The sequence below is a fragment of the Podarcis pityusensis genome (genome assembly GCF_964106645.2).
Source record: "Podarcis pityusensis genome assembly, chromosome: 7".
Classification (NCBI taxonomy): domain Eukaryota; kingdom Metazoa; phylum Chordata; class Lepidosauria; order Squamata; family Lacertidae; genus Podarcis; species Podarcis pityusensis.
This window is the reverse complement of record NC_138031.1, coordinates 47,627,353-48,204,068: the sequence shown is the minus strand read 5'-3', so window position 1 is coordinate 48,204,068 and position 576,716 is coordinate 47,627,353. Positions and strand designations below refer to the sequence as shown.

Here is a 576,716-nt window from a genome sequence, read left to right as displayed (position 1 = left end):
TGATAAACAAAGGCTGGTAACATAACAGTAACCCTTAGACTTAGTTCATGGGATCTGCACAGAGATCCATTCAATTTTCCTAGTGTTCACAGATGTGATTGAAGAAAGCAGAGTACTGGTGTTAGATCAGATCAGCTCTCATGGGTTCAACAAACCCATTACTGAAGCACCACAGGAGCCAATCAGTTGAGGCAATTGTGTTATGGAAACAACTACAGTGGTACCACGGGTTAAGAACTTAATTCGTTCTGGAGATCCGTTCTTAACCTGAAACTGTTCTTAACCTGAAGCACCACTTTAGCTAATAGGGCCTCCCGCTGCTGCACGATTTCTGTTCTCATCCTGAAGCAAAGTTCTTAACCCGAGGTACTATTTCTGGGTTAGTGGAGTCTGTAACCTGAAGCATCTGTAACCCGTACAGTGGAATACCACTGTATTCCATAAATATAATGGGCTGTATCCAGTTAAGGCATACTAGGAGTAGCCTGCCTAAGGAAAAAACAACAACTCATGTTAGCAATCTCCATTAATTTCAACAGTTATACTCTGATAGGGGCTACTTTGATGCAACCCCATATCTTTAGGTAGTGGTCATTAGATGCATGTAGTTGGTTTTGGTTGATATTGCAAAGATCAAGAATAGGAAGAAGAAGTAGTCCATGGTTGCAAAAGGACTTCTTTCTCATTGAGAACCAGTTATGTCTTGTTCCTTGCCATATGCGAGTAACATTACTATGTTAGTAATATTTCATGATGGCATGTCTTTGAATGGTTATGAGTTTTATAGCAATTGCAGTGGAAGCTACAAAACAGTTGGATATACATATACCGCTGGAGTTGCCAAGTGATGACGATTGTGTGACTGTACGCTATCATGAAATATCTCAGTTCACTTTACCAGCACTAATCTTCAAGGCACAGTAAGCAGTAGTTCTGCTGATCTTTTCATGGCTAAGCTATTACTTTGGTTTTCTAATTTTATCAGATATAAAGTAAAATATGGACATCCTACAAGTAATTTCTTTTCTTTCCCCCCACCCCAACAACATGGGGGGGGGGGAGTGGGAGTTTATCAGACTATAAAGAAAAAGGTCTTCCCCTCCAAATGTGATAAAATCCTGTGATTTTCTACACAGGCATATTGCCTATGACAGTGGAGACTGAGCATAGTGATTTTGGCTAGTAGCCACTGATAGCCAAATGTCCCATGAACTAGTCTACTCCTGTTTTAAAGCTATCCAGATTGCTAGCCATTCCTGCATCTTGTCAGAGTTAATGCCATCATTTAACTCTGTGCTGGGTGAATGACTTTGTTTTGTCTGTCCTGAGTCTTCCAACATTCAGCTTTCCTGGATGCCCCTGAGTTGCACTATTATATTTGTATAACAGCACCACGATATCGTAGATTATGTCAACTGGATCACCTCTATCTATATGCTTGTTCACACTCTCAGAGAACTCTAATAGGTTAGTGGCTATTTCTTTCATGTTACAGTTAAGAGTCTTAGAATGGTTTTATCTTCCTGTTCACCTAGCCCCCCAGAACTGGTGATTGTAGCATCTGGTAAACCAATGGAATGAAAATATCATTAAAAAAAAAAAGTTTACATCTAGATTGTAACTGTTTATTGAAATCTCCTAGGGTCATATCAGTTTCACAGGGAACATGAATTGGGTTTCAAAGAAAACCCAGAGACAAACTGGAATAAAAGATCTCTTATCAGAGACATAGATGGCTTTATTTAGATAATGTGCTGAATACTGGAGATTAGTGCCACCTTCTGGAAACAGAGTGGAAACTAGGATAATAATTCATCACATACTAATGTTTCAAGACTGGCATTGAATGACATTTCTAATATCTTCAATATATACAGACAGTCTCTACACTTCCATTTCATTTGCAATGAAGTTACCAATCCATTTTTTTAGTGGTGGAAAATTTAAGTAGAGATTGAGGGTTGATGGACCATCTAGTGAGAATTTAAAAATAACTGAAACTGGTAGAGAATTGTTTACAGCCAACTAGTGAGCTAAACTGGCTACATATCTCTAGAATATCAGTAAAGTTTCTAAAAAGCCTGTTAAGAGGGTCACCTTCAAACTACAGGCCCATTAGTTTGATGAATAATATGTCAAATTTTATGCAAAGCAACAAATATTTTACAGAAGAATGGGCCCTGGAATATGACAGATTTCCGAAAGGACAGTTTTCAGACTAACTGTTTCACTATTGATCACAACTTTGTACTCGTAGAAAATTATGAGTATGTCAGGAACTCTACATTTTTTGTGGCATTTATTGACCTTATGGAGCCCTTGAATGCCATAGACAAAGAAGAACTTTAGAATAAACTTGTTAGATTTCAGATTGTTGGTGCCACTTTAAAAATGTATATGCCAATACCGGGGCTGGGATGGGGGGAATAGGTTAACCTTTAGATGTTTCCTATCTAATGCAATTCATATTATTTGTGAGGCTAAGCAGGGCTGTAATACAGTGGTACCTCAGGTTACATACGCTTCAGGTTGCAGACTTCGCTAACCCAGAAATAGTACCTCGGGTTAAGAACTTTGCTTCAGGATGAGAATAGAAATCACGTGGCGGCGGCAGCAGGAGGCACCATTAACCAAAGTGGTACCTCAGGTTAAGAACAGTTTCAGGTTATGAATGGACCTCCAGAACAAATTAAGTTCTTAACCCAAGGTACCACTGTGTGTGTGTGTGTGTGTGTGTGTGTGTGTAGAGAGAGAGAGTGTGTGTGTAACTGCTATTAGTAAATGAAATACATTCAATCCCTTCTTTTGTGCTGACATCTTAGAACTTTTCTCTCCAATTTGGTTTATATAGACTGCAGGATGCATTTGCACCAGTAGTCCCATTGGTGCCCATTGGGAGTGGTGGGACAGAAGGGCCAATAGCGAAAGGAGACAGGGCCAACTAGTTCTAGTTTTGTCTCCATCCTTCTTTCTGCTGAGTTCTACAAGGGCAACACGGAGACTGGAAATAAGTAAGAAGGTGGGAGGGGGACCTGCCTGAGGACAGGATGAGGTTGGTGGGGAGATTATTACCTGGTGATAAGCACCATCAAATTCATTAGGACTTACTTCTGAAAACATGTGGTTAGGATTATGCTTTCACTGTTCTCCGTATCTCACCTGCTACATATTTCCTTAAATCTACTCCCCACTTATCACAATGGTTGTTTCACCAGTTGTTAATACCTGTTAATATATTGTATATCTTAGATGTCAATATCCCCTTTTCTTGCTTAATCAGTTTCTCAAAACATTACCCCTTAAATTGTTCTTTCTCAATTTATTCTGAAACCCGTTTCCTTAATTGAAAAATAAACTGTTATAATCAAAATCTGTGATTACCTCTCCTTTCATTTAATTCTTGATATGAATAAATTTCTCCTCTCTAATTAGATGCTTCCATCTTACTAATTTTATTTGCGCTCAAACTTTCCTCAAATTCATTGCCATTATTTCTCTGTATAATTTATTACCATGAAGATACTGCTGGACTTAATCTTGTCTTTATCTTTTCCCATTTAAGAATAGATTCCAAATAAAAATGAATTGCCTTAAAAAATCAGATGCTAGCATCTAGACAGGGGTGCTAATTTGAATAAAATATTTGCAGGGGAGCAGGTAAGCCCTGCCCAACAAAATCAATCACACAACCATGGACCATGGCACACGCACACCATTTGAATGGTGACGGCAATCAACTTTGGAGGCACCTGGCCCCCTCAAATATTTTAGTGGGGGGCAGGCTGAATGGACCTCATCCTGTAGAGTTGGCTCCTATGTATCTGGGATTTTCAGAAAAGTAGTATCCAATATTCTGTTGAGATGAGAAGATTTCTAGATGGACTAAGCCTAAAGGAGAGAAAGTTTTTGGTAACACCTTTGACAGTGGCTCAGAAGAGGAAGAAACACCTTTGGGAAATGGGTTGGACACTGCACTGAAAGAGGATGGAAGTGTTCACCCACAGAGTGATGGCAATATGTGAATGAATTGGTCATGATCACATTCATAACCATTGCTCTCAGTCTTCATTGGCTTTTATTTTTGTCTCATGGTTTTGTTACATAGACAAATCAATTAAATATATAGCATTATGACAATATCACATTCACTACAATGATACATTTTCAGCTGGGATTCAAGAAAGGGAATGATGTTCTAAAGAGACCAAGCAGGCATTCCTATTTCTCTCAAATATAATTTGGTTAGGTTAAGTGTATGTTGATGTGGAACACATCACTAGTAAAGAAAATTAACATCATAGGATGCCCAGTTTCAAGAAACCTCATGGTGTTCGTTCTGCTGATTTTGGGGCAACTGGGTATCCCAAGTTCCTGCCTGTTTACTTCTTTTATGGTTTGATTTTCAAGGTTTACTCTGAGTAGACACATTGAAATGAATTAATATGACTAAGTTAGGTCCATTAATTTAAATAAATCTACTCTGAATAAAACTTAGTTGCATACCACTCATTGTGTGGAACAGATATATTGGGGTGAGGAAGGAGGAACTAATGAAATCTTGGATTTGAAAGTGATGAGAACCTTGGATAAAAATGCCAATAATGACTATCAGGCAGAATTAGGGAAGACAACTTTGGGTAGAACTCAGAGTTTATAGACTAAAAAAGTAATTTAGTATATTTCACATTTTGTATTTAATCTTACCTAGTTATATCCTCCAATAACAACCTATTCATAGAAATTCAAGTTGCACAGAGCCCAGAACAGGAACGGAATAGCAGAATGCTCACACAAATAACAAATAATAGTGATCCCTTAGATCCTAAACCTTAGGAGCTGGCAGTCAGATGACCATGTTCCCCAATTAGAATTTTGGAATAATTCTGTTTTATTTCCTGCCTGTTTTGTTTAATTTGACTGGGTTAGAGCATACTGAAGTTCCTCGAAGCTGATTGATTATCCACACAATTTTGACTTTAGAGAATGAGCTTAGTGTTTCTGAAAGTGGAGTCAGTGCAGAGTGTGTGCCTAAGAAGCCTTTTGGGCTTTGACTGAGATAAAATGATGATTGCTTAGAAAGTCATTAGCTTCTTGCTGGTTTTGTTACTCTTTGCACAGCTTTACAGTTTCATCTGCTTGACAGAGCTGAATAAAAAACACACCAATCCTGACAATTTGTAGGTGTCTTGGGAATTGCAGAGCATGCTACTGAAAGATTTCGTTTCAATGACTTAGCACAACAATTGATAAAAGTGAAACTTCAACTGAATATGAGTGATGGAACAGAGATATAGCTAATATTTGGAGTAGATAAATGAATAGACCCATGTTAGTCGTGTTCATTATTTTGAGTGGGTTTACTTTGAGTAGGAGTAACATTGGATACAGCTTTCATTTTACTTATTTATTTATTTATTGCATTTATATACCACCTTTATCTTCCAAGAATCTCAAGGTGGCATAGATGGTTCTCCTCCTCCTCTTCCTCCTCCTCCCCTTTTCATCCTCACAACAATCCTATGAGATAGGCTAGGCTATGAGAGAGTGACTGGTCCAAGGTCACTCAGTGTGCTTCATGGCTGAATGGGGATTCAAACTCTGTGGTCTCCCAAGTCCTATACCAGCACTCTAACCATTACACCAGACTGGCTCTCGGCCAGTGGCGTAGCGTGGGGGGTGCGGGGGGGCCGGCCACACTGGGCGCAACATCTGGGGGTTAGGGTTAGGGGGCGCAAATCCACGGGTTAGGGGGCACAAATCCACGGGTTAGGGGGCACAAATTACTTGCCTTGCCCCGGGTGCTGACAACCCACGCTACGCCACTGCTCTCGGCTTCTAGTTTCAAAGGAAGTGTTATAGATTGTCTTGAAAAATGGATACCATGTATATGATGTATAGCTCCTAACAAATTGAGAAATTTCTTAAATATAGAGCAATATGCATATAAGCAGTGGAGGCAGCATGAAGAAGAAGAACTATTGATGTAACTTATTTGTTTATTTGTATGGCCTTTATTATTTTCATTGAAAATGAAGCAAAATGAATAAGGATTTAGTCAGTAATCACTTGCCTATCAAACTGTTTAACCAAGATAATTTCCTCAAGAGACCATAATTATTTAGGGCCTCATTATCAATAAGGACCAGGTTTATTCCTTTGGTGAGTGAGACCTGCGAGAACAAGCATGTATTGAGTTTGTGGCACTGGTTCCACTTAAAGGAAATATAGTTAAATGTGTACATGCAGGCAAAAGTATGCACATGAATGTTCACTCTTTATTCCCATTGCTGTATATGTTGTCTGTACAGATACTTTGGTTTGTAAAACTTAGGTCAAAACATGATATAAACAATTCCATGAATCTTTGGCTTCATTTCCAGCTTGTTCTTTTTTGGTTTTATTTGATTTTATGCATTTAGTTATATATTTTTCAAATGAATTAATGCAGGATTGCACCAGTCAATCAGAATAGATGTTTTGATCAATTTTGTTACAGCTCATACTGAATGATATAGCCAATTTGGTAATAATATATATAGAGAGGACTTATTAGTTTAGGTATTGTCCGGTAAGGGGATGGAAGAAAGAGGTGTAGAATTGCTTTTATAATTGCCTGACATGTGGCATCCTTAAGATTTATGTCTATCATAGCTAGACTTAATAATGATAATAATAATAATTTATTTCTACCCCAGCTACTCTGGGCGGCTTCCAGCAGAATATTAAAATACTATGATTCATCAAATATTAACAGCTTCCCTAAACAGGACTGCCTTCAGGTGTCTTCTAAAAGTCAGATAGTTGTTTATATCTTTGACATCTGATGGGAGGGCATTCCACAGGGTGGGCACCACTACCGAGAAGGCCCTCTGCCTGGTTCCCTGTGACTTCGCTTCTCGCAGTGAGGGAACCACAGAAGGCCCTCAGCGCTGGACCTCAGTGTCCAGGCAGAACAATGGGGGTGGAGACACTCCTTCAGAATATGGAGTTCCATGATTCTTTAGTCTGAGAGCTCCTAGTCGTGTTTTGTTAGAGGTGGTCATTTGCTCTACTGCTTCATTGAATCACTTCTGTCTAGCTATGGGATTCTTGTTTGATAGCACAAATGGGGGTCACTGAAGTTGGTAACAAATGGAAAAAAAACAACAACATGCTTGTACAGACTACAGTTGTGGATTTCATTTTCTTGCTGCAAACAACTTTCTTCCTTATCCATAAAGATAACATTGCTAAAGAAAAGTAGAAGGATTCCGGTTTGTACTGTAGTTTCTTTTCTATGCTCATACACCTCAGAGATGTTTTAATTTAGTTTGTGGATTTTGTGCCTGAATGCTGTTGACTAAGTAGGTTAGTTTATCACACTGAGCCTACATCACTGATTTTACAGAATTAAAAGGGCCTCCTTTTTGTATGATGTTTAAAAATATTACATACCAGCCTGACTGTAAGATTTGTAGGATATCCTTTCAATGAACACAAAAGCGATGATTGTGGCCATCCATTTTCAATAAATATTCAGCTGAGATTCTGAGTATATAATTGATCATTGCATGCAAAAGTTGTGGATCAGTTTGGAGACTGAGCTGGAAAATGTCATTAGTATTTCACTTGTTTGATGTAGGAAACTATGACTGCCATGCCACGAAGCATTTATTCCACTGCATTAGAGATGAACAAATGCTTCAATGTAATGAAGACAATACTAGCTTTTGACCTTTTTGAAAATGAAAGACCTGAAAAGTTTGCAAAGAGCAATTGTATGTGTAGAACAAGTAAATGAGGTTTATTCTGTGATTAACATCACAATCCTATACAGTGGTACCTCAGGTTACATACGCTTCAGGTTACATACGCTTCAGGTTACAGACTCCGCTAACCCAGAAATAGTGCTTCAGGTTAAGAACTTTGCTTCAGGATCAGAACAGAAATTATGCTCCGGCGGCACAGCGGCAACAGGAGGCCCCATTAGCTAAAGTGGTGCTTCAGGTTAAGAACAGTTTCAGGTTAAGAACGGACCTCCGACTTCCGGGGTGGCGCCATCGGTAATGGCGGACTCCCTCTGATCTGGAGGGACCAGCTCGACGGGAAACGGGTCTTTTCCGCTATGGCGAAGCGGGGACCCATTCAAAAATCACAGGCGGATGAAGCCTGTGACCATGGGACTCGGCGGGCACCTTTAGCGCCCCCCCAACCCGCAAAGGAACCCACTAACGGGCTCCAGAGCGAAGAGGGGGAAGTGGCGCGGTGCTGAGAGTCAACTGCTTCTTCCGTGGAGTGAAGCCGCACAGCTGTTGCTGGAGAGCACTGCCTTTTTCCTGGGACAATTTGGCTTTTAAAACAATCACCCGTGAGTACTTAAATTTCGGACAATTGGACTTTAAATAAGGATTTGTGAGCTGAAAGGAAAATTGGACTTAAAAGTTTATTTTAATTTGGCACTGAAACGGGAAGGTCTAAACAGGAAGTCAGCCTTCCGTTTCTTTGTAGATAGATTAAAGCAAAGACATGGTAAACTAGAGTTCTGAAAATCGCTTGTAAAGGATCAACTTTCATCATTTTAAATAGTTGAACCCCCTTCGGAAGCAGGAGAAGAGGGGGTATTTTTTTCGGACTGTTTAAACCTGCAGAAGTGAGTGTAAAGCAAAGTAACTTTCCACCGTCTTGATCCTGGAGCGGGGTGTCAGGACTGACGTTATTTGAAGCTCATTGACCAGAGACAAACGTTTCTGACAGATAGCTAAAAGAAGAGAAACATAGTGACTCCATTGTTCCCCTTCGCATCTTAAAGGAACAAATATTGACAAAATATCTGAAAAAGGAAACTTTGTTGTTAGATCTGTTTTTAAAAGAAAAGAACAAACAGAAGTTCTTCCCCTAGAGGGAGCCTGTGAAACTGTAACCAATTCTGAATCGGGGAGCTTGCAGCTGTCACAGATTACGATCGTGGGAATAGACTTCTGACCTTGCAGGACAATGTATTCAGAAGCTCTGTTGTGTGTTTTCTGTAAAACAAGTGCCCTACTGGAACAGCTACATGAGAAGACGGATTTTATGACTGATGGGATCAGAAATTTTGGACAGGCAGTGGGAAATTATATAGAGCCCACCCAGGAATCAGATCAGGAGTGTGCCCTGACAGAACAGATGAAGGAAGAGGATGTTTCTGAATCTTGGGCACCAGAGATGGAGGGAGCTGTGGCCCAGCAGGAACACGAATTCTTGGATTTGACAAATGAACTTGGTAAAAGCCAGATTTGGAAAGATAAAGTTTGGTTTGGTTTGGAAATGGGGGGTTGGATAGACCCCCCTATGCAGGGAGGTTTGGACTTTTCAAGTCTGGCAATGGGCCGTGAGATGTTTGGGGTTGTGGGGGCTCTTAATTTTGGAGGGACTTTGAAACATGTTCTTAAATACCACATGGAGCTTAGTCTGGACTATGGAAAAGGGGCTGATTTGTCGAGATGGGTCAAAAGCATTGTCAAGCTGGAGTTCCCAAGAGTGAAAGGAGCAGGAGATAAAGGAAAATACAGCTATAAATATGAAGAAGAGCTGCGGAAGGGACATGGAAGGGACTTAAGGGCCTCGGACATAAGATTGCCAGGTTAATGCGCTAGATTGATGAGATAGAAAGGACCGACAAAACCCGGGACCAGGAGGAAGAGACGCTGGATGAAGATTGGATTGTTTCTTTTTTGTTACTTTTTTATTAGGATTGTTTTATAAAATTGATGAACGTTAGAAAAATGTTGGAACGAAATTATTTGGCTTTAGCAAAAATGTTTAAAGAATTATGTAAGAATATTATGGTTATGAGAAATTGGTAAAAATAAGATTTAAGTTTTAAGCTTTAAGGTTTTTATAGTAAGATAAGATTAAAATAGAGTAAGGTAAAGTAATGACAGAATATTATGAAGTATGGAAAGGATTTGCTGTGACAATTAATAACCAGGATACAAAAAAAGGGAGGAGGAGGAGGTCAAAGAAAGAAGGTAATGACAGTTAAGGATTTGAGATTATTGGATTTGTTTTTAAATGTTTGTGGTATATTTTTATTTTTTGAGCGTGTTGTGCTATTTTTTGATTTTGATTTTTATTAATCTGTATTGTTTGACTGGTTTGTTTTTTCTTTGTTTTTTCTTTCTCTTTCTCTTCTTTGTTTTCTTTTGTAATTCAAAAATTTTCAATAAATATCATTTTTTTAAAAAAAAAAAACGGACCTCCAGAACGAATTAAGTACTTAACCCGAGGTACCACTGTACCTGTTCTTATCCTGAAGCAAAGTTCTTAACCTGAAGCATATATGTACATATCTACTTAGTTCATTAGGATATGAAACTAGATTAGTATGCATAGGATTGCAGTTTTAAGATATATGCAAGAGTAAACATATCTGAAGAGGTTCTTATAGTTTACATGCATTTTTGTATAGTTTGAGAACCTAAAAACATAACAACACCCAAGCTGGCCAGAGAACATGTCAGGATAGCGATTGAATGAATGAATGAATGAATGAATAGTGTGTGTACTATGGATCAGGACAGTTCTCGGGTACTGTCTCCAAAATTCTGAAAAGAACTTGTTGCATAGCAACACAAGCAGACTGACAATCTAAGTAGCCTACAATAAAATAGCTGTTATGAGGTCTGTTTGAATAATTCCCTGTAGTGGTTCTCTCCAGACAGCATATGTATGCAGCATGTTGCAAAGGGTGCAAGACATTTTCTCCAAGCCATCACTTACCTTTGTGGGGTGTTTCAAATGGAACAGCCACTATAAGTACTTTAATTATGCCACCACGGATATACCTGTGCTAGGAAGAACAAGAAAAGGTATGCGGGGTAGAATGAAGTTAGCAAATGCCTAGCATATTTTGGATAGGAAAAGGCACAGAAATATGTTGAAATAGATGTTTCAAATAACACATGGAATCATAGAGTTGGAAGGTACCCAAGGGTCTTCTAGTCCAATCCTGCATGATGTCCCTGTGAACTAGAACAGGCAAGTAATGCTGACAAATCTTAACCATACAGCAGAGAACATGGCTGCAAATTTTTAAGAATGTGCCTTATTTGTGGAGCATAGAGCTGCAGAAGCCCTAATCTTGCTGTGGAACGGTGCAATCCTTAGCGCCCATTCTAACACTGTGGAGCACGTTTTGCTACCTGGTATAGTGCAGCGCTACATGCTAGGAAACAGCCTGAATGATGGCTAGAGTGACTTTCTCCTTCAAGTCCTCAGAGTATCAGAAGCCTGCTCCACAGTAACTCAGGGCAGAGGTTTTTGGTGTGGCTTCCCCTGTTCTGTGCAACAGCATTCCTGTTGAGGTACAACACATGGCCACTATCTGCACTTTCTGAAAACAACTGAAGACTTTTTTTGTCTCAACACGGTTTTCCCAACTGGATGCAAGGTTTCTGCCTTAGTTGTATTGTTAGTTGTATTGCTTATAAACCATCTTGAGTTATTTTTGTACTGTTTTAAAAACTAATTTTAGCTGCTTTTATTACATGTTTTGTAAATCATCTTGGTACATAGAAAAGGGAATTCATAAATAATAACTCTCCTACATTGACACGTGTGGGGATACTCACATTGGCATTTTCTTGTGTACTCAGTCTGTACTTAGCAACAAGCAGTTAATTGGCCTCTTGAAGTGAAGTGCGTAATGAACATGCTCTTCCGATCATGCCTGTTGGTTGCACTTCTCAGAAAGGGCAACATGGAAATAGTAAAGAGCTGCTAAGAAAAAGGGATTAAGGGGAGTATTTTTCTCTGGGATAGTAAAAAAAAAGTCAGATTGTTAAGTACTTAAGAGTACTGAGAGCAATGTGAAATTAGTGTCCCAGATCTTTTTTTAAATTTTTAAAAATCATTTTATTACTATCTTGTTAACTTTTAAAATAAACAAATAAATAAAATTAAGGTGCCCAAAATATCTCCCTGTCTATCAAACAGGAAAGCTGCATAGATAAGTAGTTAGTGTAAATGTTAATTAATATATGATGAAGATGACTTACACACTTTAAAAATGTTCGTGAAATCCTTCGTTCCCCTAAAAATACCCAAAAGATAATGACTTATATTTTATAGCAGGATTTCCTAAACTTGGGTCTCCAGCTGTCTTTGACTACAACTCCCATCACCCCTAGCTAGCAGGACCAGTGGTCAGGGATGATGGGAATTGTAGTCCAAAAACAACCAGAGACCCAAACTTGGGAAACCCTGTTCTATAGTTTCATGATGTGACATAAGAAACAGATAGAAACCTCATTGAGGGCCAATTTATCAGTCACAGCCAGCTGCTTATATACACATTTTATTTACTCACGGACTTTTCATATGAGCACTGTGGACACTAGATGTATTTTTTTAAAGCTTTTAAAAAAGCATTTTCAGAACTTTTTAAATGTGTGTAGATTCCACTTGTATCTGTAGGGAGAGAGCTCACGTAGTATCTAAACTTCTGTAAGCAAGGTATACTTGAAATACAGACTTCTATGTTCATGAAAATTGCATTAGTTCTATTCTCATGTTTCATTAAATCCACATAATGTGAATTTAAAATTGTGAATTGCTCGGGGGACACAGTTGATTAGGTGCTATAGAAATGCCGAAATATTTTCTTATGTTATATTCATTAATGTATGATATTGTGGAGAAACAAATTCAAAAGTGGGCCTAAGAACTGATTTGGATTGATGCTGTCTCTCCAGACGTGCATTTTAAGGATGGGGGGCGGAGAGTGTCTCTCAGTTTCATGTCAGATTTGCATGTGACTGCTGGGTCATGATGTGTTTGGGAGAAAGGGCAGGAGAGAGATTGAATGATTTAATAAAAATAATTTTATTATTTTTAGATAATAGTTAATAAAAAAAAATCACCATCAGGTCCCAGTTATATTTTTAGATATAACAGTGTGGGGAAACAGGCTTGATTCTACAGGTGCTTAGCTGTAAACAGAGGACAATTCTGTTAGCAGAAAGTGTTTGTTCATTATATGCACAGATCTTTCCTGCTTCAATTTCCTATCTCACAAACCTCATGAACTGATTTTTTTTTAAGACACAGGAAGAGGGGTGGGGAACATTTGGACCTCCAGATATTCTCATCTATCAGCCTCATGTTAGGGGAGTGGGAGCTGATGTCCAGTAACATCTGGAGGGTCAGAGGTCCCCTGCCCCCATTTGGGAAGCTTCCCAAAGCTTCTGTAGTTTATCAAATTACTTTTAGTCAAAGTACAAGTTACGAGTTTTAGCAGATTATCAGATTACCAAGGCAGGTGTTATGTGAAGTCACCAATAGTTACTAGGGTGAGTAAATATCCTCAACTTCCTGTCTTGTTTCCAGATTGGACTAGGAATCAGAATGTAAATCCCTGTTTTATTCTGGGGGAAAGTGAAAGGGACAGCAATCCAGAGTCTTATTGCAATACCGATATTATGCATTCATTAGTGGACCAGCTCTCTTCTCACACCCTTCCCCCAGCTTTGAATTAACATTTAGCCTGATGAAGTGTTTTGTTGGACTCAAAAGTTTTCAAAGTAGAGTTATTTATTTGGCTGCAGAGGACTGGCAAATAATTCCCTGAGAGATAACATAATCATTCCTGAAATAAGTGTCAGTGCTTTGTCCCAGACCATTCCTGCTCCTTGACACCACTGGGGAGCACACATCCATGCTACATCTCATGCTCATTTGGAAGATCTTCCAAACCTGAGAAATACTTTTGAAGGAGCATGTGCAGTGCATTGAAACAGGAAGGGAAGGGTGAGAAAGGCCTATCCCACGAGCAGAGCTTCAGTTATGGAAGTTAGGGATCCAAATCATTGGGTTGTATCCCACTAAGTTATATTTGCAGTAGATCCACTAAAATCAAATGATCTAAAGTAGGCTACAATCCAACCTTCCTTTGCTCCAGCTTGTGGGTTGCCCCTCCACCCATCCCTACTAGCCTCTACTTGCAGAGAGTGGGGACATTGAGCCAGCCCTAGATCTGCTGCATCCTGAGTCAGTCCGCACTGTACCAGCTCTAGGTGGGCCCAGGAATTTGCTGCCTACTACCCTGGCTGGCATGGACAATGGGGCTGCAGATATGGTGGTTTCACCACTGAGTAAAGCCAGGATAGGTTTGCATTGTCCTGCCCATCATGTCCATTAATTTAAGTGGGTATACTCTGAGTAGAGCTAACATTTTGCACAGCCTGGTATTTATATTTTAGATACACCCCTTCAATAAGTTAACTGAGTAACTAGATTCTAGTTAATACTAATAGATTGTATTATATAATAGTACTATATAAAACTAATAGATTGGACTCGCGGTTCCTTTCCAACAATATAATTGTCTCTCATTTATCTTCTCTTATGTCTCTGCCAATAGCTTTCATAATGGTTTTTTGCATTTGTCATGTTCTGTGGAAGCAGCATTCTTTGGAAGAATGGTGGCCTTCGTTTTGTTTTCTGAGGCAGTCAGTCAGCATGTCCTGTTAACTTGTTTGAGGTCTCATTTATACTGTTTCAGCATTTTCAAACAATCAGCCCTGTAGCCTGGGTATTACATTCTATGGTAATGTTGAGTTCAAAGTTGCATTGACAGCAGCAGAGCACAATGCTTAAAACCCTTAATCACGTTTTACTTTTAATTGGTTACCAAATCCAATCAGTTTCCAGAATACTTTAAAACAAATTGTCAGTTTACACAAATAAATTGGAAGGGTAAAAACTGCCATAATGATAATAAGTATACCTGTTTTAAAATTCCACTGAAGTCAGTTGATTTATTTGTAGAAAAGCACCCTGATAAAATGGAAAAATAAGTTGGCATTTAACAATTTTCTGTTTTATGGCGTAATGTCCTTGCCTGCCCAAGCAGTATGATAATCGGGAAATATAAACATACAAAGATAAATCTATCTGCAGTGCAGACATAATAAAAGGACCTTAAAGGAAGGACACTGATTATGCACAAGTATAATATTCAAAACTGCTACATACAATTCTGATTGTTTTCAGAGGTTACCATGATTGTTCTTCAGTATAAATGTAGCACAAAATTGGTGTGTGTGTTTTAATTTAACATTTTTAATATATCTTAAATTGCTTTTTATTTTTTTCTCCATAAATCTGATAGTTCAACTTAGTTATCCCTTCAAAAGTGCTCTGAATTCAGGAACAATTCTTTTGGGGTCTTTAGACTATTTTTCAAGGCCTCAGGCTTCTAGGCATATGAAGTATTTATTGAACATGTGCAGCCTAAAAATCCACTTTCTCCCTCCATAAACAATAATCTGAGTCTTCAATGCAGGAATTATGTGACGTATTCCTATTTGGTAAAATGTCCCTGAATTAATCCATGTTACTTCAACCGTTGTAATATTTGTCTGATAGTAAATAATTTCCCAACAAAATGCAGAAATGTCCATTAGGATTTTGGTAGATGGGCAGTAGGAAATTTGCTTCTCTGTGGATAAATAAAGCAGCTCAACTGAACTTGCCTTTTAAAGTAAAACAATTCTGCAAAGTTAAGTACTCCTAAAACTCGCTGGTTTTTTAAATCAGACTTTACTTTAGTACAAGGTGAGGCTGGAAGGCTTCCTGATGTTGAGGAACTCCAACTCCCATCAGTTTCCGTCAGCATGGCCAAATGGCCAGGGGTTGTGGGAGGTGTAGTCTAGCAACATTAGGAGGGCACCTGCTTTAAGGCTACATTCTGCATTTAATTATAGTTGCCTGAGTTTTATACAATTTTCACCTCCTACCTAGCAATAAAGTTTTCTTTTTCTAATTAAGCACAATTAAGCAAAATTTCTCATTTTGTGCTCTGAAAACTCTGGAATGTAATATAACTGCTTGAAGTAGAAGCCTGATCTGAAATTCTCCTGTCCAATGGAACAAAACAGGGATGTGAAATCTTGCTGCAGTTCATAGCTAAGCATCACCATTGTCACATTCCAGGTGCTACATTTTTCTGGAAGAGGCTAGATAAAAATGTTACCAATCTTAAAAGAAGAGGGTGAAAATGAGACCCCTTTTGCCTTTTTATAGTTTTTGGTATAATTATTTAAGTAATACACTGTCTAAAGCAATGAAAGATGCATTATAGTTCCACTAATTTAGGATAATTTATTGCACATAAATTTATTGCAGTTTCAGAAGAGTACATAATCCATGCATATAAATGAAGCAAAGAAAGAGTACACATTAGATCTCATTAATTACTCAACAGCTCCTGAATTGTCTTCTGCCTTCTCAGTAAAGATCAAAAGAAGAATGGTTACTGTGTTAAGCTGCACCCAATAATTACATGTTTTGGGGAACAACCATCAGCACCCTTAACAAACTACAGCTCCTGGAATTCTTTGGGGAAAGGCACGACTGCTTAAAGTGGTAGGACAGCACTTTAAAAGTATGCTATGAATGTGTCCAAGGTCTGAGATGAATCTGCAAAATTCTCAAAATTGTACAATCCAAATTCCACACCACTCATTTTACAGTAAGAAAGAGCACAATCTCCCTTCTCCCTCGTAAAGGATTATTGTGGGGAAATGAATTCTGAAAGGCTGAATCCATGCTAGAAGGCTTAATGTAAATTCCATCCACTAGTCAAAAGGAGTCAAAATTATAGCTGATTTTTGATTGCTCTAGTAATAATAATAATAGGGGAGCACAGATCTTCATTTTAGAAAGAGCGGTACGGATTGAAGCAGAGAGAGTATTGAGAATATACCAGGTTACTTACTTACTTACTTACTTACTTAAAACACAGATACAAGGTGAACCTTGAGAATTGTGCACATCCCTAATAGTAAACTACAAATAAGATATTGAGGGAATTTAACTAAGTTGAGCAGAGAGGCAGGTAAATACTATTACTAAATAGAAATAAATTCAGGGGTCAGCACACCTGTTTTCATTGTGGGGGCATAGGATACAATCCTATGCACACTTACTTGGAAGTAGGCCTTATTGAACTCAATTGGCGTTACTTCTGAATGCACTATACGGTTGTAGTATCAGACTTGAAACAGCTGAACAGTAGTAAAGAAACAAGTACTTCTGAACATGTGCATATACAACCACTGAGTCATCACAGGCAGTCCGGTCTCCATGTAATATTAGCTAGAAGACTGCCAAGTTTTGAATGACAGAAGTTTTTAACTGGGTAAAACAATTAATATTTATGCATGAAATTATGTATTCTTCAAAGCCTAAGTTCAGTGGGGATTACTTCTGAGTAAATATTGCCATGTAAGTTTTGCAGCTTTAGTAACTCCCCAACTCCATCCCTATTCTGATATCTTATTAGAAGGGTAATTGAGGACAGTTGATTGAAGACTACTGCTCAGCTAAGATTCAGTAAGAATAATATGGAAAAAAGCAGCCAATTATTATAAGTCTGTGGTACAAATCAATAGCTCATGCTCATCTGGAACATTATGTTCAGACCAGTGATCTCATCTCTTAAAAAGGAAAAGGGAAGGAATGAAATTCAGAAGAGGAGAACAAAGGTAAGATTGTTTACCCCAGCAAGGAGATTTTATACATAGGTAAAGTGAATATGCCGTTCTCTCTACTTGAAATAGAAGAACCAGGAATGTGCCATGCCTTCAACAATAAGAAAGTATTGTATTCTTAACCATTTTGTAAGCCCAGATGGGCTGGAATCCAAAGGGACACATGTGGTGTACCATGCACTCCTATCCTCATTAATTAATGTAAATTTATACCTTTATAATACCAATTTATATCACAATATATTTCAAAAATGGATCACTTTTCTATAAGCCTTTTGTTTCTTGTCTGCTGTCAGGAGCAGGAGCTGACCAGGGGCAGCTCAGCAATAAAACACCTGGTGTCAGTGAAGTTAACCCTTTATTCAGATAAACCAAAATAGCACAGACCTAATGATGGCAGCAACTCTTTCCAGTAGGTCTTGCTCAAATGAGGCAGTTGTGAGGACTGAAGATCCCCAGCTTCCCGCTCTCTAAGGTTCTTCCCCTGGTTCCTTCCCCAGCAGTCTAAGACTCCACTGTCTTGTTTCTCTTTGCTCCGCCCTCTTCATTTATCATCGTGTTCTTGGAAACCAGGCAGGAGGGGAGCTGGTCACAGCAAGAGAGGCAGACTCCCTGGCTTCTTCAGCAGGCTGACTCATCTCTGTCTCTTGCCCACCCCCACCCCCCGACCCTGAGTCTGAACTACTCTCTAGCCTTTTTCCTTTCCTTTCCCCCATGTTTTGAGTTCGTTTAAAAAAAAAGAGAGAATCCAGTATGTATGCCCTAGTTCCTTAGAGGAAGGGGAAAATACAGATATAAATAATGCCACTGATATACTTGGTTCAGAGGTCTCATTGACAGTACTTTGCAAGCCAAGGTAGTGTGATGACTAGAATTGTATGCTAGGAGTTGAGATACCCATGATTCAAATCTCACTAGGTGGCCTTTGGCAAAACCTTAAGTAATAGTTACAAAACTTACAAGGTTGTTGTAAGGATTACTGAGATCATACATGCATAGTACTTCCAATGCACAAAACTCAATATCTGACATTCTAACCAGTCAGTCCCCAGAGAGATACATTCATACGGAACTGGGGGTCTAATTACCAGAAATAATACAACCTCTACAGAGTTGGGCAGATAGAGTATACTTGTTGCACAAATATATCCCATTCCATTACATTCCTGGGACCATTTTTACCAGTATAAGACCTGCAGGCCTTTTGTAAGGTGCATTTTTTGTAAGCAGCATTTGCCACTTTCTACTTCAGGGTGCCCCCCCCCCGGTTTGAGGAGCTTGGAGCTATATGCACCGGGAATGAGACACTCCAGTGTTAGCACAGGAGTGAGAACAGACCACAACTCCCATCATTCCTGACTACTGGCTCCGTTGGCTACGGTTGATGGGAGTTGGAGTCCATCAACATCGGGCCACAGGATCCCCATCCCTGCTCTGCATATTCCATCTTCTATATGAAGGGCATCCAGGCACTGTAAGGTTTGTAGCTGAGCTATAGCCAAGTCTTGATCTTGGCTTACTGGTTGTGATTTGAGGGAGACAAAAACCCATGAGTCAAGGTTCACACTTAAAGCTAAGCCAGAGCATGGCTTAGCTCCTGGTAATGCAACAGCCGCAGAACCAGGGAAGAAGTTAAAGCTGCTGCTGCTGTGATTTTTGCTCAAGTAACCACAAACTTTATCATTCATGCTGAGCCATGGTTTTGACAGCGTTGTGTGTGAATTGGGACACTAAAACTAGCAGGTTTTTACTAATTTGGCCAGTAGCAGGCTGAGCTATGAAGTAGCAAGTCCCCAGTTTGAATCTTGCTTCTGCCAGTTTCATAATGTGGTTTCAGACAATCCATTTTGGCTGTAGCTTTTCCACCGGCAATAAACTGACCTACCTTTCAGAGTTCTAAGGATTATAGCAAGATCAGGTATGTAAAATGCTTTGAACACTCTGTAGTGCAGTATAATGCTAAGTGTTACATGTGACATCCTTATCATACTTACATAAACGTAAGTTGCGCTGAAACCAATGTGACCTACTTCCAAGTAAAAGGATGCTAGTAGTGCTGAAGTGCTAGTATTTATTATTATTGTAGACATGCCACTAGATTGTCGACTTGTGTCAAGCCAGCTTCTGATCTTATTCTTTTTAACTGCAATTGTGTTATTGCACCATTGACTTTTGGGTATGTTTGGTTCAGGAGATGTGGCCAAAATTAGCTGGATCTTGTAAATCCAGACATCTGCATTGCTGATGAAGAAAAGTGCGTTTGGTGGGTTGTTTTTAGCATATGGTCTTTTTTGTTGTTTACTGGAAGGTTAGTTTTTTTCTCTGCTCGTCGTCTTTTTTTTTTTTTTTAAGAGCTGGCAGGATCTTGCTTCTCTTTTCCGTTTTCGGGGGTCTGGGGAGGCGTCTGCACAATTCTGATTTGCTGAAAAACGCAGAGGGCTCGTCCTGGGTAGAGCCTCGCTGTGCTTGCTGCTGCTGCTGACGCGTGGCTCTTGCTGCTGCAGCTGCTGCACGTCCTTGTGACGTGCTGGAAGCCGACTTGGATCCCGAGTCCCGGCTCTTCCTCTCCTCGCAGCGCTCTTTTTGACAAGGTACACAGACCTCTGAGTCTTTGCGGTTGCTCGTTATTCCCGTGGTGTTTTGCGCGCGTTCCTTCTGCAAAGCGGCTCTGGGAGGGAGGGGAGGGAAAGGGGGCTCTCGAAGGCCTTCGCCTTCTGCTCCGATTGATTTAAGTCTCCCGTGAATCGTGATGCATGTTCTAGAAGCCATTTTTAAGTTAACAGTTGTCCGTGGTTGAACATTTCGCATGCACTCGGCCTGCAGAAGGGCGCCAAGCCGAGAGGCTGCGGGGTGGGCAGCTGCTCTCCTGGCGCTTCCTCCCTGGCGAGGAGCTGGCAGGCAGGAAAGCTGCTTCCCCGCGCCCCGAGCGAGGGGCTGCTTTGTGGCCTTGGCCCCTGGTGGTCCCCCTGGTTTGAGGAGCTTGGAGATCTGAGTTAGGCGGGGAACTCGCTGCCTGCTGCATTTGCTAGCGCCGGCCAAGGTCTCCCTGCTGACTTAGGGAAATGAATAGGGGTGGGAGGAAGGGCGCGCGAGGGGGGAGGAGGCAGCAGAATAAAGCAGTAACAGGGAATGGCCTGGGGCTTAAGTCGGAAAGGCACGGTCTGCCTTGAAAGCCGGGGAAAGGTATGCTTAGGCTGCAGCCGGGCGCCGGCGGAATGGCCGGGGGCTCGGTGCGCGCGCGCGCGGGTGGAGCATGATGGAGCGAACGGGCAGCATTTGCAATCTGCGCGTGAGTTGACTTTGCTGCGACGGGGTGGCTGTGGCTCTGCAGTGCCTCCCCCTCCGGAGTTGCCTGGGGCTTAGGAATTCTGGAAGAAGGGAGTCTGGGGCGGCTGGGGCAGGGCGCTGTCGTCTGGGCTTAAGACGAGCGAGAAGGGTTGCGGTGAGCTGGCGGAAAAGGGCGCTTGCATCGGGCTCAACGAGCATAGCAAAAACCTGCAGAGACCGAGCCCAGGTACCAAGAAGCTTTTGTCCTTCCTGCCTGCGCTGCCCTTCCGTTTCACCGTGAGAGCTGGCTGCTTGGGGCTGCCTTGCTTACCTTCCTCAGCAGTGCCCGTCCTAAGAAGCGCGCAGCTGGATCAGGCCAGAGGCCCATCTAGTATCCAGCATCGGGCTGTCCCAGTGGCCATCCAGATGGTGCCTTTCCATGGGGCTTCGTGGCCTTGCCCCCTTTCTGTACAGCCTTTGATTTGATTCCTAGGAGATAGGATGTCCTGCTTGTCATACGTCTTCCGCCCCCACTACGCCTTCTCTTGGGGCCCAGGCGCAGCCGTGGGCATCTTCTCGAGGTTGCCCCCTTCGCCCACCATGACTGGCCGTTTCCATTTCTTCCAGCATGGCAATATTGACCTTCCTGGCTGTGGTACTCTTTTATTGAGTAACGTTAGGGAACTGAAAGGTGGAGGGACGTGGATGTGATGTGAGGTAAATAAACACCCTCCCCACAAAAAAACCACAAAACTTATCTAAACTTCGGTGGGGGTGGTTATGAAGCAGTTTTCGCAGCAGGATGGCGTCCCAAAGTAGGGGAAGTGGCAACATTCCCCTCCCTTTCAACGCCATGTGGTCTGATGTAGCAGGTATCCTTCTGGGCAGACTTTTTGCTGAGCACAACATCGTGCATCCCTTTTCCTTGCTTACCTGCTGGGCCTCCTTCAACTTTGGGCGGTTAACTCCTTTGCAGAGTCTGGCGCAGGCACGGGGAAAGAAGCTTCCGCCCTCAGCCCGTGCCTGGGAACTGGCCTTGGCATCGTGCTATGTCTCGCCCCGCCTCGCCCGTGGGTTCCTGCTTGTTCCTTCTCTCCCCTCCCTCCTTCCCCACTTCGCCTCTCCCCAGCTCGTGGCTTCTGCAATGCGGTGGGTGTGGTTATATAGTAAATTGTAGCTCTGGACCTCTGCAGTGGAAGCGCTGTCTCCTCCTGCTCGCTCTCTTTTGCATTCCCAATCCCAAGGTTCCGTATGGCTGCATGTCTCTCGGCTGCAGAGTTGAGCTTAAAGTTGGGGAAGAAGAAGCTGCTGCGAGCTTAAACGGAAAGATCGAGGGAAACAGCTGGTATTAATCAGACGTATGCGATGGGGGAGGAAAAAGAGAGGCGCTCGGAGAGGGCTAGTTGAGTCGGGAATCAAGCGGAGCGCTTAAATCGCGGGTTAGGGTTGGAAGTGTTACTTTCCTCGTTCGTAAGTGCTACTTTGAAAGAATGACTCAGTAGCTGATCACCACCGCTTACCTGACCGCAAAGTGGGGTGAATTCTACACCCTGTGATGATGAAGATCCCCTTGATGCCAAGGGTTTGAGGACGGTGTAATGCATAGTGTAGTAGCAAGTAGAGAGAAGGGTTGGTATTCAAAGGGTGTGGTTCAGTTATCAAACTTTGTCGAGCATTTAAAACTGGTTTCATGTCCTATCTTTGAGCATGTGGTTGAAACTTGCAAGGAAACTTGTTCTTGTTAAAAGACGTTAAAGATATCAACTGGGCTGGATTTTATTTTAAAATGCTTAAAAAATATTATTTCAATAATTTTTAAAAGTTACATATGCGATTTTTTTCCTGTAGGTTGCTTCATTACCTTCTATAAAACATGTTTAGTGTTGTTTGAATAGTGATTTTAGCTGATGTATAGTTAATATAGCTTAAATTTGTATTCAGAAGACTAATTTAGTCCTCTTCACATCAGTTTCTTTGCAAGTGAAAGCACATTTATTCTTGTTCTGGAAAAAGTAGCTTTGACTTTACCCTAGAGAAGTTTCATATTCAGTTGTTACTTAAAATATGCATTTTTAAAAAGAGGACTAGGATGAATCAAGGTGTGTACATGTAGGCAGCCTGATCTATTAAGTCTCATTGAAGTGTTTGGGACTTATTTCTGAGCAAAAATGTATAAGATTATTTGCTGGTTCCCTAGTTTTATTCTTCAGTTATCAAATTTAACTGGTGGTTTTTAATGTTTAAAAATGCACTTTTAACACTTGTCACTCTGTTGTTCTATGTTGTTCTGTTTTACATAGGTTAAAAGGGAAATACTATGTTCTGCAAACTCAACTGCCCCAGATTCCTTCATTTAAAATGTATCATTGCATTTCAGTGTGATATTGGTACTCTGCTAGTAGTGATATTACAGAGCAGCCTTTTACATTCCATGAAAAAGTAAGCCTAGTTGGTTTAATGGGACATACTCCCAGTTAAATGTATTTAGGATGTCAGTCCTAATCATGATCTTAATAACCACTGAATTGAACTGGAGCGCTAGAGTGGAAGTAAAATTGATACATCAGGATAAAGAGACAACCTATCCTGAAAAGAAACTGCTACAAGTTTATTTTTCTAGTTTCCACTTGACAGTGTGTCTGGCAGCATGGTTGCAACCTAATGTGGTCATTATCCTGGTAATGGCAGTGGTCCATGGGTAGAAACAGCACGTCACCTTAAATACATTTTGGCATGGAGGGAAATAAATGTTTGTCGTTAATTATATTAATGCCGCCAACACTCATATCACTTTGTTTTTGAACTAGCTCCTCATGAGGCCAGTGGATGATTTATAAAACTATCTGTTACTGCAGGAAGTGTCTGCCATGTTGTAAGCTAACTTTGAGCGGACCTTAACTGCTGCTATAGTCTAATGTTATAGGAAAAGAGGGTGGAGACACAGAAGTCTCTAGAATTGTAGCAATGGAGTCCCTATTGCTGCTTTGACCATGACATCACTTTGGCTCAAGGAAATGAGGGTGGGGCAGTGAGACAGTCTGTCTGAGCCATATTTTATCATAATACATAATGCTGAATAGATATAACTACTGTTTCCCTGTTGGACATTCATTTGAAGGAGGGGCTAGGAGAGATGAATGCGGAGTTTGTGCTTGCATATGTGTTTGCAAATAAAACAAGCTGAGTTGAAGACAAAAGGTCAAAGCGGTGTTCATTGCCCATGTACTTACAATTTTATTCCCCAAATTATAATTATGAAAATTTCATTGTTTGTTAAGGAATGTGGATTGGTAATGGGTTGAGTCAGCAAAGCTGTCCTTGAAGAATAGATGTGCAGCAACATACATGAATGTATTTCTCTTAACATTAATGTATCCACAACATTATTAAGATGAAAAGGTTGTCTGTGAAGACCATTGTTGGGACAAAATACACTTACAAGATTATATGGTTCAGATGAATGCACTACTGTATTATAAGTAAATAAGTAAGAAGTGCTGAGACAGGAAGAAATTAGCGTATGTTTCAAATTCTGGTTGTGTTGTAACAGAAGTTTTATCCAAGCTGTGTGTGTCTGTGTGGTTAAAAATTATTATGTTTCTTAATATTTTCTATATTTTTGTTGGAAGCAGCCCAGAGTGGCTGGGGCAACCCAGTCAGATGGCAGGGGTATAAGAAATTATTATTAGTAGTAATAGTAGTAGTATTAATATTATTAGTAGTAGTGGTAGCAGTAATGAATCAGTTGTTTTCGAAATACACTGCAGATTTTGTTGTGCAACAACTCCAGTTAAATCAAGTGAACTCATGTCAATATGATTTCATGTGTAGGCGATCAGGCCAGTGCCTTAAGTTTAACAAAAGAGAGAAATAATTCAGTCTAATTGTTTCTGAAAGCAATCATGAACAAGTAAAGCAAGATGCCATGTGACTGCACACATAAATTATTTTATTTGCCTACAACCAGAAACAAACATACAACTTTGTAAATATGATTACATTCCATCTGTGTCTAGAACTGGGATACACTTATTTCACCAGAATGTATTACCTGTAGATTGATGGATTGCTTTTACCCAGCAATTGAAATTTGCCAGGCACATTTTGCACCTGGCTATCGACCACTTGCAACCAAGTGAAGATGCCTGGGTGCCAGGATGGTGCCTGACATCTCCACCACCTGGAAGTGCATGCCTGGGATCTTGCTTGTTTTCACATACTAACAGCATATCCTGTAGAATGTTATTTTATCTGTACAATCAGAACAGATTTCAGGAACCCAAAAGTCTTTTGAGCCCTGTCGCCCAAAAATGGCAACTAGATATTCCACATTGATGACTGTAACCCTGCTTTAAGGAGCCATTTGACACCTAGTGCATATGTATATGTATATATATGTATATATGAGTTTTTAACACTGCCTTCACCAAAGAAATACGAGTTGTAAAAACATCCAAGAAATGTATGCTAGGAGGGATGTTGAGAGAAATGCTAACTAAAATTAATTTCTATAACAGGCAGCTCATGATTGCGCCTTTCCAGACTTTAGATTTTTAGTAGTTAAATTAAACATGCCTACTATTGTTAATATTATATAAAATATGTTTCATTAATTTTTTAACCTTTTACTTATCCAGTAGAAAGGCTGATAGAATTATTTATGAAACATGCTTAATGTCTTCCTATCTTTAGACTAATTTTTGATAAATATGAGGTCTGATTTCACAAAGCTGTAACCAAAATAAATCTTACTGAATTTATTTCTTCATTCAATGAATAAAATAACTGGTATCGCAAGATATTGGGTATTCCTGTGGTCCAAAAACATAAAACTTAACACAGCATCTTTTGGTTTGTTTGTGGACATAAGGTCTGAAGATGACCTTTGTGGTTATTACTGGTAAAAAACCCAACAACCTTGCTGTTTTCTGTAGTCCTCCAAGAGGAGAAACAGAGTAGAGTGTAGGAAGTGAAAGTCTGGCACATCTTAATAGCTTCCGCAAGGGAGATTCTGCAGGCTTTTTGTTCTGTCTCCTACCATGTTGTCACTATAGGCATGGGGGCCTCTAGAGAAATGTAATCTGCTGGATTTCTGAGAAACTAAAATTTAGTTGTCTTAAGATACTTTGTCTCTGACCATTCAGTGTCTCCTTACAAATTACATATAGTTTCAGCAAAGTTTATAATTTAACTTTGTGTACTAACAAAATCAGATTGATCCTGAGTCTACCCTGTCTCTTGAGGTTTGCAAATATGTGTAATCCTATGCATATTTGTTGGGAGGTAAATCCCATTGACTTCAAGGGCACGTCCAACTGAATAGCAATGAATAGGCTTGCACTGATCCAGCAAAAGTGTTGGACAAGATTTCTAGTTATAGATTGAAGTTGTATTTGATCTGAGATTTGAAATGAATATACAACTTGGCGTCTTGAGAAATATGAAATCTCCTAACTAACCACATGAAATATCAACAAAATATATAGCATGAGCAACAGCATCTGAAAGAAAACTAGTTTTGGTATGACCATGGTTTCTCCCAGGCCTTGCTATGTATAAAGTGAAATGAGATGAACAACCTGTCTTTTAGGTTTGAGAATCCCACATTAAAAGTAATACAGATGCTAATGGGATTGGCAACCATGAATGCATACAGAAAGATATGGCAAAGAGGACAATGACAAATGTAAAACAAAATGGTAAAATTTGCAGGCGTTATCTATATACACTTACTGCAAGTAGGCCTCACTGACTGCTGTGAGGCTTGTTTCCAAGCAAATCCATATAGGGTTGCATCTTAAAGCTGCAATCTTAAGCACATTTATTAAGGAGCAAGTAACAGTGAAGTTAGATTTTAAAACAAAAAACACAACCTTAATATCACACTGTAAAACTAAAATATGTGTATCTGCCCTGTGGTAAAATTTCTTTGATGATTGCAAATTTAAACTGGGATGTGGTATTCTCCACAGAAGATAAATCATGTGAAATCTGTTCCCAGGTGTGTATTGTACATATGTTAGGGGAAATGTGAGCTGAACAGCTAATGCACATAACAACTGGCCATTGTGTACATTCACAGTTTGTTTTCACTTATTTCCCAGTCGGTATGCACATTTTCCAAGAGGCTTTGGCCAATGTGTATATCTTCTTAACTGCAGGCTGCTTGCAGCTTGCAGGCAATGATTTGCCCAGTTTTCAACTAGGGATAGAAACCAAGGGCATGTATGCATAATTTCTGGAGAACAGGCACTATTGCCCAGAGAATGTAAAAATGTAGCTGAGATAGGCACATCCCCCAACTTCTGTTGGGACATTTGCACAATGGCCAGAGAATTCATAAAAGGTTGTTGAGATATTAACAATGCCCAAGGCCTGTTGGAGAATATGTATATTGACTAAGAAATTAGTAGAATGCATATTCTTCATGAGCTGTAGAAAATTTGTACAATGGCCAATAGCTATTCTCATTAGCAGCTCCTGTATGTGTGTGTATGAGAGAGAGTGTGTGTATTTATGTATGTATGTATGTGTGTATGCAATTGGTAAGGCAGGCTAAACTCTTTGGGTGATATCCAACTAAGTCATACTGAGAGAAAACTCACTGAAATCAGTGGGTCTCCTCTTAGTTTGACAAGTGTTGGATGTATAGCCTATTGGGAGCTGGTTTTTTGGGGGCAGATTTCTTTTGTCACAGAGAAACTGAAGGAAAGGTAATGTTACTAGTTCAGATTTAATATTGGAATAAAAAAATCTACTTTTGGTCTGACTTCTTCATCTTTCCCATGGATTTTTCTGTTGTAACCTTTTCAAACAAGATCTTTACAGCACATGGAAGCATGTTGGGGGTGTCCATTTTTATTGCGCTCTTAGCTGCTCAAACACATATTATGAAACCCTTTGCAAATTGAAATGGAAGTATTGAAACATTGCTTAGCTAGGTTGGCATTCAGTTGACCTTTTCCCTCAAACACTGGATGTTAGGAGATTTTTAAAAACTGGATGAGCAAGTAATTTTGAATGGGGGCAAAAGGAAGTATGAGAGACACTTGTAAGTTCCCTTTATCTATTTATATAGATTTGTTCTTGCCTGGATGGTTAAGGATTAGCAGTGGTAGAAGTATGTTTCTCTGAACTGCATCATGTGTGCCATAACAGAAATATAGTTCATGTCAGAACACTTATTAAAAAGAATCTGCTATTCATCTGTGGTAGCTTTGAACTCTTTTATATATGGTGGAAGAAGCATGACTCTGTTTAGTTTTGGTTTAGGCCTAAATAAAGCCTACATTAAAGCCTAAAGAGAGCAATTTTCTCACTTTGTAAAATATAACAACACAGCTCAGGACATCAAAGTAGGAGGAACATCTGTGGCTTGAATACTGTTGTGCAGATGCCATTAGTTTAGTACCCAAGAAGTGTCTAGCAATACCCAGTATGGGCCAGTGACATCATTAGGGCCATGCTGGTTGCTGCGGACCACTCCATGGGTGCTATGTCATAGCATCAGCCCATTTCCTTAATGTATCGCTACACAAAGGGCCTTGTCTATCCTTCAGTGAGTGGATTTCAACACACACTGTGTCAAACACCATTGCACCATGGAGATAATTGTGTGCAGGGGCGCCATCTTATATAAAATAGGAGGGGCAGGTAAGCCCCACCACACATAATTGATCACAATATGTGGTGCGCACACACCATTTGAATGGCACCACTTATCAAATTTGGGGACCCCAGGGCCTCCGTAAATATTTTATTTAGGGTCTGAAGGCACGTCAGGCCCTGGCCAAAATCCAAGCTCTTTCCTCCAGTGTATATTGCTCTACTTTCAGACATGGATTGTTATTGTTAGCACCATGTCCAACTCAGGATTGGTATCTGGTGATTGAATTCATGCCTATATAAGCAGTTCATATTTATTTAAAGGCAAGCTAAGTTGAAGCCAAAACCTGTGTTAATCAGAATATGAGTAGTTTCCAATTTTAATGGTACTTCTGAACAGTAAGTCCTTTTGAAATTACGGTTCTGTTTCTCATCCTCTTCTGTGGAATCTCTAATGCACAAGAGCCTATAAATATCATACACAGTGGTACCTGCATTGAAGAGATGCATGATAAAAATAGATGATGGGGGAGAGGAGAAAAAGAAAGCAGTGAGTGATATAACCACTCAAGGTCATTTAGCAGTGCAACCCAAGAAGAGAAATAATATTCTGCTGTTCCCAATACTGACGTTTTGTGTGCAAATGAATTTTATTACATGTACTGCATTTCTCCAGCTGTTCAGATATAATTTCAAGAAGATAAATATATTTTTAAATAAAAAGAAATTATAAATGTGAGATATAGAATAGAGATGTTAAAATATAATTTAAAATTCTTGTTATATCTAATTTTGACTTTAAGAACTTGAGCTTGTTTTCCCCTCTTCCCTCTCATTCTATTTTTTCTTTATGTGTGATGTCTTTTTAGGTTGTAAGCCTGAGGACAGGCACTATTTTAATACTGATTTTTGTAGGCTCCCTAAGAGATTTTTTGACTAAAGTGTGGCTATAAATGCCATATATATATATATATATATATATATATATATATATATAATCACCTTCAAGGAGACTACATTAGAATGTGAAGAGTTACAGAGGAGGTCAAACAGATAACAGGAGGTGTGGACCTGCTAATGTAACAAATAGTGATTGTTTCTTCAGCTTAGCAGAGAGTTGACTAAAGAGAGAATATAATAGCACTAGCAGATACGATCAGTAATAGAGTGTGGAAAGATCGCTCTTGTCTCATGGTGTCTCACACTGCAAGAGCCAGGATTTAGCTAATTGCTTTAAAATTGAAGGGCAATCAGTTTGAAGTGAACAAGAAGTAGCATGCTTTCACATAAGGGTTGATGTAAGAAGTTTGTTCACTTTCAATTTTGCAGTAATATAAATGTATTCAGTCAGTAGAGCATGAGACACTTAATTTAAGGGTCGTGGGTTTAAGTCCCATGTTGGACAAAAGATTCCTGCATTGCACACTGCTGGACTAGATGACCCTCATGGTCTCTTTCAATTCTGCAATCCTATGATTTTATTTAAAATAGGACCATTACATGCATGAGTGGTGGAAATAACCATGGTTGGATATCAGGAAGAATTGTACATTAAATATTATACGAGTACTTCCACACTTGTATCTGTTTGGTTAAGATGTGTAAAAGCTGGAGAAAAGCTACCAAGCATAAAGTCAGCATTCTATGTGTTCTTTATGATAACTTAGGACTTTGATATGCACTACATGTTTGTTTTATGTGGTCTGCCCTTGGGCCTGGTCTGGAAGCTCCAGCTAGTGCATAAGTTAGTGTCTAGGCTGCTGATGGGGCCAGACCTTCAACATTATGTGACACCTCTGATAGAAGGTCTGCACTGCAGGCCCATACGATTCTGGGTCAGGTTCAAAGCTCATGTGTTGATGTACAAAGCCCTGAATCACTTGGATCCAGGATAACTTAAGGACTGCCTGAGTCTTTATATCTCAGCTTAGTTACTGAGATCATCTAGATGGACAATGATGGTTGTTCCCTTAGATACGGAGGCCCGACTGGACTCCAATAGAAGTTGGGGATTTGGTGTCACGCGCCCATGCTGTGGAACACTCTTGCTGCAGAGGTTCAGCAGACACCCTTGCTTTTGACTTTCAGGCATCTCTTGAAGACCTTTTTATGCAGACAGGCCTAAGCAATTGGTTAAAATATTCTCAATTAGCCAGTCATTTTAATGATTATTTTGCACTGTTTTTAATGGTGTTTTATGATTTGTATACATTTTTTAGTACATCACCCTGATATTTTCTGAAATGGCAGTATATAAATACTTTTATAAATAAATACAAATATTTACATTTTATCTCTTCGGTAGCACTGCTTTTTTGGTCACCCACTTGGTTGTCCACTGTCCTCCCCCACCCCCTCCCAATCCAGTATTGCTGCTCAGGAAACAATCTGCTTTTTCTGATATCAAAGCAATGTCAGAGAGCCAACTGACATCAAGTGCCCTGTGAAAAGGAAGAAGACAGTGAGGGAGTTAGACAAAGGTAGCATCAGGGCTGACCATCATAAGAGCTAATGTTTAGCAACTGCCCTGTAGGAAGGAATATTTAAAGCTGGTTTCTGCTTCAGGGGGCATGGTTGTTTTGTTTTGTTTCTTGAGCATGTGTTGTGTTTCATAAATGCTTGATAGCCGCTTTGGGGACTCCAATTGAAAAGTGAGATATAAATCTACTAAATAAATGAAATAATTTGGAACTTTGTGCGTGCACACATCTACTACTGTTGTAGGTAACACATTTTCATTCGTTTGTGCCCCTAAATTACACAGATAGCAGCAAATTACAATGGGTTACAGAATGTTTCTTAAGTAGCAGTAAGGTTTTTGTGGTGGTGGGAATCAGTAAACAATGCAAAGTCTTTTGCTAAATTATCAAAAAGTGTGAAAATAGTAATGGCAATACAATACAATACAATACAATACAATACAATACAATACAATACAATACAATATATATGTTATCCTCTAAAATGGGTAAATAGGTGGAGAAAGTGTTATCAGGAAAGAGCTCACTCATGGACTATAGAGCAGTTTCTCCAGGGGGCCAGTAAAAATCCCATCACTTGAATCATTTACAAGTTGACCGAGTATTCAGTGGTACAATGGAGAATGCAAGTTTAAAATGTTGGGGGATGGACAAGATGACCTAATTTCCCCCCTCTGGTTTTATGATTTATTAAAGAGTTTTGTAGCCTCTTTGCTAGGGGCTGACTAAATGGAATTTGAAACATGGCAATTATAAGGGCCTTTTAGTTTGGTGCCAGCACATTGCTGTTTTTGATTACTTTGTTGGAGCAGCAGTGTGAGCAATGTGAATAATTCTCTCTACTGCAACAGACTGAGAGTGCAGAATAGAGAACAGGATTTCCAGTTCTTTTGAACTTAATGGTGTAGATTCTGTGTGTAGGTCACTAAATCTGTTTTGTCAAAAATGATGAAAATAAGCTTTAGTAAAGAAGAATGGCACAATCCAACGATTGTTGAGCCAGAGCTCAACAACTTGCATCCAAAATTTAGTAGAGTTTACTATTTTTGCTGACTTCGTAATAAAACTATAGATATTTATTTGAGCAACTGTAATATATAATGTCAAGAATTATAAGTTATAAACAAGCCATTTTAATGTGCCGTATACACCAATATTCAGGGTTATAAGCAAGACAAAAGCCATGGAACCCTATATAGCATTATTTATAGGGAACACAGAGTAAAGCTGTGCTTCTCAAATTTTAATTTAAAAAAAAAATGGAATGCAATTTTAGCATGCCATTGTGGTAAACTGAGAGATTTTATTGCATTTTTATATCATAAAAGGAGAGCTGGAAGCGTAATCATTTCTAAGTTTAATGGTTTGAGCCTACTAAATATCAGCATTTCAGAAACTTCAGTACCAGGAGTTATCTTGAGAGCAGGCATTTGCTACAGTAGAGCACAAGCAATAGGGAATGTGGCTCTGTAGAGTCTAAATCTTGTCGGACTCCCAACTCCCATCAGTTGCACTACCACATCTAGATTCAATGATAGGGAAAGATAGAGATGAATGCCATCTGTAGCACTAAAAAAAAATAGTTTGTTTCTCTGTCAGCACTGAAAAAAGTTATAAAAGCTGTAGTTGCTTCAGTCTAAGCCAAGGAAGTAATGCAACCTTTTGAAATGTTCATGTACACTGTGTATCTCCAAGTGTACTCTTCTCCATTTCCCTTTACTATCCATACACTGTTAATTATTGTTGCAGAACAGAGAAGTTTGATAAAACTTTCACCCACATTATCATTCAAAAGGAGACATTCAGCATAAATGAGTGACATTGGAATGGTCTCAGTGGCATTTTGAATACATTCCGTTGAAAGATTTGAAGGAACGACTGAGTTCTTGTTAACAAACGATATTCAGATTCTTGTATTGGCTGTAGTGATTTCATGCAGATCTGGTAGTATGTGCAAGTCCCAGTAATGCTAGTTGAAGCAAGTAAAAGGCTTGTTTTAAAATTTTAGTCATGTTGATACAAGAGGTACAAAAGGTTCTTGTAGGGAGCATTCTTAAGTCATCCTGCATAGGCCATCTAATTTTAATGATATCTGGGAAACTACTGAGAGCTACAATTGTATAGAGAGATAGTTGTGTGATATGAAATAATAAATATGACAACAGGATGTGAGAGGAACTTATGCATGAATCGCTGCTGTAAGAACAACTTTGACTAGAAGTAAATTTTTAGAAAGTATCAGAACAATATACTCTGCTTTTATTGGGGGGGAATACATTTTTAAGAGCATTTATATATTCTTGGCTGTAAATTGTGTTCAGTTAATGACATTGTAATTTGCACACAGCTGGTTCAAGGAGCCTATTAGTTCCTGCATCAAGTGTAGCTCTGTCAAAGTGGTATTGTTGCCCATTCTTGTGTTAAGTTCCTACTTATTTTTATTTTCTCTTTAATTATCTCTTATGCAGAAGAAATTGTTATCCTCAGCCCCTTATTGTTCTTAGAAACATCACTGTTGCTGCAAAGCAGAAATTGTACTGCTCTCCTCCGTTTTATTGTTTTTCTTTCACCAGGTCTTCACACACACGCTGAGGCCCCCCCCCCCATATTAAAAATAAAAACAACCAAAAGGCAACCAAAAGGAGTTGTTTGTTTATATAATCAGCTAATCTGAATGAACATGTTCATCATGGTCTAATCTTGTGCCACCAGAAGTGATATATATTTTTATTAATGTGCATGAACACATTTTCCAATCTGAACTATGACCAAATCTACAACAGCTAACAAAAAATTATATATTTTACCAAATTACGGTACATCTTTTACTTGCTTAAATTTCCAGCTGTAAACATTTCACATAGGCTTACCTTTTTAAACACCTGCCATCCTAAACAGCAGTTGCTGTAGTGCCATTTCTCTTTCTCCAAGCCTGCGGCATGGTGTTAATTAGAGAAAGGGTGAAGCAGTGTTTTCCATAGCCTGTCCTTTGATGTAGGGATGTCTCACATTTTATGTTATAGATGTGTCATGCTGAACTTGGGGTAAAGCTATAGCTGGGCTATAGCTATAGCTATAGCTGCACTTCCTTAATGCAAAATCTCAGTTAGAATCCCTTACATTTCTAACTCTCATCCAGTGATATATATATGCCTTTATACCACTTGATAAAGGTTTTGCTTATGCAGCTGTTGGTAAACCTGCTGATAACCACCTACTTTCTTAGCCTAGCATGTTTATGATCGGGAAGTTAAGTATCTTGTAAACTCGTAAAATAAACAACAGATCCATCGTTTTGAAGTAAAATCACTGCAGATGTGAATATATGTTTTGCCAGGGCTGTCTAGTTATTAAACATACAAAATGGAGATAGCCTTTTAAAAATAAAATAGCATAATCTACACATGGGTCAGTTAGGAGTGTTAATTCCAGTGGGTGGAATGCAGCTGGTGCCCTTGCATTTACAGAAGAGTGTTGATCCACCAAACACCTCCACTATTGAAAGAGGAGGGCATGCCAGTTTTTTCTTCACCTTGAAGCTCTGACAATACTTTCTACCCTGTTTTGAGGAGTCCCCCAAACTCCTCAGAGCTGCTTTTGGAAGGGGATTGCTGGCAAAACCCTGACCTTGCTTCCTCCATTAGCAAAGGCATCAACTTGATCAAAATAATCTCCATGAGTGAAAGAAGATCAGCTTGATACCACCATTTAAATTTATACTTTGGCATCTTCCCTTGTTTAAACAGAAGACTGTTTCAGAAAAGGAGAATATCTCAGTTTAAACTGTTAAGCACTTCCAACATGAAATCTCGGGTATCCGGAGTACTTGCTTTTTATCTCTGCTGTGCTGTTCAAAATGGACAGCCAAGGCATGTTGTCACTTTAAATATTTTGAGGGAGACAAAAAGGGTAAGTGACCTAGAATGCTGCTGTTGTCAGGAGGCTAAGCAATTCATTTGGGGCAGTGCTTTATTGAGATGGCTGGTGGGCACTTGCCAGTTTTCCTTTGAATGGAGTTCATAAAGGTATTCCCACACAAGTGACGCTGACACAAAACCCCACACATATACTAAGTAGAACAGAAGCATTCCCACCCCACCCCACTCACCATGCCCCCCTCCACCTCTTTCCTTCTTTTCTTCCAAATGTAACACTAAGGTCTCAACATATGAAACTGATCTGTAGAAAATGTAACTTGAAAAAAGAGACATTGTGCATACTTTAGTAAACCAAGTAATCATTAGTAACAATATATTTAAAATAACAATAAAAAATTAATGTATTTATTGTAGCAGTACTACTTTATGTAGTGGGAGAAGTGCCTTTGATTTCCTTTTTGAAAATTGGTTATATTTTGATTCAGAATGAATCATAGGATTTGCTTGTATGTAGAAGTTTAATCCCTGTTTAGTAAACACTTTGGGAGTGTGTGTGATGCAACACAATGTTGGCTTTTGGGGAAGAAGTTCATTTGCAAGGCCAGGTTGCATGCTTTGAAGATGCTGAGAGAAATTAGATGAGATGTTCAGGGACATTTCAGATGAGCTCCACTGAAATACTTGTGGTGTAACTTGATGATAGGTTGTTAGGCTTCAAGCTGAAGAAGTTTCTTATATTTTTTTAAAATCCTGGTTCTAGTTGTTGTTGAGGTGTACGTGCTGCACCTCCCTGTCTGAAGGAAGATCAGAATTTTCGTTAATTGGATAGCAGTAATTTCCTAGTACCTTCTTAATTTTTTGAAGAGTATTTCTGTGGATGTATTCATTCCTTTTAAAGATTTGACATTTCTGGCATGTAAATAATACATCTCTCTTTTAATTGTGTTTCTGCTACTTTGGTTTTTTAAAATTGCCATTAAACTAAGATTGTTGCTTAACTACGATTTTTACCCCTTAGCTTAGCTTTCCCTGACTCTAACTGAACAAAACCCTTCCTCGGATACTAACATCGCATCCATGCATTCAGATTTTTCAACTCTCACTAAGTAGTTCTGAACATGAAACAGGTAGCACTTTTGAAAATGCTGCCCATTCATGTCAGAATGTAATGTTAGGGAATGTGAAGCACTTAGTACATGACATAGGTTGGAAGAAATAGAATGAACCATGACATTGTGAAAAAAGTTTCCTCGAATTCATCCTTGGACTAGCAAAGAGGGGATGTTTTAAAAGCAAATGATCCATTTGGGTTCTGTCTAGCAGTGCAGCAGCTGGAAAGTTTAATTATAGGCTAGGAAGCCCTACTGGGATTAAGGAAAGTGTTAGCAGAAGGGGTGAATATTAATGACAGCTGTTTGCCGCAGGACCCAAGAGGCAAAGAGAATATGTGTGTGGTGTGTGACTAAAGTGTAATGTCCTGCATATGTGCCTTAAGCATTATAAAACCCCAGGGCATTTCTGAAATCATGGAGCATTTTTATATGGAATGATTTTCAGAGCTTAAATGTATGTTCAGTAGAGCCAAATTCAGTGTGTATTTATTTACAACCAGTATTTTGTTGTTGTTCAAGACAAAACTATACACTAGCACAAGTAAATGACTCCCCAAAAGATATAACTTGCATTGTGCCATAGTCTCTGAATAACCTCATTATGCTTGCATCTCTGAGGAGCAGTCCAAAGACAATTGCCCTGAATAACTTTATAACTTGGGAGTTATAAATTCGAGGGCCACATTGCCTCATGGGGATCTACCAGGGGCCACATTAGGGATATTTCTCTTACTTGTATGGTAGACTAAATTTCATTCATGCAGAAGCCAGAGATAAAACTAACACAGAAGCACCACCTTCCCGTTTCCTCTCAGGTCAACAAGAGACATTATCACAGCTAGGCAGAAAATGCAAGGAGGATGCAGAGCAGGACCAGTGAGAGGACATGGCCTAGTGAGAGTCTTGAGGGCAAGAGAAAGAGGCCTGGAGGACTGCATAAATTAAATTAAAATTAAGCATTGTTAAGCATCAGTTTTTGCTCTCCCAATGATATTTTGAGGCATATCACCATGTCTCAAAGTCCAAGAACTCTTGACTCAATTCCATGTCTCAAATTAAAGCTCAATTGCTTTTAGTGAGTTACTGCTGGCTTTGAAGTCTAGTGAAACTTTCCTCAACATGCCAGGACAAAAGGTACTTGCACCTCTGTCTTTTTAAGTGCTAGTGTTCTTTGGTAAAGTCTTTGGTATGACAAAGAAAGCACTTCACAAAGTACTTAAAATTCAGGACAAGGATTCACCAGAGGGGTTTCCTAAGGTCGGAATGAACCAAGACCAAACAAAATGTGGCAAAGAGGTTCTACCCTTTCCTAGTAAGGAATCAACTAACCATGTTCATAGTTAGAAAAAATATATATCTTGAAACAATTAACTGAAGTTAATAAGCAGATCTTGTTGGTTCTCTCTTTAGGGTTGCAGCTAAAGCAGGTTTTCTAGCAATGGTATGTTAAATAGTAAAATGTGGAGTCAGGATGATGCATGTGTGTTGGTGTGGGTGTGTGTTGTTTTGCTTCCTTGCTCAGATTACTGTGTTTTCTTCCATTTCTCCTAATCCTGTTAAAAACACCATTACGGGAAAACCTGTTCTAGCTGTAACTCTAGCGTACAGGCTTTGAATGATAGTTTGCTCAGGAATCCTGCTCCCGTCCCTGAAACATTCTTCTACAGCATCAGCGAACTCATAATCATGCCGATCCAGAATAATAACTACTTAGGACAGCATGAGTGAACTTCCATGCAAGCACCAGAGCATCCTTTGTGTCTTTATCTTTTGTCTGGAAACTGGTGTTTCAGCTAACTAGAACAGTTTTACATGACTTTGTGTTGAGCCATTTTCTGGATTGTTGCCCAGATGAGGTACCCACAGTAATTATTGCAGAGCAACTGTGGCCAAATCGGCACAGCAGATGAAGGAAGTGTGGGAAAGGAGTTGCCTTTCACAAATATTATCCAAGTCAGGTAGGTTAATATTTTGGATTGTACATACAGGTAGGCTCCTTCGGGAGGAAGGATGAGTTATAAATTGAAACAACAACAATAATAAATAACGTGCTTAGAAATTGTCCAATTTCTGTGGATTTAAGATTTTTATGTGCTCGGTAGTTATCTATGAGCAAGGACATCTGTTTTATATGCACGAGTTCCTAGGTTCAATACCTGGTTCAATACCTCTAGGAAGCAGTGGTACATTTCCAGGTTTGGTTACCGGTACCTTTGGGTGGAGTGGAAAACTACCCAATCCTGTCCGAAACATGAAATGCTGCAGGTAGTCATCAGTACTGGACTAGATGAACTAATGGTCTGTCTTAGTAGCTTTCCTATGTTCCTAATTTGTTACTGTTGTAAGCCATTATCTGCTTAATACTTTTTTACACCGCCCCCCACCCAAGTTTAAAAAAGAATGCTGAATTGCTACAATAGTGTTGCTGTTAATTTATGTCAATGTAGATAACCTCTGTGTACGCAAAGTCGTTCAGCTTGAATCGCCACACTTTTGTCTGTAAATCCCACTCAAACTCTGTTGTGGGATCAGACAAGCAGTATAAGTGGATCTTGCACTCAGAATGGAGAAATTGGTTGTACGTCGTGTTTTAATTAAGAGGCACCAATAGAAATGAAAAGAGTGAGTTACTAGAATAGAAACAACTATCTGATGGGTTATGCTCTGCAATTACTGTCGTCTTCATTTCATTATTCGACTTTTCATGCATGTATTTACAAAAACTTCCCAAAAGATATAATTATCTTCTAGAAATACCCTGTTTCTTTTGTGCCGTGAGTGATTATTAATTTTCATGTACATATGTTGCCAGAAGTGACAAGCTGGCAGAAGCAGTTCCTTTTAATGTACTTTATTCCAGTGGAAACCAATAGATTGCATAGATACAACTATAATTTGCTCGTCTAATGGACATGAACTTACTCTCAACCTATTAATAAATTATGCAACTGCTAGCCTTGCATCGGAGATCCGCTCATATACCACAAGCTTCTGAAGTCAAGACAAAAATGGAAATGGTTTAGATTTTGTTTGTATTAGCAGTGTTTAACATTTATAGTGCTATCTATCTATCTATCTATCTATCTATCTATCTATCTATGCATTCATATGGCAGTAGTGCTACTATTATCATTAGTCAGGATCTGACCCATGAATTGAAGACGAGTCTATTATCAGGAGTTTAATATTTTTTATCCCAAACAATTACAAAGTTTAAACGAAAGCAAGCAGACATCAAGGATCATATTGTAGTGTGTGTACTAAATTGGAACATAAATTAGGATAACCCAGTAGGTACAAAAAGGGATGATTTGTGGGGGAGGAGAGAATTCTTTAAACAGTTCTTTTGATGACTAAGAGTAAAAGTTAGGGTTTGTTTACTTTGCTTACTCCAGTCAGTGTTCAGTTGAAACTGATTGTGGTTGCAGCTGCTAGTTCAATCCTGGAAACATATGCAATTGATCAAGGTGCACCTGGAAGATGTTTTCAGGGTCAAGCTGTATGACTTTGAAGAGAGACCAGTGTTCATGGTTAAACTCAAAAGGATTTTTCCCCTTAATGTGGAAAATAACCTAAGATTTAATCTTCTGTTCAACCACTGTGATGGATGCTTGATGGCACAGAACATCTGTCTTTGTGCCCTACTTTTGCCTTTTACTCTTTGTTTGTATGTTACACCTAGCACAAAGAAGGATCACAAACTCCATTTTTAGGAGATCGTAGTTCATTTTTGGGAGAAAATGTTTGAGTAGTTGCAAATTTAAACTTAAGCCCTGATATTAATAAGAATGGCATTTACAATTTTGAAATGAAGGCTTCTATTCAAATGTCCATTTTTCGCAAATGGTTTCAATGATTTTTAAAAAGGGATTCCCCCCAAAAATAGGCTAATCATATATAGGAAACAGCTGTTGTTATGCATTAATGTGGGCATGTGTGTTTTGAAGGTCTGCTGGCACTGTGTTTCTGTGGCCAGTGTAAATTTTTAAAAAATCCCCTCAGTGTAGAGGGAATTGTTAAAAATCTCTGCCCAGTGTCACGGTTCAATATTAAGGCTGCCTTAATATATACTTCCAGTTACAGATAGGTAGCCGTGTTGGTCTGCCATAGTCAAAATAAAAAAAAACCTTCCAGTAGCACCTTTAAGACCAACTAAGTTAGTTCTTGGTATGAGCTTTCGTGTGCAAGCACACTTCTTCAGATACACTGAAAGGATCTGGCAACTTCTGTTTCAGTGTATCTGAAGAAGTGTGCTTGCACACGAAAGCTCATACCAAGAACTAACTTAGTTGGTCTTAAAGGTGCTACTGGAAGGATTTTTTTTATTTTAATATATACTGTTTTTCTAATTGCTAGCAGGGTTTCCAACTTGAATACAATATGGGGAGGGGTATGTAAGCCCCAGATGCAGCTTGTCACGCTGGCCACGTGACCCGGAAGTGTCTGCGGACAGTGCTGGCCCCCAGCCTCTTAAGTGAGATGGGCACACAACCCTAGAGTCGGACACGACTGGCCCGTACGGGCAGGGGTACCTTTACCTTTATGTAAGCCCCACCCCACATAATCTATCACAAGATGTGGCAAATGCACAACTTTGGGGGGAGGGAGCCCCCTAAAATATTCAATTGGGGGGGCAAAAGGACCTTGGCCCCTAGGAGTTGGAGCCTATTAGTATGCATATGTTAAGTTTAGGATAACCATTTTAAAAGTGTGAGGCAGTCTCATTCACATTTAGATGTTGAGCATAGAGAGACATTCACAGAAACATATCTACCTAGATGAGAAAAACTAAAAGGCAATGCTTAAATAACCTCATTTGCATAAAGTAAGGGTATTTTCGTATGTGCTGTAGTAGTCAATGTGTAGAACAAAGAACCAATGCAAAAATAAATTAAGTCTCTTGAAGACACATCATTCTGGTTTCTGTTGGCATTTTACTGTTGATTATTTTAAAGTAAACTGAATATATGACAGCACTAATGAGCATAATATGATCATGAACAGAAAATGGGTGTCGTGAGATCCATAAATTCTTATAGTTAAAAACTATTGATTTGATTAAATGTTAGTTGTGTTGCCTAAGATCTTTACAGAATTTACACCAGTGACCGAGCGGCCATTAATGTAAATTGTGTTCGAATGTTTTTATTTTATATCGCTTTAAAAACAATACATATAAGCAGTTGCCCATAGATTGTATTTTTTTTTTGCTTCCTGTTGCCTTTTCTATATTCTTGTATCACTGAACCATGTGGATATTTCTTGAAAATTTGGGCCCAATTTACTATATTATTAAAATATAGACATTTTGATTCCTGTTGCATGTTTTAGCACAGTTCAATATGATCCACATAGAAAAAACAGAATAGGATATTGAAGCATTCTAGACATCTTAGATACATCACCTTGCCGACAAAGGTCCATATAGTCAAAGCTATGGTTTTCCCAGTAGTGATGTATGGAAGTGAGAGCTGGACCATAAAGAAGGCTGATCGCCAAAGAATTGATGCTTTTGAATTATGGTGCTGGAAGAGACTCTTGAGAGTCACATGGACTGCAAGAAGATCAAACCTATCCATTCTTAAGGAAATCAGCCCTGAGTGCTCACTGGAAGGACAGATCATGAAGCTGAGGCTCCAAGACTTTGGCCACCTCATGAGAAGAGAAGACTCCCTGGAAAAGACCCTGATGTTGGGAAAGATTGAGGGCACAAGAAGAAGGGGACGGCAGAGGACGAGATGGTTGGACAGTGTTCTCAAAGCTACCAGAATGAGTCTGACCAAACTGCGGGAGGCAGTGGAAGACAGGAGTGCCTGGCGTGCTCTGGTCCATGGGGTCACGAAGAGTCGGACACGACTAAACAACAGCAAGACATCTTAGACTCATTTCAGGGGCTTGTGATAGTATTGGGGGAAATGAAATATACAGGTAACCTCATGCTGGCTAGGCAGGCGTGCAGATCTTGCATGCTTTTAATAAACTCACAAAATAATGCAGTATATATCCTTGTCCCCTGGGAGGATTTCTACTGTCACCCATGCTCTTCTCCAGGATACAGTAAGATGTAAGCAACTCAAGCATAATAAATATGAAATTTAAGAAACGTTAGTGATTTATAATTACCAGCTATGTAGTTGTCAGGTCACATTTTAGTTCAGGGGCAAAATCTTGATCATACACTGATGATATTTCTACATGTTCCATACTAGAGAAAAGACAGAGAATTACAGTACTTTGTGCATAGCTGGGACAAATTGCTGATGAACTTCTGTCTCAAACACATATTGTCTTTTAAAGCATTCAATTAATCAAGCTTTTAAATGGTGAATAATATGTGTGCATGCACCCCTTGTAAACAAGGCACTTTACAGCAACTATAGAAGCAATAGGTTGTACTAATGATGTTTCTCCAACAAAAAAGTGATGAGGCAATAAGCTGAACTATCCCAGTGAAGCCTTTACAGAAAGTGCACTGTAGTCATCAATCAGAGGGAAAAGAAGAAAGCAAATGCTCAGCAAGGAAATCAGAAGAAAAATACTTTTTTTAAAAAAAAAGGTCAGAAAAGAAGGAGATTAGACCTGAATGGTTTTTTTGAAAGTGAGTCTATTGAGGATTGTAATGAGCCATTTTAGTGAACCCTTCTTTCCTCCTTAATTGCTTGATGAAATATTTATTGTTCATTTGTATTCGGTTTCCAGAGCTATCTGGCTATAATAATGCCTTTCACAAATACTCTTTTTGTTTTTGGTATGGAGTGAAGTCAATAAGTTACACTGTTTATTATTGCTGTTTCCTTAAAAAAGAAATGTTGCAATAAACTTCATGTGAGAATTTGCACCCCGTGTTTCCAGTTTCTTTTCCTTTGTTGTTTATTTGCAGACTACAAATTTTAGGCTACACACCCCCACCCCACCCCCGCACACTTTTATCATTTAAAAAAACCTGTTTTACTTTTTTAATTTATATTTTAAATGTTTTTATTTTATATTTTTGTAAAGTGTGTAGAGGTTTTTGTTACAATCAAGTGATATATAAATTTTGTTAAATAAATACATCAAACCTATTTTCATAAACTTTTTTATGTACGATTTGCTCTGTAACTTCCATAGATAACTTTTCAGTAGGATTGCAAGAATGGATTTTGTTATTTTTACTAGGGCTGTTTTACTAAATTATAATACTAGACTTTCATACAGTGGCCTGGTTCAGCCATCACATGATTAAACCATAGTTAAAATTTGTTATACTTTTAGTCCACCCTTCTGAAGATAGGCAACCCCATACAATATATTTAATTGGGAAGAGTTTGAGGTGGGCCATCTAAGTGATGATTTTGAGTCATTACTAAAGTGACCCCTACAGTGATAATTGATGATTAGTGAAGAACATCACAATGCGAACATAGCAGTAGGTAGTGGACAGGTCCTTATCAGCAAAAATACTGATTTTCTTTTTAAAGGAGTATTTCCCCTCTGTTAATTGCATAGTTACTCAATTAAATAAATTATTATGGCTACCAGATTTAAGGCAAATTACATGGTGATTAACAAAATCAGATCGTTACGGTCATACTTTTGTTTTTGATAGATTCAAATTGTGACAATGCTGCATTTATTCATTTGAAAACTTTTACTCTTGAGTTTTAAAATTGTCTAAATGCTTAAAAGGTGTGTCATGGGCTACAGCCAGGCCATGGTGAGACCCTTATTTTTGTGATATTCCTGAGTCGCACAGAGATTTTGCATTGAGCCGCCAAGCAGGAACAGGATGTTTTCAATTTTATTTCCTTGGGATTCTGTTGGAAGAGTTGGACAAAGGGTGATTAGTTATCTGACAAATGGTTTATAGTCCTCTACAATCTTAAACAAGTCCCTAGGTAGGACTAGTTCTGGTAGCTGGATTCAGTGACCAGAGTTACGAAGAATCTGCATTCAAACAAATTCAGACCATCTAAGTGTGGTGAGGGGACAGGAGAGCAGGTGTGAAGACAACTAATAAAAAAATCCCCTTGTGTGAAGAGATAGGTGGGTGGGTGTGACTCCCCGTCACCCACAAATGGTCTTAACTTTGCCACCCACACTTAAAACCATCTTACTTGTTTGTCAATTCAGTTTTTGCCTTCTTTCGATTTTTTTATGATACTGAATAGTTTTATTTGTGTTGTAGAATAATCAACCATGACTACAGAATCTGGATCAGATTCTGAATCAAAGGATCAGGATCAAGAGCAGAAAGAAGCTTCGGGTCAACAAGGATCAGGTGGGACAGGGGCCCAAGGACAGCAGCAGCAACAACAACAACAGCAACAGCAACAGCAGCTGAGGGAAGAGCACCAGAATGCATTAGAACAATTTTCTGGTGTTGCAGCTCACAGCACTCCTGTGAAAAAGGAACCGGTAAGATCAGAACTTGGATAATTTCTTTAAAAGTCTTAACATACACTAGAAAGCCAATGCATAACTTTACTTAGACACAGATTTCAGTCTGATTAAACAGTACTCTTGCACACTGATTGGTGATCTACTGGGGATGGAGGGGACAGGTTAGATACTACTCCCCTCTCTCAATTTCAGTCATATAATATTTTTGTAATTTTTGTCAGATTGTCTTACATGCTGGGCTTAATTTTTAAAACCTATTGCCATTGTTAAAAGGGGGGGGGACCTTTCGCTATTCATCACAGTGTTAGATAACTGCACATTTTGAAGAGTTTGGCAACACATTTCCACTTTAACACCTGTTGAAATCCCATTTTATTTGGGGTTGAGTGATGTTTGAAACTAACAAAACCTTACATCCATTAAGGCCTGGTACTTACAAAATGACTACATTTAAACTACTTTCAGTTGTGTCAACACTGAAAAAATTCTCAGCCCTGAGGCTTTCCCCCTCTTTAATAAAGCATTGCTTTTTGGACATAAACAAGGTGTATCACATTAGAATGTTGTTAATGGGAAAGGAAACAAAGGAGGCAGACAGCAATGACTGTGATTATATACAGTGGTACCTCAGGTTACATACGCTTCAGGTTACATACTCCACTAACCCATAAATATTACCTCGGGTTAAGAACTTTGCTTCAGGATGAGAACAGAAATCGTGCGGCGGCGACGCAGCGGTAGCAGAAGGCCCCATTAGCTAAAGTGGTGCTTCAGGTTAAGAACAGTTTCAGGTTAAGAACAGACCTCCAGAATGAATTAAGTTCTTAACCCGAGGTACCACTGTAGTTCACAACTTTGTTTAAAGAGACATGGCATGTGTATTAGCATTAAGCCAAGAGCAGTGTGCATGGATAACCAGCTGCATTGCCCCCTTCAAAACAAGGCATGTATGGAATAGGTTTCCCATCTCTAACTAACTATATTGTAGGCTTTGGTTAGAATAATACATACATTCTTTACTCCATCAACAACAGGTGTTGTTGGGCTAATCAGACATTATTATATCAAACTCTGAACCAAAGTTACAAACCAAAATGTATAGATTAGTCCGGTTAGAAATAAATATTTAGATCCCTCCCCCCCACACACACAAAGAAAGCAATGGGAAGTCCTCCTGTGTGAAAATTTGAGCAATTTCATTGTTGCTCTGAGTATAGCTGAAGGTAGCTTGATCCAAAAAGAGCCTTAACACAATTTTTCTTCCCTGTTAGATGTTAATTTATGGTGCCATTAGCCAGATAATCAAATTGCTTGTGGAAATGCATCACAAATAACCTTTGAAAAAGAGTTCATCACACATGAAAGAATGTGCATTTATGCATGTAAAATAAAAAATAAAATACTGAATGCAAGTTGTGTCTCCCTGGTCATTTTGCCCTAGATAACTGCATGAACAGGATGTCAGGCTTCTTTAGGAAGATGAGACTTAATTCCCTGTGAAGGTGCATGAACACATCTTGACAGTTTGGGGTCCTGCTATAATAGTTCCTGGCATGTTTTTGTGCACAGCACAAATTACTATAAAGGTTCTTCTGTGACAGTCTAACCTGGATAAATTCTCCCCGGCTTAGTTTTGTCCTGGTTAGCTACTTCTAGACATTCATATCCACATCCTTTCCTTTTGAAATACTAATGCTCCTGTTTATAGATCAAACTAAATATTACCAGCTGGTTTGTGTGTGTGTGTGTGTGTATCTGTTTTCTCTGTACCACCCACTAGTTTTCACAAGCAAATGTAATTCCTCTCACCATGTATATTCAGTGAAGCCCTGCACTTTCCCACATATTGTGCAACACACAGTTCTTTGGCTCTGAAAGCAGATTAAGGCTTTTGGCCAGATTTGATTCATTCTCATGGAGACTTGTTACAATGAAGGAAACGGACTTGGAGGATTAATTTGTGATGGATGTCAGTTCTGCATGCTGCTGACTTACTATGAAGTCATTTTGAGCTGAATCAGATTTGTTTTTTATGATGGCCAGATGAAAATAAGATTAAATTTCTAAGCTTTAACTAACGTATTACTACATTTTAGTTGCTGCTGAAATGTTGCTTCTGAACTAGTTGTGGAAGAGCTGTGTACAGAGTTAGCTGCCACTAAAGTGGCAATGGCATTGGAATGTAACTGCCAGGTGGAAAGAGCACACTGTGTTGGCTGGACTATAATCTTCATTCCCTTCTTTCCTGAAAGGGGACATATTGCATTCAGCCATATGTCACATTGGATCTTTTAAACTCAGACTCCTTTTTATGCATTATGAATTATCAGCTCTGCCCAGATGTTTAGAAAGTTTGTAGGCATTTCAATTTAGTCTATTTCACTGCAGTTTTAACCTTCTGTATGTTTAAAATTATGGTTGCAATTTTTTAGAGATAGTTTTATTGTTATATCTTTTTTTAAAAAAAAAACTGCTTTGCGGTTTTTCTACAATCAAGTGGTATATACATTTTATGAAATAAAAATAAATAATCAAATCTGATCTCTGTTAAATGTAAATATTGTGTGTGTACCTATGATGAAAACACTAAATTATTAGAAATATAAAACTCAAGACTCCTGCAAAGGTTAATATATGTCATATGCTGAAATGATAATTCTCAACACTTTACACTATGAATTAGGAGTTATAAAATGGAGTAGCAGTTTCATTGACTAGAAAAGCTTTTCAAAACATTGAATGAAATTTCTCTGCACTGCAGTTACGTTGCAGTTTCAAAATGTGGCTCTAACTAGTCCTCTGTAAGGGATGTCTGATTGTACCTTGTGATTCTGAAAGCTCGCTGCAATCGGCCACATTTTTTTAATCTGAAATTAGAACTTAATCTCCCTATTTTCTCTTTGTAGGGCAGTGACAAAGAACGCGAATTTGCTGCTGCAGCAGCAAAACAACTGGAATACCAGCAGTTTGAAGACGACAAGCTCTCTCAAAAATCATCCTCAAGCAAGCTTTCCAGATCTCCTCTAAAGATTGTCAAAAAACCGAAAAATATGCAGTGCAAAGTAATCCTTCTAGATGGCTCAGAATACGGCTGTGAAGTGGAGGTAAATACTGGAAGGGAGGGAGGAAGATTTTTTACTATATTTGATCTAAGGTGTTTATTTGGTGAAGGCTGGTTGCAAAGGAAATTTACTTCTCTTTTATATCAGAAGGAGAGTACCTCTAAGAAAGGAAATATGCTTATAAAAGCTTGTGGTTTGTGTGTATTCAGTCTGGAATACTGGCAGTAGAAAACCAAAAACAGAAATTGAATAATCCTTCTCCCAAGGCTCTATGTGATAATTCACTTAGCAATTCAGCCTTTCCCTCAAAATATATTTGCCCTTGTGATATTGATGAGCAGTGAGAGTATAGAGCAGCAGGAAACACCAGCAAGGAAAAGAGACAGTAACGATACAGATCGGGAATTGCTGGTTATTCTGTACCGCAGTTGGATTCTATAGCTGTGTCTGAATCTATCTGAAGTGTGCCGTTTCAGGCTTTCTATCAGTCAAGAGACTTTTGGTTCACATATTCTTCAAAGAAAGGCCTGTCTAGAATTTCACACTTTTATTCTCAGGGTATGGATCTTGGTGATAACTGTTCAGAAAGAGCAAGCAATTTGTATAGCATCAAAGGCAGCCTTGTGAGGCAGTGGTGAAAAAAGCCAATTCTGTGCTAGGGATTATTGGGAAATAGACTGAAAATAAAACTGCCGCCAAGATTGTAATGCCTGTACAGTATAATAAATATATGTTGTGGGTGTATTTGTAGTGCTCTCCATTTAAAATATACATATATTTAGAACTGGGAAAAGGTGTAGACAGAGGAAGCAAGGTGATAAAGTGGTTGGACCACCTTCCTAATGAGGAAATGTAGAGGCTTTTTAGCTTAGGAAGAAAGGTAACTGAGTGTGAAGACATGGTAGTAGTTTATGAAAAGTATAATGGGCTGGGATAGAGGCTTGTGAAAGTTTGCCTATGTAGAGAAAATGACTAGGGACCTTTTATCTTACAGTAGTAGAATTCAGAGTCACCAAATGAAATTGATTAACAAACAGTTCAGAAGAAAAGTACTTATTCACAATGCTTAGTTCATATGGAAATTTGTGATCACAAGCTATGGTGATGATTACTTTAAAAGGGAAACTTGATGCCCAACGCCTTTGACCTAGGAGGCTCTCCAACTTTAAATAAAAAGCAAAACACATCCTATTTCTGCCCCAGTGAGGTTAATGCCACTACTCCTTGTTTTGCTACTTTTCTCTGCTTGGGCTGAGAGCACCCTTATTCCTAATAAATCGGAACAATGTGAGCAGAGTAGAAGGTCAGGCATCAAGGGAGAAGACAGCAGGGAAATATTTCTCCAGTCAGGAGTCCACCACAGTTCCACCAAATTCCGAAAATAGTGCTTAACGTTATTCCTAGACTAAAAGGACAGAGCTTGATGATTGGAAAAAAGGGTTAGCTTATAGAACATACATTCCAGTTCTAATGCAAACAAGCTTGTTAACAATTCCTACCTACCTTATTCCTATCCCTAGGGTCTCAAGAGAAGGCTTAGAACAGCTGTGTGTGTAACAAGGACAGGTTTGGGAGACGTCACCTAGCTTCTCTGACACGTCTCAACTGTCAGCGAAGCTGTGTGCTCTCTCTCTTTCTCTCCCCCCCTTCCCTAGATTATGTTAAGGAGCAGGGGCCTTCCAGTTGATGGGCAGCTCATCAGGCACAGCTATCAAGCCTGCCACATCACATCGTCATGAGGAACTTTAAAAAATGTGGATGAGAGGTCTATCGGCGGCTATTAGCTGCTACTTGCTGATCAGAAGGTCGGCGGTTTGAATCCCTGCGACGGGGTGAGCTCTCGTTGCTCGGTCCCTGCTCCTGCCAACCTAGCAGTTCGAAAGCACATCAAAAGTGCAAGTAGACAAATAGGTACCACTCCGGTGGGAACGTAAACGGCATTTCCGTGCGTTGTTCTGGTTCGCCAGAAGCGGCTTAGTCATGCTGGCCACATGACCCGGAAGCTGTACGCCAGCTCCCTCGGCCAATAAAGCGAGATGAGCGCCGCAACCCCAGAGTCGGCCACGACTGGACCTAATGGTCAGGGGTCCCTTTACCTCTTTTACCACTGAATACCAGTTGCTGTATCTCATTCCAGCCATCTCTTACACATGGCTCAAAATTCAGAGAGACCAATGAGCCAATCTAGGGATGAGACATCAATATATTAAGGATAAGAGTTGTCCAGCAGAGAGCATAGCAGGATACGGTGTTGCTTCAATTCTGGCTACGTTCCAGCTAAGCAGGTTTATAGCTGGTTTAGCTGCTGCGTCCCTTCCTGACCTGCAATCAGAGTTCTGATTCTGAGTGCAGGGAGTGGGTTGGTGCTGATGCCAGCCAGTTTGTGTTGGTTCCTTCAGAACTGTAGCTTCAAGTGGGCTTAATAATTGGATCAGCTCTTCCTCCAAGGTCTCATCCAGAACCGTGCTGGTCCTGCTAGGGGCATATCATGCCAGAGGGGACATAGAAAATAAGAAGAGCCCTGCTAGATCTGGCCATATATAATCTGGTCCAGCATCCTGTTGTGACAGTGTCCAACCAGATCTCAATGGGATGCCCACAAGCAGGAGACAACATGATTGTTTCCTTTATGGCCAGTATCTTGAAGTTATCTGGTTGGCCTTTGTTGAAAATAGGACGCTGAAAATAACAAATTGGTTTATTCATATTTGAGTTTCTCCTCAAATGGAGGGGGAAATCCCTATGTGTGGGTGTGCATTGACAGAGTAATGTAAATGTTGGTTGTGTAAGCCTGCAAGATTTTGTTGTGTGTGAAGGTCAAAAGATTATCAGCAAAAAAAATGTGCTTTCTAGGTTTGTCAGCACTGGTAGCAGCATAGGTCAAGAGTCTCTTGCAATATAAAACAGGGATAGGATTTTCTTCTCCTTCCTGGAAGGCGTGCCCAAGGCAAGCAACCAGAACTTTATTAAATTTGTATCCCAAAGGAACCCGTGGCAGCAAGCACACAGGTGATAAAACAATTAAAACTTCTAAAAGCAAAACATATCCAACACAGAAACAACTATCCAACGCACCAGGTTCAGTTGGGGATGAAGGAACAGAGGCTGTAAAAATGTCTGTGTCTAGCTTCCTTCACTTCCTTCACTGAATGGCATGGCCGTCCACCACTTCCTCCCACAGCACACACATCTTGGAAGCCAATGGTCATATTTTGCCAAGTCAGAATTATTTTCTCCTTGAATTAGTAGGAAAACCTGGTTTTGTTTCATTCTATTCTGTGACTAAGCTAGTTGGTGCACCAAGGACCTCCAATGGAAAGGAAGGGTATTTAATTGTTTCTGTGTAACTAGCCAACCTAGCAGGGAGGGAGAAGAGGAAGCTTCTCAGGAGCTTTAAATCTTTAAATCTATAGTTCTGATTGAAATTACCTGCCCTGTGCATTCATGCTGTTATTAAGCTTATGGGGGGACGGACCCTTAATAGTAGCATGACACCAGTCATGATGAGAATCACATGGTGGTGGTGAGATTTAACCAGCTGAGGAAGCATCAAGTAGGGAAGAGAAGGCTGGAAGAGAAAGAGTGTGAAGTACTTCTGATCCCATCCACTACCATTTCTGCTGCCGCTGCCACCATCTCACTGCTAGCAAAATACCTACCTTTTGCTTGCCTCGCCTGAGATGTTCTTAGCTGCACTGACATTTGAGGTAAACTGTATATTACTGTGTCTGTTACAGTTTTTCATAACGGATTTAACAAAATATCTATAACTTTTTGCCCATTTTTAATTCTCTTTTTTGAAATGGAGGTTCATGTGGTGGTGAATATGCTCTCATATTGACTGGAAGTAGAATCCACATTTTCTAAGAGAACTGTCTTCCCTCTCGAACTCTGACCATATTAGTCAGCAGCTGGAGAGTTAACCCCTTCATGTTGCAAATGGATTTGAGAAATGTCTTCTACTGACTATTTTACAAGGTTTCTTTCAAGCCCCATTTCATCCAGATTGGAGTGTGTGGAACAGGTCCCTGTGAGCACCAGGGAATGCCTGCCAGAGCCGTGTTAACAACTCATGCATTAGAATCTGACCAGTTTGAGTGAATCATGAGTACAATTAGGCAAATTTGCTATTTAACGTTGTTATTTCTAAAACCCCAAATATTTTGACATACAACAGACAATCTTGCCAGCATTAGCTTATATTGATAACAAGCTTGTTATGCTGCACTCATCTTTGTGAGCTTTCATATTAAATTTCTTGTCTATGGATCTTACAAGATTCGAATACTACCAGCAAACAATTTCTTGCTAATATTTCTCGAACAATATACCGCTTTTAGCTGCCATTCCACCTGACAGACTACAACAGCACAGGGAGAAATGGAAGTGGGCCAACTTGGAAGTGGCTCCTCTTTCCTTCAGCTACCAGCCAGCAGTAGCCATTACAAAGGGAGAGATACCACCTGGGCAAGATTGAAAGTGAGTTAGCAGGGGGACCAGCTCAGTTGGACTTATTTTCTCCCTGGACTGTTCCGTTCAATCCACTTATTCTAAAAATTGTGCCTGAATTGCCTTTTCTCTCTTTCCCCCTGCCCATCTCTTTTTATTTAAAATATTTGTTGCCACTCTTAACTGCGCAGCAGCTTTAGAGCAGGTTACAGGTAAGAACTTTGAATTCACGCTACAAGGGTTGCCGCACTGGGATTCTTGAAAGAGAGAGGCTGGAGTAACTAGCATGGGTCTGTTGCATACCAGTTGCTTCAGACAGATTATAAAACCATGTGTGGTGTGGGTAGCTTGTATGTGTGAGGATGTGTGTCTACATGTTTGTTTCTGCCCCTGCATGTGTAATTTCATAAAATTTAAGAAACCATCCTGAATATTACAGTTTCAGTTCATAATACTAGGCCTGCTGAGAGCTCTGTTGCTGATGTCATGAGAAAAGGCCCTAATTTGGTCTGATTCCAAAATGAGGACTAGGTCACCAATCTTCTTACTGGGATTTAGCAATCCTTTGGTTGTTGGGGCTTTTTTCTGTTTAGATTAGTGCTGGCTTTTTAGGATTGTGAGCTCAAGGGTTATTAAAAATAAACTCTTGGCCCCAATAGAAAGCGTGCCATATTATACAATGTCACTGACACTTGTATGATTGTTACTATAATATACAAAAGTGTGAGACATTGATCTGCACACTGAAAATCTATTAGAAGAAGACATTTTAAATGCAGATATAATGCAACTGTGTTGCTGGGTAAATTGTTAGCATTGCCATTTGTCTCCAGCACTATTTTTTTTGTTTGTTTGTTTAAAAGATTAAAGGGTGTGTGTGAAATTAAATGGAAAAATCAGAAACCCATAACTGAGTATTAGCAACACTTTCTAACCGATCATAAGACGTTTATTTCTAATGAAGCTTCATTTACATTAATGTGTACTTGCAACACAGAGGCAGTATGAGATTCAGTGGAGGTTGTAGACTGCAATCCTGTACACACATGGTATTTAGTGGGGCTTACATTGGGGTAAACAATGCATAGAATTGTGCTGTACTATTCCTTCATATCATGAGCATTACATTTTAAGCAAGTTTTTAAAATTGCACAGCAAGGATCATTTTTAATACAGACAGATCCAAACATGCTATATGGAATAAAGAAACAATCTATGATAGAGTAGCAAAAGAATGTGTGTTTAAAATATCTACATTTGTAGTTCACAAATTGAAATTTAACACTGTATTATTGAACTAAGCTCTTTATAAAACAAAAATAAGCTACTCATTGTGCTACAGGCATGTTACTACAGGCCATTATTTTGGATAACTAGAAGACACAAATTAATGGTTCCCACGTGACATTTTAGGTAACAGATATTTAACATTTTAGTTTGCTGCTTGAATGAGTTAAGCTGTTGCCAGTTGAGTAGCAAGAAAGGTTGTCACCAAATTTTTGTTATGGGATTTCTACATTACATGGCAAAACTATTATTGTGGCCTAAGAACAACATGGCCAGAAATGCCAAACGCTACTTCTCTTTGTGTCTTTATGCTTAGAACAAATGAATATTTTATTCAAGATAATTCATTTGCTGGCATGCATGCAATGGCCTGTGAATGAAGAAGGAGAACAAAGGAAAATAGTCTGGAGTAAATGCCCTGATAGAAACAAGGTGTTAATTCAGGCCAACAAGCTAGCCTGCATGTGTAAGGGTTACAGCGCAATCATGTGCACATTTGCTCAGAAGTAAGAGACATTAAGTTCAATGGGGCTTACTCCCATGAATGTGTATAAATTGCCACCTTGCTCTTCCTTACAAGCCACATAGTAAGGAGTGTCTGTGCATTTGTGAAGCATTTTCCCCCCGACAGAAGTGAACCAAGGGTATTTTAGGATTTTGATTAAGAATGTTCAAAGGATTTTCAGCTACCGTAACCCTGAGTTTGCAAATCAGTGCTAAAGATGATGCACCAATAGCTGCCTGTGTTGCAACTGTTTTAAAGGAGGGTTCCCTGTGTGGCAGTACCAGGATAACTCAGTGAATTTTTACAAGTCTTTAAAGTATTGCATATTATTATTGTTGTTGTCTCATTTATTGGTATTTCCATTTCTTAGCTGAATCCAATCAGTTTAAATGTTATTAATCTGTTGACTGCCTGCAGTTCTTAAGCAAAGTGACAAAACTCATATTTTGATGGAATGATAACTGATAGAAGAATGTTAGCAGTAAGCTTCTTAGTCAAACTTTATCATCCATTCTCAAAGGATAGGTGTTTCAGCATTCAGACACAAGGCTATATGGTAATTCTGTATTTTCTATATTTGCACTGAGAGAATTCACTACAAGACTATCAGGGACAGAACATTTGCCTTGCATTCAGAAAGTCCCAAGTCTATGAGACCCTGCAAGTCAGTGTAGACAATACCAAGCTAATTGAACAAGCTAATGGGTGTTTAGTCAGTAAAAGTTTGTATATAAGCCATCTTCCTATGTTCTAATGCTAGGGAATGTATATGTGCAGTGACATTTTTACTGCAAGAAATAGTTATGCAACATCGTGTCATAAATCTCATGGGATTTAAAATGAAAATGGGTGGTATTAATCTTGTCACCTGTGTGCACTCTCTCTCACTCACACATGAGCAAACCTGCTATTTAGATTAGGCTGGTGTAGGATGGGACACTCCCCTATTGTTACAAAGAGGCTATATTAGTATTGGGAAAGGGGGAAAATGCAAATAGAGGCATACTCTGAATGTTCACTCCCTTAAATTTTACATACTGTTCTGCTTGCAAACTCTTAACCTAGACCTCCTGCATTAAGAGAAAAGTTTGGTGGAACATTGTTAGCTTTTCGGGCTTTTAAATGCCGATATCACAAGAAAGGAACTTGTACAGTTAAATTGTTTCTGCCCAGAAGTCAACAGTTCATATGACTGACCTACTGTAAACATTGAAATCAGTCAACTGGAAGTGGTGGACATGTGCTATTACTGTATTACAGACAAAGTGTTCCTGACAACTGGCTAAACCTTCAGGCTTTTCTTCACTAAAGGGATCATTATAGTTGGTTTAGGATGGGTAAAGTGATGTTTCAAGTTGTTTATGTTTACTTCCTGACCCTATATCAGGGTATGTGATCTCTGGCTGATAGACTGAATTTGCCCCCCCCCCCCAAGCGGTTTGGGTGGCTCCCAGGACGCTCAATAATTTGGCAATTAGTTGCTTTAAAAATGTTCTGCTGAGGGATACTGTAGGGTATCACCAGTGCTCCAGAAATCAGGAGCCTCTGCCTCAGCTTTCCCTACAAATGGTACTATTGCAAGGTTTTCGAGCTCAGGAAACAGGAAGGAAAACTTTCTTTTCTTTTTTGCAGTAGTACCAAACCAGAAGAGCAGAACAGGTGCCTTTGCCAGGCAAGAATACATTTGAATGTGTTGATTAATGGAGAAGAAAAACAAATCAATGTGTTCAATCATTCAATCAACACGTTCAAATGTATTCTTGCCTGGCAAAGGCACCTGTGCCGAGGTAGGATTGCCTCATTTCTTAGCACTGCAATTGAGAAATGCTTTCGCTTTGCTCTAGATGCAGAGTTGAGTAGGAAAGCCTCCCACTCTAGCACTGCTGTGAGAGAGCAGAACCAAAGCATTTTAAAGTCATAAATGCGGTGTTGCATGCCCAAATGTTTGACTCGGTGTGCATTCCTTCCTGCCTATCTGTATGCTGATTGTGTGCCTCCACACATGTGCATTGGCCATAGCCACCACTGGTATGTCACCCTCTGAGAGGTGGCCAGTCCTCAATTTCCTTTGACAGAAAAAAGGTTAACTGTCCTTGCCCTACATAGACAGGTGTGTGTATTTTTGTGTGTATATATTTCTTTCTTTCTATTTCTCACAGGGTGTGTGTGTGTGATATGCTTATTGATCCCTCTTTGCTACCTGGTAATATAATGTCTATACTGCATTCTGTTTTTTCTTTCAGTCTGGATGGACCCATGTTCTTATTTAGTCTAAAAGTTTGCTCACTGGCCTACTCCCTTTTCTAGGTGGTGTGACGTATTTCTTTGCTGATTTCATTTTAGGTCCACTTTATTCTGCATTACACAGTCATCTTCAGCAGCACAGTGTCCACTTCTGGGTGCTTTACTTTAAGATAGATACAGGAAGTTTAGATGGCATCCATAGGAGGGTAGTGAAGATTCTCACATTATGGATACTCCTTCCTATGAAAAATTGGTGAAGGGATTTGGCATGTTTACCCTGAAGAGGAAGATTGAAAGAAGAATGATAGCACTCTTTGAACACTTTGAAGGGCTTGTTGCTTCAGAGCATCTATCCATGGTGTAGATTCTTTATTGGTTATATGGCAAATGGCAGGTCCCATAGTTCCCTTTGTAGCTGAGAAACACTCTGTAGAGATTGTCATATAATGAGCCATAGTCTTGAGCTTGTACTCTATTAAACATTCTCCCAGTGCAAAAGTCCGAGACACAAACAGTTTCGGGAGAACAATTAGCTTGTAAAATTGCTTTATCTCTTCATTATTTCTCTGTCCTAAGAAATTTCCCCAAAGTATACCCTAGTATTTAAACTGAATAATAGGCATTTATAATAATCCACCAGATGTTTAATTTGTAGTCAATATTTCCTCGCATACTTCAATCATTATTGCTAAATTATGTGGGTGCTCTATATTAAGCCATTTTCAAACCGATACATATCTTCAAAAGCATACATAAAAATGAAGAAAACTGTTTAAGAACTGTGACATTCTTCAAAGGATACATAAAAAGGAAGAAAACTCTGTTTAAGAACTGTGACATTAAATTATTGGTATTGTAAATGACATACACATACAGGCAATTCTCAGCTTACACTCTGGGGATTGCACATAAAGTCTAAACCTACTGGGTTCAATGGCGGGTGGGATTGCCAAAGTCATTTTTCTCAGAACCCTGCCCACTTTCTACATATTAATTTAGTTATTTATCTGCCAAGTGCTGAACAGACACAAGTTAAATGTGTGTAAGTTGTGAGTTACCTGTATATATATATATATATATATATATATATATATATATATATTAGAACACAAACTACTTTATACTAACGAGTTAATGTTTAACATTGTTTGCCGCAAATTGTGATAACCCATATATTTATTTGCAAACTAACAAAGGACTCATTCGTATGACTGTGACTGTAGTCAAACCTCCTCCATATTGTGTCCACTTTTCCCTCTAATGCCATGAGGCTTGCAATTTCTTCTCAGCCTCTGATTTCATTTCTTTTTTCAATGCCAGTGTGATTTACTCAGTATATGAGGGGGTGGGCTCCCAGGGCCGGGTACCACGGTCCTTCAGGCTGCTGTTGGCTATGGGCCAGGATACTTTAGTGCTAGGCTGTTGGGTGCTTAAGGTTACTTGAGAAACTTCAGAAGATGAATTCTAAGGTCCATGGACTAGCTTGAGTTAAACTGACTGCTTTCTTATATTAAACATTTACTTATTCATTCATTTTGTGTATTTGTATATAATTATTCAGCCAGTGCAGCTCTCAATATAATACAAATGACTATAAAATCAATACAATACAATTTATTGCTGGTTATGCTACAAATGCAAATCATTTATAATATAACCAGCGGTAAATCAGCAGTTAAAATAAATTAAAATACAGCACTTTTTGTGCCATAGAGGCTTTAAAATTGCAGCTCTTTGAACAAATTGTTGGTGTCAGGGGCCAAACCATTTGAGACATCAATTGTACTCATGGAATTAATATGCACATTTTGTAATGTAAATAGCAGCTAAGGTGAACTGAGGAAGAATTGTCCTAATATAGTGGGAAGAACAGGCAAAATTGTAAGAATACATTTTAAAGACTTGAGAAGCAAAAGGAAACTGCAAAAGTGATTGGTGAAGCAATCTGGAACATAAAAATGCTTTGGGACTAAGATCTAGAGCTTGCGGGGCTAGAGTCTCTCTTTGTCCATCTCCTTTTCTTTTCAGCGAAGGCAACAATAAATAATGGTTTGGGATGAATAAATTATTTAGTCCTGTTGCCACCATTGATTTTTTTTAAAAAATAATTGAATGGTGTGTTGCCAGACTCTTAATTCTTTCAGGCCTAGAGTTGGTTTGTACTGTTAGTAGGGAAGGAAACTACTAACTGAAATATAATCCCTTTGGTTCTCTTTAGTTACAGTCTAAATGCAACACAACTGCTGGCAGGACTGAGATCTTACCACAATATTACCTTTACTTAAAGACCTGCACTGACTTCCTCTTTATTACCTGGCCAAATTCAAGGTTTTCCTATTGGTATATAAAGCCCTGAGTGGCTTGAGGCCAGTTTACTTGAAGGATCACCTTGCTCCACGTGTACTTACTCAGCCACTTCTATTTTTGGGATTTTGTTCCTCTTTTGTGGAGCATTGTATCTTTTAGTGTGGCAATATCTGTGCTTTGGAACACTTCTTCTTAGGCAGCCACCCACGCTATATTGTTTCATTTTTTTTTCAACAAGTCTACCTAGGCATGCAATTTAGTGTTTGTATATTTGCTTTTTTTAAAAAAAGCTGATTTGGGGGGGGGTATCGTTGACAATTATTTTATGTTACTTTATGTATACAGCTTTGATTAAGTAGTTCATACATTTTTTTCTAAATAAATTAATAAACACGTTTTTGGGATATGTGCTATATACATGGTTGCCTGCATATCTGTTTCCAACAAGCATATACTTTTGTTTGCTTGATCTCGTTACAAGTCAGATGAAGCCACAGTGGAATGTGCACATCAGAAATTACATGGAGTGCTAATTTAACTGGTATATTGCAAACCATTGTTGTGTGTTCCCTTATCCTCTCCTATCCAACACAATGGGGTTTTGATGGTAATTTGAATTTCAATGTTTGGTCACTTGTTGTATATTTGCTGCCAACGAATGTTCACCTCTTAAAGTTACATATTAAAAAAGGCACCTGCCTCCTGCAGGCCTCCAGTAAAACACCTTTAACCAACTGCTTATTGCTTATCAAAGCAGTCAGCTGTTGCCAGCATATGGATTTGCCAGCTGAAACATCTTTGATTTTTGACCTTGCCTGGCTTTTAAATTGACAAGGTGCTGTACTGTCATCATGAAAATGCAAATAGATGCAAATTGCACCCTTGAATTTTAATATAATTCTGAGCCCAGCAATTTTGTTAATGATCTCCCAACAGTCTTTCAGCTAGCACATCTGCATTGACAGATACTAAAATGGACAACAAAATCCCAGAAAAATCAAGTATCACACTTGTTCCTCCAATTAAGCAAGCACCTCTACCTTACTGTCTAATTACACTTTAGTACTGCAAGCTACTGACCCATATTTGAAAGCATATGGTGTTAGATATTACCGAAATAGTTCTTTTTAGCATTTATCATGTTCCCTGTTAAATTGATCTGGAACTTCTTGCTAGGTGTACATAAAAGGGTGTTGCAAAGGATTTACAGAAAAACAAACCCACAATCATGGCTCTTGCCAATTATCTGTCTTGAATTAGTTCCTTCAATTTACATCCCTAAGTGATTGTCAAGTAGTTGGTGTTTAGTACAAGCCTTATGCTGGTGAAAACTGAATCTAGAATGTGTGGCAATTAAGGAACACAAAGAGTAACTGTCCCCTGTTGTTTCCACCTTGGAGAGGTTTATTGGTTTTTTAATATTTTTCTCAGTCTTCTAAATGGAGATAATAAAATCTTTTTCCCCTTTTGCAAAATAACCTGGAAAAACTCAGGCAAAGTTGACAGTTTGGTGGAAAACATCATTTTCTTCTTCCTATGTACTGCCCATTTCTATCATCCTAAATGATTTCTTGAGGACTCTATAGATAATTGCATAGTGACTTCCCCTTTTTCATTATTTCTTTCTGAGGAACTTTAATAATTTGAGTCTAAATGTATAGCCTTTGGGGGAAGCTGTGGAATGAAATGAATTAGCATAATTTTGTTTCAGTACAAATTAGTTTAAGAATGGCACTTGTAATGTTGTTGAGATTACTCATTATTTTTAATGCAGATAGTGCATTCCTGTTATGTTTTGTACCTCACGGTTATAAAGCTTTTTGGGTGTTTTTAGGCATCTTCGCCTGACAGTGTTTATGTTTCCTAAAACAAAATAGTTCAGAAATCTCAGTCTGAGGGGTGTACAATCAAAATAATTCCTGGATTTTCTAGAGCATTATATTCAGATATATCCTGCTTTAGTTGCCCTCACCAAATGAAATGAGGCAGGTAGACATCAGGAAGAGGGGCTTTTCTAGCAGTGGCACTATGGTTATGGAACATCCTCCCCAGTGAGTCTCTCATGGCACCAGCTTTGTGATATTTTCATCACCAAGGTCATTTCTGTTCAGCTAGGCTTCCTAAATATCTTATATATTCTGGGCCTCACAGTTTTTAAATTTGTGCTTCTGATTTTGGGGGGTATGAAGAGCTTTTTTGTTTTGTTTTTATGGTTTCATGTTTTATTTCATATATTTACATTTCTATTTTTATTTTACTATTCGTTATAAACCACCCAGAGAGCTAAATTTTCTGGGGTGACATACAAATGCTGAAATCAGTTAAATAATCAAGAGTACACATTACATAATCACTCTGTTTTATAGTGATTAATCTGAAAACTAATATAATATCCCCGAAATTTTCAAACTTCTTTCTGAATTGAAACAGTTTCTTCAAAAAGGTAAACATACATGCACTGTTAAAGGAAAGCACATGAACTCTTACCACTTAATGTAGATAGCACATATTGTAGCTTAAAATATTGATTCAGAAACTCAAAGCAGTTCACTGGAGCATTTTTGTGGATTGTTGGATATCGGAGACAGAAAGAATCTCGGTGACAGATTGGAGGTGAACTCCAGTTTGTAACTGTTGAGAAGAGTGTCAGTGCCCAGTGTTTGGGCCAGTGTGCACGTCTTGCAGTGACATCTGCCACAAAGGAATGAGGGGCATACTGAGAAGTGTCCATAGTTGCATCTCCGGTGAAGGGAGCTTGAGGTTTGTTTATAGGTTAGCTAAGCTGCAGAGGTGAAGATGTCAAAGGCTGGAGACCAGGGAGCGGTTCCGCTTGATTGTTGATGCTTGTGTGCTGTGTGTGTTATTCTTTGCTAATGCTGTCAAAATTCTCAAAATGGTGAATTCAGCCCAGATAACAGTGAATATTATTTCAGATTCCAGATAGCTTTATTAAACCCCTGCCCTGCTTTCATTTAATCCCCTCAGTAAATTATCTCAAAAGTTTCAAAATGTATTTTCATGCTACAGTAATTTACATTTCCTTCAATATGTTGTCATGGTTATTCATCTTACTAGATATTATCACATCTGTGTTATCTTGTTCTTTAAACTCTTCCACCCCAACATATTTCGTCTAGTGGTGAGCAAAGTCCCCCTGGCTCAATCGTAATTGAGTCATGAATGCCGTATTGAAAAAAAGAATTCTTCATTTTAAATTGGCCCATAATGTCTTACTGCAGTGCTGTTTGGAAATTCCTTTGCAAGTGCAGGGAAGGCAATGCATTATCTAGACAACCATGAAATCCTCTCTTGGATTGTGTGCAGAATTCTTTGATCAAGAGGAACACCACCCCCACCCCTGGGGAAACAATCAGCTTTGGTTTTCCTTAACCCCTATGCATTCACTGCTATAAAAATTACATTTGCATGATGCATATCCTGCCCTTTAGGCATACTTGATGTTCCTAGCCCTGGGACCATGACATTCTAATTTTAGGTAAGTTATATTCAGTTTTACAAAAAGTCCAACTTAATTTCAGAAATCAGGACAGTTCCATTGAGAGCCAATAAGACGTTAACGCTTTCAACTTCTGCATATGTGCTGAAAATGGTCCCTACTATTGGGCCTGTTGAAAATAATATTGAAGAGAACAGACTTGGATCGAAAGCTGCATTTAGGGGAACCCTCTTCCCCAAAAACTCTGCTAATTTCTCCTTCCTGCTGCAGTCTCCCATGTCCCACCCTGTGCCATTCTGTTTTTTGGGATGGGTTCAGTGTGGAGAAGGGGCCAGGAAAACTGAATTTTGTGAGCTGCGTGGGATGGATCCTTCCCATTATGTTTTCATTGCAATTAAAGTAATAATTTAATGGTAAGGCAACATACCTTGCAACAGAAGGAAGTATTTCAGGCATGGAAAATTCATATTATGAGCCAGTTAATATCAAACTTTTAGCATGAAATTAAATGAATGTTCACTTAATTCTTTTAAGCTGTCTTGATTTTTTTAAAGGTTCATGTTTTGATACTCAAACATTTTATTTCCTATACTTTCTCTGTAGAAACGTTCAAAAGGCCAGGTGCTGTTTGACAAAGTATGTGAACATCTGAACCTGCTGGAAAAAGATTACTTCGGGTTAACATACAAAGATATGGAAAGCCAAAAGGTAAAATTAGACAAGAATTTAGGAAATTCATAAAGAAAGGATAAAATGGGGAAAATATATCAAATCCAGTCGTATTAATGATACTGAGATTGTGTTGTCAGAAACATCAGCCTTCAAAACTGGTCAGAGAGCTGGCAGTGGAAGCAGTAGCATCCTCCTGACAGCAACAGTGTTGCACTTTTCATAATGGAGTGGGGTCCCTGTCATTCCTGGACACTGAGATCCAGTTCTGAGCGCCTTCTGGTGGTTCCCTCATTGTGAGAAGTGAGGTTACAGGGAACCAGGCAGAGGGCCTTCTCAGTAGTGGCTCCCGCACTGTGGAACGCCCTCCCGTCAGATGTCAGAGAGATAAACAATTACACAACCTTTTGAAGACATCTGAAGGCAGCCCTGTATTTGGGAAGTTTTAAATATTTGATGCACAGTTGTGTTTTTATACTTTGGAAGCCACCCAGAGTGGTTGGGGCAACCCAGTCAGATGGACAGGGTATAAACAAATTATTGTTGCTGTTGTTCTTATTGATGACTTTAAAAACATGTTTGTACATTCAAATATTTTAAATACTTATTTTCAGAATTGGTTGGACCCAGCCAAGGAAATAAAAAAGCAGATCCGAAGTAAGTTGTGCTAAATCATTTTAAAGACATTAATTATATGTTTTTAATAGGGATTCCTCCCAGGTAAGTAACAGTAGGAATGCTGCCTAAAATATATGATTATAAAGAAGAGGTCTTTATATCTGTGATTCTACCTTGTATTTTTAAATTTGTTTTTCCACATTGTTACCCAAGTCCACATTGTTACCCAAGTTACCCAAGTCAGTCTTACTAGAAAGTAAATAATTTTATACTTCCTATCTCCTGTTATCAGTGCTTAACATGTAAATGTACTTGTGAACTGCTTTAGAAACCTATAAGTACTCAGAATAAATTAAGCATCAAGGCAACCAAGTTGAATATTTAAGATCCTTTCTACAAACTTGGTGTAATGAATACACATGGAATTTGCTGTAGCAAACAGATGTCAGTGTTCATTCTCAATCACACTTCACAAATAAAATCTTTCCAATGGCCAAGTATATGCAAGCAATTACATTTGGTAGGAAGCATTCTCCATCTGGAATTAAAACATGGTTTCTGGTTTACAAATGTTAATTTATAGTATGAGCGAAGTTGTATACTTGTAATGATAAATATTTAATAAAATGTTGTAAATGCTTTAAAACATCAAAATTTCTGTAAAGAAATGTCTGCTTTGAATAGCCAAATTATGTAAACCTGTTTTGAAAGCCTAAGCACATGGATTTCAGCTGAACTAGGTTTATATGTGACAGCAATGATTTCAGCTATTTGCCATTTTTAAAAATCAGTATTAATGTAGTCAAGAAAATGTGCAGTGTTTGTTATGGTAGATACATCTGATGTAGACTTCTTAGCCAAATGTGAACAATGGTAACTGCAGGAGATTATCCAGAACAGCAAAGTCTAGTCCTGCTCTTGACAGTGGGAAGAGATGCAGTTGTAGCATATAAAAATGCAAAACTTGCTGTTTCAGAGCATTACTTTAGGAACCCAGTATTACCAGACATAAAACATTATTGTCTGATAATTTAAGAATGCAAATCATACACAAAAATTCATTAGCACACGGGATCTCCTTTGGGCTCCTCTACCCTGAAAGGCGCCCAGTTATCATTGCAGTTAAAAGTAATAATGTTCAATGGCACCTAAGAAAATTTGGCTAAAAGTATGTATACAGTTTTTCTCACCCTGTTTCTTTGTTTTACCCAATGTGGGAAAGAAATATGGACTGTGCCTTTTTTCTGAAATCAGTACAGCACAGCAGGCTTACTTGAAGTCTTTCTTGCTTTTCCCAAACAAATGAATGGAATCCAAACATTTTCCAAAGTAGCTCAGAGATTTGTACACCAGGATTGTTAAGATCTCTGATTAATTGCCATTTAGAAGTCTGTTTTTCCTGAATAAACCAAGAGCTTTGTTCAAGCGAAGGACTTGTTCAAGCAGAAATATATGTAAGGAAGGACCAAGAAAAGAGAGTCTTTGTATTTTGTAAGGGCAGAGGTTCATTCATGTAGATAACATTCCAGACCCTAAAGGACAAAACCTGTAGGAAATTTGCACACAATTTAATATATATTGTACTGTCAAGATTAACATGACCCCTCTACTGTCAAGCACCTCAAGGCTTCAGTAATGAAACTTGACACACCTTCAACATTCATATTCATCATGACGTGCTCAGTTTAAATAGTTAAAAATAGGATGTTGCAAAGTAGAAAAGTACTTAAAACTGAAATTAAAAGATATACTTTACACAGCTTCTGCTGGTAAGATATATGGCACCTCAGTGGAAGAAGAACTTGGGCAGAATTTCAGTAAACTGTAAGGGATATTCAGAGGTCTAAATAGAAAAATATTGTATGTTGTGTGGAGTCCCCAGTCTACATTTTCATCTGCATTTTATGATTTTGATGGTTCAGGCAGTGACTCTGTTTTTTATATAGTTTTATAGGCATATAGATATTTCTTTTCCACATAGTGTTTGTATGGTTTAGTCATGGCCTTTGGCTAGTACAATAAAGCTTATTTACTTACCTTAGTGGGCTGTATTTATTATATGTTTTATTTCTAAACATTTCTACCCTGTCTTTCTATTAAAATATTCAAGGCATCTTATAAATAATAAAAACTGCAAGCAAGCAGGAATGCAACAATTACAGTACATGTTTTAAAAACAGATTTACAAGACAAGTTTAAAAGCAGCAGTGGTCGAATCCTTATTTAAAACAGCATTGTGTTTTTAAAAATTGTGTGTACCTTTTCCAAAGAACATTACAGAAGTTTAGTTGCATCACAACCAAAAAGGCACTTTCCCCTTCTCACCAGGTATCAAATAGTGGGGTGATCTGGAGAAAAGCCTCAGGGTTAGACTCATGGGGAGGAAGATTAATCTTGAGATACTCCAGTTACAGGCCACTGAGAACTGCAAAGGTCAAAAGCAATTCTGAATCGAGGGGAAAAAAATGGTACACAGTTTTGTGGCTAAAGGATGTGTGTAATATCAATCAGTACATTGCAGCCTTCACCAACCTGGTGCTGTCCAGATGGTTTGGACTACAACCCCATCAGCATTCACTGTTCTGTTAGGTCCAATCAGAACTCTGGCAGCTTTGCATTATGAACCTGTTGGAAGTTTCCAGGCTGCATTCAAGGGAGTATCCCACAGAAGAGTGCATTATGGTAACCTGATTGTCATTAGAACTTGAATGACTGAGGCCAGGCCCAAGAAAGGGCACTGGTGATATTTATTTCATTTATTAAATTTCTATACATCCCTTCATCTGAAGAACACAGGGTAGTTTACAACATAAAAACACAAAAATACATATTATAGTAACAAACCAAAACAACCTCTCATTTTGTTTTATTTTCTGATATACAAGATCAGGCTGTAAAATGCAAATGTTTATACCTCTTTGCTTTTGTCAGAGTCTTCTTGTAGCAAGACTGAACCAGTTTAAGACTAATAGGCACTGTAATTGGTCGGAGCAGGGGAACTAAGCTCGCTAGTTGACTGTAGTGATATTATTGCCTCATCTTGAGGCTTTCAGGGCTGATTCTGAGGAATGACCTCTATGTTTTATCTTTACAATTTTGTACATGGTGAAGGACAAAGAAATTCTGCTGAGATAGATATCCCCAAGGTGCTGATGAATGTGTTTATAGAAATAACTATATGCTTCACTCAGTTGTGGGCACAACCTTGCTAAATGTTTAGGTGGCATTGTTCTCATCTTTGTATTTGACTGTGTAAACTGTATCTTAGCCAAGAAAATTGCCCTGGGTTTACAAGTTTTTGCAAACACTTCAGATAAGTTGCTGTTTGCCGAGGGACAATTCTTTTTTTATTTTTTGTTAAGTTAGGAGCCCTCAATATTCAATTATGAAAGCAAAGGAAATGGTTCAGACAACTGGATAACCATTATTGGACGCGGTATGCAGAGAATCCTAATTAAGTTTTGTTTTCTTATAGGTGGTGCTTGGCATTTCTCTTTTAATGTGAAATTCTATCCTCCTGATCCTGCCCAGCTTTCTGAAGATATTACCAGGTATTTAAAACACCCAGCAATCTTTATAAGTTGGTCATGAAAAGTTATTGGTGGTGGCAACCTCTAACTAACAATTGTTAAACAATTGTTTGTATAATGTGAGGTGAACACTATTTACTACCATACTGATAATGGGTGATGGAAGGAAATGTAGATATTGGAGATGTATCATCCTCATCCACCTGCCCCCCCCAAAGGTCTAACTTATAATAAGCTTGCCTCACTGCCATCCCCTTACCTTTGTTGAAGGGTGGGTAGGTGTATTAGGGTGGGCTTGCAGTAGCCAACACCTCAGCCTCATGGCATCCAGTGCACTGAAACCTGTGAAGTGTAGCAAAGAGCATTTGAAAACTACATTTCACATGCTTCCTGCGCATACTCATGAGCCTCCATTGCTGGGAACCAAACTTCCTTGCTAATGACTGACCCATCCTGCCTACAGTAAGTTTTAGAGAAGGGTTGGATAATTTTCATAGCGGAAGGCTGGGTTTCCCACAGCATCTCAAATAAAACACTGCACTTTCTCTGAAAAATCTCAGAAAATTTGAGCTGAGGAGACCTCATCTGTCCCTAACAGTGGCTGTGGCATTCACATAATTGTGAACATATGAACATATGAAGATGCTGCAGTCAATGGAGGGAATAGTTCTTTGCTACCATTAGCAGGTGAAAGACATATTTCTGAAATTGCCATTTATAGTTAGCATTAACTGAAAAGTAAGCAGAAGAGGAAACGTGGATTGCAATTAAAATAATACAGCAGTGACATACTGAGAAGAACCAATTCCCACCATTCCTGATTGTTATGACTGATATTTTAATGTTTTATTGTGACTTTGTTTTATTGAGCTGGTTCTGTTGTGGTATTTTGTTGTTTTTGTTTGTTTGTAAACAGCCTTGGCACTTCTGCTTAATGTATAAATTCTTCTAATTAATATATAGTGTGTGGGGAGGGAGAACTCTATTGTGCCTAAAATAAAAACTGGAGTTCTGACTGCATCTACTGTTTCTTCATATGTGCACACCACTTCTTGGGATTGTGTTTTCAAGTGCTCCATTATGTATCAACCTAACTGGCCACCCCCCAACTACCTTGTAATGGAGAGAAGAGATTTCTTTCACATTCCTATTTGTCCTTTCTTCTGCTTCCTACCACTTTGGTTAAAGCAGAGATTCTGCAATTCTCTAGGCTTAATGGAACCTTTAAACTGCTTGTGAATTGCTAGAACTTGCGAGGGGTATGGAGGTGTTAATGAGGTGTGTTTTTTAAACCCCCCCCCCAAAAAAATGTTGCAGGTACTACCTCTGTTTACAGCTGAGAGATGACATAGTTTCTGGACGACTGCCATGTTCTTTTGTTACACTTGCACTATTGGGCTCCTATACAGTTCAGTCAGAGCTTGGAGATTATGATCCTGATGAATACGGAAGTGATTACGTCAGTGAATTTCGCTTTGCACCAAACCATACTAAAGAACTGGAAGACAAAGTAATAGAGCTTCATAAAAGCCACAGGTAATATAAGCAGGGGGGAAATGTATACAATAGAGTCCTTTGGAATTCTATCCTCCTTCAAGAAAAATGTACTGAATTTCAAAGCATTACATTGAGGGGGGAAATGATTGGATGGAGTGAATAATAGTGTAAAACAGACAACCGCATGAAATCATTTAAATCATCATAAAGGACACATTTATTTTCCGGGAAACAAGTTCATTTTTAAGTGTGTTTATTTCTACTCATGTTGATTATCTTTAGGGGAATGACACCTGCAGAAGCTGAGATGCATTTTTTGGAGAATGCAAAAAAATTGTCCATGTACGGAGTAGATCTGCACCATGCCAAGGTACAGTCTAAGTAGCAGGATGGTTCACCATTAGAAACTTAGAAGTGTTGCCATTCATGCATTAAGTAATATGTCTGCAAATAATCTGTTGATTTTATTGTCTAGTTTATTTAATATATTTTGATGAACTGATGATTATAAAATAAAAAGAATGCTAAAGCACTTTTAACTAACAGGGAAATTCAGTCAGATCTATGTTATAGAGTGTCCTATCCTTCACCTGGCATGTAGTTTCAGTGGTACATTGTGCAGCGTCCACAGAGCCATTGAAGAGGCTCTGGCCTCTTCTGCATGTAATGCTAAGCTAAACAATGGCTTTGTGACAAGCAAGCAGGTGGGTAATCAGTAAGAAAATAATGGTAAACCATTGGTTGCAGCTCATGGCTTTTGGGGAGTGAGACAAATCTTGAGACTGAGTTTGCATGAAAGGCTAAGCCAAACGATGGCTTAGCTCCAGGTATCAGGGCAGCAGGATGACTGTGGGAGCGCCAAAGCAGTCATGATTTTCTCTCTCAGCTTGCTCATGCTTGCTCATTCTTTCCAGACCATGATTTGGCTTACCATTGTGTGTGAATCAGCCCTTTGTCTTACGTACCTGTGGAAAGTTCTGTAATTGGTGCCATGGAATAGAGTTAACCGAACCAAAATGTACTGTATTATATATATTGTAAACAGTGTCTGCAAAAAGTGGTTTGGCTTGACATGTGGCTTTAGTCTTCCTCAATTTAAGATCACACGTTTACATCTTAGTCATTATATATTAAATGGATCATGTTTTTGGCAAAATGTTGCTGACCAGAAGAAAATTATGAAGTGCATGTTATTCTGAGTGTATACTGCATAAAATCTTTTCGAAAGCTTAGATAAATGTATATAATATATGCACAGGTTTTGAAAGGACTGTAGGGCATTTCAGGAGGAAATCTGCATAGATATTTGAGTGAAAGAAAGTCTTTTATTTTGTGTTCTGTTAATTACATTAACTGTTTTTGCCAGAAATGGGCTAACTGTAGTTCAGTGGCTGGCATTCCCCACAAAGGAATGCTGCCCACCCCATCTGATGTTCAAAAAGCTTGTGATTGTAGAAATGGAAATGAACCATTGATACTCTAAAGATTAAAAAATAACATCTTTTGAAACATCTTTTTTTAGGATTCTGAAGGAGTTGAAATCATGTTAGGGGTTTGCGCAAGTGGTCTCTTGATATATCGGGACAGACTCAGAATAAACAGATTTGCTTGGCCTAAGGTTCTCAAAATTTCATACAAGAGGAATAACTTCTATATCAAAATCCGACCAGGGGAAGTAAGTGGACTTCAGCAAACCAAATGTATTTCAGTGTTCCTTTTGCGAACTGGACTGCTCCAGTTGCCCAATTTCATATAATCTTTAACTGAGTTCATGCAAGCTTATGTAACCAAGTCCATGGCAGTCATGGCATTATGCTGTATTTCCCCTGTTGCCAGAATCCCCCCCCCCTTGCCTTTCTGAGGCACAAACGACATATGACAGCAGTCACACAATTAGGAATTATAGCATACACTTGTGTCTTTTCTTATGTATGCACTCTGCTTCATTCTTCCTCACCCTCTTTGTACTAGGCAAACGTTGACTTACCAAGATCATCATTTTCACATTATTTTAGACCCCCCCCCCAATGTTTTAATTCTTGTATAATTTATTAATCAGAACATTTCTAAGGTTGGGTTAGTCATGGGGATATTGAGTTGTTGAAGCTGTTATTAAACTTCATATCTGAATAGGAAGTTACTTTGTTCTCCTACTTTTAAACCCCAGAGCACCACATTGTCAGAAATAACAGCTGATTTCTGTGTGGCAGCAAGATGAGAATCTTATGTCACAGGTGATTAATGTAGCAATAATAGTGTCTTGATGTGTTAAGTTTCTTCTCTACAGCACTTGACGTATCTCATGGTTGGTCCACGAGTCCAGTAAAACCTATTAATAGCAGTTAAGATACACTTTCATATATATTGACAGACATTAATCAAATATCCCTTTCTTAAATAGTTGTGGATTTTGTGTGCTATTTCTTCAAAGTCCGTGGTGGTCAACTTTTAGCTCCCCAGGTATTGTTGGACTTCAGCTCCCATCAGCCTGGCACTGGTAGTCCAGCAACATCTGAAATGTGTAGAAGAACTCTGACACGGTGTTTATTAGCAAACCAGAACTGATCCTGGTTTTATGCCATTATATTTACTTACAATATATATTCCCCTGGGAATGTCTGTGTAGTCAACTAAGGCTGCAAGGGACCAAATTAAGGTTTCATGAGCAGCCATAAATCTAGAATACACTGCATATTATTTGCTTACATTGGCAACCCTAACAGTGTTGACCCAGTCTGCCTGTATGTAATATGTGCAGATGTCTACAAGTTTCTTGAATTGGTAATATGCCTCATTGTATATTTGTTACATCTTAACTCAAAATTAAATGTTCTTTTCTCTCCTAGTTTGAGCAATTTGAAAGCACAATTGGGTTTAAATTACCAAATCATCGTGCTGCGAAGCGTTTATGGAAAGTATGTGTTGAACATCATACATTTTTCAGGTATGCAATCTCTTTTATATTTTAAAACATGACACATAGAAATAAAGAATAAAAACTAAAATGTATTTAAGAAGGATACAATTAAATAGTTCTCCTCGCAGAAGCCAGCATAATGGCTTCTATTAGTGCAGCAGGGCTTTCTTGACTCCCCACCCCCACCCCAGAAACCCCAGAACAGCAGAGGAGATGGGAGGTTGTTCTGTTGGGCAAGTAGAAACATAATGTCCATTTACATCAAATGGGTCTCCTTTGAGTAGGGCTAGCATTGGCTACAACCCATTAAAATGTAGCATTCTTCTTGATCATTGGTATAGAGAAACATTCGAAATATATGCTTGACTATAAGAGGAAGCACTTCATGGTCCCTGGTGGTAATTGAGGCCTCTGCAAGAGCCCCACTCCTCTTCCTTGGATGAGTCCCACACCCAGAGTCATGGTTGGGCAGGACCACATCTATGAAGATAATTTCACCAATGATGTGGGAGAACAGTTACTATATAATGAGTTGATATTTATCTAGGGATTCTTTTTTAGGGTGGGGTCAGATTAGGGATACCAACTCCGGAATGAAGAGTGAATTCTGGGGCAAACTTCATGTGGAAAGTTTTAATACTACTGTAGTGGTGGGTTTGAGAGAAGTCTACCTGTATGCTGATTCACCTAGATATAATATCTTATATATCATAGCCAATACATAATCAAACAGTGTCAGTGCCAGACAAAATGACTGTAGTAGGTGATGTGTGTGTGTGTTTGTAAATATGTAGATATATTTGTGAAGAAGCAGTTGCTGATACGTGTTTTTGAAAAGAATAACATACATTATTATTATTATTATTTGACAAAGACTTCAAAATATTCAGCTGTTTCTAAGTATAATATATGGGTTGTATGTGCAGAACCCTCTGGAGTAGATTTTGAGGATGTCTGGCGTGTTGCAGGGGACAGAAGGGGAGGGACAGGAAGGTTCTACAATATTTAATTCTAGCATAAAACTGAGGCTGTAGATCTATGTCCACCTAGCCTGGATGTTAGTACCAGTGGATATAACTAGATTTACATCTGAGGAGGCATGCGTAGGAACACTGTGTTATAACCGTATCTATTCAAATAAAGGATTATGGAATAGAGACATGGATGCTCAGAATTTATTTTTCACTTCATTTTTCCCATTTAAAACCTGCAATTCGTCACAAGCATTCTGTGTGATATGTTCTAGGCTCTTGCTCCCAGAGGCTCCTCCCAAAAAATTTCTTACACTGGGTTCCAAGTTTCGCTACAGTGGAAGGACACAAGCCCAGACAAGGAGAGCAAGTGCACTGATAGACCGCCCAGCACCTTACTTTGAGCGTTCATCAAGCAAACGCTATACAATGTCTCGCAGCTTAGATGGGGGTAAGATGCTCTTGATGGTCTTTATTTGGAGTTTTATCTTAATTTTTTTTATATTGTTAGAGAACAGATTTAAGCTTCTTGTAATCTCATGTCCCTTGAGCTTCTGTTGGATGATGCTTGTAAGTATATGCATGATACTTCATTCATTATAAAATGCCCATTAAATAAATATTAGCCTTCTACTTTTCCTGGGCTTATTCATACGGCAGTACACAAAAGCTGTGGAAATAAGAACAATGAAACTTCAACCTTGGCCCACCTATTCCTTCAACCACCAGTCTTTCTTCAGTTACCGAAATGCTTTCTGTTTCCCTCAGCTTTTTAGGGTGTTCCAACCAAATATATACTTGATAGTTGACCTAGATGCCAAAGAGACTCGAATAAATACATAAAACAATTGCCACCAGAACTCCTGTTTTTAGGTTTCAGATTGGTGTCACACCAGTTGTCTGCCTGCCACTATGGAATTTAAGTCATTTCCATATCATAGAATCATAGAATCATAGAGTTGGAAGAGACCACAAGGGCCATCGAGTCCTACCCCCTGCCAAGCAGGAAACACCATCAGAGCACTCCTGACATATGGTTGTCAAGCCTCTGCTTAAAGACCTCCAAAGAAGGAGACTCCACCACACTCCTTGGCAGCAAATTCCACTGTCGAACAGCTCTTACTGTCAGGAAGTTCTTCCTAATGTTTAGGTGGAATCTTCTTTCTTGTAGTTTGGATCCATTGCTGCGTGTCCGCTTCTCTGGAGCAGCAGAAAACAACCTTTCTCCCTCCTCTATGTGACATCCTTTTATATATTTGAACATGGCTATCATATCACCCCTTAACCTCCTCTTCTCCAGGCTAAACATGCCCAGCTCCCTTAGCCGTTCCTCATAAGGCATCGTTTCCAGGCCTTTGACCATTTTGGTTGTCCTCCTCTGGACACGTTCCAGTTTGTCAGTGTCCTTCTTGAACTGTGGTGCCCAGAACTGGACACAGTACTCCAGATGAGGTCTGACCAGAGCAGAATACAGTGGCACTATTACTTCCCTTGATCTATATAGCTTATCTGCCTGCACACCTATGGGCAGGACCCATAAACAGGGCAGGTGGGTTGGAAGTCCAGCGAGGATTGGAGCTGACGTGGCTGCGTGCAGCTAGTATTTATTAATATTAGATGGATTTGACTGGAAACTAGGGTTGTCAGGTCCACAGCCCTACCCCTCAGCTCGTTCCTGACTGGCTCACTTGAACAAGGCCTCTGGGCATGCCACATGGCTGCAGAGGGAGGTGCTGGCATCCCTCAATGGCTACCTGTAGCCTAAGAAGGCCTCGGATCCAGGCTCCTGCCAGGCCAGGCCACAAACCCCACCTCCATGGAGTCCCAGGTAAGCAGCATTCTAATTTTCAGGTGTTGCCTAGATTCCGGCTTCGCCTGCATGCATACAGTGTAAATAAATTAATATATGTTGTGAAAGACAAATCAAGGCTCCTGAGCTAGCTCTTTCCTTCCTCTTTACTGCTACTTTTGTTGCTTACGCTTATCGACAATTTGCAACCCTTTAAAACTAACAAAACATGATGCTCAAAATGTGAACTCACCTAACCAATTTTCAGTTTAATACTATTTATTTGCAGATAGAAAATCGGCATGTAACTGTCTTCTAGGAAGCTGCTATTCAAATTTCTATACAAAAAAAAAAAGAATATAAAGCAGATACCAAGAAACTGCCAGGGTCAATGGAAAAAATTGTGATCCATATAAATTAGTGATAATCCTTGGTGTTCCCTGCTGAAACTGATAACATGAGTGCTTATCACTCATTAATTTTGATCCTTTTGAGTACTAATATGCTTCCTGCTGGTTACCAAGCAACTCGCGACCTTGCTGCTATGCATGCATCTCAGAGTACAAATTGTTCTCAGTGTTGTTTTTCTTTTGCTTAGTTTTTATTAAGTAAATACCTCTAGCAAAATTCAGATCAGAATAACCCTAATCATTGTCTTGTATGCATGCATAGGTTACATCATGGTTAACTGGACAGTGGGTTTTTTTCCTGGGCAGAACATGAGCCCCTTTTTAAAAAATAGGGGGTGTAAAATGTGATTTGAGTTTACTAAGAGAGGGAAAGGTGCTCCAATCGTTTTTGATGTGCATACAAATTGAACATACATGTATCTCTAAATCACAGATAATATACTCGAATTCTGAAAGTGCAGATTAGGTTTTTTCCAAAGGGTTTGTTGAGGCAGAACCGAATTATGACTACATTAATTTGAAAAATCACTCTGAGTGAAGCATATAAAAAGGTGGAACATGATTACAAATTGGTAATTAGATATTAACCATGGAGTAGGTTTACCTTGCACTGTTTACTAATCTGGGGAACTACACACTTGTGTAAAGTTACCAATGAATTCAATGGCATAAGTATACACCTGGCTATTTGGTTATTTTATTTGTATCTTGCTCATCCTCCAAAGAGGGATGCAGGTGGCGCTGTGGGTTAAACCACAGAGCCTAGGACTTGCCGATCAGAAGGTCGGCGGTTCGAATCCCTGCGACGGGGTGAGCTCCCGTTGCTTGGTCCCTGCTCCTGCCAACCTAGCAGTTCGAAAGCACATCAAGTGCAAGTAGATAAATAGATACCGCTCCAGCGGGAAGGTAAATGGCGTTTCTGTGCGCTGCTCTGGTTCACCAGAAGCAGCTTAGTCATGCTGGCCACATGACCCGGAAGCTGTACACCGGCTGCCTCGGCCAATAAAGCGAGATGAGCACCGCAACCCCAGAGTCGGTCACGACTGGACCTAATGGTCAGGGGTCCGTTTACCTTTACATCCTCCAAAGAGCTCAGCTTATAATACAACAATCTTGTGAGGTAGTTCAGCTGAGAAATAGTGACTAGCTCAAGAAAGTGAGATTCATAGTACAGAGGAGATTTGATCCTGGGTTTTCTGGATTCAAGCCTATACTTAGTGTAACCTCTAGTCTTCCAATTTCCATATTCTATTCAGGCCAGATACATCTTAGAAAAGTTATGCATATAATTGTTACTATTATTCCTTTCAGAGTTCTTGCTCAGCTTTCAGTTGGCCTCCATGTGCATCACTGAAATTAAATGGAAGCCTTTAGCACAGTACAGCCAGAGACAATAATTTTATTTAAAGTAAAATTTAAAAAAAATAATTTTATTAATTTAAAAGATTTTTATGCCAGCCATCAGGGTACTGTGTAAGGAATCTAACAACTGAAAAACACCAAAATAAAGGCACAATAAAATAAACATAAAGCATTGCTTCTGGTACAGATCCAAAGGAGGCTCACTGATTTATTGGAAAGAAAAATTAGATTTTTTGAAAGTTCAATTTATAAGGGTGGAAATGGGGGAAAATCTTACAGAATCAGTCAAGTCTGTTTCCCCAGGACTTACTATGGAGGGCCAAATGAGACTGTAATATTGTTAGTGCTTGCAGTTTGTTTGTTCTTTAATAAGGAGCAGGTTATGTGAATGGGGAGGTCAAACCAGTTTTGGGCTTTAGAATGGGAAGGAGGAAGTGAGTTAATGCTTGGACAGATGCTTCTCTGATTGGTGTCAGTGGAACTATGCCTGCTACTTGCAGTGGAGTGAAAACTGCCATTGGCGCCCAGTTCTGATCAGGACTGTAACAGAGGGAATGTGATAAAGCCTCATGTCATGATTCTGATCTGACTTACTTGCCTCCTATAAAGCTGTTTATTGGTTTTCAAAACAACAACCATGCAAAGGCTAACAACTTGAGTAACGTCACACATCTAGTTTGTCCCCCCCCCCCCCATTGGCAGTCTTGCAGAGTACCATGGTATCATTTAAGTCTACAAAAATTGAATGGAAATTATTATAGCTTCTCACCGCCAGAATTTTACTCTAGGAAAAGGTTTCTACAGTTATGATTTACAGTGCAATTCCGAAACAGCTAGATAGATCGATTTGCCATAGAGTGGTGACATTTGATATGTATAGAGGAAAAGGTCTGTAATATACACAGAAGTATAATTTTGATTCATAATAACATAACATACAAATTTTGGACCATTAGAGGTGTTTTTTGATCATAATGTTTCAATGCAATTATACCAGTCCTATAAATTGCTTTTTACATACTTGGTTTTCTAAAAAAATCTTTTTCTTTTCCAAAAATTATGGAATCTTATTTGGATGCACAGGTTTTTTTTTTAGGTTTATACTGTCCTCCTTTTTGGCTCCATTTTGGTTGCATTGCATCTGGTTACATTATAATGAAAATAGTAAACAGAACCCTTTCCTGCTATGCGCATTGCATATTATTATTTACACTGTTCCCTTAAGTGAGAAACGCTGCAACATGCTCAAATCATGTTAGTTTTTTGATGTTGAGCATTCTAGCAACTAATATTATAAATGTATTCTGAATATGTGTTATGGAGCATCTGCATGTGTATGAATACATATAAAGCCTTAATATGTGTGTATGCATATGCACACTTGTATATTTAATCCCTTTGCAAATTTACTTAGTAATTATACATGTTTCTGCATGTTTATGAAACATGACATTTTTAGCTCCTTAGCAAATTGCTTTAATCCACATTTATTTTTATTTGGCTTTGCAGCGCAATTTATGTTAGACTTTACCTCTTCAAATTATATTTGCTTTTAGCATCAGTCAATGAAAACCATGAAATGTACATGAAGGATTCTATGTCTGCTGCAGAGGTTGGTACTGGCCAGTATGCCACGACAAAGGGCATCTCTCAAACGAACTTGATAACCACTGTGACTCCAGAGAAAAAGGCGGAAGAGGAGAAGGATGAGGACCAGAATAAAAAGAAGAAGTCAGAAGAAGTCACTCCAGTCTCAACAATACGGCATGATACAAAGGTATAGTTCTATGGATTATATTTAGCTCCACTAGCTAAGCAAAATTAGAAGTGGTAGAAAGAAACATTTGTCATGATATATATTCATATTCAACAGGAAATATATTTATGATCCTGTGGAGTCTTTTTCTGCAATTTGAATACGATGACTTGCAACACATCTTATTTTATAGAGAAATGGTTTATTTCTAAGCAATATGATGAACTCTGCAAAAATGTAAATAGCTTTGCTATTATGGACTGAGATGGCTTTCACATTTTCCTTATTTTTAGAAGACCAGGACTTTTATGTTTGTAATTTTTTTAAAAGATCTCACTTTTACCATGTTTTTTTAATTACTCCTGAGAAGTTTATCCAAATGGCTCTTGTGTGAATTCTTATTTTTCTAATCTAAAATATCATTACCTTCCTTTTCATGTTGTTGGAATCAGTGTCGCTGGCATACTTTTAAGTGTAGGTTTTGGCATTTCATTCCATCAGCCAGCCACAGTACTTGGGGAAATAGGTTTTAACTAATTCTGGATCCATAGCAAACCAAGCAATTTTCGGAGCCAGTAGGTCTCCTTCAGTGTCTGTTGCACACAACTAGTAAGTTCAATCAACAATGTAAATGAGGCGCTTCAGCCTAATGTTGCAGCTACATATACTCTAAACAGCATTCTATTCCATTTGAACTGCTTCTTTAGTTTCAGTCCTGTTTTTCAAATTTGAGGCATCTGGGTCTTTGCCAGTGTGTTCCATGACAGCATGCTTTTATAATACAATGTAGGTTTATTTCCCTAGTTTTGCATGCCCGCTGTTCATTTCTTTCACAACCACTCTGCTTTAGCAGCCTTGCACTGCACTGCTGGTCCACACAGCCACTCCTGTATGACAGCCTGAGGTTGGCTGCTGACACCAGTGCAGTGTCACCCCAAATTGTGATGTTGCTGGCACCTTTTCTAATTACTTTGCTGACTGGGAAGCTCACAGTAAAGCTTTTACATAAATGTACAAATTCTTAATTCTGTCTTTATAGCTGCTCGGTTGGTTAAAATTTTTGATTTTGCAGCTCCAGGCAACTGAAATAAGTTTGTAAGAATAAACTGAAGCGACAGCATTCACCCTGCACTTTTAATTCAATTGTAGGGCTAAAAAGAACAAAAATTGTTGTTGCAAACTACACTGAAAGCAGTGTGTTTATTATACAGTCGTGCCTTGGTTGTTGACTGCCTTGTGACTCGAACCTTTTGGCTCCCGAACGCCGCAAACCTGGAAGTGAGTGTTCCAGTTTGTGAACGTTCTTTGGAACCCAAATGTCCAGGAGGGCTTCCGTGGCTTCTGATTGAGTGCAAGAAGCTCCTGCAGCCAATTGGAAGCTGCACCTTGGTTTTTGAACATTTTTGGAAGTTGAACGGATTTCCGGAAATCTAAATGGTGATGCTTAATGAATTCTAAAATGGCTCTTACTAATAAGAAAGTATTACAGCTTATTAAGAGGACCATATATTTAGATTAAGAGAATTAAATCATACAAGCAAAGTAGATGAACAGAGATAAATACAGTAAGATAGGAAAATAAGAAAAGTTGTCTTCTTCTAAATTCAAAATTTTATGTCTTGGGTTCCAGTGCACAGATCTTTCTGTACAATAGTGGACTGGGTGCAAATAACTTTACATATGAACCTACCAAACTGTTAGTAAATGTCAGCTCTGACAGTGCCAATTACCTGTTAAGAGCAGAAGAAAAATAAACTAGATTATGCCTCTCAAACAGGTGGTTAGAATTCTGCCACCAGGTAACAATGCAGCCACCAGGTACATGGACCTGATTCACCAAAAACTCGCCCTGTGTGTGGATGCTACGATCACTGAAGTCAATAGCAGCTCTGTTGATTTTTATTTTAAAGTACAACTTGATCCATCCATTTCTCTCTCTCTCTCTCTCTCTCTCTCTCTCTCTCTCACACACACACACACACACACTGCATAGTTGCATCTGCTGGGTTTTCTTTTAAAAAATCCTTTTAGAATTAGTTATTTCTCTTTTTAATTATTTTACCTCCATTTACCATATCAGAAAAGTATGGGAGATTTATTGAAAGCTTCCATGGGGTTCCTCATTTAGAAGGACATACTTGTGATAAGACATGTATAGGCCTGCACTATAAATATACAGTGGTGCCTCGCAAGACGAAATTAATCCGTTCCGCAAGTGTCTTCGTCTAGCGGTTTTTTCGTCTTGCGAAGCAACCCTATTAGCGGCTTAGCGGATTAGCGCTATTAGCGGTTTAGCGGCTATTAAAGGCTTAGCGGCTTAGCTGCTAAAAGGCTATTAGCGGCTTAGCGGCTTAGAAAAAGGGGGGGGTGCGGAAAAAAAATCTCAGGACTCGCAAGACATTTTCGTCTTGCGAAGCAAGCCCATAGGGAAATTCGTCCTGCGAAGCAACTCAAAAACGGAAAACCCTTTCGTCTAGCGGGTTTTCCGTCTTGTGAGGCATTCGTCTTGCGGGGCACCACTGTATGAAAATGCTGTATCAAATGATTGTCATAGAATTTGCTCTTGTGCTCTAAATAACTTAAATATGTACAGTATACATGGCATCCAATTAAGTTGTACTTAGAGCAGCCCCCTTGAAATAAATGGACTTAAGTTACTCATGGCTAAATTAAGACCATTGATTTCAGTGAGTCTACTTGAGGCATGCAGACAACCTTTAGATTGTCAGGAAAACTGCACTGCTAAAAACCTTGTCTATAGAGATCATCACAGACTGCAGCAAACCGATGAAGTGATTGCCAGAGCACTATCAAGAACTGTACTCGCAGGAAAACATGGTCTCTGGCACAGCAATTGACAGCATTCAGACTCTGCTTGTCTTGGAGAGTTGGATGCTCCCCCCTTCCTTGATGAGCTGAAGAATGCCATCAACTCTCAGGCATAAGGTTAAGCCCCAGGACAGGACAGAATCTCAACAGAAGTGCTGAAAGCTAGCCTCAGTTCTTCCAACATAATGCACCTCTCATGACCCCCAGGATTGTGATCCTCTATAAGAACAAAGGTGACTGCCATGATTGTAAGAACTATCATGGAATCTCCCTGCTGAATACTGTAGAAACCATCTTTGCCCCTGTAGTTCTCAACAGATTACAGTCTCTCACCAACAGAGTCTATCCAGAGTCACAATGTTGCTTTAGAGCTCAGAGGTCAACAGTTGACATGTTTTTCTCATTGCACCAGCTGCAGGAGAAATGCCAGGAGCAGAAATCCTCCTTGTACATCTCCTTCATAGACCTGACAAAAGCCTTTGACCTTGGTGGTCAGTTAAAAAGGACTCTTCACATTGCTCAACAAAATAGGATGCCCACCTAAGCTCCACAAGATGATTGTAGCCTTCCACAAGAACATGCATGCCTGTCCAGTATGATGGTTCATCCTCAAACGCCTTTCCTATAAAGAGCAGTGTAAAACAGGGCTGTGTTCTTGCCCCAACTCTCTTTGGCATATACTTCTCCCTGGTGCTCGACTGAAGATCTGCCCAGCTGCAACAAAACATGTCTCTCCCATTTTGGTCTCAACAGCCACAGCAGGTGCTGTAACTCTCCAACAGTTTCACTTTACCCCTGAAGACGCACTCTTCCATTGTCTCTCAAGACAGATGGATGCCAACAATCACTCTTCTAGGCATCACTGAATTGGATATCATCTTATGTCTCCCTCTCCATTTAATATCTCACTAATGCATTAGCTTCCAAATCTGCTAATGTTATACATTTACTCATGCTAACTCAGATTCTTCATCATCCTTTATTTGATTACCATTTTTGTTTAATACTTAAAAACTTTATGTCAGTGTAGTAAATTACCATAGGGCACAACTTAACAGGAAAAGGGGGGGGGGGTTCTACACAAGCTCCATTGTTAAACCAAAGCAAAGGCAGGTAAAATTATGAAAGCTGCAGGACACTTTGTAAAAGGATAACTCAGATTGACTTAGGAATAGCTATCATACTATATTTTAGAACATCTCGAAGCCATCTAGAAGGCCACATTTGAAAATACAATGTTATTTATTTTTTTCATAAATTTTATACACAGTGTGAGTGTAAAAAACAAGTACATGGAGTTTTGACTGGATCCAGCAAAGCACTGTGCATTCACATTGTTTTACCAGCAGTAGTTCATCCACTAACAGGCTGAACCTATCCAGTTTGTATCTTTGATTCCCTGGAATCAACACAATTCATCTAAAGCTTGCTGTGTAAGAATAGATTTGAAAATTTTGTCAGCTGGTATAGTTGTAACTACAAATGGAAAGTGTCCAGATAAATAAGACATCACCGTTGGGGTACTTCTACCTGTAGACAGATAATCTGTGTAAGCCAAAGCCTCTGGACTTAAAGTCACTAAACTGTTAGAAAGCATTAAAAACTCACAAGAACATAATCCTTTGATAAGATTACATAGTTGAGATGTTACTATCATAATCTCTGATAGTCACCCATCTCAGAATGTGAGAGCTTTCACAGTCATGTCTCCGGTAGTATCAGTGGCTGGGCAAGTTCATAGGGGAGAAGTCTTTCAGGCTCCCTATTCCTAGACCTAAAACTAGCATTTTGATTTTTGGTTGGAAATTCTGGTAGGTAGCAAAGATATGTAAAGAAATCTTTAAAATGGACCATACTCATTTCTAGATGGTCCAGATAAAGATTTCTCCACTTTTGTCTCAAGTAATTGAAATTTCCCAATAGTCTAGAAAGGCAGTTCCATGTACAGCACATTACCTGTATATTATCAGGGAACAGGTAGTTTGGGACACATTGTATTTTCCCAAGAACACTTACTATCTATACACAAGCTACATGTCACCTGATTTCCATTGTAGTTCCTTCTTCGTAATATACGGTGACATTTTGTACTTCTTATATGGAAATTCTTTATAGCAAGTGGGATGGGCAACAAAACATCGCAGTGTGGTGTGCTTCTGCTTAGGGTGCCAGCCAGCCATGCCCTCATCCATTTCCCCAACACACACTCAGTGTTCTATAGCTACTGAGCATGTTTGGGTACGTGGGATTTCACCCCTTAAAATCCCCACCCCTCAAGATGTTTTGGACTTCTACGGACCTTTGTAGTTCTCCCAAGAAAGCTGATACCACCCTCTTTTTCTCAGTTTGGCTACAGTTATAGAAACATACATAAATTTTATCCCACTTTTAACAGCTTCTCAAAAGACTCCCAGGTGATGAAAATTTTTCTTTAACAAATCCTTACTGCCTCCAAACAATTCCAAGCATTCCTTGGAAAGAATGTTTGGGAGGATTAGCTTCTCTTTCATGCCAATGTCTTGTTCTAGTTTCCAATTCCTTCTAACTGTAGCTTAAAGTAATGACTAAGTTGGGCAAAATATGGTAGTGGTAACCCTCCAAACCATGGGATTGAAGTGGGTTTGTAAACCATGGCCTGGAAATTGGCACTTGCTTTGATGTGCAAATAGGTATGTTATAGTAAAATAGGATTAGAGCAGACTGGAAATGGAAGAGGGAATTGGTGCATGTACCAAGGTGATGAAGGACTATGAAGGTTTGTAGCAGATATGGAAAACCTTTGGCCCTCCAGATGTTCTGCTACTACAGCTCCTATCAACCCTGGGTATTGCCCATGCTTGCTGGGTTTGATGAGTGTTGCAGTTAAGAAAATCTGGAGGGCCAAAGGTTCCTCACATCTGGTCTATAACACAATTCCATTTTTTTAAATCATGGTTTGTGTGACTATCTCAATTGAGCTTTCATGTTTAAACATATCTAGTTTATTAACCAAATGTAGTAGCTGGGTTTCTACCAAATATGTACATTTGAATATTTTAAAATATGAGATGTCTAATACTGTTAACAGACACATTGACCTTCGAATTTGTGTTATTGGACTGCTCTCCTTCATTTGAATAGCTATGGCATGTGGCAAGGGAATTTAATCCAGGGAATAAATTTGGTTTTTTAAAACTTATGTAATTAACTTTTTATATACAGAGGAAATTAACTAATTACAATTTTCTTTTGTCCTTTTGCTCTTGCACTTTGTTTGCTGCTCTTTCTTCTTTTTCATCAGCCACCTTTGCTTGGTACAGATCCATTACATACCTCACCATCCTCACAATCTGGTCCCTTTGCATCTTCAACAAAGCCCCATAGGAGATGTAAGGAGAGTGGTCGAAAACCATTAGATTGCAAGTCATCTAAAAACACTGTTCAAAAGCCTGACGAGTCTGAGCTGGACTCTGAAAGAAAAGGAAGAGTTTGCTCAGTTGAACAAGATATGGCCTTCAGCTATAAACAAAAGGCTGGTAAAGGCGGGACATTGTTTTCCTTCTCCTTGCAACTTCCAGAATCATTCCCCACACTCCTGGATGATGATGGCTACTTATCCTTTCCTAATCTCTCTGAAACCAACTTTCTGCCGGAAAGTGTGCAGCACTTCCTTCCCATTCGCTCACCATCCCTTGTGCCTTGTTTCCTCTTCATCTTTTTCTTTCTGCTTTCTGCCTCTTTCTCAGTGCCATATGCTCTCACTCTCTCCTTTCCTCTGGCTATGTGCCTCTGCTACCTGGAGCCCAAGGCGGCCTCCTTGAGTGCTTCACTTGACAATGACCTGAGTGACAGTTCAGAGGAAGAGGTGTGTACCTCGGCACAGAACACACTTTTTGGTGTTCATTGCTTCAGTCCTAAAGAGTGTTAGAATGCTGCAATAGTGGTCCTACTTTCAGAGCCTCATTTCTGTCTGTGCTGATATGTTCAGAATTTTTTAATTTTTGTTGTGTTGAGTGTAGTTTGAGCCTCAGGGTTAGGCACAATGCTATATTTATGAAGTAGTGGTATCAACTTTTTTTATATAAAAAAAACCCTTATTCTAAGACTCAATAACTTTTAACTAGCTGTCTCTTGTACTTGTACATCCAAAATCTATTTTACAGGTTTCAGTGCCACCCAAGAGTAAGTAATTAGGAACACTATATATTCCAACTATACATTTGTAGTAGGTAAAAATTAAAATTAGGTCTGAATTGTTTGAGTAGCCTTTTATTTTTGTAAGACACCAAGCCAGTCTCTCAGCATCAATAAAATACATTGAATCTTTGAGGTGTTTGTTATTTCATTGTGGGTATTAGAACTTCTTTTCTGTAAATCCAGCTGGTGTTTCATTAAATAGACCCACTGAATGAATAAAATAGTCCCCACAGAAAATATAACTATCAGTTATCTTGTGGTATCATGTGCTATGCTTCACTTACTGCCAAAATTAATGCTTTCTATAATCACAGTGAAGAGCACTTTCCAGTATGTTTAGCAAGGAAATAGTCTAGACTGGCAGTAAATTATCCATAAATTGTTGTTTTCAAGGACATTACAGTTAAAAGGGATGACAATCTTCTGCCTATAGATCTGGTCATTTTTTGTACTGGCATAAAATCTTAAACAGAATTTGCCATTTATATTACCTTGCGAATAACAATTAATAGTAACAATCATATTAATATGTTGTATTCTCCAAGTAGAAATATAACAATATTTAGGTTAATCAGGCTGCAATCCAGAACACACCCCTTTTTCCATTTGTGACATCAGGATTATGTTTTTTAGAGTTCATTCCAAACCTAACTTGTCAGTTAATTTCCAATGAAGTCAACATTACTTACTTCTAAGTAAAAGTGTATAGGATTGGGTTGGATATGAAAGGTTTTTGAAACTGGCTTGGTTCAGATGTAGAGTCAAAGCATGGTTAGGTGTTATGTTAATTAGTCTTCTGTTTGCACACTTCCTCCCCCTTCCTTTGTCCACCACTTCAATTTCCTACTTCTGCTTTAGTCCAAATAATTGTTTCCTAGGATATCGGAATTGGAAGACTATGGTTGTGTTACTCCAACAAACCAGGATCAATCCTCATTTGGAAGACAGGGCAAACTATATTTTGCCAGTTCAGATACTATAACAAACAAAGATTTGCACCAAAGTTAAAGTAAATAATTGACATGAAGTGCACAGTGGGAGGAAAAGAGTGGGATGGGGGTCAGGGTTCACAAGGATTAAGCTCACATGTATGATACCAAATTCTGGCATTGTATGTGAACCAGCCCTATAATAATCTCAGGGCCAGGACTTCTTTAATAGATTTATACAGACTTGTGCCTAATCCAGGGTGCTTCTCTTGTTGGACATACTGCATGAAAGTTTACTTTATTTCAAACTTGGGCATGTCTGCATTACACCAGCAAAACAAAACACAGCAGTTACTATGGCAAGTTAGAAAACAGGTGGCTGGAATTTTCTATATTTTGAAGCTATTTTACATTTTCTTTGGAAAGGCCATTTCCGTCTGTTCGTTCCAGCACAATAGTGTACCATTCAAAATTAATGCTGGTCAGTGATTATCTGCTTAGCCTTTTACAACTTCCTGCTCCTGGGGAAACCTGCTTTTCTTGAGGCCCCTTGAGATTTCATTTTACTGTTTTGCATTGGTTTGCTTTCTTCACTCAGCTAGCAACTTGTTAGCTTTGTATACCTTGAGTGTGCTTCATCCACAGACATACAATTTAGCATTCAGATTCTTGCTTCAATTGATAAAAGCTGTAAAGGACTTGGAGGGGATAGAATCTCCATTTTGAACGCTGCCTCTAAAATTAGTTGAAAGGCATTTCTAGAGATATTGCTTCTGCTTTCCTGTGCAGAAAATAGCACTTTATACTGCAGGGTTAATTACCAGTATTCCTAAGACCCTGCCCACCAGCATACTTAGCATATGGTTACTCATACCCTGATAGAAGTAAGCCAAAATCAGTCTTTATAGAGTTACAGTAAGTATTTTACACCAGAGGAAATACTTAAATTATTCATAGTTTAAAATTAACCCACACATGTAAAACTCGCTATCAGTGCAACCCTGTACATGTCTACTCAGAAGTAAGCCCCACTGAGTTCAATGGGACATACTTCCAGGTAAGTGTGTATAGAACTGCAGCCTGTTACTTTCAATTTTATTTTGTTTAATAAAATGGGTTAGTTGATTTTTTTTTAAAAAAAGTTGTCAATAGAGTAGATGGTTTCATGTGAACCCCAGTGACAATTAATATATGCAAATCATTTTAATTAGTGTTATAGAATAGTGTCATACTAAATATGTAACACAAATCTATTAGTTCTGCCATTCACAAACTCACTACTGAACTTTGCCTTGCTAAGTGATCTGAACAACAGGCTCACACAACATGGTGTCCACCAAATATTTTGGTCTACATCCTTTGAGCCCCAGGCAGCACAGGCATTAGCATGTACGGGGTATTGCTTAAGTGAAAAATTTCCCTTGGTCTAGATCCAGGCCTGCTGCTGACTCCTGGACTTGTATCTAACTTCTATTTATATTTGACCATTCATGGGACATTAGATGTACATGTGGCCTCCATGTGGACTGCCTCAGGCATTGACCAGACCTGGACCAGCTTAACTTCAGAAAGGAAAGGAAATCATGCTTTTGTTTTGCAGTATGGTTTCCTGGGTGAAAAATATTTTTCAAGTATTAAGGGTATGTGTGTGCTGAGTTGGTGACTTTTTGTTTGTTTGTTGCATGCATTTCCCTTTCAAATACACATGGATGGTGTCCCAGTCTAGGTCAAGCCCAGTACAAGATAGGGAATATATATGAACATGAACATGTACCCTTCATGCTGATCAAACCAAACAGCCTACCAGTTTACTGCAGCAAATTGAGTGGCTGTGAGAAGGATTTCTACTTTTTCAGAATATCTTCTTGGAGACTGACATTGCTCACACATGGTCTTTTTACAGATTATTCAAGCCCTTGAAATATTTATTGTACTCAGTGTTGGACACAACTGGCATGGTGCCATCAGAAACTATCTAACATATTATTACAACATTGTGTTGTCTGTGACCAGTAAAGCTGGCAAAACCGGTCCTGATGAGAATGGAAGCTTTATATTGCGCTGAGCTACCATACAGCTTTCCTTTTATGAAAATAATTTGGTTTTCTTTTATATATTGTTTTATTTTGCAAATATAAAAAGTATAAAATATTGTCACAGTAACTATAAAAATAATCTCCCATTCTTAACTTATAATACCATTAAATTATTACTTGTACCCCATCCATCTGACTGGGTTGCACCAGTCACTCTGAGCAGATTCCAGCAGAATACACCCACACAATTAAACATTAAAAACTTCCTGATACAGGGCTGCCTTCTTATGTCTATGGAAGGTTGTATAATTGTTTATCTCTCTGGCAACTGATGGGAGGGTGTTTTAGTGGGCGGGTGCTCCAAGGCTCTCTGCCTGGTTCCCTGTAACTTCACTTCTCACAATGAGGGAACTGCCAGAAGGCCCTCAGAACTGGACCTCAGTGTCTGGGCTGAACTTACAAATATATTAATATCGGCAGTCCATTTGTCCAAATAGATATATAAACAAGAGCAATGATTATAAGATATATATTCAGAACACAGAAAGGCCAGTAAGACCACTGAGTAGTGGGTGGCAGGTATCTATCCATCAATCTTTGAAATACTGTGTAAGCCTCTTTGCAACCATAAGGGCTTGCAGAATTCAGTTTTGTTGCCCATCTGATGATCCTAACACAGCAAGAATATAATTTAAAGAGTGTGAAATATCTAGGATTTTTTTTAAAAAAAAGTTTCACTATTTGTAAAATCTGAAATATTTCCCTAACCCCATCCCAATACCTCATCAACTTTTTAAAAGTTGATAATACCTGGATGTAGTAATTCATTTTCAGGCACTAATAACAAAGATGTTCTTGATACATTCTTAGTTACCAGTAGATTAGGATGGATAATGCTGTGCTTTGTTTCACTTGGATCATTTGTACCTACTAAATGTCATTATTATTTTATTTTTTAAAAAATAATTGTCATGTTTTGTAAATTGGAATGGAAAGTCTTTTTGTCTTTTTTATTTTTAAATATGTCCTTTCAGTGTTAGAATTGGTATCAGCATCTCATATGTTGGTTGAGAATTGCAATTCTCTCAAAGAAAGAATAGCAGATTCTGTTACATTTAACCCATCTCTTGAAACACTTTGGTAATGCAGACAGCCTTATACCCTTTTTTATATGTGAGGAAAATAAAATCTGTACAAATGAGGGGCTGAAAGTCAGGTGACTGTTAAAGTAGCTATGTATATGTATATATACAAACAAATTTATTTCTGCTTTTTCCCTTTTCAAATATGAACTCAATAAACTACCAACATTTTTCTAATTTTTCATTAAAAACGTACTTTTTGTGCATTGTAGTTGGACTAATTGCTTTTGGAAGCTTTACTTCTTGTTAAAGCCACCTGGCTTTCCTCAGTAGAATTAAAAGCTATACTTACATACTTTTTCTGGTACTATTTTGTTTGGCTAATAATGTCTTAAATCAAAAGCCATATTCTTTGTACAGTATGCCTTGAGCCTTCCTCTGAGTCTGGTCTGTTTTTCCCCCTGATTTTGCTTCTTTTAAAGTGTCTATAATTTGAAAAGCAACTCAAGTGCAGTTCACAGGGATGTAGACTTGGCAAATCAACCTCTGGCTTGTGTTTACTTACAAACTGGGTTTGTTCTTTATTCCTGCTTACCCATTGGAACCTGGTTACTTGTATAACAAAACAGACTGACAGTGAAAGGACAGATACTGCAGCTGATGGGGAAACCACTGCCACAGAGGTTTGTACAGTTGATATCACATAGTTGCCAAAGAGTATATCATGTACCTTCTCCCATCAGATCTTGCACATTAGCACTGTTTTGCCTGTTATTCATGGAATAGAACACCTTTTTCAACACAATATGGGCTCAGGATCTGGTACATGAATACACAATACATACCCACACACATTTTGCATACATGAAGGATTTGCAGCTTTTCATCTCAAAGCACAAGTACTAATTAGAAAAGCTGCACTTGGGTGCTATTCATGTATGTAGTATCCAGATATTGGAGCCCAAATACATAAAACACTAGCAAAATGCCTATGATCATGATGAGCTAAGGTGAGGGGGTGGAGTCAGTCTGTATACTGAAATAGCTCCTGTAAGATACAGTGCATCTCTGCATGCTATGCACCAAGAAACACAGTAACTTCACAATGGGATTCCTGTCAGTCTCATGCATGGAGGGCAGCTTTTTCCCTTAGCGAATGACATTCACTTATATGAAACTTAAAGGGTTCGCATGGGAAAGATTGCATTTCTCTGCCCTTTATTCTTCAGCTTTTGAGAGTGAAGCCTACTCCTATCATCCTAGGCCATTTTCTTTCTGTGGCGTGTTTTTAAAACCTCAATGTTTCAAATATGCTTTGTTGTGTATTATTTTAGAATAAAAGAAACATAGTACATAGAAATAAAACAATAGCAAAGCAACCTGATGCAAAGTAACTAATTCATATAGTACATTACTTGGCTTCTGAAATATAGCTTGCACACAAATACAGACAGTGAATTGCCTATAATCAGAGTTCTCCTAAATGATTTACCGCAAAATAAAAAACAGAACAGCATACATAATAAATAAAATCAGTGCTTTTGGGGTGAGGGGGAATGAGGTGCCAGTACCTGAATACTGATAAAAGTGCCTTCTGTAGCAAAAAAAAAAAAAAGTGATGGTAAGATTAAAGCAACCACATAAAATTAGCATTCTTTAATTTTTTTGCTGAATTTTCATAGCACACCCAAATCCATACAATGTTGACACCTGCCTCAACTCCACTGTGACAGTGTTCCATAATACAGGGGCTACTGTGCTGAATGCTCTCAGATTTTATTTCTGTTTCTGGCACATGAAACACTTCCTCAGCCCCTGGAAAGTCCACTCACAGGAAGTCTGAATTCAGCCCATAGTCTCCAGCTTCTAAATACCTTCCTAATTTAGGAAGCCTGATCGATCCTTCTTCTGAATGTTCAGACAGAAAGAACCATCTGCCTCAGTGTTATCTTAAGATTTAAAAACCCCCATACTAAATAAAAGTATGAATCCAATTTTACTGTCCAAAACTATGAAGGTAGAGAGGAGCTTATTTGCATTTCACTGAATAGTTGGTGTTTATTCAAAACCTGCTTCAGTGCAATCTAGTCCACCCTTCACTCAAGAATCCCATTGTACAAACAATATGAAAATTGCAATTAACAATACAAATGTAAAACAAAATAAGCCAATCAGCACCATAAAATTCACTATACACTTTTGGAATTCACTTATCCAAGTTATTTAAACCATAACTTCCTTATTTGAGTGCCTGAGGTAAACTGCAGTGTGCACATCCATGTTCTATGGGACCAGATTATTGAGATAATGTATATGAATCACTTTAAAAAGCTATTATAATTATTGTAAAGTATTTTTCCCCAATCTTTCCTATATTAACAGTCTGATCAAGAAGAAGATGGTGATCTCAAGGCACAGGTAGGTGGAAGAATGGCTTGTCTTATGCTTAATTGTTGGTACACTTCCTCTACCAATTTACCCAGAACAGCATTTTGTATCCTTTCAGTACTATGGCCCTTACTTTTCCCTTTCTCTTTCAATTTTTTCAGAATAGTCTGATTAAGCGCATAAAGGGTGAAAATGTGTATGTCAAACATAGTAATCTTATGTTAGAGGTTGGTATTGGTATATACCAGTGCATGTACTCTCCTTGTGATTTGAATATAGTGGTTAAGCTGTGGATCTGCACTCTGATGCATGAGATGTGTATTTTCACTTGCTAATAAACCAAATGCCTCTCTCTCTCCTAAGATTATGACTTTCTGTTACACTTTTGTTTAAGACTGTGTTTGTATATATGTAGATCAGGGGTATGTAGATGTACCTCTTAACAGGTAGAATGTGTATAAAATCTGACCATCCTAAGAATATTTGATGCTTAATGAATTAGGACCACTTCACACATTGCATTTTGAAGTAAGCCTATAAAATCTTTTCCACATATGTGTAAAAACATAAAGTAGAAATGCCTGTTAATAGAGGTAAACTTGCCAGGGAGCTGGGACTGGCTGCAGAGATCCCTCACAAGTGTACCCTGAGCGGCAAGAGTGAGTTTGCCACCATGCTATGTGCAAAGTGTCCTAAGAGTTTATATGTAACTATCCTTTGAAACACCACAGTTTCCCGAGAGTGTTGTGTTAGTGTTGTGAGACATAATCTTGTCAAGGCTTCTTTTGCTGACTAACGCACATGACTTTTTTTTTTTCATATCTTGTCAATTTAGATAAAGTAGGTATTTTTTAAAATGCTGTTTTTCTTTTTTCTTTTCAGGAACTAGATAAAAACCAGGAAGACCTGATGAAACACCAGACCAATATAAGTGAGCTGAAACGGACATTCTTGGAAACTTCCGCAGATACCTCAGGGACCAATGAATGGGAGAAGAGGCTTTCTACATCACCAGTCCGGCTTGCTGCAAGACATGAAGAAGCTCCTATGATTGAACCACTTGTGCCTGAAGAGGTGATCTTTCTGTCCTTCAACCTTTAACTGTCCAGTAAAACTTTCCTGGGTGCTTAATAGGCCAACCAATTTCAATTTAAAAAATGCATATGTTAAATTAGGTTGCCATAAATACCAGTTAGGGTACAAAATTGCCAAGATATGCTAAAGATCTAAAACAAAAATATTTTTATTTTTTTGGTAGCTGGATGAAAAGAAAAGATGGTAGAATTTTATTATTCTACCAAGCAAATCTAGGAGGTAAATTGGTCACAGATCAGCCAAGCATAGAGGATTCCTGTTCCTGAATTCATAACATATACAAAACATAACCCAGTCAAGATCATTATTTGTTGCTAACCGTCAGGGGACCAGTCTCCTACATGCCTCCCCACCTCTACTGTAGGGAGACCTATGGCCCTGTAGAAGAACCCGCCCCCTGTAAGGTAACTGGTAAAGGTAAAGGTACCCCTGACCGTACGGGCCAGTTGTATCTGACTCTAGGGTTGTGCGCCCATCTCACTTAAGAGGCCGGGGGCCAGCGCTGTCCGGAGACACTTCCAGGTCACGTGGCCAGCATGACAAAGCTGCATCTGGCGAGCCAGTGCAGCACACGGAAACGTCGTTTACCTTCCCGCCAGTAAGCGGTCCCTATTTATCTACTTGCACCCGGGGGTGCTTTCGAACTGCTAGGTTGGCAGGCGCTGGGACCAAGCAACGGGAGCGCAACCCGCTGCGGGGATTCGAACCGCCGACCTTTCGATCGGCAAGTCCTAGGCACTGAGGCTTTTACCCACAGCGCCACCCGCGTCCCTTAAGGTAACTGGTAGCAGATGAAAATTAGTTACAGACTGCTGACAGGGAATTAGTTTGCATCCTGTTTTCATTCAGAATTTTAGGAACGTCTGCAGGCACTGTGCAAAGTCCCATATAATGATCCTGTGCAGAATTGGGCATCCCTTAGACCACTAAAATCAATGAACCTAAGAATGTCTAATTCTACCTAAGATGAGCTGTTAAAGCCACCATCTGAAATGCTAGCTTTGATGGACTTGCTTCTCTCCCCGCATTGCTCAAAAATCAGTTTTCTCCTTTGCTTGTTAAGCAAGATAGCTCAGTAAGTGACTGGGAAAACACAGTCAGATGGGCAGGGAATAATGATGATGATACTCGTGCCTTAGCAAGTGAAAAGATAAGGCGTGTTTGTTAAAGCTCATATATTTATGCGTCCATTCCCTCTTATTCATTAGACCAAAGAAGAAAGAGAAAAATCTGAAAAGCGTATATTTTTGCAGAAGGAAAGCACTGCATACCTTGATTCTCAGGTAAAAAGCAGCGCACTTTCTTATGATTCAAACAGGCCACATTTTGTGCTACTGGCTTGATAAACACATCATACTCCTTTTTCTAAGCAATTTTCTATTTTAAAAAGTCAGTAGCAGGTAAAATTGTCGAGCAGATTGCAAGACTAAATGAATACATTGCAATGTCTGTGAGATCTGCAACTTAGAATCCCTTCGTTTGCGTTTGCATGTGTAAATGTCTCATTGAAAATACTATGCTGTGTTCATCTGGACGGGGTGGGGTTCATGTCCAGTCCCAGTTTCTTCATGAATATTCTCATTATCATACACGTTTGAACACATTCACTTGCTCCTGCCAGATGTTAATGTCTATTGTCAATATCTGTAAGTATGCAAGTATGGTGCCCCCAATCAAAGATCCTAATAGGATTCAAGAGAGTCAATTTTCTCTTCTTGTTCTTCCACATGTGAATATATCCAGGCACGGAGAGAGGCTTACAGGGAAAGGTTGTGCACATACTCATAACCTCGCTCGCCTCTCTCCCTATGCTTGGTCGTTATTGAAGCTTCAGAGGGCACATATCCTAAATGGCATATTTGTGTGTAAGCTAAGCCCCAGACTGCCCTAAGGCAAGGATCGCCAGCCAGTTTGGACACCTGAATTTTGGGAGAGTGCTCTGGGTGCCAGTGATAAAATGGATGCCATGGGGGTGTGGCATAACATAAAATTAGAGAGGGTGCAGTCACTGTTGCTTCTCTCTCCTTTCCCCTAACAACCTCATGCTTGCTGCGGGAAGTCAGCTATGTCCTGCTGGTCCTGGTTGTGGAGATACAGCTGAAAGGCACATTAACCCTGTTTCACCTATTATAAACCTAAACCAAAGCCACAGCTGCCCTCCTCTATCCACTTACTTGGGTGCAAGCTCCATTAAACACAAAGAGACCTACTTTTGAGTAGACAAATTTATCACTGTACTGTAAGTTAACTCTTCTTCTTCTTTGGTGATCACTCGTAGCTGTGTAAGTTTGTCTTCCATAAACACGGTTTTAACAATGAGTCTGAAAGTGACTGTGGAGACCAATTAACTATACAGTGAAAGAGGGCCCAGGTTTGAGTCCTAAGGTTCTTTGCAGAGTTTTCACATTTTGTATTTGCCACTTGAGGAGAGGATTCTTTAACTTCCATCTGTACTTACAGTACAATAATATTTGCAGAAAATAACTTCCAGGGAGTACCTGATGTCAGATGAACCCACCACAGAAAATATTCATACTGATTGCTAAGAAAAGAGTAAAGAGCAAGCTATATGGATTCCAAAAACCCTGTAAAATAAGACAAAGCAGGAAAAGTGCACAAAGGAGAAGGGGGGAAAACAGCAGTTCTTTAGAGATTCCAGAGATTCCTCAGTTCCAGATATTCCTATTGCCTGGTATTCAACTCACTTACCAAACACACTCAGAATTCACACATTGGCTAGAAACACTGACAGGTTGGCTAATTACACAGAAATCACATAGAAGGGTATCTACACATTTTGCTTCATAACTTTCTTTCTAGGAAGGATAGAGACTTACTTTTTTTTTTTTTTAATGAAAGCTCAAAATCTGGGGCCCCTGTTGGGAACACCACTCAATAACTTTTCAGGTGACACATTGGTGACCCCTATCCTAGTGCTGTCCTAGGTCATTTCTCATGCAGTCATGTTTGGTGAAAGGGGGGAAATAAATCTATGAGAATCCCTTCTGTGCTCATGTGAGAAAGGATCATACCATTACTCTTTAAAAAGTAATGTAGAGCAACTTGTAGACTTCGCCCCTAACCAGTGGAACTAAAGGTTAAGTTGCAAGAGGGAGATTATGTTGACCACTTCTCAGCAAACAAGGATCCAGTTTGTCTCATTCAAACTCTGTAATACCTGCACAGCAGTTTTAAACATTTATTGCTGGAAGTAAGTGCAAATTATTTCATTGCTACATATTCTAAATATGCATGTTTGGGACTGAATCCTTAGAATGTAATGTATACTGAATAGAAAACTGTACAATAGTGTAAATAACTTCTGATAAGACTACCCTGCAATATACAGTATTTTCAGTAGTCAATATATTTTAAGTAAATTTGTTTAGGAATAATAATGTGATGTTCCTTCTTATATTACTTACGTTGTTAAGTTTAGTTTCTACAAGTTGAAATACTTAAGATGCCTACAGACTTTTGAAAACTACACAGGATAAAATGTATATCATCTCTAGATGGCTATTGTACTTTCTTAAAAGGTATTATATTTTAGTTTCCTAACACAAAGGTAAACCACTAGTTGTTCTAATTTAGCTTTTATATTTCAAATATAGGGCACTGAGGATTGGGTTATTGTAGACAAAGTACCCACTGAGGTAGTTGATGGTGAATCGAAAACCATTGTGACATACAAAGTAATGACTGTGAGCAGTAAAACTGGTGACATCCCTGGCAAGCTTTTAAAATCCACTGACATACAGAGCTTTGAGGACTTGGAAGGTGAATTGCAGTCGAAAGACTACAATAAGCAGAAAATGTACACCTTAGGAAAATCCTACGATACTGTTTCTGGGAAAATTCTAACCATGACCACTAAAGTAAAAGAGGGAGAAAAAATTGCGCCATCATCACTCGAAGCATTTCAGAAAATGGAAAGGGCAGTGCCAGAATCTGTGAAAATCATTCCCGTAGTAGCAGAATATGAAATTCTAGAACCAATTACTGATGAGAGAGCCAGAAAATTATCTGATTCAAAAAGAAGGGTATCTGAATCTTTGACACCTATTAAAGAGACAGACTCCCGGCTGCAGAGCCCTGAAGACGAAAGTTTGAAGAAGACCTTAAAGATGGACCAGGATTCGCAGTTGCGTGATACACTGGGCAGCATACAGATTTCCAGAGCTGAGAAACCTCTTGACAGTGAAAGACTAAAAGGAGAGGCATTTGGTCGGAAAGAAAAGAGTATATCTGAGTGGAAGTATTCCAGAGAACCACCCTTGACCATTGCTACTGCTCACTATGTTACTGAATCATCAGCATCAAGAGTAGTGGTAACATGCAACTTTGCCACAGCTTAAAGATAAAAGCATGACTTCTTTAGGCAATACCCTCACTACCCTGCCTTTCGGTCCTTTTGCTGCCTGGCTTTATGTTGACAACAGCCAACCCAGCTTCTTATTATTTCCTCATGGTTTAAGCCAATTAACACAATACAAACCAGGCATTTTTAGGCTTTCAATGTTACTGAACAGTAGTATGTTGCTATGGCTTGTTTTGGAAGGGGGGAAATACTTCACAAGACCAGCAAAATCCTAATGCTAACAACTTTGTTTTTTTAATTTTAGATTACTGCTTATAGTCATTACAGACTTGTGCTAATTTATTTTCCCATTATTTTCCTCTCTGTATCCCCGCCACTTTACCTCCTTTCCTTTGTCTGTCTGTTTTTGTCTATTAACATAATGTGTGTGTGTGTGCGTGCGAGTGCGTATCTGCTTCTATTTGTGTGTATGTGCTTGTGTGTGACTCTACATTTTTCTGTCCATTTAGACAAAACAGCTCTCCGGTGAAAAAGCTCTGGATGGTTCAGATATCTTCACTTTAATAGAGTCTGCAAGAAAACCAACTGAGTTCATAGGAGGGGTTACATCTACTTCACATAGCTGGGCACAGGTGGCCATTTGATTCCATCTTTAGATTTTATTATTATTTTACCCTGATGGGACTGGGGATTAAAAAAAAAAAAAAAACTTTGTGGTGATAGTTGGATTTTTATTTTGCACGTAGGTGTACTAGTGTTACTTTATATACATTACTATCTTCAAAATCTGCATGGAAAATATAGCACCATATGCTGGTTAGCTTTCCCCTCAATTTAGAGCACACACAAAACCCTTAAAAGAACAACCACAACCGGGTGTTTTCTGTTGTTTCTTCTGAGCTGTTTAATATATTGGAAGTACACTGAGACTTTAAATGAGTATTTCAAATGAGGATAAATTACATCCTGTTAACTTTTGTACCACTATCCAGTTTTATGAGAACTCAAGCAAACACCCTGTATAATAGAAAAAAGCAAGCAAAACAAAGAAAAATTGGCCAAGACTAATACGCTTTAGCATTGTAGTTATACGCCACATTAGCTTTTGATATTGACTTCTTTTCCCTGCAGAGAACAGAAGCTAAAACCGATCAGGAGATACGTTCTAGTGAGAAGAAGACAGAGGAGGAGAAGCAACAGGAGGCTGTGAAGAAGGTTGTGCAGGAAACTGTAATGGTGGAGGAGAGACATGTGATGAGTGTGCATGCAAGTGGGGATGCTGCTAAATTGGCTGGCGTTCAGCTGGATACTACAGCAGAGGCAATATCGCATGTGGCTTCTAGCATCAAAGGGAAGGAGGGCTCTGCTGTGACTGAGGGGGCTAAAGAGGAAAAGATGCAGGAGGCTGAAAAAGCTTTAACCAAACAGGAAGAAACTGCTACTGTATCTCATGATCAGGAGGAGAGTGCAGCAGCCCATGCTTTGGATGCACTGGAAAGAAAACCTCTTTTTGAGGTAACTAAAAATGTCTGAGCAGCCAATTCTGCACAAAAGCATACATTTGTGTCCTCTTTAAATTAGATTCACTAACAAAGTGTTAAAACAAATGCTAGATGGTTATTGTAAGCAGTTTGTTTCTCACCTTAAATGACATAGTCATGTGTGATGGTTTCCTGCGATGGCTTCCATGTAAAAAAGTTGAGTTTAGACCACATGTACACAATTGCATGCAATTAGCACTGCATGTTCATGAGATGAAATACATGTGGCAATATTCACATGGTGTACAAGCTGTTCTCCTACATGATGGTGTGTGTTCTGTGTAGCAAATGCCTCATGATGCAGTCCATGTTTTCTCCCTTGCATGGCAGCCTTGAGGCTTGTTGCTGGTTTCATTTATTTTATTCTATTGTTCTTTGGGCATCATGCAGTTTATAAAGAAGATTCCATAGTGCTGAGGATCAGGGACTATCCATGTTGGCATTGCAATGGATCTTAACCTGATCCTGAGCCTAAGGATATTGCTGGCTGTTCCCTGGAAACATCAAGATCTGTCACTTTATTTAGGCACTAGATATACTTGTCAAAGTTGCGAAGAATGGTCTCTACTGTATAGATTTCTCAGCTCATTAATAAGAATCCCCCATCTCTCAGATTGCTATGGGTATAAACATGGGTTTGATTACACATGGCATATGTTAGCGAAAGAAAATAAGTTTAAGCTAGTCTGGGCTACAACAAAATGAAAATTAAGGTACGAAAAGTCCATAGCTGCCTATTTTCTAAAGATGGCTCCAAATAAGTATAGTCCCGAAAGAGATATAAATAGTACTTTAAAGTGCTTATGATATGTTTCTGAGTGTTTCTTTCTGTATAATAGAGATCCTTTTTCTCTTGCTGTAGCAGAGGACATTTCTTTTACATTTTTCCTTTGCAATTACTACAAAACTTGAACTACTTTGATATATCATACAATTATGGTACCTTTTTTCATTGAAACAGTCACCAATTGTGAAGACTGAGTCAGTCAGTTTTGGCAGTGTTTCTTCAGGTGGGGAGAAGCTGGAAATTTCTATGAAGGAAGTGCCCATCGTTCATACCGAAACAAAAACCATTACATATGAGTCCTCAGAGGTGAGACATAACATAACACAGACAGATGCTATGAAGGTGCTAGTAGCGACATACCAAAGCCAATGCAATGTGTATACAAAATCTAATTGAATCTGGACTAAGAGACCTCCAATATAATTTTGACCTAGTAACGTCCTAACTGGTGCTGTAAATCCCATTTTTGTTTTTTTAAAACAAAATAGAATACACTTTAGATAATATTAGCATGTTTGTGCTAAAGAAATATTTAAGAAAGGATACAGGTTAAACTTCATATTTTAATTGTCAAGTTAGTTTCATATCAAGTTTTCAAAGGCTTATTCGAGGGTTTTTTCCAATTTGCATAGAATGCATGCAACATATTCCTAATTATGACTCACAATCAAGCTAGCAGGAGTGAAAGATGAATAGTATGTTAATTATATTAAAATAATAAGGAAACTGTTTGCTCTGTGATACATTGTTATTTGGTTTTCAGTGATAAGAAAATTGCCATTCCCTCTGTGTTTCGGTACTAAAAATTGTAGCCTTTTAAATCCCAGGTTAAATGACTATTTTCCCCACTGTAAACTAATACATTCAGATGATTAACAATATTTTCATCACATTAGGGTAATAGTTGCTTGCTTGTTTTAGGCGGATCCTAGTGCTGACTCTGAACCAGGAGTTCTGATGAGCGCACAGACCATCACATCTGAAACTACCAGTACTACAACTACTACACATATCACTAAAGTAAGTTTCTCAGAACTCTGCTTTCTCAAATATGTATTTGTTTTGGAAGACAAAACTTTGTGTTTCGTAATTATTTTTAATTTCAATAAAGTTTTTAATTAATTAATTCAGGAATGACATAAAGAGTGTCAGATATGCTGCTGTGTCTATACACACGTCATACTGCATCTTACATGCATATTCACAAAGCAGTTGATTTAGGGATATTTACTAGAAACAGTTGTGCATCTCAAATGTTGTTGCAATGACCTTTCTTGGCTTAATTCTGAAGAATTCAGTAGTGACCAGTAATAACCATTATTATCTCATATGCTTACAGGCACAAGCAACAGCTACACAGTTCATTTGTAATTATTTGTAATTATAATGTCTGGTTTTGTTTACACAAAATAGCTGACAAAGAATAAGATGTATTGTGGCTTTAAGTGCCAATACAGAAATGGAAAAGCAGTGGTCCATTGTGAACAGTTACACAGAGTACCCTCCCCACTTTGCCTGGACCATATACTTTTTAATAGATTTTATTAGTTTGTATTTTATTCTGTTCAGTCACTTTGAGCTATTTATTTCTGTATAAAGCAACTAATAAATGCAACAGCAACAACAATGATGATGGAAAAATGAAAGGTGTAGCACAGAGTGATTGCTGTCCTGATCCAGGGTGGACATTTAGCAGAAAAGCAAAACTGCTCCTTTATCTCAGGAACCATTATGCAAAATTTGGATGCAATATATTAAGAGGTGTCCAAAACTGCATCACAAACAAGCAACATTACAAAATATATATTAGATACAGATTTTACAGAAATACATTTATAATTGATGTCAACCATTTTAAAACACTCAACATACATTTCTTTCAGCAAAACTCAAATAAGGATTTCCCCCTTCTTTGAAGAGCAAAAAATATGTTTTATTTGAAGCCTACATTTGTTCCTTCCCTTTAGACAGTGAAAGGAGGCATATCAGAAACAAGAATTGAAAAGCGAATAGTCATCACAGGCGATGCAGACATTGACCATGATCAGGTATGATGTATAAAGCAACTAAAACTATCCGTAAGCTAATCTGCTGTTTTTAACTGTAAACCGAAAAAAGCAGTATTAGTACTGGCATGCCTTTAAATTAAACTGGATTATTAGTACTTAGATCAAAGATGAAATTCCTATTTTGAATCACTTTTCCTCATTTGCAAATTGTGTAATTTATCATGAATCTCTCTTCACCTTGCTACTGATCATGCATGTTCCACCTCCTTCTTGTTTTTGCCCTTCTGTGGTTTCCTTGGGCTAGGCGCTGGCTCAGGCAATTAAAGAGGCCAAAGAGCAGCACCCTGACATGTCAGTGACCAAAGTAGTGGTACATAAAGAAACAGAAATCACACCTGAAGATGGGGAGGATTGATCACAGGTAAGAAGATGAGATTTTTCCCAGGCACTCATGGGCTGGCATGTATCAAAGATCATTTCTTCCTTCATAGTTCATCTCTAACCCTTTCTATTTATTCTCTCTGGCATTTGTGAAAACAGTGATTCTGAAAGTTATGTTTTGGGGGCAGAGCTTTCTCCCACTCTCCCTATTAATGCCAGTTAGAGAAATAGAAGAAACCCATTTGCTTCTGTCTGCTTGCTAGTTGCTATGCATTTTCCGCAATCCAGTATCTTGCTCTGTAATTTCCAAAGCTGAAAAGACTGTATGCATTTGGCTTGTGGGGGAAGGGAAGCATTTCATAAAATAATGTCATACAAATTTTAGACTTTTAGTGCAAAGCTGTTCAGGTATGGTTGACATTTCGTTTAAATTATATCATTTTCTCGGTTTTACTGAGAAATAAGTGCTGGTATGAATGTCTTTGTCTCTGTTTGTGTTCGTCCCAAATAATTACATTATTTCTTGAAGAGAGACATTCATAGTTTTTCTAATTGCTGCAATTCAATAAAGGCATGCTGACAAATTCTGGCTAAATGGGCATCTTGAAAATGTGTCAGTTACTGAATGCATGTGCTAGAATATATTGTGCATACTAACATGCTATGCAAGAGCTCTTATTACTACATCATCTGTAGGTGGCTTTGAATGTTGTGTGCAAAAAAAGGAGGGGAAAAAGACTTTTCTGCTTTTTTGAATCGACAGCATAATTTTCAAGCAACATGTATTCACAAATAATGATATAAATTATGTTTTCATATGGAATATTAGGACAGTGCATCGTGTAGCCTTAGCAGATTTACAAACTGCTGGCTAGAAGTGTGGTAATGATAGAGAAGAAGAGACAAAGCTGTTCTGAGGTGAAAGGCAGGGCCAGTAGATCAGTACCTGATAAAAGAAAAAACATCCTTGGTTAGGCCCATTTAGTAAAATGAGAGCTAAAGATAATTTTCTGTTCTGAACATTCAACAATTGTTCAATTCAATATACCTTACTGAATCTGACCATTGGTCCACCTGGCCTAGTACTCATTGGCTTTCCCGAGATCTTAAGCAGGATCTTTCCAGCCTATCTCCTTAGTTCCTTCAATAGGAGATACCAGGGATTGAATTTGAGTTCTTCTCCATGCAGAGTACGTGATTTACTACTGTACTATAGCTCCTTTCCTATTTTTAAACTCTTTAAATAATTGAGATGCAAATTTTATTTGCATATCTTTTTATTGGTCTAAAATATCCAAGGGCTTTGTTTTGTCTACTGTCATCTAATCATTTTTAAAAAGATAGATCTGTGTCCTCATAAAGCTCAGAATCTTAAATTAATTCAAGAATAATTTAATGTATTCTGTATATCGTTCTAGAAAAAAAGCATATAAGCCTGAAACATTCCTCATACAAATTATAATCTCATTAACTGCAATTGGCTTTGAATCTGGTCTTAATTTTAGTGGCAATCATTGTAATACTTTTGTTTTATTTACTGCTTTAAATCAGTTGCTTCCAGATCTTAACTACACTCTCTCTACTGCAGGAATAAAGTAGCTTCCTTATGAATTCAGTCATACGTGGGAATACCAGAGCCTACAATCTTGGTTCTAATCCAGCAGGCTTGCATCTCTCCAGAGAAATTTTCAATGTGGAAGAATCAATCTTGATTGTTACTAAAGACACTGGCAGAAATATCGTCCCATTTACAGCAATCTGAATCAGCATTAGCAACCCAATATTTGCATGAAGCAATGAACAAATTACAAAAAACACAGCATTTTAATTTTCCTAAACTAAGTTTCCATCTATACCTGCACGTTCATCAACAATATAAAACAGTGATCTCATGCTACACATGAATCAGTTCATGCCTTCAGTTATTGAAAATCTAAACAAACCAGTTTCTTAGGTGGCAAAACTTTTGTTTAGGGTAAGTGAAGATTGCCCTGAAATGCTAGAAGCTGTATAGGTACTGTGTATAATGTTTTATCACGTTAGATGTGCCAATAACACACACAGTTCAGTAAAGAACTTGAATCATATAATTGTTTTCATCTGGTTTTATTACTCTTGTCCAATAAACAATGGCAAATCGCTAATCTTATTTAAATGCTTACAAAATGTGCTTTGTTTACCTGGTTTGAGACCTTTAATAGATAGTAATAATTTTAGCATTGTTCAGACTTTAAAATTAGAAATTCAGTCACCCTTCACAAACCCTCATTCTATAAATTACGTTGTAGTTATTTTAAAGAAAATGTGTGTTTTCCTTACCATTTCAGAAATATTAGTCTGATTTTTTGACATTTTTTGTATTGATTTCCCTTCTGTTCTCAGAGAAAAATGTTTATTTTCAGAGTCTGGTCAGCATTTCCTAGGTCAGAGTTAAGCCTTAAACTGTACAGAACACCTACTAAACATTATTTGGTATTGGTTATCACATTCACTTGAGGGATACTGTCTTCATTACACTGTCAGTCACATCACAACACATGGTGAATGTATGTTTCTGCATAGTGAAATAAAAGTGGTAAACGCACCAAAATTTGTATTTGTCTATGTCTAAAAAACATGTTTTCTGTATTCAAACATCAATACCATTTGTTTAATGTAACAGGCATTTTAATGTGCATTACAGAGACATTCTTCCAGTTGACCACAATATGGTGTTTAGATGAGTACAAATAGAAGAGCAAGCCTAAAGAAATATTGTACAAATATATTCCTTCTGTACAATTTTTGCACATACAATAGGTGCCCTCTAATTTCTTGTGTGAAATTTAGCTCTGTAATGTGCTTCATGTTAGTGAAAGGGAATAGTACAACCAGCTAACTATTTTTGAGTATTAGCTTAAAAATATATATATTATATTTTCTATTCTAAAACTTTAGAGCACTATTTGTTTCAGCAAATAATCTGGGCACAATCTAGCCATAGTTAAGCACTTCTAAGTTCCATTCCAATAAGAGAATTAAGTGCGTGTTTCATGTTCTCTTGCTAAAAGCTGTGGGACTTAAAACTACTTAATTTGGGCTGGGTCATGTCCTTTACTGTTTTGATTTACGGTAGCTTTCTATTCACAGTTCATTGATGGTATCCTTTCATTGAAGGAAAAATTGAAAGTCTATTTTTTAGCCTCTGAAATACATAAACGGCCATCTGTATGGCTATTTTTACTGATAAAGGCCAAATTCACAGATTTCCAACTGAATTGAGTGATAGGAGCTTCTGTGAAGTAAAACTGACTCGTTAGCACAGATCAAAAGTTAAAAAAAATATTTTTAAAGAGTATATATCAAGAGAAAATAATCTATAGATAAATTATATAAAAATTAAGAACCATTGTCCAGTAGTGTTTGCATGTGTGGAATCTCAGGCCAAGTTTAGGTGCTCACTCCACCCCAGTGATCATCTATAGGAGTACGCAGGGCCACCATGGGCTTGTGACCCAGCTGGAATGCATGGTGGTTGATAGTATAAACTGGCACCTATGAGCGAGCTAATACATGGCCATCACATTTTCTGTGATTCCAATGGCCAGGAGCAAGATAAATAATGGCTGCTTGATGTCTAGCTCACAGTTGGTGTCACATTCTCTCAGCTAGGTCACAAATCTGCCACTGGCCCTGTACACATCCACAGGCTGGGATGGGTTTGCTAGCCATTTCATTGATGCCCAATATGCTGGGGACAGCTCCATCCTTGTGTCCCCTTTGTTCACTGCAGCTCCTACAAAGCTTTCAATTGGGATGAAGGTTTTGTCTTGTCTTTGGGACCTTCTTCTTGGAACTATCTTCCATATTCTATCAATAGGCATATTTTAATCAGTGACTCCTATATCTGTAAATATCATGGAGAAATAACTAATATACTTAGCTAACCCAGTGAAAATCACGATCAGGTAATGCACAACAGTGAAAATTTTGCAAAATACATTCCCAGTTGAATAGGTAGCTTTCTGTATAAGAATGCAATTCTGATTGCATTGAACACAATGGGATTTACTTCTAAATGTGCATATGATTGTGCTGTAAAGTGTTTCTTTTACTCTAATAACACATGTAAGTTGGTGCACCTTCTACTATCCTACATAATTAATACAGACATTACTATGTTGTGTTTCCACTCCTACCTGACTCACAGGAACTCTCTTCCTCCTATAATGTAGGAAGCAGCCCTCATCCAATCATTTTAAATTAATTTATTGTTGAAGATTTCCTATTTGCATATTTAACTTGTTCCTTCCAGCACAATCATCTTCTGTTACATAGTGAACAAGCATAGATTGATTAGTTATGTGAGGCTTTAGATTATCTGTTTCTTTCCCTCGTCATATTGTGCTGTTTTGGAATAGAGTATCCAAGTATAATCTTACATTTCTGTGAATGCCAAATCAGCTTTTTACCTGTGGCAGCTGCTGATGGGATAGGAGACCATGCTCCTTGTTAAGGCATCAAGCATTTAAAAATAGATTCTGAAACCAGATTCCTTTTCCATTGTCACAATATTTGCTTTGTAAGCCTTTCATATTGATTTTAATGAAGAGTGGGTTATAAAACAGCCAAAAAAATAAATAAGTACTACTTGGTCAGTTTAACTGATACGTCCCATGATAAAAGTATCTTTCCACTATTCCATTTGTAACAACACGTTCACATAGCTCAGTTTCAAACTTGCTATTAAAATGTGGGAAAAGTTATTTTTAAGTGGCTGAAAGGTGGATTCCCAGAACTAGGTCAGGTCATAGTGAAAAACAGTATCAGCTTCTTTCAGACAATCAAACAGTGGTTCATGTGACAATGTTATACCTTCAGTTGCCGCTACACCAGGCTTCCCCTACCTAGTCTCCAGATGTTTTGGACTACAACTCCCATCAGGCGTAGTCACAATGTTGAATAATTGGGGAACATGGTAATTGTAGTCCAAACACTTGGAGAGTACCAGGCTTGGGAAAGCTGCACTACACAAGCAATAGTATCATCATCATCATTATTTTGAAGCACGGCATCAGAATCCACCCAAAGGATGCAATCCTAAGCACACAACTTAGGGGAAAAGCCCCACCGAACACAGTGGTGTTTACTTCTGAGTAAGCGTGCATAGGGTTGTTCTGTATTGTTCTGCACAGAATTTGTGCTTGGACAGTAACCTTCTGTCCAAGATTATTGCTACATTGCCTACATTTTAGCATGGCATATCAAAATAAGAACGCTATCAAAAGCTAATTCATTGATTTATAAGATTTCTCTACTTCAAAGGGGTACTCACTGCTAGAGTAAGAATGAAGTGCACAATGATGGCTCAATGTTAGTGAACTTTGTGTGGGGGTACTTCCTGGGAAATAAATGTTTCTTTTTGATAGATTGTTTTTTGGGTTGACTGCCTAATCCTGTGCCAGATGAAATAAAAAGCTCTTGCCTGTTTCTAACAGCTGCCTTTTGTCTCAGTCTTTTCTTGTTTGTTGGTTTTCATCCAGCTCTTATGCATGTAGTGATCCATACAAACTAACTGTAACAAGACTAGCCTTGTTTGAAGGCATCATTCTTACACAGAACTATACAAGGGCAAATCTTCTAATTACAACAGGGATCATAATTTCTGAAGATGCAGCACTGTGGGTTGTCAGTTCTGCCTTATTATGATAAAGGGTCATGCCACATAGCCAGAGAGTAGTAAAATTGGGGTGTGTGTCAGCAAATACATACAGCATATGTACATGTCTACATATAGTCGCCAGGATCCACAGACCCCAGGTGAAAAGTACATTTGCATGCACATGGAAGAAAGGATAGCAAGTTCTTGTTTTCTTATAAAAATGCTATGCCCGATAGAAGGGTGCCCTAAAAGCAATTGGGTGAGATTTCTGGCATCCTGAAAGGCTACAGCCAGAATGGGGGAACTGAAATGCAACATGTTACATTTTGAATTCCAAATCAACATGTTCCAGTCTGAGACTTGCAGGTGTAGGGCAGTATATAAAATCAATAAATAAAATAAAATACTCCTAGAAACAAATTAACAGTCATGTTTCTAAACGCTGAGACTATGAAAGAAACTAAGCTGAAGGAATATAAGCATTTTTAAATGTGCATTTATATGTTGAAGGTCAGCTTTAAAAACTGAACCTTAGCTGTCTTCATGAAGAAATCATTTAATAAACTGGATAATTGTGATCAACCCAAAACTGCATATTTGAACTGGTCACATTTTTCTGGGTTTGGGCCTTTTTAAGCCAAGTCATTTTATGTTTTCTTCCAGTTTTTATCCCATCCTTCCTCTGGCCATAGACACTGTCTTTATCCTTTGTCCATGTTCCCAAACCCTCCTGCTTCTACTGCCAGTTCAGCAGTTTCCTGCTCCACCAATTCTCCATTTCTGCATATAACTGATCCTTTAGATCACAACTAATTTTCTTGTAAGGGCTGTATTTGCAATCTTCTGCCTCTCCTGCCCCACCTTCTGTCAGGATTCCTGTCTCTACTCATATTTATATTAAAATAGCCATAAATGTCTTGGATGAGTTCACTGATTGCCGCAAAATAAAATAAAAAATTCTGGTTATTCCAAAATAGAAGGGTATAGTTATTACACTGCAGCATGAGAACATACCTTCTAACATTCCTCAGATGAAAATAGGGACATTTTTCACTCCCTGCCGCCTGACCCTTAACAGCTCCCCATTTTTGTCCCCTCACCACAGCATTCCTTATCAGAAGAAGGGAAAATGCTACCACCACTACACCAATGGGACACAGCACACACACCCTCCACTGTTCTGAGAAAACCGCTTAATCCTGATTTTATAAATTTTAGAAGGGGGCAAGATTAGACGCTGCCACACACAGCATTTTTTTTAAAAAAGAAAGACTTCAATCTCCACTCCACTATAACTTTCTTCCCACCCAGGGCAGCCCTGCCCAGTGCCTGCCACTCAGAGCTGGCATATCATGCAGGTCTGGGTCCACTCTCCAGCAGCTATGAAATGCCCAGTGAAGGAGGCCAGCAGTAACAGCCACAGAGAGGCAATTGGATGCTCCCTCGCCACCCCCATTGTCGTAACTCAGGACAAGTGCCAGTTCATCCTACTCCCTGAGCTCAGCAACAGCAACACTAGCAGAGGAAAAAGGAGCACTCGGATCAAATCAAAATCCAGAATGGCTTTCATTATTCTGGGACTGCCCCTGGAAAATCGGGACATTTGGAGGGTATGTGAGAGAATCATAACTTGAAACAGAAGGCCACAATCCAGTGCCTTTTATTTAGCATGTATACTGCACGTTCTCTGCTTTGGAAGCGGTATATAATAATTATTAATCAATAAAACAAGGCCCATGTACTTAAGAAAGCCAGTGTAGTGAAATGCTTATAATTGTTAGACTAGGTTCCGGGAGACTCAAGGCAGCATTTCACAATGCGTGGGGCGGTGCCTGGCTCTCTAATAATTTATTCTTATGCATTTTATTATTTTATTATTTTTTGCAACAAGCCCCACTGTGTTCAGTGTGCTTTCATTTCGGGTTCATAGAATTGTACCCAATCTACATAGACCCCAGCTACTTCAACTTCATTCAGAAAGCAACAAAACATGGACTCCAACCTTTTATTGTGTCCAAAACACAAGGCAAGTTGATAATTCATAAGGTGTTTTTCATGATATTAGATACTGTACATGAATTACACTTCAAAAATCTGACAGAAACACCTGTAATGCTTTCTCAATGTGTACAATAGCCCTACGTTCAAGAGACAACAGGAAACAAAATAAGTAGTGGGGGGGAACCTGTATTTTAAAATAAAATCCCACTTAAAAATTAGCATACTGTCCTATTAAATCAAGTGTGGCCAGATGAGAATCTGAATGCTCAGCCAGTCCTTCTACCACCTTTCTATTCTACACTGAGCTTTAGCTCAGTTGGTACCGCATGAATACTCTTAACCTCAGGGTCAAGGATTCAAGCACCACACTGGGAAAGAGAGTCCTGCATTGCAGGGGGTTGCATGATCATGGTCCCTTCCAACTCTACAATTATATGATTCTACGATTAAACATACAACCCCTAACATACAACAATCTCATACAAACCCTAAACAGGACCAGTTCTGCACTAGGGTAAACCTCAGTCACTATTCTGGGGAAAGGTCTTCACAAAATTCACCTGTTTCAGCTTTAAATAGCAAAACTGAAAGTCTATGGCTTTGCTTCCAAATGATTTCACAGCAAAAAAAATTTCACTGGTCAAAGAGCTTTTGAAAATACGTAGCAATTGGGCCTTTTCTGAGGTGGCTCACTGCTTGTGGAATGCTCTCCCCAGAGAGGCTCACCTTCATTACATTATGTTTAGGTGTCAGGTGAAAATGTTTCTCTAGAACCAGGCCTTTGGGTAAATAAACCACCTACGGTTTTTAAACACATTTGTGGAAGTGGGGGTTACTGATTTGTTTTTGTTGTTTGTTACATATTTAGTATTCTCATTTAGTATTTTTATGTTGTGAACCAACCTGTGGTCTTTCGATAAAAGGTGGTATACAAATTTAATAAATATACATAAATTTAAAAAAACAGTAAATGTCAGGGACCTTCTGCATGCACAGCATGTGCTCTGCCACTGAACTCTAGCCAGTTAATAGGGGGCCAACTTAAAATATGGATAGATTCAGCCCCAGGAAGGAGGAAATAACCACTAGACGATTTTGGACGTGGTGGAATATAGAGGATTAGGATTACTATATCTTGAAAGAACGCACAAGGTCAGATATTTGAGGTACTGTTGCTCAAGGGCCTCACAAAACCTGGATCGAGCACTAGTGGCTCAGCAGCCTGAAAGCTTTCATTCACAAACTAATTTGCACCCAAGAATAAAGGACATGTAAGGGCTGCTGAATACTGTACCTGGTTGCGGAAAGCAAATTTATTTATTTATTTATTTATTTATTTGCTTAGAATACCACACTACCACACTTTCTATTTTCAGTAAGTCTAGTTAGGTCCTCCCAACCAGGAAACTCATGCTTTTTATTTTTTTCATACTGCATTCGCAGCACACGAACACATACATACAAGGCTCTCTTTCTCTTGGGGGGCGGGAGAAAAACGAGCATATTCACCGGAAAGAAAAGGAGACAAGTCTGAGGAGCCCAAACCTCCGCGAAAGGGCGCGAAGTGCGCGCGGCCGGCTCTGCCCCCTCAGATTTAACGGCGGATGCAGGCGAAGCGGGGAGACACAAAGACCGGATAGCACAGCCGTGAAATTGTGTTGGGGAGGATTTCGACTGCAGTAGCCGCGAGAGACTCGGGGCTTTCAGTCCGCGGCTTTGTTACGCTTCCCTCCGCGAAGGGAAAAGCGGCACTGCCGCCCTCCCACGTAACCGCTCGCTCTGACATCACACCGGCGAGCAATGGCGCGCGCGCGCTCACAGGCCCAGGCAGACAAGACGCTTCTCTCTGGAGAGAATGGGAGCGAGAGACGCGCACGCGCGCACGCACTTTAATATGGTTCTCGAGGCCGCTTCAACTCTCGGCGCGGCCCCGGCCATGGCGACGCGCGGCGAAAGCGCCCGGCCGGCCCTCCAGTGTGCGTGAGCCCGCCGAGGCCGCCTCAGAATGGCTGGTCGGGCTCCCCATTCTGCCCCCTCCAGGCCACCTGCGCGAATGAGCGGCCTCCCTCCTCATCGGAGCACCCGCCCCCTCCTCTCTCTCGCTCTCTCCCTGCGGGGGGCGCGCCCTGCTCGCACCGCGCATGCACGTTCCCGCCTCCGGCGCGCCTCCTCTGGCCGCCGCGCGCGCGCACTGAATGCTCGTGCAGGAAGCGGCGGTAACGGTCAGAGACGCGCGCCATTTCCCCTTACATCCCATCCCCCCCCCAATCCCCCCCAAAATATCCCTTTACTCGGAGCGGAGCGCTGCTGCGGCCGCGGCCACCCCCCTCCTCCTCCTCCCCTCCCCTCCCCATATTCTGTCCCTTCGCCGAGCGTGGCAGGTAAGCGCGAGGGGCATCTGCGCGCGCACTCGAGGCTAGGCTGGCGGAACCGGGCGAGCGGGGGAGGGGGAGGGGAGGTGCACTGGGGAGGCTCCGCCGCGCGCCGCCCTTTTGCAGCAGCTGCTCCCGCGCGCGCCGCCCGGCTCGGGCCTGCTAGGCTGCCTCGCGCCACTCGGGGCAGTCCCGACAGGAAAGGGCCGCCTTCTCGGCGGCGGGCGACGGCGCTCTCCGGAGGGAAGCGGTTGCCGCAGCGCCCCCACCCCGCCTGCCTGCCTTCCTTCCGTTCTCCGCCGCTCCCCATTCGGCGAGGGAGCGCGAGCGCGAGCGGTGGCTGCGGGGCCAGCAGCGCCTTTCGCCCCGTTCCCGCGCGCGCGGGCCTTGCTGGGCTCCGCCTCTTCGGTGGCGGGCGGAATAGGACGGGGGAGCCGCGCGTGTGAGGCGAGGGTGCGCTCCACTCCGCTGCAGCCCCGTCTTAGCGGGGGCACAGGCATCGTCCCCGAACGGGCACTAGCACGCATGCACCGAGTATGCACCGTGCACGTCTGCTCTATGGTTACTCGCGCGCTGCTCGCTTGCTTGCCGGAGGAGGAGTTGTGTTCCAGTACGTGCACGCCGCGAATGCACGCTCTTGCTCGCCTATAGAGGAAAAAATCGCCATCGGTTCAGTACGAAACAAATAGGAATCGGGACTGACTCATAATGGTTGTCGCGGTGTTGATTTCCGAGTAAGAGTGTTTATTATGCTTTCGCCCTCTTTAATTCAAATCTGATTTAGGGGGCGCGGGTGGGGTGGGGGATTGTTTGAGGATGTATTCAAGAAACTAGTCTATGGTGCTTATTGCGATGGTAGTAAATCATGTTCTTTAAATAAACATTGCTGCAGTTAGGGTTTATCTCCATTTTAGTTTCCTTTAAAAGCACAAAAAGTGTACGTCATCACATTTTATTTAAAAAGTTATGTGAGTAAATTTAAAGTGGTAGCTTTGATAACTAAAATACTTAGTACATCAAAAAGTAGTCCAAGGTCCCTAGAAGGTGATCTTAAACTCCTATATCCCTAGATATAAGAGTTTAAGATCACCTTCAGACAAAGCTACTGAACTGGATGCAAGCAGACAGTTATGGGATTGCTTTATTAGTCTTGCTTTAGTTCCATTAGATTGAATATATTTGCATACTCTGAGAAGGCTGAGTGGCTACTGAAGGGTAGGAGTAGGCATTTCAGTAAATAAACAAAACTGAAATCTGTTTACGTGGGGAAAATCTTAATTGATTGCAACAGGATTCCCACATGCAGGTTTTTTTGTATAAAAAATGTCATACTGTATTTCTTAAATCTAGCAAGCTTAACAATAGTTACGCTCAGATGGTTCCGCTCCCAATATATTCAAGAAATTTGATGGGTGGGTTGGAGAGCCACCTGTACTAGTCCTGCCTCCTGCTCTGATTTGTCAGATGGATATGCCAAGCCATCTGCCCAAGAACCCTGTCTCATGTGGGCTGAACAGATAGAGGTGTTGTCTGAATTTCCTAAAATGAAAAGTATATGAAAATGTAACACTCAGAAACTCGAGAGTTTCCAGTAACAGTTCAGTCATCAAGAGAACAAGAATGTTTTTGAAGGCATGCTGAATGTTAATAATGAAGGAAGCAGATGCATCTCATCAGGGTGGACATTCCATTAGTGGGGAGCAACCCATCCCCTTCTTATCCGCTCCTAGGGTTGTCTGTTAATAGTAATGATTAAAGGTGCTAGTACTAGCGCACAAAGCCTTAAATGGCTTTGGACCAAAGTATTTAAAGAAGCACCTCCTGCAATATCAACCATTGTGGGCTTGACAATGGCAGGTGGTGCCTTTGGTGGTGCCACCTTCTTGGCATGGCCCATGACAAGACTTTTTTCACACACAAGTCTAAACTACTTGCTTTTGTGAAGCTAAACCAGGCTTCCTCAACCTCAGCCCTCCAGATGTTTTGAGACTACAGTTCCCATCATTCCTGACCACTATACTACCCTGAACATGCCTGATCCTGATAAGGATCATGGGAGTTGTAGGCCAAAAACATCTGAAGGGCTGAGGTTGAGGAAGCCTGAGCAAAACATCACCTGCAACATTGCAATGCAATGCTATTTGGAAGGGAAATAAAAGCCAGCAAGCGTACAGGACATGTATTAGGCAAGACACACATCAGGCATAACACCTTTGCTAATGACTGAGCAACCAGAATCTGATACAAATGAATAACTTGCTTGGATTTTGTGAAACAGAAAAAGTGGAACAAATGAAAATAAAAACCAGAAACCCAAGAGGCAACGATTTATGCTTTAAGAGATAAAAACATCTATATATTTCCCTTCATTTCTTGGTCTTCTTACTGCTTAAAAATAAAGTCAAAGGATAAACAACAAAATCAAAATTCCATACAGTTGCTGCTGTACCAGATTTTACAGTGGAATATTTCATATACTTGCAAAAATAATTTGCTTAATAAAAGTTATCCATAGCTGGAACAATTTGAAACTCCCCCCCCCCTTTTGAATCATGTACATGAGCCACATTCCTGTTCTCTACACACAAACACACATACACGTATGTGTGCAGTTCCTGCTCTTCCCCAAGTCTCCACCACACAAGTTACTAGTGTTTTTATAAATATCCTGCAGGCCTATAGGTGAGTAGTTGCTGATGTTCACGTTAAAGGCATAGAAGTGCCCAGTCTACAACTATACTACCCTAAACATGCCTGATCTCTGATATCAGAACCTCAGCAGGGAGAATGGCCTATCTTGGAAATTGTGGCCTAAATTGTGAGAGAGTAGGATTATATGGAACTATAGGATCTGTTGTGCATTTTGTCCTTGCAAGTATGCAAAGATTCTGCTTTCAGAAATAAGTTGTGTTGATTTTAATGTAGAAATACTATACTAGCAATAAAGACATGGAAGCCAGTGTGGTGTAAATTACAGAGTCAGATCTGGGTTCAAATCCCTGCTCAGCAATGAAGCTCACCACTCCTCTCAGCCTCCTCTAACTCATAAAAGGGACAACCTGGTAGACTATTCTGAACTCTTTAAAGGAAAAATGGGATAATAGAAAAATAATACTCTTTTAAAAGATACCTCATCGTTTTCTCTTTCAGGTTCAGGGTCCTCAGGATAAAGGTTAACCTACCATCAACATTTTGTTCAGATATTAAGAAAAAAATCCTTCATTGTTCATGGTACAGTCTTAATATTTCTTTTTTGCATTTCCTTAATTTTCTGCTTCAGTAAATTATTTTAGTCATTAGGTAATTGCCTATACAGTCTTACCTTGGTTTTCGAACAACCTAGTTCTCGAACATATTTTCTCCTGAACAATCAAAACCCGGAAGTGACTTTTCCAATTTTTGAGGTTATTTTGGAAGCCGAACGTTTAACAGGGCACCGTTTGGCTGCAGGAGCTTCCTGCAGCCAATCAGAAGCACGCTTTGGAAGTCGAACACTTTGGAAGTCAATTGGACTTCCAGAACGGATTCCGTTCGACTTCCAAGGTATGACCGTACAAGTTTGCCAGTGAAATGATGGGGCATATTTGGGAAGAGTCAAGAGAAGGGAGGACCATTTCCTCTTTGCCTCTCCTCTCCCTCACTTCATACCTTTTGTCTTCCTCTCCCGTTCTCAGCACTTTCTACTCCTCCTGCTTCAGCTCTTGCCCTTCAAACTCAGATTTGTTGTTGCTGCCTTCCAAACATAGTTGGAAGGAAGGATTTATATGTTTGGCCGCACTGCTGAGCATTGTGTTGGGATGCAACCTTTCATTATCCCAGATGGTGTTCAGTCTAGACCAATGGACAACTTGCAGGCAAGCCAGAAATCCTAAAGTATTTATGACTGTGGTCCACAGTTCACTTGCCCACTTTCTTAGAGAAGAATGGCACCTGTGATGCTTATACAATAATAGGTAGATCAGCTTTGTGTCTACAGTGGTACCTCAGGTTAAGTACTTAATTCGTTCTGGAGGTCCGTTCTTAACCTGAAGCTGTTCTTAACCTGAAGCACCACTAGCTAATGGCGCCTCCTGCTGCTGCCGTGCCGCTGGAGCACGATTTCTGTTCTCATCCTGAAGCAAAGTTCTTAACCCGAGGTACTATTTCTGGGTTGGTGGAGTCTGTAACCTGAAGCATATGTAACCTAAAGCGTATGTAACCCGAGGTACCACTGTATTGAGATTTTTAAAGGTTATTAATTGCTTGAAATGTTGTTGAGCAAATCTGAGTTATAAAGTTCAGATCTAATACTACAGTTCTCAAAATGTCTTTTGTTTTGTCAGAGTAGCTTACAAATAAATATTTTCATAATTTTTCTGCAGGAGTTTTTCCTCAGTATGTCTGAAACCATTAAATATAATGACGACGATCACAAAACTGTATTTCTGAAAACATTAAATGAGCAGCGATTGGAAGGAGAATTTTGTGACATCGCTATTGTTGTTGAAGACGTGAAATTCAGGGCCCACAGGTGTGTGCTTGCTGCTTGTAGTACCTATTTTAAAAAGCTTTTCAAAAAACTGGAAGTTGACAGCTCATCAGTAATAGAGATTGATTTCCTTCGGTCAGATATATTTGAGGAAGTGCTAAATTATATGTACACAGCCAAGATTTCAGTTAAAAAAGAAGACGTTAATTTAATGATGTCGTCTGGTCAGATTCTTGGGATTAGATTTTTGGACAAACTCTGTTCTCAGAAACGTGATGTTTCTAGTCCGGAAGATAATTCGCAATCAAAAAATAAGTACTGTCTTAAAATAAACAGATCAATGGGTGAATCAAATGATAATCAAGACGATGAGGTTGAAGAAATTGGAGATCATGATGATAGCCCATCAGATATGACAATGGAAGGAACCCCTCCCAGTCAAGAAGATGGCAAGTCACCAACTGCAACTCTGAGAGTTCAGGAAGCAATTCTGAAAGAGCTGGGCAGTGAAGAGGTTCGAAAAGTGAACTGCTACGGTCAGGAAGTAGAGTCCATAGACACTGCCGAAACAAAAGAACTAGGATCTCAAACTCCTCAAGCTCTAGCATTTAACGATGGCATCAGTGAAGTCAAGGATGAACAGACGCCAGCATGGACAACAGCAGCTGGCGACATGAAATTTGAATATTTGCTTTATGGTCACAGAGAGCAGATTGCATGTCAGGCATGTGGCAAAACATTTTCAGACGAAGCACGATTGAGAAAACATGAAAAACTTCATACTGCGGATAGACCCTTTGTTTGTGAAATGTGCACTAAAGGCTTTACCACCCAAGCCCATTTGAAAGAGCATCTAAAGATCCACACAGGCTATAAGCCATATAGCTGTGAAGTATGTGGGAAGTCTTTCATTCGTGCTCCAGACCTAAAGAAGCACGAGAGGGTTCACAGTAACGAACGGCCGTTTGCCTGCCACATGTGCGACAAAGCTTTCAAGCACAAGTCTCACCTGAAAGACCACGAAAGAAGACACAGAGGGGAAAAGCCTTTTGTCTGTGGTTCTTGTACTAAAGCATTTGCCAAAGCATCTGATTTAAAGAGACATGAAAACAATATGCACAGCGAAAGGAAACAAGTAACCACAACCAGTGCTCTCCAAAGTGAAACAGAACAATTACAGGCAGCAGCTATGGCTGCAGAGGCAGAACAACAGCTGGAAACTATAGCTTGTAGTTAAAAGCAGAAGAATCCACAAGTTGAAAAATGTTTGGTCTGATAACTCACCATTGAAAAAAGTATTTTTAAAGGGATTTTGAGAGTAGAAATATAGTTTGAAATTTGCAGCAAAGAACTACCCTATCAGTGACGTTAAACATGGGAGAAGGCTTTGATTTAGGCAACAGTCCAGGCATAAATAAAAAACAGAGTCAGACTCTAGCCAGTATTTTACTCCTCTTAAAACTCTGGGTTTCATTGCATGTCTAGTAAACTCTACGCATGTGGAATGGAAGGCCTTACACTCCAGTGCACAGGGAAATTACACTAAAATATGTCAATTTAAACTATTTATGTTCCATTGATTTCAGTTGCTTTGGCATCCCAATCATAAGTATGCTTCCTGTGATCAAGGGAATCTCTAAATACCTTAGAGATTGTCCATTCAGGATGGTGACAAGTGACAGGAAAAGCTGCTGAACCAACCAAAATGTATGCCCATTAGGGCTTCACTGGATTGCAGCTGTTAATGTGGAAGTAAGCCTCATGGATTTCAGTGGAAATTTGTTCCATGTAAGTATGTCACTCCAAGTCTTTTGGTTCCAAGGGCCTGAAGATTGGGCTATTAATGAGTATTTGAACAGTTTAAATAAAAAATGTCTGGTACAACAGTTTTTTTTACTTTGAAATTATGAATTACAATGAATGCAAAAAATCATTTTAAAATAAGAAATGTATTGTTGTCCCTCTAACCAAAACTCATGAAGGTATGACTTTATCCTTTATATAATAGCTCTTTGCAGTTGTCTGTTAATCCACTGTGATGGTCACTACAAGTTTTTAATGTAGCTGTGTGGGCATCTGAACACTGGGAATTATCTTGTTTCTTCAGCTGGTGAGTTGGTGTATCCCAAGGTCATTAGAACCACTCTCTGTCTTGCAGATGTTTTTCCTCCCTGGCCCGCCTTACCTATGTGCCTGCATTTTGCTTTGCTATTCCTGTCTTCAGCTCAAGACAAAAATAACAGTTGTCTTTGTCTTATTTTAGGAGGCCTTTAATTGTATTCTGTTAGGGAGCCTAGCCCTAAGAAAATGGAAATGGCAGGGAACAGCTGTTGCACTGCTGCTTACAGTTGGAAAGGTGCAAATACCACTTGACAAACTCAGGTTCCTTTATACCGGGGTTTTCTGGTCTCCATGGCCATTGTCCAAGAATGCACAGATCCATCATCATGCTCTTCCATCAGCATGATTTATTCCAGTGCAGAGTTAAAAGGAGCCAAGGCATATTGTTACAGGGAAGAAAAGAAGTAGAGAAAAGCAGTAGAGGAAGGCAGTGTCACTCTGCTACAGTCAGCTGTAGTAAATCCTTGCTTTCTTTCAAGGTTTTTTTACTGTTCTTAAATGATTGATAATTAGGTATAGCTTGAAGATCTGAAGCAAATGGTTCAGAACATCAGGCAATTGGGTTGAAGCTTACTATAGGATAGCTTTAATGACTCTACAACCTAGTTTTCAGTAGACTATGCCTCTTCACACTGGGTTGCAGTTCACAATGATGCTCTTCTACACAAATTGCTTCAGTGGAAAATTAGACACCAAGAAGAAAGATTATAGCCTAGTCTTCTCCAGAAGATTGTAGTTTTCCTTATGGGGAGCATTCATTTGAGCTTGACTTGCAGTCTGTAAAGTGTATAGCCCAACACTTTGGTAAGAACTAGGCCTACTTGAGCAGCCTTTTCATGAAACTTGGAGGAACTGGGATGATGGGAATGTGATTAGGAAAGGATAGAGATAATGACAACACGTATCAATATTCCTTAAGGGATTTAGAGTTACACAGCTGCATTTTGTTATCATTTCATACCATATTCCCTGCTCAGTAACTAAGAATTCCACTAGTCTTGCAGTGCAATCCTATGTGTGTTTACTCCGAAAATCCACTGAATTCAGTGGAGATCACCCCCTAGCTAGTGTGTATAGATTTGTAGCCTTTGGCTGCGTTACAGTTAGCTGTGATAGTTAGTGTTTGAGATTTACATCCCAATCCTAAGCATTTCTGTTTGGAAAGCAATCTAAGTTCAGCTAGGCTTAATGTTCAGTTAGGCTTATTTGCTATGAAGTGTGCTTCGGTTTGCAGCTTAGTGTCAGAGCTTAGGTTCAGTTACGCCTCTTTAAAAAATCATCAGCTTTTTGGAACAGGTCCTGTCTATCTCTTCCAGAGATGTCTGGCGCGAGATGCTTTCAGGGAATTGATAGGAAATGTATGATCTTGGGATCATTTTGAGTAGAAGAAAATTTTAAGCTTGTGAAGTGATTTCAATACTTCCTTAGCCTGCCTGCCCTGAATTAATGAACCAGTTTTATTCGAAATACAAACTTACCATTCAGATATGCTTTAAGATGTCTCAGTGATTACAATTGCATTTGTAATGAACTGTAGAATGGGATTTCCATGCAGTAAGAAAAGGCTGAAGTCCGTTCAGGTCTTTAAAGAAATTTCCCCACACATTTTTAACATACTTCTATTATCAAGGTTAAATTTTAATTAACATTGGACAAAAAAATGTTTATAACATTGGGTTAGAATTAGTTATTAGAATATGTATTTATAAATTATTGTGTGTCAAATCACCTATTGCATTTCTAAATAGTAATTAAGACTAACGTTTTTAAGTATTAGAATAAAATTGCATCTAACTATTGATCTTTGTTACAATGTTGTGAATCATTCAATGAATAGACAAGTTTAAGTTAAATTTAAAATGCCAACCGTTTGAAAATTGTCTTGTAAATAAAACACAAATATTTTAGAATACATAATGTAATGTGTCTATACATTTTACAGCATTCTTATTTTATTCTACTTTTCGATATATTGGTTTTAGAATGTCTGATATGCAACTTCAGTGAATTTATATAACCTAAAACCAGTTTGCTTATAAGATTCTTGGTTTATAAGTCAGAGAGAGATGACTATAAGGATCCAATTTATGTGCTTAACAAGTAGTGAATGATGACTGGAGCACCTGCCTTAGTATTTGAAATGAATTACTGTGGGTGACATAAACAGATTAACATGACTTTAGTACTGAAACTATCATGCATATTGTTAAGTAACACACTCACTAGACATGTACCCGCCAACAATTTGCCAGCTATGCCTCATAATTATATAACAAAATGCAAATAAATAGCATAATATCTTACCATATAATAGAACTGTAAAGCTCTCTTCACACAGTAGTTGTCTGGCTGCCAGTAGACATTCATGGCAACTCCAGTATGACACCAGCAGGCAGGCAAGCTGTGCAGGTTGCAGGCATCACAGGCAAGCCCTTTAAGAGGAGTGGGAGGTGCTTGGCAAACTTCTGAAGCACCCTACTCTGTTAAACATCACTGGAGCAGTGTTGAACGGCAGGGATTGCTTCAGAGAGCAGTCTGCTCAACCCTTCTCTAAGGTCCCTCGCATGCTCCTAAAGGGGATGATGGGGTATTTTGGGGTGAGCTGTAAGGAGGAGTGGAGGTTTGAGCGAGCTGTGAGGGGATAGGCAAGGCAAGGGGATGGGTGAAATGTAAAATGTCTTTGGTTATGTGTAAAGGGAGGAAGGGTTGGCCAGGTGAAGGGGTGTTAATGGCTAGGCAGGTGTGCTGGTCCCGAGGGTTAACCATGCAGCGAGGTCCAAGTCCAGTCCGAGGTCAAGGGTGCGGTATGGAGGCTGTCCATCAAAACTGAAGCGGGGTCCAAGGCAAGGAGTCGGGTGAGGTCAGGAACTCTGGCAGGAGAGCAGGACAGGGTGCAGGCAGGAACAGGCTACCAACAGTGTTGCTCCCGCAACCTGGGACTGGGGCTGGCTGGCTTTTATCTGCCCCGAGGCATAGGGCGGCCCCGGTCCACAGGTGACTCCCCTCTCCTGGCCTGGAGGCAAGCACTCCTCCTGTGGGAACTTCGTTCCCTCCGCCTCTCTTCCCTGAGCCTCTGCAGTTCAGGAGAGGCTGGAGGGTTACCGGACCCAGAGGCAACCTCATCTTCCCCTGACGGGGCTGAGAGTAGAGCACCTGCAGGCAATGGGTCCTCCATCACCTCAGGAGCCAGAGTAGACTCAGCTGGTGCCTGCACCTGAGGATCCAGCACAGGTGAGGACCCTTCAGGCTCAAGCCCCAGCCCTGGCTCAGCTGGTTCTGGAGGCAGGGACTCCTGTGCAGGCTGGGATTCCTCAGGTTCAGCCTCTGAGTCCAAATCCCAGGCCATCACACCGGGGTTGGGAAGCAGGTAGCAGCCCCTTGTATGCATGTATTTGTAGAAAGACTAAGAATGATATACATACAATCCAACGTGTACATTTCTGTTAAAAGCCTGTCTCCTTTTAAACATGCTAATGCAAGCATGAGATCTACTAATATTCATATTTATTTGTTCAAAACACCAGGAGACATTCTAGCTTCAGGATTTTGAGAATGTTTAGCCTCAATACGATAATGACTTATGTCACATTCCCACTGATACACTATAATTATTACAGTTTTGATTGCTTTCTCATGGACCATTCAATATTTGGCCATGGCTATATTTCCACCACAGTAGCGATTTATAGGTTATTAAGATTTGTAGGTTGTTACACCCAGAAGCTTGTTGATTTCAGTATTAATGCAGATGCTTAAAAGGTGGCGACATTTCTAGAGGCTCATGTTCTGGAAAAGAAATGAAAGGTTTAAGGTGGAAAAGGCACAGTGGGGAAGAACAGAAGACAGGAAAACAATTATGTTCACGTTTTGTGAAGCAGGCTGGCCCTTGGTTTTTTCTATCCATCCTTCTGGTGTTCAGAAACTGAGTAAGCATTTATTGACGAGGTAAGTGGTAAGAAAAAAAAATACCTGACTGATGATAAAAGGAGCAGGATAAGTTTTTTAAAAAAATAAAAAGTGGTAAAGTGGCACACTGCAACGCAGTAAATTCAATTCTTAGTATAGTCGAGTACATTTTGATTGGACTGGTCTTTGAGCAAGTGTTCTCATCTCTGTGATGTAAACACCATTCCTAACCCTGCCTTTTCCTTTCCTGAATAAAAGTGTATGCCCTTAATGGCTAGAAATGTGATTTTAAAAGAAACGGACTGACTCTCAGGCTGCAGAAGTTAGTGTTAAGGTAACCAGCCTGAGATGGCATGGAAAAAACCGGATCATACACCTTCTGGAATTTTTGGCCACATAAGCAAATTCAGTTGAAAGTCAAATGACAGTTGTGCTACTGTTGTGACCTCTTCGTTACCCACACATGCCTTGTTCGTTATCTTTTGTACACTTTGGCAAGAGAAATACAAGTAAGCCATAACTGAGACATGCTTTCACACACAAAACCCTTCAAGGAGTACTTTGTTTAAAACATCAAGATCAACAACAAAATGCTTTGTAGACATTTGTGGCAGGAAGCCCAGTTGGGAGGTGGTTGGGAGTTTTGGATGACAAAAGCGTTCTAAAAGAGAAGAAGAAGATTGCAGAGAAACAATGAAATATTTGTCTTCAAAGTGGGAGCAGTAGTGCAGATCCCTGTGTCTGGATTAATTTTTTGAAGAATAGGAATTGAGGTAGATAGCGACAAAGAGATTAAATGTCGGAGGCAGTATGCCTCTGGATACCAATTGCTGAGATTCACAAGTAGGGACGGTGCTGCTTTGCAATGTTCTGTTTGTTCTCAGAAGCATCTGATTGGCCACTGAGAACATGATGATGAGCTGGATGGGCCTTTGACCTGAGCCAATAGGGCTCGTCTTACATTCTTAGACATTTGTGCTATCATTTAGGGAGTCCAGGTGGCATTATTTTAATTTATTAGATTTTAATATCTTGAATGTAACCCTGAATCATTGGGATGGGACAAAATATGAGAGTTTCCTTGCTGGTCATTGGACCAGCTTCAATTATTTATTGCAGTCATTGGATGACATTGGATCTGTTTATATATATTTATAAAAGTATGCAACTTTGCCATAACCTAATGTTAGATGTCATTCATAACGGAGTCTATTTCAGTGAACATTGATCTGGTACCAGAAATCCTAGCATGAACACAACTTAGAACACCTATTAGTTCTGAAAATAAATATCATTTCTATAAATAAACAGTATATTGAATCCCTTGGCCTTCTTATTTTGCGATTTTTGTCCTTCAGGAAAGAGGCTGTGACTTTAACAAACAAATGAAGCCTTTCCTCTCAGAATATTTGGAACAACCCACATAAACTTTGTTTTATTTTTTGCATCACAGCAAATTGGGCATCATAATCAGAAATTATACAACAGGATATGCTTACCAAAAGCTGCATTTTGAGGGCCAAGAAGTGTTGAAGGGGTTGAAGGAGAACTCAGGGGCCCAATAGTTCAGGCACAATGGTGAGCAGGGATGGCCCATTTTGGCACTTGAGGTGCACTCCCCAAAGCCCTCCCCCCCACCAGGGAAGAAAGGATGAGGGAAGATCTACACCAAGAACAGCCTGGGGTGGGGGTGGGGAGAGAAGGATTGACAGCAGGCTCTGCTGTCCTTGTGGATCCTACTGCCTCAGCCAGTCTCACATCATCTTGCCTCATGGGTGGGTCGGCCTTAATGGTGAGAATGAAGTTAAAGATCATGATCATCACTTCATTCAGGCTGGAAAAGCAGAAAGAGCCTTGGCTTATATTTCTACTTGAATCCAAGGCTATGACTATGGGAGAAGCAGAACCTTCTTGGGGTGTTAATCCTGTGAACCCTTTCATCATAGGTTCAGGTTGTATATATCTGTAAATTAACCACATATCATAAAGACACCACAGTCTCCGCTGTGTAAGTGCCTTATCTTGAGTGAGTACTCAGAACTCCTGGAATGTTGCACTGCTTGAAGATTGGGGTGGCATGCAACACTGTGTGTTAAGCAGAAATCAACCATGGCACTCGCTTGCTCGCTCTCCCTTTGGAGCCTGCAGCTTTTTCCTCTACATCACAACACAGCAAACTGCCCTCAAGACTCAGGCTTTGTCTAAGAGCTGGAGGATGCCCCCCACCCATATGTCATCTGGCACAGAGTCCCCTCTCCTTTGCTCTCTTAATGGCTCATCGCCCAGGCAGAACCCAGGAGGCTAGCCTGGCTTGATTAGCTTTTATTGAATCCAGGAATTTAGAGGGGTCTGGCACCCCCAAGCCCATAACAGTATATTTGTTTTTCCTGTATGCCGAAAGTGGCATATGCAATAACCAGCTCAAGTGATGAGACGTTTTCAGAAGTCACTCTTGCTTCTGTTAAGTCGTGATCATCTGGCAATACTAAGACTACACTGGGATAAAAAGATACCAGCGAAAATATTTTCTGCATCGTATTCCCACCCCCCAGCTCCAGTGTCAAGCGGCTGTTTTCTGTTCTCTTGAAGCTGCCTACAGTGGACGGACCCAGGAAAGATCTACAGCTAATTACGATATTTTATTTTATTTTTTGCGGTGGTGGACCTGCATGAGATGCTAAGCTGCAACGTCCCGAAAACTCTACAGAGCCTGCTTAACAAGGGGCTTTTAAGCTTACCCTTGCAAAATACCCCGTAAATGTCAGGCTTGCTGCATCCAGCGCTGAGGTTGACAAGAAGAGTTAATTAGGAGCAATTAGTTTATCCTCCTGCCGAGAGCCTCTGCGCTTCCCTTTCCCCCTCCCCTGCTGCTGCTGCTGCAGAGTCCAGCATTGCTGTGCGTACAGCAGACGAAGGAATGAGATATGAGCTGAGTCCCGGTCTCTCTTTCCCCCTCCCCTCTCCTCCTCTTCTTCCTCCTCCTTTCCAGAGCGGTGCATTGTGGAGGTAATCGCCGAGGAAGCACCGCGCCGTTGACTCCGCTGTCCTACTCTGGGAGCTGTCCAAGGTGCTACTTCTCCTGGGAGTCCTTGCGCAGCGCGCGCTCTGGTGCTTCTCGCTCGACCGGCTCCCGCCTTTCCCCCCTTCTATCCACGTCCTCTCAGTATACTGTTCCCTTGGCAGGAAGAGACCATGGTGTTTGCTCCAGGTAACGTATTTACTTCATCTCTCTCTCTCTCTCTCTCTCTCTCTCTCTCACACACACACACACACACACACTCATTCACTCCCTTAGATCGTTGCACGGTGGGCCTTTTCTGCTCTCCTTGAGAAGCAGGGGCGGAGCTCTTCCTCAAACATACGTATGTACATGCCTGCATGCGTGCCTGCACACATACACACGCGCGCACCTCCACCCAAATGCAGATCGGGACTGTTGATATGCTGTCCCGACAGGCATGCGGGCAGAAACGCCGCAGAGGACCATCCGGAGCTATTGTTGAGTCAGTTTTGTTTGGGACCAGATGAAATAAAGTTATTCTTCTTCATCCCAACAGCTCTGGGCCAAAGAAAACTGCGGGGAAGCATACGGGAGGGGTCTGAGTTAGTGGGAGGCTGATAAATGGAACGACTGTTCTTCAGCAGGAAAACAGGGCTGTGCCTGTGTGTAAAAAAGTGTTTACTAGCGGTTTGTCCTTATAGGTGTCTTTCTCTCCCTCTCTCTGAATCATAAGGTCACATGGTGGTTAGACATAAGGAATTCTCTCCCTAGTTTGAAAGTTTCTCCAAATCATGTTTGTTTGTTTGTATGTTTGGTTATTTAGAGAGAGGAGAAAAATTATCTGTAGCAAAAGCTGGTTCTAAATTCACCTTAAAAAATAATAATCCCCAAGCAGATCTTGTTATTCATTCTCATTTATTTATTTACTGCATTATCTCCCACTTCTGCACTTAAGCAGGAAGAACCAGATGCACAAATATAGGATGGGGGACACCTGGCTTACTAGCAGTACATGTGAAAAGGATCATGGGGTCTTGGTGGACCACAAGCTTAACATGAGTCAACAGTGTGATACAGCATCAAAAAAACCCTAATTCTATCCTAGGCTGCATCAACAGAAGTATAGTGTCCAGATCAAGGGAAGTAATAGTCAGACCACACTTGGAATACTGTGCCCAATTCTGGGCACCACAATTTAAGATGAATGTTGACAAGCTGGAACATGTGCAGAAGAGGACAACCAAGATGATCAAGAGTCTGGCAGCTAAGCCTCATGAGGAGCGTTTGAAGGAGCTGGGTATGTTTAGCCTGGAAAAGAGGAGATATGATAGCCATGTTCAAATATTTTAAGGGCTGTCACATGGAGGAGGAAGCAGGCTTGTTTTTTCCTGCTCTGGAGGGTAGGACTCAACTCAATGGCTTCAAGTTGCAAGAAAGGAGATTCTGAATAAACATTCGGAAAAACTTTCTGACAGTAAGAGCTGTTTAGCAGTGCAACATACTCCCACGAAAGGTGGTGGACTCTCCTTCCTTGGAGATTTTCAAGCAGAGGTTGGATGGCCATCTGTCATGATGCTTTAGCTGATATTCCCGCATTGCAGGGGTTGGACTAGATGACCGTTGGGTTCCCTTCCAACTCTATGAGTCTATGATTCCTTCCAAACAGCTCAAAGTAGCATTATTGGGCTGCAGTCCTAACTCCATTTACTTGGGAGAAATCTCAGCTGAACTCTGCAGACTTACTTTTGAGTAGACATAATTAGGATTGCACTGTTAGGGAACCCCCCATTTTCTCTTCACAGAAATGTTGTTGTTGTTTAGTCGTTTACTTGTTTAGTCATGTCCAACTCTTCATGACCCCATAGACCAGAGCACGCCAGGCACTTCTGTCTTCTACTGCCTCCCGCAGTTTGGTCAAACTCATGCTGGTAGCTTCGAGAACACTGTCCAACCATCTCGTCCTCTGTCTTCCCCTTCTCCTTGTGCCCTCAATCTTTCCCAACATCAGGGTCTTTTAATTACTGGTCCCAAGGTCCTCATGGAGCTTCATGGCTGCATGGGGATTTGACTCCGCTCTTTCCCAGCCTGGTATTCTAACCACTACAGCTCACAGCTTGAAATCCTATACACACTCTTCTAGGTGTAAGTCTCATTAAACACAACGAGACTTACTTCTGGGTAGATATGCATAAAATTGTGCTGCTATGGTCCAGTCTGAATTCCTATGTTCTCTTCCCTCTGTCCACAGTCCTCAAGTCACTAATTCTGGAGTTAAGCCCATTAGGGTGCAAAATCGATTTTGAAGAATGTAGTTTAAGGAACAATAAGATAATTGCAAACAGGATTATTAAAAGGTCTGTTTTAATCAAGAAACTCCTATGTTTTCAACAACGTGGTTACTCAGGTGTAAATGTGACTGAATTCAATGGGACTTACTCTCAAGTAAGTGTGTTTAGGATTGAAGATTTATTCTTGCTCTCTGGGTGAAGATTTCTTTGGCAGGAGAATCACTATTCGTTGAAATAAATTCTGATTTGTTTACTTGGGTACTTAAGATTTTTATAAATTGCCCTTCCTTAAAAGGAGCTTTGGGTAATGTACGACAAACAAATAAACTTTATAACAAAATAGTAAAACATTAAAAAGAAATATTAATAACTCATTAAAATTCATTAACATGTAGAGCAGATTTAGGCCTATAAGCTTCAACCAGGTAATATCTATTCTCTTTCGGAGCTGTGCGGCAATATCCAGATTAAGTAAAATGAACTTAAGTTCGAACTGAAATCAATGGGGCAAGTTAGTCTTGGTGTAAGTCACATTGATTTCTTGAAAACCACTGTGATATATGTTATATAATAACCAATTTCATGTAAGTAATTAGCACTCATGCCCTACAAAGGTACAAGCTTACACAGCGTTTTGCATGAGAAATCATTTAGAGAAATAATTTATTATTAGTATAGATATAGATATATTTGATCCCTCAGCCCCAGTCATCTATGTATAAAATGACACGTTGTGCAAACAAAAACCAGTGCCACAACCACAAGTCATTTTTTCAACTTTTTGGATTTTCCTCAGACATTTATTATTTTTTAAAAAGACTGCAGCCTAGGCCACAATTGCTGCATGTGCTACAAGAATTCAAAGAATGAGATCCATAAGGGAATTCTATTTAAATGAATGGGACTTACTTCCATATAATGTATTGGGACTAAAGTGAAACACCAACAAAAAGAGATCAGTTTCTGACAAGTTAAAATGTGTTTGTTTTTTTAATTGCCCAGTGTGCTGATTATTTCCAAGACACATTGGTAGACATTTTTACCTGGGACAACTTTATTTAACCCAACTATCCTTTGCTGCCAGCAGCACCCTCCAGAGTCACTACACCTCTTCTAATTACCCTTTATCTAAGAGCACAGATGGTCCACATCATTATTCACAGCCTGTTTTTGAGGCAAACACATGAGGCTGGAGAACAGCAGCCAGAGATTATAATTACAATAAAGACAACAACACTATTTCCAGTGGCTGATAAGTTGATAATAAATGTGCCATTTGTGAGTATTGTGTCAGAAGGAACAGGCTCTCCACACTCACAGGCCAATGTTTGCTTAATGTAATGATTCTCTTTCAGCTTGCTCTTGCAGGAAGGATATTTAGTAATTCCCAAATGTTTGTTCCCTTTCATATGATGAGTGTCATTTTTAAATAGCCTTCTTTATTTGTTATATTATCTGTGAAGTTAGAAAGCAGACACTGCCACTTGCCAGGATGAGAAATCTCAAGAAATATGGGTACAATCTAGGAAATTTAAGAAAATTAAATTTCCAATTAAAATCAATGTAGGCTGGTCTATTACAACAAATGGAGCACTGCCTCGCCAACCTTGGCCCACCCTCAGGCAGCCTATACCTATTTGCTGTCTTACTTATGACAACCAGTCCATTGGTTGGCCCTAGCTGTCAGCTTCCTCCTCCATAGTCTCAGTGTTGTCCTTGTAGAACTAGCAAGGAGGACCTGCTGTTGGCTCTGGCTCCACCTACTGTTGTCCTCCCTGGCTTCCACCATATGAGTCTCAGTGGACAGCAGCCACCACTAATTAAAATAATTGCAAAGGGTTTGTGCTATGGGAGCTTGTTCATGAGTACAGATTGTGATGCACAGCCAAACAACTCTGGACTTGCTTTAGCAAGGGGGCAGATGTGTCACAGGCATGGCTATATAACAGACCACTCTCTTGGAGAAAGGAATCTTGTTTTGAAATATAGGGTGGCTCAGTTTTAGGTTGTATATATGTATGCATATATTATTATTATTATTATTATTAAGATTTTATTTATATCCCGCACTCCCCAGCCAAAGCTGGGCTCAGAGATGCTAACAACAGTAAAAGTAACACATAATATGAATTAAACTCATATTCTCTTCTTTCCTGGTCAGGAGATAAATGTGGAAATGAACAAGAAGAGGCAAAGCTGCAGAACGTGAGCAAGCAGATTGTCCACACAGTCATTCAGCAGGCTGTCCAGCAGCTCTCCCAGGAGAGCCAGCAAAAGGAGAAGGCGAGGCATGGCAGTGGGAGCCTGCAGCTGGAGAGAGGGCAACTAACCAAGAAGCATGAGAAGAAGTAAAAGGCCTTGGTTTCTTCTCAGGGAATCTTCCAGTCTGCAGCACTTCCACCTTCTCAGCATCAGCTGTGTCGCCAGTACCGCACTACGTCAGAAAAAGCAAATCCAAGTATAATCAGCACATAGCGATAGATGTATACCGTTGCAATAGTCCTCAGCTGAGAAATAGGGTTTTAAGTGCATTAGGTAGTGCCACTTGATATTTATGCAGTGCCTTGAACACACGTAACAAAATAATGCTGTGGCCATTGAAGTAGTCTTAAGCGCAAGTCCTTCCCAAAGGACACTCCCTGAAGGACTTCCTGTACTGTTGTGTGTGTCATCAACTCCAGATGGTTAGTAGGTGTCCCTTGAAGTTCAGGGGTCCCAGGAAGCCTTTCTATTGACACACCTGTTCAAAGATGTGCTTTAAAACTCCTCGAAGCACAAACCTACACCACGTTTCGAGTGAATACTGTGACGTGCTAAATGACCAAATGAAATCTATGAATGAGTCTTTCAGAAACATACTCTCTCCTTAATCCAACCCAGAGTTAAACAAGCTTGAAGCTGCTGATTTAGGTTCTTGTGCTTTTAAAAACTTTATTTTTAATTCAAAACTGAATCAGTATTCAAAGATGGGAAATGAATGGGACATTGGGCACAACCCAGAGAAAATGTGTATTATCCTACACAGACTTACTTGGGAATAATTCCCTTTGACCTCAGTGGGACTTCTAAGAAAACGTGTATAGGATTGCAATGTTAGCCCCTTAAAATCCATGCACTTCAAACTCTTTATAAGTACGTTCAGTTTATTTCCATTGGAATTAAACACAACCCACTTTTTCTGGGTTTTGCTCCTTTGTTGCTTTTGTTTATTTTTATTTATTTATTTACAAACCATCAGCATATTTCTTTGGAAGAGCAGAAGGCTGTCTGCAAGCAACTCCCAAGTGCCCATAGAACTTTATATATATCGTGTGTCCAGTGCCATGGGCAGAAGACCCTCCTTGGGTTCTGTGGAGAATCCCATCTTACAAGGAAATAGATAGCCAATTCAATGAATGGGCTTTACATTGTGTTCCTTGCATATAGGGAAAGACAAAGAACTTCATTTCCTTCATACTGGGCTTTATATATTCTTTTAATCCACAGGAGCCTTCCAGACTGGTATACTTGTCCTTATGCATAATTCTTGTTTAAAGGCAATCATATATTAAAACACAGTCTAATGTATCACCTGGGTCTGATTTAATGTTTCTGAATAAATATATATTAAGAAAAATCTGGAATTATCAAAATGTATTTAAAAATGCAGTTTATTTTATAAGCTTTGTTTGTTTTTTAATCACTAGGAAGCTAATAAATGCAAGATAAAATGGTTCACCATGTGCTTTTTATGCCTAACAGTGCAGCCCTACATGTCTACTCAGAAGTAAGTCCCACTAAATTCAGAAGAGCTTATTCCCAGACTCCTAGGTAAGTGGATTGAGGATTGCCGCCTAAATTTCACAAGTATTCACTTGGATTAAACATCTGCATTCCTCTGCCTTGCTCTTCCAGGTGTAGAACACACACTTATAGCTCCTACGTATAGAAGAACACATTACCTTTGATGTTATCCTAGTAATGAAACAAAGGCACCACATCAGGGATAATGTTTTCTTCTAAGAGCTACATAGCTGTATTAAGAACCTGATCTGCAGGTTCCCCACCTGGGAAAACAGCAATGAAGTGGGAAGAATTTTAATTGATGTAATATTTCTGTAGCCATCATGTATCTGGATTTACCTTGCACCGAGCTCATGTGTCAGACGGCTCTGCCTTTCTGCTGTGTCAGCCCAGAACAAGCTCTTATCAGGACTGCAGGGTGAGTCATTCTGGAGACTTGTGGAGAACTGATATAACTCTATAGCACAGTGCACATGCCATATGGTAATAAAGTGCTTGTTTCATGGTATTAGATAGTGACTCACAATAGCATTTGAGAAGAAACTAACCTCTCACAAAATATCTCATTTGCTGCTGCATTCCGATTTTTGGTACTGGAAATATTGGGGTGTCTAAGCAGTGTTTGGATTCGCATCAGTGGAAGGCTAACAAAGTAATCCTATGCATGTCTACTCAGAAGTAATTCATAGTGATGTCAATGTGGCATACATGCAGGATTGCAGCTAAGACTGAGGCTGTGATCCTATATGCACTTACCTGGGAGCAAGCCCTATTGGACTCAATGAAACTTCTGCATAGGATTGTAATATTAGGAGAAACTAGATGTATTCACTAAATCCAGTAAAGAGGTTCTCATGGGGAATTGATATGATGTTGTTGTTTAGTCATTTAGTTGTGTTCGACTCTTCGTGACCCCATGGACCAGAGCACGCCAGGCACTCCTGTCTTCCACTGCCTCCCGCAGTTTGGTCAGACTCATGCTGGTAGCTTCGGGAACACTATCCAACCATCTCGTCCTCTGTCATCCCCTTCTCCTTGTGCCCTCCATCTTTCCCAACATCAGGGTCTTTTCCAGGGAGTCTTCTCTTCTCATGAGGTGGCCAAAGTATTGGAGTCTCAGCTTCAGGATCTGTCCTCCCAGTGAGCACTCAGGGCTGATTTCCTTAAGAATGGAGAGGTTTGATCTTCTTGCAGTCCATGGGACTCTCAAGAATCTCCTCCAGCACCATAATTCAAAAGCATCAATTCTTCGGCGATCAGCCTTCTTTATGGTCCAGCTCTCACTTCCATACATCACTACTGGGAAAACCATAGCTTTAACTATACGGACCTTTGTTGACAAGGCGATGTCTCTGCTTTTTATGATATGATAGGTTAGAATATTTTTGATATGATAGGTTAGAATATTTTTGATATGATAGGTTAGAATATTATTGCAATAATCTCAGATTCTTTTAAGGCTATCTACAAATATAAGATAAATAACATATATAAGGCAGTCAGAAATTACTTCAGAACAACACAGTTCATACATATGAGTATTGGAGCCAAATGAGGTGCATCTGTTTTCAACATTAACAACTGTCCTAGCTGTCGATGTAAGCCCAAGCTCAGTTGCTTCAGAAACAACATTAACAGCTGTAAGTTTTATTTGATTAAGGATGCCTGTCCTGCCTTCAAGAAAAAACATTTTCAGGACTACTTTATAAAACAAACTACAAAGCCAAATGCATGATAAAGCTGCAATGGAAGATAAAAGCAGTAGAGATGACTCAGATAGTTAAAAGGCCTGGAAAGGGTCTGGTTAGATGTGGCCTTGGCCTTCAACTGCACATTTTTGTTTGTATTTATAGGAAAAAGGAGGAGGAAGAAAAGAGGGAGTACAGTGGAAAGCACAAGAAAATGTGCTTTGAATGTGCTTTCAGGGTATAGTGTGTGTATGAGGTCCATCCTATTCCTGATCATGTGTATTCAGAGATCTCATCGATTCATCTGGGATTTGGAAGTTCAAATGTAGCTCTGACCTTCTGTAGCATCATATACACAGCTTGTACATGAGCAGCAGTATCAGTTTCAAGTCTAAATGTCTGTTGCACTCCATTAAGTCAATGCCGTGTGAAACGAAAATGGCCAGCGTGTCTCCTGCCACCATGACTAAGATCTGAGGGAGACTAAATAATGGGTTCAACCCAACTACTTAATTCTGTCATATTTTAGGAGCAAGTGATTACACGCTAAAGTGCTCATAATAGAAATGGAAAATGGCTCCACAGCATGATTTTGCAAATGAGTCATCAGTCAGATGTTTTACAGACGTCTGAGGAAAGGGCAAGGCGTCACAATCTCCCATATATTCCACAAAGAGCAAAAGAAGGAAAAAATGGTGCCTGCAAAAATAGCTGCTCGATCACCATGTCCTTAATTATTTAAATGTTCTTCAGAACATTGTACCTAGAAGGTTCTCAAGTTTCTGTGTGACTAGAAGCATCTTATTCCAAGCAGGGATCTCTGTCCTGTGCTGCAATTGGTGAATGTCCCCTGACTCTCAGAGGTGCTGCACTATAGTTCCTGTTCACTGACAGTTTCCTGTATGGCTGTTCAGAGGGAGTTAATCCTACGGAATGCTTTCTAAGCCCAGTTCACTTCTTACATTTTCCCCACACAGAAAAATGCACTTTCCAAGTAATCCCACCATTACTCAGCTTATGTCTGGTATCACAATATCTAATTAGCAGTGAGGTGGGGAACAACAAACTAACAACATCAACAATACTCTGCCCCAGCCACTCTGGACAGCTTTCAACACATATAAAAACATAATAAAACATCAGACATTAATAGTAACAATCTGATCCAATATAAAAGTCACAATAACTTTAAAACAAACAACTTCTATCAAATAAAGCAATAGTCAATAATCCATTACAATCTAATACTAAACAGTAAAAATTCTATCCCATGAATCTAATTAGGCTTGGCACAGGTCCCAGTTTTGTGAAAACCCTGCCCACCTGCCCACAACTGAGGTAATGTGATATCAGGTAAGAGGCAGGTGGAGATGTGACTGTCAGAGCACAAACAGATGCCTAAAAGTGCACTACCATTCGTGTTTTGGCAAGGAGGCTTGCTTTCACTGCCATTGAGCTGCCAATCAACTATTATCATCATGCTACTCAGTTTCCCCGTGGGGAAACTTCGTAGGCAGCCAATCCAATCAGAAAAGTGGAGCTTGATGTAAGCACCTAGCAGATTATAGGTCCTTGGATCAAATTCTCTGGGATCGGCTACACCACTGGGTAGGAACACAGCAGAACAGCAAACGCCTACAGAAAGTGAACGGGAACTCACTTCAAGCTTTCTGGGACTGCTGCATTCCTAAGTACTAAGCAGCTGGAATGAGGTGAAATAATGACAGCAAATAGTAAAAAGGAACAAATCAGATGGTTTTCAGGGAGTATTTTGATCTCCTAAACTACAGCTTTCACTCCCAAAATTATTGGGAATATGAATTTTGTGTCGCTGAAACTACATCAGCCAGATTCTTGTTAAATTAAAGGTTCTTTCCAGTCTTGTTTGCAGGATAGCACCCCCTGGTCCCAAATACATCCTGTCCTGCCTATTTCACTTGCTCACCTTCAGGTGAACTTGTGTGTGTGGCGTTTGCCTCCTAAGTGGGTCATAAGGAAAGGGTTAAATGAGTGTGATGTTATTGGCTAGAGAGAAACAGATAGGAGGAGTTAGAGTGAGAGTTGGTGTTGTGTGGAAGTCAGTTGAGAGTTGGGAGTTGGAGAAGGAAGATGGAGAATAGTCTGTGGGTTGGTCGAGCTGTGCTGTGAGAGAGTGAGAGGAATTGTTAGGTGGAGTCAGATAGATAGTTGGGATAATCAGTTTTAAAGTGGTTAAGAATGTATAGGCCAGTAAAGGAACTAAGATTAAGAAACTGACAAGAAAAATTAACTGAAACCATAAGCTTGTTCATGCCTATAAATAAACTTGATTATTTGTTAATGTTAACAACTGTCTGGACTCCGTGTGTACCCGAGAGAAACGGGTTGGTGGCAGTGAAGAAAGCAATCACAGTGGTGGCACAGGGATCAATAGATCATCAAACGTCCGGGGACCCTGTATGATCGCCACAGTGTGGCTTTTCTTTTATACAACTTGATAGAATATTTTGTCATGCACAGCTGCCATTTGCCACTCAAAAAACAAAACAAAACAGTTTATAACAAGTGAACTTTCTCCTGGCAAATTTTACCTGTCCTTTTACAAAAATGTTCTGATCATCCAGCCATTAAACAGCCCCCTGTCTCATCAAATCAACAAGCTCCAGGCACTTTTAGATGTCAGACAGGTTTACATTCTAATTTTATTAGAAGCAAATCTGATGTCACTGCAGAATAGCAAGTGGCTACAACAGTGTCTCACATCTACCTTTCCTGCAAAATCTATTGTAACATTTCATTAAGTGGACTTTTAATAGGGCTGTCACCTCACTCAGGTTTTATTACCCCATTATATATCTGTTTTAACTCATCAATCAAGTTAGTATAGGTGTTTGCTGAGGAGATTTGATTAGCTGTTTAATGATCATCTTGGTTAAATGAAGACACATTTGAATCCAATACATTTCAATTATATCATAATATTTGGATGCATGTATCAGAGCCATGTTTTAGTAACATAAATGTATAGATTTTGTATGAGAGATTAGACTGGAAATTAATTATTGAATGAGCCCTTTCATTTATCTGTCGCACTAGGCATACCCAACACACAGATACAGTATATAAAGGTTTAGAGTAGGGTTGGGGAACCTAGAGAGGGCCTTTGGAAATTGTTGAACTACAACTCCCATCATATCTGAGAATTGTCCATGGTGGCTGGGGGCTGATGGGAATTGTGGTCCAAGAACATTTGGAGGACCACAAGTTTCTCATCCCCAGTATAGAAGATTGGTAAACAAAGCTACAAGCTATGGAGACCCCTTCCTTTTTCTTCAAGGAAGTTCCAAGAGAATTTACTATCAACAGTAATTGAGGAGGCTCTTGTTGCAATGCTGATGAAGAAGTTAGCAGAGGCTTGGTGTGGTTCATTTTGATGAAGCCTTACCGAAGTTCCTCTGGAAGAAACAGAAATGCTCCGACTCTCTGCTTTCTGCCTGGGAACCAAAATACATGCTCCTCACAGACATCTAGGTGTAGACAGTCCATTGTATAGCAAAGGATAGATGGAAGGAAAACATCTTATGGGTTGGGTTGCCACACAGCTATAGAAAGAAACATCCCATATTGTTATTTGCACTGAACTTTTATCATCATCAGTGTCACATTTGCAGAAATCTCATAACGACATTGCACCAGTACTTCCTTTTTTTTTTATAAAGAGCTAAAAAAAAATAGCGAGACCGGGCAACAATAAGTAGATATTTGATATCCACTAAATATTGAGTTTGGACACAATGTTGGCTTGTTTTGAAAAAGTATTACAACCCAACTTTGGGCTATAATAAGGGCATCCAAGATGGCTTATGTTTGTAAAACAGAACAGGATAAGCCTTCATTCCACATTAAGTTTTTTTGCTTAGAGCTGTGCTATACCAATGTCAGAATCCTGGACACCTATCTAATGCACATGCTTGGGTTGGGGGAAATGAGGTGATAGGAGAGTCCCAGGAGAGTCCCAGGGCTGCTACCCATAGATCCAGAGGAGGCTGAAGACCGCCACCAATGGAGGTCCTTGTGCCATAGCCATCCTTATCCCTCCTTTCCTATCTCACCAAGTCTAACAGTCATTATTACATTCGACTTATCTGGATTTGGCTCTAACTGGCAATAACTGCATGTTATTGTGGCTTCATAGAGAGATGTGTATGGAGAGAATGACTAATACCAAATTTAGAATAATTGCTGACACTATCAGCAAGACATGCTTTTAGTTGTAGGTTTAGGGTTCTTTCCCTCTTCTCATGTGTGCGATTTATCTCAATATGCCGTGATCTACTTGATGAAGTTAGCAGGGCCTTTTTTTTGGTATTAAATTACACGGAACACAGAAACTGACAAATTGAAGCCCTAAGTTTATTAAGCTGCCTGCTCTTTCTATAGGCAACCTGCTTTATTGAGAATTGATTTAATTTGCCCCATGAAACTAGCGAATTGCCTTCAATTTAAAAGTTTTGCTAAGGTTATGCCTTGGTAAAAGGGCAGGAGTAAAATCAATTGATGTTTGCAAAGAGCCATTTCCGTGATGTCTGCATCTGGTAACCTTTTAACAAAATCTGATTTCTGGCAGGTTTTACAGTCTGGCCCCATATTATATTAATAATTATTTTCTGTGGTCTGCTTTGCATGCATAGCTGGATGGCTTCTAGGATTCTCTCCCTGTGCAAGATATGAAGGAGGATATTATTTCAAGTGCCTTGTTGGGGACATTTTATTAATCTTACAAGTCACTCCATTCATCAGTAGCATGTACCCAGCAAGCCCTAACTAAGCTTTATTCATTTATATTGTATTCATAGATATTTTGGATTGTTAGTTTTTTTTCCTAAACCAAAGACTATGCCTATATTTCTACATATTGGTGGCTGGAATATCAAGGCAGCCATGGCTCAGCCCTAGAAATGAAATGACACTTTAGAAAAAAGTCCTCCCCCCCCCAAAAAAAAACCTCCTAGCCACAGTCTCTCCTGTACCATATTTCTGTCTATAATCCATTTTAACTAAGAGGGCTTCTTTCTGTCAATCTCCTAATGAGCCCTCAACAGAAACAAAACAATAGTCTAAATAATAATAATAATAATAATAATAATAATAATAATAATAATGCATAGGTTTTCATCAATCACCAAGAAGTTCATTCTAATGTAGCTCTTACATAAAATGAAAGTGATGATAAAAACCCCACTGTCTCCACTTTGGTTGGAACAATAATTTCTTCTAATTAAGAATCCAGATAGATCTTTTCAACTGTATCTTCTGTAGGAATCTCAATGGACAACTGAACAGGAGGATTGCTCTATTTTTTTATAATTTTTTTAATAGTTTAGTTTTACTGGAGTTACAAGAAGCTAACATTTTATAGAACCAGAGCTGCTGCCAAAGTGCAATACATATCGGACAGAAACTACCAAGCAAGGTGAAAGATTTATAGGATCTGAAGAAAAGAATTTTGAGCCTTCCAGACCCTATCTATGTTGGCAGAGGCAGCAAAAGGGGAAAATTAAAGTAGGCATGGTGGAAATAACCTAAGTGCCCTGATGGGGATGCAAATCATTCCCTCCCCACTAACTGGATGGATCATTTGCTCAGTGAGGGGGGGGGGAATAACTGCCTCTACAGCTAATTTGTACAGATCATCTGGGGATGGTGGTGCTGTATTTTTGCATCTCCCTCCCTTGCTTCCTCCCTCTCCATGCATGCCAGAGGGTGCAAGTGGCCACACCAACCATTGACATGGAGCTCCAGGGGGTTGGGTGGCCCAGAGACAAAGGTTGGCCACCACCGCTGCATCAGAAGCACAAACAATCCATTGATTCTCGTCATCAAGCAACCTCCTACTTACAAGTGGCTGCAAAATCTCTCACTGGGAGAGCAAGGGTGGTTTGCTATGGGACATGCTGGCACTGGGATGGTAACCCTGACAACACCAGCTGAACGTGCTACTGGTACAGCAGTCAGGAAGCATCGAGTTTCAAGATGACATGCCAGCATACAATGAAATAAGGGTAGATGGAGGCACGGGAGTCAAGTTAAGGACAAGGAGTACTGAACATCTCTCCCGATTACAATCAGCGCTTCCAACCTGGGGCACTGTATGCAGTGGGGATCACAGTAAGTACCACAATTAGGCAACCAGCAATGGCAACTTAAGAGCATGTGGCACAGGATACATTTCTGAAAGCTCTCGAAAATCAGTGGCATTTACTATTTCGTCTGACCTTATCGGAACAGTTTATTTGCACGAAGGCTTACTGTTACCTCCTTAGTTTGAAAGGTTGCAAAGATTCTTACTTGGGCAACATTCTTCACTCTTTGCAGACAAACACTTTCCTAGCGGAGCAGTGCCTTTTTGAAAATAGCATATGTCAGAAGAAGAAAAAGCTAAGTCAAAGAAGATATCCAAAACATACCACAGAGTCTTCAAGCAGTTGTATTTATATACATTTAAAAAAAAAAAAATCATAGTTAAGTAATGAGCATTTTTCTAAAGTCCCCTCAAAGACTGGACGTTAAACAAAAACAAACAGGAGAGGTAGGGAGAAGAGCACAGAAGGCAGCAGTTTGTGAAAGTTTTCATAACAGAAAACAGGAGGTGTTAAAGCAAATTATAGGAGCAAGGCCCCTTTAAAAATCTAAAGACAAGCTTAGTTAAACCAGTTCAAGAAAACCTGCCTCACTGTCTGGGATATAACAAATAGGCCACAATAAACAGTAAGTGAAATAGGACATATTTAAAAGTGATTAAATCTTAATAATAATTTTAGTAAGCTTGATTAGAGCCAATCTGTTAATTTATGTGGTGGAATACTGGTTCTCTCATACCTCTTGCAACATAATGAACACGCTCCTTTGCAAAGCAACCTGTAGCAGTGAATTGCTGGGCATCTAAGGTCATGCCTAGATACATTCTTTCCCTTTCAATGGGCATCCATTCTGAGAAGAAGGGTTGCTCTCCCTTCACTTCAGTTTTCCTTTGAGATCCATTCACAATACATATCCACAAGTGGTATTCAGAGATATATGTGCCCTAATGAAAACTTCCTTGATGCTAAGAGTTTTTAACATGGGTGAACAACTTATTTGGCAAGAAATTGCAAAAACTTTTAAAGAACATAATAAGGGCCACTTTAGTGCTACTTCTATGCCCACTTTCTTCCAAGCAGCCCACTAGCTCTGTCAAGTGCTATCCAGATTGTATCTGCAGTCAACTTGTCTCTAAATTTCTGTCTGTTAATTACCTCTTTTACCAAGGCAGTCTTAAGTTGTTTCACTCTCTGAGACAAGAGACAAGACAGCTTCCCATTGTTCCATCTACATGGCTGTAGGCTACTTATGAGGGTGCAGGACAATTCATGTGGCACACTGAAGGGTACAGCTCTGGAGGAACAGCCAGGAGGCTACTGCCACTGTCCCCCAGCATCAGCCTCCTGAGGCCATTGCCTCCTGGTGCCTAATGATAGGGCCAGCTCTGCCTTCTACCAAGGTATGCAACCAGGTGCAAAGGCTATCTGTTGAGCTGTTTATCTTTAATGATTTGTGTAGTAGGCTTCTATTTATAACTTAATGTATATGACTGTGGTGAAGCAGAAACAAAATAATGGCTCAGGGGTGATTGCTGTATGATCTACAAATCAAGAAGTCAATCTGGAATGTGATGAAGATTATCTTCCAGCTGCGTAAAAATAAGTCAATGTTTCCATAGTATAGTACTCTTATTAGTCCCTATCCAGCCTCAGTAATGGAATATTCCATACATAAAAGGAAATACTCAGCTTTTAAAGAAAAGGTCATAAGATGTTGAGTGGCAAGGAGGCAAGTCGGTTATCACAGGAAGCCTTCCCTAATCCGGTGTCTTCTAAGTGTTTTGGATTCCATGAGGTCTAGCAAGCATGTCAGTGGTCCAACATATCTGGAAAATATCAGGTTGAAGAAGGAGCCACATAGCTGTCATAATGGATATGCTAGCTGGAATGGAAATCACATTTTCCCAGTGATGCAATATTGCCGTTTTGAGTGCTAGAAAGACAAAATGCCCCCACAAGTTTTGTTCTTAGAATAACTAGGACAGGTCTTCTGTATGAGTCTGTCTTAATCACTCATCAGAGGTGGATTTTGGACAGCATGGCCAGTTTCCCCGCACTGGGCACCTAGCCAAGGGGGCTCACAACTATGACATAGTAATTTGAAAGACCAAAGTTGAGCCCTGTACTTATCTTAGAGATAGCAAAACCCATAAAAAAGGACAAGGGTAGTAAAATAAAACACCATTGGTTATATTTAGTTGATCTGTGTCAACCTATGTGCTTCACAGTTTCTTGGTAACTGCATGCACTGGGAATTTAAGCAACACATGGATTATTATTTTTTCTTTTGTAAGTCAGATTTTGCAGAATACCATACATGTACCAGCATGTAAGTAAAACTGCATTCCTCATTACCAGAGGAAGATGAAGCTCTAGTGGCAGGAGGCTGAAGCTGAGAACAAGAACAAAATTCAGAGGAAGTTAACATACAAACACCTACAGTTCACAAACACACAAGCACTCATTGCTCCTAAATGAGAGCCACGGGAGGCTTGGCCAATGCACTAACAGCAGAACAAAATCAGTTCAGTCCATCAAAGGCCTGTAGGAAAAGGTAAGTCTTTATCCTGCGCTAAAAAAGATGTCAGTGGAGGCACCTAGGGTTGGCATATACACATTGTGTGTGGATGTGTGATTCAGCCACCAAATGGAACTGATGTGCCCCCCAGTGTTGGTTCACCACAATAACAAGTAGTGTTTTTTAATCTAAATATCTGGAGTTATTTAAAAACTAAAACTTATTGCATTTATTATGCCACTACTTAGTGCTTTATAATATTTTTATCTTTTTCACTGTGACTAAAACACTTTCTAATTACAAAGCCAACCCGGTGAGTTAGGTACAGATTCTACCACAAACCTTCTTTGCCATGTTATGTGAAATCGTTACTGTACTAAAATGATGTTTTAAAGTAAACTGAAAGTGTCAGTTCAGCATTTATTCTTCAATCCATTACCCAAAGGACATGCTACATTTGAAAAAGTAGTCTCCATCCTGCATATGGTTAGGGTGCTTAAGTCACATGCAAGTCAATAGGGTTTAGCTGCAATCTTTGCACACCTACCTGGGGGTAAGCACCACTGAACTGAATGGGACTTACTTCTGAGCAGATGTGTGCTGGAATAAGTGGTTTGATTGTGTGGGGTTGTTTTTGTGTGGTCTGATATTGGCATGTTTTCTCAGAAGTAATAGTGCTGTCCTATACAGTGGCACCTTGGTTTACGAACTTAATCCATTCTGGAAGTTCTTAAACTGAAACTGTTCTTAAACTGAGGCACGTTCCCTAAAGAGGCCTCCCGCCACCGGTGCCCTTCCACCATTCAGCTTCCGTTCTTAGACCGAGGTAAAGTTCGCAAACCAGGACACTGCTTCCAGTTTGGGGGAATTTGTAAACCGAATACAGTGGTACCTCGGGTTACAGATGCTTCAGGTTACAGGCGCTTCAGGTTACAGATTCTGCTAACCCAGAAATAGTACCTTGGGTTAAGAACTTTGCTTCAGGATGAGAACAGAAATCGTGCTCTGGCGGCGCAGCGGCAGCAGGAGGCCCCATTAGCTAAAGTGGTGCTTCAGGTTAAGAACAGTTTCAGGTTAAGAACGGACCTCCAGAATGAATTAAGTTCTTAACCCGCAGTACCACTGTAGTTCGTAAACAGGGCTGTTCTTAAACAGAGTTACCACTGTACATGTCTATTTTGAAGTAAGCCTCGCTGATTACTATAGGACTGTAAGGATACTGTCAGGGAACTGCCATCGGAAGGAAGGGAAGTGAAAGGGCTCACACAGGTTGGGAGAGACTCAGCAGCTGAAGAGGGAACCAGTAGGGGGAGAGGAGCTGAGCTGAGGGAAAGGGAGCTGGAGGGATGGCTCAGAGACACTTCCAGCGAAAACAGTGGGGAGGTTTCAGGACCTCCTGTAGGGACACCCACTCCTCGCCGGAAACTGTCACGCAGAGAGTCCAGAAGACGTGTTTCCGTTAAGGAGCTTTTATGTTGGAAGCGATTCCGAAAGCAACCACTGTCGGAATCTGCCAGCGACTGACGGAGCCATGTTTAAGGGGCTCCGTTACAGACAGAGGTTTGCAAACTTGACCAAACTCTGAGGGACTAGGATTTTACACACAAGCAGCTCATCGTCCCATCACAGCATTCCGACAGTCTTCGTGAGCAGCTTGTGCAGGAGAAGGCATCATGAGCAACCCAGCCGGAACCGGAGAAGCAGGAGCTGGAGCGGGTCCAAGCCTGGAAGAAAGGTACCGGGTGTTGGAGGTCCAGCTAGCGCTGCAGACGGCGAGGCTTGAGGAGAGGAGGGCTCAGGATGCAGACAAAAAGGGGAAAGACACCCAGCTCGTCAGAAAGGTACCAGGATTGGTGCAGAAGTTTGGGGGGGAGCCCAAAGACTATCATGGCTTTCGGACAGAGATGCAATATGCCCTCAATCTGCAGTTTGATGAATTCCCTGACGAGGAATCACGAGTGGCTTTCGTGATTGGGCATCTTGAAAAGGGGGCGAGAGACTGGGTTAGACCCCTGATGGCAGCGAATAGTGACGTCCTAAAGGACACGATGAAGTTCTTTCGCGCCATGGATCTGATGTTTTCCAGCGATATTGAACAGGGAGTGGTCCGCAGACAGTTAATGGCTTGCAAACAGGGGAGCCGATCTGTCCGTGAGTACTGGACTGAGTTCACCATGTTGATCCATAAATTGGGGTGGGATCTATCGGCGGAACCCATTCAAATGCTCTTTGAAGAAGGGCTTTCTTCGGCTGTGAAAGACGAACTTTCCCGGGCGCCCAGGGCGGAGTCTATGGACCAGCTGACCAAATCAGCGCTGACCATAGGAGCGCGCCAGGAGGCGAGAGCATTGGAGAGGCGGGAAGGGAAGGGGGAACGTTGGAAGGAGTTCCGCATTCCAGACATTCCAGAGCCAACTTTCCCGCCGGCAGAGCCGATGGAAATCGGAACAGCGCGCGCGAGCGCAGTTTCAAAGCCCAGTGAGGGGGGAAAGAAGGAGGGAAAAGGCGCCCGGAAATGCTATCTCTGCCAACAGCCAGGTCACTTTGCCAGAGTCTGCCCCCAGAGGAAGGAATGGCAAGGGATGGTAGGAGCTGTGGAGGGAAGAGAGGAAGAAATACCGAAGCAAGTAAAAGCCAATGCCTGGCTGCCACCGTCGGGGCACAGCAGCCAGGCCAAAGAGCAGTGAAAGTGCCCACGCCAGAACCTCCTAAACCCGCCCTAGTGATAGAAGTGGCGCTAGAGCTGCCAAACGGACACCCTCTAAAGATAAAGGCGCTGTTGGACTCAGGCAGCTCCTGCAATTTCATGAGCAAAGAGTTTGCAGCTGAACACCAGATACAGACGATCCCTTTAAGCAACCCCCTGCAGGTGACCACGATCGATGGCAGGGAGCTGTTGGGAGGAGAAGTCAGCTTGCAGACCGTCCCAATGATAATGAAGGTGGCAAGGCACACCGAACTGATAGCGTTTAATGTGGCCACCTTGGGAGGAGCTCCCATTATATTGGGGATGAGCTGGCTAGCGTTACATGATCCGCTGGTGGGCTGGCATCAGAGAGTGGTTTCTTTTGGTTCAGCACATTGCTTAGAACACTGCAAAGAGGGAAAGGGTTTGGCAGGGGCCCAAGCCACCCTAGCAGGGACTGAAGTAACGGAGAACGTGAAGGTACCACGACAATACGCAGATCTCCGCGACGTCTTCAGCGAAAGGGAAGCTGACCAACTACCCCCGCATAGACCCTTTGACTGTCAAATCAATTTACTCCCTGGGGCACAGCTCCCTGTAGGCAAGCTGTACGCCATGTCAGACAGAGAGATGCAGGAGCTAAGAGAGTTCATTGACAAGAACCTGAAGAGAGGGTTCATCAGAGAGTCCAGGGCGGTGGGGGGCAGCCCAGTGTTTTTTGTGGATAAAAAAAACACGAACAAGCCGAGGCTTGTGTGTGACTTCAGGGCCTTAAATGCAGTGTCAGAACCAGTGGCTTTCCCTATGCCCAGGATTGACGACATTTTGACAAGGGTCAGGAAGGGAAAGATTTTTACTAAACTGGACCTAAGGGGGGCGTACAACCTGATACGAATAAGGAAGGGGGATGAATGGAAAACCACCATGTTCACCCCTTTGGGGGCATTTGAATATTTAGTTATGCCCTTCGGCCTACAAGGAGGCTCCGCGTGCTTTCAATCGTTTATGAACCACGTCCTGGGGCCTTTGCTTTACAAGAATTGTGTGGCCTTCTTAGACGACGTGTTGGTGTATTCTGAGAATGAGGAGCAGCATGTGAGAGACGTCAGAGAAGTGTTGAGCAGGCTGCAAGCCAACCAGCTGTGGGTGAAACTGGAGAAGTGTCAGTTTCATACCAAGGAGGTGGAATTCCTGGGGTATCGCCTGTCAGACAAGGGATTGGCCATGGATCCCGGCAAGGTCCAGGCGGTGCTGGAATGGAAAACACCCAAAACAAGGAAGGATGTGCAGAGGTTCCTAGGATTTGGGAACTTCTATCGTAAGTTCATCCGAAACTTTGCCCACCTGACGGCGCCCATTACGGACTGTCTCAGCAGTAAGAAGAAGTTCGTTTGGACTGAGGAGGCGGAGCGAGCATTTGAGGAACTAAAAAGGGCCTTCGCCTCGGAACAACAACTCCTGCATGTGGATTTACAAAAACCGATGAGAGTGGAAACTGACGCATCAGACAGAGCTATTGGGGCGGTGCTTCTGCAGCCAGGGAAGGAGGAGTCAGAGTGGAGACCGTGTGCCTTTTTTTCGCGAAAGCTGAACAAATCCGAGAGGAACTACACGGTGTATGACCGAGAACTACTAGCCATTCATGAGGCGTTCCGGAGATGGAGGCACCTGCTAATTGGCGCACAACATAAGGTGCAAGTGTGCACTGACCACAAGAACCTAGAGTATTGGAGGACGGCACGAGTGCTCAACCAACGGCAAGTGAGATGGGCCCAGGAGTTCTCCAAATTTAACTTTGAGATTTGTTACGTGCCAGGCCCAGAGAACATTAGGGCGGACGCTCTCTCACGCAAACCTGAATATTTGGAGGGGGAGGGAGCACCCGAAGAGAGACATGTCATTCCAGAGGACCGCTGGGTGTGTGGGGCGGCATTGGTGGGACAAAGAGAACTGGTAGAGGAAACAGAGAATGATGAATACGCCCAGAATAAGCTCAGAGGTCTTAGGGGTGAGGGAGAGGAACCAGGGGGTTTCGAGGAAAGAAATGGAGCTTTGTATTACAAAGGGGCACTGTATATCCCTGAAGGAGACTTAAGGGGGAGGGTACTCAAGCAGTTGCACGACAGCCCCACGGCGGGGCATTTTGGACAACACAAAACCATGTGGTTGGTCACCAGGGAATTTTGGTGGCCTAAGGTGAGGGAAGATGTACGGGAGTATGTAAGAGGGTGTGAGCAATGCCAGCGAGCCAAAGGGGAGAGGCGGGCACCGGCGGGGCTATTAGAACCCTTACCAACCCCAGAACGACCTTGGGAGGCAGTGTCGATAGATTTTATGACTGATCTGCCGAAGTCCAAGGGGAAAACAGCCATCATGGTGGTGGTAGACCTACTAACAAAGATGTGCCACTTTGTAGCCTGCTCGCATGCAGTCACGGCGGAAGAGACAGCGAAGTTATTTGTAGAACACATTTTTAGGTTGCACGGGGTGCCATTGAGGGTGGTCTCAGACCGAGGAAAACAATTTACTTCCAGGTTCTGGAGGAAGCTCATGAGCTTACTGCAGGTGGAGGTCAACTTTTCGACTGCCCGGCACCCTGAAACCAACGGGCAGGCGGAAAGAGCAAACGGGGTCCTCCAGCAATACCTGAGGTGTTATGTCAATGACAGAGAGAATGACTGGGTAGAAAAGTTGGCGCTGGCGGAATTTGCCTACAACAATGCCGAGAATGTGTCCACAGGGATGAGCCCCTTCTTGGCTAATTATGGGTGTCATCCCAGGGCTTTCCCAGGGGGAGAAGGGGAGAGATGGGGTGTCCCGGCAGCCGAGCATTTTGTAGAAGAAATGGAAGCAATCCATCGTCAGCTCCAACTCAACTTAGAAAGGGCGAAGGAAGAATACAAGAGGCAGGCAGACAAGAACCGAAGGGAAGGTGAAACCATAAGGGTGGGAGATAGGGTGTGGCTGTCAACCCAAGGGTTGCCGTTCAAAGGAGGTTGTAAGAAATTAAGACCCAGGAGATTGGGTCCCTTTGAGGTCATTCAACAGGTCAACCCAGTGGCTTTCAGGCTCCGGTTACCCAACCACATGAAACTGCACCCAGTATTTCACAGGTCGTTACTGTCACCGTATGAGGGGGGACGAGAAGGGATGGCCACTCGGGGACCGGTCATAGAAGAAAGGGAATGCAGCAGCCATGTGGCAGAAATCCTCGACGCCAGATGGAAGGGGGATCAGGTGGAGTATTTGGTAGCGTGGGAAGGAGAACCGGAGTCAGAAAACACTTGGGTAATGGCAGAAGATATCAATGACGAGGTATTGATAGAAACGTTCCATCAAAGGTTCCCAAGGAAACCTCAGCCTGTGGAGAGGTTCCGGAGGGAATACTTTGGGACCACCGATGAGGAGGAGGAGTTGGAAGGATTCTCGGAATCGGAAGGGGAAGGGGAGATGGACTCTGAGGAGGAGGAGTACTTCGAGACCAGGAACCGCAACAGGTGGAGAGAAGTGTTCGGGACATCGGAAGATGAAGGAAGTTCATTCCGGGGTTTTGCCTCCTCACCGCCCGTAGAGGAGGGGGCGAGAGGGGATGAAGGGGGCCCTGGAGGGGAGGTGGATGTCAGGGAACTGCCATCGGAAGGAAGGGAAGTGAAAGGGCTCACACAGGTTGGGAGAGACTCAGCAGCTGAAGAGGGAACCAGTAGGGGGAGAGGAGCTGAGCTGAGGGAAAGGGAGCTGGAGGGATGGCTCAGAGACACTTCCAGCGAAAACAGTGGGGAGGTTTCAGGACCTCCTGTAGGGACACCCACTCCTCGCCGGAAACTGTCACGCAGAGAGTCCAGAAGACGTGTTTCCGTTAAGGAGCTTTTATGTTGGAAGCGATTCCGAAAGCAACCACTGTCGGAATCTGCCAGCGACTGACGGAGCCATGTTTAAGGGGCTCCGTTACAGACAGAGGTTTGCAAACTTGACCAAACTCTGAGGGACTAGGATTTTACACACAAGCAGCTCATCGTCCCATCACAGATACATAAACTGCAACCTGACAGTTGGGTGCAGGGCTGCTCATAGAAAAAATGTTAGCAATGCTAGCACAGGAAGTGAAGAGCAATGCAGCTAATTGACTCAGACTACACGTAGCTGAAGTTCAGACATGTGCTTCAGGCTTTCATTTTGTCCAAGCTCCTTGTACAATAGCATTTCCTTCCATCCATTATTCAGTACTGGGTGCAGTAAAGCAATTTCAACAACCTAAAAAGATTTGAAAAATAAGTTGCTTGATCAGTATGAAGTGTTTGAGTCCAGCTTCCAAGGTAAGTGAGGGTCTTAGGAAGGACTAGGAAGGGCCTTGCAGGGGCCATCATTTGTTAGCACTCGGACTGTGGATGGAGACGGCACACAATTCACCTGGGCAGCTAGGTCTCTGCTGAGCAGTAGCAAGATGTCTTGGCCCTTAACCACAGCTTGTGTTCCTTTGGAATGAGGCACAGATAAGTGCCTTTAAGAAATATGGTTTATTTTTACGCACATTTACAACTTGGGTTTTGATTGAGAGAGGGTTTGCAGCATTTACATCCCAAAACGGGCTTCCCAGCAGTGCAGCAATAGATTCAGAGGCAAGCTATGCGCCATCCCCATGCCCCGATGTCATAGCCTGTTCCAGCCAGCCAATGTGGCAGCTGCTGCCCTTGATCTCCCCAAATAGAGTTCGGCCCACTTCCTCCTCCTCCTCCCACCAAGCAGGACTTGCTGAAAATAACTCTGCGGTTTAAAAGGACACATTTCTTTCTGTGGTGAAATCACACCCTCTGTTACCCTGGCAACTTCCCCTTCCATGCCGGCACCTGGCTGATGGCTCCCATTATCAAACAAACCAAGCCATTTTAAACCTTTTGGGTCCCCCAGCAAGGCACCACCAGGCTGGCCTCATGAAGAAGTGAGTTGGTCTTAATGCAGCCCTTGCTAAATTTATGAATTCGTGAGTTTGTTCAAATTCTGCCCCTTCACTGAAAGGAGAGATGGTGGAGGGTCTGCCCCTCTGAACTCATAACACTATTTAAATGACAGCAATTCTTTCTAAATTTGCAGGTATGCATCAATAAGTATATGTAAACTATATGCAGATCTTGTTGTTCCTTTTTTTTGAGAGAGAGAGGGTAATGCATTGCATTACAGGATTCAAATTTCTCTTGCAGGCTTTGTAAATGGATCCATCCCCACTGCCTTGGATGTATAACACAAAACGGGAAGGAGACCCAGATTTATTTAACTTTAACCAAACCTCATCACAACCCTCCAACAGAGCTCAGAATTTTATTTCCTATATGAATTGAGCTTTCTCTCTCTCTTTCGTTGGTTAAAAATTAACTCCAGACTTCTTTATCTGTAGCTTTCCCTGATGCCCAACAGATGGTGCTCCTGTATCACAGACTTATTTTAGTTTTTGCCCCTATATATTTTGAACCACACCTGCATGCCCACGTATACACATACATACAAAATTAAACAATTCTACACATAAATCAGAGACAGGGGGTTGTCAATAAGATAAACGTCAGGACAATTCTTAGTTAATAACTGAAATAATGAAATGATTGGAGGAATGATTAGACGTACTGATAAGTTCCAATTTTAGAATGTTTAGTAGTGCTATTTGTCATTTTTCTTTATCAGCAGGGAGCTCTGAGCCTCCTCACCAGATCAAGCAGATTTTTATTTATATTTTTTTATTATAAAAAACCTCCTTTAGGCATATTTTATCTGGCTACCAGGTAAATACCCTCCCCACCGGGGGGGGGGGGGTTATACTTCAGGAAAAAAAATGATTGTGATTTCAGCCTTAATTGTGGAGCCAATGTGTGATTTATATATTTAATTACATTTGTGTCTCACTTTTCCTAAGATGAGCTCAAGGCAACATGCATTGTTTTACCGCATTTTATCTTCTCATCAATTCTGTGAGGAAAGAGAGAGGGGGGGAGAGAGAGAGAGAGAGAGAGAGAGAGAGAGAGAGAGAGAGAGAATGGAGCTGGTGGCGCTGGGTCACCCAGGAGGCTTCATGGCGAAATCAGATTTGCCTCTGAAGCGCCTTAGTCCTAGACTGACACTCTAGGTGCTACATCACATCATACTTTTGACCACCCAAGGATGCCAGATGTTGTGTGTTTGGTTTTGAAGTTCCATTCTTTTCTAAAAGTTCCATTCTGTTTTCCTTTGTCTGTTTGATTGTACTCTTAATAATAATGCAAATATTACTTCAGTTTGGAGTTAGGGTTGGAGTGAGTTTGTCAGAATCTCAAGCAATATCCAACTCCCTGACCCCTAAGAACTGGACTAGGGTAAATGGGAGACACTAAAGTACCTCTCAGTCTGGGTGGTCTTTTAGTGCTGCATTGTTTCAGTGGCCTGTGCATTTAGGAGTACATCCGACACACATCTCATTTTAGTGTTAGGTAGATGGAACACCCACGCTCACCCATGCAAGAATCACATTTTCGTGGGCCTATTTCTTATTTGTATTTCTGGATGTAGCTGTCCTTCAGTGATTTTATGTGAAAACATTAAAATAATCCCTAGTCCTATATCTATCCAAATTTCAATGAAATGTTTTATGTAGGCTTATAAAATGTGTCAGGTGTTTTATGCATGCAGTTCCTGGCCACTCAGCTGATACTAATATTTTCTGACCTCATACTCTTAGCCCCAGTTTTTCTATAAACCATAACACTCAGAAGTTGTAAATTTAATTTGATCTTTACCTATTTTATGGTGTAATTAACTGAACTATGGAGCTGTTTTAGGTTTGATGGCATGTGCTGTACTATGAGTAAACATGAACTTTGTAAATTAAGCAAGATTTTTTTAAAGAAACACTTAGTTACAAAACACCTGATTAGCTTCTGCCAGAAAATCTGTCCTCTGATGATCCCTCTCTTTTGACCCTATCTGCACTATACATTGAAAGCAGTATCGTATCATTTTAAACAGTCAAGGCTTCTCCACAAAGACTCCTGTGAGCTGTAGGGTGCTGAATGTTGTTAGGAGACCCACTCTTTCCCGCACTGAGCTGCAGTTTTCAGAGTTCCCTGGGGAAAGGGATTGATTGTTAAACCACTCTGAAACTGGAGCTCTGTGAGAGGAATAGGGGTCTACTAACAACTCTCAGCACCCTTAACGAACTACAGTTCCCAGAATTCTTTGGGGGAAGCTATGACTGTTTAAAGAGGTATGATACTGCTTTAAATGTATAGTGCAGATGGGGACCGAGTCAGTGTGCCCTTTGGTGGCAGTGCCAGGCATCTGAGCCTAGTCACGTATTTAATCTCCCACAATAGCTTAAAGCAATGCCAGGTAAGGGGCACTGTGGTAAATTTAAAAGACGGCTAGATCTAGCCACCCGACACTGTTCAAGGGCCAGGAATACTAATGATAAAAGGAGCCTGCAGAATGCAGAGGCCCAGGCACCTGCTAAAAGATGCCAGGTGCTGTGCCCCACCCAGTTCCACATCCTGGCAACATCAGTATTCAAAGCATCACTCACAGTAGATTACCTATATGCAGGTGGCAGTGTCGAAGCATTAAACAGGAAGAATGCAAACTGGATTACAAACCTGTAAATTGCTATTGCTGCCTTAATTACTCACTGGAGAACACCCAGCAGAACTCTTAATGTAAACATGGAATGAAAGATAACAAAGTTGGAAAGATTTTCTCATAACCCAGCATGTTAACTTACGCAGTGACCTTTTCAAACAACCGATTCTGCTCTGGAAGCCAGGAGTTCAGCTTCTCCAAGTAAGCACCAGAAGCTATAGATACACCAGCCTGCCGACTCACTTCAGGACAGGAGTCTTCTCCTTTTCATCCTTGGCAACTTTAGAATCCGTGACTGACTGCTGTTGCCAGGAGCACTTCCAACTCTTGGTTCTCATCCTTTCCTGCTGTTGCTAAGGGACACTCAGCAAGCCTGCTTTGCCCTTTAGGTATCTGTCTGCTGTCTTGCTGTCTTGCCCTCCCAGATTCTACAGGCTATACGTTGCTACTGGGAACCCAATGTCTGTCTCACAATACTGATGTTTTGCAGGGAAATCTCCCAATGATGCCAATGCAAAGATCAGCTTTAGAGGAGAATTTTTCCTCAGAACTACAACAGAAGAAGAAGAAGAAGAGTTTGGATTTGATATCCCGCCTTTCACTCCCCTTCAGGAGTCTCAAAGTGGCTAACATTCTCCTTTCCCTTCCTCCCCCACAACAAGCACTCTGTGAGGTGAGTGGGGCTGAGAGACTTCAGAGAAGTGTGACTGGCCCAAGGTCACCCAGCAGCTGGATGTGGAGGAGCGGAGGAGCAGAGACGTGAACTTGGTTCCCCAGATTACGAGACTACCGCTCTTAACCACTACACCACACAGGGGAGGAAAGAGTTAAATTTCCATGCCTGCTGGAATGCTGATAATCCAGCAAGGATGCATTTAACATCACATCAAGTTTGGCCCTTAGAGCCCCATAGGCTCTCAGCACAGCTGTCCTGGAAAATCACTGTTATTCAATTAGGAGCCTCCGTTCCATTTGTCATTGTCTCCAACCCTCCCTTTGCAGGTTGTTGATTTCTCTTATCATGCCATCTAGAGAGAGAGAAACATAAATCTTGACTAGCTTAATAAAGCATATATAATTGCTGATAAGAGTACTCATGTTTCATATTCTATCATACACTGTATGCAACCACACAACAAACTCCCAATTTTATGAATTGTGCATCCTTGATCAGGAATATTTTGTGTGCTGAACATGCAAGAAGCATAGGAGACTCCAACCAACACATGATTAATACATATCCCCCCTCAATGTTTGGGAGACACCCTTCTGGCACATGTCTAGAATCTTCTTCCCTGCCACAAGGAGTGCTGAGTAGTTAGTTCTGCTAGATTTCATTCCATTCAAGGTTGCAGCATTATGCCATATAACGTGTGAGTGACATGTTCTGTGCCTGAAATTCCATTTTTTGTTCAGCTCTTTTGCAAATGACATATTTGACATGAAGAGTGCAATTTCCCTCCTTTAATTCTCTACAAAGGCGGCACTCTCTATTTCCTGCTGTGTCTCATCTAAATATAGCTCTTAACATCAAGGCACCTGTCAGGTATCTAATTCATACAGAAAAAGCTGTTCCTGTCTTAGATACACTGCAGGTAGTGGAACATTCTCACTGCTTCAAACATAAGCACAATTTAGTTTTTTAGAAAAGATAGTTGTTGACTCTGTGAATATTGAATATTCATATATCTGTATCGACTTGCCTGTATGCTGAGATCTATGGATGAGGCCTTCTTGGCTATGCTACACTCTGATAAAGGTTGTTATCATGGCACCAAGCTCATGGAACCACCTCCTCTCAAAATCGGGCAAGAACTGACTTTGATGTGTTTTCAGTGCTTGTTAAAGACACCTCTGTTCACCTGGGCCATACAGGTTGTTCATACTGAGCCTATATGGTATCTGGGTGGTTTGCTATAGATAGCGGTGTTGACTTTTACTGAAATTGTATGTTACAGGTAGGTAGCTGTGTTGGTCTGCCGTAGTCAAAACAAAATAAAAAAAATTCCTTCCAGTAGCACCTTAGAGACCAACTAAGTTTGTTATTGGTATGAGCTTTCGTGTGCATGCACACTTCTTCAGATGAAGGTGCTACAGGAAAGAATTTTTTAATGAAATTGTATGGTTCTGAAACACTTTTGAAAAGCATTTCAAATAAAGAAAATGTTGGGGATAGTCTGTGAACTTTCTCTCACGCCCCCCGCCCATTCCCTCAACTCTTGTGTATAAAATAAGAAGTGAAACCTCATAAAACAACACTGGACTAATAGTGAACTATGTTATAATTTTACAGGATGGAAAGGGCAGTCACAAATCAGCTTTTCTTTCCTTTTTTTTAAGAATCCAAAGGAATATGATTCAGTGGTGGTAAATTATGCACAGTGAACACTTGCATGATGGGAATTTTTCATCAACTCTTTTCTGTTGGAAACCTTTGCACAGGCCAAAAAGCCACATCTGAGGGTTGGGAGACCCTACAAATTGTGTACAGTGAGGTAGTGAGGGGATCTGCAACTGGAAATTGTCAGAAGTCAGATATTGCCCCCCACCCTCCCACACATATATGGAAGTGCCTTCTGCAGAAACTAAGGCTCATTGGATCTAAAGCACATAAATGTGTTTGGCAAGTTCTGGGCGAATACCAAAGGGGAATATCTGTTCTTGAGGAAGCCCGTTCAGGAAAGGCTTCCTTTAAATGTCTCTTCAACACCTATACAACACCTACAACCATGCAGAGACCAGGCAGAATATGTGGCCTTGTGCCCAGTGGATCTTGCATCTGACTGACCACTGGGAGAACTTCCCACTGGACAAGATAGTCCTTTGGTCTGATCCAGAAGGGCTCTTCTTATCTTTGTTACACATATGTGGCTTACACAGTTCATAACCATGGGGAAAGGGCATGGGTCGTAGAGTTTTGCTGAAGGTTGTTTACAATCTCATCATTGTGATGGCGGAAGTTGGGATCTGCAGTCATCAACCTTTATCAAAGGGTCTGGGCAGCACTTCATGCCACTGGACATCTTCCTGTTTCCTCAGGCAGTGATCACTGAAATCCCTGGACACAGAGGTGATTATTTGTTTTACAACATATATACTCTAGGCACAGAGATGCCACCTGCTTCACTGATTTTGCTGTGCACAATTCTCTGTAAGCCATCAACTAAAAAGGAGCTTGTTTTTGTTCAACTTTTGCAACCTGTCAGAGATTGTTTTTAAAATGGGAAAAGCCATTGTTGGAGATGCAAAACAAGCAAATTGTGATTTTCAATCCATAAGCATTTGCCATAACCATATTTACATAATGAACACTCCAAAACAAAAGTGATGGCAAGCCACCGCCCCCCAATTCATTAAATGCACGGAAGACATACGATTAAATTGCCCTAAGCTGCCAAAAGGGGGAAATTGGAGTAATTCCTTTTGTCAATAGCCAGTGCAACAGTTATAACCCTGCACTGTAATATGTAGTAGAATTGAGAGCTCTTCAAAATGAAGAAAACATGTACCTGAGGACTATGGAAAACCCAGGTTATTACCTGGGTTTCCCAACTTTTTTCTGGCTGAATTGGGTTCCCATGCCTCTAGCTGCTGGCTGAACACTGGATTTAAAGAGGTTAAAGCTTTCTTGAGATGGAGGTGAGATGATGAGGCAAACTTCCTTGTTGACTTTCTACCAGTTGGGAAGCTGATAAAAGAATAGCAGCTCTACTGATGTAGGAAATTAGTGCAAGATCACAAGGTGATGCAAAGTTAAAGCTACAAATATAGTCCCTGAGAGCAGTTCTTTGGTGTGGTTTTAAGGGTTTTTTTTTCTTATTCATTTCCACATATTTGACCAATTAAATTGTTTACATAGTCTTTGTTGATTAATTTAGGATTAAATTAGGATTTAAGTCAACCTGAAGTCAATCTTTCAGGGAGGTCTTTGATGGTGCTGTTTATCCTGCTTAATGAAGAGCTTTTGTGGTGAGCAGATTAATGGAGGTTGTCCCATTACCTAAAGTTATTTCAGTCACTTTATTGGAGTGCACCTAATTAGAGAAGTGTAAAAACAAGATACCCTTTCAATTAAACAGCAAAGCTATTATACAGCATCTCATTGCTTTCAGTTTCTCATCTATCTCATCAGTTTAAAATGAGATTTTGAAAAGGTCGCTAGCCTCTGTTCTCATCATCCCCATGCAAACTTCCTAGAAAAATGTCACTGCGCTTAAACCGACAGTGTTCCATTTTGGTTTGCCTCTCTTCCTAACAGTAAGAGAATATTAAGATATAGAGTTGTAGAATAGTAGAGTTGGAAGAGACCACAAGGGCCATCTAGACCAGGCATAGGCAAACTCGGCCCTCCAGATGTTTTGCAACTACAACTCCCATCATCCCTGACCGCTGGTCCTGTTAGCTAGGGATCATGGGAGTTGTACTCCCAAAACATCTGGAGGGCTGAGTTTGCCTATGCCTGATCTAGACCAAACCCTTGCAATGCAGGAAGCAAAGCAGGTTGTCATCCAGACTCTGTTTAAAAACCTCCAATGATGAAGAATCCATCTCTTTCTGTGGTAGTCCCTTGGTTCATGTCCTACCCTCCAGAGCGGCATAAAACAAGCTTGCTCTATCATCCATGTGACAGCTCTTCAGATATTTGAAGATGGCTATCATATCACCTCTCAGTCTTCTCTTCTCCAGGCAAGAGGATAGTTTTTAGGCTTTGGTCAATCTTCCATTCCAATGGTAAACCATACATGACTTTGAGCTAGGAGATCCACTCCAGCATGTGGTGCATGTGATATTAATGCTTTTTCATCCTTAACATAACAGTTACAAACGGTTGGCAAGATCCCAAAACAAGTCTTTATCCCCTAATTAAAATTGATTCTACAGGAATTTGACAGGTGAGTGGGGGTTACTGCAGGAAAAAATACGGGGAACTAAATACATAATCCTTGTGAGAGGAGGAGTTGTGGTAATTGTCATCCTTCTTCCCTGACCTGTCATTAACCTTGTCCAAAGCCTTGTGTAGGAGACAGGCCAGGGCCCCCTCTATTAGTCACATTGGTGCACAGGAAATGGAATGGAATGCAGATGCCAAAGTAGACAGGTACATTGGGCAAGAAAACCAAGCATCTTCCCTATGCCATATTCTGCCTTGCAGGAATGAGGGATGAATTCTCAAGTGAGCAAAGGGGAAGCACTTGCCTGGCATACACCCACCCACACACCTGCTTCCTTCCTTTTCTTATAGGAAATGTATTGAAAGGTACTTTCCTCACCCAATTGGCAAGCGAGAGCAGCTGGTCTCAAAATGCATATTTTATTATGTTTGCATAATCAGCCTTCCATCTTGTCCTAAGAAGGATCATAGGAAAAGGGTGAGGTGAAGGCTGAGCTGGGATCCTGCTGAGTCCCTGGAAGGCTGGGCTTTCCCCCACCCCTTATTGCAAATAGATTAAATAAGTAGTACATTTCCCCAATCTAGCTAAGGGAGGCAGCTACAATGTTCCTGGTCATGCCAAGTGTGAACCAGCAGCATCAAGTAGTCTGTTATAAGTTTCTATATTCGGGGGACCTGAACACAAGCAGCTGAGGGTGGAATTTTGAGCAGGGTTTTTAGAAGTGAACTGTCAGGCTGTCAAAGCTGGCGCCATGCTGCATCATTACTTACGCCCTCTTGTGCTGAAGAGGTATTCACAGAGAGGGACGAAATAATTACCTGAATGACTGTCTTGTGTTTTAGTTCTGCATTTTGGACTTGTATCTGTCTTAAGCAGTTCAAATCAAAGCTTACTGAAATGGCTGGTGAAAATACGTATTTTCTTAATTTCCTAAGATGACTTCAGAGCTCTGCAAACACAAGGCAGCAGCAATGATTCCTTTATGAAGCAAGTGAACTAAGGGCACCAGTTATATGGGTCAAGCTCTTGTGGAACATATTATAATTAGATAGATTGTGCTGGGTGGGGGGAGAGTCCTGACTGATGTCTCAAGGTTACCTCACCCTGGAAACCTGGTTGCAAAAAAGAGACCACTGAAGAGGTCAAACCAGTTAGAATGGCAGATTCCCTTCTATTGGGAGGATGAGCTGTTGCATAAATAAAGTGATGGTCAAGTACAGGTGATAATTGTGATAGGAGCTAATAGCTGGTGAGCCATCTGAAAAGGAGAATGTCTTCCCCACGCCATGCCAAGGGTGCAAGGGACCCTAGCTACATCTGCATATTTCTACACTTGTAATCAGGGAGTTTTGTGAATTGTTCCAGCTGTATGCCCCATGCAAAATTCTGTTCGAAGTTTAGTTTTACTTGCTGAGAGATGATTCGTTTTCCATAGGTTAGATAAACAGCAGCATAAATAGTAGCATTATCTCAATATAAGGTAAAAAGTGAAGATATTATTGCCAATAAATGCAACTTCATCCAAGAGATCCCCTTTATGGACATAGAAAGCTACTCCTACCTTGTGAACTGTGTAGCTGTAGCTAAGAAATGGCTAAGGAAGCTGGAAATGCAGAACCAAAAGAATAAATGTCATTACTCACTTTTGATTTCCACTAGCAATTTAGGCAGTGGAATAAAGTGATGGAGAAACACATATTTCATGCCTGTCTGCCACAGGAATAACTAATTAGGCACAATGTGCAGAGCTAATTATGGAAATGATTATGGCTGGATACAAAAAGTCTGAAATACTCACAGCTGGTTGTATATTAGAAGGAAATCTTTCCTCTGGAGAACTTACTGGAAGCTCAATCTTGCTAGTATTTTTTTCTGCCAGCTCTTGACAACCCCAAGTAATAATCTGATCCTCTAAGTTCTTTTTCCCACACAGACTTTTGAGTGAACTTTCAAACAAGGGATATATCAGGTGTTTGGATGTGCTGGTTCAGTATGCTCAATGAAATGACAAGGAAACTGTAGGGCATACTATATAATATATAATGTGATTTGCATGAATGTACATCACATAGGGTGGCCATGTGCTCTACTTTACAGAGGACAGCCCTCTGTTTGAAGAAGACTTCCATTTGAAGGCTTGTCTGGTCTACGTCTGGTTAAAAGATAATCATAAGAAGAAGAGCAGGGGCCTTGATGTTGTCCACCAGCAGTTAGCACGTGGAAAGCTGACTGAAAAGGCCTTCAGATTACCTGACTTCAATCTTCCTCACCATGGTGGGTGTCAGTCCACAACACAGCATCATGGGTTGTCCATGTGCAGTAGGAGCCAGAAAATACCCCCAAAGCACTGATGATGACAGTAACAACAAAGCTAATCTGCAAAAGCAATGGAACTCTTCCCCACACCAGAGAGCCTGAAATTAACAGCACCTGGACAACAGACTGAAGAGACACACTGGTAATATGGTCATAATTATTTATATTTTTGCACCTATAAATTTGCATGTGCAAACTTTGTGCAAATCTGTGTCCTCCCTTGCCTGCATTTTTATTATGCATTTCTTCCTTGTTGCTGATGTTGACTCCTCTTAGCCCTCAAGCATTCCTGGAGCAGAAGTACAATTTGCATGGCTGCAGCCCAGCACTACCAACAGTTTACACTTCTTACCTTGGGATAGAGTTGCAACTCTTATTAGGGGTGAGTGTGTTCCTTCATGCTATCAGGCTATTTCCCAGGGCATGAGTGTATGATCAACATGCCAGCCACACACTGGCCTCCTTGGTTCCAGCAAACAGTCATTTTCCATCACAGGGATTTCATGAAATTAACCGCTATTAACAGGTCAGATTTGATTCTTTTGAATCTAACCATTGTTTCCATCTGCAAGTCATCAAATTAAATCATAGTTGGATTTGGCAGGATTCCCAGTTTTTTATATATATAAAAGGGGGCCATTAGAGTAAATCGCTTTAGTCAAACTATTCATGTAGTTCACTATTCTTTTTAAAGAGAGGGAGAGAAAGGAAGAAAGGAAGAAAGGAAAGAGGGGGTTGTTGGATGGATTTTATTTAAGAGCCGTTTATATTTGCAGAGAATATTAACTTTTTCCTTTTAACATCAAAACTCCATAGAAGTCTCCCTTGATCCAGAATCATTCTAGATCCATAATCTCTCCATAGAACATGAACTTACTTTTTGCTTTTAGTATTCTTCTTCTTTTGGGTGTCATTTTGTGTATTATTCTGGGTGTTACTCTTATTTGGGTACTTATTCTTCTATGCTGCACAATCTTACCGGGTGCAGGTGGCAGGGCACCCACTATGACTGGCTCACCCCACCTCATGGGTGGCCTGGCCTTGCCAAGCTGCCTTGGACTCTTAACGCCACTTCACATCCTCAACTCCAGCTGAGAAGTCTTTTGACACCATGCATATGCCCCTCCACAATACTATTGGATAACATATGACACAAGTGCTCCATGCAGAGGGTCAGGTGTGCATAGCCTTGATTTGTGCAAATTTTCCCCCTTCCCCATGCACCCTTTTTAAAGGGTGGATAACTTCACAAATTGGACCAACATTTTAGAAGACTGGAGGTAATCCCATCTCTCACCCAAAAAGTGTCAGGTGCCCCCAGGTCTTCCAATGAAATGGGATCAGAGCACCTGCCACTTTTGGGGGGATAAGAACATCAGAGTCTGACAGAGCAAGCCAATGGCTCATCTCTTCCAGCATCCTGTTCTCACAGTGGCCAACCAGACGGCTGTAGGAAACCCACAAGCAGGACCCAAGCGCAAGACTTCTCCACCCCTATGCTTTCCAGCAACTGGTATTCAGAAGCATTACTGATTCTGACTATAGAGGCAGAGCACCCTCTGTTCTGCTCATGTTCACAACACTACAGGTGCCATATTAGGAGCAGGTTTCCGTACTTATGCCCCCTGTGGGATTTGTACATCCAGTCACAGGACCTTACATAATTTCTATCCTGTCATTTCACCTTCTATCTTTGGCATCAACTTTCACCAAAAATCTCTTATGTCCATGTGCCATGGTCCCGATCCTGGTCAGGCCCTGTACTAACGGCAGAGGTTTCTTCTTGTATCTCTGATTAGGTTGTTGGACTTTCTTACTTCGAGTGTACATCAAAATTCTCATTGCCTCTCCCTGTTAACGTGTGCCTTGAATTGTTTCTAAGCAGACACGACTTCTACAGGCACTGTTTGTAAATGGAGTTCTGGGTGTGGCTCCGAAAGCTGAACGGTACCATTTAATGAAGCAGAGCATTATGTTGTAAAGACAGCAGACTGGCAGGCAGGCCTATACAGGGCTCTGGTTGCTATGGTTATAGAAAGGGTTGTATTTATTCAACACAAACTCACCAGGCCTTAATAATAAAGCAACACCAAACTAAGTTTTTCACTTGTTATAATGATTGGAGAGTCCAGCACCAGAAGGAATGAAATTGCCCAAGATTATAAAATCTGCCTTTCTCCTTCCCTTTCTGTGAATACAGTGGTACCTCGCAAGACGAATGCCTCGCAAGACGAAAATCTCACAAGACGAAAGAGTTTTTTGTTTTTTTAGTTGCTTCGCAAGACGAATTTCCCTATGGGCTTGCTTTGCAAGACGAAAAACGAAAATGTCTTGCAAGTTTGTTTCCTTTTTCTTAAAACCGTTAATACCCAGGGTGACTTCGAGGAGCAAGTCATAGCACGCGGTGTGGTAGCCTTTTTTGAGGTTTTTGAAGACTTTGGTGATTTTGAAGACTTTGGGAAACCGTGCTTCGCAAGACGAAAAATTCGCAAGACGAAAAAACTCGCAGAACGAATTAATTTCGTCTTGCAAGGCACCACTGTATATAATACTGCATCCTTGTTATCCCATTTAGTTCGCTCGCCATTTCAACAGTCTCTTGTTTTGAAATGCAGCATTTGACAACACAGGCTGACCCACTCCCGAAAGGCTGTGGTGGCTGGAAATGATGAACCAGAAGGTGGCTGCAAAAAGTAATGCAGCAAAGATGGTGTCTTTTGAAAATGGATCCACAATATTCACTGTTATCAGCCTCAAACTCTGGTAATTAACTGAAATAATCATACGTGATTATGCCACCACTAATTACTCTTTTCGCCATAGTTAAGTTTTACATTAGAACGTAAGAGCTCTGCTGGGTCAGGCAAAAGACCCAGCTTGTCCAATATCCTGTTTCCAATCAGATGCATCTGGAAATCCCAGAAGCAAGACACCATGAAGGTATTAGGCTTCTCTCTTGCTACTGCTCCACAGCAGCTGGCATCCAGTGAGATTTCCTCTGAACCTGGAGGTTCCATACAGCCATCATGACTAGTAGTTATTGATCTGCCATTGATTTATCTAATTTCATTTTAAAGCCATGCAAACTCATGACCACCACATCTCGTGGCAAAAAGTTCCATACATTAATTGTGCACTGTGCAAGGAAGTAGGACAGAAGCATGTGTGAATCTCCTGCAGATCAGCTTCTTTGGAAGACACTAAGTGCCATATTCTGAGACGCATAAAAATTATTTTTATTCACTTTCTCTCACCATTCATAATGTTAGAAACTACTATCATGTTCCTCTTTAATCAGCTTTAAAAACTAACTAACTAACTAACTAACTAACTAAAAAGCCCCAAACATTGTAACTTTTTAAAGTTGTCTTTAGGCTGAACACCTCTCTGTTACAAAATTCCTTTATTCTCTTCCCAGATGCTTAGATATAGGTAAAAAAAACCCCTCCAAGGCAGCTATACACACTTAATCTGTTACTTCTTAACATACAGGTACGTCAAAATCTTCCCCCACTACCTAAAGATAAACTGGTGGATTGTATCAAGCATTCCCATGTATGTTTGTAATCAAGGAATAAATAGAAGACCAGGACACCCAAATTACAGATGATGGGCACTTCAACACAGTGAAGAGGTGAGGTGTTCAAGACAGCCAGAAGAAGAAAGGTGCAAGAGGGTAGCCATATTTTCTATGGTCAAAAGTAACCAAGTCAGAAATTTGCAACCTATATTGGGGCAGGATTCAACAAATGAATTCTGTCGATGGAAGCCCTGTACAAGGAACATTCCCCCATCTCCTCCCCTCAGGCACCCCCTGCTCCTCCCCAATTGGTCAGGGCAGATCAGGAGAATCCCTGGAGTGGCACATCTGGTGAGAAGATGAGGAGGGGGATTGTTCCAACTCACAAGCCAAAATGCTTACCCTGATGAAACAATCACCTTAGCACAATATTTAATTTCTCTCTTGGTTTCCTAATATGTTTAGATGAAACATGAAACACATATACCTGTATTTCTGTAGGCTATAGGCACGAACATGCTAGGTTTTATGTATTCCTCCTAGCACAAGTGTTACTTGCTACAATGCAAAAGAAATGTATTCCATGATCTATGGTGTCAGTGGCCTTAGGCTTGCGTCGTAAGTGCACAATGTTATCTTTAAAGACAGAGTGTACTAATACCAGTGCCAATTCTCCTAAAGAAAATTAGATCTCAGTTATGGTCCTATCTGGGGAAGTATTCAAATATCATATCACCACAATATTGTTACTCTAACATGTACATCCCAAGGTTGCTTGTCTCATTACTAGTATTTTACATAAAATATGCATTTTAGTGTTAATGTGAAATATAAATGAGTAATAAGACAAGCTGCAGGGAAACAAAAGAACTCCAACTCTGCCTGTGTTTGCCAAGATGCAGAAGCCCAAGAAGAAATGATACTAATTTTCTCTGTCTTGAGGATTTAAGAAATCCTATTTCTTAAATAGAAAGGTTTGTTTTGAAATGTGTATCACTTTTGCACATATAGTTATAAAGTGATGGGGAAATGGGGAGCCAACAAAATAAGCCTGCCTAATTTTCAACAATATTCTTCCATATTATTATATTATATTATATTAATGAATATATTATATATATATTGCAACAAAGGTTTGTCACAAGTTCAAATAAAAACAACCCCAAAAAGCCAAGTTGTTAAATTCTTTAGAGAAATTAGCATTAACCCTGAGATTTTACAAGACTGATTCTAAAAGAAAGAACATTGCATATTATTATTAGACTTCACATTAGGTCTGAGGAAGCTCAAGCCTGGGAACAGGTAATAGCCGTTTAGGCCCCAGGCATTCTCCTCAGCCCACACTTCTCACTAGCTCTGTTCTGCACCCTTCTCAAGTGCTTTTGCCTGGCTGGAGTGTGTTTCAGCACATGAGAATGCCTCTTGCTTGCCTGGAAAGAGGATGGAAAGATGTGTGCATAGAAACTGGATTTTTGCTTGGTTTGAATGTGGCCTACTATACAAAGCTAAGTCCCACTTGTTTCTTTGCCACTTTACTTTTGACTCTGCTTATCTTCCCCATCATGGCTGCACCCACTTTTTGTTGAAATCATGGAAGCCAAGATCCAAGTTTGGGGAAAGTACTCTTTGGAGATAAAACCCTGGCAGCGATTTAACATAGCAAAACATGCAGCAAAGAAAGGTGTGGAAATATAGGCTGCAAAACCTTTAAAAGGTGTCCTTCTAGTGAATCCCAAAATGTCTCCTTTTAAAAGCTGTTTCCAAGCTATCCCACTTCCTTAGCATAGAGATAGACCACACATTTGGAAAGCCATAAAATGGTTTACTACCAAAATTCTTCAAAGGTCAGATTTATGTGCTTTTCCATACAGCAGTCAGGAAAGATGCATAGGCAGTAAAACAATGCTTAGATACAAAATGTAAAGGTTTCTAAATTATTGATAGAGAAAAGGAAATGCTCATTTCAGACTCCATTCTATTTGTCTAGCTATGGACATCCACAACTACTTCAAAAAGCAGAAAACAGCTAGTGAGCCCAATAGCAACCAATGTGTATGCCTCAAACGAGACAAAAAATATCCAGGTACAGGCAGAAGCAGGGCAGGAGAATATCCCAGATGACAATACTGAGACGGCTATCTGGACTGTACCACTTGAATGACAGGGAAAGCTAGATATAGGGAACTACATATTGAAAGCAAATATTCTATCAGATGTGTTAAAATTTGAGCTGCTTAGGAGTCTCAGGAAGTGAGGAAGAAGGGAGTTGGAATGAGATGTGTTCAATCTGGTGGGTTCCAATTAGTTATCTAACAACTATGTTCTCAAGTGCTATCATTTCCAAAGGGTTTCAAAGGCAGCCACATGTTGCAGCAATAATACATTGACATTGTGAATGACTGTGGTGAGATCAGCACTGACCAGTAGGAATTTCAGGTGATGCCCTAAACCTGAAAAGTTTTTTGTTTTTGTTTTGCCTTCAATGTCACTTGGACATCTAAATATAGGTCCTGATGCAATAGAACATCCAGTGTGGATCTGAACTCCTTTAAGAGACAGTTTGTCAAAGTCCAATCTCAGAGAATAGGAACTGTTCCCTGTACATAGGGAAGCTGGAATACATGATTATAAAGTGCTGTGATGCCTTTGATTTACCATTCCAATGGGCCTCTTTCCACATTGGGAAAGTACAAATATTGTCTCTCTCAGAACAATGGTGGCTGCAGATATTATGTAGCACTGACCTAAATTTGTGTTAAAATGTCTTCTTCAGAACATCTTGATGTAGTAATTCTTGCTGACAGCAGATGTAGATTTTTGCTCTGTAGAAACCCCCCCACCTGAATTTGTAATACACTTTATGCTAAATCTTGCTTGCCAAGATTCTGTGAAAAGTGTTAGATTTGATTAGCACTGCATAATTTTCTTCCCAGTTTGCCAGAAAGGAATTTACAGTATTCTGGACCACACTCTATCCTCCTTGTAGTCTGAATCTGTAAAAGAGATTTATATTGGGCGCCGGGAAAGGCTTCTTTGTGAGCAATGGAACATAGTCTCAAGGAAGGTTTGAAATATCTTTCCCACAAGTTCTAAGAAAAGGCTTTTTTTATTTGTCAGAAATTGTTTTATCTAAGTATCCTATGGGTCTGACTAGATAGTCCTTGAACCCCATTTTGACTCAGTGATTCTGTGTGAAGCTCTACTCATCTGTATGCCACGAACAAGCAATGATAAAGATATAAATCTTAAAAATACAATCAGTGAGTTTGATGATCATAAGCTTCTAGGTCAACATGACATGGCAATCATTTTGTTTCATTTGACTTACTCTTTTCTTAATGCATGTCAGGAACAGATTAACCATTACTTTGATTTCATGTGATAACCCTATTACCATTTGAGGAGAGGAAACTAAAGTTACGTCAATTTCCTTCAGGACAGATTCAAGTGTCCTTTATTTTTGATATAGCACATCCTCCCTGAATTCTATTGTCTGGATTAACTTGAAAACTTGATCACTGCTCTCAAGACAAGTGAGCTGATCAAGTGCAGGAAGCAGGTGGCTGAGATTCAGCTAATCATTTTTTTGCTGTTCTTCTTGCATTCATTCTCCCCGCTTCCTTTAACAAACTGTTTCAAATACATTTCCTTCTGTCACTTGCACTTCCTCTGAGTCATTGCACAATAAGCAAGAGAGGATTTTTCTTACACTTGGGTGCTCTCTGGGGCTGCAAGATCAAAACATACTGGGTGGCATTCAATGCACTGCTCTTCCAAACATCCCATCTGCACAAGCACTGCATCTTGCCACATGGAATGATCGCCCCTCTTGCCCCCCGCCCCTGTGTGCTGTTCTGGGGGCTCCCCGACCTTACTAAGCCAATTTCAGGGGTACAGGGGAGAAGAGGGGGAAAGACCTATTGTGCAAGCAGAAGTCCTTGCACAGGGCTTCTGCAGATGGGACACATTAGGTGAAGCCTACCCATAGCACTCATTGTGTACCAGTGTTGTCCGGTGCCCATTGGGACTGGTAGAGTGAAAGGCAGGAAAACAAAAAGTAGGTGGATCCAGAGACAATGAAAGGCGGAACCACTGCCTGAGGGCAGGCAGGTGGGTTGGGCTGAGAGCAAACTGAGGTTGGTGGGACAGTGTCCCATTCCCCTAATGGATCAGCCTGGTGCACTGTTGTTCCACCAATATATGGATTGATTGCTCGTTAGACCAAAGTGTCTCCAAACTTTGGATTTAAAGGATAAAGAAAGCAACAAAAAACATTCTGCTTTTTTAAGGATCAGCATTCTTGTGTCACAATACATTTGTGATTTATTTAGTTACCATATTGGCTTGAATATAAGCCTCACTTTTTTGCCAAATTCTGATCATGGAAAGTTAAAGTGCTTCTTACATCTGCAACCTTAGGGTATGCAGCCAGGAGTGCAGGACAAACAGCGCCAGGAGTGTGACAAAAGCAGCGCCCACCCTGGGCATAGTCCCCCGTCCTCTCCCCCAAGGCCAGGAAGGGAGAGAGCGAGGAAGGGGAAAGGCTGCCAGCAACGCAGTGTGACTCCCCCCTCCCCCCACCCAGTATGCAGCCAGAAACAGCGAGGAAGGGAGTGGCTTATATTCAGGTATTTTTTCTTTTCCCCCCTCCAATTTTTAAGGCATGGCTTATATTCAGATGTGGCTTATATTTGGGCCAATATGGTATTGGGGTGTTATAGGATGCTAGGTTAGATCTTCAAAAAATTTCCTCATCCCTTAAAAAAACAATCTAACTTCATATAAATTCTGTGAAGGTATTGTGGATTTGATTAAAAGCAGACGTTCCATTCATAAGTACAATCTGAGAATGAACATATCTCGGGAGAAAAGAAGGTGCTTCTTCTTCAGCAAACATCTGGATAAAAATTGAAACCGTCATTTGTTTGAAAAGGACATCTATAACACAGAATCTGGTAGTCCTGAAGTGTATTTAAATTCCCTTCTAAAAATGCTGATGTTAAGTGTCTTTGTATCTATACAGCTATATTTACAGATATATTTCTCAGGGAGAACTGTACAGTGTGCATATATCAATTCATATTGAGAACTATTTATTAAATTACAACTGCGTCTTATTTGTTCTTGTCTGTAGTTTCGCTCTCCCCTGACCAGCTGTTTATCAACATAGCTCCTTCTTTTCTCCAACCAAACAAATGTGGACCATTTTCTGGACGCTTGCTCATGTTTGTGTTTAAACCATTTTACATATCTCTTGACAGTTTGCTGTTTTTAAAGAATACCCTTGCATTAGTTTGGCTCCATTAAAATAACAGCATTGCCTTGAGGCCAGACTATAAATGCTCAGCACAAGTAGGGTAATATTTCTGTAAGACTTGTACTGTATAAACAAACTGTAGCAATCTTTCCATTTAAAAAAGCCATATGGAGGCTGCTGTGGGTCTTAGCATTTTTCATTCTCAGTACTGGGGAAGGTAAGGGTTCTCTCCCCCTAGAAACTCTGCTAAAAGCCTTTGCCCTTTGAAATCCCAATGAATCCTGCCAGGCCCATGCAGAACCCATCTGAGGCCTGGAGCCAGGAGTCTTGTTAGAAGCAAAGAAACAGCTGTTGCCTAGCAGGGCCCCCAGCAGATTTGCCCTCCAAGGCCTGGAGCAAGTGTACCTGGCTGCCCTCCCACCTCTGCATGGGCTTGGATCCTGTGATGCAACAGGAAGAACAGCTTGCGCTGCACCAGAAGTGAGTCTTGGCTAGTGATTTGGCCCAGGGGTGAGGGGAACCCACCCACTCACCGACCCAGCCCCCCCCCGCTGCTTTTCCCCCTGGCTAGCAGGGAGGTTGCAATCACCTCCACGAACTGGATCTGGGGGTCCTATGTCCAGAATTTCATCAGTGGGATGTTGGAGGGCATGGACTTTGGTGGCACCATCCAGATTCGGTCCCACTAATGCAGCCTACAACCCATATGTTGTTTTGGCAGCATTTCCATTGGTGGGTGGTGGAGGTGTTACCAACAGTGCTGTCAATGTTGCTACATGATCTCTCATTCTATCGGCACCCTTTTGCTTTCTGCTTAGATGCTGTAGTAGGACATAGGATTGCTATGTTGACATAACATAGAAACACAGGATCACCTACCTCTCGATTTTATTTGAGAGGTGGGGAATCTCCTCTTTCTGATCCTTCTTTCTTCTCCACGTCTACTAATTAGTTTTCAGCTTCCCCCACTAAAAGGTTAATTCAGAAATAAGCAAATGCAAAAAAAAAAAAATTGAGTTGGCAGCTGATGCATCCAGCCAACTGTGCAATTACCATAGCAACCATACATTCTGTATCTACATTAGATATATTTGCCTTCTATTGGATATTAATGGCATTTATTTTTAAATATGTGAAAGAACATATGCAAAAGGATATTTTTAGCTTTTGTTACAGATACTGTGTATGCACAAAACCTTTCATTTCTCTGAGACTACATGTTCACCCACCCGGAAAAAATAATGAAAAAGCCCCAAAAGTATGATACTGGAGGTTACTTTAAATTTTTTGAAGTACACACACACACACACACACACACACTGAACTCTGAATTGTCATCACTGAATGTATCAGCAATGATTTTTTTTAAAAAAAGTTTAAATGATATTGTTACATTTTGAATTCAAAAAAGCTCAGACCAGCATTTTACCAGCTACTCTATGAAGAAGCAGAGGCTGAAGAACAGTGACTTGTCCACAGTATGTGCTGAGTGGAGATAGGAACCTGAGTTTCCATTTTCCCTCTTATGTAAGCTGCGGTAATGACACTGACTGCTTTCCACAAAGTCCCCAATTAATATATGAACCTGGCTGTTTGGATCCCTATCCAAGGGAAATACATCACCTCAAAATGTGTACAGTATAGTAAAAAAAGGTAAGTCTAATAACCTTGGACCAGATTAGCCACATAATGCTTGGGCATGCCTGCTCATCAACTCTTTCAGTCTCACACTCACCATCTGCTCTTCTTGCTGAGGAAGAAAAGCTACCTCTTTCTCTTTGTTCTTTACCATCTGGGTTTAAATGACCAGGATTAAAATTGACTGCCTTTTTAAATCAACAACCTTCACGACTTGATTTGCTTCCCAGTGTCTAGACCATTTACAAAGGTCCTTTTGTGACGAGGGGGGAGATTATTCCATTCAAAACATCTTTCAGTGTATAGAATGGTCAACAGTTCTTGCAGGACATGTGCATTTTGAAGCTATCAGTGGAATTGTTCCTGGGGTTTGACAGGACAAAAATAAAACAACGATGTCGATGATGGGAACAATCCACCAGCGAATGGCACAGCACAGTTTCTTTCTTCCAAATGGAGCTTATGTCAAGCTTCTGCAGAAGCCCCACTGAAACAAACAAGGTGTGCAGCCACAGTCCCAAATCCCACTGTTTTCAACAGGAAGGTCAGGAAGTAAATACCTGGGGAAACTTGTTAATGGTTTCAGAACTCACAGAGTTAAAGAGTTCTGGTGACGTCTCTTTCCTGAGGCGTGGTTAGAAACACTTAAGGGAGGGGTTTGACTCTGAGTGTTTCAGTCTGACTCTCGGACGCCATGCGAAAGGGAGAATGTGTCAGTTCTCGCCAGGTCTGAATTTATGATGTTATTCTTCATGATTAAAGCCAAGAGGAGATAAGGACTGCCTTGTGTCTGCTCTGATTTATTCCACACGTGCTGCACTTTGCTTCTCACCGCTGTGTTTCGCTCTGCTACCGGCAAGAGAAAGAGGCCTGAGGAGGACTTTTGCAGGAGGCACGGATAGCTTGCAGAGTTTCGCAACGGAAGTGTGCCAGGCTCCATGTTCAGTCTCTGTGTACACTCTTGTCCGGTGTAATCCGAAGAAAACTGCCATAGAGACTTATTGAGTGAGTGATGAAACTATAAGTAGTCATTTCTGTTAGAAAGCTGGTCTTCTGTTTATGTGAAATCCAGTGACTGAGGGCTCATGCAGACTTCCCTTTGTACTGCGCTTCTAGGCACAGGTCTGAATTTTAAAGCTCTGTGTCCGAATGGTTTTATTAATTTTTGTTTTTGTTTTTTTTTAAAAATAATCTTTATTGCTTTTAAAACTTACAAGAAAAGAAAAGAGAAGAAAATAGGCGAAAGAAAAGGACAAAATAGAGCAGAGAAGGGAAAAAAGAGAAAGAAAAGAAAAAACAATACAATACAATACAATAAACAATACAAAACACAACCTTAACACACTAAACTAAACAAAGCAAAAGAAAAACAATTTAAAAACATATATCATACCATTTCATTACTCTATCTTTCATTCCCTTATTTCATCGGCCTCCTCTCACCTCCCTTTTTGTATTCCACTTCTATTACTTGTTTCAGCAATTCCTTTCCATCTTTCTCTATTTTTATCATTATGAATATCTTAACATATTTTGTACCTTATTTTCCATTAATACTGAAATACTTATTTATACCTAACTCCTTATAACATTTCTGCTAAAGCCATAAAATTTCATTCCAACAATTTTCTAACACTCATTAAATTTACATTTCTATATATAAACTTTAAACTTTCCCAATCTTCAACCACCATCTCTTCTCCCTGGTCTCAGATTCTGCCAGTCATTTCCGTCCATTCCATATAGTTCATCAACCTGGAGATCTTCTGTCCGAGGCTCTTAAATCTTTTCCAAGTCCCTTCTGCAGTTTTTCTTCATATTCTTTGATGCTGAGGGTGCTGAAGCGCAGGTCTTGGGGGGGCCCCGACCCAACCATGCCCCCATTCCCTCTCGACAGACCAACCAACTCTCCAGAGCTAAAACCAGTATCCATACAATATCTCAAATCATGTTTCAAGGCTCCTCCAGATCCAAAGGCCCCCACAACTCCAATCACCTCCTGACCTAGATTCAGGACCCAAAGGTCAGTAAATCTCTGCATGAAAGAGTCTATCCAACCTTCCTTCTTCAATCCAAACAGGGCTCCAATCTTCAAATTCTGACTTTTTCTATATTCATTCATAAAAGGCCTCCACTTATAGTCCTCAGTTTGCCTCTGTAAAACTGGGGCTTCCACTTGTATTATTTTAGGTTTAACAACACCAACATTCTCCTTCGTCTTCTCCCCAGTTTGTCCTGTCAAGGTAGGTTCCTGTGTCAAATCCTGAACAATTTCTGTATTAATGGTCACTTTTTGTTCCAAATTAGTCACTTTTTGTCCCAAGTTCTCAAGTTTGGTATTCATAGCGTCCGTCTTCTTGTGGAGCTGTTCCAACGAATAGCTTATCTTACATAATACAGTCACTAAGGCTCCTTCTGTCAACATTCTTAAAGTCCAAGGTCGATCTCTATTTCACACAGTTCTTATCTTGCAACTGGAAAAACCCCAGCTCCACTCTTGTAACAGTTTCAAAAGCTCCCTCTAGAGGGAAACAGTCTCCACTTGTATCAATCCTTTCAAACACAGTTTAAACTATAAATATAGTTTCTTTTCCTACTTTTTAAATGCAGATGAGTACAATGGAAACAATATATTTCTCTTATTGCTAGCTGTCAAAAAAGGTCACTCTTTCTGGCAGCCCGTTTCCAGGTTCGGAGCAGTGGTAATTTGGTTTTTCACTCTCTCCTGCAGGCTCACTAGGTCCAAAATTCCCCCCCTTCTCCTGCTTCCAAGGGGGGTTTAATAGTTTTAACCGATGGAGATTTAATCCTTTACAAAAATAAACTTTCCAAGGCTTTAACTTGCAACTTCTTTGCTTCAATCTGTTTACAAAAAAGGAAGGCGGACTTCCTGTTTAGAACCTTCCCGTTTCGATGCCAAATTAATGAATTTAAGGATCTAATTTTCCGTTCTACTCACGGGTAGTTGTTTAAAATCCAATTGTCCACAGGAAAAAGTCAGCGCTCTCCAGCAACAGCGACGCGGCTTCACTCCATGAAAGAAGCAGTCAATTCGAAGCACCGCGCCACTCACCCCACTTCGCTCCGGATCCCCAAATCAGGGTTTCCCCGCGAGTAGGGGAAGCGCAAAGGGTGCCAGCCGAATCCCAAGTTCACAGGCTTCTCCCGCCTGTGATTTCAATGGGTCTCCGCCTTCGCCGTGGCGGTCAGACCCTAATTTCCACGGAGCAAATTCCTCCCGATTGGAGGAATTCCGCCATTGCCTGGAGGCACCAACCTGGAAGTCCTGAATGGTTTTATTAATTTTTGTTCCAGTTCTTTTCCTGGGGGAAAACACATTTTACTGTTGAATCCAAGCAAACAGCAATAAGGTTTTCTGCAGATTGCCGTTTTCTCTGATTCAGTGGTAAAATGTGGGCTTTCCCGGGAACCAAAGTAAAAGTAAAAATGCTTGGACATGGAGCTTTAAAGTGTAAAAAGCACAGTACAAAAGTCTGAATGAGCCCTGAGAATGCCAGAGATCTTGATGGATCAGCTGCAAATCCAGAAATATACAGACATTCTTGTGCATATGCCCTAATTTTTTATGTGTGCATCTATGTTATGTCTGTGTTTCAATATGAAAATTGTTCTTTACAAATAGTAATAAAAAAAGGTTTGCAAAAGTTTACAAAAGTATGGAATTAATGAAGACACTCACACAGAACATTCAAAGAAGAAGAAGAGGAGGAGGAGGAGGACGAGGAGGACGAGGAGGACGAGGAGTTTTGACTCGATATCCCTTCAGGAGTCTCAAAGCGGCTCACAATCTCCTTTCCCTTCCTCCCCCACAACAAACACTCTGTGAGGTGAGTGAGGCTGACAGACTTCAGAGAAGTGTGACTAGCCCAAGGTCACCCAGCAGCTGCATGTGGAGGAGCGGGGATGTGAACCTGATTCACCAGATTACGAGACTACCGCTCTTAACCACTACACCACAGGACAATCATAGCTGTGTTATAACATTACACTATATACAAAGTCAGAACAGTTTCTTTCAAGCTCTTTTGGATGCTAACTTATCTATTATATCATTAAAATCACTAAGTCACACTTTATCATTTTCTGTGCAAAGAATGCTTAGATCAGACAACAGATCTTGGCAGGCATACCCTTCAACTGCCCCGAAAATGCCAGGACTGTCACAAAAACTCTTAAGTCATCATGGCTTCTCACTTTTTTATGCGGTGTCCCAAATTCCCAAGGGGCCTTCCCTTCAGTACAATATTTCAACATGTTACTGGAAGTTCAGATCAACGCCTCCCTCTAACACACTTCTTAGATGTATGCCTCCCACTTCCTCGCCACCTCCACCCAATATGGTATCACTTCCTGTTTTTATAAAAACAAGATCTGGGTCATTTCAAAGCCCTCAGGAAAGTTTTTCACCGTTTTCAGGCTCCTCAGTCGGTTGGTCTCTCATAAAGAAAGCGGCGAGTGGGGGAGCGAAGGCCTGTCTGTGAGGCCGCTGCCATAGAGTATCATTTGATTCCAAGTAGCTTTAAAGCCACCACAAACTTTACTAGAAGTAAGTACGCTGTTGTGTAACTGTTATACAGTCATAGACTCATACCTCACATATTTAATGTTACTAAGCATCTGGGCCTAGATAGTAAAATCTGCCTGTTTTCTTTCTTTCTTTCTAAAAAGGGGTCAAGGCTCGCCTAGATTACGAGGACCTGGGCTGCTGGTTGCTCAGCCTGTATGTAAATCTGGCATTGCCGGCAGTCCTGCTGCACAAGCAGATTCCCACTTCTCAAGCAAGCAGACATCATCGGATGTCACCCACAATTCTCAGGCTGTTCCATTCTGTGGAGGAGTCACATGCTCCAGACCTTCTCAGAGACATAAGAGGCAGCACCACTGAGAGCACCTTGAAATACTTAACTAGGTGAGAGAGGCTGGAGAGTCAGGAAACCACTGTTGCAAAGGCAGGGTGGTGGGCCATTTTGCTACTAAAGAGGTTGACTGCTTTAAAAAAAACGGAATAGGAAATGTATGACTGGAGGCAATTATCAGCTTTTTTCACTGTTAAGCTGGTATTTCCTGCAATTCACCCTCATTGACTAAGAGCTTTCAAGAGCAGTTAGCAGCTACTTTAGAATCTAAGTGTGGGCAAGGTTAAGACCATTAGTACCTGTAGTCACTTAAGAAAATTAATTTCTTGTTCTGAGTGCAGCTGTGGGAGAGAGATATAGCACAGTCCGGCTGCTAAAGCATGGTAATCGCTGGGCTTTTTAAAAAATGGCAACCATTATTTGCCCTATTTTGTTTTTGCCATCTTTTGAAAAACTATATATGTACTGCTGGAGAAAAACTGGAGCAAGAAACAGTGTGAACCAATTTAGAATGCATAGCAACACTGGGGTTCTAATTATAATTTTGCCACAAGCAATTGTCAAAATCATAAAACTCCCAGTCTATCTGGTAGTGGGCAGCATTCTAGCATACAGGGATCTGGCAAAATCCTCAGATGATAGTTGGCTTGCCCTGTTATTTGACTCTGCATTACACACTTACACACACATTTGAACGGAATTGGGAGTACACACTTTAAAATGGTAAAACTGACCAAATAAAATTAACTGCTCCACCCCAAATCAGCTGCCTACAAACAAGCAAATCTGTGAATATTTTTACAAATGCACAATTTCTCCCTCCCTTTAATCCTCATATTCCCACTTTCATGTGCAACATACAAGTTCATTTGGGGCAATTACTGTAAATGAAACAGTATAAAGTATCCTAGGATGGTCAATCTCTATGGGGAAATGGTCCAAGGCACCCAGCTTGGATAAACTGTTTGGGGTTTTTTTTTTATAGAGCGAGTGTAGGAAACTGCAGTTTAACTGCAAAAGAGCAGAAGCAACCTTATTTGATAACAATAGATAACAGCTAAATAGAAACATCTACTCCAGTCTGGAAAATTATTATTGCTTCATATCTAACTCTAGTTTAGTTTATTTCCAGTCTCATGGCAATTTGCAATTAGAATTTAGAGTATTAACAAAAATCTATAGAACATAGATTAAAGCAACCCAGGCCTTTACAATATTTTAAATAGATCTGAACTATGTTGTATCAAAATTCTTCAAGTGCCATATTTTGATGTTAGCAATTTACAAACAGTCTTGATGTATCTTTATTGCAGTTTTGAGAGAGAGAGAGAGAGAGAGAGAGAGAGAGAGAGAGAGAGAGAGAGAGCAATTAGTATTGAACCTTCATTCTTGCAGTGGCATGGTCCTTTTCACTTTTGCAATAGTCCTATTAGCAGCTGTATTAAAAAAGCTAGGAGGTCATGATTTGGCCAGACTTGGAAGGTCTCAAGAATGGACCTTCTGGATTTTGTTAATGCCCACCACCACCAGTTACTATGCGGTTGTTTGTCTTGTGAAGGAAAAAAACCCTGACCATTCTACAAACTGTACCAGTTGGTTGTTTTGTTTAGCATTGCCATGGTAGTTCTGTTTAAAACCTTTTATTTTCAGCAAAGTAATAAAAGCAATGCTTGCACTGGGAACAATATCTGCTTGGCTTATGGCTCTGAAGTGTTTCAAACCAAGTTGAGTTGCTGTTACATTCTGATAGATGCCAACAGAAAACAATGACGGGTGTAGAGACTTCTTTCCTAAAGGTTTGGTTTGGTTAGGTTATAGCTGCAAAATCTCACTGCTATCAAGTTGCTGGGTACTTTTTTCTTTTTTGTGTTGTTGTTGTTGTTGTTGTTGTTGGAGAGCAGCATTGCCAAATTTTGAGAAGTATAATGTTTTAAGGATGGCTGAGATTTCATTTGGGAAGGAGGAGTTAGGTAGGTACCAATTAAATTGTAATTCCCCCCCACATCCTGAGAGAGCTGAGGCCTTGTAGTTGACCCTTAATGGTTAGCACCTTGGACAGCAGACTGAGCAGGCACACAAAGCACCTGGTCAGGGTCTCCCCCAATATGGCGAGATGTACTGAATCTAAATTCAAATTATTGTAATTTCTTCAAATTTTACAGCTACGCAGATAAATTAACACATGGAAATTTCATGTGATTATGACTTCTCTTTTGAACTTTTCATTTTAGTGATGCTCTTCCCCATTCTTGGTAGTGTGTAAGTAGCCACTCTACTTTGAGGGCCCATTTGGGTCAAAAGGCAGAAGAACCAAGACAGGATTCCAACAAAGTTATTGCATGAGTACAACCCACGGAGCAGAATTGTGAGGAGGGTTCAGGGGAGCATAGGAGGAGGAGACAGAAGTTCTGTTGAGTGAGTAGAAGTTGTTCACTTGCACAATGACTTTGTTGGACACAAAATTAGATACATAGGCACAGAAGGAACCTCAAGGGGATATGCAGCCATCTGGAAGTTGGGATAGATACAGACTGTCCCATTCTGTGTCGTTTGTGCCACACTTTCATGCAGCATGTGAGCCTTTTTATGGTAAGACAATTTTCTTGTGCCACTGTATCAAGTTTGATGGTCTGTTTGTATCCTCCAAATGTATTGCTCAGCTGGATATTTCACAGCCATTACAATAGAATATCTGAAAACATTCCTTTAATCTGCCAGTCCTGTTGAGCATTTCCCTCATGGAACACTATACTGCTCTTAGCAATTTGGAGAGATCTGAATTTTCTGCAAATGAATGACATCTTTCATGTTCTCCCACATGCTAATCTGAGCTCAACAGAGCTCTGGAAGAAAGTTTTACAAAGAAAAGACCAAAGCTGCTGTATTGATCATGTTGCTTTTCTGCAGTGGCTGCAGTTTTGATGGTCCGTTAGATCTTTCTCTAATCTTTCTCTAATCTTTACCAATAACTTCATAACAATTCAAATGAAACTGACAGAACCTTCTGGCATTCTTTGTGCTAGGCATATATCCCTCCTATTTTGGGGTAATTTTTGCTTTGTCTCTAAACCTCCCCCCCGCCACAGAAAATCCAACCCCTTGGAGACAAAGAATGTTTTAACAAAGTGCAGTGAGCAATACTATAATGTTGCCTTTATTTGTAACATAATATACCTTAAATTAGTAGTTGCCTCTTCTATTATTGCTAATGTTTAAAGATTAAAGCCATTAACGTGCCTTCACAGGACATCTAAGAGTTGTGAGATAATTATTTCAGGAATTAGATGTTCTGCATCCTATTGTAATACCACTGTGGCCATTTCCCATGGTGGAAAAGGAAATTAAATGTCTTTATTTAGCAAAGACTGAAAACTCATAAATGCCTGGTGCTATTTTCCTAAGGCTGAAAGAGAAGGATGGAGAGACTTTTTGCAGGATGCAAATCCCATAACACACATCTGGCTGCACTTAAATGGAAGAAACTTCGGTGGTTGGCTGGGGAGAATTCCTGCTGGAATGCATACAGCAGGGAAATCTGGAACAGAATATTATTAAATACAATAACATAATTAATATTCACGTTTGAAGCTTAGGTGTCAATTTTATGAAGTCCCATACAAAACAGGTTGCACATATATATATCAAGATGCATACACACACACCAGTGCTAGTTCAGTTTGAACAAAGCTCACCAAACCACTTAATCTCTAAACTGAACTACACATGAGAGTAGTTCCCATAATTGTTGGGTGAATTAAATTTATTAAATACAACATGCCTGTAATTAAACAAAGGAAATTGTCCAGTATGTCCCATAATCATGCAGTTATCTTAATGTGTAGTTGACTCATAGGGGCCTGCTTCTGAGCATCTCCAGCTCCTCAATTGGACTGGGGAACAATGACTTTAGTATAAGCAGCAAAAGTCTTGTGGCATCTTTGAAGATTAACAGATTCATGATGTCATAAGGTTTTGCAGACTAGAGTTCTGTTCCTCAGATGATGTCCACAGAAGCTCATGCCGTAATACATTTGTTAGAGTTCATGGTGCCAAAAGATTCTTTGTTCAAATCCCAGCTCAGCCATGAAGTTCACTGGGTGAACTTGGGCCAGTCTAAATCTATCATCCTAATGTCCTTTGCAGCGTTATTGTGAGGATAGAATGGGGAGAAAGAGGAGTATGTTCACCATCTTGAGTTTCTTGGAAGGAAAGTTTGGATAGCAGTATAATTTTAAAATAAATAAACATTGGTTTTGCTGCAACAAAGAAATATGGCTAGCCCTCTGGAAATTGTTCGTTAATATAGTTAATCCTAATCTCTAAATTCTGTGAGATTCTTGATGTTTCTAATAAATATTTTTTATTTTTAAAAAAATCCATATCCACTTCATATTTTTTCTTCTAATTCTGTTCTAACAAAGGCAGTGAGCTTACTGAGCAAGTATTGCATATGCCACTAGTCACATTTTAGCTTCTACAGTCAATCCACTGCCAGAAATGACATTTTTTACATCACATCTTTGGCTTTTAATTCATTATGATTTCTGTTCACTACATTAATTAGTACAGAACTAATTTCTTCCAGCAGAGTGATTGTTTAATTGTTTCAAGAGTCTTCCCCCTTCGCATAAAAAGTAGTTTATGAAATTTCACAATTTAAGTGTGTTGTTAACTCTCTTTGCAATTTTAGTAAAAGCTTTAATGTTGTCCTTGGTGACATCACTGCACCACACAGCTTCTAACTTCTTCAAAACAATAATTGCTTGTTTCACTAAAAAAGGGAAGAAAGCTTTCCATAAAAGAGAGAGTCGTCCCCCCCCCCCGCATTTGTTTTTTGTTCTCCCTGGGGATGACCTACAAAGCATAGGATGTGATAGCATTTCAAGAAGGGTGATAGCTCTGCATTTTAAAGTGATCACATCTTAGGCAGAGAGATAAAAACTGCTGACAATGTCAAAAGCTTTAGCTTTTTCTCTTTGCCCTTTTATCTCTCCCAAATTATTTATGTAGGAATTGTAGCAAAAGCAAAGCTGTCTTTTTATCAAGGTTGGGGGTTGGTTTTTTATTGGTAGAATGCAAGAGAGAAAGGCATATTGGCAAAGCAACACTATGGCCAATGTTTAAAATATATGTCAAGCCTTCACTTTGTTTTTATTGCTGCTGGAGTAGTCAGAATTTTATGAAGCAGTGTTCATATTTCCGTCTCTCTAAGATGCCAAAAATGTAATGCTTTCATTGGCATCGTATTAACAACCATTTTGAGCATATAGATTAAATAAACATGTCAAATGATGTCATGACAAGGAAAGAAGATGTCATTGCAGACTGAAGGAAGGTTAGGTTTGAAAAAGTGGGAAACAAATTGCCAGCAAAAGGTTAGGAGGTATTGTACAGATGCATGTGTCTGCATAATCAGGATCTTTAATGTTGGGGGGGGGGGAGGATCTGTGGCTGCATTGACTTCCTTGAAACATAACACTGCGTGGTGACTATTCAAACATTTCTTCAAGAACGGAATGAATTACAATTGTATTTCAGTGGTGCAATCTTTAATTATCTAATAGAAATATGATGGGCAATATGAACAAACATAAGTCTTATGCTGTATGGACTACCAGTGCCAAACTAGATATTAGGCACAGGCAAATGCATATAACATTCCCTCCCCCACAAGTTGTATGTGTGTTTTAAATGAAAGCATCAGAAGCACATGCAGAGAACTAGGAAGGGACGGAAGGAGAGCAAGGGCTCCTTACCAAACATTTTTCTCTTGAAAATTGCCCCAGCTTGTCCCTCTCCTATACAATGTGTTCACCCCACAAGGTACAATCATGAATGGGGAAACTGCAAGCAAGGATAGGATTGAGGAAGGGTCATAGCTCAGTGGTGGAACACCTGCTGTGCATGTAGAAGGTCCCAAGTTCACCCTTTGGCATATGTATGTTATAAATGAGTTTATTTATTTTACGTTTTACTGTTTAGCATTTTGGTTGCTGCCCTGGGCTCCTTTGGGAGAAAGGGCAGGATACAAATTTAATAAGCATAAATCAAATGAACTTCCAAGTAGAGCTGGGAGAAACCCCTGTCTAAAATCCTGGAGAACTGCTGGTGCCATTCGGGGTTCTTGTTGTTTAGTCGTTTAGTTGTGTCCGACTCTTTGTGACCCCATGGACCAGAGCACGCCAGGCACTCCTGTCTTCCACTGCCTCCCGCAGTTTGGTCAGACTCATGTTTGTAGCTTCGAGAACACTGTCCAACCATCTCGTCCTCTGTCGTCCCCTTCTCCTTCTGCCCTCCATCTTTCCCAACATCAGGGTCTTTTCCAGGGAGTCTTCTCTTCTCATGAGGTGGCCAAAGTATTGGAGTCTCAGCTTCAGGTTCTGTCATTCCAGTGAGCACTCAGGGCTGATTTCCTTAAGAATGGATAGGTTTGATCTTCTTGCGGTCCATGGGACTCTCAAGAGTCTCATCCAGCACCATAATTCAAAAGCATCAATTCTTCGGCGATCAGCCTTCTTTATGGTCCAGCTTTCACTTCCATACATCACTACAGGGAAAACCATAGCTTTTACTATATGGATTTTTGTTGGCAAGGTGATGTCTCTACTTTTTAAGATGCTGCCATTCGGGGTAGGCTGCCATTAAGGCTGCTTCTTCTTGTTCTTCCATTTCCCCAGGGACTTCAATAAACTAGCATCTGGCAAGGACTGCTGGAGAATTGAGCTACGTATTTGGTGGAAGATAGTCAGGTGGGAGGAGCTCCTCCTCAGCTACTATATAAAGATGGTACCTAGCAAGGGTGTGAACCCAGGGGCTCTTGTCATGTGGCTCTCAGCTGATGGCCAGTAGTCTGGGCATAAAGTGAACAGAGTATTGACAAAATAAAAAAAATTCTTCCAGTAGCACCTTTAAGACCAACTAAGTTAGTTCTTGGTATGAGCTTTCGTGTGCAAGCACACTTCTTCAGATACACAGATGAGTGTATCTGATACACAGATGAGTGTATCTGAAGAAGTGTGCTTGCACTTAAAGGTGCTACTGGAAGAATTTTTCTTGCACTTAAAGGTGCTACTGGTCTTAAAGGTGCTACTGGAAGAATTTTTTTTATTTTGACTATGGCAGACCAACACGGCTACCTATCTGTAACTAGAGTATTGACAGATGTTAATTCAGGCAGGGTGTATATGGATAGGAAAGATAAATGGCTCTAATATGGTCGTGGTGCCCAAGGCATGGCTAGCCCTGTGGGCATGTTGGGAGTTCAGTTGAAACTTACTTGGCTCTGCTTACCTCCTGGTGGCTGTGGTTTGAGTGTTTTTGAGCCTGGAGCCTGTTTTGTTTTATAGTGCTGATTTTGTGGTTTCATCATCAGTATTGACATTGCTGCTATTTCACCATCATCTTAGTTGTGTTCTGTGATTTGTCATATGGTTTTATTTAATTTTTATGTAAACCACTTTAAGGTCATTTGCGACTAAAAGCGGTATATAAGCACATAAGCTTCTAATTTAATGAGATGTATGTATCTGCCACAACATTGTGTTTTCCTGCCTATTATTGTGCTATTTCCCCTCCACTATTGGACTGTCTTCACTTAAATATATGTCAGTAAGAGTGTATGTGGGATGCCGCTGGTGCTGTGGTTTAAACCACTGCGCAGCTTGGATTTGCTGATCGGAAGGTCGGCAGTTTGAATCCCCACGACAGGGTGAGCTCCCGTTGTTCGGTCCCAGCTCCTGCCAACCTAGCAGTTTGAAAGCATGCAGTGCATGTAGATAAATAGGTACTGCTCCAGCGGGAAGGTAAATGGCGTTTCCATGCACTGCTTTGACTTCGCCAGAAGCAGCTTATTCATGCTGGCCACATGACCCGGAAAAACTGTCTGCAGAAGCAGGCAAATGCTGGCTCCCTCGGCCTGTAAAGCAAGATGAGCGCCACAACCCCATAGTCATTCACAACTGGACTGTCAGGGGTACCTTTATCTTTAAGAGTGTATGTGAGTCTGCATCATGGAACCTAGGCACCAAGATACCCTGCTAACTTTGTATATTATTTTAAACTAAAACTTGCATATAGCAATATAGCATTTTCATAATTCTGGAATGTGGCAATTTTTGCAGGTCTTCCTGGGTGTTTTTCTGTTTTTGTTGTTATGAGTAGAATTACACATTAGCTAACTCAGAAATGTACCATACAATTTCCTTTATTTGATGTAGAAGAACTTTGCTTCTAATTTGACTAGGAGAGAGCAGTTGATATGCAAAGCTGGGACCTTTTGCTATATATAACCATAATGCCTTTGATGCAGACATCTGAAAACAAATTCAGTACAATAATTTTGCTGGCAGGAGGCCTTACAGCTGCAGAAATATCACAGAGAAAGAATCAATAATGGCTTATTAATTCTGCCGTGAATGTTGGAGGAATAATAACCATAAATATTGTTGGGACAATTCTATTTATTTAATTAATTTGTATCCTGCATCTTCAGCTCCCAAAAGTTCCTGGGTAGCAAATCCCAAATCCTCCAATGACCTCAGTGACTTCATGTAGACATTAATGTGAGGTACAAAACAGAACCAGGTGTCATGTGGTTGAACAGAAGTTGCCAATAAAAGGATTTGAAGTGTACAATGGAGGTGGTAAGATGGAGTCATGGTGCTGAACACATTATGAAATTATATGCAACAGCCTTCTGTGGCATGGTGGCCACTAAGTGATTGTGACTGGCTGGTTCTGACAGAAGCTGGTTCAGTAGTCCAAAATCTCTTAGAGGAACCAGCTTGCGGAAGGCTGCTATAAGAAAAAAACCAGAAATAGGGACTGAATTTTCTTAATAGAGCTGCTGGGTGCTGATGAAATATAAAGCCCAGTAGTTTTTACAGTAAAGAATACTGCCTGGTGAGCCTCATTGTGGTCCATAAGTTAGGTGCCACTACAGGAAAAGCTCTACCACTGATAGCAGCCTAGCTAGCCTCACAGGGTCACAGAATCTGAAGCAGAGCATCTGAGGAGCACAGTGTGTGAGGGAAAACACATGGAAGAAGGCAGGCTTTGATATATCCATGTCCCAAGCCATCTGGGGTTCAAAAACAAATTTGCAATCAGTGCAGATCAAATAAGACAGAGCTGATGTGAGCAAAACACCTCGCTCCAGTCTAGTTGCTACATTTTGTACCAGTTGGAGTTTCCAAATGCTTTTCAAGAGCAGCTCCACACAGAGTGTGTTACAGCAGTCTAAACTGAGTGTGGCAAGCTTTGACTACATCAAGAGGTCTGGCAATAACCAATGGAAGCTGGTTATTGTGCGTAACTGGAATAGAACATTTTAAAAACTGGAAAGGGGTGTGTTGTGTTTGATGTTTGTTTGACGTTGGATAACCCTGAAAGCACAGCGTTATCTCTTGGGGGGCAGCGGGTGAAAAAATAAAAATAGACTCTTGCTAATGAGTGTTCCTTCAGATGAAGGGTTTAAAAAGACTGCTTTAAATTATGAAAAACAGTATCAGTCTTCAAAGACTCTGTCACTTGCAATATTGTCAGCATATTTTGACAGACCTTCCTCTGGGAGTGAAGTACAACTATTTCCTAAGGCACAAGAAATCTGCTTTCTATTGTAACAGGGATCCCATTTTCATAGCCGATGAAGTGATTCCTTAGAAACAGAGGACTCATGTTTTGGGCAGCTTCTTGGTTCTGCCTTCGAATGAGTAAGAAATGTATGCTGAAAGTGGAGTGGAGGTGACTTTTATGAATCAACAGCATTGTTCAAGGTTAGGGATGGTGGATGAATTTGATTTGGCTCACATTTAAAGGGGAATCTTCCAAATTTGCACTTTGTTAAACAATACGCAAGCAGAAACACAGTTGACATTTGCAATTCACACTTCAAATTTTGCAGTGCAGTTCTCCAATCGGATTATGTGAGCAAAAATGCTTATGTTAGTAAAATAAAATATGAAAAGGTATTTAGGGAAATTGCTTGCAAAAATTAGCACCCAAATACTGATGAATTGTCATGAGTTAAAAAATCTGATGTGGAGAACGGACCTTAAGATTGGAATAATGCGTCGGAGAGAAAAACCAAAACAGACAAATTCACCTGTTCACATTTGGGATGGGGAATCTCTGGTGCAGAGGCTGAATGCAGAACTCTAAACCTCTTTGGGATTGTCTCCAGGTCATGCCCCCTCACCAACTCTATTCTACGTCATTGAGTACTTTTGCTTAGCTGGAATGTGCCCTTGAAGGGTAATAATGCCTCTTGCTTTCCTGAATGGGGTGTGTGTGTGTGTGTGTGTGTGTATGTGTGTGTAATTGAACGCCAAGATCCAAGTTTGGGGCAAGTACTCTTTGGTGAGAGAACCCCAGCAGAGATTTAAAGTCACAAAATATGCAGCAAAGTAAAGTGTGGAAATATAAGTTTTTAAATATGCCCTTTCAAGTGTGTCCCAAAATTTCCCACTTCCCCTAGCATAGAAAATACCATGTTTCATAAGTTTAAAAGGGTTTACTTACAAATGCTCCAAAGGTCAGGGTCACAGGCTTTTAAGGCTTGAATACCTGTTTCCTCCCAAGGTAAGGGAAGTGACAGCTAAGTCTTGCAAGGCAGCTTACTTTATGGTATTAACTCCTTCGTGCATGAATTAGACTTAAGTATGTTGGTTACATGAGGTTGGCTATTCCACAGGATAGAAGTTTGTTAGCACTGGATATTAACGTAGTTAATAGATAAGTCACTAGAAGTGAAAATTAAATGCACCCTATCCCAACATTTCAAAAATCTCTGTGCTTACTTGGAAATCAAGTTTTGCCCTGTGAGCATTATTTTTTAAAAAATTTAACACTGTAGTTCTATATTTGCTTAACAGGGAGAAAGACTTACAGATCTCAGACTTATTTATGAGAAGAAATGTATTGAATTGCACTGTAGGCCAGTTTCTCGTATAGGCTAAATGCATTTGATTATGCTTCCATCTGTGTTGGGGTGTATCAGTGTTTCTTTGTACTTACAGTAAAATACCATAAAAATGAAGAAGGAACCTCCCTCCCCAATCAATGTACACATTTATTTAACACATTCTCTCTCCCACGACCATAGCTGTCAACTTTTCCCTTTTCTTGCGAGGAATCCTATTCGGAATAAGAGAATTTCCCTTAATAAAAGGGAAACATTGACAGCTATGCCCAGGACCGGCTTGGTCCAAAATAGCTGCTCATTTACTAGTCAATGGTTGTAGTAATGACTGGGTAATATTTGCAGGCTGACCACTGTGATAGAGAGTTTTAGAGGTGATGAAGCTGGCTTTGCAACACCCAAAGCCCTGGCCAGTCAAAGAGTTCAATGAAATGCTTTGGGCAACTCATTAAGGCTAGTCTTGGAAGAGATTGTTGTGAAGCTATAATGCCATTCTGAGTTCCTTGGAGAAAGGAAAATATCATAAATAACAAACCTTTGTGGCAAAATGAAACTGGAGCGAATCCTAAGGAAACGGATAGAGCAACGGACCATAAACAGGAAAAAACATGTACAAAAGCAAAGGAGAGTTGAATAAATAGAACAGAGCAACTAATGGTCTACAGTTTGCATAGCTAGAAATATGATGAAGCACAACATCTCCCTGAAGCTATGAGCTGCTCACTTAAGGAGGAAAAAACATTTAGTGGCCTGCCAGATTTAAAAAAAAAAAAAAGAAAAGGAATAGGAATCCATTAGATTTATTATGATTTATTATTAAAAAGGGAAATATTGGGATTAATATACACAAGAGATGGCTATTGAAATGTGACAAAGAAAAATGGCAACATTTGTAGCTTTCATATCCCCTTGTCTGAGGAAGGTAACTTATTTGTTTCACAGACACAATTTTAAGAGTGCAAAGCATTATCACAGCAAAGACCGCTGCCCAAGTACTCTGCTTGTCCTAGTGCATCAGATCTACTAATTTTTTTAATCAGACTTTCTGCAGTGAGGAAAATAATGAGGAAATGCATTGAAAAGTGTGGGATGAATAGATGATTAACAGGAAGATATATAAACATCCTGCCAAGTAGATTGTCATGAATATAGGAAGGATGCTCATTGCCACATAACTGCCTTGTATACAAATCAGAACAAATGCTTGATAAAGACTGGTTGTAGTCTAAATGCTGAATAAGTTCTTTGCAAACAAATCAGGATGAATACTGGAGGTCATTTGGAGGAACTCTCAGCCATTCCATGCAAATGTTGAAGAGCATGGGAAATAAGATTGCAGTCCTGCACTGAGGGAGCCATGCAGCCAGACCAAAATCTGCAAGCTCTGCTTTCTGGAGCTGGTTGTCCAAGTGGACAACCAAGGCAGTGCCACCCACCCCCAGCCTTGACAACCATTCCAACAATGGTATTCAACTAAGTTTTGATCAGAGCAGACCTACTGCAAACCATGAAAATTTACTGTTGTTTCAGCCATCATGGTCATATTAACCATAGAAAAACTTAGTCAAATTCATTAATTTCAATGGGTCTACTCTGAATGAAACCTAGCTGAATGCTATCCCAGAATATTACCATTTTACCCCTTCCCCTTATGTCTCTCCCAACAAAGCTTCTCACACAGGGTGACCAGGGCAGTTCCTGTTCCATAAGGAAGCCTAAACCCTGACTGAAATGGATCTAGAAAATCAGTTTCATTCAAGAGTGTTTGTACCTGGTCAGTGACTATCTACTTTAATATCCTTGTCCTGAAAGGGGACATTTGTCACTGTTCTAAAATCATTAGGGTATCCTGGGTCCAAGGTAAGCAGCTCTTTCTGCTGGTTAGGCACCATGTCTTCTCTCAATGAAGCATTCATTACTCCCTCAACATAACCAGCCGCCCTCTCCCTGCAGTATTTTGCAAGCCATGAGAGGTATGGGTCAGCCATGCAAGTGGTCCAATGCACTTGAGCAAACACTTTGTCCTTGGTTGAAACAATGGGAATTCTTCTAACAAAATCAGACTAGGCAGTGCTTTGAGTGCCTCTCCACATTTACCTTACCCAATGGATGCACACGACTTTATCCTAAGAATGCATCACAAATGGGTCACACAGCGGGCTGTTAGAGGTTCTAGCATTTCTTTAGGGCTAGCATGTAAAAGGCACAGCACTATTTGGAATAGATCCACTGGATGGCACTGAAAAAATGCAATGCAAAACGTTGTATTTGCTGCCACTGACTAGTGGCCAGAAAATGGGCACATTGCATTTCCTCCACTTGCATATTAGTATTAAGTTTATTAATATGCTTTGCCTTTACACATTATTTTAAATTAGGAGTCTATTACTTTACCCAAATAAAACCCAGTAGAGTATAAGATGGTTTGATTCCCTGTAATCTTGTCTGGTGTGGACTTTTGTAGTACCCATTTTTCCAGCATGAGTAAAAATGTTTCAGCCAAATACTTTAACTGCCTCCCTGCCCCCTGCCCCAAAATCCAGAAGTATTGGAGGCAACATAACTTTGAAGAGGTTATTTTTTACTTTTGAAAGAAATTAGTCACTTCACAATTTCAAGATATTTCATGCTGCCAAAAATTACACTGTAATCACTCTGCCTGGTAAATTATGTCTGAATGACAAACACAAAAACAAATGCTATTTATAAAGATAAGTAGAATGAGTTAGTGTGCTGATTGGATCATGCACATTTCAGAGATGTAGATTAATTACAGAACTTCACAGCTCAAAGGAAATGCCCTTCAATTTAATTAAACTGAGCGTAGTGTATTCCTTGCAGAAGATAGACAAGTGTCAGGTTTGTCTATTGCCTTGTACATCATCCAATCAGCTTTACTTGTTTCAAGAAAGGATAACTGAAAATGACAGAATATTAGCTGTAACTTACATCAGTTTTTAATTGAGGAAGGTAAATTACACGGTAGTGAAGCTAAATTGCCACGAAAGAAAATATATTAATCTTTAATAAATCTGCCTTAGGAGGTCAGAGTGCAGGCAGAAGCTAGTTACACAAACAGACCAAAACTATATGAGCACTGCTTTGTTCCAGAAATGTATGCACTATCTGATTCATGCATACTGTATATAACTTGACAATAGTTACTTCTAGTTTTAAATTTTATGTTGTAATTTCCATTTGTGTTCTGAACTAGTGGTGGGCTGCATGTGGACCAATAAATCAAAGCTGAATCCTTACACTGGTAAGACAGAGGCTTTGTGAGTGGTTCTCAGGTCTGGGAACTGGAAAATTTATCTGTTCTGATGGGACTGAACTTACTCTAGAAGAACAGGTATATAGTTTGGATTCATAATTGACCTTGGAGGATAAAGTGTCTTGGTGGCATGGAGCACCTACAGTCAACTTTGGTTGGTATGCCAACTATGCCAACTATGCCCTTTCCTGGGCAGGAATACCTTGGCCACTGTGACTCATGATTGGATGGTTATTGTGGCTTGAGCTATGTGGGGCTACCCTTGAGACTGGTCTGGAAGCTTCAGTTGGTGCAAAATACCAAGGCCAGAGTATTAAGTTGGACACCTGGACATGTAGAAATCCCAGCGGTAGTGACAGAACTGCATTGGGCTTCCAATTAGCTGCCAAGCTATGCTTTATATGACTGACATATAAAGCCCTGAACAACTCAGAACCTGGTTACCTGGTTACCTGAAAGACTGCCTGCCACTATGTAGACCTGGTAGCTCAGTGAGATAATCAGAGGAGCTCTTGTTGCAACACTGTGTGTCATAGACCATAATATAGGAATGACATTAAAAGTGTGTTTTGGCTGTTGCCCCTGCTCTTTGAAAGGCTCTTCCAAAGCACAGTTAGCTTCCTGCTTCATACATCTTTTGAAGATGCAACATTTTCCTCAGTTTCTCCCTAATCATTAAGCTGGACTCTCTCCTTTTATACAGTTCAACACTTTATTACATTGCTTGTACTTTCTCTGCTGTTTTTATACAGATTTTACTATATATCTGTTATAGTGTGTTTCGTTATTATATGGATTTTAAAAATATAAATCTAGTAGAATAGATATGGTCTTGAATAAACAAACACAATTTGGTTACCCAGACCGAAGCTCCATAGTAAGGAGACCATTGTGATACCTTGGAAGCACCTGATTCGACTCAAGACATTTTTAGCCCAGTGAGGCAGCCCATTTCACAGATGAGTTCCCATATTTTGTGTAGCAGTGGGAAAGTGTTAAGATCAGCTGGGATTCAAGCTTCCTGGCTGGTTTGCTGGTGCTCCAGGCTTCAGAGTGGAAAATTAAGGGGGAAACTCACCCACATAGCTTGCTAATTCCCACTCACCCACATAGCTTGCTAATTCCATAAATACAATCTAGATATGTCTGTGTATTTAGTTCTGGACTCTTCTCCCTTTCAGATTGGCTTATCTGCTAAAGTTCCAGCCTCTAGTTGACCCTGCCTTCAGAGTAACTCCAGATTTACTAGATCTGGCCCAGTACTCCATCCAATCCTATTTCCAGTTCTGCTGGGGGTTTGCACTTCAGCCCTGTGTATGTTTCATGTATGTCTATAGTCTTGAGCTATAACCTGGGTTGCCAAGCTTGGATTGCTTTTCATGGGCCATCAACTTGACTACTCAGCAGCTGACACTAATTGTATACACTGTTTATACTCAGTTGCAAAAGCTGGCAACATTTACCTGTGTGGTCAGCACTGATTGTATTAACATTCATTTTTATTCAAACAACAGCAACTTCAAAACACTTGAAATTTTTTGACATCATTTGCCCATTCAACAACTAGTGTACATATGAATGATGTGATGTCATCAGTACTATAAAATAACTGAACATTATCTACTTATTTGTTACATTTATCATGAGCTAAGTAATCTCACACTAATATTTGTTGCTATTGAAAAATAGGAATACAGAACACTTGACAGTAAAATTTTTTAGATATTTGTGATGCAGATTGTATTTTTCTCTTAACCTCATCCAATTTTCTGAACTTTTGTAGAATCTCAAGGTACCTTCCAGATCTTCTTAGAACTATGTTCTTGTTTAATTTCCTTGAATGCTTTTTGGCTGTATTCTGTTGTGTAATTGTGAAAGTATGCTTGTGTCACTCTTAACAAATGGGGGATGACATTGAAGATGCTTATTACTTGGGATGCTATTTGATATAAGCTGGTTTTGCATAAACATGAATGAATGATCTTTTGAATTTTATGGGCCTTAGTAGATATAACTTGGATATGGCTTCAGAACAGGAGGATGGCAGGAGGGAGGGCTCACATCTATTCAATGTTGTTCAGGCCATGAGCCATTCTTCCATTCCTTCTTGTAAACAAAGGAATAAATATTCTGAGGGTAATTGCTCTGTAATCCTTCGTAAAGCACATATTTGAAGATGTATTCTCAAAGGACAAACAAGGCCCAAATATTGTCATGGCTACTGTGGAATGATGAGAATATTTCTCTCTCTCTCTCTGGAACTGAAAAATCTAGTCTAATTCATCTATTTTATTAGGTTAACACTGGAAGGTATTCCATGATTGCTAAACAAATTATTTACCAAAAGAAAAGCTGGACATCACAAACAAGGCTGTATATGGCAAGAAGTCACTCTTAATCTGTTGTCCTCAGTTGCCCAAAGGTTTCATGTTAGTCTGTCAAATTTGAAAAAGATTCACATCATTCACAGGGACAGTTTGAAGTCATAAAATGCAGTGGCCACAAAATGAGAATGGTGCCCTGACTGGGGAAATGTCATTTAATTCTTCACTTGACCATCTTGCTGATCTCATAGATGAAAAATGTACACAGCCTTTTGTCCGATGGAAATATGACTCACTGAAGCCAAAAATAACATCAGTGGAAATCACTTATATTTTCTAAGGGAAAGAATTTGTAAGATCTCCAACCAATGGACAGAAAGCCAGTTGCTGGCAACCATCTGTCTCAAGAGTCAATGGAAGAGTGTGCCATCAGGGATAAAGTCAAAGCATTGGAGAGTTACAGCGCCTGCTGTGGAAGAAGAGACAATATGGGAGAGACATGTTTTATTGCAGGTAGGGCAGATGAAGACATCTGGTTTCACTTTACATATGTACCATGGCGTTTCTTCTCTCTGCATTCCTGCTAGCAGTCATTTTTCCTCTGGTCACTGCTGTGGATACATGGCAGGGTTAATGCTGCCAGCCTTTGTCACATTTGAATACATCTTTGTAATGCAGAGTTGGTCTGCCAATGGGCCTGGTGCCTGAAGCCAGGTCTCCGTAGAGCACATCCATCTTCCATTCTGTGGACTTGACCAACCTAGTGTAGAGGTCACTGAGACGTCACTGAGTGAGAACGTGCTGGAAATGTGGGCTTGGGAAAGCACATCTTTCTTTGATAGTCTGTCCTGCCATGTGTGAATACAGATACAATTTTACAGGTGGAACTTTCATATCATCTCAAACGTAATGCTTTTAAATGGAATCAATTCACACATTCAGCTGGTATCAGTTACAAAGTGATCAAGTTCAGAGAAATTGACGGTGCAATCATCTGCATAATATTTACTTAGAAGTCCACTGTGTTCAACTATTTTCTGACATCAACAAAACAGATATTCCTCCCCTGATAATGGCTCACCAGGGAATATTATAGCAGAAGCAGGTATTAATGCCTAGATAAACTTTGTCTAGTTGATTTGTAGCTTAGGGATAGAGCACATGATTTGCATGCAAAAGGTCCCTAGTTGAATCTCGTTGCATCTCATGGTAGGGCTGGAAAGACCTCTGCCTGAAACCCATTTTTGAACTAGATGTATTGATGGTCTGACTCTGTATAAGGCAACTTTGTATAGTCTTATGATATGGGTATGATACGGTTTCCTTGCTAAATTAAAGCTCATTTTTCAATGAATGTTGAGACTATATAAAAATAACAACATATATCTTACTCAAATATGCAACCTCATGTTATCACAACAGGGGCAGCATAAACACACATTCTCACCCTGGTATGATTAGTATCATCCATGCAAATTCCTTCTTGCAGGACTTTGCCTCTCACTTTAATTCTTACTGATGTCTTTTCTCCTCATTTTTGTGAACTTTATATAAAGTGGTATTAGACTAGAAGGATGAAAACCCTGGCAAAATTATATAATTCTTAAAGGTTTGACTGGTGTTGAGAAAGAAGAGAGTTGTAATCTGAAATTCCTTTAATCTGGGTCATATCTAACGAGAGGCACTTAACTAAAGAAGAACCCAAATTCAATCTTATTTACTTTCAGAGTGGCAGATGAAGCACAGAGGACCCTGGAGGGAAGACTAGGAAGGCATCTCTACATATTGCTCCTGAGGGTGCCCTTGTCAGCTTCAGGAAATGCATTAATGGCCTCTGAGAACATTATTCTGCTTGAACGCTCTTGCACTAATTTAAAATTATGTTAAATCAGACCTGAAATGTTCTTCTAGTTCTTTCCATCTTCTGAGATTTAACATTCAATTGCATGCTTTCTAGAAGAACTTGTAAAAATCTCACAATGCTGCTTTTCTATGTATTCAGTGACTCTGCCAGGCTGTTTGGGTCAAGCAAATATCATGAGGAAAGGAGAAGGCCTCTCAAAAAATATTTAATTGGAAGTCAACAATGGGGTTTCTTCTCACACTACAGTTGGCTGCAAACAGCATTTGACTGAACTGCCATTTAAAATGCCATCAGCTGAGAAAAGACAAACACACAATTAGGTTTTCCCTCAAGACAGCAGTGATTACTATAAAAATGTGTGCACAACTTGGACAAATTTCAGCTGTGAGAGCAACAGAAAATCTTGTGGCATCTTAAAAGATTAGCAGGTATATGGCATGGGTTTTTGTGGACTAGAGTCAACTTGCAGTTTGCTAGTCCTTAAAGCACCACAAGAGACTTCTTTGTTTTTGTTGTAACAGACTAACATGGCTGCCCTCCTGGAAATTATTTCTGCTGTGAGTCATCCTCACAGCATGGTGACTTGGGTTATTAACACAAATGGGCATAAAACATGACATTCCGTTTCAACCATAAACCCAAAGGCTTGGCACATTAGTGGAAACAGTGACTGCAACCAATATAATGTGATCCCATGATTTGACACCAATATCCTACATCACATTTGTTTCACGGATGGAAATGTTTTAAACAATACTGTGGAAACTGTGCCTTCGGTCTTGTTTTGGCAAAACCTGGCTCCGTATTTCTTCTCCTCTGCCTCTTAATATTTAACTAATTCTAACGTTTATCTGTCTGTTTCCAGAAACTGAAACTAAGCAACTCCCAATCGTGTGTGTGTGTGTGTTGTGGTGGATAGCATCACTACGTAACAGTTCAACAATATCTTTTTTAAATTAAATAAAAGGCATTTTAACAACAGCATAGCAACTGGAACAAAAATCCAAGCAAAGCAGGGAATTCTTTTTAAAATCAGATTAAAGGAAGAGAAAGATAGCAAGTCAGTTAGATCGGGAGATTTTTCTGAAGAGCCAGATCTTAGCTGAGCACACAGGGGCCTGACAGGTGTCTCTGGAGTGTCATTCTAATAGAACTGGTGCCACATCCCAAAAGACCTGTATCATCATGGATATCAGGTACACCACAGTTATCAGGAGACCACAAAACAAGTCCTCTGATGTTTTCAAAAAGGAAAATAGTGTATGATGTAATATTTATTTTAACAGCTTTCAGTAGTTTTAAATTTTTGAGATATTCTTTATGTATTTGATCAGATTACATCCTGAAGAAGTGTTAACATCTCATTTGTATATAAGTAATGATTTATTTCATTTTCTAACTTCCTTTTCTTTTATTGTCTTTTGAGATATGGAGTCAAGCACTGATCTATATATCACTTCAACTTTTCAAAGGTTGCCTCCTTCAATGCATGATTCATGCTGAATATCATACCTGTATTCATTTGATTTATATGCTTGCTTGTATCTGTTCTTTGGTTTAAAATGAACACATACAATGTTCCACTTTCTTTTGCTGTCTGCCCTATGTCCAGAGACTTCAGAAAAATACATTCAAAGAAAATAAGGCATAAGAAACTGGGGTTAAGCAACTGCTTTCATCTTAAAGTGGTGAGAAATGGTGCACTTGGTGTTGTGGGGGGAGGAATCACACAGCAATGCAATTAAGAATCATCATCATTAAATAATTTATATATTGCTTATATTTAAACAAAACCAAGCCTCTTACAATAGGTTAAAACAGCTTAGATCAATAGCAACTATGAAAAATACCAGAAAATTTCGACATTCTATAAAACACAATTAACAGCTCAATAGCACATGGGTAGGCAAACTAAGGCCCGGGGGGTGTAACTGGCCCCATCGCCTTCTCAATCCGGCCCATGGACAGTCCGGGAATCAACGTGTTTTTACATGAGTAGAATGTGTCCTTTTATTTAAAATGAATCTCTGGGCATAGGAATTCGTTCATTTCCCCCCCCCCCCAAAAAAATATAGTCCAGCCCCCCACAAGGTCTGAGGGACAGTGGACTGGCCCCCTGCTGAAAAAGTTTGCTGACCCCTGGAATAGACTCATCCTCTTGAGTAGCAAAATAAACATTAAGATTAAGCCAGAGAGAGAGAGAGAGAGAGAGAGAGAGAGAGAGAGAGAGAGAGAGAATGCACTTGATGGAAATTAAGCTTTTACTTGGCTGAGGAGGGAATAATTCTATGTCAGCTATTGTAGACTGTCTTCAAAGGATACATTTCACAGAAAACAAACGTACAGGGAACTTTTGATTAGTTTTGTTTTTCTACACTTCATGTCAAAGAAACCCTAGTTTTTCCTCTCACAGCTGTTACAGCACCACTCTTTTGAAAGAGCTGCAATGTAGCACATAAAGGTCTATCAGGAGGGTTTGGGGCAGACCTCACCCATCAACCAGTTCCTCCTTCTCAAGATCAGTTCATACCTAGGGCTGTCAGCATGGCATCCATGGATGCAGTTGTACCCGTGGGGACTTCCCTTAGCACTTGTAAAGCCTCTGAGCACTCACCACAGTACTCAGGTGACAAGGGTATTTACCTTCTTTCTCCCCCTTGGCAAAGTACATACAGCTGAAAGAGGAAATTGGAAGAGAGGTGGTTTTCCCCACTTCACTGGAGTGACCAAGAGGGCAGGAGGAAAAAGGGAGTTATTTGGGAGGCTGAGAGGAGAAAAATGAAGTGCCCTGAGGGGGAAGGCAGCGTGTTGATGGAAAGGAAGGAACTGCCAGAGAGAGACAGAAAAAGGTGGTATCACAAACACACACATCTGGCAAGCAGCAAGTTTGTGATTTTTACTATGCAGTTTACCAGGCTTTAATTTGATAGGGGGGTTGGAGATTCCCCATGGATCCATTTTGATTCTACTGGATTCAACTTTTGCCTAGACTACATGAAAAAGGCAAGACTCTGTGTTTGTGCTGACTCTCTGCCCGTTTTTCTGTTTGTCCGGGGTCAGGAAAACAAGCAACCAGATGTTATGTACTGAAGTTTTCACCCTGGGCCACCAGGGGGATACTGTAGATAGTTTTCACTCAGGTCCACATATGCAAATAAGGAATTGAAAGTGACGTTCAGTGATTGGATAGCTACAGAAAGTTGTTACTGTTGCATAGTAGTTGAGCTCTATATAAGCAGGTTGGCTGAACCCTTCAGCCCAGTTCTGTTCTGGCCTGTGAATAAACAAGAGCTGTTTGAAGAATTGCTGTGTCATCTGATATGTTCACCCACAACTTAACACCAGAGGTGGTAGTGCCCATGGCACGCTCAGAATTTCAAATGTGCCCATGAATCCTAAAAGGTTGATGACCCTTGGTATCTAAACAGATTGCCAATGGGAAAAAAAGAAGGGGGATTATTCCTAGTACTGGATCTGAATCCAAGATTTGGGTTGGGATAGTCTAGACTTTCATTTGTTGTTAGGAATTAGGTGGGGAAGGGTCAGGAAGGACTGGACAGCTGGAAAAGGACCAATGGTGAATTTTATAACAAAAGCATGTGACTAACAGCTAGAATGTCCATGGCTGGCTACAGACACAAAGTTTACATTGGGTTCCCAGACTGTTAGAGGGCTGACTTGGGTACTCAAAATCATTTCCACATAATGCACTCCAACTTAGCCAACCATCCTTGAACAGCCACAGCTACCTGCAATGCTTCACAAAACTGTAACAGCCAAATAACATTCTGCTGCAGTGTGGAAATTGCCAGTGAGAAACTGCGGTGGCAGCCAATATGTATGGGCAGCCTTGGTCATAAATTTCATTCTCCACATGAATGCATCCCTGCATTGGGTTGAGGTTCCTCCATGTGGGAGAGATTTTGAATGTCCAGAGCAGTTTAGAGTTGCACTGCAAGCCATTTGTGTCAGGGCTGCCAGTTCTGTGCTCTGACTATACAGCTTATACAGCAGTGGTTGGTGCTCATTATATATTGAAAAGTGATGGGAAGCCATTATTATGCCCATCACAGCCTGTGGGGGCTTATAAAAAGGCAGAACATAACAAACAGGACATCCTGCAGTGGCTGAGAGTTAGATACTACTGGCAATATAGCTGAAAAACATTGGTTATGGTTCTGTGGTTTCCGGATACTAACAATATGTCAGTCTCACAAACTGTGAGTGCTATCCAACTTAGTCATACTTAGAGTAGGGCCATTGAAAGTAAAGAACTTAATAACATGGAAATCACCTTGATTATTTAAGTATAGCTGCTTTCCAGTTCAAACTTTTACCTGCAGTCATGTAGCACTTATTAGGAAGTGACTTCTTATATTACATAATGTAGTCATTATAAGGAAGTGGTGACTTTGTTTCTGATGAACAAAGATGTACAGAGATGTGTGGGAACGAGAAACACATACATTTTCTCACTGGACAAGTAAGCAAATTTACAGAAGGGTATTTGTGTTAATTTATTGCAGTATTTTCTTCCTTGCAATGACAACAGACTCTTCTCCCATGCCTTATGATGTTTTTAGAGTATCACTATTATATATATTCTTAAGGAAATCAGCCCTGAGTGCTCACTGGAAGGACAGATCCTGAAGCTGAGGCTCCAATACTTTGGCCACCTCATGAGAAGAGAAGACTCCCTGGAAAAGACCCTGATGTTGGGAAAGATGGTGGGCACAAGGAGAAGGGGACGACAAAGGATGAGATGGTTGGATAGTGTTCTCGAAGCTACCAGCATGAGTTTGGCCAAACTGCGGGAGGCAGTGGAAGACAGAAGTGCCTGGCGTGCTCTGGTCCATGGGGTCACGAAGAGTTGGACACAACTAAATGACTAAACAACAACAAATTATATATCTGAGCTACATGTGTCAAAAGTATTTTTTTTTATACTGGTAGATGTTCAAACTAAGGTTATATAATTTGGCTTGATAAATTTAAATCTGGATTTACAATATCAGTAGCCAGACATAGCTTTTTCTTTTAGGTTCAATACCTGTTTGAATGCTAGCTACTCAGTGTTGGGAAAGAAAGCCTATACATTCATTTTCCAGCTTATTGCTGGAGCAAGCAACATCCATCACCAGGACTGACCCTACCTTTAGAGAGAGTGAAGTAGCTGCTTCAGCACTCTAAGGCAGCAGCAGGCAGCAGCAGTACAGTGTTAGGACAGGGCACACAACCTACCTACTTTATTCCTTAATGCCTAAGGTGTGGTGGAAGCTGTGGTGGGCTTTGGGCTCTCAAATTTCAGTGGTGCTCTGTGGGAGGCTAAAATTTTGTACCCCTGTCTCTCATGTTCTGTTCTACAGTATTGTTTTGGTGCTCCCTGGAATCGTGCTACCCTAAAACTGCCTCTGGTAGGAGGACATTGTCCTCTTGCTGGTGTTGAGGTAATACTAAGTCATCAGTCTGTTTCAGTTTCTGCATACACAAAAGACAGTTTTGTCCTTTGCCTCAGGCAGCAAATGTCTTTGGCCAAGTCTGATCACCAAGATTCTACCAAACAAAAGTGAGTGGTACTGTCCAATTTCTATGAAGTGCAAGCAGCAAACAACAAATGTTAGTAGGTATTCAGCTGGCTGTTTTGAACAGGCCTGCAACCTATAGCAATCTTGCTGATTTAGAAGATCAAATCTATCCATTCTTAAGGAAATCAGCCCTGAGTGCTCACTGGAAGGACAGATTGTGAAGCTGAGGCTCCAGTACTTTGGCCACCTCATGAGAAGAGAAGACTCTCTGGAAAAAACCCTGATGTTGGGAAAGATTGAGGGCACAAGGAGAAGGGGACAACAGAGGACAAGATGGTTGGACAGTGTTCTCGAAGCCACCAGCATGAGTTTGACTAAACTGCGGGAGGCAGTGGAAGACAGGAGTGCCTGGCGTGCTCTGGTCCATGGGGTCATGAAGAGTCGGACATGACTAAACAACTAAACAACAAGGGCAATATAGCTGAACTGTGCCCAGAAGCAAGATCATCCAATTACCTTGCAGACAAACTTACCCAATATAAGCCTGCTGAACCAAAAGAGCTGAGGAAATGAGCCAAGCCATGTGGAGCAAGACAACGGGTGGTATTCAATGCTAGTCCTACTCAGAGTAGGCCCACTGAAATTAATGAACCTAAGTTAGTCATGCTCATTAACTTCAATGAGTTTACTCTGAGTGGAACTATAATTGGATTGGGGTTGCCATCTTTTCCTTACTGCCTGGCAGAATTTCTGTTTTGCTTCCTGGATCCTCCACTTGGATTGCACAAAATAATTCTAACTAGGGTCAGAAGAATCTATCTATCTATCTATCTATCTATCTATCTATCTATCTATCATCTATCTATCTATCTATCTATCTTATCTATTCTACACACATGGGAGATTAATAGTCTCAGAAGATTATGAGTGCGACCTTCTATCCTTGGATAATAATATAAACCTAGACCCTTTGTACTTTTGTAAAGTGACTGAGCAGGAATTCTCAACAGGAGAAACCAGGCTTTACAAGTAATATCATACATACACACACATTAGTCAAAATAGCTTAATATTCTAGAAAGGAGCCAAAATAGATACCTTCATGTGCACATCAAATTGTGCTTTCCTGGTGTTTGCTGCACTGTTCCTAATCTATTTCACAAGTTTGTTCCAGTTTGATGCAGATGTTAATGATATTCTGCAAAGCTATCTTATGTATGCTGCATTTGGGTGTTCTTGCTGTTAAGATGTAAGCAGATCAGATAAATCCATAACTTTATAAATCTTATTCACCCCAGTGTTTTATTGCTTTTCAAGAATTGCAGAGGGAATTTGTTGCAGCTAATTTCATATCTATTTTACTGTTGCTTGAAGGAGTAGAGCATACTGTTCTTGTTGAATACTTAAAAAGTAGCTTTTAGATAGGTGATATCTGCTTGTCACTTCTGTTTATTTCCCATAGGCAATCCTCTGAACATGAAGGATCTCCTAAACCAGCCACAAAAGAAGAAGTTACAGTGCAATTCTATGCATGTCTACCCATAAGTAGTAAGGTAAGTATTTATATGATTGCAGCCTTAATTATTGGTCCTTTCTGCCTGTGCATCTCCTGTAAGGTAAAGGGACCCCTGACCTAATTAGATCCAGTCGAAGATGACTCTGGGGTTGCTGCACTCTTTTCACCTTACTGGACGAGGGAGCCGGTGTACAGCTTCCGGGTCATGTGGCCAGCATGACTAAGCCGCTTCTGGAGAACCAGAGCAGCACACAGAAACACTGTTTACCTTCCTGCCGGAGCGGTACCTATTTATCTACTTGCACTTCATGCTTTCAAACTGCTAGGTGGGCAGGAACAGGGACCGGGCAACAGGAGCTCACCCCTTCGTGGGGATTCGAACTGCCGACCTTCTGATCAGCAAGCCCTAGGCTCTGTGGATTAACCCACAGTGCCACCCGCATCCCTGTACTTGCTTGTAAATTCTGAAAAAGCCGAGGAACAGAAAAATCTGGAAATTAAAGGTGGGATATAATAATAATAATAATAATAATAATAATAATAATAATAATAATAATTTATTATTTATACCCCGCCCATCTGGCTGGGTTTCCCCAGCCACTCTGGGCGGCTTCCAACTGAATATTAAAAACAGTACTTTGTCTTTTAAAAGTAAAATAGTTGTTCATTGCCTTGACATATATTATGTGAGAGGCTATGACTATGGAAGCAAGGGAGAAATGTTTTATATCACATGTCCCACAGGGAACTGAATTTGTAGAAATAAAAAATAGATTACCCTTATCACTGATCTTCCCTTCTTTTGTGATAATAGCTGCTCTAGGAGGGGGCAGTGCAGACTGAGACCTTGGCAGTAGGAGGAAGGTTAATCCTTCTCCTCATCTCTGTTTTCCCAATTAAAATACCCGCTTCAGATTGCTATTTGCCCCACAGTCATATGATGTTGTCATATGGGTACCTGTTAATCTTCCTCAGTATCATGACCCCAAAGCGAATCATCTTCTTCCAATTTTTAAATGCAAAAATACTATTCACAAATCTTTTTTGCTATACCTAGTTTGGCCCACAGTCTGAAAGGTACTGGTACATTTAAGTTTGAGGAAGGAATCTGGAAGACTGTCATAGCCAAACTTCCACTTCATAATATTCACAGGATCCTCTCCATCCCAAACTTGAACCACCTTTTATTTCAGACAGGGTGATTTAGCAGAGCAGTAAGTTACCAAAAGACACTGACTTAACCCAAGTGTGTACTTTTTAATGTGTTTAACAGAGAATAGCTTACCTTCTATATATCTTCTTGTTCTAACTTATTCATTGATCAATGAGATGTCGTGAAGAACATATGTAAACATTAATTCTGATTAGCTTTTATTGCTCTGCTAGCGCACCCTTAACTTTGCAGTTTAATTGGTCTTGTTCTTTAGATTTGTTTTGCAAACAGCACCAGATTGCAACTGTGCATCACCAAAGCTTTGGCGAGTTTTGTGGCTGAGAACTTTTTTCTATTCCTGTGAATCCTTTATTCATAGATTCCTACTTGAAATTCAATAGATGAAAAATATCATGAAACCAATTAGTCAAAATGTTACAAAATAGACACATTAAGATTAATGGATATGTGGAAAACTCCACTGTATTGATATTTGTGCATTGTTATCTGTATCCATTTGTCAACCTTGATTCTGAAGCCAAAAAAATACGATAATTGCATCTTTCCATATTTTCATGGAAACAGGGAACAGAAAATAATGTCCCCTTTTCTCCTTGCAATGGTGGAAACATCTCAAGGAAAGCAATCAAAACAAATGAATATATTTGGGTGAAGTGTGTATAAAAATGTACCTATTAATAAAAACATGAAATTTCCAATTTACTTATTTATAAAAAATATTGCACTATATAATAAAAATATCAAAGTGGTGTACAGGCGGAGAGAAGCAAAACGTTAGGAAAAGTTGCAAAAATGTGTCTGTTAGGCAAAAATGCACACCAGAATGTTTATTTCAGCAGAAATTTGTCAAATACTATTAATTTTCATGTTGACATTTTTTTAAATTGGAAATTGGAAACAAGGTGAATAGAACTTAAATTTGGAAAAATGAGAAACTAAGAGAAAACAAAATCAACAGATTTGCTGATCCTTACTTGTAAGTCACATGGAGTCTAATGTTTCTCTATTCGGAGTCTAATTTACTTTGGGGGTCTAGCAGGGGTGAGGAATCTGTGGTCTACTAGATGCTGCTGTACTGCAACTCCTGACATCATTCCAGAACACTGTCAATGTTGGCTGGGGCTGATGGGAGTTGGGAGTCCAAAAACATTTGGAGGGCCACAATTTGCCCATTGCTATCTGCTGCCTGAGCTACTGGACCTTCAGCACAAGCAAATAATTCCAGAATCTATTTATTCTGCCTTCTGTGATATATAACTGCAAGAAACCAATATGTTATTTCAGCTTGTAGCCAACTTGCAGTATTGATTTCTTTTAAATTTTGTTCGCATTCCTCACATAGTCCCTATTGGGCCATGACTGACAACTGGAAGTAGTTTTTAAAAATGTTTATGGCTGTACACAGTGCTTATGTCATAATCTCCCTCATTTTTAAAAATTAAATGACAGTCTATTATGCTTTTCAGAACAGTGATTCATACACATTAAAAGAATGAACAATGCTTCCAAAAAACCACCAAAAGTCTAGTGAGCAGAAGAAGCTTAGCAATGACTGTCCATCTATGTCATGGTCATCCATGGCATAAAACAGGGTTGGCTAACATGTGACCTTCTGTATATTGGCGGATTACAACTCTCAGCATTCTTGACCATTGCTGATGGGGGGGGGGGTGATGGGAGCTGGCAATCTCAACAACATTTGGATTGACAGTTTCCCTATCCCTGAAATAAAAGGTCACAGAATGGGCTGCTTAGAATGTTGACAGATGCGGACTGCAGTCCTAAGCATGAATATTTTGATTGATCAATATCACACTGAAAGGAATGGGGTTTCCCTTTAAATATACTCTTGGTTGTCAGAAAATAAGTGGTCTGCACATAATGTAGCAAAAACATGGGGGCTACACTTATATTTAGTTGCCATCAGTACATGTGGGGAGATGCAGCAAATATAGTAAAAAAAACCCAAAACAACCAAAAAACTTTCTTCATAAAGCAGTTACACAAGTTGTTTGTTCCCTGAAATTATACAAGTTCTTCTGCCTCCCCCCTTCCATTTCTTTCCTCCCATTGACCTGCCTTCCATTCCCTCCCCTTTTTAATCCAGCATCATGACTGTAATAATCACTATTAAGACAGTGGAACGAATGTCTCGGGTGTGTATGTGTGGACTCTCCTTCTGTGGAGCTTTTGAAGCAGAGGTTGGATGGCCATCTGTCATGGATGCTTTAGTTGAGATTTCTGCATTGCAGGGGGTTGGATTAGATGACCCTCACGGTCCCTTCCAACTCCATGATTCTATTATTCTTTTATCATAACATTCTGTGTGTCAAGCTGATCTCAGCCAAAGACTAAATTAATAGATTTACCATCTAACTGTCTTCTTTCCAACCACCCTTTGTTCTTTCCTAGAGTAGAACTGAGAGTTATTCATATGAAAAAATGGAGAAATCTATGATTTTAACATAGTCCATCAACACTGGAAGGTCTTGTGTCTTTGTTAGGCTATTTTGGTTTGTTCTTTTGTTTTATTATACAAACTTCCATACTTTGGCCATTCTGGAGAGTCAGTGTCATGAACACTCCAGCTCCAAGTGTAATCTCGCAGCTGGCTGCAGAATGCAGTCAGGAACAGGGAGGCTGGGCTTTCACACCGGCACAGGAGAGCCCGCAGCTGCCAGCATCTACTCCCCCTGACCTTGGACGGCCGGCTGATAATGGAGGAATGGAGAGCAGGCTGGAACACAGCCAAAGCTCCCTGGAAGCCCAAAACAGGCGTGGAAAGCCACAGAGACAGCTTTTCGGAACAGGAAGGGGCTGCAGCTGACCAAATAAGTCTGAGGCGTAGGCGTATAGGAAGGCTGCTAGACAGGAAGCAAAATAAGAAATATAAAGGTCGAAGGTTCAGTCTCTTCTGTCGACACAGGAAGAGCTCCTCAGAAGGGTCAACTGAGTGATGGGGGCCGGAGGCTTGCTAGAACTGTCCGGAGACAATTTCTTGGGGTTTGTTTTTTGTTTTTTTGCAATAAATCCTCCTTTTTAATTACGTATGCTTACTGCTTACTGTCCAGGAACCTGGACTCCTAACAGTCAGAGAAACCACTTCCTTACTTTTGGGTAATTCCCAGTGTGTTTCCAAACTACTACATATTTAATACTCAAATTCACATCTGAAGGGAATGATACTTTGCCCTTTGGGGAAAGAATAACCAACAAAGCAACTTCATGGAATTCTCCCCTGATTATGGACAGTGAATCCAATGGTCATGGAGGTGATTTTCTCAGGGTGAGGATCATCCATTGCACTCCAGGAGGGCTGACCAGGGGTGTGATTTTCCCAAGTGCATAAAACTTGACTGCATAATCCATGGCATCCGATTCCTCATGGGGAACAACAGATATCCAATTGGGAGCTTTCCCAATGCATCCTTATCCCACTGGTGTTTCAGAAGCTAGGAACAGTCAAAGTGCAGTGGAGGAAATCAGTTGCATCTTGTATTATTTTTATATTTATCAGTGAGATAGGCAAGAAATGCACTTGGAAGAGTTAAATCAATGAGAATGTATTACCAGTCTAGTTAATTTTGCTGTCTTTCCACATTTTCTATTTTTGCTGAACAGATTCATTGTTACAAGGGAGGAATATGCATTACAGCCACTGCAACACACTTTCTAAAAAAGATTGCTTTAGGAAAGCATAAATGAATGAGAAAATGCCAAAGTTTAATACACTTAAGGCTTCCAAATGAAGAAAGCTGTAAAGTGGCCTTAGCCCTACTGCAGAGTTCACACCAAAGTAGAAATAAACTTTTTCTGTGAGTTGTGATATGCTCCCTGTTACAAATGGGGCAAGCGATTTTCATTTTCTAATGTGAGTAAGGTAGCAAATCTCACAGCTGAAACAGTGCTGAGGACATAATTTAACAGGAACTTGGAAGACAGTTACACTCTGAAAGAAAGGAGATGATAATTAACTTACACAAGTGAGGGTGTCAGTCAAGAATGCAAAAGAGATTATCTGAAGGTACAATCGTTTTTTGTTTTTTTAATTAGCACAGGGGCTTAGGTCATGCACGTACATAATTGAAAACACATTACTCCCCCCCAAAGAATCCTGAAAACTGCAGTTTGTTAAGGCTATTGGGAATTTAGTTCTATGAGGGGTAAACTACAGTTTCCAGGAAGTCATTTGCTTTAAATATATGGTGTGTATGTAGCCTTAGATGCCACTTGAGGCTTCTCTTGAAAAGATGAGTGATGAGTGAACTTGCATATGTTCTGATGATGTGCTCCATCTTATTGCCTGCTGGTAATTGTAAATTCAGCACCAGCCATGTGGAGAGCCACATGGAAATTCAGTGTCATCCTCCCACTCCCAATAGCAAAACAAACACAACTGCGAACATGGAAGGGTTTTAGCTCCGGATGGGGGACAGTAACCACATTTGCTATGAACAAATGTGCAGTAGAACTGGCCAAGATTGGGGTGGGGGGCAGAAATGTCACAAAACAGAGATCTGTTTGACTAGGTGGTCTATTTCTGTAGCTCATAGCAGTCAACAGCTTTTCATAGAGATGCAGGGGCTAACATTAAACAACATATTTTCATGCACCCACAAAGCAGCTGGGTTTGTTTGTAGTCCATGTAGTTTTGCAGTGGTTTAATGAGAGTTTCTGTGAAAGTGTGGAGCACAATATTGAAGAACTTTTGCTAATCCATGTACTAGACTTTGATGCCTGGTCTGCTGAACAGTCATAATATGACTAATGTTTCAGATTATATTTTTACTTTCCCCCTCATGCTTATTGTATTGTTTTACTATTTGAATGTTTGCAAGCTGCTATTTACACAAAAAATATGGGTGTACATGAACAAATAATAGAATCTGTTCCACTATCAAAAAGGTCTTATCATGAGGAAGTTCTTCCTGTTCAGTCGGAATCTCAAGTTGCTGTACCTTCTCTTTCAGAAAGGCAACCAGCTTGCACTTGCTGCAGGTATAGTTCTGCACATTATCAGGCAGGAAGACAAACATGGCATAGATATTTCAAACCAGATAAGTACAGGTGTTGGTGACATCACTAAATGGGCATTTGCAGTTGATTAACAGTGCCATTAATATATATCTAAAGGTAAAGGGACCCCTGACCATTAGGTCCAGTCACGGATGACTCTGGGGTTGCGGTGCTCATCTCGCTTTACTGGCCAAGGGAACTGGTGTACAGCTTCTGGATCACGTGGCCAGCATGACTAAGCCACTTCTGGCGAACCAGAGCAGCGCACAGAAACGGCGTTTACCTTCCCGTCGGAGTGGTACCTAGTTATCTACTTGCACTTTCGAACTGCTAGGTTGGCAGGAGCAGGGACCGAGCAACGGGATCTCACCCTGTTGCAGGGATTCGAACCACCGACCTTCTGATCGGCAAGCCCTAGGCTCTGTGGTTTAATCCCATCAAGTTCAGTCGGTCTTATAGTGCAATCCTATACATGACTGCACAACGTAAGTACAACTGAGTTAGGTTTAGGTTTGTTTAATTTATCTATTGCAACCCACTACAAATAGTCTCAAAGCAGTTTGCAACCAGGAACTCCCAAATATCTATTCAACTTTACTTTAGTCACAAAAATGGTTGTAGAACCACAGAGCCAACATAGTGCCGGTGTTCGCTCCTCTTGTTTTTTGAAGAGGAGCTAAATAGATAGCATCAGGAAAGTCACTATTTTAGCCTACTCATTCTCAGAGGGTTGTTGTGAGGCTAAAATGCTGCCCTGACCTCCTCAGATTGTGTCTTTACAAATTAAAAATTAAATAAGGTCAAAAGACAAATGATAGAGTTGGAGTATTTTTCACTTTACTTTTTCAGCACGTTCATCAATTTCATTTCTGTCTTGGTGAGAACTATTTAAACTGTCACAACGTGTTGCATTTTAATGCCATATTAAAATCTAGCATAATTTGTAGATTTAAATTTTGTGAAAGTAACGTGTTAAGAGTTTATTTAAGTTTATCTCTGTAGTTATGCCAAAAAAAATAAAAATCTTTCCCTTCAACAATCTGACAGCATGGAAAACATGTATAATGGGAAACATTTTCCTTTGCTTATGACTGAGCACTATTAAAAGAGAATTTGTTTTCTGGCAAGAGGCACAAGATATTCATGTACAGGAAAAGATGCTTCAGCTAACTGAAAAAGGAGTTCAGCTAACTGAAAAATATCTCCACTTGGAGTCCTGTCAAAGCTAGCTGGCTTTACCTAGTGTGACTCTTTCACTCTTACATAGACGTGAGGTGGAAGCCAGGGCTGCTTCCATGGTGGGGTTACAGGAGGCGTACATTTATGTGTCAGCAGGGTCGTTAGACGAATAGTTTTATTAGTTTCATTTTTTAAAAGTAAGTTGATCAGACATATCTAAAGAAAGTTATAAAACAAAACACAGACAATTCTAATGCTTCAGCACTTTGTAAGCATCTCCATTGCTAAGGATTTTTAATAAGTTAATCACTGTTGCTTAGCATTCAGAGAAAGGAATGTTGACCAGCCCCATCTGGAACTTGGGAGGGAGCCCTCCAGGAGCAGCAGAAAAAGCAAGAGAAGCTGGGGTATGTTTGTTCAAGCACTTTTCTAGTGTCCACGGTATTTCATTGACTCCCCAGGTGTGCTGCCTTCACAGAATAAAACACAATTGGTTGCCTTAGGTATGCTTTACATAGAAATAACTCCCTTTAAACAAATTAAGTTTCCTTCCTACATAATATGATAATATTTCAGTCATCCCCACAATTTTTCTTATCCTCAGCACAGCTACTACAGGTCTGCTTGTCATCACTGGGCTGTTATTCATTAATATACAGTAACTTCCCGGTTTAGGGAGGTTTTTAATGTTTGAAGTTTTACTTCAACAGTGTTCTGCTGGAAGCCACCCAGAGTGGCTGGAGAAACCCAGCCAGATGGGTAGGGTACAAATTAATAATAATAATAATAATAATAATAATAATAGGAATTGCTGCCTCTATCACCGTCCCCTCACAGATATTTCTATCTTGATTTTTTTTCTATCAGAAGCTCAAGGCTGTGTATATTGTATTCCCTTTCTCCCTTTTTACCTTCACAGCAACATTATGAGGTAGAGTTGACTGAGATTTGGTAGTGTTGCTGTAAATATCAGAACTAAGAAATGCTGCAGTGAAAGCAAGGAATCTGCTTTTATGGCCTTGTTTACATGATCTGTGAATGCACATAAGAACATAAGGATAGCCTTCTTGTTCAGGCCAATGGCCCATCTGGTCCAGCATGCTGCTCTCACAGTGGCCAACCAGCTGCCAATGAAAAACTCATAAGCAGGACCTGAGTGCAGTTAGGCTTCTCCTTTCCTATGGGAGGGGGATACTGGGTAGCAAACCTAAAGCAAACCTAAAGATCTGCTATGCACTTGAATCCCTCCCACACAATACCTACAATGTGAAATGATCTTGTGTTTCCAGAACCACAGTGCTGTGGAGACACACACTAGAGGAAGGAACCAATATCTACAAGAAGCTGCAGCCTTGCCAATCAAGGACACCTAAGTGACATAATTTAGGACTCTTCCCCCCTACCCATTTTCCTTTTCCTGTGGATTCTTTCATTTAATCATCTTTTGAATTTAGATTGAAATACCATCCAATTCACTCTTTATAAATTGCAGGTGCTGTGTTTTGTCCTCGCTAAGGCTATGATCTTTACCACCTGACCAAAGAAGGATTTATGGGTGTGAGCCTCCTTATCTGGAGCTTCTGGTCTAGTAGAGCAGGTGTAGGCAAACTGCAGCCCTCCAGATGTTTGGGACTACAATTCCCATCATCCCTGACCAATGGTCCTGTTAATTTAGGGATGATGGGAATTGTAATCCCAAACATCTGGATGGCCGGAGTTTGCCTATGCCTGTAGTAGAGCCAACCTTTCCTGTTGAACAGAATCCCCCATACAAATTGCCACCCCCTGCCAGGAAACGCCAGAAGGTGCAATTAAGGACCTCCAGCTTCATATTCAGTTTGGCCCTGAGAGTTCTCTACCTGAGCTATGGCTTTGTTTTTATTGAAGCAGGTGTTACTGAAGGAGAAAACCAGGAAGTAAAAGGACAAGTGGTGACAGAACTGAGGGGTGCAGTGCAGTTTGTGCTCCACTTTGTGTGACTTGGAGGAGGAAAGAGCGTCAGAATGGTGTGGACTCAGTTGCACTGTAAATCCTGCAATAGCCGGAAATTCAGTGGATCAATAAATGACTCTCTTTCACATTCCATAATGCATTAACAAGAACGTAAGTAACACCTTCCCGGCTGAATGACATTCTTGCTGCCAACTCTTGAATTCAGGGGCACTTTAGAGCACACTGGATTGCAGCCACAGAACCCAACGCTGTGTGTTTCAGTAACAAGTTCAACTCCTTACAGTGGGGTTGAAGCATGCAGAGGATTGCAGCCTAACAGCCCTGCTCTATGAATATTTTCCTTCTCAAAATTCGTGGGATTTATTCTCTAATTGAGGCATTTCTGCTTTACACCCATACTTGGGAGCAAGCCTCCAATGAACTCGGAGGACTTGATTTCCCACTCCGAGCGGCTGCACGTGCCTCGCACACTTTCCCCAGCCCCCTGCCAGAAACATCACCCGCATCCCCTCCTCCCTTTCAACCAGCTACGTCGCCTACGTCAAGCGCTCCCCATTTCGCTCTCCGCATGTGGATGGTCTCCTTGTGTGTCTATTTCGGAGCACGTGTCTGTTTCGTCGCTCCCCGCTTTCCCCTCACGCTTCTCCCTCTCTCCCCTCCTGCCCGCAGTCCAAGAAAAGGCACCGGGGAAGAGCTCGGCGGAGGTGCCCCCTTCGTCGTCGTCGTCGTGGCGGCGGCGTCAGGGGGACGGAAATCCTCTTCGCGACCCCGAGAGAGAGGGGGAGCCGTCGCCTTCCCCCCTTGAGCAACGCAGCTCTTGAGGTAGCCTGAGGAAGCACGCGGGACGAGCGGGACGCCGCCCGCCGGGTTGTCGCCACAGCCTCTGTGTGAGTGAGTGTGTGTGTGGTGTTTCGGGGGGTGTCTTCCCGCTGTGGCCCCGAGTGGCTGAGCAGGAGAGAAAGGGGGGGGACGACACCTCCACCTCTTCTCCAATATTAACATTGCCTGCACGGCGCTAAGGCTGCCCTGCCTGACTAATCTTGCTCTGCCTCTTCCTTCCTCGCAGCCCCGAGCGCACACAGCTACCTACAAAGGCACGTTACAGCGCCTTGACCAGAAGGCTGTGCTGCCGCCGCCGCCGCTCCTCGCACGCACACGGATCGCACGCTGCTGCCGCCGCCGCCGCGCTTTACACACAGCCAAGGATTAGCCGCCGCCGCCGCCGCCTCTCCTCCTTCTCCCTCGCATCCCTCCCACTCGATGTTTTGACTTCTGCCTTGTGTGCTTCTTGGCTCGCGTATCGACTGCCTGCCTGCCTGCGTGCGTGCTTCTCAGCGGGTAAGTGGGGAGGTAAAGGTTGCACTGGGGGAAGGGAGGCGCCTCTCTCTCTCTCTCTCTCTCTCTCTCTCTCTCTCTCTCTCTCTCTCTCTGTGTGTGTGTGTGTGTGTGTGTGTGTGTGACAATGTCACTCTGAGGGGTGGTGGGCATCTTCCCGCTCCCACCAGCACGTCGCGCGCTGCCCGCCTCCCGAGCCGCGGGCTGCCTTTCCCTCACAGCTTTCCCCCTCAGCGGCTGCTGCGGTTTCTGGCGGGTTCTCCTTTGGGAGAGGAGAGCGCGCTTTCTCTCCATTCCCGGCGCCCTTCGGCCGGCGCCGTTTGGTGCCTCTCCTTCGCCTCCCCACGGCACCCACGAGCGCTGGGTGGGGAGCGGTCCTTGCGGCGCGGAAGGTGACTGCGCTGCTCTTCTGGGGTGGGTGGCTGGGTGGGTGTGTAGGCAGAGGAGCGCGAGGAAGAAAAGGGAGCCGGTCTCTTCTTCCTCTCACCGCCACCCAAACGCGCGCGCGGGCTCTCTGCCCAGCAATGCCTGTTGGGTGTTTTATTGATCAGGCTTGCTGGGGAGTCTTCCCTCAGGAAATTCTCCAAGGCCCCTCCCTCCCCCCCGCGCCGTTTTTGCGGCAGCGTTCAAAGGGTCGACGAAGCCTAGTTGGCCTTGTTGGGAAGGGGGGAGGGGAGCGCTGGTTTGTCAGGAGAATGAGGCGATGGAGTTTCCCAAAGTGCCTGCTTTTGTCCCCATTGCGTGGCCGCGCGCGGAAGAGAAGCCCCTCGCTCGCTGCCCCTTCTCCTCCCCGGGTGGTTGGCGGCGTTTCTGCGAGGCTGAGCAGCTGCTCTCGCTGGTTGCTGCGTGTGGCTGAGTGGCTTCTCGGCGCGCTTGCGCCGGCGACTTCCAGCCGATTCCCTTGTCCTGTCACCTCGGATAGGCGAAGGGGCCGTTGGGGGGTCGTCAGGGCGCCTTCCGTCCGGGACTCCTGCTAGCCAGGGCTGCCAAGAAAGGCATGGCGTGCGTCCCGGGAGGCGCGGGGGGCTACTTCTCTCAGCTTTGTGGGGGCTTCTGGCAAACTGTTGTTTGGGCTGCATTGTTTTGATTCCGGTTGCAGGGGACGCTCGCGCGCGCACGCTTTTCAGCAAAGCCCTTCTTGGGTGAGCTGTGAAAACCCTGACAAGGTCCATCCTGTGTCGAGTGAATGGCATAAATGGGGAGCTTGAAATCAAGCAGTGGCCCCTCATCGAGGCTTGTGGAGGTTATAACAAATTGCACTTTCATTTAGTGGAAGCGCAGCTGCTGGAGAAGCCTTTCAAGGCATAAGGGGGAGGAAATGAAGCCTGCATTCAGGGCACTGCACTGCTGTAATTTTCTCTCTCTCTCTCTTGAAAGGAATGGGAAATCTGAACAAGAATGATTGAAAAGAATGGGCAGCGTGTATTAACTGGTCCTGTTTCCTCTTAGTTTCCATAGCATTAGTCCGATCCAATGCTTATAAACTATTCATAATCAACAGTTTCACTTCTCCACTAAACCAGTAAAATGGCTTTTAATTTTGGGGTTGTATGAAACTGGATGGGATTTGAGTGTGTAGATCAAAGCTTTTTGATTTGGCAGCTGTCTCTATGGTTATATGATTAATATAGCAAGATGGTGATAGAGAAATTGGCATAATTCCATTTTTAACAGTACAAAATTGGTTATCCACAAACAATCAGAAGCAAAGTACTAAGATATCCCAGGAAAGAAAATAGAACAGTTGGAGACCTCCTGCTCCCCTTTTTTGGGAATTGGATGCAGATTAGAGGAAATATGTGTAAATATTATTGTATGTTACCTTACTACCAGAAGTTAATGAAATTTACTGTAGTCCTTGGTGTTGACAGTAGGGGGATATTGATGTGATTTACATTATTAACTGGTGTGCAGTAGGCAAAAAGTGAGAGTTTGCCTGGTGATTACTGGTAGCTCTTTTACTTGAGATCTGATTGACAGCATACGTACAACTTGCCCCTGGTTTATTTTTGGAGCTATCTGATTAGAATGTAAAAACTGTAGATTTGAGTAGTTGTATACTAAGAAATAGGTCAGATTTTATTTCTAAAGTAAATATCTTTAAATGACTCATTCACTATTTGGAAAAATATCCCATTTAACAAGATTGTGTGTGCAATCTTTTAGTAGCTTGACTAAGGATATTTTTATGTTGCACCTTATCATATTATTATTTTCAAACAAGATGTGAAATACGATACTGTTGTAGAGTAACTTAATGTTGTTGCGAATTTCAACATACTTCAGTTCAGAATGTAGTTAAGTTTGGATAATAATGCTTCACTGGAATAACTGTTTATCGTTACAAAACTTTTAAGAATAGCTGTTATGTATTTGACATTCAAACACCTTCAGAAATAGTTTTCTAATTTTGTGGAAGCATATTTATAAAACAACATGCTGTACTTTTCCGTGTATAAGACATGGGTGTTGTTTTTTTTTATTACTAAAATGTTTAAAAGCGGGGTAGTTTTATACACAGGGGCAATCTCCCACCATTTTCTTAATTTTGAGTCCCCCAAAATAGGGGGCATCTTATACATGGGGGCGTGTTATACATGGAAAAATACAGTAGGTGTTAATGAGTATTGATAAGAATTACGGTATTTTCTTTGCAAGATCTGCTTGCATGCTAATATTAAAATGTCATCTTTGAGAAATGGTTGATCTTAATACATTTAGATGTGGATCTATCTGAGTTAGTTCAATAGTTTAGGAATGGCAAAATATGTACTGAATAATAATTAATGGTAGTTTCCCCACCTTTAATCCTTCAGTGTTCTCTTAAGTACTTCTGAAACAAGTCTTTTAAGACCTCTGATAATTAATTAAAACGCACAATTTTCTTTACTAAAAAGGCTGAAAAATAATTTCTTTTATGATCATTCTGGATTTTATGTCAGTTGAACTTCCAAAGTAAATTACTAAACTCTTATTCCCTTAATCTCCTCCATTTAAGATACTAAATATAGGATGGAGTCCAAACCACATACATGTAAACAATATGCTTGTGTAACGCTTGTTAAAAGGATGGTGTGAATGAATTCAGCCTGGATTAGTCATTATGTTACATAGAAATTCAGGAGATAATATAGTATGTTGACAATGTCAAAGCCGGCTTCTGTAATGCTGAAGTTATTCTCCATGGTTTAAGGATAATGGTCTCTTAACATCTTGAATGAAGTTTCACATGAACTGTAATAGACAAACCTGATAATGTCAGAGGCTAACCATAATGTCATTTTAAGATAAAGCCCAGGGCACTGGTCCATGAAAAATTGCACCTCCTTAGCTTCTGTAAATGAAGTCAATTTTGACTTTATTGTCTATGAAATTAGATAATGTTATTTTAAAAGGGATACATGGCACATGTTTCCTCTGTGGCCTAAGCTAATGAAATATGAAAAAGAGTCTCCATGACAAAGAGTGTTGGTTTCCGAATAATGTCCTATCCCAAGTCAAGAAGAAAATCATGTATAATTTGCTAGATAATATGCAGAGATTTTCCACTGTGGCTGTATGGCTTTTCTGAAGGTTGTTGAAGTGGATTACCCAGGCTCTGTTTCTTCTTTCCCTCTGTACAAGAGTAGTCTTTTATGGAGTCCATTCAAAAGTCTGTGGGCTAAGGCCATGATCATATGTAAATTGAAAGGCTTTGATTTGGTTCATTTATATTTTGCTTTGGGAAACAAAGTGGAGCCCTGTTCACTACTTCTTCTAGAGCAGTGGTTCCCAGTTGGTGGTCCGTGGTCCTTAGCACACCCAGGGGGTCCATAGCACCATTCACGTAACAAAACTACCATTGAGGTATCAAAATTTTCAAAAGTAGGGGGTCCCTACCTTGGCTTTTGAAAAACAGGGGGTCCACAGTACTTGGTTAATTGGAAATCACTGTTCTAGAGATCTTAAGCGTGTTTGTGTTGTGGATAAATTTATTTTAAAAGCTCTCTCTGTTAGGAACTATGCCTAATCTCTTCTCCTTTTGGAAAAATCCATTGCCTCTTCTTTTGGTATTGTGTTTCCAAGAGAAGAGGCCAGTTAATAACTGGTGCCTGAGTTTTCCTCTTCCTTTCCCCCTGTTTGTGTCATAACTTTTAGATTGTAACCCTATAGACAGGGACTGTATTTACTGATCTGATCTGACCTGTCCTGGGAGCAGAGTACACTTACCGTGGGCCTCTGAGGGCTATGTTGGTTGGGGGCTCCTACCAGGGACCGGATGCTTTTTTTGATTGAGTTTATAACTTTATTCTGACAAGACTCCCTCTCTGAGCCTCAGACAAGCTCCGCATGAGCCTGGTGGGCCACTCACCCTGATTCTGGACATGCGCTACCCCTACCAATTCATAACCTCAAAGAAAGAGCTTCCCCTATGCATCTTTCAAAAATGAAAGGAGATGTATCAAGCATCTTGATGCCACAACATCCCCTTTGTTCTGGGTCTGTGGGCTTGAGCTACAATTTCCATCATCCTTCACAACAAATTCCAGTAGCTGGAAGGATGGGAGATTAGGTTCAACCCTAAAAACCAATTTTTTGAATGAACAGCCTACTGCTTGCCAGTTCCGAAGTCATGTGTCTGATATATTCATTCTGCACCATACAACATAACTTATATGCAAATAACTTCATGATATCCTGGTTCAAGTTTTATCTATTACACAGAGTGGGAGCATTTGCGCTTTGAGTGTGCTCCCTGTCTTCATGGTGCATAGAGAAGATAGTCATATTCCGCATGAAATTGTAATTGTTTAGATGGAAATAATCTCAAACTGGTGAATTGTCTAGCAGCTGATATGAAATACTTTAGTTTATCATTTATAATTTCATTCTAAAAGTGTTCCTGCCATTCCCATTCATGGAGGAGGCTTACAAGGCCAGGCTCTTACTCTAGAACAGGAATGTCAACTGCAAGGTCATTGTAATTATTACAAATGGCTCTAGACAGTATTTGTAACTGTATAGAACCATTGTGATCTGTAATTTTGGTGGGTCTCCTCCATTTAAATATGAAGAAACACAGAGGTTAGATGAGTAACTTTGCTTGCAGTTTTTATAACATGAAGGCTATTTTCTGCTTATTTCCTTAACTTTGAGATATATCATGTCATTGATAACTCCAGCCACCTTTTCGCATATTAGCATTGTATTGTCCAATATACTTTACATTTTTTGCTATTACCTATTTAAGCTATGCATGATCCAAAGTTTGCAGAGTTCTAATGTATTCAAAGGTGTGCCAAAGGAACTTCATGTGTGCCTTGGAGTTCCTGTATTCTTACTTGGGTCTCTTAGTAAGTCTAATTGACATGCCTTATTATTTTATAGAGGTAGTACCTAATAAGTGGGAAATTGTGTGATTCCTCCACCCATCTAGAACTTCTTTCCTGATCAGGGAGTTGCGGGTGCTTGACTCTCTGGAAGAGAACCAACTGGGATGCTGTTAGTGGCATCTGCATTTTTGACATGTGAATAACCTTTTTGAAGTAAGTGGAGGGACAGGTGGCATAAGGAACGCAGGAGGTAGAATTAAGCAGAGTGGGATGGTTCCATCTGCCAGATAAAATTGTGGTGATTTATCAGTGAGTGTTTTGAGGAACAAGACACCTGAGCATCTGAAGAGACAACTGCTAAAAATATCTGGGAACTCCTGATTATGCCTTGTATTTCAATTCACCCTGGGTGGCAGACTCCATAAACCTACGAATAGAATTTTTTGCATCATTACAGTATAAGATACTATTGTGATTCCTTTTGCCTCTTTGTAGCAGTTGTATAGCTGTTTGACAAAGCCAGAATTATAAATAGTAAATACAGCTATTGACAAAGAAATGTTTATAAAAAAAGTATCCTACAGGTAGGTTTGTTTCTCATAACTGCAAATAACCATTTCATTATTTTGCAGGATGTGGTGTTTATGTATTTTAAAAATAAAATTGCTACAGTATAACCTTTTGTGAAGCCAAGTATGATAAATACTTTCCCACTGCCAACAGAGCCTAATAATTTATAAATAATCTTTGGTATAAATGTAGATACGATTCATTCTCTCTTTCATGATGCAAATTGGCTTCTATTTCTATGCAAAATTATTATGCAAAACTTTGACTGGATGCGTATTTTCCTTTTTATGCAGAAGTGTTTATTGAGTGAATGAATGAACTGTATTTCTTTATGCAAAAGGACTACAGTGATATGACTGCAAGATAACATAAGCAGAAGCCTTATTTAATACATGGTCCCAGTTCAGAATTACAGGAGAGTCATCAAGTTGTGCTTTAGAGGGGTGCCTGTTTAAAACCACATAATGGAGATTTTTTGCTTGTCTAATAGCCTTTATCTGTCTTCTAACAGGTTTCATCCTTATGTTTGTGGATAAAAGTTGAATCTGCTTTACAGTGGTCATTGTGTATCTGGCTCTATCTATTGGTAGATGCTGTAGCCTAGAAAAATGCCAACCAGATATATATGTAAAAAGTGATTCAAAAGATGGGCTATAGTTACATCAAAAGGCAAAGGTTGACAACAGCTTTCTTTTCTTGGTTCTCATTTGGGTTTGCTTCACCTGTTCCCTCCCCCACCCTTCACTTAATCTCTTGTCTCTTGTTGCCCATGGTGCTTTGTCTTTGGAAGTGAGTTTTTACCTTTGATTATTAGACTAAATACTGAAAAGTACTATGCATGTATGTAAGGATTTAATAGAGGTTAGGACAAGCTGATTTCAATGTCCATTTCATTTTGGGGTAAAAGTCAACTAGAGTCTCAAAATGTGAGTTTGGCATTAATAGTCCATTAGCTATGAATAATATATATTTTTACAATAAGCTGTCATTTTCTGCAAAATTCTATTTCTAAATTCTTTCATTGCTGCCTATTGGTCAACATTAAGCATGTGTGCATTGTAGCATTTCTGTGAGTTTTTATGTGTCACATTATTTATCATCACTTTACGGTTTGATGTTTATCTTTTGCTTCATTTAACATCTTTACTACCTCTGACATCTGGCCCTTGACATTTTATTATGTGACTTCTGTCTGCTGTGAAGAAAGCATCTCTGTTACCTAGATCCGAGAGAAGGGCAAAAACTGTAATGCTAACATTGAACAAAAGCAGAGAACACTGTTGAATTAATTTTAAATGTTTGTTGTTAAACAACTGATTAATTGATTAGTAAAAGTGTTATATTGAGGACATCTAATTCAGATTATTTTAATAAAATAACAAAGAAAAGCCTTTTAGAATAGAACCCTGCTGCTCATTTTGCCTTAACCCTGAGAGGTACACTCTTCGTTAATAGCAGTGTAATCACACATAGATAGACACATGAATGTATATGTTTCTGTATGTATAAAATTTGAAGAAGCAATAAGCATCCTATTTCAGGGAGTTACTTCAGTTAAAACTGAAGTAAAACTAAATTCATTTTAATTTCTGAGATCTATTCATGCATTAATTTATAATCTTGTCAATCCTGCTTATCACCTAAACCAAACCCTCCAATGGTTGGAGTTTATCATTGTAGCAGCCAAGGAGGAAATAAAAATCACTATGGTGCTGATGGAAACAGTCCCTGTGACTATGACCCTACTGACAACAGCCTAGTTTAGATGTAATGCGAAACTAAGATTTCCTTTACAAGGATATGCTGTGGGAAGGCTGGTTCACATATTTCCTCCTCTTCCCTTCTCCATCTGCAAGGAGATAAATTTTAAAGCATCTATTTGTGTCTCAAGATCAAATCATGGTTTCAGCTCCTGGTTTATATTAACTGTAGTCCCCCTCCCTCCATGATATTCAGACATAATAGGAAACAGGGCTTTAGTCCAAAGTGCAAATAGATTCTTTAGATTCCACCCTTTCACATCTGAAACAATGAAAAGAAGGTGCACACCAGCCAAAGATTCACCATGGTGTATTCTCGTAACAGGACACCATGGTTTCCCATTACACCTGAATCTGGTCAGTAAGCGATAAGACAGTTCCCCTGGTAAAGTAAAACAGGCTAGGAATTCTGTGCTGGAAGATGTTGCTGTGAAATATATTAAGAAATCATAATATATGATAGTTTGGCCCTTGGGAAGAAAGGACAGAAATGTTGGAGCAAAATGCATAGCAATTATCTGGACGTAAGCTCCACTGAAGATAGTGGTACTTACATCTTAGCAAACATGCATAAGACTGCATTGCAAAGTGCATAAAATTATAGGACCACTAGCTATAGGTTTTAATAAACCAGTTAAATTGGGTGATAGACAGCAGGCACTTGAAGGCTTGAAAATGGTAGATGTCTCACCTATATTTGCTTTTACTCACTTCTTCATCCTAGGTAACTGGAACTCTGTTAAATTCAGTGGCAGGTCATGCTAACTAGAACTAAAGCATCATCTTCTTTTTAATACAGGGGTAGGGATTCCAGATGTTGTTGCACTCCAACTCTACCCATCCGTATTGATGGGAGTACAATCATAGAATCATAGAATTGCGGAGTTGGAAAGGACCCTGAGGGTCATCTAGCCCAATTCCTACAATGTAGGAATCTCAACTAAAGCATTAATGACAGGTGGCCATCCAACCTCTGCTTAAAAATCTCCAAGGAAGGAGATATCTGGTTTTCAGCATCATGATATATCACCCGCTAAAGATCACAATATGCTGGTCCATAACAATATCTGAAAAAAGGTTGGAGCTGTGTAAAGCATTGACTGGCTTTATGGTTTTTCCTGCGTTGTGATTTTTGCTGGTGCCTGCTCTTGTGATTCTTGTGACACCCTGCATGTGTCATCAAGTGGTGAGGCAAAGCTGCTCAGCAGGGGCAAACACAGGTGCATCAATCAAGAGTGGGAAGGATAAAAGGGAAGCAAGGCAGAGGCTCTGTATCTGCTCAGCTTTCTTCATTGATGGACCTTGGTTTGGCTGCTTCGGGGACTCTCCTGGACTATGACTTCAGGAGTGACCAAAGGTGTTCCAACCCAAGATATTCTGCAGAGGTGGGAACCTGACCTTGCGTATTGACTTTGGACTTTGCTTGTTGTACTGGAGCCAGACTGGTATTTGATCATTTGGACTATCTGACTACTCTCTAGTGTTGTCCTTGGGACTGTGTGCACTATCAGGACTTATCTCCAGATATGCCAGGGTGCAGGGCATTTTTCAAGGAAGCAGAGACCATGGTCCAAGAAGCCAAACCCTAAACCTTTCTGATGACATCACCTGCTCAGCCAACTGTTTACTTCCCATATTTTCCTCTAACATATGATTTTAATGTGGCAAAAGAAAAAGTAATGCACTGATATATTAGACATGTAACAGAGGGAATTCACTAATTTGAAGAGTTTCTCAAGTGAGAATAATAGACCTTCTATTTCTTCTAATATGTTGCTAATAAAGCCTAATAATTCACACAGTTGGGATGCTACATAGCAAATAGTAACAGTTGTTGTTCAGTATTACTACATCTATATAATACTGAGTTTGAAGCTTTTGTAAAGGATGTTGAGCTGCCATTTTGGTTTGTTTCCAAAATGGAAGCTACAGGTGTTATTACAGCTAGAAACAAAATGAATTAGTAGTACCTTCTTTTTGAGGTGGAAAAACTATTAATAACTGAGAATGGTATTTCAGAAATGCTGTTTGTTTATGAAAAGTTATGGGTGATTAAACTACACTCTTGCTGAGAGTAAATGGATTTTATGCTTCAGCAATTAATGCAAAGTAATTTAATTTGACAAGCACTAATGTGGACTTCAAAACCAACCCAAATTCAGTGTTTCCTTAATAACTTCAGTGGTTGCTTTGTTATAATGATATCCCTATTATTAGTGGTGTTAATCTTTCCAGATGACTAAATTTTAAGTCTGCATTGCGCAGTTTACATCATACACATGACATTATTTGGTATGCATACATACATGTATTAACCATCTAAGTAATTGTTGTGCCTTAATCAGCTGAAATATGTATTTACTATCATTACAGACCAGTTCAATCTCTGAGCAGTGTGGGATTCCAGCGCTCCAGGTGCTTACCCAGGGCCTGTGTTTCCTTTGGAAATGAGGCACAATGGAGATTGTGGTGTCTTCATGATATATGGTTTATTTATGCAGATATACAACTATGATGGAGGGTCAAAGCATCAGAGGGTCCTGACTCTCCCATTGCCACAATCTCCTATTCAAACAGGCAACCAACACTGTGCTCAGCCCCCACTCCAACTTGCTGCATTTAACAGACTGACACTCCCTCCCAGCACACCACAACCAACTGAAATTCCAAAACTGTGGAATTGTCTTCAGACTAACTATCTCATAGCTCCAGCAGAAAATCTGTCTTTCTGATGGCCTATCTTCCTGTCTTTGTTCTCTGCTGAAGGCCCATCTCTCAAGTGATCTCCTCTGCACAGGAAGCTGAGCCCAGCTGTTAAGAGTCTGACTTCAGTTTAACTCTCTTAAGCATTTATTATATTTTTACCAAATCCAGAAATTATGGGTGCCTTGCACCCACAAACTCATAACGCTGTTTTTGTGAATGACTATAGTTGAAATAGTTTCTTTGCATCATTGCCGACTACAGCTTGTCCTCACCCCACCCCCATCTACACTTAGGATTAAAGAACATGAATTCAACACAGATGACATTATCCTTTCAGGAGAGGGTGGAATCACTACTTAAGTGCAATTGCCTCTTCAATGCCTTTATAGTACCTTTTTGGGACCCCAACTTTGGATCATTTTCTTCCTCCCCCCATACCTACCAGGCCTGGGCAAGCAAGTAAAAAAAGCTACAATATACCCAGCTTTTTGAACATGGGAGACAAGATGCCAGGCTGCATACTTTCTATGGCAGGCATGTCCAAAGTCCATTTCGGGGGCCTAATCTGGTTGGCCCTTTGGTCAGCCCTCATGGCCCTTCATCAGATCTGGCACTCTGTTTAAAAAGTTTGGACACCACTGTTCTATGGCCTCCTGATTCATTGAAATCTAGTAATTCTTCTCCCAGGGTCTTCCTTGCTTTCCGATCAACACCATTCCAATACTTCAGTTTGCTCACTTGAAGGTTCTGATAGGCTTTGGGGGCATGGCACTTGGCAGCAGGCTCAGACCTATTACAAAAGGTAGAAGAGAGAATGAAAAATAAATCAGGTTGAACAGTTACAGATGGATCAGCAGATCAGCAGTGACAAGGTGAACTGAATGGTGATGTCATAATCTTGTCAGCTGATGGAGTTATCAGTTTTTGCATTTAGACAAAATTTAAAGTACATTCTCTTAAACGACAGCAGTTACAATAATGATCTTTGCTCCTTTGTCATTGAATATGTAGCAGAATACTGTTATTAGACTGATGCAGAAATTGAGAGTGGGAGAACGCCCCATTTTCTGGCCTGCTAAGAGCTCTCCTTTAAGTGAAGTCATGTCACCAAAGTTTAAAATTATTTGGCTTGGAACCTTGATTATTCATAGTGCTTGGTTATTCATAGTGCTACAGTTTAAAATGTGGCCTCAATCTAGAAACGATTTCTTCTTTCCACTCGCTGAACTGGCTGCTGCTGCAGCAGACACTGTGGCAAGGGAAGAAAAGAGAGAGGCACAGACTCTAATCTTCCTCCTGTAGCATCTATTGCAATTGGGAGGTAAGAGAACCTTTCAGAGGTGAGGTGGAGAATCCTGGGAGGCCAACAATTATAAGTCTAATTAGAACTTCTGAGGGGGTAGGAAATATTTTTTCTGGGTTTCTGGTCACGTCACAAGTCAATGGTGGTTGCTGCTTGCTGCCCTTTGTGGGCAACAAGGAGGTTCAGGCAGGGGAAAGCCAGTATTTATGATCTGAAAATCCTGGCAGTGTTCCCCAGTGGGGAGCTCACTGCATCCCGCTGTGCCGCGCAAGCCCATGTCTGCCAACTTGAAAGGCGGAGCAGGTGTGACCTGGGAGTGTGTCCCTGCCATGGATGAACCTCCATCTCTGGCATGATTTGTGGTTGGTTCCTCCATAATTTGGAAAATTGGCATTAATCAAGAGGTGCTCCTGGACCAACATATGCTGATTGCAGGCAATCAGTCAGCTGCTGAAAAGACTGGGCTTGGTTCTTTGAAGGTATCTGAATGTTTTCTTTGAAGCTTGAGAACCCTTACAACAGCCAGGAAAGGAATGGGGAGGACAAGGTGTTTTCTTATGGTTTTCAACTGGTCTCCTTTCTTCCTGTCCTCCCCTGCAAAATGAAAGAGACGTGTGTAGCCACTGTTATGTTATTATGTTTGTTACTTGAGAAAAGAGGGGGCGGCTTTTAATTTATGCTCAACAAGGAATTTAACAGGGTTTTACTATGCCCCCCCCCAACCGAGGCTGAATGGACTTTATTTAAAATTATTCCTGGACTGGACGAGGAGTGCTGATGGAGTAATGCAGTGGGGGGGGGGGGAGAACTGCAGCCGAACAGGTGTGGTAAAGAGGCTGAATTTGAGAAAAGATCTTGCTTTCAACTGTGTGCCAAGGAAGAACTCCAGAGTGGGATTTTTAGTGGTGGAGGTTGGATATGCACTCAGTGAGTTATTTGAGCTTGTATGCTAGTCTGTAAACAGTGGAAGAAATAGAATGCGACCTTGTACCATCCAGATAAACACTGCAAAGAACCGAACAATGGAAGATAGGAATTAACTCTCCCAACACACCAGGTCCGGAACAACAATGTATACGAAGGACTACACACCTTAAATAGAATATTTATTTAAAGATGTAATGGAGGTGCTGTTTGTAAGATGAAAAAGGCGGCCAGCTGGAAGAATGGTTTAACGGCAAGTAAAGGATGTCAAGTGGACTCTAAATAAGAAATTGTGTGACTATGCAAGGAAATGATGGTGATCATATGTTTGGGACAGAAACTGAAAACCTGATTTTAAGAAATTGTATTAAATTAAATTTATTTGGTTTGATTTGTAATAATTTGGAAAAATAATAATAATCATTTGAGTTGGATGAAAAAAGGAAATATTTTTTCTGAGTGCTCTCTCTTGCTAGTAATGGTCAATCCCATCCACATTTGGCTTGGGGAATTTGCTTATCTTGAATCCTCTTGATACTCCTGGAAGGTTTTTTTTAAAGAGTTCCCACGAACTTCATTAGTAGATAAAGAGTCCTAGAACATGGTTTTATCAATCCTGTTAATTTCCTCAAATGTCAGACTCATTCTTCTAAAAGCTTCATAGTTCTAAATGTCACATACTGTCTTCAAAATGTTTATTCTCACTGATTTCTTCCTTTTTTGTTGCCTCATGTGGCTTAGCCGTTTCAGCTTTGCAACATTGGGATATATGTTTTCTACCATTGGCACGTTCTGCTACTATATGCAGTATAGAAAAGAAGTGAAACAGTTGGGCATAGGTGCATGCTATATAGAGTGAGTATAGAGGTGATGCATAGGTGCATGCTATATAGAGTGAGGCACAATATTTAGAATTGTATCCAACATCCAATGTACCGTACTTAGAGTAGAGCAGCTGAAATCAGTGGACATGAAAAACTTATACGCATTGATTTAATTGGGTGATACCTGCTTGTTAGAAGTCATGTGGCTAACTTTCATGCAAGTATTCAGATGCACCTAAAATAGCTCTTTGGACTGTGATTACCTGCCCTCCCACCCCAAAACCTGCCCTCCTAGCAGCACACTGAATATTGCTCATTATGAAATGGTTTTAAAGGCACTTGAACCTAAGCACAATAATGCAATTTGATTGTGACAGTAGCTGAATGAATTAGAGTAGCGCACATTTTGTTACAAAGGCTGTTATTTAAACATCAGCTCTAAATATGCAATTCCATATAAAACCATAAGTAAATAATTCAGTTATCTTAATCTCTAATTTTAATGACCCTTTCAGTTCCCTGGCTCTTATTAGAATAAACAGAAATTAATAATAATGAACAAGTGTTTTGAGCTGTTCTAGTTTATTATTATTTTTTTGCTGTGAAATTCTATACTCTTAGCGCTCTCTTCTGCTCTCAGATATGTATGCACCACTCCCAAAGAGCTTAATGATTACTGTTCTGGAGCAGCTGGGGAAAATTTGAAGCCACACTCTCAAATTCTGTTTTAATGGAAGTCTAATGATTTATGTGAAATAGCACCAAGAGAATAGATTCTAGTAGCAACAATGCCTAAAGCCTATTTTTAAATGAACTTGGTTTTGCTTTCATTAATATTTGTGTCCAAACATTTGGACTTCAGGAAACTTTGGTATTTTGGAAATAGAAACCTAATATGGAACATAATTCCTGTATATTGGAGTTCTTGTTGCCATGTAACAAAAAAAATATCTAGTCAGTATTTTGGGAAAGTGCATTGGGAATGGAGGGTTTGTTGAGTGCACAATATTTTGAAAACTCATTATTATTATTATTATTATTAGTTTATTTCCTTCTAAACAAAAGGTCTCAAGGCAAAACAAACAATTAAAAATTATCAAAGCAACAAATGCATAAAGCTTTGTTCACATATCAGTATCAAATAATTGCTTACTGTGTGAATGAGCCACTGCAGATTAAAGAAATAAAAATCATATACCCTTGCCAACTTTGCAGTTCTATGTTTTTAAGAAATACAGTGCAACAATACTTGGAATACTGTGTACAGTTTTGGTCACCTCATTTAAAAAAGGATTTCATACAGCTGGAAGAGGTTCAGAAAAGGGCAACCAAAATGATCAAAGGGATGGAGCAAGTGAGGAAGGTTAAAATATTTATTATTATATTTAGTGTTCCTTGGTTTAGAGAAAAGGCAAGTAATGTAATGATAGAGGTGTATAAAACTATTCATGTTGCGGAGAAAGTGGATAGTGATCTCCCCTCGCCCCTCATGTTACTAGAACTTGAGACATCTAATGAAACTGAACATTAGAAGTTTCAGGACAGATAAAAGGAAGTACTGCTTCAGACAGCATATAGTTAAACTATAAAATTCACTCTCACCAGAAATAGCGATGGCCACCAACTTGGGTGGCTTTGAAAGAGAATTAGACCAATGCATGAAGGACAAGTCTATCCATGGCTAAGAGCTACAAAGCAATGGCTGTGTTCTACCTCTACAGTTGGAGGCAGTATGCCTCTGAATGCCAGTCGTTGGGAGTCACAGGTGGGGAGAACACTGTGCAAACAGGATGCTGGGACTAGATGGGCCTTTGGCCTGATTCCGCAGAGTCTGCTTACGGTCTTTTTGTTGGAGGTTAGTTCGCACAATCAAGTGAATACATATATGTGTGAAATAGCATCTCTGATTCACACCCATCTCTGATTAAAATCAAAGCCTAGATAAGACTTTATTCCCTACTTTGAAGGGGTGTATCTGTAAAAACTGCTGTTGGGGCACAAATTCCCACTCCCACTGCGAGACCATTTCCATGTGAGGATTACACACAAAAGATGACCTTTTGCCTGTGAGATGTAGTCTTTGAAATCATTCCCTATGAAAATGGATGAAGATAGTTGTTTGTCTTATTTTTCCATAGGAGCTGCATTCAAAGGCTGCAGCTGGGGGGAAATAAGCAAATCTGGATTAGTTCAGAAGTATGTTATTTCCTGATTCTTTGGGAATTATTCTTCAGTTTATTTCTCACCCAGTCTGATGTCAGCCAAGGGGCAGCTAAGAAGTTACAGTAGCCCTCTTTAGGTATTCTGATTCTGCGTCCTACAAATATGCAAGGCATTTACCACCACTCTTATCCACCTTCATAAGTAGTAAGGCAAACTTATGAAGCAGAGGTCCTACTGGACTGGTGGAAAATCAGGTTTCTAAATGTGTTAAAGACCTTTTTAAACATTATTAAATGTGTGTGGTCTTTTATATGTATATATATGAGGGACGCGGGTGGTGCTGTGGGTTAAACCACAGAGCCTAGGACTTGCCGATCAGAAGGTCAGCGGTTCGAATTCCCGCGACGGGGTGAGCTCCCGTTGCTCAGTCCCAGCTCCTGCCAACCTAGCAGTTCAAAAGCACGTCAAAGTGCAAGTAGATAAATAGGTACTGCTCCGGTGGGAAGGTAAATGACGTTTCCGTGCACTGCTCTGGTTCTCCAGAAGTGGCTTAGTCATGCTGGCCACATGACCCGGAAGCTGTACGCCGGCTCCCTCGGCCAATACAGCGAGATGAGCGCTGCAACCCCAGAGTCGGTCATGACTGGACCTAATGGTCAGGGTCCCTTTACCTTTACCTTTATGTTGGGGGCATTCTTGAGTACGGGAGACTCTTCACATGTTTGAATTCCCAACTTGTAACGGGTGACAGGCAATAACTGTTTGCAAGGCTGAGCAGTGGTGCTTACTTGACCTCCTAATGCCAGTGTCTCTGCAGCTTACTGGGAGGAAGAGGGGTAGGTTGGCACTGGTAGAGTCAATTTGGTGCTCGCAATGGTGTGTTTATTACAGCATCAACCTTGCTATTGCCTCCCCACCCCCATTTCCATTAAGCTACAGTGTTGCCAGTGATGGGATGTCAGGTAAGCACTGATGCCCTGCCCTGCTGACTGCTACTGGTGACAGGTGTGTTGACAGAGCCAGATCACGTGTCCCCATAGTCCCTTCCTCATGGGTTTGCTATACACAGAAACAGAATGCCCTAAGAGGGCTAGTGCTAGTCTAAGAGGGCTAGTGCTATTATTACTTCGTTAGTTTAATTTGGCATAAGAATTTATCTCTTTGGGAAGGCTGTTCATATACATGATTTACCTATAACATTAGTATGTACTAATAGATGTACTCCATAAGGACTGACAATGGCAGCTTGGGGAAGACTCCATTCTGCTGTTCTTGCTTAGAAGCAAGTCCTTACTTGAGGACTTGTTTTGTTTTGTTTACTTTGATTCACAGCAGTGTTTTACTTGTAATAAGAAGAACTAACCCTGCAATCTCTTTGTGGAATGCTGACTTAAATGCTATCCAAGAGTGTATTTTGCCTATTAGCAGTGCAGAATTTGATATTAATGTATTCGTTAGAGAAAAGTACCCAAAACACATCTATCTGGAAGCAAAGCAATATGGGACAGTCAGGTTTCCACCCCAAGTGATAAGTGCAAAGGGAGGCGTATATCACAAAGCAAGTCAAGTAGAAGTGGTACAGAAATGTAATAGATAATAACACACATTCATTCACTAATCATTTGGTATTATGAAAGACTACTCTCCATATTAACTCTTGTATGAATAATGCAGCAGCAGTTCAGAAATGCTCTATGTTTGAACGAGGGGGTCATTTTTAGAGGCTTTTATAACAGTTGTTTATTACCTGCATATGCTTTAATGGGGTCTCTGGAGGATCTGTGGCCACAGCTTCCCATTGTTTGTGGATAGAAAAGTGTATTGGCAAAAGGTTTCTCCCCTTTTGTAGACTAATCATTAACTTCTAGTTTTTCTGACAGAAATCCTTCTTTTGAGTAAAGCAGTCTTGCAACAGAACTCTCAGTATGAGCTTCTTTGGGAGGAAAGGTGGGATATAAATTTAATTAATATAGCTTCAGTGTAATTCTGGATGTTGTAGGCTGACATTAGTTCACATTCATGACCTATTAGCAGTTAAAACAGAAAACAAATGTAATCAGAGGAAAAGACAATCAAATGTAATCATGTATAACAACAACAACAACAACAACAACAACAACAACAACAACTAAATAATTTGATGTAGCTGAATGGAGCACATGTTCAGGAAAACTTAGTACTGTATTGCCTCCTAAGAAACTAAATGAATGCAGTCTTGTCACATACTTCTGTGATCTCATTAAGTATCATTGTTCCAGATTGCTATATTGTTCACCTTTTGAGCATGTAAATAAAGCTGATATAAAATGGCTTGTCATATTGCTTTATCTAGGAAATATTAAAATATGAGATGTTAGTATTCATGCTGTAGCATTCATTATACATTTTGCACTTAAAAAATAAAAATGTTCAAGTGGTACTTCTTATAAAGGTAAAGGGACCCCTGACCATTAGGTCCAGTTGTGACCGACTGGGGTTGTGGCGCTCATCTCGCTTTATTGGCCGAGAGAGCCGGCGTTTGTCCGCAGACAGCTTCCGGGTCATGTGACAAGCATGACTAAGCCGCTTCTGGCGAACCAGAGCAGCACACTGAAACGCCGTTTACCTTCCCACCTATTTATCTACTTGCACTTTGACATGCTTTCAAACTGCTAGGTTTGCAGGAGCAGGGACTGAGCGACGGGAGCTCACCCCGTTGCGGGGATTCAAACCACCAACCTTCTAATCGGCAAGTCCTAGGCTTTGTGGTTTAACCCACAGCGCCACCCGCGTCCCTGATACTTCTTATAGTGGGCATCAAATATTGAAGTGTTACTGAGGAAGGCCGCTCTCCAGTGATGTAAAATGTATGGGATGGGAGAGCAAGGGGGAAAGGCCAAAATGATACTTTAAGTTCTTAAAATATTTCCCTAGTTGTGTCAAATTACTAATGTTTCCTGGTGCTATTTTTTTCCTGGGTCTTTTCCTGCTCTCATTCTAACAGCATATTATCTTGTCTGAAATTCATTACGTCTACTGAAATCTGTGGGTGGAAGAAGAAAAGTGCAAGCCATTCTTACAACAACATTGCTAGTCTTTCTTCCTTAGATACCCATTCTGTCTTCAGAGTTGTTATCTAGCACGTAGCTGAAACTCACAGTTTTGAATGCAAAAACCAAAATTTTATTACATATATAAATACTTTCCCTTCCTCTCCAAAATAGAAGAGTCTATAAGAGCAACTCCCAAATAAAACAAGTATAAAATGGCTTCTTGGCTGCATTTGGCTGAACTACACTCAAACTCCATTTTAGGCGTAACAAATATGCACGCAAACCCGGAAGTGACCCATATATGTCATAAAAGATGTCACTAAAAGGGTGGAATGGGGGCAGGATGGGGTGTTTCAGTTGCCCGCTATTTCACACGTGTGTGGTGACTAAAAACTCTACCCAATTCCATTAGTGCCAATGAGTCTTACTGTCAGTGAATCCTTTGCTAAGGATCAATCAGGAACTCACTCTTGAGTTCCCATTTGTTCCTTTGGCACCATGTCCTTACCTGCCACATGTTTGACATCACATATGATGTCAGGTGTGGGTGGTTTGGGGAACACTGTCATGCCTAATTACACCCACAGACGAGAGATTCCCAACCCTTAATCTAATTTGTTCAAAGAGCACTGCCCCCATAAGTGCTCTTTATTTTGAAATCCCAGTATTGATTTGGTCAGCCATAAATATAGTCACCAACCAGCTCTTGATTGTTGCAGTGTTCACAGTGTTAACCCGTTTGCTTAGTCAAGATGTGGAAGGGATCAATTCTATACACAAGCAGTTAGTGTAAAGGAAGCTGGTGTAAATTAAGTCAGCTTAAAGTTACACCAGATCCAAACCCCATGAAGCAAGGAAGCTGTCACTGACTGATCCAGCCTAGGCCTGGCAGATGGAAAACAAGCCTTTAAAATGTTTGAGTTACACCAGCCTTTTTGCCAGGTTAATATACTGGATTGCCAGACTGAGATGAGGGGTTTACGATCCAGCTGAAGCCCCCCACCCCCAATCCTGCCGCTTCCTTGCCCGCCCCAAACACCCCTTTTCATGGCTTACACCTGTTCAGGATCCACTGGGCTCAAGTCACCTATCTGGTCCTGACTGGGCTGAGATGGGGGAGATAATGCTGAATTGAGGGTGAGAGAGGTAAGCCCAGTTTAGCCCAGCTGCACCAAGAACCTTCCAGCTCAGCTGCAGATCACCCCCAGCAGATCCTGCTATAGGATTTCTACATTATTATATCAAATCATGCTTTTTATAGTTGAATGTTCTAGAACTCTGTTGTTCAACCTTGGATCCCATGATGCTGTTGAACTACAACTTTTGCAATCCCTGGCCATTTCTAGAATATACCCTAAAGCCTGACTTGGGATAAGACACCTCCTGTATACCTACGCTGATAATATACATGGTATAATCCTGTTGAGTTCAGGTTCCCAATATAGGATTACAAATCCTGAATAATTAAAAGAATAAAGATTTAAATCCCCTCCCCTTAACATAAAATTGTTCTATGAAAGCTTTTATTTATAGTCAGCCTGTTTTTTAAAAATTACCTTTGGAATTTTAAATTTAAAACTGTTCTAAACAGTTGGAATCCATTTTCTTGTTTATCTTTTGAAGATGTGATGAGTAGCTGTTCAGGTTTTTTCTTTTTTTCAAAGCATTAATGAAAGAAAGTTGAATAGGGCAGATAATTATTTCTGTAAGTGGGAGGGGAAGAGATCTGAGCAGGAATGCTTCAAGCATTTTCAGCCTATTGTCCTCCATGATTGACTTGCTTTCCCAATGGAGCTATAAACTGGCAGTTTCCTTTATCTTCCCTGTAATAGTTGCTAAACGGCTTTATTGTGTTTGCCTCTACTGAAGGTACTAAAAGTAAATGAAGATATCTGCTTAAATTGAAGTGATATAATTATGTTATAGATACTTCTTGAGATACCATGTTTTATAGAAACATCACGATGCTGCTGGAAATGGCTCGCCACTTTAATTACACTTAGTTGGAACATAGTATCTCCTAATATGCTTATTTTTTCCTTTGTCTTTGTAAAATGGGTGATGCCACTCACTTGCTCCTAATAATATCTGGAAGATTTTAGCATGCAGTCAAGCTACTCTGATTTATGTTGACTGGGATATCATTTTCCCATTTAGAGTCAAGTGTTTTAGTTTCACTAGGCATTTTAGTTTTCACTATCAGTATTAATAAGTGAGTAAGCTTATATGCATTTTCTTATTTCTCTGTTCCTGGTTCATGGAGTAGTGAAATCATTGCATCTCATACAACAGAGTAAGAAAAGAGTTAAGTGAAGAAGCTAATTGTGGACTTTAATGTCTTTTTTGTGTCCCTTTGACTTTAGTGGAACCTATTCCTTAGTCAGTGTGCCTAGGATTGCAACAATGGAATGACCTGGTGAATTTCCTGTGAGGAGACTATCCTTCACATTCTCAACTTCTGCTTTCAAGGAATACCATCTTTTCTAAAATCTTGTAAGGTTTGCATCCAAGGAATTCCTAAATGAATAACATTTCTCTATATAGAATACAAGTACATGTAGCTTGTTATATGTAAAGTTCATATAAGTGTGTAGCTTTATGCAGGATAGGTATTGTCATGTGGTATATTTAGGCAACTGTAGGTGCCCTCAGATCCACCACTAATGCCTGCTCTGGGCTCCCCTTTTTAAAAAATCTGGCTCAGTGTTCTGAGCAGTGCTATGTCAGTGCAAATTACTGTTTGCGACATTTGCAACCTGAGACAAAGTGCTGCTACCTGCTACTTCCAGGTAAGCTTATCAGGACTCACTTGACAGAGAAGAAGCTCTCCAGTGGGTATTTTGCTCAGGGCCCCCTCCAAGACATAAGCCACCCCGGTTTTGTTATGTACAAGTATGCTTGTAAATTGATGTAGAGTAGTTTGCATGTGAGTTGACTTTTGCTGGTACAGTTGCTTCCATGTGCACCATGTTTAAGAATTAAAATGAAGTAAAAGGCAGCTCTCAGGCTACCTCATTAATCTGTAAGTTGCAGTATGAGGAAGTGTGGACTAATTTGTACTCCTTCATTCCACTTCACAGTGTGGTGCAGAACAGTGGTAGCCAACATGTTGCTCTCCAGATATTGTTGGATTCCAACTCCAGCCAGCATGACCAATGATCAGGGTTGGTGGGAGTTGTAGTCCATCAACATCTGGACAGTACCACATAGGGTACCGCAGTCCAGGAGGTGTAAATCAGAACATTTTGCTCCCAAATACGGAGTGGACAAACTTCTCCCTACTCCTAGTTGTAGCCTTAGTCATTTAACAAACATAGAACTTTTAAAAAACCCTCTGTCGTTTGAATGTTACAATGGTGTTTGTTCATGAGATGGCAGTTTTTTTAGAATACATTTTAAATACTGATTGTGATAAAAAATATTTTAGTAGATATGGGTAAGTAGTTCTTAAAACTAGGTCTTTAGTTCCAGGCTCTAAAGTAACTTAATGGGTATGTGTTTGGACACTTAATAATTTTAATTAGCAAGTCAGAAGAGGATTTCTGCGTTCTGGTATTTGGTTGGATTTATTTTCAATTTATTTAAGCCAAATTGTGTGGTTCTTCCCCCTCTACCCTGCTGTTTGAATGCTTTTCTGTTTCTAGGGGCCAAGGATTGGATTCTTACAGTGCGACAGGACTTTGGGGATTTCAGTTTCCCTGTGGGGAAATTGTAGGAAGAATCTGCAGTTCAAATGAAAAAAATGAACCAGCATGGTTGGATGTGCAATGCTTTTGAATACCAGTTGCTGGGAAATGTGAGCAGGGAGAGTGCTGTGGTGTTCATGTTCTGCTTGTGTTCTTCCTGGAGGTATCTTGTTGAGAATAAGATACTGGACTAGATTTACCTTTAATCAGTTCCATCAGGACTGTCCTTATTTTTGTATCCCCAGATTTGTATGTTTTCATACCCGTGTACATAGCCCATCTGCTTGGAATTTTTTCTATTCCCAGCTCCAAGTTTCCATCTTCTATTTATGCTAGCCTTCTATAGTCCTCTAGTTTGAGAGCACTGGGGTGTTGGGTGGAAATATAGTATGAAGTGCTAATATGTATTTTAGAAAGTAAGGTTTTATTTTTGACTGCCTTAAAACCTCTTTCACTTGCAAGTATACAGCAGTAAACAGATTTTGTGGTTACTAGTTTCAATTTTCAACCTAAAATGTTGGTTTTGGAAGTGTTGCATGTGATCAGTATCATAAAAATGCACGAGAACCTGCATAATTTGTTTAAAAACAAATTCTCAGATGGGGACATGGTGTTTTGAAGTCTCACCTTTTTCTTTTGAGTATATATACTTACTTTGCCAAATCTTTATTAGGCAATACAAATATAGGCCATCATTAAACATCCATATATAAAAGTTTAAAATATATACAAATAAACAGCTATGTAAAAAAAAAGATTTCCAAGTCAATACCAACAGATCTGATTTTGGAACTGTCTGGATTTGTGACAGTCCTTAAGTAAGTCAGAAAGCAGACTTGAAGGTTGGGAATGGAAATGGCAACGCAACCAGTATTTTATTCCATTGTGTGAATACCTGGTTCTGCACACATTGTCTCATACTTGATTGAACTTGGGAGCCCCAGGATATGTCTCAAGAAACTTGAGTGTATCTTATCTAAATCACTATTATATGCTTGTATCCATATTGGGATCCCAAAAAGTAGCTGGGATGATACTTTTGCTGGTATAAATTGGTTACCTTTCTGAAAATAAAAGTGAACTACCACTTTGCCTGTTTTATAGCACTTGTGTGATGGTTTCACTAACCTGAGTTGCTCTGGAATAAAATTCCGAGATATCTGTGCACCTTTACTTGTTGGATTTCTTGTCCTCTTATTTTCCATTTCTCTAATTTCTGGAAATTAGAGAAGACCAGAATTTTTGCCTTCTCATAATTTATTGAGAGTTTATTGGTTTTTGAGAGTTTATAGGAAATCAGGGAGAATAAAAGACGTTTCAGACTTATCTTCATCAGTGATAATAAGACTGCATCATCCACATACAGTAACAGTGGGACTGGACTTTGTTTGATTTTGGGGGCATGTGATTCTTTCTTTTTTTTTAATGTGCTCTGAAATATCTGATAAAAATAAAAAAGGGGAGCAAGAATACACCCTTGTTTTACACCTTTCATATTAAGGATGTTAGAAGAGAGGTGACCTTTGGTATTGTGTTTGATTTGACAGTTGTTAAAGGAATATAAATTCTGTGTTAAGATCAGCAAGCATTGATTGATTATTAACACTGCAAGCTTCTTCCACAATATCACACGAGAGTATATATGAAGGGGGAAGACATCTTTAGACATCAGTAATCTTACTACAACGCATGATGAGTGAAATCTACCTATATTTTTCTATGTTTAGCTTCATAAAGCAGATTGAATTTGTGTGTGTGTTTCTGTGGTGCAGTGTGTAGGACAGCTGGACTCCAAATTTTGGACTACAGCACTAATGGACCAGTGAAATAAATTTAGGCTGCTTTGATGGGTCTCTTTTGTCATGGCAATTGTCCCAGCAGCTTATTATAGTCAATAAGCTGAGAATTATCAACTTGTAATACCATTATATGTCAACCTTGTTCAACTGTCATAAAAATAATCTGCCCTGGCACTAGTAGTATTAATAAGCTTTTGATATTAGCGCCAGTAAGTATTTAATATTTGGAATAGTGGTACGAAACACACACACACACACACACAACCACACACACACACACACACACACACACACAATAGAATAATATCTCTCAGAAATATTACAGATCCCTTTGTTACGTGTATTTTATGCATAGTATATTGAATTTAAATTCTGGAGCAAGCCCCGAGTATAAATTCAGTTGTTCAGGTTGATTGCAGCTTATGCGTATTTTACTTAAATGATTTCCACATTGCATTGATTGTGAATAAATTAATAAATAAACAGAATGGGGGTGGTAGGCTCCTGCGAGAGTTTGTGATATTATTTATTAAATTTTTGTATTGGTCTTCATCTGTAGATCCCAGGGCAGTTTACAACATAAAATACAAAATGCGTAACATAATAATAATAAAAATATCTCCCCTCCCCCCCAAAAAATCCATTTAAAAGGTCATAGATTGTTTAATCAGCCAAATATCTGGTTGAGAGGAATATTTTCACCTTGCCTCTTGGGGCAAGGTGGATTGACCCAGTTTTAATGTACATTAACTAAAATAAGTATTATTGAATGTATTGCGATAGCTCAGTCAGTGGAGCTTGAGACTCTTCATTTCAGGGTCCTGGGTTCAAGCCCCACGTTGAGCAAAAGATTCTTGCTTTGCAGGGATTTGGGCTAGATGGCCCATGTCCCTTCCATCTCCACAATTCCATGATTCTATGATTCTGTTATAAACACAAATCAAGCTTTAAACAAACAAACAAATAGCTACAGTGTGCAGGCGGAAGAAACCAATGCAAAAAGATAGACGGCATAGGTGATGGCAAAGTTGTGCATGTTTAGTGCAAGTGTTTGGTTATATTGTTGTGCCCCTTTTTTGAACTTGGGCTGCTGCAAAATTCTACTCCAAGCAGTATGTAGGGTACAGTTTGATGATTCCACCTGAAAAGATGAGTAAGTGCAGTTATTGATGTCTTCTTGCTAGAACTGAAACATTTCCAGTGCATTCCAGTCTCCCGCCTGGATGAATCATCTGGTCATGCTGTTTTGTAGGTACAGTGGTACCTCAGGTTAAGTACTTAATTCGTTCCGGAGGTCCGTACTTAACCTGAAACTGTTCTTAACCTGAAGCACCACTTTAGCTAATGGGGCCTCCTGCTGCCGCCGCGCCGCCGGAGCCCGATTTCTGTTCTTATCCTGAAGCAAAGTTCTTAACCTGAAGCACTATTTCTGGGTTATCGGAGTGTGTAACCTGAAGCGTATGTAATCTGAAGTGTATGTAACCCAAGGTACCACTGTATAGTGTCTGGCACTATTAAAAAAAAGAACCAATGGCTCTGCATGACCAATAATGAATCACATCTGCTTGAGAACATCGAAAGCCTATATATGTAGTATTAAAGCCAATTGTGTTTTCTCTTACCTAGGTTTTCCTAGCTGACTTCAAACCATTGTTTCAAAATGAGGAAACCCTTCACATCAGTGCCAATGTAATGCAACCCAGTGGCATTTTGAGGACAGCTTAAAACGTGTTTCCTAGGAACAATTATAATTGTATTCAGTGTGCAGGGAATACAGTTAGCACTGGATGTAGGGCTGGTCATGTAATGTCAGGCTCTGTGTTGACATTATTCATGACCCAATCCAGTCATACTGGTTTATTGACAGCAGGGGCACTATCCTTTTTGGGCCTGTGGCCACATTTGCAAATTGTGGAAACTGTTGTGGGTGCCTAATTAGATAAGGGGAGACACCAGAAAAGGTCCTTCAGGCACAAGTGCACCTGTGGGGTATCATGATCCCTAACCTACAGGAAATCTGAACTGTTGGTTGACCAAGATTTGATTTGAATTTAGCTGTTTCTCATGATTTTTTTTTCCAACTAGAAAAAAATACATGCATATTTATATGTCTCTGTGTATTATGTATCTCCTTTGGGAGTTTATTTTGAAACTTGCTTTTAGTTGTTTTTATTGTATGTTTCTAAATCACTTTAAAATTTATGTAAAAGGCAATTTGTATAATAATAATGATGATGATGATGATGATGATGATGATGTGTGGAATTCATGCTCTACCCTTTCTTAATCCCAGTAGCCAAAAACAGTATAAGAAAGTTCCCCAGCTAAAAATTTAAGATTACATAGAAGCAAGTCCCAGGGAACTAAATGGGATTATTTCTGAGTAGATGTTCATAGTGTTGCACTGTGGAGCCAAATCAATTATTGGGTGTTGTGATAATTTTGACTATATATATGTGGAACTAATTTTGACTGTCAGTGAAGTATAAAGAAAATTAGTGACATACTGCAGTAATGTACTTCTCATATCCCTAAGAGGTGAAGAGTCCACTTTGGGAAAATATGGAGTATGTAAGAGTTGATTTTGCAAGGAATTAATGCAGTGAGCAGAATCCAAGTCTGCCTGAACAGACTTCTTCTCACACAATGTGACTTCGCCTTCATCCCTATGAAGTATCCTCCAAACCTCTGGGGCAGATTTTGAGATATAGCTGCAAGGAGAGGAAAGAATGAAGAAGTCTCATTACTTAAGTTGAAGTTATTTCTGATCTCACATGAATGGAGTGTGATGACAAACAATGGCATGTGGTGAAGCAGGAGGTAACTAATGAAGTTTGTGAAGACAGGAAGAGAGTATGAAAAGGACAGGAATTCATTTGTGTGCTTTGGCATTATGTATGAACTTACTTGATGCCATGGAAAAAAACTCAGGGTGAGCCAACTTTAGCAAAGTTCACTACCAATTTATAGAAGGTAAAGAAGAAAGAAAATGTTAACAGTATTCTTTAGACTAGAAGAATGGCAGCTGGCTCCTGCCTTGTGCCCACATTCGGTATTAAAAAATAGCACCATTGTATATATACTAAAATTATTTATACCTCAGTTATATTCAGCAAGGCATTTTGATGCTAGCTGTACTTGGGTGGTACAGACTTTTTGGCAAGTTCACTTTTAAAAGGCTGTGTTTATTACTGTAATTTTATTTATATTATGTTGTTTATGAATATTCTATATGAATCAAGTTTCTTGTCTTGAATCAATTAGAAGGTTTATTTTTATGGTGGAAAACACATATCTTAAATATATAAATAACAGAGAAAGAACCCATAACATATGCTGTAATGTTTTTATGCTTATATATTATGTCATTATACATAAACCATAAAATGTTGTCATAGGCCAGTCCAACAGAAATGTTCAAAGCAATACATTCCTATGTGGGGCTGCCCTTGGGTCTAGTCTGGAAGCTTCAGCTAGTGCAGAATGCTATGGCCAGACTGGTGATTTTTTATTAGATTGTAACTTATAAGAACATTATTACACATCAAATAAAATATCCCATCCTAACCCGGAAGATGGTGATTAAGCAATATCCTCCAACATAATATCCGCATAACATAATTTAGTTCCCACCCCAGACAACCATTTGCACGGAAAGCAAACCAAAGGGAGTCTTCTGATTTCCTTTTCACCCATATAACTTTTCACGCAGAGCTATATCAGTCAGTTGCAAAAGAGTCTTTATTCTTCAAACCCTGTTCCTATTTTATTTTATTAGTCAGTTTTTCCACAAGTGCTATTTGCTATACTTTATTGCACCAATTTGTCAAAGAAGCACTCTCCAAATTATTTCAGTATCTCATCATTATTAGCCTGGCTGCTAGGAAGAAAAAGAACATATTAGAGGTTTTAACCGTTAGTATTATCTCCCGTGAAAAGATTGAGTGGGATCAGCTCTGAACATTTGGGAGGGGGGCTGTCTGCTAATTTCCCATTCTGAGCTTGATAAGTGTGCATGACCCAAGGCCAAAGAAATAGGCATAGTCCTGTGTTGAGTTATGGCCTTCATCTGTGGGGTTCATATACTGATGGTGGTATCCTATGATGAAATGCATCATATCCTGTGCTCTGTTATGGTGATATGGATGGGCCAATTGGTAATGTGGAGATTTTATTTCTTTATTTCCATTAAAGTCAGTAGAAAGAAATTCCTACTGTGCAATGTTAATGGGGGTTGTGACCATGGATTGAAGAGGTATGGATATTTATGTATTCATGTATTTATTTATTTCCCACCATTTCCCCTGATTGTACTCAAGCCAGTTTACAGATAAAAATAAGAATCTACATCAGGGACAAGAGGGGAATAAAGATCAACATCGGGAATGAGGGAGGAATAAAGAGCTAATCTGGGAACAAGGGTGGAAAGAGACCAGTAGCGTCTCCTTCCACTGTAGCATTATGGTGGTGGGGCTGCTAAAGAGGCAGCAGATCAGGCGATGTGCTCCTTGGAGTCTGGATCTGCTGCCCCTGTGCATTCTACTGCCTGAGGACTTCACTGAGTGACCTCACCTTGCCTCATGGGTGCGCCAATCTTGAGATTGCCTCCATAGTTGAGTAATTTCATGGACCCTTCATGGTGGCATCCAAGTCTATTCAGTTTAATTTCTTTTGTGGGGAGAGATTATTGGTGGCTGAGAGGGGGAAAGCTAGGTACAGTTGGTTGCGCATCATCTTTTTCAAAATTGAATTATTATGTACCAAGGCTGCATAGAGCTTCAAGGCTTATGAGCTTCATCCTCAGCTTTGACAAGAGGCTTTTATACCACTTGTCATTTCTTTTAGTTAAAATGAAAACTATAAATGTACAAAACATCCATAACAATATGTCAGATGCACAACATAGTCATAATAGATAATAACAATAATTAGCAAAATGCCATTACCAATGGACACTGCCTGTTTAATTTGCATTTTTGTTGTTTTGCTAAAAATAACTCATTAGTCTGAAAACTTATCAGATCATGCTAGTAAGGCAAATGCTGTATGCTTATTAATACATGTATCATTGTTTCATGTTGTTTAATGTAGTTAATTGTCAGGGAACTGACATCGGAGCGAGAGGCGAAGGGGAGGCTCCTAGATGATGCTGGCGAAGGACCCAGCAGCAGGGGGAGAAACAGCTCAGTAGAGGGGGAAGCAAATCAGCGCAACACCAGGGATAAAGGGGGGCAGATGGGGGAATCGGAGAGAGGGCTCCAGGACTCTTCACTGGACCTCAGTGAGGAGGGCACAGGTCCTCCGCTACCCACGCCCTCCCTGCACAGAAGACTCCCGCACAGTGAGAGGAGGAGGAGACTGGGTGTCAAACAACTTTTATGTTGGAAGAGGTTCAAGAAACGCCCACTGACGGATTCTGCCTGCGACTGAGGCAGCCACGATGAGAAAGGGCTGTGCAGTCAGAAAGGTTTAACAAGGCAAATTAGCCTATAGAGGCACCAGTTTACGCACGAGTAACTCATACCCACTACATTAATAAATTACATTCATAGTTTCTCAAATGTTTCTTTCTACAGTATTGTGTACTCTTTGCATAAATGAAGAGATTGTGTTAACCTTTGGAAAAATGTGCCACATTTTATTAATCCATTATTTAAATATACATAGCCTGCAGTGTAGGGGATTCTTCAAACTTCTGAAAAGGTGGAGCGGAACGTTTGTCACTCTCAGCGCTATTCTGCGAACGTAAGGTGCTTGATGGAACTAGATAATGTGCTATTAGTGCTGACCGTTCCAGGACTAGCAGCTAAATGCACAAACTGTTACACAAATGGGATGGGGAAATGGCTTTTTCAAGGTGAGAAAACACACTTATAAGCACACTTATTGTTTTAAAACTCAGCACATATCCGAGACCTCTACAAAGGTTAAATGGTTATCTGTTACTGTAGAGAGGGTAACAGAAAAATTAAAATAAAATAAAGGGACACGATCTGCGCATTCGTAACTGTGAAGATTGTAAGAATATTCCCTAAACTTAATATTGTTGAGCATTTCTACCATGATAGATCTGAGCCTAGCTGTGGCAGTGTGGGTAATCTGTTGGAGAGGGAGGGTCAGAACTATCATGTCAGCTGAAATGTTGGAGTCTTATTTTCTCATCTCTTCTTATCAAAGTGGTAATCCTTTTAGAAACACCTTCTGATTTGTAGGGCATTTCGATAATGTTTTTGTTGGATTCCTTAGCATATATTTCCAGATAGGTTCATAGGAGTAAGTATAGTGGATTCAGATGATACTTGAAACAAGTAATAATGATTCAATAATCTGAGACTAGTTCTAGACAATAAAATTCCAGGCATGTCGTGCAGCAACCTTAGTGGCTACAAGTGAAACATGTCAGGCGCTCCTCTTTCTTTTGTTGTGTCAGTAACTCTACAGGCATCAGCATGCAAGGCAAAACTGGCAAGCACCCCACTCCCTTCCAGTAACTATTTCTGTATAGGTGATTTGTATTCCAGTCTATTTCTGTATAGGTGATTTGTATTCCAGTCTTCATTAAAACCAGTCCCAGAATGGGGTACCACATAAGGTTATGTAATGCATCATCTGAGGCCCTTCTTTGTGTGCCTCCTCCATGAGAGGTCTGGAGGGCGGAAACATGAGAATGGACCTTTTTCTTGCAGTGGCTCCCAATTTATGAAATGCTCTCCCCAGCGAGGCTCACCTGGCAACTTTGGTTAACATTTTATGGCTTTTTAAACGTGTTTGTAGGAGGGAAGGTTATTGGTTTTTGTTTTATTATGTGGTTCGTGTTCTCATTTTGTGTTTTTATGTTGCAAGCCACTCTGTGATCTTTGGATGAAGGCCGTATACACATTTAATTAATTAATTATAACAACAATATTAAAAAAATAAAACCACAGCAACAAATTAAATTTACACCACAACACTGGATGAGTGACAAAACATCTCCAGCCAACCAACCAAATTCCTCTTCCGTAGCAGTGAGGATGACTGTCTTTGTCACTTTCTCACTAGGACATCTAATTTTATTGTTTCTTGCAGCTTCCAGACATTCTTAATGTCTGAGTTGGAGTTCACTTATTTTGGAATGCAGAATAAGATGGTCATCAGATGGTCAAGATGGGGTGGAGCCTTGGGGTGGAGGTGGGGAAACAAAAGAGTTGAAGCCAGTCACCTGCTGAAGCCCTTGCTGCAAAAATTCCCATTCTCACGACAATTTTATTTTTTGTTCTATGACTACTTGCGTGTACGTTTCTAAAGGACATGCTGATTACTGCAAATTTGGCAAGGAATATAAGTGTGTTTCTCCACTAGAGTTGCAAAATGAACAGAATGGAGACTGCAGTCTGGTTACTGGTATATAATAAGAATAACATCGAAGCTGATATGACACCTCATACTTCTGTAATTATTACTCTGGCAGCTTTCCTAATGCATCTGTAATGATTTACTTCTGAAGAGCCATTCTAGTTACAGAGTGTGCTAGAGCTATTCAGTGTTTAGAATTAGTTTTCACATAACGATTGTTGAAGTTGGTCTCTTACAATTTAGGTCAGGGAAGAATATGTGTGCATACTGAAGTAACAGCTTGCAGGCCCTCAAGGTAGGCAGATTTCTAAGGAGAGAATGCAGAAAGCATTGTATAATACTTTGTTCATATCTTTTGGGCAAAGGAATGGATCAGGAAAGTGCTGCAATAATCTCTCTTTAAACTACATTTTAAAAATTGGAAGTGTAGTAATCTATAAAGTTTTGGGAGACTGCAGTTATTTAGTTACTATTTTAATTTTTAAAATTGTATTCATTGACTGTCCATCAACATATATTCCAATAACTGACCAACACGTAGCATGTCCATATATTACAAAAAAATGCAAACTACTGTAGTAATCACAACATTAAATTTGCTAAAACCATAATCATTTCAGAATATTGCCTCCTGAAGAGATGCATTTTCAAACTCTGGTGGTAACTAGCCAATTAGAAGGCAACTCAAATCTCCTGGCAGAGATCATTCCAGAGCTGGAGCACCACCACCGATAAGGCCCTAACCTGAGTCACCATTTTATGAGCTTAATGCAATGGCAAAACTATCAGCAGGGGCCCCGCCGCATATCTTAACTTATTGGAAGGAGCACTTCTTCAAGTATTTGGGTCCCATATGATCAAGTTCTTACAGGTATTATGAGGCACCTGTAGTAGTGCCAATTCTGCTATCAAAGCTGTGGAAGTGGGCACACATGGGGTAGGGTGACCTTATAGGTTAACTGGTTCCAGGCTGTCAATAGTATAGAAGTATGAACTCGGCCCAGCAGCAATTCAGCAACTGGTGCAGACCTCTGAGCACAGGGTGTTACTTGCCAACAAAGCCTCCTTCCCACATGTCTTAGTCATGGATTGTCATGAGCTGTTGTAAGCTTTACTTATTTATACTTCACACAAAAAATTATACATGCTTGATTGTAATAAAATTTCAAAGCAGTGTATGGAAAGAGTAAAACTACAAATATCAGTTAAATACAGCTATAACATTCAAATTATTGTTAAAATCAATGAGAAGCTAAAAAAAAATTAAAATGCCTCAACATGTTGTAGAAAATAATGGTGTTGTTGTTGAAGAACAATGTTTACTTTTTATTCTGCTTACACATAGTCACAGCAAGCTTCAATGGGGTGCTTTCCATAAGAATGCTGTTTTACTGTACAGTGTTACCTCGGGTTACATACGCTTCAGGTAATAGTACTAGTTATAGTACCTCAGGTTAAGAACTTTGCTTCAGGATGAGAACAGAAATTGTGCTCCGGCGGCACAGCAGCAGCAGGAGGCCTCATTAGCTAAAGTGGTGCTTCAGGTTAAGAGCGGACCTCCGGAATGAATTAAGTACTTAACCCGAGGTACCACTGTATTCACTTTTCAAAGAAATTCTGTATTTTTGTATGCTCTGGTCTCAAAAATATGAAAAAATAATTTTATTGATTTTCTGATATGTGGATCACAGTTCAGATGTAAATGAAGTGAACCTGAGAATGGAACAGTTGAATTTGAATCATGGAATGTAAATACAAAGTGTGGTGTAGTGGTTAAGAGCGGTGGACTCATAATCTGGGGAACTGGGTTCACATCTCCGCTTCTCCACATGCAGCTGCTGGGTGACGTTGGGCTAGTCACACTTCTTTGAAGTCTCTCAGCCCCTCTCACCTCACAGAATGTTTGTTGTGGGGGAGGAAGGGAAAGGAGAATGTTAGCAGCTTTGAGACTCCTTTGGGTAGTGAGAAAGCGAGATATCAAATCCAAACTCCTCTTCTTCTTCTTCTTGCACAGACTTGTGTAGCTCAGGCAAGACTGCAGATACACTGTTTAAAAAAATATGGCAGCAACAAACTAGCTAGGTAAGGTGGCAAATAGTGACATGCGTGTCATTAGAACTCTCCGTAACTAATGTTGCTGACAGACTATCCAGATGTTTCATTGTTGCTGGATATTATTTCTGGGTGTGCCAACAGCTGGAAATTCTATGACCATGTCTTAGCTTCTGTGTTGGGCAGCTGAAGAGCAATCTGTGTCAGCTGCAAATGTTTCATATCTTTTTGAAAATTAATAGGGCATAAGCTGAATTTGGTTTGAATTTTTCACTTGGAAATATATACATACATACACAGTCCTAATCCATGCAGTATTGGACAACTGAGAGAACTGTGTGATATGCATGTGCTTTATTATGTTAAACTGACAATAAATCCCAGGCCAGCTCTTTGATACTGGGTAGAAATTGATAACACCTTATGACTTGTAAAGAGTTTACATTTGATTTATAGAAGATTATAGAGAAGTAGCATCAGCAGCTTTCCATGTTCCTTCTGTCCAAACACTGTTCAAAGCCATAGTTGGGTGTCTTACCAGCTATTCGTTCCTATAGAGAAAAGCATAGTTCTTTTAGGCATCTTTCTTAGAATCATAGAAGGGACCCAAGGGTCATCTCATCCAACCCCCTGCAATGCAGGAATTTCAGCTAAAGCATCCATGACAGATGGCCACCCAATCTCTGCTTTAAAACCTCCAAGGAAGAAGAGTCCACAGCCTCCCAAAGGAGACTGTTCTTTATTTCCCCCTTTCTTTCTTTTTTGCACAGTGCCAGTGAACTGGTGTCAAGGTCTCACTTGAACAGTTTAGGATTGACTGGCAGGGCAATGGGTTTGTTTTACAAACAAGAAACTATTAAGTGTTCATTTTAGGAAACATAACAATAGGGAAGATGGCAGAAAGTGGTGGTGCATGTGGTATAAAGGAGAAGCTTTGTGCCTATGCAGAAATAAGGAAATATTTCGAGGCATTTGCAGGATGTTGCAGGATCTTTACTGTTGCATTACAGTAAGATGCCTTTGACCCAGATCCACCTTGTGAAAACTTCAAGATGACTGAAAGCAATCATTTTTAGTCTCTAATAACTCTCCTGAGAATGCCACTATGCCACCATATAGCAGCATTTCCAGGGGAATTCTTTCCCAGGAATTTGGCCAGAGCATCAGTAAGGCTCTCTTGATCTAAACCATGGGTAGGCAAGCTAAGGCCCAGGGGCCGGATCCAGCCCAATCGCCTTTTAAATCCGGCCCGCAGACTGTTCGGGAATCAGCGTGTTTTTACATGAGCAGAATGTGTCCTTTTATTTAAAATGCATTTCTGGGTTATTTGTGGGGCATAGGAATTCATTCATTTTTCCCCCCTTCGAAATATAGTTTGGCGCCCCACAAGGTCTGAGGGACAGTGGACTGGCCCCCAGCTAGAAAAGTTTGCTGACCCCTGATCTAAACAAAAATAATGAAAATGTGTTTTGGAGGGAGGGATCCTCAGCCACTATGCAGGATAAGACAATGAGCATAACCAATTCCCAAGCAAGAAGCCCTTAGAGCTGTAATTCTGCAAACATTCTAGTTAGCAAGAAAACCCAGCAGAATATTCAATAAAAAGTGGCATATAGGGACTAGGAATGTCAAGGAGGATTGTAGTACTTCCCCCATTTATTATCTTACCAAAACGTCCTGTTGTTGTTGTTGTTGTTGTTGTTGTTGTTGTTGCTATTCTAAATCAGAGCAATATAGGATTTTGAAGAAATTTAAATGTTTTTTTAGCTGGGGGGGGGAGGGTGTAGTAGAATCTTCCACTGCCATGCTTCTCCATTGGCAACATTTTGAACACTTTCACATGTTACAAAGCCCATGATCCAACAGTCTTAGAGTTTTCACAGAGATGCAGGAAAACAGAGAGCTATAAGGTCAGAAAATAACAGAGCAAGAAAACAATAGGAGGCTTTGTGAGGACCCTAATTTGACTTTGGAACAAGTTATTGGCATCACTAACTTCAACTCAAGAGAGCGTTAAGGCCCACATATCACCCTGATTCACATTGTTGCTTGTCCCAGACAGAGAGCAGATAGAAACCCCTAGTTTTTACAACTTTATTCCCTTTTATATTTGAGGATGCATTTGCACCAGGAACAAAACTCATCAGTTAAACTATTAGCAAAGGTTATTTATTTCTTTTTAAAAAGTTTCTTCTTTTCAAATAACAAGGCAAAGTATAATTAGCATGACATGTGCCCAACAAGGCATGAATAAATAGATTTACCAAGGAGTCAAGCTCTCAACTGCTTGATGCAAGTTGTGCTGTACTCCTGACAACAACACCAAGCACACTGTCTTTGCTACTAAAATTGCCACCAATAATAAAATGTCTTGGATGTATTACAAAACTCTTAGCAGCCATCGCCACCAAATTACACGGGGTCATTTGTATGACTCTACCAAAAATGCCAAGCGATGGGGAAGACCTACTTTAATGCCTTGAACCCTCTCTTCCTCAGCCAACATTCTAGCTCAATGGTTCTCAAACTCTTTTTTTCTTGGCCGCACTTTTAGAATAAAAATTGGCTCACGCCAGACCAATTTTTTTTATTGATAAGAAGTATATTGGGAAACAAAGAGAAACAACTCTTAGCAGTGCTTGATTTATAACCTAGAACACAACTACTTTATAATCGGATCATGGGACACTCAGAAAGTATAAAACAATGTAGCTATGTAAGAACATGAATCATTCCCAAAATATAATGATAAAGGATCCCCTTACATATGCATTTTTAAGTATATATACAAATTCAGAGGTGTGAGCTTCCTTTTGCTGGGTAATCTCATGTATATTAGATCTAATTTGAAACGGACTCTTTATCTCCTCGTTAACACACACAAAACCCCATTCTTTTTTCTGATCTTGTCGGAGTTGAAAATCCCTATTCACAGCAATAGGTTGTGGAGATCTGTAGAAGAATAGCCAGTGCTCTTGAATATCTATCCATATTCTGTAATACACAAACACTAGACTAGACTAGACTGGACTGGACTAAAATGTTTAAATATTTCTTTGATTGTCCTTGACTCTTCCCAACCTACTTCCCATCCTCTTCTACACCAGTGTGGTGTGCCACATCCTTTGAGAACCACTATTCTAGCTTCTGATTTGCTAATCTGAACATGAGTCCCTTTTACAAAAGAAAAGGGGGTACTTAAACAATTGGGCCAGTTGCTTGCTTAAAACATGACTGCAGGTTGATCCTGGTAGACAGAAATTCACTCTTCATCAGATGACAAATTATAAGAGAAGAAACAGATAAATATAGCATAAAAATATCTAGACAGATTCCTCCACAGTGTTGGTAAAAATGGTTGCCAAACAAGGCTTCAGTTTACATGTTCTTAAAGTCATTACTTCAGGCCATTTCACACGTCAAGAGGACATATCTTCAGGTCTTGGAATAGCCCATCAGTTTGCTGTGCAGCCATCAGGTATAATTCAGCACAGATGGGTGGGAGAAGCTCTCCCTCCTTTTTAAAAATAAGACATTTTACTTTTGTAAACAAGACCATAGCCCCCCACCTTCTGGGTTGGTTACAGCAGGACAAGCCATTAATAAAATAATGCACTGGAGCTGAATAATCACACCTCCGCCAGAGAAGAAAACATATTAGCATTTAAATTAAGAATCCTGAGAGGGCTAGGCAGAGTAGACAAGGTGCACAAAAACTCTTTGGGAGATCGTGGTCGAGAAATAGTTACAGTACAATGGGCCACTCGGTGTGAAACACTTGGGATTAAATAAAGTTAATGCAATATTATATATCCAGTAGGTTAACTTTACTTTGCTTACACTTAAAACAAGGTTTGGACATTTCATACCAACTAGACCAGGGGTCTGCAACCTTTAAGACAAAAAGAGCCACTTGGACCCGTTTCCGAAGAAAAAAAAACTGGGAGCCGCAAAACCATTGTGACATTTAAAACAAATATATCTCCGGAGCCGCGATCTGACAGCGGGCAGGAAGGTGACGTCGGGACGGTGCGTGACTAACGCACACACCGCCCCCATGCGACGTCACAGCCAGTACAGCGCCCGCCACAGTGGGGAGTGTCGGGGCGCACAATGTGCCTCCTCCCCTCGCTAGTATCCACCCCGGAGCCGCGGCAAAGGTGTAAAAGAGCCACATGCAGCTCCGGAGCCGCGGGTTGCTGACCCCTGAACTAGACCAAGATAATAACATCACTTGCCTGAGTTATTTGTGCATCACATTTTATCCTGAATGGAAGAAGCACCTCACTTCGTTGGGTTGTGTTAGGCGAGATCCTCAGTAGAGGCTGGTTCATTTGAGAGAATGGGATACTGTTCTACCACCTTCAATCTGCCATCAGCCAGACTCTACCTGTCTGCTTTCTTTCTTAGGACCAGTGCATGGGATAACACTGCTTGTCAGCTTCCATGTCCTTGGTCTGTGTTGCCCCTAACTCAACAGAGAAAAGATTAGCGATGAAATTAGAAAAAGTTGGCTCCAACTCTCAATGGCTTTGGCTCTGTCTACTATTGATCTCCTTGCCTTCTGTCCTGTTAGTCCCAGTGAGTCCCAACAACCATTGCTTGCCCTTCTTTTCTATATACATTTTAAGGGGGTGAAATGCTTGTAAATTTGTCTATTCATTGAAAACATGTTTGACATAAAATAGCAAAACCATTTCACTACTCCCATTTGCCATCTTATGGATAGGATGAAATGTGTTGGCAGTGTATTAGTGTATTTGGATTAAAGTTCCCAGTGTTATAAATATTACACTTGTAAATATGGGCTTTGGATAGATTTTGTATAGTTGAACTGAAAATACATTTTCAAGTTTATTGACATGACACTGGGAGTTCTTTCTAAAGTAAAAAATGTGGCATGGAAAGGCATAATCAGAAAAATACTGTAATCCTTAACAAATAATCAAGGCCACAACATAAAAAACTGTCTAGTTTCACATTCACATTGGAGGTGTGTGCATGTTATAAAGAAGCTACTGTTGGGAAAAAAACAAGTGTTGCAAAACGTTAAAAATTAATCATCATTTCAGATGTGAGTATAACATGATAGAGGGATCTTGCAGAGTCTTTATTAGAATAAAGTTGTGCCACACTGATAAAAATTAGTCTGCTTTTGATTATTCATTGAATAAATTAATTTGGTGGGTTAGTTCTTGTAATGGTTATAAACTGTATTTTTGAAATACCAGAGATCTAAGCTTACGTCAGCAGTAGTCTTTAATTGTTCTAAAATGGCCAGTCTGTATGCAACAAGCATGCATTTTACCAAAAAGCAAAATTGGAAAACAACAAAAACTTGAGGGGGAACATAATTTTTTTTCTATTTTAATGATTTCTCTTACAATTTTGTCCCAAAATGAGACCACCAGAGGGCATTTCCTCCCTAAGTGAATATACATGCCTCTCTGCTCCAGCTTTCAAAGGATTTTGTGCCCATCATGTAAGCCAGTTGAACTGCAGTACAAAACCATCTGTGTGAAAATCAATTTGAGGGGTTTCTTTTGCCAGACTACTCCAGAGCTCTAGTATTATTTCCCCTCCAATGCCCTTCTCCTGTTTTGACTTAACCCTGTCACTATCTCAGTAGTTGCTTCAATCAAGATGTTATAGATTTTTGGAGACCAAATCTTTTGGGTATTCTCTGTCTCCAATATTACCAGTTCAAAGAGGTTTAGGTACTTGCTCTTTTATTGAAATGCCATACTTGGCGTAGTTAAAGCCATATAGTCAATATGTTTTGTAATACAGTTTTTAATTCTACTTCTGTAAATGACTTCTTATTAGTATGAGCCTGTATTCACCCCTGCAGATTATTGTCATCAATCAATCAATGGTATAAATGCTTTTACATTTTAGATACAGACGAACAATTCAATGACTTCGTAGATAAGTGTTTGTGATGCCCATATTATTTATTTATTCAGTTGTAAATGTTTTGTATCTTTTTAAAACACCAAATATTTATCTACGATGGCCATCTCTACAAAGCTTGCATTTGACATTCCTAGACACCAACATCAAATCTTTAGGAACTCTGTTGTTGCTTTGCTCCTGGATTTTTGCAGCCCTGCTCTACAAAAATGCTGGGAACATTTCCAGGCTGCTTACAGAGTAGGTATGCTGGTAGCACTATTTTAGCAGAAATGAATCAGTCTGCCTGGAAACCTACTTCAAAGCTACAACTGATGATGAGCATATCTGATTTGGGAAAAATGAAAGAGTGGAGTACTTAAAATGTCTTAAATAAAGCAATGTATGGCACATCTAAATGGTAGCTTCTTGGAAGCTATTAGATATGATTTTGCTGCCATATGTATGAAGATTTATATAAAATCTAGTAAATCACAGGGCTCCTCCTGCAAATCTGTCAGGATTAATTTTCTGCTCTGTGAAGCACAGCAAGTGAGACAGTGAAGCCGAATGACATTTTACACAGTATGTGCTGCCAGCCTCTTGATGCCTATGGCAGTGACTGAATCTACAGCAAATGGGCTAACAATGGGTCAACAGAATTGATTATATAATTCCTTCTTAAGATTCCTCTCTTTGGAACTTTTACCACTGTCAAGAGGGATGATCGGGGAAAGAGCTGGCGATCTATAAAATCCATTTCATTCAGCATTGTTTGATGGAGGAAGGGTCATAGCTAAGGGACAGAGCATCTTCTTGGCATGCAGAAGTTCCTATGTTCCATCTCATACATCTCCAGGTAGGGCTTGGAGAGACCTCTGTCTGACATCTTGGAGAGCCTCTCCCAGTCAGGTGGACAGTACTGACCTAGATGAAACAGTGGTCTGACACAATGTAGTGCAGCTTTCCATGTTCCCATAATACTATTTCTAAGGTGACTTCTGTACTTCATTTTATCTTATTAGTTTGAACCTAGAAAAATATAGAGAGCATTTTACATGGAATATTTGTATGTTAGGTATTGGTGCATCAGGTGACCATAGGAAACACTTGCCCTGTGGCATATATTAAAATATTATAGTAAAGCAAAGCCTTCAATTAGTTTTAATGATAGTGGACAGCTCCCTCTGCCTGGGATATCAAGTGAATACAAACAGCAGCCAACCAGACATCTCTAAGAAGCCCAGAAGCAGGATGTGACTGCAATAAACCCTTCTCCACTGTCCCCTCCCCACAACTAGTATTTGGTGGAATATTGCAGTGTGTCCATCAGGAGTGGTCCTGTTTAGGGCATCACCTAGACACAAACAGGAGCCCTACAGCCAGACCTTGAAGAGATTTGTGACTGCACATCTTTCCTTTTTCGAAACCTCCATGTATATTTTGGTGGGGTGTTTTTTAACCTCATGGTACATATCCCCCAACCCTACCCACCCCCCATCCAGGATGCTACATGCATTAACAAATGTGAGCAAGCCCAATCTCTCCATTTTGCTTTTGTTCTCCAAGTCAATCAAATCTGTGTTCAACATACAGTGGTACCTTGGGTTACAAACACCTCAGGTTACAAACACTTCGGGTTACAGACTCTGCTAACCTGGAACTTAAATGTAGCTAAAGAGATGTCACAGATACAGTGTCAAGCATTACTAAGTCCAATTTGATATGCACTTTATTTAAAGCAGAGAAATTATCTTTTGTGCAATTTTTTTCTGCCATCACTTTGCAGATAAAAAGAATGGGGGAAAATTATATAGCAATTTTCTCAGCTTCTGTTGACCCTGTCAGCATAGCCCCAATAGTATTTAAACCCTTACATGTGGCTTATAATTCATCCATGATCACTCATGCTGAGCTTAAATTTATAGCTCAGAGAAATTAATCTCTCTCATTAAAATATGCAAGTTTTTATTATGAAAAACTGGCAAATATAAACACCATGAAATCATTTAGACTTTAGGATGCTGTAAATAGCTTCTCTTATTATTCTAACAATAAAATAAATGAAAATATGTAAGATCTAGAGATGCCACTTGGGGGCTGTTTTCAAAAACATCTGCAAAATAAGTAGTCACACATGTTGATGGACAGAGCAATTGTATACTTGAGTTAACCCAACAGAGGGGAAATAAGATTTGGCAGAAGTCCTGATACAGCAGTGGAATATGAGTGGAATAATGCAATGACAGAGACTCTAGTCCAGATACACCAGCAGATCACCTCCTCAGTGTAATTGTTTTCCCAGCAAATATACATTGGCAGATCATTTAGACTTGAAACCAGACTGCCTTTGGAGCCAATATGAGGTTGTTTTCAAACCCAGCTGCCATGTTTTGGGGCATTTTTAGAGGGGGGATCTACAGTTTAGTGAGAGAAGCATTAAAATCCCCAGTGTGCCGTGATCGCCATGGACCCCCCCTCACTTAATAGAGATTACCATTGGGATGAGGATGGTTAACCCTGTATTGGGCATGGTGCGGGGGGGGAGGGAGGGCTAAAATGGTTTTGTCAAACCTAATTATTGGGGAGGGATGAAAATGAATGGTGGATAACAATGGATATAAGAGGCATAATAAAAAAATGAAAATGACAGGTACCATGTCAGTGCTTCTGTTGGTGAAGTGTTAATTAAAGGGAAGAATGCCAAAAAGAAAATAGAAACTGTCAAATCTGGAAACAAATAATCAGTGGCATTTCTTGTAAGCTAGGATTGTGACCTATTTTAGTTGATAATTTGTTAATCGCCCTGAGGAAAGTAGTAGGTGTTTATGGGTATAAGAAGTAGGGGCTGCTGGAATTAAGAGATGATGCTGAGGCTGTGTTAATATGACATGAAGGTGGGGTTTAGCTGCCCCTAAACACCTTCCTTTCATCTGCCTCCACGTCACCATGGTAACGCTGTGGTAACTCCAATTACATAACGTTGCTTTGATCATATTTTTTCCTGTGCAATCACTGTGCCCTCTCCCATCCAGCAGCTGATGCTGTCAGGGAAAGCAACAAAGTGATCAGAGGTTCTGTACTTTCCTGAGAGGCAGGAACCAATTGTTCCCATCCCTCTTCTTAACATATTAATTGAGCCCAGGTTAGGAGGCACTGGAAAAAACTACACGATTGACAAGTTATGCAAGGTGTACTGGATTCACAGTAAGTCCTCCCAGGAAAGGGGGTGAGGTAAGTAAAAAATCAACTAGTAAATCATCCCTAGTCTGCCTCTCTGGCCCAACACCTGGTGCAGGCCCCTTGAGCCCTACCCAAGATCAAGAGATTTCCTGGTGAAGAAGATGATGCTTCTGTGGACAATAGCAACAGCTACCTCCATGCCCCCATCTAACCTGGAGCTGTACCAGATATGCACAAGGTGAGTTGAGTCAAGGCTACCCAACTCACCCATCCAAATCCTGGTAATACATGCCAGGTTAGCCCCTTCCACAACCAAGTTGCAGATGAGCATGGACTTTTTATGGACTGACCTGGCAGACCAGACCAGAGGGCTCAATGGATAAGCTGTCAGTAACTTTTGGAGGAGTAGGCATAGGAGAGCTGAAATGGGGGACAGGAACCAGATGCTTCAGCTGAGTTCTTCAAGACAGTTCTTCTAGAGCAGCAGTTCTCAAGCTGTGGGTCCCCAGATGTTGTTGGACTACAACTCCCATCATCCCTGAGCTCTGGCCTTGTTAGCCAGGGGTGATGAAAGTTGTAGTTCAACAACATCTGGGGACCCACAGCTTGAGAAAGGCTGTTCTAGAGAGAGACTCTCATTCTCAGGAAGATGGTAGTTTGATACATTTCCTTCTGAGTTACTACTTTTGTTTCTATTTAATTTTACTTCAGATACTAATGAATCCTCATGAGTATGTGTGTCACTGTCCCAATAACCTTTATAGAAAAAAAAAGAAGCTGCTTTGAGAGCAGGGGGAATTTAGATCAGAGGAGTAGGGAGATTCGTAACAGTTTAACGTTTAAAATGCCCACCACCTACTGGCTCCTAAGTTTTCTCCAGTGTCTCTTCCACCTCACAGGCTTCAGATATGTTTAAATACATATTTTGAATGCTATGGTGTGGTGTGGTGGTGGGGAGATGTTTGCAGTGTGATTTGGAGTGGAGAAATGGTGAGTAGGAAGAGAGTTACATGCCCCCTCCTACAGCGGCTCAGCCATTGTCAAGTTAATGCTCCTAAATTGGATTCTATTTTCTTTTCCCTTTTTAAAACATGCATTGTGGCATTGTTACATATGTTTGTGTGTAATATATTCTTTGCTGTAGTCTTTCAACAACAATCTTGTCATACTTGTGTTGGGATCACACTTAACATTCAGAAGAATTGTTATTTCCCTTTTGAACCAGAAAATTAAGACAATGCTACTGCTACCTCTTTGTAATATCTAGTGAATACAGCCTCCTTGAAAATTGCCATGTGTATTCGAGGGTGGGTGGATGAAGTATTTCCACCTGTGAGTGTTCGGATTCTTTAAAAATGTTAATCATGGCTATGTTTAGAACAGCACTGGCTGAATCTTAGCAATTAATGTTGACAGTAGTGTACAAAACTGCCAGAACAATCTCCACATCAGTTGTAACAGAGGATTATGCTGAAAATTCGTCCATGGTATTCTTCTCTTGAATCTAACTGAAAGTGAGGAAAAGCCAAGGATTATTATCATAATACATCGGTTTATTCCTAATCTGAAAGTTTGGAACACTGCAGCCTGAAACTTGAGCACATTCTGCTAAAATCTTTATATCTTAACATTTAGAAATTTTAAAATATTAAGAGGGTTAGAAATGCCTTTAAATAAATTTTTGCAAACTTTTTCTACTAATAAAAATTGCCAAACTTTTAAATCTACAAATCTGCTGGAATCATAGCTCAAGTTGATACATGCTGATTTTCCAAATACATATTTTTGAATTTCATATGAATTTTTAGGCAGGTAATGGGTTTAGATGCTGTTTTTCTTTAGGTTGCTTGATGGGACTAAATAAATATGTTTATTTTAGTGGCTTGTATCTGAATCTGTCTTGCCACAAGGCAAAGCATATGTAAAAAAAACACCTAACTAATGTGTGTGTAGTGATTGTGTATATCCATGTGCTTGTTCTCAAGGTAAGATGCGACTGATATTTTGGAGATGTTTTTACACAAGGTTAGGACAGCATGGGTAGTATATTTGTGAGTCAAGGATGCGCAACCCGCGTAGGGATAAATAAGACACAAGGACACATGTATTTTAGGTTAATGGGCTAAAGAAGGCCACAACTTTATTGGTTACAGCATGTGAGTGGTATTGGCTTAGGCATTGGATCAAACAACCTATATATGACCCCACCCCGCGATTATAGTATGTAATTTTTGAACAGTAATGGAGAAAGGGACTACAGCAACAGTAACATGGTAATTTAAGTTGATATGATCTCATAATCTCAAATACTGTGATCTTCATATAGCATATTTACTCATTCATTCATTCAGTTTATATCCAACTCTTTCTCCAAAATGTTTAATGTGATGCATCCCCAAAGTTTTCAAACTACTTCATATATATTACTTCATTAATCCTTAAAATAGTCTGTCATGTAGGCCACTGCAATGTTGAAGGTAGGGTGCTGAGATAGTTATTTGTCTAAAGCAGGCACGTACAACTCTCTGGAGACTGCAATCTACTCCCGGTATAATAAAACTGGCAATTAAGAACCCATTGTTCTTAAGCTTTTTTTAGTGGGAGAGACCAGAGTTGTTGAGCTTTTTTAAAGGAGGATGGAGCTTTGAATATCTTGGCTGCTTCTGCTAGATGCAGTGCCAGAATGTACTGGTACGTGTGGTGATGATGCAGCATATCACCTAAAAATGCAGGCCGACTCCGTAGGTGCGGGTTAGTGGGGGTTGTAGGTCTACCACCAGAGCTGAGGCAAGGATCTAAGAGGCATGCATTGCAATATGAGATCTTGAATTGGCTACCTCTTCAGGCCAGTGAGGAGCAGAAATTCCTAGAGACAGGAACCCCAATAGACTGGCTCTGGTTTGTATGAACTAAATATTAACTCTGTGAAACTTGCATTCACTCTTGCTGGTCAACAGAGAGCCAGGCAGAGGGCCTTCTTGGTGGTGGCGCCCTCCTTGTGGAACACCCTCCCGTCAGATGTCAAGGAGATAAAGAACGACATAACTTTTAGAAGACGTCTGAAGGCAGCTCTGTATCGGGAAGTTTTTTTTTTAATGTTTGATGATTTATTATGTTTTGATATATGTTGTAAGCTGCCCAGACTGGCTGGGGAAACCCAGCCAAATGGGCAGGGTATACATAATAAATTATTATTATTATTCTAAAATTGTTTAGGTGTGCAGCTGTTCCTTGCACTCCTCTTTTCTGGCTCTTCTCCATTAGTCTTAAGATTTGTCTGGCCTCCCCATTACATATCCTTAGAGTTCATGATGGTCCCAACTCTGACTCTGAACACTGCCTGAGAACGCTTGCCCAATTCTGTTCTCAGTGCTTTTTATATCTTACTACAGTGGTACCTCGGGTTACATATGCTTCAGGTTACAGACTCCGCTAACCCAGAAATAGTAGCTCAGGTTAAGAACTTTGCTTCAGGATGAGAACAGAAATTGTGTGGCGGTGGCACAGCAGCAGCGGGAGGCCCCATTAGCTAAAGTGTTACCTCAGGTTAAGAACAGTTTCAGGTTAAGAATGGACCTCCAGAACGAATTAAGTTCTTAACCCGAGGTACCACTGTATACACTACAGTTAATGCTATAATGTAGTTGCTATTTTCCACAACCCCAGATCAAGCCAGGCTGGAAAGTCAAAGTGCCGACAGATGTTGAAGTGTGTGCTCTCACATCAGAAAAGTGGATTGTGAGAACTCTAAAGGTTAACAGTTTGGGATGCCCACAAGGCAATGGTGAGATCATTTGTTTTTATTAGCAATTAAGGGGGGTTGATGAATCAGCCCCTATATTGGGATTCACTTGACCTGAGAGAATTAGTTTTGCCTACTTACATTCTGAAGTTTTTGTTTAGTGAAAAATGTCATTGAACAGACTTCTTGACTTTTTTGTTGTAAATAAGCAGAATCTCATAGCTTTGCCAGAAATATATCATGCTATTGAATGATTTCTTTAGATATCATAAGGGGTTCTTTCAGTCCTTTTGTTAAGCTTCTTTAGCACACCTTGAATGGTTTTTGAAGTGAGATCAAGAATAATTTTAATTCCTACATGGCATTTACAGGAGGGAGGGAGAGCTGGGAACACTCAGAAAGCAAACTAAGCTTTGCAATCAGCAAACCATCCAGTTCCTGCATGCGTTTACCACCTACACATTTTTATTGCTGCCCTGCTGCATTGCATAAAAGAAACATGAGTGTGCTGCATGTGAAGCAGAAAAAAGAAAATGTCAACCTACATTATTGGAAAGAATGAGGAGTGCCTGCATAGCACACGTTCTGTGTATTTTACACATAGAATTATTATGTTTTTAAGTTTAAGGTGCTAGCGTCTTGTGACAGTTCTTTTAGTTGTTTATAAGGAAATAATACACTTGATCAAAGAGCGAAAATACTTTGGTCAGGTAGTATTCTGCGTATGAAATCAGATAAAATTAAGTAGAGCAGAAAGTTCTGTATTGGACATATAAAGCCCATTGGATGGAGCACCTCTATATATGTTTACCTAGGTGCTAGGATTGGCAAGCGAAGACCCTATTTGTCCTGCTGCCACTGGTGGCTTGCTGTGTGGGACATTCAGTAGAATCTGGATTAGGAATTCTGTCCTAGCTAGAAGTGTGGGTGTCTACTTCATTGCTAGGCCTTCCAGTTCCAGGTTAAGACACATCTGTTTACGCAGGCATTTGGTGGGATTTAATTACATTGCCCAAGTTCTTAGAGTTATTAGGACCTGCTGCTGCCTTGTTGTTTTATTGTTCATAAAGGCTTTTCAAAAAATTGGTGTCTTTGTGGGTTTTGTTTTTGTTTTCGTAGGTTTTATAATTTTAATGGTGTTTTCCAGATTGCTTGTGTAATGTTTGTAAACCACTTTGTTTTATGAAGGGTGGTCTAGCAATTATGTAACTAAAATATATAAAGGTTGTCATAATTTGCCTAACAGTTTTCTTCCCTAAAGCTCTCATGTACCACAGTTCATTGTCCATGAAAGCTTACCCCATAATAAATTTGTTGGACTTCAGTGTGCCATCAGACTGTTGGTTTCGTTACAGCAGAAAAAGAAGGGCTTCCCGTAGCAAACAATTCTTTTCGTAAAAAATAATAGATACAGGAACCCTTGGCATTCTTATCATTTTCTGATAAATGCAAAGTTCCCTACAATACAAATGTGTGAAGGTTTGAAGCAAATTGGTGTTTGGAAAGGTCTGATAATAATGGGGGACTGCATAGTTTATTTGTTTTTTATTTATTTGCTTCCACTTAGAACTCACCCTTCATCACCCAACAATTCTTACCCAGCAATTCCCTTCAAAATCATAATAACCATTGCAATATAAAAATGGAAAACATCACATAAAAATGCCTCAAATGATCATAACAACACAGCAGGCAACACATCAGTAGGCACCTGGCATTATTACATCAATTCCACCCAAAAGCCTCAGCAAAGAGGTATAATCGTTCTTATAATTAGTAATATTTTTCATATGGAGACTTATGCAGTGTTTACTGGTAGTGGTAATCAAATACCCAGCTGCTTGTGGGTGACATTTTTCATAGAATCATAGAATTGTAGAGTTGGGAAGGACCTCGAGGGTCATGTGTCCCATCCCCTTGCAATGTAGGAATCTTAACTAAATCATCCATGACAGATGGCCATCCAACCTCTGCTTAAAAGCCTTCAGTGATGGAAAGTCCACTACCTTCTGAGGGAGTCTGTTCCACTGTCGAACAACTCTTACTTATCAGAGCTGTTTTCTTCAACGCAAGTTAGCTTCCTCTCAACAAGATGCCTGAGTGAGGGCAGGAAGGACTGCTCCTGCTGTAGCCCTCACTTTGACCCCATGTGGTACCATGTATCTTTCTGGGCATCAGAATGAACAAAGCGTAACTTGCTCTGATTATTTGTAATAAGAGCCTGCTGAACCAGGCCAAGGACCCATCTAATCCAGCTTCCTGTTCTCAAGGTGGCCAGCCAGATGCCTGTAGAAAACTCACAAGCAGGACCTCCCACCCCCGTGTTTTCCAGCAGCTGGTACTCAGAAGCATTACTGTCTCCTACTTTGAAAGCAGAGTATAGCTTTCATGGCTAGAATCCTCCATGAACTTGTCCAGCTCTCTTTTAAAGCCATTCAGTTTGGTGATCATCACTGCCTCCTGGGAAAGCAAGTTCCATAGTTTAAATAAGGCCTGTGTGAAGAAGTATTTTCTTTTCTCTCTGTCCTGGATCTTCTAAAATTCAACTTCACTGGATGTCCATGAGTTCTAGTATTAAGAGAAAGAGAGAAAGGTTTATTTATCTACAGTGGTACCTCGGTTTAAGTACTTAATTCGTTCTGGAGGTCTGTTCTTAACCTGAAACTGTTCTTAACCTGAAGCACCACTTTAGCTAATGGGGCCTCCTGCGACCGCCATGCCGCCGGAGCACAATTTCTATTCTTATCCTGAAGTTCTTAACCTGAAGCACTATTTCTGGGTTAGAGGAATCTGTAACCTGAAGCGTATGTAACCTGAAGCGTATGTAACCCGAGGTACCACTGTACTTTCTCATACCGTGCATAATTTTAATAAACTTCTGTCACGTCCCCTCTTGCTCACCTATTCTCTGAATTAAAAAGTCCCAAATGCTGCATCTTTTCCTCATAGGAGGCAGAACACCCATATATAGAAAGTTCCTTATCAGTAATCTTTCTCCTCCCCACTTGCTACCAGTGTACACTCCACTCACCTGTCCCCATTACTCTGCCAAGTTGCACAAGTCCTGAACTTTCTGTTCTTGATCAAGTGGAATAGAAGAGCTGGATTGGGATTAGGAAACACCTGCAGCCCTCCCATGTCCATGTAACAGCCTATTGCAATATTTGAATGTGTGCTGAGCCAAGGAGGAGGAAATTAGTATCTGAGCCAAGAGGGACCCCTCCATGTGAGGGTGCTCTGCTCATGCACAGAATATGTTTCCCCTGGGGTTTGACCAGGCATCATCACACTGTTTATGCTTTTCAGTAAATTGTATTTGCTTAAAGTATTAGACATTTCGGGGGGGGGGGGACGGGCGGGCGGTTTGTTGTCATTTTTTAAAAAATAAATAAAAAGCTTGCTAAATCAATTGATGTAATTGAATCAAGTGCAACTCCCTGATGAGAACCAGCTTATTTTGAATCTAGTTAACCTTCATATGACTTTTTCTCCTAGAACTGCAACATAATTACATTTCAGATTAAGTTATTATGGGCATAATGGGTGACATCTTATCTTACGGAAATAAAACAACTATTAAGGATTATGTATGTGTTGGAGCACATATTTTTAAAGTATCTGTATAAGAGTTGTTAGAGACATAAATCTAAAAATGCCCTGTTGTCTTGACTGGTAGCTTATTTTGTGAAATACTGAAAATGTGTTAGGTGCTGTATGAACTCATGGGGAAATAGTTTCTTCCTTCAACTAGTTTAGTCTTTCAACATTTCTTTTTTAAAAAATTGGAGCTTCATTTAAGCTTTCTCCACATGTAAATTTTGTATTGTCTCCTGTATAACATTTTTTTCCATAATAATAATTTTAAAATTCCTCTTGCAACCAAATTCATAACATTGAGTGCAAAAAATGAGTTGTGGATATAGATCTCAAATGTAGATTCACTCTTCTTATTTGTTTCCCAAATCCCTGATCAATGGGATGGCTTGTGTTACCTAACCCACTCTGTAAAAAGCTATGCTCATAATTCATTTTAATGATGGCATAAGGAACATTAATTATTACTGTATTTTGATGAACGCATTGAGACCTGAGGCACATCAAACATGTAAAAGGAGTAACAAAGAAGAATATAATTATCCCTAATAGACAGAATGTGTTGAAGTAGCATACACTATGAATGTAATATTGTGGTTCAGATATTGTTACTGAAAGTATTTGGTACAATGACAGACAATTTTAAGTACTTGGATACACTTATAACACACACACACACACACACACACCCGTGAAAATGACTAAACTGAATTAAATCCAAGTATTTCAAATCCATTGGGATTTGGCTCAGACTGCATGTTCCTTGGTAGGAGGACATGGATAAAGTATTACGGGAAATAACTATAGATCATGGTATTTCACTTTCAGTAGACTATGACCATCTGACACAAAAAGGCCAGAGTCCACTAAGCATATCTCCTGCATTTCCATTTAGTTTATTTGTCCTTTAGGAAAGAACTATGATTGTCATTGTTGAGATACAGATGTGTATATGTGGGGTGTGTGTGTGTTAAACTTTCTGGTTTTGTACCCCCAGTATGTGAACTGTAAATCAGGAAAGCTAATACCTTTAGCATGGGATTTGTAAACTTAAGCTTGTTTGTTTTAAACAGTGGTTTAATGTGAATATGTAGTGGCCTAACTTAATGTGTCATGTGAACAAGGGAGGGAAAGTGAACCTTGGGGTGAAGTGTCAAGACAGACTCTGGTTTGTTTTGATTATGAGGCAGTAACAGCAGATGTCAAGGAGGAGCACTGTGGAGACTTTTGAACAGCATGCACCAGCACCCTGGTTGTTCTCATAAAATAATTACATTACATCCTTTTATTACACTTATATTCCACCTTTCCTCCAAGAGGCTCAAAGTGGCATACATGGTTTTCCTCCTTTTCCATTTTATGCTGACAACAACCTTGTGAGGTAGTTTGGTCTGAGAAGCTGTGACTGGTCCAAGGTCACCCAGCAGGCTTCCATAGCTGAATGGGAATTTCAACTCCAGTTTTCCAGGTCCTGGTCCAAGACTCTAATCACGATACCACAGGTAGGACCTGATCCCGCACAGCAATGGATCATTTTCAGCTCCCTATGCAGGAGTAAAGGGGAAGAATGTCTTCTGTTTAGGTGAGATCAAACTGAACTCCCAGAGAGTTGCTAAATGCAATGTTTGGTGGTTCTTCTGGTGATTCACAGAAGCAAGAATGGGTGGGGGGTGCGATGATGGACGGACAGCATTTTTCTTGCACTTATTTTTAACTGCAGTAGACAGTGCCCACATACTCTAATTCACTGCTATTTTCTCCTTCTGCTAATCGAGTTTTTACTGTGAGTTGACATTAAGCCATTAGAATGTCATTCAAAGTCAGATAAAAAACTGACTTGATGAGATGCTGATTAGCTCATAAAAAGGAGGCATCCCAAAGTAATAATAGTATGTCTAGAAAGATTAATATGTGGGGGTGGGGTGGGGGGAGGCGAGAGAAAGGAGGAGCCACTCAGCCATAATTTTATCACTGTTTTAGTTGTCTCCTGTAGTTATATCTTGCAATATGTTGTTGATAATCGTTGATTGCTTCCATCTTTGTTTCACTGACATTTGCAAAGTATGTTTAAATAATTGAAAAGCAAAAGGGAACCATTTTACAGTTCCTGAGGTGTTATAATTCAGCATTTGTTGTGTTAACCAAAATCAAATATCTACCAAGGTGCATACAGTGGTACCTCTGGATGCGAACGGGATCTGTTCCGGAGCCCCGTTCGCATCCTAAGCAGAACGCAACCCACATCTGCGCGTGCGTGGGTTGTGATTTGCCACTTCTGCACATGCATGTGATGTCATTTTGAGCACCTGCGCATGCGCGAGCGGCGAAACCCGAAAATAACCCGTTCCGTTACTCCGGGTCGCTGTGGAACACAACCTGAAAATGTTCAACCCGAAGCTACTTTAACCCGAGGTATGACTGTATAGAAATTTATCATCTAACGAAAGCTATGTGTTGACCAATATTGATGATAAGATACCATAACCATGGCTTCTGCCCCTCTTTAGTGTAAAGACAGCAACATTGTTGAGAAAGCTTCCTTCCCCAATCTTTTATTGCTTTTTGTTAACACCTGCCATTTAGGAACAATATGTCTGTTAGAACTGGCTGTGAGTTGCTATGCCGTAAGTAGTAAGAACGATAACGATAATTTTACCGTTGCTCTGTTGTTTGTTAGCACTCACAAAGTCTAAACATACATATCAGAAAACATTTTTTGTGTTCCCAAGTTTTATTAAAATTGAGCAGGGTCTGTTGGACTGTATCTTATCCATTCCAGGTTAATCAGGCTGAAAGAGATTGAGAGATACGTAGAGAAAAAATGATAACTAGCTTTACTGTCGTCATGTAGGTTTTCTTGTTGTTTATTATTGCTTTTACTTGGCAGAAAGCTTTGAAGATGTGAAATCTCTTTGCTCCGAGCCTTGTTTTTCTTCCCTAAATAGAAGCCGATACATTTTCTTTGTAAGGATTTCCATACAATTATCATCCTCACTTCTTTTGTATGTTACTAAGATTCTGAGAAGGGGATGCAGCTTGGAAACGTACCAGCCAATTCTTTCTTCCCAACCAATTACAGCTCTTTCCTGTTTGTTTCCAATAACCAAAGTGCTTCATTGTAATCCAAGTGCTGTAGAAAACACTTTTATCTGTCTAGCTCATAGATAGACTTCAGTCCATTAATTTCAATGGGTTTGCTCTGAGTATGAGTTCATTACATATAACCCATAGACATAGATATAAGGTTGATTTAGATGTATCCCATGTCTCTAGAATGTGTGAATAACAAATACTCTAGGATTTAACTACTCTTAGATTTGTAAAGAGGCAGACACATAAGCTGGGGTTGAACTGGGCCACTTTTATTTAAACCTCATACAGTATTGAAATCAGCAGAGGGCGATGACTATGGGGCGGGAACTAACTTCACTGTATAACTATAGCCATTGGGTGACCCGCCTTTACCTAAGGAATTATGGCATGGCTTTCTAGCCTGTCCTGAATCTCAGGCTGAAGGTGAAGAAGGGAGGCTGTACCTTGTCACCACATCCCTGAACCCCAGAACCCCAGGTGGATAAGGGAGTTTGGCGTCAAAAAAGTCCCCTATCTCACCCTCAGAACCACGGAATCCGAGAAGTGAGCCTCAGGGCCAACCCATTACCTGAAAAATGCCTAAAGGATGTCACCAGGCTAAACAGTTTCTTTTCCTGCATCTAAACTGCAGCCCCCTCTGCAGGTCAGTAGGAAGATGTCATTGCTGACATCCACCAAATGGACTCCACCTGGCCTATACAGTTCAACCCCCATCCCCACCATACTTTCATGGTGGATTACTTAACCTCACTGGCCCTGAACTGCAAGCCAAACTTCCCTGTTGACTTCTGGGACTTGTCCTATTTATTCCCTTAGGATCAAGAGAACTGCTGAGCTCTTCTCAGCATATTTCAGACCACACTAAAGGAATAGCCAGCCAACATTGCCGGATAACTTGAAAACCAACATGGCTTGCAGGCACAGAATCTTTCCTTTCAGTATACCCAGCTCATTGACTGCCCAGGTGGGGAAGTTCTAGCACTATCCTGCCTGGAACTACAAAGGGAGCAACTGGTCCCAATGCATGCCTTGGCAGCCCCAACCACTGAACTGCCATTAACTGACTAAATCCCAGATTGTTGCCACCCAGGTAGACACCAGCAACTGGGGAGGTTCCAGCACTACCATGGCTGGAACTTAGGTGAGCTGCGGTAGATATAGCACCAATGTGAAATGACTGAACCCCAAATGAATCCGAATCCGAGCCCAAATTGTAGGGTGCCACTTTAATGAATACCCAGAATTGAAAATGTGTCAGTAGTGTAATATGCACTCTTTGATGTGGAATTATATTTATTGTGTGTCCGCGCACATGCACACAGTTCTTGCTATAATTATCATCACCACATTACCACCATCCTGGGTGCTTGTGATTTCTTACTTTGTTTATATACATACACACACAACGTCTTAAAATTATGTAACTATACACACTTCAAAACACACTTCAAAAACTTTGATTTCCATAAAAAAGAAGCCCCAAGGATTCCCAAGTTTTATTTACTTACACTTAATTCCTTTAAGTGTCTCAGTTTGTTAAGTAAACTAGTTGGGAGATATAAAAAAAATCAGATTAATTTTACTTTGCTGAACTTAACTAGGAAAATAACATTTTTAGCCTAGAACTTGAGGGTTATAGCAGAGGTGGATTAAGGGCAGCACGACTGGTTCTGCCACACTGGGCACCAAGCCTAGGGGGCACAACTATGACATAATGAGCTGAGCAGAATGGAAGGCAGGAGATGGAGGGCACCAAATTTTGGCCTCGCACAGGGTCCTGCTGAAATTTTAAAGACCAAACTCCACCCCTGGTTCTAAACAGTAAGGAGTTACTGGTTGTGCGGAAATCCATTGCTGAAGTAGTCACAGACAGATTAACTCCTTAATTAAGTCTGCTGCAAGAGATATACAACCCATGCCTTAATTAGATTAGACTACTGTAATGTGCTCTACATGGTGCTGCTCATGAAAACAGTTGATGAGCTCCAGTTGGTACAGAGTGCTGCTTCCTACTTTGTGTCAGCTGTAAGTCAGTATAATCTTATCACACCTGTGCCTAAACAGTTACACTGGTTACTTGCAAGCTTCTGGACTCAATTCCAATGTATTTGTTCTATAAAGCCTTAAATTATCAGGCTATATCCCGAAGGCATATGATGCAGGAACCTTGTTGAAGTCAAGCAGCTCTGAAAGGGTCAGTACCTAAATGCAAACCACTCAGGAACCCCATTTTTGCTGCCTTTAGAGATGTCGCGAGAGAAAGGCAAGGTATGCATGTTTTAATGTATTAAAACATGTACAGAACTCATGTAGCCATACCATAACATACATTCTCTGAGATCCTCATGAAACATATTCCATTAAACAGTACAATAAATGCTATTTAATTTTTAAAGCGCAGTTGAAATGCTATTTTTTAAACTAGGAGGAATTTTAAAGTTGTATAAAAGGTCATCTGGTACCAAGGAGATCACAAAGATGATGCCAAGCAAAGCTGTCCACGAAGGCTATTCTGTAACTCAGGTGCCACTGCCAGTAAAGCCATCTCCCTCCTGGTTGCCTGACTCTTTGCCAGATAGCTTTTACTAAATTTGGACAGAGTTTGGCAAAAGCTGGATATAGGAAAAAATAATAGCTTTTAGCTAACATTTGCATTTTTTATTTGAAATGAATTATCACAGCCATGATTCTTACATTCTTAAAATACTCAGTATTTCCAGCAGACAAAGGCTAACAATGCATGAATTAAAGTAGTATTGATCTTTGCCTTTTTTAGTGTTCACACAGAAACACTTAGCAAAAATATATATATGTGGGATCTCATAGCTTGTTGTTCCTGTTGTTGTTGTAGGCATAATAAATATCATGTGAGCCATATGTCAGGATAGTCCATCTAGTGCTGTATTTCATGGTTAGTTAAGGTGGATGAGAAATTTCTTAAAACAATTGCACTTTCCATGCAGCTTACACTGGCAAAACCAAGCTTTGGTGACTCATTGTTCCAGGGCTGAAATTCCATCAAGGGGAAAAGGATTTGCTTTGAACAAAAATGTTTTAGTCAACAGAGAGAGCTAACATTTTAGAGCTATTAATCAGAGCAGTCAGCTGAATGTAGATTTAACTCTAGGATTTAGAAGATACGGCAACTGCAACTGTGCTCTGAAAAAACTGAGGATTGAAAATAGCAGATTGAGTTGCAGCATTTTGAAGTCCCCCCCCTCCCAAATTGGTTTACTTGTAATTCAGTTTACTGCTTGCAGAATTTGGTGTCATCTTAACATTTCACCAATGTTGCAGTTGCAATAGAAGTGTGACATGCTGTGTGTGTGTGTGTGTGTGTGTGTGTGTGAACTTAGTTATATTTTAGAATTCTCATTTGAATAAAATCCATGTTTTATCTTCAATTAATCTTAATCCTTTTATTTTATTTTTTACCCTAAGAGGAAATGGGCCTGTAGTGAACCATCTAGGTTTGTTGTTCTGGCAAAACGGCTTTTTAAGCAGGCTCTGCTTGTACATTTCTTTTGCAGCCTGCCCCAATGTGATTCCCTCTAGATGTTGTTGGACTACATCTACAACTCTCCCCCAACCAGCATAGTCAATGGTCAGAGATTGTCAGAGTTGTAGTCCAAAACATCTGTTGAAGTGAGCTGTCCTACTACATGCATTGGTTGACCATTGTTGGAGATTGAATGCTAGACTGAAATAATCTTTGATCTAGTCCACCAATGCAATTCTTTTATTGTAAAGAACTTAAATTTCTTTGCTAACATTCACTAATTTAAATGCTGTTGCCTAGGAACAACCTGCAAATAAGCAGTTGTGGGTGGTGAAAAGCTTTCTTGAAGTGAGACAAATTTATGACCTTGACAAATATTCCAATACTCTGCAACAAATGTCCATAGAATATATACATCTAATTTTTGCAATTTTTATGTATTAGTGTCCAGTAGTGATGCAATTTCAAGATGGTCTACTTATTTTTAGTAAAACAACAGACTCGTGTGACACCTTAGATTAACACCTTTATTATGGCATAATATACGTCTGTTAATTAGTTGACAAATTTCAGGATGTTTATAGTATTATCAGCATTGCTTCATGAATGATCTTTGTAATTATTTTACATTCATCTAAGCTTTAGCAGACTTATCACAATCCATATGTCTTGAATTTAATTTCTCTCTGACATCATTGCTATCAGGGTTTTCCATATTCTGAGCTCATTGACTCCTTGATGAGCTTATAAAGTTGTCCTTGACTCCAACCCAAATTCCTAGGAACGTAAATGAAATAAAGTCAAGAAATATCAATATGTAATCTATTCATGATCAATCACCAGTACTAGGAATCATAAGATGTAAAAAAAGGAAGTAAAACAAGTGAAAATAATGGTTTCTGTATACGGTTTTCTTAATAATAAAGAAGCATGGCCTGGGAATACTGTTGTATCATATTCAATACTCAGTGTCTGGGTAGAACGATGGGGGTGGAGATGCTCCTTCAAGTATACTGGGCCGAGGCTGTTTAGGGCTTTAAAGGTCAGCACCAACACTTTGAATTGTGCCCGGAAATGTACTGGGAGCCAATGTAGGTCTTTCAAGACCGGTGTTATGTGGTCTTGGTGGCCAATCCCAGTCACCAGTCGAGCTGCCGTATTCTGGATTAATTGTAGTCTCCAGGTCACCTTCAAACACGTAGAGCGTGTTGCAGTAGTCCAAGCGGGAGATAACTAGAGCATACACCACTCTGGCAAGACAGTCCGCAGGCAGGTAGGGCCTCAGCCTGCGTACCAGATGGAGCTGGTAAACAGCTGCCCTGGACACAGAATTGACCTGTGCCTCCATGGACAGCTGTGAGTCCAAAATGACTCCCAGGCTGCGCACCTGGTCCTTCAGGGGCACAGTTACCCCTTTCAGGACCAGGGAGTCCCCCACACCCACCCACCCCTTGTCCCCCCAAAACAGTACTTCTGTCTTGTCAGGATTCAACCTCAATCTGTTAGCCACCATCCATCCTCCAACCGCCTCCAGGCACTCACACAGGACCTTTACTGCCTTCACTGGTTCTGATTTAAAAGAGAGGTAGAGCTGGGTATCATCTGCATGATCTCCTGATGATCTCTCCCAGCAGCTTCATATAGATGCTAAAAGCATGGGGGAGAGGACGGAACCCTGAGGCACCCCACAAGTGAGGGCCCAGGGGTCTGAACACTCATCCCCCCCCCCACTTTCTGAACAGGGCCCAGAAGGAAGGAGTGGAACCACTGTATAACAGTGCCCCCAGCTCCCAGCTCCTCTAGATGGTCCAGAAGGATGTTATGGTTGATGGTATCAAAGGCTGCTGAGAGATCCAGCAGAACTAGGAAACAGCTCTCACCTTTGTCCCTAGCTCGCCGGAGATCATCAACCAGTGCGACCAAGACAGTTTCAGTCCCATGATGAGACCTGAATCCCGATTGGAAGGGATCCAAATGGTCCGCATCCTCCAGGTGTGCTTGGAGTTGTTCAGCAACCACTCGCTCAATCACCTTGCCCAAGAATGGAAGATTTGAGACTGGGCGATAGTTGGCCATATTGGCTGATTCTAAAGATATTTTTTAAGAAGCGGTTTAATGACCGCCTCTTTCAGTGGGTCTGGGAACGCTCCCTCACAGAGGGAAGAATTCACCACCCCGCAGAGCCCATCACCCAGCCCTTCCCAGCTCGCTTTTATTAGCTAGGATGGGCAAGGATCAAGGAGACAGGTGGTTGGTTTCACTTGTCCAAGCAGCCTGTCCACATCCTCAGAGGTAACAGATTGGAATTGATTCCATTCAACTAGACTAGACAGGACTCTAGCACTCTTCCACCCCAGCCCTGCTCCCACAGTGGAGTCTACCTCCTTCTGAATCTGAACGACTTTATCTGCAAAAAACTTTGCAAAATCATTGCAGGAGATCTTGGGGTCTTTACAAGGCCCTGATGGCAAAGGTGGTTCTGTTAAATTGCAAACCACCTGAAATAGTCTCCTGTTGCTATTTTCTGCAGATGCAATAGAGGCGGTGAAGAAAGTCCTCTTCACCTTCGCTATCGCCACTTGGTAGGCTCAATATTGAGCTCTAACCCGTGTCCTATCCAATTCAGAATGAGTTTTCCGCCACCGGCGCTCTAGCCGTCTCAGCGATTGTTTCCTCGCCCTCAGCTCCAGGGAAAACCATGGGGCTGTCCGGGCTTCATGCAATCGGAGAGGGTGCTTTGGAGCCAGACAGTCAATAGCCCAAAGTCTTTCTACCCTTATTTTTTGTGATTTTTATTTTTGGCAAGTGTGTAAAGCTGAATGCACGCAAGTTAAATATGTGTAAGTTGCAAGTTACATGTACTTGCCAACTCAGGATAGCATTCCACAAATCTGATGAAGTGACCCTTTTTTAGTCATTAAAGACATCTCAAGTCCCATGCTTCAACTACATGGCTGCCCACTGAAAACCATTTTTGCTAGCTTCAGTGAATATTTTCAAGAGGGATATGTTATAATTTCTTTTATTTTCTTTTTTACTTCATAGAGTACAGTTAAGAGTTAGCAGACAAGCTTCATGTCAGTTATGATGCTGTGAGAAGCATTGTATATTAACCTTTGCATTATGATTTGTGAATTTGAGATTTTACTTTTACTAAGATGACCATGTATAATAAATACGTCAATAATATAAATATGCATATTGTAACTCTGAGCAGCACTGCCATAACTACAATATTTTACTTTTTTTCTATCAGGTTTGTCACTTTTTTGTTACCTCATAAAAAAATTTGCTTTTATAAAAGGTTATCCTGTAATGCAGAGTTTGTATTCATAAATTCCAAATGAATATGTGTACTCAGTGGATTTTTGTTTATTTGAAATTCTTTTTGCAGACAGACCTCCTTCAGAAAAAAAAGGGCCATATTTCTGAGGATTTCAAAAGGCTCTAAATTATCTTCATGGATACAAGCAAGTAGACAATGACGCTCTAACCATCTGTTCAAGCTTCTTGAGGAAAAAGTCTGCCGTGGAAACATCATGAAAAGTAATGTAACTTCTGCAGATGGCCAGAATATTTTTAACCTGTATTTTAAAATCCAACTCCTTCTACACTATGAAAATTCTGCATATATTGTTAGCATTTACATTTTGAGGAGCAGGGAAAATAGCTATTCCCAGAATGGTAACCCTCTTATTTATATAAAATGACATGCAGCACAATCCAAGATGTGTTTACTAAGGAACAAGACACACTGATTTCAACTAAACTTACACCTTGGTGTGTTTAGTACTGCAGCATCGGAAGCAAAATAAATGTACTTTAGTGTATTACTCAACATAGAGTTTGTTCATTCATTTATTTTCATGAAGATGAACAATTAAGCAGTTGGTTGGGTTCTTGATCTGGAAAGTACACTGTCCACACAACAATTCATTCTCTGATAATGGGCTAATTCTTTGCCTAATATATCTTGATTAAAAATATTCAAGTTTATAGCCCTGAGAGCAGCTTATAAATTCTCATGGTAAAATCACACAAATCTAGTACTGTTCTAGAAATTGCATAGTGTCCAAATGGAACTAGGACTATTCCAGAATCATTTTCTGCCCTCATCTTTTTCTTCCTCTACCCTTATTCTTCCCTGGTGTCATACCTGGCTTCAGCTCCCAAAATCCCATGAGCCTGTGATGTAAGCAATCACACCTTGATGTCAGTTTGCCAGGCAGCATGTCCTCTGTGGCACAGGAGTGGGTGTGGGAATCTAGATCTCACTCAGCTCATGATATAAAGGGGCTTCCTTTGCTGGCAGTCAGCAGATGTCAAACACCAACTCAAAGTCCTCTGGGGCAAGAGAGTAGGACTGAGCAGCTTGAATTCACTCAGCTCAATCAGTATTCCAATGCGGGCCGTCGTTTAAATTAAAGTGTATTTTTATTCTTCATAGCAATAACAACAAAAATAACAATATCATTTTATTTGGAGCTGAGGAAATTCCTTCTTGCATTTTTAGTAAAGGAATTATACAAATCTGAGAGCTTTTTGAAGGGGTTGCTTTCACATGGCATGTAAGTACTGTCTTCCTCTACACACACACACACACACATTCTTGCACTCCTGTTGCACATTATCCACCTTTGAAAATTGCTAGGTTTCTACCTCCTCTTTGTAAAATTCTTCATTTAGTGGGGCATAGTTATGCCTATGATGTGCATAATGATTCAGGTCTTTTGTTTGGAGGTCTCTGCATTAGAATAAAACATCTGCATGTTCATTTGTTGGATTGTTTGGACCCTTAATTAGATAACTGTTTTTCACTAAATTCTCTATTTAAAAACCCATTGTGGTGTCAAAGAATTTATAATGAAGTCTATATAACTGAGTTGTGTCCAGCTGTTAAGTTTAGTGAGTTTCCAATCCATAGCATAAATTTTGATTTGAGTTAAATATCCTTGTAAAACACTGTACGTTCTTGGAAATTATAGAGTTGCTGAGATAGAAGCAGTTTGTCATCCAGTCTACTGCACCTAGGCAGGTTTAATGCATCACCTAGATTATATGGTTCCACATAAATAAAGCAACAGTAATGAAGGTACACTATGCTGAGTGGAGGGTGGGGCCTTGAAAGATTAGGATAGATGTAGCAAAAGCAAATTTGGCAACAGATGTGCTTTGAGGCTGGAAGAAACAGTGGCACAGGTATAGGGAAGGAGTCCAGGGATATACTGAAGGAATACAGGTATGGTAGAGCAGAGATGTAGAAGGGCTGTTTCTACTTTATAAGTATCAGAGAGAGCAGAGGGCCACACACAGGTGGAGAACTGAAGAGAGGAGCAGAAAGAAATGTGAAAGCACCTTGTGAGAACCGTTAGGGTGTTGTTGGAAGGAGAGGGAAGAGATAAGGTATCCTCCGTCCTACTTGATAATGAGTTGTAGCTCTTGGGTCCAAGAGCAGAGACCAAGAGCCACTTTAAGCCATGTCCTCTGAGAGGGCTAATAACACTGTGGTCCCTTGGGGAACACCAGAGGGTACTATCCACATCATATGCTGGGCCAGGAATGACGATCCGGAACCATCACTTGCGAGTTACTAGCTTGTAAAAGATATTCTGGTCGGGTTTATATATACGTATTCTGAAGTGGTGAGAAGTGACATATTTCAAAAGGTTTTACATAACTTTCACTCTCAACATGTTGCAATTTGTGCCAGCCCTCACATTATATAAATGTCTATCTTGCTTTTTTAATAACTTCATTTAGAGGAGCTCTGGTGCTCTCGCACTAATTCAAAAGGAATATTTAATGGGTCTTTTTAAAGCATTTCATTGTAGTTACTTTGTGGTAAACTAAGCCTGCATGAAAATGAGGGGGGGAAATGCATGTCGTTGGTTTTTTTAAAAGGGGTGCTCTCCAGCATATTGGAGCTGATCACAACTTACATAAGCAAACCATCTGTAAACCCTACGCATTGGCCATGTTGAAAGGGAAGAAAATGAAAAGGTAAACAGGACCCAGTGCTCACTGATGCAGTACTTTTTGCTATAGCTCAGTGGGTATCTGCAGAGGTTCAACACAGAAGTGTAAAGAATAAAAATAATATTCTTTGCTCTGCTACTTCTTCGAGCTGGTTCTTGAATTGATTTGATTTTAAGGAACTTGCAAGCTTTTCAAGCTCCTGAAGGAGTGTTTAACTTTGAAACATATCGTGCGGCAGTAAGAGGAACCCCTCCACACAGTTTATTAAGCCTGCCAGATTATTATTACTTACTGAATTTGTATACCGCCCTATACCTGGAGGTCTCAGGACAGTTCATAGAATTGCAGAAATAGGCCCAGGGGCTTATTTTTGTAGGCCGGGGGACTAAAAAGGGAGTGATGGTTTCTTTCTTTCTTACCTTAAAACAATTAAGAGTGGTGTGCATTTTAGTTTGTAATTATTTTTATTTTTTTTTAACTGCCACTTCACTCTAGCTTTTCTTTCTGGTGGTTGATTGTGGCCTCTAATGCACCATACAAGCCTAGACCATTCAGTAGTTCTTACTGGTCTCTAATAGGCCTTACAGAATGAGGATATCCAGAATGCTGCCTGTGGACTTCTGAAGAGCTCGTATGGGGTAAGGGGTGGGGTAAGAGAGAGAAGCTGTTGTTGTTAAAGCAAGTAGAGCAATGTAAGATGTCAAAAAATAATAATCCCAACTATATGAAATTTAACTTTTAAAAATAATCCTCCGCTGCTGTTCTTTACAACAACAACAACAACAACAACAACAACAACAATCCAATGCTATTCAAGCAACAATTGGGTCTGCCTCATTTCTTCCAAAACCCATCAGTTTAGACGAGCGTATAGACCAGAAAATAAAGGTATATGGCACAGAAAAGCACAGAAAGTGATAGATTGACACAGGGCTTTGTGAGGGCCCTGAACCGACTGGGTTTTTATTTTTGTGTGTTTGGAGCAGGGGATTAAATCACACTTTGATTTGGGAGGACAGGAGACCCCTGAATCATTCTGATTTGCCTCATTATTCGGGTCCTACATCCCTAATATGTGTGTTTAGTAGTTCATGGCTGAACAGTTGGCATGCTTTTGTTCTTGTACATTAACAAGTATCAAGGAGATACTTCATTGTCTTTTTGAACCACAATTTCCCCATGATACCTGCCCTTCATTGCTTAATATGTTTGTGAATTCCTTTCTGTTATCCCCTACTGTCTTAGTAGAGATGCTATGCCAATTCTAGATTCTGCATAGGTCCTGGCAGAGGTAAATCAATGTTCAGTAGCAATACTTTGAATTCTATTCTAAAAGAAAAGTGAAAGATTGCTTTTTCTTCAAAATGTTGTACATAATCCCAACTATAGTATCTGCCACTGGAAGTAATAATGCAACTTGTTTACAGCATCAATTTGCTTCCATTTTAAGGAACCTTTTTATCAGTAGCCCTTTCTCTTTCTCTTTCTCTTTCTCTTCCTCCTCTTCCTCTTTGTTAAATGTAGTTACAGAATGCTGTTAGATTCAGTGTAGCAGAATATGGGGCAGAGCATTCAAAAAGAGAGATCCCCCTTAGGGTTTTTCTTTCCAGTGTACCCATGTGACATGTCTGCATTAGATATGGAAGCTTCAACAGCACTTTTCTTAAGAAACTAAGGATTGTAAAGTGAATGTTTCCACTCTTGCTTGCTGCATTGCCTGCAGCATCATTCTTAGAGCAAGATATGTGGTGAGAGAGAGCAGTGAGCATGAATAACAGGAGAATGAAAACACACTGAAAATCTGGGTTCTCTCTGATAAGTTTCAATTCCCCATCACATTCTCCACAATCACATTTCCCGCATGCTGAAGTAGAATTTTTAATATTTGCTAGGTTTAGGGGTTGTTGTTTTTTATTGGTGCTAAAACGTGTTAACGATAATGGCAGTGTTATATTTAAACTAAAGGAGAAGAAATCAGTACAATAATATGCTGGATCTGAAAGAATGAGGAAAATGTTAAGAGAACTCCAGTGCAAGCCCCCAGTTTTAAACTCAAGATCAGCTTGATGTATATATATCTGTGCTAGGCTGCAGGGTACGCAAGCATACAAGCAGTAGCAGTCGGTGGGGTGAGGCGGCAGCACTTACCTGACCTCCCATCCACTCACATTGCTGCAGTGAACTGGGAGGGAAAGGGGTGGGGAGGAAATGAGGAAGTGCAGTACAAATGCATTGGCAGGAGTGCTGGTTTGGCTCCGCTAGTGTGTTTGCACTGCCACCACCTCACCTCACTGCCACTTTGCTCCTCACCTTCCCAATATACCTCAGGGATGCAGCTGATTGGGGAGGGTCAGGTGAGTGCTTCCAGCCCACCCACCAGAAACCAATCCAGTCCTTCAACAGGAAGGCTGCTGTAATTAACCTGCTGCAGTAGCTTAAGCTTTCAAGCAAATTTCAAAGCCATTGGGCTCTCGGGAATCTGGGTGGTTTTTTTTTTCATGGTAAACTTCATTCGGTAACATTTTTGAATACTGGGTTGTATCAGCATGTGGTGCATGTGTTTGTGTGTGTGCATGGAAGCTTTATGAAGAAAATGCAACTTCCCAATTTGTGTGTGTGTCTAAAAAACGAGAGCAAAAAGAGCGTATGCCATTTTTCACTCTGCTTAGCCCTTTACTCTAGATGAGTTCAGCCCTGGACAGTCACTTTCTAACTTTGAGAGCCATCTTTTTAAGATTGATGGTGCAGTATTATGTCATCAACATGAGTAGCTCTCACTTTTCCCACAGCTGCTGCATTTAGTTTTGTGATCTCTCTCTCTCTTTCTCCAATCTTCCGGACTTCTTTCTTCAGTTTTTCTTATTCAAAGTCTGCAGCGTTGATATATGCTTCATTTAATATAGTTCCAGTAACTAGCTGATGACGATAGCATGTTGAAATCTCTGCAACATTTCCTTTGCTATTAGCATGCAGGACATCAAAGCTCCCTTTAGTGTCTTTATAAGCATTGTCTGAAGCTTTAAAACATAGTGATTCCAGAGAGAATGTTCTCATCTTTATCTGTAGAAGGGAAAGCAGTTTGAAAGCAGTGCAAGTGTAATCATTTCCACATTTGCCCTTTTAACTGCGTAGCTTTATCCCAGAACTTTCAACTAAAAAGTGGGGAGGGGATAATGATGGAGGTGAAGAAGAAACGTTTCCAAATGTGCAACAGAATATACTCCCACAGGTATTTATAGAATGACACAATTACATTCAGAGCTAAGATCTATCGGTAATCTGAAAGCAAGAATAGCTTCATGAAGGTCTCAGCTGGTAGAGGATCAGTGCCTGGACTTTGTATTTAAAGCATTGAGCTTCATGCAATGTCTAGAGTCTAAGCCAAGGGCGGATTTTTGTAGCTCATGTTGGTGAAAATCCGACTTAACCACAGCATTGTCTTAGGAGAGATATTTCATAACAGCTGGCCACCCAACATTGCACACGTTACAGGTATTCCCCCAAAATACTTGACTGAGAATATATAGTTCTTCCTTATTTTTGTATTCATGTTGAAGGATGTCATAAAGAGACTGCTGAGAGGATGTCGCTGTGTAACACAGTTGAGCAACATAAATTGAAAGTGTCAGTTTGAATTAATTGTTCCACGTGCCTGGGCTGGACTTTGAATTTTGTTCAGATAGTGAGAGGGGTAATTTTCAAGTGCCACTTTTGAAATAAACAAGAGTTCAGAAGTGTAATTAGAATTCTACTTCCCTTTTAGCTGGGAATGGCAAAAGTTTTGTGATTGGCTCCCGTTCAGATAATTGTTTTCCTAATAGGATAAAAGTAAAGTGCTTGCTGAGAATGTATGCTTCTTATAGAAACAGGTATCTCTCTTGCCCATCATTGGAGAAAGACAAGAACACCACAGTATAAACCAGCTTGGCTTTGGAAAATGCAAGAACAGCCATACTTTTTCAGATTATACTTTCTATTGCATTGGAAAATGGGGTAGTAGCAGGTTTAATTTTCAGAGTGTGCACACTGAATAATTTAATGTGGCTTATAAAACATAAAGAAATTACATTTAAATATGCTGACCATGACATGAAAAAGCACTATCTAGTCTCTCTCTCTCTCTGTCTCTCTCTGTCTCTCTCTCTCTCTCTCTCTCTCTCTCTGTGTGTGTGTGTGTAAAGGATAATGGACATATAAGAGCCACAATAGTCTTGATTGGACCTCCCATATCCACAAATTGAATAGCAGCCATGAGGATGAGTATTAGGGCCTTATCAGGACTATTCTTCTGTGTGAGGATCGGTTAACCCTTTTCTCATGTCATGTTCCCCATGAAAATCACCCCCATTGGCTTTTTGACTCTCTATGCAGAGGTCAAATAGCAATTCAGTGTCTTGTCTCTCTTTTTGTCAGGAACTTTTAAGTTTATAAAGCTTCTATGTCATTTGAAGAGCTTTAACCAGCAAGTGCAGTTATAACAGTTTTCATTTATTTAGAAATATATGTGCATCTTTAAGGAATCCTTGTCCATGTCTGATCCAATAATGTGTACTTACATTCTTAGAGAGAGAGAAGGGGATGGGGAGAGATTTGCAATTTATATTAATAGATTATTATGCTTGAAGCAATTCTGTGGGAAAGTTGCCAGATCTTCCATAGATCAATAAAAACATACCTGTCTTGATAACGCAAAGACATTTTCCAAGTTCTATGGCAAGCAGAATGGTAAGAGAAAGACAACATGTGTCGCTTGATATGCCTGGATGTGAAACAGAAAAACACTACTCTCTCTTTGCCTAAGTGTGTGTGTATACAAACACACTGTTCTGACCTTGAAGTGTAAACAAAAAGCTTTTAGGGTACCATATCAAGCATCTTGAAAGCTGGGCACAATGGGAAGTTGAGATGGATTGTTTTATTTTCACCATATAATCCAAGTTCCTTTTATATATACTACTGTATACTCCACCATCAGCACTTGTGTTATTTCTTAGCCTCCATAAGGCAAGGGGCAAAAGGTCGGGATTCATTTTCAGAGAAGGGAGCAGAAAGGAATAAAAAGAATAAAAGATCAGAAAGGAACTTAAGGTTGTTTTTTTTAAAAAAAATCCATTTTAGAAAGAAATAGATAACATTATTCTTTTAAAGTTCTTGCTTCGCCTATCTTTTGTCCATAGATCACTGGTTTGGAGTTATAAATATAAAATAAAGTGACTGCTGTATGCTCAATAAAATTTATTTTAATACAGCTAATTGTATTGTTATAATTAGCCATTATATTTCCATTTGGGATAACACTAAAATTAGAATGTACTTGTATAACTTAACAACTGGTATGTATGCTTGGTTAGCAATTTTACCTATGATTATGCTTTGGGAAATCTTCAAGCATTGCATTAAATTTTAATTGATATGAAGAAAACTGTGTTGATTAATTTGGGATAAACGCAAGCTGGTTTGCAAACCACACACATTTCTAGTGAAGCAACATGACATTTTGGCAAAGGTACACAAATGAATTCCAAAAGCTCGTTTGCCCACTATAACATTTTAATAACAATTTGGTCACCATTTTTCAACCTTTGTAGTAAGCAGCCAGACTTCTGAGTAAGTACGGAAGTAGCAATGTAGCTGGAGGGTTTATGATAATTCCATAAGCAGAGAAGTGTCTCTGCAAGGGAGAGATAAACAGCAACTAATCCTCATAATTCCCTACTGATAGCCTATCCATCTCTGGTATAAATTAGAAAGCCTAGAGATTAGAAAAGCTAGGCTGGGTGTAGCTCACAGCATTAATCACAGTATTAGGTCAACAGTATGCTGAAATGCTGTGTCTTTGCAGCTGGTGTTACACTACAGGTTGAGTAATGCAGCTTAAAATAAAGGTTGATTGATTGTTTGATGGGTCAAACTGTTGTAATATGGTTTTTCCTGAGACCTTTGTTTCATACGCTGAATGAAACCTGCTCTGATTCTTTTGTTTTTGAAGCTCTTGAGATGCCCACTTCATGCTAAGTAACTGTCTGTCTTGGCACAAAAAGTTTGATTCTACTGCAGCACTACTTTAGTATTCCAGAATGAACTGTTCATTTTAGATTTACTTTGGACCAAGATGGGCATTTGGGTCTTGAAACTGGTGTGCATATTTTGTTGAAGCATGATATAAGCTTGCACACATCATAGAGTTAAATGCACCCTTTTTATCAACAGAATATTTTCAGGAAGCTTCTCCCACGCACGCACGCATGTGAAGCATCTAATTAATTTTTACAGAATGTGTTGATAAAACATCCATTACAGTCCAAAAGCTATGGTGATGCAGTGTTCCAATTACGCATTCACTTTTGGGAGATTAGCTGTTCATGAAAATTCTCTACTAGCCACTTGAGGCAAAAAACTGTTCAGGGATACTCACACAAACCTCAGTGAAAATGCCTTTTGAATGGTGAAACTTCACCTTGTACAAAAGGATCACTAAACATGGCCATATCATTGTTTCTTCTTCTTCTTCTTCTTCTTCTTCTTCTTCTTCTTCTTCTTCTTCTTCTTCTTCTTCTTCTAGCTCCATTACCCAATTCAGCATCATGTGCAATCCTCTATCTACTAACCAGCACTACATCTATTAAAACAAATGGGGCAGTGCAGGGTGCACTTTACCTTGTGGGTCTATGCTGACAGTTCAGTGTAATTACTTTACTGAAGGGAGCTGGCATGCAGAGCAGGCAAGTTGATTAGGTGGCAGGCCCAGCAAACCTACAACCTGCAAAGGTGCCCCAGGGAAAATAGGAGGCATTTGTGGGGAGAGGAGGGAAATTCCAATGTCAGATTTCACTTGCTCAGCTGTACTACTGTACTGTACAGTACTACTTTTGAAGCTCTGTCAGCAGTGGGGCTGAAGAGGGGACATGCCAGGGTTCTTTGAGGGTGTAGTGGGGGAGAACTAAGGGGGGAGGGACTTGGATTCCCAGTTCTCTGCCATGCTCTTTTTTCCTCCTCCTTTTGACCATCCTTTATCATAAGGTTCCAGAGAAGGTTACAGTGATTTAAACATTCGATACTATTATAAGTTAAGACAACCTATAATTAGAGGAATGGGGTGAATCACAGGAAGGGCCAGAGCAAAGAAGTACTCCCTGACCTGGGAGCACCGAACTTTACTTTCAGCAGACATATTTAGGATTGCGCTGGGAGCAAGCATTACTGAACTTAGTAGATACTGAAATCTTAATATATCTGTATAGTTTGTGCTGTTGGCTATGTCAAGGACAGGAGGAAAAGGTGAAAAATCTGTTTGAAGGACTTTTTAATTGGCGCTCTTTGGGCGGTATATAGCTATAGATGTGCTACCACAGGGTTAGGATTACTAATGTTTTTAATATTCGATGTCTTACTGTGTTCTTATTTGTTGGAAGCTGCCCAGTGTGGCTGGGGTAACCCAGTTGGATGGGTGGCATATAAATTAGTTGTGTCTGACTCTTCATGACCCCATGGACCAGAGCACGCCAGGCACTTCTGTCTTCCATTGTCTCCCACAGTTTGGTCAAACTCATGCTGGTAGCTTCGAGAACACTATCCAACCATCTCGTCCTCTGTCGTCCCCTTCTCCTTGTGCCCTCCATCTTTCCCAACATCAGGGTCTTTTCCAGGGAGTCTTCTCTTCTCATGAGGTGGCCAAAGTGTTGGAGCCTCAGCTTCAGGATCTGTCCTTCCAGTGAGCACTCAGGGCTGATTTCCTTAAGAATGGATAGGTTTGATCTTCTTGCAGTCCATGGGACTCTCAAGTCTCCTCCAGCACCATAATTCAAAAGCATCAATTCTTCGGCGATCAACCTTCTTTATGATCAAGCTCTCACTTCCATACATCACTACTGGGGAAACCATAGCTTTGAGTATATGGGCCTTTGTTAGCAAGGTGATGTCTCTGCTTTTTAAGATGCTGTCTAGGTTTGCCATCGCCTTTCTCCCAAGGAGCAGGCGTCTTTTAATTTCATGGCTGCTGTCGCCATCTGCAGTGATCATGGAGCCCAAGAAAGTAAAATCTCTCACTGCCTCCATTTCTTCCCCTTCTATTTGACAGGAGGTGATGGGACCAGTGGCCATGATCTTCGTGTTTTTTGATGTTGAGCTTCAGACCCTATTTTGCGCTCTCCTCTTTCACCCTCATTAAAAGGTTCTTTAATTCCTCCTCACTTTATCCCCTGCCCTATGCATGCCCCCATATCACCCCCAAATCTGCTCAGGAAGGTTGAGGGAACCCCAGAGGAGGAGGAGGGTGAGATGGTTCTGTTGTGCAAGAATAAATCCTTGCACTAATGGACTGATCCTACACTACATTGACTACAACCCTTTATGTGCATTAAAACTGAAAACAATATGGTTGATGTTAATTAGAGCAACAGCACAAGAGGGCTGTTGTGCTCATTTCCTGCTTGTGGGTTTCTCGTTTACCCAGTGTGGGAAGCAGGCTGCTGAGCTAAATCCAGCCTGATCCAGTACGGCTCTTATTTATTTAAAATACATTTATATCATTTTTAAATATAAAAACCTTCTCAAGGCAGTTTAGAAAAGAAAAGACTTTAAAAATATGCAGCAGCAAAATACAGATGAAACACAATTAAACCATTCAGATGAAAGCATAAAAATAACATTCCAAGTCAAAACCAAAGATCACCTGGGGAGATTTTGCTTGTGGCAGAACTGTGACCTGAAAATAGGCATTTTCTGCAGTTGCACCTGTATTTTCTACAGAATGCACTCTCTTCTGTCATTTTTGAGGCAGCAACCATCAGTTGCTTCATATGTTTTGTGAAGACTTATCCTTTTGCTCAGGCTTTCCCTGACTTATAAGACCAGACCTATATATTGACTGCCCAAATTTCTGTTTTATTTCTTTTCATAAGCTTTTGCATTGTTGTTTTATTTGTTTTAGACTGTATTTTTTATGATACTGGGTTTTTTTAAAAAAATATTGCACACCACTTAGATTTCTAGACTATTAAGTAGTTCATAAATGCTTTATTAAAATAAAGACAGCAGAAATTAAAAGCAGGTTGAAATGCAGGATTAAAAATCAGACTTTAAAAATAAAGAAAGAAACAGGCATACTTCCCAAGGAAGGGCATTTCATAAGTATGGGGCCGCCATAGGCCCTTGTATTATTCCCACCAATCTGATAGACCTGTGTCCATTTGAGCCATTATGATTATTCTTAGGACCTGGGCAAGTTAATGGAGGAATATGAAGTCCTTCAAATAACCTGGTCCCAAGCCTTTAGAATTTCAGAGCTAATCATCAGTGCCTACATTTACCCTGGAAACAAATTAACAACTGGTGCAGTATTGTCAGCCCTTTAGCAACAATATTGCCAAAGGGCTGAATCTGACACAATGGGTTAAGGAAACCTAGTTTTTCAGAAGTTATAGTGAAAGTGTTTAATAATTATGATAGCGACATTATTTTAGCAAGTATTTCCAAGGAGAGGAAAATATTGCAAAAAGCACTGCTACTAAATATTATGTTTTATTCGTGCTGAATGCCTATGAGAGACATTTGCTATAAATCTAGCACAGTGGAGTGTTTTACAAGAGTCATCATATTTCTCAAGCTTTATTATACTTTCATTTCCCCATCATTATTTTTTATTCTTCCTGATACTCAAACCCTTTCACTCAAGTAAAAAAGGTGTATCTTCTAAGCACATCATTTCTCATCCTGAGAATTCTCTTCTTTCTCTCTAATTACCTCCTCCTCTCCCTCACATTACTCCCAACCATTCTCAGCTACTGTTAGGAGGACCTTTGCTACAGAGCTGGGGTTTTAAGCCAGCAAATTAAAATGGAAGGAAGCAAAAGTTCAGGGGAGTGTGCACAAAATCTCTGTAGCTGTAAAGAGTAATCTTAGTTAGCCAGGCCTAGTGACATCTCAGCACTGCATGGTCCATACAGAATCTCAGCAGCATCCTTTATGTTGGCCCACAGTGCTAATCCCCAGTCCTTAAGAAGCATACTATTCCCTTGCCCCAACAAAAGTTTGTTTATGGCCTCTAGCCCCGGTGAATGTATGCTGGTTGTAGACTGTGGAACGAAGGTTATTGGCCCCTGTGTGGAGTAAAATATTTGATAACAGTGGCCCTAAGTGGTAGTGTCTGCGGTATCCTAGGTGGGAGGTGGTGTGGCACCCCTGAATATGTGAAGATGGTGTCTTGGGTCCAAACTATTAGAAACAGATGCATCTGGAGTGTGTGAATGTTTGGGATACTAATTTTTTCCCCTGTCTTAGGCAATTTTCTCTCCTGTTTAGCTTTAAGCTGTTGGTTTATTTGTCTTATTTTATGCAGACTTGTATAGATTGATATTATTATTTTTTAAAAAAAGATATTATTTCTACTTGTTTCTAATATATCTTTCTTATACTTGTCTACTTGATTTGTTGTGGGCACAGTTTTGTGGGGAAGCAGCATACAAATAAAAATACATGATTGTTATACTGAATGGCAGCCAAGGAAGAGAAGGTCTGTGCCTTTACAGATTGCCACTGCTTGAGAGCAAGTGAGTGAAAATTAGCCTAGTCTGCTTGTATGGCCCTGTGTTGTCATGTTCCATGACATCTACTATGCCCTACATTACTGGCCCAAGCATAACTAAGTTCCTCTCTTCTGTGGAGATGGTAGTATATAGTGCCACATGGATGCAATAGCAGCTTGCATTGTCCAAGCACAACTGCTGATTCATCCCCCTCTATAATTTTTGCGTACTGCACACAAGACTCTACAGTCTCTTGTGTAAGGGCTTAAGAACCCTCAGACTGTGTATCTAAGCTGCCTATTGCAGCATGACTGTTTCATACAGACTTATTCTCCTGAATGCTCACCTTCCTTGGAAAAAAGAAAGGAAAGCTATTATTTTTGTATTTCTTTTTCCCCTGACCAACATACACTGGGATTTATTTCCTCTGAGCTTTCTGTTCTCTGCTGCATCTTATCCTATTTAGGGCTTAATTTGTGTCATGGCTCACTGAAGCTCAGTCATAGGATATGTTTTTAAAAGTAGGTTAAAGTCATGATATGTGTTTCCCTGAACATGAATTGAGTTAATTTCCCTTATCTTTAAGCAACTGTATGTTTGGGATAATCAACATTTAAAAGATGTCAATTCTAGGTAGGCTTCAGTCCTGACATGTGTAACTTTAGAAAGTAAAGCTAAGCACTACTCAATTGCTTGGGCAGAGCTGATTGCTACTGTTGTCCACGACATCACAGTGTTGTACCACAGGCCTATTTTTTCAGTCAATTACTGAGCTAAAATAAAATTTCCATTTCTGGTCTTCAAGAGCTAAAAGTACAGCATGTACAATGAATCAACAGTCAACTGCAAAACAGTTTCCCCTCTAATTCAAGGACAAAATTATTCCGCTTTCTTCAGCAGCAGCGTGGTCAGCAATCCTGGTTTACTTTCCAAACCTTGTTTGTGATCACCACCGATTCTCTCCCCCGGCATATACACACACAATGTGATCTTTTCTCAGTTGGCTGGGGCTGAAGAAGGCAAGAAACAGGGGGAGTCGCTTCTACTGCTTGAAAACATTCCCTGTTCTTACTTTCTCCACACTGCAGTGCAAACAGAGAGGAAATCTGTGTGCAGATAGACATGTTATTGGATTTGAAGACACCTGCTCTTCAATAACTCTAGGAGTAGCCCTTTAATGGATGCAGCTTTAATTGTTCCCTATAGAACTTCCCTCCACATGGTAAGGCTTCATTTTTGCAGGGGTTTCAATGCAAACCCGTTTCTGATTGGGCAGCCCTCCTAAAATGAAAGGTTTCCTCATTTCACCACCCTGTGGTGAATTGTCTGTCCTGGGAAAGCCTCTCCTCCTTACAGAGGGGAGGAGTTGTGAGCAGGAGCCATTTCCTGCATTGGCAGGGGGCGTTCCAGCCCCCTGCCCAGCTGGCCTGGCTGCCGCACCACGACCCCAGGTAGCCAACCAACCAGGTGGAGGCTTGGGGGCGGGGTTTTGCCACTGAAACGTGGCCGCAGCAGCACCTCCCTTTCATTCCGCTGCTGGTTTTTGTCGGATCACCCACCCACCCTCCCTTTAGTTCACTGCTTGGTTCTTGACACTGCTATGGACCTGTGGTTGGTTGCCTTGGTTGTCCAAGGGGCCTGGTAGGAATTTTTATCCAACTGGCAAATTGGCACCGGCCACTTGGTTTTTTGCCTACCTCGTAGCAAATTGTCACAACTTTTAGGTATTGGTGGTTATGCATTGGAATATGTTTGTGTATTGGAGGGCAGGGTGTGGCCATCGCCTACCCCTCCACTTTATGGGTATTCCGGTAAAGGAACCTGGCGGTCGTGGATCCTGTCAGACGCCCTTGCTGGTGGCTAGGGCCATGGCACGACCCCTGGTGACATCAGGGAGAGCTTTCAGTTGTATTTGCATCAACAGGCTCCTCCCACTGGTGGTTAACCCTTCTTAGACTCACCCCTCCCTGAGGGGGTGGAGTCACGCTCTGTTGTTTTATCCAGTGCCTAAGCCAATACCTCTCACATGCTGTAATCAATAAAGTTGTGGCCTTTTTTAGCCCATTAACCTAATACAGTGGTGCCTCGCAAGACGAAAAGAATCCGTTCTGTGAGTCTCTTCGTCTAGCGGTTTTTTCGTCTTGCGAAGCAAGCCCATTGACGGATTAGCAGATTAGCGCTATTAGCGGCTTTTAGCGGCTTTTAGCGGCTTATCAGCTTATCGGATAAGCAGATAAGCGGCTTAACGGCTTAGAAAACGGGGGGGGGGGAGGGAAAAAAAACCGCAGGAACTCGCAAGACATTTTCGTCTTGCGAAGCAAGCCCATAGGAGCTTCGTTTTGCGAAGCACCTCCAAAACGGAAAACTCTTTCGTCTAGCGAGTTTTCCATCTTGCGAGGCATTCGTCTTGCGGGGCACCACTGTATACTGTGTCCTTGTGTCTTTCTTATCCCCAAGCGGGTGGCGGGTCCTTGAATCACAAAAAGTGTTCCCTCACTGCTTATCAGTTTCCATTGAAACCAAAATGGGAGGGGGAACTCTGTTTTAGCAGCAGTTTCAGTAGAAACTGCTGATGGACAAGAGAGCCAAGTCTGCTTTCTGATGGGGTAGGCAAGTCTTGCTGGCTTCATGGTGCTTTGAAGTCCCACCAAATCATCTGATGTCAGTGATGAACAGGGTCTTGACCCCCCATATCTGGCAAATTTTGACCCATGATGCCAACCTGATAAGAAGAAGAAGAAGAAGAAGAAGAAGAAGAAGAAGAAGAAGAAGAGTAGTTTGGATTTGATATCCCGCCTTTCACTCCCCTTCAGGAGTCTCAAAGCGGCTAACATTCTCCTTTCCCTTCCTCCCCCACAACAAACACTCTGTGAGGTGAGTGGGGCTGAGAGACTTCAAAGAAGTGTGACTGGCCCAAGGTCACCCAGCAGCTGCATGTGGAGGAGCAGAGACGCGAACCCGGTTCCCCAGATTAGGAGACTACCGCTCTTAACCACTACACCACACTGGCTTTGGCCCACAGAGCCAAAAGGGTTCATAAATTTAGGTTTGCACAATTAAAGTGGGTTAAAGCAGCCTGCCACCATAGCGAAACAAATTCACTTTTTAAAGAGCAGTCTTTTTGCAGTTAAGAAAGTGGCTGGGAAATGCACTGAAAAGTATGGAATGGATGAATGATTAACAGCAAGATGTATCAGCACAAATCAGGATGAATGCTCATTGTTATATAACCTCCCCACAAGCAAATCAGAATTAATCCCCAGTGAAGACTACACATCGTCTAACCTCAGTGTAAGCCTAGTGCAAGCAAATCGGTATGAATGGTCAATAAACAAGTTACCTGGAAGAACCCTAGGAGGAGCTTTATAGTAACTCTAGTGATCCTTAAAATATTACAAATAAATGTCAGTTGCTCATTTTGAATCGAGATAGCCTTTATTTATTTTTGGCTTCTAATTTCCTCATTCCATCCACACAACTGTTTTAGAAATGTTATGCACAAAGGCTACACAGGTGATTCAAAACCTGCCAAGTTTGTACAGTTCTCATATAAATTACCTTGCTTGCTGTAAAATGAACTATTGTCAAGTTTGTCCAGATGATAAAACATATGGAAGATATTTTTATTTTTCCTGTAATGATATGTGTGGCGGCAGCAGTCACTGAATGGGGACTGGTTCATTGGAGGAGAACTTCCTGCCAAGTAGAGCACAGCATTTTTATTGACGAGTACACACAAAAGGGAAAAAAAGAAAAGAAAGCAACATTTTGGAAAGCGGAAGAAAGAAAAGCAATGCAGTCACCCAAGGGAGTTACTGTAGAAGCAGTAATCTGAAATATCCAGGCATCTTGCCAGCTGCTTCAGAAGGCTGAGTTAATCAACACTTTGATGTTTCTTGCCAATCCATGCTGTGGTATAATACTTCCTTAGTGCAAAAGTATATGTTCATTTCCCCCCTGTTTATTGGCACCCTAACCCTTTAAACATCTTCTATGGATCCATTTATTTAGATGTATGCAAGAAGTAAACTACTGCTATCTTTGAAAGATACATCTTTATTATTCAATTTGCCGCAGTTAATAATTTCCTGGTAGTAGCTTTTACCAGTGCTATGATTTGATATAGCATTTACATTCTCTACACTATGCACAGTGCTTTGTGCAGTGCTTCAGAAGCACCCAACCATCAGCTGGTTGACAGGCACTTGGGAAGTGCCATGTACCGTATTTTTCGCTCTATAAGAAGCACATTTTCCCCTCCAAAAATTAAGGGGGAATGTGTGTGCGTCTTATGGAGCGAATGCAGGCTCCCTGGCTTCAGCGATAGCAACGCAAAGCCTCCGAAGCGCGGTGGGAGCGCTCCCGCCGTGCTCTGGAGGCTTCGCATTGCTTTTGCTGAAGCCTGGAGAGCGAAAGGGGTCGGTGTGCACCGACCCCTCTCGCTCTCCAGGCTTCAAGGATAGCCGCCTGAAGCCTCCAGAGCGCAGCGGGAGTGCTGCCACTGCGCTCCGGAGGCTTCGGGTTCCTTTCGCTGAAGCCTGGAGAGCAAGAGTTCCCGCTGCGCTCCGGAGGCTTCGGGTTGCCTTCACTGAAGGCGAAGGCAGTGTGGGAGAGGGAGAGCTGCGCAGCGTCCCTTCAGCCAAGCGGTAGGAGAAATGGAAGGGGCTCCATTTCTCCTGCCACTTTGCTGAAGGGGCGCTGCGCAGAGAGGGGGAGAATTTTTTTTCTTGTTCTCCCCCTCTAAAACAAGATGCGTCCTATGGTCGGGTGCATCCTATAGAGCGAAAAATACGGTGATTAGCAGTTCCTGACCCTTCCCACCAATCCTTGCCTATCCCACACATAACATCATATATGATATATATGGTGGCCAAATAGCCTGACAGAGAAAATGTGGAGGCCTGACGGGTGGGAGTTCTACAACTGATTTCAAAAACAATATTGGTGCAAAGTGGGCTCTTCTAGTAAGTGGAGCTTGGTCTCCAAGGTGTTTCTGCTGACTGCTGAGAGCAATCAAGCTTCTGGTTCTGGTACTTGAGCCTAGAGGTGCTATCCCTGCTTTTCTTCCCTGATTCAGCCACTGATTCAGCCAAGCACTGCTGGTCTTCCCTTGCTTGTTCCTTGATTCCCAGGCCAGAGTTTAGGTAGAGACATGGTATCTCCCCCTGAATCACTGGGTAGGCCCATGGGACACTCCAGCATCAGACTTCTCAAGAATAGGAGCCCACATGCTACAACATTTGGTCAGGTGTGTTAAAACATCATGGCTTGAATATGGCTAGGTACTGAGCTTTAAAGTATGAACTTCCCAACTCTCAGCCACCACACCACTTCAAATTCTAGATTACATAATCCGTATTTGCTGCATATCAACACCTGAAAAAAACCTTCAGTATTTTTCAGAATGTATATATGTATATATGACTTCACTGTTGCATCTCAACTGAATGAAGCAAGGCAGTGCCAGCTGTTGAATTATTAATACTTCTTTTAAATCAATTGTCATCTAAGGTCAGTTTGCTGTCTTCAAAGCACTTGATGCTATTTCTTTTTCAGATAGAGAAGAAAAGAGTTGGTCTATACATGCATCACAATGAGATGGTAGAATAAACTGTACGACTTCAGACTGCAGGTGGGGAGCAAAACTTGTAGACACAAAACCAGCACAACAGAGTCTTTGTCAAAAATCTTCTAGTTTTCCATCTGTTATGTGGGGGAGAATTCAAAAATAGTATCCCACTTGTGGTCTGAAGCAGTGCCATTTATCTTTAAATTTTATGTTGTTGCTTTTAGAATTGTATGGTTTGATTTATTTGCATTATGATTTTAGATAATATATTGGAAACTGTCCTGTGATTTTACTTTTAACGAATAGCAGTTTACACATTTCGTTAATAAACGTTAAATATTCACCTACCTCATTCTGTGTGCCATGTGTAGAGCCAGACAGAGAAACTAAGGAAAACAGTGTGTGTGTGTGTGTGTTGGGAAATAAATTGGCATTCACCTGACACTGTTGGGTTGCTGCTCTAGTTACTTTGACTCTTAATATCAACATTAATTTACAATTGCACTGCTTAAAAGTTTCAGGCTTCATTTATATTGATTTCTCCTGTACCTGGTAATCCTGGGAAGATGGACCATATGCTGATACATTATAATCCATTAAGTCTCTCTGAACTTAATGAAGTTGCACAAAGTGCGTGTAAGCATGAGAATTGGCCTGCATGTGATTCTTAGATGGCTTATAACTGGGTCACAAATAATTAACTTTCAGACATTTTAGATTAATATCAATGTAGCATGTACGTTGGCCAGGCTTCAGGGTGATTTTGTTGTTGTTGTTTGCTATTTGAATATATAGCTCTGTGGTTTTGGCTGATGAATATGTATAAATCTTGCGTTCTGCTTCTCCAGTTTATTTCTAATAAAAACAAAATTAAAATAAAATTAAGCATGTAATTAATTTGAGAAAGATTAGTAATTGTGAATACTCCAAGTAGGGTGGGGGGATGACAGTAGCTTTCTGGGTTGTTGGGCTCTCTTAAAAAGTTGCTGAAAGAGGCTTGCTAATCCATAGTGATTTCTTTTGAAATTGAATAGTGGTAGATATTTTTTACTCAACCTGCAGTTTTTCAGGATGGTTGATGAGTATGCCTACAGGTAGACTGCATAACAGCAATCACAGAATGCTACAAAGCTATCCATGGTCATCCTCACTCCTACTTTTCTCCCACTTTGATTGCAATTCTGTACATGCTTACCTGGGAATAAAGCCCATTGGACTTTGGTGGCCCTACTTCTGAGCAGAAATACAAAGGGTTCCACTTGTAAGCACACATTTTTAAAAAGGTTGCAAACTTCCCACTGTTAACTGCTTGCTAAGTTGTTTATCTGCATTTACCCAGTGTTCTGCTTTACTTGTTCCGCACAGAAATCTGTGTGAGGAAGCAATGTATGAAGGCTCCTGTAACCACCATATCTTAAAAATAATTCCTAAGTGACTCATTATGCTCTGCCTTCCATCAGGTGAGCTATATTCCAGCACATCTAATGGCCTTATTTAAAAAAGAAATCAAATAGACTCACTAAACGGCTGTTGCTGCTCCTTATTGGTCCCTCTCTTTTCAGTGGCTGCTTTATCCTGCTTTGCTCTGCTTTTTACATGCTTTGATTTTATTTTTTGCAACATGGGCTTTTAAAAATTCATAATTATTATGTTGACCAGTTATTTTCTTAATTACCTTGAACACATAGTATAAAAAGTGAAATATAAATCTAGTAATGAAATAAACTATAAATATTCCATTAGGACTTGAGCCATAATGCCAGCTCTGAAATTGAATTTGATCACCCACTTGTAGTGATTCAGACATTCTGCATAGGAAGGTATGCAAATAGTGTGAAAATAATCAGCACTGAGAATTCCAAGTCCCCTTTTTTTCCAGTGTTCTGAAGAAAAATTGTCTGCAACTCACCCACTCTCAGCAGAGTTCAACAAATATAGAACACTCCTTGGGTAATTTGCCTTCCGTTCCTAAGAGAGGAAGCAGAATGGCTCTCATTTCAGACATGCAGATCTAAATATTTATACAGGAGGATTATTTCCCGATTAGGCCAGAAAAGAATTTGGCCTAATTTGTTGTATTGCTGCATTTATCAAGCAGTGTGTTCACAGTAGAGCATGACATTTGAGTTTTTCTGTCCTTGCAGATAAAATGCTGAATGTTTTGTAGAAAACACAACCGCTCCATGAACAAACAGCCCCACCTTTCTGACCTGTAAAGATTAGGCGATCGCTGAGAAAAGTGAACACTGAATACTTAAAGAAAACTGAGCCACTATTCAACAGCTTCAAGTATCTGCAGAAATGTCTTGTCCAATATCAGCTGACTAGTTAAGATAAGCAGGAGAGGGGGCTCTGCAGACAGTCCCCATATGAGCAGGATGCTGGTTGAAGCCATATTTACATCAAGGGGACTTGTGAGAGATTAGAAACATGAGCTTTTCATGCTTTATAAAATTCAAGGACTGTGCAGCATAGCATAATCCTACAGCATAAACCTGGAAGAATTTACTGATGAGCCCACTCTTAAATCTGAAGGGGCAAAATTGTTAATATCTAATCCTTTCCCACTTTGCTTTTTCTGCCATTAATTTTCCTGCCATTAATTTCTTCTACTCCTTGTCCCAAACACTGATGAATACCCAGTGTCAGTTTCCAATCTATAATTTGGAATGTGGCCTCTAACGGCCTTGGTCATTGCCATGCCAAACATTTTACTGGGTTAGTGGCAAAAGGCTGTTGAAGAAGAAGCCCACGTAGATGGCATTCATATACAGTCTTACCCAGGAGTAAGTGCCATGAACGTATTAGGACATGTGTATGGTTAAAGTAGTCTTGTAGTCTTAGATAAAAGCTTTGATAAGCGAAATGCAGGCTAGAGATTACATGGCACAAAAAAACCAATAAACGGTCAAGCATTATCAGCAAGCGGGATTAGGGAGAAATGGAATTTGTCTTGCATTATGAGAGCACTTTAAAGCAAAAGTAAAACCTTCAGTAACAAAGCAGTGCAGTCTATATATTAACTTACATTGTCATTCAGATGGTGAAGATGAGTTGATATTGTGGGGCAGCTGTTTGCTGTATTATAGGGCTTAACCTTAACAATAAAACCTATTCATACTGGAAAAAGGCTTATCATATCACAAAGAATACCATCTCTAAATCCTGAGGTAACTAGGAAAAAAACCAAGTATTTCCTCTTTTAAACTGGTGATAAACTTTCATTTACAGAGTGCTAGATAAATGAAAGAAATTCTCTATAAAAAATAGACATTTGAGTCCGGGCACTCAGACTTTGGTAGGGTAGGGAAACAGGCCTTACAGTTTACACTAATCAAAAAGGTATTTAGAACAAATAAAACTGCTTTTTTCTGCACATTGCCAAATGCTCACACTTATTTCTGCAATTGTCTTGTAAAATTGAAGACTTAACATGCACAGAGCTCTCCTGAGCACTTCTGAAAGGATGTCTGCTATTAGTCTGACAAGACCAGTACATGTGGTTAGGATATAGGGCTGGCGAGAGCATATTAGTACCCTAACCAGTTGTTGGTTAAAGTTATCCAGCATATGTATCTGATAAACTTAGTTAAGTGGAAATAAGAAGATGATTGCACCTTGTCACAAAACTGAACATTTCTTATTGGAAGAATAATAATTTAATATTCGTACCCCACCCATTTGTCTGGGTTGCCCCAGCCACTCTGGGTGGCTTCCAACTTATATTAAAACACAATAAAACATTAAAACTGAAAAAGCTTCCCTTACAGGGCTGCCTGTTTCTAAAGGTTATATAGTTACTCATCTCCTTAACATCTGATGAGAGGACGTTCCACAGGGAGGGAGGGCGCCACTACCGAGAAGGCCCTCTGCCTGGTTCCCTGTAGCTTCACTTCTCGCAGCGAGGGAACTGCCAAAAGGCCCTCAGTGCTGGACCTCAGTGTCTGTGCTGAACGATGGGGGTGGTGATCTCCTTCAGGTATACTGGGCCAAGGCTATTTAAGGCTTTAAAGGTCAGGACCAACACTTTGAATTGTGCTCAGAAATGTACTGGAAGGTTACCTATGCCATTTTGACCTTGATTCAGACAACCTATAAGTATATATACTACAACTCCACAACATCTTCTCTACTGCCCAGTAAGCAAATCAGAAAATGAAACCTGGTGATCTTTGCCACAGCCTGATGTGGCAAAGTGGAGGTAGGCTTTTCAGTGGTGGCACCAGTGTTTTGGAATGCCCTTTCTATATAAATACAAGAGGCCCCATTACTATTCTACTAGCACCTGAAGAGACAGCTGTTTAGGAAAGCATTCCCCTGATCTTAAATCTTATCTTGAACTTATCCTAATGTTTTAACTGTTTTTAACTGACTTCTTTTATTGTATCTTTTGATTAAGGTTGTTTTAATGTTCTGATAAAATTGTTATTTTGTATTTTAACTATGTATGGTTTTTGATAGTTGTGGGGGGGTGTAAGGTGTGTGTGTGTGTGTGTGTGTGTGTGTGTGTGTGTGTGTAAAGGGTTCCTCATGCACTTCCACATTTTTAAAGTTAGCTGCTGTTAACTTGTAAAAAGAGATTGCTCACCTGAATAATTTTAAGGCAGCTGAAAACATATTTGAAAAGTAAGATTTCAGAAAAACAGTAAAAATTGTATTATGGCTTCCTGTTTAGAAAGAAAAGCTATTATTCTCTTTGTTTGCTATCATTTTGCATTAAATTGGTGTCTGAATAGCTTTCATGCCTATAAAACATACTTCCTCTTCCATTAGACATCCTCTGTGTAGTACTGTTTTTGCTGGAAGTAATTACTGTTTCAGAGAAGTAATTATCAGCAGAAAACCTCAATCAAGACGAACTTCATTATTCTGTCAAGTTAGGGCTCCTTATTCAAGCCCTCTCACATCCTAGGGTATTAGTCTAATAAACCATAACAATATTTTAAGTGCCTTAAAAACAAACTGTTGTACAGCATAAGCTGTACCTTCTTGGTCCTACTCTGGCAAGGAATCCTATGTAAATTACATTTCTTCAGGGTTGTGTGTGTGTGTGTGTGTGTGTGTACACACACACACACACACACACACACACACATTCTACCCACTTGAATTGATTTTATTGCAATGGTTATCTAAATGTTCTATAGTTTTCTTCATTTAAAAATTACTGTGCTGCCTTTCATCAAAATACCAGTGTGGATCACAAAAATGCAAATATGTTCATCATAAAATCAACACATTAAGAAACCCATAGCAAAATACAAAGTATCAGCCACTTCAAATGCCTGATTGCCACCTCAGGGTTTTTTTTTTCTGTGAAGGGTGATGGTTTGTTTTTATTATATATTTTTTTATTGGACATCATCCTGGAATCCAGTTGGTTGAAGGGCAGTTTAGAATTACCTAATGATGGTTTCTCATTGGAAACTACAGCTGGTAGAGATAAAGTAGCCACCAGGATGGTTTATGATTTGTGCTTTTCGGATCATATTATGCTGCTCTTTCATCAATTGCATGAGTTTCTGATTAACCTCCAGGCTCAAATCAAAGTGCTAGTTCTTAGCCATCAAGGCTTAAACAATTTAGGACCAGGATATCTAAAATATTGCCTCCTCCTGTGTAAGGATGGGCGAGTATATTGATTTTGCTTTCTCATGGTTTCTCATTTTTCTGCTCTTTCAGCTTTCCACTTTCCACATGTTCATATCAGTTTGCCTTAAAAAAAAAAAAAAAAAACCTCGTGAATTTTTATCAGCATTTCAGTACAAACTTATCCTAATATGCAAATATTGGTTTGCAGTTTTGTCCAGTATACACATTTTTGCAATGCAATTTCCTCTAATATAATGCATATTTTTATCCAATATATGCAATTTTATGAGCACTTTAGACATACAGTGGCACCTCTGGTTACGAACTTAATTCGTTCTGGAGGTCCATTCTTAACCCAAAACCATTCATAACATGAGGTGTGCTTTCACTAATGGGACCTCCCACTGCTGCCACACAACTTACGCTCGCATCCCGGGGCAAAGTTAGCAACCAGGAGCATCTACTTCCGGGTTAGCGGAGCTCATTACCTGAAGTGTTTGTAAGCAGGACGGTACATAACCCAAGGTTCCACTGTATTTTGTGTGTGTGTGTGTGTGTGTGTGTGCAGGCATATAACTGACTTGGAAGAACAATAACTACATTTGAAATAAATGACAGAACATGCTGTGTAGACTGCATGTATTTGCAACTGTGCAGGAATAGGTCCTTCAAACATCAAGATACTGTTTCTTTTTCACTATGATTCAATTGAGAGGGCATGCATTCTCTATCAAATTATAGGGCGAATATGAATACCACCTGCTGGTGAATATACTACACTGGTGCATTTATGTACTTGAAGGTCAGTGTATTGTATTTTGAAAAAAGCTAAGTTTTTGTGCAAATATGTGAATGAATTGAGCTATGCCTGTTTCACAATTCTGAGCATGGAAAATGCATAAGATGTTGCCAGTGGCAGAGGAAGGGGGGTCGGTGGGGTCGGTCCGCCCCGGGTGTTATCCCTGGGGGGGTGACATTGCCATGCCCGCCCCGCGGATGCTCCCTGTGGGCAACTAGCTCCGCCCCGAGGTGCACAGCATGTGTGCCACTCCGAGTGCCAGAGCGGCTAGCTCCACCTCTGGATGTTGCTGTTATAAGTTCTGTTCAATAGGCTTTGCTCCCAGATGAGTGTACATAGGATCATAGCCTTAGTATGCCACTAAACTGATTCATTCTGTATGCTAGAAGAACTGATGCCTGTACTGTTGAAATAAATGTTTGGCTGTGAAAATGAAGCCTTTGCAATACAATCTAGGTGTTGCTGGATAGAAGGGTTTTGTTTTTGTGTGTGTTTTTTTAGCTACAAGTCTTTTCTCAAGGGAAACCTACATTGTAAAGGTCTGTAATTTGGAACTTCCTGCCACTACAGAGATTGGGAAGCACAAAACACATTTTTTAAAGTGAACAGAAGAATGTGCTAAGAGGAATCAGTAATATATTTTAAAGTACCAGAATCTAGGGTATAAAAAGGCTTTCAGACACTTTTTAAATTTGAAAAGGAAAGAACAACTACAAATATCTATAAAGAACAGATTCCACAACTGTGGGATATACCACAGGACAATGGCACAAAGGACCACCATTCTAGATAAAATGGATCTGAAAACAGCAAATGGTGTCTGAACCCAGAGAGTTTTTAGGTGCGCACAAATCCATTAACAATTTCTCTTTCATATTGATTATACTAGCATTGTTTGGCGAGTGAGCAAAATTTTATTTTCAAAATACTGTAAGATGTCATTTTGAAATTGAATGAAGAAAATCTTTTTTTTTTAAATCTTGCGTTCAATAAAGCAAAAACATTACTTTATATATTGAGATTGTTTGCAAAACAAAACTCCAGCTGAAACACAGCAGTCCATTTTATTTAGTCCTAGGGGTGAGGGAACTGTAAAAACGTACGTCTGGTTTCCACGTATTGCTAAACCGAGCTGTAGCTTTGCAAACTATGGCTTAACTATAGTTAGGAAATTCTTTTTTTTTTTTTTTCCTGAAATTCCATCTATTAGCCCTAGTATGGTGCTGTATTCTCCCCCACCCTCTTTCTTTTTTTTTTTTTTTTCGCAAGTAAATTTTTATTCAGAATTTGTACAAAAAAAAAAAAAAAAGAAAAAAAAAAGAAAAAAGAACTAACAAATACAAAAATAAACATTTTAACATAAATTATTCATACTATACAAAAAGGAAACATACAATCATACAAAAAATAATAATATAACCATTAGGCTCTCCTTAGCCTTTGACTTCCCTTCACCCTTTTGGTAAGTATCAAATAAATCTCGGATTGCGTAATTAGTTTATTAAAGTTTATAGTTATTAGCTGATAAAGTTTTTCTAATACCGCCAGTTCCTCCTATATATCCGTTCCAATATAATTCCAAAATTTACTCCAATTTTTTTGAAATTTCTGGTCGTCTTGGTCTCGTATTCTGCCTGTTAATCTATCTAGCTCGGCATAGTTGATCATTTTGACCTGCCAGTCACTTATGTTAGGAATATTTTCTATTTTCCAGTTTTGTGCCAGCATAATTCTTGCGGCTGTGGTGGCATAGAGAAATATTTTTTTATCTTCATTTTTTATTTCCTTACCCATTATTCCCAGCAAAAAGGCCTCAGGTCTCTTGGGAAAAGTATATTTAAAAACTTTTTTAAGTTCATTATAAATTGCTTCCCAAAAAACCTTCACCTTGTTGCATTGCCACCACATATGGTAGAGGTCTCCCTCCACTTCACCACATTTCCAGCATGTCTTATTTTCTGATCTATAGATTTTAGCCAATTTTGCCGGCGTAAGATACCATCTATAGAGCATTTTCCAAACATTTTCTCTCAAACTCGTACAGGCCGTAAATTTAATATCTCTATTCCACAATTTCAACCACTTTTCAAACTCGATGTTATAACCGAAGTCAATTGCCCATTTAATCATTGCCTCTTTGACTTCCTCGTCTTTTGTATGCCATTCCAGTAATATGTCATATAATTTAGACAATGTTTTGTTTTTGCCTTCTATTATTTCTATATTGAATTTTGATTTCTTGTCCTCAAAGCCCATTTTTCTTTTATCTTGTTTTAACATATCATTCACCTGATGATATTGTAGCCAACCGGTGAATTGATCCTTTATTTCCTCATACGGTTTAAGTTTAAGCCCTTGTTCTGATTTTCTTACCAAATCTTCGTAGGTGGCTGTCTTCCCTTCCATGTTGTTTTTTTTTTATTGTTAAGACCTCTACTGGTGAAATCCACCATGGTGTTTTTCTTTCGAGAAGGTTCTTATTTCTTTCCCAGACCTGATATATTGGTCCCCTGAAAATATGGTTTAAGAAAGCCCTGTGGACTTTCACCTTCTCGTACCAGAGATATGCGTGCCACCCATACCGATTATTGAAACCTTCTAAATCTAGTAGGTCTCTGTTCTCCAATTTTATCCAATCTTTTAGCCATAGTAGGCACGCTGCTTCATAATATAGGCTCAGATCTGGGAGAGCAAAACCTCCTCTTTCCTTTTTATCAGTTAGTATTTTCAGTTTAATCCTTGGTCTTTTCCCCTGCCAGATGAATTTCATCAGGGTTCTCTGCCATTCTTTACATTGTTTTAAACCTTTAATAACTGGAAGAGTTTGAAATAAAAACAACATCCTCGGCAAAACGTTCATTTTAACCACTGCTATCTTCCCTAAAAAGGAAAATTTCATCCTCCCCCATATTTCCAGATCTTTCTTTATTTTTTTCCATGTAACTTCGTAATTATCTTTATATAGGTTTATGTTTTTTGCCGTGATCCACACTCCCAAATATTTCACTTTTTTCACCACCATGATTTCCACTTTTTGTTCTAGATCTTTCGTTTCTTCCTTAGTTAGATTTTTAACCAGCATTTTAGTTTTATTCTTGTTTACCTTAAAACCTGCCACCTCTCCAAATTCCTCAATTTTTTGTAATGCTTCTTTTACACTATCTTGTGGATCTTCCAAAGTCAGAACAATATCGTCGGCAAAGGCTTTAATTTTGAATTCCTTCTTTCCTACTCTAATTCCTTTCACTTCTGTTGCCTCCCTCAGTCTCTTATTAAGTACTTCCAAAATTACAATAAATAATAAGGGGGACAGGGGGCAACCTTGTCTGGTCCCTTTATAAATGTTAAAGTATTCTGTTGTATTATTATTTATCACCAGCTTTGCTTTCTGTTCTTTGTATATTGCTTCTATGCCTCTTCTAAATTTTTCGCCAATTCCCATCCTTTCCAAAACCTTCTTTAGGAAGTTCCAGGAAACATTGTCAAATGCCTTTTCGGCGTCTATGAAAACCAGTGCGGCTTTTCTGTCTATTTTCATGTCCAGGTATTCAATAATGTCAATCAAATTCCTTACGTTATCCCGTAATTGTCTCCCTGGAAGAAATCCTGTTTGATCACCGTGAATTTTATTAATCAAGACCTTCTTTAATCTTTCCGCCATTATGTCTGCAAATAGCTTATAATCATTGTTTAATAATGAGATTGGCCTATAGTTCTTTACTTCCATAGTGTCCACCTCTTTTTTAGGGATCAATGTAACATAGGCTTCCTTCCAGGTATTAGGTATCTTTCCTTCTCTCAATATATTGTTCATAACCTCTCCCAGCACTGGTGATATTTGGTTAATTAATATTTTATAATATTTGGCCGGAAGGCCGTCCGGTCCCGGCGCCTTCTCAGCTTTCATCTTTTTAATAGCCTTTTTTATCTCTTCCTGTGTTATTTTCTCCTCTAGTGCTGCTCTTTCATCTTCTACAATTTGTTCCAGATGGTGTTTTTGCAGAAATTGATCTATTTCTTGTTCTGTTTCCTCTCCTCTTTTGTACAAATCCTTATAATATCTTTGGAATATTCTTTTTATTTCTTTTGGTTCTTCCGTAATCATATCTCCTTCTTTTATTTTACTGATCGTACTCAACTTCTTCCTTTCTCTCAACTGCCACGCTAGATATTTCCCTATCTTATTTGCGGACTCAAAGTTCTTTTGATTCATCCTCTTAATTTTCCACTCTATCTCTTGGTTAATTATTGTAGCAAATTTAGCTTGTAGTATTTTTAAGTTCTGTTTTAAACTTTCTTCACTAGGGTTAACAGTTAATTTTCTTTCATTTTCCATAATCTGTGTTAAAATCTGCTCTTTCTTTTTTTCTTTTTCTTTTCTTAATTGGGTATTTTTCTGAATCAAAAAACCCCTCATGACCGCTTTTCCTGCGTCCCACACCGTCTCTATGGAAGTTTCTCCATTTAAATTCCACCTAAAGTATTCTTCAATTGTTTCTATAGCCTTATTTACTATCCTTTGATCATTAAATAAATATTCATTCATTCTCCATCTGGCTGTTTTAACCTCTCTACCTTTTAACTCCATGGAAACCGCACTATGATCAGATAAAGTTCGGGGCCAAATTTCAGACTTAATTAAATTCTGTACCAATTCCCTCGAGACCCAAATACTGTCTATCCTCCCCCAGCTCTGATTCGGATTTGAAAAAAAAGTGAATTGTTTTGCAGTAGGGTTTTTAAACCTCCAGACATCCGTCAATCCCAAATTATTTACCATGTCGAAGAAAGATCGTGGTAGTTTACCTTTTTTCCCATCTTGTCTTTTTGTTAATCTATCCATATTCGGCGTCACCACCCCATTAAAATCTCCCATCAATATCATTTTCTGGTCCATCCATTCCATTAGTATATTATCTAATTCCAAAAAGAAAGCTGATTTTTTCTCATTCGGGGCGTATATTCCAACCACAACTATTTTTTCTCCATGAAACACCATCTGTACCACCACTGTTCTCCCATGTTCATCTTTGTACAGTAATTGCGGGTCATATTTTTCCTTTATATAAATTACTACCCCTCTTTTCTTAACCTTGTCGGAGGTCACAAAGTCCAGTCCCAATCTCTTATTACTTAATACTCTCTTGTGTTTTCCTATAACATGCGTTTCTTGAAGACAAATTAAATCCCAATTCTTTTTCAACAATACATGTGCAATCTGGTTCCTCTTATTTTTATTATTCAAACCGTTTACATTCCAGCTTATTGTTTTTAAAGCCATCTATTAAACTATTCTAGCTAATTTAACTAGATTAAATAGAGACTACTGTTCCTTGCTTTCCTCCTCTTGTTCTTCTCCTTCTCCTGTTAAGCTCTCCTCTTTTTCTTCTTCTTCACTCCCTTCACCCTCCTCGTCTCTCTGTCGTTCCTCCCTTTCCACCTCCCCTTCAACTTTTCCCAGGTCCTTCTCGTATCTCCTCGCAAATTTTTGGAGTTCAATACTGGTGCTTAATTTAAACCTTTTTTCCTTAAAGTAGAATGAAACGCCTTCGGGAAACTCCGAAGTTAGGAAATTCTGGCTGCTGCGCTGCTCCGCTGCTGCTGCTGCTGCTGCTGCTGCTGCTGCCACCACCACCGCCACCATGCTGCTGGGAGCTAAGCCATGGTTTGACTTAGTGTTGCATCTGAACCCAGGCTTGTGATTTGTCTTGCTCCAAACCACAAGCTGTAAATAAGTTTTGTTCTGGGCTTACTGCTTTAATTTGGAGAAAGCAAACTATGAGCCCAGGTTTGAACACTGAGCCAAACTATAACTTAGCTTCTGGTAGCATGCCTGTTAAAAGGGGGGTGGGGCAGAATGACCATTTATTTGCCCACCAGCATGCTTCCTCATTCATGCTTAGCAATGGTATAGTACAGTGCTTTGTGTAAATGAGGCCACACACACACAACTTCCCTCTTACTCAAGTAACAGATCAATTGTCAATAACTTAAGGAAAATGCAGAAGACCTGAAAATTTTCTAAAATGTTTCTGAGGACATCTCACATCAACTTAATCCATCGATAAGTGTGACGGAAGTTCCTGGTTCAAGGCTGCCCCCTGAAGGTGGAGCTTAGAAGGAGACTGAGAAACAGCTCAGTGTGTGTACCATATTTAATCAAGAGTTATTTGTCTTGATAAGTTGTAGAATATCTTGATTAAAGGCCCCTAATGACATATTAATTGCTGTGTCATGTAGCTATTAGTAATATATATATGTATACACACACACCCTGTATGAATGTTTCAGTTCTAATCGTATGGCATCATTGTTTCATATGAACAGTAACCTGTAATGTAAATTTAGCACCAAATCCTTATTCTTTGACTGCTAAAGTGGTTACAAAGGAGACTCAATTGCACCAGACTGTTGAGTCATTCATACATGACAAGTGCTCTAAGATGTTTATTCGGAAATGAATACAGTATTAGCACAGGATGAGGGACAGCATTCTTTAATCATTCAGAAAACTTGATGAAATGTAGATATTTACAATTAATGAGGCATCACATATGCTGATCACTTTAATTATATGCTCAACAATCTCTATCAGCCATCATTCAATATACACAGAAAGGATAAACCAGCAGCAATACACTGACATGGTATGGTTAGTTTAAATATTGTAAATCTAAATTTATGGGAGCAACAATGTCTTTAATATTCTCTTAATGTTTTATGGTAGCATTTCCCAAACTGATCACCTCCAGGTGTTTTGACCTGCAACTTCCATCATCCTCAGCCAGCATGACCAATGGTCAGGGATGATAGGTCCTATAATACTAACAACATCTGGAAGGCCACAGTTTGGGGACAGCTGTTTATAGTTTTCAGCCTGCATATTTTTTCCAACTGTGATCATTTATAATTATTTTGATAGAATAAAGCTGTAGGAGTGGTGATAATAAGAGCATGGATGGTCATAGTAGTAACTTGCAGGTTCCAATCTATAGAATTTTTATTTCATTTGTGGTGTTGTTATGCAATTCAAGGTCATGTGCAGAATAAAATAAAAACATGGACACCCATGGCATTTGTAGTTATTTCATAAATTTCTACTCTTTCTCCCAAAGCTGGTTTGAGACAAATGCTTTCAGGGCTTATTTACACATGCATATGCATCACTTGATTGCTCAGCAGTGGATAATTGCACCTCAATGCCCCCCAAACCCACTCCCCAAAATAAAGACAAGATGACACAGTAATTAAGGTTAATGTTAATGGGCGTAATTTAGGCCACAACTTTATTGATTACAGAATGTGAGCAGTATTGGCTTAGGCATTTCCAAACAATCTATATCTGACTTCCGGCCTGCTTTGCTGGAAGTCTGCTAAGGGTAAACCCAAAGGGGGAGCCCTGCCTACGTGAACCGACTCGAGCATCCCCTGGGTTCCCTGGGGTCGTGGCATGGCCCTAGCCCCTCTGTGGGCCTCAGACAAGATCCAGAACCCCGGATTCCTTTAACGGAATACCATAGAGCATGGAGGGGCAGGTGATGGCCGCACGTCCCCTCCCCCCCACCTCTATTCCAATGCCTAACCGCCAAACCTTACAAAATTATGATGATTGCTGAGAGGTAGGTGAAAACCAAGTGGCCAAATGCCAATCTGCCAAATGGAAAAAATTCCTACCTGACCCCCATTTCAAAACGGGCGACCGAATGAAGTTCAAAGCAAGGCCAATAGCGAAACCTGAAAAAAGGGGTGGGAGGGCGGGAGAACCACAGCGCGAGGCAAAAGGGAACGAAATGGCGTCGCACCGGGGTTTAAATTGTCCTGGCCATGCCCTCAAGCCTCCTGATTGGGTGCTCGGTGCTGTGACGTGACTGGGACACCTCGCTGTGATGCGGGACATTGTCCCGCCCACGCCGAGGTGGGAGGAAGTGTGCCCGGGAGGCCAGCACGCCACACGCCCCCGCTGTGAGGCGGAAGCAACTTCTAGGATGAACATGTGAATAGTTCAGTCTTGTGATTAAGGTCGCAACATTTGTGTTCAATCTGTGCTGGTTCATTTGTAGTATTTTTATTCTCAAATCAGCACAGATTTAATGGACAAGCATTTTTAGTCATAATATCATTCCCCAACCGCATGGTCTCTTTTTGCAGAGGGGACAATAAGGCTGACATTCCCAAGACTACTTGCAACTGTGATACAACATTAATCTAAATAACCAGAATAAGCAACCATTCTATATTGTTGTTTTGTTTTGGTTTAATTATTGGGTTATTGTTTTGTTGTTTTGGTTTAATTATTTACTTGTGTTTTGTCTTGTATTTTATCCTGTGAACTGCTCTGGGATTTCTTGATGAAGGGGAGTATATAAATTATTATTATTATTGTTATCACCATCACCATCATCATCATCATCACCACCAGTGGACCAGTTGGACATTGCTGTGTCTTTGTATTCTAAAAATATCACAAAGCATAAAATTAAAACTATTTCCCAGGATTTCCCATTAATGTTATTCGACCTCATGCTAGATTAAATAAATGATAGATTGAATGAAAAATCGCCTGCCATAATTTGAGCATACTGACTAAAACTTGATCTATGATGTATGTTATGATTTTTTTGGAAGAGAACACCAGGACATTCACTTCATGTTCCCAAATGCTAAAACTGTCTATCCACCTGCTCCTGGCAATCCTGAAGAAGATAAACAGCTTGTTAGGGTAATGAAATCCATAAATGTTTTCTTACAGGAAATTAGTTTTAGAGGCACATGTATTCGGTGTGAGCCATGCTATTTCCTTTCAAGTTGGAATGTTGAGAATTGGCTTAGCATGATTCATACAGAGTAATAGATGACATGTGCTTGGTGGTCTTATGGATGAGGAAAGTGGCTTACAGAAGGAAGGTTTTGCTGAACTCTGCCTTGCTGAATACTGCAGTATACTGGGATGGAGAGTGGAAGGGGCACCGCAGTGTGGTCAGTGTGGTGCAAACATGCCCGCGGAGCCAATCCGCTGCTCCTGCTGGCACATTTGCATTGCACTGACCTCACCATTGCTGTGCCCCTCCCCCATCCATCCCGCTGCTGCACCAGCCCAACCAGATAGAAATAAAAAGATTGCTGCAGCCCCATCCCGCCATCGACTGCTGCATGTGACTCCCTGGGCTCCTCATACCAATTATGCCCCCATTCTTTCCAGCCACCATATCCTCCCTAAACAGTATATACCACAACCTAACTTAAGATTATCCATTGCATTGCCAATGCACCATTTTGTTGTATGTTTATTTTTGCCATGTGTGTGTTTTGATTTTTTTACCCCTAACTCTCTGGTGTGTTTTTTTCCAACCAACTTTTAAACTGAAAAAAGAATAATAAATCCTAACAGTCTAATGCAGTTTGTTGATCTGTGCAATTTTACCTTTCAGCCATAATTGAAAGGAAGCTTTCAGCTCTAGGATGAAAGACGTGAATAACAAACCCATTCTGTAACGAGAGGAATTCTTGTTACTTCCCCTGCGACTCACCCCAGGAAGAGACTGGAGAGGACTTTGGGCTCGTGGCTGCTCATTCACTTCCTCTCCCAGGCTCTGCGGCCCTCTCCTTGCTCTTCTCACCAAAAAGTGCACTGGAGAATTTTATAATACTTTGAATATGGCATGTCACCTTACTTGAGGAGATTAACCAATTGTTAACTCTGTATGACAGCTCCACAAGGCTACAGAGAGAAATATCTGTGCACACAGAAAGAAGGTACATTATTAAAAGTTTGTATACTCCCTGGCTGAGGAATCAACATGCTGTTTCATTTTCTCATTGAAATCACTCGTAGTGGCAACCAACAAGCTGAACTATGGCTCTACCAACAGCTTTCCATGAAATGAAGTTTAAATAAAGTTACCATATCAGTATTGCTCCGCTGGACCCTCTTGGTTTTGCACAAATAAAGTAAACCCATTAAAGGTAGTTGACATGACTAACTTACATCCATTACTATCAATGGGTCTACTCTGAGTAAAGCATATTTGGCTGCACCCAACTGTCACTAAGCCCTTTTCTTCCATTGATGTGTGACAAACCAGAGACATGTCAATTGCTGTTACATGGGTAAAATTTATTTTAATGGCAGAAGAGGGTTAGAATGGGTTTTATTAATTAATTTTCTTCTGAGTTGCATATTGAATGGCTTTTATATGAATTGTGAAGCACTTTCAGACAAAAGTTGTGTGTGCGCATTGTGGCAAAGGGATGATGCGAAAGAATAATTATTGTCGGTGTAAAAATAGTAGCCTAATAATTACGTGAACCATAATACTCTGTTGTTGACTTTAAGGATATTCAAATGGGTGTAAGTAAATTATAGTATTAAAGGATGCAAGTTTGTGCTGTGAGTCATGCTGACCAACAGAGTTTAAATTCAGTTGGCTAGCAGAATAAGTAATTGCCTGACTATGGTTTAAAGAGCTATTCTGGTCATATTAATTATAGAGAAGAAAAACTGAATATGTGTGTTTTTAAGGTAAAGAGGTATGTGGGTGTAGAGAAATATGACTGCGTGAGTACAGCAGCAAGGAGACAGAGTGTGATTTTGCAGTACATTATTGTGGGATTTAATACGAAAATCTGAACGCTTTGGAAAAAAGAATTCTGAAATAGCATGTTATAATTCTGCAACCTTGTGCAGTAGTTGATTACAGGGACATATACCGGAATTGTTTGGGTATTTGTAACACTTTCTTAACTCACTGTGTATGGGAGGCAGATGAGTGGTATCTTTTTATAGCAGAGGAGAAGTTGATGGGGGAAACACTTCTGCAAAGAACCTTATTGCCATTTGCTCTGATACAGTGGTAAAATGTGGGGTTTCCCAGGGAAACAACAAAAACAAAACCTCTCAGACATGGAGCTTTAAAGCCCAGATCTGTGCCTAGAAATGCAGCACAAAAGGAAGACTAGATGAGCCCTATGTTGAGCAGAGGAATGACGGGGAAAGAGGCTGCTTAGGTCTTTCCCTTTCCACATTTGTCCCCTCAAAATCATCTTGCACTAGATGAGGTTTTTCCCCTCTCTGCAGAAGAAATGGTATGGAAGCCCCATGCCAGTTTGTGGGTTTTTTTTGGGGGGGGGGAGGTTTTAGTAGGAACAGTTTAAAGGCACACTATCCCACTCCTCTTGTACTCCCATTCACAACTTTCAGTGTTGATTTTCAGCAGCAAGAGGGAATGTCAGGTATCTGCATGACTAATTTATCTCTAAATTTATGGGATCAGTCTTTTCTGAGATCTGAAAACATGAGTAACTTATGCAGGCTAGTTAACACAAAAATAAATGGGCCAGATATGCTGATGCTGTATCTCTGGTAATGCATATGCTTTTGACCTGATTTATACTACAGTGGACACTCGGGTTCCGAACGTGATCCGTGTGGGAGGCACATTCGCAACCCGCAGTGTTCACAACCCACAGCGCCACGTCTGTGCATGCGCAGATCGTGATTCGGCGCTTCTGCACATGCGCAAAGTGCGATTTAGTGCTTTTGCGCATGCGCGAGCGCTGAAACCCAGAATTAACCCGTTCTGGTACTTCGGGGTTCGGCGCGGTGCGCAACCCGAAATCACGCAACCTGAAGCGTCTGTAACCCGAGGTATGACTGTATTGGTGAACTACAGAAGTTCAGTTTCACTGCCACTTGTATTCAACGATCGTGATGCATTAATATTTTCTCTAGGTGATTATTGCTATGCATTGGTCCTTAACTGTTATTAGCAGAGAAAGGAAGAGATGATATACAGGTGCCTTTTTAGGAATTAAAAGTAAGCAATTAGAACAACAGGTAAACAGCAGTACGTCAGTTGTAGCCCTTTGGGCTCCAGAATGCTACCAAAACAATACAAAATAAATAACATACCTTGATAGCACAAGTGTTGTAAAAACTCATGTTTGGACAACAGTACACTTGCTCTTCTTCTGTATCGTTCCGCAGCACATTTGAATTGATTTTTAACTTGATCCTATTAAACACCTTTCTTTAGCTGCTTACAGCAGAAGTTTTAGAATCAGCACCTGCAGAATGCTTGTCTTCTCCAGAGCTCTTGCCATACTCCTTTTAGAATATGGTTCACCTTGCATTCAGATTTCACTTATGCTTCCCACGCTATTGGTGCTTAAATCTTCCTAGGCAGGTGCAATTTGTTTGGGCCTTTTTTGCGTGGTGACAATTTGCTTTCCTCCAATCAAGAAAAAAGAACCACGCTGGATTTAAGCCTAAGGACAATTACATTATGCAACACTATCAACATTTAACTCCCCGCCCCCTTTCCCAGGTCAAATGAAGTTGCTGTATGTGGAAGTACTGCCGTCAAAATTCCTCATTGTTGAAGTGCCATTTAAGGCTGAATGAGACAAGTTGGATAGATTGCTGGTTTCGGCGTTGCTTATAGGCTAGCAGCATTAATTGTTACATTTGGTTGCATTTCAGAACAGCCAAGAATCAAACATCACAAGTGACATTCTGCACTGAGAACTGCACACCATTTTCATCTCCTAAACACGCAACAAGTGAAAATGGAAAACTGACTACTGGAGGTATGGTTTCTTTTATTTCTTTCACTGCATACGTTTGTTCAGAAATTTGACAGAAGATGTCTACTGAACATGCTCTCATCAAGGCCAGAAGGGCTCTAGCCCCAGCTTCATTCAGCACCTGGCTAAGACATGCCTTGCATCTTATGAACGTGGAGTGATTGATGATCACATTCCACAACCACCTGGTCTGGTTTCATGGTGTTGTTTTTAGTTGCTGCAGGCACATTTATAATGTAATCATGCCTAGTCTAAAGGTTACATTTATTGGCATTTGATAATTTCTCATTATTATTCATCGTGGATCCATCCCTAGATGTGATCAATGTTTGATGTTTCTTATTCTTTGAGGCTGTTTGTGGTTTTGTGATGTTAACACATTACTGCAGCTTATGGCATTGCACTGGCCTGGCATTCATTGCACCAAATCTAAAGCATCTATTTTCCTGCACAGCAGCATGTAAGCTCATAAAACGTAATTCTTTGGATTTGCTTTTAAGGCACCTATACAAATTATGTCCCTGAAGAGGCAACAGCATTTAATTTTATATGCATTATAGGCTCCCTTCAGCCAATAAAAACATCCGCATTAGATCTGTGTGGTGTTTTATTTCACCTTGGGGATTTCCTTTGGTAGACAATGAGCTGCGTTCATCAAAGGCACCGTTTGACAGTCTCAGGAGCATTCTTAATGCTAATTATTTTACCTTGCTGCCTAACAAGATCCAATAGATTTTCTTAATTGACGGCAAAGGTATCCTTATATCAGAAGGACTGATGGTGCAGATTATGAGTAGTGTTGTTTTAAATGCAGAAATAAAAACCTAAGCCTCCAGTAATGAATAATTTAGGTTAGAGTTGGACATAGCATGAACCTTTTAGTTCTAAAGGCTGGAGAAAATGTAGCTTGTCAGAGGGATGGCAGCAAAACCCTCCTCCCTGTGGTGCTTGATCTCTTCTTGCTTATAATGTTGGAGGTTATTCCATAATCAGGCTGGCCATCATATTGTCAGCCTCCCTGTCATTCCAGTGTCTACCGAATATGCGTATTCTAGTGCCTACTGAGTATGCACATGTGTGGGTTGATCTCCACATGGTAAGTAATTCTAAATGTCACAGGCCAGATAAGAATCAGTTGCCATGGGGAGACCATTCTCAGCAGCAGCTGCACATGGCAACTGAAAAGTGTGTTCCAGCCTTTGAAAAATATTCATGATCAGGAATCTTGCACAGTACATATTAGGATTGTGCAGCAACTACCTTATTCCTCTTGTATCTGTAGTGTGTGGAAGCAGCTGATCAGTTGCAGTTTCTCTCTGTGTCATTTTGATTCTATTTGTTATTTGGTTCCAGATCTGATCTCTTAAATCGGAAGCTCTATTTTGTCCCCGCTATTTAAAAATCGCAACACGTTTTCACAAGGGTGGATGTCTCCATTAGAAGTATAAGGATGCCAAATTTCAGGCAGATCCATCTCCAGGGTTTTTTGGGCAGCAAACTTTTAAAATTGTTTGTCTTTAAAGAAAAAGTCTCTATTTTTTACTTTCTGCCAGAATTGGATATAAACTGAAACTTGCCAAATCTCAGAAAGATAATGTTAAGAAAGAAAGATAAGGTTAAGTCTTCTTCAGTACCATCATAAAACACACAAATATACCTGAGGTGCTATGAACAGTTCATATGCTTTTGATGGCATAGCATGACAAAACAAGTTCTTGGGTTATTCTCAGGCAATCCACTACAAACAGTTTTGTCAAATTATTGAAAAATCTATTTAAACTAAGTAAAGAAAGCAGGGTGTAATCTACACACATGTTAAAAAGGTTGTGAATATGCTTTTTTTATAAAAAAAAATCACTATGAAAAATGCATTGAATTTGCTATAGCCCACAGTCCCCATCTAATGTCACAATTGTATATTGCACTTTACAACACATTCAAAACGTTTTATTTGCAGCTGTATAGCGGAGTCACAGGATTTTTTCCTAGATAAGGGAGTTGGTTTTGCTATCAAAAAATAGGTTTGCTTTCACTTTGTTGCTTGTATATTGACTGAAAACAAGATGCAATGGATGTGTTTAGCTCTGTATGAGGGAGAGTGGTTACTGGGGAATGGTTTCAAACGTATATGTGAGGCTGGTTGCGTTTTCTTTTTGTCTCCTACTGTGGATGTGTGGTTTTATTGGTTTTCATGATGAAATTTAATGGGGGGAGTACAGTTTTATAGTTTGAAATAATGCTTTTGTTTTCTGACTTCTTAGCCACTATGAGTTCGTCAGAAAGGAGGCAAGATATAAGTTTTTAAAATAAGTAAATACAAACTTGCATAGTTAAGTATAAATCAGGAATACATTTAATAAAGTTATTATGGAAGCAGATTTTGAAACACAGTATTTTGAAATGAATTTTATTACCACTGATAGGTGGATTTAGCTGTGGAGTATTTGATAAGAAAGGAAGAACAGGATAAATAATGGCATAACCCTGACCTCACTGTTCTGACACATCTTGGATTCAGGGTTTGCTTTCAGAAGCCATCTTGGACTTACCTCAATTACAAAAGGAGAAAGGTGGGTTTTTTCGTTTATAAGAGTTTAGCATCAGTCCATCACCCATGCAGTGCTCAAGCTCTTTGTGGGTGGCTACTGCTGGTGATCTCATACATATTCCCGGTCCATATATATAATGGGTAGGCAAACTGAGGCCTAGGGACTGGATCCAGCCCAGTCGCCTTCTAAATCTGGCCCATGGATGGTCCAGGAATCAGCATGTTTTTACATGAGTAGAATGTGTGCTTTTATTTAAAAGGCATCTCTGGGTTATTTGTGGGGCCTGCCTGATGTTTTTACATGAGTAGAATTTGTGCTTTATTTAAAATGCACCTCTGGGTTATTTGTGGGGCAAAGGAATTCATTCATATATATTTTTCATAATATAGTCCAGCCCCGCACAAGGTCTGAGGGACAGTGGACTGGCCCCCTGCTGAAAAAAGTTTGCTGAGCCCTGATATATATATGGATGTCTTCAAAGCCCCTGTGATTCTGACTCCAGCAGTATTCAAGTCTTGCAGGTTTTCCTTGAAGAAGCTTCTCTGATAACTGAGACCTGCTCTTCACTTACTACCAGTGAAGAGCATTCTGTACAGAAGGTGTCCCTTCACCATTGCACTTAAGAGACAATGACAATGGGTGCTTATAGAGTATTCAGACACATGCTGGAAGCACCCATTGTTAACTTCCTCGCTTCAGATGGATTCAGAAGGAAGCTGTTTGCTGGAGAGCCAAAGAACATATATTTTGGATTAACTGTAAACTGTGCTAAAGGCAGTCATGGTGAAAATTATTGGGCCAACATAGTATTTTGTAGACAGCTTCTTTCTGGCTATACCGAGACATGCTTCCTACTCTGGAATTGGTGCGTTCACTCTATAATCTTTCTAGTTGCCACTGAACAGACAGGAAATGGTATCCCTTTTAACAAGCAGTCATTGGTTCTGGATTAACTGGACTCATTTGCTGGTTTTTTGTTCACTCTGTTTTCCAGTTCATATTGGCCTTCATGCCACCTGGGAAAGAAATACACAGTAAAGTGGCTGTCCTTGCTTCAGGCACATGTAGTATAGGTAACCACTAGCAAGAATGATGGGGACATGAATGGCTTTCCTACTGCCTAAGCTTCACGTGCAAAGTCATACTGCTATACTATGCACTTGCACTCTGGGTCCTTAGAGAACAGCAGCTACTAGATTGTATTGAACTGTAAATTTCAAGGAAAGGTCAAATCAGTCATAGACAATTTTGAGAAAGGCGGGTAACTGGTTCTAGAAAATAGGCGAGACCCTTAATTTTGTCACTCTTCTGGAAATTGCCTTAACTCTGAAGTCATGTTGATGTTTGTTGATCTGCTATCATGAAAACTGCATTAGCTCTCTGGAGGCACACATCAGTCTAAATGTTTGTCATTGTATATAATGATTAAAGAGCTCTCTGAGGTCTGTAAGCTCAAATAAGTATATGATTTTATGTAAGTGTTAAAAGAGAAATCTGTGCCATTGTTCAAAAGCAGCTGCCAGACCTAAAGTTCACGCAAAAACCCTTTCAAGATTGTGTAAAGTTGCACTGATGTGGCAGCTGCTAATTTGGTTCTCTGTAAAGAATCTTTCCCATCTGTTCACCCAAGATTTTGAAAGATTCCTTTTTCTTTGCATGTCATTGCTTTCCCCCCTTCCTTTGCTCATATTTCCTCTCAAATTATTTATATATCATAGTCAGGATTTTAAAAATGACTGCCCATTTTGTATCCTTTGTTTATTTTATAGTTTGATTACAGAACTTTAATCATAGGCTGTAGTTCACAGTTACACATGTGCAACTGTTCTTCAGATTGTTTGGAATCCCACACATGCCAGTCAATTAATGGACTTTGTAAGTGGTTGTTTGTGCTTGCTCATTTGTCCTCTGTGGCTTGTTCATCTGTCACTTTACTCTCAGCTCTCTTTCATCTTTGGTAAGCATGGGTGCTTGTGCATTAGCCATATTCTACGGTATTCAGAGGGGAAAAACCCAGATTTTGAAAAGTTAAACAGCTCAATGAAAGATACAAAGCTTGGGGAAATAAAGAGGTATTGGTAGACAGGTGAGCCTCTTTGGGGAGAGCATTCGAAAGCTGGTGTGCCACCACCGAAAAGGCCCTCTTTCCACTCCCTTGTAGACTGTATTCTCAAATGTGGTGAAAAACATAAAGATACCCACAGCTGCCTTGGCCCACATCCTGAACTCCTCTGCAAGCAGGATTCACCATCCACTTTGGTAGAGGCAAATATTTTCCCCATCTCTTAGTATGTGCAGGATTGTTCCTTCTGCTGTAATGAATGGAGAAGCTCTTCAGGGTTGAAGAGCTTTGCATGCCCATCAGAATATTCATGCCTGCAATAAGGCACTGGATAAAGTCAAATATCTTTAGTGAAATCCTTGCAGAGCCCAGTATTTTAAATTCATTATATAAATTAATTGTGACTTCTGATACCCTAGCTGCTCTGTTCTGGATATTTTGCAATTCTGATTGTACAAGGCATCTGCTTGACAAACAAGCTCCTTTCCTGAATTGCTAGGGCTCTGACATTGCTGCAGCGGCTATTTGTCATCCTAAAGAACCATACATCACCATCAGAAGGAAAATTATCCTGACGAGATTGCTGCAGTTTTCATTGTTACGGTGTAGCTGCTTTCCATGGGCCATCAATTCCAGCAAAGAGATGTAGCAGCATGTATTTGAAGCAAATTGTTACTGACACCTGCTTGTGTGTCTTATAAAAAGTTGGAGCCCGCAATCGACTGCTAAAAGGCCACTGGTTGTACGTAATTCTGAATGGAAGAAAATGAATGTGGTTAACTTGTTCCTATGAAAATTGGTTTTAATATGGCATATAGGGGTAAAGTATAGAGTCCGAACTCTACCTTCAAAACTTACATTTATGTAATTATTGGGAGGGGGGCAGTAAGAGGATATAATAACTGGAAGGAGACCAGAAAACCACCTGTGTGGATTTAAAATTAGATGTATTCTTATATCACTTTCAGTGCAGCTTAATCTAATAATTGGTACTCTTGTCTTCTGAAGCCCTATGAATGGGTATAATAGCCTTGTGCTGGAATTCAGAAGCAACCTTGCCCAGCACTGTCAGGCAGTATGGTGGTGGCAGCAGCCAGTTCCTGCCACATGTAACAGAGCCACTGGCACAGTAGGAAGAAGGTAAGTGTCATTCCAGGGCATCCTGCCTTTTGGGATGTGGACAACTCCTCTATTTCATCTTCCTTGTGAGCTTTTTGGGGAGGCGAGGGTGGTGGTGGTTCTGCTGCTAATCCCAGGTAAAGGCTGCAGCTAGAGTGCAACAAACCACTGTTTATGCCTGAAAGGTGTTTGTAATTGAAGTGCCAGAATATAGGTCGTTATTAGTGACCTTTTAGCCCTAGTACTAAATTAGACCCCTTAAGTCAAATTCTTCAAGACAGCCCAGCGATCCTTCCTTTTTTTAGAGAGATGGCATAACAAATGGATCAGTTTAGTCCTGCAGCCACACTTACAGTGTCACTTTGTATGTAATACGTGATGGCACCAATTGATTAGATTTCTTAAATGATCATGAAAAGTGCTAACCTCTTACAAGGGCATTGGCTTCAAGGGTGTTCTGGAGGAGGGAGGAAGAAGGATTTTGACAGCCTACTGTTAGTACTAGTCTAGTTTAGCAGCCAACTGGGCACAACACTTTTGAAAGCTAACTAGGCTATTAATTTATGTTTTTTTTAAAAGGAGGACAGCAGTGTTTTCTGACAGTAGTGTTATCTTGACGTTAAGCATAACCTTGTTTTATATATTATTTGCTATTGCTATACAGTATCTTTTGAGAGAAAATATTCTTTGCAATTTCTATCTAATCAACATTCTCGGAGAATTCATAGCAATAATATCTTTCTGTGCACTCATTTTTGACTAAGCAAAAAGTAACTCAAATATTACCTCGATTTTCTAAATGTTTTGTTTTCATTTCATGTGGAAGAGAGCACAAATGAAATGGCAAATTATTTCTTCTTTTTAAACTTTGCTCCTACTGTGCAAATAACAGTTTGACCAAATACCTGGTACGAGATGAAATTATCTGGTTTCCTATTATATTGAATTATCTAGTCAAACATTGAGACAACATTTGGATGGCAACAGGTATTTCATTACCCCATCTTATTATTATTCTCTTGTCTTCCAGCTGTTTTATCTCAGCTCCTTAGGATGAAGACAGATATAGCATTTTAAGTGTGCGCACACTTGCTGCATTCTGAAGTGCTTGTTTTCAGGTTGTGAATGTGGGTTCAAGTAGCTTTCACCACATTTGAAATCATATGTTTTCACAGTTAAGATTCCAAAAGCTCTTTGTAATAGGGCTGTATTTTGTGATAATAAGTTTCTTCATAATTATTTCTATATTATTCCTGATATTCTCAGTATTCTTCCTAAGATTTGTTGAACAGACTGAATTCTCTGTGTTGCATCATTATCAACTGTTAATTGAATTTAACCTGGAACCTGTGGCAAGAAGGGCTTTCAGAAGTGCAATTCTATTTTTGCTGATGGAAGGGGTAAAGGAGAGAGAAACCGCTGCTACATTGATGGAATGGTTGCCATTTTCCATGCATGTTCAGTCTGGGAAGTGAGAAAACTAAACCAGAAATTTCAAAATGGTGTAAACATGACAGGCATACACCAGGCATCCCTGGGAACACTGTCAGTGTCTACCAGTCAGAAACTGTGCCAGTGTACATCCAAGGCCAAGGAATCAACACACACAGTCAGGTTGGCAAGAGATCATTCTATAACATACACAAATCAAACACAAGCATATCATAATATTTCCAAGCTGTGACTATGGATCTGAGGGGTGGGGTGGGGACCTGATTAAATATGGTGAATTAATGGTGGTGACAGGAGGTGGCCAGTGGCTTGTTGGGACATCCCCATGGTTGTCACGGCAGTCATAAAGTCCTGAGACACCCCAGACACCTTGGCATGGATTCTGAAGTCCCCCAGAACCAGCAGTCTGGGAGTCATCAACACCGCCTACAAAACCAGCTCTGTCAGCTAAGGCAGGGAGACTGCTGGGCAGTGAGTCAAGTCAAGGTGCAGGAGATCAGGACAGCAAACACATCAGTAGTTTAACATATTGACTGGCTGTTATGGCCAGTAGTAAACACATATACAGCTTTTATTGTTCTTTGGTTTATCTGTTTACAGTGAAGACAAGAATCTCCTTCTAACAATCAATGACACCCTTTGATAGACTGTTACAATTTAATAAGGCACTTTTTTGCAGGCATGGTGCATTCTTTATGACAGTTGTTAAGATAAATGCCAACGAAACAAGTAGAATTGTTTTGTCAGCATTATTTAAATGTAGAGGATGCTGTAAGAGCCTCTTGGTAACAAAAATGCATTTTAATAAGCAGTTGTTTGATTCCAGACCTGACAAAACATGCACTCTTTGTTTATTGTAGGAGAGCAGTGGCAGAACACTAGTTTGAATAAGATTCTCATTTCCATTAGAAGTGTTCTGGCAGTTATGACCTTCTTTTAAATCTATCAAGAAGGTCTAGGGGACAGACGTATACCTTTTTCTGGAAACTGATGTTCTGCTATGATTTAAACATTTTTTGCGCAACATGAGATATTGTACTTGCCTCCAAAAATATATATCTCCTCATTCATTTTGACTTATATACTGTGGATGGCATCCAATATTGTACAAAGAAAGGGCAGTGTGCAACAGATCTTTCCCTTCTCCTCCTTCCCCATGCAGGTCCCTGTTGCTTTAAAAGCCTCTGCAGAAGATCAGGAGGACCTAGCAAACATTGCATGTTGGGTCATATGGGGTTGTAGGGGGAGGGGGCAATGGCCTGAAACTGGATGGCCCTGGATGGTCCTCTGCCTGATTTCAGGACATTCCACCCCACTACCTGTTGTCCTGAGTGACACAGTTCACAGGGTTTGTTAGGACCTTCCAACCTTCTGGAGATGCTTTTTGAGGGCTGTTGGGGGAGGAGAAGGAGGGGGGATTAATTGCACATGCTAGCCTTCCACTCACACAGTGTTGGATACATATATAATTTAGAAGAGAAGTTTGCTCTTATCAGCTCTTACCTTGAAAGTTCTTGCAGAACATCCAAGATAACGTGCATAATTAGGGATGCAAGTTCTGCAGTTTGCTAATACATTGAAAAGAATTCAATGCAGACAATACCTAGAAGACTCAAGACTGAAAACATAAAGTCTGAAAACATAAAGTCTGCTAGTGGAAAAGCCCTTAAACAGTTATGGACTTTGGTCCTGAACCCTGGCATTTATCCCATCTTAGAAAAACTTTCTAAACAGTAGCAAGGACATGAAAGATTCTGCTGATGAGAGAACTTTTGCCAAAACCATTTTCTTTCAAAAACATGGTCGGGCTAGACTCAAACCAGAGCCTATAATGTTCTATTATTATACCTCAGACGGTAGCTAAGAGATTATTTGAGTTTTCTTTTATACTCTGAGTTCCTGAACTGAAATAGGATCAGAAAAGGTAGGAAATTTAGTTATTGTTTTTAAATTTTGCTTTTCAGATCTGTTGGGGTAGAACAAAAACATCAGTAGTGTTTCCTGCTGAATTCCAAATATTCCAATAAATGAATGCTTTTATGCAAAAGCATAAAAGAAGGTAAAATAAATAAAGATAATAAAAAATGATTTTTCATTTCTGTTTGAGATGGTTAAATCTTTGATTCGGTGTTTGCTCTATTGGTAGCTTCTGGAAGATGATCTTGACATTGGAATTTTCATCCAAATAAGACAGTATGTCACAATCACTTGCAGTAGCATTTTCCCCCAGGCAGTTTTTCTTTGCCTCAGGGTAGAGATTTGTAGTGTCCAGCTGGAACTTGACTGTGAGAAAGTTGTCAGTTAACATCTATTGGTAGTTATTTTTACCAGTATACAATAACCTCCTATGCTTTAGTAGGTTCCACCAGGAGCTAGCTTTTGCAACCTGGTATGCTCTTAATTATTTGGAGTGCAAGTCTCATCAGCCCAGTCAGCAGTGGTAGTCCAAAATGTATGGATCAGTATTGGGAAATTCTGGAACAAGAGGGAGACAGACTAAAATTGCAGAGCTTTGAAAAATTGAAAAATAAAGTGCGAGATTGGCTCCATTATTACCAAATAATGGAGGCATATAATTTGGACAAAAAAGTTGGTTTCCAGGTGGAAAAATCAAAATTGGAAACAGAATTGCTAGATTCCAAAATTAAGAAGTTGTCAAAAATGTACAACTTGCTGTTGAAATGGAACACTCAGGATGAAACAGTGAAATCAGCTATGATTAAATGGGCACAAGATGTTGGACATAATATAATGATGGCTGACTGGACCAGTTATGGACCACAGGTATGAAATTTACGGCATGTAATGCCCTAAGAGAAAACTTAATGAAAATGATTTATAGGTGGTACATGACACCAGTCAAGCTTGCAAAAATTTACCATTTGCCCGAAAATAAATGTTGGAAATGTAATGAGACTGAAGGCACATTCTTTCACCTTTGGTGGACATGCCCAAGGATTAAGACATTCTGGGAGATGATTTATAATGAAATGAAAAAGGTATTTAAATATACCTTCCTGAAGAAACCAGAGGCCTTTCTCCTGGGCATGGTCGGCCAATTGGTGTTAAAGAAGGATAGAACTTTTTTTATGTATGCAACAACAGCAGCAAGAATACTCATCGCGAAGTATTGGAAGACACAAGATTTGCCCACCCGGGAAAAATGGCAGATGAAGTTGATGGACTACATGGAACTGGCGGAAATGACTGGCAGAATCCGAGACCAGGGAGAAGAGTCGGTGGAAGAAGATTGGAAAAAGTTTAAAGACTATCTACAGAAATATTGTAAAATTAATGAATGTTAGAAAAATGTTGAAATGAAGGTATATGGCTTTAGTAGAAATATTATAAGGAATTAAGTACAGATAGGTTAATAGAGCATTAAAGGAAAAAATAAGGTTAGAATGAGTTAAGATAATTATAGGATAGAAAACAGAGGAAGATGGAAAGGAATTGCTGAAATAATTAACAAGTGGAATACAAAAAGGGAGGTGTAAGGAGGTCGTGGAAATAAGTGAATGAAAGATGGGATAATGAAATTGTCTGATTTATTTTATTGTCTTTGTCTTGTTTTGTTAATTTGATGTGTTGTATTGTATTGTTTTTTTTTATTTTTAGTGTTTAAGTTTTTGAAAAATAATAAATATTATTTTAAAAAAACAAAAACAAAATGTATGGATCAGATCTCAGCTGTCCAACCGTTCTTAAATCTGTGCTAAGAATTCCTTGAAAGGTATGGTACAAAGTAATTAGTGACGTGCTTGGCGGTTTCTTTGCTGGTTTTGAAAAGAGTGCTTTCTTGCCAGAAATGTTGGAGCTAAAGCAATAATGTTTTAGTTTAGTTTATAAACAAACAGGTATGATGTAGGCAGGTATGACTGATCATGCATTCTGAATTTTATGTTGATGAAATAGGTGAATTAAGATTGTGCAATGAAAATAAATCAGAAGGTTTACTATAGTCTACATATTTTAGATTGGCATCCAAATTCAAACAGTTTTGAATATTTTCTCTTAAGGGAACAATTGATTTGTCATTCAGTTTTGCTTTTCGTTTTTTTAAAAAACAGCATCTTCAAAGTGGGAGCAGACTAGAGGTTTTTTTAAAAAACCCTCTAAAAATAAAGTTGCTGCTGCATGCATTTAGAGCTTCGGTCTTTCATGGAGGAGATGGAAATGGTGTTAGTTATCCATAGCTCACATCATAATCCAATGCTTGTTTACCCTGAAGCAAGTCCTGTTTTGTTCAATGGGGCTTATTCCTGGCATGTTTCTTAAGATCGCAGCATTAGTCACTTCCTGACTAGATAGCACAATATTCTCTACACATTGCTATCTTTTAAAATATTCTGAAAACTTCCAAAGTGCAGTCACCAGATTATTAACTGGGGCATGAAGAATGAAGCATAAAGCTCTAAACTCAATTCGTCTATGCTAGCTGCCTATTCATTTTTCATTTAAAAGTGCTAATGCTAACATTTAAACCTCAAGAATTTTCTCTTCACAGTAGCACTGGAGTAGACATGTCAGAACAAGAGACAGATCTTGTTCACTGGTTGTGGCATGACTGTGGAGTATCTTACCATTGGAGGTTTGTTTTGGATGGCTTTTGAAAACATTTTTATTTTGAATGAACTTTCAACATCTAGTTGATTTGTTGTTGTAAGGCAGATGACCAGCATCTGGGGGCCTTACTTATTCATGGCCAGCCCTTTGGGGGCCACAGGGTGTTGGTGTTGCTGAAGTGTAATGGTCAAAGTATAAAAGTAGGTGTGGCCTGATTTTAATTAATTAATTAATTAATATTGTTCTTTAAAAAGAACACATGGGGCAGTGGTACTGAATGGATCAAGAACCACTTGGCATCACAGGGGATCAGCAGAAGTGGTCACTAAAGAAAATTACTATTATTAAAATGTTTAAATGGTCATTAGGAGTTTTAGGGGATGGTGTAAGAAATATGCTGGTGACACCCAGCTCTGTTTCTCCATAATATCAAAATTAGGTGAGTGTGTGCCAGTTCTGGAGTGGAAACGGGATGCAATTGCGGGCTGGATGAGGGCCAATTAATTGAGTTTAAATTGAGTGTAAACACTGGCAAGATGAAAACATTGTAGGTGAGTGGTTCCTGTGTTCAGAAGATTGGCCAGTTTCTTGTTCTGAACTCTGTGTGAAGTTCACAGTTGGGTGGGGTGGGGGACATATTGACTCAGCTTTGTTGTTTGAGGCTCAGGTTACCCAAGTGCCTTTCAGGCTGCGACCATTCTTGAATCAGGAGAGTTTGGCACGGGTAACCTAAAAAGAATAGATCATTGTAATGTGTTCTATGTAGGGTTACCCTTGAGGCTGGTTTGCAGCCTGGTTCTTATCAGGCGTTGACTACTAACAACATATAACATCAGTACTGATGGACCTGCACTGGCTGGCAATACCGTTCATGGTCTTACTTATAGTATAGTTGCACTCCACCCGAGTCTCCCAAGTGGTGCGAGATTCCAGAGGTTCTCAGTGCTTACCCAGGGTTTGTGTTTCCATTTGGAATGAGGCACAGAGGAGACTATGGTGATTTTAGGATATATGATTTATTTACACATGTATACAACCTGAACCCATGAAGGAGGGGTTCGCAGCATTAACACCCTAAGAAAGTCTTGCTTCTCCCATAGCCACAACCTTGGATTCAAGCAGAGATCTGGCTTGCCGCTTTACTTCTAGGTCACCTCTAAAACTCTTTGTTCTAACTTCTGGCTTTATCTGTTGAGGAAGCGGCCCCATCCATTTGCCTTCTCACACTGAGCCCCTTAATACACCTTTGTTCTCCTTTCACCTTACTAGGAAGCTAGCCTGGCTTTTTTAAAAAAAATAGAAGCCTTGAGTGGATTTTAACACTTGCTTGATCCAGCAATTAGAAGAGTCTGGCACTCAAGTTAACACCCCAAACTCATAACAGTATATAAAGTCCTAAACTATCTGGGGCCAGTATGCTTATAAGATCACCTTATTCCTTATACCCGTATCTGACCTTTTGCCTGGTACAGCTGACTGTCCCCAAAAAGAAACTGTGTGTTTGGTGTGTTTGCATGGGTTGTGGAACTCTCTGTGTAATCAGATTAAGCTGGCACCATCTGTAATGAGTTCTAGGTGCCAACTTCAGACTTGTTTCTTTCAGCAAGGCTTCTTACAAAAATTATTTACCATTTTTAATAACCGTCTTGTAAGATGACCCATTCTTTATTTCTGTTTCCTTAATGTGTTTTGCTTTGGTTTCAGTGCTATGTTGTGATTTTAATTGAGGGTTATTTTACCGCCATCGCAGAGGTGAATTTTATCTGAGCTTTGTGGTATAGAAATGAGTATAATAAATAGATGAATAATGTACCAGCCACCTCGTGCATCTTTTCCTACACCTGTTTTCTCTTCAGTAGCTTCTGTGCCATGAAACACCACCATCCCTTCACCACACAATTCCCCCGACAGCGCTCATTCACTCAGGGGCTTGGCATACAGAGATCCACTACTATAACTTCTTGGGTCCGCTTGAGATACCCTGCCAGAGCTGTTAGCACATCAGAAGCACTGCATCCAGTACACATCTCTACCTTTGCAGCAGCTTAAAGGGCTACACAAAAAAGTAACAAATAAAACCTTTCAGAAAAGAAGGTTCTTCTGACAAAAGAAATTTCAGCAACAGAACATGTTGAAAGGCTGAGAATAAGAGTAGGTTCCCTAATGCTGGCTTTAGAAGTGTATATGCTTGAAGTGCCAATTGTGATATAAGAATTAAATTCTAGTGGGTTTGTGAACCAGAGAAAAGCATCTGGCTCCTGCATGCTGATGGGTTGTTGAGTTTGACCCAGAATCAGGGGCAGTACAGTGAAATGTGGTTTGTTCAGTTTGCTGCAGGTTTCTTTTTAGATTTCAATACCATGAGTAGAAAAAGAAAGCTGTGTTGAGAAGACCTTAAATCTTTTCCTCAGATGTTTTGTCACTTTTGCTCTTTGGGTTCCACAGAAAGCAATCAGGAGTTGTCAATTTTATGTACAGAATGAGCAAATTTGCTTTAACATCCCCTCCGCAAAAAAACCTTATAGGGGAATTTTCCCAAAGTGCAAATGGAAGGGCAGCAGTATTGGCTACCAGCATTGGTCCACAATGTAAGGCAGGACACTGCTTGCATTGGTAGGTCTCACGTATTTGTGGCACTTGATTTTGGGGGAGATGCCAGTCTCTAGCTGGGAAGGTGTAGAGAGAATGTTCACACAAGCATGTTACTTCAGTTTAACAATCCATTCATATACCAGGTGTCACTGCTGTAGGAAACAGGGCGTAAACATTTTCAGATTTTTAAATCTTTCATAGAAATGAAAGCAATCTGCCCCTGAGCAAACCTTGTTTGCCTTCATTCATTGGAATCTAAATCCTGATCTAGTAGGTACAAAATGTTCTGCGAATTTTGAGGAAGAAGCTTGGTTGCTTGTAGTTTTTGCTCCACTGTATTTTTTTGTTTTGGTCTTTTCAGGAAACACAACTGCATTGAATAACGTTTTTAGATAAATGTTTAAAATGCTCAGAGGATTTCCATCAATGAACCTATAACAGATTATTGTAGCCAGAGTCCAGAGACCCATGGGGTTTAGTTGCATATATGAAGTTCCATGCAACTCTTGACTTTCCTTTTTACTTTGCGTGAGTTTGGAAATGCCTAAGGATGCCAGCAAAGTTCTGAGCGTGGCTCAGCAACAAACTTCAGGGACTTGATAGAACCACTCTAGCAAACTCCTGAACCTTATTCCAGTGAATTTAATGGGCCTCCTGGTTCAGAATTCAGGGGTGGAGGATATATATGATTTCAGGGGAGCTCAGGAGGTCTTGCCTATGTCTAAAAATTTTCCTCATTACAATGGGAAATCCTACCCTTCATATCAACTGCCAAAATATTAAACAAAAAGTAAAAGAATGAGGTAGTACATTTGATTTAAAGTAGGGAATCTATTGACCTTTGTGGTGAAGACTGAGAGGAACAGGAGATCGCTGCAGCTGAATGTAAAGGGTGGTATGTCCTGATGTTTGGAAACACTTCAGTAATTGTGGCTTATATTTGAATTTGAATTTATTTCAACTGTTATCCACTGCACTAAGTTCCAGATGTGACAGGAACAGAAACCTTTCCCCCTGTGCTGCAGTCCTGATTCACATTTCTTCTTCCCTGAAGGTCCTATTCTTCACTGAGATAAAACAATACAGGTAGTCATACTCAAAGTGAGATGCGATGGAATAGGATGCCACCCCACTTCTCTTTACCCTGCTTCTTTTGAGTCTGACCTAACCATCCACTTTTCCCTCACCTCACTTCATTGGACACTGCAGGTAGCCATATTTCTCCTCTCCCACTCTACCGCTAATATGAAAGATGGGCAGATGCAGTGGTGATTAAATAAGGAGAATACCTAAATCTGATGCTAAAATGTTTGATTAGAAAGTCTGCTAAAGTATTTAAATAATTGTGTCCCAACCAAATGTATTTTTAATTTCAATTATTTTGGGCCAACACATCTTCAAACTATGGGAGGACAGAGCTTCCAAACTTACATAATTTCATCCAAATGATTCCCACAGTTATCCTTATATTTCATTGAATTTAAATGCTCTGTTACCTAACTGAAATTTCATGCCTGCTTATGATTTTAACTCTTCTCTTTTTCTCTCCCTTTTTGTACCAGCTTACACAGCATTGTACCATTTTTTTATTTCTGTTTCCCGCTGCTTTTATTTCTAACTGAAGTTTTCTTTTCGTCTCATTTTTGTTAAGAATATAGACCTACTTTCCGCACCTCACCCCCCATCCCTCTACCTAAAGTTTCCAAGAAGCAGAAAAATAAGTTCCTGTGAAATTGTACTTGCTTTCTGCTCTACTTCTGCAATCCCTTCCCCATCCAGTTTAATTAAAGAAATCAAAAAACAGTTTTGTAGGGGGCGGGGATTCTTTGTTTGTTTTAATGCTGACTTTGGGAAAGCATCTTAAAGTAGTTTTGTTTTATTTTTTCTTTCAGAGAAAGCAACAAGCCTGTTCAGTCTGCTGTGCTCTTTCACCCCCAGGCCAAAGAGCTACTTTTGTGTGCTTCAGTAATTTTGCATAGCACACTGAGAGCCAGCAAATATTAAATAACTTCAGTCACAAATGATTTCATGTGCAAGCAGTTGCTAGTTGCTTCCTATTACCATTTGTGCACTTTACTCTAATGAGCACTGTGCAGCTCTTGATGCATTTGGTACAAAGAGGACCTTTTATAGTATTCCCTATTGTATTTCAACAAAAAGTCTATGGAAATTCATTTCCACTTAAACACATTGCAATGTTATATATGTTGAATGACTATTTTATGTGTAAGTGACTTAAGCAATGGAAGAATTTATAAAAGCAGGTCGGGGTCCTTATGCCAGATTGATGCCAGATTTTGAGCATAACGCAATGGCTAAATTGAATTTTGTCTTTTAAAACACTCTTTTATAGTCAAGACAACATGACCTATGTTTATAATAGGGGCTCAAGATAGATAAAAGTACACCAGGATCACATTTCATCATCCCAATAAGAACATTTTTCTAGAAGCCAATAAGCATTTACAAAGAGAAATAGAAATCTAGAATTTTAGAAAATCACTATTTGAAATAAATGTGGAACATATATTCTCTCTTACTTAAGGTAAGCAAGTAGTTAAACACGGATAAAGTACATAAAGGAAATGGTTCTTATTAAATGTAGGCAGCTTTTAATGAGGTTCATAAAGTAGTGACGCAGTAATCACTTAGGCTTAGGCTGAAGAAGCTGAAGAAACCAAGGCTGGTTTTATGTTACACTGCCTTATGTGGACAATTTTCTGCGTATCTCATACCTTGCGTAGAAGTTGCATTCTGGTAATCTCATGTCATTATAGTGATGATGCTCATAATTTTTTAAAAAAAGAAATTTGATGTGCATTTGCTTGTGGAAAGTTCATGAAACTGTCCTGCTCGGCACTTCTTATATATGTACTTCCTTAACTGAGTGAATAATCCACACATGCAAAGGAATGCATTGATGAATGGTCCTCCCTCCATTAATCCATTCTTTTTCAGCAACCACTAAGTTTCCCTTCTACTCATCTTGTCCAAAAATGGGTTTAAAAGAGACCAGGCAGTAGTCAGCATAAGCCTATGCCATGGGACCAAGGTTTCCCCAGCATATTTTCCTACCACTTTTTATTTTGCTAAAATAGTCAAGGATTTATAATCCTGACTTAAGAAAGCAATGGGTCTCTATATATTGTTAGCCTAAAGACTGACAAGGATGGTGCCAGGCACAGGTCCCTGAGGAGAGCATTCCACAGATGAGAGGCCCCTACTTAAAAGGCCCCCTCATGTCTGACCACCCTCCATACTTTCCTTGGGTAGGGCACACAAAGAAGGACCTCCAATGAGGACTGTAGGTTCCAGGCTGGTCCATATGGGGAGAGGTGGTCCTTGAGGTATTGTGATCCTAAACTATGGTTTTCCTTTGCTGCTGCTTCACTTTCCTGTACTTTCTGCATTACTGTACTTTCAAAGAACACTAGAACTTACGTATGCTTGGCTTGATGCAACATCACAAAGCAAGTTAGCATGACTGTCTTACACCCAAGGCTTCATTTGATAGAAGAATGTAGAACCTCAGCAACCAGGTGGCACAAGCAACGTCAAAAACCAGATAGCTGTGTAGATAACTACGGTATACTGTCAGAAAGCAGAAGCCAAGTTGGAGCCTGAGGATATTTCAGATTTGTAGTTATTTCAAATTTGGAGATATAAAACTGCAAAGAGTGTGAACTAAGGCCAGAAGCAAAAAGAAAAGGGAAGAGAAGGTACATGTGTGGAGCACAAAGACCACTTTAAACCAGGGAAATTCTGAGACTTTAGTGAAGAATGTAATTCTCTGTGGGGGTATAGGCAGTCACTGAACAAGGGTTTCAAACTGTAGATCTTGTTCTTCATTTGGTTGGTCTGATTTGGATGCCTCCACCTTTCTCTTTTGTCAATGGATATTCAAAGACCCATTGACAATAGCTGTTGCTTAATGCTTATGTGATTAAAGCTATAGCTTGTGTTATGTTTCCTTCTCCATATTTCCCACATTTCTATGTGGAACAGCTGGGGAAAGTTCACTTGTTTCCCTGTTTATGGATTGCTTGGATGGCAAAATTAGCTCCAGCTGAGATTTCCAATCTGAATCTTCTGTACCTTCTTGCTGAAAGAGAATAGTCTCATATAAGACTTGGATATTTCACTGAATTAAAAATAATCTCTCAACAGGCTACCAAGACAGCGCAGTGCCTGTGCTATTTTCTAAACCCACGGTTTGATATTTCCTGGCTCTGCATGAATTATTGACAGATTAATAGCTAGTCTTCAAAACACACAGCAAAGAGAATTTCAAGACAATATTAAATGAAGAGAAGACAAAAGAGTTGTCTTTGAATAGCTTGTCTTCATTGTATTGCTATTAAGAACTGGAGTGTTTAGCTATTCTGGACACCTTGTAATTGCATGGTCATTCTAAATTTTCTGTCTTAGGTAGCAGATGATAGGGGGGAAAGGGGAAAATCTAAAAGTTTAGTCATAAGTTTTTTTCTTCAGAGGCAACCAACTCAACTTGCTCCAACCTATAGCTTAAACTTTATATTGCATGTGAGGAATAGGGAACCTTCCACTAGCAGGTGAAGATCTCCTTATTCCAACAAGGCTTTTGAAAACTGACTGCTTTTCATGGGGGGGCTGGTGCCATGCTGCTTTTGTTGTGCTTTAATTATGTTAATGTTTCATTGTTTTCAATGGCTTTTTTCTGTTTCTGACTGTTCTTATACATCTTATCCAGATGTATGGCAGCCCTGGGATGCGGATGGCACTGAGGGTTAAACCACAGAGCCTAGGACTTGCTGATCAGAAGGTTGGCGGTTCGAATCCCCATGACAGGGTGAGCTCCCGTTGCTCGGTCCCTGCTTCTGCCAACCTAGCCATTGAAAAGCACGTCAAAGTGCAAGTAGATAAATAGGTACCGCTCCAGCAGGAAGGTAAATGGCGTTTCCGTGCACTGCTCTGGTTCACCAGAAGTGGCTTAGTCATGCTGGCCACATGACCCGGAAGCTATACGCCGGCTCCCTCGGCCAGTAAAGCGAGATGAGCACCACAACCCCAGAGTCGGCCACGACTGGACCTAATGGTCAGGGGTCCCTTTACCTTTACCTATGGCAGCCCTACTAAGCCACTTTGAGTCCCTGTCAGGGGAAATGGGGTATAAATTAATGTAACTACCACCACCACCTCCTGAGGGGCACCCTTCATCAGCAGGGCCAGAGGCAAAAGTGGGCGGAGCTGTGAATGAGAATGCTTATCTTTGAAACCTACAGCTAGTTTCTTCACACATTCACAGATCTGTCTCTGTTCTCCACCTAGTAAAAAAAAGAGGCAGTATTATAGATCAAGAGCACATTCAAGCCAAGTGAAAACACCTAAGGAGGTTGCACAACAGGCTGGGTAAGGCATGTGGCCTGGGAAGAGTCTTTAGGGCCAGACAGAAGGACCTAGCCAGAGGTTCCTGATCCTGGCTGCATGTCATCTGATAGACTATAGCTATAACCTATAGTCAGTGATCAGCACTTGTTCCAAAGCAGACTACATCTGTTGGGTAGCCACAGCCCAGATTACTGCATAACTAGCTCTGCATACGCAAGTGCCTTGTGTTTCTTGAACAGCAGCTTCCTGTGTTGCAGAGCGAATCACTTTTGAAGCAAGAGGGCTTTCAAAACAGTTTGTGATATAGCACAGGGAGCACCTGATAGTCAAAGAAAAGAAGGAAAAGCACCCAAAATCTCACTGGGCATGCCCAAGCCCTTGAACATGCCTAAAGTAGCTCCTTGGATCCTTGCCATTGTGTTTGCTGTGCTTAACATCTACTATCCTGAACAGTGGCTAGGTTGATTGACAAAAGATGCTTTCACAGAGGGCCTCTTTGCATTCTCAACAGCCCACCTGCCCCAGAAACCAAATGCCAACTGTCCATAGCATATACATTGATTCCCCTCCTATGCACACAATAAATACACTGATTGTATGCTTAACGCGGTCAATGTAAATTGCATAGAAGGAGAATTTTTCTTATGTGAAGGCTCTACACAGCATCATATTTCTTTTTTTTAACCATGCCCCATTATTCTGGTTTTGTGATAAAGAACCAAAACAGGAGCTCGGAAAGATTCCACATGAGGAGCTCCACGTAAAGATTTATCTCAATGAAGTTAAGTAAATAAGCTAGCCCTATGAACTTAAGTAAATAAGCTAGCCCTATGCAACGCAGGTGGCACTGTGGGTTAAACCACAGAGCCTAGGACTTGCCGATCAGAAGGTCGGCGGTTCGAATCCCCATGACGGGGTGAGCTCCCGTTGCTCAGTCCCAGCTCCTGCCAACACAGCAGTTCGAAAGCACATCAAAGTGCAAGTAGATAAATAGGTACTGCTCCGGCGGGAAGGTAAACGGCGTTTCTGTGCGCTGCTCTGGTTCACCAGAAGTGGCTTAGTCATGCTGGCCACATGACCCGGAAGCTGTACCCTCGGCCAATAAAGTGAGATGAGCGCCACAACCCCAGAGTCGGTCACGACTGGACCTAATGGTCAGGGGTCCTTTTTATGTGCCTGTTACTCACAGAATTTAGGGTACCGGTATATATTTCCATTGTTTCTCTTACATTTCAAATAGGGAGATATTTTATTTGAGGGAAAAGTCAGTAATATATTTGAAAGTGTAAACATTATTGTCTAGCATTTCATATTATGAACCCATAGGAGAGAAAAAGAATAAAACACAGTGTGTATTTTATTTATGAGACAGCCTTATAAGCTATTGAATGTGAATAACTTTACCATAATATGAGGATTGTTTCAGGTATTTGTCTGCTCAGAGCAGTTTCATCATCTCATATTTTAGGCCTTTAAAATAAAAAGCTCCCTTGGTATGCTCTGTGCTATCTTGATGCAGGCATAGGTGTCGCATAAACAAGCGATAATTCAAAGCAACTTTAATAAAATAGGTATGTATTATCCTGTAATAAAAGTCAGTGGTGGACAAGTGCTGATATACAGTTCATTTGGGACTAATTTAATACTGTCATTAAATTTTATTTTGCATTGTTGTCCAACAGAGATTATCTGTGATGCTGATTGGTATCTAATGATGCTGGCATAAATCACCTTGGCTTTATCCTTTGGTAAATTAGGTATCTGAAACTCCAAACAACTATAAGAGAATTGTGGAGGGGTGTGTGTGAGAGAAAGAAAGAGACTTGAATTACTGTTCATGAGGTATAATCTGGAAAGTGGAACACATTTACATATTTTGCAGAGTTGTAGAACAAAAAGATTTCACCACAGTAGAGCTATAGGAAAATCTAGTTTGAAGTTTTTGGGTGGCTTTCTACGAATTCCCACTCTTGGCTATGGGCTGGTCTCCAGAGCTTTAGGATAGAGCTTTCAAAGTGGAAGATCAGTAGAAGTTTCTGCTGGTGTGGTGGAAAGAAAGGGCCATATATTCACTATGTTGTACATTGATAAGTGACATGAGTTGATGGCAAAATTAATATTGGTAGTGCTGGAGAAGGAAGACTTAAAGATAAAATAAAGGCTAAATACCTTATCAACAGCATAGATAGTAGATCTGAGGAGAGGATGGCTTGGAATGAAGATTTAAATTTGAACACGTTGGGTTTGATTTGCCAATGAACTAGCCAAGTAGACTTAATTACTGGAACTGGAAATGCAGCATTGGGTGTAGGGGTAAAATTCTACAGTAGAGCACTATCATTGGCTGGCACTGCAATCTGTAGTGTAGGATATGATGAGGTCACCTAGAAACAAAGTATAAATAGAGAATAGCAGGTGGCTGAGGGATCCCAATGCAGAAGGGCAAAGCAGAGGAAGAGCTTTCTTTTGTGAAATTGACAAGAAGGGAAACAAATCAGCTGAGGACAAAGTCACACAAATGTAAGATGGCATGTGTCAGGCTTGAAGAGTGCACCATTGCTATTCTCCCATGACTGCATGTAATGGGAGATGATTTGTTTTGGTAGGAAAGTTGTATTTCAGAAAAGTTGGTCCACTACTGATCTTCTTCTCATTTAGGATCTCCTTATAAGCGGCACTGTGGTCTAAACCACTGATCCTCTTGGGCTTGCCAATCAGAAGGTCAGCAATTTGAATCTGTGCAATGGGGGTAAGCTCCCATTGCTTTTTCCCAGCTTCTCCCAACCTAGCAGTTCAAAAGCACACTAGCGCAAGTAGATAAATAGATACCACTGTGGTGGGAAGGTAAACGGCGTTTCTGTGCGCTCTGGTTTCCGTCTCCATGTTCCATTGCGCCAGGAGCAGTTTAGTCATGCTGGCCACATGACCCGGAAAGCTGTCTGTGGACAAATGCCAGCTCCTTCGGCCTGAAAGTGAGATGAGCGCCGCAACCCCATAGTCACCTTTGACCAGGCTTAATGATCCAAGGGTCCTTTACCTTTACCTTTACCTTTACCTTTACCTTTACCTTTACCTTTACCTTTACCTTAAGTATCCAAGGAATGTCAGGTTCCCCTTTAACCCAGTTTGAAAACCATTCTTCCAGGGGAATCCTAAGTAAAGCAGAATTGGTGTTTGTAGGTTGCGTTTCAAAATAGTAAAAAAAAAGTGCATACCAAAGGAAAATATTTAGTTTTTCATCATTGAAAGTAACATTGTACTTGAAGTAGACATGATGCATATGTCTCTGTGCTCATTGAAATTCTGGCTCTCAGTTGGCAGGCAACAGAAGTAGAAAGAGGGAACAAAACTGCCCATAGAGATAATCTGCATAAATTAAATGCAAAATGTTGACATATAATTAAATTACAATGGATTTTATAATAATAATAATAATAATAATAATAATAATAATACATGTTGGACTTTAATAATAATACTTAGCATTGAATCAGCACGTTGAACACTCTAAAGTGCTTCACATACATTTTGCTCTAGTTTGCTTACTATACTCTCCAAGTCCTATTTACACAGTTGTACAAACAGGCAAAAGTACATGATGGCAGATCCACAGATGCATTCCCTGTTTGCTTATTAAACAAAATTACAAAATGAAATATAATTTGTTAAGAAAACAAGGGGCTTCCATACATGCCAGCCATCTTACAACTTTCAGTTATCATCAGCAAATAAAAAGATAACCTTGTTTCATTTGACATTTCTCCCCAGCAACTGAAAAGACAAAATTCCATGAATGTCAAAAACATTTCTTTGAACCTTTGTATAATATAAAAAATGACAGAACATTTAACAGTATAGTGTCAGGGGAAATCCAAACCCCTCAATTTTCTATATTAGATAACCCTTATAAGGTCAGTAGTGTAACATTTCTAATATATTAATGTCATAAATATGTTAATGGAAATTATAGAACATCAAACAATGTAGAATTTGAGGAAATGCACACTCCCACATTGCCTGCTATCATATAGTGCCAGGCAGACAATCTATTATATAGTGAAATAAAAAGCTAAGGACAATATGTTCTTAAGCAGGTCCTGCTGAACATTTCTTCCAAAAAGTTAACTGCCAAGTTTTCAATTGAGTTAATTGAGAAATGCAATTGCATCATTCAGATCTATGTACATATAAAAGCACCATGCCAACAAATGACAACCACCCAACTACATCAATTCTAGTCTGCTACGTATCAGCCATACGTTCAGTATGAAATCCAGTTCCTCTAGCATTCCTGTATTAAGATTTGAAGACACTGATTGGGAGCCAGCTGTGTGTCACAGTGACATTCAGCACTGATGGGGAAAATGTATTCTCATAAGCAAGTATTTCTGAGGCAAGACTATTTTATTATCTCAAGCAGAACTGATACAGTAATGATGAACGCTAAACACTTTCAAATACATAGGTATTGTGCCCCTCCGAACAGAATGGATTCACTAGTATAAAATAAATTCATGTTCTGTTTTTATTAGTATTTATTCTTTCACAGAAGCTTAGAGATCTAGTGCAGTATAGCAGCTCTATAGAAGGAACTGTGAGTCTGGAACCCCTAGTTTTAATCTCATCATTGCTGTGAACTTTCTAGGTTGCCTTACACAATCCACTTTCCCTGAACCTCAGCAGCCCCTCGTCACTGGTTACTTGGAGTAGAGCAGCTAGAATCCAGGGTCAGCTGACTGAAGCTGGATACCATGAATGACTGGAGTCAAGTTCCCTTTCTTCACAACCTGACTACATGTCCTACTTTTCCTGCTCTTAGAAGCTGCTCATTCTACATTGTTCTGCATGGATATGATTTATCTAAATTAATATAAAAGCTGGCTTCAGTCACTGAAATTTAGATGCCTCATTCTCATTCTTAGGGACACGGGTGGTGCTGTGGGTTGAACCACAGAGCCTAGGATTTGCCGATCAGAAGGTCGGCGGTTCGAATCCCCGCAACAGGGTGAGCTCCCATTGCTCGGTCCCTGCTCCTGCCAACTTAGCAGTTCGAAAGCAAGTCAAAGTGCAAGTAGATAAATAGGTACCACTCTGGCGGGAAGGTAAACAGCGTTTCCGTGCGCTGCTCTGGTTTTTATTTATGCTGCTCCTTGGGTCCTGCACAGGGAGAAAGGCAGGATATAACATAGCATAGCATAGCATACCCAAAGTATATACAAATTAATATTTATCTTCACCTATAAAAATGGAAAGACAAGAGAGTGATGTCCATTATTAGTAGTACTGTTTGCTCTCTAGCTAGAACCCTTGCCCATTACTATATGGAAGAATAATCATACCACAGGTATAATATACATAACAGAATCATTCAAAATCACACTATCAAGTTACTTGAGGGATTTCTGTGGTACAAGCCAAAAACACAAATTCTGGATCCCATACTTACCTCACTCACTAAATCTGTACTGGAAATTTGAAATGAGCTTCAAAAACTAGCACCAGCTACATCCCTATTGACCTCCATAATGTCCAAATGAATTTATAGGGAATCAGTTATATCCTGCCGTAAACTCATCAATTTGGGCTTAGCAAAACATGTTATATCTTGTTAAATGGTGCAGAGATGGATATGTAATTTTGTATGATCAAGCCGTAGAAGCTCTAAATCAAATAAGACCCCCGATGTTCCACTTCTTTCAATTTAGACTCTTAGTGGAACAAATGACTAAATATGGATTATTATGTCAATATTCAGTTTGTGAAGATCTTTTACTCAGCACCAGCTCAAAAAAACTAATTAGCAAAATGTATCTATTACTCACTGGCATTGCATACACTCAGTTACAGCCTACATATAAAACCAAATGGGAGAAAGACTTGGCAAATCACAATCCTACTATCTCACAAGAAGAATGGTCCTAGCTATTTAAATCAGTTTTGAGAACACAAGCACTGTTCTGAAAGGTTTTTCTTTTCTTTTCAAATCCATGTATCAATGGTACCTACCTCCTCATAAACTATATAAGAAATATTAACTGAATCTGTTTTACTGGAGATGCAGGAAATCAACAGCACATTATATCCATAAGCTACATTTTCTGGAAATGCATATGAATAAGATTATTATTTTTTGGGTCCTTGCCGTCACAACATAGAAAGGGCCATGGTGCAATTATGCTGCCTTTGTTCTGGTTAGGAATCAATTGGCAGAGCTTTACTTAGCTAATATGGAGCTGTGCAAAATGTGGGTTTATTTATTTTTTAATGGCAGTGTTCATGACTACACAGAAGTTCAGAAATCTGTTCAGACACTAAAACAAGCCTTGAGCTGGCATTCAATGATCTGTGTGTCTCTTTTTCTTTTTCTATGTTCTTACTACTTTTCTCCGTGGAATGCTCCTAATCTTTCCTGGTATTTTACACATCCCATGACTAGTCTACATGTTTCAGTGTTACTGGATGCACTGGTGTGCATTTGCAGCAGTGGCAGAAGTGGCACATGTCCTCATAGTTCTTCAGTTTGTCTGTTGGACCAGTCAAGGGCTGTCAACCCCGGAACCATTCTTTTTAATAGCTCACTCTAAAAACCCAGCTAAGCACTTTTCTGACGGGAAATGAGCACTTGTTACTGATTCTGGAACTTGTCCTTTCTTCCTTCCTCCAGCCCTGAAGCAAGATACAATTTGCGCTTGGGTGTGCTTCCTCTCCCACACGGCTTTATAACATCCAAAGCCACACTTGTAATTTTGTCTGCATCCTACCTCATGGGCAACTTTTCCAAGACTACTACAGAGATGGCGAAAGAGTGTATCGGGATTGTTATTTTGTCAGTGAGAGTTTTCAGGTCTGGCAAGTGGCTTGGAGCCTTTGTCACAATGAATATATAAAAATATTCCTTGCGGGAATTTCTCATCTTCTGTCCTTTGACTTCTGTATCATGAGATATATATGAGAACTTGAAGCTGGAGCTTTGCATTTGAAGAAGCATGAATCATCCTAGTGGCAAGGAAAAAAAGGCATGTAGGCCAAGTCTAAAATTAGCATCCTGTTCAAGCAGATCATCCACTACTCCACTATCTTGAAAGGAGTGCTCATCTTAAGATTCAAGCAGGTTTAATAGCATGACAGACAGTTTTCAGTGTTGTTGTGGACAAAAGAATAGTGGAATTCCAGAACTGTAAAGTTGTATAAACATACTGTAGTATGCATAGCTTTTGTAACCAGGAGTTGCATTCAGTGTACAGTGGTACCTCAGCTTAAGTACTTAATTCCTTCCGGAGGTCCGTACTTAACCTGAAACTGTTCTTAACCTGAAGCACCACTTTAGCTAATGGGGCCTCCCACTGCCGCTGCGCCGCCAGAGCCCAATTTCTGTTCTCATCCTGAAGCAAAGTTCTTAACCTGAAGCACTATTTCTGGGTTAGCGGAGTCTGTAACCTGAAGCGTATGTAACCTGAAGCGTATGTAACCTGAGGTACCACTGTAGCACTAAGCAGCTTGTTCTACAAGTGCAAGGATTTCTCCTTGCTCAGTGGAATTATCTCCCCCTCTCCTCCCTCTTGTGTCCCCTAAAACTGTCCAGGGGTTTCCCCCCAACCTTCAGGGCAGATCTGGGGAGTGTGTGCAGTGTGTGCAGGGGTAAGGATAAGGGTCATCCCCTTGCGCTAGTGCTGTATGCCTCTTACCCAGCCTGCCCCACCTCCCACACTATACATCCCTGAATGCATTCCCATAGATACGGCTTACCCAACCAGGTGCCCTCAAATATTGTGGGACTCTGATCATCCCAGTGTCCATGCTGACTGAGGCTGTTGGCAGTTGTAGTGCAAAACAGTAGCTTATGAAGGCTGCCATAAGGCAATTGGTGTTAGATGACATTTTGTAGGAGGAGACCTTCCAACCAGAGCAGGTTTCTGGTTGGGTTTTCGTCTGCATGTGTCTCTCTTTCTTAGCTGCTTGGAATACAAAAACTTCAGATCATTCCAATAGACAAACTGATAATGTTTAAAAATCACTAAACAGAGGACATAAATAACAGAACAACAGAACAACAGAACACAATGAACAGCACAGGAGACAACTTGTATATTTATATCGGCTATACAGTATGAAATGAATTTCATTCTGGGAGCAAAAAAGCATAAAGGCAAAACAGAAAATTGATGTAATATAAACAGATATACCTTTGTGACTAGTGGTTGCCCAGGCAATGTGAGGCTCTTGCAGTACAGTTTGAAAGTAGCAGTGTGGAAATGCAACTTTTTAAAATAAAAAAATACCATTCATAGATGATGCTGGCAATTGTCAAGCTAATTACTATTCAAATTGAGGGGAGTTCAGTTCACACCATGGACCTTCAGGACGCATTCTCTGGCAGCTACTTTGCTTATACCTCTGAAATGCCCCTGCCTCGTCAGCCTTGCTGCTGCCTAGAACCTTGTACAAGATAAAGCCTAAGCTCTGGTGTGCAAACAAATGTGAGTGTGTAGTCAAAACTGCTCACATTTGTTTGCATTAAGACATCCCCATAAGCTCTTTGGAATTACCCTTGCTGAATAGGAGTCTTAAGAAAGCTAATTCTTATTGAGATTGTCATTCTTTCATATTCTTTTTCTGCTATTAAACTCCCATCTTCATTAAAGATCTTCAGCTTTCCCCAATTAATGTTGCCTTTTTAGCAAATTGTGTTGTACCACATATTGTAGTCTGTTGAATAGCCTCTGATTTACAGCCTGTGGTATATTCAAACAAAAGTATGCAGTTATTCTTTTATCTTAATAATGGTTATTGAAAAACATTGTCTTGCTCTCAAAAAAATGTAATATTTTTTACTGTATTTCACTTATTGGACTGTGTGTGTGTGTGTGCGCGCGCGCATGCATACATTAGTGGTTACTTTTATACCAAGCAAAATGCAATTTCACTTTGGGTGAATTTTTGTTCATTGCTTTGAGAGAAGTGAAATAATGTGGCTTTCTCACATCAGCATCTAGGTGTGTATGGATAGGATAGACCTGATCCACTGGATAGGATAGACTGGATAGGATAGACTGGATGGCTTTTCGCTCAGTCCACTGAACAACATCTCCCCCCATTGAATAGTGCCCCCAGACTCTTGGGGGTTGGATTTTCATGTGTTGTGGGGCATCTAGGGGAAGGAAGATCGACTTCTGCCAACCTTCTTCCATGGCCTTTTCTGTGGCTCCAAGCCAGTATCTTTTGCAGAGCAGAATTCTGAAGCTTTCGTATGGGATTTCACTAGAAATCTTGTTTATTTGCCTCCAGTTTAAATGTAGAGGGTTTGTGTTAACTTTTTTTGCAAGGTTGCTATATCTACTAGTGATGTGAAATTGTATGATTTATCTCACACACTACTAATGTTCAAATATTATCGGGTTGTATACAATTCTAGGCAGACAGAAGTCCACTAATGCAAGGGAGAACACAGGCTTCTTTTAAGTCCTGGAATATCATCGACTCTCTGTCCTTGATCATGAAACAAACCGTAACTTATACAGTGCTACCTCTGGATGCGAACGGGATCCATTCTGGAGCCCCCTTCGCATCCTGAGCAGAACACAACCCGCGTCTGCACATGCATGGGTCGGGATTCGTCGCTTGTGCGCATGTGCGTGACGTCATTTTCATTTTATAAGAATAATTTTTTATTAACCGACCAATCACATCAAATCAAACCAAATTACAAAAATTCCAAATTACACAGCCGAATTTTAAATTTTTGTTGGGGGTACCCATATTTCAAGTTCCGAAGGGGATCCAATCAACTTCTTGCTTCTTACTGCTGTTTTAATGTCCACAAATCTAGCCTTATGATGTTCACAGTACTATCCAGTCCTTTCTTATTGTTTTTCCACATCTCTTGTTGTTATTTTCATATATTTTTCCTTTCTCTTTGTGACCTCTGATAGTCTCCGCAAGCTGGTTAGAACAGTTTGTAATCCTGCGTGGATATTTTTTTTTTTATCCAGTAGCCATATCCAGACGTTTTCCATATAACATCACTTCCATACATCAAAACAGTCTTAGCGTCATTAATCTTCACCAATCTGCCTCCTTTCTCAAAACCTCTGAGGAGATTCACTAGGAATGCAGTCTAAAAACAAGTCCGTTCTTCCTCCCGGCTATAAATCCTTTGGCAAGATGGCGACTCCAAATTAATTGCTGCGCCATTCCAAAAGCTCTTATTGCTTCTTGATCTCCATAAATCATACTTTTGGTTAAAGTTTATCTCCACACAGACCTTAATCATCCTGCTTGGGTCAGTTCAACCGATGATTCTAATGAGGAGGGGTTCTCGTAAATCACATAGAAGGAAAGTAAAAAGGGTTCCCCCCCCATTCAGTCCCGTTGTCAACATACCCAGCCTTTGGTGTATCTTCATCGTAAAATATTCCTGTTTCTCCAACCCGTCGTCTTCTTTCGCAGAGGTCACTTAAATTAGCAGACTTCACTCCCCTTCTTCACTTGAAATATGTGCATTTGCTTCTTTTGTAATTAATTATTCCAAATTGCTGCAACTAGTGCGCGATCAGAGACAGCGTCCAGGAGAGCCGAGGTCCACACGGGGGCATTCTGCCTAGGGCCCTCGCCCCCTTCTTTCAATTAGGGGGTGATTTATGGGCACAGCAGGCAAGGGCAGTGTTCCCCATTTCCTTGGGGCAACAAGGGAGGCTGCCTACTCCCATAACAGCCTCTTAATTACCCCGTGTGGGTCGGAGAGATGGTATTGTCGGCCATCTTCCAATGCGCCCCCTAGTGGCCCCCGCGTGACGTCATTTTCAGCGTCTGCGCGAGCGGCGAAACCCGGAAGTAACCCATTCCATTACTTCCGGGTTGCCACGGGACACAACCTGAAAAGATTTAACCCGAAGCGACTTTAACCCGAGGTATGACTATTTTATCTTCCTTGGCTATATATTTTCTTTCACTTCTTAGAAATAATTAGGCATATTTGCTAATCTAGTCATTTATGTTCTCCGAGCTTCACTGAAGTCCTGGGCATTGTTCTGTTTTAGTTTATTTCTCATTGAAAAAATGATCCCAGTGTACTCATCCACAGTGGCTATTAATGAAGTGAAGTCACAAGATAATTAATTATGAAGTGATTTGCCTCATGCCATTTACAATCCTGTCGTAGATTTGGGGTATCCAGACCATGAAGCTGCCCTCTTATGAGCATCTTGGCTAACAGACAATGAAGGACACATCTTCTATGGTCGTTAACTAGTGGTACGTGGATGCTATATCCACAAAAATTCAAATAAAATGAAACCACTAGTAGCATCATTATTGAAACAAATATGATGTAAGTATAAACAAATCAGATCACGCTCATAGAGAGTTTAGGTTATTATAAGTTTATCTTTTTTTGAAGATGTAAATAATATTTCAAAGGGTAATTCTATCAGTTTACATTTTCTTCAGTGATTCCTTCAACTTACTTCATAACTAAAACTTTCAGAATTATTTAAATTTGCATCGCATATTTCCATAGCTACTTCTCTAGGCTGAAACTGAGACTGAAGCAACTTTTATATTAAAGTAGCTAGACTGGCTGTGTAATCCTATACATGATGACTTCCAGGTAAGTATGTATAGAACTGCAGGCTGAGCTAAAAATCAGCAGCTCTTTGATTCAAATGGTGCCTCACCTTAAGAATGTCCTTCTCTCGCAGCCCTATGATATATAAGAATGGGAATAATAATTCTGGCCTACCTTACGTTATTGTTGTAAACATTACACGATCATGAATGCAACACACTATAAATCATCATATAAATGTCAAATATTATTAAGCATGCTTTTTATACTATGCCTTTTTCTTAATGATTTTGATGAATGACCAGAATCAATGCCTTTACGGACAGCTGCCTCCACTTCTGTTTTGAAGCCAAAAAAACCTATTGTAAATAATAAGCCATGAGCTTCAGTGGGTTTTCAATCAGACCCTCTATAAATACAGCTGCCAAAAACATTCCCAAGGGAAAGAGGGAAAGCTGCTTTTAAAAACTGGCTTATTGCACCTGTACAAAGAATATTAGTAGCCATCCAAATTAAGAATGGAACACGTTATTCCCTCTGATGACAGAAGTCAAATATGTTCTAACAAAAAGAGAGGTTTCAAGCCATACATAGTTTTCAATTTATTATAGCCCTCAGTTTCCCTTTTCAAATTCCAAGGACCATCATCTAAAAGACTTTCCTCCTTGGTTCAGGACAGAACCATGAGTTAACTTAGGCAAAGTTCTTTTCGTGCCTTGAAAACTTGCTGTGCCCAAGAGGCCATTCATTTTGCTTGTGCCTGTGTGCAACCCCTAAATCGAGGGAGATACATAGAATGGAAGGTGAAAAGCGGGGTGTGCCAACGTTTGGCATTACACAGGGTGCCACTGATATTTGAGACTCCAAAGTCCACCACCAGGAACAAGATCTATCCAGGTTGTTATCTCCCTCACCCAACATTGACCAAATTTGATGTGTAAGTGGGGCTACCTGCTTGTCAATCGCCTGATGTCACAATGACATCAGGTGATCCTTTTTTACTTGCACAGTTTTAAATCAAATGCTGCAGACAAATGTACAGCCTGCAAAGTGTTTTTCAAAGCACTCTGCAAGACACAATGTTCAGCTGTTTATAGGCCATTGTGGGTACCACAAGCCAGCTGATTAGCAGAGCCTGCAAACTCATTTCAGCTCAACCAGGTCTTTACCTGCCTTACACCTGATGGTATACAAACACATTTGACCTTTCTTAATCAATATCATTAGCTTTTTTCTAAAATGTTTTATACTAGTATGAAATAATGTGAGTTCGGCCATTTGATTGATGTGAACTTGTCCATTCCTATTGTTTTGCCTCAGCTATTGAGTCAAGGGTTTTACAAAATAACCTTTGTTTAATAACTACAGATTTTTCCTAAATGAGCAAATAAGCAGTGGCAGTGTGTATGTATATAAGTACAGTAGGTTTGAATTATCAGAGGCAGATTGAGGCAAAATGATGGATGGCAGTGATTTTGACCTGGAGTTGGCCAGTGCTGGGGTTGGGGCCTGCATTGCCCTCAGTTGCCCTATTAAAACTCAAGGAGTTAGCTGCTGAAGGATTTTTTGTTCCCCCCGCCATGTGCTCTTCATTTATTTAAAATCAAATAAAGTGAATATTACACAAGACACTAGAAATTTCTCATCCAAAGGAAACTAAATCCAGAGGTTCTGGGTTAATGTCTAAATCAACCATAATATGCAACGTCACTTTTTAATCCTTTTTGCTCTGATGGACTGTGATTGCTGTTTTGCAGCCAAACAGATCTTCTAATGTTCCCTTTCCTTAAACTGTTTTGCAGTTTGGGTGATAAGCATTATCTATATATAACCTGGCACTTCAAGTATCTAACAACTTTCAGGAAGGCTGAGATACGAATCACAGCAATCCCAAAACATGATTAAAGAACCTTTGAGGCCTTAACAGCTAATCTGAAAGAACACAGGCATACTGTGTCCTCAATTTGAAATCATACTGCACCAATGCTGAAATGATTAACTAAGCTCTAAACAAAAGCACTGGATGCCAAAATGGAGCCTGACCCCCCCCCCCAATTTGCATAATGTATCTGTTTGCAGTGCTGATGTGAGATTCTGGCAAAGCTGGCATGGGATCATGGTGTAATGCGCTCTATGTGGGGCTTCTCTTGGCCTTGGCCCAGAATCTGCAGCTGGTACAGAATGCTGTCTCAAGCTGTTGACTGGAGCACCTGGCAGCACACATATTATTACACCTGTGCTGAGGGAACTGCTCTGGCTGCTGATCAGCTACCAGGCCATGTTCCAAGGTCTTGCTGTAAACATGTACAAGTCCTGAACAGCCTGGGACCTGAAAGGCTGCCTGCCCCTGTATAAACATGTAAGATCACTTAGATCCTTCTGGGGAAATTCTACTAGACCCTAGAGAATATTACAGGTGACCTGAAAATGGACTTTTTCTGTTTTTGCTCCTCTACTGTGAAAAGCCCTTTCCTCTTCCATATATAAAGCAGCAACTACAATTTGCTTCAGGCATCTTGTAAAGATCTTTTTGCCCGGGGTGTCCCTGGCCCATAATATTGGACCCTGCCATAGAATCATAGAATTGTGGAGTTGGAAAGGTCCCCAAAGGGTCAACTAGTCCAACAGCCTGCAAATCCTCTTCTTGCCAGAGCTCACTGTTCCATCTGAGCAGATCAAGTTAACACCAGGAAAGGCAGGAGGAACAGAGCAGTTGGATATTAGGGTTGATGTTCCAAAGGCTGCAGCTAGTGCGCGATCAGAGACATGTGCTCTCCCCAGTTTGTCACTGTGAGAAACTGTGTGCATAGTTGTCTGTGACCTGTTCATATTCAATAGATTTAGACATCGCAAGCCAGGGACGGTGGTCACACTCGTTAAATAGGAGCAGGGATGTTACTGGGGTGATACATAAAAAACTTATTTTGCATTGTCTCTGTAAGTTATTTATGATGTATTCTATATTCCATTGAAGTAACTGGGACAGTGTTTCTGTGTCTAGGTTGCACCCTAAGAATGTAACACTTTTGATGTGAGAGAGCTTTTTATACCAATGAAGGCTGTGGACATGAGTGGATATTCATTGGCTTTTAAGCAAATTAAAGTTTCAAACATATAAATGTTTTAAAATCATAACAGGTCTGGAATGAGCTCCCTGGAGCCAAAACTCCTGGATTCAATATAAATGAAGGATACTACCTGGTTCTTTGTTTGAGATACTTTTTGTCCAAAGGCAGTTAAGTTAATTTGTCTTACAGTTCATATATCTGCCATATTTTCATTTTTCACTTTGAACTGACGTTTTACATCAGAGAAGTAGGATCTCTTCTTGTCCATTTGGGGGCTCCCTTACAGTACAGTGGTACCTCAGGTTACATACGCTTCAGGTTACATACGCTTCAGGTTACAGACTCCGCTAACCCAGAAATAGTGCTTCAGGTTAAGAACTTTGCTTCAGGATGAGAACAGAAATCGTGCTCTGGCGGCGCAGCGGCAGCGGGAAACCCCAGTAGCTAAAGTGGTGCTTCAGGTTAAGAACAGTTTCAGGTTAAGAATGGAACGAATTAAGAATGGAACGAATTAAGTACTTAACCTGAGGTACCACTGTATATATTCCTGAAGTTTCACTTGCGCTAAATATATCTACTTACTTCGCCAAACCTTTATTAGGCATTACAAATATAGGCCACCATAATACATCCATATATAAAAATTTTAAATATATACAAATAAACAGCCATGTAAAAATATGTAGTAACAAGGATTTTCATTGAAGTTTCTCACTAAAAATATCATATTCTTCACACTTGGCATAGAAAAGGCTTGCATCCTTCCTGTCCTGGCTTGGTTATTGAAGCAGGTCTAAGTTCAAGTCTTGAGTTGAAGGGTAAAAGTAGTCAGCAAGCAAGCAGGGCCAGTATCTAGTCCAATTTATTATTATTTTATTAGTCCAAGAGCAAGAAGCATGGACTGGAGACAAGGGCATCAGAGACTAGTCATTCAGTAATCTGGACTGATCCAAGGGAGCAAACACCTAGCAGATGTCTGGGTCCAACAGAACGCTTCTATCCTCTGTGTGCTTGACTACTCCTCTCAGATTCCATCACCTTAGGAGCAGAGAGCTTGTAAGGGATAGCCTGCTAGACTGGAGATTTGCACTCCGTTTCTCTGCTAGTTTCCATTTGGTAATACCAACTTCAACATCTCACTTAAACTGGATCCACATTAAGAGTAATAAGACTTACTTCTGATTAGACATTGTTCGGATTGTGCCATTATCTATAAAAACTGGCTGTGAGTAGGGCAGACATAGGATCTGAGTTTCCTTGGGATTAATCAGAAAATGAGTTTTTGTTATGTTCATTTGAATTTGAATTATCATAGTCATGGGGTGTGAAAGAATTCTTCCCTAGGTGAAATTGACTAGTAATTGTGATATTTATATTTAATTGTATGCATTTTTGTGTTTGTTTCTTCTTTTCGCTATGCCTGGTGTCTCTGACATTGCTATGCAGTGTACACACTCTCTAAATGTTGAGTGCTGTGCTGGGAATAGTGTGGATTGATCTATGCTGAGATGACATATAATGGTCCTGCGTTATGTTGAGGGGTTCTGATGACATAGCCTTTTGGCCCATTTTCATCTTTGGATTCTGCACTCCTATTTTATATGGCAAGTGTTATTTCTATAACATGGTGAAAAGGATAATAGTTGGCTATCGCAGCTTTTTTCTAAATGTCACTGTTATTGTCAACCTTGTTCTTCCTACTGACCGAAATAATTAGTGGTGATATTTATACTTGTGAAAAACAGCTTCCCTTGTGTCTAAACAGGAGTTATTCATCAATCCATCAAAAGGATTATGTGGGAGAAAAAGATGCACACAGAAGCTGTTTTGAATAGGTTTCGACAAAGTTCAGATATCTAGGTACTTACTTATTAAGCCCTCATGCACTCCCCAGCACTTGGTTTTTGTGTTCAGAGTATTTTTAATACTTGTAAGTACTGGTGCTTTTCAGTGCATCTCAATGTGCAGTGGATCTCAGTTGTCAGAGCAGAATCTTATTTCAGTATTCTTACTGCAGTTCAAATAACTGAAAAACTAGATTAAGAGAAATGCACATGCTACGGTCCCAACAGGGATGGGGGCAATTTCATGTTTGGCAGCTATGTATGCCTGTGAATCTAGAGAGCAATTCTGTCAGGAGAAGCATTTAAGTTCAGATTTCTCCCTAACTTGCTAGACTGGATAGGGTGGAAACGCACAATCTCAGACCTGCATTCTGAAGGGTACAATCCTGGGTGGAATGTTCCACGTTCTTTTTTGAGCATCACATAATTAAAATGTGTGAGAACAGCTTTGGATAGCTTCATGCATGCATCCATATTACTCAACAACTGCAACATGGAGTGGTACTTGCATGCATATTACAACATAGACCAGGCACCAGAACAGAGATTTTATGTCACCCAGTTTTTGCAGCAGTGACCAAAGATGCTTATTTAGCAATTAATAAGCCATCATGGTTGGAAGCCTATGTCGAGCCTGGTGCGTCACAAAATGTGCATGTCTGCCATAGATACTTTTCGTTGTTAAATGCACAATTCATTTTATGTGGAAGTGTTGATGCCAGGATATCAAACTCCTGGAAGACAGCCAGGGGGCTGCATTTGACTGCAAGACACAAGTTCCGCAGGGTTGTTTTTATAGGTCAAAGATTATTCTGAATGGGGTGGGCTTTTAAATAGTCCTGATCTACTAGTGGAATCCCTGTGATGATGTAATTTGAAACAACTGATCAGGCACGGCAAACTTAGCATTCACATTTGTACAGGGAAAGATTCCCATTTTTTATAATTCCCTGTCACTGAGATCAAATTGAAAAGTTAAAGGCTCCCTATTATTAACAGACAAAAGAGTTATTCTTTTCTGAAAGCATGCCTCTCATCAAAGGAATTAGTAGTCTGCTATAGAGCCCTCTTATTAACAAGTACTTCAGAACTTTCTGAGGTAGAAGGAATGCCTCCAAGGTGTTTTTTTGGAAAGCATTAAATGAGAATAAAAGATTTAAATACAACATGCTGTCCAAATTGCTTGTGATGGCTGCATGAAAAATTGCCAATGCGTTATTACCGCTGAGAGCAATTCATTTAGGCTAACTTTCAAGCTTACATTCCCTGGAAGAACAGGATGAGGAATGCAGCTGCAGTGATCAGAGCTGACAGCCTTAATAAAGAGAGCTGCTGAAGCTCCAGTGTGCACTGATGGTGAACAAAATACTGCAGGTACTTCAGAAAGTAAGGAACATTTTTTAGCCAGAAATATGAGAGCAGAGGTGAAGTAGTATTTTATCAGCATCAAAATTATTCAGTGGAGGGAACCTTTTTTCCTCTATATAGAAAAAAGCAAGCTCCTCTGTTCTTATTTAAGTGTTAGAAATAACAGTGTGAGAAACTACCGTAGCAAAAATGCAGAGATGAAGCAAAAATTGAAGTTAATAAAAACAAGGTGTTTTGTTTTTCTTGAAATTAAATTTTGCAAATCCTTTTAGACAGTCATGTTGGTTATACTGTTTATAAATAGAACAACTAGATACACTGAGAATATGTCAACACAAATTATGAGATGCTTTGGAACGAGGTATTGTGGGTGGATAGCTTTCTTTCGGATACAAGTTGGAAAAAATCATTCTAGCTTTTTAAGAACATGACTACTCTTGGTAGACTTCTACATAGTGTCACTAATAAAGTAAGGAATGTTAAATACATGTACTCCGGATGAGTGTCAAAATAAGAATAAGAATAAGAATAAGAATAAGAATAATAGGCATTATTATAATGGTCTTATAAGGAACATGCAACTAAATAATGTTGTGGGATTGTATTTGAAAATGGTCCAGAAACTTCAGCTCGTTCATAATATAGCTTCAAGTGTATTAATAGCACTGGGTGTCATGATCATATTATGTCAGTTATTCATCATCTTCACTATCCCCCTGTCTCTTTGTACTGGTTCTACTCTTTAAAGCACTTTTCTTTCACTTATTCCCTTCTGCTCATTCAGCAGACACTTTCAGCATTATATGGCTCAACTGTCCTCACCCATTGACTTATTTTTTAGGTTCACACAGTGTGCCCAATTACAGTTCTTTCAGCAATCTCCCCACTCCCTGAAAACCAGATTTGATGAACCAGTGGCCCTCCAGGTGTGGTGGCCCTCCATCAATGGCCCTCCATCAGACCCATCCAGCATTCCCAGTGGCCACTGATGATGGGGGCTGCAGTCAACAGGATCTAGAAGGCCACAAGTTCTCTATCCCTGTTTTAAACCAAAAGGTAGTTTACAGCACAGGTTGCTTCTAGGGACAATGAAATGCCAATGGCTTTCATGAGTATTTGGCAACTTTACTCCTAACTTTACTCCTATGGAGGCATGAAAAGTTTGCCTTCTTACTAAAAGCCAAGAGAGGAAAGTGGGATATGTGTTATTAAGCTCCCTGACACATATCCCTTCAAGGCAAGAGGATGATTGCAATACAGCCCTTAGTGCAGTCCCACCCTAGCTGGCTTTATTCAGCTAGAATTGATAGTTTGAAAGATGCACCCAAATGGTTTATACACCTTTAAGTCTTCCTTCGTATGCTAGGACTGGGGAGAGGATACACATGACCAACTTACCAAATGGTTTTATGTGGGGAAGTTTACCTGCTCTTAAATATTTGCTTAACGTGTGTTAGAATGTAGCCGTACAGATGACTATGGCTGCCTTTATCCTATTCGGTTGCTGCTGCCTAAGATTATTCATATAGATGTCCCAATTTATCAAGCAGCTCAAAACAAGGTAATTTCCATATTTTGCTTTATCAGAAAGATTTTCTCCTCAGCTGCAATATGATTTCTTTAAAAGCTTCCTGACATTGACCTATTTAAGGTTATGTTGATGAAAACTGACAGTGTGGTCCTCTCAATCACTCCATGTCACATCATATATCTGTAATTAAGAGAAATTAAGCCCTAATGAGTTACGCACAATTCTCCTTTCTGTGACTCACTCGGTTGTTCTTTCTTGGCTGCAATAGGAGGTCTCCTTTTTATTAGTTTATTGTTTAAAAAATAATAATACACCTCTCAAACCAATGGTATAGAATCATAAAATAGAGGAAAATTAGTTACCCTGTATTTCAGATTAATAATAAAAATATACATTTTCTTCTTGGACTTTTAATATCTTATTGGTTCTTCTATGTTCTACATTCCCCCCCCCCCCAAAGCATATCCATTTTTTAAATGCTGTTTCATTGTCTTTTCTGCCATAACAATTTCTGGTTGTGCTACAGTTAATATATTTAGCACCAAAACTATATCACTTCCATCTGTTTTACTATTTAAATGACACAATAACATCACCTTTGGGTCCAATGAGAACATGTTCCAAGTTACATCCGTTATTAAACTCAGCATTTTAGTCCTGAACTTTACAATACCGTGACAAGACCACTAACGGAGATAACAATTTGCATTTTGTACCTTTCATTTCCAACATTATGTGACACAGTTTATCATATAAGATGCTAAATACCATGGGTATATGAATTCATAGGCATTTGAAGCATTCAAAACATTTGTGCTATCTGGACTATGGTGCATTATTATCACTCAAACCTTATTTGTTGTAACAATTCTTGCTATTTCCTATAAATTTTTGTTCTTTCCTATAAATTGCTTATATTTTCAGTACAGAGCAACAAACTTGCTGCCATAGAATCTCAATGGTTCCTGGGGGAAATGAGGGGGCTTTGGGGGTGTGGTGCATCAGCATCCACCCCATTGTGCCCCACTCCCCATTCTGCCAGCAGAACTTTGCTGGTGGAACAGCTACAGGGCCACTGTTTTCTGTCAGCATCGCAAGGGGCATCTGGTAGTGTAAGTGTCATCCTGCCGGTGTACCTCCATCTCAACCAGTGGAGGAGCACTTAGACCACATCCTAAGGCCCCTTAGCCATACTTAACGGTAGGTAGGGGATGCAGGTGGTGCTGTGGGTTAAACCACTGAGCCCAGGGCTTGCCGATCAGAAGGTCGGTGGTTCAAATCCCCACAAAGGGGTGAGCTCCTGTTGCTCGGTCCCTGCTCCTGCCAACCTAGCAGTTCGAAAACATGTCAAAGTTCAAGTACATAAATAGGTACCGCTCCAGCGGGAAGGTAAACGGCATTTCCATGCACTGCTCTGGTTCGCCAGAAGCGGCTTAGTCATGCTGGCCACATGACCCGGAAGCTGTACGTTGGCTCCCTCGGCCAGTAAAGCGACATGAGCACTGCAACCCCAGAGTCATCCGTGGCTGGACCTAATGGTCAGGGGTCCCTGTACCTTTACCTAGGCGGGATTGCACCCATTGTAAGTAGCCTTGTTATTGTTCTGTATCTTTCAAATTAGTGACTAATTTAAAGACATTGTCCTCTCGCTTTTGTTCCTGAGCATGGAAGAACAACAAAAACAGTTGGCAACGCTTCTTCTGTTTGCTTTTCTATTATTAGAGAGCCGGTGTCCCTTAATAAATATATCCTTATGATGATGCATAAAGCTACTAAGACAGGAGACCTACATAGATTTTTACATGTTATCATCTATACTGAGAAGTTATATGTATCTTTTCCTGGTTTGTGTTTTACTATCAGCTTTGTATTAGTCCTGGTGTCTCGAATCTCGTACATCCTTAAGGATAGTTATGAAACATGAATAAGAACTGCTGAAATTGTTGATAGTTCAGTGTACAGGTCCATACAATGTCTCTATTTCTGACTTACACATTTTTAGAATTAAAGTACTGCGAAAGCTCCTAGTATTCTTGTGAGCTGGTGATTTAGACATGCATAGTATGTGTATGAGTTATCTGCTTTTTGTATATTGTTAATAATGTCACGTTTTGCACTTTCCCGTGCTAGCAGTTTGCAAGACTTAGTAGTGAATTTTAAAAAAATAGTTTCAGTAATTAATATTAGGTTTTATTAACCTTTCCTAGCCACACCTGTGTGTCTGTCACTCTGGACCAGTTTATTCTAACAGATCTTATAATTGCCCTTTCAAACATTTAGAACCATTTAGTTCATTTACATGATGATTTGGCAAACCATCTTTATCCCACCCTTGTAGCAAGCATATTGGAACATTGCATTGGATTGCTCTAGTGCTGCGTTGCATTATTCTGACTAATCTGAAATGACTGAGTGGCTGTTTTTACAGTTTCTTTGTCTATTGCATGTAATAAATTATATGTCTAATATAATACTCTGGCCAATAAACTACTGAGTAGAAGGTATAATAACATGGAACCTCAGAACAGAAGTAAGTAGATAGAAGAGGGCTTTTAATATCCCCTTCCTGCAACTTTCTGTGCCATTCTTAGCCTGTTCTAGAGAATCCTCCACCAATGCTATGTAGAGGCTTTTCAAGGGGCTGCAACAGGAAGAGGAGTTGGGGCATTTCTTTTCCACGAACTTCCTAATATTCACAGTTCTCAATATCCAAGTAAATATGTTTTTGGAGAAGGGCTATAGCTAACTGGTAGAGTGCAGGTTTTGTATGCAAATGGTCCACAGTTAAATCCCCATCAATCTCCAGAAAGTACTGGAAAATATCTCTATTGGAAACCCTGGGCAGCTGCTGCCACACAGTGGAGATAATTCTGAGCTAAATGGAATAATGGCATGACTCAGAATGAAGCTGCTTCCTGTGTTCAGTTGCACTCAGAAAATCCTGAATTTATAATTACAGTTAAATGCCAGGGGCGGGGGGGAGCATTCCTCAGTGCATTCATTTGCTCATATATCTTTTGCAAAATTATTTCTGTGGTCCATTTGGTGACTGTACTGATACCACTGTAAGGATCTAGATAACAGCTTCTAGATAACCTTTTCAAAGAACATATCTACCCATTGCATCTCTTTTAATACCACACATTGCCAATTTACTGAGTCCACTCCAGCTAAAGTTCCCTTACACTTGACTGCACAAGATGCAGTACATGCACCATTCAAAAATTGCTTGGAGATATTTTTGTCAGAGATAATATTATCAACAAGATTTTTTATTTTAAAAACAGGGGGGAAAGAATCAGCCTTGCTATTTAGTCTCTTTATTGGGATATTAGTGGACTATTTAATCTATTAATAGCTAATTAGGGGAAAGCTAATAGCCTTCTGTTGCACCATAATGAGGAAAGTAATAAAATAAAATGGATGGAGGCAAATCCTGCAGATTCTTTAACAATTTAGCTCCTGGGCTTTTCATGAGAATGCACTTGATACAGACCTTAGTAATATCTTCAGATGTTACTGAGCCTCTGTTACACTTCTAACCACTAACCACCTTTTTAAAAGAAACACTTTCAATGTTTACTAGCATTCCCTATTTATATCAGATATGTAACTTTTTTCTCAATATAGATTTTCTTGACTGTTTCATAAGGTATTAGTGAGGGGCCGAGCAATCCTCAACCCAGCTGAGAACATGGCAGGAGGCAGTTCTTTTCATTACTCTTTGTTGTGCCTGCTCCAGGCTGGCATAGTTAGTTGGCCCAGTTGGTGACCTCTCTGAGGGGAATGGAGTGCTTAAGATCCAGGAGATCTGTGGCTAGTCCTATTCTACTTCACCACGTAACAGCCCAGTTTGGGGCCCTCTGCTTCCTATTGCTGGTGGCAACATTCCCCGTGATACCATTCCATCCACCGTGCTTTCCATGGTGTCAGTGGCCAGGAGAAAGATCATGGGGCTAGGATTGCAGACTGAATCTACCTACTTGATGCCTTCAGTTATTCATTTTTCTGTATAATAAGAATTATGCACAGTGCCTTTATCCTACATGTGTGTTTTAATAGCTTTATAACTGTATTTCTAGGATAATTAAATCTTTTTGCTATGCTTCAGTTGATCCTGTTGACCCACTCTATTCGTATGAGCTAATTTATCACCACACTCCCACTTGTGCATTCATGTTTCTTGAGACAAGGGGGCAAGGATATGTGTGCCCATGGTGCACTTTTTGATGTATAAGGTATGTGTTCCTTGCTAGGCCTTATGTAGTCTTAGTGGTGTGCAATATTTTGCTGCAAGTTAGATCAGAATCCTATTCTGGTTGTGATGGTAGCTGGGAATGCAATGGAAGGGGCAGCTTTCTGACTCCTGGTTGACTCCAGTGAATGTTTTGCTTATATGAAAAAAAGGGAAGCAGCAGCTCCTTTTTAGTAGGTATAAAGTTATTCTATCTTCAGTTGTTAGAAGTAATCCCAGAACAAGCATCGAATTCTAACTTTCATTCTTTTTCTGCCATTCTGCTAACTTGGCCAAGTCTCCCCACCTCCACCTCTTCTGCTGTTGGAATCCCAGCAGCCAAAAGTATTGTTACATCCCCCTCCCTCCAGCATAGCATTGGATTCCACTAGTACAGGGGAATCCTGTCTTGCCTAGTGGTTTGTAGTTTGAGGATAAGATCATATGATCAATCAATATATACAAAATCACTAGCAGACTTTATATCAGTTACTTATAATAAAATAATATAAAATAAAAACACTTATTCTTTAGCTTTGGCTGACAGTGCAATCCTAAATATGTCTATTCCATAGTAAGCCCCATTGAATTTAAGGGGACTTTTGCCCAGGTAAGTGGCTAAAAGACTGCAGCCTTAAAAATCTAGTGGACTTAAAGTCATCTGTCCTATGCCAGCTTGCTCAATTTACTCACAATTTTCCCTTAATCAGTTAGTGATAATGAATGTCTCCTGTGAATTCATAATAAGAAATCTATCTAATAACATAATCATGATTTTAAATGCCTTATTAACTACTGCATTACTTAAGATTCAATCAGTGTTTTCCAGGATTTTTTAAAGCCAATAATTATTCACCTATTTAAACACACAAAAATATTCAGTCTCTTTTCTTTAGTAAATCATAAAATAATGTTATTAATTCTATAGTTAAATGCCCATACTAGTACAGTATTTGCAGACATGCAGTATGCTGAGTTGCTGGGGAAAGTTGCTGTGCTCACTGGGCCTGAGGTGTTTTGTTTCTTTGAATAAAGAGTTAACTTTACTGGCACCTTGTGAGTTCTTCCTGACCCACTCTGAACTCCCTTCTTGACATGAGGGGAAAGTTCTTGGAAAGTGCAGCATAAATAGAAGAGGAAGTGGGAGGCACTTTGTCCTTAGACTGTGAGTGCAGTCTAGTTTCCCTAGTACTAGGACAAATATGCCCATGCTTGTTATTGGATAGGTTGGGGAAGGTTGTTAGAAATGTTGGGGTTGTGAGGCAAATGAATAGTACCCTATTGTTCTGACCTTCTTGCCTCATGTAAGATGACACTGTAGCTGTTGGCATGCAAAAATTTGCTTGAACCAGAAATGCTGGAGTTGGAAATTTGTGTGTGTGTGTGTGTGTGTGCGCACGCACGCGCACGCACGTGCGCACACACACACACACACACACACACAAAAATATATATATTCTCCCTCAAATAATTATAAGAGATGAATTAAGGACTCCAACCTTTTGTGGTAGAAGCCCCTAGCTTACAGAAACAAAATAAAAATCTAGTGACGTTACCAAGCAAGCCTTATTCAGTCATCTATATTTGGCTTCTTTTCTAAATTCCATTCGTTGCCATGGCAAAGTAAGCTCCAGCGATATCCCCCCCCCCCCGATTCTCTGGCTGAGAAGCTTTTCTTCATGTCCTTTGTGACACACAATGGATGTACAGTATACAAATTTAGCATTAAAGGGCAAGAACACAGGAGGTGGGGGACGGTGAAGCATGGTTAACAACAGGGGCATGTTCCAAATACAGCCTTTTGAAATGCAACAAACTTAAGTGATTTTGAGCCAATGAAAATATATGGGGAAATGATGTGTTACAGCTTGTGTGGGATTGCACCACTTCAGCACACTGGTGTGGTACGTGTGTTGTTTTTTATGTCAAAAGCTCCCTGCACCTGAGCAGTTTGTGCCTTGGAGCAAATACAGCTTGTTTTGTTCATGTCCAGGGGGGATTTGCAATGGGGATGTCTTCAAATGTGCAGTCTCCCCCTAAATTCTGAGGAGTCAAGAGCTCCGGCAGACTATACCATGTGCTTTTCCCACTCTCTCATTGTTTCAGTCATATGTCCACTTTGCACATGAAATTGAGAAGGCACACACATATTCTCACATGGGTATATGAGGCAGCCTAACTGTATCACAACCATGTTTTAACATGTATGTCTCAAACACAAACTTTAGGAGGTTTCTAACCTGTAGAATATGAGCACATGTTAAAAATACAGTGTGTGGAGGTTTACCTTCCCACCAGAGCGATACCTATTTAACTACTTGACTTTGATGTGTTTTCGAACTACTAGGTGGGCAGGAGCTGGGACCGAGCAACGGGAGCTCACCCCGTCACGGGGATTCGAATCGCTGACCTTCTGATCTGCAAGCCCTAGGCTCTGTGGTTTAACCCACAGCGCCACCCTTGTCCCCCTTGATTTAGTAGCTGGCCTTTATTGAAAGGTGGAACTAGCATTCACATGTAATGTGTGTGGGACTTTATGTCTTTGATTTCGGCTTACTATAGTGTATGCTGATGGCAGAGCCATAGCCAGCTTTCCTTACAAGGCAGAGCTTCCACCTTTCTAATTGGTGCTTCAAAGAAATGAATGGGGAAACCATGACTTTTGTCATAGCCAGCAAAAAAAACTTCTGCCAGGCACCTGTGGATAATGTAATGTACAAACTGTAGGCGTCAGAAATGTATAAGTTGAATAAGAACAATTATTTTGGGGTTTGGAAACTTTCACCTACTTCTGTAATGAATGACTCCCTTAAATAAATAATGTCATTGAGGTAATGCTTCCACTTTAAGCCCCCTACAGTGCTCATGGTCATTCTGTGTAAAAAGGGAATATATTGTGGGTCGTTTAAAGTATGGTAAGGTTGATAGTCTTCTTGAAAAATCCTTCTGAAGCCAGCCTCTCTCGTCAATTCAGTTTTCCCTTGCATTCTTCTTCTTAGTCATTTCCTTCTTGTTCTTCTCTCTTCCCTGAGCCTTGAGGTTTCCATTGCTGTCTCTTTCACATTTCCTCCACCTGCCTCTCTTCAACGGAGGCCTCTCCCTGAGCCAGGCTGTGTCTTGAAGTGCTTGCCTAATTAGCACTCCGCATGTGCCGCAGGAAGAGCACAAAAGGAAGAACTGATTAGAGGAGCACTTGGCATCTGGAGAGGACCTGATCAAGGAAGAGCCTGACCTTGCAGTGCAGGGAGGCTTGCTGCAGGCCCTTGACTCTGAAGGGAAGGCCTCTGCTAAAGGGGCAGATCGTAGAATACATCAGCAGTGAAAATATTCATCATAAAATCATGAGCCTTGTGATTGAATCATGGATACTGGCAAGGATGAAAGTCCTAACAGGTTTGTGATTCAGCTTATTTTCCCAGTTAACAGATGGTAGCTGCAGGATTTTAATAACACATTTTGTACTGTGAATCTTTAGTGAAGCAATTCAGCTCCTATATGAACAAATTACCACATCAAGTTATTGTCTCTTGCTAGTGAAGATGGAGTGAAATACGTTTCAGCTTTAGAGGAGCGTGTTCCCATGCTTAGTGAATGATGGAGAGCTAAATAGGAATACTGTTGGAAACAAACCAACATTTGAAGTTATTTAATCTTAATTCCAAATGACAACGTGAGCCTTGAGGTTTCTTTACTGCAATCTTATACTTGTCATCCATGAGCAATAACTTGTGATTCCTTCTGATGACTTTGTTCAAAGGAAAGCAACACAGTCTAAATCTGAGGTGCACTTCATAATCAGTTGTTTGGAGGAGGGGTTTGGTAAAAGTTTTGTTTCTGTATTGTGACAGCAATTTTTTGCCAAGTAGATATTGTAACAATGAGTTCTCATAATTTAAAAAAATAAAAAGTCCAGTCCCCCCATAAAGCTTCCATCAAGAATTGAAGAGTTGCCACTACCTTGCATAGCTGAGTGACATATACCTAACTGCTGTCAGTAATTTTCTGATGCCAGAAGATGACAAATCACTTTTCTTTAATACTTTTCTCTTGACAAGAGAATTGCTGCAGTAGATTATTCATGTAAAGAGAGATGCATGTGAGTGCTGAAGCCTCCAAATTACTAAGCCTCTCAGGTACCTTCCTTATTATTGCTATTGTTGTTGTTCAGTCGTTTGATCGTGTCCAACTCTTCGTGACCCCATGGACCAGAGCACGCCAGGCACTCCTGTCTTCCACTGCCTCCCGCAGTTTGGTCAAGCTCATGTTAGTAGCTTTGAGAACACTGTCCAACCATCTTGTCGTCTGTCGTCCCCTTCTCCTTGTGCCCTCAATCTTTCCCAACATCAGGGTCTTTCCCAGGGAGTTTTCTCTTCTCATGAGGTGGCCAAAGTATTGGAGCCTCAGCTTCACGATCTGTCCTTCTAGTGAGCACTCAGGGCTGAGTTCCTTCAGAATGGATAGGTTTGATCTTCTTGCAGTCCATGGGACTCTCAAGAGTCTCCTCCAGCACCATAATTCAGAAGCATCAACTCTTTGGCGATCAACCTTCTTTATGGTCCAGCTCTCACTTCTATACATCACCACTGGGAAAACCATAGCTTTAACTATACAGACCTTTGTCGGCAAGGTGATGTTTTTGTCCATGGAGTTTTCTTGGCAGGGATACTGGAGTGGCTTGCCGGTTCCTGCTACAGGTGGATCACGTTTAGTCAAAACTCTCCACTATGACCTATCCATCTTGGGTGGCCCTGCATGGCATAGCTCATAGCTTCTCTGAATTATTCAAGCCCCTTCACCACAACAAGGCAGTGATCCATGAACAATGCCTCTAACATATCCAGTGGGTGGAAATGGGTCACAATTTTAATTTCCCACATGTCTCTGAGCAGTGCTATATTGGGGGCATTGTAGAAAATTAAAACGCTGGCTTGCAGACCCAGACACCTGATGTAGAGGAACCAGGGTGGGCATCAGCAGGAGTGGACCCTGCTGGGGCACTGGGACCCAACAGGTGTCCAAGGATGCTGGTTATTCATTCATTCATTGGTTCATTATTGACCTGGCCTTCATCAAAGAAGGTGATGTTATACCAAATATAACATCAAGCTATTGAAGCGAAGTATAAGGCAATTCCAATAAAAGCTTTAAAATCTATCAGTGGTCCAATTCATTGCCAACCCACATCATTCAAAGCCTGGCTAAAGAGCTAAGTTTTTAGCTAGTGCTGTAAACTAACCAAGGTTGGTGCCAGCTGGATATCAAGAGGGAGGACAATCTCAGTGGTGACTTAGAAGGCCCTTTCTTGAGTTGCAGAGATACAAACCTCGTTCAATCATGGACTAGTAAGTAGGGCATCCACAGCAGATCTTAATGCCTTAGCAGGATGATACACCCTGAAAGACTTCTGCAGGTAGCTGGCACCAGTTTTTGATGCCAAGTCTGCCTTGCTTCTCCAAGTCTAACTCCCATTTTAGTTAGCTTCTTATTTCTTAATTCCATGCCTTCTTGATGCTTTTCTTGTGACTCTGCCTGTACCATTTATTTTTCAAACAGGTACTGTCTCTTCTTCCTAGATTATCTACTGCTTTTCTTCAGCTACCCTTAGTGTGTCATACCTCCTAGATCCCATTTTCCATAACCTTCCTAAATCTTATTCTCCACACCTACCAGGCATTCTTCCCCTCATCTTGTAATCTTCACACAAACTTCATTCTGATGTCCTTCTATTGCTAATGCCTAACAAGGCAGCAAGGAGAATATTCATAAAGAGGATATTGTGGTCTTTGAGTTCAAAACATATGCTTTCAAAATCTTGACACCTGGAAATTAAAATATTGAGCACTAAAATACAGTAGATTTGTACTTCTTTGCCAATTGTCTCTTCGTTCCAGGACCTTGATTGTTATCTCCACTCATATTTTCAAGTTGGAACTTTCCACTGAGGTAGAGGCTCCCCTTCATTTTCTGTGCCTTCTTTTCTTGTAACTGAAACTAATGAGGTAACTTCTCATTAAGGTAGGTAGAAAAGTATAAATCAACCTATATGACAAATAGAATTTGAATCTCCACTGCTATTTGGATCCCTTCCAGTCGGGATTAAGGCCTCATCATGGGCCTGAAACTGCCTTGGTCGCACTGGTTGATGATCTCCGGCGAGCTAGGGACAAAGGTGAGAGCTGTTTCCTAGTTTTGCTGGATCTCTCAGCGGCTTTTGATACCATTGACCATAACAACCTTCTGGAGCGTCAAGAGGGGTGGGAGTTGGGGGGCACTGTTATACAGTGGTTTTGCTCCTTCCTCCTGGGCCGTGTTCAGAAAGTGGTGGTGGGGGATGAGTGTTCAGACCCCTGGGCTCTCACTTGTGGGGTGCCTCATGGTTCTGTCCTCTCCCCCATGCTTTTCAACATCTACATGCAACCGCTGGGAGAGATCATCAGGGGGTTTGGGCTGGGTGTTCATCAGTTTGTGGGTGATACCCAGCTCTACCTCTCTTTCAAATCAGAACCAGTGAAGGTGGTGAAGGTCCTGTGTGAGTGTCTGGAGGCGGTTGGAGGATGGATGGCTGCTAACAGATTGAGGTTGAATCCTAACAAGACAGAAGTACTGTTTTTGCAGGACAGGAGGAGGGCAGGTGTGGAGGACTCCCTGGTCCTGAATGGCCCTGAATGGACCAGATGCGCAGCCTGGGAGTCATTTTGGACTCACAGCTGTCCATGGAGGCGCAGGGCAGAGTGGTGCATGCTCTAGTTATCTCTCGCTTGCACTACTGCAATGTGCTCTATGTGGGGCTACCTTTGAAGGTGACCTGGAAACTACAACTAATCCAAAATGCGGCATCTAGGCTGGTGACTGGGAGCAGCCTCTGAGACCACATAACACGGGTCTTGAAAGAGCTACATTGGCTCCCAGTACGTTTCCGAGCACAATTCAAAGTGTTGGTGCTGACCTTTAAAGCCCTAAGGCCCGGGGGCCGGATACGGCCCAATCGCCTTCTAAATCCAGCCCGCAGATGGTCCAGGAATCAGCATGTTTTTACTTGAGTAGAATGTGCCCTTTTATTTAAAATGCATCTCAGGAGTTATTTGTGGAGCATAGGAATTCATTCCCCCCCCCCCCCAAAAAAGTAGTCCAGCCCCTCACAATGTCTGAGGGACAGTGGCCGGGCCCCCTGCTGAAAAAGTTTGCTGACCCCTGCCCTAAACGGCCTCAGTCCAGTATACCCGAAGGAGCGTCTCCACCCCCATCATTCTACCTGGACACTGAGGTCCAGCGCCGAGGGCCTTCTGGTGCTTCCCTCGCTACGAGAAGCCAAGTTACAGGGAACCAGGCAGAGGGCCTTCTCGGTAGTGGCACCCGCCCTGTGGAACGCCCTCCCATCAGATGTCAAAGAGAAAAGCAACTTCTGGACTTTTAGAAGACATCTGAAGGCAGCCCTGTTTAGGGAAGCTTTTAATGTTTAACAGACTATTGTATCTTAATATTTTGTTGGAAGCTGCCCAGAGTGGCTGGGGAAACCCAGCCAGATAGGTGGGGTATAAATAATGATAAATTATTATTATTATTATTAACATTATCATCATCATCATCATTACTTTGTAGATGTGCTTTGGGGTTTGGTCGAATTGCAATAAGCTCGAATATGAAATATTCCACACATATGCAAAATATTAACTTTCCCTGATATATATGCTGATCCAAATCGAGTGATTTACATTAGGGTCCACTTTGTTCTTTTGAAAGAAGAAACTGTGTCCTCTGTCACAGTGAAGAAGCTAATAATGTGATTCATTTTTCAATAAAGGTTAATGACTGCTTCATAATTTTTATTTGGAAAGGAAAGGAAACTTGGGTCAGACTTTAAGCACATTTTGAACCACTAAAGTTCTTTGTATTCTTTATTAAAACTAATAGCATTTCCTGCCCATGTATAAAGCAAAGGCAGCATGGCAGCCAAGAGCACCCAAAATATCTTAAAATGGCCTTTAGAAATGAATGCAAATTATTTTGGCTTTTTTTTTCCCAAAGGAAGATAGGTCACTTTTTCAGAAGCACAGCTTTTGAGAAGAGATCTACTTTGATACAAGCATGTGGTGGGACTGAAAGGAAAATTTGATTTTTTTGCATTTATTTTAAATCTGTTATCTGATTATTTTTACAGCAACCAAATTTAATCTAATCCTAGACCTTTTTCATGTATTTTTAGTGGCAAATGAGTGGAGCAACAGGAAGCAGGTGCCATGTCAGTACCTGGGACCGCATGGTTGGCAGTGCACACAGTTGAAGATGCTCAATTTATTATTTGTATTTTAAACATATATTTTCCTTTTCTACACCAAAATGGTCCTTATTCTCAAGTAAAAAAAATACGGCAACAGAAGCAACCCTCTTTTTATTCCTGTAGTCATCAGGTGCTATGATTTAATTTAGCTGAAAATGCAAAAGTGCACATCTATTTATTTTTTATCGCGGTCGGAAAATGCTTTTGGGGTTTTTTTTGCTCTAACATATTAGGAATGGAAATACTTGTAAAGTGTGAAATGTGGGCAGGGGAAGAGAAGAAAAATCATAATGGTGTGCTTCTCAGCTGAAGTAATACAAATGGCCACTAAAGCCCAAATTTATTATAAATAAATTTATAATACCAAGTGATATTTATTTATTTGAAGGCATTATAATACCATTTAACATTTCACAAATAAGTGTGTACAGACTCTAGACAATGCTGCATATCATTCAAAACAAAAGCACAACCTAAAATTTTCATGTTCATATTATGTGTAGACTAGATTGACCAGATTTGCTATTACCTCACCTGGAATGCAATGCACTTCAGTTAGAAATAGAACACAAGACAAGCCTTCTGGCTGAGGCCAGTGGTCATCTGGTTCAGCATCCTATTTTCACAGCAGCTGAAACAAACAAAAGGACTCTGCCCACCTATGATGCCCTGCTGCTGGTTTTCAGAGGCCGAATGGCTCTGACAATGGAGGTGGAATATAGTCTTTGCGGCTAGTAGCCATTGATAGTCATATTCCCCAGGAATTGTTCAACCTCTTGTTGAAGCCTCCTGAGGGAGGGGGTTACCCTATTTTTTGCTCTATGACTCACTTTTTCCCTCCTAAAAAGTAAGGGGAAATGTTTGTGCGCAGCTATCCCAGAAGCCAGAACAGCAAGAGGGATTGCTGCTTTTACTGCACAGCGATCCCTCGTGCTGTTCTAGCTTCTGAGATATTTTTTTTCTTGTTTTCCTCCTCCAAAAACTAGGTGTGTCTTGTGGTCTAGTGCATCTTATAGAGTGAAAAATACAGTACATAGTTTAGCTATGCTAGGTGAGAGGTAAGCGTACTTAACTCTTCTGTTGAAATGAGTTAATGTGGTCCAAATTGCCATCCTGTTGACAGTTACTTAGAACTAAACACTTGAAATCAGCAGGGCTTACTTCTGAGTAAATGTGCATTATGATTGTGCTCCACATTTGTCTGCATGGTGTCTTTTATTCCCATTCATAATCCCATTATTATCACTAAATCTAAAGAATTCCCGATCATGTTTGTATTCAAGACTTTCTGAAGGCTGGGCTTTTTCGCTATTTTAGGTTCATCTTGTGCTGGAGAACATTCTTCAGTTCAAACAATTGAGAAGATTATTTTAAACCCATTGGAACAGAAGTCGGTGTATTGACCTCTACAGATTGCTACAAATGGCAGGTTTGTGCTGTTTCGATGTTTTTAAAAAATCATTGGATTTCAGCCTGTTGCAGGTTGTTCATTTAGCTGTATGATTTAAAATGAAGAACATTTGGCTAATTAGAAGGCAGCTGTTCACTTAAGGAAATGACTCATAGAGGGATATTTATGGTACATAACTATTTTTCAAGCCTGTAGAAAGTCCAAAAGAAAAATGAAGAGTGGAGCAGATGTTTTGTTACAGCACTCATAATTATGTTACTGAAAAGTGAATTCTGGGTCCCACTTATTTTGACTATCTTATCTTTCAAAACATAATAAAAAGCAGGAAAATCTCAATCATTAAAATGGCGTGTTTTGGATGTCCTTCACTTTCTTCATGGTTTTGTATTTTATGTAGCTCATCATCTCATAATTTCAAGTAATGAAAATTTTATTATCCATCACACTGTTAATGTTTAGAAACGTTGTGGTTTTGTCTCCTTAGTGGAGGACCACATTTCTGGTTTTAGTTCTTCTCAATTCCCTGCGCCCATGTTTTTTAAAAACATTGTGTATTTAAAAAAATGATAAATATTATAAATATATACTTGCCCTGATCTAACTGGATGAGTGTGTGGAAGCATCTCCTCTTGGAATGAGAACTCTCTATGGAAATGGATGCTATCCATGTAATGGCTGGCTGAATCTAGAACCTCAGTGGATTTGGGTCTACAAATGCAGCCTGATCAAGGAGCTTTCATCACTGACTATGTCATTTCCTTGTTCTGGGATACTGGCAATTGAATCTAGGCATGTGTGCACTGTGAATGGAGGGATGGTTTGAGTCGCATTCATGGGAGTTAACTCACTCTCCATTAGTTCAAGTCATTGAATTCATCATGTAATCCCCTAGGTTTTCTTTAACCATAGCCATTGATTGCTTGTGCAGTGAAATGACTAAGATAATAAGCAATGAGCTGGGACGTTCCTGATTCAGATTGGAACAGTGATATGAATTCATTGGGAGGCCTTAGGCTGTTTCATACGTTACCTCAATAGTGTGGGGGTTACTGTGACCTGGCTTCTCCATTCACCCCAGCCCCACTGCTGTTCCTGTAACAGCTGAAGGATAAGAATATGTGTGTGTGATTGACATAGTTACTTGCCATGTGCGTGTCACCAGTTCCAGGGTTGTTCTGAAAACAAGCAGGATGATGACTGCTGCTATTAGGTACCAACTCTCCAATGATTATGGGTAAATGCTTGTTAATAAAATAGTGCAATAGTAAGCCAGTAAGAGGGTAGTATAGAAAATATTGTGTTGCTTTTCCTGGATTCTTGAGCAATGAGCTTTATATACTTGAAACTATGAGACAATAGGACCAAGGGCGAAGATGGAAATTTAATTACTTTTGTTGTCTTTTTCTGACTCACTTCTGCAAAGCCATATGTTGTAAATAGTGGCTGCTAATTTAAGACTTGTAAGACCATTGAAGTGCTATCTTCTGCAAAGTAGCACTCTAGACTATTAGAATACTGAGCTGTTCCATTTAATTTTGTCATATTCTTATGTAAGGATAATGCTTTTATATGTTTTTGAAATTGTGAACGATTCTATTTATATGTAAGCTTTAAAAATGTAGAAGCATACAGAAAGCACCCCATACAATTTCCTTTTTATCTGACGTATCCCACTTGTCCTATTCAAGGAAACAGAGTAAATGTAATGATGGGGAGGATCAGACAAAGAGTAACTTCAAATGGAAGGGGTGGAACCCCCCACCCCAGAAAAAGCCCACATCCTGCCAGTGAACTATCACAGAACTGTAACTCACTGTTTAAGACAGTATAGAAGCTCCAACACTTTGCAGTATAGAAGCTCCAACACTTTGACCCTGTCTTGAGACAGGCCTCCTCCAGGGGGCTGTGAGGAATATATACCCAGTGCCTAAGCCAAATCCAATCTACATCTGGAATCAATAAAGTTGTGGCCAATTTCAAAACCCCAGAAGTTTGTCTTGTCCAGTTTGTTCCCTTCTTGGCTCAGGCCTCGCTCCCTGCAGGGATAGGTCACTGTGAGTAGGTCCACAGTGGGCACCATAACTTTCAGCCTAATGTTGGTAAAGGCCTGTGAGACCTACTCCTTGAGGCTGTTTCTCTGCACCTGACTGCCTGAAGTTTCCACTGTCAGCTGAGTGATTTCTCTTTCCCGCTGCCTATCCAGATGTGCTAGTGGCACAGTATAGGCTTACTTCCATTCCAGGCTATCCTTGGCCAAGGGGAGGGAACTAGGCCATATCCTATTGTCTCCTGTCCCTGGCTACATTCAGCTTAGAACTCCAAAGTGGTAAGCAAGAAGGATCAGGGCAATGCTAGTCAATTGTGAGACCTGCCCATTTGCTCACCTTGCACTGGCATGTTATGCAGTGAATGGCCATGGACAAGAGGGTGAGTGCTTCCAGATCACTGTATAGTGACTTGGCAGAGCCAAAATTCACAACATAAGCAAATGGTTCTATTACCAAGGTTTAAATATCATAATGTGAAGAGGTGTTGCCACATCACAATGCCACTAGGTTCCGTAATTTCTCAATCTCCCCAAGTTAGGAGACAGGTTGTGAAGTCTTTCTCTCCAACCTAATTGGTTGACTTACCGTTATGCTCAGATCCAAAAGTGATTATCTTCTTGCTATGAGTTTATGAGTATTGGCGTAACTTTTGTATTCCTGTTAGGGATGCTGCAAGAATTTGAGCAGAAAGAACAAAAGTGAGCACCTCTGATTGAAAGCTTGTGAGCAGGGTAGAGGTGCAAACAGGGTTGTGCTCACTTCCAACCTTTCAAGCACCTTTCACCACTTTCTCCTTTTCTGTCCCCAGGGACCCAGAAATGTAACTGGGGCAAAGCAGAGGAAGGGGGTGCCAGAAGTCACTTCACTGTACTGCCAGAGATAGGACGCCACCCAGAGTGGCTGGGGCAATCCAGTCAGATGGACAGGGTACAAATAAAATAACAACAACAATAGCCAGTGCTGGCACCCTCATTGGAAACTGACACAATTTACATGATTTATTTTGCCAGGGAAAATGGCTCATCATGGGCTGGACAGCATCCTCTGCCTTCCATTTTCATTCTCTCATTAGGGACAGAAGAAAGGGGAGATGGTAATGACAGTGAAAGTTTTTGAGCACCATTGAACTTTCTGTGTGTTCACATTGAACACTCACAAAAAGCTGAAACTTTGGATGCAAGCTGCAGGATGCTCGTGCATCCCTTGTTCATGTTTGTGTCTGTCCATCTGATTTTTAGGAGTCCTGAACGCATCCAGGATGTTCGCTCCCTCTTTTAGCAGAAGAAAATGCTACTTCATAAGCTGTATTGAAACATGAGCTGTATGTTGCTGCGAATTATTCTGCATAAATTTATTCATTCATTAGCCTTGAAACATGTATGGCTTTTGTGTGAAGGGGTGCCTTTTTTCATGACAGAGGGTTAGGCCTTTAAGGACTCTAGTCCTGGAAACAGGGAAAGAGCCTAGGTGATGTGGACTGGAGACAGACTTGCAAGAACTCGGTTCACTTCCAGTCCTCGTTAGAGCAAGTCGCTCACTCAGAACTCTCCATGGTGCTGCAACAACTGAGCTGCCTTGCTGCAGGCTCCTCCGTGTAACTAGAGTAAAAGATAAGAGCAAGGGGTGAGGAGCCATTTGCAACCCAATGGTTGCATTCCCTCGTGAAGAACCTCTGTGAGTCCGTAGGACAGTAATGTGTGTGGCCAGGGGCAAAAGTGAATGGGGGCAATGGGGGCATCTATTTTCTGGGTACCGTAGGTTATTATTCCAGCCATGCAAAAGACAAAGGTTTTTACACCTCTTTCTGTCCAGTTAAGCAAGAGGCATCATCAAAGTCCAAGGACACGTTCCAGCTAAGCTAGAGCACTTGAAGATGAGTGTAGAGCAGGACCAATGAGAGAGTGTGTGGCCTGCCTTGGTACAGACCTTGGGCCCTCCGACCCTGATAGCATAGATTGTGTACTTAGGTCCATAGAGGCTAAACCATATCCAGTGCTCTGGTTATCTCAAATTGATTACCTTCCCCTGCCCCCCTCCCATAGAAGTATATTCACTGAGTTAGCAAAATAGAGTGCTTTATGGCAGAGATCACAAATCACTCTAAATTATTAATGAAAATATATTGGATTTTGCACTGTGGCACCTCCAAGTCAGAGCCTGACAGTGTAAGTGTTTTGTCATTATGTAACCATTTGTTTAAAGTAAAATTCATCTTCTGATTCCCTCAGTACTATCTTCTGTGGGAGGCATGATGCTCACTATCCAAATATGCAATTGACGTTATAGCTGCTATTTCTGTTGGCAACAGAATTTGTGCCTGGCCCGGCAAAATCAGAAAGGAGAAAAACATTAATGTAGGCTTCAAAAGGAAATATTTGGAAGACTGGAACTATTGATCTTGATTTCACAGATCATGTAAAATATGTTCACTGTAATTTACGGTGCTAATTTTGAATCTGTGCAAAAACACAGATAACTGGATATAGCATGACCTTATTAGGATTTGATTGAGAAAGTCAGAAGGTGGTTAACTGATGGCAACAGTTAACTATAAATGCTCTGGAATATGCTGCACATAAATTAAAGTGTAAATGAATCAGATATACCTCTTTTTCAGGGGTTTCCTATTTGGACAAATAATTAGAAGCAGAACTTCAGAGTGAGGGAGAATACATTTTTATCAAAAAATTGAAACATAAGAATATGCAATACATGCTAGTCTTCCAATTTCATTTATGAAATGAGGGCAGGGGGAGGGAATCACATTTTGGTGTATATAAACATAATGAATAATGTGATTCTGGTGTGCAACATTAGTGTGGCCTCCTTACAAGGGCAACTCTGCTTTCTGATAATCCTGTGGAATTCAATCTAATCTGCTGTTCATGGAACTTTCAGTGAAAAAAATCTAGTCAGTATATGTACCGTACTTTTCCCTCGATAAGATGCCCCCTAATTTTGAGGACTCAATATTAAGAAAATGGGGGAAGATTGTCCAGAAAGGGAGGAATGAAAAGAAAGCTCACCCAAATTTCAAATGCTTGCGATCGAACACAATGCAGAAGCCTCCTATCCTATTTCCGATCAACACTAGCCGCCGCCAATCACACACCCAATTGCCACAGCAGAGCCCAATCACAAGCAGACATTCTCACAGCAGCAACCAATCGCAAGTGGACATTGCCGCAGCAGCCTATCACCTGCAATAACGTTAGTGACAATCTGCTACTCAAGACAGAAATCATTTCCACCGTCCCCACCCCCCCTGCACTACCCATGTATAAGACGACTCCAATTTTTAAGCATTGTTTTCAGGTAAAAAAAACACCATCTTATACACGGAAAAGTACGGTACAGTGGTACCTCGGGTTACAGATGCTTCAGGTTACAGATGCTTCAGGTTACAGACTCTGCTAACCCAGAAATAGTACCTCGGGTTAAGAACTTTGCTTCAGGATGAGAATAGAAATCGTGTGGCTGCAGCAAGAGGCCCCATTAACTAAAGTGGTACCTCAGGTTAAGAACAGTTTCAGGTTAAGAATGGACCTCCAGAACGAATTAAGTTCTTAACCCGAGGTACCACTGTATGTCCCTGTATGCAGGGAAATAATGAACGAACAGAATGCCTTGTCTGGAAATCTGGTTACATGAATTGGCATAAGACCAAGTCTCTCCAAGCATATGAGTTCTATGTATACTTTTAAACATCGTTTTTATTTTCAACATTTCAGAGATGAATTCTCTATTTTTTACATACCTAGGTGTTCTATTTCACACCAAATTGTATCATCTTATTTAACTGGAATAACATCAACAGAATTTGATGTCTTAGGCAATGTCTGCAAACCAAACTTTTCCTCCGTTGTATTAAAATCACTCTCAGCTTTGCATGCATGAATGATTTCTTTTTATCCTTTTCTTTTTTCAATTTATTGTCATAAAACTACTCACGCCCCACTCCCAATATCATATGAACATGTGAAACTGAGTCAGAGGATTGGACCTGCTAACCAAATATTTTTAAGGCAGCAGCTGTCAAGGTCTGAAGCAGAAGTCTCTCCCAGCCTTGCTTCACATCCTTGTCTAAGGGAATATATTTGGAGTCTGAAAGTATTGATTAAATCAGGCATTAGAGGGCAATATAGTCACACAAGTGAAAGCTGAACATCTCCCACTGTGGCACATGCCACATTGCTATAGCACACCCACAGTCCAAAGTGTAATGGCTGCTCTGACTAATTGCAGTAGTTTTTAATAAACTTGGCATAGTCACAAACAACTGAGAAGGCTCCTTTGTTAAGACCCTGGCAGCACTGTTCAAAGAAGCTTTTCTGGCTTGTGGGGAAAATGCAGATTATATTTGTGGCTTTATAGAATGCATCCTAAATTTATAATTCACAATTTCTTGCCTGAAATAGAATTTGAATAATATTTTGAGGAAAGGGTGATCATTTATAAGTGAGTTGCTGTGCACTGAGACAGATCTATTCTGACCTCAGCGATCTTCATCTTATAAACTTCTTCTTTATGTGTTCAGGCAAACATTTGGACCTGGGCAAAACAACATTTGGAAAATTCTAGCGCTGAAGCCCACAAATTGGTACATTGAGCCACATTGCCTTTAGGGCAGTTTTGTGTCTCGACAATATCTTTAGGGCAAGGCAAAATTATGATGATGATGATGATGATGATGATGAAATGACTGGAAAGGCCTAGTGCTGTGATGTTTTGTTTTGTTTTGTTTCTGCTTCTGCTGCTTCTTGTTCTCTATTTTTTTAATAGATCTTTTTATATGATTTTAATTCTATTAGCTTTTAATTACTTTTTAATGATTATCTTTGCTATCTTTTTAGCTTTTCCAATTTATCTGTAAGCCGCCTTGAGTCCCTGTCTGGGGAAAAGGTGGGATGTAAATAAATATAAATATAATCATCAACATTGGCTTGCTTTGATTCTCTCCCTCTGCTACAACCTGATGTGATGGCTGTTGCTAGGTATCAGCTGATGGAGAGAGGACTCTGATGGAACTGCCATCTTGGTACAGCTGATGGAGGCTCCACTTCCCTCAGGGCCGTCTTACCCATAAGCGCTAGGGGTGCGGGGCACCCGGGTGCTGGGCTCTCAGGGGCACCAGGCCGAGAGTTCAGGGCCTGAGAGTTGAGTCCGGGGAAGAGCCCACCCATCGGTCGGAGCGCCGCGGTGGGCTTTTCTGCTGCGGACGGCTCTGCACAGTGAGTTCAGGGGCGACCAAGCTAGCGAGACGCTGAGGCGGCTGGCCAGCCCCACCCTCCTGCGCGCCTGGGACTAGACAACCGGGGGGGGCACTGGGTGGATCTTTGCACCCTAGTGCCGCATATGCTTAAGACAGCCCTGACTTACCTTATGTTGACCAACATGTGCCTGCTCTTTCTGTATTCCTTCATACCTTTGTCTATCCTTTTTTTAAAAAAAATTAAATTACTAATTTATTGAAATAGGCTGTCCATCCCATCAATTCAATACATTTTGATCAGTTCACTGGAGAACTGAAAGAAAGAGTCCCCTTGTGGATGATTGGGTGGTTATGAAGGAATAATTTACCTAGTGGTGATTTGCCATGCAGTGCGTGCAACCACTTGGTAAGGTTTCATCTGCATTGTTCCGTCAATAGTGATAAAAAAATCTACCATACACCTGCACCTCATATGAAATCTGGGGAAGCAAAGGTGTGGGGAACTTTGATGGGGGAAATATAGCTGGTCAGCCCAGCAGGAAGTTGTTTGCATGCTCTAGTAAGTTTCCACTTGGAAAATTATTGCTGATACTCACTTCTGAAACAGTTTATCAGAAGGAGGCAACAGCTACAAGAGTGACAGTTTTTATATGGGGAGATTAGGGAGATCAGTTTCTCATGAATATATTGGGACTTAAAGGTCTAGGCAAGCTGTCTGCAGAGTCAAAGCTTCTTTAGCCTTGCTTATCTGGAAATGCATCACCTGCTTATCTGAAAGTGCTGAAAAGCATTTGTATGGCTGTGCCCTTTGGGACCTTCATGCTACATTAAGTGGTCAAGATACAATTCCCTAGTTTGGGTTGCGCAGTCTTTTTGGTGGATGTTTTGCTCATATTTCTCTATTCATTTTAAACGTGATTCAAAGTGAGCTGTTATATTTACCCAAGGTATAAGGAATGTTCATAGGCACCCTATTATAATATTGGAACTGCAATTAAGCATACCAGTTTGACAAACGTAAATCAGTACCATAGCAAATATTGATATTGTAATTCAATTTTGTGTGTACCTGACTATGATTATGCATTCATTTGCTTTCATAAAAATCACTGAGCTTACTGTGTTCTAAATTTAGAAGCCAGAATCAATTGAATTGTGTTTGAACAACAGGGAGTAAGGAAGAGTAAATTTCTTTGCAGTGTCTCTCTTTCCAAAGTTTTACTTCTGTTCCTGTGGCATCATCACACACACACACATGCACGTCACCTTGGCAACATGCCAATTCTCCTCTCTGTGTCCACTCCTCAGAGCTGGACAGTAATGGCTCAGTGCCTGGTTCTCCATTGTATCTTAACGACTCTGCGCTTAACCAGACTGACCAGGCTGGTTTGCATAAGATAACCCAGAAATCTCCTGTCTGGCACAGCTTGTATTTCCCTTCATATACCAAATATTATCTAAATACTACCATTTATTAATTTCTACCAGGCTCTGGTACCCTAGATCTATAACAATATTGAGGACCATCAGTATCATATACAGTTGTCAAGCATTGGCTAATGATTCCTGTTGTGTGTATGCTTGATGACAAGCCTACTTTGAATCTGTGGGATGAACCTTGGACTTTTTTTGGGGGGGAGGGGTTGGTTGAAGCTATGCAGCCCTGCCTTCAATAAAATGCTATGGATCTGCTTGCACCCCAATGGGAATTAAAATAATGCAGATGCCAAAACTAATATCAGTCTCCTCCCTGCTGAATTCCAGCTGTGTCCCCCTTCCTTGCTTGGGGTTTTTCCGTTTTGTTGTGCTATAAAGTGCTTAATGCTTCTCCCTTGGGAAAACATCATCTTTTATTCATCTGTTGCCTCGAGAGGCTGTTTTGCTTGCCTCCTTTAAAGTATAATGCAGCCTGCAATTCTTCATCAAGAGAGCAAAGGTTTATAAAATATGAAGCTGCTCATTAGAATGATTTAGAAATTGCATATATGGCTCTAAACATTTTCTGCAATTTGTTTCCACCCCCAAAGATTCTTACTCAAGTTGTCTTTCCACATTATAACAGCTTTGTGCAAAAATTAAGAAAGGTAATTTTCAACTGCTTTATTCAGTTTGCCTGTTTTTCTTCCTCATTCACTTTTCCCCCAAGTGACTTTATGTGTGTCATTTTTTTATCACGGGTTAGGAAAGTTCTTGTGTTGCATGTCATATAATACTGTTATATTGCTGTATTTTTCAATAGGAACAAAATAGAGATTCACAGTGTGTTGACATGTTGACAATTCAAGGAGGTAAAAGTATGCTATAGAATCATGAGGATGAGGTAGTAGGCTTCCTGAAGAAATATAGTAAAAGAACATTTCGTGGCATTTGCCACTAGTATAGTAATAATAATAATAATAATAATAATAATAATAATAATTTATTATATACGTTATACACCGCCCATCTGGCTGGGTTTCCCCATCCGCTCTGGGTGGCTTCCAACAAAAGATTAGAAATACATTAAAACATCAGCTGTTAAAAACTTCCCTAAACAGGGCTGCCTTCAGATGTCTTCTAAACTTCAGGTAGTTGTTTATTTCTTTGACATCTGATGGGAGGGCGTTCCACAGGGCGGGTGCCACTACCGAGAAGGCCCTCTGCCTGGTTCCCTGTAACTTAACTTCTTGTTGTGAAGGAACCACTAGAAGGCCTTTGGCGCTGGACCTCAGTGTCTGAGCAGAATGATTGGGTGGAGATGCTCCTTCAGGTATACTGGGCCGAGGCCATTTAGGGCTTTAAAGGTCACCACCAACACTTTGAATTGTGCTCGGAAACGTACTGGGAGCCAATGTAGGTCTTTCAAGACCAGTGTTATGTGGTCTCGGCAGGCACTCCCAGTCACCAGTCTAGCTGCTGCATTCTGGGTTAGTTGTAGTTTCCAGGTCGCCTTCAAAGGTAGCCCCACACAGAGTGTGTTGCAGGAATCCAAGTGGGAGATAACCAGAGCATGCACTACTCTGGCGAGACAGTCAGTACTCCAGCATAAGAATATAAGACCAGCCCTGCTGTATCAGACTAACCTAGTCCAGCATTCTGTTCTCACTGTGGCCAGCCAGATGTCTATGGGAAGCCCACTAACAGGACATGGGCACAGCAGCACTCTCCTGCTTGCAGTCCCCAGCTCTAGTATTCAGAAGCATATTGCCTCTGATCCTAGAGGTAATACAGCTATCATAAGTAGTAACCATTGATCATGCCGCAGCTGTAAGCATTTGCACAGATGCATTTGTCTGCATTAAGGAGTAACAATGACAGTAAAGCATCACAGGTCATATAATATACTTACAATATTTGGGCGGCATTGGGTATTGAGAAGGAGTGGGGTAGAAAAATATATTATGCTGGTGGGCTAGATACTGTGTTTGTTCCCTTGCTTCATGCTGTCCAGTATAATTTGAGTTACCTGGCTTGAAGACGTTTTATGTTGCATTTAAAAATAAGAGCCGAGTAGTCTTCCACAGATGTGAAAAACTGTTTCAACTACAGGACTTTGACTGTTCTTCTCCTATAACAATTTCCCCTTAGGGATTAGGAGTACAGTGAGTGACTGGTCTCATCTACATTGTTTCTAGCTTTTGATGTATTGCGTGAAGTTTAGTGTGTGTTTGTGAAAGGGCAGTTACATCTCTTGGATGTAACTGCTTGTGGTACACATAGGTCATGGTAGTTGTTAAGGTATGTCTGCAAGTAACTGCAGCCGCTGCTCTGACTAGAATGGGTGAATTTTCCTCCTACTTGCTGCAGATTAACCAGGAAATTATCTGAGATCATCCCCAAAACTGGATCGTTTCCCAGACCAATTTAACACACATCTCAAAATGTATTTATTTTAAAAAGAGCACTTCTTGTTTAGGCAAGTTGAAGAGTCCCTGCACAAGGAGATCATTTGCAACTACTCACATTCACTACTGACAGCTATTCAAAGCATCCCTGGAGGGGCTTGTATAGAAGGCAATCAATAAATAATAACATCAATATTAGTAATAATAATAATAATGAAAACAACAAACAACAATAGCATGCTGTGATCAGATCACTATAAGTTGGTCCTTTGCTGCTGAAGAAAGTATTTTTAATAAAAAATATTTTATTTTTTAGTACCTTTGCCTCTTTTTTTTGGCTTAGAATGTAGAACCAGATTTCTCATAGTGCCTCCTACCACCCTTAGCAATCGTCACAACTTTCGTGGTATTGGTGGGTAGGTTAGGCATTGGAATAATGTGTTGTGGTGTGTCGAAGCGCTAGGTGTGGCCATCGCCTATGCCTTCAATTTTTGGGTATTCCGTTAAAGGAATCTGGCGGTCGTGTATTCTGTCCGATGCCTGCTTGGCGGGAGGCCATGGCACGACCCTCGGTGACATCAGGGGAGAGCTTATAGTTGGATTAGCATCAACAGGCTCCACCTACTGGTGAATATATCCCCTTGTTTTAGACATCCAATGCCTAAGCCAATACCTTTTCACTGCTGTAATCAATAAAGTTGTGGCCTTTTCTTGCCCATTAACCTTATTTCACGTGTACTTGTGTATTCATTCCACATTGCGGGGGTCGGGTCCTCGAACCACAACATCAATATTAGTAATAAGAAGAATAATGAAAACAACAAACAACAATAGCATGCTGTGACCAGATCAATATAAGTTGGTCCTTTGCTGCTGAAGAAAGTATTTTTAATAAAAAATATTTTATTTTTTAGTACCTTTGCCTCTTTTTTTGGCTTAGAATGTAGAACCAGATTTCTCATAGTGCCTTCTACCACCCTTATGAGTCCATTGCTGCTGTGCTCATGAGGGAGCAAAGACAGCAGCAGTGGATGGGAAGGGATGGGATGGAAGGGCGGAAAGATCAAAGAGGCTTTTTCCACTTTGCCCAATCTCCCTGATCCACATTCTTCATCTCAGTTTGTGTCTCCATTGTACATGGTTATAGCTGCATGGTATTGCAGTCTCATGAGCTGCAAATGGAAAGCACTTGAACATTCCTTTACCACTTTCCCTAAATTTTCTAAACTAGTGCAGAACCTCCAAAAACAAACACAGAATTCATTACATGTTGGAATCAGGCAAGCTGTTTAATTTCAGAAGACTATTGAAGAAAAGAAGCAGACAAACAAAATAGGCAAACTTACAGGTTGTAAACTCCTCAAAACCTTTATCCTCGGCTCCCAAGGATTCTCACAATGCCAGGAGGTTTCTTATATTCAGAGATGTCTGGTGAGCATGGCTCTTGTCATCGTCGGATCCCCTCTACAGTATTTCCATTGGACAATATCACACACATGTTCTGCCTGCTATATCCCTGCCAAAACCTGCTTTCCTGCTAACGTGCATCTGTCACCTCTCAGCCCTTCCTTCTTGATCTTGCTCACTTTTCATGGCTCCCTTGGAAAAGTGCTTACCAATTCCTTCATGTCAAGGGGTTGGACTAGATGAACTGTGGGGTCCCATCCAATTCTACAATTCTATTATTCTAATTCTTCTCGACCTTCCACTCTGTTCTCCCTCCTTCCTACCTTCTCTAGCCTTGTTGGCTTCCTCTGTAACTATGCCACCCCTTCTGGGGACCTCTGTCTCCCTGGTTACTGTGCTTATCTATGCCCTTTTTACTTTAGGCTCTTCCTCACCTCCTTCTCTCCCTGTTTTGTTCTAACTCTGTCCTTTTTCTCATAAGCTCCTTCCTGCTGACATCTCAATCTCACACACTTTCTCTCTTCACTATTCCTCCCTGAGACCTGCATCAGTCACGCTGGCAGCTATCTTTATATCTTGCTTCTGATTGTGCATCTCTGCGGCTTTGCCACACTCTTTCTGGCCCTCCCAATCCTCTCTTAGAGCAGAGCACTAAGCTCTCAAAGTGCCTGGGACATTGGTATATTAATTTTTGCAACTGTGGGCTTTATTTGCATTCGTCACTTTCATTCACTATTACATAGGCTGCATTACATTGACTTGAATGTAAATTTAAGCTAAAGGGTGCAAATGGTTCCCCGTGACTTAATGTAGTGTTATGTAATTGTTTAATTCTACATGGCTGAATGTAATAAATATTGTTTAAAAAGTATTGAGTTCTAGAATGGAAGGAGGGGCTTTCATGGGATGAAGAAAATGACAAGCCCATGTGGCATCCCTGATCTCTTGTCCATAGTTTGGAAATGGGGCAAAATTAACTGCATTCAAATGTTAATTGTTTGTGCGATTTTATGTACACTGTGCTATTTTTACCTGTTGTTAGCCACTCTGAGCCTGGCTTTGGCCAGGGAGGGTGGGATACAAATAAAATATTATTATTATTATTATTATTATTATTATTATTATTATTATTTCTACTACTACTACTATTATTATTCTACTAATGACTCTTTTGCCTGTGCACACAGTGCCTTGGCTCCTCTCATTTCGTGAGCCAGCAAACAAACCAGCAGAAGTATTCCATTAACTTTAATTTCCCATTTTGTCCAAGAAAAGAAGTCATGGTTAATAGCTTTAGAGCAAGCCAAGAAGATATAAAAAGCAGCTTCAAACTATAGTTAATGAAAGATGTCTTGTTTGTTTTCTAGTTCATGCAAAGGTAAATGCAAATGGGCTCGGTCATATATTAACTTATATTAAGCCACGATTTGATCATCCAAACACACCTATCAAGTCTGTGTTAGCTGAGTAGTCAATGTGGTGCCCCGTTGGACTGTAACTTCCATCATCCCTGACCATCAGACATGTGGCTAAGGCTAATAGAAACTGGAGTCCACAACAGTTAGAGGACATTGCATTGGCTCCCCCTGTTCTAGTGTAATTAGGCAGACCCTCCATATTTAAACTAGAACATGTTGTTTCAAATGATATAAAACCATACACATCTGGAGGAGGTGCTGTTAGTTTTCTCCTGTGTTTCAGAAAGCAAATTGCCTTAAAGTTGGGCATTTGGTGCCCCAATCCCATGCTGTGGAATACTCCCCCAGCAGATACTTGGCAGGTTTCCTAACCTCCAGCCATCTCTTGGACTCTTTTTTTGTGCTGACAGGCCTATTTAGTGGTTTAAACTTTTTAAGATAAGGCAGTCATTTTTGTGATCAGTATTGTTTTTAATGGCATTCTATCTCTTTTGTAATTTTGTAAATATTGTATAGCACCCTGAGTTTTTCTGTATGAGGTGCGGTCTATAAATATTTTTATTTTTAAAAAATCATTCCAGATCAGTTCAGCTGATGCACATTCTGTGATATTTGAAAGAGGCACTGCAGAGACGTTAAAAAAAGAAAGAGGGATGACTGTGGTAAAATACAGATGTCATGGTGACATCTTTAGCTTCCATTTCAAAATTATGTTCTTTAAACTGCTACACTTTTGATAACAATTGTGGGGGGTCAGAATTTGCCATGTAAAGTAAGCACTGGGGGAAAGACATCTCCTTCCGTCTATTCCAGATCCTGCAAAGTGCTGTGCTTCATTTCATTTCAGCATTGATGAGGTTTTTTGGTATTGAACAGGCACTGATCACAGTATGAAATTTTGTGTGGGTTTCACATGGTTTTATGCTGATGAAATACAGTCATACCTCATGTTACGTTTGCTTCAGGTTGCGCGTTTTCAGGTTGCATCCTATGGCAACCCAGAAATACCAGAAAGGGTTACTTCTGGGTTTTGCCGCATGTGCAGACGCACAAAATGACATCACGCACATGCGCAGAAGCGGTGAATCACGACCCACGCACGCGCAGGTGCAGGTTGCATTCTTTTCAGGTTGTGAACGGGCCTCCAGAACGGATCCCGTTCTCAACCAGAGGTACCACTGTACTGACATTCACACCCTTTATCCATTTGTGTCCAAATAGAGACACGCTGGATGCACATCAGTAAGTATGAATGCTTAAAATCTTGCCAGTTTTTATTTTATTATATTTTGAAGGGTTTTTCAATACCTAGTAAACCTGATTTCTTTCAGTATCTGTGACAAATTCAGTGGGATCCCTTTGTGTACTTCTGTCATTCCGTTGTTATCCCCCCCCCCCATTTTTGTCTTGCTTCTTCTAGACACTTTGTTTCCTTTAAATAAATCCCTACTGAAACCTTATCTTGCAACATCTTCTGTATTGTTTGCAGTTGCTAAACCTCCCCCAGCACAAGCTTGCTATAACTTCATCAGCTTGGCAGTGCTGTTTTTCTAGAAAAAGAGGTGCCAGAACTCACCATGAATGCCACCCTTGTTCTCTTATAATGGCAATGGAGCCTGGCAGAGAGGTGTCAGAACTGAGTTCCGGCTGAAAAAAGCCCTGCCCTTACTCGCAGCTTTAGGCTTTTCCTCCTTGCATTGTACTTAGCATATATACTGTAATATCTAGTAAAAATAATAGCAGAATTTAAAAAGTACATTTTTCTCAGGGCCCTATTTTCATAAGTGTCTACAGAGAAGAATAAAAAAGATAAATAGACTGTTTTCTTAGCCACTGATAAAGATCTTGCATTATAAACCTATTATCACCCATAAAGCTATCAATCCCTGGCTGCAATCCTGCACCTACTTACTTGGGAGGAAGTGGGACTCTGCAAGACTTACTTGCAAATGCATGTAGTGTTGTTTTCCACAGGTAAAACAATATATTTTTTATGAACCATCCATGCTACAGCCAGCTATTCAATACTAGGTTCTTCTGAAATATTGCTTTTTGTAAGTATCTGGTGAGGACAGAGGATCAGGTCTGGCACTGATAGGAGTTCTAGTCAAGACTATCTGGACCATACCCAATTGGTGAATTTGTTCTAAGACAGCCTTCCCCAACCTGGTGCCCTCCAGAAACTATTGGAGTACAATTTTCCCATCATTGGCCATGCTGGCCGAGGCTGAGAGCCGGGAGCCTCCCAACATCTGGAGAGAAATAGTTTGGGAATAATTCTGCAGAGAATAATGGGCAGCAGATTTGAATAAGTTCCTCAGAAGTTTTATATAAAGCACAGGGCAATTATCTAAAATCTATTCAGCGTATGAATGTAACCTTTTGCACAGCAATTTAATATATTTTATAATTTTGATACATTCTATAATTGTATAATTTCCATAATTAAAATAACCACAGTGGCTTATTTCAATTAGTCAGAATTACCATATGATACTCTTTTCCCAGACATGGATGGTGACTACACTATAGATGTAGAAAGAAAATTATAATCTGAATTAGCAAGTAAGTATGTTGAAAGTGCGAATCAGAAGGAAGACATTTCTTTTCCCCAGTTTCACAGGATGTTAAAGTAGCGGGATCTGTTTAAATACTTCCTAGTACTGACAGCAGATGAGCAGTAAATTTATGTTATGTCCGGCTAGTATTTTTGTTAAGCATGAGCTCATTCTTCATTCAAAAAGCAGAAAAGAAGCTGTTTTATTTCTATTGAAAGTTGCAATTTGATGGGTGAAGAGAGAAGGGTAATTAGACAGAATGATGATGTATATTATGATGGAAACAACTGGCATGTATGAAGAACACTTGTTTAGTGGTGTGCAGTCCATAGTGATGAAGATTTAATTCATTCATGGGGAAAAGAAAGCTTAATAATTATTTTTTAAAAACCACACACAGATGGCCACTTTTGCAAAATGCCATAGCAACATTTTCTCTAAAGAATGATTGACAGCACCATCTTATTCTCTACTTTCTACCATCAGGAAGAGAGGGGCAACTGATTTTGGGTTCATGAAACGGCAGAACTTAGTTAGGTATTATTATTGCTATTTGCTGTTGTTATCATCACCATCATTTTTAATGCCATGAGGGAAAGCAGCTCTTCATATGCTAAAATAACTTGGCTGACCTTGGCTACTATGCATTTGTTGCTCCACCTCAGGCAGAAAAATACATTGGGCCAGCTCTGCTAAACGACAGCAGGGTGTGACTAATATCCCTTGTGCCAGCAGCTTCTGAAGATATTCCACTCTTCAGGCCTGGCAACAGCATAACTGTGGTGCCAGTATTGTTCTACCTGTTCAAACACTAAAAACGGGGTTTGCGGATGTATAGTGTAACTTATTTTATAATTCTGTGTTCCCTCATACCTCTAGTGATGGCATAATATTGCAGCTGGGGGGAAAGTTGGTATTAGTGCTGCCGTTTAAAGAATGCAAACAGCAGGAGGAATGTTTCCCCGCTGCTTTGAAAAAAGTCCTGCTGTTTTCTCGTCTGGTCCAAACCGCAGCATAAACAAGAAGCCAAGGGAGAGTGTCCATGCACTACTCAACATCCCACTTATAAAAGGGAATAACCTTGATAAGCCGCTGAGCAGGTTTGTGGAAACCTGTGTATCCTTCCATTTTGAAAAGTCCTATTGTCAATGCCCAGCAACATGTTACTTCTTTCATAGTTGTTTAACTTGTGTGTTTTGTAGAGCCTTTAAAGTAAATGGCTTACTAAGAAATGCAGGCTGCATGTTTTATGTCAAGAGCGTTAATGATAGCCAACTTAGATCTCAGCTAGATGTTGCATGCATCACAGGGATCAGTAGACCTCTGGTGAGTTGCCAACAAGGTTTAGTAGGATTCACATGTAGGTAAAACCTTAATCAAGTGAGTTTCTATGCTGTTTAATCTAATTATTTGGATTAAGAACAGGGAAATGCCATGTTTCTATGTAATAGCGCTGATTTACATGGTAAATTGTGGGAAATGATTTGGAAGGTAGATCACGAGGAATCTGATGTCCATAGCAAATATAATATTATTTAGTCATTTCCAATAAACCTTTTTCCACTAAATTGGTTAGTGTGCACTTGAGAAGCCCATGTTAAATTTCCACTGGACTGAGCTAGAACAAATGAGAAATAGCAGCATGCTTATACTAGAACAGATTTATGTATTTTTACTACAGAACATCATTTTTCCATAATTTTAAACTACCATGTCTCATATAAGATTACCACCCAGCTGGAATTGTTTGAGTCTGGCATTTTTGTCCCGAAGTGGAAGAACTAGAGGATGCAAAGCATCAGTCTATGTGTGCATCTCTCCCTGCAAAGACACAAACCATGAGCCTGGGTTTGGATGTAATGCCAAACCAAACCATGCCTTTATTCCTGGCTATGTGACAACAGTGAGAGTGGGAGAAGATTGAAGCACCCGTTATTTTCAACCCATGCACTAGAATACTGCATGTACACCTTTAAACCATTATTAAGTTTAACTGTGTTTTGGAGTGATGGTGTGAATCAAGCCAAAAAATAAAAGCAGGGTTTGCATAGTTCAAAGCAATTAGAGTAAGGAGGTTAACATTTAAGAATGTTTGTGCATGTGTTACAAAGCAATTGACATTTGGATGCCTGATCTGTTAATTCTGACTGCACATGTGCATAATCTCATAGAATGAGGAATCTCATTTGACATTCTGAGCTGGAGCAGTTTGGGGGAGATGCATCTCAAATTTGTAATAGAGCCAAGCACTACAAGCTGGGTAAATTGATATTCCAAAGCAGGTAATGCAGAAACATCACTAGTGGCTATATGCTGACACTGCTATGAATGCAAGTGCATGCAGCCTGTGCTGCCACATATAATTTAGCAGCCCAACATAAAGAGTGGTTGTCACTATTTTGCAGAGTGCATTTGATGGAAGGTTATTAACTGAAGCAGAAAGAAAGAAGGGAGGGAACCCTGGTCCAGTCTGTTTCTTTTTTAACACCAGGCTGATCAGCAAAAATCAGCAGGTAAAGCATTCCATAGTACAGAGATAAGCACTGTTGCCTGTTAATATCTTACAGATCAAGTTGTTGTTGAAGGAGCAGAAGGAGAAGTCAGTAAAAAGACTGGCAAGCCTTATTAAGTGATACTGCACACACACAGGCATGTATGTATGCATGCACACACACACATATTCACGGGTTGATCTCCTGACTGTTGCATGGCTAGTCCAGAATAGAATACAGTGGTACCTCGGGTTACATACGCTTCAGGTTACAGAGTCCGCTAACCCAGAAATAGTACCTCAGTTTAAGAACTTTGCTTCAGGATGAGAACAGAAATCGTGCTCTGGCGGCGTGGCAGCAGCAGCAGGAGGCCCCATTAGCTAAAGTGGTGCTTCAGGTTAAGAACAGTTTCAGGTTAAGAACAGACCTCTGGAACGAATGAAGTACGTAACCAGAGGTACCACTGTACTAGTCTCTCACGTGTGTGGTGGCTTTAATTCTTGCCAGGCAAAATCACTCAAGGAGTAGTGTGGATGGGGGACAATGGGGCAGTCCCAAGGGTGAGAGAGCCTGGATGACTGCATTTGGCTACTGGATCTGAGGTTCCCCATGCCTATTCCAGATGCTAAATTAAGACATTTTGATTCTCTCAAGCAGTTCCAATGAAATGACTTCTTCAGATCCGATGGTAAAGGAAACTATATTTTAAACACTTCGTTTGCATCATTTATTCTGCTGTCCGATGTGGTTTTGAGGTTGTGAATTTTTAAAGTGTTTTTGTTTTCAATGTGGTTTTAATGTAAATGTATCTTATTGTAATTTCTTATTGTGAATCTCCTTGGGATAATTTATATATTAAATAAATGATATTGCAATCCGGTGCAAATGAGTATGGAGTTCAGTATTTCTTTAGAGCTTCATCACTGCTCTCTGTGGGGCTGTTAGCAGGAAATTAGTAATTTTGTAAACCAGGCCAGAAGGGAACTAGTCTAAGAAACAGCTAACAAAAGGGCTGATAAGCCAGTATAAGCAAAAGCTGCCTTAAAACAAACCAAATGGGAAGACCACTTGCTAAATGAAGGCTGCAGCCCTCAGTGCCCATTTCTAAAGAGTAAGCTGTATTGAACCAAATGGGACTAACTTCTAAGGAAACCTGCTTAGGCCTTCATCCATGGAGATGGGCATTATGAAATTGTTATGGGAAATACAGTGCTATATTAAATGTGCATGGAACCACAGTACTAATTCCATTTCTGAGAGCTGGATGTAAAAAGGCAATTATCAGAAGTGATAAAGTACACAGAGCTCATGCTTAGCATGTGCAAGGTCCTGGGTTCAATCCCTGGCATCTCCAGTTAGGCCTGGGAGAACCCCTGGGGAACGTCTCCCATTTAGTGACACTAAGTGAAGTTGACTAAGGATGGGGGAGAAATTAAAGCTAAATTTATCAAATTTGTACTTTTCTAAACAATGTGAGAACCACACTTACCCAAATTTTGGAATTGGCCAGGCCATGTTTACAAAAATAGACATGTTAGGCAAAAATGTCCCCAATAATCATTGAAAATAACATACAAAATGCATTACATTAAACAGAAGTTGCTTACATAAATGTGTCCATTAGTCAATGTATTAAGAGAAATTTGCACTAAAATGCCGAAGAGTTTTTATGAGGATTTAAAAAAAAAAAAAACAATTCACAAATTGCTGCAAAAATGTGGAAATTTGAATTTAAGAATGGAAAACTGAGAAACTAAGAGAACTGAAATTGGCAGATCCATGCATCACTAAGTTGGACCAGTTTTCTGACAGTGCATGAAGCAGCTTCTTGCATACCAATGGGTCCTAGTGTGAAAAGGACCCTTATTGTTTGAAGACTATAAATTATTATACTATTGCCTCAATATGTTCTTTTCATGTACAATGATACAACATTTTAAAAGGAGGACTGATTAAATATGATAACATTCAGGTTCAAACTAACAAGATCTGTAAAGCAGCAAGATTTAGGCACCTGATTAAGAATGTGAGAGAGGGGCTGAAGTAATTTCTACTTTTTTGCTGTAGTTCTAATCCTTGAATCCCAAAACTATGCAAATGTAGTATTGTTGAGAGCATATTGCCTAAAATCCATCTGACAGCTTTGATAAACAGTCTTGGGTTAAATGAAATATTCAACAGCCTCCTGTTATCATCTGCTGTTATTCACTATTGCTAGTCTCTTGGGCAATAAAAATGGTTTCATTTTATTACAGTGGAAGTAATTATATTTGCCAGTCTTAGATGACTTTTGCTAAAACAGTAATATTCAACTATCAGAGTAACTTTCAAATCCTGATGAAAGATGGAGAGGATCATTTAGCAGCTAGACAAAATCCTCCAGTAAATATTCCTGGAATGAAAACCTATGGCAAATGTTGTTTAAAGTTGAGCTTGTTGGAAAGTAATAAATGGCTTTATCTCCTTTCCTGCTCTCTCCAATATTCTGTACTGCAGGTTACAAAAGAAACATGAGAAACATAAATAAACCCTCTAGATAAGTCAGGTGTAAAGAATACTCAGAAGCTTCTGAGGTTCAGTGGCACTGGTGTCAGGAAGAAAGATTAGAAGAACGGCTTCTTTATTAAAGATAGATTTGTGCCATTGATCATGACCAGGTCGACAAGACATTAAAGACCATAGTAACTGCCCCAGAGATGATGGAGAGAAAGATATAGAGCTAGAGAAAGCTCTTGCAAGGCATTTTTTTTTTTTAAATAGCTAATGGAATATTTTCAAAAACAATAATTTGGCTCATTGTCTTTTCATATTAAGCTGAATGCTGCTGTCTTTACTGCATCGTCTTTACTTCTAGAGAAATACCTGCTAGATCAGTTTGTAAACTTCAGCATTTGTGGGGATTTATAATCAACCAGGGTTGATTGCAGTATATTACTTATTACGTGTTTGTTCAACAGATTTATATCCTACTTTTCAGCATAAAACTTCCCAGGTGAGAAATGCCCCAGGAGATGCAAGGCGTTGCTACCACAAGGAACCAATCTACTAAAACTATAAATTAAAAGTGAGCCCAAAAAAGCAGCAATAAGAAGGGGGATGGGAAAGCATGATACAACAGGAATCAAACAGATCTTAAATAAGAATACATCAGCTATTTAAAGCTGGGGACAGATAGACATGACTTTTCCTAACTTGTAAGTGTACTTTTGGCGATATAGAGTTAATTCCTCACTCTGGACATTCCTAGCCTAACAGCACTGTGACTCTAAGGTTTCAGTTATTCCTACCAAGTTTTATGGGGCAGAGTAATAAATAGGTTGCAGTCTGACACACAACTGAGAGGGAGTAAAATCTGTTTCTTGCTCTGCGCATTAGGTAAAATCAGGGGCATGCCATGATTATAATCCTGTCCCATTATGTTCCTTAATGCATACCTTTATTCTCTATAATACCGTTTAATGACTGTCATTCATATATATGGGGGAAAGTGAAGTACTATACTGTACTTGTGGACTATGTGGTTTAATGTGCAATACTCGTCCACACTTCTACCACTAAGGAACCACCCCTCCCATGTGTATGGCACCACCTAATTCACTCTTAATTTTTTTTATTTATTTTTTTTTGTGTGTGTGTGTGTGTGTATAGGGGTAGAGGTAGTAATTGAGCAATATGATTTCTGTCTTAGAATAGTGGGAAAATAGAATAGGGCAAATTTGGGAAAATGGGCCATGCTTCACCCATTGCAGTGTCTTTATTGATGATTTCCTGCATTGCAAAGGGTTGAACTAGATGCCCCTTGGGGTCCTTTCCAACTCTACAATTCTTTGATTCTATGAATAGCAGGGAGTACAGCTAATGATGTTTGTTTTATCCTTTGGGTGATGCAGAAGTAAGATCGTTGGAGAGGTGTATATGAATGTGTTGGGGAAAGGCCTGAAACTTTTCACTTCTCTCCTTTTAACCCATTTTAACATAACTTAGCTGACTTAACATAACATGTGAGAAACAGTTGCTGGATTATGCTGTATGACACATTGCACCAAGACTACGCAGCTTGAAGTGTTCTTACTTGCCCTAGAACTTTTAAGATGGGACAGGCTAAAATTTGGCATGTGGGTGGTGCTGTGGGTTAAACCACAGAGCCTAGGACTTGCCAATCAGAAGGCAAGTTGCTCGGTCCCGGCTCCTGCCAACCTAGCAGTTCGAAAGCACGTCAAAGTGCAAGTAGAAAAATAGATACCGCTCTGGCGGGAAGGTAAACGGCGTTTCCGAGCGCTGCTCTGTTTCGCCAGAAGCGGCTTAGTCATGCTAACCACATGACCCGGAAGCTGTACGCCGGCTCCCTCGGCCAGTAAAGGGAGATGAGCGCCGCAACCCGAGAGGTGGCCATGACTGGACTTAATGGTCAGGGATCCCTATACCTTTACCTTAAGCTAAAACTTAAGGAGATCTTAAATTTAAAAAAAAATGACTCTCGTCTACATGCCTGCTGATAAGCGCTGTCTGCTTCAGATTCTGCTGTAAACAAATTTGTTGAAGTGTTCTTAATAGCATTTCTTGCATTAGCTGTATAGCTGTATTGCCTGTAATAGGAGATGGTAAATAGCCCTGCATCTGCCTCCCTAAATTGGAAGGGCTGGACTCAAACATGATTGGGTAATTTGATCTGGAACTTGAAGCAGCTCTTGGTGAAGAGTTAATAAATTCATTACTTGCAATGTATAGCTGTAATTCTTTTCTAGGGCATCATTATTTTCACTATCCCCAGCAGAACATCCTTGAATATAATCTGTATCTAGGTCTAATTTTACTTTGATCTTGTGAAGCAAAAAAGAATTTACACAGAAGTAGCATCTGACACATTTTCCAGTCTTTTTAAGGTAGCAATTGGCTCCTTATTGCTCAGATCATCGTCAAGGATGATCTCATTCAGCAAAGGCAAGCTGGAGAAAATAAACTATACCTTTGGTATAGTCCCATTGGTATCAGTGGGGCTGTGAAGTTTCTGGGGTCCCCTTGGGCCTGTCTCTAGGGGGTCATTCAGGTCAATCGCTGAGCTACCCTGCTAAGCCCAGGCATCCTTTAAAATTCATTCTGCCACCACCAATTGACTTAGAGAGAGCACCAGGACTCTCCTGTTACATTTTTACATCCAGAGAGGCAGGATATGTGTGGTGAGATAGAACTACAGTAGAATCCACCCAGACAGTTAAAAATATACATTGCTTTTGTTATTTAATCTATACTCCATCTTTCTATCAAACTACACAAAGCAAAGATTCCTGGGCTTCTGGGCATTTACCCAGGGTTCAGGTTTCACCACAATGTGGTGTCTTATGATGTATGGTTTGTTTACACACATGTGCAACATGAGCCTACAATGGAGGGGTTTACAGCATTAACACCCCAGAAGGGTCTTGTTTCTCCCAGAGCCAAAGCCTGGAATTCAAACAGAACTCAAATGTTGCTCTCAAGCATTGCCCTTACTCTCTCTCCATCTTCCAACTTTACTTCTAGGTCACATCACTGAGGGACAGTGCCTCATCCATTTGCCATTTCACACCAAGAACCATAATCCCCCATCACTTCACCAGAAAGCTAGTTTGGCTATTTCCAGGAAACAGAAGGCTCAATTAGATTTTAACCCCCCCCCCCAAAAAAAACCCTCATAATACTGTTCCTCTTTATTTGCTAAAACTGTGTTTCCCAATTGTCCATGAGTAGTTTCACTAATTTTATTAATGATATTTCCTTAATTAAGCAGTAATTAATGAACTGAACAATGGAGGATATTATTTTTATGTAAAGTCCAGACATGCAGTCCAGGGGGCTAGTTTGTCCACTGTCCTACATTAGCGGAATTGTAGCTGTATGTATTGTTTATATAGATAGTTTTCATTTGCTCTTCAGCTCTTTTGCTGCAAGAGCCCTTTGACAGTCATCTGTAATAAGGCAGTCCCTGCCCTTGGGCTTACAAGGGGAAAGGGATAGGGAGGGAAGAGGAAGAAAGAAAGCTCAGGCACCAGTTCTTAAAGTCACTATTCTTATAACGACCAGTTGGGATGGAAACAGTTCAGGTGGTCTGATGAAATGGCCAGGTGTCAGTAGTAGTAGTGGTAGTGAAGATAAAAATAAAATGATTTTTAAAGCAAATTATTTGATCAATGAATGTTTCCCTTTTTCATTCACAAATAGATCACAAGAAAATTTCTTATTCATTATTCCAAATTATTCACAGTTTCTATTATTTCCATAAGTGATCTATTTCATTGAAAGCTTTCCAAGCTTTGAATACCAATCATTTTGATGTGACATATGAGTCATATGTTATGCAGCACTCTTTGTTACCTAACAAAAAGTGACACCCGGCTCTAGGACAAAGTTAGTTTCCATAAACGTATTTCATATTTTCCTCCTTTTAATGCACACGAATTTATGCAGTGTACATTTAATTGGAACTTTCCTGAAAAGCAAACATAAAGAGGACATACAAACAGTACTGGGGGGAGAGAGGGATATTGTTTGTTCTGGAAAATCGTTGTGCTCAGACAAATTAAGGGGTTTTCTGATTAAGCAGCTGACATTAAAATACACACGGAAAGGCTTTGGCTTTAGACATACCTCTTTTAAGTTTTTGAAATGATAATACTGTAGATTTAGATGGGGGAAGAGGATGGTGGAAGGAAGACCTGTCTACCTGCAGTGGCTGTGTTGATTGTTTCAAAAGCATTCCTGCAAACGATCCAAAGTGCCACAAGTTGTGTTACATCCATGTTCAGAAAATTGTTCAGCTCTCCTTTCCTATGGGAGACCCTGAAAAGTACCCTGTGTAGTCAATGGCCCTCTCTAGAGAAACATTCCAAGACTAATATGTAGCAGGACCCAGTTAAGTCACTCTCCTGAGTGATGATCTATCAGGGCCCTTGGGGGTATTGTTTGTCAGTACAACTGCTAGAGGTGAGTAGTGCAGGCGTTCACAGGTCATGTTTTAGTGGTAGTAGCCAAGGTGCCAGAGGCAGGAAACATAGTCAAAGACATCAAGGTCCCAAAGCAGCAACCAAAGTTCCAAAAGCAAGTGACAAGGTCCAGTGCTGGCAAACACATGGCCTGGGCTGAAACAGGAATCCATAGGGTAACAAGTGAGACAGCAGCTGCATGAGGTCAGCAGGGCCTTATTTGATCCCCACAGCTGGGCTGACAAGCTGTAGTAGTAAAGCTTCCTGCCATTACCAAGGTGATTATGCAGAGCAGCAGGAATCAGGACAGGAGCTCCTTCTGCCTGCAAGGTGCCCTCTTGCTGTAGAGAGGAAGGCACCTGAGCCAACGTTGCTGTGCCAGGAAAATCCCAATTGGCTTGACAGCTGGTCAGCGTAGGTGGACTCTTCACGCCTTTACTTCTGCCAAAAGACTGTTACTGATTCACTGGAAAGATAATACTATGGTCCCCTTTGATCCATGGACTAATAATAATAATAATAATAATAATACACTGCCCATCTGACTGGGTTGCCCATGTAACAACTCTTACAACATAGGATCGGGTTGCTTTTAGAAACAGATTGTGTATGGATAAATACAGGAATGCATTTATAAAAATCACGACGACTTGTTAATAATTATATACTCACCGGAATAATAACATTAAATATATACCTATACACTGCTATGTTTCTAGGAAAAGAGCTGCCGGAACTCACCCTTGTTCTCTTGGAATGGCAATGGTGCCCACTTGAGAGGGGCCAGAACTGAGTTCCAGTGAACTCCGACTGAAACAAAAGCCCTGTACTTATATATTGTATTCTATTACAGTTTCAAGCACCTTTTTCTTTTGGGGATTCTTTTTTTAAAATTTATTTCGTTTTATTTGTTCACTGAAAATTTTCAATAAAATATAAATATTTTTTTTGTGTGTGTGTGTGTACATACACAGTTCAGAAACCAAATAGCCTTGAATGCATGGAGTACAGTGTGCCATCAGGCACAGGCTGCATGTTGCCTCTGTACTGAACGTACCTTTTTGTTACGTACTGCACAGAAGGAAATTATCCAAAATTATGTAATGTGCTGCATTGTAATGAATATGTTACTTTTTATAGCCAGTCTGTGCCCCCTTTCTGTGACAGTATTAATGTGATAGAATAGCATAGGAAGTTGCTGTATAGCATCGGTTCATCTAGCTGAATCCTGTCTACACTGACTGGCAGCAGCTATCAGGAACTGGAGGCAGGGGTCTTTAAAAGCCCTACCGGGAAATTTCAGAACCTTCCACATGCCTAGCATGTGCTCTACAACTGAGCTATGGCCCATCACCATATTGCAGTGGTTTTCAACCAGTGTGCATGGCACCCTGAATGACAACACTGGCCTCTGTCCCTCTTTCCTTCCCTCCCTCCTCTGATGCCCTCTCACATCTCTGCCTCCCAAAGGCTTGCACAGCTGTTAATTGCAGCAGCCCTGGCTCTAAGCTCTGCTGGCGAATGGTGCCTCAGGGAGGCACCTCTCTTTGGGGCAGAGGGGGCCGCTTGGAGACCAGGGATGGTAGCAGCAGCTGCCCAGAGAACTCCCAAGGAGAGCAGAAAGGAGAGGAGGCTGAGGGAACACTCCATAAGGGAGGGTGTTGGAAAAAGGGTGAGAGGCTCCCAGCTCTGAGGGCAAGGGGTGCTGCAGAAAGAATGTAGTTAGTTAGTTAAGGGAGCCGTGGACTTTAAAAGGTTTAAAACCTCTGCAATGTCACATGCCTTCTGTTTTGTTTTTTGTCTGAATGGGGCTGGCCATAATCTGGCAGAATAGATCAAGCAGCAGTGCAGCACATTATTTCCTGTAGCATAGTCAGGTTAAATCTTTCCCCAATCTCATTCACACTGAGCTGTGTGGGCCGTTGGAGCATCTTTAGCTCATGTTTTGTAAGTGAATCGATTATATATTTAGCTGTTCATCTGTTCTTTGCATAATGACAGGAAAATCATGTTCACAGTAACTTTAAAGTACTTTGGGTGGTCTTGCAGCCCTTTCCAAAATGTGGTCCTGAATGAATGTCAGACTTTCACCTACATCTTGCATGAAATCTGTGCTACAAGGAAACTGGAAGGTTATTCAGGTTTTCATTCCCTCTAAGGACATGGTAAGGGCTCACAGAATACGGGTACCAAAGTGGCCTGAGACTGTATAACTGTATTTTTTGGAATTATGTCATTCCTCCAAAGGAGCACTAGATATTAACACTGAAGAGCAAACAAAATCATGCAATAGCAACACATATACGTATAACTATTATTATACCAAGATTATTGACTATAAATGGCCTTTTGGTCTGGCATTTTCATAAAGATCAATCTGTGTGCATGTCAAATCAGTAGGAGTTCAATTATTACAATCCACCATTTTCATGAATCATTTCAGTGCTCCCCCCCCCCCTTCCCCCTTTTTTTTTTAAAAAAAAAAAAGACTGCTGTCATGGTAGCTGTATGCTGAATTGATTAAACATTGCTCTAAGTGTGCTGGCATGTCTCAGAGACCTAGTGCTGCTTCAGTACTTACAGACCTTGAAGTGGTGTTTGGATGTGACTCAGATTAATTGTGTGTTAGAAGACGGCTCCTGCAGTGTCTGCAATCTTAGTGACACTCTCTGTTAAGGATTAATTTATCATTAGCTAAAGTGATCCTACAACATGCTGAGCTAGAAGTCAATGGGACTACTTGTACTCTAAATCATAAGCATATTCTGTAGTGCTTTGCAGAAGGAAAAGACAGACGCCCATGCCTTGTTAGCAGTTCATACATTTGGACCCGGAACCAAAAAACTGAACACAATGGGACTAGCCTTGACAGTACGGCTATAAAAAATTTAACAGTGCTATCTTTTGCATGACTATTCATAATTAAATCCAACTGAGTTCAATAGGACTTACTCTCAGCTAAGGGTTTATAGGATTGCAGCCAAAACAATTCAGATTCCACTTCTCTTGGAATCAGAACTATTCCTCAGCATAATATGGAATGTGTGGAATTCATTCTGTCAGTGCCAGGACTTCTGCTTGCTCAATGGATCGATCTGCCCTCTCTTCCTCCCATGCACCCTCCTGGGGGTTCTCCTAACCTTCCAAAGTGGCTTTGGGGGAGAAGAAGCAGGGGGAGCCCTGTTTGCTAGCAGAAACCCTTGCAATGGCTTCTGCTCGCAGAATAGGGGAGCTGAATCCAGCCCCATGTTTCCAGAAGAACTCGTAAAGTTGTAAAATATTTTTCAACGCTGCCTTGGACTAGATGACCCTCGGGGTCTCTTCCAGCTCTGCAATTCTATACAATTCTGTGGTTCTTATTTGGATAAAGCACTGAGTTCAACTTGATTGTATGTTCCAAATGCTATTCATTGTAAAATACTTTTTTTTAGCTTACTTGGCAATATGTCTTGTAAAAAGCAGAGAACCACACATTCTACAGTTATTAAGACAGGCATTAAAGACTGGAAAAATAATTTTGAGTTGGTTATATTTTAGCTCCTGAGACATACTTCCTTCTGTAAGCTAATGATGTTCTAGTCTTAGATATATTTACCTTCAATTCCAATTTCAGTGGACCTTATTTCCAAATAAATATACCAAGGCATATGTTGCTATCATGAGAAAATATAAAATTTAGGAGTAAGTAAATAAAACATTTCAGAAGCAAATAACTGACTGTTTGGAAATATCACTGTACAGTCTTGGTTCAATCCAATTTTATCCCATAAGATTTAAAGGTTGAACTAGATGTTCAATGAGACTTCAGCGTGTTCAGTTTTCTCTGTATAGTGCCTTTGTGATCTGCAAACCTGATACACTGCACTGTGCTATAATCCTCCTGGCACCAGACACTCCTAGGGACTAGACATCCCACAGCCAAACAACCACCTCTAACTCTACTGTGACCTGTGGCAGAAGTCAGAATTCCATGTAGCCAAAGAGTCACAAGCTTCTGGTGCTACCTTGGAAGTCAGGAACCGTTGTGACTCTCTCAGCTAGTCACCATAGTACCAATGTTTGTTGCACAGCCACTAGGTTCATGTGTTGACCCAGAGTTCAAGTATGCCTATGGCTTCATAGGAATTAGCTCCCTAGGCTGGGGTTAGCAGGAGGAAGCAGGAAGGAGACATCAGCACAGCATTGCCATTTGTTGTCAGTGTTGTCAGTCCCCAAATTTCTATTAGGGGATTGTGTTTTAGTGATTAAACTATAACAAAGACATAGCTTTGTAATAAGGGTGACAACTGAGTATAACAGGCATTTCAAGTGTCTCCTAGCATGGGGTTCAAAAGCGTGCTCTGCAGATGCTGTTTGTTAGGAGCTCCTGCCCGCCCATCCATTCCCACTCTGCTCCAAAGGTGACCATCTCAAAATATATGTATGACTTATGAATAAATCCCAGGAATATACATTTTTAACACGTTGTATCCACTTGTGGCATGACTTTGTATTCATTTGGGCTGTTTCTACCTTACCTACTAACTGAAGCACAACACAGCATTCAATGGGTCAGATCAGATTACGTTAGTTTCAGTTAAGTTCCACTGAAATGAATGTGAAAATTTAGTAGCGACTAACATAAGTCTCATTGATTTCAATAGGAACTATGTGTGACTTAGTCTGGAGCCAGCCATTCAGTAGTAGCAACAATTATAATAACCCAAAACCAAATGTGCATTACCAAACCTTTTCACATTTTTTTATTCTCCATTTTTCTAGGTCTTTCATGATGATCTTTGAGTAACATAAGCATATTCAGATGACTCTGGGAAATTTTCCACTTCAATGATGAAAGGATTATCTAGCAGCCGCAGCCACCATCATGGGGTTGCCTGTGAACCAGCATGTGACTCTCTGGTACATCACTCTGACAGGAAGCCATATTTGTTAAATCCTGTGGAACATCATCCTGCAGATCACTCTTACTACACTCAGAGGAACTCTTTTCAGGGAGAATGCGTGGTTCCCTACAACGATCAGATTGCTAGCAGCACGTTCCCTCGGAGACATTACAATTCCCATAACGAGCTTAAAGATGAGTGTGCTTTGGTGCCTCACGGAACAGCCAGTAAAAGTAATCGCATTCCTGCCAATCTTTTGGACCAGTTTGAAAGGCAGCTTCCTCTAAATCGAGATGGCTACCATACTTTACAGTACAAAAGGACTGCTGTAGAACATCGTAGCGATAGTCCAGGGAGGATCCGTCATTTGGTTCACTCTGTTCAAAAGCTTTTCACAAAGTCTCATTCTCTCGAAGGCCCATCAAAAGGAAGCATCAATGGAGGCAAATCAAGCCCAGAGGAGACACAGACTATGAGGTATGGCAAACGTAGCAAGAGCAAAGACCGGCGGTCAGAAGGAAAATCCAGGTCAAATGCTTCAGGATGGTGGAGCTCAGATGACAACCTAGACAATGATGTTTGCATTTACCATGGACCAAGTGGGGTTATGACTATGGGGAGGTGCCCTGACCGTTCTGCTTCTCAGTACTTTATGGAAGCCTACAACACTCTCAGTGAACATGCGGTGAAGCCTTCCAGAAGCAATAATGATGTCAAATGTTCCACTTGTGCAAACCTGCCAGTAAATCTGGATGCTCAGCTAATGAAAAAAAGCTCTTGGTCCTCTACGCTGACGGTGAGCAGAGCCCGTGAGGTTTACCAAAAGGCTTCCATGAACATGGACCAGACAGTGGTGAAATCAGAGACTTGTCAACAAGAGCGGTCTTGCCAGTATCTTCAGGTACTGTATGTGTTATTGCTTGCATTACTTACATTGCCTCTGGTTCCAAATATGACTTACACTGAGATGAGACTCCAAATGGGGAGATGAAGGTGGGAGTTAATGCAAATTATGAATAAATCTGCATTTTGGTTGCTAAGAGTCAGTGTTAAAAAGAATGGATACAATGAGGAACTGGTTCACTTTCTTAACATGTGAAAAGAACAAGAGCTTTCTGAATAATTGGGGGGGATTAAAAAGGCACTCAAGACATACAATAAGGCACAGCAGGGTCACAAGGGAGCTAGAGGTAGTAAGCTTTCATTTAGCATTACAATCTCAATGAACCTAATATTACCAGAACAGACATTCATTAGCTTCTATAATCTTAGGATTTGCCTTCATTTTATTATTTTGTGATGAAAACTGGAGCCCCTTGGAACACTTAGTAATGCAATTCTGTTTTGTACACTGTGAACCAACCTACTATCCATTTTTGTCACATACAGAAAGCCCTTACGAAATAATTACATGAAGTGACCAGATTGGTGTATCTAGCTGTTATTCCTTTAAAAAAGAGAAAGCTCTGACTGGTGGGGGGGGGGGAATGCAAAGTTGAAAGACTGAAATTATTGAATGTTCCGATTATACTCTTTAAGAGTACATCACTGACTCCCTCACAAGCTGTTTGCAGTTAATAAAGCGTCACTATTTTTCACCAGTATTGTATCTTTAAATGTCAAGAATCAGATGTCTGCTCTTGGAGCTATCATACTGCCGGTTAATTTTTGTGGCAAGAACGTGGATCAGAAAATTAACACAGTTTCAGGCTTGCAAGATCTGTGGATTGCTTTTTATGAATTTTATTTTGAAGCAGAAATGGCACATCTGACTGTGCATGGACAGTGGAATAATGTCAAACAAAGAAGAGAAAAGACCATGAGGAAAAAAGAGGTTTGATCCAAGATATCCTTATTGTTGTTGTTGTTGTTTAAAAAATAGTGAATGATGGCTCTGCTGTTCGGTTTTCCTGCTATTTAGTTTTTATTTCAATGCATCATATGTTGCAGGGTAGTTTTCTCTTGTGCTCAGCTTTATGGGGTATTTTGGATGAGTCTAGAGTCAGGTAGAGGAGAGGATTCTACTGTCCTCTGAAGATGTCCAGCTTAGTTGTAACCCAGGTGACCTACAAATGAATCTGGGGTACCAAGTCTTTAATTAGTTCTGCTTTTAATATATAATTTGAACACCAGTTTATATCCAAAATTAAGAATTACCGTATTTGACGTAATAATGCATGTATCTCTCTGTTCATACAGAATTCCTATACATTAAAAAATAAATATGAATGCTTCCCTGCACATATCTCTGTGTTCATATAGGATTTCTATACATTAAAAAGTGGAAATTTAAGGGGATGTACTTGAAGGTAGCAAAATAATGGTACTGTAGCAGGGGAGGGCGATGTTTTGGATGTCAGGTCAGAAGAAGATTGTAAGACTCTTGTTGTTTTTTATTAGCTCTCTAACAGCAGGCACTTGGCACTTAAATAACTCTTGACCCAATATGTGACCAGGTGGTGGGAAAAGAAGTGAAAAAATTATACCAGCTTCATCTTTGCATGAGCCCTTCCACAGGGACTTTGCAGATAATATTTGACAAGAATAGACTTGTGAAGTAGAATTAGAGGGCATTATCGGTGTCTGCATGGATAAATGTCCATCAGTCCTCTAAAGCATTATGCAGAATGGCTAAGTATACTCTTACATATTTATAATGCTATGTCTACCTTGACTTAAATTAGCACTTGCCAAATTTGAAACAAATCACCATAATGTCAATATATTAAGATTGTTTTTTAAAAAGAAACAAATAAATACCCTGAATGTGATTAATACTATCACAAATGCTACTAAATCCTGAATTTCAGTCAAATAAAAATGCCAAGTTGAAGAGTCGTTACAGGAGCATAGTTCACCCCCAATTCTTTAAAAAGCTATACAAACGTAAAGTGTGCAAACTTAAAAACTCATGCATCGCTCATCCTCTGGAAGGTGCCATGTGTACAGTGATGATGATGCACAGATGATGGCAATGGGTTGTTATCAACTAAGTTTTCCTCTCAGTAGTCCTATTGAAATTAATGGACCTAACCTAGTTCATTAATTTATGTGGGTCTACTCTGAGTTTTTAATGTTTGATTGTTTATATGTGTGTTGGAAGCCACTCAGAGTGGCTGAGGCAACCCAGCCAGATGGGCGGGGTATAAATGTTGTTGTTGTTGTTAACTTAGTTGAATGCCACCCAGTGCTTAGATAAAATGTGTTGATCAATGAGAATTATTAATTTTTCAAACAATACGTAATTCACCTGGAGGGGCGTAACATCTAAACTGGATAACTTTTCAGCACAATGCAAAACAGTGAATCAATTTAAAAGTTTAAGAGGGTGTGACCTCTTGTTTAGGGCAAGAACCAAGAAGCTAGTTCTAATATTCAGTTGGTGGATGTCTTTAGTAGAAATTACAGAAATCACTGCATTGCACTCAAGGTTTAATCTGCTTTCCATTTTGTGTACAATCAAAAATGCAAAGAATTAGGCAGACTTAAGAGCTGAACACTTTTACCTTTGGCTAAAGCAGTGTGTCATACCAACAATGCTTGATAGTACAGTCCTAAATGCATCCATTCTGAAGTATCATATTTACAGAAATCTAAAGTGCCGTCAAACTTCATGTGCACCTCAAATTTCAAAACCTTGAAACCAAAAAAAAGTATTTGCTTGTGAATGTAAATGCACCATCAAATCTGATGCACATCCTAATTTTTGTGACATCATTTGGCCAAAATAGATGCACATTACATTCAAGTAAATATGTTAAGTCCCAATATATGCAATGCAAAACTTACTCCCTAGTAAGAGTGAATAGGAATGCAACCTTAGAATCTAAAATAAAGAGAGAAAAAGAATTGTGTGTGCTTATGTGTGTATTGTTCATCTCTGATAAATCTTCTAGTCGGTGGAGGCTCACCCACTGGACCTGCTGGGGCACAGCCCTCCCACTGAAAATGTCAAGCAATTTTTGAAAAAATCCTTTTCAAAATCTCAAAGCCACACACACTCTTATTTGCTTTTGATTTTATTTATAAAAATATTTATATACCGCTATTCTTAAAAAAAAATCAGAGTAGTTAACAACAGTTAGACATAATGCAATAATAAATAAATACATAAATAAAAATCAGAAATCAACTAACTATTATGAGAAGATTTATTGTTCATTACCTGCATAAGCCTGGCAGAATAGAAAAGAATTCAGCAGGCACCTAAAACTTGAAACTTGCTGAATGTCTATTAGCAGAACATTCCACAGAACTGGGCCAATGACACTAAAGGCTTAATTTCTTGTTGTTGTCAAATGAGCCTAACCACTTCAGGGAATGACCAATGGTGCTCCTGTAGATGATATTGGTGATTGAGCTGAGTTATAAGGGTTCAGACAATCCCTGCGGTACCCTGGATCTAAGTTGTTTGGAGCTTTGTAAGTTAATACAAGGAGCTTGGACCTTGCTTTGTAGTAGATGGGCAGCCAGTGCAGATGTTTTAACAATGGTGTCACATGTTGTTGGCAGCAGGCCCCCCGACCAGTTCACTTTGCAGCAACTGGAGCTTCTGAACTAGACCCAAGGGCAGCCCCACATAGAACATATTCGTCTAATTCACTTAGACTACATTGGTTCTAAGCATGCTCAGAGCAGTTTCCCTGATCTCATAGGTAATCAAAGAAGCAACAGGGAGCGGTTCCTACTTTTAGGAACGTTATTAATTCTGTTTAGGGGTGTGTGTGTGTGTGTGTGTGTGTGTGTGACCCTGCTAGCAAGCAACTGTGAGTCTCTTTCCAAAATCTGTTTTGCTGAATCATTTTGCATTTATTTATTTTTTAATTGAGGAATTAGAAGGCACAATAGTGGATGGCTTGTGTGTATGCTGCAGTAGACTCTATATAAACCATTTCCCTGCATTCACTCAATGAGAACTGCTGGGTGAGGCAGGGCAGGTAGATCTGAATCGTGAGCAATTCCAGGGTACCGTACTTTCCTAGAGTATTTCCAGAAAACTTGTGTGGATCTGCTCAGGGATGTCGCAAGGAGGGTGCAGGGGTTGTAGTCCACCCTGGGTGTCATACCTGGGGGGTGACAAAATACCCCTGGGCAGATCAGTGTGACAGCACTCGCACCCCCTGCGGGTAGATTTTCATGATTGGCACGATTGTCATGGTGAAAATCCACCCTCTGATTGTGTAAATACGCCTGGCGATCAACCTGGCACCCCCCGGAGGTGCACCCTGGCTGACAGTGCCGCATGCCAGGCATATTTGCATGGTCAGTGGGCGGATGTTCACGATGAAAATCCACCTGCTGGGGATGTGAGCGCCACCCGCTGTATGGTGCCACCCCTGTGCCATCTATATGGGTGCTGCGTGTGCGCCGCTAGACAGTTTGCACCACCCCTATGGGCGGTTTGCCCCGCACTGGGTGCCAGAGAGGCTTCCTCCACCACTGGATCTGCTTCAAAGAAACCCCTTCCCTAGCTTTAATTTGGTATATTTTGGGATTAAAAAAATGCTGCCACTATTATTTCTAGCTGGATTTTTGTGAGTTTGTTAGTGAATTTCCACAATGAAAAATTTGGGCGCTTTGGCTGTCTAGATATCGCTTCCCCAAACCCTTCCCCAAACCTGGAAGATATTCTCCCTCATCTGAGACATAACAGAGGCTGATTATGAGAAGTCTGGAGTAATGCACTCTGAAGATGAACACAGATCATTGCTTCATGTTTTCAGAACTGCACCATGCATTGCAAATATGTTCTGCTGTGCTTTGGCTCAGATGAAACAATCACTTTTTTGTCTATTGGTTGGAACACTTTGTTCTCTTAATTTAAAGGGAAAACATGATTTTTATAATGAAAAGTTGATTTAAAAAAAAATTGGGGGATGGGACAGAAGCAAGTTTTCCTAACATTAAAAAAGATGTTTTTTAACGACGATTGTGTAGGTATAAACAATACATGAATTAAAAAACGTATGCCATATTGTATGGCTTAATTTCTAAATAAAAAGTATCATATGGTGTCAGTGTTATGTAAAAATTATACTTAGCCCTCCCTACATGGAAGCTCTTCTTCCATTCATAGATGTGAGGAGACAGTGACACTCTACACATGAGTAATGGTACAGTTTTCTAAATAAGTACTATACAGGTTATTACCATGGTGATATAATAGCTGGGTAGGGTAATCTCTTGCAATTCTTCTGATTTTAACTTTCTGGTGTGCTCCTCAGTCTTCTTCACATGCCTGTCACCGTTGCTGCTTTGGCTTTAGCCTGTCCCTGTCCCTCCTTCCGCCTTCATAGCCTCTTCTTGAGTCCCTTGCCAGTGCTCTTCATAGTCCACCAAAGTCTGTTCAACTGACCCCAAACAATTCAGAACCTGGCCTTATATACTGTTCAGCTAGGATGTTCCAGCCAATCAATTTGTTTCTGAAAGAATTCTAAGCCATTGTTATGGACCAATAGATGTGAATGGAACGTTCACCAAATGACCAGTCATAAACTGACGTTTGGCTGGTACAGCTCTTACATAAACAAAAGCCAAGCATGTATACTACTGCCGTCCCCTTGGCAACAGGGAGCAACTGTGACAGTTTACCTGCCAGTTGGCCTGCTGCTAGTAGACCTTGAATATTTTGTATTTTACGTGTATTTTATAATGCTGCTTTGTGTCAAATGTCTTTTGAAAAGCAACTTATGAATCTGTTCAATAAATACTCTGTTGCAGCCAGGGGTCAGGGAACTGCCTCAGAATATGGCCTCTTGCTTTAATATAAGAACTTGCTAGTCTGACCATATCAAACTGGTGTTAAAAGTTTATTACTGGCTTCCATACAAATCTTCCATACAAAGGACCATACAAATCTCTTGGTTAGTTAAAAACCCTTTCTGGGGTCTTGCTTCAGGTGTTCCTGAGCTGAGAAGGCTGGCAACCAAAGATGTGTGTTGGCCACGTATGAAACGTTCATTTAGTGCCGGCTTGTGTTTGTTTTTGGTCCCCTATTCTAAGCCACGAAATTAAAAGACGCCTGCTTCTTGGGAGAAAAGCAATGACAAACCTAGACAGCATCTTAAAAAGTAGAGACATCACCTTGCCAACAAAGGTCCGTATAGTAAAAGCTATAGTAAAAGCTGGACCATAAAGAAGGCTGATCTCCGAAGAATTGATGCTTTTGAATTATGGTGCTGGAGGAGACTCTTGAGAGTCCCATGGACTGCAAGAAGATCAAACCTATCCATTCTTAAGGAAATCAGCCCTGAGTGCTCACTGGAAGGACAGATCCTGAAGCTGATGCTCCAATACTACGGCCACCTCATGAGAAGAGAAGACTCCCTGGAAAAGACCCTGATGTTGGGAAAGATGGAGGGCACAAGGAGAAGGGGACGACAGAGGACGAGATGGTTGAATAGTGTTCTCGAAGCTACCAGCATGAGTTTGACCAAACTGTGGGAGGCAGTGGAAGACAGGAGTGCCTGGCGTGCTCTGGTCCATGGGGTCACGAAGAGTCGGACACGACTAAACGACAACATTCTATTTTTCCAAACTCTTTTCCCTCCTGTCGTTGCTATCTTAACTTTGAAATGTGGCTTTTATAATGTTCAGTATGTGGACTTAGTGGTTATAAACCACTCTGAAGACTTGGCAGGGAAAAGCTATATATTAATAATTTAAAGGAATAAGTATAATGGTGTCTCCCAATTATATGAATATCAGAAACTCCTACCAGGAAAAGTAAAGTGTTGACCTTTGTGGATAATATTGCTGTGGAACAAATCCCATCAATTACCTCTATCACTTCATTATCTAAGCCACTGACAGGAGCACTATGGTGGGGAGAAGGTCTCTCTTTCAGTTAAAGACAACTCCGGGTGCTATGGGAAAAGGGGCAGCATGTTTCTGGTGCTCCCCACCTGAATGAAGCCATGTTGAAAGGAATGGAGGGAACATTCCTGCCTCCTTTCCATTCTGAACTGCTTCTGTCCTAGCTTTGGCCTTTGACCAAGGTGCAGCTTGTTTACTTTAAAACAGGTTCCTCCCCTCCCCCTCCCAGTAGAGCCCATATACAGGGCCCTACATGCTCTGGGGAGCCACTGAAAACTGAGACATGGTTTTATTTTATCCCCCATGCTGTTTAGCATCTACATGAAACCACTGAGTGGGGTAATCCAGAGTTTTGGACTATGTTGTCAGCAATATGCTGATGACACACAACTCTACTTCACCTTTACATCTGCAGGTGAGGCAGTGGATATGCTGGACCATTGCCGTGCCTCATTAATGGAATCGATGAGAGCCAACAAAGTGCAGCTCAATCCGGATAAGACTGAGGCACTGTAAGTGGGTGGTTCCCTAGGCCAGATGTATGGGAGATTGCTCTTGATGGGGTTACACTCTCTCTGAAGACGTGGGTACATAGTTTAGGGGTACTTCCAGGTGTGTACCTGGGGGTTGGCAAAACACCCCCCCCCAGGGCGCAGGCCCACAGGGGATAGAAAAATCACCCCAGATTGCTCTGATAGAGATTGCCTGGATGACACTTGCCTTGGAAGAATTTGAGATTAGGGTGTGGAGGGGTTGGGTGACCAGATGGCTGGTATTGCCACCACCGTCTTTTTGATGCCCGCTTGCCAACCGGGTGCAGGGGAGGGGACCCTGGAGGCAATGGTGGAGGCTTTTAACTCCTCCAAACCTGTCTTGACCACACACACAGAGAGAGAGAGAGAGAATTTGAATGAAAGGGTGGAGGAGTGATGGACCTCTCCACCTTCCTTTCTCTAAGGCAGGAGTAGACATCCTAAGGCCCATGGGCCGCAAGTGGCCCACAGGACTAGTTTAACCAGCCCACGAGCCGCCCGTTCGGTGAGTCCCTGTGTGCTGCACTAAACCAGCAAGGGGACTCACTTCCGTGGTGCCGTAAATCCTATCTGCGCCTGCGCAGATGCTGTAAATCGGATTTACGCAGACGCCAGAAATTGCAGCCGTGCGTGCTCATGTGCGCACACAATCCGGCCCATGGAGGGATCTCCGCTGGACTGAACCGGCCCAGGCGAGGTAATCCTTGCTGACCCCTGCTCTAAGGAGTTCTTGTTGCTGTTAAATGTGGGGCTGGGAGAGAGAAGAGTGCATTTCTACTCTCCCTCCCCCATTGTAAATGGAGAATTACATACTACTCTCGCCATTTGCATGTGTGAGTGTGGGTGTGTACCTAATTCTTTCTCCACCTGCTCCTTGAGCTACCCTTCTGTCGTGAAGGCTGCAAGTGTGTATTGGATACGAACAGCACACCCTTTCTCTTCCCTTCCCCCATGTCTTCTCCATCTTCCCAATAATCCTGCCCCAGTTTTTTAACTGGCAAAGTTCGGTCAGTTAAGCCAGAGATTTCATCTTGCACAGTGATGGGATTAGAAGGCAACTTTCCCGACCTGAGGCTGAAGAAATTTGAAAGGTTTCATGAAAGTGCATCCAACGAAGGCCCATATATTCCTCCTGAACAGAGCTTTAGAAAAGAAATGGATACAGTTTATGACAGAATTTTAACAGAAATGAAGCCATGATATGAAGCCATGTCGGCTATATCATCAGAAGTCTCTCTCTCTCTCTTGTCTGGAAAGAACTTGCAGAATCTGAGTTTCAGTGAGCTGGGAAAAAGTGCTGCTGACTTTGGACTTCACTGCTCATTGTACGTAGACATTGTGGAGCATGTGTCTGAATTGGAAGTGTTCAAAGCACAAGTGCAGGAGCTGAACAAGGAATCAGAGTCAGCAACTCCCCTGGATTTGCTGAGCACTGTCAATACAAGAGTACTATCTGGATGATATTTCTCCAAATATCAAGACTGCACTTCGAATTATGTAAACCTTAGTAGGGATTGTGGCATTTTGTGAATGCAGCTTTAGCAAGCTTAAGTTGATAAATGATAATTTCCATTCTGCAATGAGCCAAGAAATATTGATCAACCTTGCCCATATTATCCATCAAACACAATAGAGTGGTACCTCGGTTTAAGAACAGTCCTGTTTAAGAATGATTTGGTTTACAAACTCGGCAAAACCGGAAGTAGTGTCCCAGTTTTAGAACTTTACCTCAGTCTGAGAACGGAATTTGAGGGGCCACCAGGGGCACATTGGAAGATGGCCGACAATAACATCTCTCCGACCCACACAAGGTAATTAAGAGGCTGTTATGGGAGTATGCAGCCTCCCTTGCCCCCCCCCCAAGGGAATGGGGGGGGGACTGCCTTGCCTGCTGTGCCCATAATTCACCCCCAGATTTGAAAGAATGGGGTGAGGGCACTAGGCACGAAGCCCTCGGGTGGGTCTGGCTCTCCCGGACGCTGTCTCTGATCGCGCACTGGTTTGCATCAACTCGAAATACAGTGGTGCCTCGCAAGATAAAATTAATTTGTTCCGCGAGTTTTTTCGTCTAGCGAATTTTTCGTCTTGCGAAGCACGAAATCCCATAGGAATGCATTGAAATTCAATTAATGTGTTCCTATGGTCAAAAAAAGTCCAAACAAAGCCAAATTTGGTACAACAAGAGTTTATTAAGTGCTCTTTAAAGTCACACATACTGTAAAGAGCATTTCAAAAATTGAAGGAACAATAAATTAAGTTTCTAAACATGACAGAAAAACATTTAAAAATCAACAAAGTGTACAGTACATTTTCTAAGACTCTGGGGGACCACTCGAAGAAGGTTCCTCTTCCACTCTTTGCTTCTTGCTGAAGAACCTGTCCATGGTCTGCTGCTTCATCCGCCTTTTCAGCACCTCCCTGAAAGGCGACATGACCCTAGTATCAAAAGTGTTCGCAAGGTCATGTGCCACGTGCTTGTCAGGGTGGTGCCGCTGTGCAAAAGCCTGCACATCCTTCCACTTCATGCAAATGTCCCTCAGTTCTTTGGAGGACAGCCGTTCCTCAGTTGCTTCCTCCTCTTCCAGCGAGGCCTGCTCCTGCGCAGCCTCTGCCTGCAGTTCGACCAGCTTCTGGGTGGTCAGCTCGTGGTCGTGCTCCTCCACCAGCTCGCTGATGTCCTCCTCTGTGACCTCCAGGCCCATGGTCCTCCCCAAGGCAACAATGTCCTGCACCACTGTTGACTCTGGTGCATCAGAGTCACTTGGTGCCACACAGTCCAGCCACAGGCTGCGCCAAGCGCAATTCAAATTTCTCTGGCTGATCCCTTTCCAGGCCGTGGTGATCATCTTCAAGCAGGTGACGATGTCGAAGTGGTCCTTCCAGAATTCCCGCAGGGTGATGGTGGTGCAATCAGTCACCTCGAAGCATCGCCTGAAAAGCTCCTTGGTGTAGAGTTTTTTGAAATTGGTGATGACCTGCTGATCCATCGGCTGGAGCAGTGGCATGGTGTTAGGCGGCAGGAACATGATTCTGATGAAGCTGAACTCCTCCAACAAGTCCAACTCAAGGCCTTTAGGATGAGCAGGAGCATTGTCCATCAGAAGCAAAGCCTTCAGTGGCAGGTCGTTGTCCAGCAGGTACTGTTTGACAGCAGGGCCAAAAGCAAGATTGACCCAGTCCACAAACAGCACACGTGTGACCCAAGTCTTACTGTTGGATCGCCACATGACACTCAGCTGCTCCTTGTCGACCTTGTGTTTCTTGAAGGCCCGTGGGTTCTCCGAGTGGTACACCAGCAGGGGCTTGATCTTCAGGTCGCCGCTTGCGTTGGCACAGAAGAGCAGGGTCAGATGGTCCTTCATGGGCTTGTGGCCAGGCAACTTGGCCTCCTCCTGTGTGATGAAAGTCCTTTTGGGCATCCTCTTCCAAAACAGCCCGGTCTCGTCGCAGTTGAAGACCTGCTGTGGAACGTAGCCCTCCGTCTTCACAGCCTCCAGGAACTCTGCTGCAAAGTCTTCAGCCGCAGGAACATCAGAACTGGCAGCCTCTCCATGCCTGACCACGCTGTGGATTCCAGATCTTGCCTTGAACCGGTCAAACCAACCTCTGCTTGCCTTGAAGACTTCTGGCTCGCCTGAGGTTCCTGGCTGTTCCCGGACGAGGTCTGCGTGCAAGGCCTTGGCCTTCTCACAAATGACGGCCTCAGTCACTGTGTCCCCTGCATGCTGCTTCTCTTCTAACCAGATGAGCAGCAACTTCTCGACCTCCTCCAGAACAGCTGGGCGGTTCTTCACGATCCTGGTGACTCCCTTGGCTGCATCAGTCACAAGGATCTTCTCCCTCATCTTCAGGATGGTCCCGATGGTCGATGGATTCCTCCCGTACTCCCTGGCGAGGTCTGTCACACGCATTCCACCGTCGTGCTTCCGGATGATCTCCTTCTTCCTTTCCAGCGTCACCTTCTCCTTCTTCCTCTCGACGGCCTCTGGAGCAGCAGCAGTCTTCTTGGGTCCCATGGCAGCACAGCTCCTACCTTCGCAAACTCAAAAAAAAGAAAAAAAGAATCAGTGCTTCACATCCAAAAAATTCAAAAGCACCCAGCCACCCACCACATAGAAATTCAAACCCAGAACCAAGTCCTTGAATTCCAAACACCCAACCCAAAATCCAAAACCCCCCAAAAAAGTTTTAAAAGTTTAACTTACCAAATAGCTGCAAAAGAAGTTTTGGAAAAGCTTCAAAAATCACCAAAGTCTTCTAAAACCTCAAATGGCTGTAAAAGAAGTTTCGGAAAAGCTTCAAAAATCACCAAAGTCTTCAAAAACCTCAACTGTTCCCCCAGCCACCCACCCACCACACAGAAATTGCAAACCCCTCCCCAACTGTTGCAAACCCCTCCCCAACTGTTCCCTCAGCCACCCACCACACAGAAATTCAAATCCAGATATATTTTTTTTAAAAAAAAAAAACAACATGGCCCAATGGTCACAGAAAATCATAAAAATTCAAAAAAACAAACAAACCACACAAGCGACTTCCGGGTTGGCGCCTCTGGCAATGGCGGATTTCCTCCGATCGGGAGGAATCCGCTCCGTGGAAAACAGGGTCTGAACCGCCACGGCGAGGCGGAGACCCATCAAAAACCACAGGCGGGAGAAGCCTGTGGACGTGGGATTCGGCCGGTACCTTTGCGCCCCCCTACTCGCGGGGAAACCCGATGTCGGGGTTCCGGAGCAACGTGGGGGTGAGTGGCGCGGTGCCTTGATTCGATTGCTTCTTTCACAGAGTGAAGCCGCATTGCTGTTGCCGGAGAGCGCTGACTTTTTCCTGTGGACAATTGGAGCTTAAATAACTGTCCGTGAGTAGAACGGAAAATTGGAATAAGAAATTTCCTTTAATTTGGCACTGAAGCGGAAAGGTATAAACAGGAAGTCTGCCTTCCGCTTTTTGTAAATAGATTGAAGCAAAGACACGGCAAGCTAGAGCTTAGAAAATCGTTTGTAAAGGATCGATTTTCATCATTTAACTGAACCCCCCTTGGATGTAGGAGAAGAGGGGGGGACTTTTTCTGGACTGAATAAACTTGCAGAAGACAAGTAAAGAAAAGCAATTCTCCACCGTCCTGAACCTGGGAGCGGGGTGTCAGGACAGATGTCTTCGGGAAGTTCATTGACTATAGACAAACGTTTTTGACAGATAGTTAAAAGAAGAGAAACATATTGATTCCATTGTTCCCCTTCGCATCTAAAAGGAACAAAATATTGACAAAATATCTGAAAAAGGAAACTTTGTTGTTAGATTTGCTTTTAAAAAAAAGAGAGAGAGAGATGGATACAAATAGAAGCTTTTTCCCCTAGAGGGAGCTTGTGAAACTGTTATTAAATTCGAACTGGGGAGCTTTGCAGCTGCAATAGATTAAGATCGTGGGAGCAGACTCTGACCTTCAACAAGAATGTACTCGGAGGCTCTGGTGTTGGCCTTTTGTAAGACAAGTGCTTTATTGGAACAGTTACATGAGAAGATGGATTTGATGACTGTTGGGATCGGAAAGTTTGGACAGGTAGTGGGTACTTATTTAGAACCCACTCAGGAATTAACTCAGGAGTGTGCTTTGACAGATCAGATGAGGGAGGAGGTTGTTGCTGGACCTAGTGAGGCAGAGATGGAGGGAACTGTGGCCCAGCAGGAACATGAGTTGTTGGACTTGACGAATGAACCTGGAGAAAGCCAGATTTGGAGAGACAGAGTTCTGTTTGGCTTGGAGATGGGGGGCTGGATAGACCCCCCCTATGCAGGGATGTTTTGACCTTTCAAGTCTGGCTTTGGGCCGGGAGGCATTCGGAGTTGTGCGGGCCCTTAACTTTGGAGGGACTTTGAAACATGCTTTTAAATACCACATGGAGTTCAGTGTTGACTTTGGAAAAGGGGCTGATCTGTCGAGAAGGGACAAAAACATTGTCAAGCTGGAGTCTCCCCGAGTGAAAGGAGCAGAAGACAAAGTAAAGCACAGGTATAAATATGAAGAAGATCTGTGGATGGGACATGGAAGAGATCCAAGGGCCTCGGATATAAGGTTACCAGGTTGATGGACCAGATGGATGGGATAGAAAGGACTGACAAAACCCGAGACCAGGAGAAAGAGACGTTGGATGAAGATTGGAAGAAAGTTTTAAACAAATTATTTAGGAAAATCTTGTAAAAGTAAAGAGTATTAGAAAATGTTGGAATGAAATTACTTGGCTTTAGCAGAAATGTTAAAAAGAATTATGTAAGAATATGTCATGGTTAAGAGAATTTGGTATAAATAAGATTTAAGTTTTAGGGCCTTTTATGGTAAGATAAGGTTAAAATAGATTAAGGAATTTAATGACAGAATATTATGAAAGATGGAAAGGATTTGCTGAGATAATTAACAACTAGAATACAAAAAAGGGAGGTGTGAGGAGGTCGATGAAACAAGGTAATGACAGTTAATGATTTGGGAATATTGGATTTGTTTTTAAATTTTTTGTCTATTTTTGCTTTTTGCTTTTGATGTATTATGTGTTTTGTTTTTTTCTCTTTTTGACCTTGTTTTTTTATTGATTCTTTTGTTTAAATGCTACTTGTTTTTTCCTTCTTTTTTTTCTTTGTTTCTTTGTAATCTTAAAATTCTCAATAAATATTATTTTAAAAAAAACCACACAAGCTCCCAGATTCTTGCAAACCCCTCCTCAACTGTTCCCCCAGCCACCCACCACACAGAAATTCAAACCCAGAATTTTTTAAAAAGAAAACAGCAGAGTGGCCCAATGGTCACAGAAAATCATAAAAATGCAGGGGGGGGAAACACACAAGCTCCCAGATTCTTGCAAACCCCTCCTCAACTGTTCCCCCAGCCACCCACCACACAGAAATTCAAACCCAGAATTTTTTTAAAAAAACAACAGCAGAGTGGCCCAATGGTCACAAAAAATCATAAAAATGCAGAAAAAAACCACACAAGCTTCCAGATTCTTGCAAACCCCTCCCCAACACCAAGTCCTTGAATTTCAAACACCCCAACCCAAAATCCAAAAACCCCCAAAAAAGTTTTAAAAGTTTAACTTACCAAATGGCTGCAAAAGAAGTTTTGGAAAAGCTTCAAAAATCAGCAAAGTCTTCAAAAACCTCAAAAAAGGCTACCACACCGCGTGCTATGAGTTGCTCCTCGAAGTCAAGTCGCAACTGCACCTCTTCAAGCAATGCACCCTGGGTATTAACGGTTTTACAAAAAAGGAAACAAACTTGCAAGACGTTTTCGTCTTGCGAAGCAAGCCCATAGGGAAATTCGTCTTGCGAAGCAGCTCAAAAAACGCAAAACCCTTTCGTCTAGCAAGTTTTTCGTCTTACGAGGCATTCGTCTTGCGGGGCACCACTGTATATAATTGGAAACAGAAGCAAATGCACATACTTCGAGTGAGGATCGGGAGTAAAGACTGCTGATTAATGGGATCTCTGTGAGCGGACCGACGGGCTGGATAATAAATCAAGTGAAGACTCATCATTAAAAGATCGGTATGTCGGAGTGAAACAGAAAGGGGGGAGGAAAAACTTTTCTTTTTTTGCCTTATGTGAGTACCCAATAATCCTCCCTCCCAGAGAGAAAGAATCGTTGCAAATTACTAATCACAAGCAGAAGATTAAGAACTGTGTGGAAATAAATTACTGATCAAAGAGAGGACTGGTGGGAACGTCTGATGGAAAGAAAGCTTTGTGACGCAGTTTCAAATGGAGATTTGTTAAGATAGGCCTGCTCACAGGAGGACAAGGGGGAGGAGGACCATGGTCATCGGAATGTGAATGTATGGTTATCGGAATGTGGATTTGACCTGGCAGGGCCCCCTGAGATATAATTTCGCAGGCCTGTGAAAATAAACGGACAGACTGTGGGAATGTTTTTTGTGGAGGTGTGGAAATGGCGTCTGTCCTTTATGTGATATGGCTCTTGGAGAGTGTAAAATCCACACAGGATATGTTTGTTTTCAACCCGCTTGTGAAGATTATCAGAGATCACAAAGAAAGGAATATATGATAACAAGAAGAAGATGAGGAAAATAACAAAGAGACTATCTGGACAGAACTGGACAGAACTGTGTAATTAAAGCAGCAACAAGAGTGATGTTTGGATCCCTTTCGGAGCTCGAAGTATGGGTACCCCCAATAAAAATTTTAAAATCAGGCTGTATAATTTGGAACTAATGTGATTTGGAATTAATGTGATTTGATTGGCCTGTTAATAAAAATTATTTGGGGAAAAAAAGAGAGAACGGAATTTGAATGGTGGAAGGGCACCGGCGGCGGGAGGCCTCATTGGGGAAAGCGTGCCTCGGTTTAAGAATGGTTTCAGACTTCTGGAATGAATTAAGTTCATAAACCGAGGTACCACTGTAATGGGTCTTTTCTGCGGTGATTCCCCATTTGTGGAATGCACTCCCCAAAGATTCTCGCCTAGCACCTTCATTATATATCTTAGACATGCTGGGGAAAGATACATATGCAGGTCAAAGAAAAATAAAATCAGTCTTTTAAGTGGTTGGTTATTCTGTGGCAGCAAGTAACCTTGTACCATTTTGTTGTTGTCATTCATTTAAGAGATGTTAAAAGATTTAAAAGATGTCATCACTATACTGGATATGCTTCCATATGAGTAAGTATGGTGTGAATGCTTTTTAGATGTATAGAAAAAATATATATGAAAAACTAAAAAAAAACTGTGCTGTGCATGTGGAAAGTTTATGATCACTACATATTGCTAGTAGATCTACAGACATCTGGGTAGGTGTAAAAATTAAGAAAAAAAATCAAAAACTCTTCCATTATTTGAATGAAAAGCCAGGCCAGATTTTGGACATTCTCATCCTCTTTGCAAATGGTATACTGATGGCATTGAGACAGAGTAAATCCAGAACTTTTAGATAGGCACTAAATTTCCATAGGAACATTTGAATTCTCTATTAGTTGGCCATTAAATTCAAAGCTAATAGTAGCATTCCTGTTCTAACTTTTAAGAGATAGAAAGGACAATCTGGTTTCACTAGCATTAAAAATATCCAGAGAAAAGTCCACTGCTTTTTATTTGGCAGCATCATGATAGGGAATTCCTAGAACCAATCCAAAATAAATTAATCAGATCTATTAGCTTTTCTGCTTAACACTCCAGCTTGATAACTGGGTCAGAGGTACGTCTTTTATCTTTTGCCTTTGAAAAATAATGGATCATTATGAAGTGTTACTGCAAGCTTACATGTAATGGATAACAAGCTTGCCAACATTATGGATATTAAAACATTGCCCCATCAAAATGTGAGCAGTTAAACTTGATTGAGCAAAACAACAGAGATCATTTATCAACTTGGATTTTGTTACTTGTGGCAATCTTATCCCTTGGCCACCAAAACTCAAATCAGTTACTAAGTTGATTTTTTATTATCCCTAAATTCTTTTGTAAAAAGTGGCTGTACTTGTTTTATATACATTCTAGCTAATTTGCTACAAAACGTTTTAAGATTATCCTGTATTAAAATCCCCAGGAAAAACCCAGTCGACATGCAGGATAGAGTTTACATACCCAGTGATAAATTTGTAAACCACAATGTTGTGTCACAGCCAATAAAGTAAACTATGGTAGGGTTCTTATTCCAAACAAAAACCTTTATTTTTTGCTCTATTTGGCACTTTGTTGTGTTGTGGTTTATTATATTTGTTTTACTATTTTATAATATAGTTTTTTATTTTAAAAATGTTGACTTTAACAATAGCTAAAATTGGGTATTCCTTGTTTAACTAAGAATGAAGGACTTGTGTGGTTTAAAGAAGTGATTGTTAATGCTAATATTGCTGTGTTACACATTTATTTATATTATGTTCCTCTTATAATTATGTTGTGTAGAAAACATGAACCACTATACGGGACAAGCTTGGTCTACTGAATATGTCAGATGCTGTTGTATCACAACATCATATAAATTAATTGTAATATACAAAAGGTAGCTATGTTAATCTGCTGCATATATCGTATGTTTTTATGGATTAGAATAAACTTCATCAGATGTCTGAAATGTAATGCTCAGTTGCAGGTAGAGTTGCAGGTAGAGATGCAGGTATACATTTTGCTGGTAGAGGCAGTGTATACTGTGAGGTCAGACAGACAGGAAATACAAAAAGTACAGGGACTACTTAGTTACAGCTTGAATACATGCTTAATATCACAGTCAGTGGAGGCTGGTCCACTGGGGCTACAGGTGCATAGTCCTCCCACCAAAAATGTTAAGCAGTTTTAAAGAAAATCCTCCCCAAAATCTCAAAGCCACAAATTTCCCTATGTCCCATATACATTTTATACTTTCTTGATTTGAGTGGCATTTTGTCAGTCTCATGTTCTCTGGCCAATCACATACCCTCCAAGTGTCCTGGTTTAAGTGGGACATCCCGGCTTCTGATCCCAATCCTGGCTGTCCCGTTTTGTCCCGGCTATGCCAGAGCGTGGGACCAAAAGACGGGCACTTTTTGGTTCCTTGCTGTGACGTGAGTCAATTGGCTCACACCAGAGCACAGAACCAGAAACGGCTGCGAAGCCTATCATGCCCCCTTGCGTCACTACTCTTCGTCCTCCTTCTGTCACAGCAATTCCGGAAGCTGGCTTCTGGAAATAGGTCTGCTGTGCCAGCAGAGGAGGAGGAGGAGGTGGCAGCCAAAGGTACAAGGCAGGGCGAGCAGCATGAGTGAAGGAGCACAGAGATGAGGTGGGGGGTGAAGGAAGAAGTGCAGAGATGGGGCGGGTAGTGCAGAGATATGGTGGGTGGCTGGGTGAGCGAAGGAGCACAAAGGTGGGGCGGGTGGGTAGTGCCAAGATCAGTTGGTTGGGTGAAGGAAGGAGTGCCTTTTGCTTTCTGTTCTGCTCAGTTCACTATGTTATAGTGGTGATGCCATGCGGTGTCCCCTAGACTCGGTGCAGTGGACTGGTCGTGCTGCCCTAAATCTGCCTCTGCAATGCTCATTACAGGTGGCTGCCTTTAAATGCAGTTTAGAAATTACAATTGATAAAAAGAGCCTGCCAGGATGATAACATGAGCCAGGGTATCAAACTAGATGGTATTGCAGCTCTAATATCCTATTCCCAATTTTAAGGACTTGCCCCCTTTTCCTCCAGCCCCACTGTTGCAGGCTACCTGTTGCAGAAGAGTCTCTAGACATGCAGCGGACTCTCTCTCTCTCTCTCTTTTAGTTGGGGGATGTTGGGAAGAGTTAGGAAGCTCATGTTCCACCCACTCCCCTCTGTGGGCAGATCCATGGATCCAAACCAATCTGTTCTATCCTTGTGTCTTATTTCAGAGCTTTTCTAAATGTTCTATTTTATTATTGTTGTGTTCCTTTTAATGTAAGCTCCTTACAAAAAATAATTTGAAAAGCAGAGTATAAACACTTTTAATAAATAAAACTTAACTTTTCTTGGATATTAAAATTTATCTTACCAGCATATAAAGATATGTTCAAAATTAACAATCAGATTGACTAGATCACCATTAAAATTCCACAAAAGTTAATGACAGATTTTAGAAATACTTCAAAATGTTGATGTGTTTTAATTGGGAACATCCTGAATATGCTTCTAAAGAGTGCTTGCATGTGCTACAAGACATGATTATCACCTGTGATGGTTGACAAAACTCAAGCTAACTTGGGTTTTAAAATGTATACGAAGCACCTCATATTTGCACACATCATACAATAATTATAATCAGTCAGACATTTCTGATCATTATTTCTCAGAAGGTGATCACGCTCATGCACTTACATGTGCTTTCTTAAATTCTTGGCTCACATGACTTAAAAATCTCCTGTTTTGACAGTGACCAAATACACATATCTAAAATTATGTATCTTCGGTCCCTTTGGGATCTTTTGGTGTCTTAACAGTAAGCACAAATCGTAGCCATTCTATTTCGCTGAATTAATGTATGTTCATGATAAAAGACCATAGCAAGTGAAATTCAGCAAATGAATGGTGTTGTAATGGTATGTAAAGCAGCCATAAGATCAACTAAGAAATCCCAAATTGCATGAGTTTGAAGATCTGCACAGAGCAGTCATTAAGCATTGTTCTTCACTTGTGTAATTTCATTTCATTAAGTATTTGCATACTAATAGGAAGCTTTGGTTACATGTCTCCCATTGTGAGTGATGGCCAACCACTCCCTCCCTCCCCAGACCTAGTGTTTACTTGTAAACTCACCCACATTTGCCTTGGCAAAGCCCAAAAGAAGCTTAAATGCTCTCGGCTGCAATAAACTATAGCAAAAATGAGATGAATAATGAATGTATTTTGCCACAAGGACAGTCTCTTTGCTTTTTCACCTTACAAGGTAAGCTCAGAGTGATCATAAGCCTAGGGCAACTTTTTAAAATAACATATTAGAAGACGTTGCTATGTATTTTACATTTCATTTATATGACTTTATTAAATGTACTCTTGCATATAGTGTGTGTGTGTGTGTGTGTGTGTGTGTGTGTATTTGTTGTTCTCAGGTAACTATTTGATTTTATCTGCACTAAACCAACATGAAATAGTGGAAGATGAGTCCATGCTTCTTGCCCTGGGGGATATTATTAAGGCATTGGCTGTTCATGGTATTTCATATGGTAATTTGTCTATTGTGTGTAACACGAAACCAAATACCGGTAGGTAATTTGAGCAGGCAGTAGATAATTGCTTTTACGATTTTCATTCTTGTGAAGTGTATTATAAATTTATCAGTATATGTATGCTATGGAAAAGGTTTTGCAGTAAGTGACCAATTTTTATTTTGGAAAATGTGGACTATTAAATGCTTTGGTTAAATTAAACCATGCACTAGTACATTAACTCTGCAATGAGTCAGAAAACACCACAAGAAGACTGCACATCAATTTCTATTAATGATCTCTTGAGGGAAAACTGGAATAGTCTCAACACAATTTAATAAGTGATCAAAACAATATTTTAATAAAGCTGCCAATATTCATTTTTGAAATAGATTAAATTTAATACAGCTATTTAATCTGTTAATTTTTAGCCTTACTTTTCTCTCTCTTTCTAATTGTTTTTTTCTGCCGGCAGTACTATAGCCCTATTGTAATGTACTCTGATTTTAATTTCATTCTTGCTCTAATGAGCTAGTATAGGAGTGTTGAGCTAGAATCAAGAAGACCCAGATTCATGCTTTCTCAGCCTAATCTATCTCATAATGATTGTTATGAAAGATGGGAGGTGAAAACCATGAGCTCTTTGGAAGAAGGGTAGGTTAAAATGTTATACACACACTGAATCCTAAATTCAGCCAGTGTTAAGCGGCTTGTTTTCCCCATTTGTCTATTGGTTTTGCAGCAGTCACTCCTTTAATTAACCTGTATCAGGGTGATAACCAGAGTATGTCTGTCAAGGGTCATAGCCAGGACCAGGACCTGCTAATAAAAGACAACAGCAGCAGCAGCAGCAGCAACAACAACAACAACAACAACAACAGATGTACAATAAAATCCATAATTTGCTCGCAGTAGCCTATTTTAGAAGGATCTGTGTTCTGTAGTGTAACAATCACAGAGCTGAGTTTGTGAGAGGGGTGTACAGATACATCCAACAGCTGGCTGCTGTAACCATGTTACATTGGTTAGGGGCCAATAGCTTCTAGCTACTAGCCTTTATTATTGTTTGAAGGGGTATCCTCATAGGAATCCATAAAACTGAAGGGGAACATGGGGGCCATTTTCCATGCCATTCTACAGGGTTCAGGTAGTTTAAAGAGGCTGGTGATTCCTGACAATCAGCTGATGGGTGGATTCACCCACCCACTTTTATAGGGCTGAGGCCCTGCATGTCTCCTCTTTTGCAGGCTTCTCTGCTTTTCATTCAGACCAGAATTAAACACAGCCTTTCCCAGTGCATTGCCTTCTGAGCATCTCTACATCCCCATTTCCCATTATTTCTGCTCTCCAGTGTTGTGGGCCTGGCTTATAAAGCCTGAACAGTGATTTTCATTAGCAACCTTTGGTTTCATGATTTTGCCCTCAGGGCTTTTTCAAAACCAACTGAAACTGAGAGCTGTCCACAAACAAATCCCATCCCTTGCTGTCCATACTCTCTGCTTAATTTTGGAACGGTCCATATTTGGTCCAGGTAGCTACTGTGTATGTTGGAGTTTGGTAAATAAATTGCAGCAGTGTACAGAAACAGTCTGGTGTGACTTCTGGTTGAAAGGATAAAAAGGCAAGGTATCTCATGACAGACACAGCCATTCTGAGTATAGGTTTTACCTATGGCCAAGATGGAGCCAATAGGTTAACACTACTAGCACATGCTGTTACAGACCCAGTTTGTAGTGGAATTGGGTTGTGAACTTTAAACAACAGCCTTGCTATGCATACCAAGGTCGACCAGGTTTGAGACACTTGGCGCAGGATCCTTTCTTTGCAAAAAGGGAAAGCAAGAATACCAGACAAGAAATAAGGGTTCAAAGTTTTATTTACTGACAAAATGTTACAGTAAGGGTGCTTCTCCCTAATGAATAACCCTGGAAACGAGGAATAGAAATTGGAATGAAGGAATAATCCTACCACTAAACCTTTCTTCATAGAGTACACACACAAAATGTATACTCAAAGAAGTACACATACCAAGGACCCAGGCTAGGGATCCTGTAACAAGCAAAAATAGGGAGGACAGTGAAAACTGCAAATAAATCTTCTCTGAAATGTAATCCTTTTTGTGAATTGTAATCTGTTTCCAGTTGGTTTTCTTGGTCTTTTCGGTTCTGCTAGGGCTTCTCCTCAGTTGGCTTCTCCACACAAATTGCCTTCTCCAAATTGGTACTGAGACAAATCTACCTTTTTATGCACATGGGATGGTGAAGCACTGTCCTATACCACAGGCTCTAGAATGCCATTGGGTTGTGAAAGTAATATAGCCCAAACCCAAGTTTGTCTCAATATTTTTCTCTTCAAGTGCATGATAACATCCTTCCTTTGCATATGCCCAGAGTTTAAAGCAACGAAAGTCCCGAATGCTGACATTGCTTGGCTGCTAAGCCAAACCTACTTTTTAGCCCCCCCCCCCCGTAAGCAAAACTATTGATATAAGTTTGGACTTATTATTATCATCATTATCATCATCATCATCATTATTAATCATTTATATGCCACTCATCTGACTGGGTTCCCCCAGCTACTCTGGGCAGCTTCCAACAAATTAAAACACAATACGACATCAAACATTAAAAACTTCTCTGAACACGGCTGCCTTCAGAAGTCTTCTAAAAGTCAGATAGTTGTTTATTTCCTTGACATCTGACAGGAGGGTGTTCTATAGGGCGGGCGTGACTACCAAGAAGGCCCTCTGCCTTTCTTAGACTTTGTCTGTTGTTCTTGAGACATAACTAAAACTTAAAGGCTAAATATGGATAGCTCAGTTGGTTAGAGCATGCTGATGATGATGCCAAAGTTGCAAGTTTGATCCCTGTATGGGACAGCTGCGTATTCTTACATTGCAGGGGGTTGGACTAGATCTTAGAATCCCTTCCAACTCTATGACCCTATCTTTTTGCTAAATTTAAAACAAACCCAGCTTTACTAATAATGAAAGAATAGCATAACATTTGAGAGGTTTGGTACAGGTTTTTAAAAGCGTTAATGTGCATATAACATAAGGAAGTAAAAGCCTGAAAGGAGGTAATCTTCGTACTTTACCAACAAGTAGTTCTTGAAGGAGAAGGAATCAGAGAGGAGGAAAAACAGGTTTCCTTTCTGTCCGTCTTCCCCCACCCCTGCTTCGGGTAGTTTATTGCAAGTGTTGTTGCTTTAATCCCAGCAGTATAAATCAAACAACTGTAAAATTCAAGTTAGAGGAAACAAAGATGTGTCGGTGTTTCTGCTGCTGCTCATTTTGGGATTTTTGGAAAAGTAAACAACAACAGATAAATAGTCTAATGTTGTCTCAAAGGGTTAGCACAGTTGCTGCAGAAGTGACTGAATGTTGATTGGCACAGGGACTTCTTTGCATACCTTTCTCCTGCCCTCTGATCAAAAGATGAAGTAGCATATTTTCTTTGTGAACTACCATGAGTTTGCTTAAGTTGCCTTGTAAGCTGAAAACGTGTGAGAAGAAAGAAATGCATACCCTCCTAGTGTCCTGATTTTTCAGGGACAGTCCCAGAGTTGCAAAAGCCATCCCAGCTTCTGATTTGATCCAGGAATGTCCCTGTTACCTCCACCAGCGCTGCTGCTGCTGAGTACAGCAGGAGGATGAGCCGGCGCTTCTCCCTGACAATGGAGGTGGTGATGGCTACAGCTGCAAGGGAGCATCCCATTGCCTCTCCATAGCCTCTCCAAGATTGTGAAGTGGTTCCTGGCTGATAGAAGCAGCAGCTAAGATATTAGAATGCCAGACTGATGTAGCTTTTGGATTACTAGAATCTTCGTATCTTATCTGCTTAACCAAAATTTTTATAAATTAACTATTTTGTGTAAAAAACATTATAAGTCTCCATGTAAGAACTGGCTAATGAAAGCTGCGGCTACTCAATTCTTTTGTTTTTTAAGGAAATCTTCCACGCATGCATTGGAGAGTCATATTGTATAAGAATTGCATGTTCTATAATTCCAAGGAACAGGGCAACTACTCTTCATCTAGAGCTTTTTGAGTGCATCCAGAACTGTAACATTTACAGTTTACAGGTAACACTAAGTCAAACCATGGCTTGGCACAAATGAGCAAACATGTAGATTCCTGGACTTAGGATAGCTGCTGCAGCACGTTCCCATACCCCTGCCACTGTGCTACCCAGTGCTGCCTGGCTCATGAGCCCTGGTTTCGACATGACACTGAGCCAAACCATGGCATAGACCCAGACAGAGCAACAGCAGGACTGGAGGAAGCACCCACACATTTGCTCATTTGTGTTAAGCCATGGTTTGGTTTAGCACTATTTGCAAACTGGGCCTATATTTTGCAAGCACTCCTCTTGCATACAGAGTAGCTCTTCTTTCAATATGACCGAATTTTGTTATAAACTGAGAAAGAAGAGGAATTATCTCTGCTAATGTCAGTTCTGCATCATCCCGTGCAGCACACAACAGTCTCCAAGTGCGTCACACTTGAATAGTTGTGAGAGGATAAGGATTGTTTGATTTATTGGATAAAGGGAAATCTCTCCTATACAATTTTCTCTGTCTTTGTAGCAGTACCTGCAATTACGTCACTTTCTTAGCTAGACTCGTATCCAGCAGGCAACCAAGCACCCACTCACTTCTTTTGAATCCTTCCCAGAAGCTGCTGTTTCTTCAGCTAAAGCTCTGACATAATCTATTTATAATACACTCCAAATGCCGTTTGCAGATGACAATCCATCCTATGTGGGAGCAGAGGGAAATGACTTGAGTGAATCTTTGGAATAAGATGGTTGGTGTTGTATCTGGACCTATTTTGCAGCCATGTCAATCAATAAAAATACGAAAGAAGAGCAGTACAAGGTTGTCAGTATGTGCTACATTAGCCCTGCAGGGCTTCATCCAATATATATAACTACCATCAGTATTGTTGGAAGGGCATGTGGATAGATAGGTTCATACTTTCACTTTTGGTGGGAATGTCCAACAGTGCATGGTTGTTTTTTACCGGGAGGAATTTCTCCATATTCCCTTTAATTTCTAATAAAACTATGCTTCTTCATCATTTTGGATCTAATTACATGGGATTCCTGCATAAAGACCTTCTGAAGCAATTGTTTACAACAGCAGTCATGTAGAGCACACAATTAGAGGACTCCCAAACAACCTTCTAAAGAGCAGTAAAAAGGTAAAGGTACCCCTGCCCGTACGGGCCAGTCTTGACAGACTCTAGGGTTGTGCGCCCATCTCACTCAAGAGGCCAGGGGCCAGCGCTGTCCGGAGACACTTCCGGGTCACGTGGCCAGCGTGACAAGCTGCATCTGGCGAGCCAGCGCAGCACACAGAAACGCCGTTTACCTTCCCGCCAGTAAGCGGTCCCTATTTATCTACTTGCACCCGGGGGTGCTTTCGAACTGCTAGGTTGGCAGGCGCTGGGACCGAGCAACGGGAGCGCACCCCACCGCGGGGATTCGAACCGCCGACCTTTCGATCGGCAAGCCCTAGGCGCTGAGGCTTTTACCCACAGCGCCACCCGCGTCCCTGTCTCTAAAGAGCAGTAGAGTAATATAAATAAACTTGCTCTCAGTTTTTAAAGATGTTACAATGCCAGGGTTTCTGGTTTGTTTTTGGTTTTTTCCTATGTGAAGGCACTTCAAGCATTTGATCATTTTCCAATTATATACAACTGCTTATATGTACATTTTTTCCTTACTATTATTTGGCTACATTATTTCTACAAGTTTTGCTCTAAATGCTGCACAAGCTCCTTCATGATGTATTATGGGCTGTAGTCAGTTCTCTTTCTCCCCTAAATTAGTTAACTTGATATACTGTTAGGTGTGCTCTTCCTTTTTGTTGCCTGTATTTTAAACTTTATTTCAAAATTTTAAAAAATCCATTTATATTACATGGAGGAATTTTTAAAAAATCATTGCATTTTGTGTGTATTACAGGTTCCTCAAGATGAATGGTCTGGGTATACTCCACATGGCAAAGATGATGAGATCCCATGCCGGCGAATGCGTAGTGGCAGTTACATCAAAGCCATGGGGGATGAAGACAGTGGGGACTCGGACACGAGCCCAAAGCCATCTCCAAAGATTGCTGCACGAAGGGAGAGTTATCTCAAGGCCACCCAGCCATCACTTACAGAACTCACCACTCTCAAGTGAGACATTTTAAGAAAGAACCATTATTAACAATAGTGAAATTCAAACTATGACCAATTCAATAACATTTCTGCACTAGCAAATAGGGATTGAGTAGGCATGGGCGTAGCCGGAGGGGCAACTGCCCCCCCTAGATCAAGTAAAACAAGCAAAATATTTAACTAACTGACCAATCACATCAGTTCTACTGCCCCCCCAAAAAGTCCTGGCTACGCCCATGTGAGTAGGAGGTATCAACTATGGTGTTCCAACTATGTGTTGGTATGCCTGCCTTACCAATACTGTATGTTTCAGTATATTTCAGACTAGGTGTCATAATACCTTGCAGAGGTAGGGAGGTGGTGTCTGCCACATTCTGAAACCCTTCAATACCATTTCTACTATTATTCTAGCAGAACTTAGCACGAGTAAGGAATGTGAAATTAGACCTAATCCTATGTATTCTAGGCCTGTTAGACAGCAGCATACCACCCCTAAAAATGACCTCTTCCTTGGGTGTTATAGTATATGTTATGTATGTGCACCCGGCTTGGTTACATCAAATCACAGCTCCTTGATAAGTCACATAAATGATATACAGGTTGGTTCAATTGTGTTTGCGTTTTTATACTGTTATCGTTTGTCCAAGGCTTTGCCATGCACTGCAGTTGCCTGGGAATCAGCATAGATGCCTTAGCAGTTGATAGAGGCCTTTGCAGCGCTCAGGCTGTAGAATTTCCTACCTTGAAAGACAACCCCCTCCATAGCTTTTTGAAATGGTTTAATCTTCCCCTCTGTTGCTCTGTTATGTTTGTAGATGGCTACATTATGTTTTCAGTTTGTGACTGTCAGCTGCCTCAAAGGATCCACTTGAGCTCGTTTTATAAATGAATAAAATTAACACTTCATATTTTAGGTTTAACGTAGGCTGTAGGCAGAAGCACTTTAAAAAAACCCAAAAAACTGTTGTACCCTTGACCCTAGAGACAAATGTTCAGGATGATCAACTTCCCTCTTCTGGTAGGAGGAATTTAAGAAAGACAAGGCCTGTACATTCAGATTATCCCAGTTTTTTTTCTCTTTTCACCATGAGACTGAAGTGAATCAGCCCATGGTGAATCAGCCCACTGAGGAGGAAACTTTAGGAAGCTAAATTTGGCTTTCATGCCTTATACTGCTAACCTTGTTTCTCTAGTTTGTGCTGTGTGAGTTAAGGTATCTGCTTGCTGACAGCTGTCTATTTTCTTGGGCATGGCTGACCTGAGACATTTTGCTGCCTCGGGCAATGGACAAGATCCCTTCCCCGCATTCCAGGTACAGACGGTGATCAGATTGGCATTTGAAACTTATTTCAACATTAGCAACAAGACAACATCTTCCTGAGGGCAGAGACTAGCTTAGGGGGCACAGTCTGGATGGATGGCTTCCAGCACCTCTTTGACCTCCTCACTCTACCTAATGATTAAGAAGCATGCCATAAGGCTCTGCAATGTTTCAGGTTGGGTATTCTCCCAAAACAGAGTAAAGCAGAATATTATTCAGGTCATAATTGCATGGCACAAAGTTGCCCATTTTGAAAAAGATGGTAATCAAAAACGCCCAGAAAAAAGGTAGATGCAAAATCCTTGTGTTACCACAATTATATAATCTCACAGTAACGTGATATGATCTGTGTTCTTCAGTGTTCCACGATATACCTACTCTAGTGTTTAAAATAAAGTAGTTCGCTGGTTAAACAAGTCCTATAGTAGGTGAATTGTCTTTTCCAGAAACAGTGTCAAGTTGTCAGCAAGCTTCAGGTTAATAAAAGGGTGCTTGTTTGTTTAATTTATAGTTTGCCATTGTCAAACAGTGAAGCACATGGTGCCCAGAATAGATTCTAGGAAAGATGGCTGTGCTGAACAGCTATACTCTGCAGCTATGAGTGTAGAGGGAATACTTCCAGAAACCTTATATTCTGTAGTCCAGGGGTCAGCAAACCTTTTCCGCAGGGGGCCGCTCCACTGTCCCTCAGACCTTGTGGAGGGCTGGACTATATTTTGGGGGGGAAATCCCCCCCCCCAGACTCTCTTCTCCCTTCTCCACAGCACTGGATGAGCCCCGGTGGCTGCTTACTTGTGCCTTGCGAGCGGCAGGGGCTGGCGGCAGCGGGACAATGAGCAGCGCAAAAGGGCTGGCTCCGGAAAGGGGCTGCTTAAAATGGCAGTCAGCCAACCGCGGCTCAACAAAGTCCAGCCCCCTTCCTCCTCTAGGCAGGGCGAGGAGAAGCCAGGAGGAGGGAGGGAGGAGGCGCCACCGTGGTGTGTGTGAGTGAGAGGGGGGAAGAAATGGTGCAGCCCGAACAATCAGAATCCCCACGCCAATCCATGCGGCAATTCCTGGACCGTCCATGGGCCAGATCCAGCCCCCAGGCCTTAGTTTGCCGACTCATGTTCTATACTCTGTTTGGACTTGAATGCTTTTTCTGGTTCTCATTCCTTATGAGTTAGGCTTCCATTGAGAAGATTCTGCCACACAAAAATGGAGCATCCCTTCTTGATCTCAAAAGAGGGGACAAATCATGCATAGTTCTTATCATTTGTTCACAGAACTTCCTAAATCCACTGGGGTTGGATCTTACTTTCCCAGTTAGAAGTCACTGTATTAGATATATTACAAGTATAATTACTGTAAGACTTTGGATGGGAAGTGTTTTATTGTACACTGCCCTCTCTGTCCTTTTAATACTTAAAAAAAAAAAAATTAAGCCATGAGTAAAGAACCCACATTTTTTTCATATTTTTTTTTTCATCCACTGTAGGAATATTCTTTCCTGCTCTTACAGTAATTTCTGCCCCATAAAGGTACTAAATGTCATGCTTTCCCACCCATCCAGTTGTTCTTGTTCATTCTTTTTGGGGGGAATGGTGGGGAAACAGAAAATTTCTTTATTGTTGCTGCTTTATATATGAGTAGCAAAATATAAAATCAGAGCTCTGCAATAGTCAACTTATATAAGGAGAGGCTGTTTCTCCTGAATTTCACCCCCATCCCTTTCTAATCCTACCTCACAATCTCCCTCCTACAAGCTGTTCACCATGCCATCGTTTCCATGTGGTTAAAGAACACATTTTGAACGTTGTGGTTAAAATTCTGAATAAAACACAGCTTGCTCTGATCATGAAATCCACACCTCCGCTGCTCTGCTCCTATTATCCTACTAGGAAATGAGAAGTTGTTTCTTTCTTTCGGCTGGCAGAATTTTCCTGTGGTGGTGTTTTTTAAATGTTTTTCAAACAAGAAAGCTGTTATAATTAAAATTGATTTGGAAAAAAATCTGTCCAGGATTAAAAAATTAGTTACCTGGGGGGGGGGGGTTCATTATATAAATAGAAGAGCAAAGCATGTTAACCAGCATTAACAAAATTATGTCCGAAACTATTTCCTAAAAAAAGGCACTCTTTATTAATATATACGAATTTATAGGGGTAACATAAAAATCTGTGGGAGATTAGCAGCCAAACCTAAGAAATTTATATACTTGCTAGTTAGCATGAGAAGGGTCTAAGTCCACAGAGCTGTATTTCTGATAGGCAGGTATTCAGACCATAGAAATCCAGTTGGCATAGAGGGCTCCGTGTGATGTAATTTCCCCTCCTCTTCTGGAGAGGAAGGAGCGTACAGTCATACCTCATGTTATGTTTGCTTCATGTTACTTTTTTTCAGGTTGCGTCCCGCAGCAACCCGGAAGTACCGGAAAGGGTTACTTCCGGGTTTCGCCACTCATGCATGCGCAGTAGCACTAAATCGTGCTTCACGCATGTGCACAAACACCAAATCGCACCTGTGCAGATATGGCACTTCAGGTTGCGGGCTTTTCACGTTGTGAATGGGCCTCCGGAATGGATCCCGTTCGCAACTAGAGGTACCACTGTATAGTACTTCCTGTTCCTCTCTCTCTTCCTTTGACCAGCACTGGATGTAGACTTGCTCCAGCTTTAGGCACATACCTGAAGTTTGTTACACTGTAAATATAAGTATTTTACCTGCATGGTTTTTACTGCTGTCATGGCTGTGGAGCAATGCAAGATTATAAGTAAGTAAGTCATATTTTTACACTTACTTCCCAGGCTGTTGTCTGATTCTTTGTGAAGTGAGGTAAGAAGGCAGAAGCCAGCTTAATTCATAACTGGACTTGCTCAAAACAAGGTTTTACAACCTAATTCCTATGTTTTTAATTTTGCTTCCAAGGATGGAATTTTGAGACTCTGTTCAACCCACACACATGGGTGCCTGGAGGGATAAATTACAGTTAATATATCCTGTTTCTACTGCCACCATCTCTCTAGCAATTAGCTAAAAGGGTTGGGCAGGGAGATCTTTAAGCAGGCTGTGGCTGTGGGCAGGGCTTCTTGAGGCAGTGAGGCATAGGCCGCGTAGCATTCAAGACCCCTGCTCATTTATGCATTATTGAAATTCTGAAAATGCAAGAGTTTTCTTCTTCTTCAGTCTTCTGCTTGTGAGAAATACATTGTGAAGTATATATTTCCATGGAGATGCTGCTGTACTTGCCCAAGCAAATATGAACATAGTGTTACAAGCCACCCCAATATCTCCCTAGCAGCTGGATGAAATTATAGAGGTTGCAGGCATGCGACCAAGGGTTAGTGTTTCCTTTGAAAAATTATGCAGAGGCTAGTGTCTTTCTGATATATGGCTTATTTACACATATATACAACCTGGAGCTTTCAGTGGAGGAAATCATGGCGGCAACAATAAGCCCAGCACCATTCTTTCTCTGCAATCTCTCTTGCATTGCAGCGCACAACCCACCATAATGGTTCCCTCTGTGCTTGCTGGTTATATTACCCCAGCCCTAACCTCATAGCTTCTGTGCTAGCCTAAATTCTGGTCTCTCTTTTAACCCAGGGGAATATCCCTCCTTTGATGTGCTAGAGCTCATTACTAGAGTGGATTAGCTTGTCGCACCTATTCACACTTAGCCCTTGAGAGAGGGAGGAAACCAATACATTTGCAAATGAGATTTGCCCTTTTCATCCCTTTGTGTTGCCTAAATGGCTTATCCCTTTCATGGATCACTGCCTTTAAACTGAAGAAAATAGGAAAAACCACTGGGCCGGTAAGATACAATGGACAGAGTGCCTGAAGAACTATGGAGGGAGGCTCGTAACATTATACAGGAGGCAGCAACTAAAACCATCCCAATGAAAAGGAAATGCAAGAAAGCAAAGTGGCTGTCCAACGAGGCCTTACAAATAGTGGGGGAGAGAAGGCAAGCAAAATGCGAGGGAGATCGTGAAAGATACAGGAAATTGAATGCAGATTTCCAAAAAATAGCAAGGAGAGAAAAGAAGGCCTTCTTAAACGAGCAATGCAAAGAAATAGAGGAAAACAATAGAATGGGGAAAACCAGAGATCTGTTCAAGAAAATTGGAGATATGAAAGGAACATTTCGTACAAAGATTACCATAATAAAAGACAAAAGTGGAAAGGACCTAACAGAAGCAGAAGACATCAAGAAGAGGTGGCAAGAATACACAGAGGAACTATACCAGAAAGAAATGGATATCTTGTATATCCCAGGTAGTGTGGTTACTGACCTTGAGCCAGACATCCTGGAGAGTGAAGTCAAATGGGCCTTAGAAAGCACTGCTAATAACAAGGCCAGTGGAAGTGATGATATTCCAGCTGAACTATTTAAAATTTTAAAAGATGATGCTGTTAAGGTGCTACACTCAATATGCCAGCAAATTTGGAAAACTCAGCAGTGGCCAGAGGATTGGAGAAGATCAGTCTACATCCCAATCCCCAAGAAGGGCAGTGCCAAAGAATGCTCCAACTACCGCACATTTGCACTCATTTCACACGCTAGCAAGGTTATGCTTAAAATTCTCCAAGGCAGGCTTAAGCAGTATGTGGACCGAGAACTCCCAGAAGTGCAAGCTGGATTTCGAAGGGGCAGAGGAACCAGAGACCAAATTGCAAACATGCGCTGGATTATGGAGAAAGCTAGAGAGTTCCAGAAAGACATCTACTTCTGCTTCATTGACTATGCAAAAGCCTTTGACTGTGTCGACCACAGCAAACTATGGCAAGTTCTTAAAGAAATGGGAGTGCCTGATCACCTCATCTGTCTCCTGAGAAATCTCTATGCGGGACAAGAAGCTACAGTTAGAACTGGATATGGAACAACTAATTGGTTCAAAATTGGGAAAGGAGTACGGCAAGGCTGTATACTGTCTCCCTGGTTATTTAACTTATATGCAGAATTCATCATGCGAAAGGCTGGCCTGGATGAATCCCAAGCCGGAATTAAGATCGCCGGAAGAAATATCAACAACCTCAGATATGCAGATGACACAACCTTGATGGCAGAAAGTGAAGAGGAATTAAAGAACCTTTTAATGAGGGTGAAAGAGGAGAGCGCAAAATAGGGTCTGAAGCTCAACATCAAAAAAACGAAGATCATGGCCACTGGTCCCATCACCTCCTGGCAAATAGAAGGGGAAGAAATGGAGGCAGTGAGAGAATTTACTTTCTTGGGCTCCATGATAACTGCAGATGGTGACAGCAGTCACGAAATTAAAAGACGCCTGCTCCTTGGGAGAAAGGCGATGGCAAACCTAGACAGCATCTTAAAAAGCAGAGACATCACCTTGCCAACAAAGGTCCGTATAGTTAAAGCCATGGTTTTCCCAGTAGTGATGTATGGAAGTGAGAGCTGGACCATAAAGAAGGCTGATCGCCGAAGAATTGATGCTTTTGAATTATGGTGCTGGAGGAGACTCTTGAGAGTCCCATGGACTGCAAGAAGATCAAACGCATCCATTCTTAAGGAAATCAGCCCTGAGTGCTCACTGGAAGGACAGATCGTGAAGCTGAGGCTCCAATACTTTGGCCGCCTCATGAGAAGAGAAGACTCCCTGGAAAAGACCCTGATGTTGGGAAAGATTGAGGGCACAAGGAGAAGGGGACGACAGAGGACGAGATGGTTGGACAGTGTTCTCGAAGCCACAAACATGAGTCTGACCAAACTGCGGGAGGCAGTGGAAGACAGGAGTGCCTGGCGTGCTCTGGTCCATGGGGTCACGAAGAGCCGGACACGACTAAACAACTAAACAACAACAAAATGGCTTATCTCCAAGGGGTCACCTCACGAGGAAATTACCTGAGTTAATTAGCTGCTACACTTGTTGATTCTATGGGATTATAATGTCCAACACACAACCCAGGAAGTGTGCCTAGGTTATTCATATATTAACAGTAGCTAACCCACATCTCAAATCCACATGAGCTATTACAAGTCCTAACATACCAATTAAATCCGAACATTTATTAAACCCAAGCATTTAGCACCCACAGATCTGTAACAATATGCAGATATAGAATGAGATCAAGAAGTTAGCTGAGATCCAAGAAAACAGGATGCTAGAAATTTTGATTTCTAACATTTTTACATGGCTGAAGCATTGGTGGCTGCGCTGAAAACATTATCTGACCATAAATGTATTTTTCTGATTAGCAACCATTATTTTTCTGATTTGCAACCATAGCAGCAGGCACAGTATTAATTTTCAAGCACTGTAATACATTTATATTCTTTGCAGAGTGGTATGTGGTATTTGTTACAGTATTTGCTTTTTTAAAAGAGTTTTAAAAAATATTCAAGAATTTTCTAGTTTGTATATGAAGTGGGTGTTATCCAGTAGTGTAAACACCCACTTCATATACAAACTAGAAAATTCCTTGATATTGCTAAACAAAGATCACAAAAAACAAAAATATTATTGGTTGTTTAAAGGATTTTAAAACTGGCTTTGAAAAGAAATGAAACTGTAAATAATCTTCGGTTGTCAGGGCTATTATCCTGACATACCATAATACCTGGTAAGGCTATTGCTTGTGATCCCAAAGCTATGCCTATGGGAGTCCACAGAGTCCAGCTAATTTTAATTGATTTTGTCATCTGTGAGCGCTTGCAGCCTTGTCCAGAACAATCCCTGAAACCTCTTTTTTATTTTAATGAAACCAGATTGGCAGCCATGTTTTTTTTTTACTCAGCAGGGTGACAGGGAAGCTCTCTGTACTTTACATGTTTTGAGAGCTGTCTCTAATATGAAAGAACTCTACGTCTGTCTGTCTGTCTGTCTGTCTGTCTCTCTCTCTCTCTCTCTGCATATCTGGCAGGTAGCACTGCAAATCTTCAGCAATAATATTTTGCTTTGATGCAATTTTGAATAATGTCTTAATGCATGCTCACCTTTACCCTGTCAGGAATACTACCCTGCAAACAATCCTGGAATTAAGTTCAAGGACATTATTATTATTATTATTATTATTATTATTATTATTTTCACACCAAAAATAGTGATAATGAAGTCTGTGTTAATTAGGCACTTGCCTGCCAAACTCCCCTTTCAGTAATAATTCAGAATCTTCTTGTGATCTTTTGTTTGGCAAAATTGAAGAATTGCAAGTGTAAAATAACTCCCAGGACCTCATGCATCTTGCTTTCATTCCTCCCCAAATTAAAACTGAAGTGACATTTCCCCCTAGTATGCTGAGATAATTTTTGGTTCCGGGCTGTTTCTTTTTTACTTCAACAAATACAATGTTTTTCAGGAGAAGTTTCAAAATGGCATTTGTCATTGACGTAAAATATTTAAATAATTACTAAATAATACCATAAATAATGCAGCTGAATTATTAAGGCACACCAAAACAATAGATGAATAAGTAGCAATTTTTTTAGCAGTGGGACATGAAAAGTTTTTGTTTGAAGAGAGCATGGGTATCATTCAGTACAGACTCTCTAAGGCATTATATAGACAATGATTTTGGAAATTGGCCTGCTCTGTGATCTCTGGTCAAGTATATTTGCAGGTTTTTGTAGTGCTCCAAGCAATAAAAACTTGGGTTTTTATCTTCCTCATGTTGCCAAGAAGATGGAATAATATTTTTTTCTTAGTGGTATCAGATATACTTTACAAAATGTTACTTGAAATAAATACATTAAATGCTTAATTAAATGCTGAAATAACACTTTATACAAGAGCTTCTTTATGGCCACCATATAATTTCCTTTAGTGCAGCCTTTCCCAGCCTTCAGATGGACTACATCTCCCATCAGTCCCAGCTGACATGTCTGAAAGGCATCAGGCTGGGGAAGACTTCTTGAAAACTGTAAAAGTACGGATTGTTAAAGAAAAGTTAACTCCAAAGGGATTGGGATATTGAAGATCCTTGTTTCACTCCCCACCCCCCACTGACCAAATCACACAGAGAATAATATTGGGGGATTTTGTTCTTTTCATTGCAAGCAACTTTAATAGCTTCTTGTTCCATAAAATGATCCACCAAAGTTAATTACAGTGGTACCTCGGATTACATACGCTTCAGGTTACAGACTCCGCTAACCCAGAAATAGTGCTTCAGGTTAAGAACTTTGCTTCAGGATGAGAACAGAAATCGCGTGGCGGGGGCGCGGCAGCAGCGGAAGGCCCCATTAGCTAAAGTGGTGCTTCAGGTTAAGAACAGTTTCAGGTTAAGTACGGACCTCCGGAACGAATTAAGTACTTAACCCAAGGTACCACTGTATGGTGTAAGAGCACTAGAAGGTAGAGGTTGCTTGCCCAGCATCTGCCACATCTTAAAAAGAACAGAAGCAATACACCTAGATTGAGAGTATTTTTGAAGATGGCATAAAACAAGAGAAGTGGGAAGACTGATTTGAACAAAGGGGTACAAATGGGGGGGGGGGATTGTTTCCCTTCTGTTCCTGTCTCTCCTTGAGACCATGCAACCGTAAGGAAGGTGATTCCATGTAGGGCTTTTATTTTTCTCTTGTGAAATAGCAATACGTGCAACTCTCAACTTCTACAGGGGTAATGTTCCAGGGATTGTGTATGAAGCCAAAATTGTGTATGGTCATAACACATTAGCTTCAATGTTGGGTGGAATTGCCAAAGTCATTTTCCCCAGAACCCTGCCCCCTTTCCTTTTTTAAATTGCCAAGTGCATAAAGCTGAATGTGCACAAGTTAAATGCATGTAAGTTGCAAGTTGTTACCTGTGTAGTACAAGTCTGTGTCAAGGTCCAAGAGGGTTGATAAAGATCTCTTACGTTTTCATATAGAGGAGTTTATAGATTGCTTTCAGAAGTTTCTTTAACCTCAAGTACAAATTGCAGGAGGGTCATTGGCAGCCATTAATCCTTTCCCTTCATTTGGTAATGACAAAATTATAGCATAATACAAAACATGATACAAAACTTATTTTTTAATTTTGTAAATCTATACCTTGGTTTTTAGAACTATTTGCATCAGAGCAAAATATTATTCCTGAAGGTTTGCAGTACTAACTGCCAGATAATCAGAGAGAGAGAGAGTTCTTTCATATTGGAGACAGCTCTCCCAAACTATTTTTATCTGAGAGATAAAAGATACAAGTCCCTATATTTTATATCATATCATATATCATCTCTGGAGAGAAAAAGCAGCCTTTAGTTGCATGTAGTTTTCCCCTTAATGTAAATGCTCCGTTGTAACTCTTGCCATTACTTTTGAGATGTTTGTTTACATTATTTACATTCAGGACAGTATGCTCCTCTTCTGCATACCTTTAAAGTGCTTGTGAGGCATATTCTGCATTTGCCATAGTTTGACCTGCGTGCTGAGTGTTGAAAGGATGAGCAGTTAAGACATGAGCAGATGGTCCCTTGCAATTCCAGGGAGGATAGACAGAACAGATTTTAAAGGTTAAACAAAAGTGTGATGTTCCTGCTTCAAGAACAGTTTTCTCTCTGGATACTTTTAGACAGCATGTTTGTAATTGGCTCCCACAAAAGACACCCACAGCAGGGAATTATTCAGGCATATATCTGTGGCTATTACGTCTTGACAATCCACATTAGATGCCCCTGTAGGCTCAGCTTTGGGCTAAACATTTGACTATTGAGCAGCTACTGAAGAAATTAGTCAAATATTTGTGGCTGTAGTATTATGGTAAGGGGAAAAAAACCAAAATACTAGTTGAATGTCAAGGGTGGTTCCATAAATGCTTTGTGCAGGGTTCTTCTCTACATTTCTTCCTTCATTGGGTGTCGGATCAGTCATTAGCCTCTCTTTTCTTGCAGGACGTCAATGAATAGTATGTTCAGTGATTAGATTCGGTGGAATACATATTCATCATACTGCACAGACTTCTTCCTAGAGGAGTGTTCTCCTTAACTGGATTTCAAGTCATGAGCTTGGGTGTGAATCATCTTCTCAAGCCCAACTTTTTCACACTGGTTCTCCTAAAAGTTAGGGGGTTCAGATGAACCCAGCCATATGTTAAAAGAATGTAAGAGAGCATCACATGGGCTGGTCCCACCGCTGATGCAACTGGTGGCCACCATTATCCTCACCTGTGCAAAGGGGTCCTGTGCACATATTGACATACGCATGTAGACTTCCTCCATAGAAGTCCCTTTGCATAGTCTTGTGTATAGGCATCCTCTTCTCATATTTGCTGAATTGATTGGCTGAGGGCCTGATCACTTAACATCACCCCACTTTCTCCCTCAATCCTTAAGAGAGTTCATTTGATCACTCTGTTGTATGAAGCCAGCATGACTAGTAAACTTGAGGCTTATTCCAGCTATTGTGTCTTTTGTTACTCTGGAAAGTTCTGCACTTCTGGAAAGTTTTGGGCTCTTCAAATGATTACTTGACAATTTTCTTGGGGTGAAGGCAGACAGTCATTTTCAAGTGAGTTGGGAGTAGTTTGAATATACATTTTCTGCGTTCTGATTTCATTTCAGGAGAGATAAAATGTGTTCAGACCACCTCCATAATACAGTGCCTATCTTAATTCTTTGGATCCTTGCATGTGTGCACAGGAAAAGAGAGAGAGACAAACAGAAATCAATTAATTCCCCTTCTTCTCTCCAACCAGATATAATTCTGTAGCGGAAATGACAAGTGGGCAGAATGATCAACGGTTTTTGAAATGCATTGCAAACAAACATGTTTTTACTTGTCATGGCCACTGATTAGTATGCACATTTTAAAATGCACAATTAGTATGCATATTTGTTCAGGAAATATATGAATTGCAAATGGAAAACTTGATTTAAAACAAAAACTAAATCAGCAATTTAATTTGCTTAGATTTAAATCCTTCCTCTGTCCCAGAGGCAATCCTTTTTTGTTTAGAATATATTTGGGTCATTTCCAGCCATAATTCCATCGTTAATAGTGAATGGGATATGACCAACAGGTGACGAATAGCCACAGGCTGGATGTGGCAACTTTATCCTGCCTCCATGCAGCAGCTCTACCAAGCCTACCATCCACCTTCATGATGACACCCAAATACGTTCTAAACAAAACAAAGCCATTGCAACATAGGGAAGATGGATAAAGCTGATGAATGAGTTACGGGGCAGTAGTTTTAGCCTGCCATTTTGCAGCCCTACCAAGTTTTAATCAAGACGCAGAGAAAAAGTTTTTAAGAAAAACAAAAATGTTTCTAATATTTCAGCGTTTCTTTCCTGTGCTCTGTTTCCAATGCAAACTGAGGGAGGAGGCTAGAGCCGAATGAGGTCAGGATCCATTGAGGCTGAGCTGCTTTCCCCTCCCTCCCTCCCTCCCTGTAGCCTTCTCCTCATCCCTTGCAGTAGTGCCTTCCACCTGTGCCATCTCACCCTCTCTCCCCATAACCCACCACAGCACAGGCCGGCCACTGTAGTGCTGGTGTGCCTGCACTGACAGTGGGGATGCAGCTGAGGAGGCATTTCTTGACTCCAATGAATGTGTGGCACTGCCTGCAGGCAATGCATTCCTTGGAGGTTGGATGTGCCCACCCGCTTTGTGGATCCTGCCTCCCAGGACAGCCACCTCACTTTACCTTGGCTCAAGGGCAGGTGGGCTCTGTTTAAATAATAGAGTGAGCCGCACTCAAAGGCACTTGACAGGTTTCAGTCTCCTGGGATGGTTTGCACCTTCCACCCTCACCCAATCAGTGGTCCTGGATCATTGTTTTGTAGTAACTATCTCTAGGGACTATCTGTGGATTACCTCTGAATTAGCATGTGCCGATCAGCTTTGATGTTTTCCCGAGGAAGTACATCCTCATACAGAACCTCACCCTTTCATGTAAAACTTGGTTCTCACAATTATCTGTACTCTACATTTCCCTGCAGATAGAAGCATATTGATTACCTCCACTTCAGTCTCTTGTACACTTGTCAGAAGAACCTACCCAAGAAGCACATTGGTTTCTTATCACATTCATTTAATGCGACCTTTTACCAGACAAAGTTACTTGGTCATGGGTGTTGTTTCACCTGTGATAACTGGTATCATTGTTCAGTTTGGTTATGTACAGTGGTACCTCGGGTTACAGATGCTTCAGGTTACAGATTCCGCTAACCCAGAAATAGTACCTCGGGTAAAGAACTTTGCTTCAGGATGAGAACAGAAATCGGGCTCCGGTGGCAGCGGGAGGCCCCATTAACTAAAATGATACCTCAGGTTAAGAACAGTTTCAGGTTAAGAATGGAACTCCAGAACGAATTAAGTTCTTAACCCGAGGTACCACTGTAGTTTTTAATGTGTTTTATTTATTTTTATGACTACTTTGCTCTGTTTGCAATTATGTAAATCTTTTCATATTGTAAGCCGCCTTGAGCATTGTTTTAACTGTGGAAAGGTGGCATATAAATCAAATGATGATGATGGTGATTGTGATGATCTCCAGTACTTATTGATTCTTCTGTTTTGGATGTATCCCATAATTTAAGAACAGAATGAATCACTAAGTAGCAAAGACCTCATCTACTACCTGTACAAATCATTGCATATGTTATATAAGCTACAATTCATATGCAAGTATAGCTACAAAAGTTTTGCAGGTGTGTGCTGATGACTGCTGTTGTGAGGGGGTAGATAAGCATGCCACGAGCCTTTTGACATGAACTTAGCAAAAGGATACTTTTTATTTTCAAGCGTAGAAAGACATCAGTGCCAAAGAATAGTAAAAAGGTATTCGGCAAGACAAGTATTCATGGTATAGCCTTTAGAAACATTAATATTTTATATTAATAATGTTTCTAAAACACAGAATTGGCTATTCCATATAATATATGCTACCAAATGTCTATTTCTGCCCCATGTCCTTCAGGAATTGACTTAATATGCCACAGTTTTCATTAGCTGCTCAGTTCTACTGCCTTCCATTTCATCAGTTCAGAATTCCATGGAAGTTACCTCTATGATATTCTTTAAGGGTTCGTGACTTGTTTCTGCAACTGCGCTCCTCTTTATTTCCTCAGAGCAGTGATCAAAATCACAGGAAGATGGATCACAATTTAAGCACTGAATACAGTTCGCTTCTCAAAAACTAAAAAATAATGCTTTTTTAAAAGTCAATTTATTTTTATACTTCCCTCACTTAAAAAAAAGAGGCACCTATTGCAGTCTCATTGTGTTAAACTGATGCTATTGCACTGCTTGTCAAGATGCCATGATGGAACTAACCACTTGGGCGATTATTACAACAAGAAGCCTTGCTTTAGACTGTGCTGTCAATAAGTGTAATGCAGATGATGCTGTTGTGACAGGCTTGTCCTTAGAATTAGAAGGAAGATGACTTGAGCAAATGAACTGGAACAGCCCACTTCCTCTACTGTACTGTACTGAATTTATAAATGACATGAGGATACTTGTTTTTTTTCGTGTGCAGTGTGTGTGTGTGTTGGGGGGCTGTACATTATTTTGCTTGGAACCTATGTTCACTCATGTTGCAAAGCATTGTCAGTGCTGATCAGCAGTTAGAAATGTAGATATGATGGGATGACTTCTTCCTGCTTTTTTTCCTTCAAGGATATCTAGTGAACATTCTCCAAAGCTTCAGATCCGAAGCCACAGTTACTTGAGGGCAGTGAGCGAAGTTTCAATCAATAGGAGTTTGGATAGCCTGGACCCTGCAGCTCTGCTGACTTCTCCCAAATTTCGTTCCCGGAATGAGAGCTACATGAGGGCCATGAGCACTATTAGTCAGGTGAGTGACATGTGTGCAAAACTGAGAAAACATGGTTGGCATCAGTTGCCAGCCTGAGTAGTTCTCAAGTGAAAGCAAATATGTGATTAATTGCATGGCTAGATTTTTTAAAAACACTTGTTTAAAACCAAATCCTCAGTATTCCATCCTACTCATGATGGGGGTATGCTGATAGAAACAGGCTGGATTTCAATGGGTGGGTTGACCAGGGGCAGCAAACAGGTTTAACCACCACCTGAATGTAGTTCATAATTGTGCTCCTTCACTATTTTCCCCTTTACTTTCCTTGAAATGTTCACAGTTGCCATTTACATCTACAGTCGTACCTTGGAAGTCGAACGGAATCTGTTCCAGAAGTCTGTTTGACTTCCAAAATGTTCATAAACCAAAGTGTGGCTTCTGATTGGCTTCAAGAAGCTCCTGCAGCCAATCAGAAGACACAGAAGCCCCATTGGATGTTTGGGTTCCAAAGAACATTCGCCAATCAGAACACTCATTTCCGGGTTTGCGGTGTTTGGGAGCCAAAACGTCCGAGTACCAAGGCGTTTGGGATCCAAGGTAGGAATGTATTAAGAAAAGTAAACCACTTTGATGAAAAGTTTTGTAGTTAGTGCAGGACAAGCTCCAGGGAAATAGGTATATTTGGTTCCCCCTCCATATGTTCATCTTTTAGATAACTTGCTCCTTTATTCCATTTGTAGCCCATTTCAAGACTGATTTGCATGCATGTTTGATCGGTATAATATAAAGTGAAAAATTTCCATGCATGGATCTGTTCAGACTCTCACATTAGCTGAATGGGCAGTGATGTCACAAATATTCCCACAGTTATTGTTTCTAAAAACAACAACAACCAAGGTTAATGTCACACTGGCTGCGTGGGTAAGTGTTGCCAACTTTACAAGTAAAAATGAACCGTTTCAGCCATGGAGTGAGTTGTTGAATAGGCAGCCTCAGGCAGATTCTCTCCGTGTGATCACACACACAACCCAGCACCCCATCCCTGGGTAATTTGAAATATGTTTGAGACTTCCTCCCAAAGTATGAGCTTTTCTCCTTGAGAAAATGATGCACCCAGTTGAAGTTACTATGAACAGAGCCAACCTAGATGCCTTCCTTCTTATCTGAGCTCCTTTCATTGAATACATACATACATATTTTAAATCTATGCTGCCTTTCCACAGTTCAAACCATGCTCAAGGCAGCTTACAAGATGGAATATTTATATATAAGTGCAACACAACAAAAGAGGTCATAAAGAATATAACATGAAAAACAAAACACAACCAAACTGAACAATTTCCACATAAATCACAAAATTTAAAGATACAAAACACCGACAGTAAAATGCCCACCCAAGAAAAGCCAACAAGTCAAACAACACCCCAGCCCAAAGGTCTGTTCAGCAGCCTCAGTTTTTGTAGCTGGAGTCAGTCAGGGCCCTGCCTTCCCACACCAGGTGGGAAAAGGCCTGCAAGGTAGAGAGCAGGTCTTTCAGGACTCTCAGCCAAGATGGAATATACCTGGGATCTCGATACACCAGCAGCACAAGCCCAAAACTACAAGAGTACAAATGTTGAAGCCTTATGATTTTCCCCTCTCAATTATTTTGTGTGGCTTACTTTCACTATCTGAAGTTTTCATAACAATGTGCCATATTCATCATTGTTCACCCTTGTTGTGCTTGTTTTATGTCTAGATTTTAATTATTTTGTTTTTGTTAATTTCTTTGCCCCCCCCCCACTCAAAAGGTAAAGAAATGATAAAAATAAAACACTTAAGTAAAGTTTTAAAGATATTTAGTTGCAATACGTTTATAGCTTGAAAATAAGTAGCCTGTTAATTATCTGTGGTTGTGTACAGTTACTTGTGATTTCATGTGTCAATACTGTAATATTATCTGTATATTTTTCTTATGGCTGCAATATGATTCATTCGCTTCCATGTTAAACAGAACAAGCTTATTTTCACCTATGACTGGAGGCTTGGAAAAGCAGATTCCAGCATTTTAAAAGTCAGAGGATAAATGATTCAAATGTATATTTCAAACCTTATCATCAAGACCCTTTCTCTCTCTCTGGGTAGGCTGACACATGGTTTCTGAGTACTTAAAGTTGGCAGTACTAAATGAATTCATTCCTACTTTACCAATACACCCACTGCTAGTGTGGAAGGCGGAAGCTTGAAAGCCAGCTGGCACAAAACAACTGAAGAGAGAGGCATTTTTATTTAAGGAACCGAAATGTGCGTGCACACATACATATTCGCAAATGGATTCTTCTGTGATGGTGCAGGATAATTTTCCCCTGCTAAGCTACAACCCACCTGTAAACCTTTGGGCCCACAATGTGGTTGCCAGCCTTGCTTTTTGAACACAATGTGACACAACGGCTTATTAAGTGGTTGAATTCTGTTTTGTCTTTGAATAGAAACCATCTGTCAGCCCAGCCCCCCCCCCCCCAATCTTGGCTTAAAACTCAGTCATTTAATAGCTGCTTGTGTCACTAGTGGCAATGGTTGGCAGCTTTTAGCTTGCTTGAGGGTTTTTAGAGGATCACTAGTGGGTCTTAGCAGAGCAGTCAGAAATTCTTTCATTGACATTAAGCATTTAGGGCCAAGATAGATGTTATGGGAAATGTATCATCAAAAGCAACCACATTACATTACATTGCATTTCATTCTCCTTCTACCCCAGGTAACAGATAGAAGTTATATCCATTGTAACATCATAGCATTTTGTGTCCCTCACTCCTGCATCACAATGTGGGCTGCCAGTGATGTTGCTGTGAGACATGGTGCTTGTGGTGAAGCAACATTTCTAGATGTTACGGATGGGAAATATAGAAACGGATGTGTGCCAGTCATTTTCAGCAGCAGATATGCATTTTCCATTACTTCTTGTTTGGCCCTTTATTATTTGTTTGTTTGCTTGCTTGCTTTGAAATTTGGGCCCAGAGGCAAAAGAGTCCCAGTTCCTTCCCAGGAAGAACCCATCACATGCAACTTATGGCAAAGGAAAATGCTAACGGGCAGGCAATTAGAGTGTATCTGAGGAAAACATTTGCATGCTGCAATAGACAGTGAAAGGATGAGAAATGAAACAAGGCCAAGATAATGTGTTCATCAGGGCAGAGTCATTAGCCATTGTGGCTCACATGCTTGACTTGAATGTGGTAAATCCATGTTCAAATCCCCACTGAGTCATATTGAATGATTTTTAGTTCTTAGCTTGTTGTTTTTTATGTAGAATCATGTTTTATCCAACAAACACCCCACTAACTCGAGAACTTCTGCCTATATAACAGGACCTCTCCCTCTTCTTTCTTCGTTCTACCTGCACCCACCCCCAAAATCAATTTTGGGTTTCCCCACAACCCTCCAAAGCAGATGGGAGGCAGGGACAGGAAGAGGAAGTCCCATTGCACAGGCAGAAGACCTTCCACTAGCAGGATGACTTTGCTCAATACAACCCAGTTTGTTTTACTGAAGCTGTGATTTCGCGTTTTATACTTTGCAGTTTGTCTTATTGGTTGTTTCACCATAATAAACAGCTGACTGAGCAACTTTACATGCTGTTGTGTCAAATGCTTTAATAAAATTCAGGCTATTTAGGCAGCTTAGAAACCAAGTATGATACTCTGGTTGTTGTTTTTTTAAAAAGAAACTTTTAGAAAACCTTTTCTCTCTTCCTCTCTCAAAGGATGGTGCTTTGAGATTTTATTCTCTACAAATTTCAGATTAGAAATTATCCTTTTAATTTAATTAAAGCTGACACCAGTGCTGGAATATGACTTTAAAAGCTTGGGGGACTTAACTGGCTTTGCATAATTAAGCTTTCAGCTGGTTCTTTGCTACTTTGCCAGGATAGATCTTTTGTGCTTGATATAGGCAGTTTCCACCATATTCTAGACACTAGAGAATAAAAAAATGCAAAATAGTTAAGCTGATACTCTTTGGTGCTGGATCATGCAAGTGTTTCATCGATATGTATGTATGTTTTGAAAGTTGGAGTGATCCAAGAGGAAATGAGTCTGGTAAAATATATCTTCTTACCTGTTTTGTGATGCTTTATCATGGGGATGTAAAGTTTTGTTCTGTCTTTTCCCCTTTGGTATTAGATGGTAATGCAAGCTAGACGGCTCTGTTGGATATAATTAAACTGCCTTCTCTTTGCCTGCAGGTGAGTGAGATGGAAGTAAATGGTCAGTTTGAATCAGTCTGCGAGTCTGTATTCAGTGAGCTAGAGTCTCAAGCAGTAGAGGCCCTGGATCTGCCAATGCCAGGCTGCTTCCGCATGAGGAGCCACAGCTACGTGAGAGCCATCGAAAAGGGCTGTTCCCAAGACGATGAATGTTTGTCACTGAGGTCCTCATCCCCCCCACGCACAACCACCACTGTGAGAACCATCCAAAGCAGCACTGGTGAGTAACTTACAAAACAAATAAGACAGAAGTGGGCTGAACCGAGGTACCATTGAACACTGATTCCCAGCATTGTCCCCAGAGACTGCTCTCAGCCTTCCACTCTTTTGCTTGGAACCCTCATAGGCATTCCCAGAGCAGAAACACTGAGAACAGTGTAATAGCCTCTGGTTTGCTTCCATGGGTATGTTGAGAGATGAGCCAGTCTGGGGAAAAGCTGGATTAATGAGGAGAACTGCAGAGAGATAAAGTTGTACATGTGGAGAGGGTGATGGTATGTGTGCTCCAGAAATCTGAAAACTTTATTATTTACCTTTTTTTAAAAAAAAGTTAGTACAGTATTTCTCACTAATAACATTTCATAAATACACATTTATTCTTGGCAATTTCCTATCACTTTCATAACACATGTTTCATAACACATGTAAGATGAGTTCCAGATTGTGTCTTCATGCTGTTGGCACACAAACTCAGTGTATGTTTTCTGAATGCCCACATTGTATGTACAATATAGGAATTGTAGCTCTCTGTGTACTGCTGTGCATTAAATGCCTTTCAGACTGAATTTCAGATTATTGTATAGTTGGGAAATGTGCAATGTATAGAAATTTTCACACTGACTAGCCCAACAAATGCATGTGAAAGCTGTACAGGGTATGTGACAGCAATATCAGTTATCCCGCCCCCAATCTATTCTCAGCATTGCAAGCCTGTGTTTGGTATGTAGAAATCCTTCAAATCAGATTGTTTCAGACAAAAATTGAGCCTGTTGTGGTGAACAGAAAACAGGGATAGTTCAGAACAAAAGAAAGGGTTTGTTTGTCTTTCTACTCATCTGTAGGAATGCATGAAGTACTCATACTTGTGTAACTTCTAACTTTTTATATGAGGGAAAAATTAGTCTGCAGTCTGGCAATGACCTTGCTATTTGAAACTCAAATACAAATGCGGAATTTAAAAAGGTTTGCGTGATTTCATCATTCAATAATGACACTTCATAGATTCATTGTAAGGTACGTGGTATGCATTATCATCACAATACATTTTTCCATCCAGGCTTTTGGCCTTCAACTTGGAGAGGTTTAAATATTGTGATCTCTTTTAGTAGGAGGGATATGTTAGACCAGGCATTGGCAAACTCCAGCCCTCCAGATGTTTGAGACTACAATTCCCATCATCCCTGACCACTGGTCCTGTTAGCTAGGGATGATGGGAATTGTAGCAGGTTCAGCAGGAGGCTGTTCAAAGGGACTGGTGGAAGAATTAGGCGGGAGAGATTGTAGTTGCAGTATCACTGCCTCAGAGCCCTTAAACATATAGGCACCATTTACAGCCAAAGGATTTGACATTCCTGATCAATCGTGCCCAGGTTTAGGAGAGAGGTTGTGGCTGATGAGCTTTGCAAGAGATTTCTGACATTATCAATGTTTGTTGGATTCAGTGATGCCTTGCAGCAACAGATTTTCATTGAAAGACCTTTTGCAATATATATAAAAAACCCATAGTAAAACACTGCTTATATCTTTAAGCAACAAAGCACCTATAAAGTCTCCATTGTTGCTGTTCAAAAGAAAATGTGTGTGATGCCATATGGGTGTGTGTAAAAGGCGGTCATCACCCTAAAACATTTGTTGCTCTTCCCACATCAAAGCAATTGGAAAGAAGAGGATTATTGGCCTGTTACTGTAGAAATATAATTGGAAATGGAAAAGCATAGGTTTTGCTCTAGGCTCCTGTGGACAGAAAATGCTCAAACTGAAATTGCTTAGAGCTTTATAGACTAAACTCATCATGTTGAACTTGGCTCAGAGGGAATAGGAAGTCAATGCAGTTGTTGAAAAATTAGCTTAATACCTTCAGCTTCCTAGCACCACTTAGCAGGGTGGCAGCTGCAATCTGAACCAGATGTGATTGCTGAACGAGCTTCAAGTGCATCCCCATGTGGCTTGCTGCAGTACTTCAGGCCAGAAGTGGCAAAGGCACATAATGTCTGCACCTGAAAGAAAGGGCAGCAGTTGCAAATTTAGTTGCCTTTTCTCAAACGATGAAGTTTCATCACATGCATACAGGCTCAGTCATACTGACTCATGCTTGCCCGGTGCTATCTCCACTGATTCTACCTTCAGTTAAGGACCCCATTAAGACTGCCACCTTTTTGGTTTTTAGGCGCTTTAATTTCTTCATTAACAGGTGAGGAGCGGAGAATCAACAGATGCAGTTTTCCCCATTACTGCATTTCCATGCAGACTTTAAATGAGTTGTGACACAGAAGCTGTGCAGGAAAATGTTGGCAACATTAGGCTCTGCAAAATTGCTCCAAGGAAGTGCTTTCTAGAAATATAGCAGGCAAAGCTATAGTACTAGTCCAGTGGTCTTGCCATCATTACTGCTTCAGTGTTAAAGAGTGAGCACCAACAGCATCAGAGAAGTGCATCTGGTTTACAATGAAGCGTAAAAGGAACTTGGGCTCGAGCCTGTAACAAAATGGTTATCTGTTTCCACTGAGAGTTAAAATAAATGAATGCAGGAATAGTTCTATACAGGTCTAGCTAAAATAACACAAAACTGAGAGAGATTATATGTGGTAGCCTCCCCCAACTGACATACATTGGCTTTTGGAGATAAGCAAGACAAAGTTTCAAATTTCCTGAAGTGAGAAATTTTCAGTGACTATCCATCATGAATACAATGTGTTGCCATTGAATCTAAAATAGAACAACCTTTCCAAGGTCACCTACTCATTAGTAAGGAGGAATGCGTTTTCGAATCTAGTTTGAAACAACTATATAATGAACCCATGGAGCAGATCACGTCTTGGACTTACATGAAAAGACAGGAGGAACTGAAGCATGCAGACTCTTTTGACATACAGTTTTTCAGCTTCCTCTGAACATATCTTAAAATTTTACCCTTAATTTGCATGAAAGCTGTAATAAACTTTTTTATGCCCTCTCTTTCCCTAGCCACGGATACTGAGTGGAGCAAACGTATTGTAAAGTCCATGAATTTGAACACAACTAGCTTTATTGAATCTGGTAGAGTCAAAGTGTGAGTTGGGGCTCTTTGGGGAAATGTGGATAGTTGCCAGAGAAGGCCTAGGCTCTGTTCTGACATCTCCAGTGGGAGGCAATGACAGTTCACACGGCACAACCTGCCAATCTTCTGAAGGCATAATAACAGCTGTCAAAGTTCCAAAATGCACAACAATCAGCCAGCTGAGCAGAGGGCTGGCAAAGAACTTTGCAGAGCAGTTCTCAAGTGCTAGATAAACAGCTGGCTGTCATGTGCTTGGGAAATGCTGCACAACAAGGCTCTGCAGGCCCTTCCAATCAGCAGTGCCTGCAAAGCTCCTTTTGACCAAGCCATCTTTACATGGCATCATATTTGATGTCGGGAGTAGACAGGGTGGGTGTGGCTTGCCTAAAATAGCATAGCAGGCCAAATTAGAAGGCCTGGCAGATCAGATCTGACCCATAGACTGGAGATTCTCTACCCCTCATCTAGGCAGCAAAAGGCATTATCACAGGCACCTTGAAGCCAGGCAAAAGCTCTCAAGAGTTCAGAGCAGGACGAGTGAGGAATGTGGCCTTGGGAGAAGCCATCAGTAGGGGAAAGGTTCAGAGGGCCATATTTGGTTGAGAATCCCCACATGTTCTGCATATTTATCATCAAGCAATAACTTGCAGGTGTTTCAGCACCACGGACAGAATCGTACCTCTCCACATAGCAGCAAAGACATTACTTTTTGCTGGTTAAGTCACAAATTCCTCAATGAACCATCCCCTTTTGAGTAATCATGCACATACACAACATAAAGTGTCTCTAAGTTTCTGCTCTGATAGGACTCCGGTTTCAGAAAATGTCCTTCCTCTGGAGATAATTCTTGCAAGCTAGTACTTTTTCAATTTCATCTTTCAGGGCAGACTCTTAATTGATTTTGTTGACCTTTATGTTTCCTGTGTTCCAAAACAGAACACTCTGTTCAAGACAAAAGTGTATCAGTGGTTTCACATAATAGCATTCCATATTCTGTGACTATTCTTAGTGTATTTCTTTGAATGGCTTTCTTTTCTTTTCTTTGGGTTCCTTTGTAATTGTAGCCACAGACAGGAAAGGTTTCTTTTCCTTTTTTTTTCTCCTAATGAAGCACCTGCCATGGCTTAACATGTCATAAAATCACTCCAGAAACACCCAGTTCAGGAATCCTGGGACCAATTCAGTGAGGTATGAAATGATACAGAATAATATAGGATGGCAACAAGATCAGTTTCCCAAAGCATTCAGCTCTGTAGACTTAGCAGTGGACAACCAAAATTCAGTTTTGTGCAGATGGAAGGGCCTGGCCTTTGGGGGACCAAGGTTTGGGAAAAGAGGTTTGGCTCAGTATCCATAATTATAGTAGTACTTAGGGCCACATTGTAATTGAAATAAAAATATTGTGAATTTTTTAAGAAGTAGATTTAATGCGCTCAACACTTCTGCAATGCTTTCCTGTGCATGAATAAGACATTTGAAGTTATCACTGTTTCATCATGTCAGCAATTCCCAATTCAGAGTTCCCATGTTACGTATTTATTTACCTGATACAGTGCATACCAGAAATTTTCAGACCTCTTAAATATGACTTTATGCAACAGTCCATAACACTAATTGCCCCAATGAGATACTGTGGGCTATTGGGTACATGCATTATTAAGCAGTTCTCAGAGCAAACATTTTCATTTGTTTTTGTTATGCCATAAAAGAAAACCCAGAGGAAACCTACAACAACAACAAAAACCGTCATTCTAAATCCCAGAAATGAAATGTGTCCCTACTCTCCTGCCTTGAAATTGCAACATAGTACACAAGTATAATTTTGAAGCTGTTTCAGATCCCTGCAATAAAAAAGACATAATAAGGTGGTGGGGTTTTTTTTTAATAATGCAGAGAGGAAATCCTCTCAAGTTATTGTTTATGCAGGAAAATGTAGCATTATTATTAAAGCTGGAAGTATCCCTAGTTAAAGTCGTAACAGACAGATATCTGTTTTATGCTATAGACTTAATTTTGATTAACCCGTTCATCTGATTTCTGCAGATGTTAACCTCGTTCTCAGAACCACATGATAACTGCTGCATAGAGCTGGGTATTTCTTTGAGAGGGAGTAAAATTGTTATATTATATGTAGCCAGTCAACAAGATAACCTCTATGGCTGGAGGAAGCTATAGCTGTTGCAGGTCTATTTATCTTGCCCTAAGATCTTAAACATACCTGAGACTGAAATCATTAGGGCCTCCACCTTCTGGAGGCTATTTGTTCATTCTCTGGTGTGTCCCTCTTTTTGGCAGAGCGGCTGAAGTTTTTGTTCAGTTGGGTTTTTCTGGTTTTGTGTTTTTATGTTTTTGCAAATTATGCTGTTTTAGTGAATACATTGAGTGTCCTTAACTTCCAGCTGTACATGCTTAGAACATAATTTGCTTGCACCTGGTGTTACAAAGACATTTTCCTCCTCTCTAGATGCAGGTGGTTTGAGAATGGGAAGGGAACTTTTCAAACAACTGGAGTCTATATAGGCCGCCTTTCGATATCCTTCTCATATAAATGTCAATTGCGGCTCTTGCGCTAATGAAAGCTTAAATCTCAAAAGGCGAGCTGTAAGCTGTCATTTGTTTCCTTGTCAGCAAAATTCTTTGAGCATTGTTTTACTATAGCTTTGTGCCACTACTTAAAATCTCTGCTTTCTCACAGCCCTGTCATTAAAAAAGGATATTCCTTGTGCCACAGGCGTTCTTAGGTTGGCCCTTCTTCTCTTAGCTTGAGACATACTGTCGTCTGGATTACGTAAGGGTGATTTTTGAGTATGAAGTATCCTTTAGCTCTGTGAAACTACCCACTCTGCATCTTTCTCAAAATAAATGGCTTTCCCTTTCTCATTAAGAATCCTGTGAAGGACAAGGTATGTGCCATGGACCAGCACTGTGCAGATGAAAAGGCTGCAGAAGATGGCAAGGACACAAAGTTGTGTAGTCCCAGCCTCGCTGTGTCCATGTACAGATGAGACTTAATAGGTTGTTTGCGGTAATACTGTAGAGGTATCGCTGCCCATGATCATTCTACATATAACTTTCATGTATGTAGAAAGAGGGTACCCTCACCACATTCCAAGCTAGAGTCAGGCAAACTAAACTGTTCTTCAGAAACTCACAAAACTAGATTGGTTTAATCCAACCCTGAATCAGCCCCTCTTGTACTCAGACTTGATATCACTGGGACCTCAGCAGGGTCAGAGCCCTACCTGCAAATCCCCAGTGAGTCTCCAAACCAACCCTACCTGCCTCCCTATCCCTCCAAGTATCTTCTTTCCCATTTACCTTTATTTCTGCTGTGGCAGTAGTGGATGGAGGTGGAGACGGAAATCTCTCCCTAACATAAGGCAGCATAGCAAGCACCAGGGACTATGGGAAACCATCAGTATCTCAGTTGTCACAGAGGGGAAGGGGGAAGCCTCACTCTTTTCCTCCTTCACCATTGCATCAGTAAAGCTTAGTGGGAGTTGGGAAATGAGGGAAGTGGACTAGGTTGGAAGGAGGCTTAGTGTACTGGCTTGTACAGTGGTGCCTCGCAAGACGAAATTAATTCGTTCCACGAGTTTTGTCGTCTTGCGATTCTTTTCGTCTTGCGAAGCACGGTGTCAGGAAAGTTTTGGAAAAGCTTCAAAAATCACCAAAATCTTTAAAAACCTCAAAAAAGGCTACCACACCGCGTTCTATGAGTTGCTCCTCGAAGTCAAGTCGCAACTGTATTAACGGTGTTAAGAAAAAGGAAACAAACTTGCAAGACGTTTCCGTCTTGCGAAGCAAGCCCATAGGGAAAATCGTCTTGCGAAGCAGCTCAAAAAACGAAAAACCCTTTCGTCTAGCGAGTTTTTCGTCTTGCGAGGCATTCGTCTTGCGGGGCACCACTGTATTATCTTCTGGCTCACATTTCAGTCTTAAGGCAGAGAATAACCTTTGGGTCTCGTCATGAGTGTTGTGAGCCCACAAGCATTTCTCTTTCCAGGACAGGAAATATGCAATTCAGAGGCAGTGTTAGCCCCACTGAAAAGGCAAAGTTAATTTTCAATATGAAGGAATTGTCCAAAGGGCTAATTCAAAATGTTGTGACAGTTCGTTTATTTTTAGTGTTGTTTTTTAGCTAAATTTATAGCCATCCACTTAGTCAGTGCATAATACATCTAGGGAAACCTTGTTGTTAGCCTTACTCAAAATGCTTTTAATCTATTGGAGAACATTTAACCCAAGTCTCTACTCTGAGAGACCTTGTTCACACAAATCGTCCCCAAACACTTCTTTTTATTGAAGTCTCTGTTAACTGAACGTTTTTCAATGCAATTTCAAGAGTTTGTGTGCATTAAAGGGGAAGGCGAGAATACACAGCTTGAGTTGAAAACACACTGACTTTGAGCAGGGGTGCTAACAAGATTTTCTGGGCTCAGCACACTGTATGTGGATTGGGCTTTGTTTCATATGCAAATTTCTGTCCTCTTTTGCAACTGGAGTGGAGGACCCAAAAATAAATCAGTGACCATGCATATAATACTGTCTCTAACAGACAGAAAATGAACAAGTAATGCTTCCCCCAATTGTATTTCCATACTAGAAGAGGCTGTTGAATTTTAACAGCTGTATTCAACATGCAAAAAACCTCCTTTCCCTCAGTGCCAACCCTAAACCAAAGCTGAGGTTGCAATCTTGTACCCACTAACCTGGATGTAAGCCCAACTGAACACAAAGGGACTTACTTCTGAGTAGACATACCTAAGTCTCTCTTCAAAGTTTTTACATATTGCACCTGACATGGGAAGGTCTTTAACATCCATCCATGCATATTATGTAGTAAGACTCGCAGAAAACATTTAAGGAGTACTTGATCTCAGGCAAACCCACCAGAGGAAAGAAGCCTCCTAGTTGCTGGAGGAAAAGGAAGAGCAAAGTATATTGTGATGGGACGATGAGCTGCTTGTGTGTAAAATCCTAGTCCCTCAGAGTTTGGTCAAGTTTGCAAACCTCTGTCTGTAACGGAGCCCCTTAAACATGGCTCCGTCAGTCGCTGGCAGATTCCGACAGTGGTTCCTTTCGGAATCGCTTCCAACATAAAAGCTCCTTAACGGAAACACGTCTTCTGGACTCTCTGCGTGACAGTTTCCGGCGAGGAGTGGGTGTCCCTACAGGAGGTCCTGAAACCTCCCCACTGTTTTCGCTGGAAGTGTCTCTGAGCCATCCCTCCAGCTCCCTTTCCCTCAGCTCAGCTCCTCTCCCCCTACTGGTTCCCTCTTCAGCTGCTGAGTCTCTCCCAACCTGTGTGAGCCCTTTCACTTCCCTTCCTTCCGATGGCAGTTCCCTGACATCCACCTCCCCTCCAGGGCCCCCTTCATCCCCTCTCGCCCCCTCCTCTACGGGCGGTGAGGAGGCAAAACCCCGGAATGAACTTCCTTCATCTTCCGATGTCCCGAACACTTCTCTCCACCTGTTGCGGTTCCTGGTCTCGAAGTACTCCTCCTCCTCAGAGTCCATCTCCCCTTCCCCTTCCGATTCCGAGAATCCTTCCAACTCCTCCTCCTCATCTGTGGTCCCAAAGTATTCCCTCCGGAACCTCTCCACAGGCTGAGGTTTCCTTGGGAACCTTTGATGGAACGTTTCTATCAATACCTCGTCATTGATATCTTCTGCCATTACCCAAGTGTTTTCTGACTCCGGTTCTCCTTCCCACGCTACCAAATACTCCACCTGATCCCCCTTCCATCTGGCGTCGAGGATTTCTGCCACATGGCTGCTGCATTCCCTTTCTTCTATGACCGGTCCCCGAGTGGCCATCCCTTCTCGTCCCCCCTCATACGGTGACAGTAACGACCTGTGAAATACTGGGTGCAGTTTCATGTGGTTGGGTAACCGGAGCCTGAAAGCCACTGGGTTGACCTGTTGAATGACCTCAAAGGGACCCAATCTCCTGGGTCTTAATTTCTTACAACCTCCTTTGAACGGCAACCCTTGGGTTGACAGCCACACCCTATCTCCCACCCTTATGGTTTCACCTTCCCTTCGGTTCTTGTCTGCCTGCCTCTTGTATTCTTCCTTCGCCCTTTCTAAGTTGAGTTGGAGCTGACGATGGATTGCTTCCATTTCTTCTACAAAATGCTCGGCTGCCGGGACACCCCATCTCTCCCCTTCTCCCCCTGGGAAAGCGCTGGGATGACACCCATAATTAGCCAAGAAGGGGCTCATCCCTGTGGACACATTCTCGGCATTGTTGTAGGCAAATTCCGCCAGCGCCAACTTTTCTACCCAGTCATTCTCTCTGTCATTGACATAACACCTCAGGTATTGCTGGAGGACCCCGTTTGCTCTTTCCGCCTGCCCGTTGGTTTCAGGGTGCCGGGCAGTCGAAAAGTTGACCTCCACCTGCAGTAAGCTCATGAGCTTCCTCCAGAACCTGGAAGTAAATTGTTTTCCTCGGTCTGAGACCACCCTCAATGGCACCCCGTGCAACCTAAAAATGTGTTCTACAAATAACTTCGCTGTCTCTTCCGCCGTGACTGCATGCGAGCAGGCTACAAAGTGGCACATCTTTGTTAGTAGGTCTACCACCACCATGATGGCTGTTTTCCCCTTGGACTTCGGCAGATCAGTCATAAAATCTATCGACACTGCCTCCCAAGGTCGTTCTGGGGTTGGTAAGGGTTCTAATAGCCCCGCCGGTGCCCGCCTCTCCCCTTTGGCTCGCTGGCATTGCTCACACCCTCTTACATACTCCCGTACATCTTCCCTCACCTTAGGCCACCAAAATTCCCTGGTGACCAACCACATGGTTTTGTGTTGTCCAAAATGCCCCGCCGTGGGGCTGTCGTGCAACTGCTTGAGTACCCTCCCCCTTAAGTCTCCTTCAGGGATATACAGTGCCCCTTTGTAATACAAAGCTCCATTTCTTTCCTCGAAACCCCCTGGTTCCTCTCCCTCACCCCTAAGACCTCTGAGCTTATTCTGGGCGTATTCATCATTCTCTGTTTCCTCTACCAGTTCTCTTTGTCCCACCAATGCCGCCCCACACACCCAGCGGTCCTCTGGAATGACATGTCTCTCTTCGGGTGCTCCCTCCTCCTCCAAATATTCAGGTTTGCGTGAGAGAGCGTCCGCCCTAATGTTCTCTGGGCCTGGCACGTAACAAATCTCAAAGTTAAATTTGGAGAACTCCTGGGCCCATCTCACTTGCCGTTGGTTGAGCACTCGTGCCGTCCTCCAATACTCTAGGTTCTTGTGGTCAGTGCACACTTGCACCTTATGTTGTGCGCCAATTAGCAGGTGCCTCCATCTCCGGAACGCCTCATGAATGGCTAGTAGTTCTCGGTCATACACCGTGTAGTTCCTCTCGGATTTGTTCAGCTTTCGCGAAAAAAAGGCACACGGTCTCCACTCTGACTCCTCCTTCCCTGGCTGCAGAAGCACCGCCCCAATCGCTCTGTCTGATGCGTCAGTTTCCACTCTCATCGGTTTTTGTAAATCCACATGCAGGAGTTGTTGTTCCGAGGCGAAGGCCCTTTTTAGTTCCTCAAATGCTCGCTCCGCCTCCTCAGTCCAAACGAACTTCTTCTTACTGCTGAGACAGTCCGTAATGGGCGCCGTCAGGTGGGCAAAGTTTCGGATGAACTTACGATAGAAGTTCCCAAATCCTAGGAACCTCTGCACATCCTTCCTTGTTTTGGGTGTTTTCCATTCCAGCACCGCCTGGACCTTGCCGGGATCCATGGCCAATCCCTTGTCTGACAGGCGATACCCCAGGAATTCCACCTCCTTGGTATGAAACTGACACTTCTCCAGTTTCACCCACAGCTGGTTGGCTTGCAGCCTGCTCAACACTTCTCTGACGTCTCTCACATGCTGCTCCTCATTCTCAGAATACACCAACACGTCGTCTAAGAAGGCCACACAATTCTTGTAAAGCAAAGGCCCCAGGACGTGGTTCATAAACGATTGAAAGCACGCGGAGCCTCCTTGTAGGCCGAAGGGCATAACTAAATATTCAAATGCCCCCAAAGGGGTGAACATGGTGGTTTTCCATTCATCCCCCTTCCTTATTCGTATCAGGTTGTACGCCCCCCTTAGGTCCAGTTTAGTAAAAATCTTTCCCTTCCTGACCCTTGTCAAAATGTCGTCAATCCTGGGCATAGGGAAAGCCACTGGTTCTGACACTGCATTTAAGGCCCTGAAGTCACACACAAGCCTCGGCTTGTTCGTGTTTTTTTTATCCACAAAAAACACTGGGCTGCCCCCCACCGCCCTGGACTCTCTGATGAACCCTCTCTTCAGGTTCTTGTCAATGAACTCTCTTAGCTCCTGCATCTCTCTGTCTGACATGGCGTACAGCTTGCCTACAGGGAGCTGTGCCCCAGGGAGTAAATTGATTTGACAGTCAAAGGGTCTATGCGGGGGTAGTTGGTCAGCTTCCCTTTCGCTGAAGACGTCGCGGAGATCTGCGTATTGTCGTGGTACCTTCACGTTCTCCGTTACTTCAGTCCCTGCTAGGGTGGCTTGGGCCCCTGCCAAACCCTTTCCCTCTTTGCAGTGTTCTAAGCAATGTGCTGAACCAAAAGAAACCACTCTCTGATGCCAGCCCACCAGCGGATCATGTAACGCTAGCCAGCTCATCCCCAATATAATGGGAGCTCCTCCCAAGGTGGCCACATTAAACGCTATCAGTTCGGTGTGCCTTGCCACCTTCATTATCATTGGGACGGTCTGCAAGCTGACTTCTCCTCCCAACAGCTCCCTGCCATCGATCGTGGTCACCTGCAGGGGGTTGCTTAAAGGGATCGTCTGTATCTGGTGTTCAGCTGCAAACTCTTTGCTCATGAAATTGCAGGAGCTGCCTGAGTCCAACAGCGCCTTTATCTTTAGAGGGTGTCCGTTTGGCAGCTCTAGCGCCACTTCTATCACTAGGGCGGGTTTAGGAGGTTCTGGCGTGGGCACTTTCACTGCTCTTTGGCCTGGCTGCTGTGCCCCGACGGTGGCAGCCAGGCGTTGGCTTTTACTTGCTTCGGTATTTCTTCCTCTCTTCCCTCCACAGCTCCTACCATCCCTTGCCATTCCTTCCTCTGGGGGCAGACTCTGGCAAAGTGACCTGGCTGTTGGCAGAGATAGCATTTCCGGGCGCCTTTTCCCTCCTTCTTTCCCCCCTCACTGGGCTTTGAAACTGCGCGCGCGCGCGCTGTTCCGATTTCCATCGGCTCTGCCGGCGGGAAAGTTGGCTCTGGAATGTCTGGAATGCGGAACTCCTTCCAACGTTCCCCCTTCCCTTCCCGCCTCTCCAATGCTCTCGCCTCCTGGCGCGCTCCTATGGTCAGCGCTGATTTGGTCAGCTGGTCCATAGACTCCGCCCTGGGCGCCCGGGAAAGTTCGTCTTTCACAGCCGAAGAAAGCCCTTCTTCAAAGAGCATTTGAATGGGTTCCGCCGATAGATCCCACCCCAATTTATGGATCAACATGGTGAACTCAGTCCAGTACTCACGGACAGATCGGCTCCCCTGTTTGCAAGCCATTAACTGTCTGCGGACCACTCCCTGTTCAATATCGCTGGAAAACATCAGATCCATGGCGCGAAAGAACTTCATCGTGTCCTTTAGGACGTCACTATTCGCTGCCATCAGGGGTCTAACCCAGTCTCTCGCCCCCTTTTCAAGATGCCCAATCACGAAAGCCACTCGTGATTCCTCGTCAGGGAATTCATCAAACTGCAGATTGAGGGCATATTGCATCTCTGTCCGAAAGCCATGATAGTCTTTGGGCTCCCCCCCAAACTTCTGCACCAATCCTGGTACCTTTCTGACGAGCTGGGTGTCTTTCCCCTTTTTGTCTGCATCCTGAGCCCTCCTCTCCTCAAGCCTCGCCGTCTGCAGCGCTAGCTGGACCTCCAACCCCCGGTACCTTTCTTCCAGGCTTGGACCCGCTCCAGCTCCTGCTTCTCCGGTTCCGGCTGGGTTGCTCATGATGCCTTCTCCTGCACAAGCTGCTCACGAAGACTGTCGGAATGCTGTGATGGGACGATGAGCTGCTTGTGTGTAAAATCCTAGTCCCTCAGAGTTTGGTCAAGTTTGCAAACCTCTGTCTGTAACGGAGCCCCTTAAACATGGCTCCGTCAGTCGCTGGCAGATTCCGACAGTGGTTCCTTTCGGAATCGCTTCCAACATAAAAGCTCCTTAACGGAAACACGTCTTCTGGACTCTCTGCGTGACAGTTTCCGGCGAGGAGTGGGTGTCCCTACAGGAGGTCCTGAAACCTCCCCACTGTTTTCGCTGGAAGTGTCTCTGAGCCATCCCTCCAGCTCCCTTTCCCTCAGCTCAGCTCCTCTCCCCCTACTGGTTCCCTCTTCAGCTGCTGAGTCTCTCCCAACCTGTGTGAGCCCTTTCACTTCCCTTCCTTCCGATGGCAGTTCCCTGACATATATATATTCCAATGTCTAGAAAATGAGAAAGAAGCAAAGAAAGTGTACTAAAGGGGAGGGGAAAAACAGCAGCTCTTTGGGACCACGGGGATTCCTATTGGCTGATGTCCAAACTATTCACTCATCAGTCACAGCTCTTACTTAACTCATTTGCTAAAATCACTAACAGGCAGGAGCAGCCAGGTTGGCTCATCTCACAGAAATTGCTTAGAAGGGTACCTGCACATTTTGCTTCATAACTTTCCTTCTAGGAGGGCTAGAGAATCTGAGGGAAGGAATATGAGGACTCTGCTGACTGTGAGTCTGGAACATCAGTAACCACAATGCCTTCTTCTTAGTGTCTTCCTGGAAAAGTATTGAACTGCAGGCTCGCTTATGTAAATTATTCTTAAAACTTTAGGTTGATTATTTTTTTTAAATGATAAAGCCACAGCGGAAGTGACAATGTTGTATTCTTTCCACAAGAATCTGCATCATTTTGGTATATGTGGGGGGACCTTAATATCCTTCATTCAGCGTCCCTTTTTCATGTTCATCCTGAAGGATAGTATGTGATTGACACAGACTTCAGCTGCAAAATTGCCATTAATCTCTATCAAGTTGAGCTAGAGAGAATCAGCTATCCCTGGTATTGTGAGTTTCTGATTTCCCTTTTTCTAATTGCATTCTGCATTGTATAAAGCCTTGCCAGTAATCTGACTGGCACAGGTCCAAGTTTAGATTGGCTTTACCCTGAAAATGGGTTCCTGAACAAGATGCTACAAATGCAGAGTAATCAAAGGTTGCCTGCCTTCAACTTTTAGTTTAGAAAATATTGAGATGGAGATAGTCATCTGATATCGGCACCATCTAGCCTCTTTTATATCTCAGCCTCTCAAATGGGAAATGGCATAACTTTGTAATTGCGGGCAAAGCTACTAAAGTGGATTTTCCACGTCTCTCTTGAATTGGCCAGAGGCAGCACCCTCTTTGCAAATCCACTCAGTATTCTACTCAGTGTTTTAGATACCAAATGCAGAATTAGCACGCGCCACTTTATGTTTAAAAATAAATAATATCTGTCTAGCATGAAAGAATTGGAGCAGATTGTTTAAAAATTACTGCAAAGCAACCCTGTCTCACTTATGCATTTGTAGGGCAGTGTGTGGACTCTTCCACATAGGTCACAAGGGCTCTGAAAGACCCAAGTTTCTGTGTAGTCTACTGCACCTCTGGGTAAGGACTGACTAGCTGTGTCTCTTTCTCTCACCAAAACCTTTTGGGACAAATGGATACATCTGGAGTATTGAGAAAGTGCCATGGGCACCAGTTGCAAAATGGCTGCTGTGGGGGGGGGTGACATTACCCAAATTGACTACTACATCTATAAGAGTGAAAAGGCGATAGAACTACAACATGGTCCTGGCATGCCCCCCATTTAACTTGACACATCAACGGGGGGGGGGGGAGTGTGGCGGGATACTTAATATCAGCCACTGTCAGGCTTGCTCAGAGAGAGAAACCCTTTGCATCTCTCCTCCATTCAGAACACAAGGGAGGGAGGGTGGGTGTCCAATCCTGGCATCCAATGAAATGTGGCTATGTGAAAGGGTGTGTTTTCAATGTAGGAGAGGCCAAGCTGGTATGAACTAAGAAGAAAGAGCAAGAATCTCTCATGCAGTGTGGATTTCTGAGGAGATATTTTCTGTTACCTTTCACTGGTGTCATAGGAAGTACAGTGGTACCTCGGGTTACATACGCTTCAGGTTACATACGCTTCAGGTTACAGACTCCGCTAACCCAGAAATAGTACCTCGGGTTAAGAACTTTGCTTCAGGATGAGAACAGAAATCGTGCTCTGGCGGCGCGGCGGCAGCAGGAGGCTCCATTAGCTAAAGTGGTGCTTCAGGTTAAGAATGGACCTCTGGAACAAATTAAGTACGTAACCAGAGGTACCACTGTACTGGTGAGTACGCAGGTGCCTGCAGTCACTATGTTTGTGACATATAAAAACAGCTTTAAAAGTTAAGTAACGTTTGAGGAAAGGAGGGTGTTCTACTTATTCCATAATTAACAGTGGAGTCTTGCATCACCTTAAAGAGTAAGAAATTGATTGTGCCAAAAGCTTTCATGGATTGCAGTGCACTGCATAAGATCTTTAACCCAACTAAGTCAAAGTCACAGGAGACTATGTCTTTAATGAAGTTAAGTCAAATTGATTTCAGTGAGTCCACTCCAGGCATGACTAACATTGGCTATCACCCAATGTCAGCATTTTAAAATTGTCATTGATTCTCAATTGCGACAATTGTGAAAAATCATGAAAAAGTTTTAAAATATTGAACCAGCAAATACATTAGTGTTTGTTGGTTGGTTTTTTAAAAAATTAACTTTTAGAAATGCTGCTTTTTATTTATTTGTTGCACTTGTTTGACACCTTTCTAAAAGCAATGGTTTTCCAATGGCAGCATATGTATAGTATATGATTTTAAAAAGATTAACATGTACATTAAAATAATAAAAACAATACAGTTGTTTCTTCTTATGCTGTTGTCCAGAGTTGAGGCCAATGAAAAGGCTTTCAGGATATGTATAAACACTTCAGCTGAATTTGAAAGGAACAGGCCACTTCTGTAGTTATAAATGGATTTGAGGCTGAAATAAAGAGACTTGTGTAGTGAATGCTATTGCTTAAATTGTTTTTGAACTGTGAACTCAAAACAAATACAACTGAAGATTGGTATTGCTAACTGCACTGAAAAGGTAGCACTAACTGCAACCATAATAACAACAATCTCATTTTCTCAGATAATCGTCAGGGAACACAAACACTTAGCCAATTTGGTGTTTGTGTTCCAGAGCTACTCCCTCCCTCACCCGCCACCCCAGTCGTGCCTCTTTTGTAGAAAGTGATGCAGCAGTCTTGCTAGTCACTGGTACATCCCCATGTGCTTTGGGATTAAGCTTTCTCTCTCACTCCTCTCTGCTGCAGTTTTCCTAACAAACATCACCCTGCCACTGCTTTTTTTTTTTTCCAGAAAGGAAAAAGATAGGTGCATATGTAGACCAAATAAACTGAGTAAATAAATAAATGAAAGAAATGTTCTGCTGTGAAGTTTCCTACAAACTTAGGGTGGTTTAGGGTGTGACCTAATCTGAAACAGAATATACCAATAAAAAAGAAAGACGAACAAATGTTATTCCTTTGTCAAATTAATATAAACATTAATCCAAAACATCTGGGCTCTCTCTCTGGCATCTTGCCACTAAAAAGCTGAACAGGAAAGTTATGCTTGCCAAACAATTCACTTTTTGTAGCTTAACAATATAATATATTGTGTACGTGAGCAAGGATGGAAACTATTAGACTCTGATTCAGGAGATGGGCAGGTGTATATTTGGCTCTTCAGTTGACAAACTAGAATGGAGTGGAGATTAAGAGGCCTTGAAACAGCCAATTTCAGAAATATAAACTCAGATATATTGAGCAGTGAAAATAGTATAAAGTCTAAGCATAGCTCAACTGAAAATGGAAACTGTACATAATTACTTCCATCTTAGAAATCTGAGGACACTTTTCCAACAAGCCAGAAATAGAGGGATCAGTTCAGACCCCCAAACAATGGTTTGTCTTAACCATAGCTTAGAACCCAAAGCATGTTTTGAGCTTCCAGACATACAAAACGCAAACCATGACATTGAGCTGCTTGCCTACTTTTGTTTGATGTCCTCTCAACCCTGAACTTCACAGTTTACTCCTTCTCCATGATACAGCAACCTCTGGAAGTAGAGCATTGGCTGTAGTGTGCTTTGTCAACACAGACATGATGCTATTACATACCATGTTGTTGTTGTTTAGTCGTTTAGTTGTGTTCGACTCTTCGTGACCCCATGGACCAGAGCACGCCAGGCACTCCTGTCTTCCACTGCCTCCCGCAGTTTGGTCAAACTCATGCTGGTAGCTTTGAGAACACTGTCCAACCATCTCGTCCTCTGTCGTCCCCTTCTCCTTGTGCCCTCCATCTTTCCCAACATCAGGATCTTTTCCAGGGAGTCTTCTCTTCTCATGAGGTGGCCAAAGTATTGGAGCCTCAGCTTCACGATCTGTCCTTCCAATGAGCACTCAGGGCTGATTTCCTTAAAAATGGATAGGTTTGATCTTCTTGCAGTCCATGGGATTCTCAAGAGTCTCCTCCAGCACCATAATTCAAAAGCATCTATTCTTCGGTGATCAGCCTTCTTTATGGTCCAGCTCTCACATCCATACATCACTACTGGGAAAATGACATACCATACTGAGCATAAACTAAAATCAAAGTTTAAGGCTCATGGTTAGCAAGGAAAGGGCTTAACCACAAGCTTGGGTTTGGATGGCACAAAGAGTTGACTTAGCACAGTGATGCATGGGAGGTAAAAATACTGGGAAGGAGCAATGGTGCTGCAAACTCTTCTTTGGGAGCCTGCTTACTTGCATCATCCCCATAAGCCATAACTGGGTTTACTGTGACATGTGAACCAGACCATTGTCTGCCTATGAAAAGTAAATAGTTTGGTTCAATGGATGTTCAACAAGTACTTCAGAGAGTCTAGGCAGTTTTAACTATGAACTATGCTGATTAGCATCCTCAAGGAAACAAATATTATATCCTTTCCTTTGTAATGGAAATAACAGTGCAATCCTAAGCATGGTTACTCAGAAGTAAACTCCACTGAGTATGAACAGTAGTCAGTGATGGTGAGAGTTGTGGTCCAACAACATCTGGAGGGCCAGATGTTCCCCACTTGTGCTTTAAACTAGATCCAGGGAAATTGACATGTAGGATATGAAGTAAGAGCTTGAAAGCATGTGTGTTATTTTGAAAAGATTACACTGACATGGAAAAGATGATTACTGTAGAAACAAAAAGATCCCACAGGACATTTAAGGGGAGTTACTTAGTATACAGAAGTATATTATATCTGATATATACATTGCATATCACACTCTTGGCCCAATAAAAGAGGTTTACTCTGTTATTTGCAAAAGAGATCATTATATTAAGCTGCAGGAATTTGGGAGAAGCTTTTAAACATAAAATGTAACCTTTTGTTCTGCACTTTTAGCATCAGCATTTGAAGCAGACTAAATGATAAAAGAATGACAGCAATAAAGCAATCTGTCTCCAGATTCTTCATCTGTTATGTACTTTATAAAAGTGTTAAAATCTAAAAATGTAGGCCAAAGCAAAATAGTTTTAATACATGGAAGAAAAACACTAGTGGGGGGGGTGGAATAGCAATACCTGCTCATCTGAAAGTGCTTCCCCCTTAATCACTATTGTGTGAAAACTCTGTAAATTCACTCTGTGGTGAAGGAAATGCATTCTGTGCCTCTTCAGGAACATTTTCAAGTGCTCTTATTTTGTATGCTACAAGTTGAGCCTGGCCATCACAAAGAGGTGCTGGGGCTGAACTGACCACAGATTAAGCCCTGAGTGTGGATGCCCGGCTGGGTGACAGTGTGAGCCTGCCCTACAGGTTCTACATAAGTGAAGCTTGAATACTAAAAAGTACATCAATTAAAGTTTTATTACAAATTATTCTAATGAATGAGAGAGAGAGAAAACGGGCCAAACTGGGTTAGTGTTTTGGGTGAAGCGACATGTAAGTGTTTGACCATCAAGGAAGACTGTTACACTTTCTGGCTCTGGCAACATTATTTTTTCTCTTATCGGTACTGTATGACTTGTGTGGAAGCAAGTTTTCAGAATCAGGTCCCCAGTGGAAATACAGTCATTCCCCCCACCCCCCACCCTTCAGACATTCTCATTTCTCCAGGTATATTCAAACTTCATGAGGGACTCTTTTAAAGCAGGGACTTGGAGGAGGAAAGTGGTTGCTGCTAGTTTCTCCGTCCTCCACCAGTCACGGACTGTGGGCCGGGGGGGAGGGGTGGCATTATTAATCCGGGAAGATTGTCCTTTCAGGGCTCTACCATCGCCATCGATCCCCGGCATTGAATGTGTTGGCCTAGTGTGGGGCTCTGAGGTGAGCTTGGCTGTCTGGCTGGTGTACCGGCCACCTAGCGCACCAGCAGCCACCCTGTCAGGCCTGCTGGAGGCGGTGGCTGGCTGGGCCTTGGAGTTCCCTAAACTATTGGTATTGGGGGACTTCAACATCCATGCTGATGCCACTCCCTCCTCACAGGCTCTGGACCTGGTGTCTTCCATGGCAACACTAGGGCTCTCCCAGTTTGTTTCAGGCCCCACACATCAAGCAGGCCACACGCTGGATTTGATCTTTGGCGTAGGTATAGATGTGATCATGTCTCCTTCAATTAAGGTGCCATGGTCTGATCACTACGCTCTGAAAGCCAGGATTGACTTTCCACCCCCACCCTGCTTAGGTGGCGAGCCGATTTGGGCTCGCCCGCAGAGGCTGATGGACCCTGATAGATTCTGTCAAGCCTTGCGGGACCTTGCTCCCCCTGGCGACTCATTGACTGAGCTTGTTGAGGGCTGGAATACCCAGCTCCTGGCAGCCATAGATGAGATCGCACCTAAGCGCCCTCTGCGACTCCGCAGAAACCGGGCTCCCTGGTTTACCGAGGAGCTTCGGAAAATGAAGCGGGACCTCAGACGGCTAGAGCGAGTATGGCGGGGTGCCCGTGACGGAGCCTCAAGAACATCTTATAGGGTTTTTATGAAAACCTATGAGATGGCGGTGAAGGCCGCTAAGAAGTCTTACTTCTCGGCCTCCATTGCATCCGCTAGCTCTCGCCCGGCGCAATTATTTAGTATAATTAGGTCTTTAACGTCCCTTGAAGGACAGCCAAATTTAAATAACAATCTGACACACAGCTGTGAGGCATTTGCGAGCTTTTTTGCGGAGAAGGTCCTGTTGCTCCGCCATGACCTCCCTGCCAATTTGGATACAATAAAGGAACTGGAGGCCCCTCGACTGTCCTCGGGTCCAGTATTGGACCACTTTGATCGGATATCCCCAGCCGATGTGGACAGACTCCTCCGAGCTGGAAAGCCCACCACCTGTCCTCTTGACCCGTGCCCGTCTTGGCTGATTAGAGCGTGTCCAGACGAGGTGCGGGCCCCCGTGGGGGATATCATCAATTTGTCCCTTGGCACCGGGATATTTCCAGGGGAATTGAAGGAGGCAGTGGTGCGCCCGCTCTTAAAGAAAACATCATTAGATCCCTTAGATCTATCCAATTACCGCCCGGTTTCGAATCTTCCATTCCTGGGTAAGGTGATTGAGAGAGCGGTTGCTGAACAGCTTGGTAGGTTTCTGGATGAAACATCGGCTCTGGATCCATTCCAGTCTGGCTTCTGCGCTGGTCATGGGACCGAGACGGCTCTGGTCGCCCTAACAGATGATCTCCGCAGGCAGCTGGATCGAGGCGGGTCGGGGCTGCTGATTCTTCTAGACCTGTCAGCAGCCTTCGACATGGTTGATCACGAACTCCTGGAACACCGCCTTGCCGACGTGGGGATCCAGGGCACAGTCCTTCAATGGCTGCGCTCGTTTCTCTCCGGTCGGGGACAGAGGGTGGCGCTTGGGGGGGAATTGTCATCCCGCCACTCCTTGGTGTGTGGAGTGCCTCAGGGTGCAATACTCTCCCCGATGCTTTTTAACATCTTTATGCGCCCCCTCGCCCAGCTTGTCCGGAGTTTTGGGCTGGGTTGCCATCAGTATGCCGATGACACCCAACTCTATCTGTTGATGGATGGCCATCCTGACTCGGCCCCAGACACATTGACCAGATGTTTGGAAGCTGTGGCTGGATGGTTACGTGGAAGCCGGTTGAAGTTAAATCCTTCGAAGACAGAGGTCCTCTGGCTGGGACGGGACGATATGGGATTGGGGGGGCAACTCCCATCTCTTGCGGGGGTGCAATTAGTGCCAGCACCGTCCGTTAAGAGTTTGGGTGCAGATTACAGCTATAACAAAGGCGGCATTTTTTCATCTCCGCCAAGCTAAGCAGTTGGCCCCTTATCTCTCTCGCCCTGACCTAGCCACTGTGATCCACGCGACGGTCACCTCCAGACTGGATTATTGTAACTCGCTCTACGTGGGGCTGCCCTTGAGACTGACCCAGAAACTCCAGCGGGTGCAGAATGCCGCGGCGAGATTCCTTATGGGGTCTTCGCTGCGAGATCACATTCATCCGGTACTATACCAGCTGCACTGGCTCCCGGTGGAGTACAGGATCAGGTTTAAGGTGCTGGTTTTAACCTTTAAAGCCCTATACGGCCTAGGACCCTCGTACCTACGGGACCGCCTCTCCTGGTATGCCCCACAGAGGAACCTACGGTCTGCAAATAAAAACATCCTGAAGGTCCCAGGCCTCAGAGAGGTTAGGCTGGCCTCAACTAGAGCCAGGGCTTTCTCGGCTGCGGCTCCAATCTGGTGGAACGCTCTGTCACAAGAGACTAGGACCCTGCGGGACCTGACATCTTTCCGCAAGGCCTGCAAGACAGAGTTGTTCCACCAGGCCTTTGGTCAGGGCCCAGCCTGACTCCCTCCTCTGGCAACCTGCACAGAACTTTGCTTAACGGTTGCCATTAATTTGATTTTAATTAATTTTTATAATGAAATGTTTTAGAATGTTGGATTATTTGATTGTTTGATTATTTGTTTGTTGTTAGCCGCCCTGAGCCTGGCTTTGGCTGGGGAGGGCGGGATATAAATAAAATTTATTATTATTATTATTATTAAGGAAGAGAGAGGTTAACCACTAGCCGCATTTTGGATGGCATGCTAAGTCAAACCTTGACTTAGCTGCCATGCTAAGTTAAAAGGACTTGGGGAGTCAGTGCAGATTCCTCCTAGGGGTCAGCACATCCTCCCTGTCCCAGCAAGCCATAGTTTGGCTTAACATGTCGTGTAAACCAGACCTATTATTGTTTGACTGACCTATATAGGTAAAGGTAAAGGGACCCCTGACTGTTAGGTCCAATCGTGGACAACTCTGGAGTTGCGGTGCTCATCTCACTCTATAGGCCGAGGGAGCCAGACAGCTTCCAGGTCATGTGGCCAGCATGACTATGCCACTTCTGGCAAACCAGAGCAGCGCACGGAAACGCCGTTTACCTTCCCGCCGGAGCGGTACCTATTTTATCTACTTGCACTTTTATGTGCTTTCGAATTGCTAGGTGGGCAGGAACTGGGACTGAACAATGGGAGCTCACGCCGTCACGGGGATTCGAACCACCGACCTTCTGATCGGCAAGCGCTAGGCTCTGTGGTTTACACCACAGCGCCACCCGCTATATACCTTACCTTAAAGATGCATAACAACTCTGTTAGGCGTAAACAATGGTGCCCAGAATTCTTTTTGGGGGGGGTGTTCTTTAAGGATATAATGCATATGCAGCACTAGATGCGACTGCCGCATTTTTCAATGGCATTACCAAGTAGCCCCAAACAATGTATACAATAACTTTTTTAAAAGGCATAGTTGAATTCCTTACTTAAAGAATTAATTGAAGTGTGGGATTGATGAGATCTCATTCCAAGGAGCAATTAACTACAGTAGTGGGGCTAGTTATAGTTCCAGGAAAAGGACACAAACTGGCTCAGTGATGGGAAATACAGGGCAAGCCTTGGAGAATTGAGGGGCATTCTCAACACCATATCCACCTCCCCCAGGGACAACTCCCACCATGCCTCAATTGTGCATTTCCCCATCCAAATCCAAGTGGTATTTCCCCATCTGTAAAGCAAATTGTCTTGGTATTTCCCCACTCTTTCCCTCCTTTATGTATTTTTACTGTCAGGGGAAAAAGGCAGAAGAAGTCATGGGAAAACAGGGGACATTTGCAATTGGATGGCGACATTGTGTGGACACTCCATCACATTTCATGGAGGAGACATGGAATAGTCTCCTGGGAGCACTTCTAGGTTATGGGAAGCAATTGCTGTTACGTATCTTTGTCGATTGGTGTCTTAACACCAGGCGTTATGAATATTGAAATAATGAGAGTGGTTGAACACTAGAGGGTGATGTTGTTCTTTTAAATAATGTTCATAGGACAGCTTTGGAGACAAGATTCTGTTTCAAACACAACATAATTATTTTGTGCTCACATTTCCTGGTAGAAAGACTAGCAAATTTAGTTTCCACTGTGTGTACATGATGCAGAGATGACGCAGCCAGTCCCAAATACTTGGCACGTGTATCATCCATCACCTGTAAGAAATTGTGGCAATGCTCTGGAGTGTTTGGTGAATACTCATAAATATTTCATGTCTGGACCAAGATTCATTGTGCAAAAGAAACATGTTTAGAATTAGCTCTTTAGATCATTTTTGTTTAGGCTTCACATGTGTAAAAAAGACATAGGTCTATCTGTTCAGACATCACGAAGTCTGCCTTTTCTGATCAAGGAATTTAAGTTCCTTGGTAGAAAAAGTAACACCTCTATATGGTTTTTTAAAATAATTAAATGTGCACCTGCTTATAAACTGAATGGACTTCCAGAGTGTTTTACAGTTTCAAGATTGGCAAGATTCCTTTAAATTTGTTTCCTTTCATTTTAAACAGGCACGTCCAACAGGTAGATCGTGATCTACCAGTAGATCACTGGACGTCTGTGGTAGATCACCAGTAGATCACTGACTCCCCCCAAAGAAGCTAAACACCTTTGACCTGAACCGCAAAAAACAGGGCTTTCTTTCCTAAAAAAAACTCAACAACTTTGACCTGAACCCCCCAAAATGGGGTAGATCACTGCCAGTTTTTAACTCTATGAGTAGATTGCAGTCTCTTGAGAGTTGGCCACCCCCTATTTAAAACATAGGATTCTTACAGTTTCTGTTAGCTACTTATCTGTTCATTTGAAAAATTAGTATAGATCAGTGGTACCTTGGGTTAAGTACTTAATTCGTTCCGGAGGTCCGTACTTAACCTGAAACTGTTCTTAACCTGAAGCACCACTTTAGCTAATGGGGCCTCCCACTGCTGCTGCACCACCGGAGCATGATTAATGTTCTCATCCTGAAGCAAAGTTCTTAACCTCAAGCACTATTTCTGGGTTGGTGGAGGCTGTAACCTGAAGCGTATGTAACCTGAAGCGTATGTAACCCGAGGTACCACTGTATAGGCAAAGCTTATGCAGTAACAGATGAGATACACTTTCAAGCCACAATACAATACCTCCTATAAAACTCACGACATTAATAAATCCAGCAGGCTAGACCTCGCCAATAAATACTCTTCATGGGGTTGCTTTTGAAGATGTTTCAGTAACTTCATTTGGTTCAGAGTGGCAGAGAATTCTGTCTCTTTACTTCAAGAAGTGTACCTGAAAAAAGGTACAAAAGTTATAACAGTCTTCTGAGTCTTTATTTGTTCTCTTAATTGCACATCACCTCAGCAGGAAACTAGCCTGGCTTATATTTTAACACTTACTGGGTCCAAGGTTTCAGGAAACTATGGGTCTTTATAAAGTGCAGGGGGCAAGGGAACGTGGATAAAAAATTCATGGAACTCATGAATAACTTTGAATAATTATCTGTTGCACCAAGACAGCAGTGCAGTGTAAAGTGAAGTTTGCACATAACATATAATTCACACAGAACACCCACTCTCAAGAAAGTACTTACTGTATGAATCATGTTCAATCCTACACTATGCCAAGTCTGTACTTGATTTAAAAAATAAATAAATAATGTTATAAGCAGAAGATTGTTTTAGAGGGAAGAAACAAAACAAGCCCAAAGCCTTTGGAATACAGATGTGTTTATTTTTGGAGTTGCAGTGCCTTGCCTGACCTCCAAGAGACATGATGAAAAACTGAGCTGACTGAGCTCTTTGAACTGACACGGTGGCATGTCCTGTGTGATGTGGTTTGCTTTTACCTGGAAACCTGCTTTTTTCTTTTGAAAGTCCAAAATACGAAAATGACACAAGTAGTGCTCTTCAGCTTTAAATTCTGGGTACTGAAAAGATTCGGCTTTTCTAAATTGCCCCCCCCCCCCCCGCCACAGGGGTGGCTTGTGTTTTCTGAATTGGTCAATTGGGAGGATAAGTGGGTGGGGGTTCCTTCTAAGGTGTGTGGCTGTCCATTTCCCACTTTTTGATCTACATTTTATGCCTGGCACTGAATTCTGTGAGCAGTAAAATGTGATAACTAAGCAGGAGTCAACTACCTGCACATCCGCTGATGCTCAGTGAATTCAATCCTGCTTTCTACAGGGTTCGGTTATGGCAGCAAGTTTCCTGTGAAGAATTCATCCAGGCACCCAAAACAAGCAGCATTGAACTCCTTACCCATCAGCCGATGCAGGGGGAGTTCAATTCTGCTTTCTCGCAGCAGGTTCTAGATGTGCTTCTACCTGCTCCACAACTGATGTCACACATGCAGTCAGGCTTTGGGGCAAGGTGGACATGGTTTGAAGAAAATGGCCTCGCAGACTAAATGAGGAAGTTGTGCCAACATCTGTTCCAACATCAGTAGTACAGTAGTACCTCTGGTTGCGAACAGGATCCGTTCCGGAGGCCAGTTCACAACATGAAAAGCCCGCAACCTGAAGCGCCGTATCTGTGCAAGTGTGTGGCACGATTTGGCGCATGTGCGCACGCACAAAGCACGATTTAGCACTTCTACGCATGTGCGAGCGACGAAACCTGGAAGTAACCCTTTCCGCTACTTCTGGGTCACTGCAGGATGCACCCTGAAAAAACGTGTCATGAAGCAAACGTAACATGAGGTATGACTGTAATGCACACAGTGTCACCCGCGCCCACATTATTGTAAGGAGCAGTAACTGTGAATTGCAATAAAGCATTATTGGGCCAAATCTCTACTGCACATGTAAATCTCATTTTAACTTAGTTTAACTGTCATGGCTTCCCTCCTAAGAATTCTAGGAGTGGTTTGATAGGGCTTTAAGAATTCTGTGATAGATCTTGAACACACCCACCCACCAGCCCAACAAAATTCTCAGGGGAAGAAATAGATTTTTTAAAAATAAAGAAAATAAGAAGGAATAACTGTAAAGTGTAGATTTACTGTGCTGGCCTTCTTTCCTAAAGCTAATGAGCGATTTACAGCTGCTCACAGCATTTTTACTATTCTGTGCTTCTATTTTTCCTAACACAATAACACCAGGGCTGGTCTCTGAATGTTCTGTGAACTTTGAAGTGGTCCACAATAGTGTGCATGCACTTTGACCCCTTTCTTTTCCTGGGCAGTGCCATTCAGAACTACAGTTCAGAATGTGACCCATATTGTCTCACTGAGATTACCATAGCCACATTATGTGTTTAATAAAATTTCTCTGACTTTGTTCTCTGTAGAGAAATGCTGTTATTTATAAGATTTTAGTGATCTCTTTATAATACGAATTTTTGGCTGGAATTGGGAATCGAATCCAGTTATAACACCAGCCAAGATTTATCTGCAAGTATCCGTCTCCTTCCACGTAGCGTAACGTCTGCTGCTTTCAGCTGGGCTGTTTATCCAGTCATGGTATTGCAACTGTACATACAGCATCGGTATATGAAGTCACCGGTTTATAATCCACATACTTCAGGGTAGTCTTCTTTGTTCAGCTCCTTTCAAGATGGGAAAGCAGAGCAGCGTGTCACACTTTTTCATCTGAGAAAATAAATGCTTAGGCATAGGAAGGCTGTGGGATCTTATTTCTTCAGTGACTGGGAAACTTTCATTAAAGGTCTGTCCTGTGATCAGCTAGCAGGAGAAGATCTGGTGAGGGGAAACTGGCTTCAACTACTGTGGAAAGGATATGACTCCTGGCTGCAAGCCCAGGCTTGGTCAGTAGATCAAAGGCTCTTTGCTTGGCTTATGGTGCAATTGGAAGAGCAGCTGCCCAGTAGCTTGTCAGCATCTCTATTCCCCTTTTCCCCTTCCTCCCCTGACAGCAGCCAGCTGGTTCCCTTTCCTTCCCATGTCAGCTATTAAATTGTCTCTGCATCTTCCTTCTGCTGGTACTTGGTGCTCTGCTCTTCAAAGTGTTCTCTTTAATGCAATCCCCACATTTCTAAAGGATTCTGCTGCAGCAGCAGTTGTTATGGTCGGTCTTTGTCACAGAATTATTTGGTATATGGATTGATTTTGATTCCTCTATATGTCACAGTCACAATATTTATAAACAGTGTTCTCAGAAGGAAAAGTTGTTGGTTGGAATGTAGGGCTGTTTCTAAGCCAGTGTTTTGGTTACATTTCATTTCTGCACATCATTTCTGTCATATGGCTAATCCAGTCTCCTGCTAAGAGCTTCTGTTTGTAGGGTGAATCTAGGATACTGCCTTATTACAAGTTCAGCCCATTGGGCCTTTTATCTCTGCACTGTGTACACAAGGAAAGGGAAAACCTGTGACCCTCCACATCACTGATCATGCTGGCTGGGACTGATGGTATTTGGAAGTCCAAAACCTCTGGAGAAACATAGGTTTCCCACCCCTGGCCTACTACAATGACTTGCAACAGCTCACCACAGTCTTTCCAACCTCTACCTGAAGATGCTAGGAATTGAACCTGGAGCATTTTGCATGCAAGCATGTAAACTACCCCAGAGCTACAGTCCTTCTAGGAAAGAGGATAAGCTATAAATCAAGACATTGCTGCATAAATCTTAGCTCTGCCTTAGGCAGGCCCCGGTTCTCAGGCTCAGCCATCCCAACCATAACACAGGGGTACTATTAATTACTTGCCCATCTTACCGTGAGAATAAACTGAGATTGTGTACATGAAGTGCTCTGAACACCCGAAGAGTGCTATATAATGCCACATATTACTATGGAGTATTTATCACACCAACTAGTCAGGAATGCAGTCCATAGAAAGCTGACTGTGTGTAACTTCTATTGAAGTTAATGGAAAACTTAAAATAATTGTGTGCTTTTAGCCTAGCACTTTATCGGATTATAACCAATCTTCATGAGTAATTCTGCAAGTCGCAAAAAACTTCCTCTTATTTCAGAATTCAGCATGGGTTTTTAGTGATGTCCCTCTTCCAAAGGATGTCCTGAACATTACAATACAGTGCTCTGGAAGGAGCAAAACTGGTGACAGCTAAAAGCCATGTGTAAGATATGCAGCTATGTCCTGCATATCCTCAGGGAGAAGAGAGAAAAGGTTGCAAATAGCATGGCTGTTTCTACCCCACTCCCAATATAAAATACAACATTTGATGGGTTTTGTTTAGTCTGTTTTCATGAAAATGTGTGTGAAAACAGGAATTGATTTACATTCAGGCAGACTTGAATAAAAATGGGTTTAAAAATTCTTGCTAGACTCTTGCTTTTTATTATAAACACAAATGTGCCTTAACCACATCTGCCTATTTTGCTGTACAGTTGAGGACTGACTGTGGCTTGACAAAGATAAACTATTTGGCAGAAATTCCAGATCAAGCTTCAAGGGTATGAGTTGTTTCTTTGATTTCCTGGAATGGTTTGATTAGAAGTTGTCATGTAGATTAGAAGTTGTCAGTAACCTCAAAGGGTGACTGGGAATAATCCCATCTGTACAATTATAATACATGTAAAACTGAGTTAAGCTGCCAGATATATTCACTATGAGAGATGTAAACATTGGCAGATGCCCCTGCCAGTGAATTCTTTAAAGTTTGATTATTTTCAGTGATCAATGTTTTTGTCCTCAAATCCTAATGTGTATAAACTGCACAGTATGTGCTTCCTGTGGAGAAAAATATTATATTATTTGTGTGGACATGTATGGATTGCAGAGACAGTTCAGAGATTGTCTCTTTGCACACTGCATTCACCTAAGTGATTATGGAGAGGTTCTGCAAGCAGAGGTAATCAGTTCTCTGGTGTCATGAGACTTTTTGGCAGCAGGTCCAACCAACTTGTAATATATCACTTCCAAAAATGAGTGGCTTGCCAGTATTTGACCATCCGTCTTCTGGTGGGGAAGAGCAGGATCAGATTAGTTCCATATAGCTACTACTAACTTTTTTTTTGAATGGGGGAGACTTATGTATATTTTTGTTACTTTACCTTTTTTCTTTCTTTTAAGTACATCCTTATCCTCAACCTTAGTTTGCCTGTGTGGGTAAGAGAGAAATCTTAACTTATGTGGGCACCCACACACAATAAGCAAGCTAGCTGCTCAAACCTGAAGCTGTCCCCTCTCCTCCATGGCGAAGTGGATGACTTGTTCTCACCAAGGCCACATTCATGGCATACACCATGATACCACAGTCATGGCTTCCCCCAAAGCATTCTGGGAGCTGTAGTTTATTAAGAGTGCTGAGAGTTGTTAAGAGTTCCCTCTTTCCCTTCCACAGCTACAATTTCCACAGTGGTTTAACAGTTAACCCCTTTCCCCAGAGAATTTTGGGAATTGTAGCTCTGAGAAGGGAATAGGGGTCTCCTAACAACTCTCAGCACCCCTAAGAAATCACAGCTCCCAGAATTCACTGGGGGAAATCACAACTGTTGAAAGTGGTACCATAGTGCTTTAAATGTATGGTGTAAATGTGGCCCAAGTAGAACTGTAATACAATGTGGAAAATATGGTGGCCCACTTCTCCTTCCTTCCCACTATCACTACAGTGGTGTGAATGTGGACATCTAGTTTCTGCCTTTCTCCTAGGGTTCTGTGATGCATCTGGCAGGGGAAGGGTGTTACTGGTATACCCCTTTTTTGTATAAAAGCTCCCCAACAGAAGAACTGCAGTGGGCTCCCACCAGACAGGATGAACTGTGTACCTACCGCAGTCTAAGCTGTTCAGCTGCTTGGGAAGCTTCTGAGCCCTACTACAAAGGGCTCCTCCCTTCAGCTCAACTCTAAACAAAGAGAGAAGCTTTGGATTTATTTTACCAGAGGGCACAGTACTTAACAAAACCTTGTGAAATATTTTGATAACACATGGGTGTAGTGTAACCACACAGCCTTAGCAGATGGGGAGAGTTTTAGTATTAGAAAAAACATTTTTAAACAAATGAAGCCAAATGTCCAAATATAAAATAATGTTTGTTTGGCGAACCAGTGGGAAAAGGAGGAGAAAAAGAAGGCAACAATCACACAGAGAGACTTGCAACTCAAATAAAAAAATCACCCTAATTTATCTCCTTGCATGTTAGCTGCGTGAGCAGAGTCATAGGTTTCAGAGCATGTGGCACAGTTCCTTGCGGAAGAGAGAATCTGTCAGGACAGGTGTCAGGAGCAGGTCAGCAGTAACTCCTCACCAATGAAGTTAACTCTTATTCAAAGAAACAAAACAGCTCAGGCCTAGTGAGCACAGCAACTCTTCCCAGTAGATCTTACGCCAATGAGGCAGTTGCAAGGACTGAAGATCCCCGCCTTCCCACTAAGGCTCACCCTCCCAGTTTCTTCCCAAGCAACCTGAGGCTACTTAATCTTTCCTGTCTCTGCTCTTACCTCTTCATAATGTGATAGGAGTTTTATGGTCTTAGATATATGGTAATGTTCATAACCGCACATACATAGGTCAGCACAGGAAGACCAACCTGGAACCATTTTGATTCCTAAATTGACCAAATGTTTTCTCTGTAAGGTCAAACTGGAAAAGTCTCCCCATTGTCTCTTTCCTCACAAATCCTGTCTTAAGGACACATTTAAGATATGAATAGGGTGTGAGCCTGTGACCTGGCCCAGGAAATAAGTATTTTACCACTACAAAAGAATGGCCAGGATCCCCAGGAAATCCAATCAAGTAACTTGCCAGACAGGAGATAAACTGCGACAGGAGAAAAACAACATGCAAATGTTCTGTTTTAGACCGCCTTTTCTGGGATGTATCTGAGGGGTGGTCTTAGGTTACACCCCTTCTGTGATGTATGCATAATGTTTCTGGGGGTGGTCTTGATCTAGAGGATGGGAATTTCAAAAGTCTTTATAAGCCCTTGCACAGCATTTTTGTGGGTCCTCCTCTTTTCCTGCATGTAAGGGGAGCACCCTGTTGCAACAGATCAATAAAGATCAAGCTTACTAGCTGCTTTGCTTCTCAATATTCTCTGGTTGGCCTCCGTTATTTTCTCCTACCAATAGGGAACCTATGTAAGGACTCTATATGGGCTCTTGGATACCCCATAAGGGAAAAGGGCATATTTTTTTATTTAGAACAATACCTCTACTGGTTCTGGAAGACCAGGGGGGAAGGGAGCTGGTCACAGCAGGAGGAAAAATTCCTGGCTTCTTCAGCAGCCTGCCTGATCTCTACCTCTTGGCCCCCCTCCTCTCCAGCCTCTGCTTCTGCCTCTGATTCCAAACTGCCCTCTGCCACAGCCTCTTCCTGCTAACTAAAGCCTGTTACCCCTTCAGCTTCTGAAACCTCTTCCTCCCAGTCTGCTCCCTCATTAGCATCCCACCACCAATCCCCTGGCTCTGAGCCTTCTTCCCTTGGGGGTTCCCCAGCTGGTGCCTCCACCACTCCTCTGCATCCAGCCGGTCCATGATATCCTCGGATAAAGCAGATTTCTGATTATGTATCAATCCATTGGCACCATCTAGAGCAGGCGTGTCCAAACTTTTTTCAAAGAGGTCCAGATTTGATATAGTGAACATGCGTGAGGGCCGACCAGAGTTGTTGACCTTTATTTAGGATTGAAGTTGTTGAGCTTTTGGGGAGATTCTCACCCAGAGTTGTTGAGCTATTTTTGGGATTATCTCCCATAGTAGTTGTTGACATTCTTTAACGATTTTACCCCAGGAAATAAACTGCCACAGGGGCTGGATTAGGCCCCTGGGCCGGACTTTGGACATGCCTAATCTAGAGTGAATCCTCACATTTTAATGGAAATCAACTTCAAAAATCTACTCCTTTGTGAAGATGCATTGTTGTATGTACTACTGAGGAGAGAAGCTTTTTGTTTCTGATGCTTGTTATCCAGTTAGAAAATTACTTAAGGGCCAGTTCCACCTTTGTAATGACCAGGGGTCGGCAGCCTAAGGCCCATGGGCCACAAGCAGCCCATGGGAGTCGTTTAACCAGCCCACAAGCCATCCCTGAACCAAGCTGCCCGCTCAGCGAGTCCCCACATGCTGCGCTAAACTGGTGCAGCACGGGGACTTGCTTCTGCAGCGCTAGAAATCGCATCTGTGCAGACGCAGATGCCAGAAATTGCGGGCGCTCATGTGCGCGTCTGATCTGGCCCACAGAGGGATCTCCACTGGAGTGAACCAGCCCAGGTGAGGTAAACCTTGCCAACCCCTGGTAATGACTCTGCACTTACATGACGAAAGAGCTAGCCAACTAGCCTTTGGGAGAAAGGGACTAACTTGATGATGTTTATTCAGAAGCAAAGCAATGAATAGCTGTCAATTAAGGCTGCACTGTGCAGGGTGCACAATTCCTGACACTCTAGGTGGCACTGTTGATCTGCATTGAACCACTGGCTTCAACAGAAATCCCAGGCAGCAGCCTATGCTGAAAGCATTATGACAGAAATTATGTCCAATCTCCTCCAGGCACCAGGCCTGATGCAAAATTATCCCTTTCATGCCACCCATTTCAGCCATAGATACTGTTTCAGGCATGTGCTGCACGCATATCCGGGGCTGCCAGGAACCATGAGGAATGTAATTCCTTTGACTGCAATTCTGGAAATCTCCAGATTGTTCATACAAGTAGGTTTGGGAAGGGAAGGTGATGGTGGAGAGCTCCAGGAAGGGCTCATTGATCCAAGACCCAGATGTTGCTGAACATCTGGAGACTCTCCCAAATTATTTCTGGCACTGATGATACTGTGAAATCAAGAAATGCAGGTAAAATTTCACAACCACAAGCAGGAATTGCTGTCACATATCTTGTGCTACCAGTTTAAAATTGCATCTCTCAATATTTACCTGGTTTCAAGTGGTTTCCCCCCCCCCCTTTTAAGATTATATCAGTTTTTTATTTTCAGCACACATCATTTTTATTTATTTATTTATTTAATTTCTATACCGCTTTATATTTTTAAGAAAAATCTCAAAGCTGTTTACAGCATATTAAATCAATAAAACATACCATAAATAAAACAATCTGAAGAAAGTCAAATATAGAGTATACAGTCAAAGCAACGTAACAGAAAGCTAAAATATTATCTTAATTAATTAAGATTAAAAAAAAATTACAAAGTAGGTCAACTACAAAACACATATTTAACATAGTAAGGCTGGGTGAGTGTGGGCTGGGCCCCACCCCCTGGGCCAGGTGGAAAGGGCCTTGCATCATGAATGCCACCACTTCTAAGTACCAGTTGCTGGGAATCACAGATTGGGAGAGTGGCGTCGCTCTCAGCTCCTGTTTTTGGGCATCCCATAGACATCTGGTTGGCACTGGGAGAACGGGATGTTGGACTAGATGGGTCTTTGTTCTGATCCAGCAGGGTTCTTTTATGTCCTTATCTGTTGACACAGCTGCGTTAGCTCAGTTGGAAGGTTATCTAGCAGGTCAGTGAGTATTACTTGTTTTAGGAGGAAGTAAAAGACACAAAACAGATTAGGTGATACCTTTCCGTTTGAAAATTGCCTTTTGAGAGGACTGCACAAAGATTTTAAGTTTCACAACCCCATGCTCTTAAACAAAGAGCAATGTGGCAATACAGTATACTTTGTAACTTCAGAAGAAGCTGCTTAAGCAGCTGGCAGTTTGCCATAAATTTACCACTTGAATTACCATGGGATGTGCCTCCAGTTACAATGTTTATATTTGCCCTGTACTCCACGGAAAACACAATTCAGTACAGTACAGTAATGCTAAACCTTTCCAGAACTGGAGGGACTTGCAACCCCCTTCAGTGTCCCCAAACACCACAAACCAGGGTCACCACAAATGCATAAGGCCCCCCATGATTTCACACAACAAATCTACAAAAATCTTCATGAGAACATAGTGTATGGCCTTTATAAAGCAGTTATGGAGGAGTTATTGGGTTATTGTGTTGTTGTTTTTATTTTGATTATGTATTTTGTGGTTTTATATTATGATTTTATTCTGTGACCCATCCTGAGACCTCCGGGTATAGGACGGTATATATTAATAATAATAATAATAATTAAAAATACATGCACAGAAAAATCAGTACAGAGGAAAATACAGTATATACAGCCCACACTTTATAATCCTCTCTAGTATGTAATGCACACTGAAATCTGTCACAAATGCAGAATTCTCAACATGTAAACACACACACACACATAGGGTAGGACAGTGCAAATGAACTTTTATGTGGACTCTAGAGATTTACCAGAGAAATAGATTAAGAAGTTGTTGTTGTTCCTGTGTGGAGAATGTGTGACACATCACATATCATGACTGCCATAACAGCATGCCAGAAACCTATTATGTTGATTTATATTACCCTCCACCCCATCCACATTTGCTCAGTTTTATGCCCCACGTACTTCTGCCAGACTTGTTCCCAAGTAGGAGCTGCTACTTAATAGTTCAAGTCTATACATATTAATCTGGCAGTAAGATCAGTGGAACATTCTCCCGGATGTGCAAATAATTTCACAATTTATCCCGCTTTTGCACCTGGGCACCTGGGGAAGAAGTGTGGCTGTGATAGACAGAGGCAGTCTTGAACCCAGTTTACTCTGAATGTTCTTATCTTACCGCTCTCTGCACTGCTACCTGGCTACACTTAATTGTTCCTAGCAGGCCCACTGTGCCTTATTTGGAGGGCTCTTGGTGTTCCAGGGGTCTTGGGAGGCTATCACTGAAACAGGGCAGTTGAAAAGCCCCCATGCCTTGCTGGAATATGAATGCAGCCCTTGGAACTCCAGCCACTGTGTGGCAGAGACTTTAAAAAGCCATTATGCAGAATGGGGGAAACCTGCATTCACTATATCATCTGATAGAGATCTAAACTTGAATAATAAGTATCATCTTTAGTTAACAGAGAGAGAACATTTTTACACATTTGAAATTTAGATTCTGTTTAATGTGTAAGGCTTGACTCAATCTGTAAAGAGCCACAAACCAAACAGTAAAGACCTCCTGTAGGCTTTCTTTTCTCCTTTTGTTCAGCAAAGATAAAAGGAATTGCTTGCTTGAGAGACAATGTAAATTCTCTTAAAGTAACAGAATTCACCTCACACTGATGTGATCCCACCATTTAGGCCTGTTCAGGAAATGGCAATTTAATCATGATGCTATGTACTTGACAAAATGTATTCCACTCATCTGGGGAACATGAAAGGTAATAAATATCTTTTCACACATTGGGACTATAAGAAGCGATTTTCATTCTTATTGTTTGCAGTCAAAATATTGTTACATGCCACTCTCATGTAAGCTATTTTAGTACATACTTTACATTTTAAGCTTACATATATTCTTAGACTTGTCCTGTGGATTTCAGTATAACATAGATACTGTAGTTCTAAATAACCATGCTTAGCATTGGAGTCTAAAATGGCTTATGTAATTTGGAAGACATTTTTAAATGAAGAGTAGGTAGATTCTGATTATAAACCCAGTGATCTGTCTCCCAAATAAGCTTGAAAAGGCACATTTAAATCTGTATAAATGTGAAACCTCTCCACTGTGAGTTAAGCACCATGATCAACAAATTTACTATCATGTCTTTTTTACGCACATGCTTTTTTTGCAAATTATTTTACTGTCTACCAGTTAAAAACAAAGAAATGTATTTTGCCTTGTTTCTGTTAGGATACCTAACTTGCCACTAGCCACTGTGTTCTTCTTGGGCAACATAGCTCATTCATTCATTTATACTGGAGTCTTACCATTATTCTTTCAGTGCAGCTTTTATAAATGCTAAATCTTAGGAACACTATACTATGCACCTCAAGCATAAGTGCACCCATAGCAGAATGAGGGGTTTAGAAATGGGGTGCCAGGCTTTTGAGACTCAACTTTTACAGTGCAGATTTTGTAACCAGCTTTTAATTAAAAAGCTTTCTCTATGGAAGGTCTATTCAGGACTTATTTCACTGATGAGGGGAATTTTTGTATAGTAAATCGCACAAGTCAAGAATGCGTTTCAAAATACTTCACTGCCATCCCAAAAAAGAAAGGCATGTAGCTATTGAACTAAGCAAACATGTTGTTGTTAATTCTTTATCCTCAAAATAGCACCTGCACTGAGATACTAGTATAGTAATTTTTAATCGCTTCATTAATCACTTAAACAGTTAAAAAGCCAGGCAGTTGTCCAGCTATTAAGTCTTTAAACTGTTGACAGGCCCGGAATAATTCAAGTAAAGAAATGTAATCTGAATCCCCATAATAACATACAAAGTGAGCCCAGGGCTTGACTGTGCACAGTATGCCCTAGAATCAGCACATTCTATGTCTGAAGTCTCACATGCAGCAAAACTGTCCTTAGAGAGACCTTCACACCCCATTACATGACCCAGGCCAAATACATTTCTTTATTGTGTCCAGGGATATGTGGCACTAAGTGGGGGAAATAGAATGCTTTTCACTTAGCTCATTTGTTTAAACCACAAGCTTGGCCTGGCAGTCTCTCAACTTTCATGTATCCCAGGACCCCCTCCCCCCCTTTCCCTTCCTTGTCTTAATCCTTTACTTTCTGAAACAATGAGTGCTACTGACTTGGCATTAGCCAAAGACTTTAGACAATAGGTGTTTGGTATCCCTGATTTATTGGAATGGTTTTATCTGGGCCCCAGGGTGATTGTAAATGTATTGTCAACAGGACTCCTTTGGGGGCAGATGGTATTCAATCTGATAGCTAGGAATTTGTTGCCCTGGCAACTATTTGCAACTTATTTTTGTGCCATCAGGACTCATGATTACATGTGCATGTTTCTTATTCAGGAAAGGGGAACAGGATTGCCTACAAAAATTAATAGAAGTAGTCAAAAAAATTCTTTATAGGAGAGATGCTGTAAACATTTTTTTACCTTGCAATACATCAAGCTCCAATTTTTGTTTTTTTGTTTTTCCTTTTTCAGATATGCGTCATAAGGGAACTTTGACTTGAGAACAGGACAAAATCTGTTTTCTTAATATTGTCTCAATTCTTTTCTTACATTTGTTTCATTACAGTGTCAGATTATTCATGGCACAATTGTAGTAATTGCACCTCAGCCCATGGCTGCAAGAGGCCCCATAGTCTGAGCTTTCATTTTAAAAAATAAATAAAAGTAAAGCAAGTCTCTAGCTCTTCCAGAAGGCAAGTTATGGATCAAAAATAGAGATAATATTTTCCTGACCTGAGGAACACAGGTTTCCTATTGCCTTCTTGCCTTGCACCCTGATTGGCTGTGAAGTAATCCTCTCCTCTTTTCTTTGGAAGGAACTCTGAAATGAAGATGATAGATAGATAGATGATAGATGATAGAGATAATATTTAAGGTAGAGCCCAGTTTGTTGCAACCTTAAGACTGTTCTTGTGTGTTAGGTGTAAATGAAAGGGGACAGAGAGAGAAGCCACCTGGAAATGCACCTGCATTTGCATGTTTCTGCAAGTGATTTCTTTCAGTGTGAAATGTATAATTTAAGTGTATTGTAAAAGCAGGATGGAAGGAGGCATTCCAGTCACATTTGATTTTACAAGTACTGGATATGCATAAATCAATTTAAATGTTTGCATGAAAAAAGCCTAAAGTATACTTCAAATAGTGTTTTGCTAATTAGCAGAAGTTTTTCTTTTTTAGAAAAAGATATGGTATTGCTAGATTCAACCCACAGTCCTTATCTTATCCACATATACTGAGTTCATAGAGGCTGCGAAGCTGGCCACAACCACAGTCAGAACCCAAGTGAAGTCTTGATGGACATCTGAGGAAAGGATACCAGCCTAAGCTCACAATCAGGAAAAAAGTTGTCCTACTTCCAGCAACTGGAAATCTGAACTGGAGTATAGATATGAATTAAGGAGGTGATATTTACCTCTGGGAGATTTTCACTGCATTTTTAAAAAAATAATTTTTATTGAAGTTTTCCTTGGGGTTTTCACTGCATTTCTCAGTTGCTTACAATGTCTTTCATCCTGCATATTCTGCCTATCATAATGATGGGTATATTGAAGGTTTAAAAATATTGGAGTTAATGTTTCTAGACTAGTTGAATTTATTTCCCATTTATGTTAATGCCTTTTTAACTCTCATCCAGTTAAGCGAAGGGGATCCCATAGTTTTCACCCCCTGAGGCTGAGCTGTTTTGTTCCCTTAACGACCTGCCCATTGCCTAGAGGTAAAGGTAAAGGTACCTGCCCGTACGGGCCAGTCGTGTCCAACTCTGGGGTTGCGTGCTCATCTCGCTTAAGAGGCTGGGAGCCAGCGCTGTCCAAAGACACTTCCGGGTCACGTGGCCAGCATGACGAAGCTGCTCTGGCGAGCCAGCACCAGCGCAGCACACGGAAACGCTGTTACCTTCCCACTATAAAGCGGTCCCTATTTATCTACTTGCACTTAAGAGTGCTTTCGAACTGCTAGGTGGGCAAGAGCTGGGACCGAACAACGGGAGCTCACCCCGCCGCGGGGATTCGAACCGCCGACCATACGATCGGCAAGTCCTAGGCACTGAGGTTTTACCCACAGTGCCACCCGTGTCCCATTGCCTAGTCCTAGGCTATAACCTCAGGAAGAAGCTAGCCTGACTATTCCAAGAATTAGAAGTAGGGGCAGATGTACAGCCTACCCCTCCCCCCATACCAACTCATAACACTATGTTCCTGTCAGTTGTGTGTTTGTCAGTCTTATTTTCCAGGATCACCCAGTTGTGGAGTAACTACATAGTCTGTGACTCCAATATCATATTTTTTCTTTGCTTCCTGGAGAATGTACAACATGCTGAAACACACTTACAGTGCAACCTTTGTTATTAACTCTTGTTATTAACTATTAAGCGAGCCTGAAAGTAGTTTGCTCTTTCGCTTCCTTCTGTGCTTTATGGTTGGCACTCCTTGTTTTAAATTCCTGTCCCATGACTAAGTGCTTTGCAACCATTAGTTGCTAAAAGAAACCCTCTCCCCTTTTTCCGTTGGGATAAATATTCTCCCATCAGGTAACAGAAGTGTGACAAAGGTTCCTTGTTAAGTCAAAGCTGATTGTTTACATTGTCTTTCTTAATAAAGCTCAAACTAGATTTTTGAGCTATGAAGAAGGAATAATCCTGGGCCAACAGGAATCTCCCCTCATGCTCAGAGTGCCGGGCGAGGGGGCAGGGCTGGCAGGCTTGGTAGCACAGGCAAAGTCATGTGTACCTCTCTCCCCTTTTCAACATTTGAAGGGCTGTTCCTAACCTCTTTTATCATTGCAACAACCACTGAAGCAGACTGCTGATGTTCTCAATTTATTAATAAGGAGATGAGGCAGAATAGTGAAGAATTGCTTAAGGTTCTTCAATTGGAGGCCATATACCAAACTGAAGTGGAACCCAGTTTTCTCTGCTGAGGCTACCTGTTTCAGCCAAATCAGTCTGGCTGGCATTTGTTTTGACCACCGTTGCCACCGTCTTCTCCCTATCCCGGGCAGTGATGATGTGAAACTCTTTATTCTTTGCAGACTGCAGAGTGCCTTGCAGGACTTGGCAACTGCTGTTGGCCCAGAAACGTAAAGTGTCAAGTTATCAAATCTTTTCTTCTTTTGGTCTCTGTGGTAGAACTCTTATTTTTTCCTCAAAATGTTGCAGTTAACATAAAACGAAATGCCTTTTAAAGAACCGACATGTTGCCATGTCTCAAGTTGCTAGGCTCTTGGAGTGTTTGGATATAAAACCGAAGCACGCAGTTCACTGGCTCACCATGAACACTTTAAGACCTCCGGTTAGCGCTGACATTTAGAAGCAAGTGCTGAAGGCCGTGTCTTTAGCTTTGTTTTGTTGTAGTTTCAGCAAAGGAGTGGCAAGTAGTTTACATCATTTCCAGTAATGAAGAGCCTGGGGCTCCCCCCCCCCCCACCTATGATTCGCAGCCTGCCTGCTTCTGCTGTTGGTTCAGTCTGCACAAATGTGACTCCAAGGAAAGAAAGGTTTTGCATTAACTTGTTTCAAACAATCTTTCCTTTGTGCCTTTCCCCTCCCTGTTTCCTTGTTTTAGCATGTAAAATTTATTGAACGTATTATTTATGAAAGCTAATCCATGCCCGATCATATCACTGAGAAGCTGTCTGGAGAATCTGTTAGATTCACCTTTTTCTGTCCTTTCCTTGTATTCTTGTCATGATAAATAATAAATTTATAAACCAGGAAAACACTTTAGCAGGAGGAGGTGAGTTCAAAGCCACGTTTTGGGGAAAGATTACTATGGGTGAGAGAATGCATGCTAACTGCTAGAGTTCAAGGTCATCTTCTCTACTTTGGAATATTTGACCAAGGCTTTTGTTGTGGAAGATGAAAATAGAAGTGGAAGGAGCATAATGTGGGAGACTCTTCAGAGAGTGCAGGAGACATTCAGAGAATGGAATTCACAAATAGTCTGTATCTGGCCTTCACCTACATGGCATATTTTGAGTTGGAAATGAATATGTCTTTGTAATTAAAACAAATTTATGATAATTTGCCTCATCTGCATATTTTTTTCAGTTACAGCATTTAAACTACAGTGGTACCTCAGGTTACATACGCTTCAGGTTACAGACTCCGCTAACCCAGAAATAGTGCTTCAGGTTAAGAACTTTGCTTCAGGATGAGAACAGAAATTGGGCTCTGGCGGCACAGCAGCAACAGGAGGCCCCATTAGCTAAAGTGGTGCTTCAGGTTAAGAACAGTTTCTTTTTTTTGCTGATAATTTTTTATTGGTATTATACATATATACATATAAACTTATACAAAGTCCAATACTTAAATTACACATAATATATTCATTCCATAAATCATAAATACATTTATTTTAGGCTCTGCCAAGCCTTGAACTTCCTTCCACTCCTTTGGTAAGTATCAAATAGACTTTATATTCACGTATTTTATCTCTTTTACATAATAACCTTTTACTGTTAGAGTTATTCCAATCCCGCCAGTGTCGTTTAAAGTTTGGTCCCAATATATATCCAATATTTAATCCAATTGTCATGAAATTTCTGTTCATCTTGATCTCTTATTCTTCCTGTTATTCTAGCGAGCTCGGCATAATTTGTTAATTTGATCTGCCAATCACTTATACTAGGTATGGCGTCCGTTTTCCAATTTTGTGCTAACATGATTCTTGCGGCTGTTGTGGCATATAAAAATAGTACCTTATCTTCTTTTTTAATTTCTTTACCTGTCATTCCTAGCAGAAAGGCTTCGGGGTTTTTGGGAAACGTGTATTTAAAAAAATTTTTAAGCTCGTTATAAATCGATTCCCAAAAGCCTTTCACTTTGCTGCATAACCACCACATATGGTAGAAGTCACCACCTACTTCTCCACATTTCCAACATCTTTTGTTCTTTAACCTATAGATCTTAGCCAGTTTCACTGGTGTGAGGTACCACCTAAATATCATTTTCCACATATTTTCCCTTAATGCCATACATGCCGTGAACTTCATGTTAATATTCCATAATTCTAGCCATCTCTCAAAATCAATGTTATAGCCGATGTCTATTGCCCACTTAGTCATAACCTCCTTCACCTCCTCGTCTTTTGTATACCACTCCAATAAAATATCGTATATTCTAGACAGTATTTTGTTCTTTCCTTCAACAACTTCCACATTGAATTTAGATTTTTTATCTTCAAATCCTATTTTCTTTTTATCTTCTTTTAACAGGTCATTTACCTGGTGGTATTGCAGCCACCCAGTAAATGAGTTTTTAATCTCTTCATAGGGTCTAAGTTTTATACCTTGATCCGTTTTCCTAGTCAGTTCTTCATAGGTAGGATTCTTCCCTTCCATATTAACTTTTTTGACCGTTAACACCTCTGTTGGTGAGATCCACCAGGGTGTCTTCCTTTCCAATAGGTTTTTATTTCTTTCCCATACTTGGAATATTGGCCCTCTAAAAATATGGTTTAAAAAGCCTCTATGTACTTTCACCTTTTCATACCACAGGTACGAGTGCCACCCGTACCTGTTATCGAAGCCTTCAAGATCCAAGATGTCTCTGTTTTCTAGCGTTATCCAGTCTTTCAACCATGATAAACACGCCGCCTCATAGTATAAACATAAGTCCGGAAGGGAGAAGCCCCCTCTTTCTTTTCTATCTACCAGTATTTTCATTTTTATTCGCGGTCTTTTTCCCTGCCAGATGTATCTCGCCAAGGCTCTTTGCCATTCTTTACATTGCTTTAAACTTTTAAGTACCGGGATGGTTTGAAATAAAAATAACATTCTAGGCAAAACGTTCATTTTAATAACCACTATCCTCCCCAAAAAAGATAGTCTCATTCTCTCCCAGATTTCTAAGTCTTTCTTAATGTTCTTCCAGGTGACCTCATAGTTATCCTTATATAGATTAATGTTCTTAGCCGTAATCCAGACTCCAAGGTACTTCACCTTCTTTGCCATCATAATTCCGTTTTTTTGTTCTTGATCTACTATATCTTCTTTAGATACATTTTTAGTCAGTATTTTAGTCTTATTCTTATTGACCTTAAAGCCTGCCACAGCACCAAACTCTTCAATTTTTTGTAGGGCTTCTTTTACACTGTGCTTTGGATCTTCTAATGTTAGAACAATGTCATCCGCAAAAGCTTTAATTTTGTGTTCCTTAGTTCCTACCCTGACTCCTTTAACCTCTGCTGTATCCCTCAGCCTCTTAGTAAGTACTTCCAATACTAAGATAAATAATAGGGGGGACAGAGGGCAGCCTTGCCTCGTCCCTTTAGAAATATCAAAAAATTCTGATGTAGTATTATTTATTATAAGTTTTGCCTTTTGCTCATGATAGATAGCCTCTATACCTTTTCTGAATCTTTCTCCCATCCCCATCCTTTTCAAATTTTCCATCAGAAAGCGCCAAGAGACATTATCAAATGCCTTCTCCGCATCGATAAATATCAAGGCCGCCTGTTTATCTATTCTAGTTTCCAGGTATTCAATAATATCTATCACATTTCTTACGTTATCCTTTAGTTGTCTTCCTGGTAGGAAGCCCGTTTGATCTTTATGAATTCTATTTTTTAATACCCTTTTTAGTCTTTCTGCCATTATATCCGCAAACAGTTTATAATCGTTATTTAATAACGAAATCGGCCTATAGTTCTTCACCTCTAAGGCATCCACATCTTTTTTAGGTATTAAAGTAATATATGCTTCCTTCCAGGTATTCGGAATCCTTCCCTCTTTTAAAATATTATTCATCACTTCACATAGAATTGGGCATAATTGCTCACTTAATGTTTTATAGTACTTGGCTGGTAGGCCATCTGGCCCCGGCGCTTTCCCAATTTTCGTCTTTTTTATTGCCTTCCTTATCTCATCTTCTGTAATCATCTGGTCTAATAACTCTTTCTCTTCTATGGCAATCTGTTGTAAATGGTGATCTTCCAGGTATCGGTCTATTTCATAATCTATTTCCTTTCCTCTTTTATACAATTCCTTATAATACTTCTGAAATATCCTTTTTATTTCTTTTGGCTCTTCCACTATCCTTTCTCCATCCCTTATCTTGCAGATCGTATTTTGTTTTTTCCTTTCTCTTATTTGCCACGCCAAGAATTTTCCTATTTTATTAGCTGATTCAAAGTTCTTTTGTTTCATCATTTTAATTTTCCACTCAATTTCCTGGTTAACTATCATAGAAAATTGGGCTTGTAATATTTTTAAGTTTTGCTTTATTGTCTCGTCACCTGGTTTAATAGCTAGTTGTCTTTCATTCTCCATAAGCTGTGTTAGAATCTCTTCTTTTTTCCCCCTCTTTTTCTTTTCTTAAATGGCTGTTTTTCTGAATTAGGAAGCCCCTCATAACGGCTTTTCCTGCATCCCAGACCGTTTCTGTAGCTGTTTCTTTGTGTAAATTCCACTTCAAGTATTCTTCGATTGTTTCTTTCGCCTCACTTACTATCTTTTGATTATTAAATATACCTTCATTCATTCTCCATCTAAATACTCTAGTATCTTTACCCTTTATCTCCATAAATACCGGATTATGGTCAGATATAGTTTGTGGGAGTATTTCAGATTTAGCTAAGTTCTGTGTCAACTCCTTCGAGATCCAAATATTATCTAGTCTCCCCCAACTCTGATTTGGGTTTGAGAAAAAGGTATATTGTTTTATAGTGGGGGTTTTTAATCTCCAGGCGTCAATTAGTCCCATATTATCAACCAAATCAAAAAACGTTCGAGGTAGCTTGCCTTCCTTTGTCTCTTGCTTTTTTGTTGACCTATCCAAATTTGGTGACACCACTCCGTTAAAATCGCCCATCAATATCATTTTTTGATCGATCCATTCTAATAACTTATTACCTAATTCTGAGAAGAAAGCCGATTTTTTATCGTTAGGTGCGTATATTCCGGCGACAATTATTTTTATTCCTTGGAATACAATCTGTACTACTATCATTCTCCCTTGCTCGTCTTTATACAGTATTTTTGGGTCGAATTTTTCCTTTATATATAGTACCACACCTCTTTTCTTAACCTTATCCGATGCCACAAAATCCAACCCTGGTTTCTTATTATTCAGAATTCTCTTATGTTTTCTTATTACATGAGTCTCTTGTAGACAGATTATGTCAAGGTTCTTTTTTAATAAAATATGTGTAATCTGGTTCCTTTTATTTTTATTGTTAAGTCCGTTCACGTTCCAAGACAGTATTTTTAAAGCCATCTATTATGTACAATTAGTAAATTATCAAATCTGGCTTAAAGCTACTGTTCTTTGTCTTCTTTCTCTTCCTCTTCCCTTGCTTCTGTTAAGTTTATCTCTCTCTCTTCCTTTTCACTCCCCCTGCCCCCGCCCCCCTCCCCCGGCCGCTCCCCTCCCTCCCCCCACCCCGCAACCCTTCCAAGTTCCTTCTCGTATCTTCTTGCAAATTTTTCAAGTTCTGAAGGGCTGGACAGTTTGAATCTTTTATCCTTAAAGTAGAATGAAATTCCTTCCGGAAACTCCCATCTATATAGGATCCCATTTTTCTTCAGTTGGTTAGTTAATTTTTTATACACATCCCTCCTTCGAAGAAATCTCGAAGGGATCTCTTTAAATACAATAATTGGGTTTCCTTCAATATATAACCTTTTACTATAATTCTGTTTCAGTACTTCGTTCCTCATATCCAACGAGTTAAACATGGCTATTACATCTCCTGGCAATTTCCCCCCCCTAGCTTTAGCCGATTTTGTTTTTATCCGAAATATATTTGCTAGGGAGAAGCTTATCTCTTCCTCCTTCCTATCTAACCAAATTGCCAACTCTTTCACCATTTTAGATCTTATATTCTCGTTTGGGTCCTCTGGGATCCCTCTAAATTTTAAATTTAGTTGGTTCTGTCTCATCTGAGTCATAGCCATACTGTCCAGCAATTCTTCCTGTACCTTACCTATCTCCTTAACTTCTATTTTAGTTCTGTCCAAATCCTTCTTACTGTCTTTTGTATCCTTTTGCACCCTTTTCATAGAATCTTCAAGTACTTTGGCTTTTACCGATAGGTCTTTGACTTTTCCTATCAGTTCTCCCACCACCCCCTCTAATCTCTTATCTAATGTATCCTGCACTTCCAATAGCTTTTTCTCTATATATTGCTCATTATTTTTAAATTCTTTCCTTATTTCAGCCATCAAACTATCGCAGTCCTTGATCTCTTTTCCCTCCTTCCCATCTTCTTGTCTAGATGGCCTCCTTTCTGCTGGCGTTCCCACCGCCTTTTTCATTTTGTATGTCAACTTAAATTAACTAATTATTAAAGACTTTCCCCCCCGTAAGTCACTGAAGAAAGCTGCTGGCCTGTTCCTCTCATTAATTTCTTCCAATGCAGTTTCCTTTGATCCCACACGATGGCGCCTTGTTGACCTTCCAAGTCTTAGTTCTCTTCTCTTCAGTAGAGTTCATCAACCGAATGTCTCCTTCTGAACAAAGCCAAGCAGCTAATCTCGTGCAGTATTAGCAATCACACAATTAGGGGGAACCAAATATACAAAGATACGCTAAATACCAACCAAAGCAAAAACAACAAAAAGGAATAAAAAGAAAGCAGCTAAAAAAGCCGAAGAAGGAAAGCCAATAAAAAGGAGAACCAAAGAGAAAAGAACAAAAAGAAAAAGAAAAAAAGAAAACAAAGCAGTTACAAATAGGGAAAGCCAGCGTCTCAAAAGATACCCTAGGGACGTACAATAGAGAGGGTTAAAGGGAAATAAAGGGTGGGTGGGGAGGTGAGGAAAAAGTAACCGCCAAAGATACACGGGCGGGTAGGTGAAGTCGCGTAATCACGTAGTGGCTCTCTGGAACTCTGGAAGAATTGTGAGGTGAGTCTCGATCCGGGAGTGGACCCAGGAGAGCAAGGCGGAGCCAAATGGAGAGACACTCCGCGATGAAAAGGATTCTGTAAATGGCAGAGGGTCCTGGCAAATTGTCTTATTGAATTTCTTTTCTTGCCAAAGAGTTCTCGATCTTTTTCCGCTGCAGTAATAGTCCAGCCTTCTCCTACTTAAATGTTGGAGTATGTCTCTTTAAAATGGGTGGAGACTGGGAGGAAAATGGCGGTGCGAAAACCCAGTAAGTTTTTACTTTACTTTAGTTTACTTTCTCCAAGCCATTCACTTTTTCTCCCAAACCTCGCCGGAAGAACACTGCCTTTCCACGTCTCCCCTCCTCCTATTATCAGTCTGATTTTCAATCGTTTAACTGGGCTAAATATGTACCAGACTCTCCCCTTTGTTCAAACGTGGAGGATGAGAGGAGTAGAAATCGTTGTTTAAGTAATACTTAAATCAATCTCCGCTCAAATACACCAGGCATAGAATTGGGTGTAAAAAACCCACGGATATATCTCAAGCCGGTCGCTGGCACAACACTCTCCGACCAGAAAGAACAGACAAATTCCTTCCACTTCTCTCTAATCTCTAGTCCATTAAAGTATTTTCAATGTTACTTTGCCTCAGATTCCTTGTATTTTATACTTTGTATCTGAGGTCTCTCCTCTACGCCCACTTAGCGGCAGCTTTTCATGCTTTCTCTCTCTCGCAGTCTTCCGCCATACTCCCTTTTACTCTTACCGCCAGTAGTGGATTCCTTCTCCTTCACCCCACACAATTCTTTTTCCGCTGGGTTCTTTAGTTAAGCTTTCTGTCTGTTATCAGCTTATTTACTTTAGCTATTTCCCAGCTTTTTGGCTGTTGTCGGAGGTTCACCGCTTTTCACGCGGAGCCTGAGGCTTCACAACACGGAGTCTGTTGCTTCCCCTTCATGCTGCAGCTCCAGCCCTGTAAAACGCCGACAACACAGGCGAGCACAAGCAGCGTCACAGGGTACTCTGTCCCCCAGAATAATCCTCCTGAGGTTTTGGGGTTCACGGAGCCTTCGTGACCCCTCTAGAACACCGTGTTGTTCGAGACCCCCCCGGAGGGCAGCCTCACGCTCCTTCCCGTGGCCGCGGCGTCCCGGAAGTTCTCAGGTTAAGAACAGTTTCAGGTTAAGAACAGACCTCTGGAACGAATTAAGTACTTAACCCGAGGTACCACTGTATCTGCTCACATGACTGAGGCCAGGTTGGTGTAGAATTCTAAGCCGCCACATAACTCACATGGAATTATGCATCTAAAGTTGCAATCCTGGACATATTTACATGGGAATAAACCCCATTGAACTCAATGAAACTGACTTATGAGTTTGTATTTATAGGATTGCAATGCTGATAGCTTTTCTTCATAGTGCTCCATGGCTTGAATCCTGTTTTTGCAAGTTAAAGTATGCCACATTCTGACAGTCTTACAACCCCTTTCCCCAATAGTGGATTTTCCTGTTAATTCATTGCCCAGTGTTCAAAAGTACTGATGTGTCGCAATTTGTGTAATGTGTTATTTATGAATATGCAATACTTAATTTTCCTTTTCAGCAATATATATAGGTGATGTCAATCTAAATTTAATTTGCACACAAAAGGTGTAAATGCTATGGTTCAGAGATGGGGAATTGGTGACCTTTCAGATGCTATTGGACTAAAACTCCCATAATTCCTGACATTTAACTGAGTTCTTTTCTGCTAGGTTTTGAACCTAGTAATATCTTGGACTAGCCAATAAATAAGATGTTTCATTTCTAACACTGCAATCCTATTCATGTCTATTAAGAAGACCCATTGAGTTCAGCTGACTTGGATTGAAGGAAGCTGGAGTCCAATGACATCTAGAGGGGCACAGGTTAGCTACTCATAATCTAGAGGAAGGATTTTAATTATTGCAGCTTTCTCCCTTTCTTAATATCAACCAATTATATAGGAATACAAGCAGCTGCTAAACCAAGGAAATGATGTGTCTGTCTTTGGAACTTTTCATATGGTCAGATGCAAAAAAATAAAAATAAACCTAGGAATAATTTTGTTTCTTAAAACTGAATAGCAAAATTCTTTCTGATGTGAAGCTTGATTTCTTTGAGTCAGTACTGTGGGTTTAAAACAAAGAAAGAGAATAAATAACTAGCACCTTAGCTTTTCTACCTACATTATGATTTGTTTTCATTTTATGTAGTTTCCTCTTGCATTACCACTTATAAGAAGACACCACCTCCTGTTCCACCAAGAACCTCCACCAAACCTTTTATCTCCATCACAGCCCAGAGCAGCACGGAATCTGCTCAAGATGCCTACATGGACGGACATGGGCAAAGGGGAGATATTATCAGTCAGTCAGGACTTAGCAACTCTACAGAAAGCTTGGACAGTATGAAGGCACTGACAGCTGCTATTGAAGCAGCTAACGCACAGATCCATGGCCCTGCCAGCCAGCATATGGGCAACAACACTACTACTGTCACCACCACCACCACTGTTGCCACTGTTACTGCAGATGACAGAAAGAGAGATCATTTCAAGAAAAACAGATGTCTATCCATTGGAATACAGGTACAGATAAAATGCAGAGGCTTGCACCGTAACTGGTAGTGCCGTTATTTGCTCTCCTTTGATAATCCTTTTCTATTTCTGCTGTATTTTACATAACCCAAATAACTGCATCTGACATTACAAACCTTCAGGTTTGATTAACTAAACTTTAAGCATATAAGATGTAGGGATGTAGTTCTGGGTATATATATATATATATATATATATATATTCTGCTTATTTGAATTAGCACACAGAAGCCTAAAGCTCTGATTCATAACCCAGCAGGAGTCAGGAAAGCATGAATGAAATGAATGAAATCACTGAAAGAGAATGTGTAAAACAATGATTTACACTGCACTATCACCAGAGAAATGTTTTCAGCCAGTTTAGCTGAATTGTCACTGCTTATTCATGCATCACATAACAACTGTTACTCACTTGAATGCAGCAGCATTGTTCCATTTAGCTGTTAAATCAGCAGGGGAGGTCACAAGGATAGGATCTGTCTGATTCACCCTTGTTTAAAATAAATTAAACTTTCATCTGATCAGGGTCCCTTCCAACGCTTCAGTTCTATGATTCTGTGAAATGTGCAGGGACTAGCATTCTCTCCAAAGTGGCCAGTAATAATGTCAGATGCAGTTTTCACCTGGGGATGCTTTCATATAACGGGACTCTTCCCCTGCATGGTACGGTTGTAGCATTTTTTTCATTCATTCATTCTCCCCCTCCCTGCCTCCAATTCTGCATCCAAAGTAACCTTGTATTAGAAATTAGGCTGGGAGAAAGTGAGGGAGGGCTTATCCATGCTTACATGTCCTCTGGTTTGTGATTTAAAGCTCCATGCCCAAGCACCCTTTTCTTTTTTTCCTTTTTTGCTCCAGAGCTTTTCCCATGAAAACTCACTCTGTAAAGCTCAACAGAGCAAATGTCAGTCCACGGAAAACCTGAATTGACGTTTGCTCCAATTCAAAAGAGCAAGTTTTCACGTGGAAAGCTCCAGAGCAAAAACAAACCAAGAAACAAAAACCTGGAAAGATCAGGGCAAAGGAATAAGTGTGGATAAGCTCAGACCCAAAGTCAATCAGTGAGTTTCATGGCTCGGTGAGGACTGAATCTGGTCTCTCCAGTTCTAGTCTGGGACTCTAAGCACACTGGTACAGTGTGGTTAGGGTCCTAGCTACGTTACTTTTTTTTTTTTTTTTACGTTGAAGAAGAATTCTTGCTTCCTTGGAGAAGCAACAGTTTAGTGAGCACAGTAACCACAGGACTGAACAAAGTGGGTGCTGAATGGTGCCCAGTTGTAAGGATGTGTGTTCACTGTAACACAAAGAGGGTGATCTTGTTTAAAAAGAGAGGATTGGATAGATGGAACATTAAAGGGACAGATGGTTGGGGTAGTGAACTGTCCACAGGCATCGCAGCACAATTTTTACCACTGAAGAGTGGCAGGGAGTTCACAGGGGTCAGAATTCACAGCTGGATGACTGAGGGAACTGTCAGCAGATGACTCATGGGGAAAGGTGAATATGTGTCTCAGGAAATGTAAGTTTAGACTTAATCCAATTACCAGTAGAAAGGGACTTGTTGGAAGATGCTTTTTAAACTAATAATTCTCATGTTAACTAATAACCAAATAAGGGTGTCAACTTGCATTAGATGTGGTAAATAAACCCATAATTCCAGGCCATTTGCAGAGTTCCAGTTAAGCCAAGCTTTACAGTAGCACTCAAGTGACAACACTGGAAATAAGGAAATAGGAAAAAACCTCTATTGCCATAAAAATAGCACAGCACCAGCCCTTTCATTAAAAGCAGACAGTTCCCAACAGCCTGTTGGAATAAGAAAGTCTTTATCTGCCTGCAGAAGGACAACAAGGAGGGAGCCAGCCTTACTTCTCTAGAGAAAGCAGCCACTGAGAAGGCCCTCCCAGACTTTGGAAGCAGCAGAGTGGAGGAAATAAGTTTTCAGAAAGGTACTGAGCAGTGTAATGCTTGGTCACTGTTTTAAGGATCCTGCTACAAGTTCTGTACAGTCTCTGAGCAAATTTCATCAAGAGACAGACCAGTAATGGCTCTGGGTTGAAGGGCTCTTTGGGCAAGGCACCCTGAGCTCAGTGAGTTTACCTCAGGCATAGGCAAACTCCGGCCCTCCAGATGTTTTGAGACTACAATTCCCATCATCCCTGACCACTGGTCCTGTTAGCTAGGGATGATGGGAATTGTAGTTCCAAAACATCTGGAGGGCCAGAGTTTGCCTATGCCTGGTTTACCTCATCACTGCCAATATTGACATCTACTGCTCCTCCTCCTCCTCTTCTGCCACATCATTTCTGTCACATGCTTGCCTGCCAGAGCAAATGACCACTTCAACAAACAATACACAGGGCCATGATATACTAGCAAAATGCAAAGTGTGACAGAGCAAATGAGCAAGCAGGCAGTGTCAGCTACTCCTTTTTCCCCTCACTGCTGTTATTTGCTTTTTTACCTCCTCTTGGTCAGAGCAAGAAGCAGGTGAATGCACAGGTTGCAAAGGTGAAGCAGAGGGCAGCAGTTCCAGTGAGCTCTTGTCAGGAGGGCCCTGCTGTGGTGTCACCTTCAGCAGGTGCCCAACCATACTGCCTCTTGACACAGATAAGGATAATGAACGAAGATGCTATTGGGTCTTCTGGAGGTGCTATTGGAGCATGACAAGGAGGGCTACTCCAAAGTTTTCATAAATTTCAGCTAATCTGATGCAGAGATTCTTAAAAGGAATTGTAATGATGCTTTGAGGAAGAAGTGCTGAAACACATTAAAGCCCTTGAATAATAATATGCACATGCCATTAATTCTGTTTGCATTTGGTTATTCTATTAGGTTGATGGAGAGGAATCTTCTAGCTCAAGCGAAAACAGAGCAACCAGTAAGTTCCAATCCATAGGTGTTCAAGTAGAGGAGGAGAAGTGGTAAGCAAAATATTAATTTGATATTTTACAGTCCACTGTCTTTTCAGTAATATTGATGGTGTGGGAAGCAATTTAATGTTGGTGTTAAATTACACAAACACACTAATCAGCTGTGCTTTCATAGGGCGGTGGGTTTCTGATGGACATTCTTTAATATGTGCATCCTTGGCAAAAGCAAGTAGTGACATGATCCTATGGTAAAATAAACAAAGACCCAACAAACATAATGAAAGCCCACTGTAGCCCTTTCCAAATGAAATCTATACCATATTTTCCCATCTATAAGATGAGGTTTTTTAATTAAATATATTTATTAAAAATTGGGGGTCGTCTTATACACAGATAGTTCAGAGGGGAGATGTTTGATTGGTGGCAGCCACAAGTAGGAGATTGTAATCAGCGATTGGTCGGGTGGTTGGTGGCCTGCTGGCGATTGGCTGCTGCTGCGGCAAGTGGACGGGCGATTGGCGGTTGTTGGCAGCGAGTGGGCAGATGATTGGTGGCTTCGTTGAGGCGTGTGATTGGCAGTGGTGGTCAGGCAGGTAAACAATTGCTGGCAAACCCACCCCCCACAAAGCTCAACAACTCTGGGCAATTCCCCCCCCAAAGCTCCCCCCATTTCCTAAATTTGGAGTCCCCAAAAATAGGGGTTGTCTTATACACAGGGGCATGTTATGCATTGAAAAATATGGCACACACTCACACACACACATATATATATTCAGTTAGCAGTATGATATGGGTTATGTCACCCATTCTTTTTGGCTTAGGGTGGAAAAGGGCAAATAACGTTGTGCAGCATGCAACATTATAGGGTGCTGAGAAAGTGGAAGTGGATAGAGAGAATCTTTTCTCGCTCTCCCATAATGTTAGAAACTTATTCAAGGAAACTAAAGGGTAGGAGATTACAAACAAGGAAAATAAAGTACTTCATCACAAATTGCATAGCCAAGCTATAGAATTTGCTGCAACAAGATGTGGAGATGACTACTAACTGTTAGAAGAGCTCCTGACACTAACTTGGGTGGCTTTAAAAGGGGATTAGATATACAGTGGTGCCCCGCAAGACGAATGCCTCGCAAGACGAAAAACTCGCTAGACGAAAGAGTTTTCCGTTTTTTGAGTCGTTCTGCAAGACGAATTTCCCTATGGGCTTGCTTCGCAAGACGAAACGTCTTGCGAGTTTGTTTCCTTTTTCTTAAAGCCGCTAAGCCGTTAATAGCCGCTAAGCCGTTAATAGCCACTAAGCCACTAATAGCCGTGCTTCGCAAGACGAAAAAACCGCAAGACGAAGAGACTCGCGGAACGGATTAATTTCATCTTGCGAGGCACCACTGTATTCTTGTATGAAAATGCTATCAGTGGACACTAGTCATGGTATCTGTATGTTTCCTCTAGGATCAGAGGCAAGTATGCCTTGGAAACTAGTGTCTGTGGGGCATGACAGCAGGAAAGAGCTCGTGTACTCATGCCTTGCTTGTGGGCTTCCCATAGGCATTTGGTTCTCCACTGTGGGAAACAGGAAGCAGGACTAGACAGGCCGTTGCTCTGACCCAGCAGGCCTGTTCTTGTGTTCTTTGTATTGCTATTTATAACGTTTTAAGTAATGAATTCAAGAAGCGAGTGTTGCCTTTTGGGCCCTTTAAAATGATTTGTTTTTGTACAGTCTCTTTAAAGAGTTGTGATTTTAGATAGTGGTGATAAACGGGGGATTTAGTGCTATAATTAAGCACAGAGACAAATTGTAACCAGCCATGTACTTCCATAAGGGAACCACTGATTGATGAGAGACTGAAGCTGGCTTGTCAGAAGATGAGCTCCTCCAGTGCACAGAGAGCTTATCATTGCCACTTAGGTGTCTCATGCATTTTGTTAGCACAGCAGAATGAATTTAAATCACTGTCGCTTAAAATAATAGACTTGTAAATGGAATGTATTTTCCTTGCTTCAAATCTAACATGTGCAAACAGACACAGCACAAGGCCACTTTGGGTGCATATTTAATAAAGGAAATATGTTAGAAACCCTCGCTGTTTCAATAGTCATATATTGATCAGGTAGCTTGTCATTATGCACAAAGTTGCCAACAGGGACTTGTTTTGAGCCAGCATTTTGCTCCAGAATTTGCTTTGAGTGTTGGGCATGTGCAGAATTCATGTGCACCTCCTGCCCCGGTAATGACAACCAGACTCCATCAATATGGGTCCATAGAGAATGGCTTTCAGGTTGCCTTTGGTCCAAACACAACCGTGTTTAGAAAATCACTATGTAAATCACCAAACAGAAGCAAGGGAGGAAACAGATTACTATAACTAAGGCATATGCGGTCTAACTTTAGGGTTCAGGTAGGTAGCCGTGTTGGCCTTATTTTAACTTCAGGGTAACAATGTTTGAAAATGAACAAATACAATAATTTTACAGGCTTTGCCATTTTTAGCTTTCTACTTAGTCCTCCCCTACAGGCTGCCTTATCACATCTTCTTCTTAGCCTCTGTTCTTCTTTTGAGTAATTTCAGCAATATGGTGTATGTTCGTTCTGTGGCTTTGTACATTTCCCCTATCCCTTTTAAGGTACTTTAAGTGTAAATGTAATGCCCATGCAGTGGAACACTGCATCAACCCACATGCACCATCACACCTACCTTGTGTATGATGGAATACTGTTTACTGTACATACGACTGAGCACTGAAGTGCTTAAATAGAAATGTGGGAGGTTCCCAGTGCCAGCCCAATATATTTTGGCACCTGAGATGCACTCCAAAATGGCACCCTCCTTCCTGCCAGGGAAGAAGAGTTGAGGGAAGATTTACATTGGGGAAAGAAAGATAAACATCAGGATCTGCTGCCCTGGTGGACCCTGATGCCTGAGGCAGTCTCTTCAGCTTGCCTCATGGGAGGGCTGGGCCTGGAGGTTCCTGTGTTACCAATCTTCAGCCTGGAAATGAAAGTATTTTAGATGCTACAGGCTAGCCTACATCTGGCTGCCTAAAAACTGATTCCTTAGTCTATATTTTGAAGATGGTGTGGAGGTGATATTATCATGAGTTGATTCCACCCTTCCACCTTAATTTTCATATATTACAGATGAAAAACAAGTTTTTCTTAGCTCGTTTTGACTTTCCCTTCCCCAAAGTAGTACATAAGAACATAGGAAGAGCCTGCTGGATCATGGCAATGACCCATCTAATCCAGCGTCCTGTTTTCACAGTGGCCCACTAGAGGCCAGTGAGAAGACTGTAAGTAGGACATGAGAGCAACAGCACTCTGTCCGCCTGGGATTCCCAGCAACTAGTATTCAGAGACATAGTAATATAACAGTCGTGAGTTTGCTCTAGACTTCCTTTGCCATGATACACAGCCTTTTGCTGAAGGCAAGAAGAAGAAAAGTAAGCCTTAAGAAGAATTGGTTAAGATGAGTACGGCAAGCTATATTGATGGTTTAAAAAACAAATAAACAAACAAACAAACAAACAAACAAATCATTTCATTTATATTCTCCCATGCCTCCAGTGCTGAAGGTGTACATAGTTTTCTCCCTCACCACAATCCTGTGAGGTAGATTAAGCTGAGAGATAATGGGTGACTCATGGTCATCCAGTTACCTTCATAGCTGAGTGGAGATTTGAACTATGGAGGGGATTTCCAGATGATCTGTTTATTGAGCATTCATTCTGTTTCATTTGTGTGTAGAGGTTAGAGGGCATTTCACCAGATTTCCAGTGCATGATCCCATCATTTTCCTTCTCACAAAGCATCTAATCTTTTGAGGAAGCAGGTTGGTCGCACAAGACATTCCAATAAATTATAATGGTGACATCTCAATAAATTTTAATTGTGCACCCTGAATGTGATTGGAACCCACCTTAAAATAGCTACTGTCTGAAGTTCCCTGAATCTTCCCAGACCTAGTCTAACACTATATAATCACTACATCACAGTTTAGGAAACATATCTTTTCAAAAGGTAAGCAAAAATGTTGGCCATTGTATGATCACCCACATGTGATCATGTGGGACTCTCTATATTTCTTCTTCTTTTCTTTTACTTTTAGTTTTCTTGCTGACTCCTTATGTTTTAATTTTTTTTTATTTAAAAATTAGGTGATTTGTTTGTTTGTTTGTTTAAAAAAACACCTTGCTTGGGACAAAAGAACATCTCTGATGAAAAATGTTGGTAGTCTTCCACTGAACAACACTTACATTATTTCCTGCATATACTGATTCAATCATAAGAGTAAATCTGTCAAAATGTGACCTGTTACCTTCTTGCATATCACCTCTTTGTTGAAACTTGTATGTCTGCACTCTGAGTTCATTAGATGATAAATTATTTCTGCCAGGTACAAGTTATCTGGATATAAATACCTTCTATCAAGTTGCAGTCTTTTCCCACTGCCATGTATTTCAGGGAAATAAGAGCTATCTCAACACTTGAAAGTGTAAACAATTTAACAGTGTTTTACCAGATAAATACTTTTTTTAAAAAAGTCTGTGAAAGTGAGATAGTCATGACTAGCTGGTACCATATTTTGAAATGAGTTATTTACAGCATACCCCGTATGTACTTTTGCACTGACAAATTTATCTATTTATTCCATTCATATCCTGCTTTCAGCTCTCCTGGGCATTCAAGACAGCTTGAGTTCCCAGTGACCCTCAGTGCTTCCATTTCAGTGGCACATACTTCCAACTGACTGTGCTTAGAATCACAGCATGGCACCCTAAACCAACTGAACTATCTAGGCTGAACCCTAAACACAGTCCCAAAGGTTTCTAAGGTGCTTATGTGTGCTTAGCAGTCCAATCTTACAGTCTATCCTGGGACACGGGTGGCGCTGTGGGTAAAACCTCAGCGCCTAGGACTTGCCAATTGCATGGTCGGCGGTTCGAATCCCCGCGGCGGGGTGAGCTCCCGTTGTTCGGTCCCAGCTCCTGCCCACCTAGCAGTTTGAAAGCACCCTTAAAGTGCAAGTAGATAAATAGGTACCGCTTTATAGCGGGAAGGTAAACGGCGTTTCTGTGTGCTGCGCTGGTGCTGGCTCTCCAGAGCAGCTTCGTCACGCTGGCCACGTGACCCGGAAGTGTCTTCGGACGGTGCCGGCTCACGGACTCTAGAGCGAGATGAGCGCACAACCCTAGAGTCTGTCAAGACTGGCCCGTTCGGGCAGGGGTACCTTTACCTTTAAAAAAATATAAATAAATAAAAAAACAAAACAAAAAACAATCTTACAGTCTAGTCCTCAAAAGTAAGTCTCAGTGATTTGGTGGACGTACTAGTAGGTATGTTTATAGTATATTATTCCCTGTTTGTTAATAAACTGGGTCACACAGCTGAGGATAGAAGAGGTAAACCTCCCTCCTTGCATGCTCTGATTCTGATAAAAAATCACATATACACATATCACATGAGCCCTTTATTTTTATTTTTAAAACACACACACCTGCTGGTGTTTTTAATTCTGCATTTAGCATCGCATCTAGTTTGTCCCTCAGCTCCATCAAATGAAAGAACTGTAGACATCTCAGCAGCTTGCAAATCTTTCACCAGCTGAAATTTCCCCAATAAAAAGTTTTGCATTACCTGTTTTGTTTCTCTCATTATCTGGTATCAATCCAGCAACAACCGTCTGTTCTAAGTAGTAATGAAGCAGGCTGATCCTACCCTCCAGTACAATTCCTACTTGCCATCTGTAAGATCAGTTCAGTTCAAATGTATTTGTTTCAGCTATAAGCCATAGCCAGTTTACATAAATTTGTACATAATTAAAATTTCAAGGTAACAAGATAAACAGTGTATAATTAATACAATCAAAACCATCTGCAAGTTGTTCAGCACCTGTTGTGCAAAGGAAAATCTCCTTTGACTAAAAATGTAAACAAGGTTCTCAAAAGGAGAGGCAGAGAACTGAATACATGCAAATAAACCAGCGGCTGCAGTTCAGAACAGACGCTGTATTGTGTTGTGTACTGGTTCAGCCAGTCTACGGTTTCATGGTTTTGTGCACCTTAGGCCAGGTAACTGTCATAGTTCTCTGAGGGTGTAATTATTACACCTTGTGCCTGCAGGGCACAAATGAGCACAAAGCGACTGAGGTTTAACGCACGTAAGCAAGGAAACTGAGGGACCTTCCCCTAAGAACTATATATGTGCTGTTTATGCCATGGCTAGCTCCAGCTTTCAGGGGGACCTGGCTGACCCCCTCTACTTCCCATCCCTGCTGCTGGGCGCATACTCCCTCTCCCCTTCCCCTCCTTGCTGAGGAGCCCAGCAGTGACCTCTCCCCCTTCCTCTTAAAGATATTGGAAGACTGGACTGTGATAGGCTTATTGGGCAGCCCAGCAGTGAGGTGGGATGCGATGGGGAACATGGCATCAACAAATCCCAGAAAAGCCAAGTGCTGGGCTGCTGTTCCTTTCTGCATTAAGCAGCCACTTGAATTCCCTCACCATTGGCCTCAGCGTAGGATTGCTTAGGAACAATTCTAGATCAGGGAGCAAGTCATTGTGGAGCAATTCAAATAGCAGCTTGTTGTAAGTAGCAGCAGCTGTCTGATTCTTATTCAGCCGCTCAACTGTCTTATTCTTTAGCCATAAAATGGCAATAACAGTGTAGGATGGCCATCTTAGAAGTGGCTGGAGGACTGCTGCTTTCTTGGAGTATAAATTAACGAGCAAAGAAACTCTGAACGTTATGGTTGCCAAGGCAGTGCATCTGAAGACATTGTCATTGAACTCCCATTCCTTTGAACTATTTAGCTGTAATGATGTTTCATTAATCTCCACTGTAGATCCTTGCTTCTTTTGAAGGCGTATATGTTTACACAGGCCAGTGCCAAGAGTAGTCCACCCAGTAAGGTTGCACCACGGAGCTGTCTAAATAAACATAAAGAAACAAAAAAAACTAGGTCACTCATTATGTGCTGAACAGAAACTTCTTTGATAATACTAATTTAGCCTTAGAACAGAGTGAGAGGGTGTATCCCTAAACTTTAAAATGCAGTGCCTTTGGCCCTGTATCACCCCCTCCTTAGAGCAGAGCTTTATAGTTTCACAACTGAGTTGTTGTGTTTGGTGAAAAATCAGAATTCCCAGTTCTGCAATGTACATGCATGTAAGCCAAGAAAGCAGCCCCCAAGACCTTGTTCCTATGTTGTTTTTTCAACACGATTATTAACCTCTGTAAGAATAGGTGCTGTGAGAAAGAACCCCTGAGTGGCTTACTCAGAAACTATGTGTTTGAACTTGTCAAACAGAAAGAGACTGTGAGATATACAACCGGGGGGGGGGGGGGGCACAAAGAGAGTTCATTTTACGTGAGAGGCATTGCATGCACACCAATTCTTTTAAGACTGCTGTTATTAAAGAAACATAATTGTTCACTGAGTTTTCATGCCACCTATGGATCCTGGGGAGGAGGAGGGAGTACAGCATTAGCAGCACACCACAAATACGAGCGACACGAAACAAAGAGAAGCCTCCTACGCCAAACCTGCAGCATGTCTGTGCAAATGGAAGTTACATAATCTATTTTTGCACTACTTGACACTGTGCTTCAAAGCATGCAGCAGCATGATAAAGGCTTCAGTCTATGCTATTGAGCAAAGGGGGGCGCTGAGTTTGTGTATGTCAGATACATTTATTCTGCTGAAAACAGCTTTGCTGCCAGAGATTTCCCTTGTCTTGTACAATACTGATCAGTAACTCCTTCCTTCCTACCACCATGGCTCATTGCTCCATGTTTACAACAGCTCTAAAGATCCACATTCCTGGCCCCTGCTCTTTTGCCCTGTGAGATTAGCGTTTGAAGTCTGCCAATACTGCTTTTCATCAGCAGGATAAGTCATGCCTCAAAGGAGGCAAGGCTTTCTTTTGGGCCTGCTGCCACTTATCATTGTACTATTTCTCTAGAACTAAACAGCCAGGTTATCTATACCTTATCAGCACTGCTTCTTTGTCCCACCTAGGCCAGCCTGGAATTTCTCCATAGAGCTAAAACAAGTTGAGAAGGAAGAAACATGCTGTACTTCCATGTCACACTTCTCCTGTTCCAGGTGAAAATGGCCTGTTCCAGGAAAACTTACCCTTGTTTTACACTGCAACTTTCTTCCCCTTTTGAATATGTGATTTAAATAAGGGCAAAGGGAAGAAACACATTCTATCTACTATTGCACTTCGCTGAAATAAGAGCTATTTCGGCCTTTGGATAACTTCAGTATTCAAATGAAAAATGAAAATGAGCAGAGGTGCTAGTGTTTCTTCTGTGCCCAGAACCAAACAAATCACAGCAAAGAGAGGATGTTCTGTGTAAGATGCCACACACACAAATCTAACACTTGGGCTGTCAGTAAAGTCAGAGTACTTTATTTATTTTTAGAACTTATATCCTGCCCTTCATCCTAGGACCTCAGGGTAGGTTACAACAATAAATAAATAAAACCATAGACAGTAAAGCAATAAAAACTATCAACGGTAATAAAATGAAAGCAATTTGTCAACACCTGGGATTTAGGCAGCCCCCCCCCCCCCGAATCAAAATGCCTGTTGAAAAAGGTGGGGCTTCAGCTGGCACCTATAGCTGAACAGTGTTGGAGCCATGGGAAGCCTTCACTAACCTGATGCCCGCCAGCTAGGGCTGATGGGAGTTGGTAGTCTCAAGAGATCTGGAAGGCACCAGGCTGCAGAAGACTACTCCAGGGGGGAAGTGTATCCATAGACAGGCAGCTATTGACTGAGGAAGTCTTCTGCACACTGGGGTGGGGTGTGTAATCTTCACAGCTGTCATGTTGGACTAACAATGGCAGAACATTCATGTGGGGAAGCAGGTCAGTACTCCAATTCTTGACCGACTTCAGGAGAAACCAAACAGAAAGCTAAGGTGTGGAGGAAGGTAGAAGATCCATGTTTTATCCTGGCAAAAGGTGTTTAAACCCTGATAAAATCCCACACACACATATACACAAGCTGCTAAGAGGAGTATCATCTGATATGCTGGGAGGTCCAGGAGGAACATCACTGTGACCAGACTGAAACTTACGGTACTTCCACATGAGAGTTTATTGCGGGCTCAGTGCTGCTCATGAATGCAGGACTTTTGCTGTGTTGACACATCATGTTCATTAAAACACTATCCCATATCTTTGTTCCCTGTTTAATCCGGATTTGCCATTTCCGTGAAAAATCCAACATGTACAAACAAAAAACTAACATGGGAATGATAGATGCAACTTAAATGGGGAGCAAAGATGTGAGATGGCATTTTGATGAGCATGATATTGTGTAGGCACTGCAGAAAATTTGCATGCATCAACAACACCAAGTCCACAATAAACTGCCGTGTAGAAATGCCCTTAGTTACATGTACTACCTTTATTAACCAATGAAATAAATGTGCGGGATTATAAAAAGGAGCTATGTACCTGTCTGTTCAAAAACTTCCACAAAATTAAGTCAGCCTGCAAATCTGATGAAATATTGATTCAAAAAAGCAGTGCATTTCTTTGCTAACATCCGGCAAATCTACGTGTGAATATAAATAATTTTAACATTGTTCTGTATTCTCACCTGTTTTTATCTATGTTGTCTAAAGACCAGATTCAACTAACTGATGGCATTAGTGGAAGACCTCAAAAAGCTTCTGCTAGCACAGTAGGGCTTACCCCTCTCCCCCTTGCAGTCCCCAGTTGACTGGGTGGGGCATTGGGAGAGACCACCAGAACAGTGCACAAGGGGAGAAAGGGGGCAATTGTTTCATCAGGCAAGCAGTTATGCTTGCAGTGATGGAACATTTGTAACAGCACAATGTTGAATTTCTCCCACAGCTTTTTATATGGTGTTGTTCAGTTTCCGCAGGTTCACGAGGTCAAACAGTGTTACAGCAGCCGTTCAAGCAGACATGGATTTCCATGAGAACTTTGAAATGTCTATGGACCCTCAAGAAGATAGTTATCCTGGGCAAATATCAAGACAGTACTCTCGAGATGCCAGCACTTCCACCGTAAGCATACAGGGCTCTGGAAACCATTATCACGCGTGTGCAGTGGACGATGACTTTGATGGAGATTTTGATCCTTCCATTTTACCTCCTCCGGATCCCTGGATTGACTCTATAACAGAAGATCCAATTGAAGCTGTTCAAAGGTCAGTGTGTCACAGAGATGGACACTGGTTCTTGAAGCTTCTTCAAGCAGAGAGAGAGCGTATGGAAGGTTGGTGCCAACAAATGGAGAGAGAAGAACAAGAAAATCACCTGCCCGAAGAAAGTAAGTAGTTCAAATACCGATATACAAAGAGACATTTATTCTGCCATTTCCCCCCATCTAAGTCTATCATAGGGGTAAAGAACATGTGGCCCTCTAAGTTGTTGCTGGACTCCAGCTCCCACCAGTCCCAGTCAGCCAATGGCCAGGGATTATGAGAGTTATAGTTGGAAAACATCTGGAGGGCAGAACGTTCACATCCCTGGTCTAATGATTTGAATGTCAAAAACTTTTAATTCCCAGATATTCCTTATGGCTGCTGAAAACAACTGGGCATCAGCTTCGTATATCTTCTGATTTCACTTCTGTAACTAATAATGCAAATAATCTGAGGATTCATCTAGGTTGTTGCAGCACTCCAAGACTTGCAGTCTTGTCAAGAAGACCATATATAAATTGGAGAAAGCCCCCCTAAAATTATATTATGATGAAATACAACATTGGGATTGGTTGCCTCTAAGTAGGTGGAAAATATAGAACAATGACTTCAAATACTGTGTGTGTGTGTGTGTGTGTGTGTGTGTGTGCGAGAGAGAGAGAGAGAGAGAGAGAGAGAGAGAGAGAGAGAGAAGACTTGTGAACATTTAAACCAGCCAGCAAATAAACACCCAACATCTGTGCCATCACTGCTATGAATGCCCAGTTCTCAGTCACCTAATATGCATTGGCAAAGACACATGAAGAAGAGTCACTCCAGATGATGGTTAAAAATTTCTATCCCATATTTGGCATGCTAACGAAGTGGCAAATAACACCACAATGGCAGAAGTTCCAGTATGGGCAGGCTCATACCCCAGAGAGCCACTGACAGTCAGTGTACATTAGCGATGATACCAATGTGGTACCCTCACAAGATGTTGCTGGTCGTCCTTGCTGACCAATAGGCATGCTGGCTGAAGCTCATGGGAGCTGGGATCCAACAGCATCTGCCAGGTACCTTGGCTACAACTGGCATAGACCATGGAGCTGGATAGATGTTGAAGAGCTGCTTCCAAACAGTGTAGAGAATGCTGAGCTTGGTGGAACAATAGTCTGAATTGGTATACAGTGGTACCTTGGTTCTCGAACTTAATCCATTCCGGGAGTCCGTTCAACTCTTGAAACAGTTCGAAAATCAAGTTGTGGCTTCCGATTGGCTGCAGAAGCTTCCTGCACTCAATCAGAAGCCGCGTCAGACATTGGGGTTCTGAAAAGCGTTTGCAAACCAGAACACTTCCAGGTTTGCGGCATTCGGGATCTGGTTTGTTCAACAATTAAGCCATTCAGGAACCAAGGTACCACTGTAATTATACACAGCCCCAGGTTCATATGAGAAGTGGTAGTCCTTGAGATACTCTAGCCCCAGGCCATACAGCTCACCATTTCAACTCCCTATCTGCTTATTATTATGGTAACCAATTCCTTTCTCAAGGAACCTGCAGGATTATGGTTGCTTGCCACAAGCACATCGTTTTGAAAGGACAGCTGTTTCTTAACCAAGGGAGCCAAATAAGAGTTTATGGTAAAGCTCAGGACTGACAGCTGAAATGTCTGTTGCTTTAAATTTTAGCAGCATGTGCAATTGCAATACAAATTTTGCTGAAGTTGTGGAGAGAGTTGTTAGTGGACCCACAAATGATTTTCACAGCTTCAGAATGTCTGCAGGTTTAACTGGTCAGATAATAAACTAATGAGAAAACTGCAGAGGCTGAAGTTTCCTCAACATCCTGGCAGCTGAGAGAACAGTTGCTCCCCCGCTCCTTAAAGTAAGATGATACAAGCTTTCCTCAGACAATGCTCCCTTGTACAGAACAGCTGTCTGGAGGAGAAGACTCAGTCAGGGCTGCTTGACAGAGGCTTGTATGTTACATAGACACGTTTGGTATTATCTAACTGAGAACGACACTGTCAGATGGGACTGAATGTTTCTAGTTAGGAATGCAATTTGCTGCTGCACATAAAAACAAGCTAGACTGTCAGTGGCTTCAGGCGGAGTCAGTAACAGCAGGAGATATTTCTTTAGCTAATTATGCACAAATTGTATTATATTAAAATTTGCTGGTTTCCTCCAAATTCACTTATCTGTAACAGGAGCAGTAAGCAAATTAAAGCCAGGTCTTTCTGCACAAACGATCTGAGCGCAGATCGTTCTCTTAAGATCAAAACTGCAACATCTGTTCATGAACACAAATCTACCGCCTGGGATTTGTGTGCATGCAACAGTGTGAACCTTCATGCAAATGATTGAATTAAAAGAAGGGATCTGTTCTTGATACAAGGGCATGCACACAGAGTGACAGGAGCTGCACACACATTTAAAAGCCGAAATCATTCTAATTGTCTGTTTGGTACAGAAGGGGGAGCAGGAGAGAAAGAGAGTTGAAAGTAGCATCCTGAGCAGCTGATTGTCAGGATTTCAGCTTTGTGTAAAGGTGTACACACAGCCACACTGTTGGACTGGAAAGGAGAACTTCACAGTAGTATACTTCCAACATGGAAGCCTGCCTCTTTGCTTAAGTTGCCTGTAGCTGGGGCATTTTTTAATAGGTATACATTTTTCTACCATCTCCTGCCCTACAAATGAATTAAGGATACTATCTAATTGGTACATTTCTGATTGCTCACCTGGTGTCCTCTAGCTAGAGAGATCACAGATTAGTTAGATAGTTAGCAGAGAAATTTGCTGCAACTTTGCTACCTACTTAGGAGTGGAGCTCTGTATACTTTTGTTTTTGCATGTCATATCTATTTAACATATTTATAGCAACTAGTATATTAACTTTGTACTTAATTCACACTTGTTGCCATTTAATTTTTTAACAGTAGTAGTGCATTATATTTTTATACATCAGCTTTTATATGTTGATTAGTAATACTGCTCTCTTCCTGCTTCTTTTGGTTACCCTGATACCCTTTTTTGACCAAGCACAACCCAAGCTAATTAAGTCCTCTTAAATTACTTGAATCTTGCAAGATTTGCGCCTTCTACTATGCACAGCAGCTTCCATTTCTCTCCCATGATTACTCTTAGCTCTTTCCTGTTGGGTGGTTCCTTAACACACAGCCCAGTTAGGACTTTATTCCTATCCCCTGCTGGTGCAAAAGACGTATTTTAAGAGAGGATGGAGAGATGGCTGAATCTGTGTGTGGCCATTTTAGTAATAGAGAGGAGAGGAGAGGGAGATACGGCTGTGGGAGATGGCCAGGTGATTGCATGGGAATTAACTTTAACCATGTTCCGGTTGTTCTCTCTTCCAGACCATCCTTCAAAGCACAGAGCCTAGGTTCTGTTTTCTTTGATGAGTGGAATGATAGTGATCTGGGCATGGAACATCTGTGATGGGACCTGATAGGGTTACAGACACCCAGATATGCTGAAAGGGTATAAGACAATTAAAATCATATACCCCAGGAGAAAGATGGAGGTGTTTGGTTTCTTAATGGCCCTTGGGGGTTTGCCTGTCGTCTCAGCAGGCAATTCTGTTGAAGCTCTGCTTGATCTCTAGAGTAGGGAAATGTCCCAGTCAATCTGACCAAGTGTAGGCTAGAATCCTTTTGCAGGCCTATTGCATGGATATGATGGTTGGTGAAGAAATGACCCTTCCTGACCATCAGAGGCATCCAATGGAGCTTTTTTTGGTAAAATACTTGCTATATCTTAGCCTATGAGATGGTAATGAAGATGATTTGATAGCTCATTGTGACAACTTCACTTTTAAAATGGCTCATAACCATGCCAACTTAGATGGCTGCTGGGTAGGAGGGCGGATTGACCTAAGTGGTTATGGGTGAGACCTCTGCTGTTATTGTTGCAGTTTTTAAATTATCCCTTAAACCCCACCATATTGGATAATTACCAGTGTCCATCATGAGCCACACTGCTTGAGGATGTAGTGGCATCTCAAGTTCTAGTTGTTCCTGGATGAGACAGATTATTTCGATCCATTTCAGTGTGGTTTAAGACCTGGTTATGCAATGAAGACTGCTGTGGTTCACTTGGAGTATGATCTACACTGGGAACAGAAAGAAAAGCACATCCCTCAAAAGAGATGGGGGGGAGGAGCGATAGTTCAGTGATAAATCACATATTTTGCATGGCAAAAGCCCCAAATTCATTCCATGGCATCTCCAGGTAAGGCAGGGAAAGACTCCTGTCTGAAATCATGAAGAACTACTCTCTGTAAGGCAATTTAAACCAAGGATTTCTAAATGGCTCCCTGGGCTTCATTGGGAGGAAGAGTGGGATAGAGCCTGGATGGATGGATGGATAAATAAAGCAGTACGTTTGTAGTAGGATCGCCAATAATTTTTGACTCCCAGTTGTTTAACAACAGCAACAAGTACGGTTGTTTGGGGTGGGTTTGTTTGTTTGTTTTTCCAGATCGAGCTGCTGAAGTGGGTGACCAGGAACTGATTGTGTGTGTGTGATGACTACAAGCAGAACAGTTCTGGTACTGGGTGCAGCGTGCACTCAATGGTACCTTGTGCCTTTAATCCAAGTGTAAATCCACCCCTTTTTCTACTTTGCATTTGACTTCAGCTGGTGGACCTCAGGGTTCCAGGGGAAAGCACAGTAGATCCCTCAAGCTTGAAGATCAGCCACTCCACGTTTAGACAGCACTCATCCAGTTGGGCCAATGGTCTAACTCTGTAATAAGGCAGCTTCCTCTGTAAAGAAGAGCCTCAGCATTCATCTCAAAATCAGCTGGGATGTTGTCATAAACCAGTCACTGATCAAGGCATCCTTTCTCCTCTCCTGCTCTCTCTATGGTTTTGGAATAGATTATTCTAATCAAGATTATTCAGTTATTGTTCAGTCAAGTATAACCAACGCTGCACCACCAAACAATGCATTCTCAAGCAACTTGTCTGACCAGTATGAACACCCGAGCAATTTTTGTTTTATGCAAAAACTCTCTCCCGAGGCAAAGTTGAGAGACAGCCTCCGTCCAGTTCCCCGTTATCCAGCCTTTCAGTCCTTGAGATGCCTTGTGAAGTGTCAGATGGCCCAGCTCCAGCTGAGGCAGCTGTTCTGAAGTAGAAGCAGTGGGAAGAGTTTTCATAACAATGGGAACCACATGAAAGCTCTCAGAATAACTCCTCCCCACTATTGAAGGCTCTTTTCAGTTGAGTGGTTTGCGCATTAGGATGAATAAAGGACTAGACACACCAAGGGGTACATTTTCAGCACAGTGCACAGGGAATTAGACACGCAAGCTTTACAAACAATAATAGTAGTGTGTAGAATACCCTGAGTGGCACAGTGGATGTATTCCACTTAAATCTTGCAGTTCACAGTTGTCCAAAGTGAGGGAGCAAACTGAAAAGGTCGGTCTCTTCTTGCATGTTCCTGAGGAAGGACTGTAACAGAGCTCCCTACTCATCGCTTCACACATTTAATATTCAGTGTTTACTCAAATTGTCCCCCAGCAGCTGATCTTTGCTACACTGTGCTTTCGATTTATGCTTGCATATTTAGTCTTACTAAAAGGCTTACTGAAAGTACAGCTTACCTTTGCTCTCTGTATTATGCTCTTTTTCGTTCTATTGCAAGGGAATACAAGAGTTTTCTATATTTGCAGCCCTGTGTCGTATTTCAGTTTAGAGACTTGGGGTTAGGCCGCACTGGGTGTAGACCCAGAAAATGTGGGGTACATATTTTGGGGTAAAAGCAGCCCCTAAAATTTTGCCACTGTAAACAGCTGTAGCTGATGCAGTCAAAGGGTTGTGCCCCAGGATCTCTCTTGATTTCACAGGGTACCTTGAGGCCCATCTATTGAATTGCATGCCCCTCTTGCCAGCACAAGAGTGCAATTCTCTAACCTTATCCCAGCATCTGCAGCAATTTTGCTGGGCCTTCTTTCTCTTCCACTGCAATCTACCTCTTACCAAAGGTGTGGTGGAACATCCCCAAAATACACTGCCTCAAGGGGTCACCTAGAATACTTGCACAGGCCTCTCAGCCCTGAGTACAGATGTCTTTGTGATTTCTTTCAAACCCAGTGGTGTACTGATACGTTTTGAAGTTCAGGAGCTCATCCTGACAGTCTCCATAGCCGCCTATCCAATGAAAATCCATAGCAATGTATCCAAGCAGAGTTCAAAAGATGCAAGCAGCTGTGCTGATCCATTATATATATCCACTCCCTGAAGAGCAGCAGTATATAGCATGAAAACCCTTTTTATTAGGATCGTCAATAGCTGCAATACTATGCACAGTTAGCAGAGAATAAGCTCCATTTAATTTGGTGGTGCTGCCTTCTAAGTTCGACTTGTAAAATACATCAAGCTTTAACAAAAGATACTCAGCCAGCTGAAATGCAAACTTTAGGTTATAATTAAAAATTAAAAACAATCTTGCGAAGAAGTATTAGGATTTAAGCTGCTAGCATGGAGCAGGAGTCCCATCAGCTCTCCTGGTTCTCCAGAAAGTGACACCGTTGATTCTATGCTGAGAAAAGTCCCAGAGCTGCATTTCTCCATGTTCCACCCCTGCTAAACCAGTGCTTAAGTGTGGGGGTGTGACCAGCTTTTTCTCATTTTCTCTTTTCTTTTCAAGTTCTAGGTAAAATTCAAGCAGCAGTTGGCAGTGCACAGCTTCTCATGGCTCAGAAATTTTATCAGTTCAGAGAACTGTGTGAAGAAAATCTGGTATGTAACATGTATTACAGGCACCATTTCACCACCTTAACTAGATCCAGACATTGACACTATGTACAAACAAAGAGATGTAAGGGTTCCCTACAGCTTGTTACGTGTAATTTGATCAGAGCGCATGGCTTTCTTGTTGTTATCATTGGCTTTTTAACTTACACAGTGTTCTGCAGCCGTGCTTTTCTTTGCTACCATGAAACCTAGGGATGCGCTTTAATAACAACAGCACGAGATTTTCCTTCCATAAAATTTGCCACTTTACACCCTCAAGAGTTTTCTTAAGTGGCATTAAGAACACCTTTTACTCTGTGTTCCCAAGTGACATTAGTTGTGTCTCACAGCATTTCTGTGAGCAGTTGACAATATACATGATGCAACATACCATGCAAGAGAAATTCATTTGATTGAGGGCATGGCTAAAAGATAAATCTACATTTAAAGCCTGATGGTACCGTTTGGGCTGCAGATGAATTGCAGCAGTACATAAAGCAACTGAATTGTGTCAGGAGTTAGGGGAACACTGCTATGTGAATGTAAAATCCAAGACCCTTGATAGAATGGTGATAGTTGGTTAGCCTTTTTGGCTTTGAACTCTAGTGAAAATAGAATTATTATTTCTTTTTTTGGTGGGGAGGAGCATAATCCTACTCAGCCAGCACACAAATAAAAAGGAACAAAGCAGGTCTGCTTAAGGCATTTAGCCATTTCCTCCCCCATCATGGTGCCTGAGCACCAGGCGCCATGGTTCTCTACCTAGCCTCCATTGCCACCAGAACATTCTTCCCTAAGCAAGACTCTCTCACCATCACTGCTGCCATTTTTAGCCAATTAAAACACAATTCATGACTATCTAAAGTGATATGGTGATGCTTTAAATGTATAGTGCAGATAGAACCTTTTACGACAAACTTAACAGAAGGTTATGATTTTGGCAAGTGGAGACACAGACACAATTAACAATATACTATAAATAAGTACAAAACCGTTGCCAAATCACAATAAAACACCAACATGGGAGCATGTGCAAAAATCACATTAGTGAAAAGCCAAAGGAAGTATGGGGGTTTTATAAGTCTTTTTGAACACTACAACTGAATGGGCCAACAGTACATCCCTTGGGAGGATGTTGCAGGGGCAACTGATGAGAAGGCCCCGTCCCTAGTACCTGGCAGTCAAATTGATCTTAAAGATGGACCAAATGAGCAGGGCCTATGATGCTGATCTGAAAGCACAGACAGGTTTGTTTCGGGTGCAGGTACTACCTTTAATGGTAAAAAACAGCTTTTTATAAACATGCTTGTAAGTAGTACAATTAGTAGAGATTTGGTGTAATATGATTTGACCATCTGGCCCCAAATAACACATAAGCAGCCACATTCTGTGCCAGCTGAAGTTTCTGGGTCATTTTAAAAAGGAGCTAGTAATGCATGACTGAGGCTAGGGCAATAGAAATATATTTTAAAAATTAAAAAAAAATTGTCCAGTAGCACCTTAGAGACCAAGTTTGTTCTTGGTATGAGGCTAGGGCAGAATACAGAAACATTACATATACAGATATACCTTGGTTTTTGAACAGCTTAGTTCTCGAACATTTTGGTTCCCAAACACCGCAAACCCGGAAGTGACTGTTCCAGTTTGCAAACTATTTTTGGAAACCAAACATCCAACAGAGCTTCCACGGCTTCCGATTGGCTGCAGGAACTTCAAAATCAGAAGTTGCACTTTGGTTTCCGAACGTTTTGGAAGTCATGGACTTCTGGAACAGATTCCGTTTGACTTCCAAGGTACGACTGTAGATTACAAAAACACAGGTACTGTATTTTTCGCTCTATAGGACGCACTTTTTCCCCTCCAAAAATTAAGGGGAAATGTGTGTGCATCCTATAGAGCGAATGCAGGCTGTGTGGCTAAGCCCAAAGCCAGAACAGGGAGACGGAGCGCTGCGGAGCTTGGGGTTAGCTGCGTAAAGCCTCTGCAGGGCAGTGGGGTGAAGGTATCCCGCTGTCCTGCAGAGGCTAGAAAGGCTGTCCCTGAAGGCAGAAGAGGGAGACGGAGCACTCCGCCTCCCTCTTCTAGCTTGGGGATGGCTGTGCAAAGCCTCTGCAGGGCAGCAGGGTGCCTTCACCCCGCTGCCCTGCAGAGGCTAGAAAGGCTGTCCCTGAAGGCAGAAGAGGGAGAAGCCAAAAGGGCTGTCCCCTTTTGTTGAACCCGAAGCCCACCCACTGTTCCCTGAGCCGCTTGCCGGGGCTTTATGGGGAAACCCCTGGCTTCCCCCTTCAGCCCCGACACTGGCCAGGCTGGCTGGGGGAACCCCCGGCTTCCCCATAAAGCCCCGACAAGCTCAGCCGAGGCTGGCTGCTTACCGGGGCTGTAATTCAAACAAAGGGAGAGCTGCTTGCACGCGTGTAAACAGCTCTTACTCTGCTAGATTTACAGTGTGCCAGAAGGATGGGGTAGTTTATACAACATTTGATTCAGAATATTTTTTACTTGTTTTCCTCCTCTAAAAACTAGGTGCATCCTTTGCTCCGGTGCGTCCTATAGAGCGAAAAATACGGTAACAATCAGCAAGCATATCCATCACACTGTTAGTGAAACAGTAAAGACAACTATAACTTATTATAAATCAAACAGTACCCTCCATTATAGAATTCACTTTGATGACAGAGTGACTCACAAGCCTTCTTTACTAAGCTGCATCTAGGATAATTTGAAATCCTAACAAACTTTAAACACTGTGGCTGTCTCAGTGAAATTTACAGTTTAGTTAGCATAATTAGCCAATCTCACTAAACCAGCTGAGTCAGATATAGCAGCTCAGAGTCATTAGACAAATATAAAAAGTCATACACCAGTGGACTCTTTCAAGTTTTTCCCCACCCCCAAAATTGAACAAAATATTTTCTTTCATGCTTTCTTTCTTCTTTTCTGTTGCACAGAATCCCAATGCTCATCCGAGACCAGCCTCCCAGGATTTAGCAGGGTTTTGGGATATGCTGCAGTTGTCCATAGAAAATATTAGTATGAAATTTGATGAACTTCATCAGTTAAAGGCCAATAATTGGAAACAGATGGATCCACATGACAAGAAGGTAGAACATTGTCGATTTTGTATGCTTCATTTAAAGCCCTGCACAAATACTGGACAGATTAAATAGGCCTCTGCATACGGCAGTGATGTTAAAAACATGAAATGGAGCTCATATCAGATTAATCTCATTGTAAAAGAAAAACAATGTTTACATAATAATCACCTGAGATATTTTCTGTAATATGTTTCAGGCATATTTTTAAGGCAAACTTGTTTCTGTGAATTGAATAACGGGAATGTGCTCATTTGTCTTATTATACTTAACGTATAATCATATTAGATAATCAATTGTTGGAAGGAACTGCCTCATATACTGATTCTTAAATTTTAAATAAATACTATGGACAGTACGTAGTACTGCCTAGCCTAAGACTTCTGTTTACTAATGCACTCTGAAATGTGTCAGCAAGTAAACTAGGGAAGTTCTGTAATCACCGCTGGCTTTATAACCAGTTCCCATTCCCAGGGATAAATGTATGGGTATTCTCAAAGTGGACCATCATAAAAGTTACATGGTAAACCTCTCATGTCATTGATCTAGTTTGTTTACCTCGAGGGAGACCTCATAACTGGGTTCACCTTACTTAATTCAACTCAATCTAGTTCCGAAACATTAAACAGAATGGAAAATGAAGGTTCTGCTGTGTTTCCTAGAATAAGTTGGGCTTTATTTTTTTACTGTGCTTTGGCACTTTGCTTTGTTTTTATTTGTTTGTTTTCAGTATTTGTGTCAGGAGCAGACATTGGTCAAAAATCTATTGTTGCCATGCACTAGAAGCACTTAAAAGCTGGGCATTGTCCCATCAAATTCACATTGGCATCAGTGAAAGAGGAACAGATTTAATTAGTTAATATGAAAAAGAAATATTCAGATGATACAACAGAAGTAGTGATGTGGGCAGAGGTAGTTGAGAAATAGAAGAACTTCTGTGTGAAACAAATGTTGCTTCTTACCCCGCAAAGCCCAAAATGGGGAGGGAACGACATTTTGGAAAGAACTGAATCTCTTTCCTAAAATGCTTTCTTCCACAATAAGGCATAAAATAATGAAATATTTAAATAAAATATCTAATACACTGTTGCCCTTATAGCCATAATAATATTAGCTTATCCACAAAATTAAGGCAGAGGCAAACATATGAAACAATTGGGAAGCTTATTTCAATGTGTTCAAAACTTTGTTTTCAAAAGTATATGACCAGCAACTAGCAATTCAGAACTGGGAGCTGTCGGTTCTTCTAGAAAAAAACACACAACTGTCTAACTGAGAACAAGTTCTAAATTATATTTGCATTTGCACAAGAAAATGCAGTGGGGTTCAGTTTCACACATTCTAAACAAGTTCTGGAAGAAGAAGGGCAATTTGCTCACCCTCTATTTGTAAAAGGCATTTGAAGCTGCTCTTAATTATCTTCAGTTAGACTCCCACCAGTTTTGTCTGCAGTTACTTCATCTTATGTTTTTTTTAAAAAAAAAACAAAGTTGGTGTCATTAGTGTAGCATTCAGAGATGTTCACATCTTATTTTTGAAGGATATTCATAATTGCCATCAAATAAACACTGCAAACATTTTCGTTTTCCTCTCAGAACTGGGATTTTCCCTCAGAAACTCAATATTAAAATGAACATTTATCTGTGTTTTTAGGAACAAGTATTAGTAAAGAATGGGGGAAGGAGCATGATAGAATCATAGAATCATAGAGTTGGAAGAGACCACAAGGGCCATCGAGTCCAACCCCCTGCCAAGCAGGAATATCCATGATATCCATATACATAACAGGCAGGCTCATATATTTACACCCCATGCAGGAACCTTTCTGCTTTTTTGTGGTTGGCTAACATCATGCTGCATTTTTAAGACAAATAATGCTGAACCCTTACAGATGCTGAATAGGAGAAAGAAAGATGCTAGCTGGTTTTGATAAATTCATTGGGGAAAAGTCAGGTTTTTGAAGAAAACCCTTCAAAAACTCCCCAAAGTACAGTTACTCATTGAAATGATAGTATTAATTGCAAGTGGTTATTTCTTTCATAGACTAAGGTGGAGGCAAACAATTGCCTCTATGAGTTCCTTACAGGACAACCATTGAGACATCAACTCAGAAGCCCCATTGAGCTTGAGGTGGCTTAGTGTTCCTACCACACCAAATACTTGTCATTAGATGCCAAAATAACACATTAGGCAAAAGGTATTTATTGACAGTATTAAGAAAATGATTATTTTAATGTTAAGCTCCCTAAAAGGAGGCTGTTTCTACAACCTGTAATGGGGGCAGGGGCAGGTTCTGTGGTGCACAGTAACCATAGTGTTGGCAGGTTAATGCTTAGGATCTTAAGTTAAAACAGTGGTTCATTTTCTGCATTTAAAAGACAGATGGGCAACACTTGTGAGTTCATTTTGTATTTGTGCTTGTTATCCTTCATCCACTTCCTAAGCTTGGGTAAAGAACATAGATTAGTTTTTGCATGCCAAACAAATAGAATGTTCTGAACAAATTAAGTTCAATTAAAATGACCTTACAACTTAAGCAATTGAAGCTGTTTTGATCAACAATGGTAAAGTTAGAAGCTAGGATGAACTTCATGTAGTGTAATGGAATGAATAACCCCTTCTTTAAGAAAGCATGAACCAGATGGAAGGCCATGCAGTTTAAAAATTAGGGGCTGCGGACATGCACTTTGTATTGTAGAGCCCTGCAAGTTTAGATGTAACATACATTTTTCTTTGAAAATATCCATCTCTGAATTTATATATATATATATGTGTGTATATATGTATATATAGCATGTGTATATATACACCTTTTTTTCCTTGTTAACCTTGTTTGGATGCCAAAGTAATGACTAATGTATGCTTTCAGAATACCTTTTAAGTAATCCCCACTAACTCTTGAGTTTGTAATTAAATTGTTTACTTATGGTGCTAATTCAGCACAATGCTACACTTTCAGAAGCACTTTTATAGCAATACCCAAAGAGTGTATCATGTTACCAGGGTCAGCTTCCACTAAGCACATGCTCTCTTTTTTTTTCCTTTCTAAAAATTCTTGCTGTGATAACTAATATCAGGCTGCTAGTTCATATGATTGTGTGAAATATATCCATAAGTCCTCAGTGTTGTAAGCCCATTTAAGTCTTGTGTATGTTTATTGTATATAAAGGGGGAGAGGGGACCTCATTATTTGTGTCTTTTCATACCTATTACACACTATTCTAATATGATGAGTTAATTTTATTAAGAAATCCCAAGACTCTTTCATTAATTGTTGGGTGACATAAATTGCATCTAGTATCTTAAGATTTATGGCACTGTATTGCTTTAAGCAGTGTTACCAAGTTCTGCTTAAGATGCTCTCCTTTCTAGTCTCTGGTACCAGGAAGAGGAGTCTAGATTTCCCAGAGGGAACCACACGCAATGTTTAGCGATGGGAGCTTCAGCACCAAGTGTGTGTAGCTGACGCACTGTACCCATGAAGCACTGCTCTCAGTTCCTCCCTATTTTGCCTTAAGATTATGTTATTCTTTCAATAAAAAGTCAGTTCAATGAAGAAGAAGAAATGCAGATAAGAACTAACAAACTTTAGGTAAAAAAAAAAGTGTGTTCTAACTACTGACCTATCTTAGTTTGTTTGTTTGTTTTTTCCACACCCACCTCTTTTTTTTTTGTTTCATTTTTCCCCTGAGAAGCTGTATAATGTCATTAACCTTCTGCTTTGATCAGGAGAGAAGGGCCCCTCCTCCAGTGCCAAAGAAGCCATCGAAAGGTCAGGTGCCACTCATACGGGAACGCTCTTTGGAGAGCTCACAGCGTCAGGAGGCCCGGAAACGGCTGATGGCTGCCAAACGAGCTGCGTCTGTCCGTCAGAACTCAGCCACTGAAAGCGCCGAAAGCATTGAGATTTACATCCCCGAAGCCCAGACCAGGCTATGAAGGGATCCAACCAAGAGGACTCTTAATGGCAAGAAACATCTCTTGTATAATCTGCCCTCCTAGGTCCATGCTCAGAGACACCAATAAGTATTTGTATCCCCCTCTCCCTTTATCTCTCTCTTCTCTCCCAATGAAGTAACACTTCTGTGGCGTAGTTGTCAATCCTCCAAGAGATTTTTCGCTAATTCCCCTTGCTTTCTAAAGGTTTGCCCATGTCAGCCTAACGCTTTGTCACATGTACTGATGCTACCACCTTGCCTCATGTAAAGAATCCCACAGACACACAGTTGAAGTCACACACATACACAACAAGCATACATGCACACACCTCTGTACAGTAGATACACAAATGAATTCATTCTTGGTCCTTCAAGGTAGTCTGTTATCTAGTGTACAGCAATATTCAGTTATACAGTATTTTGGAAATTCAGTATTGCAGGGTAAACCTTTAGGATTCTGTTGTCTTCCTAATTAATGATGAAAGCAGATCTAGCTCAGAATCCCTTCTTGCTATGGCCATTATTATTATTATTATTTTTAAAAGATAGCACGCATTATTTCATTCCTAAGAAATCATACCTTCTCACCTGACTGATCGGAAGGAGCTGGAGAGGTAGGTGTGCTGCAGTAAAAGTTGAAGTTAACCTTTCAGATGAAATGTAAAAGACCTGCAGCTGCACAAACTGCCACATTTTTATTTCCTCAGTGTTGCTTTAGAATCCTTTTTTGATCAGCAGAAGACTGTAAAATCAATCTTCCAAGGAAATAATCTGGGGTTTTTTTAAGGCAATAAAAGGGAAACTTGGATGCAAAGATGGGTGGAGGTTAAATTAAAGAAATATTAGAATCATATTGTCTAACTAGTAAGATTTTTCATGATTGTACAATATTGCCAATTCCTATGGTAATATATGAAATATATCAGGTTATAAAAGGGGAGCAAAAATAGCCTTGGCTTTGTTGATGTCCAAGCCTTGTCAAGACTTTCAGATCTTGCACATATACACACAGACATTTGCTGTTGAAATGCTGTAAATCAGTGTTCTTTAACCTTTGGTCCCCAGATTGTGTTGGGCTACAACTCTCATAATCCCCATTTAGCTTAGCCCAATGGTCAGGGATGATGGGCATTACAGTCTAACAGCACCTGGGTGCCCAAAGCTGAAAACACTGCTGTAAATGAAATTTGTATTTGTATGCTACGAATCAAACTGCTTACATATCAAACTGCTTACATCAGTTTCTTCTTTCAAATAGAAAATACTTAAATTCTGAAAAATCAAGGAATTGTCGCAACACATCAGATGGTGAACATCTCTTTATCTGTGGAGCATTCTTTTAAGAATGTGATCCATGCCTAATTGTAGGCACTTTGGAATCAAGGCTAGAAAGCAATTCCCAGAAACAGGACCAGGGTGCAGTGAGAACAACAGTGACCATGCCACTACCAACCATCATGCTGGCAGAGAGCATGAAGACCTGCCAGGCACCACAATGTTTTAAGGCTAGCATCCAATATCCTACTAGGAGGAGTGGTGAAAACCAGATACAATATGAGTCCTGGCCATAAGGCATTATAGAGCTAGCAGATTATGCCCTTGTGGAGCTGGTGTGTTCAGATCTATTGACTCAAGTCAGTAGAACATGGATCTAGCCTGTACGTAGTGCTCTCCTATGTGCCACGCTAATGTGCCATTTGGTCTTTGGAGCATCTTCCTTGGCACCCTTGCTGAACATGACCGTTAGTGGCCCTCACTTGTCACAAAACCAGGAGAGTTCTGCATTCTGCAAACAAGAGATGGTATGGTAACAAAGTGCCCCGATTGACTTGATAATCTGTACTCTGCATCTTACCAGAGTTGGCTTTCAGTGCCCTTACTGTTTTAACACAATCCAACTGTGGAATCCTTGACTGCATGGTTGATATAACTGTATAGTTCACATTTCAAAACATCAGAATTTGCATTGGAAAAAAAGTTTTTTGAAAATATACATGATCCTATCAGGACGTGTCACATTACACAGTGCTTTAATTTTATTCAAGAATTTGGGAGAGGTAATAGGTTCTGGCAAGGAAAACTTTCATAAAACATTTATAAAGCCACTAGAGAATTTGCTACCTCTCAAAGCCATTGATATATCCAAGCTATATGTTTATAAACAGTGCACAAAATATCACTGCTATATTTTACAAGTAAAGGGCTAATAATTCAATATTTTAAAGACTTTAAACATTATGATAAAAAATCCAGTGTAACTCATCACAGGAACCAATCGTGGAAAGTCTGACTTGCACGGATTTCAATCACATTGTATTTGCTAGGATACATTTTATTTTATCTGAACAACACTTTTCTCTAAAACTATAGTAGCAATGAAAGCTCACACACTGTTTCAGTCTACATAGTGCCAATTGCCACCTTTAAATATATGGCCATGCTCTCTGTTTAAAAGATTTGAGGACTCTTTGTATGAACATGTACACACAACAGCACCCAAAGAAAAGGCCATTTTCACAGCGACATATCTGTTTATTTGAACCCATGAAACAGGAATTAAGACTGGTTGACAAGCAGCTTGAAAACAATTCTAATTAAAACGATGCAATAAATCTGGTTTTTTCATCTGCTATGAACATACACTCAGAACTTTCTAGTAAAATCCAATTATTTTCCTTGGGTTTACACCTAGGTAAATATGTTGAGGCTCAGTGCCAGAACTTTTTATTCTAGAATGGTTGTATTTATACATCATAATTTTGGTATGAAATATAAAAGAATCTGTTAGCATGATGCCTGGTCGTTCAAATTATATGGGTTCTATGTGTGGATGGAAAAATAACTTCTACCTAGTTTTTCAGCAAAACTCAGCTGGCATCCAAATTCTGAATGCTTGCATAGAACATGAGGATGTTGTGAGCGTGTGAGAGCACAGTGGGCAGTCAGCCAATCCTGACAATGTATTTCAAGTCTATGATCAGGCTACCTGTTAGAAAGTGAAGTTATATTTGCTATGGTTGCCACACGTTGATTACAGAGCACCATAAATCAGAAGAAGAAAAAAGTTAATGTACAGTGATAACATTTACAATGCAATCCTATGCAGAATCCTTACTACAAAGTATGTCCCATTAAGCTCAATAGGGTTTTACTTTTGGGTAGATGTTATAGCAGGTGTGGAGAACCTTTGGCCTTCTAGGTGTTGCTGAACTACAACTCCCATTATCCTTGGCTATTGGCCATGCTTGCTGGGGCTGATGGGAGTTGTGGTTAAGCAACACCTGGGAAGGGAGAGCAAAGGTTTCTCAGACCTGCATTATAGGATTATGCTGTTAGGACACAATCCAGCCAATGTTAAGCATTTTCAAGTCCCATTCATTTCAACGGGAAAATTAAGCATGTTTTCAAATTTCTGCCACTGAAATTCATGGAATTTAAAAGTGCTTAATTTTGTCCGGATCAGTGCTTCCTATTCTCATTTTGTTTGGACATGCTGGCTTTGTTTTTGTTTTTTAAGTCCAAATCTGTGGGGAAACTGTTCTTCCCAAAATTTCTTTGGTTTTAAATTACAAAATTGTTGGGCGTATTGTGGCTGCTTGGATATGAACAAAAATGGCTTCCTACATCAAAAGTTGAAAAGTATTTATTTTATTTTTTGCAGATGTTTCCATAAAATACTGTTAATCTTTTTGTAATGACCAATGAGAAAATGGATTAAACATTTTAATAGTGAAAAGGAAAATGGTAATAAGTTATTTGTAATATATTTCAGTTTATTTATTGGGTGCTCCATTAGGGTTTTGGTGTGCACTATCACTTTAATTTAAACTTTGTATTTGTGAACTTACTGTTTTATTTTTTTCCTAATTTATAATGCATATTTAAACCAGAATGTAAATCACTGACATATGTGCATTCTATCTGCATTCCCAATCATGATAATCATCAGTATGTTTTCGATTTGGAAAAAAAGTGGTACAACTTGCAAAGCCTCTAGATGGAGAGATGGAGAGCATTGTGTGGTTTTATGAATTGGGTTTTCATAAGATTATCTACTTATCTGGTGTGTGGACAAGAAAAAAAAAATGTAAATAGATTAATGTTTCCCATAATGTAAAAAAGAGCAAATTAATAAAATAAATAATGCACTGCTTGTAAGAGCTGTGGCTTTTCAATATAAACTCTCGTTCCCTCTTTGCAAATTAATATTGCCCTTTTTAACGAGGTCATTTACAATGCCATAAGGAAAACACTGTGAGACAATTACAGTGTGGAGGCAATTATAGGGTGGAATTTCCAACTGACTCTGCTAAGACTTGTATGAGCAACAATGCCACTTACATGATCTGTCGTGCTGAGTTCACAGAGTATCCTTGGGTGTATAGCTGCTCAGATATTTCATCTTTGCTGATTTGGTGCCTTGTACCCTAGAAATATTTCAGCCTCTTAGTATTGATGACAATGTAAAAAACAGCAAGCATGATGTCATCATAACATCCAAAGACACAAGCAACTGTGCACCTCTCGCAGTTTATGTGGTTCCAATTATGCGGTCAAAATCACCAGAACCGTTTGGGAAAGCCAACGACACCTCCATGGACATTGCACAGCATTGCATCTTTTCAAGAATTTCCCATTGCATGTGTTAGTTTGGTCTATATCTCAGGACCATAACAGTCTTCCAACTGTCTGTAGGGGAAATAGTTTCTCTGTCCAATCTAGGAGTATTCCGTAGCTGTTTTTCAATTGGGGGAAAACTCCTAACATTGGAAGTCTGCTGCATGGGTTTGCTTTGCGATATATGCTACAGGGTAACGTTACTGACTCTTGGGTCATAAAGTCCAGGTGGCATTTTGGTCAATGACTTAACAAAGTGGCTGAATATTTCTATCGTAACGTGGGCAACCTGAACCTGAGGCCTTAGGAGTGAATAGGACTTTTGGCCTAATTTCATGCAGGTAAGTAAGCAGGAATGATGGGCAGGGGGTGGAGGGTTCCAGTTAGACTCATCGCTCCAGAAAGCAGCTTAAAAAAAATTCCATGAGAATGTGGCTCTTGGCAGGGAGTTGGCCACTTCTGATTATATTGTTGTTGAGGTAACTTTTCTGCACAAAAGCCTTTTCATTATTCACTTTTTGCAGACAGGCTTCCATCCTAATATAGCTAACATACTGAGAAGTGGATCCCATTGTATTCATACCACTTCAAGGTATGTGGCGTTAGGATTGCAGCCCAGGAAACTGAAGCTAATTATGAGGAAGAGGGATTTATTTAGGGCCATAGACAAGATAACGGGAGATATACTAGGAACCCAGAACCTATGGACCTCCAGATGTTGTTGGACTCCCAACTCCAATCAATCCCAGCCAGCATGAACAATAGTTAGAGATAATGGGCGGTAGTGCAGTAACCTCTGGAGGGCCACAGGTTCTAGCTGAGATAGATGACTGGATCATTTGTAATCAGCTTTTTATGTTCAAGTTTTGTTGGGGATCATTCAAAAGAAGCTAGTCTGTTTTCTGAGAAGTCTCTACTTGTTTGTGGTGTTGGTGCATTTATTCTAATGTGTATTACCATACTGTCCTCTAGGAAATGATATTTGATATCACCCACCCATCTACCCCCACAGTAGAGAACCACTTAGAAAATCAACCCCCTCTCCAATTAAGCCCATCCAAGAACAACTTCAAGATTTAGATCTGAGTGGGAGTCAGCAACCACATAAATCATATGCAAGAAGCAATCAAGAGAATGATCCAAATAGAGAAAATACTCACCCAACAAAAGGCTGCTTGGCTGGGTGGTCTGGTCATGCAGTTCATAGCCGTCAAGCGTTTTATCAAGAGCAAATGCTTATTTTGTTGAAAATATGTTCCAGATATATAAACTCGAAGTCTTCTCAGAATATGAATCAAAAATTTAATTAAAAAAATATCTGTGTATGCAACCAAGTAGCTGGCTTTGGGTATCTGGTCTGCTGACTGTGGCACATGCACAAAATTAGGTTTAGCCTACAACACCATCACATCCCACCCCCATGAGCCTGCCAACCACTTAAGACTGACATGCTCATGGTCCTACTGCCATGTGAGAGCTGGTACCTGTGTCTTTTCAGTGGTAGGAGCAGGACTGTTAAATATCCTTCCTATGAAGATCCATTGGGCCCCTTGTCTTGTTTGCAGTGTGTTTTTGGTTCGAGAGATTTCTGCCCTTGGGATGTGCTTTGCTTTTATTGCAGATTTTATTTTATTGGCTGCTGTTTCCAGTTGCTTTGCATTACATAGTACTTGTTGCAACATTCACACAATATCATAAAAATGCCAACCTGTCTCCGCCACCCACTTACCTTTGTCCAGCACTGAAATGAAGCATCAGCACTCGGCCTTAGACACTTGATTGGCTATTGGCAGACAACAGCACACACACAAAAACCCCTACTCCCACCTGCTGTTTCAGATGTACCACAGATGAAACCAGCTTTTGACAACACAACCATTTCCCCCTTTCTTCCAGTACAGTGCACACAACAATGGATTTCAAAACGTAACATACCTACTCCATCTACCACAATCCCAACTATGATATACCTATGCACAAACATATGCACACAAAGACACCCTGTGAATTCAATTCTATCTATTAGTCCCCTCCTTAACCTTAACCTTAACCCCAACCCCATCCCCACAGTGCCATTTCCCCAAAGCTGCATAAAGGACAACTACCAATTACAAAACTTCCAGCAAGAGAGATTATTACTTACCTGTTCCAAAGGAAATCTATCAGGTTTGTTGGAAGGTGGATTCTGTATGAAATGTCTCCTGAGGGCAAAGATTCAAGAAATGCTTCTGTATATTATGGTTTGCTGTTCTATGAAGCACACTCACGATATTTGGTGGGTTGTTTGCAGCGGGCGACAGCTCACATCAATGGATCTCTCCTTTTCCCTCATCCCCACTGCAGCCCCCCTGTACCCTGCTCCCAAAAAAACTTCTCCAAAGTGTCAGAGGAATCTGCTGAGCATGGTGAACTGTGTTCTATGAAAATTATCCATTGCAAGAACTTGCTTTCTGCTCACATAACATCAGATTCCACCCAGTTATTCTTACAGGGAAGTGCAACAGCAGCAGGAGCAGATAACTGCAGCCGCAGTCTTCAAGAAGGCACATTTACATGTTGACACACTGTTATGTATTGGCTTAGCATTGCATGTGAACTGAGCCAATGTTTTGACCAGCTCTCCATTGCCACACGCTTTCGCCACTTTCACTTTTTTCACCATTTTCATTCGCTCATCCAAAATGAGAAGTGCTGTTAACTACTGTCGAGCAGGTACTTTTCCACCAACCAGAAGCTAGCATCCTGCAATCCGTAATGTGAGTGTTCTTATTGCCTCTGTCTTAAAGGTTTAAGCAGCAACGGGGGGGGGGGGGGACCTTCCCAAGTTTGGTTACTGTTTCAGCACCTGCTCTTCCTAGATTGTACTTTGATCTTAACATGCAGCATGCTACTGATGAAAGTAGGGTTTATTGGTTTTGTTTCCACTGATGCTTTAAAAGAGTTGGGGATAAAGCATTTCAGGCAGATGTGTCAACCACCACCTGCCCTGCCCGGTCTTCCAAGCAGCAGAACAGTAATTTCTGTTTGCACAGATTGATGAGTAATTTGTAAGGGACATGCAATAAATCCATTGTTATAACTTAGATGCCATTCCCAATGACAGCAGCTCATGGAAACAAGTCTTCCTTGTGTTTGTACTTGAGCACTCTGGCCAGATCTAAAGACATCCAGCCTGAAGAAAAGTTCTGGGGAACTGAAAGTTCATTTGCATCTTAATAAAAAGTATTATCCCATCATTACTTTTGTTTTGTTTTTCTCAACATGATAACCTTTACATTGTTCTGGTTTATACAGTTACAGATAGGTAGCCGTGTTGGTCTGCCATAGTCAAAATAAAAAAAATCCTTCCAGTAGCACCTTTAAGACCAACTAAGTTAGTTCTTGGTAAGAACTAACTTAGCTGGTTACCAAGAACTAACTTAGTTGGTCTTAAAGGTGCTACTGGAAGGATTTTTTTTATTCTGGTTTATACAGTAAGATTGCTAAACCAATTACTATGCCTTTCGTTACTAAAACTGGTTTTAAAACCAAATTCAAAACTGAATTACAAATAGGATGCTTCCTGATGGGTGCTTATTGTGGGATGGATGCTCCTCATGCATGCATATTTTTCACAACTTCCATTCATTGTGTTTAGCATCAAAATGCCAACCCATCTCCCTTTCCTCCATAAACTGGATTTATCCTATGGGGGGGAGCCAATAAATTAATTTATTGCTATGAATGACCCCCCCCCCTTTTTAGTATCAATCTGTAAGCACACAGAGGCAAACCTTGGACAACAGGAACTACACTTGCAATGCAGTCCTATATAGGTCTGTTCAGATGTTAGCCCCATTGAGCGATACTTCGTTTGTGTGTGTGCAGGATTGCAGCCTCAGTACAAGATACTAATAACTGAAAACACAGAACAATACCCAGAGATCTGGGCTCCTGCTGGCACCTCTGGTACACAAGTGATCAACTTTCAGTTTCCAGTGTAGTTTTCTGCAGATAACTGCATCTGGAAGTGGTATGGAAATACAGTGGTTAGCCTTCAAACAATTATGGAATTACTCAACAGCGATTCTGCTTCAACATTTAAAGTGCAGCTTGAGCTGTCAGCAAATTCTGAAAACTACCTCATGAGCCAACACAGCAAATGCACATCTGAAACATCTAATCTAATCAACACCAACTCAAGATGATGGGTTGAATTCAGATTTCCAGCTGTGGAAGGTCTTGAGGCCAAGCAGAGCTTCCCTGCTGAAGCAAGAAGGAAAGTTGATTTTTATCCATTGTAGCCCCCAGCAACACTGTTCCAACTTGTTCCCGATGATCCCACCAACCCTCTGGAACAGATTTTTAGGTGGTACAGCAGGTGGAGCTAAAAGAAGAAATAAGAATCAGGGAAAACTCTCCACTCTTGCAGCAGAAATATTCAGTGAAGTTTCAATCTGGCAAATCTGGATCTAATCCAATTCTTTGCCCTCCTCCAGATGGCAACAACCAAACCTGACTTATAGCAATAGTTTCCACTCATTTCATGATCAAAGACTTAATGGCCTGTAGGTCCCAACGTTTACTGAAAAACATCTCTTGTTACTACTGGCTTGGAGAAGAGTATTTTCAAGGAACAGTGCACACGGGAAGAATACCTAATTATAAAACACAAAGGAGAGCACAATGGGGGAAACGAACATCAATATGGAAAGTGTGAAAACAAATGGATTTGCAATAAAGATTTGTTATTTTTTAGGGGGGAAATTCATTGCTAAAGTTTAAAGTGTCTCATATTTTTCTATAATGAAGTTTTTTCAAGCATGTGTTTAAGATGATACTAAAATAGTTTCAACCAGAAGCAGGCGTTGTTTTCAATGGGTACCAAAAATGCAATGTTTGTAGAAATTCTACAACAGCATCTATGCCAACTCTCTTGTGACCTATAGCTCAGCAGTAGAGCATCAGCTTTGCAACCAAAAAGTCTCCAGTTAAGTCCCTGACATCTCCAGGTAGGGCTGAGATTGTCCCCTGCCTGAAACCCAGCAGATCCACTGCCAGACATCCGAGACAATGCTGAGCTAAACAGTCTGACTCAGTATAAGGCAATTGTTGGTGCAAAGAAAATAATAGCTATAAAAAGAATTCATTATGCCAAGATCCAAAGTTTGGGTGAAGTATTCTCTGGCTAGAGAACCCCACTCCCAACCAAAGCAGAGATTTATAATAACAAAATATGCAGCAAAGTAAAGCATGGAAATACAGACTGTTACACATTTAAAATATGCCCTGGTGAGTTCCAAAACTCCCTTCTTCCCCCAACATAGGAAATTATCACGGTTGGAACGTTAAAAATAGGTTTACTTACAAATTCTTCAAAGGTCAGATTCGTGTACGTTTCTATACAGCAATCAGAAAAAGTTGCACAGCCAGTAAAACTTAGTTTAGTTCCAAAGTGGTGAGAGTTCCTAAATTATTGGTATAGGAACTCAAGAGTGGCTGGTGAAAGTCATGCAGTTTGAACTGGAGCAACCAGCTCAAACTTCTTTACACAGTGAGCTCAGGTAGACTGGAAGAGAACAATAGGCCTTATTACCTAGTTCCTCCCAAGGTGAGGGGAAGTGGATATAGCTAAGCCTGGTAGGAGAGCTTACTGTGTGGTATTAACCCCTTAATGCATTAATAAGGCCTTTGTATGTTGGTTATATAAGGCTAGTTATCCCACAGCAATTTCCGTGGTTCCTGTGCAACAGTTCTGGTGTAAGTGGGGCAGGATGGCATGGAATACAGAAAATCTTCAGAGAAAATGAAAAATTAAACTCTTGGCCTGGATTAACCAGTACAGAAATTAAGAGGTGAACAAACAGGGTTTTATAAATTAGGCACAGAACAAATTAGTTGCTACTATGCACACATTCTACTAGATTCCCCCCCCCCCCCCCGACATAGATTTTCTAACTGCATTACTTTCTGTGGCCTTCTCCTAGTCCAAATGTATCCTTTCTCATAGTCCAAATATGTGTGTTTGTTTCCTATGAGAACATAGCTTCATTAATGTTTTTTCGTTTATTTAGATCACTTTCAGCAGAAGTAGTAATCGTGTTTGTTTGTTTTTAAAAAAGGTCTCTTACATTAGCAAAAATATTGCATAGTTTTACATTTTCTGAAAGAAAAGGACTGACTTCAGGGAAAATGTCAAAGCTAAGACAGATAACAGCCGAAACAATTTTAGAAACACTGAACAAGGTCAGATAATCAGCACTGTGACTAAAATAAATAAATATACAGCTGCTGGGAAATCTGATGGATGCTTGCTCATTGAAATTACAAACGAGTAGCCACCTTGAGAGTAAGTGTGTGTCTAATTCAAAAAATTGTTTCAGCTGGCCACAGCTGCCTTGAGCATTCTTGCATCAATAGAAAAGAGAAATCTAAATCCTCATGACACATACATAAATCCAGGAAATCTTTCGTACCACTCCATCACAAGTTAGGGGGTGCAGTTCTTTCATGTCAAAACATTAACCAGTCACTTGTGATATCTCAAGCAATATTGCACTTCTTAAGCTATTGCTTTTCGTGATACGATACCAACACTATTGTGGCCTTCTCAGACTTAGTGCTCATTAGAATCACAAAATATGCAGGGGTATATATTTTGGTGTAATAGCTGCTTAGTATTTTGAAGGTGGACTCTGTGAATCTTAAAAAACACACCATGTGATTCCCCACCACTGCTCCTTCTGCCATTGGCTGGTGGAGCTGGCACTCTGTAGTCCTGGTCACAGGTGCTGCTGTGGTGATTTCAAGGAAGTCAGACAAATGAGCAGAAATTTTGCATCCTTAAGAGTTTTGTGCCCGGGGGAACAGCCCCTGTGGGCCCCCCGCGATACACCACTGTTTACATACAAGATGAGAAAGCACTTGCAATCAGCACAGGTGTCTTGTTTTGTGATCTAGGCCACTGAGGAATCTGGTAGCAAGTGGAAGTCAAACACTTGGAAGGATATTGAAGGAAACAAATTGCAAAAAAATAGTCTAAGAATTGTAATCATTTCATTCTTTACAGTAGATCTGCACAGCCAACTGCTTAATCCAAAATAACCATTTATCAGCTTTGTACGATGAGCATTTAAGGGTCTTCCAAGCCCTTTGAAATTGGACATGGAGCATGTTGTCCAGCTTACAATGTCTTCACTGCCCAACATCCCCGTTTTCAGAGATATCTGGCAGAGCTGATGCAGTTTTTCCTATCTGTCAGTCTCTCCTCTTCTCCCACCCTATTAGACACACAGGGACATCTGAGAGTTTCTCAGCAGGCAAATTGCTTGAGAGAGTAAAAGATCTGTGTGCTCTTGCTATTGAACACAATGAGAGAGGGGCTCTTGATACTGAATTCAATTAAAAAAGTAGTGAAACAAAAAGAGAAATAAAGATTGAAGAAAGTAAGTGAGGGATTTCAGAGATGGGATGCAAGATACCTTTGGGGCAATGCAAGAAAAAGAGAGGGGGGAAAGGGAGGGGATTGGCACGCTGGAGTCAGCAAAAGGAGGCAAGTTAGGAGTCACAGCCTTACAGGATGGGAAAGAGAGGAATAGCAGAGAGACTTGTGATTAGGAAAGTAGAAAAGGAAATAAGGAAACAGTGCAGGGAGGCCTCTAAGGTAAGGAGACATGAAATAAACCATTTCACTCTATTTTTGAGAAAAGACCAACAAAAGAAACATAGTGTAATGAGTTTGTGGGTGCTAAACCCCCTAAATTCCTGGGTCCAGTAGCTGCTAGAATTTAATTAAGGCTTGGGGTGCTAAAACTGGGAAATAGCCAGACCTGTGTGTATTATACTGTGTGCTAGACACTTCTAATCCTTTAATTAAGCCAAGTGTTAATAGCTAATTAATCCAGGCTAACTTCCTCATGAGCCTACGGGGTGAGCCATCCAGAGGACTTGGTGTGAGACAACAAATGGTTGGGACCCCTCCCTCAACTCAGAGTTACCTAGTTACAAGATAAAGCCAGAGCTTAGAGTCAGAAGCAGTGAGTTTTTAGAGTTGGCTGGGATGTGACCTGGAGGAGGGGAAATTGTAAAGGTGGCAATCTAGAGACAGAGCAATGTTTGATTTCTGTTTGAATCTGTTCATGCAGAACATTCACCAGGCTTGTTGGCTGTTGCCATTGCCCCATATTAACAGAGATTCCAACTGAAGAAATCTCCAGCACTTCTTTGGCGGCACATTGCAGAGGACTGGAGGTGGTGGACAAGCCATCACAGAAGTTAATTTGCCATCACTAATGTTGTTAAGGAAGAACCTCCAGCGGAAGAACCTGCAACAGACCCCCCAAAGACTCCCAATGGTTCCTGGAATGCAGTTTGAGCATCTCTGCCTTAGAGAACTCACCTAACAGATTCTGTATTTAGGGCTATATCCAATGCTGCACCAGTGGGTTTCTGCTAGCACAGTGAGTAGGACCTCCTTCCTCATCCAAAATCTGTTCTGGGGTCCCCTAGCCCTTCAGAGCTGATTCAGAGGGCATGTGGGGGCTGGAGGAGACGGAGAGGAAAGGGAAGCTCCACTGCACACACAGAAGTCTGCTATGCCAGGAGAGGTGCAGCACTGGAGAAGTCAATAATACAGTCCTATGATTTTTTTAAAAACAAAGCCAATGAATTTGTGTTTAAACATGCATTTGCTTGACCGGGAGTGTTAAACAGATTTCGAGGCTGCACATGTTAAAAGATGACACACATGTGCATATAGATCTGATAACATAGACTTAAAAAGTCACAGTATACAATATTTTAGCATTTGCTGAGTAACGTATTTATATCAACCTTTTAAAGGGGTACTTTTAACACTGCGAGTATTTGGAAGAGGAAAGGATCTCTTTGCTACAGTGTAGCTGGAAGTTTTGCATTAGTTCAACACACACACAAAACACAATATGAATCCACTATTAAAGAAAATATTTTATTACATCATGAAAAAGCATAATCATTCAAATTCAAACATGTTTTAAAATCTTGAATTTGTTTTTTAAGACAGCCTGTTGGTATATTTTGTTCCACGTGGGAATGATATGAAGACTAATCTTGTTTCTAAATATTGCACAGTCTGGAGAGAAAAAAAACAATGAAAATAATAACAAAACAAAATCACATGATATTGGGAATCATCTCACATTATGAAAAAAAACACCCTACTACAAAACATTTTTTTTAAAAAAAAGAAAAGAAATAAAGAAAACCCTTTTGTTTCTACAGTAGCTTTAAGTCTATAATTCTTGGAATGACCATATCCCACTGAAAACCACTTCAGTGGCAGGAAGCTTCATTTCAGCAATCCCTTGTGCAAATAAGATTAATTAAAAAATGCAGTTAAGTCTTTGATACCATGTAGACAATTGCCACATCTTTCCGTTATATCCCTGCCCCAGGGGGCAAATATGAAGAATGTTTTATATCATGAGTTTCGCCTGCAGCTCCATCTCCGCGGCCCGTTTCAGTGCAACATCCACCAGGAGCTGAAACCCACTAAAATCCTGGTTGAGGTCTGGAGGGGTCGGTGGGGGAGTGTTGAAAAGCCCACTCTGTGCATTTGTACCAGGTCCCAGCTTAGACACATCCTCGTGGTATAGATGGGAGTTGTCTGTGAAGTTGGTAGGGGAAGCCCGCTGCAGGTCATCCGGGGTCTGACCAGTGCCACCCGGTTGGCCAAAATGGAAAGGAGCATCTTTCAGTGCAGTTACGGTGGTGTGGCAAATTACTGATGGCCGAGCCAAAACGGATCCCAAGGAAGAAGATTTGCAAGTCTTGTTTGGTCCTGTGCTACCGGAGAGGAACGAGCTCTCAATCAGTGGAATGCAGTTTTTTGTGCCAATGGAGAATTCCACCGGGCTGCCGTCAGCCATCTTGGTCCCTCGTCGTGAGATGGTGAACTGATTTGGGTCCTTCCCGTCCTTCCTCAGCATGTCAGGCAAAAGCCTGCGGCGTGCATTGATAAACCAGTTGCAGACCTAAGAACACAAGCACATCTTAATGCCTACCTCCATTCATTTCCGACTCTGTGCCATTAGAGCAGTTGCAGTTAAATCTGTGACTCCCTTCAAGCAGATTCCTTAACTGCAGGACAAATGGAAGTCCAGCAGACAAGTTATGACACATCCTTGAATGAAGGCCTTTCTTTCCTTCCTGTTTCTACCAGCCCTTTCTGCTTACTAAAGAGCCTCAGGCTCTCTGAAGTCTGCTTAGCCTAAACCAATAGGCTTAGTTTTTTAGCTCTGTACACATGTTAACCTGTTACTCATTGTTCATTGCATTTGGGTTAATTAACAACAGGAAAATGTTTCCCTGTGAAAGAGAAACTCCTCCCAAAAACAGTTACTGATTTGCCCTGTTCAACTAACTGTGTCAACAGGCAAAACAGAGATTACCTCACTGAAGTTTGCCCTTGTTTGAATATCAAGCCAGTTTCCTGGGCAATAAAAGGACAGCTTAACAACCCTTTTCATGTTTGCTGGATAAGGATGGTTTCTCCTTCTGCCCAGTGCAGACAAAGGAAATTTGCTTATCGCTTACAAAGAAATGATATTCTAAGAAAGCAACAGGATGAGAGGTCAAAAGATTTATGTCTTTAGCAAGCTGGATTTATGCAGTCCCAACACACAGACACACACAATCTTTTTCAGGTGTTCTGCCCCATCACATGAAGGACACACAACCCTATATATTGTGTGTGTGTGTTGAGCAGCAAGGCCTAAAGCAGAGCTAGCATATGGGGGCGGGGGAAGGTTAGTGGGGACAGACTTGTGTGAATGTCTCCTCATATTTGGCCCTCATTGGTTCAAGCTGAATGTATGAAGAGGAGTGATGTATTGTGAAAATATGTGCAAAATTACAACACACACACACACACACACACACACACACACACATATTCCAAGGGGGCTGTATCTTTTGTGTTTTCAAAATTTCTTCTGCAGAGCTGCCAACAAAAACCCAGCATATTTTGGTCTGCATTCGAGTGTACACATTCCAGGCTACTTCCAATGGAACTTTGGACCTTGCTTCCTAGAGTCTGCAAGCTTTTATGTGTGTTAGCAAATAGAGACTCCCATAAAATACAGAAGCATAATTTCACTTTGTTCTTGCTGATACAAAGAATTGCGCACTGTCACTGACAGAACTGGGAACAGAAACCAGCCCTCTAACTTTGCATTCTTAGGTCAATCAGAGTACAGACACATGCACATTATTTGCCAGATACTTGAAAAGAGCTATTTCTATGAAAAGCTACACAGACATGTTACAAGCTTATGCTTAAAACTGCTATATTTGGAGCATTGGGGGGGGGGATGGAACTCTGCAGTTGCCACTTCCATGTCCCCACTGTCACCCTGCTCATTTTCCAGAGTCACTGTAATGTGCACTCACATCTTGCTCCTGTTTTGGAATACTACAGGGAGCTTAAAGTTACAATATATGGGTTCAGTGAGGCCATTACAGAGATACACAAATTCAGCTTGTGATGAAAACAGCCAGAGGTAATTTACAACTCTATGACAGACACCATCCATGCTGCTAGAGTGAGCCCCAAAAAACCCTGATCCAAAGCCCAAACAGAACCATCTACTCTATGTGTTTGCACTGGTTTGTAAGTAGATCCCAAATACAAAACAACACCTTTCAAAGTATCATCAGCATATGAAAATAACACATAAGCTCATGGCTATACAACCTCATCAACTAACACTATTATACAATGCAATCCTATGCCTATTTATTCAGAAGCGAGTTGCACTGAATTAAACAGGACTTGCTCCAAATTAAGTGTACTTAGGATCATAGTCTTAAAACATAATTGGAGCATCTTTAAATACCTGTAGTGTGGAGAGGTGTGTCTGTCTTGACAGTAGTGCTTTTTCTTGCTCTGAAGGATAAGCATTGAAGCGGTGCTCATAGAGCCAATCCCGAAGAATCTGCACCGATTCCTTGGGCAGGTTACCCCGCCTCCTCCTCTTGACTGAGCTTGCAGAAGAGGAAAGATCCAGAGGGACATCCATGCTGTCATCGTCCTCTGTCTCACTGCCTGATATTGCAACAGCAGCATCTATGATAAAAATGCAACAGTGAACATTGCATGACTATCTCTTCATCTTATCCATTCAGACACATTTTATCACCTGCAATTAAAGCGTGGCAATGAGCATCAGAGAGGCAACCTTAAGATATACCTCCAGTTCCTGTATTCTGGGGATATGGCACAGGTGTGCCAGTCACCTTAATAACTGTCCACATGGTCTCATACATACAGTGGCTTGCATCATTTGCCAGTACCATACCAACTATTGGCCAGCAACTGTGGGTATGCAATCCAGCAAATTTCCTTCCAAGCTAAATGCTTCATGATTAGGTAGGCAGGAAGCCAAAACCAAGATTAGATGTCAGTGATATTCCAACACTCCTTAGAAACTTCTAGCTTTTAAAAGTTTAAACATTTTCTGCTCTTCTATTCACAAACCACTTAAGACTGAGCACCTGAAATTTTCAACAGAGGCCAATGTGCCCAACTGCTCCATCAAGGATTAAATGCACAAAAGCCAGTGTGGTATTTTTCAGCCTTGACTCTGTGCTGGCATAGCAGTTGATGTACTATATTTAATGCTGGCACAGCAAATCGTAGGGATGAGCCATGGATCTACCTTCATCCAAGTTCTTGAGTTTAACTTGCTTGTGGGTGGCATCACTGTTCGTTTCATGTAGTAAATTTATAGGAAACTGCCAAAAACAACAATCACAACCCCCAATTCCCGCTGCTTCTTCACTGCCATGGAACATTCCTGCAGTGCCTGTTGACAGTGTGGGCTGTTGACTGGCTATCACGGGGAATCCACTGCCAACAGCTGGTGTAAAGCCCTGAAACGGGGACAAAAGGACAGTGAAACTGGCTGGGCCATGGTCCACTAGCTCTTAAGCCTATCTAACAGCCAGAATGGCCTGATTTTGGAGGTGGCCACAGCTAAAATTAGGCAAAATGCTACCCCTCCGCACACCTTAAGCTTTGGCCAGTACAAATAGCAGGGCTTTGGATGCAATGGTGGCACTGCTGTTCCATTCCACCCTGTTGCTCCCTTACATCAGGTATTTTCTAAACTCTGCCTTGTCCCTGATTATTTTTAACTGGAGAACCTGGGGGAGAACTTGGAATCTTCTTGCATGCAAACAACGTGCTCTACTGTGTTCCTCACCCTGCCCCAGCAGGCTTCATTCACAACAGCAATATTGTATCAATGCATTCATATACAACTATCTGGCAATACATTTACAATTCCATTTTGTACTAGAGAGAGCTAACATCTCAATTCTATAATCATATGTCTAGAAACATAACCCCACTGATTTAAGTAAAGCTTACTTTCAAGTCAATGTGCTGAACACTGCAGTAAAAAGAACATCTAAAGAAACTAGCAATACTTTGGTGGAATCTACACACATATTAAAAACTGTTCTGAAAATGCTTTTTTAAAAGTGTTTAAAAATACATTGAATTTTCCATAAGGCTCACCATTGCCATCTAGTGTCACATTGCACTTAAAATGTTTTATTTGCAGCTGTATCGCTGAGTTTAGAAGAAGGTAGTTACTACAGGTCATATAAACAAACTAGTCAGTGCAGGAAACCAAAGCTTTGGCTACATGTCTTTTATTCCCACCAGAAATTTTAGGAATCCAAGTCGTATACACTAGTTTGACAGACAAATCTTATTGAGTTTCGCCCACTGGCTGGGATAGATTCAGTCCTAAACCACATTTCACTTGCAGAAGAAAACCAGGCAGATATTAGTCAGAAACTTATACTACAAGAATACAGAATCTGTGGCCTTCCAGGTGTTGCTGGATCTCCCATCAGCCCCAGCCAGCATGGCCAGTGGTCAGGGATGCTGGGAGCTGCAGTCCAGCAACATCTGAGAGTCACATGTTCCCCCATCCCTGCTATATTCAACTCAGGGACAGTGTAATGTTACATCTGAAACTACAGATGAAGCAAAGGTAAAGCATTCCCATTGAAGAGGGCCAGATGACAGCCCTCTCTCTTCTTCCTTCACTCCCAGAGCCACAAGGGAGATAAGATTCCAGCTAAAAGCCAATGTCAGCACACAACAAGCAGCTTTAGCTGGGAACTTTCGTCACAGGCAACTGTGCATGGCGCCTTGACACGATGTCTACCAGAAACCTGGACTCTATTCCTGCAATGGAGCTGCAAGGCCAGCAGTCCACACACAGTTAAGCATGGATGGCAGGTCACCAACATGAAGGAGTCTAATCCCAACCCCACTTACCTGGGAGTAAGCCCCACTAAATTCAACAGTTGTTACTTCTGAGCAGACAAGGTTAGGATTACACTGTAACCTTCAAATTACTATACCGCCACTTCCTTTATTCCCCTCCCAGCAAAGGTTATTAAAAAATGATAGTTGTGCAGAGCATTTAGACACTCATCACTACAGAATTTCTCTCCCCCTGCCATCCACAACAGTACAGTGGTACCTCAGGTTAAGTACTTAATTCGTTCCGGAGGTCCGTTCTTAACCTGAAACTGTTCTTAACCTGAAGCACCACTTTAGCTAATGGGGCCTCCAGCTGCCACCATGCCGCCGGAGCCTGATTTCTGTTCTTATCCTGAAGCAAAGTTCTTAACCTGAAGCACTATTTCTGGGTTAATGGAGTGTGTAACCTGAAGCGTATGTAACCCGAGGTACCACTGTATAGGGTAATATGCATCGTTATTCAACAGGTGGTAACAGTGTTAGTTGCAAAGAGGGTTCAGGATGGGTATGGACTGCACAGAAAAGAAGCTCCCAAACCTAAGTCCCATCATGCATTGTCAAAGGCCATCAGGGGCCAAGCCACTAAATGCTCTACCATATCCACTGGTACGTCTGACCAAACACTCAAGTCTCCTGAAGGATCACAGCAAGGACATACAGAGCAGAGTAGCCAAGTAGAACGGTAGTTCTAGTGGAACGCCCTACAAAGGATGCCCAACTATTGTTTTAATGATAATAACAATATTGTTGCTGTTGTTATTGTTGATTTATACACTGCTTTTTGACCCAGAGGCTCCCAAAGCGGTGAACAAAATACAGACAAGTATAACAAAATGATGAAAAATGACATAAAAATCAGCTAACAACAAAGCAATGTGAGAAAGCAGGTGAACAAAACCCTCCCAAGCCAGTGGGCTAAAGAAAGTTATCACCAACCCACTATCCCCATGTTTCCCAGTAAGAGGCATGAGGACACCCTCTGTGTCATGGCTATCCCAAGCAAGAGCCACTGCAGCAGAAGCTGGAGTAGGAAACCAGAAGCTTTTCTTCTCTGGGACCACCACTTTTTCTGTTCTGGCACAGCCCTCTCGGTGTTTTCCCAGAGAACATAATGACAGTGATGTAACAGCTGCAGCTCTGCCAGGCATGGAAATGCTCAGCCTGTTGCTCCTCTGTCAAGCACAGGAGCCCAGTAGGAACAGAAATTTTTGGAACCCCAATCTTCTATGATGTGTTCCCAATGTGATGTTGCTCAACAGAATCTCAGGAGAATAATTCTAATGTATATTTTATGTAGTGGTAGCTGGTGCCCACTGAAACTGGTGGGGTGGAAGGCCAGCGGGTGGAGCTAGAGCTAACAGCCAACTAATTATTGCTTCTCCCCGCTGAGTTCTATAGTATGCAGAGAGTTCAGTGGGTCATTTGGCCATTGTCAGGCTTGCTCGGTGCTTTCCATGTTCATAGAGAATATGTACGCAACAGCAAGTGGTTCAAAGAAGCAGACAAGTCAATGGATCTACACACATTGCACAAGTATTTGCATGATGAGTCCTGCCTTGAGGTAAACAGTCATGCTAAAGTATTTTAGTCAGCTAGATCAGGACATTGCCTTAAGAGCAAAAAGGAGGGGTAGTGGAAATGTTACAAACTTGTGCTAAAAATATTCAAAAGCTAGACTTATATACTTCCAGTGCCCCTCCTCAAAAACGAAACTGAAGAGCCTGCTCTTCCCCTCCCTACCCCTCAAAAATAAAAACAAGATCCGATAAATCTCCTGACAGAACAAACAAAAAATTAAAGCAAGAACAAACCAGCAGTGCTGCCTGCCCTTTGATCTGCTTACTTATTGTGACATGTTCCCTCTGCTAAGAGGTTAATGATACAAAACAGGTTTGGGCTAAACAAGAGAAAACTGCCATGCAACTTCTCTTGGGGTAATGAGCTGATTTCAATAATGGAGCACCGGCCCTTTGAACTGCCAGGAGAAAAGTCCCCCTATTTGTGCAGGAGTTGCAGCAACAGGAAACTAGAAGTAGGCAGCAGATCTCTCCTTAGTCCAGCTGATTTCTCATTAGAGCAAAGGCCACATTGGGGCTGCCATGGCTCTGTTTACATTGCAGCATTTGTGCTGATTACAGGCTAGCTTTGGTTTTTCCTCTTGTTAGTAATCAGTCTGCGCATTTGATTTCCTGTTTTAACAGGGCACAGTTAAAAGGCATCCTTCCTAGGCTGTCTGTCTCATGTGTTAACAGTTAGTTGTTTGCTGTGTTTAAAGGTGGGGGCAACTATCTGGATACAGAAGTGTTGCCTTGTTTTAATTTAGGGTTCTAATGCAGTAAAATTTAGACTTCTTAGGTAATGAAAGTATCAGAGATACTTATGTCAAGTTCCTCAAAGTAAAAGAAAGAAAAAGCTGCAAGTATGCATGAGTAAGAAGCTTCCAGCGGTCACCCTTATTCCAGTAACTGTAGGTGTGCAGTTCTTGTTCATGTTTCTTAGATCAATAGTGGGGATTCTGAAGCCCAAATGTGGCCCTCCAAACTTCAGGACTTTCCTCAGGCCACAACCACCTCACTGACCCCACTCTGTGCCCTCGAGTGTTTTGGGCTGCCTTGAACGAACTCTTGAACTATGATAATGCTCTGACCATACTGTTCTAGATAGATCTCGGATGGGGAATCTGTGGCCCTCAAGATCTTGATTGGGGCTGATTGGAGTTGGGGTCCTACAACATCTGGAGTGTTTTTAACAGTGCTCTTTGAAAACACACACAGAGTTCACCAGGTACAAGGTATTGGGACACAACTGGCTTTTGGCACAACTTGCAGGCCTCAGTTTTGAAATTCACTCTAGATGCATGCACAGCATGACACTGTCAAAATGTATATATGCAAGATTAAATTTCTTTGGATTAACTGCACCATTTTCATCTTCCTGGCACAAAGTAACACCATATTAACGTGCATTAGACCACACACAGACCTGTACACTAGATACTGTTAATAATCTCTTTGATTTTGAATATTAGAGGAAAATAAGCCCATTTAATAATAGGCAGGGTAACGTAACGGAAGAGCTGTGCTGTGAAGAAGTATTGCAAAGGGTAGAAACCAGCTGCTTTAATAAGATTTACAAAGAGGCTTTCAAGAAGCAGGCTCTCCCTTTGCCAAGAGAACAATGTGCTAGACTGCTTTCTCCAGGAAATCTCTCTCACTGTGTGTGTTTTGTGAAGCTCTACTTGAGCCGCTGCCCATGTTCACAGGAGCAAAACATTTCCAGAAGGCACCTGCAGAACTCATTCCAGCACTGGGTTAAATCACATGTACAAGATTCAAATCATGCCTAAATGTTTAAGTAAAGAATTTTTAAACACGAAGAAAAGTCACTACTGTATACTACTGACATGAAGAAAGTACTATGTGGTATGGACTCTGCCCAAATGCAATCAAGGCGAAAACAAAGGAGGCAGCAGGCTTGCGATTGGCATAGCAATTAAAAATAGTGGCACCTGGCTAGTGTTAACATACCCAGGACAGCAAGAGAAAGAGAATTTAATGAGACACAAGGGCTGCCTATTTGTCTCCCTAACTTGTCAGAAGAAGGGAAAACACAGCTTCAACAGGCTGCTGTCAAGAGCAGCTTTTTTGACTGATGCTCTATGAACTATTGTTTTTGTTAGTTAACCAGTTCCTAGGCTTATTATTTTAACAGCCCTTTTATACAGTGTTGATCTAGATGTTTTCATATATTGCTTGGCCATTGTGTTAAAACCCAGCTTGAGGAGCTCTTTGTTTTAAATGGGGCAACAGGTTTGGTAAATAAACAAACTCACCCATACTCATAAGGCAAAGAGGGATCAAAGAGATGCTCCAATCTCTGGGCAGCTGCTCCCATTCTCCTTAGCCAGATTATTTTATTTTCACAAGGTGTGTGTAATTCTAGCCTGGCCCCCCAAAGCACTCTTTTAGAACATGGTTTATGGATATGAGATCTGATACACAGATCAGAACCATTTGTACAGAATATGCTTCCTCCCCAAATGTGCATCACCAGGTATCTCATCATTTGTGCAAGTACCACAAACAAAGGTTATGGAATAACATACATTATTCATTCCACAGCAAGGGGAGACAGACATTATAATGGTTCACATACTGAAACATACCAACTCCCTCTCCCATCCCTCCACAGACTGCATTCCTTGACTTTAATCCTCCGCCCTATGTCAGCTTGATTTTAAATCCACATATACTTCTTATGTACAAGAAATCACAAGTAGCACTCAAATTTACACAGAACCAAGTTAAGTTTTATATTTGATAAACTGGGATCAATTGCTGGGTGAAGGATGGGCTGAGAGTGAAATAAGTAAAACCAAGTATGTTAAACCTTTACTTTAACAGGAACTTCCTTCCACGTTAGGATTATAGCACAGAAAATACTTTAGGGTTTTTCAGGACAGATGATAAACTACAGACCACATGTGCCAGCTTTGTAAGCCTATCATTTGAAAATGTTGAATTACACTGTCTTTTAAAGGTCAGGCCTCTGCAAACTTCCAGCTTGCAACATGTGCTCCCAGTGCACTCAATGCACTCCTCAACTTTGAAGTCCTCCCTCTTAATCATGACATCTTTTCCTTGTTTTGCTTTTATGCCCTGCCCAAGCTCACTAGACAGCTAGGCTGTTAAACACATGACAAAATGTACAAGCATTTAATGTTGAGTTGGGTTAACAGTTAGCTTTGTATGATGCTTTATATTTAAAACACACACACACAAACAAATGGAACAGCTGCCTAGAGTGAGAAGCCAAAAGAACAATGGAAGCAGCAGCAGACAGGAAACCAGCTCACCACCACTGTGCAAATAGAGGGAGCAGAGGAATGCTCTAAAAATAACTATTCTAAGTAGTTCACTATGGAATTTTTGTCCAATAATGTTACTTATTTGTACAAACTGGGAAGCTCAAAAGCCAGGATGTATGACTTTAGCCACAGAAAGGGCAGGTCATGGTATGTAACACAGAATCCAAAGTTACCGGTAGTCAGGCAAACAAAAACTTTTGGACAGAATACAAAGTTATAAGCACAGACTTTTATCTACAGATATTCTCTTCGTTTATGGTGGGCTTATATTACCCACTTACCACGGCCTAACTGTAGCATTTGTGTGGCCTGGTTTCCTTTGTGTGTCTAGTTCTGCAGCTCCACATGAAAACTACAAACTATGGCTACAGAAGACCTCTTAAGTCCAAAACTGAAGAGTAGGTGTACATACACACACACACAAACTGCTGCAGGACTCCTGGCAAAGTGAGAGGAATGTTTGAACTATGAATGTAAAATGTGTAGTTTAAGCAAAAGCCAACTCTACAGAATGCAACACTCTTTTAAATGCTACCCTACAATTTTTAATGATGTTACTAGCATACAATATGACCAACTGCATGAAAATGAACTTTTAAATACAACATTTAAGAAGTGGTTGTTCTCTTTGAAAAAAGCAAAGTTGCCTTAGCTGCCCAATCCTATATGCCCAATAAAAAGTTAGCCTCACTGGGGCTTACTCTCAAGTAACTTAGTAAAGTACTCCAGCCTAAGGCAGTACACCTAGAGTAAACCCCACTGAGATCAATGGGGCTTACTTCCGAGTAAACATGCATAAAATTGAGCTGTTTTTTCACAAACAAAAACAGTGGCAATCCGCTGCTTAAAAGGGTAGGAGGGGAAAATCCACTCTGTCAAACGGTGTATTTATGCGAGTTACCAAGTTATTTTATCATCACAGTCTCTCTCATTCTGGGAGAAGAAAGTGTACCTAAACCTGCTTTCGTGTCTTGTATAAACACACTTTGCATCTTTTTAATAAAACCAAAAGCCCTGCACCAGAGTTTGCTTAACCGCTTTTTAAATGGCTCCACCCCCGTCTCCATGCCCCCCTCCTAGCCGAAAATCGCAAACAAAGAACGCTCCTTCGCTCCCATGCTCGAGGAAGGCTGCTGAGATTCTAAAACGTAAAAAAAAAACCGGGGGGAACGGGACCAGAAGGCACATTCTTGTTTGAGAAACTTTCAGTATTCAATGAGAGAGAAGGCAAGAAGTAAAGCAAAACAAACGGGTTTAAAAGAGAGAAGGGGGAGGGGGAAGAGAGACTAGGAGAAAACTTTGTTCGGACACAAAGCAGGCAGTTGGAACATGTTTTTGACAGGGCGCCAGCAACAGCATGGAGTTGCAGCCTCCAAGCAGACAGCTTGTGTTTTGTCTGAGCGGAAAACCCCCCTCAACGGCCATGTAAGACACGGACTGCACACCAAGTTTCTGGGGAAAAGTCCGAGCTCTTTCCCAAACCGAACTCGCGAGTTGCAAAGCAGCACCTTCGCTCCCTCGCCTTCGCCTCGCAATTGTTTAGCAACACCACGAGGAGGGCAGCGAGGCGCCTCAGAGCCCCACCAAACAAACCCACTTACTTTTTTTACTTTTCATCTTGGTGCCTGGAAACTCCTTCTGCCCAATCCTGGAAGATTCCTTCTATTTCAGAAACGGGAGAGGGGGAGCAAAGAGAAACTTGGGGGGAAATGCGGTGGTGGGAGACAAAAAAACCCCCCCACACAACTCCTCTCCGGCTAGTTGTTTCTGAGGGAGGGCGTCGAGAGGGCGGAATGGCCAGGGTCCTCCAGCCCCGGCGGGGAGCTGAGACAAGTAACTTGAGAGCGGCGCGCTCGGGCTGCTGCTGCTGCTTTCTTTGTTCTGTAACTTGTGCCTGGCGAAGTGAGGCAAGCGCAAGCAAGCGGCTGCCTTCGCCGCCACCACGAGGTGCGCCCTCCCCCACCGCCCAGCAATGAGTAAGCTAGAGAGTAACCAGGAGCCGGAGCCGCTTTACCCGCCTCCTCCTCCTCTCCCTCTCCCCTGGCTGCTGACTGGCGGCGAGGGCGAGCGACTCTGTCAGATGCCAATGCCAAAGAGAGAGGGGAGGAAGCGCGAGCTCTCTTGCGAAGCGGAGGGCAATGGTGACGGGGCAAGGCAGGCCCGGGCCTTCTGTCTGCTTCCTGCTCTCTTTCCCAGGCAGCTGGAGGGAAAGGGGGGCGCCCCTGCCGGACCCCCGTCTCCAGGGAACTCCGCAATTCGTGTGAATGCGGAGCAGGGAGGGAGAAGAGGAAAGGCAGCGTCAGGAAAGTTGAGCCTTTGCAACTGAAACGCGCTTATTCGGAGCTAACTGTCCGTGAGAGTTCCAGCGCAATCCTAAACGCGTCCACGCGGAAGTTAGTGTTACTGATCCCAATGGGATCTTGAACGGGTTAGGATTGCAGCCGAGTAAGCCCCATTGAAATGCACGGGGCTCGCTTCGGAGTAGGCGTGGTTAGGATTGCGCTCTTACTCCGGAGTTAGGATGGCAGCCTTGCTTCCTGCCCAATCTCTCCCTCCATTCGGCAAGCCCCGCTTTCCTGAGGGAGGGGAGAGGACTCTTCCACCTCCTCCCTCCCTTTCTGGGCTTGTTGTGACTGCCGGAGCTGCCTCGTGCTATTGGTGGACGCGTCGCCCTTGAGCCCCCTTCGGAAATTCCTGCCATGCTGGAGAACCAGTCAGACGCTGTCATGCTTTACAACTTATCAGTCATGCCGAGTGTGAGCAACAACTGCGGCGCAGAGTCTGCTTTCTCTCGTCAGTCAGCGCCGTTTCAGATCAGCGGCTTTATCGTGGCCAATAGGTTGTGAGGGGGCGACCAGAAGTGGCCCGAGAGACCTCAAAACGACTTGGGGAGATGTACTTCACCCGAGTCCGCGCTACAGGAACTGTTTCCTTCAGGGACGCCTTGCTGAGGTCCCAGTCAAAATCCCCGTTATTTCTCTGGTCTGTGTGATGGGCAGCCTGAGCCCAAACCCCTGTTACTCAGAAGTAAGCTCCACCGGCACCGGGTCCCGTTGGGGGCTCACTTCTACACGTGTTTCGGGGTTTCTAGGGACAGGGGCTGAGCTCCCCAAGTGCTGACCTAAACTGTAGAAGAACCGAAAGGTTAAGTCCCAGGGAAACCGGTTTCACACCTGAATATTCTCCTCTCAGACCACCTGCTGCTCTTAATTCAAACGAACAGAAAAAGGAAAGTCACCATTACGTCAGTTCCACTCATGTGGAGGGAAATTCGCCGCTGCTGGAGCGGTTTCTCCACTCCCCACCCCCGGGCTTCTAAAAATGAATTGTGCTCAGTATGTTTCGAGTGACATGTTCATTCAACAAGAAAAAAAAAGTGCATGTGACTTCTTGAAAGTAAGTCTCTCACGGCTTGGCTCACCCCGCTGAGCAAACACGTGCGTTAGTAAAGTTTATTTTGCTCTGAGATGGCGAGATAGACGAATTGCTCTAGCAACGTCTCTGGGATCGAGCCAACTCCAGCCGAAGGGTTGTTTGTTCCCCCTCCCTTCTTCTTCACTGCAACTGGGATTGGCTCCGGAGTCCAGTCGTTTATGAAGGAGGTTGCCTGAGTGGTTCCTTCTCCAGTTACAGACGAGGCGGCTGCTGGATTCATTCCTTGTGGGAAAATCCATCTCACTGGGCAATGCAAGAAAATGTGTCAAGGAATCAGGAAAGTCAGCCTCTTGCTCAAGGATGAGTCCTTCGCATTTCCTGGCTTTAGAAAGGAAAGTCATGACTAAAATGTAAATGTCATGCAATCATTGAGCCACACGCCCCAGCAGAAAAGCTGAAGGCATGCTGCTTTGTGGAGCACCTTGGAACATCACCCAGGAAAGTTGCGATTGCTTAATGGAAAGCGAGGCTGCTGCCGCCCACCCCGCCACTGACAGGCTAGGAAGCTCCCCAGTGCCAGCTGTCCCGGCTGGAGACGCCGCCGCAGAAACAGCCCGTGTGGTTGCATTTCCGGAGGACAGACAAGAGGCCAGTTGAGCCGCCTCAGGCTTGTTTCGAAGTAAGCTCCACGTAGCCTTTGCTGCCCCGTTTCTCCCCTTTTTGTAACCATGGTATTTTTATGGCTTCTTTGCGCGGAAGTAAGTCACATGCAGGATTGCAACCTCCAAATGAGGCAGGTGGGGTAAGCGGCGCCTTTAAGGTTGGGGCAGGAGTTGCCATCACTCTCATTTTGCATATCATAACTAAAGGTCATGTGGCGGCCACAGAAAAGTTTTGTGAGTGGGTTTTCCCCCTTCTCAAAACAAATTCAACCTGTCATTAGCCACGGGATGGCACGCGAGAACTTGTTTTTCGCAAGCCAGTCCCATTGAGCTCAATGCCCTAGCAAAGGACTGCAGCCCTGACGTCTCGGGATAGACATAAAATAACGAGTCATGTGGTACCTTAACATAGGAATATAGACAGCTGCCTTACACCGAGGACACATTCAAACCGGACAAACCACATTTAAAGTGAGACCACCCCAAAAGACTCTGGGAAGTGAAGTTTTGTTAAGGGTGCTGAGAGTTGTTAGAAGACCCCTATTTCCCTCCCAGAACTACAATTTCAGAGCGGTTTAACTAGAAACCCCTCTTCCTGCGGCTCTCAGAATTCTTCCGTGGAAGCCTTGACTGTTTAAAGTGGTCTCATGGCGTGAACGTGGCTTGAGTCACACGTCGGCTGCGTCTAGTTCACAGTGACTCTCCAGGATATCAGATGCCAGAGGCTGAAGCTGGGATCAGTTTTATTTGTTGCGGCGTTAGAGTCATGGGCTTTAGTCCACGAAATCTTATGCCACGAAATACATGTCCTAAAGCTGAAAAATGCCGCAAGACTCTTCCGTGTAAGAGCCTAACTAGACCTGGAATATGTGTGCCGGGAATTACGCACAGTCCGGAAGAACTACCTCCCGCCGAGTTGGTGTTTCGTGTTGCGCGGCATGCCATTTATTATGCTACCGAGAAAGGGACCAGGAAGAACGCTGTCAGTTGAGTAACAATCCCCTGCAGCGCCAGCCGGGTTTGCTCGCCCCAGACTTGGGAGGCGCTTCGGTGGAAGGCTCCTCCTGCGGGCGGCCGAGATTGAGTGGCGAACACCTCACATCCGGAGCTGCTGGGGGCGCCGCCCAGGCAGCCGCGCTTGAATCACTCCCGATCCCGCTGGCGGCCAATGTGCTGGAAGGAGACGCGGCCCCGGGAGGAGGAGGAGGAGGCGGCGAAGGCGCGGCCTTTCCCGAAGAAAGAGCAGCCTGTGTGACTTGCAACGGGTTTGTGCGGGGCAGCAGCTTCCTCGTTCGCAAAGCAAAAGTTGACGCTGCTGCTCTCGCCGCGTGTCACCCCAGTGCCCCAAATCCTACTGTGACGTAGCTCAAGTTGGAGAGAGAGAGAAAGTGTGTGTTTTGAAAGTTGAAGGCACTTCCTTTCAAAGCTCAAGAGGGAGTTTGGCTCTTGTGGGTTGACGACCTGGTCCAAGCGACCCACGGAAATTGACTCGGACAAAAAACAAAATCAAACAGGTCTAGGGCTCCGTTATAGGAAAACAACAGCAACCAACACACACATACATACACAGAGGGCTGTTCAGTGAGCTTGAACGTTTTCTGCGGGGGAAGGTGTTTTTGTTGGAAAGAGTCGAATGTGTTTCTCAGGCTGAAAGGGAGTGACTCATGGAATTTGCTTCAGGTACTTTTTTCTTCCTCCCAGCTGTTTTGTCTGAGGTTACAGCTGGGGTTTCACACAGCATACTAGTTCTTAAGTAATCGGAGGCAGTTTTTTTTTTTTTTTTGTTTAAAGGAGAGATTAACAGGATATGTCAAGAACAATCAAAACAGCCTGACAGGCCTAGCAGCTGTTGTCCTTACTCACAGGCATGCTCATGTTTGCCCATTATTTTAGGAGAGCGCCCAGAAGTTTATCATGGAGGACAGTTCCGGTATCTCTTCCACTCCCGGTATCTCTTCCATTCTCCTGTAAAACTATCCCACAGATAGGCCTGGCACTGGCACTTGCTAAGATCGGACACTGGCCAAGGTCCCTAGGAGTGCAGAAAGGCCCCCTTATTGACCTGACTATACTGCCACTCCTTGCCCTGCCCATTTTATCAGTGGGAAGCAGTGCCACTTTTAAATGGGAGCCAAACTTGACTGCATTAGGGGTGCGAGTGTTTAGAGGCCCATCAGCAGCACTTTGCAGAGCCCCCACCCCCTTGAAGTCTGATGCCAGCCATGACCACAAAAGGAGTCTTCTTTCCTATATGGAAAGCACTAATGGGGAAGAAATAAGGTGCTGCAAACATACTTGGAAGTTGTGCCATCTGCCCTGGAAGGCCCCGGCTCTTTAATCCCAAGTGAGGATCCTGGTTACTTTGCAGCAAAGGAAAAACACCCTGCATGTGTTCAGAAAAAAATCCCATGTTTATTATTGCACATATTCCAAGACTGAGTTGTGGAACTTTAAATCAACATTTGTTTAGGGTGGCTGGAAGGACACACTGTGATGCACTCAAGTCCTGTTGAAATAAATCTAATTAAAAAGGTAAAGGTAAAGGTACCCCTGCCCGTACGGGCCAGTCTTGACAGACTCTAGGGTTGTGCGCACATCTCACTCTAGAGGCCGGGAGCCAGCGCTGTCCGCAGACACTTCCGGGTCACGTGGGCAGCGTGACAAGCTGCATCTGGCAAGCCAGCGCAGCACACGGAACGCCGTTTACCTTCCCGCTAGTAAGCAGTCCCTATTTATCTACTTGCACCCGGGGGTGCTTTCGAACTGCTAGGTTGGCAGGTGCTGGGACCGAGCGACGGGAGCGCACCCCGCCACGGGGATTCGAACCACCGACCTTTCGATCGGCAAGTCCTAGGTGCTGAGGCTTTTACCCACAGCGCCACCCGCTTCCCTAAAATCTAATTAGAAATGCTATTTAAATTGACTTTGTCCAGTGCAGACAAACTTTCAGATCTCATTAATGGGGGCTACTTGCACATGAAGGGTTGTGAACACTTGGTACATTGCAATAATTATTAATCAGTTTTACTTCAAAATCTCATAAATAGGACTTACTCCTAGGAACTACATTTAGGATTATGGATTTGCAACACAATCATATGCATGTTTGCTCAGAATTAACTCCTGTTGATTTCAGTGAGATCTGTTCCCGTATAGGACTGCAGCCTTCATTTCCTTTCAAGGTGATAGTGCTTTATTTATATATAGTTATTGTGATACAAAAATTACCACAATTCCTTAAAACCCAAATACTTAATACTTCATAGTAACATTTTGTTATCTCTTTTATCCTCACAGTGATTATTGCTTCTCAGATGAGGTTGCATAGTTCTAACTTGTCTGCGCCTAATCCAGACTGAGTTGCAACTGACAGGTAAGCAGTGGCGTAGCGTGGGGGGTGCAGGGGGGGCCAGCTGCACCGGGCGCAACATCTGGGGGGCGCGCTCGCACTCGCAGTGCTAAAATCCACGGGTTAGGGGGCGCAAATTACTTGCCTTGCCCCGGGTGCTGACAACCCACGCTACGCCACTGCAGGTAAGATAGCTATAACAAACATCATCCCTGCTGGCCTCATGGGCTTGGAACCCACTGAAAGTAAAATGTCATATATTGGACTTCAGAGTATCCCAGCTTTCCCATTCAGGCCCCAGAACATTATATTCTTATGTGCAACCCAGTCTCCAAGTGATAAGAAACTTAAGGGGTACCAGCACTTACCTCTGGTCCTGTTTCCTTGAAATGAAGGTCACTGACAGTTGAAGGGTCTATTTGATATATGGTTTCATTTACGCATACATGTACAAGCCAGACATAAGATGGAAGGGTTCACAGCACTAACAGTCCAACAGATCTTACTTTCCCGTTAGGTTTTGGGTTTTAGGTGTTTTAGGTGTTTCCAAAGTTTCGTTTCAGCACAAAGAGCAAGTCAAGCCACCATGTCTTTCTAGGTACCAGAGGAACTAGGCTAGAATTGTACCTGGCCTATTATCATCCTATCCCTAAGGTGATGTGGTGTCCAGCCAGGTGGTGGTGGGGAGGCATCTCAAGCTGGGCAACAAGTATTGGGGGAGGACCTCTATGGCAACACACCTGTCCTTGACCAACTTCTTAGACATGTAAAAAGGAAGCTTAACAATCTCAGCTAGAGTCATTAACTTAGCAAAGTCGAACAAACAACTACCTTTCCATCAACTTGGCATAGTTTTATTACATATTCAACATTGATAGAACATGGTTATAAGCCTCTGAGAACACATGGCATGACACTTGTTTAAAAACTGAAATGACTTAAAAGTTAAATTTAACCAAATAGATATCAGATGCTTTGGAGGGGGGTATAGAAACATCAGCTGTGTATGAATCACTGTTTATGAATGATATATATCGCAAATAGGGACGCGGGTGGCTCTGTAGGTAAAACCTCAGCGTCTAGGACTTGCCGATCGCATGGTCGGCGGTTCGAATCCCCGCGGCGGGGTGCGCTCCCGTCGTTCGGTCCCAGCGCCTGCCAACCTAGCAGTTCGAAAGCACCCCCGGGTGCAAGTAGATAAATAGGGACCGCTTACTAGCGGGAAGGTAAACGGTGTTCCGTGTGCTGCGCTGGCTTGCCAGATGCAGCTTGTCACGCTGCCCACGTGACCCGGAAGTGTCTGCGGACAGCGCTGGCTCCCGGCCTCTAGAGTGAGATGAGCGCACAACCCTAGAGTCTGTCAAGACTGGCCCGTACGGGCAGGGGTACCTTTATCTTTACCTTTTATATCACAAATAAAGACAAAAGTTAGGCATTGAAAAAGCTTAACAAAGAGACTGGTTTACTACTTCAACAGCTCCTTCCAGTACAGAATCCCATTTTACAGATAATAAAATGTTGGGGATTATATCCAGACTCACATATCCTCATCATATAACACTATTGTATCTATCAAAGCTTACAATACTGATATTTCAAACTTCCTCAAATGCCAACTAGTCAAACCTTCCTCATCACTTTCCCTCATCACTCCAGGCCCTTCCATTAACCTTGTATGTATTCCAGGGGACTGCATAGTCATCTACGTCTGAAATCCAAAATACTCAGATTGTACCTCTACCTAACCAATTAATTAGGCACCCTTACAAAATCCTGCCCACCTAGCAGTTCGAAAGCATGTCCAAGCGCAAGTAGATAAATAGGTACCGCTCCAGCGGGAAGGTGAACGGCATTTCCGTGCACCGCTCTGGTTCGCCAGAAGCGGCTTAGTCATGCTGGCCACATGACCTGGAAGCTGTCTGCAGACAAACACCAGCTCCCTCGGCCTATAGAGTGAGATGAGTGCACAACCCCAGAGTCGTCTGCGACTGGACCTAACGGTCAGGGGTACCTTTACAAAAAGAAAGGTGCCTTATTATCTATCTAGATCTGTCTGTCTGTCTGTCTGTCTATCTATCTATCTATCTACCTGGTTTGTTTCTTACCTACTCTTTACCATAAGGCCCCAGGGCGAGTTATAACAATACAATACAATTGTATAAAGAGTGCTGCAATTCTATAAGAACTGGGATCCTAGATGTCCAGATAAATCAAATTGATTGTTTATGTTTTTCATTGCTGCCACTGTATCATGCTCTTAAAGGCATAAGAAGAATTCTAGAGGATTTGCCTTTATAGTATAATTGGTATAAAACCTATAGTGTACAGAGATTGTGAGCTTTTTAACATTTGTGCAAGCCTGGTAAACATTAAATATATCTATATTGCCATCTATACTTTTTTTGAAAAACAACAACCCAAGACTGGGGTGGAGTGGCTGGTGAAACTCAGCCAGATGGGCAGGGTAGAAATAATAAATTATTATTATTAAGACTTGTCAGTCACCAAACCCAGAAAAGCTCTCATTTCTGCCTGGAGGTATTTCTATCTACCATTTTGGAGAGTAAGGCAAACTTACTGGGCAACAAGTATCGGGGGAGGACAGCAGTGGCAGCCCCCTGACTGTTCCTCCCTAGCTGTCCCCTCTCTCCCTCACTCTCTCTCACACACAGCCAGTGCCAGGACTGAAGGAAGATTCAACTGCCATCGCATTCAGCTCCTGTGCACAGAATTGGGAGTGAGAATGCCATCTTGTCCTTTGCCTCAAGTGGCAAAATGTCTTGGGTCCTCCTGCCTACATTTTAGTGTACTTTGCCAATCTGGCACAGACGTATTAGAGGCCAAGATTATTGCTCCTAGTCTATCCACAAGGGCAGCTGAATAAATAGGATGCCTTGCCCCTTTAAACTGATGGATCTTACTGACTTTCAGAACTGTGTGGGGAAATGCATTGATTAATACTTAGGGCAATTTTATGGAAGGCCTGGTCCATATATTGAACAAGGGGTTAATCTAGGTTTCTTCTCTTGCCATTCTCGCCGAGTACAAACCTGGCAATTCTTAAGATATCATATAGCTGCTGGTGGATCACTTGTGGCAAATCCAATGATACAAGGTAAGGCTGATTGGAAGGGCAGTTCAATGATGGTAGTGAAGAAAGCTTATGTCTTAACACCATTGTATTTGCACAGTGCCACCTGGTGGAGTGGACTATTAAATCCATGTTAGTCAGTCCAGAGACTGAATCATTCTATAGCATTCTGGAATATGCACAAATTCCTTAAATAAAATGCTTGTGTCCTTTCTGACAGTAAACCCATCTGCATGAAAAGTTCCATGCATGTCTGCATAACTTGTTTGCCTGCTGAGCCCTTGTGGCTTGGCTTGCCTAACCACATTGAATGTAATGTGCAAAGTACTTATACATACAGGTCAATGGATATATGGTTCACATATGTGCAGTTTCCCCAGTAAAATGGAGGTTAAGGTGGGTCACAGGTTACTGATCCTGTGTGTGTGGGTCTTGCCATGTGCGCACACACAACACACTCATTATGCCCAATGCAAAATGGGTCTATAGATAGAAAGGCATGCAGCAGAATCTCACAGCTCTACCACACCTTGACGATAGATAGGATGCCATCACCTAAGACATATCAGTCTAACCAACAAAGAGATAGAGAAGTCACCATAGAGACAAAAGTACAAGGATAGTCTGGGAATCTGGAGATTCCTCTCTCTGTGTCTTAACTCCATGCAAATCCCTCTGCTGCAAGCTGAGTTGCACTCAAACTTCCAACAAATCCTATACTGTATATGTCTACTCAGAAGTATATAAAACTGCAGATATAATATGTTATTTATGCCAAAGGAAACTGACACCAATAAATTAATATAATCCAGGAATTAATTCCATTTTTCCAAGGGAAATTTACCTTCCCAGAGCACATAAAATTCGAAGTGTGCTGAAATTAAAAGATTACTTAATCAGCGGAATAAGGACTGTAGAAAGAGTAACACATATACAAAATAAGTTTGTAGTCAAACATAAGAGTTCTGTTTACTTTTATATTAGACCAAGAACATCATGGGTTTTATTAGACTATGAACATCTAATTTTTATAATCTGACTACGGCAAAGGTGAAGACTCCTGCAGTAATTTTATTGGCAATTGGTTGCTTCTCCTTGGTATTAGTTTTTGAAGCATGTTGTAAAATAGAAATCACATAATTATTTCAAGCAACTGAAGTGGAAACCACAAGTTTTCTCTTTAGCTCCTGAAAGTTTTCATTTCCATTCTATGGCAGCCCTGGATTTGATTCTGGCAGTATGTTGATGGTGAATGTGGCTGACAATTCTTGATAGGATACAGTGGGCTCTGCACATTATGCAAACAGATCTTCTGCAGTGCCAGAATATATTTTCAGTAGAAAGAAACTCAACAGCTGTCACAGGTAAAAAATGTTTTGCAATCATATCCAAACGCTTGTTGCTATGAAGAGACCCAGGGGGGAATCACGTTAAGTGTAATCAGAAAATAATTTGGTAATTTTTCACCTGTGGTCAGTCTAGGTTAAATCACTACTTTGTTAAAAGAATAACTTTATTGAAGTTCAGATCAGCCCAAATCATTAGCATTTATAAAGCTGTGGGAATCTCATTATGATGTGTGACTTGGTCTAAGGCAGCTCCCTATCCTCTTTATTTAAAAGCCTGGATCATTTTTGCTCCAGGTTGCACATGATTGTGACTGCTCGTCTGCAAAGGGGGGAATCTGTGTATGAAATTGTCAAGGAAGCTCTTTATATGATGGCTTGATATTTAGCAAGGTTAAATGGAGTTCTGTCAAGGCAGGATTTTAGGGGCAGAAATCCAGGGCTTCACCCAGCAGAATGAACAAAAAATCCCCCAGTGACTTACCACATTTTGTAGTAGTTAAGTAAACACATTACCACCAAAAGAGGAAAACCTCCATGAGATTATTCAGTCTATAAAGAGTCTAGAAGTGCCTTACAGTACTACTGGTTTCACACAGAAGATGCCTCATTGCACAGGCAAAGTTTGCTGGCAGAAAGTGGAGATTTATTTCAGTGCAGGAAAAGCGAAGTGTCAGTAACCAAATGAAAGGGTGAAGCAGAGGGCAAAGAAGAGAAAGTGACTGGTCCCAAGTCAACCAGTGAGCTTTATTGTTGAATGAGGATTTGAACTCACAAATATCCCCATTCTTAGTCTAACATTCTAGCAGTGACATTATTCCTATAGGAAGAGAGTTTGCAGCCGAGATAGTAACAGAGGCTACATGCAAGCAACATTTTAAAACAATCTTTGGGCCACAGCCTTGTTCCATGGACAGCAGGCTGCAAAGCAATGCACCAGACCATCGTATAGAAGCCCAAGGCCCTCCTTGTTGCCAACAAGGCATGCTGCATCCCATGCCAACTGACGCATACTAGTCTGTGGGCGGTATCCAGATAAATCAAGCTCATAGTAGGTCCCATTGAAATCAGTGGACTTCAAATTGGTCATGACTAATTTAGGTGTATTGATTTCAGTGGCTCTACTCGAAGCATGATTTTCTCATGTTTCACAAACTGTAGGATCAGAAGGGGGACCTGGACACTTGCTAAGCTCCCCTGTGCTCTATTTTCCTTGTCTCATCTACTTTATTGCAAAATAAAAATTTTAAAAGGGACGAAAACGGCATTTTTAAAAAGTCCGTTAAAATGTCAAACAGTAAAAACATGGTTCAGGGGCTCAATAATAACTGCGAAATTTAATCTCCTTAATTGAAAGGGCAAATATGTATTTGATGACCTCAAGCAAAGGAGCACCTGCAATTAATTAAAATACTTTATAAGTATAGCAGAGATGCTTTCCAGGGAAGATGTACACGGGTGTTGAAAGCTTTCTAACTGCAAGGAAAACATGAAATATAAAAGGTTGTCTCCGATAGTTTATAGCTACACAGTTAACAAACACATATGTATTCCTACTTAGGGACGCGGGTGGCGCTGTGGGTTAAACCACAGAGCCTAGGACTTGCTAATCAGAAGGTCAGCGGTTCGAATCCCCGCGACGGGGTGAGCTCCCGTTGCTCGGTCCCTGCTCCTGCCAACCTAGCAGTTCGAAAGCACATCAAAGTGCAAGTAGATAAATACCTCCAGTGGGAAGGTAAACGGCGTTTCCATGCGCTGCTCTGGTTTGCCAGAAGCGGCTTAGTTATGCTGGCCACATGACCCCGAAGCTGTACGCTGGCTCCCTCGGCCAATAAAGCGAGATGAGCGCCGCAACCAGAGTCAGTCACGAATGGACCTAACGGTCAGGAGTCCCTTTACCTTTATACTCTACTGTTAGAAGTTTTAAAAGCCAGTATCCTCAATCCATAAACTGTTGCTGCTTTTGAAATAAAAGGATTTGGTCATTTTATCAAAACAGCAATGAACCCCTCAACAGGGTTTAAATAATAAGCATTTACTGCATACTTGGCAAGCAGCCTTTCAAGAATCTCCTGCTGTAGAGATCTTTCAGACATTCCAATATGATGCACTGTAGTAACCATGCCCTTGACAGCTGCACACACACTCTTAGGAAGGGAAAGCTGGCTGGGTGGTCTGAGGCAGGGTATTTTGTTTAAAGGAGGAAAAGATTAGCTATCTAGACAGAAGAGAATTTTTAAAAACACAAATCATTGCAAAATGCCAGCTTCAACAGAACAAGACTCTGTAGAATATACACAAGTCTGGCATTACGATGGGGAAGTTGAGGCTCAAGAAAATTACAGATAATTTCAGATTAAGATAACAAATCCAAACCCAGATACATCTCACAGAATAAGCATATGATGGTAGGACTTGAACATTAAAACAATGGGAAGCTAAAGGAATCAACTTGATCTGGAGTATAGTTTAATTTTACAAACGTTTGTTCTGCTTTCTTTAAGGTTTAGCTAATAAAACAAATGTAGTTTTCTGCAGTTTTCAACTATGGCAGAAAAGTGCCTCAATTTGGAATATTGGCAGGATTTGACTACATTGTTGATGGTTTCAAGCCTTCACTAGGCGTTTCCCACAGCAAGCACACAACTTGTAGACGTCAGACAGAAGCATACACCCATCTTAGAAACTTTTTGTGTTTGGTTTCCCAGATGGTTGTGGTCTCTCATGTGTTTCTCACAGCAATTTTGAGCTGCTCATTTGTCTTCCCATTGGACTATTTCTCATAACTGCACATGGAAAATTGTTCTAACAGTTGGATGTGGCATGTGCCTGTAACGTCCTTTCCATGCCGCAAGTGGGTAGATCAGACAAAAAAGAGAGATCTCAACATTCTCCAACTTACTCTCCAATGCACAGTAATTGCTTATAGATTGGCAAAGAAAGTATTTGCAGTCCATTAAAAAAACCTGTATCATTTTGACACAATTCTATGAATTATTTTAGGAAACAGGAAAAATAACACAACTGCTGCCTGCTAGATCAGATTAAATAAGGGAAGCTCCTTCTAAATTTATAAACACCAAGTTTATTTATAAACACCAAAATCTAAATGTTTGTGAGTATCTGCTCTATAGGACTGTGGAGGCCAGAAAGCAGAATCTGAAAAGTTGCCAGTAACTAATCCTTGCCCTGCAAAAAGTTTAGATCACCACATTTGTGATTCACAATGCTGCAGTTCAGTCTTAAATGAAAGAAACAGTTCTTTACATCACGATAAGCTCCAGCATACTGCTTCCCATCTTGTTTTTTGGGGGGAATGTATAAACTCTGGACTCTAAACACTTAATAAAATTTCACTTCACAATGCAGCATTTGAGGTATTTTATTGATATAGCAATCTTATTTCAAAATGGCATTATTACAAAATGTAAAAATCCAGCTAAACCAGAAACATTGAGACGTTTTTCCTGGGCCTTCAGAGTCATTGATCTTATCCTCCAACTCTCTCACCACAACTACAATCCCCATTGCCAACCTGATTATACAGGTGCAAGATGTGCCAGAATGCCTGGTATAGATAAATACATCAAGAAAGGCAAAAGCTGTAAAGCTAAATGCATGCAACAGGTTCTACCAGGAAAAAACCCCTCAAAGATAACTGCAGGTGAGATCTAAAGAAAATGGCAGAGGCAAGAGTTCTGTTTTAGTCATCTTTGTCTTTTGCTCCATGTTTAAGGATGCGTGTGAACTCAATGTAGTTGAAATTGCCCTTTTTGTCAATTGGTGCCTCTCTGAAGAGCTCATCTACTTCTTCATCTGTAAACCTGTCTCCCATTGTCGTCAGCAATTCTCTCAGGTAGTCTTCTTGAATGAAACCTAGAAATATAGATTATCAGGAGACATTACATACACAAAATTGGCAAGCTTTATCAAAAGAAACATTCCACTGATATAGTAATAGTTAGGCCATACAATTAAATTATTCAAAAAACAAGGGAATGGCTACCTGAAAACACTATAGCTATCCATATTTAACTAATATAGTAATAGCCTAGCATTTAAAGCTCCATAGCAAACATTAGGGCTAAGAAGAAAGGATTTAAATACATTTTCTGCTTTAAATTCACTGACTGTTTTCAAAATCTGTTTGTATAAATGCAAGCAGAGAGAAGGACTCACATGCTAGGGTTGTGTCAGTAATAGCCTTTCTGACACCAAGATTATCAGATATCCTTGCAACCTTGGGGTTAGAGAGTAGAGGCTCATACACTAAGTATACTGGGGCAAAGTAAAAATTTAAGTAGTTTTCCTCCATCCCAAATGTCAAAACCACACTTTTTTGTCCCACACACAATCATAGCCTTCCATTTCAGCTAGGAGAGACTCCAGAAACATTTGTGCAAGCCTGGCAAATCAGCTCTCTGCACTGCTCAGCCAATCCTAATCCAAAAATATTTCTACGACCAGGAGAGCCCTGCCCTCTGACTTCAGGTAAAGGAACCATGTGAAAAAATAGTGTTTTACCAGCATTAGTAATGTGTGTTGGGGTCACCAGCTACGTTTCTGCTTCTCATGTACCCACTTACGATAGTTATTAGCTGCTTAGCACTGTTGTATTGATTTTGAATTCTGTTCCATTCTTGGTTTAATAATAATAACAACAATACAGTGGTACCTCGGGTTAAGAACTTAATTTGTTCTGGAGGTCCGTTCTTAACCTGAAACTGTTCTTAACCTGAAGCACCACTTTAGCTAATGGGGCCTCCCGCTGCTGCTGCGCGATTTCTGTTCTCATCATGAAGCAAAGTTCTTAACCCGAGGTAATATTTCTGGGTTAGCGGAGTCTGTAACCTGAAGCGCCTGTAACCCGAGGCACCACAGTAATATTAACAAAATTTATAATAGCCACCAATTCTATATTATGTAGCATTGAGGATGCAATAATGCATCTGAACAAATGAAAGCAGCTGTAAAAGGATATTATGGGACATGAGCTGCCACTGATTTGAGATCGGACCTTTCACCTTGTAGTTATATTCTGCAATGTACCTCAGTTCCCCACCAGGACTCCCCACCCCAATGATTGAAAAGCATTTCAATAATGTTAAGATGAAAGCTCTTGAAATAAGGTATTTCAGACTGTATTAGTTCATCATAAAGCTTTTGAGACGTATATAAAGAACAAATAATATTAATCCTGTGAGGTATATGCAGCACCAAGGACTTTTAAAGTGCCCCTTTGCAAATATTTATTTAGGCTCAGAAGTCTTTTGCTTCTTAGTTGTTCCAAAGGCAACATCATTCACAGCCCTGGTTTGTAGCTATCAACTTGTCCATTCTGGTTTGCTGCTTGGGAGGCTTTCTACTACTGAAAATAAAAAAAGCTTTGCCAGATCAGATCAAAGACCCATCTAGTCCAGTATTCTGTTCTCACAGTGACTAAGCAAACACATATGAGAAGCCCAGATGTAGGAATTGAGTGCAACAGCCCTAACCTACCTCTGATTTCCAGCAACTGGTATTCAGAAGCATACTGACTCTGATATTAGAGGGGTGGGGGGAAAGTGGATCAGGATCTGCTGCTAGATCTCTGGATTATTTGCAGTAGATCAACATGGGTTTCTAGTGACAAACCAGCTTTTTCCCTTTCTAAATCAGGGTGTTAGAACCCCTGTTCTGTAGTAACTCAGTTGTACCTGTATGTGTAGGCAATCCCAGTGTATGCTCATTAGATGCTGTAAGTGACTGGCTGCACTCCCAAGCAAACATAATGCATCTAACTGGTGGACCTTAAGGTGTTAGTAAAGAAACACAGTAGAACTCAAAAGCCTGAAGTCTGCCCATTCCTGTACTACATAGCCAACATGACCAGTAGCCATTGGCATCCTTACCTTCCACGCATTTGTCAAAATCTATGTTTAACTAATACACGTTGCAAGTGTGTCATTTCTCTCAAGTACATTTTATATTTTCATCATAAATACATGTTCACAGTGAAGATCAAAAGCAAAGAAGTTATCTTGGGGTTTTTAAGTTCTCACCTGTTGCTTCTTCATCAAAGCAAGCAAAGGCATTCCTGATTACATCTTCTGGATCAGTGCCATTTAATTTCTCTCCAAACATTGTGAGAAACATTGTGAAGTTTATTGGTCCTGGAGCCTCATTCATCATAGCATCTAGGTATTCATCAGTTGGATTCTTCCCTGCAAATCAAATATTCATATTTTAAAGATTATCTATATACTATCATTTACAGAATTAATGTTAACTCATAACACAGGTCTCAAATGTTAAGATAAAAAAAATCCTAGCGCAATATCTGGGAAACAAAGTGAATTTCCCCCTCAACAGAGAAACAACTTAACTGAAGGAAAGGAGAAAAATAATTACCAAGTGAAGCAAGCATATCATGCAGGTCTTCTTTGTCAATGAAACCATCTCTGTTTTGATCAATCATGTTGAATGCCTCTTTGAATTCTTGAATCTGTGACTGATCAAACATAGCAAACACATTGGAAGTGGCACGCTGAGGGCGCTTCTTTGTGGTCTTGGTCTTTGCCCTTTTGCTTGACATGATGGCGGTTGGATTCTATAAGACAGAAAGAGAAAAGAGGTAGTTACAGAAACCTATAAAAACAAAACGTGGTATATGGGACATATGGTCTGCAAGGGCAATTTTGCCAAATTCAAAGCCTCATAAGTGCAATTAGTTTTAATTTTCAAGAAACTAGCTAAAATATGTAATGTGTACACTACTGCACCTTAGTAAAATATAAATCCCGACTGTTAGTATAGGGGGCAGGCACCTAGTCTACCATTTGTCGCTGTGCTCCAACTTTCATCATCTCTGACAACTGGCCGTACTGGCTAGGGATGATGGGAATTCAGCAACACCTGGAGAGCCACAGGTCCCCCCCCCCCAATTTACGTTGGGTTTAGATATTGGAGAAACCAGGTTCAAATCCTGCTCAATCCAACTTGGGCAGTTTGCGTCAAAATGCATTCTTTCATCACAACTACCCTGTGGAAGTTTGATAGTGTCTAACCCCAACTCTGAGTTCCTTGAAAAAAGGCAGGAGTGGGGGCTACCAATGCACAAAATAAATTATAAGTCATTATGTAGGGGAGTACACTCATTACTTGAACATTTGGTGCTCGCAATACTAGGTTTTTCAGCCACAGCAGATGGTTGAGATTGAGTATCAGTGCTCCTACAGAATCATATTTAATCCATGTTATTGAGTTAAGAGCAGCAGCCTGGGCTGAAGAGAGACATATCCTTGCTTCTGTTAGTGTCAGTCATGCTTCCTATGCTTGGGAGAGCTTAGCATCTGCTATTTCACCACATGTCAGTCACTATACAGTTCTTCCTTCAGACATGTTAAGCCAACCTTCCCTAAATATGCCCTGATAAACTTTACCCTAAAAATTCCCCTTGCCTTTATTGTGATCCTTAGTGAGAAAGCCTTATTAACTCATAGTTTCAACAGCAGATTTTAAAATGGAATTTATATCCCTGGCGTGCCAACAAATTCTTAAGCAATCCAAAAACTATTCTGGTTTTGTACAGGCCACTGACAGATATATTGATCTCTTTGCTTTAAAAAGATCATGTTAAATCACCAGTTTAAGCAATAAGTTAAGTGTTAAGGCGCCCTAAAAAAGGAAAGGGGAAAACCCTTTTGCTATATATCAGGATTATGTACTAATTTGGGGGTTTGTGGTGGGTGTCCTCTATTATTTATAAGTGGGCCATAGCTGTTGTGAGGCAATAGAAAGTGGTATCAAGGTATCTGGTGGTCAGACATAAGCCCACAATGTTAAGAAGCCCTGGCACAGGTATCCCCTGCTTGCATATAGGGCTGAATCCAACTGTGTTCCTCTGCTGGTGAAAACTCTTTCATCCAGTGGAGGCTTCTGCAAGAGGAAAGGAGGTGATTTTCACAAATCCCTTTCTCCTACAGCCATTCCAAAGGATCCAAACCTCTGTAACAAATTGGTGGGCACAGAGAGCAGAAGAGGGAATCAACAAAAATCACCTTCCCCTCTCACTTGCATTTCTGTTAATAGAAGTCTCCACTTCTGTCAATAGAGGGAAACAACTGGATACAACTCAATGTTTGTAGACAGAAATGTGTGTGCAGATACAGAATGACATCAAATAAACAGTCAAAAAAGTTATTTGTGTGTGAGTGAAAAAATATTGAGATTGATGCCTTAAATACTGGAGGATTTCTTAGAAGCACAGGGTGGATCTGTTGCACAATGATTTTTTTGGCTGCATTTTTGGACACAATTATATTGGAAATTAAGTACTGTAAATCATTAACAGTAATTATCCCCTCTATAATATACACACTACTTTTTGCAACTTAGTTGATCTGTGCTAGCTGGGTGTATATGAGTTCTCTTTCAAATTAAGTTTGCATTTATAGCATTAAGGATTTGAAAATTATAATTACAGCACATTTGTTTCTTCTATGTTTTTAAACTTAATTTATCCCATGATACAAACATTCTTTCACTAACTGAAGATCAGACAAAACAAGTCAGTCAATGTAAGTTTTATAACATCCTGAAATCAATTTTACCATTTGCTCCCAGTACTTGGCTCCAAGAAGCTTTGTGAATCTTTACATGAAGATGAAATCATTTTTACAATGTCTAAATCCCATCATAACATTTCAAAAACCAAATTCTAGCAATAATACACAATTATTCAGTATAGTTCAGATACTTAGCTTTATAAACAAATCTCCTAACAAAGTACCAAGCCATTCATTTTTTTTCTAGAGAAAAGTCTTACCATTTCTCAAAATAAGACTGCAGCCCAATAGTTTATGAAGGTTCCAGATAGCAAGAGATGTTGTTGTACGCGAGTTATATGCTAAAGGGAGATCTACAAATAGCAACACTGATTTCATCTACTGATTAACTTCACAATTTTAAACTTGTGTTCCATCTACAACAGTCCTCTGACACACCAGAACACAAATTACTGTTGGACTAAAAATAAACTCAAGTACAAGTCACCCAACAAACATTTACTGCCCTTTCACAACCATAATAGCTTAACAAGCACAACGAATAATGACTTCCATTCAAGGGCCTTCCATTTTAATTCAGATTATAAACAGCTGATCTGCCATATACATAAGCCAATGATTTTAGATTTAAACATGTGGACTACTTGAGGACCATCTTATCAGAATGGATATAACTTACATGTAGGAAAGGCATGTAACACTGTGATTATGCCCACCACATATAGACTCTTGTCAGCACAGCCTATGTAAACAGCACTCCTATTTATCCATGGCATTATTATTCCAATTAGTTGAAATAATAATACCAAACTTTATCAATCAGCTGGTGATGCATATAGAGCAAGTGGCTGCATATGATTCTTGCCTATAGTAGACGTGTACAGTGTTAGAAACTAAGATATGCAAGCTAAGAGCTAAATGGCATCTTAAACCTAGATTATGGGTGCAACAACAGAATGTCCAGGTGCGCTTTTTTATAACAAGAATACAAAGCTGAAAATGAATGAACTGCAGCTAAAATATTATGTTCATTTTTCACATGGTCCTTCCCCTGCCCACCCCCAGTCTTCAGTGAGTAGCTGGAAGTGGGGAGGCAGAAAAGGCTCCTCCTTTCCTTCCACTGTAGTGTGTGCACTGTACTGCAATCTGAAATCTTAGGCACAGTACTGCACCCAGAGCTCAGAAACTGCTTGCGCTAATGAAATTCCCTGTTGCAAAATGCACTTAGAACAATGGGAGTTTCAAACACTGGACATGCACATCAGAGAAGGGTAATATTTTCAAATACATACATACAAGGTTTTCATCTGAAAAGCTCATATGTACTGGGAATTGGTTCAAACTGTATTTTTTGACATTGCCCATCATATATAAAAACATAGAAAAAAGTTAAATAGCAAGCAATTTAATGTTTTTAAAAACTATCATATACTACCAAGCACACAAGTTGATACTACAAAAAGTCATAGGTTTTCCCAAGAGAATCAAAACGATTGTACTAACAATAGTGACAAAAAGTAATTTTAATTTTATGATCAGTAGGCTCAATCAAAAGCCCAAGCTTTATGCCCTTTTATGTCTCTTTGGATCAGAAATAGTAAACCTCTGGCCATCCAGAAGTTGGACTATAGCTACTACCACACCTGACAATTGGCAGTGCTTGCTGGGACAAATAGGAGTTGGGCATCTGATAACATCTGGAATGCTTACCTTTGACACCTCTGCTTTGATTGTATTGTTTTGATCATAGCAAGCTGAATAATTTATGGTAACTGTAGTTAAGCATGCACTGCAAGGCTTGATATACTAGTTTAATTTCAGCCACTAATTTACAAAGAAATGTCCTGTGGATCATATAATTTATGAGAACTATCACAGAAAACTCAAAGCAAAAAGTGGCAGAAGAACAGAGATTAGAATTTTTCCTACCAAATATCAATTGAAAGTGATACCCAACTGCCTTTTGGAAATCTCAGTTTCTTCATCTATTTAAACCTGCTATCTATCTTTACCTTTAATTGAAAGTTGTAAACAACTGCATGTTTGCAATGTATTAAAACTCACTTCTGTGTGACCAGCTAGAGAAAGTTGGGGAGTGGGGGAAGAGAAGAGGATGAATGACTTCATATTGACTTTATTTAATAATTAATAATAATAATAATAATAATAATAATTTTTATTTATACCCCGCCCTCCCCAGCCAAGGCCGGGCTCAGAGCAGCTGAGTTGTAGTTTTTAGTGCAAGTTCTATTTTGCTTTGTAAATTTTAAAAGATGGCTGTGCAGCAAGGTTATCTTGTCTAAGAAGTTCTTAACAATTTCAAGGTGTAATTCCTGGGGTGGGGAGCAAAGAATTGCTGTGTAGTGCTGCAGAAACATAACTGCATTAGTTTCATACTACTTATCACAGTAAATGCTTTAGTTCATATTTCTATATGACTTTTAACCTTGCTATTTAGTCACCTGAGTTTTTACTTCTGGTTTAGTTTGATGGGGCTTGCATAGTAATGAATAGTGTGCTGGAACCTTATTACAGTGAAACTCCTCCTTTAACATGGCTTCCTTTGGAATGCACTAGGCAGAATGCTGCATGAGGGCTGGAAAAATATTTCAAATTCCTATGTATCCACAAGTTTCGAGCACCCGATATTTATAGAAGCACCATCACTCTGAAATAACCAACTTTTTCTTGTCCCAATTTTATGTTCCACACAAACCTGTCCCTAGTTTATGTTCTGAATATGTAACCACTTCCAAAATTGCTCTGAGCTAAGTTTTCATCAAACTATTACATGTGTAGGTCCACAGTGAGGGAGGCTTTACACACTTAAAGTGATCAAGGGAAAAACAAGCTCTATAGTGAATTTTACTATAGTGATTCACTTGCAAAGATAGACTACATTTAGTTCTTGGCCTCTGAAACAAAGCAAGCTGTCATGTGCACTTTGATCCTGAACTAAAGAAGCTGTTGTCAGGATGATGGCTCTGTCCGTAGAACATGAGACTCTTACTATCAGGGCTGTAGGTTGGAGGCCCACATGCGGCAAAAGATTCCTGCATTGCATGGGGGTTAGACTAGATGACCCTTGTGGTCCCTTCCAACTCAACAACTCTGTGATTCTATACAGTACACTAAACGGTTCATCTTCCAAGTGACCAAAAAAACTATCAAATACTGCCTAACAAAATAATAAGTTCTAGAGTAGCACTAGCCTGGTTGGGAAGAAAACCCAAGTCTTGAGGCAGGTTTGTTTGGCTGCATTTACAGCCTGCCTGCCTTCCCCATTTTACCTGCCCAAGAACCCTGTGAGAAAGGCTAGTCGCGATCCTAATACAGCATCACCCAGTGAACCTCACGGCTGAATGGGGATCTGCACCAGCATCTCTACAGTCTTGGTTCCGACACTGCGCCAGCGAGAGTATATTTTTCAAATATACCACAAGACTCTCCGTTGTATGTTACGAAACTGCCAAAGGCGGCATCCGATCTCCGAGGGGGGGAGGAAGCGGACAGGATGCGTGCGCGATAAGATGGGAGGGAACCTCCCCTGTCCACCGCAGCGAGCTTGTTTGGCAACGGGGGCAAGAGCAGCGCCCGAAAGGGAGGCTCAGGCGGCCGGCAGATTCGAGCGGCGTTTTCGCTGGCTCCCAGCAGCCAACTGGCGAGAGTCAACACCGTCCCAGACGCCCATTAGGCCTGGACGGCCCCGTCGGGATGGGTGCAGCCATTTCTTGACAGGCCGCTTCCATCAGGTTCATGCACGGCAGCCTTCCTGGGCGCAACAGCGTGGGAATCGGGGAAGTCGACATTCCCTGCCCAGAGGCTGTTTAAAACACCAAAGCCGTGTGATTTTGAAATTTCGGACCGACCCCTCACATAATGGGGGGATAACACAGGCATCCCCGCCCATAAGCTGTTGAAGGCGGCAAACAGGAGAAGGGAGACTTCCAACTGCCCAGCAGCCACCGCCATGACAGCTGCGCCCCACCCCGGCGCGCTCCTGAGGGGAAAGCGGGGGCCCTCCGAGGGCGGGCGGGCGAGCGAGCGGCGCCCAGGCCCAGCGGGCCTCCTGCTGCTCTCTGAGGCAGGGAACTGGGGCGCGGAGGCACCACGACGCAGCCCAAAGAGGGGGACGCAGACGGCGCTGGGATTCCTGAACCTCCACCCCCCCATCTCCCGAATGCGCTCGTCCACCAAGCAGAACGTTTCCACCCTTTCTCACCTGAGTGGCGATGGATGAGAATCGGTTACGGGAGAAGCCGAGGGAGCAGCGACGGCAGCGGAGCAAAGCAGTTGAACGGCCTCGGCACTTCCGGAAGAGCGAGACACCGGGCCGAACTACTGCCACGCCAGCACAGGGGAGCCGTGGGGGGGTGGAAACATGAGTGAGCGCGCGTCGTCAGTAAGGAGAACTTCAGGAGCCAGACAAGGGGCCAGAAATAGATCTTTCCTTCACGAAGGGTTTAGATGTCCCAGTGACCCCGGGGGTGGGGGAAAGGAAAGTTGGTTCAGCCCTTCCGTCCTCCCCCTGTTGTCGAATTGGTACAGTCCCGTGCGCTCACCGCATTCCAGAAGACGGGGCGGGGCCACAGGGGGAGGGGCGAGGTCGAGAGTGCGCGCGAGCGAGATGGAGAGAATAGGCTGATGCCCTTGTAAGGAAATCGAGGAGCCTTTCCTGTTTGTCACTAACGGGCACGGCGCTGGTGACGACACAGGGTTCGCGCGGGTCAAGGTGACGTGTCCGCTGGAACGCCCGAGGGGGAGGAGGGTTGCACTGATTGTTATAGGCAGCAGCTGTTGCTGCTGCTGCTTTTGGATGCTTTGCTGTCTGCTGCTGCTGCTGCGTAGGGATTTCTTTCTATTCTGCTCCGGATCTACGGTGGCAGGAGGTTCCGTTGGTGCATTTCCAAACTCATCTTTGCCGAGTATCAGAAAGCCAAAAGCTATTATTACAGGTGCCTCGTGGAGACACTGCAGCCGTGAACCCCACAATTGGCCTTCACTGAAACCTGCAGAAATGCCGTGCTATTTTCTACCTTAAAGATAGAAACAACAAACATCTTATGAATTCACTGGGGCTGGAATATAATCCTGGGAAAACACCCAAACTGCCTAATAATGCTTCAACTGATAATTGCTGTTTCACAACTAAAAACTGCTTGCAAAGTTTTTTTTAGGTTTTTTTTTTAAGGTCATGCAATCATTGCCCTGTCGTTATTTGTTTGTTGAATGGGATCCAGACCTTTCTCTCTTTCTCTCATTTAAGACCTGAAGGTCCCAACACACAAACCACAGTGTTTTGTTGCAGGAAAATGTGAACTTAACCATTGCCTATTAAGAATATTTAAATTAATTTTACTTGTTTCTAGTGCAGGTTCCTCCTGGAAAGCTGAACATGTCCAGGTTTTACATAAACGGAAGTATGTATAGACTATAGAGACAGGTCGGACTTGTAATAAAACGTTGCCAAGCTGTACCATTCTTCAGAATGCTCCTCCACTCTCTGATTTTCTGTTCATCCCCTCAGACTCTGTGTTCTGTGGTCACTGAACATGCTCAGTCCTTATTATGCAGGGGTTGGGGGTTTTTTGGAGGGGGTTTTCTCCCTTAGGTTCCCCTCCCTGTCAGCACTTAACCAAGCTGAGTTAATTTTTTAGAGGATATGATAAAGATTTCAGGAATTCCCAGGCCTTCCACACGTAGGTTCTTAAGAGCTTTTCCAATTTCCTTCCCCTCACTCCCTTCCAGTTTGGGGCAGAGAGCAGCTTTTATTAGGCTATTATTATTAATTTTACTATTAGCTTTTTTATTAGGCCGCTGTATTCCAGGAAATGTGTATTCCAACCTTTAATTTTCCTACATGTATTCCTACATTTAATTTTCTTTTTTAAAAAATAACTTCCTCCTCTTCTAGATTATACAAACCTCGGAGTACTGGATTAGTCTTTATAAATAGCAATTTAACTCCCTCATTTCACTTTCTGGGGTTGTTGGGTTGTTGTTTTTTTACATTTTACATTTAGTTCATTGGTTTTAAGTGGTGAGTGCAACTCCCTTACAGTATACTTCTTCTATTCCTTAGAATGTGGTAACAGATTATTTCACCACTGCTGGGCTACTGGCAGTAAAAGCAAAGTACTGTATGAGGTTTCTTTTATTGGTTGCTGCTAAAACAACTGCGGAAGAAATTGTGCAGTGCCCATCACAGAAATGTTCCTTATTTCAGGAAAGAAAACTCTTATACAGGACAGTTTGTGAGAAGTTCTTCTCTCCTCATGGAAATAATAGGAGTAATATATCACACAGATATTAATATGTGAATCAACTCTTAAATGTTAGCTGTAACCCTTTCAATAGGAATCTGGCACATGGGGCTGAATAAAATTTAAATAAATAATAATTAAATAATAGTGTTTTCTAGCTGATTTTTGCACCTTTTAAATCTGTTTGCTCCCTCAAAGTGACAATTGTCTGCAGGTGCAAAAGGACATCAGAGGAACTTCTTCACAGGAGAGTAGCTCATTTGGCAGCCCGTTGTAGGTGGGGCTGTCCGTGTCAAAGGCGGTCAGCTCAGGGGTGCTAAGAATGAGACCCTTGGAAAACCTCGCCTGGTTTAGCCTGCAGGGAGCAGAGGAGGTAAGTATTTGGCCCTCCAGCCGTATCAAGTTTCCCACCCCTGTAACCAAAGGGGATGATTTTACCTCGACTCTGCTCTCTCTGCTTTGGTGAAAGGATGTTGGAAGTGAGTTAATCGCCTTGTTCTCGTGTGCTTTGTGGAGAAATGCCGTGCATATATGTTTGTCTTATGTTTTGTGCTATGGAAAAGATTTCTGCAAGCTCTGTTGATGTCAGGGTATAACAGTCAAAGGTTGAGGCCTTGTGTTTCTGCTACATTGCAGGCCTCTTCGAAGCTGCTGCTTGGTGACAGGTTCTAAAAGGGGAGAGAGAGATAATTTATTATAGACATGGATCAGGTACATTGATTTTGATTTGTGTGCAGAACAACAGACTCTGGTTGGCTGAAGTCAGTGAAAGAAAGGGCAGTTAGCAGTTAGTAGAGAGAAATACTGTCAGTTCATGAGGGAGGTGGAAGGCAAAGACCAGAGAAAGCTGAGGTGAAAGCTGAGGCTTGAATGTTAACTGTTTTTCCTCAGTGTGACAACTATACTGGTGAAGGGATTTGGTGGCATAGCTATCAACTTTCAAATTTGAACCAAATATTGTGGTTGGTGTAAGTCCCCAGTATCTAAATACAGAGAAACATATAAGGATTCTGCAAGATGGTTTTTTCTTTTCTTTATTTTTTCCTGATGGGGATACACTTGCAATCTAGGTCAGACCCGAATTCCGGCCTCAGCCCATGCTTGGATGAACAGTTCATGGGAACTGTAGTTTGCCCCTCACAGACCTGCAATTTTCAGCACCCTTAACAAACTTCCAGGGTTCTTTGGGGGAGAAAATGTGCTTTGAATATATTTTAAAGACCTAAGTTGCAAATAGGCTTCAAACCAACCAGTACAGTGGTACCTCGGGTTAAGTACTTAATTCGTTCCGGAGGTCCGTTCTTAACCTGAAGCTGTTCTTAACCTGAAGCACCACTTTAGCTAATGGAGGCCTCCTGCTGCTGCCGCGCCGCCGGAGCACGATTTCTGTTCTTATCCTGAAGCAAAGTTCTTAACCTGAAGCACTATTTCTGGGTTAGCGGAGTCTGTAACCTGAAGCGTCTGTAACCCGAGGTACCACTGTACTCTTGAGGAACAAATTTATATTGTGTACCCCATTCTGCCAGCAGGTGGCAGATAAGGCACTAATAGAGACAAGGTCAGGAACTCTACTTGTATAGCCTTGCATTAATAATCACAATAAGAAATGGGAAAGATAAATATGGCTTTCCATTAATTTCCCATATATCCATACCACCCTGAATGCCTTGGAGAAAGAGTATGGTACAAGCATAATAATGCACACATAATTTTGATATATTTATAGCCATGCTAATAATGGCAATATTATCAAAGTAAATACATTTCATTTGAAGACAAAATGAATTCTGATACGCATACACATTGCAGCTAAAATGTTTCCAGGAAGAGAAATTTCATGTCATTATGTACAATCCATGATTCCATGAAGATGAAATCTTAGCATTTCAAACAAAGAACAGCACAAATGTTGAAAAGCCTTTATCTGCTTTTTGTGGCTAACCATGGTACTTCCAAATAGCAGTGATATTCCCATATATAAAATTCTCCCATCAGAGACAGGTTTTGATTGAAAACCACAAATGAAGGATCATGAGATGGAGATATTTAGCTGGTGATACTCCAGCTGAAATAGCAATTCCCCAAGGTGTCTGCAAAGGTTGGAATGAACTGGAGCAAGCCATACTGTTGCACTCTACACCATGGGTCTTTGAAGAGCCTGCAAGAGAAAAATAAAGGCACAAGGCCTCCCAGAATAAGCAAGTAACAGGAGAAAGGTTGTGTACTGAAAGTATATAGCCTTTCAGTACAGTGGTACCTCTGGTTATGAACTTAATTCGTTCTGGAGGTCTGTTCTTAACCTGAAACTGTTCTTAACCTGAGGTACCACTTTAGCTAATGGGGCCTCCCGCTGTCGCCATGCCACCGGCACGCAATTTCTGTTCTCATCCTGAGGTAAAGTTCTTAACCTGAGGTACTACTTCTGAGTTAGCGGAATCTGTAACCCAAGATGTTTGTAACCCGAGGTACAACTGTATATGAATGACTTTAGAGTACAGGGAATTTTCTCACACAAAATTGACCTTGGTCCTGAAAGGATCTATGACAGGGTTGTTCCACACTAAATAATTGAGGCGGCCAGCTATGTCATCATATGTCCAGTAGCTAGCAATAAGTAGACTTTCTGTAAAGCCAGCAGTTCTTTTCCAAAACAGTCATGGGTCAAGGGATAACTTTTTATGGGGGTAAACACCAGTTTTCACTGAGTTGACTGAATGAGGCACTCTAATTCAAGATGCCAATTCTAGGAGTTCCATTACCTAGGCATCAATGCACTGCACAGTGCAATTTCCAAGGTAATAAAATAAGTTACTTAGTAAGGCAAGGCCTGTCCTCTCCAGATGGGGATGCAGTTGACATTAGCCTGAGTTGGTAAAAAGCACTCCTGATTACCGTTACCACTTGAGCTGTCCCAGTTAGTGCCAACTTCAGTAGAACTCCCAATCTGCGTAGTAGGTCTTTTTTTTTTTTAATGATATTTATTAAAATTTCATAAAAAAAGAATAAAAATACAAGAGAAATACAAAATACAAAGTACAGAATAAAAGAATAAAAAACACTTAAAGAAAAAAAAAATAGATCAATTTTTCCACGCCTTACATTCATATCCTTGTTTCCCTGACCTCCTCATACCTCCCTTTTTTGTATTCCAGTTCAATTAGTTAATTCAGCAATTTCTTTCCCTCTTTATTTTCTCATGATCCTTTAACTTAATATACTATGACTTTAAATTTTCACCTGTTATCAATCCTTTTTTACATACACCTTTATAGCATTACTGCTTAAACCACCTAACTTCATTCTAACATCATTCTAACATTCATTAATTTTGCAATATTTCTGTAGATAGTCTTTAAATTTCTTCCAATCTTCTTCCACCGACTCTTCTCCCTGGTCTCGGATTCTGCCAGTCATTTCCGCCAGTTCCATGTAGTCCATCACCTTCATCTGCCATTCTTCCAGAGTGGGTAGATCTTGTGTCTTCCAATACTTTGCAATAAGTATTCTTGCTGCTGTTGTGGCATACATAAAGAAAGTTCTGTCCTTCTTTAGCACCAATTGGCCGACCATGCCCAGGAGAAAGGCCTCTGGTTTCTTCAGGAAGGTATATTTAAATACCTTTTTCAATTCATTATATATCATCTCCCAGAAAGCCTTAATCCTTGGGCACGTCCACCAAAGGTGAAAGAATGTACCTTCAGTTTCTTTACATTTCCAACATTTGTTATTGGGCAAATGATAAATTTTTCCAAGCTTGACTGGGGTCATGTACCACCTGTATATCATTTTCATAATATTCTCTCTTAAGGCATTGCATGCCGTAAACTTCATACCTGTGGTCCATAACTGTTCCCAGTCAGCCATCATTATGTTATGTCCAACATCTTGTGCCCATTTAATCATAGCTGATTTCACCGTTTCATCCTGAGTATTCCATTTCAACAGCAAGTTATACATCTTTGACAAAATCTTAGTTTTGGGTTCTAACAGTTCTGTTTCTAATTTTGATTTCTCCACCTGGAAGCCAATTTTCTTATCCAAATTATATGCCTCCATTATCTGATAATAATGAAGCCAGTCTCGCACTTTGTTTTTTAATTTCTCAAAGCTCTGCAGTTTCAGTCTATCTCCATCTTGTTCCAAAATTTCCCAATATTTCGGCCATTTGGCCTCCATATTGAGCTTTTTCTGAGCTTTCGCTTCCATCGGTGACAGCCACCTTGGGGTTTTGTTTTCCAATAAGTCCTTATATCTTATCCAAACATTAAACAATGCTTTCCTGACAATATGGTTTTTAAATGCTTTATGTGCTTTGACCTTATCATACCACAAATATGCATGCCATCCAAATACATTGTTAAAACCTTCTAAATCCAAAATGTCTGTGTTTTCAAGAAGCAGCCATTCTTTCAACCAGCAAAAAGCTGCTGATTCATAAGTCTGGCAGGGCAAATCCACCTCTTTCCTTTGCATCTGTTAGTATTTTAAATTTTATTCTAGGCTTCTTGCCCTGCCAGACAAATCTAGAAATATCTCTCTGCCACTTCTTGAAACAGTCCATTTTGTCCACAATTTGCAATGTTTGAAACAAAAACAACATTCTAGGCAGTACATTCATTTTTATCGCAGCAATACGACCCAGCAATGAAAGCTTCAAATTTGACCAAATTTCTAAATCTTTTTTCACTTCAGCCCAGCATTTTTCATAGTTGTCTTTAAATAAATTCCCATTTTTTGCTGTCATGTTAATCCCCAGGTATTCCACTTTCTTAACCACTGTTAAGCCTGTCTCATTCTGAAACCTCTCTCTCTCAATTGGTGTTAAATTTTTCTTGGTTTTTAACTTATTCAGTTTGAATCCTGCAACCTGACCAAATTCTTGAATCAGTTCTAGAACCCTTTTGGTACTAGATTCTGGCTCCTGTAACGTCAATACTAAGTCATCTGCAAATGCTCTCAATTTGTACTGTTTGGCTCCGACTTGTATACCTTTAACCAACTGGTCCCTTCTAATCATATTCAGCAAAACCTCCAGGACCGATATAAACAGCAATGGGGAGATTGGGCAACCTTGTCGTGTCCCTTTTTCTATCTTAAATTCTTCCATCACCACATTATTTACAATTAATTTAGCCTTTTGTTCTGAATATATTGCACTTATACCGTTTTCAAAGCCTTGGCCTACCCCCATACCCTGTAAGTTCTTCTTCATAAAACTCCAAGAAATGTTGTCAAAAGCTTTCTCCACGTCCACAAATATTAAAACTGCCTTAGTATTTATATTCACTTGTAATTTTTCTAAAATATTAATTATGTTTCTCACATTATCAGATAGATGTCTACCCGGGAGAAAGCCTGCTTGGTCTTTATGTATCTCTTCCACTAACACTCTTTTTAGTCTTTTAGCCAAGATGTCTGCAAAAATTTTGTAATCCACATTGAGCAGTGATATGGGGCGGTAGTTCTTAAGCTGCGTCTTTTCAGTCTCTGTTTTCGGTACAAGTGTAATATACGCTTCTTTCCACGACTCTGGTGCCCTTTTCCCATCCATTATTTCATTACAGACTTCTTTTAAAGGTTGTACTAACCATTCTTTTAAAGATCTGTAGTATCTAGAAGTCAGTCCATCCGGTCCTGGAGATTTATCTAATTGCATATTCTGAATGGCACCTTCTCTCTCCTGTTCAGTTATTTTATAGTTCAACATTAATTTATTTTCTTGAGAGATTTTTTGTAATCCATTTGTTTTCAAAAATCGGTCTACGTCAATTTCTTTCTGTGGCCCTTGTGTATATAGTTGTTTGAAGTACCTCTGGAAACAATTTCTAATCTCGGCTGGGTTCTGTATATTCCTTCCTTCCACTTCTAGATTTGTAACTGTATTTAATTTTTGTCTTTTTTTCATTTGCCAAGCCAACAATTTCCCACATTTATTAGCCGACTCAAATGTTTTTTGTCTCATTTGTTTAATTTTCCATTCTATCTCCTGACTGATCATTTTCATATATTGTACTTGATATAATTTTATTTCTCTCAAAATCTCTTGCGACTTAGGTTTTGCTCTCAATTTCTTTTCACCTTCTTTTATTTTCTCCAAAATTTTATCCTCCTTCTCATTTTGAATTCTCTTCTTTAATGCATTCTGTTGTATCAAGAACCCTCTCATAACAGCTTTGCTAGCGTCCCAGATTACTCTTTTTTCCACATTGGTGTTCATATTTGTCTCAAAATAGTCTCTCAAGGTTTTTTGGGCCTTTTTATACACTTCTTCATCTCTGAATAAGGTGTCATTCATCCTCCATCTGAAGGAACCAGTTGGTGTTAGCTTCATCTCCATCTTCACAGCATTATGGTCAGAGCAGGTTTTTGGGCAGATTTCCACTTTTCTTATCTTTGGTGCCATTCCTCTAGTTACCCATATTTGGTCAATTCTTGTCCATGTCAGTTTGGCTTCAGAGAAGAAGGTTCCCTCTCTAGCCAAGGGATTCTTTGTTCTCCAAATATCAACTAAGTCCAGGTTGTCTGTCATCTCAAAAAAAGTTTTCGGTAATCTGCCGTCCTTAGTGTCTTTGTGCCTTATCCATGTGTGTAGATACCACTCCATTCATGTCTCCCATCAAAATCACATTATAATCCAAATAGTCCATCAAGGTCTCATGCAACTTTTTAAAAAATTCAGATTTCCCCTCATTTGGTGCATAAACTCCTACTATCAAAAATTTCTCTCCTTGTGTTTGAATTTCAATTGCCACAAATCTTCCTTGGTCATCTTTGAAGATAAATTTCGGTAATAGTCTCTCCTTTGCATAAATCACTACCCCTCTTTTTTTAACCTTGTCCGATGAAATAAACTCCTGACCCAGTCTTTTATTAATCAGTAGTTTCCTGTGTAGCCTTGTTACATGTGTTTCCTGTAGACAAATCAAGTCCAATTGTTCCTTTTTTAATAAATGAAACACAGATTTCCTTTTCTGAGGGGAGTTCAAACCATTACAATTCCAGCTTAATAGTTGCAGAGCCATGATGTAGTTACTTTGCTTCTCCTCCAACTGCACCCAGTGCCTGTCCTGATCTGTCGGTGGTATCACCTTCTCCAGGCGGTCTTTTAGTTCAGGAGGTAAACTTGGTATGTCTAAAGTTTCACTTACTAGTGCTCTTAACTCTTCTGCAGCTTCCTTCTGCAGGTCTTCTCCATGGTCTCTCCAAAATCTATCTTTGTCGTCCACTGATCTTATTTTTATCTTCTTCCCTTTATAACTAAAGGATAGGCCTTGGGGGAATTCCCACCTAAAGATGATTCCGTTACTTCTCAACAGGGCAACCAAATCTCTATAATTGGACCTAAGGTCCAAAAGATGTTTCAGAATGTCCTTAAATATCTCCACTTTTGACTGGTGTATTTCCAAAGTCTTCCGGAAGTGCAGACTCAAGATTTTGTCTCTCTCCTCTTTTGTTCGGAGGGTGATCAAACAGTCTCTCACCCTGTTCTTCTTCCCTCCTCTTCCAAGCCTGAAGGCACTCACTATCTTGAAGTTATCCTTCTCCAAATCTGGGTTCCAAAAGTCTGCAAATTCCTGCGTAAGAAAATCAGTCAAGTTGTCTTTCTCAAGTTCAGGTATGGCCCTGATCCTTAAATTCGTTTGCTTCTCCTTCAACTCAATCATAGACAATATTGACCTGTGGTCTTCAAGTTGTTTGTGTATCGGTGGTATCTTCTCTTCTACAGCAGTTGCTGTAGCAGTTGCTATTTCCTTTGCCTCTTCAGCTGTCTTTTGTGTCGAGGTAGATTCCTGTAGTAATTTCTGAATAGTTTCTGTGTTGGTATTTACCTTCTGCCCCAGATTATTAATACTTGTAGTGTTTTGGTCAATTTTGCCCGATGCTTCGGCTACTTGTTTACTTATTCTTTCCAAAGATTCGTTGATTTTACCTAGTGCCTGAGCCAAAGCATCTTCAGCTGCCATTCCTTTGGGTTTAGGTTGTGCCGATGAGACTACTGTTGGTAATCCAGAAGGGCCAGATGTCGATGCTCTTCGCTGCAGCCCACCGTCTGTGCAAAATAGTCTGCCAGACCTCGTTGTTTTTTCCTGTAACAAATCTATCTTCTCCTTTCCATCTGCCATAACACTCGAGATAAAACCCAAGGTCAGTCTCACGATCAGAATTTGTTTTGAAGTGGAAAATTCCCCTGGCCCAGCTGCTATTGTAACAATTTCAAACTTCCTCTAGGGGGACACAGTAGCAGTCAAAAAGTCTTAGAGTAATTAACCTTTTTCCTTTAGCCCCCCAATTCACAAAAAGGGCGACAGTTTCAATCTCAATTGTTTACAGTTACTTTAAAACCAGGAGAAGCCAGCCAGAAATATTGTATCTTACTTGTATCTCAGATGCAGAGTTAACTGTCACAAAGTACTTTCAGCAGCAGCGCATTTCACAATACGGCATTCTAACTGTTCACTGGCAACCCATTCCCAGGTTTGAGCGGTGGATTTTAGCTTCTTTTTCTCTCTTTTTGCAGGGAAATACAGTTCAGACCTTTCCCCCCCTCCTCCCCTGCAATCAAGGGGGGGGGGGAATCACTTAATTTGATGTTAGAATTATAATCGTTTTCCAACGTCTTTCGAGGTTTCCGCTTACAAGTTCATTGCTTTACTCCATTTACAAAGAACGGAAGGCAGACTTCCTGTTTATGCCTCTCCGCTTCGGTACCAAATTATTTCTTAGTTCCTTTGTTTCCGAAATTAGCCTACTCACGGATCATTGTTTTGCAGCCAAATTGTCCCAGGAAAAAGGCAGCGCTCTCCGGTAACGGCTGTGCGGCTTCGCTCCACGGAAGAAGCAGTTGACTCACAGCACCGCGCCACTTCCCTGCTCTGCTCCGGAACCCGTAATCGGACTCCTTTGCAAGTTGGGGGGGGCGCAAAAGGTGCCCGCCGAGTCCCACGGTCACAGGCTTCACCGCCTGTGATTTTTAAAGGGTCCCCGCTTCGCCGTAGCGATTTCCGCAGAGCTGGTTCCCTCCAAGTCAGAGGGAATCCACCATTACCGATGGCGCCACCCTGGAAGTCCGTAGGACAATGCTGTCTTAAGACCTGTTGCAAACTTCCATCCAGAATAGTCTGTCTTCCCCAACCAGTTTCTTCCCCCAAACTTGTCTGAATTAAGCCTCTGTTTGTTCAACTTCATCCACCCAAAACTTCCTTCAGAGGTTCAAGAATTCCACAACCTCTCTGGGAAGAAAAACTGCAGATGGCAAGTACTATATTAAGATAAGTATTTTCCCCCTTACATAGGAGGGACTATCTCTTCTCAGTTGGTCCCTACTATGACATATGTATTCATCATATAAAAACAACAAATGTCTGTTCTTCAAAACTTTTTTTTTAACTGCCATGCAAATTTAATAGTTTGGTCTGTTAATTAATTGACTAAAATTATATGACTAATGTTTCTAATAATGTGGTATCCCTTCAAAAAATGTAATATAAAACTTTTTGGGTCCTCCCTAGGTATTTCAAATTGAGAAAATCACTATTCATCACGCCATTAATATAAGATTTCTATAGAAGAGGAAGCAGGGCCAAAGGAATGCATGGTTTCTATCTTAAATATTCAGTTATGGCTTACAATAGACATCAAAGCATTTGCTGCTAGGAAATTTTAACTAAACTGCAGTCAGCTGTTCATCTATTGAAATAGAAATAAAAAAGGGAGGGGTCTTACTCTTAGCAATGTACCATAAAGATAGTGTACTATTTTGGTGCAGCCTGGAGATAAGTGCATACCTTCTATTCTTGAACTGAGATTCCTGGATTCACAGACACCAATTTTCCCTAGCAATATCATATCCATTTTCAAAACCATTCATCAACAGGATCCATTTTCTTTTCTGATCTTTATATTGCTCACAAAACACCCAGAGAATATTTATTCAAGGGCACCTTTTGGGTAGAAGTCAATGTGCTTGGACTGCTAAATCATTAAAAGACAGCAAAGATTACATAGCTACCAACTGTACTTGTCTCACTAGCCCTTTCTTCTTCGTAGTAAATTTATTATTTCAGACAGATAAACAGTGTATGTACTGCTGCTAACTCCCCATTTGGAGATGGAATATAAATGCATATAAAGAATCTTCACAGATATGAAAATTGATCACGTTGGTTCTCTGATAACAGAAACAAAAATGTCACACTATTTGCAGTACAAATGAAACTAGAGTGGTACCTTGGATTAAGTACTTAATTTGTTCCGGAGGACCGTTCTTAACCTGAAACTGTTCTTAACCTGAAGCACCACTTTAGCTAATGGGGCCTCCTGCTGCCACCATGCCGCCGGAGCACTATTTCTGTTCTCATTCTGAAGCAAAGTTCTTAACCTGAGGTAATATTTCTGGGTTGGCGGAGTCTGTAAACTGAAGCATATGTAACCTGAAGTGTATGTAACCCGAGGTACCACTGTAAAGTTGTTCAGTAAAATGATCACCATGTCTAAAGGGAATTTAGGTCTGGATTACACATGCTGCTTCCTAGTTTTGAATGCACAAATTCCCACCTTTGCAAAATTTTAGCTTCCTAGATACTGTGGAATTTCAGAGTTGCTTAAACATTGCATGACCATCCTCCTTTTGACAGGATTTTAAACCAACTGCTGGAATAAAGTTGAAATCATCCAATTGTGGTCAACCCATCCATTAGTGATGATGATGTAAATGTTTCAGGTTGCCTAAGTGAGGATAGGATAGAACTTGGCAACGAACATACTGAAAGAAGTGGCAGCTGCTTTAAGAGATCAAAAGGTTGCACGTGAGACAGTGTATTTATGTGAAAATGTTTGAAGCTTCCAAACCAGGGAGATGAGGACTGGAATGCTTAGTGCTAAAAGAGACTGAACCAAAACTTGATGGAAGACTTATATAGAACTGGCACTAGTGGCAGTTTGATAGGAAATAAGTGAGATTTAGAGGGAAGAGACCACATCCAGCTTACCATTGTACATGGATCTTACATTCCAAGTTCCTGTGCAAATTTTTTTCTTTACAGCATTGGACTTTCCTTTGCTGTAAAGAAGAATAAATACTTTGGCCACCTCATGAGAAGAGAAGACTTCCTGGAAAAGACCCTGGTGTTGAGAGAGATGGAGGGCACAAGGAGAAGGGGATGACAGAGGACAAGATGGCTGGCCAGTGTTCTCGAAGCTACCAGCATGAGTTTGACCAAACTGCGGGAGGCAGTGGAAGACAGGAGTGCCTGGCGTGCTCAGGTCCATGGGGTCATGAAGAGTCAGACATGACTAAACGACTAAACAACAACAACAGAGGGAAGAGAAAAAAGATTCAAGGAGGCGTAACCTATGAGGTTTTCGTTCTGCCACAGGAATGGCCTAATATACCAAAGTACCCACTGCCTGTGTTCTCTTTGGGGCCCTTTAGAGAAGGAAAGCAGGATCGCTCTGCTTTCATATAGCACCTGACTTGGACCTCTCTCCTTGCTCTCCACTGCTACCTTCTCTCTCCCAGCTGCTTTCCTTGTTCAAGCCTGAATGGGGGGTCTTGATTGCTTGCACGTAGGGAGAAGGTGATAATCATTTGGCAGAAGTCATGGTAGATAAAGACACAACAAAGCAACCACCTACTCCCACCACCATGCCAATTCCTGAAAGGGCTCCTCAGCCCCACTGACTCCCCAACTTGTATTATTATCTGACCCCTGCCCTGCCACAGGCACCCACAGATTCAAAAAGGTTTAGTTTTGCAGCAGCAAGGCAGGAAGGAAAAACTGATCTAATTTGTGCACAGAGTAATTTAGGGGAACAAAGAATATATTTTCCCTTAAATGAGTATTCCACACAAGATCAGTTTTTTTAAATTTTAAAAAAGTTATCTGTCCATATGTTGACAATGCCACCTGAAGAAACTAACATAAAAAGTGGAATGGGGCAGCCAACTGTAACTGATGAGACAATTAACAAGCAAACTCAGCAGGAATCTAAATAGCAATGGGAATGGCTGCCAATATGGATATACAGGGCTGATTCGTTCTAAATACTACAACAAATACACTCCTGTGTGGATTGGTGAGGGGAAGTTCAAAGCAATAAACATGGATTCAGACCTAATTTAAATATGGACAAAACCTGTCTCATTTCCCAAACCTGCCAGGTTAAGCGTGGTATCCACTCCTTTCATGCAGTCTTCAACCATATCAGTATCTTCAACCTTTTGCTTGAGACCAGTGATGGCTTTGTGAGAGAAGATACACATTCTGTTTTCAACCAGCAGGTATTCTTTTAGGAAATGAAAAACCATATTCAAATATCTAAATATCCATGCTGTCACATGGAGGTTGGAGCAAGCTTGGTTTCTCCTGCTCCAGAGGCTAGAACCTGAACCAATGGGTTCAAATTACAAGAAAGGAGATCCTGACTAAACATCAGGAAGAACTTTCTGACAGTAAGAGCTGTTTTGCAGTGGAACAGACTCTCATGAGAGGTGGTGGACTTTCCTTTCTTGGAGGTTTTTAAGCAGAGGCTGATGGCCCTCTGTCAAGGACGCTTTGGTTGAAATTCCTGCATTGCAAGGGGTTGGACTAGATGAACCTCAGAGTCCCTTCTAACTCTACAATTCTATGATTCTATCAGATTATAAAATCTGACAACTTGTTAAGAAATCACAGAATCCCCCCCCCCCCCATGAAACCCACAGTTCAGCTTTCCTAATTACGGTACCTTCACACTTCCAAATTACCTTGGCTAAATTCAGTTCACAGCAGATATATCAACACTTGTGTTAATAGCATCCTGTGATGGAACTGGG

The 576,716-nt window shown here is 40.9% G+C and overlaps 6 protein-coding genes and 4 long non-coding RNA genes across 53 annotated transcripts; 5 read left to right on the top strand and 5 right to left on the bottom strand.

Annotated features, from left to right (window-relative positions):
- The first annotated feature begins 19,955 nt into the window (after window positions 1-19,955).
- EPB41L3 (erythrocyte membrane protein band 4.1 like 3) lies at window positions 19,956-106,117 on the top strand. Of its 23 annotated transcripts, none has more exons than XM_081013047.1 (26): window positions 19,956-20,104; window positions 44,023-44,252; window positions 47,144-47,341; window positions 62,152-62,256; window positions 62,832-62,874; window positions 66,311-66,386; window positions 67,683-67,901; window positions 68,145-68,232; window positions 69,385-69,537; window positions 70,709-70,806; window positions 72,026-72,201; window positions 76,868-77,088; window positions 83,177-83,740; window positions 88,749-88,802; window positions 90,502-90,537; window positions 90,669-90,734; window positions 91,390-91,581; window positions 92,811-92,885; window positions 95,217-95,933; window positions 96,433-96,555; window positions 97,055-97,138; window positions 98,426-98,557; window positions 99,173-99,271; window positions 100,219-100,299; window positions 100,565-100,681; window positions 102,230-106,117. In XM_081013047.1, the coding sequence occupies exons 2-25, from the start codon at window positions 44,034-44,036 to the stop codon at window positions 100,673-100,675; spliced, it is 3,930 nt and encodes a 1,309-aa protein (XP_080869173.1). In that variant the 5' UTR covers window positions 19,956-20,104; window positions 44,023-44,033; the 3' UTR covers window positions 100,676-100,681; window positions 102,230-106,117. The 23 variants fall into 23 exon arrangements, with proteins under 23 accessions (XP_080869173.1, XP_080869193.1, XP_080869191.1 ...); XM_081013065.1 differs by having other exon boundaries at window positions 19,961-20,104; window positions 76,922-77,088; window positions 97,055-97,438; XM_081013045.1 differs by having other exon boundaries at window positions 19,961-20,104; window positions 97,055-97,438.
- On the bottom strand, window positions 65,301-98,506 carry LOC308481106. 3 transcript variants are annotated; one of them, XR_013988446.1, is made up of 4 exons: window positions 98,408-98,506; window positions 83,209-83,345; window positions 66,625-66,707; window positions 65,301-65,460 (listed from the first exon to the last, which is right to left on the bottom strand). It is a non-coding gene; the product is annotated as an uncharacterized lncRNA (long non-coding RNA). The 3 variants fall into 3 exon arrangements; XR_013988447.1 differs by lacking the exon at window positions 65,301-65,460 and having other exon boundaries at window positions 66,413-66,707; XR_013988448.1 differs by lacking the exons at window positions 65,301-65,460; window positions 66,625-66,707 and adding an exon at window positions 72,212-72,420.
- A 4,361-nt stretch (window positions 106,118-110,478) lies between the features above and the next one.
- On the top strand, window positions 110,479-117,064 carry ZBTB14 (zinc finger and BTB domain containing 14). 2 transcript variants are annotated; one of them, XM_081013135.1, is made up of 3 exons: window positions 110,479-110,664; window positions 113,806-113,886; window positions 115,017-117,064. In XM_081013135.1, the coding sequence occupies exons 2-3, from the start codon at window positions 113,884-113,886 to the stop codon at window positions 116,358-116,360; spliced, it is 1,347 nt and encodes a 448-aa protein (XP_080869261.1). In that variant the 5' UTR covers window positions 110,479-110,664; window positions 113,806-113,883; the 3' UTR covers window positions 116,361-117,064. The 2 variants fall into 2 exon arrangements, with proteins under 2 accessions (XP_080869261.1, XP_080869260.1); XM_081013134.1 differs by lacking the exon at window positions 110,479-110,664 and adding an exon at window positions 110,971-111,389.
- A 91,550-nt stretch (window positions 117,065-208,614) lies between these two features.
- DLGAP1 (DLG associated protein 1) lies at window positions 208,615-515,812 on the top strand. Of its 15 annotated transcripts, XM_081013089.1 has the most exons (17): window positions 208,615-208,891; window positions 209,136-209,407; window positions 269,268-269,419; window positions 289,012-289,202; window positions 289,307-289,401; window positions 306,811-306,917; window positions 359,825-359,936; window positions 390,598-391,620; window positions 417,679-417,893; window positions 432,740-432,917; window positions 437,098-437,338; window positions 486,269-486,642; window positions 489,486-489,574; window positions 499,415-499,833; window positions 506,369-506,460; window positions 509,403-509,555; window positions 513,276-515,812. In XM_081013089.1, exons 8-17 carry the CDS (start codon window positions 390,664-390,666, stop codon window positions 513,483-513,485), a joined length of 2,928 nt encoding a protein of 975 aa, XP_080869215.1. In that variant the 5' UTR covers window positions 208,615-208,891; window positions 209,136-209,407; window positions 269,268-269,419; window positions 289,012-289,202; window positions 289,307-289,401; window positions 306,811-306,917; window positions 359,825-359,936; window positions 390,598-390,663; the 3' UTR covers window positions 513,486-515,812. The 15 variants fall into 15 exon arrangements, with proteins under 15 accessions (XP_080869215.1, XP_080869216.1, XP_080869217.1 ...); XM_081013090.1 differs by lacking the exon at window positions 289,012-289,202; XM_081013091.1 differs by lacking the exons at window positions 289,012-289,202; window positions 289,307-289,401 and having other exon boundaries at window positions 269,272-269,419.
- On the top strand, window positions 398,967-400,642 carry LOC308481116. Its single transcript, XR_013988463.1, has 2 exons — window positions 398,967-399,046; window positions 400,107-400,642. It is a non-coding gene; the product is annotated as an uncharacterized lncRNA (long non-coding RNA).
- Window positions 401,125-407,247, bottom strand: LOC308481090 (tigger transposable element-derived protein 1-like). 3 transcript variants are annotated; one of them, XM_081013117.1, is made up of 3 exons: window positions 406,158-407,247; window positions 403,273-403,340; window positions 401,125-403,109 (listed from the first exon to the last, which is right to left on the bottom strand). In XM_081013117.1, the coding sequence occupies exon 3, from the start codon at window positions 403,081-403,083 to the stop codon at window positions 401,380-401,382; it is 1,704 nt and encodes a 567-aa protein (XP_080869243.1). In that variant the 5' UTR covers window positions 403,084-403,109; window positions 403,273-403,340; window positions 406,158-407,247; the 3' UTR covers window positions 401,125-401,379. The 3 variants fall into 3 exon arrangements, with proteins under 3 accessions (XP_080869243.1, XP_080869242.1, XP_080869244.1); XM_081013116.1 differs by having other exon boundaries at window positions 401,125-403,340; XM_081013118.1 differs by lacking the exon at window positions 406,158-407,247 and adding an exon at window positions 403,393-403,444 and having other exon boundaries at window positions 401,125-403,331.
- Window positions 499,779-521,355, bottom strand: LOC308481114. 2 transcript variants are annotated; one of them, XR_013988459.1, is made up of 3 exons: window positions 519,262-521,355; window positions 517,822-517,911; window positions 499,779-499,820 (listed from the first exon to the last, which is right to left on the bottom strand). It is a non-coding gene; the product is annotated as an uncharacterized lncRNA (long non-coding RNA). The 2 variants fall into 2 exon arrangements; XR_013988460.1 differs by lacking the exon at window positions 499,779-499,820 and adding an exon at window positions 503,782-503,822 and having other exon boundaries at window positions 517,826-517,911.
- Window positions 521,356-527,303: 5,948 nt separating this feature from the next.
- Window positions 527,304-539,236, bottom strand: TGIF1 (TGFB induced factor homeobox 1). Its single transcript, XM_081013141.1, has 3 exons — window positions 538,872-539,236; window positions 529,957-530,186; window positions 527,304-528,093 (listed from the first exon to the last, which is right to left on the bottom strand). The coding sequence occupies exons 1-3, from the start codon at window positions 538,885-538,887 to the stop codon at window positions 527,536-527,538; spliced, it is 804 nt and encodes a 267-aa protein (XP_080869267.1). The 5' UTR covers window positions 538,888-539,236; the 3' UTR covers window positions 527,304-527,535.
- A 2,117-nt stretch (window positions 539,237-541,353) lies between these two features.
- On the top strand, window positions 541,354-546,061 carry LOC308481111. Its single transcript, XR_013988456.1, has 3 exons — window positions 541,354-542,987; window positions 544,605-544,680; window positions 544,842-546,061. It is a non-coding gene; the product is annotated as an uncharacterized lncRNA (long non-coding RNA).
- A 6,398-nt stretch (window positions 546,062-552,459) lies between these two features.
- Window positions 552,460-562,021, bottom strand: MYL12B (myosin light chain 12B). 2 transcript variants are annotated; one of them, XM_081013144.1, is made up of 4 exons: window positions 561,862-562,021; window positions 555,484-555,682; window positions 555,135-555,296; window positions 552,460-552,969 (listed from the first exon to the last, which is right to left on the bottom strand). In XM_081013144.1, the coding sequence occupies exons 2-4, from the start codon at window positions 555,665-555,667 to the stop codon at window positions 552,797-552,799; spliced, it is 519 nt and encodes a 172-aa protein (XP_080869270.1). In that variant the 5' UTR covers window positions 555,668-555,682; window positions 561,862-562,021; the 3' UTR covers window positions 552,460-552,796. The 2 variants fall into 2 exon arrangements, with proteins under 2 accessions (XP_080869270.1, XP_080869269.1); XM_081013143.1 differs by lacking the exon at window positions 561,862-562,021 and adding an exon at window positions 557,900-558,007.
- Between the last annotated feature and the right edge of the window lie 14,695 nt (window positions 562,022-576,716).

What these genes read in the sequence shown, in the direction of transcription:
- EPB41L3 (XM_081013045.1), top strand. Translation starts at nt 44,034, where the DNA reads ATGACTACAGAATCTGGATCAGATTCTGAATCAAAGGATCAGGATCAA. An exon ending in ATGGTGATCTCAAGGCACAG is followed by an intron (nt 90,538 to 90,668) that starts GTAGGTGGAAGA and finishes CAATTTTTTCAG; the next exon opens with AATAGTCTGATTAAGCGCAT. An exon ending in CTGCATACCTTGATTCTCAG is followed by an intron (nt 92,886 to 95,216) that starts GTAAAAAGCAGC and finishes TTTCAAATATAG; the next exon opens with GGCACTGAGGATTGGGTTAT.
- DLGAP1 (XM_081013083.1), top strand. Translation starts at nt 390,664, where the DNA reads ATGATGAAAGGATTATCTAGCAGCCGCAGCCACCATCATGGGGTTGCC. An exon ending in CAAGTAGAGGAGGAGAAGTG is followed by an intron (nt 489,575 to 499,414) that starts GTAAGCAAAATA and finishes GGTGTTGTTCAG; the next exon opens with TTTCCGCAGGTTCACGAGGT. An exon ending in TGGATCCACATGACAAGAAG is followed by an intron (nt 509,556 to 513,275) that starts GTAGAACATTGT and finishes TGCTTTGATCAG; the next exon opens with GAGAGAAGGGCCCCTCCTCC.
- LOC308481090 (XM_081013116.1), bottom strand. Translation starts at nt 403,083, where the DNA reads ATGGGACCCAAGAAGACTGCTGCTGCTCCAGAGGCCGTCGAGAGGAAG.
- TGIF1 (XM_081013141.1), bottom strand. An exon ending in CACACCTCTCCACACTACAG is followed by an intron (nt 528,094 to 529,956) that starts GTATTTAAAGAT and finishes TTGTGTTCTTAG; the next exon opens with GTCTGCAACTGGTTTATCAA.
- MYL12B (XM_081013143.1), bottom strand. An exon ending in TGATATGCTTGCTTCACTTG is followed by an intron (nt 555,297 to 555,483) that starts GTAATTATTTTT and finishes TTTGATTTGCAG; the next exon opens with GGAAGAATCCAACTGATGAA. An exon ending in CTTTGATGAAGAAGCAACAG is followed by an intron (nt 552,970 to 555,134) that starts GTGAGAACTTAA and finishes CTATATTTCTAG; the next exon opens with GTTTCATTCAAGAAGACTAC.